This window comes from Scyliorhinus torazame, chromosome 2 (assembly GCF_047496885.1).
Source record: "Scyliorhinus torazame isolate Kashiwa2021f chromosome 2, sScyTor2.1, whole genome shotgun sequence".
NCBI classification, from domain to species: Eukaryota; Metazoa; Chordata; class Chondrichthyes; order Carcharhiniformes; family Scyliorhinidae; genus Scyliorhinus; species Scyliorhinus torazame.
Genome location: NC_092708.1, coordinates 214,489,790 through 215,052,052, shown reverse-complemented (window position 1 = coordinate 215,052,052; position 562,263 = coordinate 214,489,790). Strand labels below are relative to the sequence as shown.

Sequence of the window (562,263 nt, the reverse complement as noted above, 5' to 3'; positions counted from 1 at the left end):
GGTGGGGGGAGGAGGAGGAGGAGGGGGGGAGGAGGAGGGGGGGGCGGGGGAGGGGGGGGCGGGGGAGGAGGAGGAGGGGGGAGGAGGAGGAGGGGGGGGAGAGGGAGGGGGGGGGAGAGGGAGGGGGGGGAAGGGGGGGGGGGAGAGAGGGAGGGGGGGGGGGTGCCGGAGAATTCGGCAACTGGCGGGGGCGGGATTCACGCAGCCCCCGGCGATTCTCCGACACGGCGGGGGGTCGTTGAATCCCGCCCCTGATGCCCTCTATTTGATGACTGTTGTGGAAATGGTGTTGTATAGACTCAGAGAATCATAACATGGTAACAGCACAGAAAGAGGCCATTTGGTCTGTCATATTCATGCTGGCTGTCTGCAAGAACAACTCATCTAGTCCCATACACCACCCTTTCCTTGTAACTCTGCAATTTGTTTAAGCTCCGGTTGTTAAATGAGGTGATTGTTTGGATGCACCAGTCAAGGGCACCATTTCAATAAGCCCACATGGTGACAAGGAGGCGTGAGCTGCCTGAGCTCCTCTGCCCCTGCCTGCACCAGCCCTCTCCTGTGCCACATGCTAACAATCGCCTCCCCTCGCAGAGATGGCACAGCTTTGCTTTTAGACTTCTGAACCCAGGGACAAGTGTGGACAATACCTCACAGCTGGTGATGGACAGTTTGACTCATCTGACAACAGGTAGGTGAAACCCGGGAAGGTAACTGCTGGCACCTTGGCAGATGAGCCTAGTGATCAACTGGCATGTAGCACCTGACCGACTGAGATCAGGCTGTCTCTGAAAAACCACCCAGTTTTAATGGTCACTCTTGGACCTACACTACCTCCACTTGTCATCTCTTTGTCAAATGCTGGACTGCAAAATATCTTCATATTGGAAAGCCAAGCAATGGAAGGCTTTACAAATTGATGAACAGTCTGACGGGCTGTAATGTGAATGCTTCTTCCAAGGACCTAACCATCTTTGCACCTTCTGATAAGGCTACACAGTGAGAGGGAGAGTTTTGTCACATAAGGCCTGTGTATTCCAATGGGCGTTAACCTGGAATCCAGAATCAGAGGCGAGATTCTCCGACCCCCCCGCCGGTTCGGAGAATCGCCGGGGGCTGGCGTGAATCCCGCCCCCACCGGTTGCCGAATTCTCCGGCACCGGATATTCGGCGGGGGTGGGAATTGCGCCGGTTGGCGGGACCCCCACCCCCCGGCGATTCTCTGGCCAGCGATGGGCCGAAGTCCCCCTGTTGGAATGCCTGTCCCGCCGGCGAGAATCAAACCACCTCTCTTACCGGCGGGACAAGGCGGCGCGGGCGGGCTCCGGGGCCCCCGGGGGGGGTGCCTCAACGTGGCCTGGCCCGCGATCGGGGCCCACCGATCCACGGGCGGGCCTGTGCCATGGGGGGCACTCTTTTCCTTCCGCCTTCGCCATGGTCTCCACTATGGCGGAGGCGGAAGAGACCCCCTCCACTGCGCATGCGTGGGGATGCCGTGAGCGGCCGCTGACGCTCCCGCGCATGGCAAAGTCAGTTTTGCGCCAGCTGGCGGGGACACCAAAGGCCTTTCCCGCCAGCTGGCGGGGCGGAAATCAGTCCGGCGCGGGCCTAGCCCCTCAAGGTGAGGGCTCGGCCCCTCAAGATGCGGAGGATTCCGCACCTTTGGGGGCAGCGCGATGCCAGACTGATTCACGCCGCTTTTGGCGCCGGTGGACATCGCGCCGATGGCGGAGAATCCCGCCCCAGAGCTCTGGATAGATTTGGACAAAGCTCAAGAGATGGGGAGTGGAAGCATTAAAGCAAAGGCACATTCCAACTGGGAAGATTTCAGAGATCAATGCAACATCTCCTGCTCTTTTCCATCCACTGCCATCCACTCTGACACGCGTCTTTGATGCGACCATCAATTCACTCAAAGACACGAGGAGAAGTAAACTGTGGTTTTAATCAGCTTAGAACAGTGCCTGCCTGCGACTGGGACAATACTGGGAACTGCCTGCAGGTCAGCTGCCTTTATACTTCCTCTTAAGGGGAGGAGCCATGGGGAGAGCCCGTACATGCCCCAACATATCCCCCTGTGGGTGAAGCCACACAATGGCCCATAGGTGGAGCCCACAGGGTTAACAACATAACACAACAGCAGAACATGATTCAAATGAACTGGTGAATTATTAGCACTATACACTCACCACAGTTCTCAAGGTGATAACTTTAGCTAGGTTATGTGACTGCTACTGCCTTTCAATCTCCATTATGAGTTGCTTTGCTCAGAGATGCAAGGTTTTTTTCCCTTTATCGATTTGACTGTGCAGGGATTCACAGCCAGCCTGATGTTGTTCAACCCCACCTTCACCGCTCCCCTCATCCTCACCAGCGGGGATTGACTAACTCAACCTCTTTCAGAACACAACACCAATAGGCCTTTAACTATTGGTTACAGATGGGCTGAACCTCATTCAATACTTCTCACCATAGCAAAGGTGTCAACAGTGTTGGCATCATGTTGAACGCCTCAGCTCAGGTTATGTTGGTTGAGGATGTCTTCTGTTAATATCTGCCACAGGCTGACATTTAAAAAGCCTGTTTGAGGCTGTTACACACTCACAAAGGAAAACCCACCATATTATTCTGTAAAAAGAAATGTGCACATACAAGAGAAACCACAAACTGATTGATTCATGTTACATTCCAGACACTGAATCATAGATAGAATCATAGAATCATAGAAGTTTACAGCATGGAAACAGGCCCTTCGGCCCAACCAGTCCATGCCGCCCAGTTTTTACCATTAAGCTAGTCCCAGTTGCCCGCACTTGGCCCATAACCCTCTATACCCATCTTACCCATGTAACTATCTAAATGCTTTTTAAAAGACACAATTGTACCCGCCTCTACTACTACCTCTGGCAGCCCATTCCAGACACTCACTACCCTCTGAGTGAAGAAATTGCCCCTCTGGGCCCTTGAACTAAAGGTCAACCACACACTATAACCTATGGTAACTTAGCAAGGCCTAGATTTAGGCCCGATTAAAATTGTGTATTTTAAATTAACGAATTCGCCCGATTAAATTGGATATCCTAAATTAAAGAATTGGGCATTTTAAAGTCATACTGCAGTCAAACCTCAGGCAGGCTGTTGAAATTCAGACTTGACCAAAGTCAAATACACAACCACAGACAAGCTGCCAGAACATGCCTGGGCCTGTCCCATCAATCACCCATCAAAGATCAATGCACTCTACTGAGACCCAGCAGGAGGTCATCGCACCCCATTGAAATGCACCGGCCTATTGTTGGAAGCCCAGGCTGGACCAGACTTTCTGTCACCTAGATTTCCTGCCGTAACCTTACATGACAAGGTCACATGTAAGCAACACCATGGAGATGGACACCATGGGGGGGGCAGGCCCCGGTGTCCTGTCAGGCAGACATCAAGAAACCCACTTGGTATTGGAACCCCCTACCGAGACCTCATTGCCCGGAAGCCAGAGATGTTTCTGGAAAGGCGGGGAGGGAGAGGGGATAAAGGTACGCAGCTCAGACACACCAGAAGCAAAGACTCAGTGTACTAGCTGGCCTTGACCAGACCAGAAGGAAGGAACAGTAAGAAATCTTACAACACCAGGTTAAAGTCCAACAGGTTTGTTTCGAGTCAGAAGGAAGGAAGGAAACAAGGAAGAGACAGCCAGCGAGAACCACCTTTAGTGCAGACGGGCCAGAGGAATTCCAGCGATCAGCTCCACAGCCTACCAAGCTATCTTTGTGGGGAGTATACTTGAATCTGGGGTATCCTCTTGTTTTATGTGGATAATGTAAGGGTTAATAGTTTTATTATTAATAAACTTATTGAACCTTTACTTGTGTTAGTCCTTTGTCCATCTTGCAACTAAGGGCACCCGGGTAAAACTTTGATTGATATACTGGTCAAAGTATCTGAGATTTAGCAGATGCAACAAACCTGATCTGTACAGAACTGGCTGTGTAAACAGATCAATGAAAAATGAATGAAATGAAAATCGCTTATTGTCACAAGTAGGCTTCAATGAAGTTACTGTGAAAAGCCCCTAGTCGCTACATTCCGGCGCCTGTTCGGGGAGGCTGGTACGGGAATCTGTACACAGCTCAGTCTGTAGACAGCCCGGTCTGTACATAGCTCAGTCTATACACAGCATGGTCTGCACACAACTTGGCCTATAGACAGCTCAGTCTGTACACACCTCGGTCTGTAAACAGCTCGGTCTGTACACAGCTTGGTCTGTACACAGCTCAGTGAGTACACAGCTCGGACAGTAGATAGCTCAGGCTGTAGACACCGTGGTCTGTGCACAGCACGGCCTGTGCAGAGCTGAGCCTCTACATAGCCTGTAGACAGCACAGTCTGTGGATTGCCTGGTGCACAGAGCTCAACCTGTACATGGCTCAGCCTATACACAGATTGGTCTGTACGCAGCTCGGTCTGTACACAGCTCAGTCTGTATACAGACCGGTCAATACACAGCTCAATCTGTAGACAGCCCAGCCTGCACACAGCTTGGTATATAGGTAGCTCAGGCTGTAGATAGTTCCGTCTGTGCACAGCACGGCCTGTACAGAACTTGGTCTGTACACAGCTCAGTCTGTAGACAACCTGGCGGTACACAGCTCAGTATATAGACAGCTTGGTCTGTACATAGCTCGGCCTGTAGACAGCCTAGTCTATACACAGCTCGGTCTGTACATGGCTTGGCCTGCACAAATCTCGATCTGTACACAGCTTGGTTTGTAGACAGCCCGGGCTCTTGACAGCTCGATCTGTGCACAGCATGGCCCGTACACAGCCCAGTCTGTACACCGCTCGGCCTGTCCACAGCTTGATCTGTACACAGCTCAGTCTGTAGACAGCCCAGCGGTACACAGCTCTGTCTCTACACATCTTGGTCTGTACACAGCTCAGTCTATACATAGCTTGGCCTTTAGACAGCTCAGTCTGTACACAAATCAGTCTGTAAACAGCTCAACCTGTAAACAGCCTGGTCTGTGCACAGCACGGCCTGTACAGAGCTCAGCCTGTACATAGCTCTGCCTGAGCACAGATTGGTCTGTACACAGCTCAGTCTGCAGACAACTTGGTCTCTACAGAGCTCATCCTGTAGACAGATCAGTTTGTAGGCAGCTCAATCTATACACAGCTCGGCATGTAAACAGCTCAGTCTGCACACAGATTGGTCTATACACAGCTAAGTCTGTGCACAGCTCAGCCCGGTCTGTACACAGCTCAGTCTATACACAGCTCAGTCTACAGACAGCAAGGTCTATACATAGCTCAACCTATAGTCAGCTCAGTCTGTGCAAACCTTAGCCTGTAGACAGCTCAGTCTGTACACAGCTCGGCCTGTAGATAACTTAGTCTTGTGGTGATATGCATCACTGTAAATACACAAGGGGTTAATGTAGATACACTAGGACTAAGTAAACACTAGAGGGAACACCAGAGACATCATGACATGCAGACATACAGCTAATGAACACATAGAATAGGACACGGCCAATGGGCAGTCAAGACACCCACTGTTCAATAAATGTGTTGAACCTATCTCCAAGTCTGAACCTTCCTTTGTCAGAGCATACATCAAGGAAGCAGCTTATGCTACATGAAGAAACATAACACAACATGGTTCCAGGAGTGCCTGTTGAATCTCTATAGTTCAACTCAGGATCCGTGACTACCAGCAACAGCACCCAGGCAAGATGTTTGAGAGTCCGGTTCCACAGCAGCTCAGGTACCAAGGCAATCTCAGTGCAAACTGGTGTGCATTCAGGCAGAGATTTGAGATCTACCTGGTAGCATCCGACCTAGATGGCGTGACGGATGCAGAGAAAATAAAGCTTCTGCTCACCATTGCGGGTGTAAGTGCAGCAGAAATCTTCAAGACCTTGAAGTACTCCATGGGCAGGACAAGAGCGACTTCCAGACAGTCCTGGAAAAGTTTTAAACATACTGCGAGGAAAACACAAGAGAGAACGGTAAAAGAGGTGCCAATACTCACCACGAGGTGAAGGTAGACCTGCAAATGCAGAAAACGGCAGGTTTGATTGGCAGCCATCCTGCAAAAGGAGCAGTACATGCGCAGTTCCCCAGAAGACGAGAACCGGCAAAACAGTGTTTGGCGCATGCGTGAGAAGCCGCGTATACGCAGTTGCACAAAGAGCGAAAAGTAAAGGAAAAGCGATCTGCGCATGCGCGATCCATTCCTACGCTCTAGCGTAATGATGTCAGAGGCCCCAGACCATGCCCACTTAAAGGGGAAACGTCCCAAAATAGTGAAAAAAAAATTTGAAGCCATAAAACACAATTCTTCCACCTGGAATGACAGCACAATGCCTGAACTTCGATCAGTAGCTGAAAGTAACCTCCGCAGAACCCTGCAACAAGCAGTTAGCACCGCCCTAAGAGATGATTTAGTCCTTGAAGACTACGACTCAGATGTTGATTACTTCTTTGAACATCGCGAGCACAATGACAGCTCCGACACAAAAAGTGATGATATGGTCCTTGAAGACTTACAACTCAGAAGATGATTTCATCATTGGATGTGGCAACCTCAGTACCAAATCCGAACCGCAACGAGATGTGTTGTACAGTGAAGAATCTGACACAGACATGGACGAGTTCTTCGGATTTGAGGATCCTCAGCCCAGCACAGACGACATCCTAACCCAGAAGTACAAGATTCTGCTGCGGCCTGACACCAAGAGACAGAGAGAGGTACAAGCCCACAGAGAGCGGCCTGATGCCACACCAGTGGTCCACGCACCACGAAGAGTCCCCGACTCTGCACAGAGAGTGCTCCACGCACGATGAACAGTGCTCCATGCACCACAAAGAGCCCCCGACTCTGCACAGAGAGTGGTCCATGCACGATGAACAGTGCTCCACGCACTAACAAAGAGCCCCCGACTCTGCACAGAGAGTGATCCACGCACACGAAGAGTCCCCGACTCCACACAGAAAGCAATGACAGACTCCACAGTGAGACCACTGCACGACTCCATTGAGAGCGCACAGATCGACTTGCACAGATCGACTCCACAGCGAGACCACTGCATGACTCCACACAGGGAACGATGCCAGACTCCACAGAGAGAGCGGTACAAGCCTCCACAGCGAGCTCGTTGATAGATTCCACGATGGAAGCAAGAGCGCAGTCCTTGCATGAACAAGACCATGAAAGTCTAGCAACCTCATCTGAGCAACCAGCAACAGACGATGCAAGTCTGCCACGCTCAAGTGCACAGCAAGAAGACTATGCCAGTCTACCACGCTCACGTGAACAACAAAAAGACCATGACAGTGTACCCAGATTATTTCAGCCACCAGAAGAAGACTCTGACAGTCTACCCAGCTCATTTAACCAGCAAGACGACACTGAAGGTCTACCCACAGTATGTGCGACAAGTGACAAAGGCTTCTCAATTCCCATACAGGATGTGCAATATGACAGAGAGACTGACTGTTCTCCGCTAGTATGTACAGAGGCACTCGACAATCAACGTGAGACTACTAGTGACTCAAGTTACACCACATTAATTCAAACGTCATCCACTCAAGCCTCTCCACAAGAAAATGCATTCCTGAACGTTTTGACTCCGGACGGGGAGCATCAAGTGACACCTCAGATGATTCAAGTGAACCTGAAATGACTCCGGATGGGGAGTGTCAAGAAACCAAAGCTGGTTCAGGTGAACCAGAAAGGACTCCAGACGTGGAACATCGTCAAGCCAAAGATGATTCTAGTGCACCGGACATGTCTCCAGACGGGGAGTGCCGAGGAATCAGAGACGGCACGCTCAATGAAACAGCAGATGCCACAAAGGACACTGACACAAGTAACTTTGTGAAGGACTCAAATTCTCCACTCGGTGTGGTCATTGAACGCAACAAACACAACAACAAAACTTACGAAAACAACAACAAAGACAACAACAAGAAGCGTACCAAAGGCACCAACGTCAATGACAAGCACGACAAAAACGACAACACTGGAACAACGACTGATACGACATGGTACAACTCTGCAAATGCAGGACAATGTAACAGCACAGCTCCTCACACTGGCAAGAGTACAGCTATATGATGGCATGACAGCAAATCTCACCGATTCAAGTTTGTTCCACTACAAACAGGCAAACCAGCTTTCAAGGCAGATGAGTTTGCTCCACTAAGAACAAGCAAACCAGCTTTCAAGGCAGATGACATACTGCGTCAATATCACAATCACAAGAAACAGTCCAGGTCAGACAACACAGTTGACATAATGCATCGCTACCACAAGCATTAAAAAAAAGAGTCCAAATCAAACAACGAAGTGATTTGACCATTTGCACACCTCCTGATGACTTCTTGGTTCCTTAAGCACAGGGACACTGATGGCGTTCACAAAGCAATGACAACATCAACATCACCACTTCATCAACAAAACAAGAAAGGCGCTTGACCATATAAATTCATGACCTTTGCACTCATACATATTATTTGGTATTATATAATCATCACTGTCATCATGATTTGCACATGTCATCACTTATTAACACTGTACAGAAAATATGTAACACGAAAAAAGGGGGAATGTGGTGATATGCATCACTGTAAATACACAAGGGGTTACTGTAAATACATTAGGACTAAGTAAACACTGGAGGGAGCACCAGAGACATCATGACATGCAGACATACAGCTAATGAACACATAGAATAGGACACGACCAATGGTCAGTCAAGACACCCAGAGATGACACTACCACAAGAGGCAACCCATATATAAGGACAGGGCACACATGCTCTTTCTCTTTTCCACAGGCGACATCAAGAGAGAAGCACAGGGGCAGATTGGAAGCATCACACCCACCGCATGACTTAGAGCAGACTGGTTAGTTAGATTGAGTTACTAAAGCAAGATCAGCAGGAGAGTCGAACTCAAGTAGGAGAATTGTTAACTGTTCAATAAATGTGTTAAACCTATCTCCAAGTCTGAACCTTCCTTTGTCAGAGCATACATCAAGGAAGCAACTTATGCTACATGAAGAAACATAACACAACAGTCTGTATACAGCATGGTTTGTCCTCAACTGAATCTAGAGACACCACAGTCTATACATAACTTACTCTGTACACAGTTCAATTTGTACACAGCTTGGTCTTAAAACAGCTTGGCTTGACACAGCTCAGCCTATACGCAGTTCAGTCTGTACACAGCTTGGCCTTTAGACAGCTATGCCTGTACACAGCTCAGCCTGTACACAGCTCGGTATGTCGACAGCTTGGTCTGTAGACATGCTAGGTGAGTGCACAGATTGGCCTCTACACAGCTCAGTCTGTACACAGTTCGTCCTGTACATAAAGTGGCCTGTTCACAGCTTGGTCTGTATGCAGCTCTGTCTGTACACAGCTTAATCTTTCCACGTATACGTCTGTACCCATGTCAGTCTGTACACAGCACTATCTACAAAGATCAGTCTGTACATGGCTTGGCCTGTAGACAGCTCAGTCTGTACACAGCTGGGCCTGCAGGCTGCCTAGTCTGTACACAGCACAGCATGAACATAGCTCGGCCTGTACACAGCACTGCATGTGCAAAGTTTAGTGTGTACACAGCTCAGTCTGTACAGAGCTCAGTCTGTAGATATCCCAGTCTACACACAGTTCAGTCTGTAGACAGTCCAGTCAGTACACAGAGAGGTCTGTAGACAGTCTGGTCTGTATACAACTCAGTTTTTATATAGCCTGGTCTGTACACAGTTCTGTCTGTGGGCAGCTCAGTTTGTACACAGCTCAGTCTGTATACAGCTCAGCCTGTAGTGAGCCCATTCTTTATACAGCTCAGTCTGTACACAGCTAGGTCTGTGTATGGCTCAGTCTGTAGACCACCCGGTCTGTACACAGCTCAATCTGTAGACATTCTGGACTGTACACAGCTCATTCTGTAGATAACCCGATCTGTACACAGCTCAGTCTATAGACATCACTGTCTGTACACAGCTTGGCCTGTAGACAGCTCAGTCTGTACACAGCTTGGTATGTAGACAGCTTGGTCTATAGACTGCTGGTGAGTACACAGATTGGTCTCTACGCAGCTCAGTCTGTACACAGCTTGGCCTGTACACAGCTCAGCCGATACACAGCTCGGCCTGTACACAGCTTGGTCTGTACTCAGCTCTGTCTGTAGACAGCTTAGTCTATACACATATACGTCTGTACACATGTCAGTCTGTACACAGCACTATCTGTTCAAAGATCAGTCTGGAGACAGCTTGGTCTGTACACAGCTCAGTCTGTAGACAGCTCGGCCTGCAGACAGCCTAGTCTGTACACAGGACAACATGAACACACCTCGGCCTGTACACAACACTGCATGTGCAAAACTTGGTGTGTATACAGCTCAGTCTGTAGACAGCTCGGCCTGCAGACAGCATAGTCTGTACACAGCACAGCCTGAACACAGCTCGGCCTGTACACAGCACTGCATGTGCAAAGCTTGGTGTGTACACAGCTCAGTTTGTAGACAGCCGGGTCTGGACACAGCTCAGTCTGTACACAGATCAGTTTGTATATAGCCTGGTCTGCACACAGCTCTGTCGATGGACATCTCAGTTTGTACACAGCTCTGTCTATACACAGCTCAGCCTGTAGAGAGCCCATTCTTTACACAGCTCAGTCTGTACACAGTTTAATCTGTACACAAACCGGCCTGTAGACTGTTCAGTCTGTACACAGTTCAGCCTGTAGACAGCCCTGGCTGTACACAGCTATGTCTATACACAGCCAGATCTGTGTATGTTTCAGTCTGTAGACCACCCGGTCTGTACACAGCTCAGTCTGTATGCAGCCTGGGCTGTACACAGCTGAGCCTGTATACAGCCTGGTCTGTACACAGCTCAGTCTGTATACAACCTGTGTGTACACAGCTAGGTCTGTGGACAGCCCGGTCTTTACACACCCCAGTCTGTACGCAACTTGGCCTGTAGACATCTTGGCCTGTGGTCGGCTCAGTCAGCACACAGCTCAGTCTATACACAGCACAGTCCGTACACAGCTCAGTCTGTACACATCGCGGCCTTTACACAGCTGAAGGAAATCAACTATTTTCTGATAGGTAAAAGACTATTTAAATGTAAATATTAAAGCCCAGTCTTTAATACCTAATTTAAAATAAGGATTTCAGTATTCATAACTTTAGGTCATGACAGAACACACAACTTAAACAGAGGTTCAAAGCCTGACACATCCACAAACTAATTGGAGATAAAAACAACATTTTTGCTGACAATATGAACAAACTATTGGTTCTAATGAACAGATTTCAAAGTTAGTTTCATATTAAGAAATGAACTGTACCAGTAATCAAGATCAAGGTCGAAATAAGCACCATAGCAATATGAAGACACCATTGTTCAGAATATGGATAAAGTAAAGTCAGCAGAAAACCAGTAAAAACTAGTCTTAATTACAGCACAAAATCGCATTCCATAGCATACACAAATATTCAAACATGAAACATTCAAAACCTAAGTTGCTTATTGAGGATTGACAGTTAGCCATCGAATCAAATGTATTTGAAACTCACCCAAACCGATTAGGCTGACGTGGAGGTATAGACAGATGGCTTAAGACTGATAACATTCTCCTTAAACATGAGGGTCTGTACAGCCATTTTCTATTCCGGGATCACTCTATACTTTGATCTAGCTACTCGCTATCTTTATTTTCCTATTTTCACTTTTCCACTCTAACTCTTGAAGTTCATGCAAGCTGTTTTGCCGTAAGCAAGAAACCATTTCTGTATTATTTTGAAAGTTAAATTGTTTTATAAATTACTTCTCTTTAAGTCTTTTGCTAGCAAGACTTTATTGAGAATAGATTTAAGTTTCTCTCAATTGTAATCAAGTAGAGGCAATAAAAGATTCTTATTTGCATCCGAGACGTTTAACTCAAATTTCTACTGAGTTTTAGTGTTGCGAGACTTCACTTGAACCACATGTTAGATCTTGACAACAGCTCTGTCTGTGGACTGTTCAGTCTGTACCAAGCTCAGTCTATACACAGTTCGGCCTGTAGACAGCTCAGTCTGTATACAGCTTAGCCTGTACACGGCTCAGCCAGTAGTCAGACTGGTCTGTACACAGCTCAGTTTGTATATAGCCTTGTCTGTACATAACTCTGTCTGTGGACAGCTCAGTCTGTACGAAGCTCAATCTATGTACAGCTAAGTCTACACAGCTCAGTCTGTCCACAGCTCAGTCTATACACAATTCGGCCTGTAGACAGCTCAGTCTGTATACAGCTTAGCCTGTACACAGCTCAGTCTGTAGACAGTCCAGTCAGTACGCAGATAGGTCAGTAGACAGCCTGGTCTGTACACAGCTCAGTTTGTATATAGCCTTGTCTGTACATAACTCTGTCTGTGGACAGCTCAGTCTGTACGAAGCTCAATCTATGTACAGCTAAGTCTACACAGCTCAGTCTGTCCACAGCTCAGTCTATACACAATTCGGCCTGTAGACAGCTCAGTCTGTATACAGCTTAGCCTGTACACAGCTCAGTCTGTAGACAGTCCAGTCAGTACGCAGATAGGTCAGTAGACAGCCTGGTCTGTACACAGCTCAGTTTGTATATAGCCTTGTCTGTACATAGCATATTCTGTACATAAGTCAGCCTGTAGACAGCTCAGTGTGTACACAGCCCAGCTGGTAGAAAACCCATTCTTTACACAGTCTGTGCACAGCTTAGTCTGTACACATCCAGGCCTGTAGACATTTCAGTCTCAAGACAGCTCAGCCTGTGGACAGTTTGGTCTGTACACAGCTCAGCTTGTAGACAACCCTGTCTAAACACAGCGAAGTCTGTACACAGCTCAGTCTGTAGACTGCCTGCTCTGTACACAGCTCAGTCTGTATACAGCCTGGTCTGTTGTCATGGGAGTATCCATTTAAGAAAGGTTTTTGTTTTATCGCATGGTTTCAGTGATGTCATTGTGGGTGGAGCTGGTCTGTGGCTGTGAGGTTTGTTTTACTTTCGCTTTCATTTTGAGTTTGACTGCTGTGGACTACAGACAGAGAAAATAAGTGTTTTTGGCCTGTCTCTCCTCTATTTTTATTTTAAATATCTGTTCCAGTAAAAAAAAAACATTGATTGTAGCTACCCGCTTTGGTAACTTAAAAGATATAGTTTGCTTTCCAGAAGGATGTAAACCTGCTGGTGAGACGGGGTCAGAATCTCAGGAAAAGCCATTCTCGTTCAAGTGAGAATGCAGAGTGTAGGGCCATGGCCTTGAAAAGGGTTTTTTGGTTTATGGGATTTTGTTTTTGAATTGGAACAGTTCAGGGAGAATTCTTTAAATGTTATACATAGATTACTGTAGCTGTGTGGTGTCTTTATGTTTGTAATTGATTAAAATTCTTGCTATCTGTTTACATATAAAAGTGTCTAGGAAGACTGTTAAATCACACCTGAAGGGAAGGGTCTTGTGCTCATCCCAGCCAAATTCAACATAAAAAGTTATAGGTCAGGTGAACTTCATAATATACGTGGGAGTTTCTAAACCCTGGTCCATAACATTGTACACAGCTCAGCCTGTATACAGCCTGGTGTGTACACAGGTCGGTCTGTGGACAGCCCGGTCTTTACACAGCTCATTCTGCACACAGCTTGGCCTGTAGTCAGCTCAGTCAGCACACAGCTCAGTCAGCACACAGCTCAGTCAGCACACAGCTCAGTCTGTACACAGCTCAATCTGGACACAGCTCGGCCTGTAGACAGCTCAGTCTGTAGACAGCTCAGTCCGTAGACAGGCAAGTCTGTACACAGCTTGGCCTGTAGACAGCTCGGTCTGTACACAGCACAGCCTGCACACAGCTCAGCCTGTACACAGCACTGCATGTGCAAAGCTTGGTGTGTACTCAGCTCAGTCTGTAGACAGCCCGGTCTGTACACAGTTCAATCTGTAGTTAGCCCAGTCTATACACAGCTCAGTCTGTAGACAGTCCAGTCAGTACACAGAAAGGTCTGTAGACAGCCTGGTCTATACACAGCTCTGTGGACAACTTTGTACACAGTTCAGTCTGTAAACAGCTCAGTCTGTAGGCAGCTCAATTTTACACAGCTCAATCTGTACACAGCCCGGCCTGTAGCCAACTCAGTCTGTAGACAGCTCAGCCTGTGGACAGCTTGGTCTGTAGAAAGTCTTGTCTGTACATAGCTCAGTCTGTATACAGCCTGGTCTGTACACAGCTAGGCCTGTGGACAGCCGGTCTTTACACGGCTGATTTTGTACACAAATTGGCCTGTAGACATCTTGGCCTGTAGTCAGCTCAGTCAGCACACAGCTCAGACTGTACACCGCTCGGCTTGTAGAGCTTGGCCTGTAGACAACTCAGTCTGTACACCGCTCGGCTTGTAGAGCTTAGTCTGTAGACAGCTCAGTCTGTACACAGCTTGGCCTTTACACAGCTCAGTATGTGGACTGCTCAGTCTGTACACAGCTCAGTCTGTACACAGCTGAATCTGTACACAGTTCAGCCTGTAGACAGCTCAGTCTACATACAGCTTGGCTTATGGAGCTTGGCCTGTAGACAACTCAGTCTGTAGCCAGCTCAGTCTGAAGAAAGCTGGGTCTGTACACAGCTTGTCCCGGAACACAGCTTGATCTCTACACAGCTCAGTCTGTAGACTGCCCAGTCTATACACAGCTCAATCTATAGACAGTCTGGTCAGTACACACCTCAGCCTGTAGACAGCTCAGTCTGTACACAGCTTGATCTGTACACAGCTCAGTCTGTAGACAGCCTGGTCTGTACGCAGCGTGGTCTGCACGCAGCTCAGTCTGTAGACTGCCCAGTCTATACACAGCTCAATCTATAGACAGTCTGGTCAGTACACACCTCAGCCTGTAGACAGCTCAGTCTGTACACAGCTTGATCTGTACACAGCTCAGTCTGTAGACAGCCTGGTCTGTACGCAGCGTGGTCTGCACGCAGCTCAGTCTGTAGACTGCCCAGTCTATACACAGCTCAATCTATAGACAGTCTGGTCAGTACACACCTCAGCCTGTAGACAGCTCAGTCTGTACACAGCTTGATCTGTACACAGCTCAGTCTGTAGGCAGCCTGGTCTGTACGCAGCGTGGTCTGCACGCAGCTCAGTTTGTAGACAGCCCAGTCTGTACACAGCTTGGTCTGTGCACAGCTCAATCTGTAGACTGCCCGGTCTGTACGCAGCTCCATCAAGAGACAGTCCAGTCAGTACACAGATAGGTCTGTACACAACTCAACCTGTATACAGCCTGGTGTGTACACAGCTATGTCTGTGGACAGTCCGATCTTTACAGAGCTCATTCTGTACATAGCTTGGCCTGTAGACAGGTTGGCCTGCAGTCAACTCAGTCAGCACACAGCTCAGTCTGTACATGGCTCTGTGGACTGCTTAGTCTGTAGACAGCTCAATCTGTGCACAGCTTGACCTGTAGACAACTCAGTCTGCACACAGCTCAGTCTGCATACAGCTCAGTCTGCACACAGCTCAGTCTGTATACAGCCTGGTTTGTACACAGCTTGATCTGTACACAGCTCAGTCTGCATACAGCTCAGTCTGCACACAGCTCAGTCTGTATACAGCCTGGTTTGTACACAGCTCAGTCTGCATACAGCTCAGTCTGCACACAGCTCAGTCTGCACACAGCTCAGTCTGTATACAGCCTGGTTTGTACACAACTCGATCTGTACACAGCTCAGTCTGCATACAGCCTGGCCTGTGCATAGCTAAGTCTGTAGACAGCCCTGTCATTACACAGCTCAGTTTGTACACAGTTCGGCCTGTACACAATTTGGCCTGTGGACAGCTTAGTCTGTAGACAGCTGGATCTGTACACAGACTGGCCTGTAGACAGTTCGGGTTCTACACAGCCCTGCCTGGAGACAGCTCAGTCTCTACATAGCTCAGTCTGTAGACAGCCCAGTCTCTACACAGCCCAGTCTGTAGACAGCCCGATCTCTACACAGCTCAGTCTGTAGACAGCCCGGTCCCTACACAGCTCAGTCTGTAGACAGCCCGATCTCTACACAGCCCAGTCTGTAGACAGCCCGGTCCCTACACAGCTCAGTCTGTAGACAGCCGGTCTGTACACAACTCGGCCTGTTGACATTTCGGTCTGTGGACTGCTCAGTCTGTACAAAGCTTGGTCTGTACACAGCACTGTCTTTACACAGCTCAGCCTGTGGATAGCTCAGTGTATACACAGCTCAGTCTGTACACAGCTCGACCTGTAGACAGCTCAGACTGTGCACAGCTCAGTCTGTATGCAGCACCGCCTGTAGACAGTTCAGTCTCTACAGTGCTCGGCCTGTACACAGCTTGGTCTGTACATGAGAACTGTGTACACATCTTAGTCTGTTCACAGCTAGGGCATTTACACAGTTTGGTCTACACACAGCTTGCTCCGTACATGGGGGATCTGAGCAGAATGTGGTCTGTTCACAGCTCAACCTGTACACAGCTTTGCCCTTATATGGTTTGGTTTGTATGCAACTCAATTAGTGCACAATTGGCTTTTTGCCAGTTTTTTTGGTCTGTACACAGCTCAGCCTTTACACAGCTCTGTGTGCACAACACAACATGTAGCTCAATCTGTACAAGGCTTGGTCTACACATGGCTCTGTCCACAACCAGCCCACCCCTCAACACAATTTGGCCTGTACCCAACTCAGTCTGCACACAACTCGGCCTGTACACAGCACAGTCTGTACACAGCTCAGTGAGAAGTAGCTCAGTGTGCACACAAATCAGCAGGAAGGAATCACGGAGAGGGTTGCAAGAGGGGGGTGGGTAATGGTTCATTTGAGGGGGTAGTTGGCCGGGGGGGGGTGGGTGGGGGGGGGGGGGGGTGTGGCAGTGGGATGGCATGTCTGTGCGCAAGTCAGTCCCCCTGGTCGGTTAACCTGGAGGTGATTAGACTGTCCCATGCGCCTCAGCCTAGGTGGCCTCCTGTGCCTGCACAGGTCCCATTTCCTGCCCACCCTCCCCTCCACCGCATCCTCCTCTTTGGACGAGGACTGATGTTCATCCTCCACACCCGGCACGTTGCCCCTCTGCTGTGCACCCCCCCTCCCACCCCCCACCCCCCTAACCCTAGTAGGGCCCCTCCCCCCCGAGTCAGCCCGGCCTGTGTAAAGACCAGAAGCCCATGGTCGGGCCTTTGTATGCACTACTTCCTGTCTCTCCCTCATCAGCCACAGCACCTCTTCCCTGATATTTAAAAGCTCAAGTGAACCTCGCCGTCGGGAATTACCCCGGCGAAGGCAGAGGATGCGGAGGCCCCGGGATCAGGCCCTCTAATGATATGCAAATGGCATTTACTGTACGTGTGGAGTGGAACGCATTAACACCCCCTGTCGAGGCACCGGAGAATTGCGATTTGGCGTGAAACTGGCGGCAGCCATGATTTTGGTGTCAAGACCGGTTCTCCGCCCAATCATCTTTCCCGATTTCGGCATCGGCCAACGCGATGGAGAACCCTGCCCAGAGTGATTTAGTTTAGGCCTTCAGTTGGATGTTCTTGCTTTCAGTCTGTAATGGTTTTCACTGTAGATTCAACAGGACCTCAAGACTTCTCTGCAGTCTCAGAAACAGCAAGCAGGAAACATTTTTGGAGAAAGCGAGAAAGAGAACAACTTACAGCTTTGTCTCTCAGTGTCCAGAGCCACCTCTTTATGGGTCCTCTGAAAACACCCCGCCTGGCAGAACCCAATCACTGTCAGTCGCCGGGCAGAATACATTGGCCATCAGCCAACCAATCAAATCAAATCCCTCCGATCACTCGGGTGCCAGAAAGTCTGAATTCTGCTGTTCAAAGGCTAAATCTCCAATAGCACAGTGTACTATTTTACAACTTTAGATTTCACCACTTCCCTGCTCGACTTAAAGGTAAATCTCCATTAAATGTCCGTGGATCAAAAATGACGACAAAGTAAAAGAAATGGGAAACATGGGAATTAACAGGTAGGGCCCTTACACCAGCACTAGCTGCTGTATGGTCAGTTCAAAGGTCAGTTATGAATGTTAATGAATGGATGAATGTTTGTGATTTGGTGAGTGGATGAATGAGTGAATGGATAGGGCCATAGAGTGGGTAGTTAAGTGCGGTAGAGGGTTCCAGGTGTGTGAGGAGGTAGGTGACAAGGTTGGGAGGTAACTAAAGTGGCAGGAGGGTGTTGCTAACTTTGGTTGGCTCTTAATTTGTTGCTCGTTGTGTCTTTACTTAATTTGCTCTGTTTCTATAACCTTTGCTCTAGAGTCACCAGGTATCTTTATGATACCACCACGAGGTTCAAGATCAAGTACTGATCAATAAATCGACACACCAATTAGTAAGATTCAAATCAAAACACATTTATTATACACAGTCAATCACTACTCATGCATAAAACTCTACTTACTAGACTATCTCTATCACTAAAAGGCCTATACTTAGCTTCGGAACTGGCCCACCAGGTCAGGGGAACAAATGGCCTTTCATTCGATTCTGAGTCTGCAGGATTCAAAAGCTGGTATGGACTGGTAGCGCCTATCTCGTAGCGTGCGTTGACTGGAGACTTACTTGGTTGGTGCGGCAGCGAGGCAGGTCACTGTCAAGGGTTGGTTCAAGCTGCTGAGTGACCCTGCCAACTTGGGGACTCTACTTTATAGTCCCCAGGGGCTTCGCGCCATTAAGGGCGGACCCCGTATCTGGTTCCAAGTGATTGGACTACGTTCCGATCACTTGGATCGATTTCTCCAAAACTGGAGCCGTTCCCTGATCACTGGGCGGTCCCTGAGTGTCCGTTGGCCTTCCTTTGTCTTGGTTCCTGCTGGCGCCGAGGAGTCTGGCTTGGCCTTATTCACCTTAAATGTTTCAATTGTTCCCGGGGATCGCTCATTAGTATGCAAATGGCTGTGAGTTTCAGTGCTGTCTGGGTTTCTGCAAGTTCTAATACACAGGAGACTTTGCACCTGCTAGTTTTTCCTGGCTTGGCTGAATTTCCCTGCATTCTTTGCGGACCTCCATTTTAAGTCGGGAAGTGGCCAACCCAGGTGGCTACAGTCCCTCCTTGTGAGCCCTAACGCAAAGCGTGAACGATCACATAACTACGTCGTCTTCACTTCCTGACCCAGCGAGCACTCTTTCATGGCCTCTACACTGACCATAACTATGCAAGAACATTTTAACTGACAATTCTAAGTGGCGCTATGTCGCGACAGGGACATGCATTACAACATTAAAAATACGGTACCTCTAACTATCCAAAATAAACTATCCTCACTCAAACAATCAAAAATAATCGACAACACTTTAAATGTACAAATAGCAGCAACACAAGTTTCTCTGGCTTGGCAATTAAGCACAGAGGTTTACATTCTCTCAGTTGTCTTTATTCACAAAATGACGCAAACGAATGTCCTTTATTGTAGATCAACGGGTTCGGGGGTCTGGTGAAAACCGAAAATAGGGGATCTCATCCTGTATACCGGGGTGCGAGAGCGGTAGGCTCTCCTTCGCCATTTCCTTATGCGGATAGTCTGCACGATGCTGCAGAATATCGCCAGTACTAGAAGGGATTCAATTACGTATGAAAGGGAGTACCATGTTATAAACGTATCACACCATGATGGTGTGTTGTTACTTGTCACTGGGCTCTGGGTGCAATGGGGAAGTGAATCATTGACGGCCGGGGGGGGGCGTGGGGTCGGGGTTCGCATTCGCGCGGAACCGGATACAATTTACAATAACGACGAAAAACACGTATGACGTCTTCATTGTTCTCTTTCTTCTCTTCTTTTTCTTCCTCTGGAGTTCCGGAGTTCTATGGACACAAGTATAATATCTGTTACTATCTTGTGTAATATCTTGAATGTTAGCATGTCTGTCTTTTAATGCCAATTTCCCTTTATAATTGGTCACCATGTGTGACTCCCTCATTTTTATTTTTTTTTCAAACCGAAAATTTGGACTAGACATCTAAGAAAAATACTGCCGTACTGCGAGCCGTCTCGCAGCGTGTCTGACTTACCATCCTCGTGTTTGAGGATGTAAATAGCAGAGGGAAGAAACCATAGGTTGCCAAAACCAAATTTTGAACATAATGAGCCAAAAATGGGGTGCGTATGGGCCGCGGCGGGTAAGATTTGGATGGAATCCCCGGGTAGGACGGTGATCAATGCCGTATGTGCTCTACCCGAGCGTAGTTGACCAGAAGGGGGTCCTCAGGCAGGGCGGAGATCAATGCCGTTTCACCACTGCCTGAGCAACCGGCAAGACGGGTAAGAATGTGGTCGTCATCGTGGGGGATTGCTGTAAAGGTTCTACCGTCGAACCAGAAGAGCAGTTATGAACGGGGGTCTGGCAAGCTCTCAGCGGTTTCTGCCGATTAGCGTGCTGGCAAGCTTTCACAGGTTTCTGCCGACAAATATGGCGTGTGGCCATGGAAGTGGTTTAAACTGAAACGAAGAACATTAGGCAAACATAAACAAACAAACATGCAACGAATATCGTGCAGGTTCCATCAGAAAGGACACCGTTTCTCCCGAGCGGTTCCTTTTAAAATATCATCTGGACACCTCAGTTATCAGTTGCGAACAGGGTTGCAAAGGGGTTCTCGTTTTGGGAGTCAGACTCAATGTCATCACCTTCTCCCGGATGCCATACTCGTGAATGGATGAGGGTTGCCAAAGCTGCATGGTGTGACTTAGGGTCCATCTCGTCGTTTCGGACGAGTCTGTATGAATTATCACGGTGCCAAAAAGTTGTATCTAATTCTGTGGGGACGGAGTCGGGGTCGTTATCGTAGGGCGGTGGTCTTTGGTGAGGTTTGTTGAGGAATGTGATCAGGAAGGGATCACTCGAATCATGTTCAAATTCGTTGGGTGTGGGTCCTGTTGCCTGGGCATAGTAGGGAGGCGTGCTGTGGCTATTGCCTGTGTCACAGTCACTGTCTCTGCTGCTGCTGTCTCTGGGCGTTCCGGGGCGGAGTCTAGAGTTCGGGGGTGGAGTCGAGGGTGAGTCCGTGGATGGGGTGGACCTGTTGGGGGAGGGTGGGGATACGGGGGCTGTGGGCGGGGCATGGTCTGCTGCGTCGAGCATGACGTGGTGTGCATGGTTAGACTGTGAGCTATATGCCTTGAGCTGGTTAATATGGAACCACGCGGTCTTCCCGTTGGGGTACTTAATTTTATACACGGAGGGGCTTAATTTGTCCGCAACGGAGTACGGACCCGAATACTTGGGTGACAGGAACATGCTGGGGTTGTAAATGGAGAGCATGACCTGCTGTCCTACTTCAAACTCAGTCGCATGCACTGTCTTGTTGAAACAGGCCTTGCTCTGTTTCTTTACTGCGGCTGCTAGCTGAGCCGTTTTTACATTTTCCACTAATTGTTTGACTGCGTTCTCGTGTGTGAGGGACGTCACTTCGGGGCTGGTCAAGTCAAGTCCTAATAAAAATTCTGTGCCTTTCATGGGTCGTCCGGTCATGAGGGTGTGTGGGGTGTATCCTGTGAATGTTGAAACGATGTTACGTAAAAACATTAATGCAAAAGGGAGGACTGAATCCCAAGTGGTGCTGTTTTGTTGGACCATTTTCCTGAGGGTTGCTTTTAGGGTCCGATTCATTCGCTCCACGATACCACTTGACTGGGGGTGGTATGCAATGTGGAATTTTTGGGTAATGCCAAATATCATGAGGACGTTTTTCATGTCACGTCCCGGAAAATGGGAACCTTGGTCGGATTCAATGCTGCTGGTGAGTCCCCATCTCGGAAAGATGCGGTGGGTTAAAATTTTAGCGGTAATCTTTGCCGTGTTTGTTCTAGATGGGAATGCTTCTACCCATTTTGTAAACATGTCTATCACAACTAACACGTACTTGTGACCATTCCTGCTAGGGGGCAATGATCCTATAAAATCAATCTGGAGGTTAGTCCAGGGGCCATTAAAGGGCGTGTGTGGCTAAGCTGAGCTTTTTTTGCATATCTGTCCGGATTGTTTTGGGCACAGATAAGGCAATTTTCAACGTAGTGCGTGACGTCGTCCTTTAAATTCGGCCACCAACAGAGCTGCCTGATGTGGGCTGTAGTGGGGTCAATTCCCTGATGCCCATGATTGTCATGGAACAAACAGATGAGCTGATTCCTGTCCTGTTCAGGAACCACATAAAGGATGTCTTTTAGGACCACACCGTCATGTGTGGTCAGTGCATTTTTAAACCTATCGTATGGGGCTGGAAAGCTTCCTTTTAAAATCTCCCTGAGATTACTGTCTTGCTTCTGGGCCTGCACTAAATCCTTGATATTAGTCTATGAGACCTGAACTGCATTCACTGGGGCGCTTTCGGGGGGGTTCCAAAAATGTCCGTGTCTGGAACCTGCTTTAGCCAGTGCGTCGGCTTTTACATTTTCAGGTGGGGAGGAACGGTGGTGACTTTGATCTTTAATAATGCCAAATATCCTGTCCTGTGCTTTGTCCAAAATGTGCCAGAGTAATGGGGCTGAATGGAGGGGTTTTCCGTCCATGGAAACAAATCCTCTTGCTTTCCACAGGGGTAGGAATTCTGTGAGGCTGTTGCAGACATTGAGGCTGTCCGAGTATATGTCTGCTGGGCTGGGGAAGGAATCTGGGTGATCTATAATTTACGCAATGGCTGCTAGTTCTGCCTCCTGCACGCCTAAGTGTCCTGGTAGTTTTAGCGAAATTTCTTCTAGGGCGCGTCCCTCTGCGTCCTCAACATAGATGCCGCATCCTGTAATGCGCTTCCCGTCTAATACAGTGGAAGAACCATCCACATATATTCTCAAAGGTGCGCACGTGTCTGTGTGCTGGGGGCTCTGGGGTGAACTCCCTACCTTTTTTGGGGGTGTTTTTGCGATAAAGGGGCCTATGTTGTGGTGCGGTGAGTTGATTTCACATTTGTGGGGGGTGTCTGGGTACTGAAGGTTGTCGGCTAGGAAAGTGTGGGTCTTGGTCCTTTTAACAGTGATGTCCCGTCCCTGCAAAAGAAGGGTCCATCTGGCTGCTCTGATCTGGCTTACTGTACCGTCCTTAAGTCATCCGTCTAGTACAAGTTGGGTGGGGGGGGTGTTCCGTGAGGATTGTGATGGGGTTTAGTCCGGTGATGTCTGAAAAATATTGGACTGTGAGCAGGTGCCTTTCACAGGCCGAAACTCCCTGCTCCACAGGATCTAAAACTCTGGAGGCGTAAGCCACGGGTCTTATCTGTTTGTGCCGTTCCTGGAGGAGCACGGCCGAAAGGGTGTGGTCTGTGCTAGCTATCTCTATAGCATAGGGGGAAAGCGGGTCTGGAACCTGTAATGCGGGGCTCCAATGAGTGCACGCTTTAAGGCACCTACAGCATCCGTGTGCTGCGGAAGCCATTCCCAAGGGGCTCCTTTCTTTAGGAGTTCCGAGAGGGGTGCTGCCTTGGTGGCGAAACCGTCAATATGGTTTCAGCAGTAGCAAACCTGTCCTAAAAACGACCGGAGGGCTGAAACATTCTGGGGAAGGGGCAATTTGACAATCAAGTCAATCCTTTTGTTCTCGATCTCGCGTTTACCATGCGTGATAATCGTTCCCAAATATACCACTTTGTTTTCCAAAAGTTGGGCCTTTTTGGGGTTCACTTTGCATCCAATCTGCTGTAGGAGTTCTAGGAGTTCAGCCAGAAGCTCGATGTGCTCTGCCTTGGTGTCTTTCTGCAATAATAGGTCGTCCACATGCTGGACCAGACATTTGGGGCGAGAAAATTTTGATAATCCATTTGCCAGCTGTCGGTGGAAAATGGAGGGGGAGTTGTGGAATCCTTGTGGAAGGCATGTCCACGTGTACTGCTGACCTTTAAAAGTGAAGGCAAATTTGTACTGGCACGCTTTTGCCAATGGAATGGACCAGAATCCGTTACTGATGTCCAAAACCGTAAAATATTGTGAGTTGAGTCCCTGTTTGGGCATGGTCTCGGGGCTTGTGGCTACCATGGGTGCTGCTGCGGGGGTGACGTTGTTGAGTTCCCGGTAATTGATGGTCAGTCGCCATGATCCATCGGGCTTTCTCACTGGCCAAATCGGGGCATTATTAGTAGAGGCTACTGATCTAAGTACGCCTTGTTCTAATAAGCTATCAATAACCTTTGAGATTTCTCCCTCTGCCTCTTGGGGAAAACCATATTGCTTCTGGGGTCTAGGGTCAGGTCCTATTATTTGAACCGAACCAGCCACCCTGCCACAGTCATGTTTATGACTTGCAAATGCGGTCCTGTTTTTCTATAGAACTGCCCTAACCTGTTTGTCTGCACTAATCGTGGTCGGGTCAAACCAAAATTCGCCGACTGCGCTAATCATATTAGCATACTCACCTACGTTGAGCGTTGTGGGGGCTCTTGCTGACTTTGTCATTTTCCAGCCACATTGATTTACTGGATCAAATGAAAGGTTGTGGGAGTTCATGAAATCAATGCCCAAAATGTGTCCTGCTGTGTGGTCCAGATCGATCAAAACTATGGGGTGTTTTGTGGTAATATTGCCAATTTGAATGGTACAGGGGCTGTGATGTGTCCCTGTTGTGAGTGGCCTGTGAAGCTGCTGAGGGTGATTGTGGCTGTAGTGGGCCACGTGTCTTTCTGGAACATGGTGGAGGAATTAATTGTGGTGCGGGACCCTCCTGTGTCCCAGAGAAATTTGATGGGCTATCCCCGTATTTTCGCTGCAACGACTGGTCAACTGGACCTATCCCAAAGGGTGTCGCAGACCCAACTGGGGGAGCCCGAACACCGTCAGTCAGTTCCGTTCAGGTCTGTCTGGTCTGAACGGGTGCTCACACTATGTATGGGCTTTGTCCTGTTTCCACTCAGAGTGCCTGCCTGCTGGGCTCTCTGTGGCTTTCGTGGGACATTGCATTCTCGTGCAAAGTGACCTAATTGTCCACCGTTGTAACACTCCTGTGGTTTCTGTGGGGAGCTGTTCATGCCTTCGTTCACCCATGCGGGGTTCTGGTACGTTTTAACTGCTTGGATGTCTGCCTCTGCCTGCTGTTCCTCGGGTTTCCTAATTGCGGGTTTGTTTTGGGCAGATTGCTCCCAGGAGCGGGACAACCTTTTTAAAACCCATTTTTCGTTGTGCGTTTCTTCCGAGGGGTCATAATTTGTACAGGCATTTTGTCCTGCCTCTGTGGCATGGGAGATGAGGGTGCGGGTCCATTTGGCCATGTTGTCTTGGGACAAATGGGCGCGGTCTAAGTTTCCAAAAACGGCTGTAAAATGAATTCACAGGCGTCCAGCAAATGCTGTGGGGTGTTTGGTTTTCTTCTGCCTGCACTTATTCAGGCCTTCAACTGGGTCACCTCTGTTATAGCCGATCGCGCCTAGGATCGCCGTGTGCATCTCTGCAAGGGTGTCTCCTCCTACATTCTGTGGGTCGGGAAGGGCTGCTCAACCGAAGGGTCTCAGCTTAAAACTGTGAGCTTCACTTGCTCACGCTCATCCAGGCCATACATGGTCGCCTGCTGCTTCACTCTAGCAAAGAAGTGGTGGGGGTCTGAGGTGGGAGGAACGGTGTGATCTTTTCGCACGCGTCCCGTAATTGGGTCACGGTTAAGGGGGTGGTGTAAAGGGATTCTGCGTCTCCTTCCGATGTGACTGTGCAGTTACTGGATTCATGGGTGCTTGATCTTTCTGCTCTGTGGGGGGTTGGGGTGCTTTTCTCTTTTGGGGCTTTCCTTGCGCATATGTTCCCTGAACATATCTATGCACGGTTTTGTTTAGTTCTTGCCAATCCGGGCCGTCTTCTTCATCTAATTGGGATCCAAAGGTGCTCTGAAACCCATTTTGTACTGAAAGCAAAGACTGCAGTTCCGCAATCTGCTTCTGGCACTTTGCGTGATCGAATGAACTTTGTCTGTGCCCCGTGGTGGCAGTATGGAGTGCTCTTAACGCTGCCATTAGATCGCTGCACTCCTTTGCAATGCCTCTACCTGTTTCTCTGTCTCTTCTATTACCAGGACTGCACGTTGCGTGTCCTGATAGTCCTTCTCGTATTGGGTTTGGAAGCTGCTCAGATGCTCTAGACAAGACTGGTGTGCCCCCTTGGCATCATCCACCTCTCCGTCCTTTGTGCCAACTTCCTTCTCAAATCTATATTCTCTCTCTCGATCTTACTCACATCAAGCTTGCTCATTCGATGTCTCTCTTCTATCTCTTTGCGAAGCGTCCGAATGACCTCCTCTGTGCCTCGCAATTGTGCCAGACAGGACACAATTGCCATCGACTTGCGAGCTTTCCCTAAGCTTTTCTTATGGATTTCTGACAGGTTCTCCCACCAAGTATGTCCTATACTCCCGGGTCCTGTTTCCTCATTGTCACAGAATTCACTCCAAAGGGGCCATCCTTACCCTTTGAGATATTTCCTGATCTCTTCTTCCCAAACGGGACACTGTCCTACTCTGCTGCTGGTTGCTGCGACCTCAAATTCCTGGGGGTTCATTAGGTGTTCCATTGCCTTCATGGCCATTTTTCTCTATCTGAATGCTTTTTAAAATTTGGAACAAGGGGTACAAAGGCGGTGCTGTAAACACGGGTATGGCGTTCGCTACTTTCCGGAATACAAACTCCCAACAGTTTTTTGCAACAAAAATCTATCAGTTTTACCTTTTAGCCCTGTTAGTTACGCATGCATTAACACGCTTCAGAATTATGAGGATTGATCAGAACTGCTTTAACACTTGTGGTTTCTGTTCCCAATTGGATTCTAATTCAAATTTTGGGTTCTCCCGGAGTGGTTAGGCCACTTCTAAGTCGGGTCCCGTCAGAATGTCACCAGTAAATGTTGCTAACTTTGGTTGGCTCTTAATTTGTTGCTCGTTGTGTCTTTACTTAATTTGCTCTGTTTCTATAACCTTTTCTCTAGAGTCGCCAGGTATCTTTATGATACCGCCATGAGGTTCAAGTTCAAGTACTGATCAATAAATCGACACACCAATTAGTAAGATTCAAATCAAAACACATTTATTATACACAGTCAATCACTACTCATGCATAAAACTCTACTTACTAGACTATCTCTATCACTAAAAGGCCTATACTTAGCTTCGGAACTGGCCCACCAGGTCAGGGGAACAAATGGCCTTTTGTTCGATTCTGAGTCTGCAGGATTCAAAAGCTGGTATGGACTGGTAGCTAGGAGCGCTTATCTCGTAGCGTGCGTTGACTGGAGACTTACTTGGTTGGTGCGGCAGCGAGGCAGGTCACTGTCAAGGGTTGGTTCGAGCTGCTGAGTGACCCTGCCAAGAGGCCGAATTGAACTTGGGGACTCTACTTTATAGTCCCCAGGGGCTTCGCGCTGTACGGGGCGGACCCCATATCTGGTTCCAAGCGATTGTTCTATGTTCCGATCACTTGGATCGATTTCTCCAATACTGGAGTCGTTCCCTGATCACTGGGCGGTCCCTGAGTGTCCGTTGGCTTTGCTTTGTCTTGGCTCCTGCTGGCGCCGAGGAGTCTGGCCTGGCCTTATTCACCTTAAATGTTTCAATTGTTCCCGGGGATCGCTCATTAGTATGCAGATGGCTGTGAGTTTCAGTGCTGTCTGGGTTTCTGCAAGTTCTAATACACAGGAGACTTTGCACCTGCTAGTTTTTCCTGGCTTGACTGAATTTCCCTGCATTCTTTGCGGACCTCCATTTTAAGTCGGGAAGTGGCCAACCCAGGTGTCTACAAGGGTGAGGCGGAAGATTGGTAGCTTGGCATGTGGTTGATATGGTAGGTGGGCAGGGTGGGAGATGGGTGAAGTAGCAGATGGAGAGGTGGGTGAGTGGGTAGGTGGGTTGGGGGTAAGTTGGGTCACGTTTGCTGCTGGTCAGGTCTGGTTGAGGTAGTGGTTGAGTGAGTAGCATGCTTGGGAGGAGTAGTCAAGTCGGGTCAGCAGGTAGTCAGGGTTTATTCATTCAGGGACAGTTAGATGATGAAGGAATCCGGGGGTGGCTTGGGGGATGGTTGGGCAGTACTCAAGGGGTCAAGAAGCTAGTCAGATTGGTGGCAATAGTCAGATTGTCAGGGGTTATCCCAGAGGGTTGTCGGAGAGTGAGGGATTGTCAGAGTGTCAGGGGGTGGGTGCCAGGGCAGCACTTTTCTCTCTCACAGGGTCACATTCTCCGTATCCTGCTATCTCCCTCTCACTATTATTATCCGTGGGTCTCCGGCACTGTCTTCTCTCACATTCACACTCACCGAGTCTCTTCTGAGAGACGTAATCAAATGGAAGTCCACATAAATAACATCGATAGACATTCCTCTAACCACTAGTTACTTCTTCCAAACATTCAACAGATGCATCAGGCACAACCTACCTTTTACAAGTTAATACAAGTTGTATCTGATCAGCTGAAAACTTTTTAATTGATTTAATTGACTCCAGCAATGCTCTGTCAAAGGATTTTAGTCTAACTGGTCTATACTATAATTCCCCAGTTTCCTTCACTCGCCTTTCTTAAATAGCCAAGTGACAAGTGCAATTTTCCAATCTATCGGGATGGTTCCCAACCCAAGAGAACTTTGGAAGGTTGGGGGATCTGCAATGTTTTCACCGACTTCCTTTAAAATCCAGGGAAGAAACCCAATCAGTCCTCAATTCCACTTCGTACCATTGTTTTCTTCATCGCTGAAACTTTGCTTGCTTTCGTTTGGATAAGTTCCCGTCCCTGGTTCAATGTTAGTTTCCTTGGGATGTTCAGTGTGTTGAACTTTGCTGCAATATCATTATTTAACATGGTAACCATTGCCTTATATTCATTGACAATATCAGCATTGCCAGTTATAAGAGGCCCACAGTTTTCCTAATATATTTGTACAGATTCTTTGTGTTGATTTTGATATCCCTCGAAAACCATTTTTCATCCTCCTTTTTACTCCTCCTACGATCTGTTTTATCACATTTTCTGCTGTTGGTATCTTTTCCATTCACCAGGAGCTGAGTGTGGTTTTGTATTTTTGGATGCATTTTCTTTTTATGTGGTCCCTTACTATTTAGTCATCATCCATAGCTGTTTATTAAAATTGCCACGAGGTATGTCTCGAAGATGCTGGCGGGGCTGGTGGCGAAAAGGGTGCTATATAAGGCCCATGAAGTGGACCAAGTGCACAGCTCTCTGAGGCAGAAGCTAAGAGCTGGGGAGCCTCCGCGGGCGGTGATCGTGACACTCCACAAATTTGTGGAGAAAGAGAAGATTTTGCATTGGGCCAGGGAGAAGCGTACCTGCGAATGGGAGCAGAACAAGGTCAGAATTTATCAGGACATGGAGCCGAGTTGGCGAAGCAGCGGGCAGAGTTCAACAAGGCCAAGGTGGTGCTGTACCGGCAGCAGATCAGGTTTGTGATGTTCTACCTGGCAAAATTCTGGATGATGTTCGGAGGCCGGGAGTATTATTTTGAGACCCCAGAAGTGTGGCCGAAGACTTCATTAAGGAGCATAAACTGGGGGAGAACTGAGTGGACAATGTTTGGAAACCAGGGATCTGACACTTCGTAATGGTTAGGAACATGTTTGAAGGGGGGTATGGATTGAAGGATTTTTGTCCCCTCCAGTTTAGAGGGGGACCTTTTGGGGGTTTGCGGTTTACTGTTGGGATTGTAAGGGGTGAAGAGTTCATGTGGGGATGGATATTCCCATCCCCCCGCCCCCCCTCCTGTTTCATGGGACTGTTTGTGTTTAGCATTTGTTTGTTTGCTTTTGGCAGAGGTGGCCTGGAGTTCAAGAGGCGTCTTTGTTTGAGTGGGGGAGGGTAAGGTCAGCACGGAGCCTTCTTCCTTGAGCTGAGGAGTGGGTGGAAGGGGAGGAGAGGTCATTGGGAGGTGCCTGTGGACAGGGGCTGCCTTGCTAGGAGATGATGCTGGTGAACGGAAATGAGGTGGTGGGGGAGAAGTCCGCGAGGGCTGGCCGGGGGGTGGGAGGGGGAAGGGGGGAGAGGGGAGGGGAGAAAGGGGGAGGTTGTTGCGATGGGACAGGGGGTGAGAGATGACATGGTCAGGGACGGAGAAGGGGGCCATCTGGGATGGGCTAGGTATAGGGTGGAATTAAGGGGGCTGGAGTAAGTGAGGATAATGATGGATGGTAGAGGGGATTGGAGGCATAAGCCTCCAGTAAGGTTGGTAACGTGGAACTGAATGGGCCGGTTAAAAGGTTGCGGGTATTCGCGCACCTCAGGAGCTTGAAAGCGGGGGTGGTCTTTCTGCAGGAGATGCACCTCCGCGTGAAGGACCAGGTGAGGTTAAGGAAAGGGTGGGTCGGGCAGATTTTCCAATCAGGATTTGAATCGAGGAGACTGGTAATTTTAATGAGCAAAAAAATGTGATTGTGAGTGGGGTATTGGAAGGGGCACCGGTAGTGTTGGAAAATGTGTACACCTCAAATTGGGATGATGTGGGTTTTATGAGGGGGTTGCTGGAATGATGCCGGATTTGGCCACACACCAATCTCATGTGAGGAGATTTTAACTGTGTCCTAGAGCCAAGGGTGGATAGGTCGAGCCCCAGGTCGATGGGCAGGGCACAAATGACAAGGGAGCTGGATGCGTTTATGGAGAAGATGGTTATGGTGGATCTTTGGCGCTTTCAGAACCCAGGGGGAAGGGAGTATTCCTTCTTTTCACACGTCTATGAGGTGTATTCGAGGATTGATTACTTTGTAGTGAGTCGGGAGAATTTGGTTGGGGTGGAGGGGGCAGAGTATGTGGGGTTATCTCGGACCATGCGCCCCATTCGCTGGAGATTCGGTTTAGAACGAGACGAGAGCAGAGGCTGGGGTGGAGGTTTGATTCGGGGGTGTTGGCAGATGGAGGTTTTTGTGATAAGGTGCGGGTGGCAATTAAGGAGTATGTGGAGTTCAATCAGAATGGGGAGCTGTCGGCGGCCATTTTCTGGGAAGCACTGAAGGCAGTGGTCCGGGGGGAAATTATTTTATTGAAGTCTCGTGCAGATAGGGAAAGCATGGAGGAACATGACCACCTCGTGAGCAAGATCGTGGAGGTGGACAGGGAGTATTCGAGGGTGTCCACAGCGGAGGGATTGGCGAGGAGGAAAAGGTTGCAGGGGTAGTTTGACAGGTTGACAGGTGGGAGGGCGGTAGGGCACAGCATAGGACAAGTGTACGAGTATGGGGAGAAGGCGAGCCGCATGCTGGTGCACCAGCTGCAGAGGCAAGCTGGTTCGAGGGACATACTTAAGATACGGACTGGGGCTGGGCTGTGGTGTCAGAGCCAGGGAAGATAAACAAGGCGTTTAGAGAGTACTACCAGGGACTTATGAGGTGGACCCAAGGGGAAAGGAGGGGGACATGGGGTAGTTTCTGACCAAGCTAGAATTTCTCAAGCTGGAGGAAGCAAAGTGGCAGGCATTGGAGGAGCCCCTGGGGCTGAGGGAGGTGCTGGTTGGTATCAGTTGTATGAATTTGGAGAAGGCCCCTGGGCCGGATGGGTACCCGGCGGAATTTTCTTAGGAATTTGCGTCGGACTTGGCACCACATCTGTTGGGGGCATTTAATTAAGTGTTGGAGAAGGGGGAGTTGCCGGAGATGATGACACAGGCAATAATCACTCTAATCCCGAAAAAGGGGAAGGACCCGGTGGAATGTGGGTCGTATAGGCCCATATCACTATTGAACACGGATGTGAAAGTTGTTGGCGGGGAGGATGGAGGACTGTGTCCTAGGGATGGTTGCAGAGGATCAAACAGGCTTTGTGAAGGGCAGGCAACTCGCGTGTAATATAAGACGGCTGTTGAATGTAGTGATGAATCCGTCGGGGGCTCTGGTACCGGAGGTGGAGGTGTCCATGGACGCGAAGAAGGCATTTGATCAGGTGGAGTGGCGTGTTGTTTGAGGTTTTGGGAAGGTTTGCATTTGGGCCGAGATTTGTGGCATGAGTGTGGTTGCTATGTGTGGCACCAAGGGCGAGTGTGAGGATGAATAATATGTTTTGGGTTTGTGAAAAATTGGGAAGATTCTGGGTGAGAGTGTTCGCTGTCTTAGCCAGGATAGTGGAGGAGGAGGTGGACCCGGACCCTTTGGTGGCGAAATTTGGGGTTTCAGAGAAGCTGGAGCTCATGGAGAGGAGGAAGGCCGATGTCGTGGCCTTCGCCTCTCTGATTGCACGGCGGCAAATTTTGCTGGAGTGGCGGTCGGCATCGCCACCGGGGGTAGCGGCTTGGTTGGGTGACCTGTATGACTTCCTGCGGTTGGAGAAGATAAAGTATGAGTTAAGGGGACTGCCGGTGGCATATGCAAGCAGGGCGGTCGTATCAAGAAGAATTCCCGCCGGTGGCCATGTTTGCGGCGCTTTCGGGATTTCCCCGACTCATTGATCACCCCCCAACTATCGTCGGCCTTTGGGCCCGTCACGGGCAGCTAGCGGGGCCGGTTTGAAAACCGGCGAGGAACCCTGCGCAGGTGTCGGGCGGCGGGGGCTGAGGCGCTCGGCCCAGCGCGCTCGAAGGCCAGAGCAGCGGGGGCGGAGCCAAAAGGAGGCCGAGGCGGCAGGCCCGAGGCCAGGACGCGATGTAGGTGGGATGTCCCACATGGGACGGCTCCCACCTAGAATGAAATAAGAAGGCTGAAGTCCGGTCCCAGGGGAACTCTGGGGGAATGTAAGAGAGAAGAGAAAGACGTTTTAAAGAAGTTTGGTGAAAGTTTTTTTTTTTCTCCCCTCTTTTTTGTGTGAAGGAAGAAAAATTGTTTCTTTTTCTAAAAAAAAAACAGATTGATGAAGGACTGGAGGGTGAAAAGGGGAAAAAAGAAAGGAAATGTGAAGAGCAGCATCGAAGAAAGGAGGAAACGCGGGTTCGCCGCAGAAGGAGAAGACGAGCAAAAGTGCTGACAAGATGGCGGAAGCCAAACCGCAAGGCGGGGCCGCACTACTTACGGTGGAGAAGATGACCGAGGTGATGGCAGTGGAGCTGGAAAAACAGTTTGCGAGGCACATGGAGGCCTTGAGGAAGGAGACGGCGGTCGTGTTGAGGTCATTGTTGGAGGAGGCAATCGGCCCGATCAGGGTGGAGGTGGCAAAGACATTGGCCGAGGTGAGAGAGCAGGGCGAGAAGATGAAGGAAGTGGAGGAGGCCGTGTCACAGCACAGTGACCAGCTCACCTCGATGGGGGAGGAGCTGCAGAGGGTGGTGGAGGTCAACAGAGGACTCCGAGCAAAGCTCGAGGACTTGGAGAACCGCTCAAGGCGGCACAAGGGACAGAGGGCCCAAGGCCAACAAAGTACTTCTCTAAGAAGTTGGCAGAGCTGATGGGGGAGGGTGAGAACCCCTCCCGGTACGAGCCAGACCGAGCTCATCGGTCATTAAGGCCGAAGCCCAAAGTGAACGAGCCGCCAAGAGCAGTAATTATCTGCTTCCATAAGTTCTGCATGAAGGAGAAGGTATTAAGCTGGGTGAAGCAGAAGCGCGAGGTGCAGTGGGCTGGTGCTGGAGTTCGGATCTACCAGGACTTGACGGTGGAGTTGGCAAAAAGACGAGCGGTGTTCGGGGCGTGAAGGCGGCATTGTACAAAAAGGGGGTGCGATTTGGAATGGTATACCCGGCGAAGCTGAGGGTGATGTATAACACCAAAGACTTTTATTTTGAGACAGCGGAGGCGGCTGAGGCGTTCGTGAGGGCAGAAGGCTTGGGACAGACGTGAGGAGCGGAGCTGGAAGAGAGACTGTGGACTGTGATTGGGGAGCTGGAAAATGTATAAATGCTACAACTTTCTTTTTATTGATGTGTATTGTAATTTACTTCTCTTTGCACTGTTACAGCGTTCAAGTTAATGGTCGGGTTGATTGGCATTCTGTGTTGCAACGGTTATATCTTATTGTAGTGAATTGTATGGGTTGGATTGTTGTTTTTGTTTTTTCTTTCTCGAGGACAGGGTGGAAGGGGACGGTATATCTTGGCGGGGGGAGCCACCCGCGCTAGCTAACTAAAGTCGGCTAGTGAACGGAGGTGAGGTGAGAGGAGGGCTGCGGATAGCAGGTTTCAATGGGCCCACGAGGCGAGCGAGGTGGGGGGGAAGCGATTGATGCTGGGAGTTGTTTTTTCAAGGGGAAATATAGGGGGGTTCTTGGGAGGGGGGGAAGGGGTTTGATGTTAACAATGGACAGGGGCGGGTCAGGCTTATGGGGCAGGGCCCGGTGGTATGATGATGGTGGATAAGAAGGGTGGGGGAGGTGAGAGGCCCCCAGTTAGGATAGTCACGTGGAACGTGAGAGGGTTAGGAGGTACGGTCAAGAGGTTAAGGGTGCTTGCGCATCTTAAAAGTTTGAAAGCCGATGTGGCAATGCTGCAGGAGACTCACTTGAGGGTGAAGGACCAGGTGAGACTTAAAAAGGGCTGGGTTAGTCAGGTGATTCACTCTGGATTTGATAGAAGGGCTCGAGGGGTAGCGGTGCTAGTCAGCAAAAGGGTTCGCTTCCAGATGGAGAAGGTGGTGGCAGATCAGGGGGGTAGATATGTGATTGTGATAGGGACGCTGGAGGGGAGATTAGTGGCATCGTTAAGTGTATACGGTCCCAATTGGGACGATGTGGGATTCGCGAAGAAGGTGTTTGGGGCCATCCCCGACTTGGACACACATGAACTGATAGTGGGAGGGGGACTGGAACTTGGTGCAGGAGCCAAGGTTGGACAGATCACGGCCGCGCTCGCTGGTCCTATCAGGGGGGGCGAAGGCGCTGGCTGGGCTAATGGTGGAAATGGGAGGGGTGGACCCTTGGAGGTTTCTGCATCCAAGGGAACGGGAGTACTCGTTTTTCTCAGCAGTCCATAAGGTATACTCGCGGATCGACATTTTTGTGGTGGGGAAGGCTTTGCTGGCTGGGGTTTAGGGGTCGGAATACTCTGCAATTGCAGTGTCAGATCACGCTCCACATTGGGTGGATATGGTGCTGGAGAAGGGGGCAGCGCAGAGACCGGGGTGGAAACTGGATGTGGGGCTTTTGGGGAACCAAGTGTTCTGTGAGAAAATTGAAAAGGTAATTAAGGAATATGTAGGTTTCAACTGTATGGGTGAGGTGTCGAAGTCAGTTGTCTGGGAGGCTCTAAAGGCGGTGGTGAGGGGGGAGATGATTTTGTTTAAGGCCAGGGTGGACAAAGAGGAGAGGTTGGAGCGGCAGAGGGTAATAGATGAGATGTTGGAGATAGATAGGAGGTATGTAGAGGATGGGGACCCGGCGAAGCTGGAAAAGAGAAAGGAACTACAGGCGAGCTTCGACCGACTGTCCATTAGGAAGGCGGTGTGCCAACTGAGACAAGCAAGGGGTGCAGTTTATGAACATGGAGATAAGGCGTATGTTAACAGGTCAGCTCCGGAGGGAGGCAGCGGCAAGGGAAATTCTTCAGGTGAAGGATAGGGCAGGGAAGTTGGTGGTGGCCCCAGTGCTGATTAACAAGGTTTTTGAGGAGTTTTATGAGAAGTTGTACAGGTCAGAGCCACCTGGGGGAGACCGTGAGATGCAGGAATTTCTAGATTGGTTGGAGTACCCGAGGCTAGGGGAGGGGGACAGGGCTACATTAGAAGGAGCGATAGTGGAGCAAGAAATAAAGGATGCGATTGGGAGGATAAAGTCGGGGAAGGTGGCAGGGCCGGATGGGTTTCCGATGGAATATTATAAAAAATCCAATGATAAGCTGGCACCCCTGATGGTGGGGATGTTTGAAGAGGCAATAGGGAAGGGGGTGTTGCCACAGACCTTGGGGCAGGCATCAATTTCACTGTTGCTAAAAAAAGATAAGGATCCTTCCGGGTGCGGCGATGACCAGCTGAGTCGCACGTTTCGGCACCTCCCGTTGGAACGGACGTTTGGGCTCTTATTAGGAGCCCCAATGGCAATTTTTGACGGCTAAAACCATTGTGCGGTGAAATAGAAGGGAATCCCCCCGGATATATATGGAGAAAGGAGAGGATAGCGGCCGGATTGCAGAGGATCCTCAGGAGCAGCGGCAAGGAAGGGAAGCACGAAGCAAGATGGCGGCGGAAGGAGGCCGTTCGGTGTGGGGCCCGGAACAGCAAGAGTTCCTGCGGCGCTGTGTGGAGGAGCTGAAGAAGGAGGTGTTGGCCCCGATGCTACTGGCGATTGAAGGGCTAAAGGAGGCACAGAAGACCCAGGAGTTGGAGCTTCGTGATGTGAAGGCAAAGGCTGCCGAGAATGAGGATGAAATACAGGGCCTGGCGGTGAAGACAGAGACGCACGAGGCACTGCATAAAAGGTGTGTAGAGAGGCTGGAAGACCTGGAGAATAACTCGAGGAGGAAGAACTTAAGAGTTTTGGGTCTTCCCGAAGTTGCAGAGGGGGCAGACGTCGGGGCATATCTGAGCACATTGCTTCACTCGTTAATGGGACTGGAGGCCCCGACGGGCCCATTGGAAGTGGAGGGAGCATATCGAGTCCTGGCGCGAAGACCAAAGGCAGGAGAAATACCTCGAGCCATAGTGGTGAGGTTTCACCGCTATAAGGACAGGGAGATGGTCCTGAGATGGGCGAAAAAGACACGGAGCTGCAGGTGGGAGAATGCGGTGATCCGCGTGTACCAGGATTGGAGTGCAGAGGTGGCGAGAAGGAGGGCGAGTTTCAATCGGGCCAAGGCGGTGCTACATAGAAAGAAAGTTACATTTGGAATGCTGCAGCCAGCGAGACTGTGGGTTACACACCAAGGGAAACATCACTACTTCGAGACGGCAGAAGAGGTGTGGACATTTATTGTAGAGGAGAAGTTGGACTAGTCTGGAGAGAGAAAGAGTTTCTGTAATAAAGCAGTGGGGGGATTGTATGGGATGGGGAAGGGGGAAGGGGGGGAAATTTTCTCTCTTCCCCTCGTTGGGGGGGGGGGGGGGGGTGGTATGGTGAACTGTGGGCGCCGGTGGGGAAGGAGAGGGGGAAGGAGAGAGGGAGCTGCGCCATTAGGGGCGGGGCCGAGTGGGAAACGCGGGCTTTGTTCCCGCGCTATGGTAATTGCGGCGGGAAAGGGAGCGCAGGAAGGAGGGGGCCTTACACAATGAGGGGCCAAGGATAAACTGGGGAAGCCGAGGTCAGCCAGAGTTTGCTGACTTCTGGGAGCAACATGGGGGGAGCAATTACGCTAGAAAGGGATCTAGCGGAGGGGGGGGGGGTGGGTTAACTGGGTTGCTGCTGCTAAGGGAAAGGGGGAGCTGTTATGTGGCGGGGTGGGCAGGACGGGAGGACACCGTCGGGGGGACAAACGGGAGCGTGGGAACCGGGTGAGGAGCTGGTCTAAAAAAGGGGATGGCTAGTCAACATGGGGTGGGGGCTAAAGAGCCCCCCAACCCGGTTGATCACGTGGAATGTGAGAGGGCTGAAAGGGCCGATTAAGAGGGCAAGGGTACTCGCGCACCTAAAGAAATTAAAGGCAGATGTGGTCATGCTACAGGAGACGCATCTGAAACTGGCGGATCAGGTCAGATTACGTAAAGGATGGGTGGGACAGGTATTTCATTCGGGCTTGGATGCGAAAAATAGAGGGGTGGCTATATTAGTGGGGAAACGGGCAGTGTTTGAGGCGAGGACCATAGTAGCGGACAGTGGGGGTAGATACGTGATGGTGAGTGGCAGATTACAAGGGGAAGCGGTGGTTCTGGTGAACGTATATGCCCCGAACTGGGATGATGCAAACTTCATGAAGCGTATGTTGGGGCGTATCCCAGACCTATGGCGGGAAAGTTGGTAATGGGGTGAGATTTCAACACGGTGCAGGATCCAGGGCTGGACCGGTCCAGGTCTAGGACCGGGAGGAGGCCGGCAGCGGCCAAGGTGCTTAAGGACTTCATGGAGCAGGTGGGAGGAGTAGACCCCTGGAGATTCACTAGGCCCAGGAGTAGGGAGTTTTCCTTCTTCTCTCATGTCCACAAGGTGTATTCTCGGATAGACTTCTTTGTCCTGGGAAGGGCACTGATCCCGAAGGTGACAGGGACGGAGTATTCGGCCATAGCCATCTCGGACCATGCCCCACATTGGGTAGATCTGGTAGTAGGAGAGGAAAAGGAACGGCACCCACTCTGGAGATTAGATATGGGACTGTTGGCGGATGAGGGGGTGTGTGTAAGGGTGAGGCGATGTATCGAAAGGTACCTGGAGATTAACGATGATGGAGAGATTCAGGTGGGAGTGGTCTGGGAGGCACTGAAGGCGGTGGTCAGAGGGGAACTTATTTCCATAAAGGCCCAAAGGGGAAAAAAGAGAGTAAAGAGAGGGAGCGATTGTTGAGAGAAATTTTGAGGGTGGATAGGCAGTATGCAGAGGCTCCGGATGAGGGACTGTACAGGGAAAGACGAAGGTTGCATACGGAATTTGACTTGCTGACCACGGGCAGGGCAGAGGCACAATGGAGGAAGGCACAGGGAGTACAGTATGAGTACGGAGAGAAGGCGAGCCGGTTACTGGCCCAACAATTGAGGAAGAGAGGGGCGGCGAGGGAGATAGGTGGGGTGAGGGACGAGGAGGGTGAGATGGAACGGGGAGCAGAGAGGGTGAACGGGGTGTTTAAGGCATTTTATGAAAGGCTGTATAAGGCTCAACCCCCGGAAGGGAAGGAGGGAATGATGCACTTCCTGGATCAGCTGGAATTCCCGAAGGTGGCGGAGCAGGAGAGGACAGGATTGGGAGCACAGATTGTGGTGGAGGAGGTGGTAAAAGGGATTGGGAGCATGCAGGCAGGGAAGGCCCCAGGACCAGATGGGTTCCCGGTGGAATTCCAAAGGAAATACATGGACCTACTAGCCCCGCTTCTGACGAGAACCTTTAACGAGGCCAGGGAAAGGGGGACGTTGCCCCCGACAATGTCGGAGGCGACGATATCGTTGCTCCTGAAGAGGGACAAAGACCCGCTGCAGTGCGGATCTTACAGGTCAATCTCCTTTCTGAATGTAGATGCCAAGCTCTTGGCCAAGGTGATGGCGACGAGGATAGAGGATTATGTCCCAGGGGTGGTTCACGAGGATCAAACTGTGTTTGTTAAGGGGAGACAGTTGAACACTAATATACGGAGGCTGCTAGGTGTGATGATGATGTCCCCGCCGGAGGGAGAGGCGGAGATAGTGGTGGCAATGGACGCTGAGAAAGCATTTGATAGAGTGGAGTGGGATTACCTGTGGGAAGTGTTGAGGAGATTTGGATTTGGAGAGGGGTTTATTGGATGGGTTCAGCTCTTATATAGGGTCCCGGTGGCAAGTGTGATCACAAACAGGCAGAGATCTGACTACTTCCGTCTATATAGAGGGACAAGACAGGGGTGTCCCCTGTCCCCAATACTGTTTGCGTTGGCAATTGAGCCACTGGCCATAGCACTGAGGGGCTCTAGGAAGTGGAGTACTTGGGGGAGGAGAAGAGCACCGGGTGTCATTATACGCGGATGATTTGTTGTTGTATGTCGTGGACCCAGTGGAGGGGATGCCCGAGATAATGCAGACACTCAGGGAATTTGGGGAATTTTCTGGATATAAACTGAATATGGGGAAGAGTGAGCTGTTTGTGATGCACCCTGGGGAACAGAGCAGGGGAATACATGATTTGCCGCTGAGGAGAGTAACAAGGGATTTTCGGTACCTAGGGATCCAGATAGCCAGGAACTGGGGAACCTTGCATAAGCTTAATTTAGGAAGATTGGTGGAATAGATGGAAGAGGATTTTAGGAGATGGGACATGGTGCCCCTGTCACTGGCGGGTAGGGTGCAGGCGATCAAAATGGTGGTCCTTCCGCGATTTCTTTTTGTGTTCCAGTGCCTCCCTGTGATGATTACCAAGGCTTTTTTCAAAAAAGTGGATAAGAGCGTTATGAGCTTTGTGTGGGCTGGGAAGACCCCAAGAGTGAAGAGGGGGTTTCTGCAGCGTAGCAGGGATAGGGGGGGACTGGCACTGCCGAGCTTAAGTGACTATTATTGGGCCGCCAACATATCAATGGTATGCAAGTGGATGGGGGAAGGGGAGGGAGCGGCGTGGAAAAGACTAGAGATGGTGTCCTGTAGGGGAACCTGCCTGCAAGCATTAGCGACGGCACCTTTACCGTTCTCCCCGAGAAAGTACACCACAAGTCCAGTGGTGGTGGCAACTCTGAAAATTTGGGGGCAGTGGAGACGGCATAAGGGAGTGACGGGTGCCTCGGGGAGGTCCCCGATAAGGAACAACCATAGGTTTGTCCCGGGGAAGATAGATGGGGGATTTAAAGTCTGGCAGAGAGCAGGGATTGTGCAACTGAGGGATTTGTTCCTAGACGGGACATTTGCGAGTCTGGGAGCACTGACGGAAAAATATGGGTTGCCACCGGGGAATGCATTTCGGTATATGCAACTGAGGGCTTTTGCGAGGCAACGGGTGAGGGAATATCCGCAGCTCCCAGCGCAAGAGATTCAGGACAGGGTGATTTCGGGGGGATGGTAGGGTGTCAGATATATACAGGGAGATGAGAGACGAGGGGGAAATCATGGTGGATGAGCTGAAGGGAAAATGGGAGGAGGAGCTGGGGGAAGAGATCGAGGAGGGGCTGTGGGCAGATGCCCTAAGTAGGGTAAACTCTTCGTCCTCATGCGCCAGGCTCAGCGTGATACAATTCAAGGTTCTACATAGGGCGCATATGACTGGAGAAAGGTTAAGTAGATTTTTTGGAGTGGAGGACAGGTGCGGGAGATGCGCGGGAAGCCCAGCGAACCACACCCACATGTTTTGGTCATGCCCGGCACTACAGGGGTTCTGGGTGGGGGTGGCAAATGTGCTTTTGAAGGTGGTGGGGGTCCGGGTCGAGCCAGGCTGGGGGTTGGCTATATTCGGGGTTGCAGAAGAGGGAGTGCAGGAGGCGAGAGAGGCTGATGTTTTGGCCTTTGCGTCCCTAGTAGCCCGGCGAAGGATATTGCTTATGTGGAAGGAAGCTAAGCTCCCGGGCGTGGAGGCCTGGATAAACGACATGGCAGGGTTTATAAAATTGGAGTGGATAAAGTACGCACTAAGAGGTTCGGCTCAAGGGTTCATCAGGCGGTGGCAACCGTTCCTTGACTACCTCGCAGAACGATAAGGGAAATGGGGAAGGTAGCAGCAGCAACCCGGGGGGGAGGGGGGGAGGGGGGGACGAGAGGGCCCACGTGGGCCCTCAGGGGTTTCTTATAGTTGTTTGTATATTAGCTATTTATACTGGCATGTGGGACTTCATTGTTTTAGAGAGTTATTATTTTGTTGTTGGCAGTTGCCGTTTAGTTAATATATTATTTATTTGTTAAAAACGGTCATTATTATTTATATTGTTTTAAAGTTGTAAAAAGGGGAAAATCTTGTACTGTTCTTGTTTGACCGAAAAAATTTGAATAAAATATATTTTTAAAAAAAGATAAGAATCCGACTGAGTGTGGGTCGTATAGCCCCATATCACTTCTGAATGTGGACCCAAAAGTATTGGCGAAGGTACTGGCAGGAGGAATGCCTCCCGAAGGTAATAGGTGAAGATCAGACGGGGTTCGTGAGAGGGAGGCAGCTTTTTCCGAACATTAGGAGGGTACTGAACGTTGTTATGGCGCCGGCAGAGGGGAAGGAAACAGAGGTGGTTGTGGTATTGGACGCCACGAAGGCGTTTGACCGGGTAGAATGGAGATACTTGATGGCAGTTCTGGAGCGGTTTGGGATTGGACTAAGATTTGTGAACTGGGTAAAGCTACTGTATAATAAGCCGAGGACGAGTGTCCGCACAAACAAACAAACAAACATGGCAGCACAGTAGCATAAGAACATAAGAACTAGGAGCAGGAGTAGGCCATCTGGCCCCTCGAGCCTGCTCCGCCATTCAATGAGATCATGGCTGATCTTTTGTGGACTCAGCTCCACTTTCCGGCCCAAACACCATAACCCTTAATCCCTTTATTCTTCAAAAAACTATCTATCTTTATCTTAAAAACATTTAATGAAGGAGCCTCTACTGTTTCACTGGGCAAGGAATTCCATAGATTCACAACCCTTTGGGTGAAGAAGTTCCTCTTAAACTCAGTCCTAAATCTACTTCCCCTTATTTTGAGGCTATGCCCCCTAGTTCTGCTTTCACCCGCCAGTGGAAACAACCTGCCCGCATCTATCCTATCTAGTCCCTTCATAATCTTATATGTTTCTATAAGATCCCCCCTCATCCTTCTAAATTCCAATGAGTACAGTCCCAGTCTACTCAACCTCTCCTCGTAATCCAACCCCTTCAGCTCTGGGATTAACCTAGTGAATCTCCTCTGCACACCCTCCAGTGCCAGTACGTCCTTTCTCAAGTAAGGAGACCAAAACTGAATACAATACTCCAGGTGTGGCCTCACCAACACCTTATACAATTGCAGCATAACCTCCCTAGTCTTAAACTCCATCCCTCTAGCAATGAAGGCCAAAATTCCATTTGCCTTCTTAATCACCTGTTGCACCTGAAAACCAACTTTCTGCGACTCATGCACGAGCACACCCAGATCTCTCTGCACAGCAGCATGTTTTAATTTTTTATCATTTAAATAATAATCCCTTTTGCCGTTATTCTTACCAAAATGGATAACCTCACATTTGTCAACATTGTATTCCATCTGCCAGACCCTAGCCCATTCACTTAGCCTGTCCAAATCCCTCTGCAGACTTCCAGTATCCTCTGCACTTTTTGCTTTACCACTTATCTTAGTGTCGTCTGCAAACTTGGACACATTGCCCTTGGTCCCCAACTCCAAATCATCTATGTAAATTGTGAACAGTTGTGGGCCCAACACTGATCCCTGAGGGACACCACTAGCTACTGATTGCCAACCAGAGAAACACCCATTAATCCCCACTCTTTGCTTTCTATTAATTAACCAATCCTCTATCCATGCTCCTACTTTCCCCTTAATGCCATGTATCTTTATCTTATGCAACAACCTTTTGTGTGGCACCTTGTCAAAGGCTTTCTGGAAATCCAGATATACCACATCCATTGGCTCCCCGTTATCTACCGCACTGTTAATGTCCTCAAAAAATTCCACTAAATTAGATAGGCACGACCTGCCCTTTATGAACCCATGCTGCGTCTGTCCAATGGGACAATTTCCATCCAGATGCCTCGCTATTTCTTCCTTGATGATAGATTCCAGCATCTTCCCTACTACCGAAGTTAAGCTCACTGGCCTATAAGTACCCACTTTCTGCCTACCTCCTTTTTTAAACAGTGGTGTCACGTTTGCTAATTTCCAATCCGCCGGGACCACCCCAGAGTCTAGTGAATTTTGGTAAATTATCACTAGTGCATTTGCAATTTCCCTAGCCATCTCTTTTAGCACTCTGGGATGCATTCCATCAGGGCCAGGAGACTTGTCTACCTTTAGCCCCATTAGCTTGCCCATCACTACCTCCTTGGTGATATCAATCCTCTCAAGGTCCTCACCTGTCATAGCCTCATTTCCATCAGTCACTGGCATGTTATTTGTGTCTTCCACTGTGAAGACCGACCCAAAAAACCTGTTCAGTTCCTCAGCCATTTTCTCATCTCACATTATTAAATCTCCCTTCTCATCCTCTAAAGGACCAATATTTACCTTAGCCACTCTTTTTTGTTTTATGTATTTGTAGAAACTTTTACTATCTGTTTTTATATTCTGAACAAGTTTACTCTCATAATCTATCTTACTCTTCTTTATAGCTTTTTTAGTAGCTTTCTGTTGCCCCCTAAAGATTTCCCAGTCCTCTAGTCTCCCACTGATCTTTGCTACTTTGTATGTTTTTTCCTTCAATTTGATACTCTCCCTTATTTCCTTAGATATCCACGGTCGATTTTCCCTCTTTTTACCGTCCTTCCTTTTTGTTGGTATAAACCTTTGCTGGGCACTGTGAAAAATCACTTGGAAGGTTCTCCACTGTTTCTCAACTGTTTCACCATAACGTCTTTGCTCCCAGTCTACCTTAGCTAGTTCTTCTCTCATCCCATTGTAATCTCCTTTGTTTAAGCACAAAACACTAGTGCTTGATTTTACCTTCTCACCCTCGATCTGTATTTTAAATTCCACCATATTGTGATCGCTCCTTCCGAGAGGATCCCTAACTATGAGATCCTGAATCAATCCTGTCTCATTACACAGGACCAGATCTAGGACCGCTTGTTCCCTCGTAGGTTCCATTACATACTGTTCGAGGAAACTATCGCGGATACATTCTATAAACTCCTCCTCAAGGCTGCCTTGACCGACCTGGTTAAACCAATCAACATGTAGATTAAATAGTGGTTAGCACAATTGCTTCGCAGCTCCAGGGTCTCAGGTTCGATTCCCGGCTTGGGTCACTGTCTGTGCGGAGTCTGCACATCCTCCCCGTGTGTGCGTGGGTTTCCTCCGGGTGCTCCGGTTTCCTCCCATAGTCCAAAGATGTGCAGGTTAGGTGGATTGGCCATGATAAGTTGCCCTTAGTGTCCAAAATTGCCCTTAGTGTTGGGTGGGGTTACTGGGTTATGGGGATAGGATGGAGGTGTTGACCTTGGGTAGGGTGCTCTTTCCAAGAGCCGGTGCAGACTCGATGGGCCGAATGGCCTCCTTCTGCACTGTAAATTCAATGATAATCTATGATAATCAGCTCGAGATACTTTTCTCTCCACCGTGGGACGAGGGAGGGATGTCCTATGTCCCCCCCTGCTGTTTGCACTTGCGATTGAGCCATTGGCCATCACATTAAGTTGTTCGGGAGCATGGAAAGGAATAGTGTGGGGTGGGGGGAATAGAGCATAGGGTGTCCTTATATGCCGACGACTTGCTGTTATACATGTCGGAACCGAGTGTGTCGATAGGGGGAATATTGGAGCTACTGCGAGTATTTGGGTCTTTCTCGGGGTACAAGTTGAATCTAGACAAGAGTGAGTATTTTGTGGTCTCTCAGCCGGGGGTGGGGGCAGGGGTGGGGGGGCTGCAATTCCGTAGGGCAGGGACTCACCTGCATCTGGGGGTGCAGGTTGTCCGGGAGTGGGGGAGGCTTCGCAGGTACAACATCACTAGTTTGGTGGGGAGTGTGAAAGCCGATCTGGCAAGGTGGGATGGCCTTCCCCTGTCACTGGCGGGTCGGGTACAGGCGGTTAAAATGAATGTGTTGGACTTCCGGGTGCGGCGATGACCAGCTAAGTCGCACGTTTCGGCAGCTCCCGGTGGAACGGACTTTTGGGCTCTTAATAGGAGCCCCAGCAGCAATTTTAACGGCTAAAAACACTGTGCGGTAAACCAGAAGGGAATCCCCCCGGACACGTATGGAAAAGGGAGAGGAAAGCGGCCGGATTGCGGAGGATCCTCTAGAGCAGCGGCAAGGAAGGCAAGCTCAAAGCAAGATGGCGTCGGAAGGTGGCCGTTTGGTATGGGGCCCGGACCAACAAGAGTTCCTGCGGCGCTGTGTGGAAGAACTGAAAAAGGAGATGAAGAAGGAGCTGCTGGCCCCGATATTACAGGCGATTGAAGGGCTAAAGGAGGAGCAAAAGAGCCAGGAGCAGGAGCTTCGGGTCGTGAAGGCAAAGGCTGCTGAAAATGAAGACGAAATACAGGGCCTGGTGGTGAAGACGGAGAAGCACAAGGCACAACACAAAAGGTGTGTGGAAAGGCTGGAGGTGCTGGAGAATAATGTGAGGAGGAAGAATTTAAGGGTTCTGGGTCTTCCCGAAGGCGCAGAAGGGGCGGACTTCGGGGCATATGTGAGCACGATGCTTCACTCGCTAATGGGATCGGAGGCCCCGGCGGGCACTTTGGAGGTGGAGGGAGCTTATCGAGTTATGGCGCGAAGACCGAGGGCTGGAGAAATACCTCGAGCTATAGTGGTGAGGTTTCTCCGCTATAATGACAGAGAGATGGTCCTCAGATGGGCGAAGAAAACTTGGAGCTGTAGGTGGGAGAACGCGGTGATCCGCGTATACCAGGATTGGAGTGCGGAGGTGGCGAGAAGGAGGGCAAGTTTTAATAGGGCTAAGGCGGTGCTTCACAAAAAGAAGGTCAAATTCGGAATGTTGCAGCCGGCAAGACTGTGGGTCACACACCAAGGGAAGCACCACTACTTTGAGACGGCAGAAGTGGCGTGGACATTTATTGTGGACGAGAAGCTGAAATAGGCGGGCGAGAAAAAGAACGTTTGGGACAAAGTGGTGGGGTTATTATGTGGGGTGAGGGGTGGAAAAAGGGGGGGGGATGATTTTTCAAGTTGTTAATCTTGCGACCCTGTAACTTTTCTCTCTTCCCCATGTTGTGGGGAAGGGGGGGGGGGAGGATGAGGAACTGTGGGCGCCGGTTATTAGGGGCGGGGCCAAGTGGGAAACGCGGGCTTTGTTCCCGCGCTATGGTAATTATGGCGGGAACAGGGACGCAGGAAGGAGGGGGCCTCGCACAGTGGGGGCCAAGGACAAGGGGTGAAGCCGAGGTCAGCCAGAGTTTGCTGACTTCTGGGAGCAACATGGGGGGTGCAACTACGCTAGAAAGGGATCTAGCGGAGGGGGGGGGGTTAACTGGGTTGCTGCTGCTAAGGAGAAGGGGGAGCTGGTATGGGGTGGGGTGGTCGAGGCAGGAGGGCGCCGTCGGGGGATATACGGGTACGTGGGAACCGGGTGAGGAGCTGGGTTAAAAAAGGGGATGGCTAGTCGACAGGGGGGGGGGGGGGTAAAGAGCCCCCCAACCCAGCTGATCACTTGGAACGTGAGAGGGCTGAACGGGCCGATTAAAAGGGCACGGGTACTCACACACCTAAAGAAATTAAAGGCAGATGTGGTTATGTTGCAGGAGACGCACCTGAAACTGACAGACCAGGTCAGACTACGTAAAGGATGGGTGGGGCAGGTGTTTCATTCGGGTTTAGATGCGAAGAACAGGGGGGGGGCTATTTTAGTGGGGAAACGGGTACTGTTTGAGGCAAAAACCATAGTGGCGGATAGTGGGGGTAGATACGTGATGGTGAGTGGCAGATTGCAAGGGGAGGCGGTGGTTCTGGTGAACGTATATGCCCCGAACTGGGATGATGCAAATTTTATGAGGCGTATGTTGGGACGTATCCCGGATCTGGAGGCGGGAAAGTTGGTAATGGGGGGAGACTTTAATACGGTGCTGGACCCAGGGCTGGACAGATCGAGGTCCAGGACCGGGAGGAGGCCGGCAGCGGCCAGGGTGCTCAAGGACTTCATGGAGCAGATGGGAGGAGTAGACCCCTGGAGATTTAGTAGGCCTAGGAGTAAGGAGTTCTCGTTTTTCTCCTATGTCCACAAAATATACTCACGGATAGACTTTTTTGTTTTGGGAAGGGCACTGATTCCGAAGGTGACAGGGACGGAATACACGGCCATAGCTATCTCGGACCACGCTCCACATTGGGTGGACCTGGAGGTAGGAGAGGAAAAAGAACAGCACCCACTCTGGAGAATGGATATGGGATTATTGGCGGATGAGGGGGTATGTTTAAGGGTGAGGGGGTGTATTGAAAGGTACTTGGAGCTGAATGACAATGGGGAGGTTCAGGTGGGAGTGGTCTGGGAGGCGTTGAAGGCAGTGGTTAGAGGGGAACTGATATCCATCAGGGCACATAAAGGAAAGCAGGAGGGTAACGAAAGGGAGCGGTTGCTGAAAGAACTTTTGCGGGTGGACAGGCAATATGCGGAGGCACCGGAGGAGGGACTGTACAGGGAAAGACAAAGGCTACACGTAGAATTTGACCTGTTGACCACGGGTAATGCAGAGGTACAATGGAGGGTGCACAGGGTGTACAGTATGAATATGGAGAGAAGGCGAGTCGGCTACTGGCCCACCAACTGAGGAAGAGGGGAGCAGTGAGGGAGATAGGGGGGGTGAGAGATGAGGAGGGAGAGATGGAACGGGGAGCGGAGAGAGTGAACGGGGTGTTCAAGGCATTCTATGAAAGGTTATATAAGGCTCAGCCCCCGGAAGGGAAGGAGAGAATGATGTGTTTCTTGGATCAGCTGAAATTCCCTAAGGTGGAGGAGCAGGAGAGGGCGGGACTGGGAGCACAGATTGAGATGGAGGAGGTAGTGAAAGGGATTGGGAGTATGCAGGCGGGGAAGGCCCCGGGACCAGACGGATTCCCGGTGGAACTTTATAGGAAGTATATGGACTTGCTGGCCCCGCTTTTGACGAGAACCTTTAATGAGGCTAGGGAAAGGGGGCAGCTGCCCCCAACTATGTCGGAGGCAACGATATCGCTCCTTTTAAAGAAGGAAAAAGACCCGCTGCAATGCGGGTCCTACAGGCCCATTTCCCTTTTAAATGTAGATGCTAAGATTCTGGCCAAGGTGATGGCGACGAGGATAGAGGACTGTGTCCCGGGGGTGGTCCATGAGGACCAAACCGGGTTTGTGAAGGGGAGACAGCTGAACACGAACATACGGAGGTTGCTAGGGGTAATGATGATGCCCCCGCCAGAGGGGGAGGCGGAGATAGTGGTGGCGATGGATGCCGAGAAAGCATTCGACAGAGTGGAGTGGGATTATCTGTGGGAGCTGCTGAGGAGATTTGGTTTTGGAGAAGGGTATATCGGATGGGTACAGCTGCTGTATAGGGCCCCGGTGGCGAGTGTGGTCACGAATAGACAGAGGTCTGATTACTTCCGTCTTCATAGAGGGACGAGGCAGGGGTGTCCCCTGTCTCCGTTGCTGTTTGTATTGGCGATTGAGCCCCTGGCCATAGCACTGAGGGGTTCCAGGAAGTGGAGGGGAGTGCTTAGGGGAGGAGAAGAACACCGGGTATCTTTGTATGCAGATGATTTATTGCTGTATGTTGCGGACCCAGTGGAGGGGATGCCAGAGATAATGCAGATACTTAGGGAGTTTGGGGACTTTTCGGGGTACAAATTGAACATGGGGAAAAGTGAATTGTTTGTGGTGCATCCGGGGGAGCAGAGCAGGGGAATAGATGATTTACCGCTGAGGAAGGTAACACGAGATTTCCGGTACTTAGGGATTCAGATAGCCAGGAATTGGGGAACCTTACACCGGCTTAATTTAACACGATTGGTGGAACAGATGGAGGAGGATTTCAAGAGATGGGACATGGTGTCCCTGTCACTGGCAGGTAGGGCGCAGGCGGTTAAAATGGTAGTCCTCCCGAGATTCCTCTTTGTGTTTCAGTGCCTCCCGGTGATGGTCACAAAGGCTTTTTTCAAGAGAATTGAGAAAGGTGTTATGAGTATTGTGTGGGCTGGGAAGACCCCGAGAGTGAGGAGGGGGTTCTTGCAGCGTAGTAGGGATAGGGGGGGCTGGCACTACCGAGCCTAAGTGATTATTACTGGGCCGCCAATATCTCAATGGTGAGTAAGTGGATGGGAGAAGGGGAGGGAGCGGCGTGGAAGAGATTGGAGATGGCGTCCTGCAAGGGGACCAGCCTACAAGCAATGGTGATGGCGCCGTTGCCGTTCTCCCCGAAGAAATACACCACAAGCCCAGTGGTGGTGGCAACATTAAAAATTTGGGGGCAGTGGAGATGGCATAGGGGAAGGACGGGAGCCTCGGTGCGGTCCCCGACAAGAAATAACCATAGGTTTGTCCCGGGGAGAATGGATGGGGGATTTGGAGCATGGCAAAGAGCTGGGGTAGTGCAACTGAGAGATCTGTTCGTAGATGGGACGTTTGCGAGTCTGGGAGCGCTGACGGAAAAATATGGGTTGCCCCAAGGGAATGCATTTCGGTATATGCAACTAAGGGCTTTTGCGAGGCAACAGGTGAGGGAATTCCCGCAGCTCCCAACGCAGGAGGTGCAGGATAGAGGGATCTCAGAGACATGGGTGGGGGATGGTAGGGTGTCGGATATATACAGGGAAATGAGGGACGAGGGGGAGATCATGGTAGATGAGCTGAAAGGGAAATGGGAAGAAGAGCTGGGGGAAGTGATTGAGGAGGGGCTGTGGGCTGATGCCCTACGTAGGGTAAACTCGTCGTCCTCGTGCGCCAGGCTAAGCCTGATACAATTCAAGGTTCAACACAGGGCGCATATGACTGGAGCACGGCGCAGTAAATTTATCGGGGTAGAGGATAGGTGTGGGAGATGCTCGAGAAGCCCAGCGAACCACACCCACATGTTCTGGTCATGTCCGGCACTACAGGGGTTCTGGGTGGGGGTGGCGAAGGTGCTTTCGAAGGTGGTGGGGGTCCGGGTGGAGCCAAGCTGGGGGTTGGCTATATTCGGGGTTGCAGAATAGCCGGGAGTGCAGGAGGCGAAAGAGGCTGATGTTTTGGCCTTTGCGTCCCTAGTAGCCCAGCGAAGGATATTGCTTATGTGGAAGGAAACCAAACCCCCGGGCATGGAGACCTGGATAAACGACATGGCAGGGTTTATAAAACTAGAACGGATAAAGTTCGCATTAAGGGGTTCGGCTCAAGGGTTCACCAGGCGGTGGCAACCGTTCATTGACTACCTCACAGAACGATAGAGGGAATGGGAAGGCAACAGCAGCAACCCAGGGGGGGGGGGGGGGGGGGACTCGGGCGGGTTCTCAGGGATGTCTCTGTATATGTATAGATATTTGTACTAGGTAATGTATATTGGACTGTTGGATTGCATTTTTGGAGAGTAATTATTTCTGATAAGGCAGTTGCCATTTAGTTTTTTGTTTATATATTATTTATTTATTTGTTAAAAACTGGCCACTGTTATTTATATTGCTTTATTGTTGTTAAAAAGGAAAAACTTTGTACTGTTATGTTTGGCCAAAAATATATATATTTTTAAAAAATGAATGTGTTGCCGCGATTCCTGTTTATTTTTCAATGCCTACCAATTTTCCTGCCAAAGGCTTTTTTCAGAGAGATTGAGGGAAGGATTACCTCGTTCATATGGGAGGGAAGATGGCCAGAGTGAGAAAGGTGCTGCAACAGAGGGGAAGGCAGGCAGGGGGTTTGGGTTTTCTGAACCTGATGTATTATTATGGGCGGCGAATGTGGAGAAGGTGCGGAGCTGGGTCAGAGGGGTTGATTCCCAGTGGGTCAGAATGGAGGAGAGTTTGTGCAGGGGGTCGGGACTGAAAGCACTAGCATCAGCGCCGCTCCCGATAGCTCCGGGGAATCCGGAGTCCGGTAATAATAGCTTCATTGAAAATTTGGAGGCTGTTTCGCCAACATTTCGGGTTGGGGGCAGTGTCAAGCGAAATGCCGATTCGGGGGAACCACAGATTTGAGCCAGGGAAGTGGGATGGAAATTTTCGGAAATGGGAGGAGAAGGGGATTAAGACGCTAAAAGATTTGTTTCTTTTTGCAGGATTGAAGGAGCTGGAAGCAAAGTATGGGCTGGAGCAGGGGGAAATGTTTAGATACATGCAGGTTCGAGATTTTGCCAGAAAGGAGATACAGAGCTTCCCGGAGGAACCGGCCTCCACATTGCTGGAGGAGGTGCTGACGACAAGGGGACTGGAGAAGGGGGTAGTGTCAGCGGTTTACGGATCTATTTTGGAAGAGGATAAGGCATCACTGGAAAGGATCAAAGCAAAGTGGGAGGAACAGTTGGGAGAGGATACGGAGGCGAGGTTCTGCTGTGAGGTGCTCCAGAGAGTGAACGCCTCCACCTCGTGCGCGATGTTGGGGCTGATACAGCTGAAGGTGGTATACAGAGCGCACCTCACGAGGGCGAAGATGAGCCAATTCTTTGAAGGAGTAGAAGATTTGTGTGAGCATTGCGGGGGGGGAGGGGGGGGGGGGGGGCGACTCCTGTCCAAAGCTAGAGGATTACTGGAAGGAGGTTTTTAGGGTAATTTCCAAGGTGGAGCTTGGGAAACTGGACCCAGTCCCCCGGGAGGCCATATTCGGGGTGTCAGACCAGCCAGCGTTGGAAACGGGGGTGGAGGCAGATATTGTAGCCTTCGCCTCGTTGATCGCCCGAAGGCGGATCCTGTTGGAATGGAGAGCAGCCTCTCCACCCTGTGCCCTGGCGTGGCGGGGGGACCTGTTGGAATTTGTGACTCTTGAGAAGGTTAAGTTTGAACTGAGGGGAAGGATGGAGCGGTTCTACAAGTCATGGGCATTATTCATTATGCACTTTCAAGAACTGGATAACATTGAACATTAGTTAGGGGGGATGGGTGACTATGGGTGATCCCTAATTCCTTTTTGTCATTTGTTTATGTAAACATGCGGGCTAATGTTTGGGGTTTGGTGGGAGGATGGGATCGTTGTTATTGTTATGGGGATTGACATATTTGTTGCTGATTATTGTTTATTGTTGGTGGGTGTAAATTTGGGAGAAAATGTGAAAAAGGAGAATAAAAAGATTTTTAAAAGTTTGAGTTGAGGGGCTCAGCAGGAGTTTTTGAGGAAAGGTGGGGGATGTTTGTGACCGTGTTCGAGCGGCTGTTCGTCGTGGGGGGGGGGGGGGGTGGCGAGGTGGAGAGGGTGAAAAAGGGGGGGAATCTGTACAGACTGTATAGTTGATTGCTGGGAAGAATTTTTCCCGGGGTGTTTATTTGCTGTAATCTGTTTTGATACATGTTTGTAAGAAAATATATTTTAAAAAGACATCACCCCCTCCATCTCCCGGATCTGTGACCCTGTGCCTCCAGACGTTCCTCGACTCTCTCCATCGAGCCTTTCAGTTGTGCTACTGCTCCCTCGATGGCCTTCCTGCATCTCATTTCGTTGCTGGCGGAACTCCTCTCGAATAAACGCCATCAGCTGCTCCACCTTGGGTTTTTCCAGCTTGCGACAACCCTTCCCCCTCCGCCATCTTTCCAATTGTTGCTGCACCTCAGGTCTCCTCCAGTTCCTTGGCCAGGTCTTTAACCTTCTTCTGCCGGGTCTGGTAACCAGCAGACACGCCACTCCCTTGAATTAATTGAATGCCTGCAATCGACAAGGTTTCTAGCACTCCTACCACTACTTCTCCCACCTTCAAACTACTCTGTAAGCTTATTTTTACTAAAGGAAGTTTTTTCCTTTCTCCGAGAATTCTGCTGTTCAGAACCATTTCCTTTATCACGCCTGTATCTTGCAATATTTTAATATCTTATCCCATTTGATCCTGTCCACATGGAAATATTTTATCCCGGCACACAAATTCTTTAAACATGTCCGCCACCTGCTGGTCGCTCTGCCCCTGTGCAAGTTGTGCACACACATTCTTTCCTATTTCTGTTCCTTTACTCGGTGGACAAATCTGCTTCTCCTGTTCCCCAGCCTCTGATTTCATATTACCCATTTTAAAATTTGTAACCCCAACCAGATGACCATTTAATTTCCAGCATAGCGATTTTGTATGGCCCAGTTTATTACAGTGAAAGCATCTGACCCTTTTCGTATCTCTCACCCCTCCAACAGACTCTTGTATTTTGAGGTGAAATCTCCTTTGAGTTTCTGACCACTCCCTCTGTGGCTGACCTGCCCTCTCTTGCACCTTCCCATTTACTAGCTTTCTCCAATTTAAACTTGGATCTAAAGAAAAGCTTTGGTCTGTGAGCCAGCTCATAGTTCTCCATAAGCTCTGGGCAGGTCTGGCAGTTCTAACTTTGTATTCCTCAATATGAGTTCTAATCATTGCAGGCAACAAATATTTAAATCCCTTCAACAGAATTGTCTCTCTAAGGGCGTTATTGGTTTCTTATATTTTCAATGCTCGCACCCAAACAACAAAATGAATTTACTTAACCCTTTCCAATTCAAGGTAAGTCTCTTCAGACTGTTTTCTTATAGCTCAAAATGTCTGTCTGTTCCCCTCCAGTACTAGCTCATAAACACCCACTATTTTATAGTCCCTAGACCTTTCCTCTGAGAAGGGTGCATAGATTTCACCATCCCCATCTACACGTTTAGTCTGTAGGAGAAGGGCCCAAATATTTTGTGGCCATCTGACCCATTCAGATATTTTCTCAAAAGCACTAAAGAATGTCTCAGCATCTCTCTGATCGAAATTTGGGAGAACCTGTACATGTCTGGACGTCTTCCCACTTAGCACTTTCTCCTCGTGTCTGCGTGGATTTCCTCCAGGTGCTCCGGTTTCCTCCCACAGTCCAAACATGTGCAAGTTAGGTGGATTGGCCATGATAAATTGCCCCTTAGTGTCCAAAATAAATAAGTGGGGTTACGGGGACAAGGTGGAGGTGTGGGCTTAAGTAGGGTGCTCTTTCCAAGGGCCGGTGCAGACTCGATGGGCCGAATGGCCTCCTTCTCTACTGTAAATTCTATGATAAATCGATGAGTTTCCTGTCTAGAACCACCATCCCCCACTGTCTGCTCTCATCGTTTGGTTGCTGCTGCCTCTGTGCGAAGTTGGAAGTCTCTCTTTCTCCCTTTTTCTCTTTCTTCCCATGTGGCTTGCTCCATTTCCCATTTAAACTCCCTCTCCTCTTGTTCCCGTTGAAACCCTTTCTCCCTCTCTCTTTCCTGCATCACTAAATGCTTAATTTGTACGCCACTTTGTGATTGAAGCTTGGCTAATTCAGTTTCCTCACTTCTTGAAACTTTGAATCTGGCTCACCCCTCTCATATCTTGAAAAGTGTTGCTAGGCATTCAATTATGTCAGCCTTCTTAGCTCCTGTAAATAAGACTACTTCCAATTTATCTGACAATTCCACCAAGTTGGTTTTCGGGACACTTTTCAAACTTTCTAGTTATATTGTATACCTACAGACCAGATCGAGCTAGATTAAGAGCCATTTTATATTTAATATAACCATTCTTACTTGGTTCCACTTGCTTCTCACTCTCATTAGGTTCAAAAGTCAAATGTTCCGTGCACCAAAGGAAATCAACTTCTTGAAATCCCAGACTCGAGCTCCCAGATTTCTGTCATTAACCATCCTGATGTTATCTGCGAGGGTATCTTTAGTGGTCACAGAGGAGTCCAAGATGAGGGGAGTAAAGAAACTTATTTTACTGCAAAGTAAACTATATACACAGTACATTCCAGGTCCCAGCCGGGACTACACATGCTCGGCTCCCATCTGGGCCGGCTTTTATGCTAGAGTCCATTTACTCCACTGGTGGGCTTCCATCCCTCAACGGGGAAGCTTGTATTCAACGAGGCTTATGGGGAAGCTAACTGGTCCGTCACCGTAGGTCTCGTGCGGGTTTTAACATCCCTCTCCCCCCACAAGTCCAAAGATCCATCGGAGGAAGGTAGAGCAGGAGGACGCCTGCTCTTTTTCACCCGCGGTTGCGCCTCTGGCACCTGCAGGGCCGGATCAGGAGATGTATATCTACATGGCAAACGTCCTTTCCTTGCCGACCGCTGTTGGGGGGGCCACTGCTGATGGCTGCTCTCCGGCTGGTTCACTGTCAGAAATTCCGCTCTCTGGGTCTCCATATTGGAGTCCGTGTCCTCGACCTCCCACATCTCTGCGTCGGGTCCCCCAGGGGGCAACATCCTCGGTTTACTGGTGCCATGGCTGTCTGACTTTAAACTGGTACCTCTGGAGGAGTTTCGAGTGGAGCTGGTCTCCTGCGTTTGCGGTGGTCTACGTGCTTCTTCTGAACTCAAACTTGGTATGAAACTGGCCCTGTCTGTCCAACTCCTGTTCCTGGGCCCCACTTGGCGCCATCATCAAAGTTTCAAAAGGCAAGCAAGACACACTTCTCTCTTTTGAGACCGACGTCTGATTCTGAAAAACGGCAGAGTATCTTGTCTAAGTTGCTCAAGCGTTCTCTGTCCGTCATACCTGTGACTAATACGTCAGCCAAATAAACCGGCACACGTGTCAGGCCCCTCAGAATGTTTTTCATGATGCGAGGAAATGAGGCAGGCTGACAATACACTGAAGGGCAATCTAGTGTATTCGTAAAGGCCCCTGTGGGTATTTATGGTCATGTATTGTCTGGACTCAGGGTCTAGCTCCAGCTGAAGGTATGCATGACTCATATCAAGCTTTATAAATGAATGACCTCCAGCCAATTTTGCATACACTTCCTCGATTCAGGGCATCAGATAACTATCCAATTGGGAGGCCGCATTTACTACCAATTTATAGTTGCCGCAAAGTCGAACAGTTTTGTCCAGTTTAAGGACAGGGATATCGGTGCTGCCCAATTGGCAATTTAACTGACCAAATGATCCTGAGGCCCTCGAGGCAGCTGAGCTCTGCCTCAACCTTCGTCAATAGTGCACAGAGGACCGGGCGGGCCCAAAAATATTTAGGCTGTGCTTCAGAGTCAACACAAATTTTTGCCACGGCTCCCTTGATTTTCGCCAGCCTGGTTTGAAAACCTTCTGGGTATTTCCCCATTACCACATAGAGGCCTCCAGCACTCATCTGAAAAATCCACTGCCAATCTAGGCGGAAGGGTTACAGCCAATCTGGCCGAACAGATTCGGGCCTTGTCCTTTTATTACAATCAATGGCAGCCTAGAGGTTGCTGCCCTTAAATCACCAGGGTCATTGAGGTCCCGGCTCTGGCAAGTGGTTCCCTGTGTAGGTTACCAGTCTTGCCTCCGTATCTTGTAAAGTCAACCGTTGCACTCTTGACCACATTTTTTCAAACGTTTCTTTACCTGTGATTGAGACTGCAGCTCCCGTATCTAAGTGCGGGTTCTGGTTTGAAGCCTACCTTGGGTGGAGCTGCGGGTTTGTTGGCCGCCCTGTGGCTTTCTCTCCCTGTGGCTTCTCCTGCTGCACCCCCCGTCTGGGGTCACCCTCTAGGAATTCAGGGGACATATCTTGCCTAGTCAATTCAGCCCTAGATCTGTGGCACTGGCCTCGGCAGTGTTCACCCCAAGGTGGGAGTCTGGGGGTTCCTACTCTGGGGAGCATTGAACATCGGGAGGGGATAGATCCATCCCACACTGTTCACTTCCATCCCTTGGAGTTCCTGTACTCCCTTACCTGCATTTTCTTTTGAAAGCAAAATTTCTATGGCCTTCTTAAGGTCGAGCAATGTCTCGAGCAGTAATCTTTGTTGGGTTGTCATATTCCAACCATGTACCACCCGGTGGGAGCTCGGACCCATGGCCGCGGTGGCTGTCCTGGTGGAGGGGGGGGGGGGGGGGGGGGGGTTGTGGGGGGATCAGACTCCAGGGGGGCCTGCACGACGGCCTGGCCCGCAATCGAGGGCTACCGATCGGCGGGCGCGCACGATTGTGTCGCTACGGCATGTTGCGCAGCGTCGGCGCGGAAACAGCTACGACGCACATACGCCGGCAGGGAAACGGCCACCACACGCATGCGCCGCCGTGGAAACGGCCACCACCCGTATGCGCGGACCCACAGCGGCAGAGCAGGGCCGCGTATCGGCGCCTGGAGCAGCGCTCAGCACTCAGCACTCCGGCGCCGTGCTGGTCCCCTGTGGCCCACTGAATCGCTGGACCAAGAGGCCCGTTGACGCCGGTGTGAAACACTCCAGTGTTTACGCCAGCGTCAACACTTGGCCGGGATTTTGGAGAATCCCGGCCATCATCTCCATACTCCCAAAATGCCTTGATCTACTGCAATTCGCATACCGCCACAACCGGTGCACAGCAGACACCATCTCCTTGTCCCTACACTCATCAATGGTGCATCTCGACAACAAGGACTCCTACGTCAGACTCCTATTCATTGACTACAGTTACGTCTTCAACACCATAATCCCAGCCAGGCTCATAGCAAAACTCCAAAACCTAGGACTTAGATCCTTCCTCTTCAACTGGATCCTCGACTTCCTGACCCATAGATGACAATTAGTAAGGATAAACAACAACACATCCTCCACGATAGTCCTCAATACCGAGGTCCAGCAAGGCTGCATACTTAGGCCCCCTACTATAGTCCTTGTACGCACATGACTGTGTGACAAAATTTGGCTCCAACTCCATCTACAGGTTCACTGATGACACGACCGTAGTGGGTCGTATCTCCAACAACGATGAGTCAGAGTACCGGTGGGGGGGGAGAGAGAGAGAGAGAGAGAGAGAGAGATAGAGAACCTAGTGGAGTGGTGTGTGGTGTAACAACAACAATCTCTCCCTCAACATCAGCAAAATTAAGCAGCTGGTCTTTGACTTCGTACACACCCCTGTCAGCATTAATGGTGCCGAGGTAGAGATGGTTGATACCTTCAAATTCCTAGGGGTGCACATCACCAACAATCTGTCCTGGTCTGCCCACATCAAAGCTACGACCAAGAAAGCACAACAGCGCCTATACTTCCTCAGGAAACTAAGGAAATTCGGCATGTTCACGTGTACTCTTACCAGTTTTTCTGAATGCACTATAGAAAGCATCCTATCTGGCTGCCTCGCAGCCCGGTATAGCAACTGCTCGGCCCAGGAAATGAGATCCTGCTGAGTTACGGATCCCCATGGCACGAGTGTCACCCCCCCTCCATCACCACCACCCCACCCCAAACACCCCTCCTCGCCCCACACACTCTCACCAGCCCCACTCCCCCTTGGCCCACGATGCAATCATGCATCCTGTCTTGTGTCTTGCAGGAGCTGCCGGTGATGGGGCGGGTCCATCTAGTGTCCCCTGCCCCCTATCCCAAGCAGAACCACAAGTGGAGAGCAGCGGTCATGAGGAAACTGACAGTGACGGGAAGTATCGCCCCTCATCCCGTGATACCCCGGAGCCCAAGTCTGAGGATAACACTGACTTCCCGTCACAGCTGTCTCCAACACCCTTCACCATCCCAGAGACACTCACCACAGCTGGGCACTTTAGTGAAGAGGCTCCTGGGACACTATCTGGTGCGCACCACACACATGTTCCGGTGCCGCAGGTGGAGGTAGGAACACCCGAGGGGGCGGACAGTCGGAGGACAGGCTGGGAGGACAGTCAGGGACTAGCTGCCGTCCAGATGGATTTCAGGCTTCTGGAACAGGCAGTCCCATCGATTGTAGAGATGCAGTTGCAGATCTAGGGACTACATGAGGGGTTGTCGGCGAGCATTCAGCACCCGCAGGTGCAACTGGAGGAGTCCAACCACCTGCAGGAGCAGGGGTGGTGCTGACCATGCGTGCCACCCAGGCCAAAATCACACAGGTGATGTCTGTGATGGAGGCCTTGGGGTGGCGAAGTTTTAAGCCATGGGTCAAGATGTCCAAGGCCTGGGGCAATATGTGCAGGTGGTGACTGAAGCCCAGGACAGGGCTGCCCTATCACAGGCAGCCATGTGCCAAAGCCACCTGGGCATTGCAGCGGTGCTCCTGAGCGTGGCCCATGACTGAGAGAGTTGGCAGCATTGCCCGGGCACCGGCCAACGTGGCACAGACACAGAGGGAGGTGTCCAGTCCCAGAGGGAGATGGCACAGTCACTGCTGATATGGCACAGTCCCAAAGGGAGGTGGTCCACTCCCTGTGCTCCATGGCTGAGAGCAGGGAGACCCTAGTCAATATGGCAGCGGGCCTCCAGGACTGGCAACGCCAGGTGGCGGGGGCTTCAGTGGTTTGCTCTGCTTTCACCCCCGTGTCATGGAATAGCCAAGGTGCCATCGGGCACCCCAAGGGAGGAGATGATGGGGCCCGTGCGCTGGTGACTCCCACAGGGGAGGTGCCAGAACACAGCAGTGCCTCGGAGTCCCCGTCCCCCGCCATCTGACCTGTCCTGGTGCATCATGTGGGCAGCAGGCAGAACAGGGCGGCACCACACCATCTGGAACACCCGAGCAGTAGCTGGGCCCATCCAGGCCCGGTTGCCCCGGAAGACGGCCGCCAAAGGGGACCCAGGTCACAGGACAGGAATCGCAGGAGGCCGCCTCCACTCTGTACCATCTGGGGATTCACCGGGACATAGCATTGAGGCCTGTAAGGCCAGAAAGGTAGACACCTGTTTGGCATAGGTGCAGCACATAAGATAGCGACAGGGGCTAGGGCACTGTACGTATATGTTCACAATAAACACATATTCACTACGTTACAACCTGCCTCACTTCTCTGTCAGATGTAAGGGATGGGCTGGGCTGGCTGCAGATGGGGCACTGGGGGTGGGGTGTGCTGGACAGAGTGTCGGGGGGGGGGTGGGGGGCGCTTGAGCCACGGACCCGAATACAGCTAGCGTTGACAATTCCCGTTCACCCCCTTCCCCCCACCTCCGCCTCCCCAGCGGTTCGGTGGGACCGTGTGATGGAATGGCCAGCTCTCATGCAGGGATCACCCAGGTGGACGGTGGTAAGTGCTACCGTGGGGGTGGCTCAGCGGCTGCTGCGTCCTCCTCCTCTAGCAGCACCAGCTCGTACAGCCTGAGTGCATCCCCCAGGGCTGCGGCGACTAGGAGGAAGGCCATCAATGCTGGTTGAATTCTGATATCCATTATCAGCAGAGATTAAATGGCCCAACTAGGTCACCCTGGGGGCCTCTGGCTGTGGTGCTTGTCCCTGCTGCCAGGGGTATCATCGGCTGGCGGCCCCCTGTAAGGTCTACTGTGAGCATTGGCCTTGGGTGGGCTGGTATTGCGGAGGATGGGGCTGGGGTGCGGGGGTGATGGGGTGGGTGCACCAATATGGCTGGTGTCACTCTGCATGACCCCCCCCTCCCCACCGCTCGGCCAGCCAGCCTGGCCAGTGTCAGGACCAGCAGCCCACGGTCGTGCCTCTGCATCTCCTCTCTCTCCCTCATCAGCCACGGTGCCTGTTTCCCGATTTTTGAAAGTGCAAGGGAGCCTTGCCACCAAGAATTGCCACCTGTGGAGGCGGAGGATCGCAGAGGCCCTGGAAAATACCAGGTCAGGCCTGCTAATAATATGCAAACGTGTTTACTGTACGTGCGGAGTAGAATGTATTGATGTCGCCTTTGAGGCAACGGAGAATAGCAATTTGGTGTGAACCCGGCACCAGTCGCGATTTCGGCGTCAGGACCAATTCTCCGTTCAGTTGCCTATCCCCATTTTGGCATTGACCGATGGAGAGTCCCACCCACAATGTTTTGGCCTCAACTCCTTCCTGTGGTAACGAATTCCACAGGCTCACCACTCTCTGGGTGAAGAACTTTGTCCTCATCTCTGTCCTACATGGTCTACCCCGTGTTCTCAGACTGTGCCCCCTGGTTCTGGACTCTCCCGCTTTTGGAATCTGAAACAAAATCAGAAAACACTGGACAATCTCAGCAGGTCTGGCAGCATCTGTGGGGAGAAAAGGGAGCGAACGTTTCGAGTCTGGATGACTCTTTGTCAAAGCTGGAGAGAACTGGAAATGGGGTCAGATTTATACTGTAGTGGGGGGCGGGAGCGATTGGGCTGGATAGGGGGCCGACGATAGGTGGAGTTTGACAAAGATGTCAAGGACAGAAGACAAAAGGAATGTAAATGGGGGTGATTAAGGCTAAGGCGGGTGCTGATCGTGGCACATAACGAGGTTAGAATGTGTGGATGGCAGAACAAAGGTGAGCAGTGTGTCAAAGGGCAACTGGGAATAGTTGGTCCAAGTGGAGTGGGGGGATGGGGACAATGGTGAGGGGAAAACAGATCAGTGGAAGAAATAAAAATAAATGGATAGAAATAAAAATGGGGTGAAGGTGGAGGAGAGAGTTCACAATCTGAAGTTGTTGGATCAATGTTAAGTCCGGAAGGCTGTAACGTGCCGAATCGGAAGATGAGGGGCGTCATTCTCCGACCACCCCGCCGGGTCGGAGAATGGCCGTTGGCCGCCGTGAATCCCGCCCCCGCCCCTGTCGAAGTCTCCGGTACCGGAGATTGGGCGGGGGCGGGAATCCGGCCGCGCCGGTTGGCGGGACCCCCGCTGGATTCTCCGGCCCGGATGGGCCGAAGTCCCGCCCAGAAATTGCCTGTCCCGCCGGCGTAAATCAAACCTGGTATTTACCGGCGGGACCAGGCGGCGTGGGCGGGCTCCGGGGTCCTGGGGGGGGCACGGGGTGATCTGACCCCGGGGGGTACCCCCACGGTGGCCTGGCCCGCGACCGGGGCCCACCGATCCGCGGGCGGGCCTGTGCCGTGGGGGCACTCTTTCCCTTCCGCCTCCGCTACGGCCTCCACCATGGCGGAGGCGGAAGAGACTCTCCCCACTGCGCATGCGCAGGAAACTGACAGCGGCCGCTGACGCTCCCGCGCATGCGCCGGGAAACTGACAGCGGCCGCTGACGCTCCCGCGCATGCGCCGCATTTCCGCGCCAGCTGGCGGGGCAACAAACGCCATTTCCGCCAGCTGGCGGGGCGGAAAACCCTCCGGCGTCGGCCTAGCCCCTCAATGTTGGGGCTAGGCCGCCAAAGATGCGGAGCATTCCGCACCTTTGGGCCGGCGCGATGCCCGTCTGATTGGTGCCGTCTTTGGCGCCAGTCGGCGGACATCGCGCCGTTGGGGGAGAATTTCGCCCGAGGTGTTGTTCCTCCAGTTTGCGCTGGGCTTCACTGGAACATTGCAGCAGGGCAAGGATGGAGAAGCGGACAGGAGAGCAGGACGATGAGTTGAAATGGCAAGCGACAGGAAGTCTAGGTCCTGCTTACGGACAGACCGGAGGTAATCTGCAAAGCGGTCACCCAGCCTGTGTTTAGTCTCTCCAATGTAGAGCAGACCGCACTGGGAGCAGCAAATGCAATAGATCAGATTGAAGGAGGAGCACGTGAAGCACTGCCTCACCTGAAAAGAGTGTTTAGGCCCTGGGAAAAGAGCAAGGAGGAGGTAAAGGGGCAGACGTTACACCGTCTGTGATTGCATGGGAAAATGTCGTGGGAAGAGGGTGAGGTGTTGGGGGCGTTAGAGGAATGGACCATGGTGTCTGGAGGGAATGGTCCCTGTGAAATGCTGACAGGGAGAGCGAGTGGAAGATGTGTTTTGTTTGGTGGTGGAATCATGCTGGAGTTGGATCTATGATAGTCTATTTTCATAGCTACCAGGTGAAGGAGAAGGTGCTGAGATAGGCGATGTGGAATCGAGAGGTGAGGTGGGAAGGCAGTGGTATTCGGATATCCCATGACCTCACGGTGGAGCTGGCAAGACGGAGGACGGCCTTCAACAGGCGTTGTACAAGAATAACGTGCTGTTTGGGGCGGTCTACTTGGTTCTGGAATGTTGGGGTAATATGTTGAGGTTTGTTTCCCTTTGTTTGGGGATCTATTATTACGGGTTGTTTGGATGGACTGGGTGTGGGGGGTCTTTATGTTTGTTTTTTGATATTGGGGGAAGGGGGCTCTGGCAGGGGCAAACACGTTAGCAAACGCAAGTTAGCTAGTGAACAGGAGCGAGGTAGGGGTAGAGGCCACGATTGAATGTGCGGCGTTTGTTAAACGTGGTGCTGCCGCTGTCGGAAGGGAGGGAACCAGAGGTGGTGGCAGCACTGGACGTGGTGAAGGCATTTGACCGTGTAGAGTGGAGTTATTGTTTACGGCGTTGGAGAGGTTTGGATTTGGGCCTACGTTTGTGGCATGGGTTAAATTGTGATACAGGGACGGGCGGCACGATGGCGCAGTGGTTAGCACTGCTGCCTCAGGGTGCTGAGGACCCGGGTTTGATCCCGGCCCCGGGTCACTATCTGTGTGGAGTTTGCACATTCTCCCCATGTCTGTGCAGGCCTTACCCCCATAACTCAAAGATGTGCAGGGTAGCTGGATTGGCCGCGTTAAATTGCCTCTTGGTTTTTTTTTAAAGTAAAAATTGCTATATAGGGAACCAAAGGTGAGTGTGCGCACAAATGAGGTGAATTCGGATATATTCAGTTGCATAGAGAAACGAGGCAGGGGTGCCAATGTCCCCCTTCTTGTTTGCGCTGGCGATTGAGTCCTTGGTCATTTCGCTGAGGTGTTCGGATAAGTGGAGGGGGATAGTGGAACAGACGTTTGGAGTTGTGTGTTACGCTCAGCCTTGCTGGGCGCACTGCACCGAAACACACAGTGCTCTTATACAGCGCCAACTCCATCTTGTGAAAGATCACATGCCCCTTTGCCAGCTCTGCCGCGATATCCTGGTAAATCCGAAAGCAGCTGCCTTCCCACCACACCTCACCACACCTCACAATTTCCGTTGGCTCATTTCTGGACCTTTTCTTTCGTCCGGTAGCTGTGAAAGCATACTATCACTGCACGTGATGGCTCATTTGCCCGTGGCTGCGCCCGGAGCATTGGTGGGCCCTGACCTGCTGGGGGGGGGGTGCGCGGGGGGATGTGGCCCCTGGGGGTGCCACCATGGTGGCCAGGCCGGCGATCGGGGCCTACCGATCCGCGGGCGGGCCTGCGCCGTGGGGGCACTCTTTCCCTCCGCACCGGCCGCTGTCAACCTCCGCCATGGCTGGTGCGCACAAGAACCCCCCTGCGCATGCGCCAACTCATGCCGGCCCGCGGAGGCCCTTCCGCGCCTTAGGGGATTCCGCACCTTAGGGGCGGCCCGACGCCGGAGTGGTTCACGCCACTCCTCGGTGCCGGAGTGGCCCGCCCCGCCGGTTCGCGGAGAATCCCGCCCCTTGTGTGCGACCTCCCTCTTACATGCTGCCACCAGAGGTCCCCCGAAGTTAATTATTATTACACAGCAATAATATGATTACCTGCTGATTTGATCATTTGAAGTGAACATCAATGAAAATGGGATGTATATCACTGAACTGGAATACAAAATAATAACAAATGGAAATTATGGACCGGGATTCTCCGTCAGCTAACACCGAAATCGGGAAATGCGATTGCGCGGAGAATAGCTTCCAACGCCAAAATCGCGGTAGGTGCCGATTTGATGCCAAACCGCGATTCTCCATCACCTTGATAGCGGTGTCAATGCGTTTCACTCTGCGCGTACAGTAAACACCATTTGCATACTATTAGCGGGCCCGACCCGGTATTCGCCGGGGCCTCCGCGATTCTCCGCCTCCGACGGGCCAAGTTCCCGATGGCGTGGTTCACTTGTGTTTTAAAATCGTGGAACCGGCACAGTGGCTGCAGAGAAAGAGTGAGAGAGGAGGTAGGATACAGAAAGGAGTGACTGCGGGCTGCTGGCCCGGACACTGCCTGTGCTGGCTGGGGTGGGGGTCCCTGCCAGGGCCGGGGGGGACAGGCCAGCTGGGGCGGTGCCATGGTACGGACTGTCACAGCGACCATCCTGCTGAGCACCGACTGAACACCCACCTTGACCCCTGGTTCTGCACAGTGACACCGGCCGTATCGGTGCCCCCCATCCCCCTACCCATGCACCCCCCCCCCCCCGTAGCACCAACCCCATCCCCACCCCAACCCCTCCCCCATCCGGCCACCACCCATCAGCGACCCTATCGGGGGCCATGCGGCGCCTACCCCTGGCAAGGACAGTGCCAGTCAACGGTACCCCTGGCAACAGGGATGGGTGCCAGGGCCAGAGTCCCCCATGGTGCCGGGCACTGACAGGGCGAAGGGTATGGGGGGGAAGGGAAATGCTGGGGGCTGATCCCGCAGTGCCAGTCTGGGCCACTGTGTAGCCCGGTGAACCTGGTTGGGCAAAGGGGTACACACCATGCTAACGTGCTGACCTTTCACCCCCTGCAGACAATAGATATTAGAATTCAACCAGCAATGTTGGCCTTCTTGTTGGTCACCTCAGCCCTGGGGGATGCCCTACAGCTGTACATGCGGGAGCTGCTCGAGGAGGAGGAGGAGGCTGCAGCAGGAGAGCGGGCAGCAGAGAGACGGGTGGCAGCTGCGCAGGTTGGAGAGTCGACTGCCCAACAGGCCGAGGAGGAGGTGCTAAGGAGGCGCCGTATGAGGCACCAGCAGTCATTCGAGAACCTACTGGATCTCTCCCTCAATGGCAGCAAAACTAAAGAGCTGGTCATTGACTTCAGGAAGCAAAGTACTGTCCACACCCCTGTCTGTATCAAGGTGGAGATGGTTAGCAGCTTCAAATTCCTAGGTGTGCACATCACCAAAAATCTGTCCTGGGCTACCCACGTCGACGCTACGACCAAGAAAGCACAACAGCGCCGAAATTGCCTCAGGAAACTAAGGAAATTCGACATGTCCACATTGACTCTTACCAAATTTTACAGATGCACCATAGAAAGTATCCGATCTGACTGCATCACAGCCTTTGCATGGCAATTGCTCGGTCCAAGACTGCATGAAACTTCAGAGAGTCGTGAACACAGCCCAGTCCATCAAACGTACATTGACTCTGTCTACACCTCCCGCTGCCTTGGGAAAGCGGGCAGCATAATTGTGGTAAACCACTGTTACACCTGTATTAGGTGATGTCAGGTAGGACCTGTACTACAGGTTCGCCGGTAGTCCCTGCCTGCTGGCTCCGCCCAGTAGGCGGAGTATAAATATGCGTGTCCTCCATTCAGCAGCCATTTCGCCAGCTGCTCTGGGAGGCCACACATCTTACTGCAATAAAGCCTCAGTTGTATCCAACCTGAGTCTTTGTACAATTGATCGTGCATCAATTTATTGCAGTAAGATTTTCTATAAGATGGACCTCCGAATCAAACCAGATCGCCTGCAGCTGGATCCGCAATCAAGCGACGCCAAAAAGGGCTTTAATCACTGGCTAGCTTGCTTCGAGACGTACATCAACTCAGCGACCCCCCCTCTGACGGAGGCTCAGAAGATACAGATCCTGTACTCAAGGTTGAGCACCAACGTGTTTCCGCTGATCCAGGTCGCCCCGAACTACGCCGACGCCATGGCACTTCTCAAAGAAAACTACGCACAGAAGACGAACACGCTCTTCGCCAGGCACGTACTCGCCACTCACTCTCAACTCCCTGGTGAGTCCAGAGAAGACTTCTGGTGGGCCCTAATCCCACTCGTCCGGGACTGTGACTGTCAGGCCGTTACGGCCATCCAACATTCCAACCTTCTTATGCGGGACGCGTTCGTTACGGGGATTGGGTTGGACCTCATACACCAAAGACTGTTGGAAGGGGCCACGCTCGACCTAGCTGTCGGTTGCCTCACCCCACCAGGCCCGCGGCCCACCCCTCCTACCCCTGATGACCCCACAGACGGCCGCCCCAGCGGGGGCCTTACCCAGCCAGTACGCCTTACCCAGCCACATGCCAGCCCGTGCACCCCGGGGGAACCCGATGTTACTTCTGCGGCCAGCAGAAGCACCCTCGCCAACGCTGCCCGGCCCGTGCTGCCTTTTGCAAGACTTGCGGCAAAAAGGGGCAGTTCGCCGCGGTGTGCCAGGCCCGCACAGTTGCCGTTATCGCCCCCACCCCCCTAGCCTACACACAATGGGTACCGCCATCTTCATCTCCCCAGACGACGCACGGCCAGTGGGCGCCGCCATCGTCACCTCCCGGGACCACACGCGGCAAGTGGACGCCGCCATTTTCACCTCCCGGGGCCACGCGCGCTCAGTGGGCGCCACCATCGTCTCTCCCTTAGTCCATGTGCGGCCCATGGGTGCCGCCATCTTGTCCAACCCCCGCAACGTGCGGCCCATGGGTCCGCCATTTTGTCCCCCGCAGGATCTTCAGGCGCGCCATCTCGTCTCCCCCACGGGACATGGACACCGACAGCATTCCAGGACCTGGGCTCCCCATCATCCGCCGTCAGCGACGACCAACCACGACTCGCCTCAGTGACAATCGACCAGTCTCATCCGCACAACCTGGCCACCGCATCGACCAGTGTGAAAATCAACGACCACATGACCTCTTGCCTGCTCGACTCCGGGAGCACCGAAAGCTTCTTCCAGCCGGATACAGTAAGGCGCTGCTCCCTCGCGGTACACCCAGCCAACCAAAGAATTTCCCTGGCCTCCGGATCCCATTCCTCGCGATCCGGGGACAGTCACACTCACGGTCTAGTGCGTAGAATTCAGCAGCTTCCGCCTCTACATCCTCCCTAACCTCTGCGCTGCCCTACTACTCGGCCTGGACTTCCAGTGTAACCTCCAGAACCTAACCCTCAAATTCGGCGGGCCCCTACCATCCCTCACTGTGTGCGGCCTCGGGACCCTAAAGGTCGATCCTCCTTCCCTCTTCGCCAATCTAACCCCGGATTGCAAACCCGTCGCCACCAGGAGCAGACAGTACAGCACCCAGAACAGGATCTTCATCAGTTCTGAGGACCAGCGGCTGCTTCGGGAAGGCATCATCGAGGCCAGCAACAGCCCCTGGAGACCCAAGTGGCAGTCTTATAACTGGGGAGAAACACAGAATGGTCATGGACTACAGCCAGACCATCAATCGGTACACGCAGCTCAATGCGTACCCCCTCCCACGCATATCTGATATGGTCAATCAGATTGCACAGTACCAGGTCTTCTCAACGATAGAACTCAAATCCGCCTACCGCCTGCTCCCCATTCGTAAATCAGACCGTCCATACACTGCTTTCGAGGCGAACGGTCGTCTCTATCACTTCCTCAGGATTCCCTTCAGCGTCACTAACGGGGTCTCGGTCTTCCAAAGGGAGATGGACCGAATGGTCGACCAATACGGTTTGCGGGCCACCTTCCCGTACCTAGACAACGTCACCATCTGCGGCCATGACCAGCAGGACCACGATGCCAACCTTGCCAAATTTCTCCACACCGCCACTCTCCTCAACCTCACCTACAACAAGGAGAAGTGCGTGTTTAGCATGACCTGCTTAGCCATAATCGGCTATGTGGTCCAGGACGGAGTTCTGGGGCCCGATCCCGACCTCATGCGCCCCCTCATGGAGCTTCCCCTCCCCCACTGCACCAAAGCCCTCAAACGCTGCCTGGGGTTCTTCTCGTGCTACGCCCAGTGGGTCCCAAACTACGTGGACAAGGCCCACCCACTCATTCAGTCCATCCATTTCCCCCTGACGGCCGAGGCACAACAGGACTTCGCCCGTATCAGAGCCGATATCGCCAAGGTCGGGATGCACGCAGTAGAGGAGACACTGCCCTTTCAAGTGGAGAGCGACGCATCGGACGTCGCTCTTGCCGCCACCCTCAACCAGGCAGGCAGACCCGTGGCATTCTTTTCCCGCACCTTTCGTGCCTCAGAAATTCAGCACTCATCCGTCGAAAAAGAAGCCCAAGCTATCGTTGAAGCTGTGCGGCATTGGAGGCATAACCTGGCTGGCAGGAGATTCACTCTCCTCACTGACCAACGGTCGGTACCCTTCATGTTCAATAACACACAGCGGGGCAAGATCAAAAATGATAAAATCTTGCGGTGGAGGATCGAGCTTTCCACGTATAATTACGAGATTTTGTAATGCCCCGGCAAACTCAATGAGCCCCCAGACGCCCTATCCCGAGGTACATGTGCCAGCGCACAAGTAGACCGACTCCAGAACCTGCACGACAGCCTTTGTCACCTGGGAGTCACACGGTTGTACCACTTCATTAAGGCACAAAATTTGCCCTACTCCGTCGAGGAAGTACGGACAATCACCAGGGACTGCCAGGTCTGTGCGGAGTGCAAGCCGCACTTCTACCGGCCGGACCATGCGCGCCTGGTGAAGGCCTCCCGCTCCTTTGAACGCCTCAGCCTGGATTTCAAAGGGCCCTCCCCTCCACCGACCGAAACACGTATATTCTCAGTGTGGTCAACGAATACTCTAGGTTCCCCTTCGCCATCCCATGCCCCAACATGACCGTCATCAAAGCCCTAAACACTATCTTCGCTCTGTTCGGTTTCCCCGCCTATATCCACAGTGACAGGGGATCCTCATTCATGAGCGATGAGCTGCGTCAGTTCTTGCTCAGCAGGGGTATCGCCTCCAGCAGGACGGCCAGCTATAACACCCGGGGAAACGGGCAGGTAGAGAAGGAGAATGGGACGGTATGGAGGGCCGTCCAACTGGCCCTACGGTCCAGGAACCTCCCAGCCTCTCGCTGGCAGGAGGTCCTCCCTGATGCACTCCACTCCATTCGGTCACTGCTGTGCACTGCCACTAACAACACACCCCATGAACGTCTTTTTGCCTTCCCCAGGAAGTCCACATCTGGGGTGTCGCTCCCGACGTGGCTCGCAGCTCCAGGACCCGTCCTGCTCCGAAGGCACGTCCGCCTCCACAAGGCGGACTCGTTGGTGGAAAGGGTGCAATTGCTCCATGCCAACCCCCAGTATGCCTACGTGGCGTACCCCGACGGCCGCCAAGATATGTCTCCCTCAGGGACCTGGCACCAGCAGGTTCCACACACACACACCTCTCCGGCCCGGCGTCACCCTCCCCTCCCCCAACGCTTCCAGCATTAACCCCACCAGGATCATCAGTCCTTCCCCTGCCCACGCCCGAGAATGAGGAGGATTTTGGCACGCTCCCAGAGTCACCGAACATCAGGCCAGCATCGACATCGCCGCCACCGCTACGTCGCTCCCAGCGGAACATCAAAGCACCAGACCGGTTAAATCTCTAACTGGCACCGGACTTCAAAAGACATTTTTGTTTCTGATCAAATACTGTAAATATAAATTCATTGCTGTATATAGTTCTCCACCACCCCCGCCGGACTCAATTTTAACAGGGGGTGAATGTGGTAAACCACTGTTGCACCTGTATTAGGTGATGTAAGGTAGGACCTGTACTACAGGTTCGCCGGTAGTCCCTACCTGCTGGCTCTGCCCAGTAGGCGGAGTATAAATATGCGTGTCCTCCATTCAGCAGCCATTTCGCCAGCTGCTGTGGGAGGCCACACATCTTAGCGCAATAAAGCTTCAGTTGTATCCAACCTGAGTCTTTGTTCAATTGATCATGCCTCAATAATCAAAGACCCCTCCCACCCGGCTTACTCACTCGACCAACTTCTTCCATCGGGCAGGAGATACAAAAGTCTGAGAACACGCACTAACAGATTTTTGAGGAACTTCTTCCCCGCTGTTATCAGACTCCTAAATGACCCTCTTATGGACTGACCTGATTAATACTACACCCCTGTATGCTTCACCCGATGCGGGTGTCTATTTATTTACATTGTATACCTTGTGTTGCCCTATTATATATTTTATTTTCATGTGCTAAATGATCTGATTGAGCTGCACGCAGAATTCAGAATGTTCAATTCACCCAACAAGCACATCTTTCGGGACTTGTGTGGGACACCCGGAGGAAACCCACACAGACACAGGGAGAACGTACAGACTCTGTACAGATAGTCAATCAAGATGGGAATCGAACCCGGGACCCTGGAGCTGTGAAACAACAGTGCTAACCACTGTACTACCGTGATCCGAGGAGTGGTGAGTATACTCTCTCAGCCTTCAGAAATCCCCAATTAGGTAGAGGTTGAGAAGGGGTCTGGGATCTTTTTGTAAATTGTGTAATGCTAAGAATTTATGTTGTGCAGTTAGGGTTTTCTTTCCATTGCATTGTATTGTGGTGCCTGTGTCCTGGAGGGAATTGGCTGCTTTGGTTGGGCAAGTTTCTGACTTTCCTGCTCCAGCTGCTTCCACCATATCACAGATAACCTCAGACCTCCCTCCACAGCACCAACTGCCTCTGCTTGTTCACCTCGCTTTCCTGTCTCCAAACATGCAGGCTTTCCTACCGCCCACCTCCACCCCACCTCACACACGTCTCACACCGCTGGATCCCCCTATCCTTTTCTGAAAGGGTGACACTTATTCCTTCATGTAAAGTATGAAGCAGTAGGGGCCGCACGGTGGCACAGTGGATTAGCACTGCTGCCTCATGGCGCTGAGGTCCCAGGTTCGATCCTGGCTCTGGGTCACTCTCCGTGTGGAGTTTGCACATTCTCCCTGTGTTTGCGTGGGTCTCCCCCACAACCCAAAGATGTGCAGGATAGGTAGATTGGCCACGCTAAATTGACCCTTAATTGGAAGAAATGAAATGGGTCCTCTAAATTTATTTTTAAAAAGTGCGAAGCTGTATTTTTTAATCCACTCATTTCTTTCTCCCGCTTTAAAGAAAATGTTATTTTCTTCCTTGTTCTCTCTGTGTTAAAGGTATTCAGGCAACCTGAAGATTGGCACTAATGTTATGATAAGCATTAACGGCTCATTATATCCACTGAAAATATTACTCATGTACGAGTTGGCCCCTTACTTTTTGCCTAAAGGTTTAACTTTTACAGGACTATTTACAATATCAATTGAACTTTAATTCCACCCATTGGTGGAGTTTGAACCTATGTCCCCAAAACATTAGCCTAGACTTCTAGATTGCTAGTTTAGTGATATTATCACTGTACCATCACCTCCCCACCAAAAGTCCCTTGTCATTTATTTTGCTGTTTTTAATGCGTGCCGGCCGTGAGCATTCGCGCTGCTCCGGCGCCGAATGCCGGATCTGCACGGCCGGCACGGGTCTGCGCATGCGCGCAATGGCCGTCTCCGCACCGGCGTATGCACGTAGTTGCCATCTCCGCGCCGGCGCGGAGCAACATGTCGGCGACCGAACAGCGGGCCCACGCGGAAGGAGATCGGCCCCCTCCAGATCGCGGCCGCCCACCAATCTGAAACCCCCAATCGGGGGCCTGGACTCCGTGGATGCACCCCCCCAGAGTCAGATACCCGCCCCCCCCACACCCCCCCCCAACACCCCCCCGCACCAGGACGTCCTCATCGGCTGCGGGTCCGGGCTCCGGCTGGGTGTTACTAGGTATGGACCACACTGGCGGGGGTTCGGCCCGTCGACCGTGGAGAATCGCCACGGGTGCCTATTTTAGCGGCCCCCAACCGGCGCTGCAGTCGCGATTGGCGCTGATTCTCCGGTCGCCGAAGAATCGGTGGCCCGGCGTTGGAGCGTTGTGGCGGGATTCTCCCCCTCCTTCAGAATTCTTAGCTGATACGGGAATTGAACCCGTGCTGCTGGCCTTGTTCTGCATCACAAACCAGCTGTCTAGCCCACTGAGCTAAACCAGCCACGGACTCTCCCATGTAAGTGATCTACATGCTTCTTTAAAATCTCGGGGGGGTTTCTTCCCTACCCGGCGGGGCGGGATGGAGTGGCGGGAACCACTCCGGCGTCAGGCCGTCCCAAAGGTGCGGATTTCTCCGCACCTTTAGGGGCCAAGCCCTCACCTTGAGGGGCTAGGCCCGCGTCGGAGTGGTTGGTGCCCCGCCGGCCGGCGGGAAAGGCCTTTGGCGCCACGCCAGCCGGGGCCAAAGGGACTGCGCCAGCCAGCGGAAGTCCGCGCATGCGCGGGAGCGTCAGCGGCTGCTGAGGTCATCCCCGCGCATGCATGGGGGGGGGTCACTTCTGCATCGGCCATCGCGGAGGCTATGGCCGAGGCGGGAGGAAAAGAGTGTCCCCACGGCATAGGCCCGCCCGCAGATCGGTGGGCCCCGATCGTGGGCCAGGCCACCGTGGGGACACCCCCCCGGGGCCAGATCGCCCCCCCCCCCCCCCAGGACCCCGGAGCCCGCCCGCGCCGCCAGTCCGGTAAGGTAGGTGGTTTGATTCACGCCAGCGGGACTGGCATGACAGCAGCGGGACTTTGGCCCATCGCGGGCTGGAGAATCGCTGGGGCGGGGGGGGCCTGCCGACCGGCGTGGCGTGATTCCGGCAGTGGGTCGGAGAATCCCGCCCCTTGTCTTGTTCTTCAGCCTCGTAGGACCGGTACTGACCCTGCTCTGGGCACAACTACTGGAACCCAATTTGATCCGTTGCCGAAATTTGTCACAAACATTGGATCCTCTACCTCGAATTCTCTTGCATTCTTACATATGTTTCCTCTTCTGGTTCCTCTGGCTTGTCTCCATCCTCCCTGTTAAGTTTGGGTACATCAGGCTTAACCTGGTCCTCAACGGATGACCCATCAACAGCTCAGCTGGATAGACTCCAGTAGTCATATGCAGAGTGATCCTATATGACAACAGGAACCTAGTCAACTTGGTATTTAAAGATGTGGATATTTGCTTCTTCAAGCCAGCCTTAAACGTCTGCACTGCTCTCACAGCCAGTCCATTGGATGAAGATCGATACGGTGCCGTTCAGATATGTTTGATTCCGTTAAAAGGCATAAACTTGACTCTCGGCTTGAGAAGTGAAAGCAGCAAGTTGTGACTCCTGTGGGCGGGGGAAAATAAAATAAAAGTATTACTTAACTGATAAGGATGGCCAATACAGGACCTTCTTTTGGACTTAGTTGGGACATTCGGAACAAGATCGAGAAGAACCTGAACTGGAGGAGCGGCTAGTGGAGTGGATTGTTGCTCAGTGTGGAGCCGGTGTGGGTCGACCTGAGCCTGGGAGACCTGTTTCCAAGTTTGGCACAATATTGAGCCAACTGATTAACAGTCTCGATTCAGAGGACAAGAAACCCATTAAGAAGATTCAAGGCACTGACAAGGCTTTTAAACAAATGGAACAGGTGTCCCGATTTTTGACAGCCGCTGAGGCGTATGGAGTCAACAAAACTGACATCTTCCAGACTGTGGATCTGTGGGAATCGAAGGATATGGCTGCTGTTCAGAGAACCCCCATGGCTTTGGGAAGCATTGCAGTAACAAGAAATGATGGACATTATCATGGCGATATGAACTGGTTCCACAAGAAAGCACAGGAGAACGAGCGTGAGTTCACTGATGAGCAGCTGGCCCAGGGCAAGAGCATCATCGGCCTCCAGATGGGAAGCAATCAAGGAGCGTCGCAGGCTGGAATGGTTGGCTATGGACAATCCCGACAGATCATTAGCTAAAAAAACACCTGAGGAAGGAGCAGCGCTCCGAAAGCTAGTGACATCGAAACAAACCTGTTGGACTTTAACCTGGTGTTGTAAGACTTCGTACTAAAAAAACAAGTCATTGAACCCTCTCTCTGTAAAGCATGATTTTTACCATTTCAAAGTCCACAAGCCCAAACAGCTCATAACACTAAACATTCAATTGTGATGTAGACAAGTAGTGGTTATTTATTATTTTGGCAGTTTCTTTATAGTCGTTTGTTTTATTCCCCCCGCCTCCCCAGATGTGGGCTGTAATTTGGAATGTCTACAGAGACAAACTATATACATAACCCACCCTGATAGCTGCCAAGGACTGCATGTCACATTGCAAACTTGTAATTTCAAACATGGTTGTGGAATCGTGTAAAGAGCATGTTGGAAAGGTTTATCATTTCGTATGGCTTAACCAGCCTGCTTTACTTTTTTTTATTATTACTTTGTCACTGTCAATCTACTTGGCTAGTAATGAAATAGTGTACATTTTTAAAAATGAAGTTTGAAACAATTTGAAAAGAGATGTTTGGAATAATTGAGCATAAGAGGATTCAATGGCCTGTGAATGGCCACGGGGAATAGCCACGACAATGACATTCCCATTCTTTAAACTTCCGTTGCTCACCTGTTGCATTCAATGAGTTGCCCTCCAATTATCCCCTCGTTCTCATCGTTGCCATTCACACCGCACTGTTGTGGGGAATGTTTATTGTTGGCAAATTTTAATTTCCAAACTATTAGAAGTTGAGAAATAACTTGCACAAGAAGGAAAACAACGCCACTTGCACCCCTGCAACTCTGCTATTTTGTTGGGAGCAATGAATGGGTGTGGTTAACAGAGTTGATCTGCAATTTTTTAAAAAGCAGATTGTCTTAAGGACTCGTATGATCGGATTTCTGAAACAAATCTTCAAATGTCCCTGCTGAGAATTTTACTGTTTCAAGTATGTTGTACATTAATTTTTTGTCAAAAAAAAATTCTGAATCATTTAGCCCTAAATTTTGCGCATTTTTTGTTTGCTTTGTCATTTTGAAACCATAACAAAAAAGGCATAAACTTCTAAAACGTGGCACTGGAGAAGCCGTTCTGTTGTTCAAAGCGAGGACCTCTGGTACCTCATGGGTTGCGAAACACTGGCGTAGTTTCTCATCTGTGGCTAGTTGTGGATCTCATCTCAAACGCCTCCGTCCACTTTCAATGGGCGTCCACTTACAAAAACATTACGCACAACAAGGGTCCCATGTAGTTTAAAAAAATATATTTTATTGAGGCATTTATATATTCACATAACTAACATAATCACAGATCAAAACAAACCAATAGGGCTGCAAATAACAAACTCAATGAAATACCCCACCGTCCCGCCACCCCCCCCCCCCCCCTCCCAACTCCCCAGCCTCCGATAAACGGCTGCCATCTCCGGGCAACCCCCCCCCCCCCCCCCCCACAGAACCCCGCAAGGTGAACTTCATTTTTTCTAATCTGAGAAACTCTGCCAGGTCACTCACACACCCCCCCAAATTGTCCCATATAGTTGATGTGGACCCGAACCCATGGTCGACCTGACCATTCCCATGAATGTACCAGAGCGGCAGCAGGTAAACCTCTGATGAAATTGGCACTGATCGTAGTGCTTTACCACTCTTTCAATTGCAGCATCGATGCCAGGCCGCCACACATAGCTTCTCGCTAGCATTTTCATTTTAGACATTCTCGGATGGGCACTGTGTAACTCTCCCAGTAGCAATTCTCTTTCTGGCCCGGGGATGACCACTCTTGATCCCTGGAGGATGATACCATCCTCACAGTTAAGCTCGTCTTTGCTGATCTGATAAGGCTTCATTTCCTCTGAAGCTCTCTCATTTTGTCATCAGTGCAATATCATCCGTTTCACCTTCAACAATAATGGGACTGACACTGGCAAAGTGTCCAGAAAATTCATGCTCATTCTTACCTCTTCTGGTAGTGCGTGTGTGGGGGAGGGGGTGCATTCATCTAGGCTAAGGGTTATGACTCGGGGCATCTGCATTGTCCATTTGGACAAAGTTCAATGGTGTACTCATAAGCCGCCAAGAACAATGCCCAACGCACTATCCGGGCCACAGCTATTGGGGGAATCATCTTATCTTCCTTGAATAAACCCAACAGTGGCTTGTGATCTGTCACTAAAATGCAATGTCTCCTGTATAGATATTGATGGAACTTTTTGATGCCACAGATGACAATTAGAACCTCTCTCAATTTGTGAATAATTCTTCTCCATGTCTGTAAGGGTTCTCGACATATATCCCACAGGTCTCTCTGACCCATCGTCCATTCTGTAGGATAAAACTGCTCTAACACCATATGGAGAAGCATCACATATTAGTATTATCATTCTTGGTAGGGTTGGAGTGCACCAGTAAACACGATAACTGCAAAACCTGCTTGACCTGGTTAAATGTCTCTATTTGTGGTGCCTTCCAGAGCCTCCGCTGGCGTTTCTTTAATGAAGTATGTACTGGAGCTAACATTGTTGACAGGTGTGGGAGGAACCACCCATAATAGTTAACCATCCCTGGAAACGGTTTAAGTTCCAAGATATTCCTAGGGGCCAGTACCTCCTTGATTGTTTTCACCTTGACCTCCATGGGGTGCAACCTCTGTGCGTCCACATGATTACCCAGGTAAGCCACCTCATTAACCTGGTAGGTGCACTTCTCTCTCTTGAGGTGCACTCCTGCTTCCTGGAATCTCCTTAATACTCCTTCCAAATTCAACAAGTGTTCTTCTGTAGGTCCTGTTACTAATACGTCATCTAAGTACACAATGACACCCAGCAAGTCTTGCAGTAAATTCTTCACGTTTTTTTGGAATATTGCACGGGGAATACAGAAATTCAGAAGGGCAAGCATGTGTAATGGTTCAACCCCTTATGGGTGTTTATGGTCACATAGTCCCTCGAGGTATCGTCCAGCTGCTGGTGGGCACGACACATGTCTAACTTAGTGAATATTTGGCCTCCAACCAGTTTTGCATATATATCTTCAAATTGGGGGATGGAGTACTTGTCCAGCTTCATAGCTTGGTTCACTGTAATCCCCACAGAGCTACTGCAATGATGGGTGCTGCCCATTTGCAAATTGCACCGGTTGAATGATGCCTAGGTCTTCCAGCTGTTTCAAGTCTGTTTGATCTTCTCCAATAACCCATGGGGCACAGTCCTGGTCCTTAAAAATCTTGAGGTGGCTTCCGGGTTCATAGGAATTCTCACCTTGACTCCTTTTCTTTTTCACAGTTCTTCCTGAAAAATATCTTGGTTCTTGTTGATGACCTTAGTGAGTCCCTTTCTTTGATGCTAAAAATCTCCAGCCAATTTCTTTTGAACTCCTGGAGCCAATCACCCCCCCATTAAACTCGGTCTCTGACCAACCACCATGACCAAAGGTAGCTGAACGGATTGCTGTCGATAGCTCACTGGGGCCATCATTGTGCCTTTTATCTTTATGGCCTCCCCCTTTATACGTCATCAGCTTGGTCCCAGTATTCTTCAACCGCAGGGGGTAGACTTGAAGGTACCGGTAGGTCTGCTCTCCCATCACGGTGGCTGAGTCCTCAGTGTCCACTTCATCCATAACGTCCTTCTGTTTACCAATAGCTTCACTGTGATCAAGGCCATTTTATCCACTTTTACATTATTGACAATCATAACACTCCGCTCCACCTCATGACCAGCTTCCATATGGTATACTGGTGCTGTAGTGTTCAATTTACTAGTGCTGGGCAAGCTCTGCTTATACTTGCACTTATGTCTCTGATGTTCTTTTCCCCTCACCGGAAGCATTCAGTTTCACTAAATCTGCAGACGTCGGGGGGGGGGGGGGGGGATGATTTCTCCCGCATCTGCAACACTCTGTGCACTCTGGGTCTATCGTAGGCTGTGGGTTGAATCTTTTATACCTTCTGGCTCTTATGGTTCTCATATTTATTTCCTTGCCTGGACCAGGGCTTTCACTCCTGGTGCCACTGCTGCTTGTGGTTTCCGCCCATAACTGGTGGACTGCGTTGCTCAGAGTGCTTTGTAACCCCCGGGCGCCCTTCTCTCTATTTTCCATGGCTAAAGCAATCTTCAGCGCCTTTTTAAAATCGACTTCCGATTCTGCCAAAAGTTTCTTTTGTATGGTTTCATTGTTAACACCACACTCTAAACGATCTCTTGGCATCTCATTAACTCAGACCCAAAATCGCAATGCTCTGCAATCTTCTTGAACCTCGCCACAAAGGCTTAAATGGTTCTCCTGGGGCTCTCCCAGTCGAATTAAACTTGTAATGCTTTAAAAATTCTAGGGCTTGAGGTGGTAGTGCCCTTTGAGTCAATCTATGATCTCTACAAATGTTTCGGTTGAGAATATCTGTCAGCTAACCCTGCTTCAGCCGTCCTTTCCGCTTCCCCCGCCATACAGCTGAGCTTGGAGTTGTGTCTTGTTTCTCTTTTATCTCCCTTCATGCTCTCACTGATGTTATTTTATCTATGAGACCCATCACCTGTTTTTCAGGTATCGGGGAATCTGGGTACCTTGTACCTCCTAAGCTGCTGACCATATAACTTCCCATCCTGTCCCTATGTTGGCTGACATCATTCATGTTCCCTTCCTTTGAAATCTGCCACCATCACCCCACTTCACAAAAAGTCCATTCTTGACTCAGCTGACCGTGTAAACTAGCACCCAATCTCCCATCAAATCCTTGCCCTTCTTGTGACTCAACGTTTCTTTTTAAACTCCTCCAATTAGGTTTCCATCACTGTCACAGCAGTGAAACTTTCCTAATCAAAGTCACAAATGACATCCAATGTGATAGTGACTTTGGTAAACTATCCTCCTCACCTTTCTTGACCTATCAGCGTCCTTTAATGTGTTTGACCATAGATCCATCATCCAGCTGGGTAGGGCGACACTAGCCAGGTTCTATTCTTACTTATCCAGTCATAACCAGAGAATCGCCGGCAGTAGTTTCGCTTCTGCTGGCCACACTGGAGCACCCCAAGTAGCTCTCCTTGGCCCCCTATTTCTTGCCCACGTGCTGCCTCTCGGCGATATCTAAAAGCACGCCATGTTCCACAGGTTAGCTGACGATACCCTGCTCTAGCTCCACCACCTTTCTCAACCCCTCTACTGCCTCTAATTTCATACGCTGCTTGTGAGGGACAAGTTATCATTTTTACCAGTTCAGTATTGGGAAGATCGAAGCCCACAAAAATCCATTCCCAAGCCACTAACTCCAACCCTCTGAGGCTGAATCAAACTCTTCACAACTTATTTGACCCCATGATAACCTATTGGCCCCACATCTTCATTACCAAAGACCACCTACTTTCACCCTCATTGCATTGCCTGTCTTTAGAAGTGCTTTAAGTTAGGAAAGGATTTCTCCATTCCAATGAAACTGTATTGAAGACCTAATACTACAGAAACCCTCATTATTGCATTTACTACCTTCAGACACAACGGGCTGGATTCTCCGATTTTGAGGCTATATCCGGAGGAAGTGTCTAGTTTTACGATGAAAAAGTCAGCGACGCCCCCGCACCGATGCTCCACCTGGTGGGGGGCTGGCAGCCGTGCCACGTAAAACTCATGGCGTTCCCGACATAAACGGCCGGAGAATTGCCGGGTCCATGCCCGCGCATACACACGGCAATAACCTCCTGTTGTCATACTGTACAACACGGCACCAGCCGCCCGCAGACCTGGCCTGCCAGATAGTGTCCCCGCGGAACCCTCCTCGCCACCCCCGGACCATCCCCTACCAGTCCCCCCATCCCCGCTGTGTAAAATTCCCTGCGTTCCCGACACAAACGGCCAGAGAATTGCCGGGTCCGTGGCCGCGCATGCGCACGGCGCCGACCTGCTGCGGTTGCACTGTACAACATGGCGCCGGCCTGCCAGATAGTGCCCCCCTGTAACCCCCTTGCCATCCCCGGACCACACCCCAACCCCCACCGAAGCCCTCCCGACCAGCGGAACGGCTCCTCCCCCCTGACTGTGGCGGCGGTGGACGTGAAGTTGACGAAAACTCAGAGCACATGTGTTCCACGCCGCCGGGAATTTGGCCCATCGGGCGAGGAGCACCGGGGGAGGGGCATCGGGGGAGGAGCATCGGGGGAGGCCGTCCCAATGACGTGCGGTGTACTCACCTATGATGCCGTTTTGGGGGAGCTGAGCATCTGAAAACAGGCGCCGCCCCCGATTTCGGCGTCAAAAGGGATTCTCTGCCTGATCGCCAATTACGATATCAGCATCAGACAATAGAGAATCCACCCAACAAGTCTATTGGTCTCTAGCCAGGCTTCCAAATTCCACCCTCCACAACCATGAGCTCATCCCAAAGTGCCTTGGGATATTATATTATTTTTTGAGGGGGGGAGGGGGGGTTGGGTGTTGATTTTCCTCTATCGTTCTGTGTTAAAGTCTGGCATGGACGATCATTGATATACTGTTTGGCTAGTCTTTTTCTATAAATTTAGAGTACGCAATTATGATTTTTTTTCCAATTAAGGGACAATTTAGCGCAGCCGATCCACTTAACCTGCACATCTTTGGGTTGTGGGGGTAAAACCCACACATACACGGGGAGAATTTGCAAACTCCACATGGACATTCGAACATTTTATTATGTTAAGCTGCTCGCTCTCTCAATATATGTTGTTATTGATGTTGTATATGTCCTAACTCACCAATTCTCACACAACCACCACCTTTGTGTTCATTAACCTTCAAGGCTCGCAGTCTGGAAGCACCTCATTTAAAACATTTTTGAGCTTGTGTTTAGATCCTTCCATACAGCTTTCTACCTCAGTAACCTCCTCCATTTATATGACCTACCTAGAGTTTGCTTTCCTCCAACTCGAGCCTCAACTTTCTTTGCCCATCATTGATGGTGTGTCTTTGGCTGCTAAACTATGGAATTACCCTCTAATTCTCTCCAACTCTCAACTTGCCTCTCCTCCTTCAGTCTTCTTATCAAAACTTACCTTTTTGACTAAACTTTAAGCCTCCTGTTCACTTCTTTGGCTCATTGTCAATTTTTGACTGATTACGCTCCTATGCAGCTTCATGGGATATGGTATATAGAAATGTAAGTTGTTATTGTTTCTTTGAGATATCCTGAGGTTGTGATAGTGAATGAGCAAAGTTGCCCACTTATTGCAGATTTTAATGAAATAAGGCAGGACCTGACCAAGGTAGACTGGGGCGGCATGGTGCCACAAAGGTTAGCACTGCTGCCCAGAGCACCAGGGACCCGGGTTCAATTCCGACCTTGGGTGATTGTCTGTGTGAAGTTTACACATTCTTCCCATGTCTGCGTGGGTTCCCTCTGGTTTCCTCCCAAAGTCCAAAGATGTGCAGGTTAGGTGGATTGGCCACGCTAAAATTGCAATAGAACCATAGAATCCCTACAGTGCATAATGAGGCCATTTGGCTCATCAAGTCTGCACCGACCCTCTGAAAGAGCACCCTAACTATCAGGCCCACTCCCCCACCCGAAACCCGTAACCCCAGCTAACCTGCACATTCCTGGATACTAAGGGACACTTTAGCTGTCTTCAGTATTTACAATGTTCAGTCTTTGTGATTCCAATCACACTTCTATGATTCTAATAGTGAATTAATCATAGGCATCTCCCACACGTCTGCTTGTACCAACTGGAGCAGAGGGCCTCATTCACCAACTCACCAAATGTTACAGAACCAGAGTGTGCTGCTGACACCACACAGAAGCTGGTGAGAGACCAGAAGCCAAGAATATTTTAAAATAAATTTTGAGTACCTAATTCTTTCCCCCCCCCCCCAATTTAGAATGACCAATCCACCTAACCTGCACATCTTTTGGTGAGACCCATGCAGATAAGGGGAGAATGTGCAAACTCCACACGGACAGTGACCTGGAGAAGTCAAGAATAATTTGAGAAATGCTACGAACTATTCAAGGTGCAATGTAGGTCAGCAGTGGTGAAAAGTTTAACCCTGACTTCTCAGTAAAGGTAACCAGAAATTTGATTGATCTCTTTCTTGCTTTAGTTGCTGCACTTCCTCCTTATCTTGCCTGAGAATCTGATGGGCTGTCAGTTTTGCCGGAGGTTTCGCAACTCTTCACATTTGAGTGCATTGAGGAGCACTGCTTTAACAGATTTCTGATCAGGTTTCGTAGTTGTTTCCCCCTCACCCTTTATTGAACGGTAGAAATCTAGAACTCTTCCCCCTGCCTCCCCCACCCCCCACCAAAAAATACTTGCCACTATGGATCAAGTTTGTTAGGATAGCATTTTAAAGAATAGTGAACCAAGTCATGTTGATGGGATGAAGATACAGATCATTCATGATCTAATTGAATGACGGAACAGGCTGTCTGGCCTCTATCTGTTTCTATTTTCCAGGGAAACGATCACCTCTGTGTTCAATTCACTAATTGCAACTAATTCAAGATTCTTGTCGACTCCAAGTTTTCAGAAAACCTGTTCCCAAATGCTGGTACGCATGCCACCTGTTTTACCTTTGAAGCTTTGGTCAGCTTTTGCGAGTTTTCGAGACTGGCATACAAGCCCGATACTTGAGCCAATTGAGTCCAGAAGCCAGTTTCTAATACACCAGACCATTCAGTAAGGTGAGTTAAGGTTGCTTGCAGCAGCAGGTCCTGCGATCAGCAGGGTTAGTGTGTCATTACTGACAGTCACTTCACTTTCTGTGAATCCACAGCAGATGCTAGGAAACTTTCGCAATGACTCAGGTTGGAGTAATTCAATCGTAATTTCAATTTTATAATGCAAACCAGACAACAAAACCGCCCACCATGTGTCTGCTTTTAATCTGTCTATGCTTGTCAATTTCATCTTGCAGGTTCAGAAAATGAAATTATTAATTTAGAAACTAGGTTATTATGGCTCTGGGGCACTTACCAAATCCCAGATGTTTCAGTACAATAATACGCAGACGGCACGCAGCAAATTAGATCTTTTTATTGAGAACAATGTAAAACAAGAGAACTTTCTGGAGCAAATGGCGACATTTATAAAACTCTTTAATCGCAAAGCTGTCATCCGAACAAAGGCAGCGGGAGGTGGGGTGGGGGGTTTGTAACTATTCAGATCTGTTCATCACAAAACGATGTACAGAAATCTGGCAACTGGAAAGCAGAGGGGCAATCAATAGATACAAGGGGAAGGGGTGAGAAACAAAAAGAGTACAAAAAAATTCAAAAGGGAGTTAGACTGCTATGTGAAGATGAAGCATGCCCAGGGTTGTGTGGTTAAGGTGAGAGAATGGCATCAAGTGACCTGCTTATTTAGAGAGCTAGTGCAGACACGATGGGCTGAATGGCCTCCTTCTGCACTGTAACATTTCTGTGATTCTGAATCTTCCTCCCTTCAAGGTAGCGATTGTGCCTCATGGCAGTACTAGTCATGTAGGGCTAGACCTTGACTGGTTCAGTTTGACATTCTGTTTGAACTGTTTTCCTGTGACCTAGCTTTGCTCAGAGTGAACAGCAACATTTCTGAAAGACATGAAATAGGAGGAGAAGCTGCCTCTCTCCCTGGGGGAGGGGGGGGGGTACATATTATTATTTCCATTTATCTTCAATTTAGCCCCAATTAATCCTGAAGGCCCAAGTCATAGAACGGTTCAACCACCGAGTGGACACTGGAATCCTGTGCCGACCCAGGTGAAGTAGGGGTGGCATTAACAATGCACCCTCTGGATGGCAAACTGTTTAGACAGTTGAACTGACAGCCCGAACCATTTCAAGGTTATCTTGCTGTTGAATTTCATTTCACAATTTGACATGTTGTGATTTGAATCACCTTCGAGTTGTGGATCTAGTACCAGACCCAGGAGGCCCTTGTATCTTTTGGATTGCTGCCTCATGGTCAGATCAAGGGAAATCCAACCATAATCCTGGTATAATCCTCTCCTCTTGGCTTTTGTGCCATCTTTACTGCTTCTGGCACTGAGGTCACATTGCAATGATTGAAAGATAACAGTGGATTCTCTGATCACCAATGCCGAAACCGCGTTCAGTGATTGGCCGGAAAATTCCCCTTTATGGCAGAATCGGGGACGGCGCCGTTTTTGCGATGCTCCGCCCCCTCAAAAACGTCTTACTCGGGGAGTACGCTGCACGCCGAATGGATGGCTTCTAAACGTCACCTGTGGCCCTCCCCCACTGCTCCGCCCCCGATTGGCCGAGTCCCCAATGGCATTACTCGCATGTGCTCACAGCGTTTGGGGACTTTGCGTTGCAGCTGCGGACTGAGTCCAGCGCTGCCACAGTCGGGGGTGAGGGGGAGCCGTTCCGCTGGCAGGGGGGTTTCTGTCGGGGGGTGGGGGTCTGGTGGGGGGTGGTCCGGGGGTGGCGAGGGGGATTACAGGGGGGCAGTTTTTGGCAGGCCGGGTCCACGCGTGGCCAGCGCCATATTGCCCGGCACGGCCGCTACAAGTCGCCGCCGTGCACGGCCATGGACCCGGCCATTCTCCGCCCATATCTGCAGGTAATGCCGGGGGCTTTATGCTGCGTGGCTACTAGCCCTCCACCGGGCGGAGGATCGGTGCGGGGGCGGCGGCGGCTTTCTGGTCATAAGACCAGACCGATCCTGCGGACATAGCTGCAAGATCAGAGAATCCAGCCCAAGAGAGGTGTCAAGACTGACAGGTTAGAGAATGGCAAGTGTGCGTCTGCAACGTATTTACATCTTACGGCAACCTTTCTCTGAAGATTAATGCCAAAACCCTACCTTGTGAACTCTGCTTTGACAAAATATAGAAGTGGTTAAACCATTGCAATGAGGCTTCCTGCTCGACCAGTTTAACCATTTTCTTCAGTATCTGCATGAAAGAGTGGCGGCCGACTCGGTGTTTCTCCTGCTCTGCTCTCCGCCAATGCTGGGGGCCATTCGCTCATACACAGAATTCTCTTCTTCTTTCCTTATCGACTTCTGTAAAAAACAACATATCTACAAGGTAATTTCAAGCCATACCTTCCAGTGTTTCCAGCAGTGACTTCACAGACAGCTCTTGGTACACAGCAACAACCTGCGTTTAGATAGCACCATCAATCCACAACTACATTCCATGATGATTCACAGAAATGTTATCAGGCAATAATCGACATAGAGGACATATAAGCAAGCTTGGCTGAGAGTTTGGTTAACGAGGCAGGTTTTAAGGCAAAGAGAAAGGTCAAGTCAAGAGGCAGAGCCGTTTAGGGAGGGAATTTCAAAGTTTAAAGTCAATTGGATAGCTGAGAGGAGAGCTGCCAATGGGAGTCAAAGGAAAGATGGGAGGCACAAAAGGCCAGAATTAGAGGAGTGCAAAGGTCTCAAAATGTTGTATGGCTGGAGGAGGTAAGAGATATGGGAGGGATGAGGCAATGGAGGGGTTTAAACCAAAGTTCAGCAACAGGATTCTTCGTTCCTGAGACTAAGGGCGGGATTCTCCGCTTGCCGACGTCGAAATTGCATTCGCCGATTGGGCGGAGAATCCCTTTTTTTAACGCTGAAATCGGGGGCGGTGCCTGTTTTCAGATGCTTTGCCCCTTCCAAAATGGCGTAATTGGTGAGTAAGCCACTTGCCATTGGGACGGCCTCAGGACGTCACCTGAAGGCCCTCCCCGATGCTCCGTCCCCGATGGGCCGATTTCCCGACGGCATGGATTACTTATGGTCTGAGGTTTCGTCAACCTCGCGTGGTGGCTGCGGACTGTGTCCAGGCGATGGAGAATTCCGCCCCAGAATTTTAAAATTGATGTGTTACTGGACTGGAAACAATGGAAGTTAGGGACAACAAGTGCATGTGTGTTGCTGCAAGGCAGATTACTGGCAGTAGAGGTTTGGATAAGCTAAAACGTATGGAGAATGAGGGGACAGATTAGAGTATTGGAATCGGTGAATCTGTAATTAATAAGAGCGTGGATGGGGTTTTTGGGAACATAAGGATTTAGGAGCAGGAGAAGACTGAACAGCCCATCAAGTCTGCTCCACCATTCAATGTGATCATGGCTGATTGTGGGCTTCAATTCCACATCCCATCCACTCCCTATATCCTCCGACTTTGTGTGGGATCAAAAATCCGTCTAACTCAGCTTTAACTATAATCTCCAACGACACATCCACAACCCTCCAAACTCAAAGTTTTTCTTCAGAAATATTTTTATTGAAGGCATTTTCATACGTACAAAAATACAAATATAAGAACATAGGAACTAGGAACAGGAGTAGGCCATCTGGCCCCTCGAGCCTGCTCCGCCATTCATAGAATAGAATCATAGAAGTTTACAGCATGGAAACAGGCCCTTCGGCCCAACCAGTCCATGCTGCCCAGTTTTTACCATTAAGCTAGTCCCAGTTGCCCGCACTTGGCCCATAACCCTCTATACCCATCTTACCCATGTAACTATCTAAATGCTTTTTAAAAGACACAATTGTACCCGCCTCTACTACTACCTCTGGCAGCACATTCCAGACACTCACTACCCTCTGAGTGAAGAAATTGCCCCTCTGGGCCCTTCTGAATCTCTCCCCTCTCACCTTAAACCTATGCCCTCTAGTTTTAGACTCACCTACCTTTGGGAAAAGATGTTGACTATCTACCTTATCTATGCCCCTCATTATTTTATAGACCTCTATAAGATCACCCCTAAGCCTCCTACGCTCCAGGGAAAAAAGTCCCAGTCTATCCAGCCTCTCCTTATAACTCAAACCATCAAGTCCCGGTAACATCCTAGTAAATCTTTGTGGACTCAGTCTCCGGCCCGTACACCATATCCCCGAATCCCTTTATTCTTTAGAAAGGTATCTATCTTTTTCTTAAAAACGTTTAAAGAAGGAGCCTCAACTGCTTCACTGGGCAAGGAATTCCAGAGATTCACAACCCTTTAGGTGAAGAAGTTCCTCCCAAACTCGGTCCTAAATCTACTTCCCCTTATTTTGAGGCTATGCCCCCTAGTTCTGCTTTCCCCGACCAGTGGAAACAACCTGCCCGCATCTATCCTATCCATTCCCTTCATAATTTTTTCTGTTTCAATAAGATCCCCCCGCATCCTTCTAAACTCCAATGAGTACAGTCCCAGTCTACTCAACCTCTCGTCATAATCTAATCCCCTCAACTCTGCGATCAACCTAGTGAATCTCCTCTGCACTCCCTCCAGTGCCAATATGTCCTTTCTCAGGTAAGGAGACCAAAACTGAACACAATACTCCAGATGTGGCCTCACCAAAACCTTATACAATTGCAGCATAACCTCCCTAGTCTCGAACTCCATCCCTCTAGCAATGAAGGACAAAATTCCATTTGCCTTCTTAATCACCTGTTGCACCTGCACACCAACTTTTTGCGACTCGTGCACCAGCAGCATGTTTCAACATCTTACCGTTTAAATAATAATCCATTCTGCTGTTATTCCTCCCAAAATGGATAGCCTCACACTTGGCAACATTGAAATCTGCCAGACCCTAGCCCATTCACCTAACCTATCCAAATCCTTCTGCAGACTTCCGGTATCCTCTGCACTTTTTGCTTTACCACTCATCTTAGTGTCGTCTGCAAACTTTGCCACATTGCACTTGGTCCCCAACTCCAAATCATCTATGTAAATTGTGAACAACTGCGGGCCCAACACTGATCCTTGAGGGACCCCACTAGTTACAGGTTGCCAACCAGAGAAACACCCATTTATCCCCACTCTCTGCTTTCTGTTAGTTAACCAATCCTCTACCCATGCTACCATTTTACCATCAATGCCATGCATCTTTAGTTTATGCAGCAACCTTTTGTGTGGCACCTTGTCAAAAGCTTTCTGGAAATCCAGATATACCACATCCATTGGCTCCCCGTTATCTACTGCACTGGTAACACCCTCAAATCATTCTACCAAATTAGTCAGACACGACCTACCCTTTATGAACCCATGCTGCGTCTGCCCAATGGGACAATTTCCCTCCAGGTGCCCCGCTATTTCCTCCTTAATGATAGATTCCAGCATTTTCCCTACAACCGAAGTTAAGCTTACCGGCCTATAATTACCCGCTTTCTGCCGACCTCCTTTTTTAAACAGCGGTGTCACGTTTGCTACTTTCCAATCCTCTGGGACCACCCCAGAGTCTAGTGAATTTTGATAAATTATCACTAGTGCGTTTACAATTTCCCTAGCCATCTCTTTTAACACTCTGGGAGGCATCCCATCAGGGCCAGGAGACTTGGCTACCTTTAGCCCCATTAGCTTGCCCAATACTGCCTCCTTAGTGATTACAATCATCTCAAGGTCCTCACCTATCATATCTTTATTTCCATCAGTCACTGGCATGTTATTTGTGTCTTCCACTGTGAAGACCGACCCAAAAAACCTGTTCAGCTCCTCAGCCATTTCCCCGTCTCCCATTATTAAATCTCCCTTCTCATCTTCCAAAGGACCAATATTTACCTTAGTCACTCTTTTTTGTCTTATATATTTGTAGAAGCTTTTACTATCTGCTTTTATGTTCTGAGCAAGTTTACTTTCATAGTCTACCTTACTCTTCTTTATAGCTTTTTTAGTAGCTTTCTGTTGTCCCCTAAAGACTTCCCAGTCCTCTAGTCTCCCACTAATTTTTGCCACTTTGTATGTTTTTTCCTTCAATTTGATACTCTCCCTCACCTCCTTAGATATCCACGGTCGATTTTTCCCCTTTCTACCGTCTTTCTTTTTTGTCAAACCTTGGCAACAGGTAACAAAATGAACAACCCGCCCTCCCCTCACCCTCCAGCCCTCAACCCCCCATCACCTCCAAGCCCACCTCCTTCTTTTTATTTCCCCCCAACAAAACAAAACAACCCCGCCTCCCCACCCCCTACGCTGATGCCTCAATTCACTTTAAAGAAGTCAATAAACGGCTTCAGGATGAATCCCTCTTCCACTGACGAACTGGTGGAAACATTCTGCCTGGTCCCTCACCCATACCTGGCTCTGAGTCCCAACAACTCAACAGAATCCATTTCCAGGCTATCGGGGAGGCAAAGGCCAAGACATCAGCCTCTCTCCCCACCTGAACTCCCGGATCTTCCTACACTTCGAATATCGCCACCTCCGGACCCGGAGCCACCCCTAGGCCCAGAATTTCAGACATCACATCCGAAAACCCCTTCCAGAACCCCCTTAACCTCGGACACGCCTGAAATATATGCACATGGTTCACGGGCCCCCCGCACACTGCCCACACCTATCCTCCACCCCCGAACAGAACCGGCTCATCCTCCAGACTGTCATGTGAGCTCTGAGAGCCACCTTAAACTGGATGAGGCTGAACTTTGCACGTGATGAGGAAGCTTTCACCCTCTGTAGGGCTTCCCTCCACACCCAGCCCCCAACTCTGCTCTCAACTCTTCCTCCCACTTGAGTCTGATCTCCTCCACTGGAGCCAATTCCTATCCATCAACTCTCCATATATATCTGCTTCTCTCCCCTCCTCAATGGACAACTACTTGTCTTGCAGCACCAGAGGTGGCAGCTCTGGAAAGGACGGCACCTTTTTTCTAACAACGTCTCTCACCTGCAGGTACCTGAACCCCTTTTCCTTAGGCAACTAATACATCTCCTCAAGCACCTCCAAACTTGCAAACTTTCCTCCCACAAACAAATCCCTGAAGGACTCTATCCCCACCTGCTGCCACCCCCAGACTCTCGCATCCAACCCGCTGGCACAAACCTATGGTTGTCATATATTGGCGCCCACAGCGACATGCCTTCCAGTCCGAAGTGTTGCCTACACTAGTTCCAGACCCTCAACGCTGATACCACTACCAGGTATACAAAGTATCAGGCCAGAGAGAACGACAGGGGTGCCCACAACAGTGCCCTCAAACTGGTCCCCCTACACGACCCCACCTCCACCACCCCCAGACCGACCCCTCCTCCACCGCCCATTTCCTAACCATTGCGATGGTAGTAATTGAACAGCCTCAGCAAAGCCAGCGCCCCCTTTGCTGACCCCTTCCCAGAAACTCCCTCCTCACCCTCGGGGTCTTCCCCGTCAACCTCAAAATCATCCCATTCAGCTTTCTAAAAAAGAACTTAGGAACAAAGACGGGAAGGTTCTGAACACAAACTTGGGCAGCACTGTCATTTTTACCATCTGTACACACCATGCCAGAAACACAGGCAGCACATCCCACCTCTTGAGTTCTGCCTTCATCCCCTCCACCAATCGCGCCAAGTTCAACTTATGCAGCTGGGCCCAACTCCACACCACCTGCATCCCGAGATAGCAGAAACTCACCTCCATCACCTGGAACGGCAACTCCCCCAGCCTCCTCTCCTACCCCCTGGCATTTATCAGGAACTCCTCTCTTTTCCCATATTTCATGTACTTAATGATCTGTTGAGCTGCCCGGAGAAAAATACTTTTCACTGTACCTCGGTACACATGACAATAAACAAATCCATCCAGCAGTATCTGGTACCTGTCAGTAAGAGCGAGAAGAAAATTGCCACGGGTTGATGATCACCAGGAGGAAGCCAATGAGTCCAGGGGAGGTCCACCGGATTGGAAACAATCTAGCATTTGGTGCCTAGTTTCACAAAAAAAGACAATCTGGAGGTGGGGGTGGGGATTTTCTACTCCCATTTTCTGGAAACAAGAATGGCAGAGAGGGCGTAGAATAGTATGGAAGTCCCAAAGCGGACTTTACGACAACAGAGTTCCCCGATTGATCGCCTCATGCCTTCAAAATTCCGACTTTGTGTACATTTACATATCATCATCAGGCCTACATGCTTGGTAGTTGCCCCCACGTTAAATTGTCCATTCATATTGAATCACAACAGGTTCTCCCATGACATGCACCTGGCGGGCAGAGCGCACCGGAGGTGCATAGGTAGGTACAGCCCCGAGGGGGAGAGGGTCATGCCCCAAGCAGTACCCTGGTATGGCACTGCAATGGCACGGATGTGGTATTATAGGTATTACGGTACCTGATAGGCTAAAGCACCATTGGTGGAAACTGTATGCTTTCTATTGGTGGAATGTATGATAGCTCCGCCCTGATAGGCGGGGCATAGAACCCTTGCCGCCCTAGCAGCCCTCATTCTGTACCTGAGCTGCTGGGGGAAACATCTAGCTTATTAAAGCCTTCAGTTGGACTACAACCTCGCTTTAGTGGTCATTGATCGTGCATCAATTTAATAAGCTAGTTTTTAAGAAGAAAGGATGGACCCCGAATCAAGCTGGAGTGTCTGCAACTTAGCCCCCACGCGGCGAATTCAGCGGCAATCTTTAAGCACTGGCTGGCGTGCTTTAAAGGGTATCTCGAGATGGCCGAAAACGCACCCACGGGAGAGCAGAAACTGCGCGTCCTGCACTCAAGGGTGAGCCCGGAGATTTACACCCTCATCGAGGAAGCGGAAGACTTCGATGCAGCAAAAGAGCTGCTAAAAGGACACTATATTCGCCCGGTAAACCAGGTCTACACCCGGCACCTGCTTGCAACAAGGCGACAAACCCCTGGGGAATCGCTGGAGGAATTCTACCGTGCAGTCCTGATGTTGGGCAGGAGCTGCGGCTGTCCGCAAGTTGCGGCGAGCGAACACACTGAACTCTTAGTCCGGGACGCTTTCGTGGCAGGTATGCTATCGTCACAAATCCTCCAGTGCCTGTTAGAAAAGGACAGCCTGGGTCTCAGGGAGGCACGGGCCCTTGCAGGCTCCCTGGACGTGGCCTCCAGGAACGCCCGCGCTTACGTTCCTGACCGCGGGACAGCCCTCTGGGCAGCGTGGAACCCCTCCGCGGCCGACACTGAGCCTTCCCCCATTCTCCCACAGGCCTGCGCTACAAGGTGGCCTGGCAACCCCGAGGGGCCCCGCTGCTACTTTTGCGGGCAGGCAAAGCACCCCCGCCAGCGCTGCCCAGCCCGCGCATCCATCTGCAAGGGATGCGGCAAAAAGGGCCATTTCGTGGGGGTATGCCAGGCCCGGGCGGTTTGTCTCCGGCGGCAAATGCGGACCGCAACCACTAACTTCTCCACGGGCCCTGTGCGGCCAGCGGTCGCCGGTATCTTCATATTCCAGGGCCACGTGCGGACCCCGGGCACCGCCATCTTGTTCCGCGGACGCCACGTTGGAGAGATGGGTGCCGCCATTTTGTCCACCCCCAGCGATGTGCGACCAATGGGAGACGCCACCTTGGATGAACCCCAAGGACCCCAGCTCGGCTGACCACGCACTGCCCGAAGAGAATTCTCAACTGCTGCGACTAGCCTCGGTGACTCTGGATCAGTCTCGGCCTCGAACACTTTCAACTGCTACGATGACCGTATTCATCAACGGGCACAAGACGTTCTGCCTAATTGACTCTGGGAGCACGGAGAGCTTCATACACCCTGACACGGTAAGGTGCTGTTCTCTCCTCATCCACCCCATTAATCAAAAAATCTCCCTGGCTTCCGTTTCACATTTACTGGAGATAAAGGGGTTTTGTGCAGCAAACCTCACAGTCCAGGGAAGGGAGTTCAAAAATTTCCGTCTCCACGTCCTTCCCCACCTCTGCGCGGCTACACTCCTGGGTTTAGACTTCCAGTGTAACCTTCAAAAACTGACCTTCCAATTCGGCGGCCCTATACCCCCCCTTACTGTCTGCGGCCTCGCGACCCTTAAGGTGACCCGCCTTCCCTGTTTGCGAATCTCACCTCGGATTGCAAACCCGTCGCCACCAGGAGCAGACGCTACAGTACCCAGGACCGGATTTTTATCAGGTCAGAGGTCCAAAGGCTACTGAGGGAAGGGGTCATTGAAGCCAATAACAGCCCCTGGAGAGCTTAAGTAGTGGTGGTAAAGACCGGGGAGAAGCATAGGATGGTCATCGACTACAGTCAGACCATCAACAGGTTTACGCAGCTGGACGCGTACCCTCTCCCCCGCATTTCCGACATGGTAAACAGGATCGCGCATTATAAGGTCTTCTCCATGGTGGACCTCAAGTCCGCCTACCACCAGCTCCCCATCCGCACTAGTGACCGCAAATACACTGCCTTCGAGGCAGATGGGCGGCTCTATCACTCTCCTCACTGACCAACGGTCGGTTGCTTTCATGTTCGATAATGCACAGCGGGGCAAGATAAAAAACGACAAGATCTTGCGGTGGAGGATCGAACTCTCCACCTACAACTATGAGATCTTGTATCGTCCCGGGAAGCTAAACGAGCCTCCTGATGCCCTGTCCCGCGGCACCTGTGCCACCGCACAAGTGGACCACCTCCGAGCCCTCCACGAGGACCTCTGCCACCCGGAGGTCACTCGCTTTTTCCATTTTGTCAAGACTCGCAACCTGCCCGACTCCATCGAGGAGGTCAGGACAGCCACCAAGGACTACCAAATCTGCGCGGAGTGCAAACCGACCAGAGAAAGCGCACCTGATAAAGGCTTCCCGTCCCTTTGAATGCCTCAGCATGGACTTCAAAGGCCCCCTCCCCTCCACCGACCGCAACACGTACTTCCTGAATGTGATTGACGAGTACTCCCGGTTCCCATTCGCCATCCTCTGCCCCGACATGACCGGAAGCACCGTCATCAAGGCCCTCCATGGCATCTTTGCACTTTTCGGGTTCCCCGCTTACATACACAGTGATAGGGGGTCCTCCTTTATGAGCGCTGAACTGCGTCAATTCCTGCTCAGCAAGGGGGCATCGCCTTGAGCAGGACGACCAGTTACAACCCCCGGGGTAACGGACAGGTAGAGAGGGAGAACGGAACGGTCTGGAAGACCGTCCTACTGGCCCAGCGGTCCAGGAACCTCCCAGTCTCCCGTTGGTAAGAAGTCCTCCCGGATGCCCTCCACTCCATCCGGTCACTGCTTTGTACGACCACCAATCAGACACCTCACGAACGTGTCCTTGTCTTCCCCAGGAAGTCCTCCTCTGGGACCTCGCTCCCGACCTGGCTGGCAGCTCCCGGACCCATCCTGCTCCGAAAACACGTGCGGGCGCACAAGTCGGACCCGTTGGTCGAGAGGGTCCATCTGCTCCATGCACCATGACGGCAGCACGGTAGCATTGTGGATAGCACAATTGCTTCACAGCTCCAGGGTCCCAGGTTCGATTCCAGCTTGGGTCACTGTCTGTGCGGAGTCTGTACATCCTCCCCGTGTGTGCGTGGGTTTCCTCTGGGTGCTCCGGTTTCCTCCCACAGTCCAAAGATGTGCAGGTTAGGTGGATTGGCCATGATAAATTGCCCATAGTGTCCAAAATTGCCCTTGGTGTTGGGTGGGGTTGTTGGGTTGTGGGGATAGGGAGGAGATGTTGACCTTGGGTGGGGTGCTCTGTCCCAGAGCCGGTGCAGACTTGATGGGCCGAATGGCCTCCTTCTGCACTATAAATTCTATGATAACCCCCAGTACGCCTACGTGGCATACCCCGACGGCCGACAAGATACGGTCTCCCTACGGGACCTGGCGCCCGCCGGAACCCCACACACATTCCAGCTGCCAGTCCCACCCTCCCCTCCACCGCAGCACCTTACAGGAGGATCGGTTCTTCCGCCGGCCCCGTCTAGGCCCCCCCACCCACCGACGCCCCCCCACAGGCGCTCCCTTCCCAGGTCAACCGTTTTCCCCACCAGCGCCGTCTAGGGGTGCCGAAGTTGCCATGGAGATCGAAGCCACGCTCCCGGAGTCACCGATGCCTGAGCCTCCTCCAGAGTCACCACCGAAGCTCCGACAATCACAGAGGACAACCAGGGCCCCCAATCGACTGATTGCTTCATTTTAACTGTAATCTGTAAATATAAACCATCAAATGTATATAGCTTTCAGAATTGTAAATAGTTACTAAACACTGTACGGAGGTATTACAGTACCTCCATAACTAATTATACCATGTTGCTATGTTTTGTAGTTTCAGGCCACCACCCCCGCCGGACTCTTTTTTTTAACAGGGGGTGAATGTGGTATTATAGGTATTACGGTACCTGACAGGCTAAAGCACCATTGGTGGAAACTGTATGCTTTCTATTGGTAGAATGTATGATAGCTCCGCCCTGATAGGCGGGGTATAAGAACCCTTGCCGCCCAAGCAGCCTTCATTCTGTACCTGAGCTGCTGGGGGAAACATCTAGCTTATTAAAGCCTTCAGTTGGACTACAACCTCGCTTTAGTGGTCATTGATCGTGCATCAAGGGAGCAGTGCCTGGGCCGGAGAGAGGGGTGGGCAGGGTTCCGTGAGGGAGGTGCTGGGGGCTTTCCTTAGTAGGGAGAGAGATCTCTGTGGTGGTGGTGGTGGGGGGGTGGGGGTGGGGGGGGGGGGGGGTGGGGGGGGGGGGGTTGTTGGAGGGGTGGAGTTTAGTGTGAGGGGGTGTTCCCATTCAAAAAAAATTGGATGCCCTTGAAAAATGGATCTTTTGAGCCTGCCCGTGGGACCCATCTCTTCACTTTTTTGTAAAATAAGGCTGAAAAGCCAGCAATGCCTCCGGCAGACTACCTCCTGCCTCAGATGACACTTTGCCAAACAAATGTCAAAATCCCGCCCAATGAAACAATCTCTGGTAACTATAGTCAAGTTGTCTAATATCAGCAACTGGGAAAATAACATGCTCCTTGATCAGGAACAGATTCATGGTTTTACCAAATGAAAATAACCGACAAAGTATTGACCCACGTGGATTCAGAAAGACGAGCAAAGAATGGGGTGTCCTCGGGATCAGTGCTGGATAATATACTGAGAGCAGAGTTCCAAGGATCCATGTTTCCTGAGTGGAGTGTCCCATGGATTAATCCTGCTGAGATGTACTGAGTTTCTCTGGGATCATGTTGGGGAGATTTATTGAGTGGAGGGAATGTGGACAACTACTGCCCTATCATTCTACTCTCCTTTCCACCACCAAAATGATGGGAGGAGTCATCAACAGTGCTATCAAGCGGCACTTACTCAGCAATAACCTGCTCACTCAGTTTGGGTTCCTCCAGGGTCACTCAGCTCCTGACCTCATTACAGCCTTGGTTCAAACATGGACAAAAGAGCTGAATGCCAGAAGTGAGGTGAGAGTGACTGCCCTTGACATCAAGGCAGCACGTGACCAAATATGACATCAAGGAGCTCTAGCTAAACTGGATGGCACGGTAGCACAGTGGTTAGCACCGTTGCTTCACAGCTCCAGGGTCCCAGGTTCGATTCCCGGCTTGGGTCACTGTCTGTGCGGAGTTTGCATGTTCTCCCCGTGTCTCCGTGGGTTTCCTCCCGGTGCTCCAGTTTCCTCCCACAGTCCAAACATGTGCATGTTAGGTGGATTGGCCATGTTAAATTGCCTATTTAAGTGTCAAAAAGAAAGGTGAGGTGGGTTATTGGGTTACGGGGATAGGGGGGAGGTGTGGCTTAAGTGGGGTGCTCTTTCCAAGGGCCTGTGCGGACTCGATGGGCCAAATGGCCTATTTCTGCACTGTACATTCAATGATACTATGATACTATGGAGTCAATGGGAATCAGGGTGAAAACGCTCCACTGGTTGGAGACACACCTGGCACAACGGAAGATGGTTGTTGTGGCTGTAGGTCAATCATCTCAACTCCAGGACATCACTGCCGGAGTTCCTCAGGGTAGTGTCCTTGGCCCAACCACCTTCAGCTGCTTCATCAATGACCTCCCTTCCATCATAAGGTCAGAAGTGGGGATGTTCGCAGATGACTGCACAATGTTCAGCACCATTCGCGACTCCTCAGATAATGAATATCCACGCTTGGGCTGACAAGTGGAAAGTTACATTGACGCCACACAAGTGTCAGGCAATGACCATCTCCTACAGAGAGGATCGAACCATCGCCCCTTGACATTCAATGGCATTACCATCGCTGAATCACCCACAATCAACATCCTGGGGGTTACCATTGATCAGAAACAGAACTGGACTAGCCATATTAATACTGTGGCTACCAGGGCAGGTCAAAGGCTAGAAATCCTATGGCAAGTAACTCACCTCCTGACCTCCCAAAGCCTGTCAGCCATCTACAAGGTACAAGTCAGGAGTGTAATGGAATACTCTCCACTTGCCTGGATAAGTGCACCTCCAACAACGGTCAAAAAGCTCGACACCATCGAGGACAAAGCAGCTCGCTTGATTGTTCCTTCTTCCGCAAACATTTAAACCCTCCATCACCGATGAACAGTGGCAGCCATGTGTACCATCTACAAGCTGCACTGCAGAAACTCACCAAGTTTCCTTAGACAAAACCTTCCAAATCCACAACCACTCCCATCTGGAAGGACAAGAGCAGCAGATACCTGGGAACCCCACCACCTGGAGGTTCCCCTCCAAGTCACTCACCATCCTGACTTGGAAATATATTGCTGTTCCTTCACTGTCACTGGGGCAATATCCTGGAACTCCCTCCCTAACAGCACAGTGGGTGTACCTGCACCTCAAGGACTGCAGCAGTTCAAGAAGGTAATTCACCACCATCTTCTGAAGAGCAACTATTAATGGGCAATAAATGCTGGCCTGACCAGTGACGCCCACGTCCCGCAAAATGAATTAAAAAAAAGACAGTCTGTTTAGAATAAATTTGGGAAAATGCTGTGAGGATTCTCCATAGGGCTCTGGTGAGGTTGCATCTTGAACATTACATCCAGATCTGGTCACAAAGACCTGGAAGGGATGCAGAGAAAGCATTGGTTTGATCCTCAGGTATCTGGAGAATTGATGTGTCACAAAATGTTTGGAAAAACATTGTTGAAAGTTCCTCAGAACTGCTCCCATTTCTCCCCACTGTGCCTTTTTCAGGAGTGTTATGGAAATACCCATTCACAAATGTGAAAGGGAGTTATGTCCCAGCTCTGGTGGAGTGGGTGTGTCTTCCTGGGGTCCATAGTCAGCCTCAACAAGAGCCCAACACAAGGGTCCAGTCAGGGAGGAGAATAAGAAAAGATTAATGTCAAGACCTGTTTCAAGATAAAGGAGAAAACTGGTAAATGCCATGTTCGGGAATGCTATTGGGGAACGTTAACACCGAAAGCAAACAGCACCTACTGGTGTTGGGAGACAAAAGCTCTGGAGTCTCTTGAGAAGTAGTTAGATGCTGCAGTGTGTACGTTCCTATGAAAGAATGTGCTGAAGCCTTCGCTTGGCCATATTTATAGTTGTGATGTTACTGATGTCTCCTTTGGTACTTACTTTAGGTCTGCAGCTCATCAAGGTCAGCACAATGCTGTAGATTGTGCAAAACAGACTCAGGCCACCTAGAATTCCCATGGTCAGGTACAATAATAATTGGGAACCTGAAACACAACCACAAATATGGATTGAAAACACATTGGACATTGAGGTCCCTTGTCATCTCATGCATGTAAATATAAACAAAACAAGTGAGCTTTAATTCTTGAAACTTAGACCTATATTCAAGGCCAGATGTTCTAAAATGCCCAGAAAAGTCTGTGGCATCCCTATGGAACTAACCAAGGTACTTGACAGGGCAGAAATGGACAAGCCATTCCATCTGTTTGGAGAATCCAGAAAAAGGAGCAAAGATTTTGGAATTAATGCTGGACCATTCAGGGAGTAATTTTTTAGATGACGGGAGAAAATTGAGAGTCTCTCTCCCCGCCCACCCAAAACGAGCTGTGGGTGCTGGAAGAATTATATTTTACAGTCTGGAATTGATATATTTTTTGTTGGTTTGGGTTAGTTAGGGATATGGGACAAAGGCGGGTAAATGGAGTTGAGGTACATATCAACCATGATTTAACTGCATGGCAAAAGGGAGACCTGCATTTATATGGCACCTTTCACATCCCCAAACACAAGCCAATGTGTGGTATAATTGCTGCTGTAATGCAGGAAACATGGCAGCCAATTTGCATATCGCAGGATTTCACAAACAACAACATGATAATGACCAGATAATCCGTTTTGGGGCTGTTGATTGAGGAATAAATATTGGCCAGGGCACCAGAGATAACTCTCTTCTCTCCTGCCATGGAATCCTTTACACCACCTGAAAGAGCAAATGGGCCACCAGTCTCATGTCACATTCAAAAGGTAGACACTCCAACAGTATAACATTCCCTGAGGGCTGCATTGCAGTGTTAGCCTAGAATTCCTATGGATATGGATCTGGAGTGGGATTTGAAACCACAAACATTCTGATTCAGAGGCAACAGTCCTCCCACTGATCTCCAGCTGGCAGAGAAATTTCAATGGGCTGAATTGGTCTCTTCCAGTCCTTATGTTCCAAAATGTAACTCTGGAAACCGTTCATTCTTAGAATCCTGGGCATGTGTTCAGTGAGAGTAAATGGAGAAGGGTGTCCGCTTACCATGAGTGAAAAGACCGAACGTGATAACTATCCATTTTGTTCTGGGTTCCTGCCATCAATTGTTTCCTATAATTCAAACCAGTTTGTGCAAATGGTTTGAGAGACAAATTAATAAATTAAGTCCTTTTCTCAAAGAAAGATAGTGGCCTGGATTTTCACCAGAGCAAATGGCAATGTGGGCCAAAAGCGAGATTCTCACTGGCGTGATCTTGCGGTGTGATCGTCTCCACCCCCTGTCATTGACGTAATGAGGTTCCCAATCGGCAACCTCATTTAAATACATTATCATCTCATTAATAGGCTTCACCAGAGTATGATGCCCCCACATTGGTATTGCCCCCCCCCGCCTCGCCAATTTCACATCATGTTAGCGGGTTTTACCACAGGTCTGGAGCAACATGAACCAGGTGAAGAGACCATGCCGGGGGCATAGGCAAGTATAGCTCCAAGGGGGAAGGAGACATGCCCAGGCAATGCCCTAGCACTGCCAGGCCTCTAGGGATCTCCATGGCAGGGGTTCCCTATGTCCATGGGGAGGGGAAGGGGGCCCCATGTGCGTTGGGGAAGGGGGTCTCTGTGTGCATGGGGGTTTGTATATTTTTATTTTGAGTGCTGGAGATCCTGTTTGAAGGATTTAGAGGAGAAGTTTGAATTGCCGGGAGGGAATGGGTTTGGATATTGCAGACACCGGATTTTTTGCAAAGGCAGGTTTCGACCTTTCCACTCCTACCGCCACGGGGGATACAGGACAGGGTAGTTTCTAGAACGGGGGGTGGGAGAGGGGAAGGTCTCGGATATCTATAAAGAACTCATGGAGTCGGAGGTAAGTCAGATAGAGGAGTTAAAGTCCAAATGGGAAGATGAGCTAGTGGGAGATAGAGGCGTGTCTGTGGGCGGATGCTTTGAGCAGTCAACACGTCCTTATCATGTGCCAGGCTCAGCCTGATACAATTCAAGGTGGTACACTGGGCACACATGACGGTGGCCTGGATGAGCAAGTTTTGTGGGGTAGAGGTGTGCGAGGTGTGCGGGAGGGCCAGCAAACCATAGCCAAATGTTTTGGGCATGCCCGAAGCTTAGGGGATTCAGGCAGTGATTTGCAGAGGTCATGTCCATGGTACTGAAAGCAAGGGTGTTGCCGAGTCCAGAGGTGGCGATTTTTGGAGTGTCGGAAGATCCAGGAGTCCAGGGAGCGAGAGAGGCCGACGTCTTGGCCTTTTCCTCCTTGGTAGCCCGTAGACGGATATTGCTTGCATGGAGGGACTCGAAGCCCCTGAAATCAGAGATCTGGGTTAGTGACATAGCCTGGTTTCTCAGACTTGAAAAAATTAAGTTCGCCTTAAGAGGGTCAATGATAGGGTTTGTCCGGAGGTGGCAGCCTCCGCTTGTCGACTTCTTCGGGGTAAACTAAATGTCAGCAGAGGCAATAAGAAAAAGCGAGGGGGTGGGGGAAGTTAGGCTATTTTCTGTTTAGGGTAGGTGGGATTTGTTAGGGATGAAGATGGTTTATGTACTATGTTTATATTTGTATTTCTACTGTTTACTGTTATTATTATAAAATTCTAAATATCTTAATAAAATATTTTACAAAAAAAAACCCAACCCCTGGTCTCTGGAAAGCAGACGTTGCTGGCTCTTTCAGGCCCTCGCCCCGCCAGTCAGACTGCATGGGACACGTCTCCAAGATCTTTTTCTTCTGAGTGTTGGACAATATGACGAGAAAAATTGAATATGCAGCAGGCGAGCTATACGTCTGGTCCAGCATTTAGAAGAAAAAATGAGAAATTCCACCCAGTGAGTTTCAAATTCTTCTTTGCTGAGGGGATTAAGTGAAGGGTTGGCAATTTATCTCGTGCAATTTGATTAATTTCGCTCAGCAAGTTTGTTGAGGAACTGATAAAATGCTGTCCTTACAGTCGCACAGCAATAAGATTTGTGATTTTCATTGGCACGTAATGTTCTAAACAGATTGACTGTGTATAAATATGAAGTCACAGTCTCTTAATCCAATTTTTCATGGACTTGTCCATAACAACCTATAATTCAGCATAATTTGGCAGTTTGAGACAGAAAGGGCAACACGGTAGCATAGTGGTTAGCACAATTGTTTCACAGCTCCAGGGTCCCAGGTTCGATTCCCGGCTTGGGTCACTGCCTGTGCGGAGTCTGCACATTCTCCTCGTGTGTGCGTGGGTTTCCTCCGAGTGCTCCGGTTTCCTCCCACAGTCCAAAGATGTGCAGGTTAGGTGGATTGGCCATACTAAATTGCCCTTAGTGTCCAAAATTTCCCTTAGTGTTGGGTGGGGTTACTGGGTTATGGGGATAGGGTGGAGGTGTGGGCTTGGGTAGGGTGCTCTTTCCAAGAGCCGGTGCAGACTCGATGGGCCAAATGGCCTCCTTCTGCACTGTAAATTCTATGAAAAGACCACCAGATGACTAATGTGGGGAAGGGCTAAATGTCATACAAGTACACTGAAGACTCTCTTCTGACATTGGGCCTGAGACATATTGCTGGAGAAGTACAAAGGGAACTTTACCCTGTATCTAACCTGTGCTGCATCTGCTCTGGAAGTGTTTGTTTGTAACCCAAGGTATCCAATTACCCAGTGCAAACTTGTTAATGAGTACACAAATTAACCCAAAAACTGTGTAAATCCAAAAATGCCATCATATTTCTTACAATTTCTATTTCTGGGATAGATGATGGTCCCTTCCCCTTGTTTCACCTCATAAGGCGGTGGGTACAATTTTTCGATCTGGCAGAAATAGTTGTCAATAAATGATGAGTTCAAACCACATAAAGTGGCAGAGAGAATCTTTTGCTTCCGATTAATCTGGCACTGAAGGAGTCCTTGAGAGTTGACAGAGTGTATGGATGAATTTATTGTCCCAGTGCAGATCATGATTTTATCCTTTCCTTTGAGAATTGTTAACTTTAGTTCTGATTTTTCATCGCAGCTGTCGAGACATTGCAGGGTGGCCTCACCAGTGCTTTCCACCTCCAGCAACACAGGCTGGGAAATGCTTAGTCCAGCTACAAGGAAAGAGTGGAAGAAAAATCAATCATTCCCGTTCAATGTGTAAATCCATTAGAATCAATCATACCTGTTCAATTTGCTGTATCTATTATAAATCATCACTCCTGCTCAATGCGTTAAACCCATTATAATCAATTAATCCTGTTCAAAGTGTTATATTTATTTTAATCAATCATTCCTGTTCAATATTATCAATTACTATTGTTGGATTTTGCACCCAATTGTTTTCCTTATCTGGCTGAGACCGCCCAAATTTATTCCCTGTTTCACACCTGACCCAATTTCACCCTTCGTCATTGAAACTAAAACTTATATATTTCCTGTGGGCTGGCCAGATTAAAATTTCCCTCCATATATCAGCTTCAGAAAGTGTACGAAATAGAGCAAGAACGGGACAGATACTTTGAGATGGGATCATCAATTTACCGCTGTGGTTGCAAAACTGGCATTGCATATCAACCAGCCATGAGGGAAACTGATTGATTTTCCTCAGTCTGGAAATTAAAATCAGGGTATTTTCGATTGTGAGTGACAAATCCTCAACTTTGGGTGGCAAGTTGAAACAATACCTCAAAATGTCTGTTTTAGTTTGTGTTCTTTCAAAAAAAAATTGTGGTCTCCTTCCTTGTTGATGACAGATCGAAGGACCATCCAAAACCTCTGCAATCCCACTTCCTGGCAGGGTGCAGGGCCATTTCCCCGGCGCTATCAAACTGGAGAAACACAAATCAGCTCCACTCCCCCAACTGGCTCCTTTCAGACATCTTTCTTTGGTCCAGGAGTACCGCAGAGCGCGAACGAGAGAAAGAAAAAGAAGGAAGTGCCTTTGAATTGCAATTGCAGTTGTAATATAGAAAAATGCACCAGCTATTTTGCATCGCATGGTCCCCACAAACATAAGGAGATAAATAACAGATAATCTGTTTTTCGGTGATGTTTAAGGGATAGATATTGTGTTGGAGGAATCCCTTGTTCGTGCTGAAATACAATGACCCCATCCCTCTGGGATGTAGTTACGATGCCAAGGAGTACTAATCTATCCCTCTCTCGGTGGTGGAACATGGACCAAGGTGTCCCAGCAATCAGGTGTACAGATGTTGTGGACTGGAGAAAACACATTTATAGCACAATCAGGATGTATGGGTATGGGCAAGACTTGTTAGCCCACTAGGACCAGAACTTGGCAAAAGTGAGGTCCACATGCTGTTGGTCTCCCACCAGTAGACAATCAGCAACTTTGAATTTAACCACAGATGCCGTTCATGATTTTATTAAAGCAGTTCAATCAGTGAGAACAATTACTATCACCATGGGCTGAATGGTCTCCTTCTGCACTGTAAATTCTATGATTCTATAGAAATATTATATTAAACACGAGCGAGTGGATTTATAATGTACTGGGCTAAAAGCCGCTTGAACTAAAGAGAGAGAAATAAGCCACTACAAACTCTTGTTAGAGAGAGGCAGAGATAGATGCAAAGTAAAACAGAGAGATGTGAAGTGCTTTTGAACTGTATTCACTGTTGTAATGCAGGACAAAGGCACACCAGCCATTTTGTGCAGACCAAGACCCGATGAGCAGCAGTGAAAAAAGTAACAGATGATCTGATTTCGGCAATCTCTGAGGGATAAGTATTGTTCATTTTGAAATAGTGGCGTGGGACCTGAGAGGACAAGTGGGACCTTGGTTCAACATCTCGGGTGGGATTCTCTGATCCCCTGCCGGGTCGGAGAATCGCCAGGGATCGGCGTGAATCCCGCTCCCGCCGTCCTCCTAATTCTCCGGCCCCCCAAAAATCGGCCAGGCGTGAGTCGCGCCGCCCGCCTCGGAGACTGGCGGGGTCCAGCGCGACTCAATGGGTGCCAGGGCTGCCTGAATTCTCCGGCCCGCGATGGGCCGAAGTCCCGTCCGTCTTTTGCCGGTCTCGCCGTCGTAAATTGGAGTAGGCCCCTTACCAGCAGGACCTGGCGGCGCGGGCTGGCTCCGGGGTTCTTGGGGGGGCGCGGGGGGATCTGGCCCCGGGGGGTGCCCCCACAGTGGCCTGGCCCGCGATCGGGTCCCACCGATCCCGGGGGTGGGCCTGTGCCGTGGGGGCACTCTATCCTTCCGCACCGGAGGCTGTACAGGTCCGCCATTCCTGGTGCGGAAACGAAGCCCTCTGCGCATGCGCGGGGATGACGCCAGCATGCGCTGGCGCTCCCACGCATGCGCCAACTCGCGCCGGCCGGCGGAGGCCCTTCGCCGTCGGTTGGCGTGGAGCCAAGCCCCTTTCCCGCCAGCCGGCAGGGCGCAAACCACTCCGGGGCGGGCCTAGCCCCTGAAGGTGCGGAATCCGGGGGCAGCCCGACGCTGGAGTGGTTCACGCCACTCCGTCCGGCCGGGAACCCCCGCCCCGCCGGCAAGGGGAGAATCCCGCCCATCTGAAAGACAGCACAGCTGACAGAGTAGTATGAGTATTACTTCAGTGGAGTGTCAGTCTAGAATTGTACCTGAACTCACAACCTGCTGATTCAGAAGGCCGAAGTTTCCCCTTGTCACTGCCCCCGAACTCCGGTGACAAGTTGGGGATGTGTAAATGTTGCCTTAATGTTCTACTGCAATGTCCTGCCTCACACAGTTAAATAATCTTCAAATACTCACTGCCCAGCCTCGCATAGAAGTGCAGGTTTCAGTGAGTTGAAGGCTCTTTGGGGCCCATCAAGCTCATTAATGCAAAAGTTATCGGGACCTCACTAACAAGTGACCAATGATCTCATCCACACATGCCAATTAGCAGCACAACTGATGCTGGTTCAGTGTGTGAAGAGGATCTCACAGTGTGGTGAAGTCTTTCACTGTGGTTTATCTCTTCTAGAACTTCCAAACTTGAAGCATTTCTGAAATTTTCTGACAATGCATGAGGAAGGAGATAAGAGAAAATGAATTTAGTAAAAACAAACGTTGATGGAATATTATCACTATCTCATATGACATCATTTATTGTTCAGTACGGAAACAAGACAGCAATAATTTTACAGATTGTAATCTTTGCATCTTGGTTTCTTTTCTCTCCTTCCCCAATGGGAGCAGTTCCACAGAAAACAGCAACTCATCAGTTCTTCTGGGGTCACACCCATTTCTTACCCCTCCACATTCATTCAAGAGCTGCTCTGCTTCTCACATTACAACAGTGAGAACACTTACAAAAACACTTCCCTGTTTTCAATGTGTTCTGAGAATCTTCAAATCGCTAGTATAACAGCAAATCCCGTACCAGCCTCCCCGAACAGGCGCCGGAATGTGGCGACTGATGTGTTGGGTGTTCTGGATCACAAACAGGTCACCAACACTGGAAGTGGTGCAACTCTATTTTATTATAAGGTTAACTATATTAACATACTTGAACTGTGGGTAAATGCAATACCAGCTTTAACTGTTGACCCTTGCCTAGTCCTAACCAGGTGATGCACTCAGCACATGGTGAATGTCTGTGTTGCAGGCTGTGAGCTCTGTGCTCCGAGCTGGCTGCTACTAGAATGAGCGGGAACTCTCCTGTCCCCTGGCTTTATAGTGCATGTTCTCTCACTGGTGATTGGCTGCGGTGTTGTGTATGCTGATTGGTCCCGCTGCATGTCCATCAGTGTGTGTGTGTGTGTCTGCACTATGATATACTGGTGTATATTATGACAGCATCTAGGGACTTTTCACAGTAACTTCATTTGAAGCCTACTTGTGACAATAAGCGATTTTCATTTCATTTCAAATCTTTCCTTTAGATTCTGTTCACAACCTGGTTTGCTGGAACAGTGTTAGTCTGACCCATTAAACGCTGGGAAGTGGAATTTGATAATGGGCATATCAAACATACATGCAATAATATCATGAATTTCCCTTTTATAGTCTCACATTGAAAATGATACAGATTTGTTCAATGTGAAAAATCTCCCACATCTTGTGACACTGTCCATTATTACCCCCCTTTGGACTTGTGGGATTGATTCCAATATTAGCAGTCAAAGCCTCACTCCATTGTCTCCCTCAATCTGTGAGATAGCATTGAATCTATAGCATAGGTTTCTGCCTGTGTTTACAATCCACATCAGCCTAATCCTCTAATCCCTTCTCCGTTTTGCAGCTATTAAGATTCCCCTTAATCCTTTCAATGCTCTGTGCTTCAATAACTCCATATTGCAGCAAGTTCCATATTCTCACCATTCTATGTAAAGGAATTCTTCCGAAATTCTTTACTTGATCTGTTGGTGGTTATATTTTTGCTCCCTTGTTCTTATGGAATAGAATTGTAGAATGGTTCCAGCATAGAAAGAGCTCATTCAGTCCGTGATGGCTCTCTGCAAAGAGCAATTAGGCTGGACCCCACATCCCCACTGTTTGCCCAAAGTCCTGCAATTTGCTCACTGCAGGTGATTATCCCATCACTTAATAAAAGCCACAATTGAATCTGACTTCATTCTTTTAGGCAGTCCGTTCCAAATCGTAACCGCTTGCTGTGTAAGAAACCTTTCCTCACGTTGCTTGGATCTTTCGCCTTTGGTTCTTGACCCTTCTACCAATGGAAACAATTTCTCTCCATTTTTTCAGGCCCCTTATGATTTTGAACTGTCAAATCCCGTCTCAAACTTCACTTCTCTAAAAAACAAACTTGCTTCTCAAATCTATCCTCATAACTGAAGTCTTTCATCCTGCAACCATTTTCATAAATCTTCTCCACACCCGTTTCAAGTGCCATTGCATCCTTCCTAAGGTGCTGTGCCCAGAACTGCACACAATACTCCAGTTTATAAAAATTCATCATAAACGTTCCTGCTTTTGTACATAGTACTTCTATTTAGAAACACAGGATCTTGTATGCCTTTTTAAAAGTTTTCTCAATTTGCCCTGGTACCTTCAGCTACTTGTGCACATCTACCTCCAGCTCTCTCTGTTCCAGCACCCCTTTTAGAATTATATCTTTTAATTTATATTGTCTCTCTTCATTCTTTCTACCAAAATGTATCACTTCATGCTTCTTTGCAGTAAATTTCATCTGCCACATGTCCGCCCATTCCACCAACCTCTGAGTTCTTGAAGTCTATCGCTATGCTTCTCACAGTTCACAATACTTCTATGTTTTGTGTCGTCAGCAAATTTGGAAATTGTGTGCTAAGTCCAAGTCCTTAATCTACATATTTAAAAAATGAGTACCGATCATTTCCAATTCTCTTCCCACACCTAGTGGTGCACCTAAGGCCAACTTTCATGTTTCATAGCTAGAGATTTCTGGAGCAGGTCGCAAGTCTGTCGCCAGAGGCTTACAGTTTGAGGGGCACCACTCCGAATCAGGCATGTCTGGCCAGGAGTCTCTCCGACTCTTGCCGCCAGCCATTGGTGTGTTGGATGATACTCAACCTGTTTGGCTACATTATGAATGCACCTTCCTTGCCTATCAAGTCCTCAGGTGGGACTCAAACGCAGAGCTTCTGGCTCAGAGGCAGGGACGCTACCGACTGCTCCACAGGATCTCCGTCTTGACCCATGGGAAACTCCAAAGTATAGTTTCCTCCAGTGCCATAAACAATAATTCACTGCTACCTTTTCTTGTCACTCAGCCTCCTGTGTATCCATGCTGCCACTAATCCTTTTAATCAATGGAATTTACTGGTAAATATTAACGGGGATAGGGTGGACGTGAGGACTTAAGTGGGTCGGTGCAGACTCGATGGGCCGAATGGCCTCCTTCTGCACTGTATGTTCTATGTTCTATGTTAAATAGAAGTAATTTCACCAAATTCATCCCATGGAAATGATCAATGGATGCTTTAAGTTGTTTATTTCTGGATGAGATGTTAAATCAAAGCCCCAACTGCCCTCTGAAGTGGATGTAGAGGACCCAACGTACTATTCAAAGAAGAGCAGTGGAGCGCTCCCCAGTTGCTTGGCCAATATTTAGTCCTTAACCAGCACCTAAAACAGATTAGTTGTTCATTTATATCATTGATCTTCATGGGAGTTTGCTGTGCGCACCTAGCAACAAGTGCCCTTTAGCATTCTTTCAGACATCCCAAGGACATGAAAGGTCTTGACCCTTATTCTTTTAGTTGCTACAGCTTCCCAACATTCCATTTTAAATGCACAGACTCTTATCCATCACTACTGGCTTCTCTCCTCTCCAAGGTCCATGTGGACACATTTCTGAATGGTGTCCCACTGAAAACCACCAGAAGAGGCGTCTTGGCTCTTTGCAGCCAGTGTCCTGGTGACCCAATAGTTTCTCCCTCACTCTCCTGAGCTCAGATTGCTAACCCAGCATGAACTCATGAGGTCTGGGTAGGTGAGTGTGGGCACCTCGCCAAGGTTTTTACGAGACAATTACACAGGTAATGTTTTTTTTGAGACATCCAGGGTTACAAATATTCTCTAAGAGGAAACATAAGAAATAGGGGCAGAGTAGCAAACCCCCCCCCCCCCACCTCCCAAGGTCTGTTCCACCATTTACGAAGATCATGGCTGATCTGGTTGGGGCTTAACTCCACTTTTCTGCCTCCCCCCCCCCCCCCCCCCCCCCCCCCCCCATAACGTTGACTCCTTTGTCAATCCAAAATCTGTCTAACTCAGCTTTGAATACACTCAATGACCCAGCCTCCACTGCTTGCTGGGAAGAGAATTCCAAACACTAACAACCCTCAGTGAGAATAACTTTCTCTTCATCTCCATCGTAAATGGGAAAGCCCTCATTTTTAAACTGTATCCCCTCATTCTAGATTCCTCACATGAGAGAAAACATCTTTTTAGTAGCTACCCTCTGAAGCCTCCTCAGAACCTTATATATTTCAATAAAAATTCCTCTCCTTCTTCTAAACTCCAATGAGTACAGGCCCAACATGCTCAATCTTTCATTGTAAGAAAAATCCTCTCTTCCCAGGAATCAACCTTGTGAACCTTCTCTGAACTGTCTCCAATGCAAAAATACCCTTAAGTAAGATAATGAAAACTGTATTCTTGCTGCAATCTTACCAGTGCCCTGTACAGCTATGGCAAGACTTCCTTACTTTTAGACCCCATCGCCCTTGCAATAAAGTCCAACATTCCATTTATCTTCCTAATTATTAGCTATACATGCATGTAAATGTTTTGTGATTCATGTACAAGGACATCCAGATCCCTTTATATCACAGCATTGTACAGTCCCTCCCCATGTAAGTAATATTCTGCTTCTCTATTCTTTCAGCCAAAGTGGATAACCGCACATTTTCCCAAATTATACTCCGTCTGCCAATTTTCTGCCCACTTACCTAAGCTATTGATATCCTTGAGCAGACTCTTTGTATCCTCTTCACAGCAACTTATATATAAAAGTTCTTACCATCCAGCCTCCATACTGTGCGCATGCAAAGAAGAAACACCAGCAGGTTCCGGAGACACTCCATCGGTTAGATGATTTGGGTCCTGCGCTTCCTTGACTTTAAATGGCACTGGTAACTTTGGAGCCCATTATTTTATGATGTGTAATAGGAAGCGGTTTGAGGCAGAAGGGGGGTGGAGAAGATTGTATCTGCACCGGAAATACTGACGACAAGGCTCTAATTTCCCTCTCTTCCCTTCTACGCTGTACCACGCTTACCACTTCCCTCTGCTCACATGCTGGGAATGTTAGATGCTGAGCTTACAGCACAATCAAAAGCATTTCAGGCTAGTGCCGTAGTTGTGCCTCCGTCCCTCTGTACCCAGCTCTGTCGATTTTGGCATTGCGGAAGGTTGGCTGGTTTGTGGTTAAAGGACTTCTTTCGCTGAACCAAGGCACTGGTTTAACACACTGCAAGATGACAGGAGGTTTTGTCCTTTTATCTCTAGCAGCTGGGAAGGAACAATTCCAGTGGATGAGAGACAGAATTTGATATGTAGAAGCAGAGCAACAGCAACAAAGTATATCGAGAGACACAGAGAGAGAGAGAGAGAAAGAGGGTGGAGTGGGGGTGGGGGGAATTATGTCAGAAAGCAGCAGAGTGAAGAGATTAAAGAAAGGAATGGAAAGTAGAGACAGATCAGAGGAAGAGTGGCAGACACAAATAGTGTGTGTGAGTAATCAAAGAAAGTATGGCTGACAACGACAGAAAGGAAGATTGAGAAAGAGGCATGGAAAAAATGTGTGACTGAGAAAGAAGCCAGAGGAAAGAAATGAGCGAAACTGGATAGAGAATAAGAAATAAACAGGGGGAAATTGGAGAGGTGTTCATTTGTATGATGTGGTTAAGCAATTACAAATAAATTGACTGCATGGAAAAATAAATGAAATTTTAAAAAAAAGATTTGGGTTTTTCTTTTTGTACAAAACAAAGATGAAAGTGAACATACACAGAAACTATATACATCAGTTACAATTCACATTTTTTACTAAGTACCCAACTTTGACTTAGCCTCCTAATCCCAACTGCCCCTTTCTTCCAGATCCCCCTTTCCTTCTTGTTACCTGGCAAGTAGTCCTCTTTGTTCGTTGGTTCATCAAAGCTGGACCTATTGGAGTAGCGTAGTACGACAATGCTGCTTTGTATTGGGTTGCTTGTGTGAGGTATGGTTGGATTCTGTGTCTCTTTGTTCCCTCCCTCCATCCTTCTCGCCCCCCACCCTACACACCCCAACCCCTCCTTTCTGTTTGTGCCTGTGGTTCGTCTGTGGACGCCCCTCCCCCTGGCTTATTGCCTGCTTATTGCCTGTCTTTCCCAGTAGTCGCTCATACAGGCCCCCGCAGGTCCCCCCCCCCCCACAAGTTGTCCATGTCCAATAGGTCCCCTAACAGCGATTATTGCCGCCCCCATGGGAAAATACATGAAAATTGACTTAGGTCTGATCAGTGCATTAACTATTTAACTGTAGTGGCAATTTCCAATTCCCAACTGTTTAGTCTTTTGCTCTCCAATCACAATGACACCTCTGCAGTTAATTATCTGCTTAACCATTTCCTCACCATGTGCCCAGTTAAACCTTTGCTCCCTCTCACCTACGGCCACATAAATCACGACTGTACCATTTCTTCCTTCAGAACTGTTCACTGATGCAAAGATTTATTTTGCCTCATTTTCTCCATGAGCAGCTGTCTGCTCAAATCCCCCTTCCCTGCCCTGAGATGGAGGACCCTTCCCTCCAACAATTGCAAGGAGTTTATCAATTTCTTTGTCGCTAATATTGAGATCATTGTCATGAAATCCATTTTTTACTCTGTCCCCGTGTGCTAAATTGGCAGTCTGTGGAGATTGTAGCACTTACAGGATGTTCAAATGTTTCTTCGATTGGTTCCTGCCTGACAACAAAGGTGGGACCCTCTTGGAGTGGTGTGATAGGTCAGCAAATCAGTTCAAGGATCAGTGAACCGCAGTTCGAAGCAGGCAGTTTCGGGGAGTCAACCAGGAAGTGTGATAGAGACAGGAGCAGGTTAAGGTCCTAGTTAAGTTAAAGATAGAGCTACAGGGAGCTGACTTAATGTGAAAAAAGCTGTTGGGGTGAAGGTATCGCTTTGGAGCAGTGGTGATCTGCTTGGCACATTTTGGATCTTAAAGTGTGTTTGGAAGGTGACTTCCGGTGGCGGCCATGGAGGGGTAGGTAGCACATGCGATAGCTCCCACCTGAATCAGACTTTCGGGCCTTTTTTCCCAGATGTTTGTGGACTTTATGAACTAAATCGGTGGATTTAGCATCAGTAAGGAGGATTTCCCCACGGTGTATGGATAGCTGGACCTGAAGTGGTCGTGTGAAACAAATTGATCCCGATAGAGGGAAGCGAAGGGAGCTGGCAGAGCGGCGAAGCATGGCAGACGGCAAGGACCAGGGAGCGGCGGCTCACTGGCCGAAGGAGCAGCAGATGGAGATTTTCAAGAGGTGCTTTGCCGAGCTAAAAAGGGATACGCTTGACCCGATGAAAGCATCGATCGACCAAATGGTCGCGACTCAGGCAGCCCAGGGGAAAGCGATCCAGGAGATCGAATTAAAACTCTCCAACCAAGAGGACGAGATAACTGTGCTGGAGCACAAGGTGGAGGTGCTAGAGGATCGCCACAAGCAGATGCAGGAGAAGCTGGAGGAGCTGGAGAGCAGAACCAGGAGGCAGAATTGAAGAATCGTTGGCCTCCCTGAAGGTATCGAGGGATCAGATGCGGGAGTGTATGTGACAAGTATGCTGGAGTCGCTGATGGGAGCGGGGGCTTTCCCTCGACCCCTGGAGCTGGATGGAGCCCACAGAGCCCTCGCAAGGAAACCCAAGGTGAACGACCCGCCAAGGGCCATGGTGGTCCGTTTCCACTGATTTTCAGACAAGGAGCGCGTCCTGCGATGGGCCAAGAAGGAACGGAGCAGCAAGTGGGAGAATAATGAGGTGCGCATCTATCAAGACCTGGGTGCGGAGCTGGCCAAGAGACGTGCGGGGTTCAACCGGGCAAAGACGACCATTTTTAAGAAGGGGGTGAAGTTTGGGGTGTTATACCCAGCGAGGCCTTGGGTAACGCACGAGGACCGACACTATTATTTCGAGTCGCCCGATGATGTTTGGACATTTATTAAAGAGAAGAAGTTGGACTCAAGTTAAGAGACACTTAATGCTTCGAAGATGGGAGGAGGTGGGGGTTTGCACTTGTGTTCTGTTTTAATCAAGATTGTGGTTAGCCATGGGCGAGAGAGCTGGTTGGGGGGACTGTCGGAGGGCGCTTTGTTTAGAAGATGGCTGATACGGGGGCGGGGGGGGGGCCTGAAACCTGAAGCTAGCACTACCCTTCGGGGGACTGGGTTCTGTTTTAAGTGAGTGTGTCTGTTCGGCTTTATGGTTATGCTAATGGCTTTTGGAGAGCTGATGTTTACTTACTGGGAAATGTGATTTTGTAAATAGTTTTTTTCTATGTGGGGAGAGGGGCCCGAACAATAGGGCAATAGTCTGACCGGCACCAGGGGCAGGGACTATCGGGGTCAGGATGGATCAGCTGACTCTCGGGAGCATGGTGGGCGGCGACTTAGTGTTGAGTTGCTGTTTGATTTGGGAGATTAGGTTTTTGGTGTGGGGGGGGGAGGGGGTGGGGGGGGGGGGGGGGGGGGGGTGGTATGGCTGTTCTGCGGGCAAGGGCGAAATTTTCTTCCGGGGGGGGTGGTGGGGGTGGCAGCCCCCCCCCCATCCAGGCTGATTACTTGGAACGTGAGAGGTCTGAATGGGCCAGTGAAGAGAGCACGCGCGTTCGCGCATTTAAAGGGACTGAAGGCAGACGTGGCAATGCTCCAGGAGACACTCTGAAGGTCACAGATCAGATGAGATTAAGGAAGGGTTGGGTGAGTCAGGTGTTCCACTCAGGGCTGGATTCGAAGGCCAGGGGGTAGCAATTCTGATCAGCAAGCGAGTGGCATTTGAAGCTGGGAGAATAGTGGCTGATAAAGGGGGTGGGTATATCATGGTGAGTGGGAAGCTGGAGGGGGTCCGAGTGGTGCTCGGGAATGTCTACGCCCCGAACTGGGACAATGTGGATTTTATGAGGCGTGTGTTAGGCAAAATCCCGGACCTGGAGTCACACAACTTGGTCATGGGAGGGGATTTTAATACGGTCATTGAACCTGAATTGGATCGCTCAAAATCCAGGACCGGGAAGAGGCCAGCGGCGGCAAGAGAGCTAAAGGACTTTATGGAACAGATGGGGGGCATAGACCCCTGGAGGTTCACATGGCCGAGGGTAAAGGAGTTTTCCTTCTTCTCCCACGTCTACAAAGTTTATTCCCGTATTGATTTTTTTGTTCTGGGCAGGGCGTTGATCCCAAAGGTGTCGGGGACAGAATACTCGGTGATTACAGTTTCGGACCATGCCCCGCACTGGGTACATTTGTGGCTTGGGGAGGAGAGAGGGCAGGGTCCGCTGTGGAGACTGGACGTGGGGTTGTTAGCAGACGAGGTGGTTTCCGGGCGGGTGAGTAAGGGTATCCTGAACTATTTGGAAACAAACGACACGGGAGAGGTTTCGGCAGCGACGGTCTGGGAAGCCCTGAAGGCAATTATTAGAGGGGAACTTATATCAATCCGGTCCCATAGAGAAAAGAGGGAAAGGGCGGAGAGGGAGAGATTGGTGGAGGAGTTACTCCGGGTGGATAGGAAATATGCAGAGGCCCCGGACGCAGGACTCCTGAGGGAGCGGCACAAGCTTCAGGCAGAGTTTGAATTGTTGACCACAGGGAAAGCGGTAGAACAGTTGAGGAACGCTAGGGGTGCGGTGTATGAGTATGGGGAGAAGGATGCTGGCGCACAAGTTTAGGAAGAGAGAGGTGGCCAGGGAGATTGGGGGAGTAAAGAATAAGGAGGGTAACTTGGTCTTAGACCCGGAGGGGGTGAATGAAGTTTTTAAGGAATTCTACAGCAAACTATATGAGTCGGAACCCCCGGTGGGTGCGGAAGGGATGAGGCAATGTCTGGACCAGTTGATGTTCCCGAGGGTGGAGGAGGGTCTGGTGGAGGGTCTGGGGGCACCGATCGAGACAGAAGAAATAATTAGGGGGCTGGAGGCATGCAGTCGGGCAAAGCTCCGGGGCCGGATGGCTTTCCGGTGGAATTTTTAAAAAAAGTTTCAGAGGTGTTGAGCCCACTGTTGACGAGGACCTTTAATGAGGCGAGAGAGAAGGGAATCCTCCCCCCTACAATGTCACAGGCCTCACTCTCACTCATTCTGAAACGGGAGAAGGACCCTGAACGGTGTGGGTCTCACAGGCCAATCTCGTTGCTAAATGTGGATGCCAAGCTATTGGCTAAGACCTTGGCCGCGAGGATAGAGGATTGTGTCCCGGGGGTGATAGGGGAAGACCAGACTGGATTCATTAAGGGCTGGCAACTTAATGCTAATGTGCGGAGGCTTTTAAATGTTGTTATGATGCCCTCGGAAAGAGAGGAAGCAGAGGCTGTGGCAGCAATGGATGCAGAGAAAGCTTTTGATCGGGTGGAGTGGGAGTGCCTGTGGGAGGCGCTGGATAGGTTTGGGTTTGGTGAGGGCTTTATCCGGTGGGTGCGATTGCTGTACCAGGCGCCTGTGGCAAGCGTGCGCATGAACCAGCTAAAGTCGGAGTATTTTGAATTACACCGGGGGACGAGGCAAGGGTGTCCCCTTTCCCCGTTATTATTTGCTCTGGCCATTGAGCCGCTGGCCATTGCACTGAGAGCTTCAAGGAGCTTGCAGGGGCTGGTCCGGGGTGGGTGGGGGGGGGGCATCGGGTCTCGCTCTACGCGGATGATCTCCTCCTGTATATTTCGGACCCACTGAAGGGGATGGGGGAGGTCATGCGGATCTTAAGGGAATTTGGCAGTTTCTTGGGGTATAAATTGAACGTGGGGAAGAGCGGGCTGTTTGTGATCCAGGCTAATGGACAGGGGATGAGACTGAGGGAGCTGCCGCTGAGGAGGGTAGAGAAGAGCTTTCGTTACCTGGGTATACAGGTGGCCCGGAAGTGGGATTTGTTGCATAAGCTCAATCCGACCTGGCTGATGGAACAAATGGAAGGGGACTTTAAAAGATGGGACATGCTCCCGCTGTCTCTGGCGGGGAGGGTACAGACTGTGAAAATGACGGTCCTCCCCAGGTTTCTATTTGTATTCCAGTGCCTTCCCATCGTCACCCCTAAAGCCTTTTTCAAGCGGGTTAATAAGATCATCTCGGGATTTGTGTGGGCGAACAAGACCACACGAGTGAAGAGAGCGCTGCTGGAACGCAGTCGGGGGGAGGGTGGGCTGGCGCTGCCGAACCTTTCCAACTACGACTGGGCGGCCAACATTGCCATTATCAGGAAGTGGGTATTGGGGGAGAGGTCGGCATGGGAACGGTTGGAGGCGGCGTCATGCAAAGGCACCAGTTTGGGAGCGCTGGTAACGGCACCTCTGCTGTTCTCGCGGCCCGCTACTCCACAAATCCGGTGGTGGTGGTGACTCTGAAGATCTGGGGGTAATGGAGGAGACACAAGAGGGTGGAGGGAGCGTTGGTCTGGACCCCGATATGTAATAACCACAGGTTCCTGCCGGGTAGGATGGACGGCGGGTTCCAGAGCTGGCAGAGGGCCGGTATTAGAACGATGGGTGACCTGTTTATAGACGGGAGCTTTCCCAGCCTGCAGGCGCTGGAGGACAAGTTTAAATTGCTGCCAGGGAACGGCTTTAGACATTTACAAGTGCGGGCCTTCCTGAGGAAACAGGTGGTGGCCTTCCCACTGCTGCCGCCACGGGGGATACAAGACAGAGTTGTGTCCGGTTCCTGGGTGGGGGAGGGGAAGGTGTCGGATATCTACCAGGAGCTGCTGGAGGTGGAGGAAACCCCGGTGGAGGAGCTCAAAGGCAAGTGGGAGGAGGAGTTAGAAGGGGTGTTAGAGCCAGGACTATGGGCGGAAGCTAAGTATGGTCAATTCCTCCTCATCATGTGCCAGGCTCAGTCTCATACAGTTTAAGGTGGTCCACCAGGCACACATGACGGTGGCGAGGATGAGTAAGTTTTTCGGGGTAGAAGATAGATGTGTGAGGTGTGCGGGGAGCCCAGCAAACCATGTCCATATGTTTTGGGCATGCCCGAAGCTTGAAGGGTTCTGGCAGGGGTTTGCAAAGGCAATGTCCAAGGTGCTAGGAACATGGGTGGTGCCGAGTCCAGAGGTGGCGATCTTTGGGGTGTCAGAAGAGCCGGGAGTTCAGGGAGTGAAAGAGGCCGACGTTCTGGCCTTTGCCTCCCTGGTAGCCCGGAGACGGATCCTGTTAATGTGGAGGGACTCGAAGCCCCCGAGTGTAGAGACCTGGGTCAGTGACATGGCTGGGTTCCTCAGTCTCGAGAAGATAAAGTTTGTCTTAAGAGGGTCAATGTTAGGGTTCACCCGGAGGTGGCAGCCGTTCGTCGACTTTCTTGGGGAAATTTAATTTGAAAAATCGGCAGTCGCAGCTTTCCGAGGGGGGGGGGGGGGGGGAGGGGGGCGTTTAGTGTTGTGTTTGTGTGTTTTTTGTTATTTTCGGTGGGCTGTGAAGACAGAGTCGTTCGGGGAAATATCTATTTTTGCACTATGTTAATGTTTAACGCCTATTGTTCCTTTTCTGTTTTTGTGCAGAATATGTACAAATATTTCAATAAAAATATTTTATTTAAAAAAGTGTGCTTGGAAGGTGTGGTAGTCACCACTGATGTATATATTGTATATATAGGATGTTGATCCAGGTGCTTTACGGTAAGGCCCCTGTACTACAGGTACGGGGGTAGATCCCTGCCTGCTGGTTCCGCCCAGCAGGCGGAGTATAAATATGTGTGCTCCCAGTACAGCAGCCATTTCGTCAGCTGCTGTAGGAGGCCACACATCTCAGTGTAATAAAACCTCGATTACATCCTACTCTAGTCTTTGTGTAATTGATCGTGCATCAGAAGGTGAAGTTGAGAGTATTTGGAGATCCAAGGAAAAGGAATTTCGGAAGACTGAGATGAGGAGAAATTTCTTACCTAGTGGGTTATGAACCCTTGGAATTCTCTACCCAGAGGGTTGTGGAATCTCAGTCATTGAGAATGTTTAAGGTTGTGATTGATAGATTTCTGATTAACAATAATGTAAAAGATTATGGGGATAATGTGGGTAAAAGGTATCAAGTGTCTTATCACCCAAGATCAGTGATCTGGTCGAGTATTGTAACATCATCCATTCACCTCCCCCTTCTGCTTTCCTCCACCCTCAGACTTCACCAAGTCAAACAGACCCCCACTCACACCAGAGCCCTCAACGCAAATTTCTGTTAGTTTCTCTCAAGATTTACACAACACATAAATAGACAAAGAAACAAAACAGAACAAGAACAACAACATATATATAAATATACCAGGTGGTCACCACGTCTGTGACCATAGTCTGCAAAGAACAAAGAACAAAGAAAAGTACAGCACAGGAACCTAAACACATTTCCTTATTTACAATGATGTACATAGTTACAAAGAGAACATTTTATTTACAATTATCATGAGAGGAAGAGTCATGTCGGACAATTGATTTTAGAGGATAAGTAGGATGTTTTGCTTCCCCTGTCCTTTACGTGTGGGAGGGCTGCTCAGAGACACGAAGGCCAGGGCATCTGCCCCTTTCCCTGTAGAACTCTGGATGCTCTGACACCCTGAAGACCCTGAGGACATATCTCTCTTAATCTCTACAAGCCAGGAGATGGCCTCAAATTGATTCTGGGGCAGAACCAGAATATGTGGGTGTAGTTGGCTGGGCCCCACTGACACTACTCGCACTTGTCCTCCACCTCCGGGAAGAATCTGCTCATCCTTTTCTTGAGCTGCACCAGGCTTAGCACGGCGCATGAGGAAGTGAATTTGATCCTGTGCAGCGCCTTGATCCAGATTCCTCCTCCTACCTCCATGCCCAGCTCCTCCCACCTTTCTGTCACGTGTCAACTAGTGGGGTCCTGACCTTTTCTATGAGTCGCTCGTTATGTCACCACATTTGTTTCGATCCTTGCCAGTCCAGCCCTACCATCAAAGTGTGTGTCTGGGTCCAGGGGGAAACATTTTTGTCTCCTTCTGGGTAAAATCGCGCAGCTGCGAGTAGTGAAGCTCGTTCACGTTTTGGGAGTTGGAGCTTCTCCGATAGTTCCCCCAGCGTCGCTAATCTACCGTCAGAGTGGCACGGTAGTACAGTGGTTAGCACTGTTCTTCACAGCTCCAGGGTCCTAGGTTCTATTCCCGGCTTGGGTCACTGTCTGTGCGGAGTCTGTACGTTCTCCCTGTGTCTGTGTGGGTTTCCTCCGGGTGCTCCGGTTTCCTCCCACAGGCGCCGGAATGTGGTGACTAGGGGATTTTCACAGTAACTTCATTGCCATGTTAATGTAACCATACTTGTCACAATAAAGATTATTATTATCCACGTACAGGTCCTTCAGCCTCAAGGCCCCTCTGTCCTCCTTCCATGCCCTAAATGTGACGTCCATCCTAGCCGGTGTGAACGTATAGATATTGCTGATGGGGCCTCTAGATACATGCCAATGAGTTTGAAGTGGTGCCTGAACTGGTTCCAGGTCTTTAATGTCCCTACTACCACCGGGCTCCTAGAGTATATGTGCAGGGAGGCTGGGAGTGAGACGGTGACCAGAGTCTGGAGAGACATCCCCGTGCAAGAGGCTTCCTCCATTTGGGCCAAGCCCCCTCCAGCCCCTTCAGCCACCCCCTGAGCCGCTCTCTGTTTGCCACCCAGTGGTAGAATAGGAGATTTGGCAGGGCCAGGCCTCCTTGTGTTGCCCGATCTGCAAGATGGTTTTTTGTGCCTGACGGACTTTGCCCTCCAGACAAAGTCCATGATTAGCTTATCAACCCTGGTGAAGAAGGATTTAGGGAAGTAGATTGGGAGCAATCTGAAAATGAAGAGGAACCTGGGCAGCACGCTCATCTTAATCATCTGTACCCTTCCCGCTAGCAAGAGCCGGAATGAGTCCCATCTTTTTAGGTCCCTCTCTTCACCTGTGGAACCTCAACCAGTTTTGAGCTACCTGTATCCCCAGGTACCTGAACTTGGTTTGGGTCATCTGATTTTATTTTTTTTCATTTTTCCAATTGAGGGACAATTTAGCGTGGCCAATCCACCTACTCTGCACATCTTTGGGTTGTGGGGGTGAGACCCATGTAAACACGGGGAGAATGTGGAATCTCCACACAGACAGTCACCCGGGGCTGGGATTGAACCCAGGTCCTCAGCGTCGTGAGACAGCTGTGCTAATGGTTTGGGTCATCTTAAAAAGTAGTTCCTCCAGCTCCGCTCCCCCCCTTCTTGCTCTTCCCCAGGTTAAGTTTGGAACTCTGTGCTCCCTGCTCCCTCTCCGAAGGCTGGTCCACCACTCTGCCGATCTAAGGGCGATTGCCAGTGGTTCAATTGCCAGTGCGAACAGGAACGTGGATAACGGGCACCCCTGCCTTGTTCCCCTATGCAGCCGAAACTACTCGGAGCTGGTACTGTTCATCCGGAAACTCGCCATGGGAGCGCTGTCTAGAAGTTTCATCCTTGTGGTGATCTCTGCTCTAAACCCAAACCGCTCCAGCACTTCAATTCTACTCGATCAAAGGTGTCCAGGGAGACAATCATTTCTGGTCTCTCTTCCTGGATGGGGTCATTATTACATTCAACAGACCTCTGGTGACGGAGGTGCTAATTACCCTGTAGGTGGCACCAGAAAAGGCAGAAGGGTGGCTGGAGACTCAGGAGGCGACAATCAAGGAGCTAGAGAAGGCCTCGACAGACCAGAGCGATTAAATCATTGCATATGAGATAGAAATGACAAAGTTAGTGGCGACGCAAGGGACACTAAGTCGAGAATCAGGAAAACTAGTCATGATGCCAGAATCCCCGGATAGTGGGCCTACCTAAGGTAAACAAGGGCAGGAAACCCATGGAGTGTGTGGCTCAGATGTTGGGTAACCTGGTGGGAAGGGAAAACTTCCCAAGCTGCCAGAAGTAGACAGAGCTGGGCAAGACAGACAAGGTCGTGCAACTGGGAGTGTCACTGGATCCGGGTGTATCAGGGCATTGGGGTAGATCTGGCCGCAGAATTTAATAAAGCCAAGGCAGCCCTGTACAAGAACAATGTGCGGTTCGGAATGGTGTACCCCACTAAGCTCTGGGTGACTTTCCAGGGCAGGGAATATTACTTTACTGCACAGGCGGACATGGACGGATTTGTCCACAAGCACGGACTGGGAAGACAACAAGAGATCCAACGCTGAACCAGTTACCCCAACATATTGGGACATTGGGAAATTGTTTGCGTGGGTCTGTATTGCCTCTATTTGAACGCTGGAGCTAAGTCTAAGAAAGAAGGGGGAGAGAGCAGCAAGGTGCAGGATAGGGTGAGGAGGAGGAAGGGGGAACAGAAACACAACGGTTGCGGCAGAGGTATAGACCGACTCCAGGAGGGGGGTGTGGTAGTCACCACTGTTGTATTGTATATACCACATACGAGGGGTATTACAGTAAGGCCCCTGTACTCCAGGTACGGGGGTAGATCCCTGCCTGCTGGCTCCGCCCAGTAGGCGGAGTATAAATGTGTGGGCTGTCCGAGCTGCAGCCATTTCGGCAGCAGCTGCGGGAGGCTACACATCTCTGCCTAATAAAGCCTCGATTACACTCTACTCTCGTCTCGTCGTAAATGATAGTGCATCAATTAGTGTGGATGAGCAGAGAGATCTCGGTGTCCATGTACATAGATCCCTGAAAGTTGCCACCCAGGTTGAGAGGGTTGTTAAGAAGGCGTACGGTGTGTTAGCTTTTATTGGTAGAGGGATTGAGTTTCGGAGCCATGAGGTCATGTTGCAGCTGTACAAAACTCTGGTGCGGCCGCATTTGGAGTATTGCGTGCAGTTCTGGTCGCCGCATTATAGGAAGGATGTGGAAGCATTGGAAAGGGTGCAGAGGAGATTTACCAGGATGTTGTTTGGTATGGAGGGAAAATCTTATGAGGAAAGACTGAGGGACTTGAAGCTGTTTTCGTTAGAGAGAAGAAGGTTAAGGGGTGACTTAATTGAGGCATACAAGATGATCAGAGGATTGGATAGGGTGGATAGTGAGAGCTTTTTTCCTCGGATGGTGATGGCTAGCATGAAGGAACATAGCTTTAAATTGAGGGGAGATAGATATAGGACAGATGTCAGAGGTAGGTTCTTTACTCAGAGAGTAGTAAGGGCGTGGAATACCCTGCCTGCAACAGTAGTGGACTCGCCAACACTAAGGGCATTCAAATGGTCATTGGATAGACATATGGATGATAAGGGAATTGTGTAGATGGGCTTTAGAGTGGTTTCACAGTTCGGCGCAACATCGAGGGCCGAAGGGCCTGTACTGCGCTGTAATGTTCCATGTTCTATGTTCTATGTTCTAATTTATTACGCAGAGATTATACAAAGATGGATCTCCGCATCAAGCCTGATCGCCTGCAGCTGCACCCTCAAGCAGACACCGCCAAGTCGGCCTTCGCACATTGGCGAGCTTGCTTTGAAGCCTGCATCGAATCTACGACAGAACCACCCTCAGAGGCACAGAAGCTCCAGATCCTGTATACGTGGCTGAACTCTGATATCTTTCCCCTCATCCGGGTGCGCAGACCTACACTGAGGCCATGGCTCTACTGAAAGAGAACTACACTCAACAGACCAACAAAATCTACGCTTGGCACCTCCTGTCCTCGCGGCATCAACTCCCCGGTGAGTCTGTGGAAGATTTCTGGCGTGCCCTGCACGCCTGGTGAGAGACTGCGATTGCCAGGCCGTTTCGGCCGTTGAACATTCTGACCTGCTAGTTAGAGATGCGTTCATTACGGGCATAGGGTTGGCCTACATCCGCCAGCGCCTCTTAGAAGGGGCTGTGGTAAACCACTGTGTTCCTATCTTAAGGATTGTACGGTAGATCTTGCACTACAGGTTCACCTGGGCCCCTGCATGCTAGCTCCGCCCAGGAGCCGGGTTATAAATATGCGTGGCCTTCAGCTAGCAGCCATTTCGTCAGCTGCTGTAGGAGGCCACACTTCAAATACTAATAAAGCCTCAGTTTGAATTCAACTTCGTCTCCAGCCAAACTGATCGTGCCTCAATTTATAGTATCTGATTCAGAAGATGGACCTCCGGATTAAACCAGATCGACTGCAGCTGGATCCACAAGCAAGCGACGCCAGAAAGGACTTTCAGCACTGGCTAGCTTGTTTTGAAGCGTATATCAAAGCGGCGCCGACCCCTGTTCCAGAGGCTCAGAAGATTCAAATCTTGTACTCCAGACTCAGCTCTAAAATCTTCCCGCTGATCCAGGATGCGCACAATTACGCTGACGCTATGACTCGACTCAAAGAGAGTTATGAGCAGAAGACGAACACGCTCTTCGCCAGACACGCGCTCGCAACGCGTACTCAACTACCTGGTGAGTCAATCGAGGACTTCTGGAGGGCCCTGATCCCACTAGTTCGGGACTGTGACTGCCGGGACGTTACACCTAAGGAGCACTCAGATCTCCTTATGAAGGACGCTTTTGTAACTGGGATTGGGTCCGATGTTATCAGGCAGCGACTCCTAGAAGGGGCCACGCGCGCCCTCGCAGAGGCTAAAACACTAGCGTTTTCCATGACGGTCGCCCTGCGCAATGTACTGTCCTACACCCCCAACCGCGCGGCCCACTCCTCCTACGCTTTATGGGCCCCAAGGGCAGCCGCCCCAGCGGGGGCGCTACCCACCCAGTACGCCTGCGCTACGCGCCAGCCGGTGATCTCCGGGGGGGGGGTCCCGATGTTATTTTTGCGGCCAACAAAGACACCCCCACCAACGCTGCCCGGCCCATGCTGCCCTTTGTAAGGCATGCGGGAAGAAGGGCCACTACACAGCGGTGTGCCAGGCCCGCCCAGCGGCAGCGGTCACCCCCACCACCCCCGATCACGGACAATGGGCGCCGCTATCCTCCCCTCCTCCCCAGGCCATGTGCGAGCAATGGGCGCCGCCATTTTCTCCCCCGCACAACACGTGCGTTTCATGGGCGCCGCCATCTTGCTCGACCCCCGCAACGTGCAGTCCATGGCGCCGCCGTTTTATGACCCCCAGGACCTCCGGGCGCCGCCATCTTGTCCACCCCGCAGCTCGCGGAAACCAACGGTGTTTCAGGAATCCGACGAAGCGGCCGCCTCACTACCCAACGATCAACCATGACTCGCAACCATGGTAATCGACCAGTCCAGACCACACACTCTGATCAGCGTAAAAGTCAACGGCCATGTGACCTCCTGCCTACTGGACTCCGGGAGCACCGAGAGCTTTGTACATCCAAATACGGTAAGGCGCTGCTCCCTTTTTAAAAAAAATAATTTTTATTAAAGGTTTTCATAAAATATCAATAACAAAATGAGAAAGAAAAAAGAACCCAACAGGGTTAAGTACAAAACACAATCTAAAAAAGCAACCCCCCAAACCCCTCCCCCTACCTAAATAATAAATTAACATTAACACCCCGACTTAAGACAACAGGTGTATACACCCCCTCAGACCCTTCCAGTGTAAATAACATAAACAAAAATAAAGTAAACCCCCCCCCCCCCTCCCCCGAGCTGCTGCTGCCATTGACCAATGTCTACCGTTCTGCCAGAAAGTCTAAGAACGGTTGCCACCGCCTAAAGAACCCTTGTACCGACCCTCTCAAGGCGAATTTCACCCTCTCCAATTTAATGAACCCTACCATATCGCTGATCCAGGATTCCACGCTTGGGGGCCTCGTATCTTTCCACTGAAGGAGAATCCTTCGCCGGGCTACCAGGGACGCAAAGGCCAGAATTCCGGCCTCTTTCGCCTCCTGCACTCCCGGCTCCTCTGCCACCTCAAATATTGCGAGCCCCCAGCCCGGTTTGACCCAGGGCATCTGCCCACGTCCCCTCTTCGATCTCCTCTCCCAACTCCTCCTCCCACCTACCTTTCAACTCCACCACCGAGGCCTCCTCCTCCTCCTGAATCACCTGGTAAGTTTCCGAGATCTTCCCCACTCCCACCCACCCCCCCGAGAGTACCCTGTCCTGTACTGTGTGTGGCAGTAGCTGTGGGAATTCCATCACCTGCCGTCTGGCAAACGCCCTTACCTGTAAGTACCTGAAGGTGTTCCCCGGGGGGAGCCCGTACTTCTCCTCCAGCTCACCCAAGCTCGCGAACTTCCCGTCCACAAACAGGTCCCCCAACTTTAAGGCGCTGCTCCCTTAAGGTACACCCTACCAATCAAAGTATCTTCCTGGCCTCCGGATCCCATCGCGTAGCGATTCGGGGGTACTGCACGGTCACGCTCACAGTCCGAGGCGTAGAGTTCCACGGTTTTCGCCTCTACGTCCTCCCTAACCTCTGCGCTGCACTTATCCTTGGCCTGCAACCTCCAGAGCCTGACCCTTAAATTTGGCGGACCCTTACCACCCCTCACTGTGTGTGGCCTCGCGACCCTAAAGGTCTATCCTCCTTCCCTCTTTGCCAATCTAACTCCAGATTGCAAACCCGTCGCCACCAGGAGCAGACGGTACAGCACCCAAGATAAGGCCTTCATCAGGTCCGAGGTCCAGCGGTTACTTCAGGAGGGAGTCACCGAGGCCAGCAACAGCCCCTGGAGAGCTCAAGTGGTAGTGGTTAAGTCTGGGGAGAAAAATCGAATGGTTGTGGACTACAGCCAGACCATCAACAGGTACACGCAGCTCGACGCGTACGCCCTCCCACGCATATCTGACATAGTTAACCAGAGAACGGTGGACCTGAAATCCGCTTACCACCAGCTCCCTATCGTAAATCGGACCGGCCATACACCGCCTTCGAGGCAGATGGCCGACTATATCATTTCCTTAGGGTCCCCTTCGGCGTCACCAATGGAGTTTCGGTCTTCCAAAGGGAGATGGACCGAATGGCCGACCGGTACGGCTTGCGAGCCACGTTTCTGTACCTAGACAATGTGACCATCTGTGGCCATGATCAGCAGGACCACGACGTCAACTTCGCTAAATTTCTCCGCACCGCCACTCTCCTCAACCTCACGTACAACAAGGAGAAGTGCGTGTACAAACCGCTTAGCCATCCTCGGCTACGTGGTCCAGAACAGAGTTCTGGGGCCCGATCCCGACCGCATGCGCCCCCTCGTGGAGCTTCCCCTCCCCCACTGCCACAAGGCCCTCAAACGCTGCCTGGGGTTCTTCTCGTATTACGCTCAGTGGGTCCCAAACTATGCGGACAAGGCCTGCCCACTCATACAGTCCACTCATTTCCCCCTGACGGCAGAGGCCCAACAGGCCTTCGCCCGACAAAACACTCCATTTCCAAGTAGAAAGCGACGCATCAGACGTCGCCTTGCCACCACCCTCAACCAGGCAGGCAGGCTCGTGGCATTCTTTTCCCGCACCCTCCATGTCTCTGAAATTCGGCACTCATCCGTCGAAAAGGAGGCCCAGGCTATCGTTGAGGCTGTGCGACATTGGAGGCATTACCTGGCCGGCAGGAGATTCACTCTCCTCACTGACCAACGGTCGGTAGCCTTCATGTTCAACAACACGCAGCGGGGCAAGATCAAAAATGGCAAAATCTTGCGGTGGAGAATCGAGCTCTCCACCTATAACTACGAGATTAAGTATCGCCTTGGCAAACTCAACGAGCCCCCTGACGCCCTATCCTGAGGTACATGTGCCAGCGCACAGGTAGACCGACTCCGGACCCTGCATGACAGCCTTTGTCACCCAGGGGTCACTCGGTTGTACTAGTTCATTAAGGCACAAAATTTGCCCTTCTCCGTCGAGGAAGTAAGGACGATCACCAAGGACTGCCAGGTCTGTGCGGAGTGCAAACAGCACTTTTACCGGCCGGACCGCGCGCACCTGGTGAAGGCCTCCCGCCCCTTTGAACGCCTCAGCGTGGATTTCAAAGGCCCCCACCCCTCCTCCGACCGACACACGTATTTCCTCAGTGTGATCGATGAATACTCCCGTTTTCCCTTTGCCATCCCATGCCCCGACATGACGTCTGCCACCGTCATTAAAGCCCTTAATTCTATCTTCACTCTGTTTGGCTTCCCCGCCTACATCCACAGTGACAGGGGATCCTCATTCATGAGTGATGAGCTACGCCAGTTCCTGCTCAGCAGGGGTATCGCCTCCAACAGAACGACGAGCTACAACCCCCGGGGAAACGGACAGGTAGAAAGGGAGAATGGGATGGTATGGAGGTACGGTATGGAGGGCCGTCCAGCTGGCCCTACGGTCCAGAAATCTCCCAGCCTCCTGCTGGCAAGAGGTCCTCCCTGATGCACTATATTCCATTCGCTCATTACTTTGCATTGCTACTAACAGTACACCGCGTGAACTCCTTTTTGCCTTCCCCAGGAAGTCCACATCTGGGGTATCACTCCCAATTTGGCTTACAGCTCCGGGAACCATGCTTCTCTGTAAACATGTGCGGCTCCGCAAGGCGGACCTGTTGGTGGAAAGGGTGCACCTGCTCCACGCAAACCCACAGTACGCCTACGTGATGTTCCCCGACGGCTGCCAGGATACCGTCTCCCTCAGGGACCTGGCACCAGCAGGTCCTGTCCCCACACCACCCCTGTCGCCCCCGGCGCCACCCTCCCCTCCCCCGCCGCTCCCATCACCCCCCCTAGGACCGTCCGTCCTCCCCCTGCCCACCCCCGTTGATGAAGAGGATTTTGGCACGCTCCCAGAGTCAACTTCGACCACGACAGCACCAACATCGCCGGCTCCACTTCGTCTAGGACGATCAAGGCGCCGGACCGGCTGAACCTCTGACCGGCCCACCGGATGACCAGAGACATTTTCTTTGCACTGTTCTGTAAATATTAAAGATTGCGAATTGTATATAGTTATCCACCACCCCCGCCGGACTCAATTTTAACAGGGGGTGAATGTGGTAAACCACTGTGTTCCTATCTTAAGGGTTGTACGGTAGAACCTGCACTATAGGTTCACCTGGGCCCCTGCATGCTAGCTCCACCAAGGAGCCAGGTTATAAATATGCGTGGCCTTCAGCTAGCAGCCATTTTGTTAGCTGCTGTAGGAGGCCACACGTCAGACACTAATAAAGCCTCAGTTTGAATTCAACTTCGTCTCCAGCCAAATTGATCGTGCCTCAGGGGCCACCCTCGACCTCGCGGCGACCAAGAAACTAGCGATCTCGCTCACAGTCGCCTCACGCAATGTACAGGCGTACGCCCCCGACCGCACGGCCCATCCCTCCTGGGCATTGTGGACCCCGCCAGCGAACACCCCATCATGGACCCCATCAGCGACCGCCCCCAGTCAACCCCGGCCTGTGCCGCGCGGCAGCCAACCAACTCTGGGGGACCCAAATGCTATTTCTGCGGACAGACAAAACACCCCCGGCAGCGCTGCCCGGCGTGGAGTGTGCTCTGCAAGGCCTGCGGGAAGAAAGGACATTTCGCTGCTGTGTGCCAGGCCCGCTCGATCACTGCTATTGTCCCTGCACCCACCACGTGCGACCCGTGGACGCCGCCATCTTCCTCGCCTCAGACCACGTGCGACCCGTGGGCGCCGCCATATTGCTCGCCTCACAGCACGTGCGGCCCCTGAGCGCCGCCACCTTGCCCGACTCAGGACATGTGCGGCCCGTGGGCGCCGCCATCTTCCCCGCCTCAGGACCCCTGCTCGTCGGCCACCTCATCGGGCCGCTCATCGCCTGCAACCGCCGCCGAACAGCCGCGTCTCGCCTCCATCACGATCGACCAGTCCCGACCGCACAACCTCGCGACCGCGTCGACGACAGTGAAGGTCGACGGGCACAAGATATCCTGCCTTCTGGACTCCGGGAGCACTGAAAGCTTCATCCACCCCGATACTGAGTGCTGAATTTTGATGACTGAGTGTTTGGTGACTGAGGGAGTTAGGTGAGGAGGGAGTAAGGTGCTCCTTTCATTTTGTTTCCTACATTTCCGCAAAGAGTGAGAAGAGAGCCAGGAGTTTACAGAGAGTGCAGCTGACTGGGAGCAGAGTCGGAGAGCGGAGATCCAGTTGGTCCATAGGGCAGTTATAGTCTGTAAGGTAAGAGGGGATGGAGGCTAGGCCAGTTGCATGCTCCTCCTGTAGGATGTGGGTGGTGAGGGATACCACCGGTGTCCCCGCTGACTATACCTGCGGGAAGTGCACCCAACTCCAGCTCCTCAAAGACTGTGTTAGGGAACTGGAGCTGAAGCTGGATGAACTTCGGATCATCCGGGAGGCAGAGGGGGTGATAGAGAAGAGTTACAGGGAGGTAACCACACCCAATGTACAGGACAAGAGTAGCTGGGTTACAGTCAGGGGAAAGAAAACAAACAGGCAGACAGTGCAGTGATCCCTCGTGGCTGTTCCCCTTAAAACAAGTATACCGTTTTGGATGCTGTTGGGGGGATGACCTACCGGGGGAAGGCCCTAGCGGCCAGGTCGCTGGCACTGAGTCTGGCTCTGGGGCTCAGAAGGGAAGGGGGGAGAATAGAAAAGCAATAGTTGTAGGAGATTCAATGGTTAGGGGAATAGATAGGAGATTATGTGGTCGCGAGCGAGACTCCCGGAAGGTATGTTGCCTCCCGGGTGCCAGGGCCAGGGATGTCTCGGATCGTGTCTTCAGGATCCTTAAGGGGGAGGGGGAGCAGCCAGTAGTCGTGGTGCACATTGGTACCAACGACGTAGGTAGGAAAATGGGTGTGGAGGTAATAAGTGAGTTTAGGGAGTTAGGCTGGAAGTTAAAAGCCAGGACAGACAGAGTTGTCATCTCTGGTTTGTTGCCGGTGCCACGTGATAGCGAGGCGAGGAATAGGGACAGAGTGCAGCTGAACACGTGGCAACAGGAATGGTGTAGGAGGGAGGGCTTCAGGTATTTGGATAATTGGAGCGCATTCTGGGGAATGTGGGACCTGTACAAGCAGGATGGGTTGCATCTGAACCAGAGGGGCACCAATATCCTGGGAGGGAGGTTTTCTAGTACTCTTCGGGAGGGTTTAATCTAATTTGGCAGGGGAATGGGAACTGGATTTGTAGTCCAGCAACTAAGGTAACCGATATTCAGGACGCCAAAGCATGTAAGAGGCAGTGGGGAAGGGAACACTGACAAAGGAGAGTACTTGCAGGCACGGAGATGGGTTGAAGTGTGTATACTTCAACGCAAGAAGCATCAGGAATAAGGTGGGTGAACTTAAGGCATGGATCGGTACTTGGGACTACGATGTGGTGGCCATCACGGAAACTTGGATAGAAGAGGGGCAGAAATGGCTATTGGAGGTCCCTGGGTGTAGATGTTTCAATAAGATTAGGGAGGGTGGAAAAAGAGGTGGGGGGGGTGACATTGTTAATTAGAGATAGTATAACAGCTGCAGAAAGGCAGTTCGAGGAGTATCACCCTACTGAGGTAGTATGGGTTGAAGTCAGAAATAAAGGAGCAGTCACCTTGTTAGGAGTTTTCTATAGGCCCCCCAATAGTAGCAGAGATGTGGAGGAACAGATTGGGAAACAGATTTTGGAAAGGTGCAGAAGTCACAGGGTAGTAGTCATGGGTGACTTTAACTTCCCAAACATTGAGTGGAAACTCTTTAGATCAAATAGTTTGGATGGGGTGGTGTTTGTGCAGTGTGTCCAGGAAGTTTTTCTAACACAGTATGTAGATTGTCCGACCAGAGGAGGGGCAATATTGGATTTAGTACTTGGTAATGAACCAAGGCAAGTGATAGATTTGTTAGTGGGGGAGCATTTTGGAGATAGTGACCACAATTCTGTGACTTTCACTTTAGTAATGGAGAGGGATAGGTGCGTGCAACAGGGCAAGGTTTACAATTGGGGGAAGGGTAAATACGATGTTGTCAGACAAGAATTGAAGTGCATAAGTTGGGAACATAGGCTGTCAGGGAAGGACACAAGTGAAATGTGGAACTTGTTCAAGGAACAGGTACTACATGTCCTTGATATGTATGTCCCTGTCAGGCAGGGAAGAGATGGTCGAGTGAGGGAACCATGGTTGACAAGAGAGGTTGAATGTCTTGGTAAGAGGAAAAAGGAGACTTATGTAAGGCTGAGGAAACAAGGTTCAGACAGGGCGTTGGAGGGATACAAGATAGCCAGGAGGGAACTGAAGAAAGGGATTAGGAGAGCTAAGAGAGGGCATGAACAATCTTTGGCAGGTAGGATCAAGGAAAACCCCAAAGCCTTTTACACATATGTGAGAAATATGAGAATGACTAGAGCGAGGGTAGGTCCGATCAAGGACAGTAGCGGGAGATTGTGTATTGAGTCTGAAGAGATAGGAGAGGTCTTGAACGAGTACTTTTCTTCTGTATTTACAAATGAGAGGGGCCATATTGTTGGAGAGGACAGTGTGAAACAGACTGGTAAGCTCGAGGAAATACTTGTTAGGAAGGAAGATGAGTTGGGCATTTTGAAAAACTTGAGGATAGACAAGTCTCCCGGGCCTGACGGGGTATATCCAAGGATTCTATGGGAAGCAAGAGATGAAATTGCAGAGCCGTTGGCAATGATCTTTTCGTCCTCACTGTCAACAGGGGTGGTACCAGGGGTTTGGAGAGTGGTGAATGTCGTGCCCCTGTTCAAAAAAGGGACTAGGGATAACCCTGGGAATTACAGGCCAGTTAGTCTTACTTCGGTGGTTGGCAAAGTAATGGAAAGGGTACTGAAGGATAGGATTTCTGAGCATCTGGAAAGACACTGCTTGATTAGGGATAGTCAGCACGGATTTGTGAGGGGTAGGCCTTGCCTTACAAGTCTCATTGAATTCTTTGAGGAGGTGACCAAGCATGTGGATGAAGGTAAAGCAGTGGATGTAGTGTACATGGATTTTAGTAAGGCATTTGATAAGGTTCTCCATGTAGGCTTCTGCAGAAAGTAAGGAGGCATGGGATAGTGGGAAATTTGGCCAGTTGGATAACGAACTGGCTAACCGATAGAAGTCAGAGAGTGGTGGCGGATGGCAAATATTCAGCCTGGATCCCAGTTACCAGTGGCGTACCGCAGGGATCAGTTCTGGGTCCTCTGCTGTTTGTGATTTTCATTAATGACTTGGATGAGGGAGTTGAATGGTGGGTCAGTAAATTTGCAGACGATACGAAGATTGGTGGAGTTGTGGATAGTGAGGAGGGCTGTTGTCGGCTGCAAAGAGACATAGATAGGATGCAGAGCTGGGCTGAGAAGTGGCAGATGGAGTTTAATCCTGAAAAGTGTGAGGTTGTCCATTTTGGAAGGACAAATATGAATGCGGAATACAGGGCTAACGGTAGAGTTCTTGGCAATGTGGAGGAGCAGAGAGATCTTGGGGTCTATGTTCATACATCTTTGAAAGTTGCCACTCAAGTGGATAGAGCTGTGAAGAAGGCCTATGGTGTTCTAGCGTTCATTAACAGAGGGATTGAATTTAAGAGCCGTGAGGTGATGATGCAGCTGTACAAAACTTTGGTAAGGCCACATTTGGAGTACTGTGTACAGTTCTGGTCGCCTCATTTTAGGAAGGATGTGGAAGCTTTGGAAAAGGTGCAAAGGAGATTTACCAGGATGTTGCCTGGAATGGAGAGTAGGTCTTACGAGGAAAGGTTGAGGGTGCTAGGCCTTTTCTCATTAGAACGGAGAAGGATGAGGGGCGACTTGATAGAGGTTTATAAGATGATCAGGGGAATAGATAGAGTAGACAGTCAGAGACTTTTTCCCCGGGTGGAACAAACCATTACAAGGGGACATAAATTTAAGGTGAATGGTGGAAGATTATAGGGGGGATGTCAGAGGTAGGTTCTTTACCCAGAGAGTAGTGGGGGCATGGAATGCACTGCCTGTGGAAGTAGTTGAGTCGGAAACATTAGGGACCTTCAACCAGTTATTGGATAGGTACATGGATTACGGTAAAATTATATAGTGTAGATTTATTTGTTCTTAAGGGCAGCACGGTAGCATTGTGGATAGCACAATTGCTTCACAGCTCCAGGGTCCCAGGTTCGATTCCGGCTTGGGTCACTGTCTGTGCGGAGTCTGCACATCCTCCCTGTGTCTGCGTGGGTTTCCTCCGGGTGCTCCGGTTTCCTCCCACAGTCCAAAGATGTGCAGGTTGGGTGGATTGGCCATGATAAATTGCCCTGAGTGTTGGGTGGAGGTGTTGACTTTGGGTATGGTGCTCTTTCCAAGAGCCGGTGCAGACTCAATGGGCTGAATGGCCTCCTTCTGCACTGTAAATTCAATGATAATCTATGATTAATCTAGGACAAAGGTTCGGCACAACATCGTGGGCTGAATGGCCTGTTCTGTGCTGTATTTTTCTATGTTCTATGTTCTATGATACAGTAAGGCGCTGCTCCCTCACGGTACACCTCATTAACCAGACAATCTCCCTGGCCTCCGGATCCCACTCCGTGGCGATCCGGGGGGACTGCACTGCCGCCCTCACCATCCAGGGCGTAGAGTTCAGCGGCTTCCGGATCTACGTCCTCCCCAACCTCTGCGCTGCCTTCCTACTCGGCCTGGACTTCCAGTGCAACCTCCAGAGCCTAATTCTGAAATTTTGCGGGCCCCTACCACCCCTTACTGTCTGCGGTCTCACGGCCTTTAAGGTCGACCCGCCTTCTCTGTGTGCAAACCTCACCCCGGATTGCAAACCCGTCGCCACCAGGAGCAGACTGTACAGCGCCCAGGACAGGACCTTCATCAGGTCTGAGGTCCAGCGGCTGCTACAGGAAGGTATTATCGAGGCCAGCAACAGCCCCTGGAGAGCTCAAGTGGTAGTTGTGAAAACTGGGAAGAAAAACAGGATGGTCATTGACTACAGTCAGACCATCAATCGGTACACGCAGCTCGACGCGTACCCCCTCCCACGCATATCTGATATGGTCAATCAGATTGCACAGTACCAGGTCTTCTCAACAGTGGACCTGAAATCTGCCTACCACCAGCTCCCCATTCGCAAGGCGGACCGCCCGTACACGGCGTTTGAAGCAGATGGCCGCCTTTGCCACTTCCTTAGGGTTCCCTTTGGTGGCACTAACGGGGTCTCGGTCTTCCAACGGGTGATGGTTGACCGGTACGGACTGCGGGCCACCTTCCCGTACCTGGATAATGTCACCATCTGAGGCCACGAGCAGCATGACCACAACGCTAACCTTTCCAAATTCCTCCACACCGCTAAACTCCTCAACCTAACCTACAACATGGAGAAGTGCGTGTTCAGCACGAACCGATTAGCCATCCGCGGCTATGTGGTCCAGAACGGAGTGCTAGGGCCCGACCCCGATTGCATGCGCCCCCTCATGGAACTCCTCCTTCCCCACTGCCCTCAAACTATGCCTGGGCTTCTTCTCGTACTACGCCCAGTGGGTCCCTAACTATGCGGACAAGGCCCGCCCATTCATTCACTCCACCGTTTTCCCCCTGACGGCCAAGGCTCACCAAGACTTCAACCGTATTAAGGCCGACATCGCCAAGGCCGCGATGCACGCGGTCGACGAGACTCTCCCCTTCCAAGTCGAGAGCGATGCATCAGATGTCGCTCTAGCCGCCACCCTCAACCAGGCAGGCAGGCCCGTAGCATTCTTTTCCCACACCCTCAATGCCTTCGAAATTCAGCACTCCTCCGTCGAAAAGGAGGCCTAAGCTATCGTTGAAGCTGTGCGGCATTGGAGGCATTACCTGGCCGGCAGGAGATTCACTCTCCTCACTGACCAATGGTCGGTTGCCTTCATGTTCAACAACACACAGCGGGGTAAGATCAAAAATGCTAACATCTTGAGGTGGAGGATCGAGCTCTCCACCTACAATTACGAGATTTTGTATCGCCCCGGTAAGCTCAACGAGCCCCCCGATGCCCTATCCCGAGGTACTTGCGCCAGCGCACAAGTGGACCGAATCCGGACCCTGCACGACGATTTCTGTCACCCAGGGGTCACCCGCTTTTATCACTTCATTAAGGCCCGCAATCTGCCCTACTCCAGCGAGGAAGTCAGGGCTATCACCAGAGACTGCCAGGTCTGTGCGGAGTGTAAACCGCACTTCTACCGGCCAGACCGAGCGCACCTGGTGAAGGCCTCCCACCCCTTTGAACGCCTCAGCGTGGACTTCAAAGGGCCCCTCCCCTCCACTGACCGAAACACGTACTTTCTTAATGTGGTCGGCGAATATTGAAGATTCCCCTTTGCCTTCCCATTCCCCGATATGAAGTCTGCCACCGCCATCGAAGCCCTCAACACCATCTTCGCTCTGTTCGGTTTCCCCGCCTACATCCACAGCGACCGGGGATCCTCATTTATGAGCGAGGAGCTGTGCCAGTACCTGCTCAACAGGGGCATTGCCTCGAGCAGGACAACCAGCTACAGCCCGCGGGGAAACGGGCAGGTGGAGCGGGAGAATAGGATGGTCTGGAAGGGCACCCAGCTGGCCTTATGGTCCAGAAATCCCCCGGCCTCCCGCTGGCACGAGGTCCTCCCCGACGCCCTTCACTCCATTCAATCGATCCTTTGCACTGCGACTAACGAAACTCCCCATGAACGTCTCTTTGCCCTCCCAGGAAGTCCACCTCCGGGGTTTCGCTACCAACATGGCTGGCAGCTCCAGGATCCGTTCTCCTCCGCAAGCACGTGCGGCTACACAAGGCGGACCCGTGGGTTGAGAGGGTACAGCTACTTCACGCGAACCCGCAGTACGCCTACGTGGCGTACCCCAATGCCCGCCAAGACACAGTTTCCCTCAGGGACCTGGCACCAGCTGGGTCCCCACACCCCCCTCTGCCCCGGCGCCACCCTCCCTCCCCCAAGCGCACCCCACCACAACCCCCGCTCCAGGACTATCCGTCCTCCCCTTGTTCCCACCCGGGGATGAAGATGAGGTCGACTCGCTCCCGGAGTCACCGACGACCGAACCGACGCCTGCATCGCCACCGGGACTGCGGCGCTCGCAACGACGGATCAAAGCGCCCGATCGTCTGAATTTGTAAACTTTTCCTTAAAATGTTAAACACCTGAATGTAAATAGTTTTCCACCACCCCGCTGGATTCTTTTTTAACAGGGGGTGAATGTGGTAGTCACCACTGTTGTATATACCGCATACGAGGGGTATTATGGTAAGGCCCCTGTACTACAGGTACGGGGGTAGATCCCTACCTGCTGGCTCCGCCCAGTAGGCGGAGTATAAATGTGTGTGCTCTCCAAGCTGCAGCCATTTCGGCAGCAGCTGCGGGGGCTCCACATCTCTGCGTAATAAAACCTCGATTACTCTCTACTCTCGTCTCATCGTAATTGATAGTGCATCAGGGGGCCACCACACAGGTAAGCTAGCACCAGGGAGTACCAGCGAGGGTGGGCTCCCGTCAGGGAGAGGATGCATGATGACGGGGAGGAGAGCACTACAAATTGGGGGGTAGTGGGGGGGTTAATGGGGGGGGGAAGGCTGGGTGGAAGACACTTGCAGGGACAAGGGCGGGGAAGGGGGAGGGGGACAGACTCAGGGGGCCAGCAATGGGACAAGGGGGGGGGAAGAGCTCTAGGCTGGCTACGACAGATCGCACATGGCAGCAAGGAACACAAGTAGCCACTTTGGAGGGTCCCTAAACAAAGGGAAACTCCAGAGTGCAGGGGCACATCCACAAGGTGTACATTGGGACCATCTTGGGTGGCTCCTGGGCAAAGGCAAACCCCGGAGCGCAGAGGGCCGTCCTCATGGTGAGTACGGTGACTGCAAAAGTTTTGGTGGCCCCTTAACAAAGGGGAAACCTGGAGTGCAGGGGCGCGTCACAAGGTAAGTTTGGTTGATCCCAGGAGGGGGGCTGGTGGAAACACCCATCCGAATAACACAGGACCATCAAGGGACTTAACGGCCCAGTGAAAAGATACAGGGAGTGATTCTCCATCCTGTCAGCCCCGTTTCTGGCGTGGGTTTCCTATTGTGGCCATCCCCATACAGTCGTGGAACCCGCGGGCATGGGTGCACTGCCAACGAAGCAGAGGATCCCACCGGCGGAGAATCCCGCAGCCAGAGTCTTTGCTCACCAAAAAGCATGATAGCCAACATAGTCTTCTTCCAAGAGACACACCTGAGGGAGAAGGGTCGACTGCAGGCAAGAACCATTCGTGCTCTGCGGTGAGGGCTAGGGGGTAGCCATACTGCTCAATAAGAGGACAGCATTTACAGCAACAAGGATGGTTGCGGCACATAGGGGACAGTATGTCAAGGTTAGTAGTCCCAACTGGGACAACCCGGAATTCATGAAAAAGACCACGGTGAAAATCCACGACCTTGACACACACACCGACTCATCAGGGGGACTGGGGTACTTTAAATGCATGCAGGACGCATGGACAGACAGGTCGAATCCCAAATCAGGGGGAAAGAAAATCAAGCATGGGGAAAGAACTAGGCACGTCCATGGAACAGGTGGGGACAGTGGACCCATGGAGAATCACCCAGGGGAGAAAGAGTTCTTCTTCACTGGGTCTACACCAGAATCGTTTTTTTTGTAGTGGGAAAATCGTGCTTCCAGAGGTGGTAGGAGCGGAATACTCCACAATCGTAATCTCCGACCACGTTCTACATTACATGGATGTGAGGTTGGAGATGGGCCAGGCCCAACGCTCCCCTTGGAGTCTGGACACGGTCCTCCTTGCCAATAAGGCATTTTGCAAAACTATATTACAGGCTGTAGACGGGTACGTTACCAACAACTAGAATGGGGAGTTCTCACTCTTCACGTTCTGGGGGATGCTGAAGGCTGTGATCAGGGGTGAGATTATTGCGTACAAAACACGCAGATATAGGAAGGAGAGGGTAGCTAGGCAGCAACTGGTTGATCCCATACTGAGGTGGACTGACAGTACTTTGCAACCACAACCATAGAATAATAATAATATTTATTAGTGTCACAAATAAGATTACATTACAGTGCAATGAAGTTACTGTGAAAATCCCCTGGTTGCCATACTCCGGTGCCTGTTCGAGCTACTGGTGGAGAGGAATAAGCAGTGCACCAACTCTGCCTGCCACAGGGTAACTTCTACGAGCATGGAGCCGCCTGCTGGCTCACCAGCTCAGAAAGCAGGTAGCCACTTGGAAAATAGCACAGGTTACAGACAACAGCAGCAGGCTAGTAACCGAGCCGGAAAAGGTCAACAAGGCCTTCGAGGCCTTCGACAGAAGGTTGTATACCTCCGAGCATCCTGAGAAAGACTCGGGGATAAAGCAGATCTTCGATGGACTGAACATGCTGGTCGTGGGGGAAGATAGGAGACGGGGCTTGGAAGCACCATTAGAGCTGGGGGAAGTCATGGAGAGTATCAACTCCACACAGGCGGGGAAAGCGCCGGGGCCAGATTGATTCCCGGCGGAATTCTACGAAACGTTTGTGCCCACACTGCCCCACAATTGCAGGGGATGTTCGCAAAATTGCTGGCAAGGGGCTCCCTGCCACTAGCACAAGCCTCAATATCACTTATACCCAAAAAAGACAAAGACCTGATTCGGTGCGGGTCCTATAGGCCCATCTCGGTACTCAATGTGGATGTGAAAATCCTGGGAAAAATCCTGGCTAGGCGGCTGGAGAGCTGCGTACTATAGGTGGCTTCAGAGGACCGGACAGGCTTCGGCAAGGGCAGGCAGCTAAAATCAAACATCAGGCGCCTGCTCAACGTGATAATGACCCCATCCAGGGAGAGAATACCAGAAGTGATCATCTCCCAGGACGTAGAAAAGGCCTTTGACAGAATCAAGTGGAAGTAATCCAATCTTAATCTTTTTATTATTGTCACAAGTAGGCTTACATTAACACTGCAATGAAGTTACTGTGAAAATCCCCTAGTTGCCACATTCCGGCACCTGTTCGGGTACACAGAGGGAGAATTCAGAATGTCCAATTCACTTAACAAGTACGTCTTTCAGGACTTGTGGGGGGAAACTGGAGCACCCGGAGGAAACCAACGCAGACACGGGGAGAATGTGCAGACTCCGCACAGACAGTGACGCAAGCGGGAATCGAACCTGGGACCCTGGTGCTGTGAAGCAACAGTGCTAACCACTCATAGAGGTACTGGAGCCGTTTGGGCCTGGGCCAGGGTTCAACTCTTGGGTGAAACTGCTGTACAGCGTTCCCATGGCAAGCGTACAGCCAAACACCACCAGCTCTAAATACTACCAGCTGCGCAGAGGCACGGGCAGGGATGCCCGCTATTCCCGCTGCTTTTCGCCCCGACAATAGAGCTGTGACTGTGCCACTACCTTCTGGGCCTGTGCCACATCAGCCTGTGACTGCGCCATCTCCCTCTACGTCTTGCCTTGTGTCTTGCAGGATCTGCTGGTAATGGGCCAGGCCCTACTGGTGTCCCCCTCCCTGACCCCAGCCACAGCCAGAACCCCACATGCCGACTAGCTACGAGGACACTGATACGGACGCGAGCCATAGACCCGGGACCCAGAACACCCCGGAGCTCGAGTCCGAGGATGGGCACTTTAGTGAAGAGGCTCCTGGGACACTATCCGGCGCGCACCACACACATGCTCCATTACAGCAGGTGGCGGTAGGAACACCCGAAGAGCGGACGGTCAGAGGACGGGCCGACCCCAGGGCTTAGCTGCCGTCCAGGTTGGTTTCTGGAACGGACAGTCCGATCAATTGTGGAGATGCAGTCGCAGAGCTAGAGACAACATGAGGGGTTGTCGGAGAGCATCCAGCATCCAACCGCGTGCAGCAGCAGGTGGTGGTGCCGGCCATGCTTGCCACCCAGGCCAAAACCGCAAGGGAGGCCTTGGGGCGACGGTTTTAGCTGTGGATGAGCATGTCCAAGGCCTGGGGCATTCTATGCAGGTGGTGGCCGATGCCCAGGACAGGGCTGCCCTCTCACAGGCAGTCATGTGGCTGAGCCACCTGGACATTGCAGCGGCCCTCCTGAGTGTGGACCAGCCATAGAGGGCCATGCCAAAGAGCGTTGGCGGCTTTGCCCAGGCACCTGCCAATGTTGCACAGACACAGAGGGAAGTGGCCCAGTCCTAGAGGGAGATGGCGCAGTCACTGGCTGATGTGACACAGACCCGGAAGGTGGTGGCACAGTCACAGCGCGATATGACGCAGCCCCAGACGGAGGTGGTCCACTCCCTTTGTTCCATGACTGTGAGCATGCAGATCCTGGCAGAGAAGGCAGCGGGCCTCCAGGACTGGCAGCGCCAGGTGGCGGGGAAGCCTTAGGGGTTAGCTCCACTCGCACCCTTGACCCATGGAGTAGCCCGGGGGCAATCGGGCTACCCGAGGGAGGAGGAGGTGATGGGGCCCGTGCCGGTAACCCACACAGGGGAGGTGCCAGAACACCAGAGCACCTTGGACACTCCCCTCCTGTCCCAAGCGCATCACATGTGCAGCGGGCAGAACAGGGCAGCACCACATTACCTGGGACACCCGATCAGCAGGTGGGCCCATCCAGTCCCGGTCACCCCAGAAGAAGCACTCCAAAGGGGACCCACATCGCAGAGCAGGAGTCACGGCAGGCCACCTTCACTCCTGATGTACCACCTGGGGATCTACCGAGACGTAGCATGAGGGCCCGTAAAGCCAGAAAAGTAGACACAAGTTAAGTTTGCATAGGTGCAGGGCAGTTTTGTGATAGAGGCTAGGGCACAAATCTGTGTATATGTTATCACATTAAACACCCGTGCACCATGTTACAACCTGCCTCAGTGCTGTCAGAAGGGTGTGAGGTGTTGGGCTGTTCTGGGCTGGCCGCAGAGGGGTTCTGGGAATGGATAGACATTGGGGGTGGGCTTGGCTCAGGACTGCAACTCAGCCGGTGCTCACCGCTCTGGTGTCCCATCCCCATCCCTCCCCCACCCTCACTGTCCCCACCTATGCCACCCAGGGATCCGATGGGAGCGTGTGATGGAATGGGCAGCTCGCATGCAGGGATCGCCCAGGTGGATGTTGGGAAGTGCTACCGTGGGCAGGGGTCAGACGTTGTCAAGTGATGCGGAGCACCAGAGCTCATTGCAGACCATTTTTTTAAAAAAAAATATTTTTATTGAAAATTTTTGGCCAACCATCACAGTACATTGTGTATCCTTTACACAGTAATATCACAATATAAATAACAATGGCCAGTTTTTTAAACAAGAAATAAATAATATATAAACAAAGCCAAAACTAAATGGCAACTGCCTTGTCCCAGATAAATATTCTCCAAAAATATGTTTTAACAGTCCAATATGCAATTACCTATAACAACAACCTATACATATTATACTTATATATTAACATCCCTGAGAATCCCTCTGGTTCCTCCCCCCCACCTCCCCCCCACCTCCCCCCCCCACCCCCCACCCCTCCCCCCACCCCCCACCCCCACCCCCGGGCTGCTGCTGTCTTCTTCTTTTCCATTCCCTCTATCTTTCTGTGAGGTATTCGACGAACGGTTGCCACCGCCTGGTGAACCCTTGAGCCGATCCCCTTAGGCCGAACTTAATCCGTTCCAGCTTTATAAACCCTGCCATGTCAGGGGGCTTGGCTTCCTTCCACATCAACAGTATCCTGCGCCGGGCTACTAGGGACGCAAAGGCCAAAATATCGGCCTCTCTCGCCTCCTGCACTCCTGGCTCTTCTGCAACCCCAAATATAGCCAACCCCCAGCTTGGTTCGACCTGGACCCCCACTACCTTCGAAAGCACCTTTGTCACCCCCACCCAAAACCCCTGTAGTGCCGGACATGACCAGAACATGTGGGTGTGATTCGCTGGGCTTTTCGAGCATCTCGCACACCTATCCTCTACTCCAAAAAATTTGCTAAGCCGTGTTCCAGTCATATGCGCCCTGTGTAACACCTTAAATTGTATCAGGCTTAGCCTGGCACACGAGGACGATGAGTTTACCCTACTTAGGGCATCAGCCCACAGCCCCTCCTCAATCTCCTCCCCCAGCTCTTCTTCCCATTTCCCTTTCAGCTCGTCTACCATAATCTCCCCCTCGTCTCTCATCTCCCTATATATGTCTGACACCTTACCGTCCCCCACCCATGTCTTTGAGATCACTCTGTCCTGCACCTCTTGTGTCGGGAGCTGCGGGAATTCCCTCACCTGTTGCCTCGTAAAAGCCCTCAGTTGCATATACCGGAATGCATTCCCTTGGGGCAACCCATATTTTTCGGTCAGCGCTCCCAGACTTGCAAACGTCCCATCTACAAACAGATCTCTCAATTGTGTTACTCCTGCTCTTTGCCATGTTCCAAATCCCCCATCCATTCTCCCCGGAGCAAACCTATGATTATTTCTTATCGGGGACCGCACCGAGGCTCCCGTCTTTCCCCTATGCCGTCTCCATTGCCCCCAAATTTTCAGAGTAGCCACCACCACCGGGCTTGTGGTGTATTTCTTCGGTGAGAACGGCAACGGCGCCGTCACCATGGCTTGTAGGCAAGTCCCCTTACAGGACGCCTTCTCCAATCTCTTCCACGCCGCTCCCTCCTCTTCTCCCATCCACTTACATACCATTGAGATGTTGGCGGCCCAGTAGTACTCACTCAGGTTCGGTAGCGCCAGCCCCCCCTATCCCTACTACGCTGCAAAAATCCCTTCCTCACTCTCGGGGTCTTCCCGGCCCACACAAAACTCATGATACTCTTCTCAATCCTTTTGAAAAAAGCATTCGTGATCACCACCGGGAGGCACTGAAACACAAAGAGGAATCTCGGGAGGACCACCATTTTAACCGCTTGTACCCTCCCTGCCAGTGACAGGGATACCATGTCCCATCTCTTGAAGTCCTCCTCCATCTGTTCCACCAACCGCGTTAAGTTTAACCTATGCAATGTACCCCAATTCTTGGCTATCTGGATCCCCAAGGAGCGAAAGTCCCTTGTTACCTTCCTCAGCGGTAAGTCCTCTATTTCTCTGCTCTGCTCCCCTGGATGCACCACAAACAGCTCACTTTTCCCCATGTTCAGCTTATATCCTGAAAATTCTCCAAACTCCCCAAGTATCCGCATTATCTCTGGCATCCCCTCCGCCGGGTCTGCCACATACACCAATAAATCGTCCGCGTAAAGAGATACCCGGTGTTCCTCTCCTCCCCTGAGTACTCCCCTCCACTTCCTGGAACTCCTCAATGCTATTGCCAGGGGCTCAATCGCCAGTGCAAACAATAATGGGGGACAGAGGATATCCCTGCCTCGTCCCTCTATGGAGCCGAAAATACGCAGACCCCCGTCCATTCGTGACCACGCTCGCCATCGGGGCCCTATACAGCAGCTGTACCCATCTAATATACTCATCTCCAAAGCCAAATCTCCTCAACACCTCCCACAAATAATCCCACTCCACTCTATCAAATGCTTTCTCGGCATCCATCGCCACCACTATCTCCGCTTCCCCCTCTGGTGGGGGCATCATCATTACGCCTAGCAGCCTCCGTATATTCGTATTCAGCTGTCTCCCCTTCACAAACTCAGTTTGGTCCTCATGGACTACCCCCGGGGCACAATCCTCTATCCTCATTGCCATTACCTTGGCCAGAATTTTAGCGTCTACATTTAGGAGGGAAATAGGTCTATAGGACCCGCATTGCAGCGGGTCTTTTTCCTTCTTTAGGAGAAGCGCTATCGTTGCCTCTGACATAGTCGGGGGCAGCTGTCCCCTTTCCTTCGCCTCATTAAAGGTTCTCATCAGTATCGGGGCAAGCAAGTCCACATATTTCCTATAAAATTCGACTGGAAATCCATCCGGTCCCGGAGCCTTCCCCGCCTGCATACTCCTAATTCCTTTCACTACTTCCTCTATCTCGATCTGTGCTCCCAGTCCCACCCTCTCCTGCTCCTCCACCTTAGGAAATTCCAGCCGGTCCAGGAAGCACATCATTCTCTCCTTCCCATCCGGGGGCTGAGCTTCGTATAATCTTTTATAGAATGCCTTGAACACTCCATTCACTCTCTCCGCTCCCCGCTCTATCTCTCCTTCCTCATCCCTCACTCCCCCTATTTCCCTCGCTGCTCCCCTTTTCCTCAATTGATGGGCCAGCAACCTGCTCGCCTTCTCCCCATACTCATACTGTACACCCTGTGCCTTCCTCCACTGTGCTTCTGCAGTACCCGTTGTCAGCAAGTCAAATTCTACGTGTAACCTTTGCCTTTCCCTGTACAGTCCCTCCTCCGGTGCCTCCGCATATTGCCTGTCCACCCTCAGAAGTTCTTGCAGCAACCGCTCCCGTTCCCTACTCTCCTGCTTTCCTTTATGTGCCCTTATTGATATCAGCTCCCCTCTAACCACTGCCTTCAGTGCCTCCCAGACCACTCCCACCTGGACCTCCCCGTTATCATTGAGTTCCAAGTATTTTTCAATGCACCCCCTCACCCTTAGACACACCCCTTCATCTGCCATTAGTCCCATGTCCATTCTCCAGGGTGGACGCCCTTCTGTTTCCTCCCCTATCTCCAAGTCTACCCAATGTGGAGCGTGATCCGAAATGGCTATAGCCGTATACTCCGTCCCCCTCACCTTCGGGATCAACGCCCTACCCAAGACAAAAAAGTCTATTCGCGAATAAACTTTGTGGACATAGGAGAAAAACAAAAACTCCTTACTCCTAGGTCTACTAAATCTCCACGGGTCTACTCCTCCCATCTGCTCCATAAAATCTTTAAGCACCTTGGCTGCAGCCGGCCTCCTTCCAGTCCTGGATCTCGACCTGTCCAGCCCTGGTTCCAGCACCGTATTAAAATCTCCCCCCATTACCAACTTTCCCACCTCTAGGTCCGGGATGCGTCCTAGCATGCACCTCATAAAATTGGCATCATCCCAGTTCGGGGCATATATGTTTACCAAGACCACCGCCTCCCCCTGTAATTTGTCACTCACCATCACGTATCTGCCCCCGCTATCCGCCACTATGGTCTTTGCCTCAAACATAACCCGCTTCCCCACTAGTATAGCCACCCCCCAGTTTTTCGCATCTAGCCCCGAATGAAACACCTGCCCCACCCATCTTTTGCGTAGTCTAACCTGGTCTATAAGTTTCAAGTGCGTCTCTTGTAACATAACCACGTCTGCCTTAAGTTTCTTAAGGTGTGCGAGTACTCGTGCCCTCTTTATCGGCCCGTTCAGCCCTCTCACATTCCACGTGATCAACCGGGTTGGGGGGCTTTTTACCCCCCCCCCCCTTGTTGATTAGCCACCCCCTTTTTCCAGCTCCTCACCTGGTTCCCACGCAGCTGTGTCCCCCCCAGGCGGTGCCCCCCCCCGCCCACCCCACCCCATTCCGGCTCCCCCCTCTCCCCAGCAGCAGCAACCCAGTAACTCCCCCCTCCCACCCCCCCCCCGCTAGATCCTCCACTAGCGTAGTTACACCCCCCATGTTGCTCCCAGAAGTCAGCAAACTCTGGCCGACCTCGGCTTCCCCCCGTGACCTTGGCTCGCACCGTGCGACGCCCCCTCCTTCCTGCTTCCCTATTCCCGCCATGATTATCATAGCACGGGAACAAAGCCCGCGCTTCCCTTTTGGCCCCGCCCCCAATGGCCAACGCCCCACCTCCTCCACCTCCCTTCCTCCCTCCACCACCACCTGTGGAAGAGAGAAAAGTTACCGCATCGCAGGATTAATAACATAAAACTCATCTTTCCCCCCCTTTTTCCCCCCTCTTCGCCCCCCATACTCGCCCCACCACTTTGTTTCAAACGTTCTTTTTTAATAACCCGCTTATTCCAGTTTTTCTTCCACAATAAACGTCCACGCCTCATCCGCCGTCTCAAAGTAGTGGTGCCTCCCTTGATATGTGACCCACAGTCTTGCCGGTTGCAGCATTCCAAGTTTTATCTTCTTTTTGTGAAGCACCGCCTTGGCCCAATTAAAGCTCGCCCTCCTTCTCGCCACCTCCGCACTCCAGTCTTGATATACGAGGATCACTGCGTTCTCCCACTTACTGCTCCGAGTTTTCTTTGCCCATCTAAGGACCATCTCTCTGTCCTTAAAACGGAGGAATCTCACCACTATGGCTCTAGGAATTTCTCCTGCTCTCGGTCCTCGCGCCATCACTCGGTATGCTCCCTCCACCTTGTAAGGTTTTCGGGCAATTCGGCCCTTTTGGAGAAACTCAGAGACTGTAAACCGACTTTCCAGCCAAGGGAACAGAACCAGTTTTCCCAGCAGGCTTGGCCCGCTGAGCTGAGTAGGGACATAAATACATAAATATTTCCAAAACACCCACCTAGGAGCTACAAGGAAGAAGGAGCCAGACAACAAGATAACATCAAAACACAGACAAAGGGGCACGGGAATACACAGGAGGCTTGCATGCAAGCAGGACAATGGGATGGTCATAGCCCCATGCAAATGTAAATGACCTGGCCTCCACCAGAGCAGAATCCAATTAACACCCCATCAACATAGCGAGGTGAGAATAGCAGCCATCTCCGGAGCAGCTGGAAGACACTGAAATTCTCCACAGAAGAGCCTAACCTCGTTAAACTAGAAATCAGACTGTCTGAGTCCAGCATATTGCGCTGGAAAAGCCCCTAGAAAATCAGCGGTAGAGAAAAACCAAGTTGGAGGCGGACCTGGGGGAGGTACTCCAATCTTGACAGGAGCTACCGGCAGAAACTCACTGGGAGGAGGGGGGCGGAGCCAGCGCCAAATTCAAATCGCGCAGGTCTGAAAAAAACCAAGTTGGAGGCGGACCTGGGGGAGGTACTCCAAGCTTGACAGAAGCTACCGGCAGAAAAACCAAGTTGGAGGCGGACCTGGGGGAGGTACTCCAAGCTTGACAGAAGCTGCCGGCAGAAACTCACTGAAAGAAGGGGGCGGAGCCAGCGCCAAATTCAAATCGCGCAGGTCTGCCTAGCTGGAAGAAGCGGACCTGCAAGGAATACCCGGAAACATACAGCTCTGACCGGCTCAAAGGGGGCGGGACCAGCGGGAACTTTAAAAACTTACCTTTTCAATGCAAAAGGGGCTGGCCGATCACAGAACAAAGCCAGGTAAAACAATATAAAAGGGGCTGTGTTTTCGAGTAGGGGTCTCCTTCGTTCGTGGCTCGACCTCTGCACCCCTGACTTGACCTCTGCAGCCTGTGACCGTAAGTACTCCGCAGCAGCTTACGAAACTCCCTTGACTTTAATAGTGGTTGAGGCTTTGGGGAAGGGAACTTGTTTTTGTGCCTTGTGATATTGCTAAAAGCTGTGTAAGCATAAGAATTTTCGTTGTGTCCGCTATATTACTTTTGAATAGACATAGTGTATATTAGAGCATAAGATTGTATTGTGTTTCTTCTGTTGATGATTTTGACCTGGGTTTTACAATAAACCTTGATTTGATGACAATTGGAGTCGTTTAAATTCTTCAATCTTTCACCAGCGACCTCTGACCAAGTCATTGTTAAAATACTCCTCACCTTAATTCCGGGTTCAGGAATCGAGGGTCATCTTGAGCGATTCACTCAGGACAGACTGCTGGTTAGGGAATAAACAGCAGTGTCCTATTCTCTCTCTTGGGAAAGCTACTCTAGTGGAGTAGGAACCGGGTGGCTGTTGCACCACCGGCAAGAGAGAGAATCACCTGGGTATTGGTAGGGGTCTGGAGATCTGTGTGATATAAGTCTCAGGCTGTCGGTTAGGAATAAACGGCAGGCTTGAATCAGTGCTCTCTTCAGTGGAAGTGTCCCAGTGCGACATCCCCTGGCCTCTGAAGTTTCAGTGCTAGCTGGAGAGAGACACACACAGATATTCAAACCCCAGATATCGGCCCAGTAGTGGAGTAGCGGAGATGGCACCCTCTACAATGGCGACCGCGGCAGGACCCCGGTGGTTTGGAGTATGTGACGTGGCAGAGGGGGTGAGGGAACGAAGCAAAATGGAGGAGAGAATATCCTCATATTTGTGGCAAAAGGTCAACCTCACCAAACCTTGGGTCTCAGAATTGATCAATGCGGAGCAACCGGTAATGGCAGCGGCTGCATGGACAGAAAGCAAGGCGCACAAAAGGCACTTGGAGAAGGCAGTTTGGCTGGTTTGCCTGTCTCAGCAGGTAGTCAACGCAGAGCAAAGGATCGAAGAGTTAGAGCAGGAGGCTAGCGCAGCGGAACGACTGCGGGGGGAAGTGGCAGAAATGAAACAGGAAAGCGAGTCTAACAGATGTGAGAAGGACTATCTCCACTGCCAGATAGTGGAGGGTAAAGAAAAGGAACGGAGGCTCCAGGAACTCTATGCTCGGAGTACAGAGCAGTGTAGGAAGCTGGAGGGGAAGTTCCGGGACATCCAGGCAGCGTACCGGGTGGCTCGCGAGGAAGTAGGGGACTGTGCCCATGGGCCGTGCCAGGCACGAATAACGGAGTTGGAGGAGGCCTTGTCCAGGTTCAGGGGACAGATACACCTGGTAGGTCCAGGGGGGTTCCCTAGGGGCAAGGTGCTCCTCGCAGCGGATGATTCCCCAAAGGCCAAGGGGAATAGACCGCCTCCTGAGGCACCGGGATTGTGTCCGGGCTGGCAGGGGGGGATCGGACTGCACGTTCAGGGGCAAGTCCAAGGGGGGTCGGCAGGGTACCCCCAGCTGGCGGCGTGTCCGCCTGGTTTCGTATGTGGGTCCCCATGGGATGGGGACAGACCGCTGCCTGGGATGCCGGTGATGGGGCCGGGTCAGCAGGTAGGGTTTGGACCGCCCGGTCAGGGGCAGGTCCAAGGGGGGTCAGTGGTGTATCCCCAGATAGCGGCGTCTCCTATATGGGTAGTTAGCCCGGGGACAGGGGGGCTACCCAACGAGGCAGGAGAGCTGGACAGTGGGGAGGAGGAGCAGGAACCCCAGGTAGGGCAGATGTGCCCTGTCAGGCAAAGAAGGTATGGTCCCCCGGCGGGGATGGCAAACAGGGGACCGGTTGAGGGCGACATTATCGTTCCTCATGGGGCATCCGCGCTCAGGGGGATGGTGGCCCACGTTCCCAGACTAACTCCAAAGGGGGATCCGTCGCTGCATTTTATGGAGGTGGAACAGGCTGCCAACATCAATGACTGCGACGAAGGGGAGCAAATAAAGATGCTCCTGATAACCCTAGATGCCCAGCTATGCAGGACAGTGACCTCTGGGAATGGGGGAAGACCTGACACCTGGGCGGCAGCACAGACTGCTGTTCTGGAGGCAATGGGTTTGAATCTGGGGAGCCCTTTCATGAGGGTGGGGGAAACCAAACAGCAACCAGGGGAATCTCCCACCATGTTCGCAGACAGACTGTGGACTGTCTATGTGGAGGCGTGTGGGGCTCCCGCGGATAGGCAGAATTTAGATGAGAGAACAGCCCACTGGCTGAAGACCCTCGTAGCTAACTGTCTCCCTCACGTTAGGGCAAAGGCCGAACACTGGTTCGACCCGCAGAGTCCGGACCTTAATGAGGCAGAGGTCCTTAGGAAACTCACCCTTGCATATCGTAATGGGGAGAGGGGTGAGGACAAGCCCCTTAAGGGTAGGGTGCATGAAATCGCGCCAGCAGCCCCTAAGAGAGAGTGGAAGCATGAGGGCACCCGGACCTCCGACGAGAAACCGGTATGCTACGGGTGTGGGAAGGCCGGGCATTTCAAGAGGGAATGTAAAAACCCTAGCAAGCAGGAGAGGGCTCCCGCAGTAGAGAGTCAGACCCCGGCGGTAGGAGCAGCTGCCCCGGGAACCATCGAGATAAGTAAAATTTTAGCCCTTTTGCAAGGCTCAGGACAGGTGGCAATGGCAACGGGCCAGGGCCTGCCCGCACCCACACCACAAGAACCCGTATGACTACCCAGGGAGCAGCCTCAGGAAAAAGGGAGCGCAGGGGTAGTTCGAGCCCCAGACCCTGGTCCGGTCCAGGTGCAGGGTCCCATTCTGGAGGCTGCCTCAGGGGCTATTTGCAGTTTAAATCCCTTAAGGTGGGACCCATGCGAACGCCACATCAGTCAATTTAAATTGTTCCACCCCATAAGGACAAAAAAGAGCAAGGTGGGGGGAAGACTGGGGGTGGTAGTGGAGAAACCCCCCGTAGAATTGACGACGGTGGGGGAGGTCCCTGACCCCACGACCACACAACCGGTGACAAGGTACTGTCCCCAAGGGGCAGTCCCAAAGAGACCGACAGTGCTGCAAGCACCCAACCCAGGGACAGTGATGATTCCCAAGCCCTTCCCTGTGGGTCAGGTAGCCTGCCTTAGTATAGAGGCCAAGGAGGCGGAGGAAGTGGAGGTATCACCTTGGGTTTGGGAACCAGTCAGGGGACGAAGGAGCAATCGGGTCTCCAAGCCCCCGGTAAGATGGTCCCCATCCCATCTCCCTGTCACCCGGTCCCGCAGTAAGGGGACCCGAGTAGAAGGGAGCGATGAGGGATCACCGAACCCTGTTGGGAAAGGAGAGGCAAGGGGCAGCCCGAACCCCCGGGAGGGGACGGTCTGGCCCGAGCCGTTGGACCAAACAGGCGTAATGCCCCAGTGTAACGGGGCACAGTTTTAATTTGGCCACCCGGAGACGGGTGGCATTGTATATAACATATTCCCTTTCCTTTCCCCCTGCTAGTTCTAAATTAGTGTGTAGTTGTGTGTGAGGTATTTGGGATCGTGGGGACACAGAAGCGCCTGGTGCAAGGGTAAAATGATGAAGCACCAGGCACTAGGACCCTGGTGCAGCCGGGCTGTAAACACAGAACCCCAGACAGGCTGCGGCAACTTCAAAGCAGGAGCTGCTGCCGCCACCGGATAGCACCCATGCACTTCAAGGTAGGTAGTTCTGTGGAGGCAAGGATGTGTTTTGTTTGTCTTACAGATGGGGCACCCGACGATGTGGAGTTTGCTGATCCTGGCGATGGTGGGACCGGGAGAACTCCGCAGAGGAGAGACAGAAGAGTCCTTTGTCTATGGGTGTTCTGGCGGCAGAGCCCCCCTGGTCACTACCGGACAGGGAAACCAGGTGGCCATAGAACAGGCCCGCTACTCACACCTAGGGAGGTGGCCTGGGTGGCTGGGGTCGAACTCGACCAGGTACTCCAGCCACCAGAGCTTCACCTATGGAGAGGCCTCGGTACTCTGCGAGGAGATACAGGTGGCGACTGACCGGGTTAGGGTGACTGAGGGCAGGCGGGTGTGTTTAACCTGTGAGGGGGACGTTCCTGTGGGGAGATGGTGGTGGCTCAGGAAGCTGAGCCCGGACATGAGGGATCGATCCTCGGACTGGGAACGAATGGACAATAACACCTACCGAACTATCACGGGGTCACCGGGTAGGATCACCGTTTGCTGGGATAAGTGGTGGGCTTCCGACCAGGGCATGTATCTATGTTTGTGGGGGTCGGCCAAGGCATGTCCACAAGGGGCATCAATCACCTTTGTAAGGTGGTGGCAAGACACCGGACATGGGATAAATTGGGATCAGAATGGGAAGGGATGTGTAACCCCCGGAGGGAAAGAAACCGTGAGAGCTACCGAACTGCTGGTTCAGGTAAAGAGGCCCCTACCCACAGCCCAACCAATCGACCCTCACAACTGTCCAATCACCACCCGGGGGCCCGAAAATGGTTTGCTGCTCGTCCCAACAAAGAAACTATTATACCAGGGGGTACATTACGCGGTGGCATCGGTGGTGCTAAACCTAACCGAGGTGAAGTTACCAGAATGGTGCCCTCGCAAGACTGAACTATTGTACCAGGCGCTGCTGAAGGACATGTTCCAGAAATTCCACAATTTGGATTTTGGGGACGTGGAAGTGGAGGATTTGTACAATAGGGCGGGGGAATTTAATGGGGACTCCAGTAGACAACGTAGAGGGCTAGTCAATGATGGGTTCACTGCCTTCAATACGGGGACATCCATTGTCAACAGCATGGATACTGTAGAGCTGGCCTTGCAAATCAATCAGCTAAAAGGCCAGCTGAGAAAGGTATTGAAGGATGAGAACACAGTAGTGCGGTCGGGTTTGCACGAGGAGGTGGCAATGACCCTACATCTAAAAGAAATAATCGCGCAATTGGAAGGGCATGCAAAAGCCATTAACGCGCTAATTAAAGAAGACCGAAATTCATCAGATCAGGCTGCCCAGAATGAAGTGTGTGGGCTGTATGGTGCCTGGTTGCTAGGAGAGGGGAGGAGTAATCTGGAGGACCTGAGACAGGGTCAGGTCCCCTCGTGGATTAGCAACAGGCACTTGGCAGCGCTGCACCCATTCCACAGGGTTTTGAGTCCTTGCCAGCTCCGTGCAGCCTCAGAGGCATACCCGGTACCGGTCGATTGTGGGAGGTCAAACCACACGATCTTGGGGGTCATCGTGAGAATCCCAATCTTGGGTAGTTCAGCACAGCCGGTGCCGCTGTACCGAGTGGAGAATGTGGGGGTCATTCGTGGGGGGGTACACATTCGGTTTGGAAAGGTCCCGCCGTATGTCATAGTGCGGGAGCGAGCTGTGGCAGGCATTGACCTCTCGGGCTGCCGGAGCCGGGGAGCGCAGGTAATCCTGTGCCCTCAGCACCTGGGCACTGAGGCGCGACCCCAGTGCGGGTTCAGGACTGTTGGGGCAGAACCTATTAACTGCACCATGGAGGCAATGGCAGCGAGCCATGTCCAGCCCCAGGTGGCATATATAGGAAGTGGGACATACTGTGTCACCACTGGAGCCCAGCAGTATCAACATGGGCCACAGCAGTGGTGTCCGATACTGCACAGCAGCTTCTGTTTTAAACCCAAGGCAGAGGTCCAGGTGGCACAGCAACGGATACTGCCCATTCCACGACCCTCCTCAGTTCACCTCTCGGTACGGGAAAACATTACTAACATACAAGAATATGTGGCCCGTTTTGGGTACGATATTCCCCCGGTTAAGGAAGACCTAAGGGTATTACTGCAAGCTGTGGAAGTCTCACAAAGACACTTTTTCTCCTTAGAGCAAAAAACCCAAAACATTGATCATGAAATTACAGATCTCAAAGCCCCGGACTGGTGGAACATGGGATCATGGATTGTGATACCAGCCTGGATCCGAATAGCCTCACACTTGTTAGTAGTATTACAGGTGTTCGTAGTTTTGTACTTATGTTGCCTCAGCTGCAGGTACCGACGACGGAGGAAAATGAAGAGCCTTCATCGGGTCCTCGGGGAGACGCTGAGTGCAGCCCACAAAAGAAAAGTCGTAGTGTAAATAGTTGTGTGTAGCGCGGGTCTTCAGTTATTTGATTGTAATATATGTACCGGGACCCTTACGTTTGGGGTTCCGGTGAAATGTGTATATGTTACTGTGTGTTTAAATTAGATATGGTCTTGTCTTTCCCTTTCATTGAAACCAGGGGTAGCCTAGATTAAGGGAACTGTCTTGGGAATTGTAATTTCGCATGTTGCTGAGGGGGGGACCTACGGTCCACACAAAGGCAAACAATTGCCCTTCACCTGGGTCGATACGGTCCAAGCAGGTAGGGACGTATCGAAGGGGCATCTGTAAGGTTTTCGGGCAATTCGGCCCTTTTGGAGAAACTCAGAGACTGTAAACCGACTTTCCAGCCAAGGGAACAGAACCAGTTTTCCCAGCAGGCTTGGCCCGCTGAGCTGAGTAGGGACATAAATACATAAATATTTCCAAAACACCCACCTAGGAGCTACAAGGAAGAAGGAGCCAGACAACAAGATAACATCAAAACACAGACAAAGGGGCACGGGAATACACAGGAGGCTTGCATGCAAGCAGGACAATGGGATGGTCATAGCCCCATGCAAATGTAAATGACCTGGCCTCCACCAGAGCAGAATCCAATTAACACCCCATCAACATAGCGAGGTGAGAATAGCAGCCATCTCCGGAGCAGCTGGAAGACACTGAAATTCTCCACAGAAGAGCCTAACCTCGTTAAACTAGAAATCAGACTGTCTGAGTCCAGCATATTGCGCTGGAAAAGCCCCTAGAAAATCAGCGGTAGAGAAAAACCAAGTTGGAGGCGGACCTGGGGGAGGTACTCCAATCTTGACAGGAGCTACCGGCAGAAACTCACTGGGAGGAGGGGGGCGGAGCCAGCGCCAAATTCAAATCGCGCAGGTCTGAAAAAAACCAAGTTGGAGGCGGACCTGGGGGAGGTACTCCAAGCTTGACAGAAGCTACCGGCAGAAAAACCAAGTTGGAGGCGGACCTGGGGGAGGTACTCCAAGCTTGACAGAAGCTGCCGGCAGAAACTCACTGAAAGAAGGGGGCGGAGCCAGCGCCAAATTCAAATCGCGCAGGTCTGCCTAGCTGGAAGAAGCGGACCTGCAAGGAATACCCGGAAACATACAGCTCTGACCGGCTCAAAGGGGGCGGGACCAGCGGGAACTTTAAAAACTTACCTTTTCAATGCAAAAGGGGCTGGCCGATCACAGAACAAAGCCAGGTAAAACAATATAAAAGGGGCTGTGTTTTCGAGTAGGGGTCTCCTTCGTTCGTGGCTCGACCTCTGCACCCCTGACTTGACCTCTGCAGCCTGTGACCGTAAGTACTCCGCAGCAGCTTACGAAACTCCCTTGACTTTAATAGTGGTTGAGGCTTTGGGGAAGGGAACTTGTTTTTGTGCCTTGTGATATTGCTAAAAGCTGTGTAAGCATAAGAATTTTCGTTGTGTCCGCTATATTACTTTTGAATAGACATAGTGTATATTAGAGCATAAGATTGTATTGTGTTTCTTCTGTTGATGATTTTGACCTGGGTTTTACAATAAACCTTGATTTGATGACAATTGGAGTCGTTTAAATTCTTCAATCTTTCACCAGCGACCTCTGACCAAGTCATTGTTAAAATACTCCTCACCTTAATTCCGGGTTCAGGAATCGAGGGTCATCTTGAGCGATTCACTCAGGACAGACTGCTGGTTAGGGAATAAACAGCAGTGTCCTATTCTCTCTCTTGGGAAAGCTACTCTAGTGGAGTAGGAACCGGGTGGCTGTTGCACCACCGGCAAGAGAGAGAATCACCTGGGTATTGGTAGGGGTCTGGAGATCTGTGTGATATAAGTCTCAGGCTGTCGGTTAGGAATAAACGGCAGGCTTGAATCAGTGCTCTCTTCAGTGGAAGTGTCCCAGTGCGACATCCCCTGGCCTCTGAAGTTTCAGTGCCAGCTGGAGAGAGACACACACAGATATTCAAACCCCAGATATCGGCCCAGTAGTGGAGTAGCGGAGATGGCACCCTCTACAACCTCCAGCGGACCCGCCGGGGCCTCCGCTCCCATTAACGAGTGCAGCATCGTGCTCACATATTCCCCGACGTCTGCTCCTTTGCACCTTCAGGAAGACCAAGAATCCTTAAATTATTCCTCCTCGCGTTATTCTCCAGCACCTCCAGTCTTTCCACACATCGTTTATGGTGTGCCTCGTGCATCTCCGTCTTCACCACCAGGCCCTGTATATCGTCCTCGTTCTCGGCAGCCTTTGCCTTCACGACCCGAAGCTCCCGTTCCTGGGTCTTTTGCTCATCCTTTAGCCCTTCGATAGCCTGTAATATCGGGGCCAACAGCTCCTTCTTCATTTCCTTTTTAAGTTCTTCCACGCAACATTTCAAAAACTCTTGTTGTTCAGGGCCCCATGTTAAACTGCCACCTTCCGTCGCCATCTTGGTTCTTGCTTGCCTTCCTTGCCGCTGCTCCAAACGATCCACTGCAATCTGGCCACTTCCCTCTCCTTTTTCCATCCGTTTCCAGGGGGGATTCCCTTCTGGTTTACCACACAGTGCTTCTAGCCATTAAAATTGCCGTTGGGGCTCTTATTAAGAGCCCAAAAATCCGTTCCACCGGGAGCTGCCGAAACGTGCGACTTAGCTGGTCATCGCCGCACCCGGAAGTCGCTCATTGCAGACCTGATGGTCACACACCAACTGCACGTTCATTGAGTGGAACCCCTTTCGGTTTGTGAAGGTTGGTCTGTCATCTGCAGGTGCTCCCATCGATCACTCCATGGGCCCGGGGAATCTTGGCAATGGTGGCGAACCCTGCTGCCTGGGCATCCTGGCGGGCTCAGTCCACATTCAAATGGGTGTACTGTGCCGACTGGGCATATAGAGCCTCCATGACAGCGCGGATGTACCTGTGCACCGAGCTCTGTGAGATCCTGGACAGGTCCCCATTCGGTGCCTGGAAGGACCCCATTGTGTAGAGGTACAGGGCGACCGTCACCTTTATGGCCACCAGGTGAAGGGTGTCCTCCCCCAATCCCCCGCGTTGTCAGGTGTGCCATCATCTGGCAGATATGTATCACTGTCCCCTTGTTCAGCGGGAACCTTCAACGGCATACCCGGACGGGCAAGTCCTCGAATGACAGGCGCTGCCCGTACACTCAAGGCCTCAAGTGGCGCCTCCTTTGCACCTCCTCCTCCTCCTCGGCCTGTTGGGCAGCCGGCTCTCCATCCTCAGCGGCTGCGACCTGTTCCTCGGCCGCACGTTCCACTGCTGCAGCTTCCTCTTGGACTTGACATGGACTTGACCTCCTCTTGGGAAATAAGGAAGGGCAGGTGACAGAGTGTTAGTGAGGGATCACTTTGGGACCAGTGACCATAATTCCATTAATTTTAAGATAGCTATGAAGAATGTCCAAAAGTTAAAATTCGAAATTGGGGCAAAGCCAATTTTGATGCTATTGGACAGCAACTTTCAGAAGTTGACTAGGAGTCTGCTGGCAGGCAAAGGGACGCTGGTATGTGGAAGGTTTTCAAAAGGGTGTTAACCAGGGTTCAGGATAAGCACATTCCCTGTAGCGTGATGGGCAAGGCTGGTAGAAGTACGGAACCCTGGATGACTTGGGATATTGAGGCCCTGGTCAAAAGAAAGAAGGAGGCATATGACATGCAAAGGCAGCTGGGATCAAGTGGATCTGTTGAAGAGTATCGAGGTTGCTGGAGTAGAGTTCAGAGAGAAGTCAGGAGAGCAAAAGGGGGGCATGAGATTGCTTTGGCAGATAAGGCAAAGGAGAATCCAAAGAGCTTCTACAAATACATAAAGGGCAAAAGAGTAACAAGGGAGAGAGTAGGGCCTCTTAAGCATCTACAAGGTCACCTATGTGCGGATCCACAAATGATGGGTGAGATCCTAAAAGAATATTTCTCATTGGTATTTACTGTTAAGAAAGGCATGGATGTTAGGGAACTTGGGGAAATAAATAGTGATGTCTTGAGGAGTGTACATATTACAGAGAAGGAGGTGCTGAAAGTCTTCAAGAGCATCAAGGTGGATAAATCCCCGGGGCCTGGTGAAATATATCACAGGACATTGTGAAAGGCTAGGGAGGAAATTGCGGGTCCCCGAGCAGCGATATTTGAATCACCGATAGCCACAGGTCAGGTGCCTGAAGGTTGGAGAGTAGCAAATGTTGTGCCTTTGTTTAAGAAGGACCGCAGGGAAAAGCCTGGGAACAACAGACCGGTGAGCCTAACGTCTGTGGTGAGTAAGTTGTTAGAAGATATTCTGAGAGACAGGGGACTGGATTCTCCAGTTTGGAGACTATGGTGTGGGACCAGGAAAACTGGCACAAAACGGCCACCGATTCCCTGTTTTGCTGGGAGCGAGCAGGGAGGCAGCGGAGAGCACCCAGTTCTAGCCTGCCGATGTGCCCCGGAGAATTGCCAGGTCCGTGGCCACGCATGCGCACGCCGGCAGCCTGCAGCAGCCACGCCGTGCTTCATGGTGGAGGCCACTCACGGACCCGGCCCGCGAAATAGTCCCCCCCTCCAGCCGGCTCGCACGCCCCGGACTGCCCCACCACAGTGCCCCCAGCCCGAATAATGTCCCCAATACCCGCGGATCGAGGCAAGCCCAACTGTGGCTGGACTGAGTCCGCAGCCGCCCACACTGAGATCACAACTGTCCCACGCGTTGGGATCTCGGCCGGGCAGGGGCGGAGCATCAGGAGAGGGCCTCAGACAATAGCCTGAGGCCGTGAATACACCGCCCCCGATTCAGTCGGGAATTTGGATTCTCCGGCCCGTTGACGAACACGATTTTGCCGTCGGCGACCGGAGAATCCAGCCCCCAATCTACAGGCATTTAGAGAGGCAAGGACTGATTAGGGACAATCAGCATGGCCTTGTGAGTGGAAAATCGTGGCCGGAAACAGCGGCTAAGTGTTGGCGTCGGCGCAATCAGCAATTCATTTACCTGAAGGGGGCCAGCAGGGCGCGGGAGTGGTCCACGCAGCTCCAGCTGCTTAAACCGGGCCCTGCTCTTCCAGCTGCGGACCCACAAAGCAAACCGGGTCCCACAAAATAGGCGCCCCACAGACCGTGCGCGCCCGCTGATCGGTGGCCCCCGATCGGAACCCTGGCCGTCCTGGAGGACGCCGCCGGTGGAGGATCCCTTCCACCAGGGCGGCCGAGGCAGCTGCCACTCCGAATGCCCGCCGGGTGGAACTCGGCCAGTTGCCGGCGGAGAATTGCCACGGGGGCCTCTTTCAATGGCCGCCGACCTGCGCTGCTTCGACCGCTCTCGTGCGACTGGCGGCAATTCTCCGGTCCGCGGGGAATCACGGGAAGGCATCGGACCCGATCGCGGGTCTGACGTCCCATTCTCCACCCCCGCGCCAAGCGCAATTTCAGTGTGGAGGTTCAGAGAATCCCGGCCCACGTCTCACAAATTTGATTGAGTTTTTGAAGGGGTAACCAAGAAGGTAGGTGAGGGCAGTGCAGTCGACGTTGTCTACCTGGACTTTAGCAAAGCCTTTGACAAGGTGCCGCATGGTAGGTTGTTACATAAGGTTAAATCTCATGGGATCTAGAGTGAGGTGGCCAATTGGATACAAAGTCGGCTTGATGATAGAAGACGAAGGGTGGTTATAGAGATTGTTTTTCAATCTGGAGGCCTGTGACCAGCGGTGTGCCTCAGGGATCAGTGCTGGATCCACTGTTATTTGTTATTCATATTAATGATTTGGATGAGAATTTAGGAGGCATAGTTAGTAAGTTTGCAGATGACACCAAGATTGGTAGGATAGTGGACAGTGAAAAGGTTAACTAGAATTGCAAGGGATCTTGATCAATTGGGCAGTGGGCCGATGAATGGCAGATGGAGTTTAATTTAGGTAAATGTGATGTGATGCATTTTGGTTGATCGAATTGGGGCAGGATCAACTCAGTTAACATAGAACATAGAACATACAGTGCAGGAGGAGGCCATTCGGCCCATCGAGTCTGCACCGACCCACTTAAGCCCTCACTTCCTCCCTATCCCCGTAACCCAATAACCCCTCCTAACTGAACAATATAATAATAATCTTTTATTGTCACAAGTATGAAGTTACTGTGAAAAGCCCTTAGTCCCCAGATTCCGGCGCCTGTTGCGGTAAGCTGGTACGGGAATTGAACCCACGCTGCTGGCCTTGTTCTGTATTAAAAACCAGCTGTCTAGCCCACTGAGCTACTCCAGCCCTATACATACCCTATATATTGAAGGTAGGGTGTTATGGGCCAGGGTTTAAAGAATCCCAAAGTGTATCATGGAGTTCACCTGACCCACAACTTTTAATAGATTGTGGTATGGGGAGCACACAGCTCACCCTACAGGTGTGGTACAGCAGAAAATGGACCAGTGGTTTTTAAAACAAAACAATGTTTATTCTATGAACTCAAGTTAACCTTTTTAATACAAACAATGAATATCTTAGCAACCAGTAAATCAAATACACCCCCAAAGAATACAACACTAAGTAATCTGTATGCTGTCCTTTTAACATCCAAAAGACTTAACAAACCTCAAAACAGAAGCACGTCAGGGTTTACATTCAATACTGAAAACATTTATAATTCTTCTGAATTCACCAAATGATCCATAGATAGTCTTTGGATGGCAGAGATCAGAGCAGTGCAGCTTTTTTTAACTTCAGATTCAGCTCACTGAAAAACACAGACACACCCAAGCTGTTTCTCAAACTGAAACTAAAAAGCAGAAGTAGAGTTCAGCTCCACCCACACTCTGACATCACTCCAGTAACATGAGCAGCTCCATTTCTTAAAGGTACATTTCTTAAACACCCATTTCTTAAACGGTACTCTGACATGACAAGGGTGTTGGGGAGAGTTATAGAACAAAGAGATGTAGGAGTACAGGTTCACAGTTCCTTGAAAGTGGAGTCACAGGTGGACAGGGTGGCGAAGAAGGCATTCGGCATGCTTGGTTTCATTGGTCAGAACATTGCAAACAGGAGTTGGGACATCTTGTTGAAGTTGTACAAGACATTGGTACGGCCACACTTGGAATACTGTGTGCAGTTCTGGTCACCCTATTATAGAAAGGATATTATTAAACTAGAAAGAGTGCAGAAAAGATTTACTAGGATGTTACCGGGACTTGATGGTTTGAGTTATAAGGAGAGGCTGGATAGACTGGGACTTTTTTCCCTGGAGCGTAGGAGGCTTAGGGGTGATCTTATAGAGGTCTATAAAATAATGAGGGGCATAGATAAGGTAGATAGTCAACATCTTTTCCCAAAGGTAGGGGAGTCTAAAACTAGAGAGCATATGTTTAAGGTGAGAGGGGAGAGATGCAAAAAGGTCTAGAGAGGCAATTTTTTTCACACAGAGGGTGGTGAATGCCTCGAATGAGCTGACAGAGGCAGGAGTAGAGCCGGGTGCAATTTTGTCTTTTAGAAAGCATTTGACAGTTATATGGGTAAGATGGGTACAGAGGAATATGGGCAAATGAGGACAATTGGGACTGGCTTAGTGGTTAAAAACTGGTTGGCATGGACAAGTTGAGCTGAAGGGCCTGTTTCCATGCTGTAAACCTCTATGACTTCCTCCTCGAGCAGCTCCAGCTAGTACAGCTGCATTGCATCCCCCAGAGCTGTGGCGACTAGGAGGGCCACCAATGCTTGTGTATTCCAATATCCATTGTCTGCAGGGGGTGAAAGGCCGGCATGTTAGCATGGTGCGTACCCCCGTGCGGAAACAGGTGCAAAGGGCTACATGGTGGCCTACGATTGGCACTGCGGACCCTGCCATTACACAACCCCCACACCCCCAATCCAGGTCTCATTGGGATCCAGCACCGTGGAAGCTTCCGGCCTGGTGCCCATCTCTGCTGCCAGGGGTACTGTTGGATGTTGCTGCCCATGCCATCGGTACGTTCCGCGGCCCCGCCCACCTGTAGGGGCTACTGTGGCCATTGCCCTTGGGCAGGCCACATGATGCCGCACCGACGAGTGACGGCTGGTTGGGGGTGCAGTGGTATGGCGGAGGGTGTGGTGCGGTGGTGATGGGGCGGAGGCTGAGGTGTGGGGGTGGGAACACCCTGATGGCTGGTAACACTTTGCAGAACCAGGGACCAAGGTGGGTGGTCAGTAGGGTGTGCAGCAAGATGGCTGTCCTGCAGGCTGTGACAATGGTGGTCAGTACCTGCACAATGCCCCAGTCCTGTGGGGTATCACCCTGGCCCCACGGACTGTCCCCCGCCCCCAATCCTGCCCCTCCTAGACAGGGCATTCCCCCACCAGGCCAGTGTCAGGATCGGCAGCGCACAGTCGCGCTCTCCATGTCCTACCCCCTCATCAGCCACGGCGCCTGTTTCCCGATTTTTAAAAGCACAAGTGAACCTCGCCATCGGGAATTCCCCCCAGTGGAGGCGGAGAATCGTGCAGACCCCGGAGAATAACCGGGTCAGGCCCGCTAATGATATGCCAACGACGTTTACTGTACAGGCGGAATGGAACACATTGGTGATGCTGTCGAGGCTCCGGAGAATTGCGATCTGCTGTGGAACTGAGTCCCGCCACGATTTTGGCCTCTAAATCGATTCTCCACCCAATCGCGTTTCCCGATTATCGCAGGTGATTTTTCTTTCCTCCCTTCACTGCAATATCCGCAAATGAGTTGTGCACAAACACATTAAGTGGTGTTGATGAGTCAGTCAGGATGGCCTGTAATGATATCTCATTTCCCAATAAAAACACCACTTTACAGTAGAATAAAATTCACACTGTTGGAATTGAGGGTTTCTAGTGTGGCTATGTGTCAATCACCATGGTGTAGTGATAGCATTGTTGTGTTGTAATTCACCAACTGACCACTAGAAGTATCATTAGTATATAAGTGAATGATAGAATCAGGTGACCTCAGACTGACTCGGGAGTTGAGAGAGGTTGTTTGTACATGTTCATACTGTTATTCATCTGTTGTTTTGTATATATTTGACCCACAGTTAATGTTAATAAATCATTTATAGCTTTTTCTACAAGTGTTCTTGTAATATAAATCAGGCCATCTGACAAGAACACTACCAGGTGGTACCAGGGCTGGATGGTATTAAAAACTGAGAAAAAACTATCACATCATCGGTGCAGCCTGCCACGAGGTACACAGAAGAACCTACCATTGGGGAAATTCCATGGTGTGTGAAACAAAAAAATGATGATGCTTATATAGGCATGGATCCCAAAGATCTCAACGTACATATTGTAAAACAATCATTACAGAAAGCAATGGACAGCCAATCTGATCCATATGTCGCGAAATCAAGTTACAAAGCATTACCATTGTCACATGGTAGATCACCAGCAGAGTTACTCATGAATAGAAGGTTGCGTACCACACTTTCATACTTGGAAAAGGAGGAGAATGCAGTGTACTGCAGGAAATGTAAAACATTAAAGCAAAACAAAAGCAGTTCTATGATAGTGTCTAGAGCTTAACACCTCTGAGTAGTGATGACATTGTGAGAATAGAAGGTTCAGGCAAATGGTCGAGAAAAGCCATTGTACTTGGTGAAGCAGCTCCTCGGTCCTACAATGTACAGACAGAGGAAGGGTTAATTTTAAGAAAACATTGTTGGCAGCACGGTGGCACAGTGGTTAGCACTGCTGCCTAATGGCGACGAGGTCCCAGGTTCGATCCCGGCTCTGCGTCCCTGTCCATGTGGAGTTTGTACATTCTCCCCATGTTTGCATGGGTTTCGCCCCCACAGCCCAAAGATGTGCAGAGTAGGTGGATTGGCTATGCTAAATTGCCCTTAATTGGAAAAAATTAATTGGGTACTCTAAAATTTATATATAAAATAGAAATTGTCATGCATGGGTTGGTTTTAAAAATAAATAATCGCGCACTCTTGAAAACTAGCGACTTTCACAACAACTTGATTAATGACAAATCTACATCAGAATCAATGTCAGCTGCAGTGTCAGATAGTTCAGCAGTTCCTGAGCATGAGAATGTCATACAGAGCATTGAATCTACAAGTTCTGAGCAGCAAGGTCAAACTTTGAGAAGATCAACCAGAGTGAGAAGAAAAAGTGATTGACTCATTTGTAGTTTTGGACTATTTGTACATTCTATGCTTGCTGTTCTTGTGTGTGTGTGTTTGTTAAATCAGTTTCAAAATTTTTAAAGAAAAAATTAATACTGTTAGACTCACAGGCTAATATCACAAGGAAATATACTGATGATAACATATTCATTTATTCCTTCAAATGAAAGGGGATGTAGTGATTTCATGGTTGTGTTGTAAATCACCAACTGACCACGAGGAGTCTAATTAGTATATAAGTGAATGTTAGAGTCAGGTGACCTCCGACTGACTAGGGAGCTGAGAGGTTGTTTGTGCATTTTCATACTGTTATGCATGTTATTTTGTATATATTTGACCCAGTTAATGTTAATAAATCATTTATAGCTTTAGCTACAAGTGTTCTTGCAATATAAATCAGGTGATCTGACAAGAACATTACACATGGGTTATGACAGGATGTTGTGTGGTGTGGCCCACACTGCAAGTTGGGCAGATGATGATATCAGTCAGCATCTGACATTGAGTTGACCCCTCAACCTTGTTAATGCCCTCTCTTAAATATGCTTGGCTGAACACACGTCCATTCAGCTGCATGAAGAGACCAACATCCCTAGCATTATTTAGAAACTTTACAGTATAACCTTCAGGTGAGCTCTTTTAATCTTCTATTTGCTTCTGTAGACTAAGTGGAAACACTGTTGTTGGAGGAGTTGACATAAGTTCTTCCAGACGGAAGGTAGTGATGCTGGACCTTTGGAAGGAAGTGAATGGTTTTGAAAGGCCTCTGAATGTGTCCAGTCATGGAGTTGCAGTTCTTTTTGGGCTGCTGCATGACAGTGATGGAGTGGAGACAGCAGAGAGAAAACTCTCTCAGAGAGGAGGAGGAGAAGGGGAGGGGGGGGGGGGTGCTCCAATGAGAAAAGAGTGTACATAATTTGGGTCGACAGAGAGTACTTCAATCTGCTAGGAGCAGGGTATGGGTATACCCCATACATATACCCATTGTATATGGGTATATACAATACCCATATTGTATATCAATTCAGGGTAAATTTTTTTCAATTTATTAATTGGGGACTTACCAGTGCTCATTTATATAGAAGGCTGAAAGTGTGGTTTTTGGTTGTCGGTGCACCTGTGTAATGTGAATCTGTAATGTGAATACTCAACTATTCAGCATTATACATTTCCTTTGTGATGCCTTTGCCTGTTAGTACTCTTGGCAGTGCTACCCAAGAGATTGCAGCATTGGTGGTGAAAAATTGCTGTCTTTCAATGGTGGAGACTGCAGATGGCCTTGCAGGCACCCTCAAGCAACTAGGCTTTGATGGTCTTGCTGCAGGTTGTACCAGCTTAACATGGGGCGGCACGGTGACACAGTGGTTAGCTCTGCTGCCTCACAGCGCCAGGGACCCGGGTTCAATTCTGGCCTCAGGTGACTGTGTGTGTGGTGTTTGAATGCTCTCTGTGTTTGTGTGGGTTTCCTCCGGGTGCTCCAGTATCCTCCCACATTCCAAAGAGGGGCTGGTTTAGCACAGTGGGCTAAACAGCTGGCTTGTAATGCAGAACAATGCCAGCAGCGCGGGTTCAATTCCCGTACCAGCCTCTCCGAACAGGCTCCGGAATGTGGCGACTAGGGGCTTTTCACAGTAACTTCATTGAAGCCTGCTTATGACAATAAGCGATTATTATTATTATGTGCAAATTAGGTGGATTGGCCATGCCAAAGGCTTAGGTGGGGTTACGGAGTAGGATGGGTGCTTGGCCCTAGATAGGGTGTACTTTCATAAGGTCAGTGCAGACTCGATGGGCAGGATGGCTTCCTTTCTGCACTGTAGGGATTTTAGGAGCAGTAGCAATCTAGACTGGCTGGCTAACAGGCCACAGGGGAGTGGGATGATAAATGCAGTCATCCTACTAGAGGATAACAGGCTCATTCATCATGGAGCCATTACCAACACATCTCAACACTGGAACAGTGCCTCAGTAATCCTAGTGGTCTGCTGGAGCACAGACTGCTGCAATGTTGTGAGACCCTGCAAGCCTCTTTGAGCATTAGTCTGAGTCTGCACATGAGGGTTGTTAATTTAAACATATCCTCCTCTCACTACCCAACAGATTTTGATTTGTTTACCTCTTTATAAGCAGTGGTGTATTCCCCAGCCCCTTGGTTTGTTGAGATCCAATATTTTATTAATAACCCCACAGCAAACTTGAGATGGGATGAACTTGAAGGGTCAGTTTATTTTCATACACTCAGAATGTGGGAGGAGGTCGCAATGTTGCTTCCTTTACATTTATGCAATCAAAGAATAGAGAAAAGATTGAAAACACAGAGACCACAAGGAAAACAAATATTGTTCCATGTGTTTTCTAAAGTCCAGAATCAAAGTCTAAAAGGTATTCATTCACAGAAGTTGGTGAGCTGAAAACCTATGCTGGTTAATTTACCTGTCAGGTGCTGTTGACCTCAGATGATGTAATAGGCAGGTAGATGTGAATCAGTCTTGTTGGTGATGGTACACGAATTTCCAGTAAAAGCAATGTCGATGGGGTCAGGTGTCTAACCTGGGCCAGATCTCTTTGCCTGTGATACTGCCAGCTAGATGGTAAAGTGGCAGACTGAGACGTATGCAGTACTGCAAGGAAATTTTACTGGTTCCACAAACCAGGGGTTCATGTCACATGATTCCCACCTCTCCAGGCTGTCTTTGACAAAGGGTGTATTGACAAAGGGCCTTTGTCTGGATCCCTGGCATTGTTGAATGTCTCAACCATTAAGAATTGAAAGGAAGGTTGTGGGGCACTTTGTCTCAGTGGATGAGCAGACTCCTGTTGGGCATTGTGGGTTATAAAATGCAGTTGGCCTTGACATAGCTCTCTTTGAATTTAGCCTGTGCAGCCCATGATGTGTCATTAGCGGCTCCTCAGTGAGTTTTCCTGACGCTGCCAGGTAGCTCCATTTGTTCGAGGGTCAAGGACAGACGTAGATTCGGCCATCTTTGGTTTTGAACCAGTTAAAACCTTTTAGAGATAGCAACGAGCATATCTCTATGTATTTTATAAAAAAATATACAGGGTAAGGTCTTGGTCCCTCATAACTGCAACATTGAATCATTGAGTGTGAGACACTGTGCTGACATGGAGGCAGAGGTGGTGGCCACTAGATGATGCATCATGGTTGGGCCTCCAAGTGCAGTCACGGGGTTGACTACCATTTCCATATTGGAAAGGATAAGCTCCATGTGAAACTCTGTACCAATATGAAACCATACTCCTCCATGCTCCATTACACTGACAACAGGCCCTCTGACAGGTCTACCAATGCACCAAGCACTTTGGTGAGCATGTCCATCAGTCTTTTCCTGTATGTCACCCGATTGAAATCCTCATCAGAGTCCTCTGCCTCAGAATTTGCCTGTGACCATGCCCTCCAGGAAGTTGGTATCCTGCTTTCTAAAGGCCTGGAACATTTAAATCCCAGTCATATTCAACTTATAGCACAGCTACTACAACATCAGGTCATGATGAATCTATGTATCTAACAATGATCATTGTATCATAATGTTTAGGCTGACGAAAGAAAAGGACAAAGAACAATCCAGAGGAAAAATAATTAACTGGGGGAAAGCCAAATTCAACAGGGTAAACTCCATCTGAATGGGGAGGCAAAGGTTGGCAGGAAAAACAGTAGCTGAACAATGGACTACCTTCAAAGAAGAGGCAGTTCGGGTACAGTCAAGGTATATTCCCTCGAAAGAGAAAAGTAGGGCAATCAAATTCAGAACTTGCTGGATGACATAAGAGATAGAAATGAAGATAGAGAAGTATAAGTGTGCTTATTGCCAGTTAGAAAATACAATTGAGAACCAGGTTGGATATAAAAGATTTGGGGTAGGGGTGTATGTGCATGGACTTAAAAGACAAATAAGAAAGGGGCAGCATGTGGCACAGTGGTTAGCAATGGGACTGTGACACTGAGGACATGGGTTCGAATCCCAGCCCTGGGTCACTGTCCATGTGGAGTTTGTACATTCTCCCCATGTCTGCGTGGGTTTCACCCCACAACCCAAAGATGTGCAGGTTAGGATTGACCACGATTAAATTGGCCACTAAAATTGGAAAAAAATAATAATTGGGTACTCTAAAATTATTTTTAAAAATACAAATAAGAGAAGCAAAGTGAAAGTATGAAAAGAAACGAAGAGACTTATGGTCAACATAAAAGGGAACCCCCAAGTATTGGAAAGTCTTGGAAAGGCATATACATGGCAAAAGGGTGGTAAAAGGAAGAGTAGGACAGATTGGAGACCAAAAAGGGCTTTTATGCCTGGAGGCTTGGAGGTAGAGGGCATAACTGAGGTATTAAATGAATACTTTACATCTGTCTTGGCCAAGAAAGATGCTACCCATGTCACGTGAAAAAAGAGGAAATTCAGACACTAGGAGGCTTAAAATTAATAAGAATGGGGTACTGGGTAGGCTGCCTATCCTTTAAAGTTGATAAGGCACCAGTACTGAATGAGGTGCATCCAAAGACACTGAGGGAGTTTGGAATGGAAATGGTGGAGGCATTGTCCATAATTATTCAATCTTCCTGGACTTGGGGACGATGCCAGAGGCCTGGAGAATAGCAAGTGTAATGCCCTTGTTAAAGAAAACATGTAAAGATAAGCCCAGCAATGCAGGCCAATCAGTTTCACTTCAGTGGTGGGGAAACTTGAAGAAACAATTATTTGGACAAAATTAGTAGTCACATGGACAAATGAGGGTTATTGAAGAATTCAGCACGGATTTCCGAAGGAAAAATGTAACTAACTTGCTGGAGTTTTTCGAAGAGGGAACAAAGATGTTTTCAGTGGGTAATGTGGCGTACATAGACTTCCAAAAGACATTTGATATGATGTCGCACAACCGATCCGTGAGCACAGTTATAGCTCATGGAATAAAAGGGACAGCAGCAACATGTATCCAGAAGTGGCTAAGTAAGGGCAAACATAGCGGCAAATAGATGTTTTTCAGGCTGGAGTAGTTTCTAGTGGAGTTCCCGAGGGATTGTGTTGTGACCCCTGTTTTTCCTGATGTATATTTTAAAATAAATTTAGAGTGTCCAATTCATTTTTTTATCCAATTAAGGGGCAATTTAACGTGGCCAATCCACCTACCTTGCGCAACTTTGGGTTGTGGGGGCGAAACCCACGCAAACACAGGGAGAATGTGTAAACCCCACACGGACAGTGACCCAGAGCCGGGATCGAACCTGGGACCTCGGTGCCGTGAGACAGCAGTGCTATCCACTGCGTCACTGTGCTGCCCCTTCCTGATGTATATTAACAACCGAGACCTCGGTGCGTTGGTGGTGTTTGTCTGTATGCTCGCCATAGGAGCGCTGTACAGTAGTTTCACCCAAAAGGGGAATCCAGGCCCGAACCCAAACCGTTCTGGTGCCTCTATGAGGTACTTCCAATTGACTCTGTCAAAGGCCTTTATGCGTCCAGAGAGGTGATCATATCTGGTGTTCTCTCCCTGGAGGGGGTCATTATCATGTTCAGCAGGCTCCTGATGTCCGATGTTAGCTGCCTGCCCTTGACAAAGCCTGTCTAGTCCTCTGCGACTACCTCCGGCATGAAACCTTCCATCCGTTTAACCAGTGTTTTAGCCAGAAATATTTGCGCCTACATTTAGTGTCATGTGAGAGCACCTTTAAGAAATGGGTAGTTAAGAAATGTACCTTTAAGAAATGGGTGTTTTCGGACTTCCGGTTGCGGCGATGCACTGCTAAGCCGCACGTTTCGGCAGCTCCCGCTTTAACAGACTTTTGGGCTCTTTTTGGGAGCCCCAACGGAAATTTTTTCAGACCAAACCCAGTGTGGGGTGACGAGGGAAGGTGCCCCCCCGGGTGTGTATGGAAAAGATCGGTGGTAGTGGCCAGATTGCGAAGGATCCTCTGGAGCAGCGGCAGAGAAGAGAAGGAAGAAGCAAGATGGCGACGGATGGAGACGAGATGACATGGGGGCCGGATCAGCAGGAATTCCTTCGACGGTGTGTGGAGAAATTAAAGAAGGAGGTGCTGGCGCCGATGTTGTTGGCAATCGAAGGGCTAAAGGAAACGCAAAAGGCCCAGGCGATAGAGCTCCGTGGCGTGAAGGAGAAGGCAGCTGAGAATGAGGATGAGATTCTGGGCCTAGCGGTAAAAATGGAGACGCACGAGGCGCTACACAAGAGGTGTATCGAAAGACTCGAAGTCCTGGAGAACAGATCGAGGAGAAAGAACCTCCGGATTCTGGGTCTCCCCGAGGGAGTGGAGGGAGCTGACGTTGGGGCTTATGTGAGCACGATGCTCCATTCGCTAATGGGAGCTGAGGCCCCCTCGGGCCCCCTGGAGGTGGAAGGGGCTCACCGGGTCCTTGCGAGGAGACCCAAGGCTGGAGAACCACCAAGGGCAATAGTGGTGAGATTTCACCGCTTCACCGACAGAGAGGCTGTTTTGAGCTGGGCCAAGAAGGTACGGAGTAGCAGATGGGAGAATGCGGTGAATGCGTATCAGGACTGGAGCGCGGAGGTGGCGAGAAGGAGAGTGAGTTTTAATCGGGCCAAGGCGGCACTTCACAAGAAGAAAGTAAAGTTTGGGATGCTGCAGCCAGCGCGATTGTGGGTCACGTACCAAGATAGACACTACTATTTTGAAACGTCGGAGGAGGCATGGACCTTCATCCAAAAAGAGAAATTGGACCAGAACTGAGGGACTGATGCTCTGGGGGAGATGACGATGTTGATGTACAGAAATGTAAATTGGGGAATGGGAGGTTCACCGTATCGGGACGATAGATGGGGAGGGGAAAGGGAAGAGAAAAATCCCTTTTTTCTTTGACGGGGGGACACTGAGAAATGTGGGCGCCGGTGGAAAAAGGGACATAGGAGGGGGATGGGGAATGGGAACGGGGCTGTGGGGGGAGCTGCGCCATAGTGGGGGGGGGGGGGGCTGGTCTAGGAAAGCGCGGGTTTTTCCCCGCGCTAGGGAGATGATGGCGGGAAGATAGGCGCAAGGAGGATGAGAGTTCCACACATGGGGGGTCAAGGAGAGAGCGGGGGAAGCCGGGGTCAGCTGGAGTCAGCTGACTTTCTGAAGCATTATGGGGGGAGTAACCATGCTAGATGGGGATCTAGCGGGGGGGGGGGATAATTGGGTTGCTGCTGCTGGGATCGAGAGGGAGCTGGCAAGGGAAGAGGTGGTCGGGACGGGAGTGCGCCGCCTGGGGGACTGGTGGGTGCGCGGGACCTGGACGTGGGACTGGCCTAGAGTAGGTGATGGCTAGTCGGCGGGGGGGGGGGGGGGGGGCGGACAGGCCCCCCAATCCGGCTGATCACGTGGAATGTGAGAGGCCTAAATGGGCCAATTAAGAGGGCCCGATTGTTCGCGCACTTAAAAGGACTGAAGGCAGACGTGGTCATGCTTCAGGAGACGCATCTGAAGGTGGCGGATCAGGTTAGGTTAAGGTAAGGATGGGTGGGACAGGTGTTCCACTCAGGGTTGGACACGAAAAATAGAGGGGTGGCTATATTGGTGGGGAAACGGGTGTCGTTCGAGGCTAGCAATATAGTAGTGGACAACGGTGGGCGATATGTGATGGTGAGTGGTAGATTGCAGGGAATGGAGGTCGTGCTGGTTAATGTATATGCCCTGAACTGGGATGATGCGGGATTTATGAAGCGGATACTGGGACGTATCCCGGACCTGGAGGTAGGAAGCCTGGTAATGGGGGGGGATTTCAATACTGTGCTGGATCCAGGGTTAGATCGGTCTAGATCCAGGACCGGAAGAAGGCCGGCAGCGGCCAAGGTGCTCAGGGGGTTTATGGAGCAAATGGGGGGAGTGGATCCGTGGAGATGTGCTAGGCCGTTGGCCAAAGAGTTTTCCTTTTTTCTCCCATGTTCATAAGGCTTACTCCCGGATAGATTTCTTTGTTTTGAGTAGGGCACTGATTTCGAGGGTGGAAGGAATGGAGTGCTCGGCCATAGCTGTTTCAGATCATGCCCCGCACTGGGTGGATCTGGAACTAGGAGAGGAGAGGGAACAGCGCCCACTGTGGCGACTGGATGTGGGACTATTGGCGGATGAGGGAGTCTGTAGAAGGGTGCGGGGATGTATTGAAAGGTACCTGGAGGCCAATGACGATGGTGAGGTCCAGGTGGGGGTAGTATTAGAAGCGCTGAAGGCGGTGGTTAGGGGAGAGTTGATCTCCATTAGGGCTTACAAGGAGAAAAAAGAGGGTAAAGAAAGGGAGAGTTAGTGGAGGAGATTTTGAGTGTGGATAAAAGATATGCGGAGGCCCCGGACGAAGGACTATATAGGGAGAGGCGAAGACTTCAGACGGAGTTTGACCTGCTGACCACAGGGAAGGCAGAGGCACAGTGGAGGAAGGCACAGGGAATGAGATACGAATATGGGGAAAAGGTGAGTCGGCTGTTGGCCCACCAGCTTCGTAAGAGGATAGCGGCAAGGGAAATAGGGGGAGTTAGGGATGGAACCGGAACTATGGTGCAGAGTGCAGGGAAGGTAAATGAGGTGTTTAAGACCTTTTATGAGAGGCTATATAGGTCCCAACCCCCGGAGGGAAAAGAGGGGATGCAACAGTTTTTGGACCAACTAAGGTTCCCGAAGGTGGAGGAGCAGGAGGTGGCAGGTTTGGGTGGACGAGGTGACTAAAGGGCTGGGGAACATGCAGGCAGGGAAGGCCCTGGGACCAGATGGGTTCCCGGTGGAATTTTATAAGAAGTACGTGGACTTGTTGGCCCCGCTGTTGGTAAGAACCTTTAACGAGGCCAGAGAAGGGGGGACTCTACCCCCTGACAATGTCGGAGGCGATGATATCATTAATCCTGAAGCGAGATAAAGATCCGCTGCAATGCGGGTCATATAGGCCTATCTCGCTCCTGAATGTAGACGCAAAGTGCTGGCGATGAGGATCGAGGATTGTGTCCCGGGGGTGGTGCATGAAGACCAGACAGGGTTTGCAAAGGGGAGACAACTGAATGTTAACGTGCGACGGCTGTTGGGGGTGATAATGATGCCCCCAACGGAGGGGGAGGCAGAGATAGTGGCAACGATGGATGCAGAGAAGGCATTTGATAGGGTAGAGTGGGAGTATTTATGGGAGGTGCTGAGGAGGTTTGGGTTCGGGGAGGGGTTTGTCAGTTGGGTTAAACTCCTCTATGGGGCCCCAGTGGCAAGTGTAGTCACAAATCGGCAGAGATCGGAGTATTTTCGGTTACACAGGGGAACGAGGCAGGGGTGCCCTCTGTCCCCATTACTGTTCGCGCTGGCAATTGAACCACTGGCCATAGCATTGAGAGACTCTAGGAAATGGAGGGGGGTGGTTAGAGGGGGAGAGGAACACCGAGTGTCACTCTACGCAGATGACCTACTGCTGTATGTGGCGGATCCTGTGGAGGGGATGACAGAGGTTATGCACATATTGAGGGAGTTTGGAGATTTCTCGGGATATAGGCTGAATATGGGGAAGAGTGAGCTTTTCGTAGTACACCCCGGGGATCAGGGAAGAGGGATAGACGACCTGCCGTTGAGGAGAGCGGAAAGGAGCTTTCGATATTTGGGGATTCAGGGAGCCAGGAGCTGGGGAGATTTACACAAACTCAATCTGACGCGGCTGGTGGAGCAGATGGAGGAGGATTTCAAGAGGTGGGATATGCTGCCGCTCTCATTGGCGGGCAGAGTGCAGGCAGTCAAGATGATGGTCCTCCAAGGTTTCTTTTTGTGTTTCAATGTCTCCCCATTTTGATCACTAAGGCCTTTTTTAAGAAAATAGATAGGAGTGTTGTGAGTTTCGTGTGGGCAGGGAAGACCCCGAGGGTAAGGAGGGGGTTCCTGCAGCGCAGCAGGGACAGAGGGGGACTGGTGTTGCCGAATCTGGACGATTATTACTGGGCCGCCAATGTGGCGATGGTTCACAAGTGGATGAGGGAGGGAGAGGGGGCGGCGTGGAAGAGGCTCGAGATGGCGTCCTGTAAAGGAACGAGCCTAAAGGCGCTGATGACGGCACCGGTACCGCTCTCCCCGAAAAGGTACACCACAAACCCAGTGGTGGCGGCAACCTTAAGGATCTGGGGGCAATGGAGGCGACATAGGGGTGTGATGGGTGCCTCGGTGTGGTCCCCGATCAGGAACAACCATAGGTTTGTCGCAGGGAGGATGGACGGAGGGTTCCAGAGCTGGCATCGGGCAGGAATTAGGAGATTGGGAGATTTGTTTATTGACAGGACGTTTGCGAGCCTGGGAGCACTGGAGGAAAAGTATGAGTTGCCCCCGGGGAATATCTTTAGATACATGCAAGTGAGGGCGTTTACGAGGCAACAGGTGAAGGAATTTCCGCTGCTCCCGACACAGGGGATCCAGGATAGAGTGATTTCGGGGGTATGGGTCGGGGAGGGCAAAGTGTCCGAAATATATCAGGAGATGAGAGAGGAGGGGGAGGCGCTGGTAGAGGAGCTGAAGGGAAAATGGGAAGAAGAGCTGGGGGAGGAGATTGAGTAGGGTCTGTGGGCTGATGCCCTAAGTAGGGTAAATTCCTCTTCCTCGTGTGCCAGGCTTAGCCTGATACAATTCAAGGTTCTACACAGAGCACACATGACGGGAGCGAGGCTGAGCAGGTTCTTCGGGGTGGAGGACAGGTGCGGGAGGTGCTTGGGAAACCCGGTGAACCACACACATATGTTTTGGTCGTGTCCGGCACTGGATGAGTACTGGAGGGGAGTGGCAAGAGTGATTTCAAAGGTGGTGAAGGTCCGGGTCAAGCCAGGTTGGGGGTTAGCTATATTTGGGGTAGCAGATGAGCCGGGAGTGCAGGAGGCGAAAGAGGCTGATATTCTAGCCTTTGCGTCCCTGGTAGCCTGGCGAAGGATCTTACTCATGTGGAAGGAAGCAACCTGTTTTGCTCTGGTTGGGGTGGAGGGGGGGGGGGGGGCGGGGGGAGAGCACTATTTTTTGTTTCTTTGTTAGATCACTATTTTATTTAAATTATGTTATCTATTAGTTATTGCGTTATCTTTTTTGTTGATTTGTAAGGTGGAAAAATTGTGTTTGAAAACTTTAATAAAATATATTAAAAAAAAAGAAATGGGTGTTTATCAGTGATGTCAGAGTGTGGGTGGAGCTGGGCTGTCTGTCCGGCTTTTTACTTTCGTTTTAGGCTGTTTGCTGCAGGGTGTGTTTTAGTTTCGTTTTCAGTGTTGGAGCTGAAGCCAGACCAAGCAGGTGTACTGCTGTTCTCTCTGTCATCAAAAGACAATCTCTTGATCATTTGGTGAATTCAGAATTATAAATGTTCTCAGTCGTGAATGTAAACCTGATGTGCTTCTGTTAAAAGGTGTTTCTTTTGTCTTCTGGATGTTGTTTGGGAAGTTATTAAGGATTACTTAGTGTTGTATTCTTTGGGGGTTGTATTTGAATTTATGGTTGCCAAGATGTTCACTGTTTGTTTTAAAAAGGTTAACTTGAGTTCCTAGAATAAACATTGTTTTGCTTTAAAAAATACTTTTCCATTTCTGCTGTACCACACCTGTAGAGTGGGCCGTGTGCTCCCCATACCACAATCTAGTAAAAGTTGTGGGTCAAGTGAACTCCGTGATACACTTTGGGGTTCTCTAAACCCTGGCCCATAGCAGTAGCGAGTAGGGCCTGGAGGACCCACATTGAGTTGGGTCTTTGTCCTTTTTGGGTATCAGTGATATTGAGGCTTGCGCTAGTGTTGGTGGCAGGGAGCTCCTGACCAGTGAGTCTGCAAACATCGCCCACAAGTGCGGGGCCAGTGATGTTGCAAATCTTTTGAAGAAGTTCGCCGGGATCCATCTGGCCCCGGCCCTTTCCCCACTTGCATGGAGTTGAAACTCTCCATTACTTCTTCCAGTTCTAATGGCGCTTCCAGGCCCCCCTCTCGTCTTCCCCAATGACAGCATGTCCAGTCCACTGAGGAACAACTTCATCCACAAATCTCCCTCGGAGGGTGGGGGGTGGGGGGGGGGGGGGGGTACAGCCCCCAATAGAAGGACTCCAATGCCTCATTGATCCTTTCCGGCGTGGCGACTAGCCTGCTGTTGTCCCTAATCTGCTCATGGCTGCCTGCCTTCTCAGCTGGTGAGCCAGCAAGCAGCTAGCTTTATCTACATGCTCATAAAAGGTCCCCAGGTCTGGTGGAACTGATGCACTGCTTTACCCTTGGAGAGCAGGTCGAATTCTATTTGAGGCTTCTTCCTCTCCACCAGTAGATCTACGGTCGGGGCCGTGGAGCTGGTCCATCTTAAGTATGGAGTCGACCAGTTGTTGCCTCTTTTTCTTAACTTTTGAGCGTTTGTAAGCAATAATTTCCCCCCTCATCACTGCCTTCAGCGCCTCCCAGAACATGGAGGGTGAGATATCCCCATTCTGGTGGTTGGTAACATACCCGCCTCTGGCCTGTGATATCCGTTCACAGAATGTCTTATCGACCAGCAGAACCTTGCCCAGCCTCCATGGGGGGTGTTGAGCCCGGCCCATCTCCAACCTCACATCCAGGTAATGTGGAGCGTGGTCAGCGATTACATTTGTGGAGTACTCCGCTCCTACTACCCTGGAAGCACCAAGGTTTGTGAAACTTGAAATGTCACTGATGATTGGCACTTTTATTAGCTTACCATCCAGACTATTTGTTCCGTTGGAGAAAGTAATCAATGGATGACATATTTTCAGGCGGCAAGTGGCGCAATGGTTAGCATTGCTGCCTAGGGAGCCGAGGACCCGGGTTCGAATCTCGACCCTGGGTCACTGTCCGTGTGGAGTTTGCACATTCTCCCCTTGTCTGCGTCGGTTTCACCCCCACAACCCAAAAATGTGCAGGTTAGGTGGATTGGCCACACTCAATTGTCCCTTAATTGGAAAAATAAATAATTCGGTACTCTCAATTTTTTTTTTAAAAAGACATATTTTCAGAGTTTTGTAGACTTCCCACTGTGTTGTTCATTGGTTGTAGAAAGTGCACGGTAGGTCAATAGGCATGTAAGTGCTGAGGCTTATTTTGGGGGACACAGATGTAGGGCAGAACCTGATATCGGGGTATGAGGAGACATGGAGGTTAGGTGGAAGAGCAGAGTTAGGCTTGGTGGCCATATTGTGCCTAAAGGCCAGGCTGGCGTTGCAGAACTTGGCATAGGGGGACGGGTTTGAACATACCTTCTAAGACTCCCTCAATCACATTCGGGTTCATAACTCCAAGGGGTTGTGAACCACGAATCTTTAAAAAAATGGCCCAACTCCAATGAAAATTGCAGAGGACAACATGACCCTCTCCACAATGGAGCTGACCAGGTCAGGAGTGCAGGGTATGGATTTCTGAAAAACAGCAGCCTGTATCCTTTAAAAGGTGTTCCCAAAAATCTCTCAGTTCAGGAAGGGGGTCAGGAATCCTGGATTCAGGACATGCCCACCATTTTTAAAGGGCTCCAGAGTCTGGTGAATATCCAGACCACTTTGTAGAGATTATGAGACATGTTAGTGCCAAGAAACATTATTAAACCTTGGTTCAGAACTGTGGAGACAATGGTGTTGTGGCAATGTCGTGGGCTAGCAATCTGGAGGACCAGGCTAATGCTCTGATGACATAAGTTCAAATCCCACCACAGCAGCTGGTATAATTTAAACTCAATCAATAAATTATGAATGTAAAGCTCGTCTCAGACATGGTGGCCATGAAAATTATCATTGATTGTTGCAAAAACCCAACTGCTTCATCTATGTTCCCTGTCCGCCATACATGTGCCCCCAGACCCACAACAATATGGTTAACTCTTAACTGTCCTCTGCAGGCTTCCGGTTGCAGCTATGCCTAGGTAGGAAGTACGTTCGGCAGCTCCCGCCAAGAACGGACTTTTGGGTCCTTTTGAGGAGCCCCAGCGGCACCTGTACGACGGTACCCAGTGTGGGAAGGTGATAGTAAGGTTCCCCAGCACTGTATGGAGTGGATCAGGAGTGGTGCGACCAAATGAGTGATTTTGGAGCAGCGAAGAGAGCGAGGGAGGAAAAGCAAGATGGCGGCAGGTGGAGATCAAGCAGCGTGGGAGCAGTGGTCGCAGGAGCAGCAAGAGCTCCTTAAAAACTGCTTTGCTGAGCTGAGAGCAGAAATGCTGGCGCTAATGTAGGCGTCGATCGAAAAGCTGGTGGAGGGTGACTTCCGGGTGCGGCGATGACCAGCTGAGTCGCACGTTTCGGCAGCTCCCGGTGAAACGGACTTTTGGGCTCTTGATAGGAGCCCCAACGGCAATTTTGACGGCTAAAAACACTGTGCGGTAAACCAGAAGGGAATCCCCCCTGGATACGGATGGAAAAAGGAGGAGAAAGTGGCCGGATTGCAGTGGATCCTTTAGAACAGCGGCAAGGAAGGCAAGCAAAAACCAAGATGGTGTCGGAAGGTGGCAGTTTAACATGGGGCCCTGAACAACAAGAGTTCTTGAAATGCTGTGTGGAAGAGATCAAAAAGGAAATGAAGAAAGAGCTGTTGACCCCGATACTACAGGCGATCGAAGGGCTAAAGGAGGAACAAAAGACCCAGGAGCGGGAGCTTCGGGTCGTGAAGGCAAAGGCAGCCGAGAATGAAGATGACATACAGGGCCTGGTGGTGAAGACGGAGACGCAGGAGGCACATCAGAAACCATGTGTGGAAAGGTTGGAGGCACTGGAAAACAACGCAAGGAGGAACAACCTGAGGATTCTTGGTCTTCCTGAAGGTGTGGAGGGAGCGGACGTCGGGGCATATGTGAGCACGATGCTGCACTCATTAATGGGAGCGGAGGCCCCGGCGGGTCCGTTGGAGGTGGAGGGAGCATACCGAGTGATGGCGCGAGGACCGAGAGCAGGAGAAATTCCCAGAGCCATAGTGGTGAGATTCCTCCGTTTTAAGGATAGAGAAATGGTCCTTAGATGGGCGAAGAAAACTCGGAGCAGTAAATGGGAGAACGCGGTGATCCGCGTTTATCAAGACTGGAGTGCGGAGGTGGCGAGAAGGAGGGCGAGCTTTAATCGGGCCAAGGCGGTGCTTCATAAAAAGAAGATAAAATTTGGAATGCTGCAACCGGCAAGACTGTGGGTCACATATCGAGGGAGGCACCACTACTTTGAGACGGCGGATGAAGCGTGGACTTTTATTGTGGAAGAAAAACTGGAATGAGCGGGTTATTAAAAAGAACGTTTGAACAAAGTGGTGGGGCGAATGTGGGGGGCAAAGAGGGGGGTTAAAAAGGGGGGAAAGAGGAGCTTTATGTACTAATCCTGCGATGTGGTAACATTTCTCTCTCCCACAGGTGGTGATGGGGGGAGGAGGGGAGGTGGAGGAGATGGGGCATTGGCCATTGGGGGCGGGGCCAAGGGAGAAGCGCGGGCTTGGTTCCCGCGCTATGATAATCATGGCGGGAATAGAGAAGCAGGAAGGAGGGGGCGTCGCACGGTGCGAGCCGAGGTCACGGGGGGAAGCCGAGGTCGGCCAGAGTTTGCTGACTTCTGGGAGCAACATGGGGGGAGTAATTACGCTAGCGGGGGATCTAGCGGGGGGGGGGGTGGGAGGGGGGAATTACTGGGTTGCTGCTGCTGGGGAGAGGGGGGAGCTGGTATGGGAGAGGATGGGCGGGGTGGCACCGCCTGGGGGAGATACAGCTGCGTGGGAACCGGGTGAGGAGCTGGAAAAAGGTGATGGCTAATCGACAAGGGGGGGGGGCGGTAGGAAGCCCCCCAACTCGGCTGATCACGTGGAACGTGAGAGGGCTGAACGGGCCGATAAAGAGGGCACGGGTACTCGCACACCTTAAGAAACTTAAGGCAGATGTGGTTATGTTACAGGAAACGCACCTGAAACTGATAGACCAGGTTAGGCTACGCAAAGGATGGGTGGGGCAGGTGTTCCATTCTGGGCTAGATGCGAAAAACAGGGGGGTGGCTATATTAGTGGGGAAGCGGGTAATGTTCGAGGCAAAGACTATAGTGGCGGATAACGGGGGCAGATACGTGATGGTGAGTGGCAAACTACAGGGGGAGACGGTGGTTTTGGTAAACGTATATGCCCCGAACTGGGATGATGCCAATTTTATGAGGCGGATGCTAGGACGCATTCCGGACCGAGAGATGGGAAAGCTGATAATGGGGGGAGATTTTAATACGGTGTTGGAACCAGGGCTGGATAGGTCGAAGTCCAGGACTGGAAGGAGGCCGGCAGCAGCCAAGGTACTTAAAGATTTTATGGAGTAGATGGGAGGTGTAGACCCGTGGAGATTTAGCAGACCTAGGAGTAAGGAGTTCTCGTTTTTCTCCTATGTCCATAAAGTCTACTCGCGAATAGACTTTTTTGTGCTGGGTAGGGCATTGATCCCGAAGGTGAAGGGAACGGAGTATACGGCTATAGCCATTTCGGATCACGCTCCACACTGGGTGGACTTGGAGATAGGGGAGGAAACAGGAGGGCGCCCACCCTGGAGAATGGACATGGGACTAATGGCAGGTGAGGGGGTGTGTCTAAGGGTGAGGGGGTGCATTGAAAAGTACTTGGAACTCAATGATAATGGGGAGGTCCAGGTGGGAGGCATTGAAGGCGGTGGTTAGAGGGGAGCTGATATCAATAAGGGCACATAAAGGGAAGCAGGAGAGTAAGGAACGGGAGCGGTTGCTGCAAGAACTTTTGAGGGTGGACAGACAATATGCGGAAGCACCGGAGGAGGGACTGTACAGGGAAAGGCAAAGGCTACATGTAGAATTTGACTTGCTGACTATGGGCACTGCAGAGGCACAATGGAGGAAGGCACAGGGTGTACAGTACGAACATGGGGAGAAGGCGAGCAGGTTGCTGGCACACCAATTGAGGAAAAGGGGAGCAGCGAGGGAAATAGGGGGAGTGAGGGATGAGGAAGGAGAGATGGAGCAGGGAGCGGAGAGAGTGAATGGAGTGTTCAAGACATTTTATAAAAAATTATATGAAGCTCAACCCCCGGATGGGAGGGAGAGAATGATGGGCTTCTTGGATCGGCTGGAATTTCCCAAGGTGGAAGAGCAGGAAAGGGTGGGACTGGGAGCACAGATCGAGGTAGAAGAAGTGGTGAAAGGAATTAGGAGCATGCAGGCGGGAAAGGCCCCGGGACCGGATGGATTCCCAGTCGAACTCTATAGAAAATATGTGGACTTGCTCGCCCCGGTACTGACGAGGACCTTTAATGAGGCAAAGGAAAGGGGACAACTGCCCCCGACTATGTCTGAAGCAACGATATCGCTTCTCTTAAAGAAGGAAAAGGACCCGCTACAATGCGGGTCCTATAGACCTATTTCCCTCCTAAATGTAGATGCCAAGATCCTGGCCAAGGTAATGGCAATGAGAATAGAGGAATGTGTCCCGGGGGTGGTCCACGAGGACCAAACTGGGTTTGTGAAGGGGAGACAGCTGAACACGAATATACAGAGGTTGTTAGGGGTAATGATGATGGCCCCACCAGAGGGAGAAACGGAGATAGTAGTGGCGATGGATGCCGAGAAAGCATTAGATAGAGTGGAGTGGGATTATTTGTGGGAGGTGTTGAGGAGATTTGGTTTTGGAGAGGGGTATGTTAGATGGGTGCAGCTGTTGTATAGGGCCCCAGTGGCGAGCGTGGTCACGAATGGACGGGGATCTGCATATTTTCGGCTCCATAGAGGGACAAGGCAGGGATGCCCTCTGTCCCCATTATTGTTTGCACTGGCGATTGAGCCCCTGGCGATAGCGTTGAGGGGTTCCAAGAAGTGGAGGGGAGTACTTAGGGGAGGAGAAGAACACCGGGTATCTTTGTATGCGGACGATTTGCTACTATACGTGGCGGACCCGGCGGAGGGGATGCCAGAAATAATGCGGATACTTGGGGAGTTTGGGGATTTTTCAGGGTATAAATTGAACATGGGGAAAAGTGAGTTGTTTGTGGTGCATCCAGGGGAGCAGAGTAGAGAAATAGAGGACCTACCGTTGAGGAAGGTAACAAGGGACTTTCGTTACCTGGGGATCCAGATAGCTAAGAATTGGGGCACATTGCACAGGTTAAATTTAACGCGGTTGGTGGAACAGATGGAGGAGGATTTCAAGAGATGGGATATGGTATCCCTGTCATTGGCAGGGAGGGTGCAGGCGGTTAAGATGGTGGTCCTCCCGAGATTCCTCTTTGTGTTTCAGTGCCTCCCGGTGGTGATCACGAAGGCTTTTTTTAAAAGGATTGAAAAGAGCATCATGGGTTTTGTGTGGGCCGGGAAGACCCCGAGAGTGAGGAAGGGATTCTTACAGCGTAGCAGGGATAGGGTGGGGCTGGCACTACCGAGCCTAAGTGAGTATTATTGGGCCGCTAATATTTCAATGGTGAGTAAGTGGATGGGAGAGGAGGAGGGAGCGGCGTGGAAGAGATTAGAGAGGGCGTCCTGTAGGGGGACTAGCCTACAGGCTATGGTGACAGCCCCATTGCCGTTCTCACCGAGGAACTACACCACAAGCCCGGTGGTGGTGGCTACACTGAAGATTTGGGGACAGTGGAGACGGCATAGGGGAAAGACTGGAGCCTTGGGGGGGTCCCCGATAAGAAACAATCATAGGTTTGCCCCGGGGGGAATGGATGGGGGATATGGAATGTGGCAAAGAGCAGGAATAATGCAACTGAAAGATCTGTTTGTGGATGGGAAGTTCGCGAGTCTGGGAGCGCTGACCGAGAAATATGGGTTGCCCCAAGGGAATGCATTCAGGTACATGCAACTGAGGGCTTTTGCGAGGCAACAGGTGAGGGAATTCCCGCAGCTCCCGACACAAGAGGTGCAGGACAGAGTGATCTCAAAGACATGGGTGGGGGATGGTAAGGTGTCAGATATATATAGGGAAATGAGGGACGAAGGGGAGACTATGGTAGATGAACTAAAAGGGAAATGGGAAGAAGAGCTGGGGGAGGAGATAGAGGAGGGGCTGTGGGCAGATGCCCTAAGCAGGGTAAACTCGTCGTCCTCGTGTGCCAGGCTAAGCCTGATTCAGTTTAAGGTATTACACAGGGCACATATGACTGGAGCACGGCTCAGTAAATTTTTTGGGGTGGAGGATAGGTGTGCGAGGTGCTCGAGAAGCCCAGCGAATCATACCCATATGTTTTGGTCATGCCCGGCACTACAGGGGTTTTGGATGGGGGTGACAAAGGTGCTTTCAAAAGTAGTAGGAGTCCGGGTCGAACCAAGCTGGGGGTTGGCTATATTTGGGGTTGCACAAGAGCCGGGAGTGCAGGAGGCGAGAGAGGCCGATGTTTTGGCCTTTGCGTCCCTAGTAGCTCGGCGCAGGATATTGCTAATGTGGAAAGAAGCCAAGCCCCCGGGGGTGGAGACCTGGATAAATGACATGGCGGGGTTTATAAAGCTAGAGAGGATTAAGTTCGTCCTAAGGGGGTCGGCTCAAGGGTTCACCAGGCGGTGGCAACCGTTCGTCGAATACCTCGCAGAAAGATAGACGGAATGGAAAAAAGAAGGCAGCAGCAGCAGCCCAGGATCGGGGGAGGGGTGGGGGGGGGAGGGGGGGGAGAGGAGGAACCAGAAGGACTCTCAGGGTTGTTAATATATACTGTATAGTATGTATAGGTCGTTGCTACAGATAATTATATATTGGACTGTTAAATTATATTTTTGGAGAGTGTTACTTGTGACAAGGCAGTTGCCAATTAGGGCTAGTTTTCATTTTTGTTATTTATTATTTATTCATTTTTTGTTTATAAAATAGGTCATTGTTATTTGTGTTGTTATAATATTGTGTAAAGGATGCACAATGTACTGTGTTGGTTGACCAAAAATTTTCAATAAAATATTTAATAAAAAAAAAGAAAAGCTGGTGGAGACACAGAAGGCCCAAGGGGCTGCGATTCGAGAGGTGCGGCAGAAGGCCTCAGAGAACGAGGACAAGATTTTGGGCCTGGCGGTGAAGGTGGAGACGCACGAGGCACTACACAAGGAGTGGCAGGAGAAATCTGAGGACCTGGAGAACAGGTCGAGGAGGAAGAATCTTCGGATTCTGGGACTCCCTGAAGGAGTGGAGGGGTCCGACGCTGGGGCATATGTAGTTACAATGCTCAATACGCTGATGAGCGTGGGAGCTTTCCCGAGGCCACTGGAGCTGGATGGGGCTCATCGAGTCCTGGCAAGGAGAACTAAAGTCAACGAGCCGCCAAGGGCTGTAGTGGTGAGGTCCCACCGCTTTATGGACAGAGAGTGCGTCCTGAGATGGGCGAAGAAAGAACGGAGCAGCAGGTGGGAGAATACGGAGATTCGTGGCTACCAGGACTGGAGTGCGGAGGTGGCCAAGGCGGTTCTCCATCGGAAGGGGGTGAAGTTTGGAATGCTGCAGCCAACGCGATTGTGGGTCACGTTTCAGGACCGTCACCACTATTCTGAGACGCCAGATGAGGTGTGGACCTTTATTCAAACTGAAAAGGTGGACTCGAACTGAGGGTTTGTTGTGGGGGGGTGTTTACTGTATCTTGGGGGTGTTCTTCTTCTGGTTTCAGGTTGGGAAGAGGGGAAATGGGAAGGGGTGAGTGGATATGATGTGTGGGCTGTGTGAGATTGTGGGTGCCGGTACTGTAGGGGCAGATCCCCGCTGATGAAGGCGGGGTTGGAAGCCCGGGGTTGGGGAGCTGGGGCGAGGTCGCAGAATAAGGAGCTGTGCCATAGGGGGCGGGGCCAGCTCGGATGGAAAGCGCAGGCTTTTTCCCGTGCTAAGGAGGGGCGGGGCGGGGTCGGGGGGGGGGGGGGGGAAAGAGGGAAGGGTGGTGCTGGAGGAGAGCGTACATTGATCGACAGGGGGGAGGTGGGGGGATTCCCACACTGGGGGCCGTTGGAATGGCGGGAGCGGCCGGGGTCAGCTGACTTACGGGAGTGTAATGGGGGGAGCAAAATGGCTAGATGGTGATCTGGCTGGGGTGGGGAACTGGGTTGCTGCTGTATTGGCCAGAGGGGAGCTGGAGGTAGAAGAGGGAGTCGGGGCGGGGGTCCGCCGCCTGGGGGACTGGAGGGTGATGTGAGGCGCAGGCACGTGGCTGGCCGAAGGGGATGGCTAGTCGGCAGTGAGGGGCGGGGGGGGGGGGGGGGGGGTGAGTAGCCCCCTGATCCGGCTGATAACATGAAATGTGGGGGGCCTGAATGGGCTGGTCAAGAGGGCCCGGGTGTTCGCGCACTTAAAGGGACTGAAGGCAGACGTGGTCATGCTCCAGGAGACACACTTGACGGCGGCAGATCAGGTCAGGCTGAGAAAGGGATGGGTAGGGCAAGTCTTTCACTCGGGGCTGGATGCGAAGAATAGAGGGGTTGCGATACTGGTGGGGAAGCAGGTGTCGTTTGAGGCGATGTATATTGTGACCGATAATGGAGGTCGATACGTGATGGTGAGTGGTAGGTTGCAGGGGACGCGGGTGGTACTGGTGAACGTATATGCCCCAAATTGGGATGATGCCGGATTTATGAAAAGTATGTTGGGTCGGATCCCGGATCTGGAGGCAGAGAGCTTGATAATGGGGGGGGGGGGGGGGGGGGACACTTCAACACGGTGCTGGACCCAGCACTGGACCGTCCCAGGTCCAGGACGGGTAAGAGGCCAGCTGCGGCCAAGGTGCTCAGGGGGTTTATGGACCAGATGGGAGGAGTGGATCCATGGAGGTTTGCCAGGCCGGTGGCCAGAGAATTTTCTTTTTTCTCCTATGTCCATAAAGATAGATTACTTTATAATGACTGGGGCACTAATCTGAAAGTGAAGGGAACGGAATATTCGGCTATAGTCATCTCGGATCACGCCCCGCATTGGGTGGAGCTGGAGTTGGGGGAGGAGAAGGACCAGTGCCCGTTGTGGCGCCTCGATGTGGGACTGTTGGCAGATGAGGTGGTGTGCGGGCGGATCCGGGGGTGTATTCAAAGATACATACAGGCCAACGACAATGGGGAGGTGCAGGTGGGGGTAGTCTGGGAGGCTCTGAAGGCGGTGGTTAGGGGAGAGCTAATTTCCATTAGGGCCCACAGGGAGAAGAGAGAGAGGAGGGAGAGGGAGAGATTGGTGGGGGAGATATTAAAGGTGGACAGGAGCTATGCAGAGGCCCCTGAGGAGGGGCTGCTTAGGGAGCGACAAAATGGAATTTGATCTATTGACCACGGGAAAAGCACAAGCGCAGTGGAGGAAAATGCAGGAGGTGGTATGAGTATGGGGAGAAGACGAGTCGGATGCTGGCACATCAGCTTCGTAAGAGGGAGGCAGCGAGGGAGATTGGTGGAATTAGAGATAGAGGGGGGAATACGGTGCGGAGTGCGGTGAGAATAAACAAGGTATTTAGGGACTTCTATGGAGATCTGTATAGGTCTGAGGAGGGGGGAGGAGGGGATGTGGCGATTCTTGGACCAACTGACGTTCCCGAGGGTGGGGGTGGAGCAGGTGGCTGGTTTGGGGGTGCCGATTGGGCTGGAGGAGCTGGTTAAAGGATTGGGGAGCATGCAGGCGGGGAAGGCCCTGGGACCGGACGAGTTCCCGGTTGAATTTTACAGAAATTGTGGACCTGCTGGGCCCGTTGCTGTTGAGAACTTTTAATGAGGCGAGGGAGGAGGGGAGGGGAGGAGAAGGACCAGTGCCCGTTGTGGCGCCTCGATGTGGGACTGTTGGCAGATGAGGTGGTGTGCGGGCGGATCCGGGGGTGTATTCAAAGATACATACAGGCCAACGTCAATGGGGAGGTGCAGGTGGGGGTCCCACTTCAACACGGTGCTGGACCCAGCACTGGACCGTCCCAGGTCCAGGACGGGTAAGAGGCCAGCTGCGGCCAAGGTGCTCAGGGGGTGATCTCGTTGATTTTGAAGCGGGATAAGGATCCATTGCAATGTGGATCGTATAGGCCGATTTCGCTCCTCAATGTAGACGCTAAGTTGTTGGCGAAGGTGCTGGCTACGAGGATTGAGGACTGTGTCCCGGGGGTGATCCATGAGGACTAGACGGGGTTTGTGACGGGCAGGCAGTTAAACACGAATGTGCGGAGGCTCTTAAATGTGATCATGATGCCCTCGGTGGATGGGGAAGTGGAGGTAGTGGCAGCTATGGACGCGGAGAAGGCCTTTGATCGGCTGGAGTGGGAGTATCTCTGGGAAGTGCTTGGGAGGTTTGGGTTCGGGGAAGGGTTCATAAGATGGGTCAGGCTGTTATATAGGGCCCCAGTGGCGAGTGTGGAGTACTTTAGGTTATACCGCGGGACGAGGCAGGGAAGTCCCTTATCCCCCTTGTTGTTTGCACTGGCAATTGAGCAGCTGGCCATGGCACTGAGGGAGTCTAGGAACTGGAGGGGATTGGTCTGGGGCGGGGGGGGAGAAACACCGAGTGTTGTTATATGCTGATGACCTGTTGTTATATGTTGCAGACCCAGTGGAGGGAATGGCGGAGGTTATGCGGATCCTTAGGGAGTTTGGGGACTTCTCGGGCTATAAGCTCAACGTGCGGAAGAGTGAGCTCTTTATGGTGCATGCGGGGGACCAGGGAAGGGGGATAGACGAGCTACCGCTGAAGAGGGCGGAGAGGAGCTTTCGATACCTGGGGATCCAGGTAGCTAGGAGCTGGGGGGCGCTGCACAAGCTCAATTTGACACGGTTGGTGGAACAGATAGAGGAGGACTTCAAGAGATGGGATATGCTGCCACTCTCCCTGGTGGGTAGGGTGCAGTCGGTCAACATGACGGTCCTCCCGAGGTTCCTGTTTGTGTTCCAGTGCCTGCCCATCCTAATCCCCAAGGCTTTTTTTAAACGGGTAAGCAGGAGTATTATGGGATTCGTATGGGCGAAAAAGACTCTGAGGGTGAAGAGGGTATTTTTGGAGCGTAGCAGGGACAGTGGGGGGGGCTGGCGCTGCCGAATCTATGTGGATATTATTGGGCAGCTAATATTGGCGATGATCCGTAAGTGGGTAATGGAGGGAGCGGGGGAGGCGTGGAAGAGGCTAGAGGTGGCATCTTGTGTGGGTACGAGTCTGGGGGCACCGGTGATGGCACAGTTGCTGCTTCCGCCGACAAAGTACACCACGAGTCCGGTGGTGGCGGCGACTCTGAAGATCTGGGGGCAGTGGAGGCGACATAGGGGCGAGGTGGGGGCCTTGGTCTGGTCCCCAATACGAGAGAACCACGGGTTCGTTCCGGATAGGATGGATGGGGGTTTTCTGAGGTGGCAGTGGGCTGGGATTAAAAGAATGGGGGACCTATTCATCAATGGGACTTTTGCGAGCCTAGGGGCGCTAGAGGAGAAATTTGGGTTACCTCCCGGGAATGCTTTTAGGTACATGCAAGTGAGGGTGTTTGCGAGACGGCATGTGAGGGAATTTCCGCTGCTCCCAGCCCGAAGGATTCAGGACAGGGTGATTTCGGGTGTATGAGTCGGAGAAGGCAAGGTCTCGGCGATTTATCAGGAACTGCAGGAGGTGGAGGATGCCTCGATGGAGGAGTTAAAGGGTAAGTGGGAGGAGGAGCTGGACGAAGATCTGTGGGCTGATGCCCTGAGTAGGGTTAATTCTTCCTCCTCTTGAGCCAGGCTCAGCCTAATACAGTTCCAAGTTGTCCATAGGGCGCATATGACAGGGGTGAGGATGAATAGGTTTTTTGGGGTGGAGGACAGGTGTGTGAGGTGCTCAGGGAGCCCAGCAAATCACACCCACATGTTCTGGACATGCCCGGCGCTGCAGGGGTTCTGGAGGGGTATTGCGAGGACTATGTCCAAAGTGGTGAACACCCGGGTCAAGCCAAGCTGGGGGATAGCATTATTTGGGGTAGCGGACGAACCGGGAGTGCAGGAGCTGAAAGAGGCCGGCGTTCTGGCCTTTGCGGCCTTGGTAGCCCGGCGGAGGATCCTACTAATGTGGAGGGATGCGAAGCCCCCAAGCGTGGAAGCTTGGATTAACGATATGGCAGGGTTCATTAAGCTGGAAAGGATAAAGTTTGCCTTGCGAGGGTCTGTGCAGGGGTTCTCCAGGCGGTGGCAACTGTTCTTAGACTTTCTCGCGGAACGTTAGGTGGAGGTCAACTGCAGCAGCAACCCGGGGGGGGGGGGGAGAGGCCCGTATGGTTTTTCTGTTTTGTTTAGGTTAGAGTGGGGCGTTTTCCTTACTGGCGTGTTTATTTGTTAAATGGGGGTTATTGTACTTTGTTGGAAATCTCATGTATAATTTTTGCTTGTTTTGTGCTTTATTCTTTTTTATTCTGGTTGGAGTGTTTTGTTGAAAATTTGAATAAATATATATTTTTAAAAAACTGTCCTCTGCAATTGCCTAGCAAGCCACTCAGTTGCCAGTTACACCCACATCCCTTGAAAAAATAAGAGTGGCTGTTTCAGAAAACATGGAACAAGTCAGTATAACTGTTTGTGACTGGTGTACAGGCATTTGTGGGTGGACTGTAGGTATATAAAGTTTCATGTAACTTCCCCCAACCGCCCAATTTTCTCCACTAATGAGCTCTGCTCGCTAGTGTAGAAAGAGATGGGGCGGGGTGGGGGGAGGAAGAGGGACATTTTAAAATGGCGCCCTAATCTCTTGACCTTAACCGCAATGTCCGGACATCCCCGAACACACCAGTATTGGGGTCATCAAGCACCCCTGCACCTCACCTCACAAAGACTCAATCCCCGGGCAAAATGCCACAGGCACTCTGGCAGTGCCAGGGTGCCAAGGTACCCAGGTGGCATCAGTAGTGCCAGGATACCACCACTCTGCACAGGGGCCGACTACCGGGGGCCACAATTGCCTGGGAGATCCCAACTGACGTTCCGCCTGGTCCCCGTTGATGGAGACCAGTGCTAAATAGCACTCGCTCAGGGCCTCCGAGGCCAAAGTTTCATCTAACTTAACCAAACTTAAGAGCTTGCCTAAATTTACCAGAATATTTAGTGAAAATTGAGAACAATATTGAGGAGAGAAAATGACTTGTTCTCTTTTTTAAAAATAAACTTGTTGAGCTGTAGTAGATTAGTGAACCAGACAATGCTATCTGGTTGGAAGAAAGCCATGTTATTTGCGAGGAATCATCTGCATCTGAAATGAGTAATTAAATCTTGGAAGGTTTTGCAAAAAACAACTGGTCTAATGGTCTGCTGACTTCTTAATATTCTCATCTCAAAGTGAGCTAGCCAAACAGTTGTGACTTGTGTAAGCTCTCCAACAAATCCACAAACTGGTAAAACAGGTCAAGAACATCATCATATATTATGAGCTTGTGGTGGTATGTATTAGGGGTAGTACGGTACCCAGTGATGCCGAGAGGCTATTGGTGGACAGACACTGGGTCCTGATTGGATCTGCCGCCTACTGGCTCCACCCAGTAAGGCTGAGTATAAGAACCCGGGTTCTCCCAGCAGCTGCATTCTGTAACCGAGCTGCTGGGGAACAAGTTTGCATAATAAAGCCATCGATTGACTTCATCTCGCCTCGTGAGTGATTGATTGTGCTACAATTTATTACGCACACTTCTTTTTAAAAAAAAATAATTTTTATTAAAGGTTTTCATAAATTATCAATAACAAAATGAGAAAGAAAAAAGAACCCAACAGGGTTAAGTACAAAAAACAATCTAAAAAAGCAACCCCCAAACCCCTCCCCCTGTACATAAATAAACATTAACACCCAGACTTAACACAACAGGTGTATACACCCCCTCACACCCTCCAGTGTAAATAACAAACAAAAATAAAGTAAACCCCCGCCCCCCCCAAGCTGCTGCTGCCATTGACCAGTGTCTATCGTTCTGCTAGAAAGAACGGTTGCCACCGCCTAAAGAACCCTTGTACCAACCCTCTCAAGGCGAATTTCACCCTCTCCAATTTAATGAACCCTGCCGTATCGTTGACCCAGGATTCCACGCTTGGGGGCCTCGAATCATTCCACTGAAGGAGAATCCTTCGCCGGGCTACCAGGGACGCAAAGGGCCGGAATTCCGGCCTCTTTCGCCTCCTGCACCCCCAGCTCCTCTGCCATCCCAAATATTGCGAGCCCCCAGCCCGGTCTGACCCTGGATCCTACCACCCTCGACACCGTCCTTGCTACCCTCTTCCAAAGTTCCTCCAGCGCTGGGCATGCCCAGAACATATGGATGTGATTTGCTGGGCTCCCTGAGCACCTAACACACCTGTCCTCACCCCCAAAGAACCGGCTCATCCTTGTCCCGGTCATGTGTGCCCTGGGCAGCACCTTAAACTGTACGAGGCTGAGCCTCACGCACGAAGAGGAAGAATTCACCCTCCCTAGGGCATCTGCCCACGTCCACTCTTCGATCTCCTCTCCCAACTCCTCCTCCCACTTACCTTTCAACTCCACCACCAAGGCCTCCTCCTTCTCCTGCATCACCTGGTAAGTTTCCGAGATCTCCCCCCCCCCCCCCCCCTCCACCGAGAGCACCCTGTCCTGTACTGTGTGTGGCAGTAGCCGCGGGAATTCCACCACCTGCCGACTGGCAAACGCCCTTACCTGTAAGTACCTGAAGATGTTCCCCGGGGGGAGCCCCTACTTCTCCTCCAGCTCACCCAAGCTCGCGAACTTCCTGTCCACAAACAGGTCCGCCAACCTTCGTTTCCCTGCCCTGTGCCACTCGAAAACCCTCCACCTGTTCTTACTGGGGCGAACCGGTGGTTCCCCCATAATGGGGTCCATGCCGAGGCCCCAACTTCCCCCATATGCCGCCTCCACTGCCCCCAAATTTTGAGGGCCGCCACCACCACCGGGCTCGTGGTATACCTCCTTGGAGGGAGCGGCAGCGGCACCATTGCCAGCGCCCCCAGATTCGTACCCACACAGGACGCCGTCGCCAGCCTCTTCCATGCAGCCCTCTCCCCCTCCATCACCCACTTGCGCACCATCGTCGCATTGGCGGCCCAGTAGTACCAACAGAGGCTGGGCAGCGCCAGCCCCCCCCTATCTCTACTCTGCTCCAGGGACACCCTTCTCACCCTCGGAGTCCCACGCGCCCACACAAACCCCATTATACTCCTGCTAACCCGCCTGAAAAAAGCCTTCGGGATAAACACGGGGAGGCACTGGAACAGGAACAAAAACCTTGGGAGCACCGTCATTTTGATTGACTGCATCCTACCCGCCAAGGACAGCGGCAACGCGTCCCACCTCTTGAACTCCTCCTCCATTTGCTCCACCAGCTTTGTAAAGTTAAGCCTATGCAGGGCCCCCCAGCTCCTGGCTACCTGGACCCCCAAATATCTGAAGCTCCTCTCCGCCCTTTTTAGTGGGAGCTCGCCAATCCCCCTCTCCTGGTCCCCTAGCTGAACTACGAACAGCTCGCTCTTCCCCATATTGAGCTTGTACCCCGAAAAGTCCCCGGATTCCCTAAGGATCCTCATTACCTCTGGCATTCCTCCCACCAGGTCCGCCACATACAGCAGCAGGTCGTCCGCATAAAGCGACACCCTATGCTCCTCCCCACCCCGCACCAACTCCCTCCAGTTCCTCGACTCTCTCAGTGCCAAAGCCAGGGGTTCAATCGCCAGTGCGAAGAGCAGGGGGGACAGGGGATACCCCTGTCTCGTCCCTCGGTGCAACCGAAAGTACTCGGACCTCCTCCCATTTGTGGCCACACTCGCCATTGGGACCTCATACAACAGCCTAACCCACCTGACAAACCCCTCCCCAAACCCGAACCTCTTCAGCACCTCCCACAGGTACCCCCACTCTACCCTATCGGAGGCTTTCTCAGCGTCCCGCTTCCGAAGCTGATACGTCAGCATCCAGCTTGCCTTTTCCCCATACTCGTAGACCGCCCCCTGGGCCTTCCTCCACTGCACCTCCGCCTTCCTGGTGGTCACCAGGTCGAATTCGGCCTGGAGGCTGCGCCTCTTCCTCAACAATCCTTCCTCAGGCTCTTCCGCATACCACCAGTCTACCCTCACCATCTCCCCCACCAGCCTCTCCCTCTACCCGCCCCCGCCCCCCCCCCCGCTCCCTCAGCTCTCCTCTCACCACTGCCTTCAGTGCCTCCCATACTATCCCCACTCGGACCTCCCCGTTGTCGTTGGTCTCCAAGTACCTCTCTATACTTCCTCGGACCCGCTCACTCACCTCCTCATCCGCCAACAGCCCCACCTCCAAGCGCCACAGCGGGCGCTGGTCCCTCTCCTCCCCCATCTCCAGGTCCACCCAATGTGGGGCGTGGTCCGAAATGGCTATTGCTGAATACTCGGTATCGTCTACTCTCACTATCAGCGCCCTACTCAAAATGAAAAAGTCGATTCGAGAATAAGCCTTATGGACATGTGAGAAGAATGAAAATTCCCGAGCCCCCGGCCTTGCAAATCTCCAAGGGTCCACCCCTCCCACTTGGTCCATAAATCCCCTCAACACTCTAGCCGCCACCGGCTTCCTACCCGTCCTAGACCTGGAGCGATCCAGTGTCGGATCCAACACCGTGTTAAAGTCTCCCCCCATTATCAGGCCCCCCACTTCCAAGTCTGGGATCCGACCCAACATACGCCGCATAAAACCCGCATCGTCCCAGTTCGGAGCACACACATTGACCAGTACCACCCTCTCTCCCTGCAACTTACCACTTACCATTATGTACCTACTGCCATTATCTGCTACAATGCTCGACGCCTCGAATGACACCTTCTTTCCCACCAAGATCACCACCCCTTGATTTTTGGCATCTAGCCCCGAGTGAAACACCTGACCTACCCACCCTTTCCTCAGTCTTACCTGGTCTGCCACCTTCAGGTGTGTCTCCTGGAGCATAACCACATCCGCCTTGAGCCCCTTCAGGTGCGCGAACAGGCGGGCCCGCTTAACCGGCCCATTCAGTCCCCTTACATTCTAGGTTATCAGCCGGATCAGGGGGCAACCCGCCCCCCTCCCCCGCCGACAAGCCATGACCCCCCCTCGGCCAGCCACGCGCCCGCACCCCACATCCAGCCCGTTCCCCACAGCGGCATACCCCCGTCTCGACCCCCCCACTCGCTCCAGCTCCTCCTTGACCTTAGCAGCAGCAATTCGATCCCCCCCCCCACCCCCGGCTAGGACCCATCCTAGCTGGTTTACTCCCCCCATTGGACTTCCTCAAGTCAGCTGACTCCTGCTGACCACGGCCACTCCCGCCTCCCCTTCGACTCCTCCCATTATGTGGCACACCCTCCTCTCCCGCTCCCCATCCACAGGCTCTCCCCCTCCGTTCTAAGCACGGGAAACAATCCTCGTTTCCCCGCCCCGGCCCTGCCCCCCCGTCTTCGGCGCGGGAAAAAAGCTCGCGCTCTCCACCAACCAGGCCCCGCCACCAACCAAAACAGTGCCCAACCCACCCCATCCACCCTCCCCAACCCGAAAGAGAAAAACACAGAGAAAAAGAAACCCAAAACAATGCAAAGGCCCCCCCCCCCCCCGCCCCACCAACCCCAGAACCAAAAATAGGCATAACATAGCCACTGCAGTCCCCAATTGCCCATCCCGACTCTCAGTCTGTGTCCAGCTTCTCGGCCTGAACAAAGGCCCACGCCTCCTCCGGAGACTCAAAATAATGGTGCCGGTCCTTGTAGGTAACCCATGGTCGCGCCGGCTGCAACATGCCAAAATTCACCCCTTTCCTGTGCAGCACCGCCTTCGCTCGATTGTACCCGGCCCTCCTCTTCACCACTTCCGCACTCCAGTCCTGGTATATCCGAACCTCCTCTCCTTCTTGGCCCACCTGAGCACACACTCCCGATCGGCGAACTGATGGAACCGCACCAGCACCGCCCGCGGAGGCTCGTTAGCCTTGGGCCTCCTCGCCAACACTCTATGGGCCCCTTCCAGCTCCAGGGGCCCCTGGAAGGACCCCGCTCCCATCAGCGAGTTCAACATGGTGACCACATAGGCCCCCACGTCCGGCACCTCCAGCCCCTCCGGGAGGCCCAGAATTCGCAGATTCTTCCGCCTTGACCGATTCTCCATCTCCTCGAACCGCTCCTGCCATTTCTTGTGGAACGCCTCGTGCGCCTCCACCTTTTCCCGCCAGGCCTAAGATCTCGTCCTCATTGTCAGATCTTTTGTCGAGCCTCTCGGATCGCCACCCCCTGGGCCGTCTGTGTCTCCAGCAGCTTATCAATAGAAGCCTTCATCGGCTCTAGCAGGTCCGTTTTAATCTCTCTGAGGCAGCGCTGGATACCCTCCTGTTGCTCCTCCGCCCACTGCCTCCACGCTGCCTGATCTCCGCCCGTCGCCATTTTGTCCTATTTCCCTCCCTTCTTCAGGTCCACCACCACCTTTTTTGTCGCCCCGCTCCTAGTTAAAGCCATATACTGACATGGAGCTATTATTAACTCCTTCCCACACCGGGAAATGTCGAAAAAGTGCCCTTGGGGGTCCTGAAAAGAGCCCAAAAGTCCGTTTTTGCGGAAACCGCCGAATGTGCGACTTAGCTCCGCATAGCCGCAACCAGAAGTCTCGAGAGGGACTCCTTTTGGCAGTGTTCGCTTCACCAATCTGCCCGAAAAAGTCTGTGGAAACTCCTGAAAAAGGTCTGAGGGTCCATTCCAGACGGGAGCTGCCAGATGCGCGACCTACTCTTCCATGGCCGCCACAGGAAGCCTCATCCCCGCTTCTTCAATGGCCTTGGTAGATCATTTCACAGTTGTTCCCTCTGCTGCTAGAATTCACCTTTAATAAAGGCCCTCAAGTCAGCTTGCAGCCTTTAAGCTTGCCCTTCCCCCGCCTGCATGCTGGAAGAGGCTTTGTTTATCCTGCAGTTAAGCCAAAGCTTTTACTGTTTCTGCCGGGTCTGGTAACCAAGAGACATACCATTCCTGGGGGATACTGTCGGGGAATGATGCAGTCTTCTTCCCACATCGGGAAATGTCGAACAAATGCCGTGGGAGCTCTGTAAAGAGCACAAAAGTCCGTTCCAAACGGGAGCTACCAAACATGCGACCTAGCTCTGCATAGCCGCACCCGGAAGTCTATTACGCACACTTTAAAAGACTATGGAGCTCCGGATCGCCCCGGAGTGTCTGCGAATCAGCCCCCACGCAGCAAATTCAGCGGCCACTTTTAAACACTGGCTAGCGTGTTTTGAGGGATACCTCCGAACGGCCCCCGGCAGACCTACGGAAGACCATAAAATTCAGGTCCTGCACCCCAGGGTGAGTCCGGAAATCTACACGCTCATAGAAGACGTGGAGGATTTCCCGGTGGCGCTCACCATGCTGAGAGGGATCTACATTCGGCCCGTCAATCAGGTCTACGCACGCCACCATCTCGCGATGAGACGACAAATCCCGGGGAATCGCGGGACGAGTTCTACAGCGCACTGCTCATACTGGGGAGGAACTGCAACTGCCCACCGGTGACGGCTAACGAACATACGGAACTCCTCATCCGGGATGCTTTCGTAGCAGGTATGACTTCATCTCAAATTCGCAAGCGCCGCCATTTTGGGTCCCAGACTCCATGCGGGCGGAATGGGCACAGCCATCTTGTGCCCCCCCGGCCAGGTGCGATTCATGGGCGCGGCCATTTTGTCCGCCCCCGGCCGCGTGCGATCCGTGGATGCCGTCATCTTGGTTGACAGCCAAGGACCCCAGCATGGACGGCTCCACGGGGCCTGAAGAAAACGCCCCGATGCAGCAACCGCGGCTGACTTGGGTGACCCTGGACCAGTCGTGGCCCCGGACGCTCCTAACGGCAACGACGACGGTGCTGGTTAACGGGTGTGAAACACCATGCCTGATCGACTGTGGGAGCACGGAAAGTTTTATCCATCCGGATACGGTAAGACGCTGTTTTCTTTCAATCCACTCGAGTACCCAAAAGATTTTTCCGGCAGCAGGATCTCATTCCGTAGAAATCAAAGGGTTCTGCATCGCGAACCTCACGGTGCAGGGGAGGGAGTTTAAGAATTACCGACTTTATGTCCTCCCCCACCTCTGCGCTCCCTCACTCCTGGGGTTAGATTTTCAGTGTAACCTCCAGAGTTTAACGTTCCAATTCGGCGGCCCTATACCCCCACTTACTATCTGTGGCCTCGTGACCCTCAAGGTTGAACCGCCTTCCCTGTTTGCGAACCTCACCCGGATTGCAAATCCGTCGCCACTAGGAGCAGACGGTACAGCGCCCAGGACCGAACATTTATCCGGTCAGATGTCCAGCGGCTGCTGAGGGAAGGCATAATCCAGGCCAGCAATAGTCCCTGGAGAGCTCAGGTGGTAGTTGTAAAAACCGGGGAGAAGCAGAGGATGGTCATGGACTATAGTCAAACCATCAATAGGTACACGCAGCTGGATGCGTACCCTCTTCCCCGCATATCCAACATGGTCAATCGGATTGCACAGTACAAGGTCTTTTACACCGTGGACCTTAAGTCCGCATATCACCAGCTCCCCATCCGCCCGAGCAATCGCAAGTACACTGCCTTCGAAGCAGACGGGCGGCTCTACCACTTTTTAAAGGTTCCATTCGGCGTCACTAACGGAGTCTCGGTCTTCCAACGGGAGATGGACTAAATGGTTGACCAGCACGGTTTACAGGCCACGTTCCCGTATCTTGACGTCACCATCTGAGGCCATGGCCAGCAGGACCACGACGCCAACCTCCGCAAATTCCTCCAGACTGCTAACGCCCTGAACCTCACCTACAACAGGGAAAAATGCGTGTTGAGCACCGACCGTCTAGCCATCCTTGGCTACGTAGTGCGTAATGGAGTCATAGGCCCCGACCCTGAACGCATGCGCCCCCTTATGGAGTTCCCCCTCCCTCACTGTTCCAAAGACCTGAAATGCTGCCTGGGCTTTTTCTCTTATTACGCCCAGTGGGTCCCCAGCTAGGTGGACAAGGCCCGCCCGCTAATTCAGTCCACTACCTTCCCCCTGTCGACAGAGGCCCGCCAGGCCTTCAGCTGCATCAAAGCGGATATCGCAAAGGCCACGATGCACGCAATCGACGAGTCCCTCCCCTTCCAAGTCGAGAGCGACGCATCCGACGTAGCTCTGGCGGCCATTCTCAACCAAGCGGGCAGACCCGTGGCCTTTTTCTCCCGTACCCTCCACGCTTCAGAAATCCGCCACTCCTCAGTGGAAAGGAAGCCCAGGCCATAGTAGAAGCTGTGCGGCATTGGAGGCATTACCTGGCCGGTAGGAGATTCACTCTCCTCACTGACCAACGGTCGGTAGCTTTCATGTTCGATAATGTGCAGCGGGGCAAGATCAAGAACGCCAAGATCTTGCGGTGGAGGATCGAACTCTCCACATATAACTATGAGATCTTGTATCGTCCCGGAAAGCTGAATGAGCCGTCCGATTCCCTATCCCACGGCACATGTGCCAACGCACAAGTGGACCGTCTCCAAGCCCTCCACAAGGACCTCTGCCACCTGGGGGTCACTCGGTTCTACCACTTCGTGAAGACCCACAACCTCCCCTACTCCGTCGAGGAGGTCCGAACAGCCACCAGGAACTGCCAAATCTGCGCAGAGTGCAAGCCGCACTTTTTCAGGCCAGATAGAGCGCACCTGGTAAAGGCTTCCCGTCCCTTTGAGCGCCTCAGTCTGGACTTCAAAGGCCCCCTCCCCTCCACCGATCGCAACACGTACTTCCTGAATGTGGTTGACGAATACTCCCGTTTTCCTTTTGCCATTCCCTGTACCCGACATGACCGCGGCCATGGTCATTAAAGCCCTCTGCACCATCTTTACACTGCCTACATCCATAGCAATAGGGGGTCCTCCTTCATGAGCGACGAACTGCGTCAATTCCTGCTCAGTAAGGGCATCGCCTCGAGCAGGACGACCAGTTACAACCCCCGGGGAAACGGTCAGGTAGAGAGGAAGAACGGAACGGTTTGGAAGACCATCTTACTGGCCCTACGGTCCAGAAGACTCCCATTTTTCCGTTGGCAGGAAGTCCTCCCAGATGCCCTTCACTCCATCCGGTCACTGCTGTGTACCACAACTAATCAAACGCCTCACGAGCACCTCCTTGTCTTCCCCAGGAAGTCCTTCTCCGGAACGTCACTTCCGACCTGGCTGGCAGCCCAGGGTCCCATCCTGCTCCGAAAGCATGTGCGGGCGCACAAATCGGACCCGTTGGTCGAGAGGGTTCATCTCCTCCATGCGAACCCTCAATACGCCTACGTGGCATACCCCGTCGGCCGACAGGACACGGTCTCCCTGCGGAACCTGGCGCCCGCTGGAGCTCCCCACACCCCCCCCCCCAACACCAGTCACCCCCTCGCTCCCGCCGGCGCACCCCACTGCCGCGCCCTTCCCGGGTGGATCGGTCCTCCTCCTGTGCCCGCCCAGGAGTAGTGAAGCAGGAGCAAACATCGCAACACTCCCAGAGATGACAGTGCCCGAGCCAGCGCCTGCACCACCACCGGGGCTGAGACGATCGTCAAGGACGACCAGGGCACCCATTCGACTCATCGAATCTGCGTGATAAGGCAAGATCTGTAAATAATTCAGTGGCCCAGTAAAAGCGGCATTGTAAATAGTTAACAGTTGATATTGTTGCATAGCCACTGTGTTAATGGAATCCCAGTACCGACCTTGTAAACCTCTACCACCATGCGACCCACCACCCCGCCGGTTCTTTATTAACAAGGGGTGAATGTGGTGGTATGTATTAGGGGTAGTACGGTACCCAGTGATGCGAGAGGCTATTGGTGGACAGACACTGGGTCCTGATTGGATCTGCCGCCTACTGGCTCCACCCAGTAACGCGGAGTATAAGAACCCAGGTTCTCCCAGCAGCCTCATTCTGTAACCGAGCTGCTGGGGAACCAGTCTGCGTAATAAAGCCATCGATTGACTTATCTCATCTCGCCTCGTGAGTGATTGATTGTGCTACAGAGCTTTCAGTCAATAGTTTTAAAAATTGGACACAAACAAGCTGTTAAGATGGCTGTGACAAATATTGTGGGCGCGGTTCTCCGGTCGTGCGAAACGACGCTGGTGAATAGCGGGAGAGGCCGAAAACTAGAACCTCGCCAGACGCCAAAAAGTTTCGATGCAACCAGCCCACTCCCGTATGAGAAATCGGGATCTCACCGCAGCGTGGCGAGAAACCAATTATGACCACTTCAGCCCTATTTCATACATGTAACGTATCCAATGGCCTCCTGTCATTCATTGGCCTCCCCAGCAACTGGTCACGCTTGCACCAATTAGTACTCCTTTTTAAAACCGTGAACCTGGCGGAAGGGCTCCTGTGGGGAGCCGGGCTGAGCAGCCATCTTTGCTCACAGGCAAAGAGCCCGAGGACGCTGGGCTTGCTACCCCAGTGCTCAGCAGGGGGTGGGGACCCTCGGCTGGGGGTGGGGGACCCTCCGCAGGGGTGGGTCGCCATGGGAGGGTGGGGTGGGGGTACACTGGGGGAGGCAACTGCGTGCTGCACCACCATGCTAACCCCGGATCACGTGTACCCGTTACAGGGGCAACCCTTGTCCCTGCCCGTCTGCCCCACTGACCATCCATAACCGCCACCGACTGCCGAGGTCTCTGGTCGTGCGGCTGAATGCCATTGCTAATAGGGAATTGGCATTCGTGGTTAAGTGCGCACTTCACACAACCAAAGGGGATTCCTGTGGGTATGCGGACCATGTAGCATGTGTGAGTCATTGCCTAGCATCCTAATTAGACCGCAATGCCGGGACACTGTGCCTGAATACAGCAGGAGGCAACACCCAGGGGATGAACACAGCTCCGGTAACCTGTCCACGGCCGGTGGGTGGGTGAGTGCCACGGGGAGGGTGGAATGCCTGGAGAGATGGGTCAAGTATTCAGAGGTCAACCTGCATTGCGGAATAAGGTGACAGGCATCATACTGGTCGTGAACAAGGGTGTTTAGTATGTGTAACAATTCCCACGCTCCTGATGGTGCCACCCCCTCCCCCCACATCCTACCAACCCCCCCCCCCCCCCACACACACACCCAACCCCCGGTGCCCTCAGTGATCCTCAATGTGCTTTGCCTTCCTAGCTCTACAGCTACGTCTAGGTGTGTCCCCAAGATGCACTTCAGAGATGGAGGCAGCCAGCTGCTTACCACGTCCCATGGCCTTCAATGACCTTGGCGGGCGTCCTTTGGGGCCGGAGGGCCCCGGCTCACTTGGCGGCACACGCACAGAAGTGCCGCTTGTTCCGGGTATCGGCTGCAAGACGTGGCCTCATCAAGGGGGTGGAGCTCGTGGGAGCTGGTGGCCACTGCCACCACTCAATGGGATGGGTCCGGGTTGGCATTCAGCGCCCCCTCCTCCCACTCGGTGCCCATAGGGCTCTGGGGTTCATCATGGGATAGAGGGGCAGCTGATTCGAGCCCTGGCTGCCCCTGAATCATCAGGTTCTACCAGCCATGGCAGTTCCCCGTGGTCTGCACCATGGTGTTGACGCCCTCAGCGATGCTCCTCAGTGACTGGGACTTGCTCTGCAGCGCCTCGGCAATGTTCACCTGCGACTGGGACAAGCTCCGCAGCGCCTTGGCTGTGCCCAACTGAGAGCAGGGCATGTCCCGCAGAGCCTCACCAAGGCCAGCCTGGTACTGGGCGACATCCCCCAGCGAGGCAGACATTCTGTTGAGACCCTCATCCATGGCTGCACCGACTGAGCAACTCCTTGGATACCACTCATGGTGCTGTTGTTGTGCACCAGGCTCTCCACTGCGGTCGTCACCCTACCATATTGGCCTCGGTGCCATGCACTGCCGGCAACATCTTCTCCGCCCGGAGCCTCTGGGATCTCTCCAATCAGCCATGGATCTGCAGGAGTGTCGATGACATCTCCCTCTGAATGTCCTGACCGCTCCCTATCACCTCCATCAGCTCTGGGAATACCTCTTCCACAGGTTCAGCATCAGACTGGGACCCAGCTGGGTCCTGGGATCCAGCAGACCTCCGACTGCTGTCTCTCCTGGGGATTCCTGGCTCCTGCCTCCACCTGGTGTCTATCAGCTGCTGTGTGGTGCTCACCAGATTGTGCCCCAGAAGCCTGCCACTAACATTTCCTGAGGTGCGTGTATCTGCGTTGGTGGAGGGTGGGGATGACAGCTTTGATGCCTCGGTCGTATCTTCCTCGGAGCTCCCCTCTTGAGGTGTTCTCCTGAGAGGCTAGAGAGGGGTCCACCCGGGATGGGCCGGCAACGTCGGCTGGTGGACCTGCGGGAGAATGTACATGTGGTCAGTGCGAGGGATGGGTCAGTCAGTAATAACTCACGCTTGACAGGTCCTCAGGTGGAGCCTGGTGGTTCTTTATCTCTGCGGCATCCGCCAGCCTCCACGTTGGTGACCGCTCTGTCCTCGGCCACCCCAGTCACCTCCAGGGCCTGCTCCTTGAAGGAGGTTGAAGTGTTGGGTGCTCTGAGATACAGACGAACCAACACGGTTGCGATTGGTACAACGCAGTTTTATTCCTTTAAACTATTTATATAACAAACTTGGTACTCAGCACGTGGTGACTGTGTGAGTGTCTGGCTTTGAGGTCCTTGCCCTGTGCCGTCTCCTGATGGACTGCCCAGGAAGTGTTGTGTTTCTTGTTTTGTACTGTGAATGCTTTTGTCTGTGATTGGCTGGCGTGCCGTGTGTGCTAATTGGTCCGTTGCTCTGTCTATCATTGTGTATGTGTTTATGTGCTGTGATGTTCTCTTGAATATCATGACACAGCGTTTCTCCACTCTCTCGATAGCCGCCCTAAGCGTTTCCACCACCGTAGCCAGGACAACTGTATGCGTGTATGTGCTGTGATGTTCACTTGAATATCATGACAAAGGTGACGACTCTTATGCGTGGGTGGTGAGAAGGGGTGTGTGAAGGAAAGGCTGGTTGTGTGGTTGATGGGAGTGGAGGTCGCATGAAGAGTTGAGGGGGGTGGATGCTCGTGTTGGCGTCGACTCACTCGTGCTGACCTGTGTAGGTCGTTGACCTTTTTACGGCACAAGCCAATACTCCTGGTTACTCCCAGCGCTCCCACCTCGTCCCAGGCAGCACCGGCTGCTCTATGACTGACCCTCCGAGATCCTTGGGGGGTGGGGGGGAAGAGAGGACATCCCTCCTGGCCTCCACTGTGTCTAGGAGCCAGATCTGCATCCCCGAATCGTGGGGACAGTCTCCTGGGCGCCATTGTTACGAGCTGGCTGGGTTGGCTGAGCAAGAGCTGTTTAAGTGCTGCTTGACCTTGTCAGTAGGATGCTCGTGAGCGAGGTGCCAGTGAATCGGTTGGCGGGCCTTCATTCTGTACAAAATATATTGATTATGGACAGGAAGTGAATAAATGAATTCCCTCCAAGATAGAATTGCGGGCTGCATCTGGGATTTAAATCCATTAGAGTAAACAAACCAAATCTGATTTAAGTGACAAGTCAAAATTGTTGAAAGAAAAACAAAAGGAATTAAAGCAGTAAGTTTTGTGAATACGAATAGAAAGTAAGATGGTTGACTTCAAGCATTCATGCAACAGGACCCAACAGGCTAAATTAACGTCCCTGTGGTATTATCAGGTATTACGGTACCGGAGAGGCTGAAGTGTCATTGGTTAAACCTAGGGGTTTTACCATTGGCTGTAGAGTATGGTAGCTCCGTCCCGATAGGCAGGGTATAAGAACCCGTGCCATCCCAGCAGCCCTCATTCTGTACCTGAGCTGCTGGGGAACACTTGTATTTTATTAAAGCCTTCAGTTGCGCTACAACCTCGTTTTAGTAGTATTGATCGTGCATCAATTTCAAAAGCTAGATTTAAGTAGAAAGGATGGACCTCCGAATCAAGCCGGAGTGTCTGCAACTCAGTCCCCACGCGACAAACTCAGCGGCGATCTTTAAGCACTGGCTGGCATGTTTTAAAAGCTACCTGGAGACGGCTGAAGGCACACCCTCGGGGGAAGCACTCAAGGGTAAGCCCAGAGATCTCCACCCTCATCGAGGAGGCGGAAGATTTTGATGCAGCAATCGAACTTTTAAAAGGACACTCTATTCGCCCAGTAAATCAGGTCTACGCTTGTCACCTGCTTGCAGCAAGACGACAAAACCCCGGGAATCGTTGGAGGAATTCTACCGAGCGCTATTGGTGCTGGGCAGAAGCTGTGGCTGCCTGCAAGTTTCGGCGAGCGAGCACACGGAACTCCTAGTCCGGGACTCCTTTGCAGCAGGTATGAGCTCTTCAGAAATCCGCCAGCGTCTTTTAGAGAAAGACACCCTGGGACTTAGGGAGGCACGGGCCCTTGCAGGGTCCATGGACGTTGCCTCCAAGAACGCCCGATCCTACGTGCCCGACCGCGCGGTAGCCCCCTGGGCAGCGTGGAATCCCGCAGTGGCCGCCCCAGAGACCTTCCCCGCAGGCCTGCGCTGTAAGGCGGCCCGCCAACCCCGATGGACCCCGCTGCTTCATTTGCGGGCAGGAAAAACACCCCCGCCAGTGCTGCCCGGCCCGCACATCCATCTGCAGGGGATGCGGCAAAAAGGGCCATTTTGTGGGGGTCTGCCAGGCACGAGCGGTGGCCGCGGTCTCCAGCGGCGACTCCGGACCACCACAGCGAACTTCTCCAGGGCCCCTGGGCGGCCAGCGGTCGCCGCCACTCCAGTATCCCAGGCCCACGTGCGGACCCCGGGCGCCACCATCTTGTCCCTCGGACCACCATGTGCGACCAATGGGAGACGCCATCTTGGATGCCCCAGGACCCCAGCTCGGCCGACCACGCACTGCCTGAACGAAATCCACAACTACTGCCTCGGTGACCCTGGACCAAACTCGACCTCGAACACTCTTCAACAGCAACGACGACCGTCTTCATCAGCAGTCATGAGACGTCCTGCCTGATCGACTCTGGGAGCACGGAGAGCTTTATACACCCCGACACGGTAAGGCGCTGTTCCCTCTTTATCCGCCCTGTTAATCAAAGAATCTCCCTAGCCTCCGGTTCTCACTCTGTAGACATAAAGGGGTTCTGTTTAGCAAACCTCACAGTCCAGGGAAGGGAATTCAAAAATTTCCACCTTTATGTTCTTCCCACCTCTGCGCGGCTACACTCCTGGGTTTAGACTTCCAGTGTAACCTGCAAAGTCTGACCTTCCAATTCGGCGGCCCTAAACCCCCCCTTACTGTCTGCGGCCTCGCGACCCTTAAGGTCGACCCGCCTTCCCTGTTTGCGAACCTCACCCCAGATTGCAAACCCATTGCCACCAGGAGCAGACGGTACAGTGCCCAGGATTGGATCTTTATTAGGTCAGAGGTCCAAAGGTTACTGAGGGAAGGGGTCATTGAAGCCAGCAACAGTCCCTGGAGAGCTCAAGTAGTGGTGGTAAAGACCGGGGAGAAGCATAGGATGGTCATTGACTACAGTCAGACCATCAACAGGTTTACGCAGCTGGACGCGTACCCTCTCCCTCGCATATCCGGCCTCGTAAACAGGATCGCGCCTTACAAGGTCTTCTCCACGGTGGACCTCAAGTCCGCTTACCACCAGCTCCCTATCCGCACTAGTGACCGCACATACACTGCTTTCGAGGCAGATGGGCGGCTCTATCACTTCTTAAGGGTTCCCTTCGGTGTCACTAACGGGGTCTCGGTCTTACAGCGCGAGATGGACCAAATGGTTGACCGGTAAGGTCTACGGGCAACGTTCCCGTATCTCGATAATGTCACCATCTGCGGCCACGACTAACAGGACCACGGCACCAACCTCCAAAAATTTCTCCAGACCGCTAAAATCCTTAACCTCACATACAATAAGGATAAATGCGTGTTTAGCACCGACCGCCTAGCCATCCTCGGCTACGTAGTGCGAAATGGAGTTATAGGCCCCGACCCTGAACGCATGCACCCCCTTATGGAGTTCCCCATCCCTCACTGCCCCAAGGCCCTGCCTAGGGTTTTTCAGTTACTACGCCCAACGGGTCCCCAACTATGCTGACAAAGCCCGTCCCCTGATCCAATCCACAACTTTCCCCCTGTCGATAAGAGGCCCGCCAGGCCTTCAGCCGCATCAAAGCAGACATTACAAAGGCAACGATGCACGCCATCGACAAGTCCTTTCCCTTCCAGGTCGAGAGCGATGCGTCCGACATAGCTCTGGGCGGCCACCCCTCAACCAAGCGGGCAGACCCGTGGCCTTTTCTCCCGCACCCTCCATGCTTCCGAAATTCGCCACTCCTCAGTCGAGAAGGAGGCCCAGGCCATAGTAGAAGCTGTGCGACATTGGAGGCATTACCTGGCTGGCAGGAGATTCACTCTCCTCACTGACCAACGGTCGGTGGCATTCATGTTCGATAATGCACAGTGGGGCAAGATAAAAAACGACAAGATCTTGAGGTGGAGGATCGAACTCTCCACCTACAACTACGAGATCTTGTACCATCCCGGGAAGCTAAACGATCCTCCTGACGCCCTGTCCCGTGGCACATGTGCCACCGTACAAGTGGACCGCCTCAGAGCCCTCCACGAGGACCTCTGCCACCCGGGGGTCACACGCTTTTTCCATTTCGTTAAGACCCGCAACCTGCCCGACTCCATCGAGGTCAGGACGGCCACCAGGGACTGCCAAATCTGCGCGGAGTGCAAACTGCACTTCCACCGGCCAGAGAGAGCGCACATGATTCAGGCTTCCCGTCCCTTTGAACGCCTCAGCATGGACTTCAAAGGCCCCCTCCCCTCCACTGACCGCAACACATATTTCCTGAACGTGATTGACGACTACTCCCGGTTCCCATTCGCCATCCCTTGCCCCAACATGACCGGAAGCACCGTCATCAAGGCCCTCCATGGCATCTTTGCACTGTTTGGGTTCCCCGCTTACATACACAGTGATAGGGGGTCCTCCTTTATGAGCGACAAACTGCGTCAATTCCTGCTCAGCAAGGGCATCGCCTCGAGCAGGACGACCAGTTACAACGCCCGGGGAAACAGACAGGTAGAGAGGGAGAACGGAACGGTCTGGAAGACCGTTCTACTGGACCTACGGTCCAGGAACCTCCCAGTCTCCCGCTGGCAATAAGTCCTCCAGGAGGCCCTCCACTCCATCCGGTCACTGCTTTGTACAACCACCAATCAGACACTTCACAAACGTCTCCTTGTCTTTCCCAGGAAGTCATCCTCCGGGACCTCGCTCCTGACTTGGCTGGCAACACCCGGACCCATCCTGCTCCGAAAACACGTGCAGGCGCACAAGTCGGACCCGTTGGTCGAGAGTCCATCTGCTACACGCTAACCCCCAATACGCCTACGTGCCGTTCCCTGACGGACGACAAGATACGGTCTCCCTACGGGACCTGGCGCCTGCTGGAACCCCACGTACATCCCAGCCACCAGTCCCACCCTCCCCTCCACTGCAGCACCTTACAGGAGGTTCAGTCCTCCCGCTGCCCCTGCCTAGGCCCCCCCACCCACAGACACCCCCTTCCCGTTTTTCCCACTCGTGCCGTCTAGGGGTGACGAAGCTGCCATGGAGATCGAAGCCACGCTCCCAGAGTTGCAGACGCCCGATCTCCCACCGGAGTCACCACCGAGGCTCAGACGACCACAGAGGACGACCAGGGCACCCGACCGACTGATTGCAACATTTTAACTGATCTGTAAATATTAAACACTGAATGTACATGTCTGACTTGCTTGTAAATAATCACTAAACACTGTAAGGAGGTATCACGGTACCTCCATAACTGATTATACCATGTTGTTACATTTTGCAGTTTCTGACCACCACCCCCGCCAGACTTTTTTTTTTTTAAACAGGGGGTGAATGTGGTATTATCAGGTATTACGGTACCTGAGAGGCTGAAGTGCCATTGGTTAAACCTAGGGGTTTTACCATTGGCTGTAGAGTATGGTAGCTCCGCCTCGATAGGCGGGGTATAAGAACCCATGCCGTCTCAGCAGCCCTCATTCTGTACCTGAGCTGCTGGGGAACACTTGTAGTTTATTAAAGCCTTCAGTTGTGCTACAACCTCGTTTTAGTAGTTATTGATCGTGCATCAGTCCCTAACGATAGAACTGCTAAAACCAGTAGCTAAGCTGGAAGAACTTAATACACATCATAAAGCACAGAAACCAGAGGTATTAAAGCTGCTGGCTGAGCAATTTGTCCTCACCCCAGGATTGGGACAGCCAGAAGATACAGAACCTGGAGTTCGAGTTTGAGGCAAGAAAAGAGGAACATGAAAGTCACTAAAAAAGAAAAAGTGAACCTTTCAGCTGGAGAAAAAGATTCGAGAACTGAGGGAGCTTAAAGCAGCTAGGGAAAGTTTGCCATTAGCCAGTGGAGACACCTGGTAATTCAACTGACCCTAGTTCAGAAACAAGTTTTAATTTCTTTAAGTATTCCTGACTAGCACCCCAGTTTGGAGAGCGTGATGTGGATACCTTCACAGCCTTTGAGAAGCTGACAGATCAGTTGAAGTGGCTGGCAGAGTCTTGGATTCTCCAGCATGACCAGCTGGTAGGAAAAGCCCATGAGGTCTACTCAATGTTGCCTGCAGACAGCTATGCAAATTATGAACAAAGGCTGTTTTCCGAAGTGCCTATGAACTCATTGCAAAGATGTAACAACAACAAATTCAGTCTCATAAAAAGCCCACTCAAAACGTTTTGAATTGAACAGTTTGCTGGGTACTTTCCTTAAAAACTGACCATAACTATGATGGATTAAGTGAAATAATTTTGTTCAGTGTATAAATTGCAGAACCCAGGATTAGGGGATATTGCCTAAAAATTAGACTCACACCTTTCAAGAGCAAAATTAGAAAACACCTCTACAAATAAATGATAAGAGTTTGGAATATGCTTTCACAAATTGATGTCAGTTTTACATCTGAAATGGCTTTCCAAAGGAATTCATAGAATGGTTACAGCAGATGTCATTCATCCAATTGTGCTTGTGCCAATTCTTTCAAGAGCAAACTCAGTTGGTCCCACTACCTTGCTTTTACCCACATTCTTCGCTTGAGCTGCTTGTCCAATTTCCTTTTCAAAACCATGATTGAATCCTGTTTCCACCAACTTCAGGGAACGCATTCCAGATCCTAACCACTCACTGCTTAGAAGTTTCCCCTCATGTTCTTTTGCCTATCACCTTTAGTTGATATTCTCTTGTTTTTGATTCTCCTGCCAATCAAAACAGTTTCTTTCCAAAGTCTCTGGATCTCTCATGAGTTTGAATATATCTATTAACCCTCATCTCAACGATCTCTCCAAGAACTAAACAACCATCTCAGTTTCTCCTCTCTCTCAATGCAACTGAAGATCCTTACCCCTGCAAGTATACCATACTTGTACATTACTGTACCCTCCCTAAAGTCCTCAGATCAGTGTCCACAGTTGGACATTCAATACTCCAGTTGTGGTCAAACCAGTGTTTTATAAAGGTCCAGCACAAACTCCTTGTTTTCATACTCCATGGACTGATTATTCCCCTCCCAACTCTGAGGAAACATTTGTTGGAAGGATCAAATGAACCGTGTGGAGCTACAATTTTATACTCTTCTGGTTATTTCTGCTGTCCACCATTTTCCCCGGGCTGGGAAAAGCAGCAGGGTGCGACGCAACACTCACAAAGTGACATCACATCCAGTTATCATTTAAAGGCTTTCACCAAATACAGTTTTCCTTAAGGTTGCTATTTTGGTTAAGGCTAGTGAGTTCTGAGAACTACACCAGGTAAGTCATTTTGTGAACCTTGGAAGAAGCCTACCATGGAGCCAGGAACCTTTTGACAAGTTTAAAAGGAGTCAACCACATTGCTGTAGATCTGGAGTCACATGTAGACTTTTTCTAAAAAGGCATGAGTGAATCAGAAAGATTTTAATGACAATTGATAAAAGATTCAATTCTAGACTTATTGATTAATTGAACCGGTGTCCCCAGAATAATAGCTCGGGCCTTTTCTCCCCCTCTGCTCTACTGAGCTTTGAAGCACTCTTCTGATATCCACAAGGGACAAAACCAATCAGCCACACTGGCATGTCTTAGAAATGATCAGCAAACTGTCAAACAGATATTCAAAATCTTCTTGAAAAAAATGCCCCTCTTACAAGCTCATAAAACTATCACAGCCATTAAAAGCGCTTTATCTGTTTCCACCTCAGACATTTATCAGAAGGCATCAGCCCCAAATCCAGCCTGAACCCAAATCTGAGGCACCAAAGTTTTGGGTGAATGGGCTGACTTTTTGAAGTTGGGAACTCGACATTTGGAAATAACCCGACTCAGACTTCACAAACTGAAGATAGGAATTCAGTCCCATGCCCCCATTTATGAAGCACAGGATTCTGTACGTCTTTAAAACCACTTTCTCAACCTGCTCCGCCACCTTCAATGATTTTTGCAAATACATTCCTAGATCTTTGTTCTAGAACTGCCTTTTAGAATTAACCTTTGTTTTGTACCATTCCTCATTCTTCCTCTCAAAATGTAATATTTCACATTTCTCGGTGTTAAATTACATCTGCCAAATAACCAGCAGGTTTATGTCCTCTTGAAGTCTATCACTATAATTCTATTTTTTTTTGTCTAAAACTTTCAAAATTGTGCCCTACACACCAAAGTCAAAGTCACTAATATACAGCGAGAAAAGCAGTGGTCCTGGTACCAACCCTGGGGAACTCCATGGCATACATTCCTCGAGTCCAAAAAAACTGTTCCTTACTACTGTTTCCTTTGACTAAGAGAAATTCCTATCCATACTGTCATTATTCCTTTTAACAAAGAACAAAGAAAAGTACAGCACCAGAACAGGACCTTCGGCCATCCAAGCCTGCGCCGACCATGCTGCCCGTCGAAACTAAAATCTTCTACACTTCCGTGGTCCGTATCCCTCTATTCCCATCCTATTCATGTATTTGTCAAGATACCCCTTAAACGTCACTATCGTCCCAGCTTCCATCACCTCCTCCGGCAGCGAGTTCCAGGCACCCACTACCCTGTGTAAAAAACTTGCTTTGTACATCTCTTCTAAACCTTACCCCTCGCACCTTAACCTATGCCCCCTAGTAATTGACCCCTCTGCCCTGGGAAAAAGACTACTATCCACTCTGTCTATGCCCCTCAACCTCCTTTGTTCCATGGATTGTAGCTTTAGTTGAAGTTGGCAATACTCATGTCAATCACATTACCCACATCAACCCTCTCAGTTACCTCATCAAAAGCTCAATCAAGTTAGACAAACACAAATGCGGTTGAACAAATCTGTGTTTGTTTTCCACATTTAATTGACAATCTCCAAGTGACTTGTCAAATTTGTTCTGGACTATTACTTCCAAAAGCTTTCCCACTACTGATGTTAAACTGACATTCTGTAGTTGCTGGCTTTATCCTTACATCCTTTTCTGAATGAAGGTGTAATATTTTCAATTTTCAAGTCCTCTGGTACCAACCCCCATGTTTCAGGAGAATCTGATCATCATTAATACCTCCACAATTGCACCCTTACGTCCTTTAGCACCTTTGCATATATCCCATTTGGCCCTGATGCTTCATCAACTTTAAGCACAACCGGCCTTTCCAAAGCCTGTTTTATCAATATTTTGCCATCCAGTCCCCCCACTTTCATTAGGATTTTGGCAGCATTTTTCTCCTTGGTAAAGGTAGGTGCAAAATTAATTTTCCAGCTACGCCCTCTGCTTCCATGCATAGACCCCCCTTTTGGTCCTTAATTAGCTCCTCTCCTCTTCTATTCTCTATGAAAATTGGTATTTATTAATTTATTTTATTTTAATTTTTCCAATAAAAGGGCAATTTAGCATGTCCAATCCACCTACCCTGCACATCTTTGGGTTGTGGGGGTGACACCCACGCAGACATGGGGAGAATGTGCAAACCTGGGGCTGGGATCGAATCTGGGTCCTCGGCGCCTTGAGGCAACAGTGCTAACCACTGCATCATCGTGCCACCCGATGTGTATTTATTAATGATAAACCACTGGAACAGAAAATAGTCAGAATGGAAACAAGTCATAACAGTGTAACAATTGCCCCATAAATGCTAGTATATAGTGTCACTTTACAGTTCCTAACACTCCAATAAGACAAATCGTAATTGGCTAGAAATACTAATACTCGTGCACTCACTCCCCCCACCAGAACACTATTACTTGAGGAACATTTATTGCAGTCAAGTAAGGAAGGAAAAGTGCACAATTCCAAGATCAGGACCACTGTGAGATCCAAATTTAATGCTTTGTATGAGCAACAGATTTGTGCAAACTGGGCTTTTCTGAATAGTGAAAAAAACTGACGACTGTTGCACTGTGTACATAAACATCAGTCCTATTTAGCTCAAGCTGCAAAACTGCAACAAACCTGACAACTTAAAAATAATGTAGATTCGGAAAGCTAACAAAAAGCAGTTAACTAATCAGCATTTCAGTAAGAACTAAAAAAAACTATAACCAAAATGATTAAGTTAGAATACTTACAGCATAGAAGCAGACTTTTTAGCGCAACAGGTTTATGACCATGAGTCTCACTCTTCTTCATCTAACCCCATCGATATATCCTTCTAGCATTTTTTCATTGGTTCATCTAACTTCCCTTTAAATGTATCTATGCTCTTAACCTCAAGTACTCCATGTAGCAAGTTGAATTCAGGAGAGTAATACTGAATGAATTAGTATTTCTGACCAAAAGCCATTTGTCTTATTGAAATGTTAACTGTAAAATGACACTGTATACTGTAATGATATGTATATTGTCTGTATAATGAAGGATTAATATTTGAATCTATGTGTAAATCAAACACTAGAGGGTGTTACTAATTTGCTATATAAGATATCTCTAGGAATTCTGGGAGAAGCTGAGGAGAACATGGAGAGAGCAGAATGAAAGTTGAATACAGATATATAGCACAAGGTCAAGTCATAGTGTAGTTCAATAGTTAGATAGAATATTGAATACTGTAGTACAGATTCAGCATCATTAGTTTATTATCTATAACTCAATAGTGTGTGTGAACTTCATTTTAGTTTAGTAGTGTAATAATATATTAGTTTTGATTCAATCGTCTTAATTGTATATTCTTTGTCAACACTACATCTGGCTATCTTGGGGGAAAGGCAAAGGATATAACATATGCTAGTATTTATGGAACAAATGTTCCTACTGTTATCATTTCCTCCTGTTACAATGGACTATGATTAATAAATAAACGCATGCATATAAATGATCTACACATATAACTGAAGGTATTTTGTCACATTCTCCCACACCTTCGACCTCAACCCACTATTACCCTCCACTCATACAGGGGTTGAATCTTGTTGAGGTAGTTTCATGGGCATCAGTACCTTACATAAACGCCATTCTTCATGCAAGAGCTTTGATGATAATGACAGTCAATCAATCTGATATACGTGTTAATTCATATCCTTCAACTCAAGTTAAAGCATAAATACTACCTCCAATATTCCCACATTTACTTCAGTAGACCCTTTTAAGATAGGAATGGCTTTGCATCAATTTATTCAATTTTCTCACAAAACAGAAATTCAAAGGAGTGTAACAAAGTTAACATATTTGGTAGGATTAGAGCCCTGTGCTGTAAGTGCAACATTACACCAACAGAGAATCTTCTCTATTACTCAGCAAATTTGCTATTTGTTCCCAGCAACGTGGATCTGGTGCAAAATGAAAAGAAATTCAGCAAACATCTGATGTTCCGCAGAAGCCTGGAATGGGTTCTCATTGCATTTCTGCAGTTTCTCCTCCAAACACTGGAAAAGAGATTGAAATAGACGTTTGAGATCATTGACTTACTTTATCAAGACATGTTCCAAACAATCCATTTCCCCAAAAAATAACATATAATTGTGCTCTCCTCAGGACATATGAACCTATGAATTAGGTGCGGGAGCAGGTCATTCGGTCTCACAAGCCTGTTCTGCCACTTGGCCTCACAAGCCTGCTCTGCCATTTGGCAAGATCGAGGCCTCTCACTTCCTGTCTACTCCTATACCCTTTGTCAGTCAAGAGTCTATCTAACTTAACCTTAAAAATATTCAATGATCATGTCCCCAATGCTCTTTGAGGACAGAATTCCAGACTGATGACACTCTATCTTAACCTTTAATGGGAAACCGCTTATTTGTAAATTGTGTCCCATAGTTCTCATCCATTATGTTTAGACCCCTCAGGATCTTACATGTTTCCATAAGATCACCTCTTATTCTTCTAAACTCCAACGGATACAGACCTTAACCTGTCTAAATTTTCCTCACAAGGCAACCCCTTCATCTCAGAAATCAGTTGAGTGAACCTTTTCTGCACTGGTCCAAATGCAGTTCTTTCTTAAGAAAGAAGTCCAGAATTCTATATGATCTCACCAATGCCCTGTATAACTGTAGCAAAACTTTCCTATTTTTACATTCCCTTCCCCTTGCATTAAAGGACAACATTCTATTTGCCTTCGTAGTCACATAATAATAATTGTTATTGTCACAAGTAGCCTTACATTAACACTGCAATGAAGTTACTGTGAAAAGCCCCAAGTCACCACACCCAGCGCCTGTTTGGGTGCACGGAGGGAGAATTCAGAATGTCCAATTCACCTAACAAGCACGTCTTTCGGGACTTGTGGGAGGAAACCGGAGCACCCGGAGGAAACCCACGCAGACACAGGGAGAATGTACAGAATCCGCACAGTGACCAAAGCCGGGAATCGAACCTGCGACCCGGGAGCTGTGAATCAACAGTGCTAACCAGTGTGCTACCGTGCCACCCAAACTTGCTGTACCTGCATACTACCTTTTTGTAATTCATGAAGAGGAGGTGGTGGCACAGTAGTATTGTCACTGGACTGTGATCTAAAGACTCAGAGTAATACTCTGAGGACACAGGTTCGAATCCCGCCACGGCAGATGATGGAAATTGAACCCAATAAAATAAATCTGGAATTAAAAATCTAATGATGACCATGAAACTAATGTCAATTGTCATTAAAAAACCCAGCTGGTTCACTAATGTTCTTTAGGGAAGGAAATCTGCAGTCCTCACCTCGTCTGGCCTAAATGTGACTCCAGATGCTCTCTGAAATGAGCATCTTAAATGCTCTCTGAAATGGCCTAGCAAGGCACTCAGTTGTATCAAAGCTGCTACAAAGTCTAAAAGGAAAGAAACTGGACAGACCACCCGGCATCAACCCAGGCACTGGAAACCCAGCTCTGTGAAGCATAGTCCTCCTTACTAACATCTGGGAGCTTGTGGAGAGCTGTCTTACATAGTCAAGCAACAGCCTGATATAGTCATACTCACGGATCATACCGTACCGACACCACTACCACAGTCAGGAAGGAGTTGCCCTGGGAGACCTCAAGGTCGACTCTATGGCTTCAGGTTAAACATGGGCAAGGATACCTCATGGGTAGGGATGTTCAATGTCCATCACCAAGAGTATCTTGATAGCACCACTACTGACCGAGCCGGCCGTGTCCTAAAGGACATAACGGCTAGACTGGGTCTGTGACAGGTGGTGAGGAAACCAACAAGAGGGTAAAACATACTAGACCTCATCTTCACAAACCTGCCTGCCGCAGATGCATCTGTCCATGACGGTATTGGTAGGATATAGGATACAGGAGACAAAGTCCCATCTTCGCATTATGGATACCCTCAATCATGTTATTTGACTATCATCGTGCAAAATGGGATAGATTCAGAACAGAGCTAGCAATTCAAGACTGGGCATCCATGAGGCGCCGTGGGCCATCAGCAGCAGCAGGTAACCTCATGACCTGGCATATCCCCACTCTACCATTACCACCAAGCGAGAGGATTAACCCTGGTTCACTGAAGAGTGTAGGAGGGCATGACAGGAGCAGCACCACCAGGCATACCAAAAATTATGTATCAGCCCGGTGAAGCTACAGCACAGGACTACTTGCATGCCAAGCAACATAATCAGCAAGTGATTACCAGAGCTAAGCAATCCCACAACCAACAGATCAAATCGAAGCTCTGTAGTCCTGCCACATTCAATCGTGAATGGTCGTGGACAATTAAACAACTCACAGGAGGAGGATGCTCCACCAATATCCCCATCCTCAATGATGGAGGAGCCAGCACATCTACAATAATCTTCAGCCAGAAGTTCCAGGTAGATAATCTATCTCGGTCTCCTCCAGAGGTCCCCAGCAACTAGGATGCCAATCTTTAACCAATTCGATAACTCCACATGATATCAAGAAATGGCTGAAGACACTGGATACCGTAAAGGCTATAAGCCCTGACAACGTTCTAGCAATAGTACTGAAGACTTGTGCTACAGAACTTGCCGCGTCCCTAGCCAAGCTGTTCCAGTACAGCTACAAAACCAGCATCTACCCAGCAATGTGGAAAATTGCCCACTTATGTCCTGTGCACAAAAAGCATGACAAATCCAACCCAACCAATTACTGCCTTATCAGTCTACTCTCAATCATCAGCAAAGTGATGGAAGGGGTCATCAACTATGCTATCAAGCGGCACATTATAACCTGCTCACTGAAGCTCTTGGGTTCCGCCAGGGTGGTCACTTAGCTCTGGACCTCATTCCAGCCTTGGTTCAAACATGGACCAAAGAGACTAAAGAGCTGAACTTCAAAGGTGAGATGAGAGTGACTGCCCTCGACATCAAGGCAGCATTTGATCGAATATGGCAACAAAGAGCCCTAGCGAAGCTGGAGTCAATGAGAATCAGAGGGAAAACTCTCCAAAGGAAGATGGTTGTGGTTGTTGGAGGTCAGTCATCTCAGTCCAAGGACATCACTGCAGGAGTTCCTCAGGGTAATGTTCTAGGCCCAACCATCTTCAGCTGCTTTATCAATGACTTTTCTTCCAAGAGAAGGTCAGATGTTGGGATTTTGCTGATGATTGCGCAATGTTCAGGACCATTCGCAACTCCAGAGACCTGAAGCAGTCCACGTGCAAATGCAGCAAGACCTGACCAATATCCAGGCTTGGGCTGATATGTGGCAAGTAACAATCGCTCCACACAAGTGCCAGGCAATGACCATCTCCAATAAGAGAGAATCAAACCATTGCCCCCATGACATTCAATGGTATTACCATCACTGAATCCCCCACAACCAACATCGTTGGGGGGGGGGGGGGGGGTACCATACCATTGACAAGAAACTGAACTGGAGTAGCCATATAAATACTGTGGCTGGAAGAGCAGTTCAGAGGCAAGGAATTCTGCAGCAAGTAGCTCACCTCCTGACTCCCCAAAGTCTGTCCACTGTCTAAAAGGCACAAGTCATGAGTGTAATGGAATACTCCCCACTTGCAGATCCAACAACACTCAAAAAGCTTGACACCATCCAGGACAAAGCAGCCCACTTGATTGACACCTCTTCCACATTCATTCACTCCCTCCACCATTGACGCACAGTAGCAGCAGTGTGTACCACCTACAAGATGCACTGAAGGAACTCACCAAGGCTCCTTAGGCAGCCCACGACCATTACCATCTAGAAGGAGAAGGGCACATGGAAACACCTTCACTTGGAAGTTTTCCTCCAAGTCACTCACCATCCTGACTTGGAAATATATTGCCGTTCCTTCACTGTTGCCGGGAAAAAATCTTAGAACTCTCTCTCTCATAGCACAGTGGGTGTGTACCTGCACCACATGGACTGCAACGGTTCAAGCAGGCAATTCACCACTACCTTCTCAAGGGCAATTAGGGATGGGCAACAAATGCTGGCCTAGCCAGTAGTGCCCACATCTCATAAAAATTATTGTTTTTATATGTGCCTGGACACCCAGATCCCCCTGCACCATAAAGTTCTGCAATCTCTCTCAATTTAAGTCCACTTAACCCATCTGTATCCCTTTTCAGACTCCTTAGCTCTGCTTCACAACTTGCTCTCCTACCTATCTTTATGTCAGCAGCAAATTCAGCAACCATGCATTTGTTCATGTCATTGAATATGGATTGTAAATAGTTGAGATCCTAGTAATGATCTCTGTGGCACTCCACATGTTACATCTTGTTAACCAGATTAATAAAGGGAAAATAGAATATGAATGCAAACAAGCGAGAAGCAAATGTGGACTGTAAAAGTTTCTACATGAAAAGGAAAAAATTAGCACGGACAAATGTGGCCCATTACAATAGAATTTCTAGTGGAGAAATGGATATGGCAGAGAAACTAAAAAGTTTATTTGCATTTGTCCCCACAGAAGATGATACTAGAAAATCTCCCAGAAATGCGAGACAACCAAGGGGCTTGTCAAAACTGAGGAACTAAAATAAATTAATATGAGTAAAGGGGTACTGCTTCAAAGGTTAACTGGACTGATGATAAATCCCCTTGGCCAGATGAGCTTCATCCCAGGGTTTGAAGGAGGTGGTTCAAGAGACGGTGGATGCATTGGTAGTTATCTTTCAAATGGAAAGGCTCCTGCAGACAGGAAAGTAGCAAATGCAATCCCACTCTTTTAAAAAAATATATATTTATTCAAATTTTTCAACAAATTTTCAACAAAACCTCCCTCCCAACAAAAAGAAAGAAACACGAAACCAACAATCAAAAATTATACATTGGATTTCCCCCATCTACAATAACCCCCCATATAACATTTAAAAATTCAAATAGGGAAAACCCCCCACCTTCATCCAAATGCCACCCCAAAAGAACCCCCCCCCCCCCCCACTCCTCCCTTGGGCTGCTGCTGCTGACCTCCTCCTAACGCTCCGCAAGTTAGTCTAGGAACGGTTGCCACCGCCTGAGGAACCCTTGCACAGACCCTCGCAAGGCAAACTTTATCCTCTACAGCATGATGAACCCTGCCATGTCATCGATCCAAGCTTCCACACGAGGGGGCTTCGCATCTTTCCAAAGTAGCAAAATCCTCCACCGGGCTACCAGGGGTGCAAAGGCCAGAATACCGGCCTCTTTCGCCTCCTGCACTTCCGGTTCGTCCGATACCCCAAATAATGCTAATCCCCAGCTCGGCTTGACCCGGGCGTTCACCACCTTGGACATAGTCTTCACAAAACCCCTCCAAAACCCATCCAGCGCCGGGCACGGCCAGAACATATGGACGTGATTTGCCGGGCTCCCCGAGCACCTCCCACATCTGTCCTCCACCCCAAAGAACCTACTCAACCTCGCCCCTGTCATATGCGCTCTGTGAGTAACTTTGAACTGTATTAGGCTGCGCCTGGCGCAAGAGGAGGACGAATTAACCCTACTCAGGGCATCAGCCCACAGACCCTCATCTATCTCCTCCCCAAGCTCCTTCTCCCACTTGCCCTTTAACTCCTCCACCGAGGCCTCCTCCTCTTCCTTCAGCTCCTGATAAATCGCCGAAACCTTGCCTTCTCCAACCCATACACCCGAAATCACCCTGTCCTGATTCCCACGTGCTGGAAGCACGAATTCCCTCACCTGCCACCTCACAAACGCCCTCACTTGCATGTACCTGAAAACGTTGCCCGGGGGTAGCCCAAACTTCTCCAGCGCCCCTAGGCTCGCAAACGTCCCATCGATGAACATGTCCCCCATTCTTCTAATCCCTGCCCGATGCCAGTACCGAAACCCCCCATCCATCCTTCCCGGGACGAACCGATGATTCTCCCGAATCGGGGACCAAACCGAGGCTCCCATCTCACCCCTATGTCGCCTCCAATGCCCCCAGATCTTCAGCGTCGCCGCCACCACCGGGCTCGTGGTGGACCTTGTCGGCGAGAGCGGCAGCGGTGCCGTCACCAGCGCCCTCAGGTTCGTGTCCACACAGGACGCCATCTCTAGTCTCTTCCATGCCGCCCCCTCTCCCTCTATTACCCACTTACGGATCATCGCCACATTGGCTGCCCAATAATAGCCACACCAATTCAGCAGCGCCAGCCCCCCCCCTGTCCCTGCTACGCTCCAGAAACACTCTCTTCACCCTCGGGGTCTTATTCGCCCACACAAATCCCATGATGCTCCGGCTTACCCATTTGAAAAAGGCCTTGGGGATCATAATGGGAAGGCACTGGAACACAAAGAGAAACCTCGGGAGGACCGTCATTTTGACCGACTGCACCCTACCCGCTCGTGAGAGTGGCGGAAATATCCCATCTTTTAAAATCCTCCTCCATCTGCTCCACCAACGACGTCAAATTGAGCTTGTGCAGGGCCCCGCAATTCCTAGCTACTTGGATCCCGAGGTACCGAAAGCTCTTTTCCGCCCTCTTCAGCGGTAGCTTGTCTATCCCCCTTCCCTGGTCCCCTGGATGCACCACAAAGAGCTCACTCTTCCCTACGTTGAGTTTATGCCCCGAAAAGTCTCCAAACTCCCTGAGGATCTGCATTGCCTCCTCCATCTTCTCCACTGGATCCGCAACATACAACAACAGGTCATCGGCATACAACGACACCTGGTGTTCCTCTCCCCCCCGGACCAGTCCCCTCCATTTCCTGGACTCCCTCAGTGCCATGGCCAGCGGCTCAATTGCCAGTGCAAACATCAAGGGGAATAAGGGGCACCCCTGCCTCGTCCCCCGGTACAGCTGAAAGTACTCCGACGTCCGCCGGTTCGTAGCCACACTCGCCACCGGGGCTGTATATAGCAGCCTGACCCAACTGATGAACCCCTCCCCGAACCCAAACCTCCGCAACACTTCCCAAAGATACTCCCACTCCACCCGATCAAAGGCCTTCTCCGCGTCCATAGCTGCCACTACATCACATTGAGGAGCCTCCGCACATTTGCATTTAGCTGCCTACCATTCACAAATCCTGTCTGGTCCTCATGAATCACTCCCGGGTCACAGTCCTCAATTCTCGTAGCCAGCACCTTCGCCAGCAACCGAGAGTCAACATTGAGGAGCAAGATCGGTCTATATGACCCACATTGCAATGGATTCTTGTCCCGCTTCAAGATCAAAGAAATCAGCGGCCTTGACATTGTCGGGGGCAAGGTCCCCCCCCTCCCTCGCCTTATTAAAAGTCCTCACCAACAACGGGCCCAGCAGGTCCATGTATTTCCTGTAAAATCCAACCGGGAACCCTCAGGCCCCGGGGCCTTCCCCGCCTGCATGCTCCCCAATCCTTTAACCAGCTCCTCCAGCCCAATCGGCGCCCCCAAACCAGCCACCTCCTCCTCCTCCACCCTCGGGAACCTCAGCTGATCTAGGAATCGGCCCATCCCCTCCACCCCCGCTGGGGGCTCAGACCTGTACAGATCCCCATAGAAGTCCCTAAATACCTTGTTTATTCTCACCGCACTCTGCACCATATTCCCCCCTCTATTCTTAACTCCACCAATCTCCCTCGCTGCCTCTATCTTACGAAGCTGATGTGCCAGCATCCGACTCGCCTTCTCCCCAGACTCATACGTCGCCCCCTGCTCTTTCCTCCACTGTGCCTCAGCTTTCCCCGTGGTCAACAGGTCGAATTCCATCTGGAGGTTCCATCGCTCCCTAAAAAGCCCCTCCTCGGGGGCCTCTTAACACCTGTCCATCCTTAAAATCTCCCCCACCAACCTCTCCCTCCCCTCTTTTCTCCCTGTGGGCCCTAATGGAGATTAGTTCTCCCCTGACCACCGCCTTCAACGCCTCCCAGACTACCCCGATTGTCGTTGGCCTCCAAATATCTTTCAATACACCCCCGCACCCCCCCTCATCTGCCAACAGTCCCACATCGAGGCGCCACAGCGGGCGCTGGTCCCTCTCCTCCGCAACTCCAGCTCCATCCAATGCGGGGCATGGTCCGAGATGGTTATGGCCGAATATTCCGTTCCCTCCACTTTCGGGATTAGCACCCTACTCAAAATGAAAAAAATCTCTCTGGGAGTAGGCTCTATGGACGTGGGAAAAGAAGAAAGATTCCCTGGCCAGCGGCCTGGTAAACCTCCATGGATCCACTCCCCCCCCATCTGGTCCATAAACCCCATGAGCACCTTGGCCGCAGCCGGCCTCTTACCCGTCCTGGACCTAGAACGGTCCAGTGCTGGGTCCAGCACCGTGTTGAAGTCCCCCCACCCCCCTATCAAGCTTCCTACCTCCAGATCCGGAATCCGACCCAGCATGCGTTTCATAAATCCGGCATCATCCCAATTCGGGGCATGTACGTTCACCAGTACCACCTGCACCCCCTGCAACCTACCACTCACCATCACATATCGACCTCCATTTTCCACTACAATATTCAGTGCCTCGAACGACACCCACTTCCCCACCAGTATTGCAACTCCTCTGTTCTTCGCATCCAGCCCTGAATGAAAGACCTGCCCTACCCATCCCTTTCTCAGCCTAACCTGATCTGCCACCTTCAGATGTGTCTCCTGGAACATAACCACGTCTGCCTTAAGTCCATTTAAGTGTGCGAACACCCGGGCCCTCTTGACCGGCCCGTTCAGGCCCCTCACATTCCAAGTTATCAGCCGGATCAGAGGGCGACCCGGCCCCCGCCCCCCTGCCGACTAGCCATCTCCTTTTCTAGGCCAGCCACGTGCCCACGCCTCCCGCACCCTCCAGTCCCCCAGGCGGCGGACCCCCGCCCCGACTACCTCTCCTACTTCCAGCTCCCCTTTGGCCAATGCAGAAGCAAAGCAGCCCACCCCCCCCACCCCACTAGATACTCATCTAGCCATTTTGCTCCCCCCATGACACTCCCGTAAGTCAGCTGACTCCTGCTGACCCCGGCCTCTCCCGCCATGCCATCAACCCCCCCCCAGTGTGAGAATCCCCCCATCCCTTGGCAGTCAGTGTGCGCTCCTCTCCAGCACCGCCCTTCATCCCACGGTCCCGCCCCCATCTTTCCCTAACGCGGGAAAAAGCCCGCACTTTCCTGAGCCGGCCCCGCCCCCTCTGGCGCAGTTCCGTTTTGCGGCCTTACCCCAACTCCCCATCCCCGGGCCTCCACCCCCCTCTTCCTCAGTGGGGCCCTGCCCCTCCAACACCGACGCCCACACTCTCCCACAGCCCCCACATCAAATCCATTCACCCATCCCCACCCAGCACTCAAACAAAAAGAACATTCCCCAAACGCAGTAAATGCAGTAAACACAGTAAACATTCCCCCACGACAAACCCTCAGTTTGAGTCCAACTTTTCAGTCTGGATAAAGTTCCATGCCTAATCAGGCGTTTCAAAATAGTGGTGCCGATCTTGGAACGTGAATCACAATCGCGCTGGCTGCAGCATCCCAAACTTCACCCCCTTCCGATGGAGCACCGCCTTAGCCCGGTTAAAACCAGCCCTCTTCTTAGCCACCTCCACACTCCAGTCCTGGTAAATTCGGATCTCCGTGTTCTCCCACCTGCTGCTCCGGTCTTCTTTGGCCCATCTCAGGACACACTCTCTGTCCATAAAGCGGTGGAACCTCACCACTACAGCCCTTGGCAGCCCGTTGGCTTTGGGTCTCCTTGCCAAGACCCGATGAGCCCCATCCAGCTCCAGGGGCCTTGGGAAAGCTCCCGCCCCCATCAGCGAATTGACCATCATCCTCATATATGCCCCGGCATCGGGCCCCTCCACTCCTTCAGGGAGACCCAGAATCCAAAGATTCTTCCTCCTCGACCTATTCTCCAGGTCCTCGAATTTTTCTGCCCACCTCTTGTGCAGCGCCTCGTGCGCCTCCACCTTCACCGCCAGGCCCAAGATCTCGTCCTCGTTCTCCGAGGCTTTTTGCCACACCTCCCGGATCGCCGCCCCTTGGGCCTTCTGGGTCTCCACAAGCTTCTCAATCGCCGCCTTCATTGGCGCCAGCATTTCTGTCCTCAGCTCCTCAAAGCAGCGTTTAAGAAACCCCTGCTGCTCCTGCGACCACTGCGCCCATGCTGCTTGGTCTCCACCTGCCGCCATCTTGCTTTTCCTCCCTCGCACTTCTCGCTGCACCAGGATCACTTTTTTTAAACCGCTCCACTCCTGGTCCAATCCATATAATGTCGGGGGGACCTTGCTGTCACCTTCCCACATTGGAAGCCGTCGAGCAATTGCCGTTGGGGCCCCTCTGAAGAGCCCAAAAGTCCGTTCCTGGTGGGAGCTGCCGAACGTGCGACCTACCTAGGCATAGCCGCAACCGGAAGTCCTAGCCGCAACCGGAAGTCCTAGCCGCAACCGGAAGTCCGCAATCCCACTCTTTAAGGGAGGAAGAGGGAGAATGGAGCACAACAGGCCTGTTAATTTGGCATCAATAGTAGGGAAAATGTTAGAATCTATTTTTAGGGATATGCTAACTGGACATTTAGAAAGGAATGGCCAGCGTCAACATGAATTTATGAAACGGAAATCATGTTTGAAAAGCTTGGGAGTGTGTAAGCATATTATTGGCAACATAAAGGAGAACGACTGGATGTGGTGCATTTGGATTTTCAGAAGGCTTTTGTAAGATTTAAAAAGAGCGAGAACTGAGATCAGAGCGAAGACTTAAAATGAGCGGGAGCCAAGAGTCGGAGCGGAGATTTTAAAAGAGTAGGAGCTGGGAGGGACGCCTATACTCTGGCAGCGGGCTGAATTTGAAAAACAATCCAGAGTGACGTCAGAGGAAAATGATATGTTCATTGGCTGTAAGTAAACCCTAATTTGCACGACCTATTCTAAATTGCTTTCAGATTAAAGGAAAAAAAGAGAAATATTTTACAGATTGGAAAGACTCAAATTAGCTTAAATTAAAAAAAAAACACAAATTAAATAAAATATAGATGCAAGGCCAGGTGATGTGTTGTTCCTTCATGATGTGGGAGCTGGTGGACCCCATTGTGGTTCCCAGCGATTAAATCTATAGTAAGTGTTGATTGCTTGAGAAACTCGGTCTTAGAGTTGATGAGTTGGATTCTGAGCTTCGGACGCTGTGACACATCAGGAAGGGGGGAAGAGGTAACTGGATGCTGCATTTCAGGAGGCAGTCACACTCCTTAGACTAACCAACTTTAATTCAGCCAGTGGTCAGAGACGGTGTGGCTGCAAGTGAGGCAGGTAGAGGAATCTAGGAGGTAGGGTTGCAGGAGCCTTGTCCAACAGGTTTGAGATTATTGTCCCCTATGTGGACAGGGATGGCACCGGAGGGAGGCTGAGGATACTGGCCACAGCATCATGGTACAGGGAGCCATTCAAATGGGGGTGTGGGGGTGGGGAAGAAAGAGCAATTGGGGATAGTATAGTTAGGCGAATAGACACTCTGTTCTCTGTGACCAGGATAGAGAGTCCCGAAGGTTGTGTTGCTTTGCCTGGTGCTTGGTTTCGTGGTATCTCATCTGGGCTGCAGAGGAACTTGGAGTGGGAGGGTAAAGATCCAGTTGTTTGGGCAGCATGGTGGTGCAGTGGTCAGCATTGCTGCCTCACGGCACCGAGGTCCCAGGTTCGATCCCGGCTCTGGGTCACGGTCGGTGTGGACTTTGCACATTCTCCCCGTGTTTGCGTGGGTTTCGCCCCCACAACCGAAAGATGTGCAGGGTAGGTGGATTGGCCACACTAAATTGCCCCTTAATTGAAAAAAATTAATTGGGTACTCTAAATTTATTTTAAAAATAGATCCAGTTGTTGTGTCCACGTAATTACCAACGACATAGGTAGAACAAGAAGAGAGGTTTTGCTGAAGGAATATTAGCAGCTCGGGGCTAAATTAAAAAGTATGATTAAAGAGGTAATGTGTGGCTCAAAGGTTGGTGTGGGAGAAATGGGTTTGATTTCATGGGACATTTATGGGCGGCACGGCAGCACAGTGGTTAGCACTGTTGCTTCACAGCGCCATGGATCCGGTTTCGATTCCCAGCTTGGGTCACTGTCTCTGTGGAGTCTGCACATTCTCCTCGTGTCTGCGTGAGTTTCCTCCAGGTGCTCCGGTTTCCTCCCACAAGTCCCAAAAGACTTGCTTATTCGGTGAAATAGACATTCGGAATTCTCCCCCAGTGTACCCGAACAGGCGCCACAGTGTAGCGAATAGGGAATATTCACAGTAACTTAATTGCAGCGTTAATGTAAGTCTACTTGTGAAACTAATAAAGATTATTATTATTATAGTCGCACAGCAGGTTAGTAAATAAAATTGGAGCGCATGGTATTGAGGGAAACATAATAGTGTGGATTGAGAATTGACGATCAGACAGAAATTAGAGAGTTGGAATAAACGGATCATTCTCAGGATGGCAGGCTATTAATAATGGGGTTCTGCTAAGATCCGTGCTAGGTCCATAGCTTTTCAAATTCTACATCAATGATTTGGATGTAGAGACCAATTGTAATATATCCAAATTTGAGAATGACGCCAAACTGGTAGGAATGAAGTTGTGAGGAGGACGCAATGAGGCTTCAGAGTACTTGGACAGGCCAAATGAATGGACGAGATTAAGAACATGGCAGCTGGAATATAAACATGGAAGATGGAATATAATGTGAATAAGCACAGGTTATTTACTTTGGTGCCAAAATCAAGACGGCAGACTAATTCTTAAATTTAGAGGGGTTTGGAATTATGGGCGTCCTTGTTCATGATTCACTAAAAGCTGGCATACAGGGAAACGGAGACCTCATCTGGAGTATTGTGTGCAGTTTTGCTCCCCTTATCCAAGGAAGGATTTTCCTTGCTGTAGGGGTGCAACAGAGGTTCACCAGATTAATTCCTGGGATGGTAGATTGTTTTATGAGAAGATATTGAGAAGACTGGGTCTGTATTCCCTCGAGATTTGAAGAATGCGGGGTTGTGACCTCAAAGAACATACAAAATTCTTACAGGTCATGAGAAGGTGAATAAGATGCTTTGCTGGCTGGTGAGTCTAAAACCAGGGGACATAACCTAAGGACAAGGGGTGGACCATTTAAGACTGAGATAAGGAGTAGTTTCTTCACTCAGAAGGTGGTGAATCTTTGGAATTCTCAACCTCAGAGAACTGTGGAAGCTCAATTATTGAGCATGTTCAAGTCAGAAATCGTTAAGATTTCTGGAGACCAGTGACATCAAGGGATATGGAAATAATGCAGGAAAGTGACATTGAGGTAGATGATCAGCCATTATCAAATTGAATGGCGGAGCAGGCTTGACAAGCCGAACGGCCCACTCCCTGGGCAGGATTCTCCCAACCCGCGGCAGAGTGTCCACACCGTCATAAACACCGTCGCATTTTATGACGGCGTGAATGGGCCACTCCCAGTACTAATTCTGGCCCCTACAGGGAGCCAGCACGGCACTGGAGCGATTCGCGCCGCTCCAGATCCCGGCGCGAACTGTGTGCCGCGGGATCCGCGCATGCGCAGTTGCGCCGGTGCCAGAGAGCACATGCGCAGTGGCCTCCTTCAACGCGCCTGCCCCGACGCAACATGGCGCAGGACTATAGGGGCTGGCTCGGAGGAAAGGAGACTCCCGGCCACAGAGGTCGACCTGCCGATCGGTGGGCCCCGATCGCAGGCCAGGCCACATCGGACCCCCCCTCCCCCCCACAAAGGCCGCCACCCGACCCTTACACGCCGAGGTCCCGCCGGCCCAGAGCAGGTTAGAACGGCGCCGGCGGGACGCGACTCTTTTCTTACGGCCGCTTGGCCCATCCAGGCTGGAGAATCGGCGGGCCGGCCGAGTAGAGTGGCCCGCGACCGGCGCTGATTCTCTGAGAATCGCGTGCCGCGATTCACGCAGCCCGCCGGCTGTTCCTATGTTCCGGTGAATTCCCCAGATTCACTCCCTGCAGGGCCAATGATCACTTTAGGCACGCTCTGCCTTTTTTAATACCTGTAGAAATTCTTATTATCTTTTTCTATTTCCAGATCATTTTGTCTCAAACTTCAATGTCTCCCTCTTTTGTTTTTTCAAGTCATTCTTTACTTTCTTCTTACATTCTGTCCAATCTTTATGGAATTTTATGCCTTTTCTTTAGCTAGCCACGGAAAGTTTTATCTTTCTCCTGGTCATTTTTTCTTTCTAACTGGAATTACCTACTGTACTGCGGTAACTGGATGGGATAGATATTTATCTGGAAAGCTCAGTTACCCAGTTCAATACCTGATGGTTCCTGAGTTAGCTGACCTTCGCCAGGGCAGAGGTAGGGATTTTGTAGTTGGCCTCAGCACCCCGAACCTCATCAGGAGAATTGTTCAGGGTGACAGTTGGAAAGGGCACAATTAAGAACAGCTGGAATGTCCTCCATCCCTACACTGACGCAAGGCCAGGCTGATTCATGCAGAATAGTCAACTGGGGAAAGTATTGATTGAACGAGCACTTGTTATGCATAGAAGCTACGATAGAGTATTGATTTATTCATAGATTTATTCATATAGGTGCTAGTTGAATGCATGTAGCTGAGAGGTAAAATTGTTAAAAGTGTCTTGAATGTTGGAATCCGGTCACTGTTTCACATAATGAATTAACCATTGTATTCAGCACTAAGAATGTATTTTTCTCGATCTAATCAGTGACAGCAAAGTCTCCACCGAGCTATGTAATTTTCCTAAGACAGCGCACACAGGCGCTGAGCTAGTTTTGATAGGCACCAGCCAATCTTAATAAATGTACAATGTTTGATTAACAAACCATCCTCTAAGTAACAGTCATTCATTTGATTAAACCAGGTGATTAAACCAACAAGAGATATTGGCCGGGATTCTCCCTTTTGGGTACTAAGTCCACAAGCCCGCCGGAAAACAGGCGGGAATCACTCCGGACTTTTTCCTCGAAAGTCCGGGGTGATTCTCCATTTTCCAGGGGGCTAGCAGAGCCCCGGCGTGCGACCCGCAGCTCTGGCTGCCGGCAGTGCCCAGCTGTCCAGACTGCGCATGGATACGCTGGCCACAAGTGGGACCGCGCTTGCACGGCAGCCCATCTCAGCCCGGGCGCCGCCGACATGGCGGAGTCACACAGCGGGCCCATGCGGAGTAAGGTAGGTTCCCCCCAGATCACGATGGCCCACCGATCGGTAGCCCCCGATCGCAGGCCTGACTACTGCTGAGGCCCCCCTCCCAGAGTCAGATTTCCCCGCCTCCCCACCAGGACCGCCACCGCGGGTCCCAGCCCCCGCCGGGTGGTACCAGATGTAAACCACGCCGGCGGGAGTTCAGCCTGTCGACCACGGATTTCCGCCATGAATGGCTATTCTCTGCCCTCGCCCCGGGTGCGATTCCGGCGTGGAGGGTCAGAGAATCCCGTCCAAGGATTCCCTTAAAAGTAAGACTTTGTGGTTGAGGTCTTTGTTCCTGAATTCTTGAATCAACTATCTGTTCGTGTTTGTGTTGAAGTGATTTCTTTTTATGCTTTATGTTTTTTGCCATGTGCTTATGTATTTTTATGTATTGTTTGATTTTTTTTCCCAAGTTTTTATTCAGTTCTTATTCAAGTGTATTCAAGTGAGTATTTAGCTATAAAGTCGTATTTTTGACACCTCCCACCAACCAGATTGTCGATTCTTATTAGAAGGAAATAAGAGTCCCTACAAGCTCTATGTGCTAAGAGTTGGCACCTACTTTTTAACGTAGATGGGGAGAAAACTGGCACAAAAGAGAAATATGAAATGTCTTATCCAACTTACTTGAAAATTGCAATAACAACTGGAAAGTAGATCATTGATAGCAAAGGCTCCTACTTTTATTATTATTCATTCTTGTGACATAGACATCACTGAAGAGGTTGGATTGCCTATCCACAGTTGCCAGAGAAGGCGGTAGAGGCTTCTTCTTGAGCCATAGCAGTCTGTGTGGTGAAGGTACTTCCACAATGTTGTTACGTCAAGAGTTAGGTCCAGGATTTTAAACTAGCATTAGTGACATGTGGCCAAATTTGAATGGTGTGAGATTTGGAGGGGAACTTGGAGGATATGATTCCCTTGATCCTTCTACATGGTGAGGTTGTAGGTTTGGGAAGTGCTGCCATTAATGCCTTAGCAAGTTTCTACAATGTATCTATCGACAGAACACTTAATGCTCAATATGGTGGATAAGCTGTCGATCAAGTGGACTGCTTTATCCTGAGTAGTATGAAGTTTGAATATTTTTTCAGCTGCATCCATCTGGGCCCATGGATAGCATTCCCATCACGATCCTGGCAATGCTTGTATTAACATCAAGATGCAACGATGACTGGGTGGCACGTGGCAGTGGTTAGCATTGCTGCCTATGGCGCTGAGGACCTAGGTTTCAATCTCGGCCCTGGGTCACTGTCCGTGTGGAATTTGCACATTCTCCCCGTGTCAGCGTGGGTTTCACCACCACAACCCAAAGATGTGTAGGTTAAGTGGATTGGCCATACTAAATTGCCCCTTAATTGGACAGAAAAAAATAATTGGGTACTCTAAATTTAAAAAATAAAATGATGTAACGATGACTGCACAGTGTTCAGTTAATAGATCACAGATAATAAAGCTGTCCAAGCTCGTATGCAGCAAGACCTCCAAAACTTTCAGGTTTGGGGATTAAACAGCAAGTAACATTCATGCCGTACAAGGGCCAAGCAATGGCCTACTCCAACGAGAGAGAATCCAACCATCATCCCATGAGATTCAATGACATTACCATCATTGACTCGCTTAGGGGCTGTTTAGCACAGGGCTAATTCGCTGGCTTTGAAAGCAGACCAAGGCAGGCCAGCAGCACGGTTCAATTCCTGTACCAGCCTCCCTGAACAGGCGCCGGAATGTGGCGACTAGGGGCTTTTCACAGTAACTTCATTTGAAGCCTACATGTGACAATAAGCGATTTTCATTTCATTTCATTTCATTATCATTCACCACTAACCAGAAACTGAACCAGCCAGATGAATGCAGTGATTCCAAGAACAGATCAGAGGTTGGGGATGATGTGGTAAGTAGCTTATTCCTGACTCCCCAGAACCTTTCCATCATCTACAAGTCACAAGTCAAGAATGTAAGGAATGCTCCCCACCTGCCTGGATGAGTGCAGCTCTTATAACACTGAAGGCAGCCAGTACCACCCAGGGAAAAACATTCCAACTCACAGACATCCTATTCACCACTTTAAGCATTCATTCTCTTCACCACTGGCACAACACATGTACTCTCTACTAAATCCACTACAGTGAACTTGCTAAGGCTCTCCCAGCAGCACTTTCTAAACCAACAATGCCAAGAACCTAGAAGAACAAGGGCAGCAGGGAACACCACCATTTCCAAGTTAAACATCATGAGGACTCAGAAATATATTGCCATTCCTCCATTGGCACTGGGTGAAAATCATGGAACTCACTACCCAATTGCACTATTGTTGTACCGACACTACACAGACTGCAGCTGTTCAAGAAAGTGGGGCTCACTACTACCTTCTCAAGGGCAATTAGGGGTGGGCAATAAATGCTGGCCTTGCCAGAGATGATCACATCCATAAACAAATTAAGGACTACATATAAAAAAATACCACCAAGTTATCAGCTAAAAGTTACATTCATCTTTCAAGGGGGTTAAATTCACAGGGCAACAGCACTAGTGAATACAGCATGAGGTTTATTAGATTTGTACAAATCAGTGTGCTTAAGACAATAAAAGGTAATTTGGACATTTCAGTGATAATTTAAGGAAGTTTTCATCTCCATCAATTGGATTATTGACACAGGCATAACTCTTCTATACTGTGTGAAGTTTTCAAGTTCTCCCAGTGTCCCCAAGGGTTTCTTCCAGGTGCTCTGGTATCCTCCCACAGTCCAAAGCTGTGGTTAGATGGGGTTATGGGGATGGGCAGGGAGTGGGCCTGAGTAGGGTGTTCGGTCAGTGCAGACTCGATGGGCTGAATGGCCTCCTTCCGCACTGTAGGGGTTCTATGGATTAGTGTCCAGAGGGAATTTCATAAAGCTATGTGGCAAGCCGGAGAGTCTTGTGGATGGAGAGGTCCAAGTTGCTGCTGATACAAGTCATTTCTCTGCATGTCGCTGCATCCTATCAAATGTAGGGAGGGATGATACTGGAGAGGACTGGCAACTACTAAACTGGAGTTGATCTCAAGAATTCCAAAAACTGAGTTGGTGGCGATGAGGAAACAATGATTGCGACAGGTACCTGTTTTATGAAGGGTAATGAAGCTCAACAGGACAGTGGGAACTCGGTCCGTGGAACGGTCACTTTCAAATGGGATGATACATCAGTTCAGGAACTCATTATAACCCCTGTGACAAAAAGCATGGTGGACCAGAAGATACTGACAGACATGTTGGTGATCTGGGTAACATTGAAGCTAATGATGATGGTGTCGCTACATTTGAAATGCACGATCGACTTCTTCGTTTGGCAGGAAATTATTCAATAATTGGACGTACTTTGGTGGTTACTGAGAATGAAGATGACCTGGGTAAAGGCGAAAATGAGGACAGCGTTGCAACAGGAAATGCTGGAAATGGTTTAGCCTGGGGTGTAATTGGAATAGCGAACAAATAAATTTAGAAGTAGCACAAAATGCAAATGAGTAATACTGTGCTGAATAATAAAATTAAGTATGTTTTAGTATGTAAGTGTACAATTAGCTAAGAACTGCATAGTTTCACATAGTACGTGAAAATCATCTTTGTGAGGGTTCAGTTTATTTTCTAAAATTTGTTCTTCATAGTAAAATGTTACGTCAAAATTGTAATCTATCATTTTATTCTTTTGATCACATAGTCAACTATATGTATTGACCTTCAGCCAATCTTGCAGGTTTTGCTTCAGTTATCTGAGTTTTAATTAGCTGTTAACTCTGGTAGGAAGTGAAAACAAATGCATCAGCATTACTAGAGCTTTGAATTTCCCTTCATGGGGTTTAACCAAATGTAAACAATTATCTATGCCCTTTTGATACGTTAAGTTTGTTATAAAAATGAACATATAAGAAATTGCTCGCAACTCACTGCTCATATGTAATAATTCATAAAGGCAATTTTGCCTGGTGAAGAATTATTGAAAAGAATAAAAAGACAACAAAGTTGAAAACTAAGAAAAAAAAGAGTTCCAAAAACTATCCTCATCACGGAGTGAGCTTGTGCGTCAATGTGTTTGGTGCAGAAACTGGTTTCACAATAATTAGCTGTTGAGAAGAGCAGAGCTATTGCAGAAGTACAGAGGATGGTGGTTGTTGCACCCCAGCTGAGTATTAATGTGGTGAAAGATTAGAGAAGTGCACATGAGGGCATGTGTGAGTTCAAAGGTATGTACTTATATGAGAAGAAGGACACCTTGTTGCATCCTTTTGTCTTATACTATTCTATAGGTACAGGTAGGTGATGGATAGTGCAATGAGATTTCCACATACCGTTACCTACACAGCCAAAACATGGGCAGCACGGTAGCATAGTGGTTATCACAATTGCTTCACAGCTCCAGGGTCTTCACAGGTTCGATTCCCGGCTGGGTCATTGTCTGTGCGGAGTCTGCACGTTCTCCGTGTCTGCGTGGGTTTCCTCCGGGTGCTCCGGTTTCCTCCCACAGTCCAAAGATGTGCGGGTTAGGTGGATTGGCCATGCTAAATTGCCCTTAGTGTCCAAAGTGGGTTAAGTGGAGGTTACGGGGAGAGGGTAGATAGGTGGGCCTGAGTAGGGTACTCTTTGTAAGGGCCGGTGCAGACTCGATGGGCCGAATGAGCTCCTTCTGCACTGTAAATTCTATGATTCTAAGACCAGAATTTGCTTGAATCCGGGTGCTAATTGCACTCGAGTGGCAAGTTCCTGCCAACAATTACTGGAAACAGTCATGCCAATGTCAACTTTTCAGGGCTGCGTAGGTATTTTAAGTACCAAACTACATTTGGGTCATTGATCAGCATGTTAAACCATTTATTGTATAATTAATGTAATTATACGTGACATATTGGGGTGAAATTAATCTACATCAACAGTGCAAAGCAGGCAATCGCAATTCAGGAGCCTATTTTACACTGCAACTAATTTTTCACTGAAGATCTCCAGGCAGTCCATTTTCATGCTTCTAACATAAATACATTTCACCCCTAACCTCAGGTACTAAAAAGCTCAACACGTGTATATAATACACATCCATATCATTTCTCTTTAACATGAATGGTGAGATAAAACGGCACACACATACCACTTATTCTGTATTTGCAGGTAAGTGCTTTTTCAAGATCGCAGATGCTAGTTGCACAATTGTGTTTAGAGCCAAACCACTCAGAAGCCCCTTATTATTTGATTTCACTTCCTTCAGTGCTTGAATGATATCATTCCTAAACATAATTCAAAGTACAAATTATTACAATAATGGAGCAACATGGAAATACTTAATTATATGATATTCTCATATAGATGCACTGTTGAAATTATATTTCATCCTGTAAAGCATGCTACATCACTTTTCCCTTAAATGATCCAGTTGTTAAGGCCAATGTGTGATTGAGCTGTACCAATTGAAGGTCGCAGGTCAATGGGCAGCATAGTAGCACAGTGGTTAGCACTGTTGATTCACAGCGCCAGGGACCTGGGTTTGATTCCCGGCTTGGGTCACTGTCTGTGCGGAGTCTGCACTTTCTTCCTGTGTCTGCGTGGGTTTCCTCAGAGTGCTCCGGTTTCCTCCCACAAGCACCGAAAGACGTGATGTTAGGTGATTTGGACATTCTGAATTCTCTCTGTGTACCTGAACAGGCGCCGTAGTGTGGCGACTAGGAGCTTTTCACAGTAACTTCATTGCAGTGTTGATGTAAGCCTACTTTTGACAATAATAAAGATTATTATTAATTTGCGCAGAGATAGCTCACTTCAGTTGCAACAGTAGAGTGTTACAATTGGCCGCAGTGCCCTCATGCTAGAGAAGGGAAAATAGGCCCAAGGTTCCCATCTCTGGGACCTATATCATGATTCACATGGACACCAGGCAAAAAATGGACTAGATTCAGCCCTGATAACCCTATGATTAAACAGCCTGCCCAAAAGGTCCAGGTTCACGACAAGCTTGGTGAGGCATGAGCATATTGCCAGAACCGTGGTCCATAACTCTGAAAACTGGCAACTTTAAGGGAGGAGGGGATATTTGGAAAGCTACATTTTCTATTTTTAAATTAAAACAAGTGCTTGTTAATATTGAGAGTCAATTTTTCTGACATTAAAATATTAACTATAAAGCACGATATCAACAATTTAAAAAAAAAAATTAGCTTTGCAGAGGACAAACATTTTCAGAGCATTAAAATTTTGAAGGTGTGAATTGGAGATAATTTATTCCAGACTAGATATTTAATGTAATCAGAAAAAACTTTATCCAATTTCTGACCTGTTTGCTTCATGATGCATTTCCAAGAGGGTCTTCATTAGTTTGTTGAAACTACTTAAATTAGCAGAGTTTGGGGGAATGCAATGTTCCTGTTGCGGTGGGGGTGTCCTGTAGGCACTGCATCTGTTTTATGTTTTCTTCTGTTCATCTAGTAACACAAATGAAAACCAGATTAGGAATTTCAAGGATTTTCTGTACTAACTATATCCTGTTGCCCACAGAATGACACAACCCGAGGTAGTTGTTAAAACAGTGTAGGTAGATAGGTCAACATCTCTGGTCTAGAATCTGAACTTTACAACTTTATCCAATTTGTTCTCACTGCAATTGTTAAAACGTTTGTGAATTAACCTCGATGTACAACAAACTGAATAAACAAATACATGCATTGTGCTATCGAACCATTGGCTGAGGCAGTAATAGATAAGTGAGCATTTGAAGTCTTCCTCATGTTCAATGTGAGGCATCAAAGAAAAGTACTAATTTGCAAATTGTGCATTAGAAGTGCAGGCGGTTGACTGCAGTCCATAATATTCCTATTAAAACAAGCAAAGGAACATGCTGTCTCCATGTTTACTAGCTAAGTTACCGTCAAAAATTGCAACTATGGTCCTAACCCCTTTAACCTTTTGGAATGCTATGGAAATTTAGGGCGCGATTCTCCGGAAAAAATTTGGTGTGGGGTAGCGAGTGGGAATTGCCACGGGCTTCCCGATGCTCGGCCCAGCGAGGGTCGGCAATGCTATTTAACGTTAATTGGTCCACTTAACGAACCCTCACGGGCTTCTTGCTCCAAATGCCGGCTCGCCAGGACCGCGCTCGCCAGCTCCCCCACAAGGTCAAGCAGTATTAAAGCTGCACTTGCTCAGCTAACCCCAGCCAGCTCGCAACAATGTCGCCAAGGAGACCAGCCCCAAGATCCAGGGATGCTGACCTGGGGAAGGTCCTGGAAGCGGTGGAGGCCAGGAGGGATGTCCTGGTTCCTCGGGTGACCCGGAGCTTGAGCCACAAGGCAGCCACTGCGACGAGGTGGCGGCAGCAGTCAGCTCGGGGGGTGTGACTAGGAGGACTGGCCTCCTGTGGCGGAAGTAGGTCAACGACCTACACCGGGCAGCACAAGTGAGTAGCCACCAATGCACCCTCTGTCGTGTTGGTGTTCCGATACACAAACGAACCAACACGGTTGTAGATGGTACAACTCTGTTTTATTATTCTGTACAATAATAACTATTAACGTCTGGATGTGGTTCGTACTTCACCAGCTAAACTGTGGACCCAGCCCGAGCACTATCTTCGTGAGGCACTCAGCACATGGTGTATGTCTGAGTGGCACGCTGTGAGCTGTGCTGTCTCCTTGTAGAATGAGCGGGAACTGTGGTGTTCCCTGTTTTAGTGCGTGTGCTCTCACTGGTGATTGGCTGCGATGTTGTGTGTGTGTTGTTGGTCCAACTACCTGTCCATCAGTGTGTCTGTGTGTGTGTGTGATTGCACCATGATGTGTTAATGTGGATATCATGACATTCCCCCCTTTTCACAAGGATATGTGCCTACATGGTAATAAATATTGGTGTGTACTGAGTGCATCTGAGTATGTGTGTGCAATATTTACAACATGTACATGAGGCTAAACTATATACATAGGAAGGTGTCAGGTGCAACAGAGCAACGAGGTTGTACCACGAACAAAACAAGTGCAATCAGCAAATATCGAAAGAGAACTTCTGGAACGACAAGAAAGAAACACGTTAACAGTATTGCAAAACAATTCAGTGAGTCCAATGTGCAAACAGGCTCATAAGTCCAGTCTATTAGGTGGGCGACGAATTCGGGTTGACCGTTAGGGTGGCACACCATTCATCGCCCGGATTAATGCTGTGCACTGGCATCGGCTGGTGGGTCCGACTTGGGGACATCCGGTTCTTGTTTATTACCGCAATGCGGAAGGGTTCCCGGTCGTCGGTATCACCGGTCTGCACGCCGTCAGGTATGACTCGGTGTATGGGGGCTGAATGGCCCGCACGTCCCTGCGAGGCTGGCGGAATTGCAGAGAGTTGGCAGGTTGAGCTGCTCGACAGCAGGCAGCGTAGTGGCCCATCCTGCCACAGCGGAGGTATAGTCGCGCTTTGGCCGGACATTGCCGCTTTAAGTGTGCGGATCCACAGTTGCCGCATGTCGTGACGTCATGGCGTTCGTTGTGCCACCGCGCATGCACGGTGCGGTCCTGCGTAGAGCGCGCCTGCGCATCCCGTCCCTCTGCGTCAACATCCCCTCTTTTGGCGCGTACAAGCACAGGAGGCCTTGGAAAGCGCGCGAAAAGGCCACCCTCGTCCAGGCCGTGGCCGGGAGGAACTCGATCGAGTGGACCCGCTCAGCCTCGTAGGACCCCTGCCGTGCCGATTCGGCCGCCTGGAATTGGGAGTACCGGCTGGTCGCGTTTTCGTGGAGGACGCAGATCTCGATGACGGTGGCTAGGGTGAGGCACTTTATTTTGAGGAGCAGCTGGCGTAGGGTGTCCAAGGTGACCCCAAAAACTATCTGATCCCGAATCATGGAGTCGGAGGTAGCCTCATAGCCGCAGGACTGCGCGAGGATACGGAGGTGTGTCAAATAAGATGAAAAGGCTCATCCTTACCGTGCAGGCGCTGCTGGAAGAGGTACCTCTTGAAGCTCTCATTAACTTCCACGCTGAAGTGTTCGTCTTGTCCTCGCCTTCTGCGAATGCCAGGGAGTTGTAGATGTGAATGGCGTGTTGCCCCGCCGTGGAGAGGAGGAGGGCGATCTTCCTGGTGTCCGATGCATTCTCCCGGTCTGTGGCTTCTAGGAAGAGTTGGAAGCGCTGTTTAATCAGCTTCCAGTTGACGCCAAGATTTCCAGCGATCCGGAGCGGCTGCGGCGGGCTGGTTAACCCTGCGGCATGGTTTCCATGGCGCAGGATGGCGGGTTTCTGAAGAGGTGCAGGTAGGTCTCACAGTCGCTGGCGAGTTTCCAGTCCTGGTATCATGTCGTGTTGGGTGTTCCGATACAAACTGACCAACACGGTTGTAGATGGTACAACTCTGTTTTATTATTCTGTACAATAATAACTATTAACTTCTGGCTGTGGTTCGTACTTCACCAGCTAACCTGTGGACCCAGCCCTAGCACTATCTTAGTGAGGCACTCAGCACATGGTGTATGTCTGAGTGGCGCGCTGTGAGCTCTGTGCGATGAGCTATCTCCTGGTAGAATGAGCGGGAACTGTGGTGTTCCCTGTTTTATAGTGCATGTGCTCTCACTGGTGATTGGCTGCAATGTTGTGTGTGTGTTGGTTGGTCCAACTACCTGTCCATCAGTGTGTGTGTGATTGCACCATGATATGTTAATGTGGATATCATGACACCCCCCACACCTCAGGTGACCCCCAAACCGCCCCGCCGCAACTGTGAACCACAAGTGTGGCTATTGATGCCCTCCTAGTGTCTCCTCAAGAAATGTTCTCCCAAAATCGGCATGAGATGGCTCAGGCTGGCGGTGGGATGTCGGAACTGAGACTCCTCACCTCCTTCGAGGAGTGAGCCCTGGGGCTAATTGGGGTGGCCGCAGACAGATCAGTTACCCATGCGGAGGCTGGCAGACGACGCAGAGGTGAAGATCCACCGGGCTCCGCCCAGAGGACCTGTGAAACGAGAGTTGTTATTGCCTTACTGACTGACCCATCCTTCCCACTGACCACATGTCCATTCTCCCGCAGGTCCTCCAGCTGGCCCATTCGGGCTGCACCCACTTATGACTTCGAGAACACCTTGAAGAAGAGCTCCGAGGATGCAACTGTTATAGTCGCGTCACAGCTGTCATCCCCACCATCCACCAGCGCAGATACACACATCTCGGTGGGAAATGTTAGTGGACAGGCTTCTGATGCACAATCTGGTAAGCACCACACCGCTGATGATGCACATCTGGTGGAGGCAGGAACCCCCAGGCGAGATAGCAGTCGGTGGGTTGCTGGATCTCAGAGCCCAGCTAGGTCCCAGCTTGATGCTGAGCCTCTGGAACAGGGTTACCCAGAGCTGATGGAGAAGATAGGGAGCGGCTGGGACATTCAGAAGGAGATATCAGCATCACTCCAACAGATACATAGTCAATTGGAGAAGTCCCAGAAGCTACGGATGCAGCAGGTGGCTCCAGCAATGCATGGCACTGAGGCCAACACTGCTAGGGTGGCGACCGCAGTGGAGAGTCTGGTGCACGATGTCAGCACCATGAGTGAAGGTGTCCAAGGCATCGCTCGGTCGGTGACGGCCATGGTCGAGGGTCTCAACGGAATGTCTGCCTCATGGGGGATGTCACCCAGTACCAGGCCGACCTTGAGGTTCTGTGGGACATAACCTGCTCTCAGATGGGCATGGCCTAGGCGCTGCGGAGCTTGCCCCAGTCGCAAGTGGGTATTGCCGAGGCGGTGCACTGGGGGATGTGCCCCAGTCACTGAGGAGACACCATCTTGGTGCAGACACTGGGGAACTGCCAGGGCTGGCAGAGCCAGATGATGCAGGGGCAGCCAGGGCTCTAACCAGCTGCATCTCCGTCCCAAGATAGACCCCAGGAGCCTATGGGCACCGACCGGGAGGAGGGGGCACTGAGTGCCAACCTGGACCCGTCCCATGGGGCGGCAACGGTGGCCACCAGCTCCACGGAGTTCCACTCCACTGATGAGACCGTGTCTCGGGATCAGCACACGAAACAGAGCGGCACAGCTGTGCCTGTGCCGTCAACAAGTGAGCTGGGGCCCTCCGGTCCAAGAGGATACCCTCCAGAGGCATTGAAGATCATGGGACGAGGTAAGCAGCTGGCTGCAGCAACCTCAAGATGTGCATCCTGGGGAAACACCGAGACGTAGTGGTCGAGCTACGAGGGTCAGGCACACCGAGGATCACTGAGGGCATCGGGGGATGTGGGGACGGGTAGGTAGGAGGGGGGTTGGCACCAATCGGGAGAGTGGGGACCTGTATTGAACAACAAAAACCCTTGTGCTCAACCAGTAGGTTGCCTCTGTCACTTTCTTCCGCAATGCATCACTGCATGCAAGTGATGAGTGTGAGCGAGCACTCAGCAGACAGGCAAGGGTCAGACTGTGGCATAGACTGAGGAGCACCAGCACTCAGCTCTCTGTGGGTTATCATCACCTCTCTGTTCTGGACAGTGACCCGCTGACAGTGCTGACACAGTCCCAGCACCCTGGAGTGATGTAACACATACCCTGGGAGGTTGGGTGATGGGGGGCGGGGTAAGGTTGCGATTACGGGCCAGGCCACTTCCTAGGTGATGCGGGCGAGTAGGAGGGCCTCTTTAGCCCTCTGGGCTTGCCGGACCCTCACCGCTGCCCCTGTCCTGCAGCCTCCGGTTGGGCCTCAGGTTCCTCCCCGGCCTCGTCCTCCAGCATCTGCTGGTCCAGCGCCTCCAGATTATCCTTGTCGTCCTCCTCCTTGGAGGTGTCCACATGTTCCTCGTCACCAACCTCCAGCTCGTCGCCCGACTGCTGTACCAGATTGTGGAGGACAAAGCACACCACAACAAAGTGGACGATACTCTGGGCGGTGTACTGCAGGGAACCATCAGAGCGATTGAGGCATCGGAACAAAATCTTGAGTGGGTGTCCTCCTCCTCCACGTGGTGCCAAGACTGCGAGGATATGGCACAGTAGCCGCACAATCTCCTTTTTTGAGGGGGAGCCTCCTGTGGCATGTGCTATCTGTCATTTGTTCAAAGGACCAGCGACACCTGTACACCCTGGGCCATTGCAGGGTTCCCCCTCTGGGTCCATCTCTGGCCTGATGGGCGGCCAAGTCCTCAGGGTGTGGGGTGGGTTCCAGCACATGGGCCACTGCCTCGAGCATCTGCAGACGCTACTGCTGCCACCTTCTCTGGCGTTTGGTTGCATCGCGTAGCACCAGCCCCACTAGACCAACCTATGCATCCAACAATCCTGGCATTACGTTCAATATCTGTAAGGAATTGGGAGAGGGTGTAACTCCGTACCTTCACTGATACCCCCCGCCCCATACCTGGAACACCCTGTCAATGCACATCTGCCACAGAGGACCCCCCTCACCAGGCCCCAGACCCTGTATCCCGGACATCCGTTCACAATGCCACCCGGACCGAGGCACTCACTCAACCTCCGGCTGTGGACGTCTCCGGAGCTGTGTCCCATCCCGTGTTCGAATGTTGGCTGCTACGTGTGTGGTGTTGCCTCCCGCAGTGTTCAGGCATAGTGTCCAGGCATCACGGTCTGATTGAAATGCTAGGCAATGACTCCCACATGCTAAATTTGGGCAGCACGGTAGCACAAGTGGATAGCACTGTGGCTTCACAGCGCCAGAGTCCCAGGTTTGATTCCCCGCTGGGTCACTGTCTGTGCGGAGTCTGCACTTTCTCACCGTGTCTGCGTGGGTTTCCTCCGGGTGCTCCGGTTTCCTCCCACAGTCCAAAGACTTGCAGGTTAGGTAGATTGGCCATGATAAATTGCCCTTAGTGACCAAAAAGATTAGGAGGGGTTATTGGGTTACAGGGGTAGGGTGGGAGTGAGGGCTTAAGTGGGTCGGTGCAGACCCGATGGGCCGAATGGCCTCCTTCTGCACTGTATGTTTTATGTCTATGTCTGCATGGCCCGCCCACCCACGGGAATCCACTTGGGTTGTGTGAAGTGCTCACTTAACCATGATTGCCAATTCCTTAGAGGCTATAGCCTTCAGCTGCACGGCCAGAGGCCTCAGCAGTCTGTGGGGGTTATAGGGGGCCATTGGGGCAGATGGGCAGGGACAAGGGTTGCCCCACAGAATAGGTATACACTATCCAGGGGCTGGCATGGTGGTGGCATGAGCGGTTGCCCTTCGGATGCCCCCCCCCACCCTCCCATAGCGGCCCACCCCTGCGGAGGGTCACCCACCCTCAGCCGAGGGACCCCAGCTCCCGCCGAGCACAGGAGCAGCAATCCCAATGCCCCTGGGCTCTTTGCCTATGAGCAAAAGGGTGGGTGCTTACCTCCTCAGCTCCCCACAGCAGGTTCACGTTTTAAAAAAGGAGTACTAATCGGCGCCAGCGTGAGCATTTGCTGGTGGGGGCGGGGGCGCTGTATGACAAGGGGCCGCTTGAGCAAGACGAGGCCGGAAGATAGCGCCCTTAGATAAAAATCTAAGGAAGCAAATATTGTTCAGATCTCTAATTCCACCTGTCACTGAATCTTAAATCTACACTTAACCACAACATATCAGAGAATCAGCAATTGATCGGCAACCATAAGATACAGCCATGGAAAAAGACACAGGATAGCCAGGAAAGTACAAGTGGTGGGCAACAGTGCACAAGGTAGGTCAACACCTCTGATCTAAGATTGAGGTTTTCAATCTTATCCAGACTGTTCTCAGAATATTTTGGATAGTATCCTCAAAGTATTACAAACTGAGTAGACAAATATATCTATTGTTCCACAGACTGAGGTAGGAATAGATAATGAGCATATGAAATATTTCTCATGTTCAATATAAGGCATTCTTGAAAAGTACTATTTTGCAAGTTTATCATTAGAAGTTGACCATGGTCTCTAGTTTACCCATTACAAAAATGGAAGAATCATGCTATTTGTTTCAATCAGCCAATCGCTAGGGCATACAGCTAACCTACCTGGCATCACACGAACACTGAAATTTACACTCATTGTTCAATGAGAGTGTCTTTTGGGGCTGATGGTATCATCCTGTTTGTGGAAAATACCACTTGCATAATCATAATCAATCTGTCTACGACTAGATGTGATCCCATGATTGGTAATGTGGGTGATCTTTTTTTGTAGTAAACAAAATCCAACGGAATAACCTGGCATTATGCTTCTTAAAACATTTCTACAAAAGTTAAAGGGCTGTGGTCAGTGTAGATTGAGGTCTCTGTATCCATTTTGAACATCAAGTATTTGAGAGCTAGTAATATCCCGATAGTTTCCTTTTCCACTGTGGAGTATGTACTGTTTCTGATGCTTGTTTAATTTTTGGAAGTACCTGATGTGTCTCTCTGTCCTTGATTCATCTTCTTGGAGGACAGCCCCGACCCTTATGTCACTCGCATCGATTGCTACTTTAAAGACTTGGTTAAAGCCCAGAACTGCAATGACAGGCAATTTAGACTGGCTTTTGACTTTTCAAACCTTCTCTGGCATTTCTCAGTACATACTACCATTGCTTTTTTCTGTAGTTGGTTCGTGATCAGGGCAGCTACTGTGCTGAAGTTTGAGATGAACCTGTGATAAAATATCCCCAAGAACCTCATGATTTCTCATTTTATTGTGGGAGTGGGGAACTGTGCTATCACTTATATCTTTGCTGCTCTGGGATGTACTTCCACCACATGCTCTATGTAGGTCATCAAGCCTCAGTGAATTCACTCTTTGAGTACCAGTAGGCCAGCTGACTGTACGATCTGGACATGGGCCTCCAGTTACACTGAGCAAGTTTCTCAGGTGCCGCTGTACACTAGGTCGTCAACAAACATTATGCAATTTGCCCGTCACTATCTGGTTCATCAGCCTTTGAAAGATGTCAGAGGCAGTTAGGAGTCCAAATTGCATGACTTGACACTGGTACAGCCCATCCAGAGTTAGGAAGACAAAAGATTTTCTTTGTGCAGGTAGTAAAAGAAATCTGCCAGTGCCCCTTGAGTAGATCTACCGTTGTAATATTGGCGACTTTCCTACCCTATCTAAGCAATCTTCCAGGCTAGGTATCGGGTAGGAGTCAGTTCTGGTTACTGCAGTAGTTAAAGGCGAACACCTTATGGAGTCGTCCGGCTTGGGCATGAGTAAAACCAGGGAGCTCCAACATGTACTTAATCCTCTGAGCCTAGGCCATCTTTTCTGAGCCTATGTGATAGGGATGTTGCCTTATGGGATGGGCCTCACCACATTCATATCATGTCGAGCTAGTGTGTGCAGCCTGGCTTGTCTTTGCATAAGCCTTTAAATGCAGTGAGCAGTTTCACAATTTCTGCTCATACTGCTCTGTAGTACCACTGTTTTTAAAAACATTTATTTTCATTTACGGGCTGTGAGCATCACTGGTTAGGCCAGCATTTATTGCCCATCCCAAGTTGCCCTTCAGAAGGTGGTGCTGAGTTGTCTTCTTGAACCACTGCAGTCCTTCAGGTGTAGGTACACCCATTGTGCTGTTAGGGAAGGAGTTCCAGGGACTTCCGGTTGTGACCATGGAGTGGGTGGTCACACACAGGGCAACTCCTGCTTAAAGGCACAGAAAAGAGTGCTTTTTACCCGATACTGGGTGGAATTTTGATGAAAAGGCATAGGTGAACGTGGGAGGAGCAGTTTCCGCCGGGAGTGGTATGTCTGCGAGCTATCAGACCAGGCAGAAAACAATGAGAGGGTTGGCTGAAACGTTGGAGGGAGCCTTTGCTGCAGCAGCAGCCAATGTCAGCATGCAGGCGGGGAAAGGGCTGCTGCAAGCTGGAAGGCCCCAGATGGAGGAGCTGATGGCATTTATAAGAGACAGATTCTGCCGACAGAGGAAGAAAATGCGTGAGGATCGCTCAAAAGGCACCGAAGGAGATGCGGCACCCCTGAAGAGTTCTCTGGAACGGGTGGAGAGGTGTTTGGAGGTGCAGGAATCGCAGATTCGGGAAATCAAAGGAGTGATCTCGGACCACAGCGATCGTGTGGTGGCTCTGGAGGCGGAGGTGGGGCTCCTAGGGGACCTGTGTAAAACGTTGAGGGCAAAGGTGGAGGAGGAGAATGCCTCAAGAAGGCAGGACTTGTGGATAGTGGACCTGCCTGAAGGAGTGGAAGGTGTGAGTGCCACGAGGTATGTCTCGAAGGTGCTGGCGGGGCTGGTGCAGAAGGGATGTTAGATAAGGTGCCTGAAGTGGACCGAGTGCATAGGTCCCCGAGACAGAAGCCTAGAGCTAGCGAGCCGCCGCGGGCACTGATCGTGAAATTTGTGGAGAAAGAGAAAATTCTACGGTGGGCCAGGGAGAAACGTACCTGCGACTGGGAGGGGAATAGCGTCCAAATTTATCAGGACATTGGAGCAGAGTTGGCAAAGCAGCGGGCAGGCTTCAACAAGGCCAAGGCAGTGCTGTACCAGCGGCATATCAGGTTTGGGGTGCTCTACCCGGCGAAACTATGGGTGACGTTCGAAGGCTGGGTGTATTATTTTGAGACCCCAGAAGCATCCGAAGACTTCATTAAGGAGCATAAACTGGGGGAGAAGAGAACGGAGCGGACAATGCTTGGGAACTGGGGTGGAATTGTTGGGAGCATGTTTGAAGTGGGGGTAGGGATTGGGGGATTTTCGTTTTTTTGGGGGGGGGGGGGGGGGAGGTTCTGCTTAATGTTGAGATTGTAAGGGGTTGTAGGGATGAAGAATTTATGTGGGGATGGATGTACCCATCCCTCTCCTCCTGTTTTATGGGACTGTTTGTGTTTAACATTTGTTTGTTTGATGTGGAGAAGGCTGCCTGGAGTTCAGGAAATGTCCTTGTTTGGGTGGGGAGGGTAAGGTCAGCAGGGAGCTTTCGTCCTTGAGTTGAGGAGTGGGGGGATTGGGGGGGGGGGGGGGGGGGGGAGGGAAGGGGAGGTCATTCGGAGGTGTCTTTGGGCAGGGGTGGCCACGTAGCAGGTTATGCTGGTGAATGGAAGTGAGGTGGTGGGGGAGAAGACCGAGAGGGGTGGTCAGGGGGAGGGGGAAAAGGGGGGGAGGGAGGGGGAGGTTGTTGCGAAGTTCCAGGGGGTGAGATGACATGGTCAGGGGGCGGAGGAATGGGTCACCTGGGATGGCTAAGTATAGGGTGGAATTAAGGGGGCGGAAGTTAAGCAGGGAAGATGACGGACGATAGAGGGGATTGGAGGCGTAAGTCTCCGGAAAGGTTGGTAACGTGAAACGTCCGGGGACTGAATGGGCCGGTTAAAAGGTCACGGGTGTTTGTGCACCTCAGGAGCTTGAAGGCGGGGGTGGTCTTTCTGCAAGAGATGCACCTCCGTGTGAAGGACCAGGTTAGGTTAAGGAAGGGGTGAATCGGGCACGTTTTTCACTCGAGTTTGATTTGAAATCGAGGGGAGTGGCGATTTTAATGAGCAAAAAAAATGGGATTTGTGAGTGCAAAGGAGGGGAGGGATCCGGGTGGGAGAATTGTGATTGTGAGTGGGGTATTGGAAGGGGCATCGGTGGTGCTGGTAAATGTGTATGCCCCAAATTGGGATGATGTGGGTTTTATGAGGGGGTTGCTGTCAGCGATCCCGGATTTGGCCACGCGCCAGTTGATCATGGGAGGAGATTTTAACTGTGTCCTGGAGCCGAGGGTGGATAGGTCGATGGGTAGGGTATGAAAGGCGAGGGAGCTTGCCGGGTTTATGGAGAGGATGGGAATGGTGGACCCATGGCGTTTTTAAAACCCAGGGGGAGTATTCCTTCTTTTCATACGTCCATAAGGTAACTTCGTAAGGTAACAAGGACATTTAGCTCACTGGGCTAAATCGCTGGCTTTTAAAGCAGACCAAGGTAGGCCAGCAGCACGGTTCAATTCCCGTACCAGCCTCCCCGAACAGGCGTCGGAATGTGGCGACTAGGGGCTTTTCACAGTAACTTCATTGAAGCCTACTCGTGACAATAAGCGATTTTCATTTTTCATTTCATTTTCATTTAAGGTGTATTCGAGGATTGATTACTTTGTAGTGAGTAGGGAGATTTGGATTGGGGTGGAGGGGGCAGAGTATGCGGTGATAGTTATCTCGGACCATGCGCCCCACTGGCTGGAGATTCGGTTTCGAACGGGACGAGAGCAGAGGCCGGGGTGGAGGTTTGACTCAGGGTTGTTGGCGGATGCAGGTTATTGTTATAAGGTGCGGCGGCGTTTAAGGAGTATGTGGAGTTGAATCAGAATGGGGAGGTGTCGGTGGCCATTTTCTGGGAAGCACTGAAGGCAGTGGTCCGGGGGAAATTTTTTTTTTTTAAAGGCTCGTGCGGATAGGGAAAGGAGGGAGGAACATGATCATCTCATGAGCGAGATAGTGGAGGTGGACAGGGAATATTAGAGGGTGCCCACTGTGGAGTGATTGGCGAGGAGGAAAAAGTTGCAGGGGCAGCTTGACAGGCTGACAACGGGGAGGGCGGTAGGGCAACTGTGTAGCATATGAAGTCGGGGAAGGCCCCAGGGCCGGATGGGTACCCGGCGGAATTTTATAAGGAATTTGCGTCGGACCTGGCTCCACATATGTTGGGGGCGTTTAATGAAGCACTGGAGAAGGGGGAGTTGCCGGAGGCGATGACGCAGGCACTAATCACACTAATCCCCAAAAAAGGGAAGGACTCGGTGGAATGTGGGTCGTATAGACCCATATCACTATTGAACATGGATGTGAAAGTACTGGCTAAGTTGTTGATGGGGAGGATGGAGGACTGTGTCCTGGAGGTGGTTGCAAAAGATCAAACAGGCTTTGTGAAGGGCAGGCAACTCGCGAGTAATGTAAGACGGCTGTTGAATGTGGTGATGAATCCGTCAAGGGCTTTGGTACCGGAGGTGGTGGTGTCCATGGATGCGGAAAAGACATTTGATTGGGTGCAGTGGTGGTACTTGTTCGGGGTTTTGGGAAGGTTTGGGTTTGGGCCGAGATTTATGGCATGGGTGCAGTTGCTGTATGTGGCACCAAGGGTGAGGACGAATGTTATGAGCTCACAAAGCTTTGACTCACACAGGGGTACGAGGCAGGGATGCTGTTGCTGTTTGCGCTGACCATCGAGCCGTTGTCGATGGCTCTCAGGGGGTCGGCGGAGTGGCAAGGGATTATGAGGAGACAGAGGGAGCATCGGGTGTTACTGTATGCCGATAACCTCTTGCTGTATGTTTCGGATCATTTGGAGAGTATGGGATTATGGGCTTATGAGAGAAGGGTTATGGGCTTGCTGGGGAGGTTTGGCGGGTTCTCAGGGTACAAACTGAATATATGGAAAAGCGAAGTATCCCCGGTGAATGAGCTAGGACAGCAGGTTAATTTGGGGGGGGGGGGGGGGGGAGGATGCCATTTACGGTAATAAGGGATAGGTTTATGCAATTCGGGATTCAGGTAGCAAGGGAATGGACGGGGCTCCATAAGTGGAACTTTAAAAAAAAAAAATTTTTTTTAGAGTACCCAATTATTTTTTCCAATTAAGGGGCAATTTAGCATGGCCAATCCACCTATCCTGCACATCTTTGGGTTGTGGGGGTAAAACCCACGCAAACATGGTGAGAATATGCAAACTCCACACGGACCTCAGGGCCAGGATTCGAACCAGAGTCTTCAGCGCCGTAGGCAGCAATGCTAACCACTGCGCCACCATGCTGGCTCTATAAGCTGAACTTAACAAAGCTGGTGGAGGAGGCCAGGGAGGTTCTTAAGAGGTGGGATACACTGCACTTGGCGAGGAGAGTCCAAGTGGAGAAAATGAATATTCTGCCGAGGTTCTTTGAGCGGGATTCTCCCGCACTTGGCGGGTTGGCCCGACGCCGGCTGCAAGAGTGGCGCGAACCACTCCGGAGTCAGGCCCCCCGGAAGTTGTGGAATCCTCCGCACTTCCGGGGGCTAGGCCGGCGCCGGAGGCGTTGGCGCCGCGCCAACCGGTGCCGAGGGGCCGACGCGAGTTGGCGCATGCGCAGAACCGCCGCCGTATTCTTGCGCATGCGCAGAACCACTGGCGTGGTTCCTGCGCATGCACAGGGGGTTTCTTCTCTGCGCCGGCCATGGCGGAGTCCTACAGAGGCCGGTGTGGAGCGAAAGAATGCCCCCACAGCACAGGCCTGCCCGCAGGTCGCTAGGCACGCCCGCAGATCGGTGGGCCCCGATCGCGGCCGGGCCACCGTGGGAGAGCCCCCCGGGGCCGGATCCCCCTGTGTCCCCCCCGAGGACCCCGTTAGACGGCCGACACGCCAGGTCCCGCCGTGATGGACCATGTCCATTTCACGCCGGTGGGACTGGCCGAAAACGGGTGGCCGCGCGGCCCATTGGGGCCCGGAGAATTGCCGGGGGGGCCCGCTGCCAACGGCCTCCGACTGTCACGGCGTGATCCCCGTTCCCACCCGAAAACCGGTGCTGGAGAATTTGGCAGCTGGCGTCGGAGAGGCGGGGCGGGATTCACCCCCCCCCCCCCGGCGACTCTCCGACCTGGCGGGGGGGTCAGAGAATCCCGCCCTTTATCTGTCAGGCTCTCCCGATTTTTATACCAAAGTCCTATTTTCGGAAAATGGGCACGATCATCTCGGACTTTGTATGGGTGGGGAAGGCGCTGAGGGTGGGGCAACAGGCGAGGTTGGTGTTGCCAAACTTGCTTCTTTATTATTGGGCGGCGAATGTGGACAAGGTGCGGCAGTGGTGGGAAGGAGAAGGGGTAGAGTGGTTTAGGATGGAGGAGGAATCTTATAAGGGGTCTAATTTGAGGGCAATGGTGACGGCAGCATTGCCAACGGCTCAGAGTAGGTATTCAGGGAGCCTTATTAGGAGCAATATTCAGTGCCTTCAGCCTTTTCTTGATATCACATGGAGTGAATCATATTGGCTGAAGACTGACATCTGCGATGCTGTGGATTTCTGGTGGAGGAGACCGAGATGGATCATCTACTTGGCACTTCTGGCTGAAGATTGTTGTGAATGCCTCAGCCTTGTCTTTGTGTTGGGCTCCTCCATCATTGAGGATGGGATATTTGTGGAGCCTAATCCTCCAGTGAATTGTTTAATACCCACCACAATTCACGGCTGGATGTGGCAGGACTACAGAGCTTAGATCTGATGCGTTGGTTGTGGAATCGCTTAGCTCTGTCTATTACCTGCTGCTTATGCTGTTTGGCACAGACGTAGTCCTGCGTGGTAGCTTCAACAGGTTGACACCTCATTTCTCGGTATGCCTCATGTTGCTCCTGGTATACTCTCCTGCACTCTTCATTGAACCAGGGATGCTCCCTGGCTTGGAGGTAATAGTAGAGTGGGGGATTTGCTGGGCCATGATGTTGCAGATTGTGGTTGAATACAATTCTGCTGCTGCTGATGGCCCATAGCTCCTCATGCTTGCCCAGTCTTGAGTTGCTGGATCTGTTCGACGTCTAGTCCATTTAGCACGGTGGTAGTGCCACACAACACGATGGAGGATATCCTCAATGTGAAGACGGGACTTTGTTTCCACAAGAACTGTGTGGTGGTCACTTCTATCGATACTGTCATGGACAGATGCTGCCGAAGGTTTTCCTTTTAAATCAATTTTCCTTGATTTGTATTCACTGCCTTTACGTTTAGGTCATCATAGGAGTCACAGCCAAGGAGCCAGCTATCGCGAGAACGTAAGAACATAAGAACTAGGAGCAGGAGTAGGCCATCTGGCCCCTCGAGCCTGCTCCACCATTCAATGAGATCATGGCTGATCTTTTGTGGACTCAGCTCCACTTTCCGGCCCGAACACCATAACCCTTAATCCCTTTATTCTTCAAAAAACTATCTATCTTTATCTTAAAAACATTTAATGAAGGAGCCTCTACTGCTTCACTGGGCAAGGAATTCCATAGATTCACAACCCTATGGGTGAAGAAGTTCCTCCTAAACTCAGTCCTAAATCTACTTCCCCTTATTTTGAGGCTATGCCCCCTAGTTCTGCTTTCACCCGCCAGTGGAAACAACCTGCCCGCATCTATCCTATCTATTCCCTTCATAATCTTACATGTTTCTATAAGATCCCCCCTCATCCTTCTAAATTCCAACGAGTACAGTCCCAGTCTACTCAACCTCTCCTCGTAATCCAACCCCTTCAGCTCTGGGATTAACCTAGTGAATCTCCTCTGCACACCCTCCAGTGCCAGTACGTCCTTTCTCAAGTAAGGAGACCAAAACTGAACACAATACTCCAGGTGTGGCCTCACTAACACCTTATACAATTGCAGCAGAACCTCCCTAGTCTTAAACTCCATCCCTCTAGCAATGAAGGACAAAATTCCATTTGCCTTCTTAATCACCTGTTGCACCTGTAAACCAACTTTTTGCGGCTCATGCACTAGCACACCCAGGTCTCTCTGCACAGCAGCATGTTTTAATATTTTATCATTTAAATAATAATCCCTTTTGCTGTTATTTCTACCAAAATGGATAACCTCACATTTGTCAACATTGTATTCCATCTGCCAGACCCTAGCCCATTCACTTAGCCTATCCAAATCCCTCTGCAGACTTCCAGTATCCTCTGCACTTTTTGCTTTACCACTCATCTTAGTGTCATCTGCAAACTTGGACACATTGCCCTTGGTCCCCAACTCCAAATCATCTATGTAAATTGTGAATAGTTGTGGGCCCAATACTGATCCCTGAGGGACACCACTAGCTACTGATTGCCAACCAGAGAAACACCCATTAATCCCCACTCTTTGCTTTCTGTTAATTAACCAACCCTCTATCCATGCTACTACTTTCCCCTTAATGCCATGCATCTTTATCTTATGCAGCAACCTTTTGTGTGGCACCTTGTCAAAGGCTTTCTGGAAATCCAGATATACCACATCCATTGGCTCCCCGTTATCTACCGCACTGTTAATGTCCTGAAAAAATTCCACTAAATTAGTTAGGCACGACCTGCCCTTTATGAACCCATGCTGCGTCTGCACAATGGGACAGTTGTTGTCTGACTCCACCAGTGTGTTTGGCCTCCAAAGAGAATATAAGGGAACGTACTACATGTTCTTCAAGGGGCCAAATCACCTCCTCCTGCTCAATTTGTATGTTCATGATGGTGCAAGCATGAGAACAGGTTCAGGTGACCAAGAGGCTCTAAAAGAGCAAGACTCAAAACAGTCCGTGTCCAGAGAATAATTATTTACCTGGGATATAAATAGCTTTAAATAAATTGTTTAAGAAAAACTAAATGCTGACTACGTCCAGGTCACTCCGAGCAATGAAACCTCACCAATACACTAAGTACACTAAGAATGGCACTGTGTTGTCAGGTAGACTAAAAAGAGTACTGTATTGCCATTTAAAGTTCTAAGAGACTTCTGGTTTCTCTTTTTTCGTTTAATAAACAATCTTATTAATTTTGGGTGGTTCATTGATTATTTCCCTCAGAATATGCACGTCGGGACTTCCGGTGGCAGTCATGGTGTGAGCGGACGCACATTTGGCAGCTCCCACTTGAGGCTGTTCCTTTGGACCTTTTCCCCATTCGGAGGGTGGATGTGTGGCTGAAAAAGGTGTAGGGCTAGCCAGAGGGAAGTCTGACTCCTCTGCTGGATGGATCCAAGGACCAGAAGTGGGTCAAGAAGAAGGAAGCAGCAGAAGGAGAATCTTTGTGCGCCACAGCCTAAGATGGCTGAGGGTACAGGGCTTGCCCTGCCTACCCATTGGTCGATGGGCCAACTGGTGGACTTCTTAAATGAGAAGTTCAGCTAGCAGAGGAGAGAGGCCCATGAAGATCTAGCAAGGCCGTAGATCTGTTGAAGCCGCAAATCAATCGATTGGAGCAGAGGTTGGAGTCCCAGTACCAGGCTATCCGGAAAGTGGAGGAGGTTGTGGGGGAGCATGAGGAGCAGTTGGCTTAGTTGGCGGCTGAGGTGACAGTAATGTGAGAGATCCAGAAGTGGCTACAGGAGAAGGTAGAGGAACTTGAGAACCACTCTCGGAGGAAGAACTTGAGAATTGTAGGGATGCCTGAAGGCTTGAGGAAGCGGACGCTGCCACGTATGTGGCCAGAATGCTGGAAAAGCTGATGGGAGAGGGAGCCTTTAGCCAGTCCCTGAAGGTCGACCGAGCGCACAGGGCACTAATGAGGAGGCTGCAGGTGAATGAGCCGCCGAGGGTAATGGTGGTGTGTCTTCACCGGTTCCTGGATAAGGAAACGATCCTGAGGTGGGAGAGAGACAAGGAGATGCACCTGGGAGGGGAGTGAGCTACGAGTGTATCAGGACCTGGGCCCGGATCTAGCGAAGAGGAGTGCTGGGTTTAATCATGTGAAGGCTGCCCTCACCTATGGGTGACCTTTAATAACAAAGACCACTATTTTGGTACACCAGAGGGGGTGATGGAGTTTTTGAGAGACAATGGACTGGCAGGTGAAGGAGGACATTGAACTGTGGAGGAGGGGTTTGGAAGTGAATATGGTTCCTTTTTTCCTGTTCTTTGGTAATTCCTGTAGTTTTTGTTCTGTTGGTGGTTGGGAACTTTTCTCCTCTGAGATATTTCGATTCGATAAGTGGGTGAGTGCACCTTTTGGAGTTTTAGGTTTTCTTTCTCTTTTGTTTTTTCTTGTTGCTCTGTTGGTTGCGAGATGTGCGAGCAGGAGGGGAGGGGCATCAGTGGGGGGTAGGATTTTAGGCGCCTTAGGTGGGGAATGCCAGGTTAGCTGGACGGGCTAGTTAACGGGAATGCAGTAGAAGGTGAGAGGGTGGTTAGTGAAGTAGAGGGGAATGGGGTTGTTGTTTTGTTTAGGGGCAGGGATGGGGGGGTGGGGGCTTCTGTTGTTGCTGTGGCGTTATATGGGAGGGAGTGGTGACGGTGGACATCCGGGGGTGGGCCTGGTCGGTCGCTTGGCACGGGCGGGGTCTGGCCCAAGAAGGAGTATAGTTTTTTTTAAATATTTTTATTAAGGCATTTATACACAACAAACAAAACCACACCAAAAAGAGGGCAAACAGGAATTCAAGTAACACTCTATAGTCCACCCCCCAACCTTCTTTTTCAACCATCAACACCCCCCACACACACAGTGCTGACATCTTAACTGTTTTCGAAGTAGTCAATGAACGGTTTCCATCTCCGGGCAAACCCCTCCAGTCCCTCTCGAGGTGAACTTGATCTTTTCCAATCTGAGGAATTCCGTGAGGTCGCTCACTCACACCCCCGGTTTCGGCAGCCCGGAATCCCTCCATTGCAGAAAGATCTGTCTCCTGGCTACCAGGGAGGCAAAGGCCAAGACGTCGGCCTCTCTCACCCCCTGGACTCCTGGGTCTTCTGACACTCCAAAGATTGCCACTTCTGGACTCAGCCGCCTCCACCCTGAACACCTCAGACATCACGACAGGAAAACCCATGCCAGAATCCCTCCAGCTTTGGACACGCCCAAAACATGTGGACATGGTTCACAGGTCCATCCCCACACTGCCCGCACCTATCCTCTACCCTCTTGAAAAACCTACACATCCTGGCCACCGTCACATGGGCCCGGTGTACTACCTTGAACTTAATAAGGCTTAGCCTCGCACACGAAGAGGATACGTTCATTCTCCTCAGAGCCTCCCTCACAGCCAAACCTCCAGCTCCCTACCCAGCTCTTCCTACCACTTGCCTCTTGACTTCTATCAGGGCCCCCTCACAGTTCATTAACTCTTTGTAAACCTCTGAGACTCTGCCCTCACCCACCCTTGTTTTCGACACCACCTTGTCCTGCAACCCCGGGGCGGCAGGTCGGGATAGGACGACATCTGCTTCCTCCCATAGTCGAGAATGGCAGAGGCGCCGTCAACAGTGCCCCTAAGCTCAAGTCCTTACACAAGGCTGCCTCCATCCGATTCCATACCAACCCCTCCCCCACTACCCACTTCCTCACCATGGCTATATTTGCTGCTCAGTAATCATACAATTTACAGTGCAGAAGAAGGCCATTTGACCCATCGAGTCTGCACCGGCTCTTGGAAAGAGCACCCTACTTAAGCCCACACCTCCACCATATCCCCGTAACCCCACTTTGGACACTAAGGGCAATTTATCATGGCCAATCCACCTAACCTGCACATCTTTGGACTGTGGGAGGAAACCGGAGCACCTGGAGGAAACCCACACACACGGGGAGAACGTGCAGATTCTGCACAGACAGTGACCCAGTCCGGGAATCGAACCTGGGACCCTGGAGCTGTGAAGCAACTGTGCTAACCACTGTGTTACCGTGCTGCCCCCTTGAATAAGTCATCTAGTTTGGCAGAGCCAGCCCGCCCCCCTCGTCCCTGCTCTAGCAGCACCTTCTTTACTTGTGGGGCTTTACCTGCCCACACAAACCCCAAAATCAGTGCATTAACCCTCCTAACAAAAGCCTTTGGAATAAAGATCGGGAGGTTGTGGAACACAAAGAAGAACCTCGGGAGAACAGTCATCTTCACGGACTGCATCCGTCCCACCAGCGACAGTGGGAGCACATCCCCCCCTCTTAAAATCCCACCTCATTATTTCCACCAGCCAGGCCAAATTCAACTTGTGCAACTGCTCCCACCCCCGCCACCTGAATGTCCAGATACCTGAAACTCGCCCCACTACCTTAAACGACAGCTCACCCAACCTCCTCTCCTGCTTCCTCGCCTGGATCGTAAAAAAAATCACTCTTCCCAGTGTTCAATTTGCACCCAGAGAACCGGCCAAATTCCTCCAGTACGCCCATGATTCTCCCCAACACCTACCAGTGGATTTGATATATAGAGCAACAAATCATCCGCATACAGCGAGACCCTATGCTCCACCCCTCGCCACACTATCCCCTGACAACCCCATGATGATCTAAGCGCCATTGCCTCTATCGCCAAGGCAAAGAGCAATGGGGAGAGTGGGCACCCCTTCCTCGTCCCACGATGCAACCTAAAATACCTCAAACCCACCCGGTTCGCCTGCATGCTCGCCGCAGGTGCTCGATACAACATCCGGACCCAATCCACAAACCCCTGCCCAAACCGCCCCAACACCTCCCACAGGTAATCCCATTCCACCCAGTCAAAGGCCTTCCCCGTGTCCACAGCGACCACCACCTCCACATTTCGTCCCTCCAGGGGTTACATCATTGTAACATTGAACAACTGCCTAATATTGGCTGACACATGCCACTCCTCTACAAACCCCGCCTGGTCTTCCCCTATCACCGCCGGCGCACAGTCCTCAATCCGAGAAGGCAAGATCTTGACCAGCAACTTGGCATCCACCATTCAGGAATGAAGTTGGGCGGTAGGACCCACACTGCTCCGGGTGTTGAAATTAAGGAACTCGGCCCCTCCATCAAGTCCTGCTCCAGCTTGGGGAACTCCAACCTGTCTGAGAAATACCTCATTAACGCCACCCCGGCCGGGGGTTTCGAATCATATAGCCTCTTATAAAAATCCTCAAAAACCCCATTGACTCCCACCGGGTCTAAGTCCATATTACCTTTCCTGTCTGGGTGAAATTGAAGATGCCTGACAAGAAGAAACCAACATCGAAACCAGCTTCCAAGAGGTGAGCCAAGAAAGTAATTAAGAAATCGGCAGCAAAGGGCGTGAAGAAGTGGCGACGGTTGAGGAAGGAGTTACTTCATCTACAAAATGATGAAGCAGGTTCACTCCAATACCTGCATCTCCTCCAAGGTCATGAGCATCATGAACTCGTTTGCCAATGATATTTTCGAGCACATAATGGGTGAGGCTTCCCACCTGGCCCATTACGAATGTAGCACCATGGGGATAGGGTGGAGGTGTGGGCTTAGGTAGGGTGCCCTTTCCGAGGGCCATGCAGACGCGATGGGCCGAATGGCCTCCTTCTGCACTGTGAATTCTATGCTTCACCTTTCCAATCTTCCTTGCCACCTCCTGCTTCCTCAATTGGTGTGCCAACATCCGACTGAACTTTTCCCCATATTCATAGGCTGCCCCCTGGCCTTCCTCAGCTGCCCCACCGCCTTACCCATAGACACCAGTCCAAATTCTGTCTGGAGTTTCTGCCGCTCTTTCAACCCAGCCTCTGAATATCTCCCATCAACCTGCAGGAACTTATCCAATAACATCGCCATCTCAGCCATTCCGTCTTGTCCCTATGCGCCCGTACTGAGATAAACTCCCCCCGTCCACAGCTTTCAATGCCTCCCATAGTGTAGCGGCCAAACCCTCCCTTGTCTTTCAGATCCACATACCCCCGAATAGCAGCCCTCACCTGCTCACAAACCTCATCTGCTAACAATCCCACATCTAACCTCCACTGCAGGTGCTGGCCACCCAACCTCCACTGCGGGCTTACCCCGAACCCCCCCCCCCCACCCCCGTGGTCTACCTGCAAATCCACCCAATGCGGCACGTGGGCTGAGACCACAGTCGCCGAGCACTCAGAACCGATCACCCTGCCAACAAACTCTTATCCATCACAAAATAGTCGATCCAGGAGTACACCCTATGTACATGGGAGAACAAAAATTCCGTTGCCCTCGGTCGACCAAACCTCCACGGATCCACTCCTCCCATATGTTCCATAAACCCTTTCAATTCGCTCGTCATCGCTGATACCCTCCCAGACCTCGGACTGGACCAATCCAATTTCGGCTCAATAACCGTATTAAAATTCCCGCACCATTATCAGCCAGTCGGTGTGAGTCCAGGTCTGAGATCATCCCCAGCACCCGCCTCATGAATTCAACATCGTCCCAATTTGGGGCATAAACATTCACCAGGACCACTGGCATCCCCTCCAATTTCCCACTCACTATTACAAACCTTCCCCCGGAGTCTGCTACTCTATTCCCCACCTCAAACGTTACCCGCTTATTTATTAGGATTGCCACACCCCCCCCCCCCCCCATCCCACGCCTTCATATTGAATTTATGAGTGGCATGGTAGCACAGTGGTTAGCATTGTTGCTTCACAGCACCAGGGTCCCAGGTTCAATTCAAGGCTTGGGTCACTGTCTATGCGGAGTCTGCATGTTTTCCCCATGCCTGCGTGGGTTTCCTCCGGGTGCTCCGGTTTCCTCTCACAGTCCAAAGATGTGCAGGTTAGGTGGATTGGCCATGCTAAAATTGCCCTTAGTTCCCAAAAGGTTAGGAGGGGTTATTGGGTTACAGGGATGGGGTGGAAGTGAGGGCTGGTGGGTCGGTGCAGACTCAATGGGCCGAATGGCCTCCTTCTGCACTGTATGTTCTATGTTTCCTGCAAGAATACCACATATGCCTTTAAATTCCTTAAATGTAGGAACACGCGGGACCTTCCAGTGGCCCATCAAGTAACCCGGAATAAGGAAAAAATACCCAAAGGGGGTTCCCCCTGCCCCGTGGAGAGACAAGAAAGCACCCGAAAAACAAGGGTTAAAAACCCCAAACTCCCCAGCAAGGGGGACAGGGAGAACCAACTTCCCAAAACACTTCCTCCAAAGTTTAATGTCCTCCTTCTCCTGCCAGTCTGTTGTCTCCAACACACTCCATTCCCTCCACCGGTGTACCAAAATAATACTGGTGACCATTGTGGGTCACCCAGACGCGGATTGGGTACAACATCCCGAACTTTACTCCCTTCTTAAAGAGGGCTGACTTTACTAGGTTGAAACCCACTCCCCTCTTGGCCAGTTCCGCACTCAGGTCCTGATATACCTGGAGCCCGTTGCCCTCCCAGGCACATCTCTGCTTCTGCCTGGCTCACCTCAAGATCCTTTCCTTATCCAGGAATCAGTGTAACCTCACCACCATTGCCCCCGGCGGCTTGTTTGCTAGCGGCTTTCTCCTCAATGTCGTATGCGCCCGATCCACCTCCAGGTCGAAGGCCCTCTCCCCAAACAGCTTCTCCAGCATTTTGGCTGCATATGAACCAGCGTCCGCTCCCTCAATGCCCTCTGGCAACCCCACAATCCTCAAGTTCCGCCTCCGGGAGCGGTTCTCCAGATCCTCTACTTTCTCTTTGAGCCGCTTCTGGGTGTCCCTCAACATCCCAATTTTGGTCGCCAGTGAGTTGCTCCTCATGCTCCCCCACCATCTCCTCCAGCTCCTGGATCGCCTGACTTTGGGTCTCCAACGTCAGCTCCACAGGATCGATCCCCTCCTTCAGCGGGTCAACCGTCTTCGCCAAGTCCTCCAGAGCCTCTTATCTGTTTGCTCAACTTCGCATTCAAGAAGTCCACAAGCTGCTCCATCGACCATTGGGCTGGTAGGGCCGATCCCTTGCTCTCCGCCATCTTTCCCTGTGTCGCAGGAAAGGTTTCTTGCTCCAACAGCTCCTTTCTTCTAAAACCACTTCTGGTCCATAAATCCATTCACTGGTGGAGTATAGTCTTCCTCCACCAGTACTGCACTTTTTTCCGTTAAAACATCCGCCTGTTAATTGGGGAAAAGAACCAACAAAATCGGCACGAGCAGGAGCTGTTGAATGTGTGATAACTCACACAATGGTCACCACTGGAAGTCCAAGAAGAGGTATGGTTGATTAGCGCAGGGCGCGGGGGAGGGGGCTGAATGGTCCAGCCAAATGGTCGGATGATTTCACGCATCCGAGGAGTTTGAAGGCAGATGTGGCCTTTTTACAAGAGACATATTTGAAGATTGGGGACCAGACAAGGCCAAGAAAAATGGTGGGTTGGGCAAGTTTTCCATTCGGGGTAAGATATGAAGACGCTTGGGGTGGTGGTGGTGCTGGTAAATAAGCGGGTGGCGTTTGAGGTGGGGAATACAGTAGCGGCTTCGGGAGGGGTGGGGGGCTGAGGTTCGTGAAATTGGAGGGGATGCCAGTGGTCTTAGTAAATGTTTATGTCCGAAATTGGAACGATGTGGAGATTATGAGGCAAGTATTGGGGAAGATCCTGGACCTGGGTTCGCACCGACTGATTATGGGTGGGGACTTTAACAGGGTATCTGGGGATGGACTGGTCGAGCTCGAGGTCGGGGAGAGTGTCGGTGGTGGCGAAGGAGCTGAAGGGGTTTATGGAGCACATGGGGGGAGTGGACCCATGGAGGTTTGGGAGGCTGAGGGCAAAGGAGTTTTAATACTTCTCCCATATGCACAGGGTTTACTCGTGGATCGATTTGTTTTGTGGACTCAAGATACTCGGAGATCGTAGTCTTCAGACCACGTGCCGCATTGGGTGGAATTACGAGTGGATTGCGGGGGGTGCGTGCAGTGGAGGCTGGATGTAGGACTATTAGCAGAGGAGGAGGTGCGTGAGCCGGTGAGGACTGCCATCCGGGGGTACGTGGAACTAAACGACACTGATGAGGTCTCGGCTGTGGGAGGCACTCAAAGCAATGGTTAGGGGGGTTTTAGATCTGAACTTTGGTGAGTGTATCCTACATGTCGCCGCACGATATACACTACTCGTCAGATTACGAAACAGAGCTTCGTGTTCGAAGTAAATTGCTTTTATTCAGTTTGAATTTCAGGTATCGCTTGATCAGTATTTTGTCCAAGCAAACGCCTAATATTGGCCGACACATCAGTTGCCCCTCTTTGATTCTGCTAAAATTTGATGGACAAATACATATCGAATTGAATTAACTATGAAAGAACTTTAACCAATCACAGCCAGAAAGGGGAGAGACATTAATGACAGCAATAATCTTTAAAGAATACGTGCCGGTTTGAGCAAGCCATTCTGGAATCACTGACTTTAATCTCTAAAGCTCTGCTCTGTCACTTTGAACAGCTATTTTGTTTTTATTTTCAACTTTCGGTATTCAATTAGTAGAACCATTTAGAGATTTGATTTGTATTGAATTCAACTCAGTACTCTGTATTTACTTGGACAAAACGAACTTTAAAAAGACTCTGGGCAGGATTCTCCAATCTCGCGGCAGAGTGTCCCCGCCGTTGTAAACGCCGTCGCATTTTACGACGGCGTGAACCGGCTGCTCCCACGTCTAATTCCGGTCCGCGCCGCTCCAGCTGCAGATCACGGCATGAACTGTGCGCCGTGGGATCCACGCATGTGCAGTTGCGCCGGCGCCAACGAGGACATGCGCAGTGGCACCGGCGCCAACACACGCATGTGCAGTGGCCTCCTTCAACGTGTTGGCCCCGACGCAACATGGCGCAGGGCTACAGGGGCCGACGCGTAGGAAATGAGGCCCCCAGCCACAGAGGCCGGCCCGCCGATCGGTGGGCCCCGATCGCGGGCCAGGCCCCATCGAAGGCCCCCCCGGGGTCAGAGACCCCCCCCCCCCCCCAGGCCACCCCCAACCCCGTGTGCAGAGCTCCCGCCGGCTGCAACCAGGTTTGGATGGCGCTGCCTCTACCACCCTCCCAGGCAGTGCATCCAGACCATCACCACCCTCTGGGTAAAAATGTTTTCTTCAAATCCCCCCTAAAACCTCCTGCCCCTAACCTTGAGTCCCCTCGTAACTGACGCTTCAACTAAGGGGAACAGATGCTCCCTATCCATGATGTCCATGCCCCTCATAATCTTGTACACCTCTATCAGGTCAACATAAAAAGATGTTATACTTCAGTCATACAGGGATTTGGGGCGGCCGTATCTCGAATACTGTGTGCAGTTTTGGTCCCCTTATTTAAGGAAGGATGTGAGTGCATTAAGAGGTTGTTCACAGGTTTGCTAGACTGATAGCTGGAATGAGTAGATTGTCTTTTCAGGATAGGTTGGATAGTGGATTGTTCCCACTGGAGGTTAGAAGAGTGAAGTGTGACTTTATTGAACTATATAAGATCCTGAACAGTTTTGGTAAGGTGGAAATTATGGTACAAAAGGACAATGGTCAATCCAGAGTAAGAATAATTAACTGGGAGAAGAGCAGATGGGGCAAGAACAGAGCTAGACTTATCAAAGGTTTTGTGGGGAAAACTGTAAATGGATAATGGGCCACCTTCAAAACAGAAATTATTTGGTATATTCCTTCAAAAAGCGCAGGTAGGGAAAATAAATCCAGAGCTTTCTTGATGAAAAAAGGGATAGAAATTAGGATAAAGTGTGCTTATGACAGGTGTCAGGTAGAAAACACAACTGAGAACCAAGAAGATAGATAGGGTGGAGTGGGAAGGTGAAAAAGCATATTGAAGATGTGAATAGAGATTATGAGAAAAGACTGGCAAGTCAACATAAAGGTGAATCTCAAGGCATTCTATACGCATACAAATCGTAAAAAGGTGGTAAAAGGAATAGGACTAATGAGGGACCAAAAGAGAATTTATACATGGAGGCAGGGATAATGGCTGAGGTATTAAATAAATACTTTACATCTGTCTTTACCAAGAAGGTAAATGCTAACAAGACCATAGCAACAGACGAGATAAATTCTTGTTAGGCAACGGAATCAACGGTTAGTGGAAGTGATGGGAAAATGGAATTAGAAACGCAAGCAAATCAGCCATGATCTTATTGATTGGCGGAGCAGACTTGTGGGGCTGAATGGCCTACATCTGCTCCGATTTCGTATGCTTGAAATTTCAGTCCAGTGTAATATACACAACACACCTATGGTTAATGTGACTTAGGCTAGACGACTCCTATAAGAATCAAGCTAGGTAAGAATTTTCCAGCCCAGGGCATCTTGCTTTTATGAGATACTTAGATTTACAAATGAAGCTCCATGTTCAAAGCAGGATAGGGTTGAATACCAGGTTTCAATCCTTAACCTGTGCTTCATCGCTCTTGCAATGTAGTTTTTGTTTTTAAATTTAGAGTATCCAATTATTTATTTTTTCCCAATTAAGGGACAATTTAGTGTGGCCGATCCACCTAACCTGCACATCTTTGAGTTGTGGGGGTGAAACCCACGCAGGCATGGGGAGAATGTCCAAACTCCACACGGACAGTGACCCAGGGCCAGGATTCGAAACCGGGTCCTCAGTGCCGCAGTCCCAGTGCTATCCACTGCGCCACATACCGCCCTGCAACGCTGTTTTTAAATGTAAATGCTTGAATTAGGGTAGAGATGAGCTTGATGCCTAACTAGTGGTGGTGAACACCTCTAGACGGTGAGAATTGTTTGCCTGGTGTCAGCAGCCATGTTGATGATTGCAGCTATCCTGCTGAAGAGAGCAGCTGCTCCCCAGTGGGCCAGTAGCATCTACAGCATCAAAAACGGGAGCATGCAGGCTAGATTGGAATATTGGAACTGCGCATGCAAGTCTAGGAATGGTCAGTTTGAAACAAATGGATAAAACGATTCAGATGGCCCTGCAACGAGCCTGACAGCTATGCACTAACGTGTATCAGATTTTTCAGGTTCATCAAATTAAAGATTCAAAATTGTTTTTTTTTAAATATAAATTTATGAGTACCCAATTCTTTTTTTTCCAATTAAGGGGCAATTTAGTGTGGCCAATTTACCTACCCTGCACACCTTTTTGGGTTGTGGGGGTGAGACCCGTGCAGATGCGGGGAGAATGTGCAACCTCAACACAGACAGTGACCCGGGACTGGGATTAAACCTGGGTCCTCGGTTACATGAGGCAGCAGTGCTAACCACCGTGCCGCCGTGCTGCCCTTTCAAAATTGCTTTCTTGACACACAGGCCCACAAGAGGCTGTAAACCCATGATAAGCGGGTTCACCATCATCTCCCTTTGAAAACTCAATCTATCCCAGAGGGATGGGGTTCCAAAAATAACTTCTGGGATCAAAATCTTTAAATCAGGCTCACATCTGATCCTGGTCCCAACGCCCTTTAAAAATAAAAATCAGGCCATTTGTGTTTTTCTGTAAGTGAAGCTATTGGCAATCCAATTAAAGAGCTGTCTCTGAGGTAAAAGCAGTAGAAATATCCAGAGGTCATCTCATAAATTACTTCAACATTCTTCTTGGGGCTTTGATGGCTAACTCTTTAATGTATCTCATTATGCAGTGTGAAATTGGAATCAGGTATTCTGGCTTACGATTCAAGTTTAAAATTCTTCCCCCCGATAACTCAATTTAAGCTATAAATTTGGTTGCCCTGTCTCATGCTTTCCAATGCCCAGACACCTTTCACTACATAACAGTGTACATGCAGAAATATAAAAATGAATTTGATCTTCAACAAAATATCCCATACCAAATAGATATATCTAGCAACAAACTTCTTCCTTCAATACCTTATGAGAAGCAGCATTAATAATTCTTGTTGATATTGGTACAGAACACTGACTGTCCACTTTGATGTCAGTTTCCTTTGCAGTGTGTCCTTTCCCAGAGTCCACCTTTAGTGGAGATTGTGAATGATTTTTAAGCACAGATAACATGTGATCGCCTGAGATTTTTGCAAGATGGACTTCAATGCGCTTCCCATGGTATTCTTTTCCATTCATTTCTTCCACTGTCAACTTGGCATAATTGGGAGAGCCAACTCTTAGAACTCCGCACCTAGCAGAGCAGAAACACAACTTTTACAATGGGCAGCGGTTTGAAATAAAAATGTTAAGGTTAGACAGAGAATGATTTCAGCTGGAACAACAACTTGACACCAATAAAATAATAAAACTATTCTAAGGGACTCAGTTAGGCTATCTCCTGCAGTCTTTCAGCTCAAAACATATTTGCCCACTAAGTTGCTGATGATGCCACAGGCAAGGAAAATAAGACTTCTGAGTGAACATGGCAACCAGCAGGGGATTTCCTTAATTTTTATTAAAAACGTATTTTATTACAAACATGTATCAAAGCAGGTTACAGCAAATAAACACTCCAGGATACATACTTCCCAACAATCAACTATACAGTCTGTACAGACTTTCCCCCTTTTTCACAACCCCCCCCTCCCCCCGGCAACAAACAGCTCCTCAAACATGGTCACAAACATCCCCCACCTTTCCCCAAACTCCCCTGCTGAGCCCCTTAACTCATACTTTATCTTCTCTAACCGCAGGAAGTCATTCGGGTCACCCAACCTTGCCGCTATCCCCGGTGGCAATGCCGACCGCCATGCCAGCAAAATTCCATGGAATCAGAGAGGCGAAGGCCACGACATCGGCCTTCTTCCACTCCATGAGCTCTGGCTTCTCTGAAACCCCAAATATTGCCACCAAATGGTCCGGGTCCACCTCCTCCGCCACTTCTCTGGCTAAGACCACGAACACTCCCGCCCAGAACCTTCCCAATTTTTCGCAACCCCAAAACATGGGCGCGTGATTCGCTGGCCCCCGCCCACACCTCACACACTCATCTGCTACCCCCTGAAAGAACCCAGTCATTCTCGCCCGAGTCATAAGCACCCTGTGCACCACCTTAAACTGTATCAGGCTCATCCTTGCACAAGGGGAGGTCTCGTTTACCCTTCGCAGTGCCTCACTCTATGCTCCCCAATTGATCTCCCCTCCCAGCTCTGCTTCCCATTTCTCCTTGATCTTCACCACTTGCTCACCTCCCTTCTCCCCCAGCCACTTATATATATCCCCAATTATTCCCTCCCCTTCCACATCCGGAATCAGCAGTTGCTCCAGCAGGGTGCATCCTGGCAACGTAGGGAACCCCATCCAGACCTTTCGCGCAAAGTCCCTAAACTGCAGATACCTGAACTCACTCCCCCTCGGCAGCTCTATCCTCTCCCTTTGCTCCTCCAGACTGGCGAACCCTTCCTCCAAATACAAATCCCTCACTTTGACCAACCCCACTTCCCTCCACCTCCTGGATACACTATCCATCCCCCCCGGCTCAAACCCTTGATTCTCGCACAGCGACATTAGCACTGACATAACTTTCCATCCTAAAGTGCCTCCTGAGCTGATTTCATATCTTCACCGTGGACTGCACCACTGGGCTCCCTTGTTGCTAACTTTTGGTTGGTCCTTAATTTGGCTCTATTTAATCACATTTGCTCAAGAGTCGCCAGGTATCTTTCGACACCGCCACAAGGTTCAGAACCGAATACTGATCAATGACTCGATACACCAGTTAGTAAGTTCAAAAGCAATGCTCATTTATTTACACAGTCAAATCTACTCAAGCATAAACTCTACAAACTAAACTACCACTATTACGAAGGCCTATACTTAGCTTCGGGTGCCCACTCAGTCAGAGGAACAATGGCCGTTGCTCAGTTCTGAGGCTGCTGGGTTGAGCAGTTTACAGGGTAGGAACTAGGAGCGTCTATCTCGTAGGGTGCGTTGACTTGGAACTTACTTGGTCTGCTGCAGCTGCTAAGCTGGTCTCTCTCTGCGCTGAGAGCCAAAGCCAAAGGAGAAAGATTCTCCCTTGGGTTATACCTCATATACTGCAAAGGGCTGTGCGCTCTTTTGGGCGGGCCTTGAACTTGCCCTCAACTAATTGTGTCTTTCCCAATCATCGGTATTGATTTTCCTCCAATAGAGGGGTGGTTCCCTGATCACTGGGCGTGTCCTGGTGACTGTCAGTCTGCTTTGTCTTAGCTTCTTCTGGCGCCGGGGAGTCTGTCCTAACATTGTGTATCCAAATGTTTCCCTTTTGTCCCCGGAGATGGCTCATTAGTATGTAAATCATTTGGTAGTTTCTGTCCTGTCTGAGTGTTTAAAGTTCTAATCAACAGACAGAGCTTGCACCTGCTTGTTTCTGAGCATTGTCCAATTTTCCCTGCATTCCTTGCGGGTGTCCATTTTGTAATCGGGACGTGGCCATCCCAGATGGCTACACCCTGAATACCTACTCGGAGCCATTGGCAATGCTGCCGTCACCATCGCCCTCAAACTAGACCCCTTACAAGATTGCTCCTCCATCCTAACCCACTCTACTCCTTCTCCTTCCCATCACCGCCGTACCTTGTTCACATTCGCCGCCCAATAATAATGAAGCAAGTTTGGCAACGCCAACCCCCCCTGCTGCCTCTGCCTCTGTAGCAAGGCGGGTATTTCTTTAATTAATCTAATTTAAGGATTAATAAATAAACAGAAGGATTCAGGAGGAGAATAAAAAAGGGAATCCGATGTCAAATCAGGTACAGAAAGAAAAACAAAAGAGGAAAGAAAGACTGGATTAAGAAATAGAGAGATGGACAAATAAGACTTAAAAATAAACATTGGTATTTTTAGAATAATTCACAACCTGAAGGAATAACATTCTTCATTTTAACCATTAATTCTGGTCTCCAAATTACAGATTGTTTGCTCAACATCCGGTATTGTTTGTGCAGAAGTCTCCTCTACTTATAGATTTGAAAGACCAAAGCTAATATTTCCGGTCCCTACCACAAGCTCCGCTCCCTAGGTACCAACTTCACCTATCTCCCTGACAACTGTACGAGGTTGAACTAGACTCGTTTGCAACCTTGATGCCATATTTGACTTAAATTAGCTTCCAACTATATAATGTTATTATTAATGAAAACCAAAATAAAGTGTTCCTTCTTATGAACAAGCTTTAAATGAGAAGACTACTTAGCTTACTTTCTTATGGCTACATTGAGTACTGATTTAGTACCTCCTCCAGTTCTAGTGGTGCTTCCAGCCCCTGCTTCTTTTCCTCCCCCACAACAGGTATGTCCAGCCCGTCGAGGAATTATCTCATCTTCGAGTCACCCTCTGGGAGCTCAGAGGTGTACAGCTCCCAGTAGTAGGTCACGAAGGCCTCGCTTTTTTTAATAGAAATTTAGAGTGCTCAATTCATTTTTTTCCAATTAAGGGGCAATTTAGTGTGGCCAATGCACCTACCCTGCACATCTTTGTGTTGTGGGTCCGAAACCCACGCAAACACGGGGTGAATGTGCAACCTCTACACGGACTGTGACCCAGGGCCAGGATTGAACCTGGGACCTCGGTGCCGTGAGGCAAAAGTGCTAACCACTGTGTCACCATACTGCCCTTCGAAGGTCTTGTTGATCTTATCTGGGGCTGTGGTTAGTCTACTATTCCTATCTTTCACCTGCGCTATCTCCCTTGTGGCTGCCTGCTTTTTCAGCTGGTGAGTCAGCAGGCAGCTGGCCTTGCCTCCATGTTCATAGAAGGTCCCCAGAGTCTGACGGAGGTCCTGCACTGCTTTCCCTGTGGAGAGCAGGCCAAATTCCATTTGTAATATTTTCCTCTCCACCAGTAGTTCTACAATTGGGGCATAGAGTACAGCCGATCCACCTCCAAAATGGAGTCTATCTGTCCTTGCCTGGTCACCCTCTCCTTCCTGTCCCTGAGTGCTCTATGCACAATTATTTACCCCCTTATCACCGCCTTCAATGCCTCCCAGAATGTGGTGGATGAGATCTCCCTGTTCTGATGCAGGATACATATCCATCAATGACTTGTGACATCTTCTTGCAAAATGCCACATTGGCGAGGAGGGCTGTGTCCAGCCTCCATGGGGGGCATTGGGCCCAGCCCGTCTCCAACCTCACATCCACGTACCGTAGATTACTATTGCAGAGTATTCCGCCCCAACCACCCCTGGAAGCACCAACCTTCCTACTACAAAGAAGTCAATTTGGTGGAGGTTCACCCCCAATTTGCTCCATAAATGCACTCAGTTCCCTCGCCGATTGCTTCCCTGATTTTGGGCTAGATTTGTTTGTCTGTGGGTCCTGTACGCATTTGAAGTTTCATCCCATGATGTGTTGGTGGGTGTCTAGGTTGGGGATTTCTGCCATGGTCTTTTTGACAAAGTCTGCATTGTCCCAGTTAGGGGCGTATACATTCACAAGCATTACTGGTGCCTCTTCCAGTACACCGCTGACCATGACATATCATCTTCCTGGATCTGTCACCTTTATTGTCGCTGTGAAGGAACTCCTCTTGTTAAACAGTATGGCTGTCCACCTGGCCTTTTGTCCCTTAGCATGCTTGATATGTCTGCCCCATCCAACTCTTTCTTAGCCTCAATCGGTCCTTCTCTCTCAGGTGTGTCTCTTGGAGGAAGACTATGTCAGCCCTCAAACATTTCAGGTTGGTGAAGACACTGGATCTTTTCACCAGGCCGTCGAGTTCCCTGATGTTCCAGGTGACCATTGCGATTAGGGAAGGGTGGGGGGGGGAGGGGTTTTTGTCCCCCCGATCCTGCGGGGTCAGCCATACTCATCACGTGGACATGCCCTTACACTCAGTGGTTTCCCTTCAAACGGGATCTTCAAAGATGGCCACCATTGCCTTTTTTGCTCTGGTCGTCCCCACGTGTTGTAACCAGCATTCTACAATCCCACTTCCCCTCCCCCCCCACTTCCCCTCCCCATGACCCTGTGGGCTCCCCTCCCCCACTTCCTTGACCTTCTTCGTGATCTGTTGTTCTGCCCCCACCCCACCCATGTTCTGCTAGGCGCTTCCTTCCCTTTAGACAGCTGTGCTGCAGCCTCCCCAGGAGTGTTTTCTCCTATCTTTTCCCATTTTGTTTCCCCCCCGGACCTTCCCATTTCAGTGTCCCTCTGCCGTACCCCTTTCATAGGATGTGCCGGTGATCGTTCCAGTGCGCGCCAAAGACATATCATATAGGAATGAAAATAACAGAAAACGACAACAACAAAAAAATAGTCAGTGTGCCATGTGTGTCCCTCACTGCTGTCTTCCCAGCTGTTGGTTCTCAACAAATTAATCTGCTTCTCCCAGCGTGTTGAAGTAGTACGCTTTGTTGCCATATGTCACCCAATGTTTTGCCGGGTACAGCATCCTGAACCACTCTTTGTTTTTAAAGAGGGCCGCCTTGGCTCCATTGAACTTGGCCCGGCATTTGGTCAGATCAGCCCCAATGTCGTGATATATTTGGATCATATGCCCTTCCCATTTACAGGACCGCGTGCTCCTCGCCCAGTTCAAATTTGGCTTCTTGTCCTGGAATCTATGGAGTTTTGCAATGATTGCTCTCAGTGGTTCCCCCGTTTTGGGCCTTTGTCTGAGTGACCTGTGGGCTCCGTCCACATCTGGGCGCTTCCCCAGCATCTGCGCCACGTAGTTCGTTGGGCTCCTGCCCTCAGGTAGCCTAACGATTCTGAGATCCTGGTGGCGGGATCTATTTTCCTGGTCCTCCACCTACCCCTGAGCGCACCCTGGGCCACCCTGTCACCCCTGTTTCGAGCGAGGTGATCTGGTCACTCTTGTCGGTAGCTGGTCTCTCAAATTCCCACACTGGTGTCTCCTGAATCTCCAACTGCTGCTTCATTTTCTCCAGCCCCTCTTTGAAGGGGGTCAAAGCGATTACTATGGTCACCTTCACAGTCTCTATGTGGTCATCCTTTAAAGGAATCTCTGAGTTTTTGATGCGCTTGTGCTAGGAGCTCCACCCACTGCCCATCGGTGTATGTGTTGGCAATCTTTCCTGGTCTGCCATGTCCTGCTCTGATTCGCTCCTCGTGTCCGCGATTTGCGTTTTTCTTTCTTTTCTCTTTGCTTCTTGGTGGATTTGAAGGCATTTCCTCGGGTGTCCTTTCTGCTTCTTCGGGGATTTATTTATTTTTAATTTAGAATACCCAATTCATTTTTTCCAATTAAGGGGCAATTTAGCATGGCCAATCCATATCTTTGGGTTGTGGGGGCGAAACCCACGCAAACACGGGGAAAATGTGCAAACTCCACATGGACAGTGACCCAGAGCCGGGATTGAACCTGGGACCTCGGCGCCGTGAGGCTGCAGGGCTAACCCACTGCGCCATCGTGCTGCCCTTTCTTGGTTATTTGAGGGCATTCCCTCAGGCGGTTATTTGTTTTGGGTGAAGGTAGGGGGGTGGTCTTTGTGGGTTCAGTGGTCGATTTCCAGATTTAATGGGAGCCACCACTTGTGCGACTGTTTAGCACATCGCCACCACCGGAAGTCCTCAATACATGTCAATGATGACGCAGCAGCAAACTGCTAATTTCATTTGCTTTTTAGCATTTAACCACACATCTTCCACTACTTTAAGCTGCATAACAATTATGCTTTAAAAAAGGCAAGATTGTTAACATCACTGTTGCTCTGAAATTAAAATAGAGCCCAATGTCATTATCCGCTACGTAGACTATGTGGACTTTCATTTGGATTCACTTGACATACTTATAATGAAATTAAAAGCCACAGGAATCAAAGATAAATATTTGAGTCGATGAGAAGCTAGTTAAACAAATAAAAGAAATAGGAGCATGAGTAGGCCATTCGATCGAGGCTGCTTCCCCATACAGTATCATAGTTGATTTGATGGTGGCCTTAACCCCCCTCATAACCATCTACTCCCTCGTCTCTGGAACAGGAAACGTAGTCTTGAGAGTCAATGTTAGACTGGGGGAAGGTGTTAAGTGGAGTGCCACAAGGGTTCAGTACATTAACCCAGTTATTCATAATCAAAATCAGGAACCAGATTTCAAGACCAAACTAAATTTTACTAAATTGGTTGACAACACAAAAATAGGAACAGCAGTGTAAAAAGAATGGAGTACAAGATTTAGGTGAGTTATAGATTGGGCAGACAAATGACAAATTAAAGTTAACAATGACAAATGCAAAACACTGTAACAATGTGCCTTCAAGAAGGACCAGTGAATCATAAGAACATAAGAACTAGAAGCAGGAGTAGACCATCTGGCCCCTCGAGCCTGTTCCGCCATTCAATGAGATCATGGCTGATCTTTTGTGGACGCAGCTCCACTTTCCGGCCTGAACACCTTAACCCTTAATCCCTTTATTCTTCAAAAAACTATCTTTATCTTAAAAACATTTAATGAAGGAGCCTCTACTGCTTCACTGGGCAAGGAATTCCATAGATTCACAACCCTTTGGGTGAAGAAGTTCCTTCTAAACTCAGTCCTAACTCTAATTGTCATAATAATGAAGGAAAAACACCACATTGTGCGCAGAAATATTGAACTTTAAATAAGACCTGTGAGTTTTTTTTAAAATGGGCAATCAAGCCAAAGATGGCTGAGGATGTAAAGCAGTCACTGGTTGAATTGCTGGGAGGGGTGATATTCAGAGACAATGGAACCACACTGTTTCCAGTCAAAGATACTTGTAAAGCATCCAGAATCTAATTGCCATCGCTGGTAGAGACAATGAGATATAATGGGAAAAGAATGACATCTCATCGAGAGATATCCTGTGTGTTACCTCCAGGCGGATTTACAGATTTCGCCTTCCAGGAATACACAAAGACTGGGATAATAGCCAGCTGAAAAGCTGTCAATTGTGTGCGTATATGTGTGAACCAGTGCTGGGGGGCAGAGTGTGACACAGAAGCAAAAAGCCAGCCAGCAACACCAGTATCCTTGCAAAAGCTATTTGCAGGTATATCTCTATCTCTGATTGAAGTAAGCCAAGTCAGCACACCACAGTTGAAATGGGAAAAGGGAAACTTCTCTGCGAAACAGTAGAACACCGGACTCTCAAAACTGAATATGTGTCTGCTGAGGTCAGCGTTACTGGAATCTTGAATTGCAACGCTCAATTACCTGCTCCGCATGAGTCAAGAACTATTTTGTACAACTTTTTTGTACTGACTTACTTTGGACTCAGTTCTCACTTCTAAACTTTATGAATGCATGTATAGGTGTTATCATTTTCTTGACTTTAGTAGTACATAAACTTACCCCAGAAAGCCTGGTTCAATTTGCTCCTTTTAAAACATAAGAATGAGGAGTGGGAAGGGAGGGATCTTTTGAATATTAATCTTGTTGCATGTGGTAAACCATGTTATTGTATTATATGCATTGCAGTTCGGGTCCAGAGGCAGGAGGGTTGCTGTTTAATGCATTAAAGCCTCAGTTACATTTATCATTCGTCGTGTATTATTGATGGTGTATTAATTTAATGCACTAAACTTCTAAAGATGGACTCTTCACTCAAGGTAGACTCCTCACTCACGCCTGATCGCTTGGAACTGGACCCACAAGCAGCCGACGCTACAGAGACGTTTGAACATGGGCTAAGCTGCTTCGAAGCATACCTCGCATCCTTCAACGAAGACTTCACAGACCTCCAGAAGCAGCAGGTCCTCCACGCACGGGTGAGCCCAAGAGTCTTTAACCTCATCAGGGACGCCCCCTCATACGCGGAGGCAATAACGCGACTAAAAGGACATTACATTAAATCCGTCAACCAGGTATATGCTAGGCACCTCCTCGCCACGAGGCGGCAACGCCCTGGGGAATCATTTGCAGAATTCCTGCGTGCCTTGCGCATCCTCTGCCGGAACGGTGACTGCCGGGCGATATCGGCTACCCAGCACGCGGAGCTGCTGATCAGGGGCGCCTATGTCGCGGGCATGCACTCTAACTATATCCGCCAGCGATTATTAGAAGGGGGGACACTCGGCCTCCCAGAGACAGTACAACTCTCCAACTCACTGGAGATGGCCTCCCAGAACATGGGGGCCTACACCTCCGACCGCGGGATACCCTCGTGGACACAGCCATCAATCGACCTGGGTGCGGCGCAAGCCTGCGCCGTGCACCGGCCCGCCAACGCCGAAGGCCCGAAGTGCTACTTCTGCGCCCAGAGTAATCACCCCCGACAACGCTGCCCAACACGGAACCCATCTTGTAACGGCTGTGGGAAGAAGGGCCACTTCGCAAAAGCCTGCCAGGCCCGACCCCCCCACTAAATCTTCTAGGCCCAGCAGCGCTGTCTGCTAGGGCCACCCCCAGCTGCCGCGCCACCCGACATGTGCGACCCGTGGGCGCCGCCATCTTTAATTTCGGCCGACAAGTGCGACCCACGGGGCTGCCATCTTGGACGCCATCTTGCACTTCACCCACCACCTGGGACCCACAGGGGCCGCCATCGTGGACCTCACCTACCACGTGCGACTCATGGGGGCTGCCACCTTGGGACCACTCCGCAGCCTCCCGGGAGCCCTGCTCGCCCGACCGTACGTTGGCCGCCGCTACCTCCGACCGGCCCACCGACCGCCTTCCGACACTCGCCTCCGTCACACTCGACCAGTCCTGGCCGCACCACCTCGCGAAGTCCACGATGACCGTCCGGATCAACGGGCACGAGATGGCCTGCCTTTTCGACTCCGGGAGCACAGACAGCTTCATACGGTAAGGCGCTGCTCCCTCCCCATCCTACCCGCGACCAAGAAAATCTCCCTGGCTTCCGGATCCCACGCCGTAGAAATCTGGGGGTACTGTGTTGCGACTCTCACTGTGCAAGGCATAGAGTACACCAACTTTAGGCTCTACGTCCTCCCCCATCTCTGCACTGCCCTATTACTGGGGCTCGACTTCCAGTGCCATCTCCAGAGCCTTATCTTAAAGCTCAATGGACCCCTGCCCCCCTCACCATCTGTAGCCTCGCGACCCTTAAGGTAGCCCGGCCCTCCCTCTTCGCAAACCTCATCCCGGACTGTAAGCCCGTCGCTACCAGAAGCAGACGCTACAGTGCCCAGGACAGGGCCTTCATCAGGTCGGAGGTCCTGCGAGAGGGGATCATTGAGGCTAGTAACAGCCCCTGGAGAGCCCCAAGTGGTGGTCATCAAGAATGGGGGAAGCACCGGATGGTCATCGATTATAGCCAGACCATCAACTGGTACACGCAGCTCGATGCGTACCCCCTCCCCCGCATATCTGACATGGTCAATCAGATTGCGCAGTATCGAGTCTTCTCTACAGTCGACTTGAAGTCTGCGTACCACCATCTCCCTATCCGCCTGGAGGACCGCCAATACACTGCCTTCGAGGCAGATGGCCGCCTCTGTCACTTCCTCAGGGTTCCCTTTGGCGTCACCAATGGGGTCTCTGTCTTCCAAAGGGAAATGGACTGAATGGTGACCAGTACGGGCTGCGGGCCACGTTCCCGTACCTAGACGTCACCATCTGCTGCCGTGACCAGCAGGACCATGACGAGAACCTGCGGTGCTTCCTCCACACCGCGAAGCTCCTGAACCCAACTTATAATAGAGAGAAATGCGTCTTTCCCACAACCCGCCTGGCCATCCTTGGCTACATCGTGGAACACGGAGTCTTAGGGCCCGACCCCATGCGCCCCCTCCTGGAACTCCCCCTCCCCCACTGCCCCATGGCCCTGAAGAGATGCCTGGGGTTCTTCTCTTACTATGCTCAGTGAGTCCCCAACTATGTGGACAAGGCCCGTCCACTGATCAAATCCACCACTTTTCCCCTGACGGCTGAGGCCCGACTGGCCTTCAATCGCATCAAAGCAGACATTGCCCAAGCCGCGATGCACGCTGTGGACGAGTCCATCCCATTCCAAGTGGAGAGCGATACTTCGGACTTTGCTCTGGCCGCTACATTCAACCAGGCGGGCAGGCCCATGGCTTTCTTCACCCGTACCCTCCATGCCTCCGAAATTCGACACCCCTCCGTCGAAAAGGAGGCCCAAGCCATCGTAGAAACGGTGAGACATTGGAGGCATTACCTGGCAGGCAGGCGATTCACTCTCCTCACTGACCAACGGTCGGTTGCTTTCATGTTCAATAACACACAGCGGTGCAAGATTAAGAATGACAAGATTCTGAGGTGGAGGAACGAGCTCTCCACCTACAGCTATGATATCTTTTATCGACCCGGGAAGCTGAAATGAGCCCCCAACTGCTCTCTCCCGCGGTACGTGTGCCAGCGCACAGGTAGACTGACTCCGGGTCCTCCACAATGACCTCTGTCACCCGCATTTTGCACTTCATCAAGGCTCGCAAACTGCCCCACTCCATTGAGGAGGTCAGGTCCGTGACCAGGGAGCCAGGTCTGCGTTGAGTGCAAACTGCACTTCTATCGGCCAGACAGAGCACATCTGGTAAAGGCCTCCCGCTCTTTTGGGCGCCTCAGCATGGACTTCAAAGGGCCCCTCCCCTCCACTGACCGTAACGTGTACTTCCTCAATATTGTTGACGCGTACTCCAGATTCCCCTTCGCCATCCCCTGCTCTGACGTGATCTCTGCCACCGTCATCAAGGCCCTGCACAGCCTTTTCACCCTGTTCGGGTCCCCGCCTACATCCACAGTGATCGGGGCTCCTCCTTTATGAGCGACGAGTTGCGTCAGTTCCTGCTCACCAAAGTCATCACCTCTAGCAGGACGACCAGCTACAACCCTCCGGGGAAACGGACAGGTGGAGAGGGAGAACGCGATGGCCTGGAAGGCCGTCCTTCTGGCCCTACGGTCGAAAAGTCTCCCAGTCTCCCGCTGGCAGGAGGTCCTCCCCAATTCGCTTCACTCCATCCGGTCGCTCCCATGTACAGCTACTAACGAGACTCCTCATGAACGTATGTTTGCCTTCCCCAGGAAGTCCACCTCCGGGGTCTCGCTTCCGTCCTGGCTGACAGTCCCAGGGCTCGTCCTTCTCCGGCAGCATGCGAGGAGCCATAAAACCATACCCCTCATCGAGAACGTCCTGCTGCTCCATGCAAACCCCCAATATGCCTACGTGGCACGCCAGGACGGGCGGCAGGACACGGTCTCCCTTTGGGATTTAGCTCCTGCAGGCTCCCCGGAGACCATCACCACCACCCCCCACTCAACACCGTCTTCCCCCACCCCTGCCTACCTCGCTCGCGAACTGACACCCGCATGCCCACCGGCGACAAGCATCACCACCTCCGACCGTACACCGCCCCCCCCTTTCGCTGACTCAACATCTGGGTGAAGAAGAAGATGACAACACGCTCCCGGACGCGCAGGTCTTGCCGCCGGCGCCCACACCACAGCCGGGACTGAGGCTATCATGGCGAAAGGTCAAGGCCCCCGACTGACATGACCTTTAAGACCACTTCACCCCTGCTGGACTCTTTTTTAAACACGGGGTGAATGTGGTAAACCACGTTATTGTATTATATGCATTCCACTGTATCGTACATGCCTTGGCTTGTCCAGGCTGGCTCCGCCTATGGCCCCTCCCCTCGGGCTTCTGTATAAAAGTGGCAAGTCTCTGCCCCCGGACCCAGTTTGGGTCCAGAGACAGGGGGCTTGCTGTTTAGTGTATTAAAGCCTCAGTTACGTTTATCACTCGTCGTGTATTATTTATTGATGGTGTATCATTGCAATCAGCAGATGATGGGGGGCTGAATAAAGAAAAGGAGACAGCCCATCTCTCCTCATCCAGGACAGCATAATTTGGGGGCATCCCAGATGTACGGAAACAAAGTGAGGGATCTCGCCCAGGTTACCAAATTTGGGGAACTTCACCTGGGGACCGGGCGCAATATAAAGAGAGAAGGCATTAATATTTCCTTTCTTTGCTTTGGTGTCAACATTAATTTGATAAATTTTCTGTGAAGACTTTTTTCTATGTTCAAAGTGTTATACAAGAATAAGTCGGTTCTTTCTTAAGCGGAACCATGCTGAGTTTTGAAAACATTTATAAGAGAAAGCCCAGAATATTATTGTAAGCCAAAAAGACAGACCAAAAGAAGTATATTTTAAGCTGGTGAAAAATGTAATTAAAACAAGAACATCAAAAAGTGTGTTATCTGGCACTGTACTGGAATTTCTGTCAGCTCATTTTTAAAAAAACTCACAGGTAAACTTACCAGGCAGTTAAAGCCAGCATGGAAGGATTTTGAAATTAGGCCAAAGATTTAAGTCATTTCTCTAGGGCTTCTGTAATGCCTACAAGGACTGCATTACACAAGATCACCTAGAATTGGTTCATAATGGAGCTTTTAGGTAACTGGCATTTTGGTTTAAATGGCACCACCCATTCTCAGACATAGAACCCCTGCAGCGTAGAAAGAGGCCATTTGGCCCAGCAGGTCTGCACCGGCCCTCTGAAAGAGCAGCCTACCTAGGCCCACCCCCGTGCCCTATCCCTGTAACCCCATTTAACTTACACATCTTTGGACACATGGGGCAATTTAACATGGCCAATCCACCTAACCTGCACATATTTGGACTGTGGGAGGAAACCGGAGCACCCGGAGGAAACCCACGCACACACGGGGAGAAAGTGCAAACTCTACACTGACAGTTATCCAAAGCCAGAATTGAACCCGGGTTCCTGGTGCTGTGAGGCAGCAGTGCAAACCACTGCGTCACCCATATACCAGATAATAAAGATTTTATATATTTGAAATTTAAATTATTTCTTCAACTGATGATTATTTGGAATAAGCTGCCAGAGTCATGGGAACAAAACCCAAGGGATGCCAATCACAACTGGATGATAAAATGGAAGACATTCATTATCGAAAGGGCGAGTACTGATGGACCAAATGGCCTTTCCCCATCCTTAACTTGGAAATGGGAAAAGGCAATATAATCATGAACAAACCAGTCACTTTTTGATATATAAGCTCCACCATCCCACACTGTCCCTCAGTTATTAGTCTCAAGCAACCTATATAAATTGGATCCAGAGACTACCCTTTTGTGATGCACAACTTTAAGTTGAAAAATATTCCCTGGAGGCTCCCTCCTAGCTTTTTCATTTCAATTTATTCTCAACATGTATCAAGAAACCTTTCAATTGGAGATTGTCTGTTTTTGGATTCAAATTCCTAATAAGTTGTAATTCGTAACTGCTAGACAATCACAAAATTACAAATGCAGGTAATAGCTTTCAATTTAATAAACAGGGAAAAAACATTGGCTCCAAAAGAAGGACATGGATCACAATAGAACATAGGAATTCTGCATTGCAAACAAAAGATAAATGAACATCACAATAAACTGTTTATTGTCCTCTTAAGAAGGCTTTTACATATCAGCTACCATGATATCAGATGTTTCAAAGCACTTCACAGCTACTGAAGGTAGCCAGTCTTACAATGTAAGCAGGTGTGACTGCCAATATGTGTACAGCAAGGTCCTGCAAATTGCAATGAGATAAATGACAAGATAAGTTGCTGATGCTGGTTCCTCATCATGGAACAATTGACACAATAATAACACTGAACAGCCCCAAACTCTCACCATCCAGAGTCAATATGTAGTAATAAGTCATAAACCTCTTGGATGGCTAGAGTGAAGTAGACTAGCCCCCCATATCTGTCCCATTCACAGCCATGAGTAAATATGAAACATGTAAGGTTAATCATTGTACTGAATCATAGAATTTACAGTGCAAAAGGCCATTCCGCCCATCAAGTTGCACCGGCCCTTGGAAAGGGCACCCTAATTAAGCCCACATCTCCACTCTATCCCCATAAACCTGTAATCCCACCTAACTTTTTTTGGACACTAAGGGCAATTTAACATAGCCAATCCACCTAACCTGCACATCACAGATTGAAGAGTGAGCAGGCAATCCATTGTCCCCACCACTAACTCATAAACAGATTCAACAAACAGTAGTGATGAGTTCCGAAGCAAAGCTTTTAATAGATTCAGATTACCTGTATTCACTATGCAAACTGCAAAGCCAAATTCCAGACACCTGGTACTTCTGAAAAAGCCTCCTTAATTCCATCTACAAAATTGGAAGAACATTTTTTGCTGTTACATGTTATGATCACCTACCCACAGGACAGACACCAGCAATGTTTTTGTGACCATTCAGTATACTAAAATCCCACTACACTCTTTTAATGCAAATACTTATTTTACATTAAACAGATTAATATTTAGATAAAACACAGAATTTGGTGGGGATATGCTAAACTTGTCGACAAGGTTATAATTTCCAGTTGAAATGGAATAAACTGCATTTGAAGTCAAAATCATTAAGACATGCAATACCTCTGTTACTGTTCTGGGTAATCCATCTATATAAATGTAACATGTTTGAGCAGTCTCCTTATCAGTACGAGCAGCTATTAAAAAAAAAAAACATAATTCATGAAAAGATTTCACAAATAAATAGAAATGACTTGGACTTTGAAAGTCACTGCAGCATTACAATAAGAGTTATGATTAATAAGAACCATAGAATAGCTACAGTGCAGAAGGAGGCCATTTGGCCCATCGAGTCTGCACGGTCCCTCTGAAAGAGCACCCTACTGAGTCCCAATCCCCTGCCCTATCCCTATAACCCCACCTAACCTGCACATCTTTGGACTAAAGGGGGAATTTAATAAGGCTAATCCACTTAACCACATTTGGACTGTGGGAGGAAACCAGAGCCACCCGGAGGAAACCCATGCAGACGCAGGGAGAAAGTGTGCCGAAACTGTGAGGAAAGGATACTTCACTCCAGGAATGGATCATTGACAACTAAGGATCTTTTATATTAAAATAAACTTTATTACACAGGATTAACCCCATTAACATCCAGAGAAAATACAGCTTTTCAATTAACAGTTGAACAGTTCTAAAAAAAGGTCTTTGAGCTTGCTTTCCCATCTACTTCTAAAATTTAAATCCATACACCGGTCAAATGCCACTTTTAATAAAGTTAACATTCAGTGGTTTACAGATTTATTCACAAAGTCCTTGGGAGAGAAGCTTTCAGAAGTCAGTCTGAGAAAGACACTTCCTTTCCTCAGAAACCAGAGAAAACTGCTGGAGAAAGTAGAGGACCTCATAGGCAGAGCATCCGGATTGTGGGCTTGCCAGAGGGAATCGAAGGAACAGATGTGCGTGCGTATGTTCGGTAGATGCTGGAGAAGCTGCTTGGGGAAGGAGCATTTGACCGGCCGTTGGAGGTGGACCAAGTCCCAGGGGGGTGAGCCGCCGAGGACGATGGTGGTACGAATACATTGGTTCCTGGATAAGGAATACATCGGTTCCTGGAGGAAGCAGGAATTATGGGAATACTGGAGGAATTTGGCCGGTTCTCAGGGTATAAATTGAATGTGGGCAAGAGTGAGGGTTTATGATCCAGGAGAGGAGACTGAGGGAGATGCCGTTTAAGGTGGCAGGTGGGTGTTTTAGGTACCTGGGGATTCAAGTGGCAAGGGACTGGGGTCAGCTTCATCAATGAAATTTGGGCAGGTTAATTGAGCAAATGAAAGGGGACTTCTGTAGGTGGGAAGTATTCCTATTGTCATTGGTGGGGAGGGTACAGAGTGTGAAAATGACAGTCCTCTCGAGATTGCTGTTTGTGTTTCAGTGTCTTCCAATCTTCATCCCTAAGCCATTTTTTAGGAAGATAAATGCGGCGATCTCGAGTTTTATATGGGCCGGGAAGCCCAGAGGGTGAAGAAGGTCCTTCTTGAGCGGGGGCACGATGAGGGGGGGGCTTGGCCCTTCCGAACTTTGTTATTTACCACTGGACGGCTAATATATCCATGGTTAGAAAATAGGTAGTGGGGGTTGGGTTGGTGTGGGAGTGAGTGGAGGCGACATCTTGCAAGAGCACGAGTCTGAAGGCTTTGTTAACGGCACCTCTGCCGTTCTCGCCGGCTCGGTACTCCACAAGCCCAGTGGTAGTGGCAGCTCCAAGAGTGGGGGCAATGAAAGCAGCACATGAGACTAAAGGGGGCGTTGATGTGGTCTCCGATCCGGGGGGGGGGGGGGGGGGGGGGGCCTTCAGGAGGTGGCAGCGGGCAGGGATTGAAAGATCTGGGGATCTCTTCATCGAGAAGGGTTTCCCGAGCTTGGCGGAGCTAGAGGAGGGGTTTGAGTTGCCAGGAGGGAAATGGGTTCCGGTACTTGCAAGTGCGGGATTTTGTTTGGAGGCAGGTTCCGGGCTTTCCTCGCCTCCCACTAAGGGACTACAGGATAAGGTGATGTCAAAACCAGGGGTCGGGGAGGGTTTCAGAAATTTATAAGGAACTGATGGAGTGGGTTCCAAAAGGGGAGGTGAAGAGGAAGTAGGAGGAAGAGTTGGGAGGGGAGTTGGAAGTCGGGTTCTGGGAGAAGGCCCTGAGGAGTGTCAATGCATTCTCATCGTGTGCCAGGCTTAGCCTGATCCAATTTAAGGTGGTCCACAGGGCTCAAACGACTGTGGCCCGTATGAGCAAGTTTTTTTTGATGTCATGTCAGAGGTCCTGGAAGAGAGGGTGACTCAGAGTCCAGAGGTGGCAATATTTGGAGTGTCGGAAGATCTGGGAGCACAGCGTTTTGGCCTTTGCCTCCCTGGTGACCCGGAGACAGATTTTGTTGGCATAGAGGGACTTGGAACCTCCAAAGTCAGGGGTTTGGGTTAGTGACATGCCACGGTTTCTTAGGCTAGAGAAAATTAAGTTCGCCTTCAGGGGTTCACTACAGGAGTTCGCTCGGAGGTGGCAGCCGTTCATAGACTTCTTCAAGGAAAATTGACGGTCAGCAGGGGAGGGGGAGGGGGCAGGGGGGGGTGTTGTGTGGATGTGACGAATAAGGGTAGGGAATCTAATATATGGGTAGTTAGGGTCTAGGGCCGGGGGAATTGGGTGTGTTATTGTGGGGTTTTTGTGTGTGTTGGATCTCTTTGTCGTTTAAAATGTTAAAATTATAAATGCCTCAATAAAAAATTTAGGAAAAAAAAGAAATCACAGCTTTAGCAGGCATATAATCTGGATACCTTAACCCAAGTTCTTTTAATATCATTACTGTAACAGGTACATAATATTATGTATACATATCCGGCCTCGGGTCACTGTCCGTGTGGAGTTTGCACATTTTCCCCGTGTCTGCGTGGGTCTCACCCCCACAACCCAAAGATGTGTAGTTTAGGTGGATTGGCCACCCTAAATTGCCCCTTAATTGGATAAAAATGAATCGGGTACTTTAAATTTATTTTATAAAAAATATATAAGTTTCCTACATTCATCACATCATGACCTCCTCTTGAGCTACAGTATATATATATAGCTAGTCCAGTTCAGTTTCTGGTCACTGGTAATCCCCAGGGATGTTGATAGTGAGGAGGAATCAGCGATGCTAATTCCATTGAATGTTAAGAGGAGGTGGTTCGATTTCCTCATGTCAAAGTTGAACATTGCCTGGCACTTGTGCGACGCAAATGTTCCTTGCCACTTATCAGCCCAAGCCTGAATGTTGTCCAGGTGGTGCGTATGGGTACGAAATGTCCCGCATCCAAAGGAGACGAGCTGATTCTCCTCGACAACCTCAATGCCAGAGTTGGGAGGGATGCAAACATTTGGAAAGGTGTGTTAGGCAGGGAAGCGTAGGGAAAACAAACTCCAATGGAGTCCTCCTCCTGACAAAATGCCTATAACATGACTTTGTTATAACAAATACCCTATTCCGCCAGAGAGACGAGCACAAGATTCATTGCAACAACCCTGCTCCAAGCACTGGCACCTGATAGACTACATCATCGTCCGAGCAAAGGACTGCAAAGATGTCGATATTACCACGACCTGAGCCAACAACTGCTGGACTGACCATCCGATTAATCCACTCTATCATTTCCATTAACATGGTCCCAAACTGGCAGAGGCAGAAATAATTCTATTGTCGGAGACTCATTGGGTTGGATTCTCTGTTTCTGAGGCTAAGTGTTGATTCCAGCCGAGAAACCATGGCGTTTTACGACAGAAAAAACGGCGCAACAGCTGCACCGATCCACTTTAAATGGGCTAGCACCGCTGCCACATGGAACACAATAAATTCAATGGAAAACGGTGCCGGATTTGCCGGGTCCGTGATTGGCACTCATGAGGCTCACACGCCGCAGCTGCACTTAAGCGGACCTCAGGGACGCTGAGCTGGACACCCTCCTAGATACCATGGAGAGTAGGATGACCCTATACCCGGGAGTAAGGACTCCAGGCGCCACCGTGCCTGGACACAGTGGGACCCCTCGACACCCCCCCCCCCACCCCCACCCCAGGAGAAGGCCGCGCACAAACGCCGAGATCGGGAGAAGATCGGAGGGGGACCAACAGAACGGCTACAGGTCAGCATGCCATTGGGCATCCCAAGGGAGGAGGTGGTGATGGAGCCCGTGCCAGTGACTCCCGCAGGGGAGGTGCCAGAACGCCGCAGAACCTCGGACACTTCCCCCCCCCCCCCCCCCCCCCCCCCCACCATCATCCTGTCTCTGGTGCATTTGGTGGGCAGCACCATGCTACCCGGGACACCCGAGGACCAGCTGGGCCCATCCAGCCGGGCCGCCCCAGGAGACGTGCGCCAACAGGGACCCTTGTCGCAGGGCAAGTGTCACAGCAGGCTGTCTCCACTCCTGCTGGTACCATCTGGGGAACCACCTAGGTATAGCGTGAGAGCCCGTAAGGCCAGAAAATTAAGTCACCTGTTAAGTTGGCACTGGTGCAGGGCACAGTTTAGTTATAGGGGCTAGGGAATAGGATGTAATATTTCTTCACAATAAACACATGTTAACACCATTAAATCCTGCCTCGATGCTCTGTTTGATGTTTATGGGGGTGGGCTGGTCTGGGTTGGCTGGGGGGGCGGGAACAGTGCATGTTCAGTGTGGGTGGACGTACTCCTCTCCCCCCCCCCCCTCCCCCATCCCAGAGATTCAACGGGACCGTGTGATGGATTGGCCAGCTTGCATGCATGGATCACCCAAGTGGAAGGTGTTACTGTGGGCATGAGTCAGACATTATGGGCATATCGGGCAGCACGGTAGCACAGTGGATAGCACTGTGGCTTCACAGCGCCAGGGTCCCAGGTTTGATTCCTCACTGGGTCACTGTCTGTGCGCACTCTGCACTTTCTCCCCGTGTCTGCGTGAGTTTCCTCCGGGTGCTCCGGTTTCTTCCCACAGTCCAAAAACGTGCAGGTTAGGTGGATTGGCCATGTTAATTGCCCTTAGTGACCAAAAAAGATTAGGAGGGTTATTGGGTTACGGGGATAGGGTGGAAGTGAGGGCTTAAGTGGGTCGGTGCAGACTCAATGGGCCGAATGGCCTCCTTCTGCACTGTATGTTCTAAGTTATCATACAATGTGGGGCACCAGAGCTCATCGCAGAGCTGGTTGTCATCATCCCATGGACCAGACCCGTTGTTACTGCCAACTAGGGCCCCTGGCTCGTAGCGTCGCACGTATGTATAATGGAGGGGTGTGCAAGCGGGCGGTCAGGCGGTGTGGAAAGTGAGGGCTGTGGGTCTGAGATGTGGTGTCTGTGCCCCTGGCTAACAGCCCCCCCTCCCAGTCAGTGAACCTGGAGGCGATCAGTGCATCCTGTGCGCATTGGCCCTGGCGATAATGTTGTGTGGCCTCCGGTCCTTGCCCATGCCCCATGCCCTGCTCAGCGTCCCCTCTCCCGCATTCGCGTCGGATGAGGCCTTCCCTACCTCCTCATCCTCCAGCACATCACCCCTCTGCTGCACGATGTTGTGAAGGATGCAGCAGGCCACCACGACGCGAGCGACCCTCTCAACATCATACTGGATGACCTCTCCAAAGTGGTCCAGGCACCTGAAGTGCATCTTCAGGAAGCCGAAGCACCACTCGATCACGCAGCTGGTTGCTGTACGCTCGTCGTTGTAGTGGGTGTCTGCCTCAGTCTGTGGCCTCCAGATAGGTGTCATCAGCAAAGGCCAAAGCGGGTAATCCGTCATCCAGGAGCCAATGCTTCAGCCGGGGGGGGGGGGGCTGTCAGGGACCGCCGATGGTGCCAGGATGAAGAAATCGTGCACACTGCCTGGGTATCGGGCGCAGAGGTGTATGATGCGCAGTTGATGGTCACAGACCAGCTGGATGTCCATTGAGTGGTACCCCTTTTGGTTTGTGTATAGTGGCCTGTTATCCACAGGTGCCCATGGGACGACATGCATCCCGCCTAGACCCGGGCAATGGCGGCGATTCCCGCTGCCCGGGGGGCATCCTGGTGGGCTTGATCCCCATGGAAATGGATGTACTGCTCCGCCTGGGCATATCGGGCCTCCGAGACGGCGTGGATGCACTAGTGGACCGAAGTCTGAAAGATCCCGGACAGAACCCCACTCGGCGACTGGAAGGACCCCGTCGCGTAGAGGTTCAGGGCGACCGTCACCTAGATGGTCAACGGGAGCGGGTGTACTCCCCCATACCCCTGCGGTGCCAGGTGTTCCATCATCTGGCAGATATATCTCACCGTCTCTCTGCTCAGCCGGAGTCTCTGACGGCATGCCTGGTCCGGCAAGTCCTCGAATGACAGGCACTGCTGATACACGAGACCTCATGCAGCGCCTCCTTGGCACCTCCTCCTCCTCGGCCTTCCAGCCTGTGCGGCCACCACCTGCATCTCTGCAGCCAGTTCCCTCTGCTGGATGTTCTGCGGCTGCCCACTCTGCTGCTGCCGCTTCCCCCTCCTCTTCTGCGCAATAAAAGCCATCTATGTTCTGAATACCCAGGGACATACTCCACTAAGTGCCAAAAACGGAGAAGTGCTCATCAAAGACAGAGAGGCAGTCAATGCTCGCTGGAGAGAACCCTTCAAGAACATGCTCAAGATGCAGCCCTCGACGCCATCCCACAATACATTATCCGCCATCATATCAGCATGACCCCAGCCACCGGGAGGTTAAAAAAGCCACCTGACAGCTAAAAAACACGGCCGAGGCGCAGATACAATCCTCGCTGGAGTACTAAAATGCGGCGCAGAGGCACTTTTAGCATGAATACATCCTCATCACCCTTGTCTGGAAGGAAGAGAGCATGCTGGATGATCTCAGATGCCATAATTGTGACCATCTTCAAGAATGGAGACAGGTCCAACTGTGGAAATTACAAAGGGATTTCCTTACTGGCTGCCACGGGAAAGGTCATTGCGAGAATCCTCCTCCATTGCCTCCTCCCAGTAGTTGAAGAGTTGTTTCCCAAATCTCAATGTGACTTTTGCCCATTAAGAAGCACAATGGATATGATCTTCAGTGTGTGACAAATCCAGGAAAAGTGCAGGGAGTAGCATCAACCCTTGTACATGGCCTTCTTCGATCTTGCAAAGGCCTTCGACTCTGCCAACCGTGAGGAATTGTGGAACATCCTCCTCAAATTTGTCTGCCCGCAGAAATTCATCACCATTCTCTGCCTGCTCCATGATGACATGAAAGCCGTGATCTGCACCAACGGATGCACCACAGATTCAATACGAATGCGACCTGGGGTCAAGAACGACTGTGCTGCAACATTCCACCCCATCACCATGAATATCCCCACCAGGCGGAGCGAACCTACAGGATAAGCGGGAAACTGATCAACCTCCAACGTCTCCAGGCCAGAACCAAGACCATCCCAACCTCTGTCAGAGCGTCAGTACAAAGATGATGCCTGTGGGTGCGCACACTCAGAGGCTAACTATAAACCATTGTCAATGCATTCACCGAGGTGCATGAGAGAACGGGCCTCAGACTGAACATCTGTAAAACAAAGGTTCTCTACCAGCCTGCTCCTGCCACACAACACTGCCCTCGACCATCAAGATTCATGGTGAGTGCCTGTACAATGTGGATCATTTTCTATTCCTCAGAAGCCTCCTCTCGGTGTGAGCAGACATCGATGATGAAATCCAACCTGGGGTGGGATTTTCCGCCCCGCCTCACCACTTTTCTGCCCCGACCCGCCGGCGGGATTCTCCATTACGCCGGCTGGTCAATGGGGTTTCCCATTGTGGGGCAGCCCACACAGTCGGGAAACCCCCGGGCGCCAGCAAAATGGAGAATCCTGCCGGCGGAGAATTCCGCCCATGGACTCCAATGCACCAACACAATTTTCAGGGGCGGAATTGTCCATCAGCCAACACCGGTATCAGGAAACATGATTGGGCGGAGAATGTCAGACGCCAAAATCGCGGCGAGTGCCAATTTCATGCCAAATCGTAATTCCCCTTCTCCTTGACAGCGGCGTCAATGCGTCCCAGAACACCTGTACAGTAAACATCGCTGGCATATCATTAGCGGGCCCGACCCGGTATTCTCCGTGACCGCCGTGATTCTCCGTCTCCACTGTAGCAAATTTCCGACGGCGAGGTTCACTTGTGCTTTTAAAAATCATGAAACAGGCACCATGGCTGATGAGGGAGAGAGAGGAGGTAGGACACGGAGGGGTGCAACCAAGGGCTGCCAGGCTGGACACTGGCTGAAGGAATGGGACTGGGTGAGGTCAAGCGTGGCCTGCAAAGTAGCCATTTTGCTGCGCACTCCACTGTCCACCCACCTTGTAACACCAGCTGGATGGGTGCCCCCACACTCCAGCTCCCACCCTCCACCATGTGCCCCCCACCCCAAACTGGCTGCCTAGAGCCGGCAGGGCATCAGGTTGCCCCTATGGTGGCACTGGACAAGCGCTGCAGAGGGTACCGCTGGCAAGGGCAGCGCCAGCTGACAGTACCCCTGGCAGTAGGGATGGGGCACTAGGGTCAGAGACCCCCAAGGTGCTGCGCACCAATGAGGTCAGGGGTGCATGGATGGGGACATATGGGAGCAGGGTCCGCAGTGCCAACCAGGGGCACCATGTAGCCCATTGGACCTGGCTGGGCACAGCGTTACACGCCAAGCTAACATGTCGGCCTTTTACCCCCTGCAGACAATGGATATTGGAATACAACCAGCAATAATGTCGGCCTTCCTCCTAGTCGCTGCAGCCTTGGGGATGCACTGCGTCTGTATGAACTGAAGCTGCTCGAGGAGGAAGCTGAAGCAGCATAGTGGGCAGCTGCGGGACAGGAGGCTGCCGCTCAGGAGGAGGAAGCAGGCCGAGGAAGCAGTGCAAAGGAGGCACTACATGAGGCCTTGCGTGCACCGGCAGCGCCTGTCATTCGAGGACCTGCCGGACTGAGATTGCCAAAGATTCCAGCTGAGCAGGGGACAGTGAGAAATATCTGCCGGATCATGGCGCACCTAGCACCGCGGGGGAATGGACACCTGCTCCCGGTGGCCGTTAAGGTGGTGGTCGCCCTGAATGTTTACACCACGGGCTCCTTCCAGGCGCCGAGTGGGGACCTGTCCAGGATCTCAGAGGTTGGTGCACAGGTGCATCTGGGCCATCACAGACACCCTTTATGCACAGTTGGCACAATACATCCATTTCAATGTGGACCGAGCCCACCAGGAGGGCAGGACATGGGGTCCAGGAAGGCACGGGAGGCCGTACAATGTGTTCTCCTGGACCAATGTGCACAAGGCGCTCTGATTGCCTCCAGGTTCATTGGCGGGGGGTGTGGTTAACTGGCCAGGGGGCATGGATGCCGCATCCCATCAACCTTCCCCGCCTGCAACCCCCTCCATAATATATACCTGCCGCACTACGGGGTGATGGGTCCTGGATTGACAGTAACAGAAGATATGGTCCATGGGATGGATCACAGCCCGCTCTGCGATGAGCTCTGGTGCTCTGCATCGTTTAACAACATGACTCCTGCCCACGGTTGCACTTCCCACCGCCCACCTGGGTGTCCCTGTGGCGAGCTGGCCATTCCATCACATGGTCCCACCCAATTCCTGGGGTGGTAGGTGAGGATGGTCGGGGTGCTCACCCATTCCCCCCCCCACCTCCAGGCCAGTGGAGACCAGCCCTCCCCTCACATCCATCTGACAGAGCACCGAGGCAGCTTGTAACAGTGTGAACATGAACAAATATATATATATATATATATACACACGTGCCCTAGCCCCTATCGCTATACTGTGCCCTGTACCCGTGCCAACCTAACCGGCGTCCAACTTTCTGGCCTCACAGGTCCTAATACTACGTTTAGGTGGATCCCCAAATGGTACACCAGGAGTGGAGGCGATCTGCTGCGATTCCCACCATGCAACTGAAGTCCCAGTTGGCCGCTGTCTTCTGGGGTGACCGGGCCTGGATGGGTCCCGACTGCTTCTCGGGTGTCCAGGTTGCATGGTACCACCCTGTTCTGTCCGTTGCCCACCAGATGCGCCTGGGAGAGTGGCTGTGCCATCTCCTCTGCGCCATGTTGGCCAGTGCGGGGGGGGGGCCAGTGCGGGGGGGAGGGGGCAGAAAATGCACACTGTTAGACAGTCTGACACATGCTGCCCAGCGGGTGGTGGCTTCAGTGGCCAGGGCACCCGACCATCGTGACCGGTATAGGTGCCGGCATGCGGTGCAGGGAGGTGGTTCGGCCGCACTTTGGGTGGGCAGGGGGCTACAGCTATGTGGGACACAGTGCCTGCCCACTCACTCTGGCCTCCCTGAGGATGTTGTGCAATTTCTTACTGCACTGCAGGCCGGTCCGGATGGTGTTGCCTGTGGCGCGCAACGCCTCTGCCACCTGCACCCAGGGACGGCAAACGGCGGCGGCTGGCAACCTCCTTCCTGAGCCGGATACACTGTGCCCTGGAGAGTCTCAAGCTCGGCGTCTGTGAAGCGTGGGGCTGCGCGTCCTGCTGCCATCTTGTTGGCTGGGATGATGTGTGTGGCGAGTGAAGTGTGTATATGCGGCGACAGCTTGTCAGCCTGAGTGTCAATCGCAAACCCAGCAAATCCCATACCGTTTCTCATTGGAATCGATTGTGTTCCACATGGCGCCAGTGCTAACCCCTTAATAGTCGCTGAACAGGTGCGGTGCCAGTTTGGCTGTCATGGAAGTCCACGAATCCTGCACTGGTGTCAACACTTAGTCTCAGGAAGAGAATCCGGTCGCAGATGTTTTAGAAACAGTGTGTTCGAAGACCGAGGCCTCAAATCCACCACCAAGCTCATGATCTACATAACAGCTGTGGTTCCCGCCCTCCTGAATGCAGCAGAAACATGGTCAATGTGCAGCAGCCACCTCAAATCCCTGAAAAGACATCACCAACATTGCCTCCATAAAATCCTGAAGATTCACTGGAACGATAAGCATACCAACATGAGCTTCCTGTCAAAGGCCAACGTCCCCAGTATCGAGGCACTGGTCATGCTTGATTACCTGCGATGGATGGGCCACACTATCCGCATACCCGACTCAAGACTCCCTAAACAAGTGCTCTACTCCAAGTTCCGCAATGGCAAGTGATTTGTGTGGTGTTGGGTGTTCTGATGTACAGATGAGCCAACACGGTTGCATTTGGTACAACGCTGTTTTATTCTAACATGCTATTTACAGTTCTGTCTTGATACTCTGCACGTGGTGACTCCCTGAGTGTGTTGTTAATCAGGTCCTGTCCTTGTCCTGGTCTCTAGATGGACTGGTCACCAGGTGTCGTGTTTCTTCTCTTATACTGTCTCTGTCCTTGTCTGTGATTGGTTGTCGTGTTGTGTGTGCTGATTTGTCTGTTGGTCTGTCTATCATGATGTGTGTGTTTGAATATCATGACATCCCCCCTTTTTTACAAGATTATGTGCCTACGTGGTTATAAATATGAATGTGTCCTGAGTGCAGCTAAAAGTGTGTGCGCGTGATATTTACAGCATGTACATGTGGCGTAACTATATACATGGGGCGTTGTCGGGTGTGTCATGCTAACGAGGTTGTACCATAACAAAACAAGAAGAAAAAACTTTGAAGTGTGGTCCGGTCAAACGAGATCTGGAATGATAAAACAGTAACATGTTACAATACAATAGTTTCTAAACTTTAACGTGTGAACAGTCTCATAAGTCCAATCTAGTAGGTGTGCGACGAATTCGGGTTGACCGTCTCAAGGGTGGGTCGAGACCCACCGGCTGAGGTGCGAGCCTGGCCATGGGTGGCAATGGAAGGGGCATGGTCTGTGGCAGCTCCACGAAGTCACTCTCAGGAACCAGTGGAGGACCCGACGTGTGTGTACGGTTCCGTTGCGAGCGTGGAAGGCGGCGAAGGGCTCGCCGATTGCGCCTACGCACGGATCCATCCGGCATGTGTACTAGGAACGAGCGGGGAGCCACGCGTCGGAGAACTTCGGCAGGTGCTGACCAGCCACCATTTGGTAGATGAATGCGGACTTTATCCCCAGAGGCCAGGGGGGGGGGGGGGAAGTTGCCCTTGTATCGTACGAACTCTTCTGGCGATCACGCTGCAGTTGCATCTTGTGCAGTACCGTAGCATGGTCCGTTGTTGGTGCCAGGATGGAAGGCACAGTTGTTCTGAGGGTGCGGCCCATCAGCAGCTGTGCTGGCGAGAGACCCGTGGCTAGCGGGGCCGATCGATAGGCCAGCAGGGCGAGGTGAAAGTCCGATCCGGCAGCAGCAGCCTTGCAGAGGAGCCACTTGGCAATGTGAACGCCCTTCTCCGCCTTTCCATTTGACTGGGGATGCAGAGGGCTGGACGTTACGCGTGTGAAGCCATATGAGGCGGCAAAGGATGACCATTCATGGCTGGCAAAACAGGGCCCATTGTCCGACATGACAGTCATCGGAATGCCGTGGCGAGCAAAGGTGTCCTTGCAGGCCCTGATGACCGCAGACGACGTCAGATCGTGTAGGCGTATGACTTCTGGGTAATTGGAGAAGTAGTCAACTATGATAATATAGTCCATGCCAAGCGCATGAAATAGGTCGACACCTACCTTCGCCCAGGGGACGTCATCAGCTCATGGAGCAGAAGCGTCTCAGGAGGTTGCGCCGGCTGAAACCTCTGGCAGGTTGTGCAGTTGAGCACCATGTTGGCAATATCGTCACTGATGCCCGGCCAATATACCGCCTCTCGGGCCCTCCGTCTGCACTTCTCGACCCCCAAGTGGCCTTTGTGTATTTGATTGAGAACCATCTGGCGCATACCGTGCGGAATGACGATCCTGTCTATCTTCAGAAGGATCCCATCAATGGTGGTTCGGTCGTCCCGTACATTATAGAACTGCGGGCACTGCCCTTTGAGCTAACCTTCCTCGTGTGGCACATCACTCGCTGTAGAAGGGGGTCGGCCGCTGTCTCTGTGCGTATGCGGGCCAGACTGGAGTCGTTAGCCGGCAGATTTGCCGCTGTCAAGGCCACTTGTGCCTCAACTTGACATACGAACCCCTCCGCATCTGGTGGTGTACTCACTGCTCGGGATAGGGTATCCGCCACGATGAGGTCCTTCCCTGGAGTGTAGATCAGTTGGAAATCATACCTCCTGAGTTTAAGTAGGATGCGCTGGAGGCGAGGGGTCATCTCGTTCAGGTCCTTGTTTATTATGTTGACCAGGGGGCGGTGGTCAGTTTCGACCATGAATCATGGAAGACCATATACATAATCGTGGAACTTGTCCAAACCAGTTAGCAAGCCCAGGCATTCTTTTTCAATTTGCGCGTAGCTCTGTTCTGTGGGGGTCATGGCCCGTGATGCATAGGCAACCGGGGCCCATGACGACATGTCATCTCTCTGCAGGAGCACTGCTCCAATACCGGATTGGCTGGCATCAGTTGAGATTTTGGTGGGACGAGATGTGTCGAAGAACGCCAACACTGGTGCCGTGGCAAGTTTGTGTTTGAGCTTCTCCCATTCCAGCTGGTGTGTATGTTGCCACTGGAACTCTGTAGATTTTTTTACGAGATGGCGCAGAGCCGTTGTGTGGGAAGCAAGGTTGGGAATGAATTTCCCGAGGAAGTTGACCATGCCCAGGAATCATAGTACAGCTTTCTTGTCGGCCAGCCGCGGCATGGCTGTGATGGCGCTTACCTTGTCTGCATCGGGACGGACCCCTGATCGGGAGATGTGGTCCCCCAGGAACTTCAATTTGGTCTGGCCAAAGGCACACTTGGCTCGGTTGAGGCGCAGGCCATTTTCCCGTATGCGGGCAAAAACGCGTTGGAGACGATGTATGTGCTCCTGCGGTGTGGTGGACCAGATGATGACATCGTCCACATATACGCGCACCCCTTCGATGCCTTCCATCATCTGCTCCATGATTCTGTGTAAGACCTCGGATGCCGAGATGATGCCAAATGGCATCCGGTTGTAGCAGAATCTGCCGAAAGGGGTGTTAAAGGTGCATAGCTTTCGGCTGGACGGGTCCAGTTGGATCTGCCAAAATCCTTTGGAAGCATCCAGTTTGGTGAATATTTTGGCTTGGGCCATTTCACTGGTGATTTCCTCCTGTTTAGGTATGGGATAATGTTCCCGCATAATGTTATTATTTAGGTCTTTAGGGTCTATACAGATGTGGAGCTCGCCAGAGGGCTTCTTGACACACACCATGGAGCTGACCCATGGCGTGGGCTCCGTGACCCTGGATAGGACCCCTTGGTCCTGGAGATCCTGCAGCTGCAATTTGAGGCGGTCTTTAAGTGGCGCAGGAACCCTGCGAGGTGCGTGAACGACCGGGATGGCGTCCGGTTTGAGGCAAATTTTGTATGTGTATGACAGTGTTCCCATGCCTTCAAATGCCTCCTGGTTGTGAGCGAGGAGCGATTGGAGATTTGCGTTGAACTCAGCATCCGGGAAGTCAGATGTGTCGTCTGGAGAGAGAGACATAATTCGCTGTACAAGGTGGAGAGCCTTACATGCCTGTGCGCTCAGCAAGGAATCCTTTGATGAGCCAACTATTTCAAATGAGAGTGTGGTCGTGTGCGTTTTGTGTGTCACCTGGAGCTGGCAAGATCCCATGGCCGGGATAACGTTCCCGTTGTAGTCGACTATCTTGCACCGGGATGGCTGGATAGGTGGTTTGACCTTCATGGCATGGAATGCTGAATATGCTATGAGGTTGGCGGATGCGCCAGTGTCCAGGCGGAAAGTGATCTGCGATCGGTTGACCATCAGGGTGACACTCCATTCATCGGCCGGATTGATGGTGTTCACCCTGTTCACATCAATGACCGCAACCCGGAAGGTATCTTGGTCATCTGTGTCATTGGGCTGGATGTCCTAATGTGCGGGCTGGACGGTCCTTACGTGTCTGCGAGGTTGTCGGAGATGTGTAGGGTCCATCGGTTGAACCGCTCGACAGTAGGCAGCGTAGTGGCCCATCTTGCCACAGCGTAGGCATTGTCGGTTTTTTGCAGGACATTGCCCTTTTAAATGTGCAGCTCCATAGTTGCCGCACGTCATGACGTCACGGCGTTCGTTACGCCACTGCGCATGCGCAGTTCGGTCTTGCATCGGGCGCGCCTGCGCAGTGCGTCCCTCGATGTTGCCGTTGGTTTTGGCGCGCACAAGCGTGGGAGACCTCGAAAAGCGCGCGAAACGGCCGCCCTCGTCTGGGCCGCGGGCCGGGAGATACTCGATTGCCTGGATGCGTTCGGCCTCGTGGGTGGCCTGGCTTGCCGATTCGATCGCTAGGGACCCCCTCCGTGCCGATTCGGTCGCCTGAAATTGGGCAAAGCGGCTGGTCGCATTTTCATGGAGGACACAGACTTCCACCACAGATGCTAAGGTCAGGCCTTTAATTTTAAGAAGCTGCTGGCGTAGGCCACTGGAGGCAACGCCAAAAACGATCTGGTCCCGGATCATGGACTCTGAGGTGGTGCCGTAACCGCAGGACTGCGCGAGTATGCGGAGGTGCGTCAGAAAGGGTTGAAAGAGCTCATCCTTACCTTGCAGGCGTTGCTGAAAGATATACCTTTCAAAGCTTTCATTTACCTCAACGTTGAAGTGCTGGTCGAGCTTGAGGAGGACCGTGTCATACTTGGATTGGTTCTCGCCTTCCGCGAACACCAATGAGTTGTATACATCGATGGCGTGCTGACCTGCGGTAGTGAGGAGCATCGCAATCTTTGTTTCGTCCGAGGCACTCTGTTTTTCGTTGGCTCGCATGTACAGTTCAAATCGCTACTTGAAGAGCTTCCAATTGGTGCCCAGGTTCCCAGCGACTTGCAACGGCTGCGGTTTGTTGGTGATGTCCATGGCTCAGGATGGCAGCTTTGCCGGCAGGTATCGATCCACTCACTAGGTACCATGTGGTGTTGGGTGTTCTGATATACAGATGAGCCAACACGGTTGCATTTGGTACAACGCTGTTTTGTTCTAACATGCTATTTACAGTTCTGTCTTGATACTCTGCACGTGGTGACTCCCTGAGTGTGTTGTTAATCAGGTCCTGTCCTTGTCCTGGTCTCTAGATGGACTGGCCACCAGGTGTCGTGTTTCTTCTCTTATACTGTCTCTGTCCTTGTCTGTGATTGGTTGTCGTGTTGTGTGTGCTGATTTGTCTGTTGGTCTGTCTATCATGATGTGTGTGTTTGAATATCATGACAATTTGTAGACGGGCAGAGGACAATCGACATTCTAAAAGCCTCCCTAAATACAGGCAACATTCCCACCGACATGTGGGAATCACTTGCCCTAGAATGCACAAACTGGAGAAGCATCTGCAAAGGCACCAACCATCTTGAGCATCACCAAGTGGAGCTCGTGGAGGCCAAGCTTTGGCAGTGGAAAATGTGCTTAACATTCAGTGTCCAACCCACCTGCCTCATTGACCACCACCTGCCCTACCTGGAGCAGAGTCTGCATCTCCAGGATTGGTCTATTAGCAGAACCCACAGTTTTGTTGAATACTTTATAGAGCTAATTTTACTGGCAATTTGTTCGTTAAAATTCTTACAAATTAATTTGGTCATGATCTTTTTCCCTTACATGCATCACTTCTTGTCCTATCTTCTTCTGCAGGCATGGTTCTGTCTTTACCGTTAGCCTTCATTTGCATGACGGTGAAGGCACAAGAAGCAGTGAAATTCTCTTTGGCATCAAACCAATCATCAGTTACTTCAGGATCCTTAGCCCCTTATACAAAACGGAAAGAAACAAACAAACATTCTTAAGATACTAAACGTATAACAGAGCAAAAATCCAAAGCTATTTAAAATCCAAATACTTTGCAACAGAGCTACACATTGCATTTTTGTCTCAGTCACCAGAGTTTACCAGCAGAAAGAATTCAATGTAGGTTATGACACAAATAAGATTTTAAAATGATCAAAGTATGTCGAAACTGATTGGGTTTTCAGATGGGAGTTCTGAGAAATATTCAGAAGTTGACTTCACGTGAACAGGAAAGAGCGTTAGCTGACACAGTTAGAATTAATGGCTGCTGCTGAGTTTATTTATAGGAGCAACACGCTAAAAATCATCTGATTTTAATGCCTTTGAAGGGAAAACAATGTCAAAATTGTGCCTAAAATAAAGTTTCAACTTGAAAACTACAAACACAAAACAGAAAGGCAAAATACTGTGGATTCTGGAAATTTGAAACCACAATACAAAATGCTGCAAATATTCAGTGGGCTAAGCAGCAGCTATGGAGAGAAACAGAGAGTTAATAGATAGGGTTCTGGGGCTTCTGGACCACTCCATTAACCTCAAATAAAGGTCAAATAAAAAGACTGGTACATCTCTAAAGAGGGTGCAGGAGCAGATGGACCTTGGTGTATATGTGCATAAAAGTAATTGAAGGTGGTGGGACATGTGGAGATCGCGGTTAAGAAAGCATGCAGTATCCTAGGCTTTTCTAATAGAGTAAAAGAGAGGTTATGTTGAACTTGTATACGACTCTAGTTCAGCCTCAGCTGGAGTATTGCATCTAGTTCTCGGTGCCACACTTTAGGAAAGATGTGAAGCCATTGCAGAGTGCAAAAAATATTCACTAGATTGGATCCAGAGATGAGGAACTTCAGTTATGAAGATACAATGGAAAGATTGACCATGATGTTGCTTGACCAGCCTTGGGTACAGCACTCCCAGTCTCCAGAAGAGCCCTGCATGGTCCACAGGGCTCGTTACAAGTGCCCAGGTTGATACCAGGTGGTCCATCAAGTTTTGTACCTTTTTGACTTTCCTGTAGTGGTTTGATGCAATTGAGTAGTTTGATAGGTTGCACCTCAAAGGGCATTTAAAAGTCTGGAGTCATACGTAGGCTAAAGCTGGTGGTAATAGATTCCCTTCTCGGAAGAACATTAGTGAGCTCGATGGGTTCCATGCCATCATAGAATTTACAGTGCAGGAGGCCATTCGGCCCATCGAGTCTGCACTGGCTCTTGGAAAGAGCACCCTGCCTAAGCCCACACCGCCACCCTATCCCCCTAACCCAGCAACCCCACCTAACCTTTTTGGACACTAAGGGCAATTTAGCATGGCCAATCCACCTAACCTGCACATCTTTGGGCCATCATTAGCTTATTTATTAATTAAATTAATTTAACTTCCACCATGTCCCAAAGCCACTGTTGCGAAAACAGTGACATTATCACTATGCCACCACCTCCCCCTAATTGTTGGTAAAGGGTCACTTTTATTTTACAAGTGCAAGAGGTCAGAGAAAAGTTAGTGGAACCAGCTCAGATATTGAGACTTAAGTGTATGGAGGATTCAGTTGGAAGTAAAAGATAAAACAAGGTAAAGTCACCTTAGTCCCAGATGACCATAGGCTGCTTTCCCCTTTTTTATAATAAATATTTTATTGAAAATGTTTGGTCAACCATCACAGTACATTGTGCATCCTTTACACAATATTATAACACAAATAACAATGACCTATTTTATAAACAAAAAATGAATAAATAATAAATAACAAAAATGAAAACTAACCCTAATTGGCAACTGCCTTATCACCACAAGTAACACTCTCCAAAAATATAATTTAACAGTCCAATATATAATTATCTGTAGCAACGACCTATACATATTATACAGTATATATTAACAACCCTGAGAGTCCTTCTGGTTCCTCGCCCCCCCCCCACCCCCCGATCCTGGGCTGCTGCTGCTGCCTTCTTTTTTCCATTCCATCTATCTTTCTGCGAGGTATTCGACGAACGGTTGCCACCGCCTGGTGAACCCTTGAGCCGACCTCCTTGGAACGAACTTAATCCGCTCTAGCTTTATAAACCCTGCCATGTCATTTATCCAGGTCACCACCCCCGGGGGCTTGGCTTCTTTCCACATTAGCAATATCCTGCGCCGGGCTACTAGGGACGCAAAGGCCAAAACATCGGCCTCTCTCGCCTCCTGCACTCCCGGCTCTTGTGCAACCCCAAATATAGCCAACCCCCAGCTTGGTTCGACCCGGACCCCCACTACTTTTGAAAGCACCTTTATCACCCCCATGCAAAACCCCTGTAGTGCCGGGCATGACCAAAACATATGGGTATGATTCGCTGGGCTTCTCGAGCACCTCGCACACCTATCCTACACCCCAAAAAATTTACTGAGCCTTGCTCCAGTCATATGCGCCCTGTGTAATCCCTTAAACTGATTCAGGCTTAGCCTGGCACACGAGGACGACGAGTTTACCCTGCTTAGGGCATCTGCCCACAGCCCCTCCTCGATCTCCTCCCCCAGCTCTTCTTCCCATTTCCCTTTTAGTTCATCTACCATAGTCTCCCCTTCGTCCCTCATTTCCCTATATATATCTGACACCTTACCATCCCCCACCCATGTCTTTGAGATCACTCTGCCCTGCACCTCTTGTGTCGGGAGCTGCGGGAATTCCCTCACCTGTTGCCTCGCAAAAGCCCTCAGTTGCATATACCTGAATGCATTCCCTTGGGGCAACCCATATTTCTCGGTCAGCGCTCCCAGACTCGCGAACTTCCCATCCACAAACAGATCTTTCAGTTGCGTTATTCCTGCTCTTTGCCACATTCCATATCCCCATCCATTCCCCCCGGGGCAAACCTATGGTTGTTTCTTATCGGGGACCCCCCCCAAGGCTCCAGTCTTTCCCCTATGCCGTCTCCACTGTCCCCAAATCTTCAGTGTAGCCACCACCACCGGGCTTGTGGTGTAGTTCCTCGGTGAGAACGGCAATGGGGCTGTCACCATAGCCTGTAGGCTAGTCCCCCTGCAGGACGCCCTCTCTAATCTCTTCCACGCCGCTCCCTCCTCCTCTCCCATCCACTTACTCACCATTGAAATATTAGCGGCCCAATAATACTCACTTAGGCTCGGTAGTGCCAGCCCCCCCCCCATCCCTGCTACGCTGTAAGAATCCCTTCCTCACTCTCGGGGTCTTCCCGGCCCACACAAAACCCATGATGCTCTTTTCAATCCTTTTTTAAAAAAGCCTTCGTGATCACCACCGGGAGGCACTGAAACACAAAGAGGAATCTCGGGAGGACCACCATCTTAACCGCCTGCACCCTCCCTGCCAGTGACAGGGATACCATATCCCATCTCTTGAAATCCTCCTCCATTTGTTCCACCAACCGCGTTAAATTTAACCTATGCAATGTGCCCCAATTCTTGGCTATCTGGATCCCCAGGTAACGAAAGTCCCTTGTTACCTTCCTCAACGGTAGGTCCTCTATTTCTCTACTCTGCTCCCCTGGATGCACCACAAACAACTCACTTTTCCCCATGTTCAATTTATACCCTGAAAAATCCCCAAACTCCCCAAGTATCCGCATTATTTCTGGCATCCCCTCCGCCGAGTCTGCCACGTATAGTAGCAAATCGTCCGCATACAAAGATACCCGGTGTTCTTCTCCTCCTCTAAGTACTCCCCTCCACTTCTTGGAACCCCTCAACGCTATCGCCAGGGGCTCAATCGCCAGTGCAAACAATAATGGGGACAGAGGGCATCCCTGCCTTGTCCCTCTATGGAGCCGAAAATATGCAGATCCCCGTCCATTCGTGACCACGCTCGCCATCGGGGCCCTATACAACAGCTGCACCCATCTAACATACCCCTCTCCAAAACCAAATCTCCTCAACACCTCCCACAAATAATCCCACTCCACTCTATCAAATGCTTTCTCGGCATCCATCGCCACTACTATCTCCGTTTCCCCCTCTGGTGGGGGCATCATCATTACCCCTAACAGCCTCCGTATATTCGTGTTCAGCTGTCTCCCCTTCACAAACCCAGTTTGGTCCTCGTGGACCACCCCCGGGACACATTCCTCTATTCTCATTGCCATTACCTTGGCCAGGATCTTGGCATCTACATTTAGGAGGGAAGTAGGTCTATAGGACCTGCATTGTAGCGCGTCCTTTTCCTTCTTTAAGAGAAGCGATATCGTTGCTTCAGACATAGTCGGGGGCAGTTGTCCCCTTTCCTTTGCCTCATTAAAGGTCCTCGTCAATACCGGGGCGAGCAAGTCCTGGATTTTGACCTATCCAGCCCTGGTTCCAACACCGTATTAAAATCTCCCCCCATTATCAGCTTTCCCATCTCTAGGTCCGGAATGCGTCCTAGCATCCGCCTCATAAAATTGGCATCATCCCAGTTCGGGGCATATACGTTTACCAAAACCACCGTTTCCCCCTGTAGTTTGCCACTCACCATCACGTATCTGCCCCCGTTATCCGCCACTATAGTCTTTGCCTCGAACATTACCCGCTTCCCCACTAATATAGCCACCCCCCTGTTTTTCGCATCTAGCCCCGAATGGAACACCTGCCCCACCCATCCTTTGCGTAGCCTAACCTGGTCTATCAGTTTCAGGTGCGTTTCCTGTAACATAACCACATCTGCCTTAAGTTTCTTAAGGTGTGCGAGTACCCGTGCCCTCTTTATCGGCCCGTTCAGCCCTCTCACGTTCCACGTGATCAGCCGGGTTGGGGGGCTTCCTACCCCCCCCCCCCCCTTGTCGATTAGCCATCCCCTTTTTCCAGCTCCTCACCCGGTTCCCACGCAGCTGTATCTCCCCCAGGCGGTGCCCCCCCGCCCATCCCCTCCCATACCAGCTCCCCCCTCTCCCCAGCAGCAGCAACCCAGTAATCCCTCCCCCCATGTTGCTCCCAGAAGTCAGCAAACTCTGGCCGACCTCGGCTTCCCCCCGTGACCTCGGCTCGCACCGTGCGACGCCCCCTCCTTCCTGCTTCTCTATTCCCGCCATGATTATCATAGCGCAGGAACCAAGCCCGCGCTTCTCCCTTGGCCCCGCCTCCAATGGCCAACGCCCCATCTCCTCCACCTCCCCTCCTCCCCCCATCACCACCTGTGGAAGAGAGAAAAGTTACCACATCGCAGGATTAGTGCATAAAACTCCTCTTTCCCCCCTTTTTAACCCCCCTCTTCGCCCCCCACATTCGCCCCACCACTTTGTTCAAACGTTCTTTTTAATAACCCGCTCATTCCAGTTTTTCTTCCACAATAAAAGTCCACGCTTCATCCGCCGTCTCAAAGTAGTGGTGCCTCCCTCGATATGTGACCCACAGTCTTGCCGGTTGCAGCATTCCAAATTTTATCTTCTTTTTATGAAGCACCGCCTTGGCCCGATTAAAGCTCGCCCTCCTTCTCGCCACCTCCGCACTCCAGTCTTGATAAACGCGGATCACCGCGTTCTCCCATTTACTGCTCCGGGTTTTCTTTGCCCATCTAAGGACCATTTCTCTATCCTTAAAACAGAGGAATCTCACCACTATGGCTCTGGGAATTTCTCCTGCTCTCGGTCCTCGCGCCATCACTCGGTATGCTCCCTCCACCTCCAACGGACCCGCCGGGGCCTCCGCTCCCATTAACGAGTGCAGCATCGTGCTCACATATGCCCCGACGTCCGCTCCCTCCGCACCTTCAGGAAGACCAAGAATCCTCAGGTTGTTCCTTCTTGCGTTGTTCTCCAGTGCCTCCAACCTTTCCACACATCGTTTCTGATGTGCCTCATGCATCTCCGTCTTCACCACCAGGCCCTGTATGTCGTCCTCATTCTCGGCTGCCTTTGCCTTCACGACCCGAAGCTCCCGCTCCTGGGTCTTTTGTTCCTCCTTTAGCCCTTCGATCGCCTGAAGTATCGGGGCCAACAGCTCTTTCTTCATTTCCTTTTTGAGCTCTTCCACACAGCATTTCAAGAACTCTTGTTGTTCAGGGCCCCATGTTAAACTGCCACCTTCCGACGCCATCTTGGTTTTTGCTTGCCTTCCTTGCCGCTGTTCTAAAGGATCCACTGCAATCCGGCCACTTTCTCCTCCTTTTTTCATCCGTATCCAGGGGGGATTCCCTTCTGGTTTACCGCACAGTGTTTTTAGCCGTCAAAATTGCCGTTGGGGCTCCTATCAAGAGCCCAAAAGTCCGTTTCACCGGGAGCTGCCGAAACGTGCGACTCAGCTGGTCATCGCCGCACCCGGAAGTCTCTGCTTTCCCCTTTTAAGGGTTTAGCCTGAAGATCCATCACACCTCATACGAGGGGCAAGATTGAAAAAGCAGGCCTTCACGAATAACCTCAGCCAGTACGGGAATTGAACCCACGCTATTGGCCTTGTTCTGCATCACAAACCAGCTGTCCCACTGAGCTAAACCTGCCCCCAAGTTGGAAGTAAAGATCCAAGTGAAACAGATAACTCCACTGCTGAAATGCCGTTGACTAAACATTTCAGAGGCCAAAGTCTGCATCAGAGATCGGAAGAGGTTAACCCAATCCTTGAATCACACGCAGTCTTAAACTATTTGATCGAGCAGCTATGCAACACTTAATTTATCAGCTATCAAAAGAAATTACAAACTAATCTCACCAATTCATAACCTCAATCCCTTCACTACTATAATGCCCAACATCTATTAGTGCAAATTATGGAGATATATTGTAACCTTTGGTACTTGTTTTAAATAACCATTCATTATCAGCTGAGTAGCAAGTTATTAATGTTACACAATGGCATGCATTTGTAGGATTTAGGTACCCAACTTTAAGTTGCAATTTGTAATCAATAAAGTGTTCTGTACGTGACTTGTGGTTTGGCTTCTTTCTTAATGATTCGCTTACTCAGAAGCTTCAGGGCAACCTGATCAAGGGTTAGGAAATCAAACTGGGTTAAATGTAATACAGGGCATGAGAAAAGCCAGGTATCATGCCTGCAAGTCCTATGCTAGCAGTTAAAACATTAAAAGAAAATTACAGATTTGTCTGGTTCCAATATATATTTGCAGGATAACAAAACCTAGATTCCTTGTATACTTTTGCTCTTGGCGCCTACAGGTGATTTAGACTTGGGTATTAAAGAACACAATCAAAATGTTCTGGTTACACAGAAGTAGGAAGTTCAGAGAACAGTAGGGACTACAAGAGGTTCAAAGAAGGCTGACTGATTAGCAGAATGGGCTGTTAAGTGGCAGATACAATTTACTCTCAATAAACTCTCAATAAATAGTAATGCATTGTGAAAAAAGCAACATACAATGATCTTGAGAAAACAATGAAAGTGGTGGGCCAATAGATGAGGAATTATAATTCATAATTCCTTGAAAGCGTTAGCGTAAGAGGAGGTCTAAAAACGATTTTAAGATATGAAGAGCTTTACCAGAGTAAAAAGTGAAAGACGAAAGAGAAAATGCTGGATAATCTCAGCAGGTCTAGCAGCACCTGTATGGAGAGAAAAGAACTAATGTTTCGAGTCCGTGCCTCTTTGTTAAAGCTTTGTCAGTAGGAGTGCAAGGGTACCACCCGGCCCAGAGTCCGACCGCCCAGGGGTCTCGAATGTCTGGGAAACGCCACCCAGGTGCCGTAAGGCTTGGTTCACATTTGTGGAAACCAGTGCTAAATGCTGCCGTGGTGAGATCTCTTAGGTAAGGCCGTTAGTTCTTAGGTCCCGGTCCCGGGAGAATCTGGTATAGACATATTTAAATGAGCCTAATGTCTTCCCTAAATATGTTAATCTGGATCTCGCTCAGCGAGGGCAAAGTCCAGATTTCGAGAGGCTACTCGCGAGATTCAACGGTCTCATCTTGTCACCAAGTCAAGCACGACGAGGCCATTAAATCGCGTCCATTGTCTTTGACCTACAACAACGTACACTCGCCAAAACCTCTAGCTTCCTCTCCCTGACCTACAACAACGTATAGTTGACAAAGTCTGGCCTCCTCTCTCCTGTCACATAAGAACATAAGAACTAGGAGCAGGAGTAGGCCATCTGGCCCCTCGAGCCTGCTCCGCCATTCAATGAGATCATGGCTGATCTTTTGTGGACTCAGCTCCACTCTCCGGCCTGAACACCTTAACCCTTAATCCCTTTATTCTTCAAAAAACTATCTATCTTTATCTTAAAAACATTCAATGAAGGAGCCTCTACTGCTTCACTGGGCAAGGAATTCCATAGATTCACAACCCTTTGGGTGAAGAAGTTCCTCCTAAACTCAGTCCTAAATCTACTTCCCCTTATTTTGAGGCTATGCCCCCTAGTTCTGCTTACACCCGCCAGTGGAAACAACCTGCCCGCATCTATCCTATCTATTCCCTTCATAATCTTATATGTTTCTATAAGATCCCCCCTCATCCTTCTAAATTCCAACGAGTACAGTCCCAGTCTACTCAACCTCTCCTCGTAATCCAACCCCTTCAGGTCTGGGATTAACCTAGTGAATCTCCTCTGCACACCCTCCAGTGCCAGTACGTCCTTTCTCAAGTAAGGAGACCAAAACTGAACACAATACTCCAGGTGTGGCCTCACCAACACCTTATACAATTGCAGCATAACCTCCCTAGTCTTAAACTCCATCCCTCTAGCAATGAAGGCCAAAATTCCATTTGCCTTAATCACCTGTTGCACCTGAAAACCAACTTTCTGCGACTCATGCACTAGCACACCCAGATCTCTCTGCACAGCAGCATGTTTTCATTTTTTATCATTTAAATAATAATCCCTTTTGCCGTTATTCTTACCAAAATGGATAACCTCACATTTGTCAACATTGTATTCCATCTGCCAGACCCTAGCCCATTCACTTAGCCTGTCCAAATCCCTCTGCAGACTTCCAGTATCCTCTGCACTTTTTGCTTTACCACTTATCTTGGTGTCGTCTGCAAACTTGGACACATTGCCCTTGGTCCCCAACTCCAAATCATCTATGTAAATTGTGAACAGTTGTGGGCCCAACATTGATCCCTGAGGGACACCACTAGCTACTGATTGCTAACCAGAGAAACACCCATTAATCCCCACTCTTTGCTTTCTATTAATTAACCAATCCTCTATCCATGCTCCTACTTTCCCCTTAATGCCATGCATCTTTATCTTATGCAACAACCTTTTGTGTGGCACCTTGTCAAAGGCTTTCTGGAAATCCATATATACCACATCCATTGGCTCCCCGTTATCTACCGCACTGTTAATGTCCTCAAAAAATTCCACTAAATTAGTTAGGCACGACCTGCCCTTTATGAACCCATGCTGCGTCTGTCCAATGGGACAATTTCCATCCAGATGCCTCGCTATTTCTTCCTTCATGATAGATTCCAGCATCTTCCCTACTACCGAAGTTAAGCTCACTGGCCTATAATTACCCACTTTCTGCCTACCTCCTTTTTTAAACAGTGGTGTCACGTTTGCTAATTTCCAATCCGCCGGGACCACCCCAGAATCTAGTGAATTTTGGTAAATTATCACTAGTGCATTTGCAATTTCCCTAGCCATCTCTTTTAGCACTCTGGGATGCATTCCATCAGGGCCAGGAGACTTGTCTACCTTTAGCCCCATTAGCTTGCCCATCACTACCTCCTTGGTGATATCAATCCTCTCAAGGTCCTCACCTGTCATAGCCTCATTTCCATCAGTCACTGGCATGTTATTTGTGTCTTCCACTGTGAAGACCGACCCAAAAAACCTGTTCAGTTCCTCAGCCATTTCCTCATCTCACATTATTAAATCTCCCTTCTCATCCTTTAAAGGACCAATATTTACCTTAGCCACTCTTTTTTGTTTTATGTATTTGTAGAAACTTTTACTATCTGTTTTTATATTCTGAGCAAGTTTACTCTCATAATCTATCTTACTCTTCTTTATAGCTTTTTTAGTAGATTTCTGTTGCCCCCTAAAGATTTCCCAGTCCTCTAGTCTCCCACTGATCTTTGCTACTTTGTATGTTTTTTCCTTCAATTTGATACTCTCCCTTATTTCCTTAGATATCCACGGTCGATTTTCCCTCTTTTTACCGTCCTTCCTTTTTGTTGGTGTAAACCTTTGCTGGGCACTGTGAAAAATCACTTGGAAGGTTCTCCACTGTTCCTCAACTGTTTCACCATAAAGTCTTTGCTCCCAGTCTACCTCAGCTAGTTCTTCTCTCATTCCATTGTAATCTCCTTTGTTTAAGCACAAAACACTAGTGCTTGATTTTACCTTCTCACCCTCCATCTGTATTTTAAATTCCACCATATTGTGATCGCTCCTTCCGAGAGGATCCCTAACTATGAGATCCTGAATCAATCCTGTCTCATTACACAGGACCAGATCTAGGACCGCTTGTTCCCTCGTAGGTTCCATTACATACTGTTCGAGGAAACTATCGCGGATACATTCTATAAACTCCTCCTCAAGGCTGCCTTGACCGACCTGGTTAAACCAATCAACATGTAGATTAAAATCCCCCATGATAACTGCTGTACCATTTCTACATGCATCTGTTATTTCTTTGTTTATTGCCTGCCCCACCATAATGTTACTATTTGGTGGCCGATAGATTACTCCTATCAGTGACTTTTCGCCTTACTATTCCTGATTTCCACCCAAATGGATTCAACCTTATCCTCCATAGCACCGATGTCATCCCTTACTGTTGCCCGGATGTCATCCTTAAATAACAGAGCTACACCACCTCCCTTACCATCCACTCTGTCCTTCCGAAAAGTTTGATACCCTCGGATATTTAACTCCCAGTCGTGACCATCCTTTAACCATGTTTCAGTAATGGCCACTAAATCATAATCATTCACGATGATTTGCGCCATCAACTCATTTACCTTATTCCAAATACTACGAGCATTCAGGTAAAGTACACTTATGTTGGCTTTTTTACCTCTGTTCTGAATCTTAACACCTCGATCAGCAACCTCTCCTAAGTTATATTTCCTCTTAACCTTTCTCCTAATTTTCCTTGTCGTCGATCCCACATCTTCCTGTAACAACCTGTCGCATCGCTTACCATTAATGTTTTCACTTCCCGTTTTATTTCTTTTAGTATTCCTGGTCCTGTTCACTGAGCTCCCCTCAGTCACTGTACCTTGTACTGTCGCCCTTTTTGATTTTTGACTATGGCTTCTCTGCCTTACACTTTCCCCCTTACTGCCTTTTATTTCTGTCCCTGTTTTACTACCTTCCAACTTCCTGCATCGGTTCCCATCCCCCTGCCACATTAGTTTAAACTCTCCCCAACAGTCACAGTCTTAGTCTGAAGCAGATTGCTGCCATGAGAAGCAACTGACTCCAGATTCTCGGTTTTAATTATTGACAGAACTGGATAAATTATGACCAGGCTTATTCAGTCAGTTGCTAGCATGCAGACTTGAATCAGGAGGTTGTGGCTTCATGCTCCACTCCATAATAATAATAATCTTTATTATTGTCTCCAGTAGGCTTACATTAACACTGCAATGACGTTACCGTGAAAATTTCCTAGTCTCCGCACTACGGAGCCTGCTCAGGTACACAGAGGAAGAATTCAGAATGCCCAATTCACCTAACAAGCACGTCTTTCGGGATTTGTGGGACGAAATCGGAACGCCTGGAGGAAACCCACGAAGACTCAGGGAGAACGTGCAGACGCTGCACAGACTGTGACCCAAGCGGGAATCAAACCCGGGTTCCTGCCGCTGTGAAGCAACAGTACTTACCACTCTGTTACCGTGCCGCCGTTCAGGAGCTGAGCTGATAATCTGAGATGATAATTTAACATAGCAGAGGGAATGCTGTAGTGTCATAGACGTTACCTTTCCTGATGTCAACGTGAATATTAAAGATTCCGTACCACAATTTGAGGGCCACTAAATGCAGATTAACTAATGTAATTTGTCATATTACTGGGCAGCACAGTTAGCACTGCTGCCTCACAGCACCAGGGACTGGGTGACTGTCTGTATGGAGTTTGCACTTTCTCCCAGTGTCGGCGTGCATTTCTTCTGGGTGCTCCAGTTTCCTCCCACAATCCAGGTTAGGTGGATTAGTCATGTTAAATTGCCCCTTAGTGTCCAAAGACGTGCGGGATTGGCGGGGTTATGGCATTACGGGGATAGGGTGAGGAAGTGGGCCTGGATGGGGTGCTCTTTGAGTGTTGGCACAAACTCAACGGGCTGAATGATCTTCCTCTGCACTGTAGGAATTCTATGGTTCTATTACTGTTAGTGGGATCCTGCTCCATGCAGCTTGGCTATTATATTTGCCATCATAATATTGGGAAATGCACAATCTAACTGTATGAAGCATTGTAGAATGCAAAGACGTCAGAACAACAGGTCATTTCAATTCTCGTGTTAGTTTTACCATTAAATCAGATCAAGGGAAGGGCAGCACGGTGGCGCAGTGGTAGCACTGCAATCTCAGGGTGCCAAGGTCCCAGGTTCGATCCCGGCTCTGGGTCACTGTCCGTGAGGAGTTTGCACATTCTCCCCGTGTTTGCGTGGGTTTCACCCGCACAACCCAAAGATGCGCAGGTTAGTGGATTGGCCATGCTAAATTGCCTCTCAATTGGAAAAAATGAATTGGGTACTCTAAATTTAAAAAAAAAAAAATCAGATCAAGGGCGATTTGTACCTTAATTCCATTTACCCACTACCCAACAAAAAAATTCCCATTTCAGTTTTGAAATCTTCAACTGATCAATGGCTCATTAACTTTTTGGGGAGAGAATTCCTCTTTTCCACTATCCATTGCATAATTAAATTCTTTGTTTCATCCATGAATGACCCAATTCTAATTTTCAGCTAATGTTCCTAGTTCTGGCATTGGTACAATGGGCCAAATGACTGCCTTCTGTGGTGTAAGCATTCTATAATTCTATGCTAGAGTGGCGAGCTCTTGAATTACATGAAAAGCTACTAGTCATGCATTTCTACTCTGCTGCAGCACTTCCATACAAGCCTATAATTCTTCAACATGAAGCAATGTACCCAGTGTGCAACTGCTATCATTTGATGGAGTAAGAATACAATTTCCATCCATTTCCTACCCGCTTTTACCCATGTCTTCTACTGAAGGCAATCTTTAATATTTTCTCTACCTTACCCATTAGCTAAGCTTTTTGTCAGAGTTTAAGCAATGCTTAATGTAACAAACAGTAAGAAGTCTTACAGCACCAGGTTAAAGTCCAACAGGTTTGTTTCAAACACTCGCTTTCGGAGCACTGCTCCTTCCTCAGGTGAATGAAGAGGTATGTTCCAGAAACATATATATAGACAAATTCAAAGATGCAAGACAATGCTTAGAATGCGAGCATTTGCAGTTAATTAAATGTTTACAGATCCAGAGATAGGGGTAACCCCAGGTTAAAGAGGTGTGAATTGTTTCAAGCCAGGACAGTTGGTAGGATTTCGCAAGCCCAGGCCAGAGGCATCGGATGGAGAGGAAAACTGCAGGCGATGGGCACAATGGAAATGTGGAGCTTGTTCAAGGAACAGCTACTGCGTGTCCTTGATAAGCATGTACCTGTCAGGCAGGGAGGAAGTGGTCGAGCAAGGGAACCGTGGTTTACTAAAGCAGTCGAAACACTTGTCAAGAGGAAGGAGGAGGCTTATGTAAAGATGAGACATGAAGATTCAGTTAGGGCGCTCTCAAGAGTTACAAGTTAGCTAGGAAGGACCTAAAGAGAGAGCCAAGAAGAGGCAGGAGGAGACACGAGAAGTCTTTGGCAAGTAGAGTCAAGGATAACCCTAAAGCTTTCTATAGATATGTCAGGAAGAAACGAATGACTAGGGTAAGAGTAGGACCAGTCAAGGACAGTAGTGGGAAGTTGTGCTTGGAGTCCGAGGAGATAGGAGAGGTGTTAAATTAATATTTTTCGTCAGTATTCATACAGGAAAAAGACAATGTTGTCGAGGAGAATACTAAGATTCAGGCTACTAGACTAGAAGAGCTTGAGGTTCATAAGGAGGAGGTGTTAGCAATTCTGGAAAGTTTGAAAATAGATAAGTCCCCTGGGCCGGATGGGATTTATCCTAGGATTCTCTGGGAAGCTAGGGAGGAGATTGCTGAGCCTTTGGCTTTGATCTTTAAGTCATCTTTGTCTACAGGAATAGTGCCAGAGACTGGGGGATAGCAAATGTTCAAGAAGGGGAGTAGAGACAACCCAGGTAACTATAGACCAGTGAGCCTTACTTCTGTTGTGGGCAAAATCTTGGAAAGGTTTATAAGAGATAGGATGTATAATCATCTGGAAAGGAATAATTTGATTAGACATAGTCAACACGGTGTTGTGAAGGATAGGTCGTGCCTCACAAACCTTGAGTTCTTTGAGAAGGTGACCAAACAGGTGGATGAGGGTAAAGCAGTTGATGTGGTGTAAATGGATTTCAGTAAAGCGTTTGATAAGGTTCCCCACGGTAGGCTACTACAGAAAATACGGAGACATGGGATTCAGAGTGATTCAGCAGTTTGGATCAGTAATTGGCTAGCTGGAAGAAGACAAAGGGTGATGGTTGATGGGAAATGTTATGACTGGAGTCCAGTTACTAGTTAGCCTTGTGTATTTTCGGGAGGCAGTAGAGATCTCCAATGCAGGGTCTGCTGTTCCGGTTCATTGGTAGTCTCCTTGGGTTTGCTGTCGGCCTCGTGGTGTCTGTGGAAGAATTCCCGGAGCCTCATTTGCCTGATGAATTCTTCCGTGTCTGCCGCGAGACTGATGGGGTCCATTTTGGTGGTGGTGGTGTGATCTGTAGCCCTTTCAAGCACCCTACGTGCTCTCATCCCACGTACTCCCCGTATTGGAGATCTCTACTGCCTCCCAAAAATACACAAGGTTAACACACCAGGCCGTTCTATCGTTTCAGGCAATGGGACCCTGTGTCAACCTCTCTGGCTACATCGTGAGCATCTTGAAACCCATCGTACAAGGTACGCCCAGCTTCTGTCGCGACACGACGGACTTCCTACAGAAACTCAGCACCCATGAACCAGGAACATTCCTCGTCACAATGGACGTCTCGGCACTCTACACCAGCATCCACCATGACTATGGCATTGCTGCAACAGCCTCAGTACTCAACACCGACAACTGCCAATCTCCAGACGCAATTCTGCAACTCATTCTGGATCACAACATCTTCACCTTTGACAACAAGTTCTTCATTCAGAGGCACGGAACGGCCATGGGGACCAAATTTGCACCTCAATATGCCAACATCTTCATGCACAAGTTTGAACAAGACCTCCTCACCGCACAGGACCTTCAACCGACGTTATACACCAGATACATCGATGACATTTTTTTCCTTTGGATCCACGGCGAAGAATCACTGAAACGACTACACGATGACATCAATAAGTTCCATCCCACCATCAGACTCACCATGGACTACTCTCCAAAATCAGTTGCATTCTTGGACACACTCATCTCCATCAAGGACGTCACCTCAGCACTTTGCTTTACCGCAAGCCCACGAATAACCTCACCATGCTCCACTTCTCCAGCTTCCACCCTAAACACATTAAAGAAGCCATCCCCTATGGACAAGCCCTCTGTATACACAGGACCTGCTCAGACGAGCAGGGGCGTAACAGACATCTACAGACACTGAAAGATGCCCTCGTACGAATGGGATATGGCGCTTGACTCATCAATCGACAGTTCCAACGCGCCACAGCAAAAAAATGCACCAACCTCCTCAGAAGACAAACACGGGACACAACTGACAAGCGAGTACCCTTCGTCGTCCAATACATTCCCGGAGCAGAGAAACTACGACATCTTCTTCGCAGCCTTCAACACGTCATCGATGAAGATGAACGTCTTGCCAAGGTCCACACCCCCACGACTTGCCTTCAAACAACCGTGCAACCTCAAACAAACCATTGTTTGCAGCAAACTACCCAGCCTTCAGAACAGCGACCACGACACCACACAGCCCTGCCATGGCAATCTCTGCAAGATGTGCCAGATCATCGACATGGATACCACTATTACACGTGAGAACACCACCTACCAGGTACGCGGTACATACTTATGCGACTCGGCCAACGTTGTCTACCTCATACGCTGCAGGAAAGGATGTCCCAAAGCGTGGTACATTGGCGAGACCATGCAGACGCTGCGACAATGAATGAACGGACATCGCGCGACAATAACCAGGCAGGAATGTTCCCTTCCAGTCGGGGAATATTTCAGCAGTCAAGGGCATTCAGCCTCTGATCTCCGGGTAAGCGTTCTCCAAGGCGGCTTTCAGGACGCGCGACAACGCAGAATCGCTGAGCAGAAACTTAAAGCCAAGTTCTGCACACGAGTGCGGCCTCAACCGGGACCTGGGATTCATGTCGCATTACATTCACCCCCCATCATCTGGCCTGGGCTTGTGAAATCCTACCAACTGTCCTGGCTTGAGACACTTCACACCTCTTTAACCTGGGGTTACCCCTATCTCTGGATCTGTAAACACTTAATTAACTGCAAATGCTCGCATTCTAAGCATTGGCTTGCATCTTTGAATTTGTCTATATATATGTTTCTGGAACATACCTCTTCATTCACCTGAGGAAGGAGCAGTGCTCCGAAAGCTAGTGTTTGAAACAAACCTGTTGGGACTTTAACCTGGTGTTGTAAGACTTCTTACTGTGCTCACCCCAGCCCAACACCGGCATCTCCACATCATAATGTAGAAAACACATTAAAGAATCTTGCAGGGTTACCTCTGGATATCAGGTAATTTTCCATTAAAAGGGATTCATATCTTTCATATACGCATTATGCAAAATAAAAGGTATTCATAACTTACCCCGTTTTACAATATTTTCACAATCATTCTTTGCTTCAACTTTATGTCCTACATGTTGATAATGATCGGTTTGTGGCTGTAACAAAAATCAAGAGTTTTTTTAAATAAAGACTTCAAATTTGTTTTTAATAATGTGCACCACTGAAGAAATATGGACTTTTGCCAATACTGAACTTTTGAGTGTCCATTTACTATTACCAGAGGTACCATGTGAAGCTTTTTGAAAAAGTCAGAGTGAAGATTAGTTGCGACTAGCTATTTTCTGCAAATTGGGGGAAATCTACATTGCAGCATAACTAAACATCTCCTTCAAACACAGGAAAGATTGTGACACGTAATGCCTATCTTTCATTCTGTGCAATATTTTTAGTTTGACAGTCAGGTTACAAGAAATCTCTCCTTTAGTGGAAATAGCAATTGCATTTGAATGGATACAACTTGCAATATTTAGTACCTTTAACAAGTAGAACATCCCAAGGAACTTCATGCTTCACAGGATAATTATCAACCACCCTGCAGAAATACAAGGAGATAGTAGGACAGGGGATTGGTCAAGGTGGTTTAAGGAGTCTGGAGTCTCTGTAAAGGAATTAAGTAGCTAGAAAGGCTGATAGTCAACACAAAGGGAACTGAAGGTATAGCAGCCAAAGGTGAAATGATTGAAGTCAGATCTGTAAGAGGCCAGAATTGATGCAGCACAAAGATCTTAAAGGCTGGTAGGAGATTACAGTAAGAAGGAGTGGTGAGGCTGTGGAGGAATTTCAAAGCAAGGTTCAGAATGTTAAAGTTGAGACGTTCCAGACTTGGAGCTGATATCGGTCCACCAGCGATAATGTTTGAATGGGACATAATACAAATTGGGCTACATACGTTTCGGATGAGTTCGAGATTGCTTATGGTGGTTGGAAAATGGGAGGCCAGGTGAGACTGTTTTGGGAATTGTAAAATTTGGAAGTAATTTAAAGAAAGGATGAGAGCTTATGAGCTAAGGTGGTCACTAAATCCGTTATCCTTCCAGACATATAGCAGAAATTATCCAAAACATCCCCCAAAATACACTACCATCAGCCTAAACGTAAGCCATGAATACTGAACTTCAAAAGAACATAAGACATATGGTGACTGGGCAGACAAAGTGGCAGATGGTAGCTCAATGCAGAGAAATGCATTTTGGTAGGAAGAATGTGGAGAGGCAGTATAAACTAAAGGGAGAAACTCTTGAGGCACAGAAACAAAGGGACCGTGGTGTCTATGTCCTTAAGCCTTTGAAAGTGGCAGGCAATGTTGAGAAAGCAGTTAATAAAGCATATGGTATCCGCAGCTTTATTAATTGAGGGATTGAGTACAAGAGTAAGGAGGTCATGTTGAACTTGCATACGATACTAGTTAGACATTATTTGGAGTACTGCATCCAGTTCTGGGCATCACACTGGAGGAAAGATGTGAAGGCATTGGAGAGAGTACAAAGGAGATTCAAACAAATGATTCCAGGGATAATTTTCCCTTAAAATCTTTTTTTTAAGTACCCAATTCTTCTTTTCTAATTAAGGGGCAATTTAGCGTGGCCATTCCATGTAGTCTGCACACACCTTTTGGGTTGTGGGGGTGAGACCCACGCAGGCATGGGGAGAATGTGCAAACTCCACATGGACAGTGACCTGAGGCTGGGATCAAACCCAGGTCCTCGGTGCTTCAGGCAGCAATGCTAACCACTGTGCCACCATGCTGCCCTATGATTCCAGGGATAAACAACTGCAGCTATGAGGACAGATTGGGGAGGTTAGGTCTGCTTTCCTTGGAGAAAAGGCTGGGAGGAAACTTGATTGTGGTATTCAAGATCATGAGGGGTATGGACAGGGTAAAGTGAGAAACCTCTCCCTCTTGGGAGTACATCAAGCTGTAGAGGACACAGATTCAAAATAATGGGCAAGAGTAGAAGTGATGTGAGGAAATATTTCTTCAGCCCAAGGGTGGCTGGAGTCTGGAACAAACTCCTGTAAAGGTGGTGGAGGCAAGTTCAATCGAGGTATTCAAAAGAGAATTGGGATTTTTATCTGGAAAGAAATAATCTGCATGTTTATGGGGATCAGGCAGGGGAGTGGGATTAGGTGTGAGCCAGTGTAGACTCTATGGGCTGAATGGCCTATTTTGCATTGTAAAGATTCTGTAAGTATGTGTCTGTCTCTTTAAATAATGCTAATGGGATGAACTTGGGCTGATGAACACCTGTTCAGCTGGGAGTGATCAGCATAAACATTGATGGGACATGCCCAGGCGAACTGAAATGATCAAATCAGCCAGAACATCGGTTTAGCATCATGATAGCATTTTTAAAAAAAATATTTGCGGATGTGGGTGTTGCTGGCTCGGCTTGCATCGATTACCCATCTCTAATTGCCCTCGAGAAGGTGGTGATGAACTGCTTTTTGAACTGTGGCAGTCCCTATGGTGTAGGTACACCCACAGTGATGTTAGGGAGGGAATTCCAGAATTCGACTCAGTGACAATAATTTCCAAGTGAAGGTGGTGAGTGGGTTGGGGGGGGGGGGGAGGAATTCCAGGTGATGGTGTTCCCATTTAGCGGCTGGCCTCGTCTTTCCAGATGGTAGCAGTCATGGGTTTTGAAGGTGTTGCCTAAGCAGCCAATTTCTGTAGGGCATCTTGTAGATCAGGATTTTTCAAAGTGCTGGTCGCGATCCGCAGGATTGTGGCACGTGTCAGGAGGGTTGCAGAGCGATCCGTGACGGCATTCCCGTGGTGGCTCCGATCGCATGTTAAGCGCCCAAAGGCCGCTACTGGCCACTTGTCGTCAAGCGCCTAGCATATACGTGATTTTGACGCAAATCATTGAGGAGAGCATCTTCCATTTTCTAGCTGCTAGCACGCAAGACAAGAAGACTGTGAAGACGAATTGTTTTCTTCCAAAAAAGACAGCCAGAGATGCAAATAGGCGTGTACCTACTGGCATAATCTCATGTATGAATCTGCTGGAGAGAGCTGCACAGGATAGTCCAGGGCAGGACAAAGCAATGCTAACTCTGTACAGAGCTCCAGGATCTCTGGTTAACAGCCTACAAAAGAGAAAGGTAACTCGGGAACAAAGCAGTATAAAGATGATTTCCTGAGGTACGGTTTTGTCAATTGTGCCAATTCAAATAAGGATGCAAAGCCCATGTGTGTTATGTACAGAAAAGTATTGGCAATTGAGAGAAGTTTCAGATTTTGAAAGTGGTGTGTGAAAAATCCCTTTTGGAGATTGAGACCTCAGAGTCAGTTATTAATTTAAAGCTGAATCCAAATGAAAAGATGACGCTGCTGTACCTTGCCTGTGACATGAGGCTGTCAGCATTCTGGAATAGCATCTCCCAGGAGTATCCAGTACTGGTCAAACAAGCATTTTGTTGCTATTGCCCTTCATGACAACCTACATGTGCGAAGTTTGATTTTCCTTGCTCACAATAATGAAGACAGCACAAAGGAACTGGCTGAAGTGTGCACCTGATATGCGCATTGCCCTGTCCGCTTGTGAACCTGATTGGAGTGAGATCATGAGGACCAAGCAGACTCCCTTTTTACATTAAAAGTAAGGGAACCTGGCTTTGGTCACGAAGGTTGACTGGCATGGGGCATGAAGGCCAACCGTCTGGCAAAAGTGGATCCCGTAAAAAAACGTTTGAAAAACACTCAACAAACGGCTGCCACTGTTTGCTGGTGGTGGAGGGAGTGAATGTTTGTGGAAAAGGTGCCAATCAAGTGAATTGCTTTGTCCTGGATGATTTCGAGCTTGAGTGTTGTTGGAGCTGCACTCTTCCAGGCAAATGGAGAGTATTCCATCACACTTCTGACTTGTGCCTTGTAAATGGTGGAAACACAGGTTGATGACTCTGGTGCAATGTCCTTGAGACATTCTGAGGAGAGATACAATGCTGCTCACAGCTATACATGTTCCCGTATAGAGCAGGCCACAGAACGTCTGAAGATGTGCTTCAGATGCTAGGGCCACTCATAGCTCACAACAGTACACTCCTGGTAGGGTTTCCCGTATCATCGCAGTGTTTTGCACCCTTCACAATCTGGCAATGCAGAGCTGAGCCCTTGCCAGAGGGTGAACTGGTGCAAGATGGGAACTCATCGAGGATGAAGATCCAATGGCACAGGAAGCTGCTGAGGGTCAGTATGAGCATGATAATGCCACGGAGGAATGAAGACATGAAGACGTTCCCGTGATACTTTAATATTGACAGAAAAGTTATGCGAGGGCATATGGTCACATCTCTCCCAGCTCTCAATGCCATTTCCTTTCATCTCAGGAGATGTCCAAACAGTTGCAGCAAGAATGTGCCAAGGCCAAGATTTCAGTTTTGGTCTGCAGTGCCCCTGAATGCACTCACTCTGGGAACTGAGAGTCCACTGAGGAATCTGAATGATGTGGGAGAAGACTTGACGCTTTCGTCACTGTTGTGACTGAGATGAGGACATGTCATGTTCTACCACTACCAGAGTTGACACAAATTCTATCAATGCTCATGAGCTGTTCTATTCAAAGGTATCCTTGAGAAAGAAGGGTCAGAAATTCAAGGATGGGGAGACCAGTTCAACTGAAGTTATCGCATGAATGTTATTCACAGTGGGACATTATCACTAAGTGGGAGGATTGCTAAACTTCAACATGAGTGGATTCCAATGCACAATTTCACAACGTCTTTAGTGACCAAAACATTCATATAACCATCAAATGTATTCACAACAATGCACTTGTTTTAATGATAGATCACTCATGAATCAAAAGTGACATCAAAATATCTTAACCGTCCTAATCTGACTGTTACCCCTCAGTGCAGCCCCCAATATCCACAGCAGAGGTGGAGGCAACTTGCGGACTGCTACATCCTGATGTATGATAACTGTGGCTTGTGCACAAGGCTTGGAGGACTCCAGCATGATAAGGGTTGCCTGCACAATTGGCAGCCCTGAGTAGCTAGGAGTGGACGGAGTCACAGGCAGAGGGAACTCTAATGAGTGGCTGCACACCCTTGGGAATGTCCTGAGAGGAAGTCGCCAGTGTTTCTAGCTGATGCTCAGCCTTTCCCTCCATGCCTGAGGCACCGACTAGATTGCTGCAGGAGATGGTACATCTGGAGGGAGGTTAAGGCACCTTGTCCCCATGTCACCTCCATCATGATTGTGCCCACCAGGTGTGATGCCATAGGGTGCAGGGTTGAGGCAAACCCAGCAAGATCTGCTGGACCAAGATCTCCATGGTGATTGCCAACTTTCCCATACTGGCCTTGAAGAGCTCACATGTTGGGAGCGATATCAGAGAACACAGACAGACTTATCAGTTGTTAACTCTAGTTTGTTGAGTGACTGTCGAATATCTGCCTATTGTTTCTCCAGCATGGAGTTAGCAGCTGCTTCTGGAGGCTCATCACCTGACTCAGACAGAGCAGCTGGCTGGTCCTCAGCAGCCCTCTGAGTGCCAGAGACCTAGACTGTCCCTGCCTTAAACTGCTGTGAGGGCGTATTAGTGAGGTGTTCTCCAGAAAGTGAGCTTAAGTTGAATCTAAAGCTGTGCCCTTCCTCCTCTGACAGTCAGGGGGCTTGGACTGGAAATCGGCTGCTTTGTGGGCCACAAAATGCTGGTGCCTTAGAACAAGGATTTCAGTTGACGAACATGGCTATACAAGATGCATGTGACTCAGTCAGATTGTCAAGTTTACTGACATGATGGAGCAGTGATCTGTACTAGGTTGCTGGGAGAAGCCGATCTACCCTTACCTACAGGAGCAATTCCTGCCCTCCCAAGCCACCGGCTGCAGGCTCCTCAAACTCTGAGGGAAATGTTGGCCACCCCTCCCCATGTCTGTGATCTTTCAGGACTGTTGTGTGCAGGCACTTGCAACAGTGGTTGGGCAAGGTGCATGTCCCCAGTGTGTGGTGATGTGAAAGTTAGAAAATAAGTGTTAATACGTGTCCCCCGCTAATGGATGCAAGAGATCCGGAAAGAAAGTATGTGATGCCATGATGAGAGTTTGATATTGGAGGGAGTTGAAGGATGACTTACCCTGGTGGAGCAGATGAGATCATTCATCCTCTTCCTGCACTGGATGCGCTTCCAACCCAGGTACCAGTGGTGCTTACCTCCTGTGTGATGGCATCCTAACCCAGAGGTCCTAGGTCCATGTGCCTCCTGGAGCCATCTCTTTTACAAGGCACCCATACGCACCCGCACTCCTTTGATCAAGGCCTCAAACTCTGATGGGTGAAGCAGGCTTTTGCTTGTTTCATTAAGTTTTTGGCTTTCTTCTTCTGAGTGAAAGACATCTCTACAAGTGTCCAGAAGGCAGATGAGCTGGAGTGAGATGCATGTGTTGAATTGGCATTTAAATATGGCGCCTGGAACTTTGAACCCGCAAGCTGACGGACGAATCATCTTCGATCTGCCAGTTTATTCAGTCAGATACTCACCTGTGCATAATGAATGAGCTTCCAAGTGCACAGTTGGATGTGAGTTCTCGCCATTACGGCCAGTGGGTGGCCATTACGGCCAGTGGGTGGGTGTCACCAGAATCTATCACCACTGCACTTAGTCTCATAAATGGAAATTCCACTCGAACTATCCAAGGAGTATTTGGCCTCCTTCTTCCAAAATGCATAACCTTTCAGTGATCTGCATTGAAGTTCATTTGTCAATTGCACACTCATTCTGCAAGCTTGTCATCTTGTATTTCAGTCTTCCTCTGTATTGACTGCTTTGTAAATGGTTACTGCCACTTCCCACCATTTGAAATGAAATGAAAATCGCTTATTGTCACAAGTAGGCTTCAAATGAAGTTACTGTGAAAAGCCCCTAGTCGCCACATTCCGGCACCTGTTCGGGGAGGCTGGTACGGGAATTGAACCGTGCTGCTGGCCCGCCTTGGTCTGCTTTCAAAGCCAGCGATTTAGCCCTGTGCTAAACCAACCCCTGTTTTTTTTTTGCAAATTTGATTAATTATCTTTAACTCCTACTCTTTTCTCTGCTCTGTAGCTTACTTGCTTGTCGTTCTGCTGCTTGTCCCAACTCCACATAGGTTTGGCATAGGTTTATCAAAATTTGCAAATTTGACTAATTATCTTTAACTCCTACTCTTTTCTCTGCTCTGCAGCTTACTTGCTTGTCGTTCTGCTGCTTGTCCCAACTCCACATTTTCTGACCTTAATCATTGTCTATGTAGTACCTTATCGAAGCCTTTTTGGGAATCCAAATATATTAAAACTCACTTTGTTACCCTTTTCTATCCTTTACTTCTTCAAAAAAATTCAATAATAGTCAATCAAATCTGTCCTGCCCCTTCATGATATTTTCACTTACTAGGCATTTTTATATTACATTTTTGAGTAAGCTTCCCAGTATTTTATAGATCTCTATAGGTTCAAAGTTCTTTGGGCTTGTTCTATCTTCCTTTTAATGTGTGGGAATCACATTGTTACAATATTCATTGAATATTTAATTGTATATTTACCTCATCAGATAGCACATCAGCTTCTTCTTTGGCTCCAACAAGCTTTTTAGCAGCAGTTTCCTGAGATGGTACCTCTTGTTCAGCAATGCGATCTCTAATTAGAACAAGAAAATCCAGGTGAATTCCTGTACTCATGTAAAATCCAAGTATCTCAGACTTCAAAAAAAAAAAATTTAGAGTGCCCAATTCATTTTTCCAATTAAGGGGCAATTTAGCGTGGCCAATCCACCTACCCTGAACATCTTTGGGTTGTGGGGGCAAAACGCACTCAAACGCGGGGAGAATGTGCAAACTCCACATAGTGACCCAGAGCTGGGATCGAACCTGGGACTTCAGCGCCGTGAGACAGCAGTGCTAACCCACTGCGTCACCGTGCTGTCCCCAGTTTCTCAGACTTTTGATAATATTAATGTTTCAGTATGATAACCAAAGAATGTAAATTGCAAAATAGGCAAGGGGTCATTTTTCTAAACCTAGTTCTCAGCTTTTAAAATTTTTTTGAGAAAATAAAAACACTGAGAAAATGAGAACGCTGGACGATATTTAGCTGGATCTTTAGGTTAGAATTTTCATACATTCAGCTCCATCTGCCACTTCCATAAGTGGACTTTTTATTTCCTATAATTCTGGAGTCTTAACCTGGAGTCTTAACCTGGGCGATAATCAGAATTCACCTAAACTGCAAATTTTAATTTAATATGAAATCCTCCCTGAGCCATCTTTCCCTCCTTGTGAATTTTGATGAAAATTGTAGACACGAATAACAGTTGTCTGATCCTTGTAAAAGTCCTGGTGTTGCATCGCAGTCCTTGCCTAACATGCACCCAGGGCATTTTACAGAAGGGTTAATTGGGCAGTAATCAGGACAGGAGTTTCTGATTATTTCCTTCCAAACAGGCCACCTGTACATTCTCTGCCCGAGATGACCTAATTTAGCAGTGAACTTGGGACCATCTGCTCAAGTGGCACGAAATTCACTCGGCCAACCTGGAAACCCCTTTTCTCTGGATGTTAAATCCTGCAGTATCTTCAATTATATTTGTCAAGGACAAAGAGACCTGGGGCGAAATTCTCTGACCCCCTGCCGGGTCGGAGAATCGCCGGGGGCTGACGTGAATCCCGCCCCCGCCGGTTGCCAAAGTCTCCGGCACCGGAGATTCGGCGGGGGCGGGAATCACGCCGCGCCGGTTGGCGGGCCCCCCGCGCGATTCTCCGGCCGAAGTCCCGCCGCTAAAATGCCTGTCCCGCCGGCGTAAGTTAAACCACCTACCTTACCGGCGGGACAAAGCGGTGCGGGCGGGCTCCGGGGTCCTGGGGGGGGGGCGCGGGGCGATCTGGCCCCGGGGGGTGCCCCCGCGGTGGCCTGGCCCGCGATCGGGGCCCACCGATCCACGGGCGGGCCTGTGCCGTGGGGGCACTCTTTCCCTTCCGCCTCCGCCACGGTCTCCACCATGGCGGACGCAGAAGAGACTCCCTCCACTGCGCATGCGTGGGAAGCTGTCAGCGGCCGCTGACGCTCCCGCGCATGCGCCGCCCGGAGATGTCATTTCCGCGCCAACTGGCGGGGCACCAAAGGCCTTTTCCGCCAGCTGGCGGGGCGGAAATTTGTCCGGCGCCGACCTAGCCCCTCAAGGTTGGGGCTCGGCCCCCAAAGATGCGGAGCATTCCGCACCTTTGGGGCAGCGCGATGCCCGTCTGATTTGCGCCGTTTTGGGCGCCAGTCGGCGGACATCGCGCCGTTTCCAGAGAATTTCGCCCCGGATTTCCAAATTGGACAAGAGAAAAAAAACCTGAAAAGGACATTTGTACTTTTCAATACAAACTCCTTGGAGAGAAACTTTAGGAAAAGCACAGCATCTTTGAAAACGTACCACAAACCATTTGAGCACAAGTTTACCAAAGAGTTTATTCCACCGAGGGCCTAGGAGTTTCAAAATAACCTACAATAAAAGTCTGGAGATGGATTTTTAGGTCCTGTTGGGGTTGGGAATGGAAGCAGGCAGGTTATGAAGTGGTGTCAGCCAGCGTGTCAGTTTCCTCCTGCTATTCTCACTACTGGCGAGCTTCATCAGGGCAAAGGGACCCCGGACTGAGAACCCACCCGGTCCACTAATAACTCCAATTAAAGGCGTAAAGGGGTTCATAGATTTTGGTGGGGGTGCAGGAGTTGCACGCTAGGTCAGGGACAGGTGCATCAAAGAAGCAATATGGAAGGGAGCCAGTCTTGGCTGGCCCAAAAAATTAGGTACGAGCATAAAAGGGAGGACAGTTCAGAGGGTTACTCAACCAATATCACACAGAGGCCATCAGGCTGTGGGAACAACGTTCTGCATCTGCATGCAATGGGGTAGTGTAGGTGATCAGACTCTTGGCTTTGTGGGGCATAACAGGAGGGGGAAGGACGCCGGACACAATTAGAAGCCCATCTGAGTGCAAGGAAGGGGGGGTTAGAGGCTGCCAAGCACAGCACCAGGCATACCTAAAAATCTCAGCCTGTTGAAGGAACAACACAGGGCTACTTGCACACCAAATAGAATAAGCAGCAAGTGATAGACAGAGCTAAGCAATTTCACAACCAACAGATCAGATCCAAGATCTGCAGTCCTGCCACATCACTGGAGGGAGGAGGCTCCACAAATACACCCATCCTCAGTAATGGAAGAGCTTAGCACGTCAGTGCAAAAGATAAGGCTAAAGCATTTTCAACAATCAGAAGTGCCGAGTTATTATCCATCACATCTGCCTCCAGAAGTCCCCAGCATCACGCATACAAATGATGCGTGATATCAAGAAACGGCAAAAGGCACTGTATATTCCGAAGGCTTTGGATCCTGACAATATTCCAGTAGTACTACACTTGTACTCCAGAACCTTACGTGCCCCAAGTCAAGCTGTTCTAGTACAGCTATGGAAGCTACCCAGTAATATGGAAAATTGCCCAGGTAGATCATGTAAACAAAAAGCATGACAAATCCAACCCAACCAATTACCACCCCACCAGTCTACTCTTGATCAGTAAAGTCATGGAAAGGTTATCAGCAGTGCTATCAAGCAGCACTTGCTTAACAATAACCTGCCCACTGACATTCACTCCACCAAGGCCACTCAGCTTCTGACCTCATTAGTCTTAGACCACAAGACATAGGAGCAGAATTAGGCCATTCAGCCCATCGGGTCTTCTATGCCATTCAATCATGGCTGATATGTTTCTCATCCCTATTCTCCAGGACTTTTCTCCCAAACCCCTGATCCTCCTATTAATCAAGAACCAATCTATCTCTGTCTTAAAGGCACTCAGTGACTTGGCCTTCACAGCCTTCTACGGCAGAGTGTTCCACAGATTTACCAGCCTCTATGTGAAGAAATTACTCCTCATCTCAGTTTTAAAGGATCCTTCAGTCTCAAGCTGTCCCCTCGGGATCTGTTTTTTTCTACAAGTGGAAACATCCTCTCCATGTCCACTCTATCCAGGCCAGTATCCTGTAAGTTTCAATAAGATCCTCCCTCATCCTGCTAAACTCTTAACGAGTACAGACCCAGAGTTCTCAACCGTTCCTCATATGACAAGTTCTTCATTCTAAGGATCATTCTGGTGAACCTCCTCTTGACCCTTTCTAAGGCCAGCACATCCTTCCTTAGATACGGGGCCGAAAACTGCTCACAATACTCCAAATGGGGTCTGACCAGAGCCTTATACAGCCTCAGAAGTACAACCTTGCTCTTGTATTCTAGTCCCCTCAACGTGAATGTTGACATTGCATTTGCCTTCCGAACTGCCGACTGAACCTGGATGTAAAAGTTAAGGGAATCTTGAACTGTCCGAGCACTCAGCAGGAGTCAGACTTTGGCATAGGTTGAGGAGCCCCAGTGCTCAGCTCTCACCGTGTTATCACTCCCCTGCCACCGACAGTGACCCGTTGACATAGTGCCGACACAGTCCAGTCACCCTGGGGTGATGCCACACAGACCCTGGGAGGGTATAATAAGGTGCAGGGGGGTGGGGAATGGATTGGGAGGGGGGGGGGGGGGGGGGGAAAGAGGAGATGACAGACAAAGCCACGTCCTATGTGAAGCAGGCGAGGATGAAGGTCTCCCTGGCCCTCCGGGTTTGCTGAATCCTCACAGCTATCACCTGTCCTCCATCCTCCGACTGGTCTCAAGGATCCTCGCCAGGCTCGTCCTCCAGCCCTTCCTGGTTTGTCGTGTCCTCCTCTTCAGAGGTGGTCACATGTTCTTCATCCTCCAACGTTTCACCTGGCTGTTGTGCCGGGTTAGGGAGGGCACAGCAGACCACAACGAAACAGGTGACCCTCAGGGAGGGAGAGCATTTTGAGGAGTCCGATAAACTGCTTAATGACAGCCCAGAGGGTCGCATGGGCCTTGTTTTATAGGGTCTCCACATCGGTCACCGGCCTCCCTACTGGTGTCATTAGCCAGCTCCTCAGCGGTTACCTCATAACCCTCAAGAGCCAACCGGCCATCCTGGGGTGGTCCTTGAAGAGGCCAGGGATGCCCAACTGCCCCAGGATGTAGATGTCATGCACACTCCTGGGAAAGCGTGTCCAGACATGAGAGATTCTCATGTGGTGGTTGCACACGAGTGAACCTTCAGGGAGTGGAACCCCTCCCTGTTAATGTAGGGCACTCCCCGATGTCCCGCTGCGTGCAAAACGACATGCGTGCCATCTATCACCCGCTGGACCTGGGGCATCCCGACAATGGCGGAGAATCCTGCTGCCTGGGCCAGGCCAAAGTTTATATAGTTTGCTGCCGAGCACGCAGGGCATCCGTGACCTGGTGGATGCACTTGTAGGATGTAGCCTGTGAAATGCCATACAAATCCCCGCTCAATCCCTGGAATGATCCTGAGGCGTAGATGTTTAGGGCTGCGGTGACCTTGACGGCCACTAGGAGCAGGTATCCTCCTCCTCCTCCACATGGTACCAATATGCGAGGACATGGTACAGGTACCGTACCATCTCCTTGTTGAGGCTGAGCCTCCTGCAGCACATGCTGTCCATCTGTTCGAAAGACCAGCGAAGGCGGTAAACCATGGGCAGTTGCCAGTCTTCCCCCGGGCCCCTCCATGGCTTGATTAAGCTACCGGGTCCTCAAAGTGTGGGACGGGCCACTGCACATGGGCAATCACCTCAAGTCTCTGTTGACGATGCTGCCATCTCCTCTGGCACCTAGCCACTTGGCCTGCCAGCAGCACCGCGAGGTCAGCTTCTGCGGTGTGCAAGATATCATCCATCTCGTGTAATATCTGTGGGAATTGGAGAGGGCGAGTGACAATCAGGCTGCCTTCCATGCGGGCACCCTTCAGTCCCCCATTGATTCCCCCCTCCCCCCATCATCCAACACATCCTACCCATGCACCCCCGGCCGCAGCGGGGCCCCTGGTCACTGGGCCCCAGACCCTGTACCCTAGACACCTGCACGTAACATTACCTGGACCAGGCACTAGTCCCCTCTCTAGTGCACACATCACCTCTCTGGTCATGGAAATGTCCCCAGTGCTGGGGGCCAAGCCCCTGGGGTTTGGATGTTGGCTACTTCGTCTGTAGCGTTGCTTCCTGCACAGTATCCAGGCATTTCAGTCTGATTGGGATGCTGGGCAATAACTACCACATGCTACATGGCATGCCTACCCACGGGAATCCACTTGGGAGATGTGAAGTACTCACTTTACCCGGTGGGACAGACAAGCAGGGACTGAGGTTTCCCCTGTAATGGGTACACATGATCTAGGGGGTTGCATGTCAAACTCACGGGCGCTGAGATCTTCCCACCATCCCAAGCTCAGGTTCGCGCAACCCCCCATCTCGGGGCAGCAGCACCAGTGACACCGGGCTCATTGCCTGGAAGCAAAGATGGTTACTCACCTCCTCGGATCCCCACAGCAGCCATTCCATCAGCTTCACATGGAGGTGTACTAATTGCTGCTTGGTGACCATTGCTGGTGAGGCACTTAGATCACGAGAGGCCGTTACATCGGGATCATTTCGTTAATTGTATGGAGATAGCGTTAAGGGCGGCAGGTAGCACAGTGGTTAGCACTGTTGCTTTACAGCTCCAGGGTCCCAGGTTCGATTCCCGGCTTCGGTCACTGTCTGTGCGGAGTCTGCACGTTCTCCCCGTGTCTGCGTGGGTTTCCTCCGGGTGCTCCGGTTTCCTCCCACCGTCCAAAGATGTGGTTAGGTGGATTGGCCCTGCTGAATTGTCCTTAGTGTCCAGGTTAGGTGGGGTTACTGGGTTGGGGTGGAGGTTTAAATGGGGTACTCTTTCCAAGAGCCGGTGCAGACTTGATGGGCCGAATGGTCTCCTTCTGCACTGTAAATTCTATGATTCTATGAAGTGGTGATTATTGGTTTCTTGCCATGCCACAGCAGGATCCTGACTACACCAATGGGAGCAAGCTGCGCAGATCGTAAACCGATTGGCGCCTGGCACGGTTCTCGACTTTGTCTAACGGCAGTATTGTGCTCTCGTTCAAGCGTAACGTGGCCCTAAAATCATGTCCCATATCGCCATCCTTGGGAGGAGAAATTGTACTGCAGAATATCCTCATTTTTTAAACCTTCACCCTCTTGTGGTGTCAGGTTGTGCAGAGCACATTCCACTACCAAGATTTTCAAGACAGCTGCTGGGATATATTCAGGGATGAGAGTGAGTGAAAGCAAAAAAAAGTCTGAAAATTTTGTGGGACGAAACAAAATATATATATGCTAGTGCAAAACAGCAAAGTCACTATAGCGAAGGGGCCAGAAAATAATAGCACTTTATATGATTTATGGTGAAATACAAATGCTTCTGGGCCACTTCAGGTGGGTGGAGTTATTAGACGTCAAGAGGATGAAAATAGCTTTCCTTTTGTTTATCTTCTATTATCAGCAAGACTGTGGACCAATGCATTTGTATCAAATCACCAAAGCAGCCTCAGCAGATAAGCATCCTATAATTAGTGCATATAATGCCGAATGAAGTCTATACTTAACAACAGAATATAACCTTCTCTGGATTATGTACTGTGCATATGAAGCAAAGTAGAGAGAGGGAGGTGGAGGTCAGAATAATGGGCAAAATTCTCCGTTATCGGCGCAAAGTCCGCCGACCGGCACCAAAAACGGCGCAAATCCCACCTGCATCACGCCGCCCCAAACGCCGCAAAGTCTCCGGCCCGGAATGGGCTAGCAGCGACGTGACGCTATCCGCGCTGGCTCACGTGGTTCACGCCGTGCGGCGCCATACACGCCGCACGGCGTGACGGCTCATAACGACGCGCTGCCCTCCCCACCCGACCAGAACACCCGACCGGATGGCCGCCCGCCGCTCAGCCCCGAGGTTCCAGTCCCGTGACATTGAGGCGCTCCTGGACGCAGTGGAGCAGAGGAGGGAGGCCCTGTATCCCGGACACGGCCGCAGAGTTGCCCCACGCCACAGCCGGCGCCTGTGGAGGGAGGTGGCAGAGGCCGTCACCGCTGTGGCCCTGACACCACGGACAGGCACCCAGTGCCACAAGAAGGTGAACGACCTTGTCAGAGCAGCCAGGGTGAGCCGCCACCCCCCCCCCCCCCCCCCCGCCCGATATCCATATCCCCCCTCCCCCATCTAGCACTAAACCTTAACCTCTGCAATACACGCGCAACCGATGGCGTGCATTCATATACCTGTCTAACACTGTTGCCCTTTACCCCTGCCACCACCCCCCCAAAGGAGAAACACGCACACAACACCAGGGAGCTTGTGAGGACTGGAGGAGGCCCAGCTGATGAGGCCACTGACCGAACATGAGGAAAGGGCCCTGGAACTGGCTGGCGGACCTGAGGACCGGGAGGTTGCTGATGCAGAGGTCGGGGGCCCACCAGCAAGTGAGCCACCGACAGCTCGTCCCCATATCCCCCCTCCCCTATATCCCCCTCCCCCATATCACCTGATCACTGCCTGCGTGTCTAACCATGCATGCTTCATTGTGTATCGCAGGAGCAAACGTCGAGGCACCCATCCCCGCAGATGCAGACCGCCCGCATGATGCCCCTCGGAGACCACAGGAGACGGAGAGACCCGGACCCTCTGGCATGCGACGCCCACAGGATGCCCCTCGGAGACCACTGGAGACGGAGAGACTCGGACCCTCTGGCATGCGACGCCCGCAGGATGCCCCTCGGAGGCCACTGGAGATGGAGAGACCTGGAGCAACAGGGAGACGACGCCCCCGTCTCGTGCGGGTGCGACGACGCAGGCGTGTGCCACCCAGCGACGAGAGGGGCAGCCACAGGCCCCCGTCACAGCCGAGCCACGAAACCACTACCCAGGACACCCCTACCCAGGACACCCCAACCCAGGAAACTGAAATACAGGACAGTGACACAGATTGGATGGGCGGAGACGAACTGCCACCCCAAAGTGCCATGGACCCAGAGTCGGATGATGCACACGACACAACGCCACTGCTGTCACCAACACCCTCCACCATCGCAGAAACACTCACCTCGGTTGGGCACTTAAGTGATGAGGCGTCTGGTACACTCACTGGTGCGCACAACACAGCTGTCCCGGTACAGCAGATGGAGGTAGGAACAGCAGAGGGGCCGGGCGGTTGGAGGGCAGCCCAGCCCAAGCGAACATCTGCCGCCCAGATGGATCCCGGGTTCCTGGAGTTACCACACCCACCCATAGGTCCGATGCAACCACCGAACCTGAGACGAGCGAAGAGGGTGACGGCCAGCTTGCGGCGGCTGCAGTCGCAGGTGGAGGAGTCCACCCGCGTCCAGGAGCTGGGAGTGGTGCCGGTCATGCGTGCCACCCAGGCCGACACCGCACGGGTGGCGTCCGCGGGTGAGGCAATGGGTGCGACGGTGTCAGACATGGGGAACGGTTTGCGAGGCCTGGGGCTTTCCGTGCAGGCGGCATCTGTGACCCAGGACATGGCTGCCCTCTCACAGGAGGCCATGAGCCAGCGCCAGCGCCAGATGGCAGAGGGGCTCAACTCCGTGGCACAGTCTCTGCAGGCCATGGCCCAGTCTCAGCAGGCCATCGCTGAGGGCATCGGCGCCATTGGCCATGTGCTAGCCGGCGTCGCCCAGACAGACAGAGATGGCCAACTCCCTGAGCTCCATGGCTGCAAACCTGCAGATCCTTGTCGATACCAGCACGGGCCTCAATGACTGGCAGCGCCAGATGTCGGGGGGGGCGTCGGATGGCCAGTCCATTCGCATCCCCCCCCATGTAGAGGCCTGGGGGCCATCGGGCACCCCGAGGGAGGAGGAGGTGCTGAGGTCCATCCTGGGTCCCCCTGTAGGGGAGGTCCCGGAACACCGCGACACCTCGGATTCCCCCCCCCCTCCCTTCCGTCCCAGGTGCATCGGGTGGGCAACGGGCAGGACAGGCTGGCAGCTCGCCATCCCAGTCGCCCGGGCCGCAGCCTGGCCCATCTAGGCCAGGACGCCCCAGGAAACGGCCGCCAAAGGGATCCCGTGTCAGAGGGCAGGAATCACAGGAGTCCACCTCCAGTTCTGCTGTACCGTCTGGGGAACCACGTAGACGTAGTCATAGGGTCCGTAAGGTCAAACAATTAGACACTGAGTAACTTGGCACGGGTGCAGGGCACAGATGAGTTTTAGGGGCTAGGGCACGTGCATGAACTCCTTTCGTTATTAAAGTCAATGTTACACCTACAGAAGCTGCCTTTGTGCTCTGTCCAAAGTGTGGTGGGGTGTCATGTACGTTGAGCGCATGTGTGTGTGTGAGGGGTGGTCTTACCTCAGCCCCAGGTGAGTCTGCCCCCTTCCCCTGGGCCGCCATCAACATCCCCCCGGGCAGAGGATGGACCGTGCGCTGCAGTGTCACAGCCGCATGCAGGGATGGTCTGGGTGGATGGTGGTACTGTGGCCATGGGTCAGACGTAGTCCAACGATGTGGAGCCAGGAGCTCATCGCAGAGCGGGTTGTCATCATCCTCCATGGCCTGCAATAGACACGCGTCCACCGGCAACTGTGTGAGCCCGGCCGTTGTGCCGCAGGTGGATCGGCAATGGGGGGGTGGTGTGCATGCGGGTGGGATGGGTGGGGTTGGGGAGGGGGGTGAGGGTGCTGGGTGGGTGGATGGGTGAGGGTGCTGGGTGGGTGGATGGGTGGGGGGTGTGGGTGGTCGGCTGTTACTACCCGATTCCCACGCCCATCTAGTCAGTGAAGCGGGCGGCTATCAGCCTGTCCCGTGCCCGCTGGCCCAGCCGGTAACGGTGGACAGCCACCCGCCCGTGTCTAGCCCGTCTGCCCTGACCATTGCCCCCATTCCCCTCATCTGGGGAGGACTGCACCTCTTCCTGCTGCTCCTCCACTCCGCCCTCCTCTGCCTGCGGCACATCGCCCCTCTGCTGGGCTATATTGTGCAGGACGCAGCACACCACAATGATGCGGCCGACCCTATCTGACCGATACTGGAGGGCGCCCCTAGAGAGGTCCAGGTACCTGAAACGCATCTTCAGCACGCCAAAGCACCTATCACTCCCCTTGTCGCTACATGGGCATCATTGTAGCGGTTCTCCGCCTCATTGCGTGGCCTCCGTATAGGCGTCATCAGCCACGATCGCAATGGGTAGCCCCTGTCGCCCAGCAACCAGCCCCTCAGCCGGGGATGGCGTCCCTCGTACATGCCGGTGATGTATGACCGCGACAACACGTATGAGTCGTGTACACTGCCCGGGTACCGGGTGCAGACGTGCAGGATCATCATGCGGTGGTCGCAGACCACCTGTATGTTCATCGAATAGGTCCCCTTCCTATTGGTGAACACGGCCCTGTCATCTGCAGGCGGCCGCACAGCGACGTGCATCCCATCAATCGTGCCCTGGACCATGGGGAACCCGGCCACGGCCGAGAAGCCCACGGCCCGGGCATCTTGGCTGGCCCGGTCCACAGGGAAGCGGATGTAGCGGTGCGCCATGGCATATAGGGGGTCTGTCACTGCCCGGATGCACCGATGTCTGCGATATGCCGGACAGGTCCCCACTCGGTGCCTGGAATGACCCTGTTGCATAAAAGTTCAGGGCCACCGTAACCTTGACGGACACGGGGAGAGGGTGTCCCCCGCCAGTGCCAAGCGGTGACAGGTGTGCCAGCAGGTGGCAGATGTGTGCCACGGTTTCCCGGCTCATCCACAGTCTCCTCCTGCATTCTCGGTCCGTGAGGTCCTGGTATGACTGCCAGGGCCGGTACACATGGGGCATCCTCGGGTGCCTCCGTTGCCGTGGGGCCGCGACGTCCTCCTCCCCCTCCTCGTCCTGTCGGTCAGGTGTCCCTCCAGCCTGGTCGGCTGCCGCCTGCCCCTCTGCGGCAGCCTGCGCCGCCTCTCTGGCACGCTCCTCCTCCTCCTCATCCAGGGCAACATGGACATTAGCGGCTGCCGCCACGGCGGCCAACATCGCTGGCTGATCGGAAAACATGACGGCCTCGGGGGGGGGGGGGGGGGGGAACGACATGTCATCATTGCCCATACCCCCTCCTCCTCCCAGCCAGGTGGCATGGACCGCATGGGTCCGACTGTTGGAGGCTGGCACCTGGCCAGGTGGACCAACTCACTTGCCCTCCCCCACGTCCCTCTACCCGGCACGGATCCCATCCCCCTCCCCGGCACGAACCTCGTCCCATCCCCCTCCCCGGCACGGACCCCGTCCCCCCCATCACCCTCCCCAGCACGGACCCCGTCCCCCCATCCCCCTCCCCGGTATGCCCCCCCGGCCCCCTCCCCCTCCCCGGCACGGGCCCCGTCCCCCCATCCCCCTCCCCGGCACGGACCCCGTCCCACTCCCCGGCACGGACCCCGTCCCCCTCCCCGGCACAGAACCCCCTCCCCCTCCCTGGACCCCGTTCCCCCCCCCCTCCCCAGCACGGACCCCCCTCTCCCCGGCACGGACCCCGTCCCCCTCCCCGGCAATCATCCTCCCGTCCCCGGCACTCAACCCCCCTCCCGGCACTCCCCCGGAGCCCAGCCCACTCTAACCACACCCCCCCCTCCGCACACACAGACACACAACCCTACACACACCTCTCCCCCACACATTCAGACTGCGGCCACGCCATCGCCTCTCCGGCGGGCAACCCCCCAGGCCGTCACCCACCTCCACGCTGGTCGGCGTAAACCTTGAGCACTGGTTGACGCCGATTGAAAGGTGGTTTGATTTACGCCGACGTGACCCGTCATCACGTCGGCGGGACTTCGGCCCATCCGGACGGGAGAATATCGGCAGCCCCAAAATCCATTGCCTTGCGCCCACCCGTGCCATTCTCCGAGGTGTGCGGCGCGATTGACGCCCCGCCGACTTTTCTTCCTTCGGAGAATTCGGCGGGCGCGGAATTCCCGACGGCCAACGGCGATTCTCCGACCCGGTGGGGGGTCGTAAAATCTCGCTCAATGTGTCAAAGGGGAAAATCCCATAATCGAAAAGTCGGAATTCTGCCAAAAGGCAGAAATTCCTCATCCCTGGTTAAAGGGATCCACTAGATCTATCCAGGATTCTGAATTCATCTTCAGAAGCACCATGGCAACAACAATCACGTGAGTTAACGTATGGCTGCTCTTGTATTCCTCCTCCACATTTGTGCTCAAGTTTTGCGCAGACACCAGTAGCCACATAGTTAGTGCGTAGCCCTAGTCACCCAATATGCACCCTTGTAGGCACATGGGGAGGCCTGCAAAGGGACCTGGGCACAGCTTCGTATGTAGTCAGAGTGGCAGTTTCTCAGGATCCTTGCACAGACCTAAAGGATCTACCTGTGGTGGCAGTAGACCAGTTGTACATTGAGCATGGAGAAGCTTTCCTGTTGATGAAGACTACTTCTTTGTCTGGAGGAGTCTTGATGGCAACATGCTTGCAGTTGACTCGTGTACCTAGAGGAATCCAGCAATGGTCCCAAATTCTACATCCCCTCAGCCTGACTGTCCGGATCAGCATGCAAGTGCACATATTAATAACCCTTCTGAAGGCAGCACAGGTGACCATATTGATGCAGCGATAAGTTGCTGACTGGGAAATCCTACAGATGATCTTTTTTCTTTAAAATGTATTTTTTTTTACAAGCATGTATCAAAACAGATTATAGCAAATAAACACCCGGGAAACATTGTTCCCAACAATCAACTATACAGTCTGTTCAAATTTTTTCCCTTTTTCATCCCCCTCCCCCCTGCGACGAATAGTTCCTCAAACACAGTCACAAACATCCCCCACCTTTCCTCAAACCCCTTAACTCACACTTTATCTTCTTCAACTGCAGGAAATTGTATAGGTCACCCAGCCAAGCCGCTAGCCCCGGTGGCAATACCACGCCACTCCAGTAAAATTTGACACCGTGCAATCAGTGAGGCGAAGGCCACAACATCGGCTATCCTCCTCTCCATGAGCTCCGGCTTCTCTGAAACCCCATATATCGGCACCAAACAGTCCGGGTCCACCTCCTCCTCCACTATCCTGGATAAGACCGCTAACACTCCTGTCCAGAATCTTCCCAATTTTTCCCCAAAACATGTGCATGTGATTCGCTGGCCCCTGCCCACACCTCTCACATTCATCTGCTACCCCGTGAAAGAACCCACTCATTCTCGCCTGAGTCATATGCACACTGTGCACCACTTAAAAGTATCAGACATCCTTGCACAAGAGGATGTCCCGTTTACTCTATGCAGTTCCTCACTCCACAATTGATCGCCCCTCCCAACTCCGTTTCCCATTTCTCCTTGATCTTCACCACCCGCTTGTCTCCCTGCTCCCCAGCCACTTGCATATATCCCCAATTCTTCTCTCCACTTCTACATCCGGAAGCAGCAGTCGCTCCAGCAGGGTGTATCCCGGAAACCTAGGGAACCCCCTCCAGACCTTTCACGCAAAGTTCCTAACATGCAGATACCTCAACTCATTCCCCCTCGGCAGCTCTACCCTCCTCTCCCTTAGCTCCTCCAGACTGGCGGACCCTTCCTCCAAAATCCTACAGATTATCTCCAGCAAATAACTGGAATTATCCAGAGGTATAGAGGTTCAGAGCCACTGGGACCTTCAAAGCCTCAGAAACTAGTGTGGCATGCATCTGTTCCTACATGCATTCCAAGTGCTGCTATGTAGTTTACTATGAGGTTGGCACACTCTTAATGGAAGAGCTCATACGCTCAAAGACCTGAGTCACGGTGGCACATACGATGAACAAACTCTTCCATTCTCAGCCCATGGCTCTGGAAGAGAATTCTGACATGTGGGAACATATCTGCTACTTCTGATCAAGTAGAACATTCTTTCTTGAGGCTCCTGAGGCCCTGCATCTGTGCCCACTTAAGTTGTACTTCAACTCTATTTATTTACCAGATCCACATCTCTTGTAGCCTTTAATGAATGAAATCCTGTCAATCAGTCTTGAACACTTCAGCTGACCTAGCATCCAATATTTTTTTGGGTAGCGCTTCATTTATAGGGCTGGCCGAGGTTCCATATGCAATTCCCTTTATGTTCCAATTTTCTTGAGCCTATCTCATTAGAATTTGTACCTGTTAACTAGTTTTTAGTGATCTATCTACCTGGACACAAATCCGTTTGCTCCTTACACAAATCTTTAAATCTCTTGTCATTAAGAAAATATTTTGATTTATTGTTCTTGGATTCAAAGTGGAGGAACTTACATTTCATTGCACTGAACTCTTATCTGCCAGTTTTATCCACTCACTTAATGGACTGAATTTTTTGTTTGTCGGTTGTACACACTCGGCACTGGAAATGGGCACATAATCCATTTCCGGCCACTATCAACCCCGGAATGGGATTTCACACTGGCTGGTCAATAATGGGAAGCCAGCGTGAAACACACGCTGGTAAAGGATCAGCGCTGCAGTGGAAGGTGAGAATAGTGCAGGCGCCGAGACAGGGGACTGTGAGGGCTGGTGTTTCTAATGTACTCTCTTCGGGGACAGCCGCTGCAGACTTGTAAAAATAAATAAATTGCGATGGAATAACCATGCAGAGAGTATCTACGCAGCACAGTTAAAACACAAACCTCAGTCCCCAGACACCTTTTGAAATTTAATTTCAGCCCAGACAGTTAATTCTGCCATGGATCGAGGTTGAAGCTAAAAGGTAAATGCCACCTGGACAATCTGCCCACCTGCCAACATTAAAAGCAGACAGGCCATGTAAAATTGCATTCAATTGGCCCCTTAATTGGCTAAATTGCATGGTGGGCACGTTTCCCACTCTCACGCTTGCCTGCCGATGGAAATATTGCGCGAGTGTGTGATGATGTTGGGACATGCACCCAACAACTTTTCACAGGATTTCACGTGCTCCCGAGTCAGGTGCAAGTCCACCCAAGCAAGGTAAAATTTTGGCCAACCTCTTGATGTCCGTTTGTAATTTCCTGCTAGTTAGTGTTATCTGCAAAAGTGGATATACAATAGTCTTTCATGATATATATGGCACAAAGTACAAATTTTGGGTGGGAAAAGAAACTTGTCAAATTCCACCAATAAACATTCTTGTTTATCCCCATTTGAGCTCTATTACATTCCAAACAATTATTAGCTCATACTCCCAAGGCTCCAATATCATTCCTGCTTATTTTATTAATAGGATCTTGTGCGAAACCTTAATAAATATTCTCTGAAAGTCCATCTAGACAGAAATTAGACACTCCCCTATCCACCATGTTAGTGGCCTCCTCAAAATACTCAAACTTGATTTGTAAGTTATAGTCCACAAATCCATGTGAACTCTCTTAGACCAGTTAATTCCTGTCCCAAGTGCTCACTCATTTAGTCACTGATAATGAAGTGCCAGTAATTGCACTTTAAATCAATATTGAACTGGCATGTCCGTGGTCTTTTGGTTTCTCCCTCCCTACTGTCTTAATAATGGAAAGACATTTACAATTTTGCAATTCAAAGATGTAACTCACAAATCTAGACAGCTTTGGGAAATAATGACAAATGCATTTGGAATTTCACCACCTAAAGGTGGAAACTATCAGGGTCTGTACATTTGCTTATATTAAACTGCATTATTTTCCCCATTGCCTTTTTTTGTTTTTACTTGTATTAAGCCTCTTCCCTCAACTTATTTTTAGGCTCCCCGATATTTGTCCCTGCTCTCTTCTTGGTATTGTGAAACTGGATACTGCCTTTTCCTGATTATCCATTACAGTCTAATTTGTACTTTTCTTTAATGGGTCCAGACTTTCTCCCATAAGGAAAAAACAACTTATCTACTAAAATACCCTAAATACATTTATAGTAACCACACATATTAACGCAAGAGATCCCAGCTTAACTCCAGATCTATACCAAATTAGTGGACATCCAATAAGGTAACAATATAGACAAATTTCTTCAACTTTTACTGATCGCTGTTTAGCAACTCCTACTATGTGGCTAGAATCTGGCTCAGGATATTATCAGGCGTGGATTGGCTGTCTTCTAATTCTCAATATGCAGAGTGATACAAGAAAAATTACTGCTTGGCAGGATGCCAGAGGACAGCGAGTGTTCTGGATTGCTTATCACGGAGTAAGTGTCTTCTGGAGAAAATGGGAGGAAATTAGTAAAGAAAATATATAAAATGAAAAAGGTTACAATTCAGCTAAGGTGGCTGATATCTTGAAAAACTAACCAAAATGCATGTTGAATACATTTTTGGTACTTTTTACCTATAATTTGAATTGTTCTGACATTGAGACATTGGTTGCTGTTCTCCCAACTGAAATAGGAAAAAAGAAAAAATGTTACAGCAGCTATCCAAAACAATGCTAAGAGTTACTTTTTCCATTCAACATTCAGCATGTTATTGATGTCTCGACTATACCTTCATAAAATCCCACAGTGCAGCAGGCGGCCATTTGGCCCATCGAGTCTACACCGGTCCTCTAAAAGAGCACCCTACTTAGGTCCACTCCCTCCATCCTAGCCCTGTAGCCCCATAAGTCCACCTAATCTTTGGACACAAAGGGCTAAATTACATAGCCAATCCACCTAACTGGCACGTCTTTGGACTGTGGAGGAAACCAGAGCACCCTGGGGAAACCCATGCAGACAGGGGAGAATGTGCGAACTCCACACAGTCATCCAGGATTGTAATTGAACCAGGATCCCTGGCGCTGAGGCAGCAGTGCTAACCACTGTGCCACCAAGCACATTGCTCACCTCAGTTAAAAGGCTGATACTTCCGTACCTTCCCAGGAATGTGGCACCTCTTTTGCTACATCAGCTAATTCACCTTGGCTTGTGTATTGAATCTGGGAAAATTTTGGTTTGTGGGGATCAGTAGTTCAACCGCATTAACTGGTTGGTAACCAAAGCAAGGATTCATATTTTATAGTGTATGTGTTGCTTACTGTTCCGACTGTGAGGTGCTACTGGTTCCTGTTGTCCGGTCTAGTGACAAATCATTTTGGGCTGCAGGGGATTAAGTTGTGTCTTTGGGTTTATCAAAGTGGAAGTTTAGAATCAAGTCAGAACTTTGCAGCAGACTCAGTTATTTGTTACATCAACCTGGCAGCACTCAACAAACAAAGAACAAAGAAATGTACAGCACAGGAACAGGCCCTTCGACCCTCCAAGCCCGTGCCTACCATGCTGCCCGACTAAACTACAATCTTCTACACTTCCTGGGTCCGTATCCCTCTATTCCCATCCTATTCATGTATTTGTCAAGATGCCCCTTAAATGTCACTATCGTCCCTGATTCCACCACCTCCTCCGGTAGCGAGTTCCAGGCACCCACTACCCTCTGCGTAAAAAACTTGCGTCGTACATCTACTCTAAACCTTGCCCCTCTCACCTTAAACCTATGCCCCCTAGTAATTGACCCCTCTACCCTGGGGAAAAGCCTCTGACTATCCACTCTGTCTATGCCCCTCATAATTTTGTATACCTCTATCAGGTCTCCCCTCAACCTCCTTCGTTCCAGTGAGAACAAACCGAGTTTATTCAACCGCTCCTCATAGCTAATGCCCTCCATACCAGGCAACATTCTGGTAAATCTCTTCTGCACCCTCTCTAAAGCCTCCACATCCTTCTGGTAGTGTGGCGACCAGAATTGAACACTATACTCCAAGTGTGGCCTAACTAAGGTTCTATACAGCTGCAACATGACTTGCCAATTCTTATACTCAATGCCCCGGCCAATGAAGGCAAGCATGCCGTATGCCTTCTTGACTACCTTCTCCACCTGTGTTGCCCCTTTCAATGACCTGTGGACATGTACTCCTAGATCTCTTTGACTTTCAATACTCTTGAAGGTTCTACCATTCACTGTATATTCCCTACCTGCATTAGACCTTCCAAAATGCATTACCTCACATTTGTCCGGATTAAACTCCATCTGCCATCTCTCCGCCCAAGTCTCCAAACAATCTAAATCCTGCTGTATCCTCCGACAGTCCTCATCGCTATCCGCAATTCCACCAACCTTTGTGTCGTCTGCAAACTTACTAATCAGACCAGTTACATTTTCCTCCAAATCATTTATATATACTACAAAGAGCAAAGGTCCCAGCACTGATCCCTGTGGAACACCACTGGTCACAGCCCTCCAATGAGAAAAGCATCCTTCCATTGCTACTCTCTGCCTTCTATGGCCTAGCCAGTTCTGTATCCACCTTGCCAGCTCACCCCTGATCCCGTGTGACTTCACCTTTTGTACTAGTCTACCATGAGGGACCTTGTCAAAGGCCTTACTGAAGTCCATATAGACAACATCCACTGCCCTACCTGCATCAATCATCTTAGTGACCTCCTCGAAAAACTCTATCAAGTTAGTGAGACACGACCTCCCCTTCACAAAACCGTGCTGCCTCTCACTAATACGTCCATTTGCTTCCAAATGGGAGTAGATCCTGTCTCGAAGAATTCTCTCCAGTAATTTCCCTACCACTGAAGTAAGGCTCACCGGCCTGTAGTTCCCGGGGTTATCCTTGCTACCCTTCTTAAACAGAGGAACAACATTGGCTATTCTCCAGTCCTCCAGGACATCCCCTGAAGACAGCGAGGATCCAAAGATTTCTGTCAAGGCCTCAGCAATTTCCTCTCCAGCCTCCTTCAGTATTCTGGGGTAGATCCCACCAGGCCCCGGGGACTTATCTACCTTAATATTTTTTAAGACACCTAACACCTCGTCTTTTTGGATCTCAATGTGACCCAGGCTATCTACACACCCTTCTCCAGACTCAACATCTACCAATTTCTTCTCTTTGGTGAATACTGATGCAAAGTATTCATTTGGTACCTCGCCCATTTCCTCTGGCTCCACACATAGATTCCCTTGCCTATCCTTCAGTGGGCCAACCCTTTCCCTGGCTACCCTCTTGCTTTTTATGTACGTGTAAAAAGCCTTGGGATTTTCCTTAACCCTATTTGCCAATGACTTTTCGTGACCCCTTCACTCCTGTATACTGTTGACTTACCACCATCAAAACTTAGAAATTTAAATCTGTCACAGGAGTTGAGATTCTAACTACTCAATCAGATTACTCTGTACACCAATATCTAACAGCTATAGTGGCCCTGGCTTGGTAAGCAGCAAGAACATTACCAATGCTCCAGAACTAGCAATAGCCCATAAGCTGTTCTAGCACAGAGACAATCTATCTGAGAAAAGTATGGCCTGGCCACAAAAAGGACAAATCCAATCCAGCCAATTACCATCCCATGAGTCTATTCGCAATCGTCAGCAAAGCATTGGAAGGGGGCATCGACAGTGGTCAAAATGGCATTCATTAATACCTGGCTCAAGGATGATGAATTTGGGTTCTGCCAGGACCGCAATCCAGACTTTATTAAAGCTTCAAACCAAACATGGACAAAATAACTGAATTCCGGAGATGAGGTGATAGTTACTGCCCTTGACATCAAGGCTGTATTGACCAAGTACGTTTACAAGGAATCCTAGGAAAATTGAAGTCAATGGGAATCGGAGGGGAAACTCTCAGCTGGCTGGATACATGCACAGCTTAAAGGGAGATAGTTGTGGCTGTTGGGAGGCCAATTATTTCAGCTCCAGGACATCAATGCAGAAATTCCTCAGGTTGTGTACTCGAACCAACCACCTTCAACAGTATTAACAATGACCTTCCCTCCATTGTAAGATCAGAAGTGAGGATGCTCACTCTGTACAATGTTCAGTACCTCAGATTAAGGAGGCAGTCCATGCTCACATGCAGCAAGGCCAGTACAACATTCAGTCTTGGGCTAATAAGTGGCAAGTAATATTCACAACTCAAATTCTGGGCAATGACCATCTAATCACCCTCATATGACATTTAACAATATTACCAGCATTGTATGTCCTACCATCAATATCCTATGGGTTACCATTACCAGAAACTTAACCAGACCAGAACCAGAAGTACTGTGGTTACAAAATCAGGCTTGATGTTAGGAATTCTGTGGTAAGTAACTAATTTCCTCATTCCCGAAAGCTTGCTCTCCATCTATAAGACACAAGTGTAATACTCAAAGCTCAACGTCATCAGGGACAAGCAGTCCATCTGACTTGCACCTTATCTACTACCTTAATTATTCATTGACTACCTACTGGAGCACATTTCTCAGTACATACTACCTACAATATGCACTGCAGCAACTTGACTCGGCTCCTTTGACCGTACTTTCTAATAATTCTACCTAGAAGAACCAAGGGCAGCAGGCATACGGAAATACCACCAACCTGGAAGTTCCCATCCAAGTTTTGACATATAAATATATTGCTGTTCTTTTACTGTTACTGATTCAAAATAATGGAACTACTCCCTTACAGATCATCCATGAATTTAAAAAACAATGCTTCACAGAAACATTGAGTAGGCCGTTTGACCTTTCGAGCCTGCTCTGCCATTCCTCATGATCATGGCTGATAATAATAATAATCATCCACCTCAGTAACCTGTTCCCGCTTCTCCCCCCCCCCATATCCTTTGATCCCTTTAGCCACAAGATATCTATCTCCTTCTTGAAAACATACAATGTTTTGGCCTGCATTCTGTGGTAGAGAATTCCACAGGCTCATCACTCTCTGGGTGAAGATATTTCTCCTCGTCTCGGTCAAAATGGTCTTCCCCATATCCTCAGACTGTGACCCCTGGATCTGAACTCCCCAGCCATTGGGAACATCCTCCCTGAATCTGCCCTGTTAAAATTTTATCGGTTTCGATGAGATCCCTCCTCATTATTTTAAACTCCAGCAAATATAATTCCAATCGACTCCATTTCTTCTCATACATTTGTTCCACTATCCCAGGTATCAGTCTGGGAGACCAAAATTGCACACAATATTCCAGATGTCGTCTTACCAAGGCCCTGTATAACTGCAGCAAGATATCCCTGCTCCTGCACACAAATTCTCTTGCTAGGAAGGTCAACATATCATTTGCTTTCTTTACTGCCTGCTGCACCTGCATGCTTATCTTCAACAACTGGTGTACAAGGACACACAGGTCTCATGGCATATTCCCATCTCTCAATCTATAGCTTTTCAGATAATAGTCTGCCTTCCTGTTTTTGCTACCAAACTGGATAACCTCACACTGTAAAGAACTTTCCTGTGAATCCTCATGGGACTCTTGTTTCCATTTTAATTCCTGTTCTTTTGACTATTATAATTCCTGCGCATGGGCATTGTTGGGGCCTACATCTTTAATTTAAAAAACGGTAGCAGGAGACGTTGACATCAGTAGTGACACTTCTTGACAGACATGGCTGACAACCAATCGGCTACGTTTTGGGACATGGCAGATTCTCAATGCAGATTGGTCCGGGTTATTCAATGTTCTACGAGTGACTGTTTTTGCTTTTAGATTGGTTTGGGATTTGCAGAGCTCAGCAGAATCCTATTTGAGTCTCTCTCCCAGAAGAGGGGAATTCCCTTCAGGTAGACAGAGCAGTTAGTGAGTACACAAAGCCTGAAGACAGAGCTGGGGAAGGGAAACTTCTTGGATTCCTCTTCCATTAAATGTACCAGACAACGCGAAGGCCTCGTGAAAACTGCTCTGATATTCTATTTAACTGAAACAAGCTGTTGATGAATCTATTGAAAGCGCAGTCCTGAAGTGCATTGTCCATGTGTAAAGCTCAGCCCAATACAAGTTAGGGTGTCCCCCCAGAGGGGATCCCACAGCCTGAGAGTCTGGCCTGAGTGGTCCAGCTTGAAGATCCAAACCAATCGATGGTTCAACGCCTTGCATTCTGAAGGCCTACAAAGACCTCAACCCCAGCAGTGAAGATCTTCAAATCTCTCATACCTCCTAATCCCTGTTAATTTTGAACCTTTCCTACCCCCTTTACCATGTGTCTATCTTGTCTGGGTGGAGGGTAGGATGGGGTTTGGGTGAATAGTTAGACTAGTAGCCCATTGTCCCATTATATATTCATCTTTTACTCTTGTTACAAATAAACAGTTCGTTGATGTTTACTTATAAATCTGGTGCCTGTAACTTACTGAAACATTCAAGGGTTAAAGATCTCAGGAAAATACACAAATTATTGGTTAATTCATTTATGTTGGAACTCAGGGGTCTGTGGGGCTTGAACTGACTGTGCCCTTACCCTGCGTGTCTCAACATTATCCACATTATACTGCATGTCATGCATATTTATTCAAATTTTCAAATTCTTTGAGGTAGTAAGGAGCAGCGTAGATGAAGGGGAAATCAGTACATGTAACATACTTGGATTTCTAAAAAGCATTTGATAAGGTATCACACAAAATGCTGCTTAATAAGAGCACATGGTGTTGGGGGTAGTAGATAAGCATGGATAGAGGATTGGCTAACTGAAAGAAGACAGAGAATTGGGAGGAGCATTTTCAGGATGGCAATCTGCAACTAATGGAGTGCCATAGGGATCCATGCTGGGGCCACAACTATTTACAACATATATCCATGACAAGGAAAGTGAATGCACTATTGCCAAGTTTGTGAATGGCAAAAAAAAGTGGTGAAGGTGACACGAAGAGTCGACAGAGGGATATAGACAAGTAAATGGGCAAAAACTTGGCAGATGGAATATAATGTCGGAAAACATGAAATTATGCACTTTGGCAGGAAGAAAAAGGGATTTGGGGGTCCTCATGCATAAATCACAAAAAGCTAGCATGCAAGTTCTGCAGGTAATAGGGAAGGCAAATGGAACATTGGCCTTTATTTCAAAGGGAATGGAGTATAAAAATAGGGAAGTCTTGCTAAAACTGTGCAAGCACTGGTTAGACCAAACCTAGAATATGGTGAACAGTTTTGGTTCCCTTATCTAAGGAGAGATATACTGGCATTGGAGACAGTCCAGAGAAGGTTCACTAGGTTGGTCTTGGGTATAGGGGATTTTGTTACGAGAGAGGTTGAGTATATTGGGTCTGTACTCAATGTTGAAGTTAAAAGAATGAGAGGTGACCATATTGAGACATATAGGATTCTCAGGGGGCTTGACAAGGTAGATGCTGAGAGGATGTTTCCTTTTGTGGGAGAGTCCAGGAGCAGAGTGCAAAGTCAAAGCTATGGGGTCATCTGTTTGAGTCAGAGATGAGTGAATCACTTCTCGGCCTTTTGGCTAAGATGAGCTTGAGGTCAGGTGTAATGCCTGGATCTGGATCTTTCTTGTGGGGACAATGAATTGGATTCAAATTCAATTTGAATTGGTTTTTGGAGCAGGCAAGGAGCTTGATTAGGGGCTTGCCCCTAGCCACACTCTGAGCTCTGGCTTTGTAACTCTGAAAAGTAATAAGAAAAAAAAGAGACGATGAGGAATTCCTTCTTCAATGAATCTGTGGAATTTGTTATTGCAGAGAGCTGTAGAGGCTAGGCTGTTAAGTATGTTCAAGGTTGAGATAGACAGATTTTTAATCAGTGAAGGAATCAAGGGTTATGGGGATAAGGCGGGAAAGTGGAGTTGAGGATTATATCATATCAGCCATTATCTCATTGAATGGTGAAGCATATTTGATGGGCTGAGTGGCTACTTCTGCTCATACTCCTCAATATCTAATTGCCCACTCACTCATCTTGTCTAATTACACTAAAGCATCTCCGAAACCTCCTCACAACTCACCCTCCCACCTAGCGTTGCGTCATCTGCAAACTGGAGATATTACATTTAGTTCCCTCATCTAAATCATTAAAGTAGTCGCCCAAGTCCCAGGTGACCATAGGCTGCTTTCCCCTTTGAGGGGGAGAGCGGATTGGTGGAGATTTAACCTAAGGATCACCATACCTCAGGCGAGGGGTAAGGTTGAGAAGGCGGGCCTTCATGACCAACCTCTGCTAGTATGGGAATTGAACCCGCGCTGTTGGCCTCACTCTGCATCAAGAACCAGCCGTCCAGCCAACTGAACTAAACCAACCTCGGTTTTCATTAATATACATTGTGGACAGCTGGGTCCTAGCACTGGTTCCTGCGGTATCCCACAAGTCACTGTCTGCCACTTGGAAAAAGACCCATTTTAAAAAATTAATTTACGGGATGTGGACAACGCTGATTAGGCCAGTATTTATTGTCCATCAGAAGGTGATCGTGAGTTGCCTTCTTGAACCGCTGCAGTCGCTGAGGTGTAAGTACACCACACCTTAGGGAAGGAGTTCAAGGATTTTGATCCAGCGATAGTAAAGGAACGGTGATATATTTCCAAGTTAGGATGGTGAATGACTTGAAGGCGAATCTCCAGGTGGTGGGGTTCCCAGGTATCTGGGAACCTTCCCAGGTACGGGCAGCACGGTAGCACAGTGGGTAGCACTGTTGCTTCACAGCTCCAGGTAACAGATTTGATTCCCGGCTTGAGTCACTGTCTGTGCGGAATCTGCACGTTCTCCCCGTGTCTGCATGGGTTTCCTCCCACAAGTAATAATAATAATAGCTTGTCACAGGTAGGCTTCAATGAAGTTACTGTGAATAGCCCCGACTGCGAAAAGTCCTGAAAAGACGTGCTGTTAGGTAATTTGGACATTCTGAATTCTCCCTCAGTTTACCCGAACAGGCGCCGGAATTTGGCGACTAGGGGGCTTTTCACAGTAACTTCATTGCCGTGTTAATATAAGTGTAAGCCTACTTGTGACAATAAAGATTATTATCTGCTGCTCTTGTCCTAGGTAGTAGTGGTCATGGGTTTTTAAAATACTGCCTAAGGAACTTTGGCACATTCCTGCAGTGTATCTTGTAGATGGTACACATGGCTTCTACATTGAAGTCCCCCACCCAGATTATATTTTGCGCACTTGCCACCCTCAGTGCTTCCTCCAAGTTGTGTTCAATATGGAGGGGTACTGATTCATCAGCTGATGGCTGAGGAACATGGTAATCAGCAGGTTTCATTGCCCATGTTTAACCTGAAGCCATGAGACATCATGGGGTCCAGAGACGATGATGACTCCCAGGGAAACTCCCTCCCGACTGTATACCACTGCGCCGCCACCTCTGCTGGATCTGTCTTGCCGGTGAGACAGGACATAGCCAGGAATGGTGATAGTGGTGTCTGGGACATAGTTATACTCACATAATCATACCTGACAGACAATGTCAGGCTATTGCTAGACTAGTCTACGAGACAGCCCACACAACTTTGGTACAAGTCCCCAAGGAGGACTTTGCAGGGTCAACAGGCTGGGTTTGCCATTGTCGTTTCCGGTGACTGGGTCGATGCCGGGTGGTTTGTCCTGTTCCATTTCTTTTCCTACTCTTTGTTTTGAGGCTGTGAACCAGTTTTCTATCCATCTAAATACACTACCCCCAATCTCACGCACTTTATTTTTACACGCTAATCTCTTATGTAGGATCTTGTCGAAAGCCTTCTAAATAAACCACATCCACCGACTCCCCCTCATCAACTCTACCATTTACATCCTCAAAGAATTCTAGTAGAATTCAACTATGATTTCCCCTTCGTAAATCAATTCATGCTAGTAAGTAGCATTCTTTTAAATCCATTAAGTTCAGACAATAATTGTGCACACATTTGGCGATCATTTAGCCTAGGCCTTCCAGCATACATTTAAGTTCTCTGAACTTACTGAGATGCATTCTGAAAGGAAGGAGTTTGCACTCCACGTCAAATAGCCAGACGTTCTAGGGGTAGGATTGATCTGAAGATTTAAAAAATTGGTTGTGGCTTTCAGTCATGTTAGACATCTGGTTAATCAAAAAAAAAGGCAGATTTACATCGATCATTTACACATTGTCCTGGCGGGTATCAAATATACAATTAAGTATGGCTTCATACCATAGCAGGAACAAATGCAGCACATGACAGTCCTTTTAACTCAACAGACAACAAAGGGAGACTGTCCAAAGACAGTCCTTCCATCACTTTTTGCCTTGCACTCTGGTAGTTAGTTTTAAGCTCTTGTAAAGCAGATGACACAGCTGCACCATACTCGGTACCAACTTCCAAAAATGGCAACCTATTCAAGAGAAAGTAATATTAAATCTCAGCAAGGAGGTTGATCACAAATAGAATGAACAATAATTGAAAGTGGAGAACATGAAATAGAACAGAAAAGACTGGAAATGCAAAGCAGTTTAAATCAGCATCAAAATGAGGAGCAAGAACATTTTGGACAAAATCCTTCATCAAATTCTTGCTGGTGAAAAGATCTTGTCAGCATACTACAACAGAGATCACCTGAGGAATTAATGAGGTCCTGCTGAGAACCAACATTCTTTAATGTATACATCTGCCCTGATTAACTCGTTGAACATTAGATCCAAAATGTCCTACCTGTTGAGCTAATCAACTAAAGGTCAATCACCTCTCTCTCCAAAGACAGTTAAGGAACAAAATTAAAAAAAACATGGTTATGCAAATATAATTATTGCAATAAATATTTTAATTTATTTTTGCAAGCCTTGATTATTTTGAGATGGATTGCACCCATCAGATGTAAAATCTGCATTAACTCAATGAAAACAGTTCCCAATTAAACTTTTATATTCATTTAATATTTTGTATTACATACCGCCAAAGCCAGATTCTTGATAAAATTTCTACTTTTATTCTTAGGCCTGTTTTTGCACATGAACAGCTTTATGTAACCTTTTACAGAGTGAGAAGCTCTGATTCTGTTTAGAATGAAATAATTTGTGAAATAATGACAAGAAATCCTGTATTTAAATTATTGCTGTAATAAAGAAACCAAATTTGACTGCAAATATTTTGTGGGTCTCCAATAGTATCCCAGATCCCCAAAGTATCCAAAAATCTGTGGAACGCTGACTTGAATACAATGAGCAAACAAATATCCACAGCTCTCTGGGTGTAGAATTTTAAAGGTCTGCAACCCTTTGAGTGAATAAGTTTCAGGGGTTAATTCCTTATTCTGCGACTGTGAACTTTAGTTGTAGACTCCACAGCCGGGGGAAACATCCTCCCAGCATCTACCATGTCAAGTTCCTTCCAAACTTCAGGGGCAAATTTAATAGCCCCCTGCTGCTATGTTTGTTGGTGGACAAGGAACCGTAGAATTCCCGGAGTGCCTTCAGGTCGCCCTCTCATCTGTCTGCAAGTTTACATGAGGTGTGGGAGGGCCAGGGTGGACAACTATTGGACACTTAAATACTGCTTCCTGTCCGGCCACAATTTTGAGACTGGTAGGAGTTCAGTGACAAGGACAAGCCCCATAGGTCGGGCTCCTTGGACAGGAAGGGGTGAGAGGCTTACTTCAAGGGTCCCCTGCACTGCACTGGGTGGAAGTTCTGCAGCTAGCCAATTAATGGTTCCTGGAATGGAAGAGCATTGATTAACTATCGGGCTGATGCAATTCGTAGTGATGCATACTCCATTGACTCTTAATTCAGCAAGACAGGAAACCCCACCATCCGAAAAATCCTGACTTGCATGCTTCAAATAAATCACATTTCAGTTTTCTAAAGTCGAAGTAATATCGTCCGAATCTACTCAATCTCTCCTCATAGGGAAATCCCAACATCCCTCGAATCAGTCTGGTAAACCTTCATTGCGCCATTCGGGGGCACGTGGAGCTGAACAACACGGGAGAGGTCACGGCCGCCACGCTGTGGGAGGCGCCCTCAAGGGGGTGGTTAGTGGAGAATTTATTTTGATTTTGGCACACAGGGAAAAGGCGGAACAGGCAGAAATGGCAAGGCTGGTGGAAGAGATTCTGAGGATGGTCAGGAGGTTCGGAGGCCCCGGAGGCGACTAGGGGCTTTTCACAATAACTTCATTGCAGTGTTAGTGTAAGCCTGCTTGTGATATAAAGATTAATTATTTTTGTTGAAGGAGAGGCAGAGGTTCCAGATTGAGTCTGGATTGGTGTCCACGGGAAAGGCGGTAGGGAAGTTGCGGAGGACTAGGGGGTAATATACGAGTATGGGGAAGAAGACGACCTGGGGCCATTCCTGGTGAGGGCATACAATGAGGCTAGGGAGAGGTAGGAAACTCCCCCCTACATTATTGCAGACATCCATCTCCTTAATACCTAAAAAAGATAAAGATCCGGTGCAGTGTGGATGCTAAGTTGTTGGCGAAGATTGGCTTTGCGAATTGAGGACTGTGTCCTGGGGGTGATAGGTGAGGACCAAATGAGGTTTGGTGAAAGGGAGACAGTTGTCGGCAAATGTGAGGAGTGGGAGTATCTGTGGGAGTTGTTGGGAGGGTTCGGGCAGGGGTTTGCGGACTGGGTCTGGTTGCTGTATAGGACGCAGGTTGCAAATATGTGGACGGACCGGGTGAGCTTGGGATATTATGGGTTGCACCATGGGTCGAGCAGGGGTGACTGCGCTCCCTGTTACTTTTTGCCTTAGCTATAGGGCCATTGGCTATGGCGCTTAAGAGTGTTGGGAGATTGGAAAGGGATTGTGTTGGGGGGGTCGAGCACAGGGTTCCGCTGTACGTGGACGACCTGTTGTTAGATATTTTGGACCAATTGGGGGGCATTGGCAGTATTATGGGGATTTTGTAGGACTTTGGTCGGTTCTTCAGGTATAAGTTGAACATGGGAAACAGCGAGATGTTCCTGACTGAGACCAGAGGCCAGGAGAGTATGCTGGGGGCAAGTTTCAGGTTCTTGGATATCCAGGTGACGCAATGTTGGGCGCAGCTGCAGAAGTTAAATTTGACTCGATTGGGGGAGCAGATGAAGTGGGATTTTAAGAAGTGAGACATGCTGCCACTGTCGTTGGCGGGACGGGTGGAGACAGTAAAGATGACGGTGCTGCCCAAGGTTCCTGTTCGTATTTCAGATATCCCAATCTTTGTCCCGAAGTCATTCTTTAAAAAGGTCAACGCATTGATCTTGGGGTTTGTGTGGGCGGAGAAAACCTGCAGGTCTAGAGGGCCTTTTTGGAGTAGGGGCCGGGGGGGTGCGGAGGCGGTTTGATGTTGCCGAATATAATGAATTACTACTGGACGGCTAACATCGCTATGGTCAAGAAATGGGTAGTGGATGAGGGGTCAGTTTGGGAACAGGTGGAGGCGGCTTCTTGTCGAGGAACGAGCTTAGGAGCATTGTTGACAGTGCCTCGGCCGTTCTCGCTGGCCAGGTACTCTGTGAGCCCAGTGGTGGTGTCAGCCTTGAGGGTATGAGGGCAGTGGAAGAAGCATTTAAGACTGGAGGGTGCCTCGGTGTGGGCACTGATCTGTGATAACCATATGTTTGCACCGGGGGGTTGGATGCAAGGTTTTGGGGGTGGTGGCAGGCGGAGGTTGAGCGATTCGGGGATCTATTCGAAATTAGAGGGCCTGGAGGAGGAATATGAGTTGCCCAGGGGAATGGTTTAGGTTCCTAACTGGTCCCAAATTTCATGAGGGGGGAAGGTGCCTTCCTTTCCTGGGTTGCCGCCTCTGGTGCTCCAAGGTAAGGTGTTGTCGAGGGAGGGGGTAGGGGAGGGGAAAGTGTCCGAGGTCTACAAGGAGCTGATGGCCTGAGAGGGAGCCCCAATTGAGATGTTAAACGAAAGTGGGAGGAGGAGCTGTGTGTTTTGGGGGAGGTGGGGGGGGGAGAGGAGAAGAGAGAGAGAGAGAGAGAGGCGGGGACGTGGCCCTGCAAAAGGTGCAAGGCTCAGTCTAATCTAGTTTAAAGTTGTCCACAGGACACACATGACGGTCGCTATGATGAGTAGGATTTTTGAGGGAGTTGAGGATAGGTGAGGGCAGTGCGTGGGGAATCTAGCGAATCATGTCTACATGTTTTGGGTATGTCCAAAACTGAAGGGGTCGAACAGTGGTTAACATTGTTGTTTCACAGCGCCAGGATCCCAGGTTCGATTCCCGGCTTGGGTCACTGCCTGTGCAGATTGTGCACGTCCTTCCTGTGTCTGTGTGGGTTTCCTCCGGGTGCGCCGGTTTATTCCCACGAGTCCCGAAAGACGTGCTTGTTAGGTAATTTGGACATTCTGAATTCTCCCTCCGTATACTTGTACAGGCGCTTGAATGTGAAAAACATTCGTAAGGGTGATATACAGACCACCAAACTGAAGTGGTAATGTTGGGAATAGCATTAGACAGGAAATCAGAGATGCATTTGATAAAGGAACATCTGTGATTATGGGTGACTTTAATCTGCATATAGATTGGGTGACGCAAATTAGTCACAGTACAACGGAGGGGAATTTCTGGAGTATATGCGGGATGGTTTTCTAGGTCAATGCAGTGAGGAACCAACAAGGGAACAGGCCATCTTGAACAGGCACAATGAGAAAGGATTAGTTGGCAATCTAGCCGTGAGAGAACCCTTGGGATGAGCAATCGTAATAAGAAAGAATTCTTTATCAAGGTGGATAGCGAGGTAGTTGATTTTAACACCAGGGTCCTGAACCTCACTAAAGGTAACTATGATGGTATGAGGCATGAGCTGGGTATGATGGACTGGGAGACATCAATAAAAGGAAGGAATAAAATTCAAGAACGAATAGGTGAACTCCAAAAGTTATTTATTCCTATTTGCACAAGAATAGAAAAGGAACTGTGGCCAAACCATGGCTTACAAGAAAAATTAGAGATAATGTTAGATTCAAAGATGAGGCATGCACATTATTCCTATTTGGTGCAAGAATAGAAAGGGAACTGTGGCCAAATCATAGCTTACAAGAGAAATTAGAGATAGTATCAATTCAAAGAGAGGCATACAAATTAGCAAGAAAAAGCAAGAGACCTGAGGATTGTGAACAGTTTAAAATTCAGCAAAGGTGGATCAAGAGTTTGATTAAGAGGAAAATACAATATGAAAGTAAGCTAGCAAGGAACATAAAAAGTGATTGTAAAAGTTTCTATCGGTCTATAAAGTGAAAAATATTGATTAAAAACTAATGTAGGACCCTTACAGTCAGAAACAGGGGAATTCATAACGGGGAACAAGGAAATGGCTGAGGAACTAAATGTGTACTTTGCTTCAGGTTTCAAACAAAAACATCAATAATGTACCAGAAGTTTTGAGAAACACAAATTTTAGTGAGAAGCTGAAGGTGATTAGTATTAGCAGTGAAATGGTTTTGGGGAGGTTAATGAGATTGAAGGCAGATGAATCTCCGGGGCCTGATAGCTTCATCTCGGAGTACTTGAGGAAGTAGTCCTAGAAATAGTAGATCCATTGGTGGTCATTTTCTAAAATTCTGAAATGGCTCCAAGATTGGAGGGTAGCTAATATAACCCCACTATTCAAAAAGGGACATAGAGAGCAAACAGGGAACTATAGACCAGAGAGCGCAACGTTGGTAGTAGGGAAATCGTTAGAAATAATTATCAAGGATTTCATAGCACAGCATTTGGAAAGCCGTGGTATAATCAGACAAAGCCAGCATGGATTTATAAAAGGGAAAACTTGCTTGACAAATCTACTAGAATACTTTGAAGATATAACTAGTACAGTTGACCAGGGAGAACCAGTGGATGTAGTTTATTTAGACTTTCAGAAGGTTTTCGACAAGGTCTCAGAGAACAGATTACTGTGTAAAGTTAAAGCGCTTGGGATTGCGGGTAGTGTCTTGAGATGGATAGAAAGCAGGTTAACAGGCAGGAAGCAAAACGTTGGAATATGAATGAAAATGAAATGAATGAAAATCGTTTATTGTCACAAGTAGGCTTCAAATGAAGTTACTGTGAAAATCCCCTAGTCGCCACATTCCGGCGCCTGCTCGGGGAGGCTGGTACGGGAATTGAACACACGCTGTTGGCTTTGTTCTGCATTACAAGCCAGCTGTTTAGCCGTCTTTTTCTGATTGTCAGGCAGTGACTAGTGGGGTACCTAAGGGATCTGTGCTCGGACCCTAACTGTTCACATTATATATAAATGATTGGATGAGGAAACTAAATGTTTTATCTCCAAATTTGCATATGATACTGTAGCCACCTGAGTTGGCCACTTCCCGACTTAAAATGGAGAACCGCAAAGGCTGAAGGGAAATTCAGCCAACACAGGCAAAAACCAGCAGGCGCAAGTTACTGTGTATTAGACTTTGCAAAAACCCAGACAGCATTGATACAAGCAGCCATCTGCATAGTGATGTAGCAGCCATCTACATAGTAATGAGCGATCCCCGGGAACAATCGAAACATTTAAGGTAAACAAAGCCAAGCCAGACTCCTCGGCGCCAGCAGGAGCCAACACAAAAGAGATTAACGGACACTTAAAGACTGCCCAACGATCAGAGAACAGCTCCAGCATTGGAGAAATCGAACCAAGCGATTGGAACAAAGTCTAATCACTTGAAACCAGGTACGGGGTCCACCGCGAAAGGCGGGAAGCCCCTGGGGACTATAAAGTAAAGTCCCCAAGTTCAAATCATCCTTCTTGACAGGGTCACTCAGCAACACGAAGCAACCCTTGACAGTGACCTGTCCGGCAGCCTCCAAAGAAGTAAGTCTCAAGTCAACGCTCGCTACGAGATAGGCGCTCCTAGCTACCAGTCTATAACAGCTTTTAAATCCTGCAGTTTCAGAACCCGAACGAAAGGCCATTGGTTCCCCTGACCTGGTGGGCCAGTCCGAAGCTAAGTATAGGCCTGTTAGTTATAGAAATAGCCTAGAAAGTAGAGTTTATGCATGAGTAGCGATTTACTGTGTATAATAAATGTGTATTGATTTGAATCTTACTAATTGGTGTGTTGAGTTATTGATCATTATTTGAACTTGAACCTCGTGGCGGTATAATAAAGATACCTGGCGACTCTAGAGCAAAGGTTATAAAACAGAGCCAATTGAACCAACCAAAAGTTAGCAACAATACAAAGTTGGGTGGGAAGGGAGCTGTGAGGAGGATGCAGAGATGCTTTAGCAGGATTTGGACAGGCTGAGTGAGTGGGCATATGCATGGCCGACACAGTATAATGTGGCTAAATGTGAGGTCAGTTGCTTTGGATAGCAAAAATAGATTTGTATGGGTGTAAATTGAGAGAGGTGGCTACTCAGCAACACCCTGGGTGCCTTTGTGCATCAGTCGCTGAAAGTAAGCACGCAGGAACAGCAGACAGTAAAGAAGGCAAATGGTACGATGGCCTTCGTAGCGAGAGAATTTTAGTGTAGGAATAGGGATGTTTTACTGCAATTGTACAATGCATTGATAAGGCCACACCTGGGGTAGTGTGTGCAGTTTTGGTGTCCTTATCTGAGGAAGGATGTTCTTGCTATGGAGGGAGTGCAGCGAAGGTTTACCAGGCTGATTCTTCAGATGACAGGCTTGTCATTTGAGGAGAGACTGTGGGTAAGGATTATATTCATTGGAGTTTAGAAGAGTGAGAGGGGATCTCAAAGAAACTTATCAAATTCTAACAGGATTAGACGGTAGATTCAGAAAGAATGTTCTCTATGGTAGGGGAGCCCAGACCTTGGGATCATAGTTTGATGATAAAGGGTAAACCTTTTAGGGCTGAGGTGAGGAGAAATCTTTTCACCCAGAGAGTGGTGAATCTGTGGAATTCAGGACCACAAAAAGTAGTTGACGCCAAAAGATTGTTTAATTTCAAGAAGAAATTAGATATAGCTCTTGGGCCTAAAGGAATCAAGGGATGTGGTGAGGGGCTGGGGATGGGGAGAGGCGGAATCAGGGTTTGAACTTGATGGATTAGCCATGACAGCAGGTTCATAATGAATGGCAGTTCAGGCTAGAAGTGACAAATGGCCTCCTCCTGCTTCTATTTTCTATGTATGTTTCTATGTAACACAATGGTCAAAAGCACTGAAGAGCTTCTGGTAGGCTTGCAAATGTGTCTCAGTATAAGACAGTGGCCTACGGACAAAAAGTGAACAAAGGTACTTTTACTATTAAGCCAACTTTTAAATAATATAAAAATAAAAAGTGATGGAGAAGCTCAGCAGATCTAGCAGCAACCGTGGAGATAGAAAGGGTTAAAGTTTCAAATTCAATATAACTCTTCTTCAGAACAGAAAAGAGGTAGAAATGTAAAATCAAAATCCAGCAGATGCTGGAAATCTGAAATAAATACAGAAAACGTGAGAACTCAGCAGGTAGACAGAGAAACAGAGTTATTTTGAGTCCATGTGACTCTTCTTCAGGGGTACAGATGTGTTGGGCTTCATGCTGTCTTAAAGGGTAGAACGAAAAGGAGGTAGAACAAAAAGGAAGGTCCTCATGCATCGATTAGAGGGCTGGAGAGATTAAATGACAAAGATGTAATGGAACAAAACACAGAGCGAATGGTGGTAATGGTTGCAGTAGAGAAACAAATCATTGGTCCGGAAACTTATTAATGGCAGAAAGGGCAGTTCCACATGAAAGCAAAACATCAAGATATAGACTGGCACTTTGCAAAAAAATAAAAGAGTCAAATTGGAGGGCACAGTTCACAGTCTGAAGTTGTTGAACTCAGAAGTTCAGGGGAAGAGCATGTCGAACAAATTTTATTGAATTTTACAAGGAGGTGACTAGGTGTACAGATGAAGGGCAGTGTAGTTGACATGGACTTCAGTAAGGCTTTTGACAAGGTCCAACATGGGAGACTGATCAAAAGGCAAGAGCCCATGGGATACAGGGCAATTTCTTATGCTCTTAATTTGGCAAATTGGATCCAATATTGACTTAGTTGCAGGAGGCAGAAGTTAACGGTCAAAGGTTGTTTTTGTGACTGGAAGCCAGTGTCCAGTGGTGTACCGCAGGGATTGGGGGGGGGGGGGGGGGGGGAGAGAAGAATCAATACTTTGCAGATGGCCCGAAAATTGATGATATAGTAAATAGCGAGGAGGAAAGCCTTTGATTACAGGATGATATAGGTGAGTTGGTCAAATGAACAAAAGAGTGGCAAATGGAATTTAACCCTGAAAAGCGTGAGGTGATGCATTTTGGGAGGAATAACAAGGCAAGGGAATACACAATGAATGGTAGGACACCAGGAAATACAGAGGACCAAAGGGGCCTTGGGGGGTCCAATCATCCCTGAAGGCAACAGGATACTTGCCTTTATTAGCTGAACCATAGAATGTAAGAGTAAGGTGGTTATGATAGAGCTGTATAAAACACTTGTTAGACCACAACTAGAGTACTGTGTGCAGTCTTGGTCGTCACACTATAGGAAGGATGTGAATGCATTAGAAAGATTGCAGAGGAGACACACCAGGATGATTCCTGGGCTGGAGTGTTTCAGTTATGAAGGGAGGCTGGATAGGCTGGGATTGTTTTCCTTCGAGCAGAGAAGCTCTACCTCATCTGGTTTACAAAATTATGAGGCATACAGATAGGGTAGATAGGAAGAACTTTCTGCATTAGTAGAAGGGTCAATAACCAGGGGACATAGATTTACTGTAAGGAGCAGGGACCTCGGCGCCGTGAGGCATCAGGGCTAACCCATTGCACCACCGTGTTGCCCTTAAGCAGCATTTAAATGAGCACCTGAAACATCATAGCATACAAGGCTACGGATCAAGTGCTGGAAAATGGAATTAGAATAGATAGGTGTTTGATGGCTGGCACGGACATGATGGGTGAAGGGCCTCTTTCTGTACTGTAAATCTCTGACTCTATAAAGCAGTAATGTGCATAATCAGAAGATGGGGTACTGTTCGTCACACTTGGGCCTTACTGAAACATTGCAGTAGGCCAGGGACAGAAATGAGAGCATGAGAGAAAGAAAGTGAATTATAACAACAAACAACTGGAAGGTCGGGGTCATGCTTGCAGACTGAGTGGTGGTGTTCCACAAAATGGTGATGAAGTCTCCATTTGGTCTCCCTAACGTAGAAGAAACCACATTGTGAGCAGTGACTACAGCATGCTAAATTGAAAGAAAGCCAAGTATGGAAGGACTTTATGGCACCTTGGACAGTGAGAAGTTAGGAGGTAAAGGGCAGATGTTATATCTCCTGTGATTGCAGTGGAATGTGATGAGATGTTAGGGCGATAATGAAGTATACCTGAGCATCACAGAGTAAACATTCTCTTTGTAATGCTAACAAGGGAGGAGACGTGTTTAGCAGTGGCGTGACACTGGAGGTGGCGGCGGATGATTCTTTGAATGTGGAGCCTGATATGGTGGTGAGGACTTCAGGGCCTATATCGGGAAATAGATTGAATACAGTTGACGGCCATGTCATGGGGCGGGGGGGGGGGGGGGGGGGGGAGGAGAGAGAGAGAGAGAGAGAGGGAGAGAGAGAGAGAGGGGGAGACAGAATCCTCCATCAAGGTAAAGAGGAAGCGAGACTGTGGAGGGTAGCATCATCAGAACAGATGTAATAGAGCCTGGGAAAATTCGATGAAATCCTTGCAGGAAGTCGGGTTTATTTTAAATAGAATAATTCTGAGCATACCATTATTTTAATCTTTGTGTAGCTCCTTTGGCATTGCTGAAACACCCTGTTATGTAGATAGTTCCAATTATAAATATGTATATTAAAATTTATAATGGACACTAAATTGTGACATAAACACGAAGTGCACAGAGACCAAATGTTTTTCAGGTATAGATGACGTTAGTCAGGAGTTCAATATACAGTCCTGCTGTGAACCTATATGACAAACATAGAACCCATCCACTACCACATTCAGAACAGTTCATAGCCTCCTTTCTTTGGTGGAGACAGTGACGCTAGAATTCAAATCAAATTACTTTTCACCTGTCCGCTCCCCAGGCTACAAATTTTGGAAGATATTCAGAATTGGCAATGCCAAGAAAATATTAGGAGTATGATTTATGATCAAAAAGCTACAAATCCACGACATTCCATTTACTTTTGGTAGCATTAGATGGAAAGTATTTTTAAACCAAACTGACTTGAGACATCAAGGGTATGTATTTAGGAGGAAAAGTACACATTTATACATCACTTACCCCAGGTCTCTGAGGCTTCTCTCTTCAACAGCCATGTTGTAAACTCTCCAACAATGTTGTTGACACATCCAATATTGCATCTTCAAAAGCTGTAACTCTGCCTTTATAGCTCTCTGTTTCATACTATCGCAGCAGACTGATGAAGTACTTCCATCTTCAGTGGCAGACAGGTAAAGAGAACTCTGTTGCAGTAGCTCTGTACTTTAAATATATTGCAAAAGAAGGCATTTAGAAGCACATGTCATGTCTTCAGGATGCTATCAAGGGGTTTAGAGTCAACTGATACATTAAGTGTTATTACGGTTATTGTGTGGTGTTTAAACACATAATTTCCAGTCTCAGAAATGTAAAAACTACCAACCCAGCCAGATTTCTCTTACTTCTAAAGTTGACTTTCCTCTTCGCTTTCCCCCTGCCAGTGGCGGGTTTAGTTGGTGCTCACTTTAGTTTTTGACCCCCATTATGGGACTGAAGGCCAAAACCAAGAAAATACACAAATTGATCAGTGCTTCTTCACTCGTAAAATTATGCCTGCATCATGATGAAATCGAAGTTACCTCTATTTTGAAGAGGCTCAGGTCTGCCAGTGCAGACTCGATGGGTTGAATGGCCTCCTTCTGCGCTGTAAATTCTATGATTTGCTGCTGATATGCTGCAGGGAGCAATTAGCCTGCAATTGGCTGAATAGCTTCACTCACATTTTTCAAACAGCAGAGCAGTCAGTCAGTTGTGACTGAGCTGTAAAGGCTGGAATGTCAGTTTAATTTAACACTCAGACCGTGCATTCGTTGCTGATATCGTGCAGTTGGGTTCAGGAGGAGGAAATTCTGTTTGGCTCCGAGAATTAACAAGACAAAATGCTTTGAATTGACGGTGGAGCACTCCCTCAGTACTCCACATAAACATAAGTATCAGCCTAGACTTTGTGCACAACCTCCTGAATCAGGAGTGAGTGTGCCATCTCACTGATCCAAGGCTGGCACCTACTGCCAACTGAGGCCAAATATTGTCTTAATATTTTTGCAATAATGAGCAACAGAAATTGAACTGATGTGCTGAGCCTGAAACCTGTGATCACAACTCCAAAATGAACCACGTTATTCTACACGCTTCAGAAAGACTTGGGGAATACGGGAAGAGAAACATGGGTTACTGCAGGAGAAGATATCAAGCAAAATAGGCTGCTGAAATGAATAAGATGTGGAGATGCCGGCGTTGGACAGGTGTGAGCACAGTAAGAAGTCTTACAACACCAGGTTAAAGTCCAACAGGTTTGTTTCGAATCACTAGCTTTCGGAGCACTGCTCCTTCCTCAGGTGAATGAAGAGGTGAGTTCCAGAAACATATATATATATATATATATATATAGACAAAGTCAAAGATGCAAGACGGTACTTTGAATGCGAGTCTTTGCAGGTAATTAAGTCTACAGGTCCAGACGGAGCAACTGGAGAGAGGGGTAATCACAGGTTAAAGAGGTGTGAATTGTCTCAAGCCAGGATAGTTGGTAGGATTTCGCAGACCCAGGCCGGATACTAGGTGGGGTGAATATAATGCAACATGAATCCAAGGTCCCGGTTGAGGCCATACTCATGTGTGCGGAACTTGGCTAGAAGTTTCTGCTCGGCGATTCTGCGTTGTTGCACGTCCTGAAGGCTGCCTTGGAGAACACTTACCCGAAGATCAGAGGCTGAACGCCCTTGACTGCTGAAGTGTTCACCGACTGGAAGGGAACATTCCTGCCTGGTGATTGCCGCGCGATGTCCGTTCATCCGTTGTTGCAGCGTCTGCACCGTCTCGCCAATGTACCACACTTCAGGACATCCTTTCCTGCAGCTTATGAGGTAGACAACTTTGGCAGAGTTGCACGAGTATGTACCATGTACCTGATGGGTGGTGTTCTCACGTGTAATGGTGGTACCCATGTCGATGACCTGGCACGTCTTGCACAGATTGCCATGGCAGGGTTGTGTGGTGTCATGGCCGCTGTTCTGAAGGCTGGATAGTTTGCTGCAAACAATGGTTTGTTTGAGGTTGCGTGGTTGTTTGAAGGCAAGTAGCGGGAGTGTGCAGATGACCTTGGCAAGATGTTCGTCTTCAGCGATGACGTTTTGAAGGCTGCAAAGATGTCGTAGTTTCTCTGCTCCGGGGAAGTACTGGACGACGACGGGTACTCTGTCGGTTGTGTCCCGTGTTTATCTTCTGAGGAGGTCGGTGCGGTTTTTTGCTGTGGCGCGTTAGAACTGTTGATCGATGAGTCGAGCGCCATATCCCGTTTGTACGAGGGCATCTTTCAGCGTCTGTAGATGTTTGTTACGCTCCTCCTCGTCTGAGCAGATCCTGTGCATACGGAGGGCTTGTCCATAGGGGACACGGGATACAGTCAGAGGAGGGAGTTAGACCTGGTACGGTGGCATTGGAAGGCTTATGGAGGGGTGGTAGAAGGTCTGATAGCGGGGGGGTGGGGGGGGGATGAGGGTTTCAAAGTCAAGTTACAGCTGGCCTCTAGAGCGGCAGGACTCAGGAAGAGCATAGGCATGCTGACAGTCAAAGGCACAGGCAGGAAAGCAGGAATGTCAACATAAATAATAATAAGATACAAAGGTAATAAGGAGGCTGAATGGGTACAAGATGGAGAGAAATTAGGAGGCGATGATTGTGGAGGAGGATGGGGAGAACCTGCTGTGTAACAGTGGGAGGGTAGAATGTGTAAGAAGCACTGCCAAACCTCAGATGCACCCTCTTGAACATCTCAAAGGTAATAGGAGTTCTAAAACCTCGCAAGGATTTGATATGGGAAGGTCTCAGTATAAGTAGAAGAAGTTAGCGACTCACTTTTCAGGCTGAGTAAAGGGTCATCCTATTAATTATGTATTCCATGGTGAGACAGGCTCAGCAAAATTCTGTTCTTGAGGTTCTGGCACCCAGTAAACCAGCATTGCTCAATGACTAACGAGACACATTCCAGTGAGAATCCATCTGGTCTGGAGCTGTGTAAATTGCCATCTCAGGCAGGGAAGAAGGTAGTGAGGGAGACGAATGTCTCCAAGAGGCATGGGTGGTGAATGGCAGCAAACCCTCAACCTTCACCCTCTCTGGTAAATAGTCATGGCTGATGAGCCCTCATGTGGTAAGACTTTCAATGGTGCCAAAAGTATCTCTATGGAGTTTCAAGTGCAATGAGGCAAGTTAATGGTGTTTGAGGAAATGTTCTCAGACATGGCTCTCATCACGCTGGTCAATGCTCAGTTTCTCCATGCACAGTCACGTATGAATGGGAGGAATGCCCATCACTGGTCTTTCAGGATGCTCTTCACCTGAAAGGGATAGGGTGGGGATGCCATGTCACAACATTTACAAGTCAAAGGGATGAGCATTGGCCTGTGGGCTTTGAGTTGGAGGGAAACATGTAAATGATATGCTCAGTAGATATATTACTTCAATGTGCGCACAGATGTATATTGTCCATGTTTCCAATGCATACAGGGGATGGGGACCATGAGCTTGGTGTTTGGTTTAAAAAAAATAAAATTTACAGTACCCAATTCTTATTTTTCCAATTAAGGGTCAATTTAGCGTGGCCAATAACCTACCCTGAACATCTTTTTGGGTTGTGGGAGTGAGACCCACACAGGCATTGGGAGAATATGCAAACTCCACACAGGCCAGGGTTGAACTGGGGTCCTCGGCGCCGTGAGGCATTGGCGTTGGGTTTGAGGTCTTGGTCTTCGAATACTCTGCTCCTCAGGCATCTGAAGACTGCACTGGCGCATTGGGGTCGATGTTGGATTTAGTCGTCAATGTCTGCTCGCACTGAGACGAGACTCCCCCCTGAGGTATGGGAAATGATCCACGTTATCCAAGGGCTCACCATGGATCTTGATGGTTGGGGGCAGCTTTGTGTGGCAGGAGCAGGCTGGTAGAGAATTTTTGTTTTCCAGATGTTTAGTCTGAGGTCCATTCTCATATGCCTCGGTGAATGCGTTGACAATGGTTTGGAGTTCGGCGTCTGAACGTGCACGCACACAGGCGTCGTCTGTGTACTGCAGATCAATGACAGACGTTGGGGTGGTCTCAGTTCTGGCCTGGAGGCATCGGAGGTTGAACAGTTTTGCGCTTGTCCGGTAGGTTAGCTCCACTCCAGTGGAGAGCTTCAGGGGAGTGGAGTGTTGCTGCAAGGAAGATGGAGAAGAGCTTTGGTGCGATGATGCAGCCCTGTCTGACTCCAGTTTGCACAGCCTCATACTACAAAAGGCTAATTGTCTTGCATGAGGGAGACTCAGGGGAGCAAGGTATCATCACTGACAAGGAGGATGAGGAAGGGGATGGAACTGATGTGGGCCAGGATATCGCCATTCCACATGCAGAGGCCATAGCAGAGGTACGATGTGGCAGATGTGCCCATGCCAATCTGATCACTACCAGATTGCAGACAGAGTAAACACATTTGTTGAACTTATCGGTTTTGTATCCTTTGCTGGCTGCAAGACAAGGTCCCCGCATTTTAGTATCATAGAATTCCTATAGTGTAGAAGGAGGCCATTTGGCCCATCAAGTTTCCACCGGCCCTCTGAAACGGCACCCCACAGCGGCCCATCCCTCAGGCCTATATCCATCACCCCAATTTAGCATGGCTAATCCATCTCATCTGCACATCTTTGGACTGTGGGAGGAAATCGGAGCAACGGGAGGAAACCCACGCAGATACGGGGAATATGTACAAACTCCACACAGTCACCAAAGGTTAGAATCGAACCCAGGTCCTTGGCACTGCTTGGCAGCAGTGCTGACAACTGTGCCGCCCTTTTGTTTACATATATTATTTTTCACTGACGTTCCTTAATTTAAGGGAGCTGAATTAAATGATCGTACTGTCTGCTCTGCATTTGGTTTGATCCTTTTCATGCGCAAAATTAAAATGCTTAGCCTTGGTGCTAAATGGACACATTAAAACCTATACAGCACTCTTTTTTTTTCATGCCCTCAGGCACTTGTAAATGGGACAGCGATTTCACCCATGCCCTCACAAAGTCCATGTGCTTGGCAGCTTCAAATTTAAAGTCATCAGGGATGCACTGATGTCACCCTGACAACTACTCTTGGGAGCCAACAATGCAGAGATCTCTTTCAGGCAGAACCAGACAGATGAGTCCAAAGGGACAAGCAGGAGAGCACTGTTTGTCCATTCGAAATTGCACCTCCAAGCAGACTGATGAGGGACAATTGGATTCCTGCCACCCCCATTGTCTCTTGATCATAAACCCAAATCCCTTGGCATCTTTATCATGCCATTATGTTTTGAGGTAATTTATAGTCTTCTCATTTAGAGAGCCTCAACCTGCACCATAGATTGTTGAGGTGTAAGCACTCAGGACCCTTCCAGATGGCCATAGCATTAATGTGAGACCATAATCCATTATTGTGGACACCCCAGCCAAGTTATAATGCTTCCCTGCATGGACCCAGCAGAGGGCTGTTACAGCTGGAGTGGCTTCAAATGGGTAACCTCACAGTCCTCGACATGGTTTTGCACACAGTATCATTCTACTCCATCTCTCTCCACATTCACTATTACTGTCCTTCAATTATGTCCAAAACATTTTGGTTGCAAACTCTTTATGTGAGGTCTATAAGAGACCTTTGTTAAGGAAACAAGCAAGCACACAAATCTCAAAGTGAGGTCTGACAAAGGATTCAGCCAAATGCACTGACGCCTCTTAAATCCAGGCACTGCGTGAACTGGTGTTTTATCAACCCCTTCAATCACATTTTGTTCTTATGTTTTAAGTTTCCTTTGAGATTTCCTTTACTTGATGCAGTGCCCCTTTAACGGGCTGCCTTTTAATTTATCCCTTAATTTGTTGATTTAGTCTTTTAATTTATCCCTTAATTTGTTGATTTAGTTTATTTGGCTACCCAAAAAGAGCATGTCTTAGATCCTACACTTGAATTCCTATTGCAGTCAAGGTTAAATGTGCTCAATGACTTCTTACTTGCTTCCTTCAGGTACATGTTAGTTCAAAATAAAAAAATCACCATCGAAGGTTATTCACAATTGAATGTGTCCACCACAACTTGCTCCAGACATTTTGGGTTGCCTCAATAGAGGCAAGTAGAGTTTCAGTCTCTCACTCCTGAAACTGCATCCACATTGTTTGCTACTTAGATAGCAGATTTAATTTCCCTCGAGTAGGCATGTCATCCACCCACATGTGACATCATGGCAACAGCAGGAGATGCGATGACCCGGATGAACATGTTTTCAAAGGTCAGAATGTGATGAGCTGCAAGTAATGGTTTGCATGCAGAGTGACCAGACAGCACACTCAAGTGATGCCAACGTTTAATCAGGCACACGTGGATTATTGAGGAATCACCATGGTAATAATGTGGGAGAACTGAATCTATAGAAGCTCCCAATCAGACTTTGATGGTTGCCAATATTTCAGAGCTTTAAAGCCACAGTGACGCAACTAGCACCAAGACGGAATCTATGAGACTTCCAAACAGTGAAAGTAAACATGTATTTACCAGTGCCCAAAATATTTACAACGACTGAACACCAATGGCACCTGCATGCCACCATCTACCACTCAGCCTTGCAGCCCTGACATCTGCAGTGTAGCCACCTGGGTTGGCCACTTCCCGACTTTAAAATGGAGATCCGCTAAGAATGCAGGGAAATTCAGCCAACGCAGGAAAAACAAGCAGGTGCAAAGTTTCCTGTGTATTAGAACTTGCAGGAACCCAGACAGCACTGAAACTAACAACCATCTACATATCGATGAGCGATCCCCGGGAACAATTGGAAACAGTTAAGGTAAACAAAGCCAAGCCAGACTCCTTGGCGCCAGCAGGAGCAAAGACAAAGGAAGGCCAACGGACACTTAGGAACCGCCCAGCGATCAGGGAACAGCTCCAGTATTGGAGAAATCGATCCAAGTGATCAGACCTTAGTCCAATCACTTGGAACCAGGTACGGGGTCCGCCCAAAAGGGCGGGAAGCCCCTGGGGACTATAAAATAGAGTCCCCAAGTTCAATTCGTCCTTGGCAGGGTCTCTCAGCAGCTCAAAACAACCCTTGACAGTGACCTGCCTAGAAGCTACACCAACAAAGTAAGTCTCCAGTTAACGCACGCTACGGGATAGGTGCTCCTAGCTACCAGTCCATACCAGCTTTGAAGCCTGCAGACTCAGAATCGAACGAAAGGCCATTTGTTCCCCTGACCTGGTGGGCCAGTTCCAAAGCTAAGTATAGGCCATTTAGTGTTAGAGATAGTCTAGTAAGTAGAGTTTTATGCATGAGTAGTGATTGCCTGTGTATAATAAATGTGTTTTGATTTGAAGCGTACTAACTGGCGTATTGAATTATTGATCAGCACTTGAACTTGAACCTCGTGGTGGTATCATAAAGATACCTGGTGTTGCTCTTATTAGCCTTAGTTTTATTAGCTCTAATTCTGTCACCTTTGCTCACGAGTCGCCAGGTATCTTTCTGATACCGCCACGTGGTTCAAGCTCAAGTAATGATTAATAATGCAGCACACCGCTTAGTAAAAGTTAAATCAACGATCATTTATTATATACAGCAATAAATACTTATACAATAATCCTACTTCTAGACTATTACCTACCACTAAAGGCCAATACTTAACTTTGGTGATGGCCCACCAGGTCAGGGAAACGACTGGTCTATCGAATTGGGTCTGGCCTGCGGGATTCAAAAAGGCTGGTACGAGTCGATAGTCTGGAGCACCTATCTGGTAGCGATCGCTGGAGTAACAGTGGCTTGTTTCTTCGTCGAAGGGTCTCGAAGGTTGCGAGTAGGAGAAGAAGGGTCGATCTGAACTTGGCCCCTATTTTTATAGTCCCTAGGGGCTTCCCGCCTCTCGGGGCGGACCTTGAACCTGGTTCCAAGTGATTGGACTTGGTCCCAATCACTTGGTTCGATATGCTCCAATAATGGGGCGATTCCTTGATCGGGGGGTGGTCGTCCACCTTTCTTTGTCTCAGCCACTGTTGGCGCCGAAAAGTCTGGATCGGCTTTATATTGCTAATGTGTAGCAATTGTTCCCGGGGATGGCTGTTTAGTATGCAGATGGCTGGGTTGTTGTGCTGTTAATGGTTGCAGGTATCGGTCTGGGCCGATTTCCTCAGAGCCGAATACACTGTTTTGCCTGCAGCCGTCCGTTTGAGTCCTGTTGGCTGATTTTCCCATCAGCCTCTTTCGTTCGCCATTTTAGATCGGGGTTTGACCATTTTATTCGGGAATCAGCCATTTTAGGTGGCTACACTGGCGACTCGAGAGCAAAGGTTATAGAAACAGAGCAACTTAAGTAAAGACACAACAGAGCAACATTTAAGAGCCAACCAAAGTTAGCAACAGCAGCACAGATTGAGGCAGCCTGCTGTGCTCTGCTGACTGTGAGGACTTTTGTGGTTATCTTCCCTTGGCCAGAGGCCTCAAGGGCACTGGTCTGCTAAGGGTCTCTTGCTCAGGCAAAGTTAGACCCTCCTCAGCCTGACTTGCTTCAGGCAATATGGTCACTGGCAGAGGGGTAGTGGAGCGGCAGGGCATCGCTGGAGTGCCCGGGATGAAGTCCCCAGGGTGGCTGGCTGACACTCCTCCACCTATTATGTGCCCAACAGCAGCTCTTTGAATCCTTGAGAATCCTCGAGGGCGATACTGTCCACCTGTGGTTTAGACACAGCTGCACAAATACCTAGAGCAATGGAATGCAGGTCAGAGCATATATCCAGCAGCCACTGTACACTGTTGGATCTGGATTCCTTCCATGGATGCAATCAAGCATTGCATGCTGGAGCCATGACAGCAGACAGAACATGGACAGACTTCTCCAGCCTTCGATTTAGTATGCACATGGCCTCTGGCAACTCTGCCAATGCATCTCTGCCTATCTCTGTATCATTAGTAGACACATTGGCCCAGAGGCTCATCATCTGCTTGGGCCTCAACAGAGGTGGGTTTGGGGCTGGGGCTGACCTGGGTTGCAGTCCTCCCCCATTTCTTGCTTTTACCTGGACTAGAGAAATGAAAGATTTAATGACTATGCAGGTTCGTAAATTAAAGACATGTAGTCAGTGCATGCATCTGTAAACTGCATACTTAGAGCTTCTGGATAATAGAGTGACCCAAGGCAAACACGTCTGCAGTAAGTGCCTGCAGCTTGAGATTTGACGGAGTCACTGAGCTGGAGGCTGAGCCTGCAGACACTGCGACATATCAGGGAGGCAGAGAGTTACCTAGATACTTTGTTTCAAGAGACGTTCACACCCCTGAGGATATGGTCTTCTGATTTGGAAAGTGGTCAGCAACAGGGGTGAAACTGCAGCTGAGGCAGGTAAGGGGACAAAGATGGCAGGAGTGCCAGCCTGTTGTGATGAATGCAGGAATTTCAGATAAATATTGTATTATATGTAGCTGGTGCAGTAATGGTTAAAAGCCTGGGTTAGTGTATGTGACTGGTGCAGTAATGCATTTTTTAAAAACCTGGTTTAAAAGATAGGTAGACACTCTGGCTACAGAAGGGATAATTAAAATATCATAAATCATTCCAATCATGTATATATTTTTTCTGAAATAGGGCTAATGGAATTTTGTTTATAGAAAGAAAGTTCCCTGGGGAGTAAGTAATTAGAGACATTGTATTTAGCTGTAGCAAGATGGTCATAACCCAGTTAGTGGGATAGAGATGATGTAGTTAATGTGAGGAGCAAGGGGCGGAGGCAGTCAGGTGTTGAGTTTTCAGTTGAAGAACTTGCTGTGAACAGAACAGGAGCTTTTTGCCATATTCTGGTAAATTAAACAGTAGTTTGATACATTTAGAATCTGTTTCTTGAAAGATCTCTCCCACAAAGCAGTTTATCGAAGACATCTCTATGCAGCAAATATTCCTGGGTTTGCTAACTGCATTTAAAAGTGAGTTTTGACCCTAGATGGGTTTTCTTGATTGGAGATAAAAAGTTAGAAGTTAGGAATTAAGTGTTTCATTTTAACTGGTAATTGAAAGCTATTTCTTAGTTTAATTCTGTATTAGTAATAGTTTGTTTTAATATACCGTATCTCTCGGGCGGCACTGTGGCAGTGATTAGCTGGTGCCTAGGACCCGGGTTCGATCCTGGCCCTGGGTCACTGTCCATGTGGAGTTTACACATTCTTCCCGTGTCTGCGACTCCCACAACCCAAAACAATGTGCAGTATAGGTGAATTGGCCACGCTAAATTGCCCCTCAATTGAAAAAAAAAAATTTCATGGGGTTACTGGAACAGGGTTTTGGTGTGGGCTTAAGTAGGGTACTCTTTCCAAGGGCCGATGCAGATTCGATGGGCTGAATGGCCCCCCTTCGGCACTGTAAATTCATGATTCAATATCCCTATTTGCGCATGGAGTCACTTCTGGAGTGAAGTATCCTTTCCTAAATCTTACAAATTAAATAAAATATTGGGGTTTCAGGTATCCTAGCAACTGTTGGGGTATGGTCCAGGATTGTAATGCTCTGTAATTGTCCAACAGGTTGAGGTTCTCTCAGTGTGTTTGGATGAGAGTGGGGGAAGCAGGTTAGATGAGCTGACTGGCCAAGACACTGGTGCAGGAATTCATTCAAAGTGGGGGGAGGTAGCACTTAAGAATGTACTGGCAGTAGAAGACAGAATAGTGAGGGGAGGGGGATTGACACTGTTCTCTGCAGTGTCCCCTGTGTTCCCTGCTCAGTGCCAGGGTTCGGGACATCTGCTCTGAGCTGAAAAGGAACTCGCAGTGGGAGGGAAAGGATCCAGTGGTCGTGTTCCATGTAGGTACCAAAGACATCATAGACAGTTTGAGGAGATAGGCACCAAATTAAAGAACAGAATCACCAAGGTTATAATCTTTGGATTATTATCTGAGCCATGTGCAAATTGACATAGGGTACATAAAATGAGAGAGATGAATACGTGACTCAAAGACTGGTGTGAGAGAAGTGAGTTTCAGTTTGTGCGGCACTGGCATCAGTCCTGGGGAAAGTGGGGCTGTATTGTTGGGGTGGCCTACATCTGAACCTTGCTGGTTTTTGCTGTCATGTGAGGGTACCTTTAAGAAATGGGTGTTTATCGAATAGTGGAACACCTTTAAGTAATGGGTGTTTATCAGTGATGTCAGAGAGTGGGTGGAGCTGGGCTGTCTGTCAGTTTTTAGTTTCGCTTTGAGGTAACGTTTGGGTGGTCTGTGTTGTTTGGTTTCGTTTTAGTGTTGGAGCTGAAGCTAGCCAAAGAAGGTGTAATTTCGATCTCTCTGCAATCTAAAGACTATCTCTCGATCATTTGGTGAATTCAGAGCGATAACTACTTTCAGTAGAGAATTTAAACCTGATGTGCTTCTGTTAAAAGGTTTTTGTTGTCTTATGAATGTTAAAAGGAAAGTTTAAGTATTACTTAGAATGTTGTACTCTTTGGGGAGTGTATTTGAATTGATGGTTGCTAAGATGTTCACTGTATGTTTTAAAAAGTTTAACTGAGTTCACAGAATAAACATTCTTTTGCTTTAAAAATTACTTTTAAATTTCTGCTGCACCATACCTGTAGAGTGGGCCGTGAGCTCCCCATACCACAATCCATTAAGAGTTGTGGGTCAGGTGAACTCCATGATACACTTTGGGGTTCTCTAAACCCTGGCCCATAACACTTGCAAACCACTTAACGAGGGAAGTGGGGAGGGCTTTAAAATAAATGGGGGAGGGAAGAGGTTCTGGAGAGGGGAGACTTAGGTTTACAAAGCAAAAGGATATGGCAGCATTACAAGGCAGTTATTTTGGTTATGATACACCGAGTGTGACAGGAAGAAACAGTGTACAAACATTAAAAAAGCAGTAATTCTGTAAATGAGGGAAAAAACGGTAAAAAGGCTAGATTAGTAGCTCTTTACTTAAATGCACATAGTATTCAGAACAAACTAGATGAATTAACGTCACAAGCTTAGGTTAATAGGTATGATCCTATAGCCATTACAGAGGTGTGGTTAAAAGGAGATAAAGCTGGGAACTAAATATTATGGTGTATGCCTTTTCCCAAGGACAGACAGGAAAGAAAGGGTGGTGGGGTAGCTTTGGGTACGAGATGGAATAAGTACGATAGTGTGGCCTTCGAAAATGGCCGCCCGCAAAGGATAAAGGGAATTGTGGTCAAGTCGGGACACAAAAGGGCGCAATAGAGGAGAAGGATAAGAGGCCCTGTACACGAGGGATCGATCTCTTTTGGGACTGGCCTGTGCCCACACGAATCGCAGCATAACGTCCAGCCAAGTTCAAGACCCGCGACCGTCACCCGAGAGGGACGAGCCGCAGCCGAGACGAATCTTACGATTTCCAGCCGACACACGTGGGGACTCAGATAAAGGCCTTATCTACCTGCACAGAGCAGGTCATCCAGAAGTTAAGTAAAGGTCATCTTAGTTGATAGGTGTAGTTTAATGCGTAGCCGTGTGTATCATTGTACAGAGAGATAAGTCTGGTGTTTAATAATAAACCGTCTTTTGAACTAACATACTGGTTGTGTGGTCATTTGGTCAATACAAGAAACATACTCGCTGCTTCTGGTTATTATTAGCAACATTATTGGCGATTCTGCCGGGACTTCGATTAGAAGCGACTTTGTTATTCCAAGCCCACAACTTTGAATTAAATTGGAAAAAGGAAAGAAAAACCGCAAGTGCAAGTTTCGAATTGGCCAAATAACCGAATTTCGGAAGTGTGCGCTAATTGCACGCGTAACTAACAGGGAAGGGTAAGATAAACTCGTCAGACTTGCATGTAAATCTAGATGGATTGTGAACCGGAATATAGCCTTAAGCCGTACCCGCTGTTCAATCGACTCCTTATTCCCCCTGTTCCAAATTAAAATTAGTGAAGAGATGGCAGCGCAATTAGTAGAGAAGAGGATGAATCCACAGCAGCAACCCAAGGTTACAGTAGTTGATAAGTCAGAGTAGTGCCCCGTATGGGAAGATGTGTTGAGGAAGTAGATAAGGGGAAAGATAAGGTCGAATTTTTGTGCAAACACCAAGACAGGTCCAGGATAGGACAAACTTGGAGGGAGGATCTATGTGAGATTTACAAGAAGAATACAGTGAAATTTAGAAAGCCAATGGCAATAGAGTGTTGCATGGCACAGTTACGAGGAACCGAGGAGGTCGTAGAGACACTCCGTGGTCAGTTAAGAGGGCAGGAGGAGGAGAATAAGAGAAACAATGAGGAACTCCGCTAGATGCTAGCCGTTATGGAAAGGGAAATCGACGATGTTAAACGCGCCCACCAGTCCTGTATAGTACACCTTAGCAGCTTCCAAACCCAGTTAGACAAGGCCAATCAAGACACACAACGTGCGGTCTTGGTAAGAGAGGAGACTGAACAAAAGGCACTCAGTTAACAAACAAATGTGCCGATTTACAGGCGCCTTTAAGAGTGCTCCACCAGGCCACTAAGGAGCAAAGGCAAAGTACCGCTGACCACACCAAGTGCCAGCGAGAAATAGACAGACTCCAATCACTACTTTCAGTTCAAAATGGCTTTATGTGTACCTTCGGGACAGAAGGGAAAGAGGAGGAAGAGATTGCCGATTGGGGCAGAGTTAAAAGAGAGCGCGCACATATACACAGACAGAACTGAAGGTCGAAAGCAACCGCCACCCATCCCAAAAAGAAAAGCACCAGCAGCCCCGACTGAACAGGTCGCACCAAACCCAACGAGTAGTGAAACTGCCCCACCACCCATGAATCCGGTCACTACAGAAAGAAGGATAAGGGATCATATAGGTCCAACTATCACTGACACCACCCCACTCACGATAAACCAGTTAAAGGACGTCTGCAATAAGATCGCACCATTTGAGCCCATTGCAGACCTGCATAGCTTCTTTGAGGAGGTGTGCCAACAAAAGGTTGTGTATGGTTCAGATGAGAGGAAGGAAGTAAAATTAACTGTAATGAGCCTTAGCCAGTCCGTAAGATCAGCTTTACCTGAACCCCAAAATGTAGGAGGGGGAACCCTAGACGAAATGAGGGACCCAATATTAGCTGCTATTGGGTATAATAAAGGGGATCCAGTAGAGGGTTTGAACAAGTGTAGGCAGAAGAAAGGAAAGCACCCAACGGCCTTTGCCGGTCGCCTCTGGATACATTTCAAGGCAGTTTTTTGGAAATTAAACCGCGCCAACCTCGATGCAGAAGAAACCACTATAGTTTTGCATGCAACAGAAGCAGGAAAAAGGGCTTGGGCAAACTATGATCACCCAGACTCTTTCCCAATGCTTGCGCCATTCATTCAGACATCCTGTATGTTTGCAACAGTTTAACCAAATTCCTCCCCTATGGGAAAGCTCATGGTTTTGTGTCCGCCGACGGAAAACCCCTACCCTCCACTCCTGTACTGAAACACTTCCTTAAAGAAGCAGCCGGCTGCACATATGGCATCATCAAAGTGAAAAGTCACCACCGCACCTCCCCACCCGGTAATCACAAGGCAGACGCCTTAGCTAATGCTGGAGCCCGCAATGGTCACTTCTGGCGATCACCCGAAGGCGAGCACATGCATACACAGAGGTATCCCAAACCAATATCGAAGATTTATCCCAAGCACAGAAGACAAGTTCTGAACGGCACCTACCCAGCCCCCTATGATAACTGGAAGGACACATTCACTATACAGGACGGCATGGTTTTAAAGGACAGAATTTATGTGGTCCCCACCCAGGACAGAAACCAGCTAATATACCAGTTCCATGATGCACACAGACATCAGTGAATAGACACTACCATTGCCCATTTAAAACCTCTTGTGTTGGTGGTTATTGAAAAGCGATGTCACCCACTATGTGGAGAATTACCTCATTTGTGCACAAAACAATCCTGATCATTATGCAAAGAAGGGACAATTAAGACACACCCGACCTGGACAAATCTTCAAATCGATTACATTGGTCCCCTCCCCCCCCTGCAGAAATGGTTTCACATATGTTCTGGTCTTATCGATACATTCACTAAGTGGATCGAAGTCTTTCCCACTCGTTCCAACACAGCAAAGGCCACTGCTAAAATCTTGACCCATCAGCTATTTACGCACTGGGGTCTTCCACACAACATTGAGTCAGATCATTAAAAACACGGTTTCCAGTTCCACAGGTTTCACCCCCCAAAAACTCAAGACCGGGAGACCCATGAAAGGCATTGAATATTTACTAGGACTCGATTTGGCCAACTCTGCAGTAACGCTCTCACCCACGAAAAAGCAGTGCAACAGATCACAGAAAACATTAAAGCGGCACAACTGGCTGCTGCTGTCCGACTAGGCATTAGAAAAAGACAGAGTAAAGCCAGCTTTGACAAAAATGTCCACCCCATAGAATACACAGTCGGCCAGCAACTTATGATCTCGTTGTACAACCCAAGCTCCTTCCTATCTCCTAAATTCGCAGGCCCCTACTCCATTTCTGACAAAGTAAGCCCCTCCGTTTACAAAATAGCATACCCTAACGGTAAGACTGGTTGGTTCTACTTCAACCAACTCAAAGCCAACGGAGCCCAACGTAATCACGCCCACCACGTCACCTGGGCAATGGGAGAGGACGATGCCACGCCCACTGAAGATTATGCCCCGCCCCCAATCCAACCACTCCCCCCTCAAGACGACACCCGACCATTAACCCCGCCCATACATGCAGGCTTTGCACTTGAACTAGACTCGGATGATGACCTCCTGGATTTAACTAGTAACCCTGCCGACTTGCTCGATCTCTGAAGACAGCGACAACCCCATCGTTCTAGACTCCCTACAGGACACCGATCCATCGGACCTGCTTAAGACGCATGATTGGCTTGACTCTCCCCAGAGTAACGACTTGGTTCAATTAGGCCCCATGCCCGACTGGCACCCCCCACCAACTTATCCGCCCTCCCCACACAGCATTGCTTCCACTCCTCGGACCCCAGATCATGACTACCCTCCGACGCGGCACAACCCCAACACTCCACTATGGCACGGCGACCCCTCTGGCCGATTGGTAAGGCATGACGGATCAGACAATTCACAGGCCGACGCGGGAAATGCCCAGAGTAACGGTATGAACCTGCAGACGCGAGTTTGGCAGCCAGGAAGGGAAGATGATTCAGACGATGAGCCTCTTCTGGGAAATGATTTAACGGAATAATTGATGTACACATATAACTGATGTGTCCAGATGAAGACAAGCAGATGCCTACTAAGAATCAAGGTGTCCAATCTCTGATGGAGCCTGCCCGCACTCTTCTTCTTCCTCACCTCTCTTTTTAACACATGGTTTTAATTCATGTCACATCACATTGCACAAGAATTTGTTTGTACAGTCAAAGATGCAGTATATTGACCAATGGCAGTCAAAGACAGAATCTGTGGGCACAGCCTTCCTATCCCCATGGAGAAAGATTTCACATGAATACAAACTCTTCCTGTTTGTCACGGTCACCCAGGTAGGGAGACACGCCACTGATCCCCGCCCTACCTGAGGACTCCAAACACTGGTGAAGTAAAGGTGGGTAGTGGGGAAACGGCATTTCCCCGCCCTACCCGGGGATCCCACTCATTCATCACCCTTAGCGGCCCATACTCACCCCATGTCACCCTCAAATTCGCTGGAATGGTTTTCTGCATGTTTCATTGCCTTGGGCAGGTCTTAATCTTCACTTCCAACCTGACTCTATCTCCTCTGTTTGGCTGTGGGATCAAGAATGTATTCCACAACGCTCCACACTCTAAACCTTTCTCTCTTCCACCTTTCTCTAGACCCCTTCGGTCACTCCCACCTGCTATTTACACAACGTTTGCTGATTATTGCTGCTATACATGGAATCCCTCTGTGCCGCTGGGACAAACCTTTATAAAATTAGCCGCCCTAAAATTCGGCTGGTTAAGCAGAGCCCCAACCTCCCATGGTTGTGATTTGAGATGGAGACTGGTTGAAGAAAGTGTCCGCCCACTCCAAACATCGACCACATAAGCTGTGAGGTACTTGAACAATCAAATTCTGCACTTTAATTTGCATTTCTGGTTTTCTCTCCAAATCTATTGAAAAAAAAATGGGGGAGTCACACATGGTGACAATCATAAGGGGTAAATTGGAATTAAGAGAGAAAGACTAATAAATACAGATGTTAACCAAAGATAATAACACTGATTCCCTAGGAATACACGGAAGTCAGACAACCTACAGAACAAATCCAGGACCCCTATTCCTTGCAATGATCATCACTGGACTGACTGAACTCCGGGCGCAACACAACACAAACTTAGACCCTGCTGGACATATGTGGTATGCACCACCAAGTGCAGGGGAATGTGAGGACGGTATTTTATGGGTAAACCCCAACAAAAGCAGCCTATTTGGGTGTAACAATCAAAGGGCAATGTACAAAAGGCCTAATGAGAACACATCTAAATGCTACATCAGCACAACTGGAAAAGGGGATTGGTGGGAACTTATGAATGAAGGGTGACCCGAAATTGGATGTTTAAGGAGAAGCTCAAGGAACACATTAGGAATCGGCCAAAATTGCCCCGGGACACCCACTAAAGGTAACTTGGTATTGTACAGAATTAGAGTAGGACATAAGCCAGCCCCAAACACCACCACCCAACAGACCACCTTCAGTCAGGATACCACCCAGCAATTGTTAGAGATCGAGACCAAAACCCCCACCTGGTGGGAAAACTTTGCAAAATGGAACCCTCTCTCTTACATAGTCGAGGCTCTCCTGCTGATTGCGGTAATATATATTGTCCTCCTCACATTCCAACTCCGTAAATGGAAGGCAAAAGCCTCCCAACCCCTTTTCGGAATTCAATAAGAAGGTATCCTGAGAATGTCAACTTATAATCGAATGTAACAACTGCTGCTAAAATGAGCCATTTGTGCCTTTGTATTAATAATAAGGATAAGTAGAATGAATGAGGTGCTGCTGCTTTAAATTGTGTGTTGTAAATAACGTTCTTTAATATGTGAGCAAGGTTAGTTAGAAATGAACTGTTGGTATGAACGTAATTTAAAATGAGATAATAATTAGCAATGGATTTAATTTCAAAAAACTGTATGTAATAATAATGAATTAGATAAACTGTGCAATGAATTTCTAGGACAGAGTAGAGTAGGACCTGAACTGCGACCGACAGGTGACTGGCACAATCAGGTAGACTTAGGCTCGAGTCTGTGATCCATCACGCTTCGCGTTCAGGATCAAGAGGATGGATATGTGGCCATCTAAAATGGCCACCCGCAAAGGATAAAGGGAATTGTGGTCAAGCTGGGACACAGACAGAACACAGCCCCTGTGTATTGTGCAAAGGAAAACCAGACCAAACTGAAACTTGCATCTGTTGAAGGTCAATCACCGATTTCCCCAGGACAATAGACTCAAATTAAGGAATAGCAACAGTAGCAGACTTCCCGGCGCCACCTCCCCTTATTTGGAAAGGCCCACATACTTGGAACATAAGAACATAAGAACTAGGAACAGGAATAGGCCATCTGGCCCCTCGAGCCTGCTCCGCCATTCAATGAGATCATGGCTGATCTTTGTGGACTCAGCTCCACTCTCCACCCCGTACACCATGGGCGTCATTCTCCGACCCCCCGCCGGGTCGGAGAATGGCCGTTGGCCGCCGTGAATCCCGCCCCCGCCGAAGTCTCCGCTCCCGGAGATTGGGCGGGGGCGGGAATCCGGCCGCGCCGGTTGGCGGGACCCCCGCTGGATTCTCCGGCCCGGATGGGCCGAAGTCCCGCCCAGAAATTGCCTGTCCCGCCGGCGTAAATCAAACCTGGTATTTACCGGCGGGACCAGGCGGCGTGGGCGGGCTCCGGGGTCCTGGGGGGGGGGGGGGGGGGGGGGGGGGGGGGGCGCGGGGCGATCTGACCCCGGGGGGTGCCCCCACGGTGGCCTAGCCCACGATCGGGGCCCACCGATCCGCGGGCGGGCCTGTGCCGTGGGGGCACTCTTTCCCTTCCACGGCCTCCACCATGGCGGAGGCGGAAGAGACTCTCTCCACTGCGCATGCGCGGAAAACTGACAGCGGCCGCTGACGCTCCCGCGCATGCGCCGGGAAACTGACAGCGGCCGCTGACGCTCCCGCGCATGCGCCGCATTTCCGCGCAGCTGGCGGGGCAACAAACGCCATTTCCGCCAGCTGGCGGGGCGGAAATCCCTCCGACGTCGGCCTAGCCCCTCAATGTTGGGGCTAAGCCGACAAAGATGCGGAGCATTCCGCACCTTTGGGCCGGCGCGATGCCCGTCTGATTGGCGCCAGTCGGCGGACATCCCGCCGTTGGGGGAGAATTTTGCCCCTTATCCCCGAATCCCTTTATTCTTTAGAAAGGTATCTACCTTTTTCTTAAAAACGTTTAAAGAAGGAGCCTCAACTGCTTCACTGGGCAAGGAATTCCAGAGATTCACAACCCTTTGGGTGAAGAAGTTCCTCCTACACTCCGTCCTAAATCTACTTCCCCTTATTTTGAGGCTATGCCCCCTAGTTCTGCTTTCCCCGACCAGTGGAAACAACCTGCCCGCATCTATCCTATCTATCCCCTTCATAATTTTATATGTTTCAATAAGATCCCCCCGCATCCTTCTAAACTTCAATGAGCACAGTCCCAGTCTACTCAACCTCTCGTCATAATCTAATCCCCTCAACTCTGGGATCAACCTAGTGAATCTCCTCTGCACTCCCTCCAGTGCCAATATGTCCTTTATCAGGTAAGGAGACCAAAACTGAACACAATACTCCAGATGCGGCCTCACCAACACCCTATATAATTGCAGCATCACCTCCCTAGTCTTGAACTCCATCCCTCTAGCAATGAAAGACAAAACTCGATTAGCCTTCTTAATCACCTGTTGCACCTGCACACCAACTTTTTGCGACTATGGTGACTAGGACCTGCCTAGCCATCGAGGTACCCGCCCCTAATTGGCCAGTATCGATTAGAGTGATCGCTAGGAATCGATCTCTTTTGGGACCGGCCTGTGCCCACACCAATCGCAGCATAACGACCAGCCAAGTTCAAGACCTACGATCGCTACCTGGGAGAGACGAGCCACAGCCGACACGAACCTGACGATTTCCAGCCGACACACGTGGGCACTCAGATAAAGGCCTTATCTACCTGCACAGAGCCGGTCATCCAGAATTTAAGTAAAGGTCATCTTAGTTGATAGGTGTAGTTTAATGCGTAGCTGCGTGTATCATTGCACAGAGAGATAAGTCTTGTGGTTAATGTCTTTTGAACTAACATACTGGTTGTGTGGTCATTTGGTCAATATAAGAAACATACTCGCTGCTTGTGGTTTGTTAATAAAAGTAGCAACAGAGGCCACGGAGAATACCGGGTTGGGCTCGCTAATGATATGCAAGCAGTGTTTACTGTATGTATGTCCCAGTACACATTGATGCCGCTGTTGAGGTGACAGAGAATTGCGATTTGGTGTCAAATTGGCACCCGCCGCGGTTTTTGTGTCGGAACCGATTCTCCGCCCAATCACATTTTCGCCCACTGTCTCAGAATATGTGGTCGGCCATTTAGGACTGAGATGAGGAGCTATTTCTTCACTCAGAGCGTTGTGAACCTGTGGAATTCTCTTCCATAGAAGGTTATGGAGGCCAAGTTACTGAATAAATTTATGAAGGAAATAGATTTCTAGCGCTCAAGGTGTGGGGAGAGCATGGAATATGGTGTTGAGATAGAGGTTTAGCCATGGTCAGATTGAAAGGCGGAGCAGGCTTGAAAGACCGAATAGCTTACTCCTGCTCCTATTTTCGATGTTTCTACATGAACTGCAGCGGCTGGAGGTAGCAGCTGAGCACCACCTTCTCAAAGGCGAATAAGAATGGGCAATAAATGCTCGTCTAGCCAGCATCGCACATGTTCCATTAATGAATGCATTTTAAAAAAGCTTTTCATCGACTTCCGGTGGCGGCCATGGAGTGCGTGGTCGCTTATTTGGTAGCTTCCGCTCGTGGTGGACCTTTGGGACCTTTTTCCCCGATTGATGGGGGATTTGATCGACAAAACAGGAGGCTGGTGAAGTAGAGGAGTAGGATTCCCCATGGATTTGTGAACCAGAAGTGGCCTGAAAAGGAGTGATCGTTGGTCGAAGAAGGGAGTGGAGTCTGCAGCACAGAAAAATATGGCGGGGTGGGGGGGCTGGCACTACCGAACTTTAGGAATTCTTACTAGGCGGCAAATATAGCTATGATCAGAAAGTGAGTAGTGGGGAAGGGGTCGGTATGGGAGGGGGTAGAGGCAGCATCATGTAGAGGTACAAATTTAGGAGCACTGGTAATGGCACCTCTGCTGTTCTTGCCAGCCCGGTACTCTGAGAGTTTGGGGACAGTGGTGGAAGCACACAGGAGTGGAGGGATCGTCGGTGTGGGTTCCAATTTGTTGCAATCACCTGTTTGTCCCGGAGAGGTTGGATGGGGGGTTTCGGAGTTGGGAGAGAGGAGGTATTGAGAGACTGGGAGACCTGTTTATTGATGGGAGCGTTCCTTGTTTGGAGGATCTGGAGAAGGAGTTTGAATTGCCGGGTGGGAATGGGTTTCATTATCTGCAGGGGAGGGACTTTGCGCATAGGCAGGTTTCTACCTTTCCACTTCTACTGCCGCAGGGGATACAAGACAAAGTAGTTTCAAAAATGGGAGTGGGGGAAGGGAAGGTCTCGGAAATTTATAAAGAGCTCATGGAATGGGAGGGAACCCAGATAGGGGCGGTAATGCGCAAGTGGAAAGATGAGCTAGGTAAGGAGCTAGAAGTAGGTCTGTGAGAGGATGCTCTGAGCAGAGTCAACACGTCCTCATCATGTGCCAGGCTCAGCCTGATACAATTCAAGGTGGTTCACCGGGCACACATGACAGTGGCCCAGATGAGTAGGTTTTATGGGGTAGAGGACAGGTGTGTGAGGTGTGCAGGAGGGCCCGCAAATCATGTTCATGTGTTTTGGACATGTCCGAAGCTTAGGGGATTCTGGCAGGGATTTGCCGATGTCATGTCCACGGTGCTAACAAATGAAGGTGGCTCCGAGTCCAGAGGTGGCAATTTTTGGAGTGTCAGAAGACCCGGGAGTTCAGGGCGAGAGAGGCTGACATTTTGGCCTTTGCCTCCCTGGTAGCCCGGAAACGGATCTTATTAGCGTGGAGACTCGGAGCCCCAAAACCGGGGGTATGGATTAGTGACATGGCCGAGTTTCTCAGGCTTGAGAAAATTAAGTTCACCCTGAGAGGAGCTGTGGTAGGAGCTGTTTATCGACTTCTTCGGGGAAAACTAAACTGTTAGCAGATACAATAAGGGGGGGTTAGGGAATAAGGAGGGCAGAGGGAGTTAGTTTAGTTTAGTTCAATTTAGGCGGGATCAGCGAGAGGAGGTGGAGAGAGTTGGGGAGTGTGTGTATAAGCTATGTTGGCGGGGTATGGTTGCTGGTTGCGGGGGTGGTACGCACTGAATTATGTTTACATTTGTACTTGTATCTTTTGTTGTTATAAAACCATAAATGCCTTCATAAAATGTTTGCGAAAAAAAAACGCTTTTCATCACTTAGAAAATGGCCTGATTTATCTTTCTTGGGTCCAAAATGTGTGAACTTACTCTTGTGAATACTGAACTCCATGCTCCAGTCGCTGTCATAAAATAGAAAATGGAGCTGTCAATTTAATAATAATAATTGCTTATTGTCACAAGTAGGCTTCAATGAAGTTACTGTGAAAAGCCCCTAGTCGCCACATTCCGGCGTCTGTTCGGGGGGGCCAGTACAGGAGTTGAACCCACGCTGCTGCCTTGTTCTGCATTACAAGCCAGCTGTTTAGCCCACTGTGCCCATGAGCAAATAACACAAATAACAAGTTCCGGAAAATGGAGGATATCTCCATGGAAGACTATATAATGGAATTTGGCAGACTATATAAAAGGCTGCAGAAACACAGCCTGGAATTTCCACAGTTTGTGTTGGCCTTTAAATTACTTGACTGTGCTAGAGTGAGCAACATGGATAGGCTCCTGGTTTTGACAGGAGTTCAGTTTACTGATAAGGATACCTTATTCGAACAGATGACAAAAGCTTTACAAAGGTTTCTGGGGAAACATTCGAAAACGATGGCTCTGATGACCCAAATAGGTCAGCCTGCAATAAGGCAGAATATGGAAGATACACTACTAACAGGATGGCAAAATCGTATGGCTACGAACAGGGCTCAAGACTATAGAAGGAGACTGAGACAAGGAAATTATGAAGACAGAAACCCAGTTAGAACCTACAATAGGAAGATGAACCCCAGAAATGCACGGGGCATGATAAATCGATGTTTTCGATGTGATTCTCAATACCATTATGCTTTCAAGTGTCCAACTCGTTATGATAGAGTGGTTGAAACGACACATGACACGGAAGAGTCAGAAGAGGAAAAAGATAGTGACCAGAAAGAAGGCATTGTACTATTGACAAGTAGTTTTACGCCGGAAATGAGGGTGTTGGTTGCAGAATCCTTCAACTGTGCTGTATTAGACAGTGGCTGCACATCTACTGTGTGTGGAATTGACTGGGTAAAATGTTATCTGGACTCCTTGAATGCTGAAAATCGTAACCAGGTTAAGGAATTTGAAAGTTCCATAAGTTTCAGGTTTGGGGATGATAATACTCTGAAGTCGCTTAAAAGAGTGGTGATCCCTTGCAATATTGCCAGAATGAATCATTTCATTAGCACGGATGTTGTATCAAGTGAGATACCTTTGCTTCTGAGCAGACCGTCGATGAAGAAAGCACACATGAAACTGGATATGGAACAGGATAAGGCAACAGTTTTTGGAAAGACTTACAATTTACAGTCAGGACACTATTGTATTCCATTACTGACAAATAATATTTCAAGTAGAGTGGTTAAGGGTGTATTAATGGCAGTTGAAAATGGGACTTTAGCTGATAAAAAGCTTGTGGTATTAAAACTGCAGAGGCAATTTGCACATCCGTCTCCTCAGAGGCTGAAAAATTTATTAAAGGATGCATGGTAAGGGATGACGACTATACTAAACTGATAGAACAGGTTAGTGACCGCTGTGAAGTTTGTAGGAAGTACAGAAGGACACCAGCACGACCGATAGTAACCCTACCTTTGGCCAGCGATTTTAACGACATTGTGGCCATGGACCTTAAGATCTGAGATAAAGCAAATAATATATTTATTTTGCATTTTGTAGATTTAGCAACCCCCAGGTTTAGTCAATCAACGATTGTACGAAGTAAAGAAAAGAGAGTAATTCTGGATCAAATTGTGGAAAAATGGATAGGGACAGGAATGGGTCCACCGGCAAAATTCCTTACAGACAATGGGGGAGAGTTTGCTAATGATGAGTTTAGGGATATGTGTGAAAACGTGAATTTCAGAGTTATGAATACGGCTCCAGAAAGCCCATTTAGTAATGGTGTCTGTGAAAGAAATCATGTTGTCATCTATGACATGCTTCGGAGAATTTTGGCAGATCGACCAAATTGCAGGCTAAATTCAGCTTTAGCATGGGCGGTACATGCAAAGAATTCATTGCAGATGGTTGGGGGCTATAGTCCTTATCAATTAGTGTTTGGTAGAAATCCTAAAATTCCATCCATTTTGGATGACCAGCCTCCAGCTTAAGACCATAAGACATAGGAGCGGAAGTAAGGCCATTCGGCCCATCGAGCCCACTCCGCCATTCAATCATGGCTGATTTCAACTCCATTTACCCGCTCTCTCTCCATAGCCCTTAATTCCTCGAGAAATCAAGAATTTATCAACTTCTGTCTTAAAGACACTCAACGTCCCGGCCTCCACTGCCCTCTGTGGCAATGAATTCCACAGACCCACCACTCTCTGGCTGAAGAAATTTCTCCTCATCTCTGTTCTAAAGTGACTCCCTTTTATTCTAAGGCTGTGCCCCCGGGTCCTAGTCTCCCCTGCTAATGGAAACAACCTCCCTACATCCACCCTATCTAAGCCATTCATTATCTTCTAAGTTTCTATTAGATCTCCCCTCAACCTCCTAAACTCCAATGAATATAATCCCAGGATCCTCAGACGTTCATCGTATGTTAGGCCTACCATTCCTGGGATCATCTGTGTGAATCTCCGCTGGACCCGCTCCAGTGCCAGTATGTCCTTCCTGAAGTGTGGGGCCCAAAATTGCTCACAGTATTCTAAATGGGGCCTAACTAATGCTTTATAAAGCTTCAGAAGTACATCCCTGCTTTTATATTCCAAGCCTCTTGAGATGAATGACAACATTGCATTTGCTTTCTTAATTACGGACTCAACCTGCAAGTTTACCTTTAGAGAATCCTGGACTAGGACTCCCAAGTCCCTTTGCACTTCAGCATTATGAATTTTGTCACCGTTTAGAAAATAGTCCATGCCTCTATTCTTTTTTCCAAAGTGCAAGACCTCGCACTTGCCCACGTTGAATTTCATCAGCCATTTCTTGGACCACTCTCCTAAACTGTCTAAATCTTTCTGCAGCCTCCCCACCTCCTCCATACTACCTGCCCCTCCACCTATCTTTGTATCATTGGCAAACTTAGCCAGAATGCCCCCAGTCCCGTCATCTAGATCGTTAATATATAAAGAGAACAGCTGTGGCCCCAACACTGAACCCTGCGGGACACCACTCGTCACCGGTTGCCATTCCGAAAAAGAACCTTTTATCCCAACTCTCTGCCTTCTGCCTGACAGCCAATCGTCAATCCATGTTAGTACCTTGCCTCGAATACCATGGGCCCTTATTTTACTCAGCAGTCTCCCGTGAGGCACCTTATCAAAGGCCTTTTGGAAGTCAAGATAGATAACATCCATTGGCTCTCCTTGGTCTAACCTATTTGTTATCTCTTCAAAGAACTCTAACAGGTTTGTCAGGCACGACCTCCCCTTACTAAATCCATGCTGACTTGTCCTAATCTGACCCTGCACTTCCAAGAATTTAGAAATCTCATCCTTAACAATGGATTCTAGAATCTTGCCAACAACCGAGGTTAGGCTAATTGGCCTATAATTTTCCATCTTTTTCCTTGTTCCCTTCTTGAACAGGGGGGTTACAACAGCGATTTTCCAATCCTCTGGGACTTTCCCTGACTCCAGTGACTTTTGAAAGATCATAACTAATGCCTCCACTATTTCTTCAGCTATCTCCTTTAGAACTCTAGGATGTAGTCCATCTGGGCCCGGAGATTTATCAATTTTCAGACCTCTTAGTTTCTCTAGCACTTTCTCCTTTGTGGTGGCTACCATATTCAACTCTGCCCCCTGACTCTCCGGAATTGGTGGGATATTACTCATGTCTTCTACTGTGAAGACTGACGCAAAGTACTTATTTAGTTCCTCAGCTATTTCCTTGTCTCCCATCACAAAATTACCAGCGTCATTTTGGAGCGGCCCAATGTCAACTTTTGCCTCCCGTTTGTTTTTAATGTATTTAAAGAAACTTTTACTATCATTCCTAATGTTACTGGCTAGCCTACCTTCATATTTGATCATCTCTTTACTTATTTCTCTCTTTGTTATCCTCTATTTGTTTTTGTAGCCTTCCCAATCTTCTGACTTCCCACTACTCTTTGCCACATTATAGGCTTTCTCTTTTGCTTTGATGCATTCCCTAACTTCCTTTGTCAGCCATGGCTGCCTAATCCCCCCTCTGATAACCTTTCTTTTCTTTGGGATGAACCTCTGTACTGTGTCCTCAATTACTCCCAGAAACTCCTGCCATTGCTGTTCTACTGTCTTTCCCACTAGGCTCTGCTCCCAGTCGATTTTCGTCAGTTCCTCCCTCATGCCCCTGTAGTTACCTTTATTTAACTGTAACACCTTTACATCTGATTCTACCTTCTTTCTTTCAAATTGGAGATTGAATTCTACCATATTATGATCACTGCCTCCTAAGTGCTCCCTTACTTTAAGATCTTTAATCAAGTCTGGCTCATTACATAACACTAAGTCCAGAATGGCCTGTTCCCTCGTGGGCTCCATCACAAGCTGTTCCAAAAAGCCCTCCTGTAAACATTCAATGAATTCCCTTTCCTTGGGTCCACTGGCAGCATTATTTACCCAGTCCACCTGCATATTGAAGTCCCCCATGATCACTGTGACCTTGCCTTTCTGACATGCACTTTCTATTTCGTGGTGCATTTTGTGCCCCCGGGCCTGACCAGTTAGGAGGCCTGTACATAACTCCCATTATGGTTTTTTTGCCTTTGTGGTTCCTCAACTCTACCCACACTGACTCCACATCATCTGACCCTATGTCATTTAGTGCTATTGATTTAATTTCATTCCTAATTAACAAGGCAACCCCGCCCCCCTGCCCACCTCCCTGTCTTTTCGATAGGTTGTGAATCCCTGGATGTTTAAATGCCAGTCCTGAACCCCCTGCAACCATGTCTCTGTGATGCCTACCACATCATACCTGCCAGTCACAATCTGGGCCACAAGCTCATCTACCTTGTTCCATACACTGCGCGCATTTAAATATAGCACCTTTAATTCTCTATTGACCGTCCCTTTTTGTTTTCTTAGTGTGGTGGACCTTGGTTTACTGAGCCTTTCCATACACTGTGTCATATTTTGTGGGATGGGGACTATCGTAACCTCTCCTGAGTTTTGTCTTTTCGTGCTTTTTTGTATTCCTAAGCAGCTACGCTTCCCACTGATTACTTCACCTCTTGGTTCCCTGACTTTCCCTTCCCCCCCAATCTTTAGTTTAAAGTCCTACTGACCACCCTATTTATTCTTTTCGCCAGAACACTGGTCCCAGCTCGGTTCAGGTGGAGACCATCCCAACGGTATAGGTCCCCCCTGTCCCAAAACTGATGCCAGTGTCCCATGAAAAGGAACCCCTCTTTCCCACACCACTCTTTCAGCCACGTGTTAACTTCCCTTATTCTTGCCTCCCTATGCCAATTTGCACGTGGCTCGGGCAGTAATCCGGAGATTATGACCCTTGAGGACCTGTTTTTTAATTTGAATCCTAGCTCTTTATAATCTCTAAACAGGTCCTCTTTCCTAGACTTGCCTATGTTGTTGGTACTGACATGGACCACAACAACTGGATCCTCCCCCTCCCTCTCCAGTATCCTTTCAAGCCGGTCAGAGATGTCCCGCACCCTAGCACCGGGCAGGCAACATACCATGCGGGACTCTTTATCCTGCTCACAAAGGATATTATCTGTCCCCCTGATAATAGAATCCCCTACAACTACAACTTGCCTATTTACTCCCTCCCCTTGAATGGCCTGCTGAACCATGGTGCCTTGGTCAGCTGACTCATCCTTCCTGCAGCCCTGTTCGCCATCCACACAGGGAGCAAGTGCCTCATACCTGTTGGACAGAGTCAAGGGCTGAGGCTCCTGAGTTCCTGACTGCTGGTTCCCTTTACCTGCCTGACTTGGTCACACCCTGCTGTCCCTGGCCACTGGCAGGATTTAAACTACTTACTCTGACAGGTGTGACTGCCTCCTGAAACACAGTGTCCAGGTAAGTCTCCCCCTCCCGGATGTGCCTCAGTGTTTGAAGCTCATAATCCAGCTCATCAACTCTGAGCCGGAGCTCTTCGAGCAGCCAACACTTACTGCAGATGTGGTCGCTGCAGCTCGCAATGGGATCTGCCAGCTCCCACATCAAGCAGCTCAAGCACATCACCTGACCAGCCATCACTAATTAATTAATTAGTTTAATTTAAGTTTATGAGTTTAGCTGTCTTTTTTTAAAATTTGGGGCCGATTTGCTATCAACCACTCAGATCACAGCTTCCCTCTGATGTCACTTTTGGGAAAAAAACTGGAAAACAGGAAGTTTCCGTTAGGTTTTTATACTCACAGAGACTGCTCCTCCTCCTCCTCCGAACGGCTCCCGAAATTAGGCCCGAAGAAAGAGAACAAAACAGTAGGGAAAAAGCACCTTCTCCCACTCTTCACCGAATTACCTCACTGCACCAAATTACCAAATTCTCACTCGGTCTGTAGCTCTCTCACTCAGGCTGTGTGTCCTTGACCTGCGCAATGCTTACTAATGTGCGCTTTCTGTCTGTCTTTTATACAGACTTTAGGATGACTCACACTAAAGCTTCAAAGAGAAGAAAACAATGTGTACCTTTGTGCCCCTTAACAGGCCTCAGGTGACTGCCAGCTTGGGAGGGGACTACAATTAGCTCTGGTTTTGCTGAACATTTAAATGCATTACATTGCAGTCGAAAAGCTTTTTTGGAAGCTGAAGTCTCTGAAAGAACTCGCAGAGCTTCAAGACAAAACGTACGGCCATCAGATGCCGTTTTTCAGCAAGGAGGTATGGTATACTATAAGAGAGACAATTCTAATGAATGGATAGGCCCAGGGATGATCATAGGCATAGATGGCAAAACAATTATTTTGCAACATGGTAATCAAACTGTTAGGGTACATTCATCAAGGATAATGGGTACAGATTACAAATTTTCAAATTTAGACAGAGCAGACAGACATGACGAGGAACCAGAACCAGAGTCATCTGGTACCCATGTGTTACAGAACTATGAGGACAAATTAACTGATATAGACAGGGTTTCTGTAGAGGAACACAGCACTTATGATGAATTAGAACAGGCCATTTTTCCGAAAGGGCAACTGCCAAAAGTTGGTACAAAAGTGACATACTTGCCTGAAGGGTCTAGTCAATGAAAGGATGCAACTATTATTAGTAGAGCAGGGAAGGCCATTGGAAAGTATAAACATTGGTTGAATGTACAGCATTCAGGGGAAGGAGTCAAGACAATGGATTGGGAAAACGAAGTTCAAAAATGGAGGGTACAGAAACGCAGTGCCAGTTCAGATAGTACATCGGATAGTGAACAGGTCCGCAGGAAAAGGTCGAGAACTATTGTAAGGACATCCCACAGCAGAAGGGAAAGATCAAGCAGTAGCAGTACAGAACGAGATAGGGGACGTAGTTTATCAAGATATCGGAACATGAGTAAGACTACGAATATTAATAGGAGTAGAAGCCCACATGCACGTGAGATTTTGGTGGCTTCAAATAAATTAGATGAAAAAGTTATCAAAGATGCTAAACAGCAAGAATTGCATAGTTGGGAGTGAATTTGGGGTATACACGGAAGTACCGGATAGGGGACAAAGAGCTCTAACCTCACAGATGGATTTGCATGGAAAAGGTTCTTCCAGATGGAACTTATAAGGCAAAGGCCAGGCTTGTGGCAAAGGGATATGAAGAAAACTTAGAAGATCAGGATTTAAGGGTAGATTCACCTACAGCAGGAAAGGTTATTTTAAAGATCTTCTTGGCTCTATTAGCCACAAAGGCATGGGAATGCAAATCTATAGATATAAAAGCTGCCTTTTTGCAGGGGCATCAGCTCCAGAGGCACATTTTTCTCCGTTCCCCTAAAGAAGCAGCTAACACAGAAGGGGTACTCTGGAAGTTGAACAAATGTGTATATGGATTAAATGATGCATCTAGAGTCTGGCATTTTTCAGTAAGGTCAGTTTTGTTAAAGTTAGGCTGTTGCCAGTTGAAAGCAGATCCTGCAATGTTTTACTGGCACTATAAAGGAAATCTTTCTGGCATCTTAATGATGCATGTTGATGATTTTTTGTGGGGTGGGACTAGTGATTTTGAAGCTATTATAATCTCTGGTTTGAGGAAAGAATTCAGGGTTGGAAGTCAGGCTTCCGATGCATTTAAATAGATTGGACTGGAAATTGGACAGACTAAGTTAGGGGCAACTTTACGTCTGCAATCTTATTTGGAAAGCATCAGCCAAATAGCAATTAGTCGTGGCCGAGTTTCACAAGATAGGAAAAGAGCAACTGCGAAGTTTAATTGGGCAACTGAACTGGTTAGGTAGACAGACTAGACCGGACGTGAGTTTTGATGTCTTAGAGTTGAGTACAAAAATGAATGATCCCAAAGTGGAAGACATAATAAGAGCAAATAAAGCTTTGGCCAAACTAAAAATGCAGGTGTGTGTTTTGAAGTTCCCCGTTTTCGGTGACCGTAGGCACTTGAAACTCATAGTTTATAGCGATGCGTCCTACGCAAATTTATGTGATGGGGTTTCAAGCGCAGGAAGTTTTATAATTTTCCTTTTGGGGAACAATGGTAAATGTTGCCCGCTTGTGTGGGAAACAAAGAAAATAAGGAGAGTGGTAAAAAGCATTTTGGCTGCTGAGACGTTAAGCCTTGTAGAGGCGGTGGATATTGCCTTTTATATAAGTCAGATATTGACAGAAATTTTGGGATATGGGGATTTGGGTAATATACCTATTGACTGTCACATTGGCAATAAATCCCTGTGGGAAAATGTGCACTCTACAAAAAGTGTAAATGAAATGAGGTTACGAATAGACATCGCAAGTTTGAAGCAGATGTTGGACAGAGGGGAAGTAACAAAAATTAAATAGGTCAACAGGAGCTATCAACTGTCAGACTGTTTTACAAAAAGAGGGGCGAGTTCACAGAAACTTTTGGATATTGGTAATGAAGGGCGTTTGTTTCTGTGACTTTTTTTTCTCTTTCTCGTCCAAACAAAAAAAAAACTGGGGGAAAAAGGGGGGGGGGGGAAATCATGTGTGCGTTTGAGTTTCTTGAAATGTTGTTTTCACCTAATTTTTTTTTCTCCAAGGAAGAGGAGACTGTTAAGTAATGGGTTAAGAGACATTGCAATTAGTTGTCTCATTTATGTTAAGTGTCCATTAATTGACACTGATATGTAAAGGGGCTTCAGGTGGCCTCTGGCAGGTGATGTGTAGTTAGAGTTTTGTGCAAAGTCTGTTGGAATGAAATAAATGTGTGTCGGTGAAAAAGGAACAGAACTTTAGACCCTTCATATCACAGCAACTAAAACGTCTAACAACAATAGCAAATGATCTCGGATTGAAAGATGTAGCATCCCCATGGCTGGACACATGAAATAATAAGGGGAAGACACTGATGGGAGTAGTCTGTATGCCCTCTAACAGTAGCCATACTGTGGGACAGAGAAAATTAGGGGATAATGAGAGCACATACAATAGGCAGTACGCTAATCATGGGTGACCGTAATCTTCATGTGGATTGAGAAAATCAAGTTGGCACAGGTAGCCATGAAGAAGAATTCATAGCATGTATGGGACAGTTTCCTAGAGCAATACATTGTGGATCCAACCAGGGAGCAGACTATTTTGGATTTGGTAACGTGTAATGAGGCAGGTTTAATAAACAATCTCAGAGTAAAAGATCCCCCAAGGAACAGTCGCCATAACATGGTAGAATTTAGCATTCAGACTTGGTTCAGAAACAACTGCTCAAATTAAATAAGGGTAATTACAAAGGAAATGGAGCAGAGCTGGCTGGAGTGACCTGTAAAGGAGTTAACAGAAAACACGGTTTATCAGCAATGGCAGATGTTATAAAAATAGTTCATGACTCACAACAAAGATATATCCCAATGAGAAGGAGAAGTCTGGGAAATCAATCATGGTTAAACAAGGAAGTTAAGGATAGTATTAAATTGAAAGAAAAAAACATATAAATAGTAATGGTAATACAGAGGGTCGGGAATGTTTTAAAAACCAACAAAAGACGTCCAAAAAGAAAAGAGGGAAAGATAAACTATGAGGGTAAACCAGAAAGTAATATAAAAATGGACAGTCGGAGCTTCTTTAAATATAAAAAAGTCAGGGGCCAATGTGAACATAGACCCTTTAGAGAATACGACTGGGGAAATAATAATGGGGAACCAGGTGGCAGAGGAGTTAACTACTTTGTATCAGTTTTCATAGTAGAAGACACTAATACAAAATTAAGGGACGAGGTGTGTGTTGTGTGTGTGTGGGGTGGGGGGGTGCTTCATGCAGGGGAAATAATTCCTGACAAATGTATTTGAATTCTTTGAGGTGGTAATGAGCAATATAAAGGGGAACTAGTAGATGTACTAGTAGGTGTTGGATTCAATAATTATTCGGGGGGGGGGGGGGGGGGGATCTCAGCTGAGAATTAGAACCAATGAAAGTAAATAAGGGTCTGACTGATTAGGAGAAGAATTTAGCCTTCCGAGATTCTTGAAGCATCCGTGAAAATTACTTTCAAAACCTTTGTTGAAATTACTTTTATTTTGTAAGCCATTTCTGGAATTACTTTTTATTTTGAAGCCTTTTTCTTTTACTCTCCTATATCTCAACGGCTTTACAATGTTCTCTGAAAAGTTTTCGGATTTAATTTTGTGCAAATGCATTAAGTGAATTCTTGAAAAATAAAGAGTGCTTTGTATACCTCTTCAACCGGACTGAGTAACTTATTCCGAGTAAACATAAGAGGATCTTCAATTGGCGAGCCTAGTCAGGAGAGCTCAGTAGAAGATACTGAATGCCTTACAGAAGTACCCGACACGCAAGAACAGATGCGAGGTAAGATACTTGCAAATCTGTGACTGTGTAGAGATCAGGTGATTCCTTAGCTCTCTTTACGAACCAAATGTGTTTGGAGTGAACCGAGACTAAAAGCACTTTTTCAGAGTTGAAATGACAGTATCTGCTAGTAACCTCTAGGGGTGGGCAAGATCTACCAGAGATTCCCAGAGAAGAGATATGAAGTTTGGCAAACAATTTTGTAGACCAGCAACTTCAGTTGATCAAGATCAGTACAGAAATTGAACAAAGGTTTTTAAAGCACGATGCTTCAAAGGGACAATGGTCCACTGATGATTTAAGAAAGATTTGGAAAACCTTAGGCACTTGAAACTCAGTTTGGAAAATAGCTACCAGTATGACATTGGAAAATGCAAGGCTTTAAATGGGGATAGCAGACCTTTTAAGTCAACATTGGAATTAAAAAATACCAGTGGAATTCTTGACCTGGGGGGAGGGGGCAACGTCTTTTCAATGGGTCCCTGATACCCATACAACAAAAGCCCGCCACTAGCACATCAGACTCGACGACAGAAGCCCCGCCTCTACCAGCCAGTGAGTTAGCAGGGGCCACCCCCAATGTAAGATGTGCTGTCTCGAAAGGAGAAAAACCAGTTACAGCCACAAGCAGTCAGGTGGCAGTCTTACCCCATTTAAAAGCGAAAATAATAAGATCAAAACAGTTAAAAAAGAAAAAAAAAAACAACGAAGGGAACCTCGGATTCTGAATTGGTAACTTTGGAATCATCGGAGTCCGATGATGATTCTGAAGCAGAATTCGTGAGGGAAATGCTTGAGAGTGTTGCTCTGTTTCGGTGCCAACAACGTCGCCAATACTGTGGGTATTTCTTTTTTTTTTTAAATAATATTTTATTGAAAATTTTTGGTCAACCAACACAGTACATTGCGCATCCTTTACACAACATTATAACAATACAGATAATAATGACCTTTTTTATTTAAACAAGAACAAAAGAAAACAACAACAAATAAATAAATATTAAATAACAAAAATAAAAACTAGCCCTAATTGGCAACTGCCTTGTCTCAGGCCACCCCCCCCCCCCCCCCCCCCCCCCCACACCCCAAGTCCTGGGCCGCTGCTGCTGCCTTCTTTGTTCTCCCCTATCTATCTTTCCGCAAGATATTCGACGAACGGTTGCCACCGCCTAGTAAACCCTTGAGCCGACCCCCTTAGGACGAACTTAATCCGCTCTAACTTTATGAACCCCGCCATATCATTTATCCAGGTCTCCACCCCCGGGGGCTTGGCTTCTTTCCACATTAGCAATATTCTGCGCCGGGCTACTAGGGACGCAAAGGCCAAAACATCGGCCTCTTTCGCCTCCTGCACTCCCGGCTCTTGTGCAACCCCAAATATAGCCAACCCCCAGCTTGGTTCGACCCGGACTCCTACTACTTTCGAAAGCACCTTTGTCACCCCCATCCAAAACCCCTGTAGTGCCGGGCATGACCAAAACATATGGGTATGATTCGCTGGGCTTCTCGAGCACCTCGCACACCTATCCTCCACCCCAAAAAATTTACTGAGCCGTGTTCCAGTCATATGTGCCCTGTGTAATACCTTAAACTGAATCAGGCTTAGCCTGGCGCACGAGGACGACGAGTTTACCCTGTTTAGGGCATCTGCCCACATCCCCTCCTCAATCTCCTCCCCTAGCTCTTCTTCCCATTTCCCTTTTAGTTCGTCCATCATAGTCTCCCCTTCGTCTCTCATTTCCCTATATATATCCGACACCTTACCGTCCCCCACCCATTTCTTTGAGATGACTCTGTCCTGCACCTCTTGTGTCGGGAGCTGCGGGAATTCCCTCACCTGCTGCCTCGCAAAAGCCCTCAATTGCATGTACCTGAATGCATTCCCTTGGGGCAACCCATATTTCTCGGTCAGCGCTCCCAGACTCGCAAACTTCCCATCCACAAATAGATCTTTCAATTGTGTTATACCTGCTCTTTGCCACATTCCATATCCCCCATCCATTCCCCCCGGGGCAAACCTATGGTTGTTTCTTATCGGGGACCCCCCCAGTGCTCCGGTCTTTCCCCTATGTCGTCTCCACTGTCCCCAAATCTTCAGTGTAGCTACCACCACCGGACTCGTGGTATAGTTCCTTGGTGAGAACGGCAATGGGGCTGTCACCATAGCCTGCAGGCTGGTCCCCCTACAGGACGCCCTCTCTAATCTCTTCCACGCCGCTCCTTCCTCCTCTCCCATCCACTTACTCACCATTGAAATATTAGCGGCCCAATAATACTCACTTAGGCTCGGTAGTGCCAGCCCCCCCTATCCCTACTACGCTGTAAGAATCCCTTCCTCACTCTCGGAGTCTTCCCGGCCCAAACAAAACCCATAATACTCTTTTCTATCCTTTTGAAAAAAGCCTTCGTGATCACCACCGGGAGACACTGAAACACAAAAAGGAATCTCGGGAGGACCACCATCTTAACTGCCTGCACCCTCCCTGCCATTGACAATGCTACCATGTCCCATCTCTTGAAATCTTCCTCCATCTGTTCCACCAACCGCGTCAAATTTAGCCTGTGCAATGTGCCCCAATTCTTAACTATCTGGATCCCCAGGTAACGAAAGTCTCTTGTTACCTTCCTCAACGGTAGGTCTTCTATTTCTCTACTCTGCTCCCCTGGATGCACCACAAACAGCTCACTCTTTCCCATGTTCAATTTATACCCTGAAAAATCCCCAAACTCCCCAAGTATCCGCATTATTTCTGGCATCCCCTCCGCTGGATCCGCCACATATAGTAGCAGATCATCCGCATATAAAGATACCCGGTGTTCTTCTCCTCCCCTAAGTATTCCCCTCCATCCCTTGGAACCTCTCAGCGCTATCGCCAGGGGCTCAATCGCCAGTGCAAACAGTAATGGGGACAGAGGACATCCCTGCCTTGTCCCTCTATGGAGCCGAAAATATGCCGATCCCCGTCCATTCGTGACCACACTCGCCACTGGGGCCCTATACAACAGCTGCACCCATCTAACATACCCCTCTCCGAACCCAAATCTCCTCAACACCTCCCACAGATAATCCCACTCCACTCTATCAAATGCTTTCTCGGCATCCATCGCCACTACTATCTCCGTTTCACCCTCTGGTGGGGCCATCATCATTACCCCTAACAACCTCCGTATGTTCGTGTTCAGCTGTCTCCCCTTCACAAACCCAGTTTGGTCCTCATGAACCACCCCCGGGACACATTCCTCTATTCTCATTGCCATTACCTTGGCCAAGACCTTGGCATCTACATTGAGGAGGGAGATTGGTCTGTAGGACCCGCATTGTAGCGGATCCTTTTCCTTCTTTAAAAGAAGCGATATCATTGCTTCTGACATAGTCGGGGGCAGTTGTCCCCTTTCCTTTGCCTCGTTGAAGGTCCTCGTCAGTAGCGGGGCGAGCAAGTCCAAATATTTTCTGTAAAATTCAACTGGGAATCCGTCCGGTCCCGGGGCCTTTCCCGTCTGCATGTTCCTAATTCCTTTCACCACTTCTTCTACCGTGATCTGTGCTCCCAATCCCATCCTTTCCTGCTCTTCCACCTTGGGAATTTCCAGCCGATCCAAAAACTCCATCATTCTCTCCCTCCCATCCGGGGGTTGAGCTTCATACAATTTTTTATAAAATGTCTTAAACACTTCATTCACTCTCTCCGCTCCGTCTCTCCATCTTCGTCTCTCACCCCCCCTATTTCCCTCGCTGCTCCCCTTTTCCTCAATTGGTGTGCCAGCAATCTGCTCGCCTTCTCTCCATATTCATACTGTACACCCTGCGCCTTCCTCCATTGTGCCTCTGCAGTGCCTGTGGTCAGCAAGTCAAATTCCACATGCAGCCTTTGCCTTTCCCTATACAGTCCCTCCTCCGGTGCTTCCGCATACTGTCTGTCCACCCTCAAAAGTTCTTGCAACAACCGCTCCCGTTCCTTACTCTCCTGCTTCCCTTTATGTGTCCTTATTGATATCAGCTCCCCCCTAACCACCGCCTTCAACGCCTCCCAGACCACTCCCACCTGAACCTCCCCATTGTCATTGAGTTCCAAGTACTTTTCAATGCATCCCCTCACCCTTAAGCACACCCCCTCATCCGCCATTAGTCCCATATCCATTCTCCAGGGTGGACGCCCTCTTGTTTCCTCCCCTATCTCCAAGTCTACCCAGTGTGGGGCATGATCCGAAATGGCTATAACCGTATATTCCGTTCCCCTCACCCTCGGGATCAATGCCCTACCCAACACAAAAAAGTCTATGCGTGAATAGACTTTATGGACATAGGAGAAAAACGAGAACTCCTTACTCCTAGGTCTACTGAATCTCCACGGGTCCACCCCTCCCATCTGCTCCATCAAATCCTTAAGCACCTTGGCTGCTGCCGGCCTCCTACCAGTCCTGGACTTCGACCTATCCAGCCTTGGTTCCAACACCGTGTTAAAGTCTCCCCCCATTATCAGCTTTCCGGTCTCTAGGTCTGGGATGCGTCCTAGCATTCGCCTCATAAAATTGGCATCGTCCCAATTCGGGGCATACACGTTTACCAACACCACCATCTCTCCCTGTAATTTGCCACTCACCATCACGTATCTGCCCCCGTTATCCGCCACTATAGTCTTTGCCTCGAACATTACCCGCTTCCCCACTAATATAGCCACCCCCCTGTTTTTCGCATCCAGCCCCGAATGGAACACCTGCCCTACCCATCCTTTGCGCAACCTAACCTGATCTATCAGTTTCAGGTGAGTTTCCTGTAACATGACCACATCTGCTTTAAGTTTCTTAAGGTGTGCGAGTACTCGTGCCCTCTTTATCGGCCCGTTAAGCCCCCTCACGTTCCACATGATCAGCCGAGTTGGGGGGCTTCCCACCCCCCCCCCTTGCCGGTTAGCCATCATCTTTTTCCAGCTTCTCGCCCAGTTCCCACGCAGCTGTATTTCTCCCAGACGGTGCCCCCCCGCCCATCCTTTCCCGCACCCACTCCCCCCTTTCCCCAGCAGCAGCAACCCAGTAATTCCCCCCTCCCCCCCCCCCCCCCCGCTAGACCCCCCGCTAGCGTAATTACTCCCCCCATGTTGCTCCCAGAAGTCAGCAAACTCTGGCTGACCTCGGCTTCCCCCCGTGATCACGGCTCGCCCCGTGCGGCGCCCCCTCCTTCCTGCTTCTCTATTCCCGCCATAATTATCATAGCGCGGGAACCAAGCCCGCGCCTCTCCCTCGGCCCCGCCTCCCATGGCCAACGCCCCATCTCCTCTCCCTCCCCACCTCCCCCCATCACCACCTGTGGGAGAAAGAAAAGTTACCATACCGCAGGATTAATCATACAATCCCTCTTCGCCCCCCCCCCCCCCCACTCGTCCCACCACTTTGTCCAAACGTTCATTTTCGTAGTCCAATCATTCCAATTTTTCTTCTACAATAAAAGTCCACGCTTCATCCGCTGTCTCAAAGTAGTGGTGCCTCCCTTGATGTGTGACCCACAGTCTTGCCGGTTGCAGCATTCCAAACTTTATCTTTTTTTTGTGAAGTACCGCTTTGGCCCGATTAAAGCTCGCCCTCCTTCTCGCCACCTCCGCACTCCAATCTTGATAGACGCGGATCACCGCGTTCTCCCATTTACTACACCGAGTTTTCTTCGCCCATCTAAGGACCATTTCTCTATCCTTAAAACGGAGAAATCTCACCACTATGGCTCTGGGAGCTTCTCCTGCTCTCGGTCCTCGCACCATAACTCGGTATGCTCCCTCCACCTCCAACGGGCCCGTCGGGGCCTCCACTCCCATTAACGAGTGCAGCATCGTGCTCACATATGCCCCGACGTCCGCCCCCTCCACACCTTCAGGAAGGCCAAGAATCCTCAAGTTGTTCCTCCTTGCGTTATTTTCCAGTGCCTCCAACCTCTCCACAGATCGTTTCTGGTGTGCCTCCTGTATCTCCGACTTCACCACCAGGCCCTGTATGTCGTTTTCATTCTCTGCTGCTTTCGCCTTCACGACCCGAAGCTCCTGCTCCTGGGTCTTTTGTTCCTCTTTCAGCCCTTCAATCGCCTGTAATATCGGGGCCAACAACTCTTTCTTCATTTCCTTTTTTATCTCCTCCACGCAGCGTTTCAAAAACTCTTGTTGTTCAGGGCCCCATATGAAACTGCCACCTTCCGACGCCATCTTGGTTTCTGCTTGCCTTCCTTGCCGTTGTTCCAAAGGATCCGCTGCAATCCGGCCACTTTCCTCTCCTTTTTCCATCCGTGTCCAGGGGGAACACCCTTCTGGTTTACCGCACGGTGTTTTCAGCCGTTAAAATTGCCGTTGGGGCTCCTATCAAGAGCCCAAAAGTCCGTTTCACAGGGAGCTGCCGAAACGTGCGACTCAGCTGGTCATCGCCGCACCCGGAAGTCACTGTGGGTATTTCTATTTATCTTAGTGAACCACAAGGCCTTCCCTTATATCGATCAAATGGCCACAGAACCAGTTAGTTAGTTCAAAAGATGGTTTATTTGCCTACATGTTATCTCAACATGCAAACACAATATCTACTACGAGTTAAACTACATCTATCAGCTACAATAACCTATACTTATTTCAGGGGGACCGGCACTGAGCAAATGGATCAGGCCTTTATCTGGATTTCACTTGGCTGGTTCAAAGAAAGTGGCTCTGTCTCTGCTGGGCTCATCTGTCAGGTAGTGATCGTTGGTCTTGAACTTGGCTGGCTGCTCCTGCTACAATTGGGTTGGCACAGGCCGGATCCAAAAGAGACAGAACACATGACTGTGCTCTTTTATTCCTCTGGGATTTCACGCTCTTTGGGGCGGTCCTTAACCTTCGACCCAATAGTTCGACAGGGCTGTGATCACTGTCTTTGATTTCGGTCAATAAAGGGGCGGGTACCTTGGTGGCTGGGTGGTCCTTAGCGGTCATTGACCTTGGCACTTGTACTTTTTGAGTAAGGAGTGGCGCTGATCAGTCTGTGGCTGTACCGGTTGCTTGATTGGAGTTCTATTATCCTGGGAAATGAGCCATTAAAATGCAAATGAGCGGGTGTTTCGATGAGGTCTGGTTACCTGTGTTTTAGATACACACAGGCTGTGTATCTGTCTGAGTCCTGGGTTGGCTATAATTCCCATGGTCCTTTGCAGGTGGCCATCTTAGATGGCTACATTCCGTCCTTTTGATCCTGAACGCGAAGCGTGATGGATCACACTACTGATCCCTGTTCATCGTTGGTGGACCAGTCACCCTTGGTCAAGGCAAGGTTGTACTCTACTCTATCTTATGGTTTGAGACATTTACCTAATATTCCATTGATACATTCATAAATTAATTCATTTCGAATGGTTACTCTAATTCAGGTCACTATAAAACATTTAATTTATCCGCATAGTTGATCTCTAGCTAACGCTATCTAAGCTACTCTCATGCTGCTGGTGAATATCAAAAACTTATATACAGTACAAAATTTAAAACAGCAGCATCACATTTCTACTTAATCCTAATAAAGTTAAAGAGGTACATGGTTTATTTTTAGCAGCGATTGTTACACAAGTTCAATTTTGTTGAATTCCAAAGAAGGGGTATCGGACTGTATATATCAGGGAGCGGGAGGCTTTTGCTTGCCATTTATGGAGTCGGAGTGTCTGAATGACACTGCAGATTATTTCAATTACTAGAAGGGCCTCTACTATGTATGAAAGGGGGTTCCGTTTGGCAATGTTTTCACACCAGGTGGGGGTTTCGATGTCTGTCTTTATGTGTGGTGTAGTGTCCGGGCTGGTGGTGGCCTATTGTGTGGTAGTGTTCAGGGCTGGTGTAGTGTTTGTTACAAACGTTTGTTGCGCGCGCAGTTGCAGAAGTCCAGCGATGATCCAAACGCATGTCAGCAGTCCTTGCTTCATCCTGTATTTTCTGTTTTCCGGGTCATCCTGAGGGTGCAAGCATAGTATCTGTTATTATCTTTGGTTAATATCTCATTTTATTAGTCTTTCTCTCTGTACTCCAATTACCCGTTATGATTGTCACCATGTGTGACTCCATTTTTCTTTTTTCAAAATACCATTTTGTAGAGAGAAGAAATGCAAATTTGTTTTAAAGTCCAGAAACTCTTGCAGCTTGTGGTAGATGCAGGGAGTGGTTGGACAATTTCTTCGACCAGTCTTTATTTACTTGCAACCAGTGGTGGCTGAGGCTTATCTTAACCAGCCGAATTTCAGGTCGGCCAGTTTTATAGAGTTTCGTCCCAGGGCTCAGACGTAGTTCGCGTGTGTAGCAGCGTGTATAGCAGCAGTGATTAGCAACCAATTGTGTCATATGCGTAAATGGCATGTGGGGAGCGACCAGAGACCCTCTGGGAGGCAAAGGAAAGGGGTGAGCGTACGGAACGTGGCAAAATGCATTCTTTCTCCCACAACCAAAGGGAGAGTAGAGAAGGTGAAACTAAGGCCTGGAAAATCAATGCAGAGTAGAGAGAACCATTCCAGAGCGTATGAACAGTAAGAAGTCTTACAACACCAGGCTAAAGTCCAACAGGTTTATTTCAAACACTAGCTTTCGGAACACTGCTCCTTCCTCAGGTGAAGGAGGAAGGAGCAGTGTTCCGAAAGCTAGTGTTTGAAACAAACCTGTTGGACTTTAACCTGGTGTTGTAAGACTTCTTACTGTGTTCACCCCAGTCCAACGCCGGCATCTCCACATCAGAGCGTATGAAGTGAAGGGACAATGAGGTGCGTGTGGGCTGCTGCGGGAGAAGAATGTGTGGAATCCCCGGGTAGGGCGGGGGTTAGTGCCGTTACTCCACTACCCTAGCTCAACTGACCGGATGAATTTGGGGTCCTCAGATAGAGCGGGGATTAGTGCCGTTACTCCTTACCTGGGTGACCGGTAAGAGTTTGTAGTCGTGTGGAAACTTGTCATAAAGACTGGGAGAACAGTGGCCTGTTTTCCAACAAACGTGTGCCTTTAACTGACATTGGGTATCATACCCTCGAATCAGAAGAGTAATTTGTGTCGGGCGACAGGAATTAAAACCATGTAGTAGAAAAAAGGAAAAAGGCAGGCAGGCTCCATCAGAACTTTGCACACCTTAATACTTAGGCGGTATCTCTTTCTCATCATCTGGACACCTCAGGGTTCTGTACCAAACAGTGTTGTAAAAACATTACCAAAACGAGAGTCAGTATCTGAATCATCACCATCTCCCGGTTGCCAGACTTGTGTCTGCCGTTTCTGTGCCTTGGCCACGTGTTCTGTTGGATAATCCGAATCGTCGTGCCTTACCAGTCTGCAAGAGTTGTCGCGGTGCCAAACAGGGGCTTGTTTGTCATGAGGCGTAGGGGCGGTGGGAGTGGAGGGCAAGTCACTGTGGTCGGGCGGTGGATGTGGCGGTGGCTGGGGGAGGGCATATAGGGGGTCAAAGATATCTAAGTCGTGGTTCCGGGGGCTGGGGTGACTGGGGGCAGAGAGATCGCGCCAGTGTTCAAGGATAGTAATCAAATCCGGGAGGCTCTTGCTGTCGTCGGAGTCAAATTCAAGGTGAAAGTCTGTACCTGTGGGCAGAGACAAGTTTGGGTCTGAGGGCGTGGACAAGGGATAAATGCCGGCATGGCTGGGGGGGGGTTGGACTAGGTTGTCGATGAGCGGGGCGTAATCGTCTCCTATTGCCAGAGAGATGTGGTGCGGGTGGCTACATTGTGATCCGTAGACTTTGAGTTGGTTGATGTGGAACCAACCAGCTTTACCGTTGAGGTACGTTATCTTTTACACGGAGGGGCTCACTTTGTCGGAAATGGAGTAGGGTCCTGCAAATTTGGGGGAGGGGAAAGAACTGGGGTTGTAAAGTGAAACCATTACTTGCTGACCGACTGTGTACGCTACGGGGTGGGCGGTTTTGTCAAAGCAGGCTTTACTCTGCTTTTTTTCATGCCTAATCGGACAGCTGCAGCGAGTTGTGCCGCTTTAATGTTATCTGTAACCTGTTGGACTGCGTTTTCGTGGGTGAGGGCGGTTACTGTAGGGTTTTCCAGATCGAGGCCTAATAAAATTCAGGACCCTTCATGGGGCATCCGGTCATAAGAGTGTGGGGGGGGTGAAACCTGTGGAACTGGAAAAGGTGTTCTTAATAAACAGGAGAGCAAATGGGAGGACTGTGTCCCACGTGGTATTGTTCTGTTGCACCATCTTCCTAGTGGTTGCTTTTAAAGTTCGATTCATTCGCTCGACAATGCCACTGGATTTTCTGCCTGGTCCCAAAAATTGTTAAAACGTTTTGCATGACTCTGCCGGTGAAGTGGGAACATTGGTCTGACTCAATGCTGCGGGGGAGACACCCGCGTGTGAATATCTGTTGGTCAAAATCTTAGCGGTGGCCTTTGTTGTGTTTGTCCGTGAGGGAAATGCTTCTACCCATTTAGTAAAGGTGCCGATTACAACCAGCACGTACTTGAAACCGTTTCTACAAGGGGGCCAATGTAATCGATTTGAAAGTTTGTCCAAGGGCCATTCACAGGTCGGGTGTGACATAATTGTCCTTTCTTTGAGTAATGTGCAGGATTGTTCTGAGCACAAATAAGGCAATTCTCGACATAATGGGTTACATCGCTTTTTAAATCGGGCCACCAACACAAAGGTCTTAAATGGACAATGATATATTGTCTTTCGGTCCTGGGTGGGGACCACATAAATTCCGTTTCTTAAAACTAGGCCGTCCTGTACAGTCAGTGCGTCCTTCCATTTATCATAGGGGGCTGGGAAGTTGCCGTCTAAAACCTGATTGAGGGTGTCGCTGCTTTTTGGGCTTGGGAGAGATCCTCAATATTGGTCTGGGAAACCTGGACTGAGTGTATCGGTTCGCTTTCGGGTGGCTGCCAGAAGTGACCATGGCGTGATCCTGCTTTGGCTAAGGCACCTGCCTTTACATTACAGTGTGGGGAGGAGCGATGATGGCTTCTTACTTTAATGATACCGTATGCACGATCTGAGGCTGTCCTGAGAATATGCTTTAACAACGAGGTAGAGGGTAGGGGTTTTCCATTGGCTGAAACAAAAACTCGAGATTCCCACAGGGGCAGGAATTCTGTTAAGCTGTTGCACACCTACAGGCTGCCCGAGTGTACATCTGCGGGGGTTGGAAAAGAGCCGGGGTGCTGGATTACATAGGCTATGGCTGCGAGTTCTGCTGCTTGTGAAACTAGGTGGCCGGGCAATTTTAAAAACATCTCTTCTAGTGGGCGTCCCTGTGCGTCTTCCACGTAAATTCCACAACCAGTAATTCTAACTCTATTTCCAATTGTGGAGGAACCGCCTACATACATTTTTTAAGTAATCCCTGTGGTTTGGGAATCCTGTGTCTTACTGCCTACTCGTGGGTGTAGTGAGTTTGGGATAAAGGGCCCTGTGTGGTGTTGGGCTGCTATGATCTGGCACTCATGCGGGGTCCCTGCATATTGGAGATTATCAGCCAGAAATGTGTGGGTCTTGGTGCTTTTTACCGTGATGTCCCTGCCTTGTAATAGTAGTGTCCAGCGAGCTGCTCTGATTTGGCTGACTGAACCGTCCTTTCATCTACCGTCTAGTAATAGTTGAGTGGGGATGTGCTCGGTCAAGATCGTGGCTGGGTTGAGGCTTGTGATGTACGCAAAGTACTGTACTGCCCAAAAGACTGCAAGCAAGTGCCGTTCGCAGGCTGAGAATCCTTGCTCTAGAATCCTTACTCTACGGGGTCTAATACTCTTGAGGCATAGGCTACGGGTCCCAAGTGGTCGTGTCGTTCTTGCAGAAGTACTGCTGATAGGGTTTGGTCGGTGGTTGCTGCATTGATGGCATAGGGCAAGTCTGGGTCTGGAACTTGCAAAGCGGGGGGCTGTGCCTAGGGCGCGTTTTAAATCATCAATGACGTCTGTGTGCTGCGGAAGCCATTCCCATGCGGTGTTCTTTTTAAGGAGCTCGGAGAGTGGGGCTGCTTTGGTGGCATAACCATCAACATAATTTCTGTAATATCCTACCAAACCTAGGAATGACCGGAGTGCAGTGACATTTTGGGGCAGGGACAATTTAACGATGGAATCGATTCATTTTTGCTCAATTTCTCTCTTCCCGTAGGTGATGATGGTGCCTAAATAAAGAACCTTTTTCTTTAAAATCCAGGCCTTTTTGGGGTTGACCTTACATCTGATTGGTTGCAGTAGGCCTAGTAATTCAGAGAAGAGCTCTACGTGTTCCTCTTTTGTGTCCGTTTGCAAGAGCAGATAGTCTACATATTGTATGAGGCATTCGGGTCGGGAAAATTTAGAAAGTCCATTGGCCAATTGTCGGTGGAAAGTGGAGGAGGAGTTATGGAATCCTTGTGGGAGGCATGTCCACGTGTACTGCTGCCCTTGAAACATAAATGCGAATTTATACTGGCAGGCCCTACCTAATGGGATGGACAAAAAGCCATTGCTGATGTCCAGCACTGAAATATTTTGCCTGTACTCCCTGTTTGAGTATGGTCGCGGGATTCGTGGCAACAGTGGGGGCTGCTAAAGGGGTTAAGTTCTCGGTAGCCGATCGTTAGTCGCCATGAACCATCGGGCTTTTTTACGGGCCAAATTGGGGCATTATTTGTGGAAGCTACGGGTCGAATAACTCCTCGGTCCAACAAAATGTTAATAACCTTTGAAATCTCACCCTCGGCTTGCTGTGGGAAAGCATATTGCTTTTACGGATTTGGATCGGGGCCTGAAATCTTCACTATACCTGGGATCTTCCCACAGTCGAGTTTGTGTTGTGCGAACGAAGCTGTGTGTTTTATGAGGACCTCTCTAATCGTCTGGTCTGCACTAATTGTTTGCAGATTAAACCAATAGTCCCCTACTGAGCAAATCCTGTTTTCATAATCCCCTACTGTGAGCGTAGCGGGAACCCTAGCTGTTTTAGCCATTCGCCATACACATTTGTTTACTGGGTCAAAAGAAAGGTTATGGGTGCTCATAAAATCAATGCCTAAAATGTGCTCTGCGGTTTGCGGTAAGTCAACTAAAACGAGGGGGTGTTTGGTGCTAATGCTCCCTATCTGGATGGGTACGGGAGCTGTGATATATCCTTGTTGCATGTGGCCTGTGAATCTACTCAGTGTGATGGTGTCTGGTGGGCCATTTGTCCTGTTGAAACCTGGTGGAGGAGTTTTGGTGCGGGATCCTCCTGTGTCCCAAAGAAAATCGACTGTATGTCCCCGACTGTGCCTGTAACTACTGGTCTGCCTGATTTGTCCCAGCGCGTGTCACAGACCCACGTTGGGGAGTCCGAACACCGTCAATCTGTGGAGTCAAACACTAAGTCGTCTGAATGGGCGCTAACATTATGCATGGGCCTAACATTGTTCCTAGGTGGGGTTAGGTTGTTGGTCTTGTTGCTGGTTCGGGGGGTTTTGTCGGCAATCACGGGCGTAATGTCCTATGTGGCCACAATTGTAACAACCTCGTGGTGCCTGTACTCTGGGGTGCTGTCCCTCGTGTCGATCCTGGTTTATCCATGCTGGGTCCTGGCTAGTCCTAACTGGGTGCATGTCTGCTTCTACATTGTCCTGATCTGTCCGTCGGTGTAGGGTTTTTTCCCATGCTCTAGAAAGTCGTTTCAATACCCAAACTTCATTGTGTGTGGTCTGCGGGGTTGTAGTTTACACAAGCCTTTTGACCTGCGTCTGTGGCATGCGAGACTAAAGGCGCGGGACCATTTAGTGGTGTCCTCCTCATTTAGGTGTGCGCGGTTCAATTGTCCGTAGGCTGCCATGAAATGAATCCATAGGCGACCAGCAAATGCAGTTGGATGTTCTCCCATCTTTTGCCTGCAGTGATTTAAACCCTTGACTGGATCTCCTTCGTTATACCCGATGGCATCTAATATGGCTGTTTCCATTTCCTGTAGGGTTCCTCCTGCTACATTTTGGGGTTCTGGCAAAGCTGACCTTACGGATTGGCTAAGGCTCATAACTATTAGCTTTACTTCCTCCCTCTCATCTAGGCCGTACATACTTTTTGTTGGCGCACCTCCTCAAAGAAGCTGTGCGGGTCTGCGGTGGGCTCGAATGGACTAATTTTTGTGCAAGCTTCTCTTAATTGGGTTATGGATAGTGGGGTGGTGTAAGTGATATCAGGCTCCTCCTGATCCGATGACCTGCGTTGTGTGGTAACCGAATTTATGGCGGTCGAATTGTGAGTGGAATTGTGTGCTGCTGTGCTGCGGGCGCTTTTCTTTTTGGGGCGTGGGGGGCTCGATTTTGATTTCCCGTGTCCTCTACGTATCTTTGGGCGCTTTAGTTTAACTCTTGCCAATTGGGAGCATCTTCCTCATCTAAATCCTGCCCGAAAGTGTACCTGAAGCCATTCTGTACTGAAAGTAGTGACTCTAACCTTTCTATCTTCTGTCGGCATTTGGCATGGTTCCTTAGTGGAGTGCTCTCAAAGCCGCTTTTCAATCTGCGCATTTGCTAGTTAGCTGGGCGACCTGTTGTTGTTCTGTTTCCTCTCTTACCAGGACTGCGCGCTGCGTATCTTGGTAGGCTTTATCATACTGGGTCTGGAAGCTACTAAGGTGAACTAGACAAGATTGATGTGCGTGTTTTACATCGGCCATTTCCTTATCCTTAGCTGCTGACTGTTCCCGGAGTTGCTCAATTATCTTCTCGCTTTCGTTACTGCTTCCCTCGTTCTTTTCTTCCTTCTCAATTAACTGCCTATGGAGCGTCTTCACGACCTCCTCTGTGCCTCGCAACTGTGCCAAACAGGAAACTATTGCCTTCGGCTTTCTGACTTTCCCTAAATTTTTCTTGTGGACCTCGCTTAGGACAGACTTGGTGGGAGAACCTATCTTTCCTGGACCTGATTCATCATTAGCGCAAAAATTCAACCAAAGGGGCCATCCTTTCCCCTTTAAGTATTTCCTTAACTCTTCCTCCCAGATGGGGCATTGCTCTGCTCTGTTGGTTGCTGAGACCTTGGGTTCCTGTTGATTCATCAATCTTTCCATTGCTTTAGTGGTTATTACTGCTCTTATCTCTTTCTCTACTTTTAATTTGGGACAGGGAATAAGGCGGCGATTTGAACAGCGGGTATAGCTTAAGCTATTTCCTGGCTCACAATCCCTCGATAGTTGTACACAATTCTAACGAGTTTACCTTACTCTGCCTGTTAGGTACGCATGCGGGTAAGTATACACTTCTGAAATTCGGTGATTTGGTCGATATGGGACTTGCACTTGTGGTTGTTTCTCATTCTTGCAATTGGATTCAAAGTTTGTAGGTTCTCTCGGAGTGACAAAGTCACTTCTAATCGAGTCCCACCAGAGTTCGCCAATAATGTTGCTCTGTTTCGATGCCAACAAAGTCGCCAATACTGTAGATATTTCTATTTATCTTAGTGGATCACAAGCCTTCCCTTATATCGATCAAATGACCACACAACCAGTTAGTTAGTTCAAAAGATGGTTTATTTACATACACAGGAGTTATCTCAACATGCAAACACAATATCTACTACGAGTTAAACTACACCTATCAGCTACAATAACCTATACTTAACTTCAGGGTGACCGGAACTGTGCAAATGGATAAGGCCTTTATCTGGATTTCACTTGGCTGGTTCGAAGAAAGTGGCTCTGTCTCTGCTGGGCTCATCCGTCAGGTAGTGATCGTTGGTCTTGAACTTGGCTGGCTGTTCCTGCTACAATGGTGTTGGCACAGGCTGGATCCAAAAGAGACAGAACACATGGCCGTGCTCTCTTTTATCCCTCTGGGATTTCGCGCTCTTTGGGGCGGTCCTTTACCTTGGACCCAATAGTTCGACAGGGCTCTGATCACAGTCTTCGATTTCAGACAATAAAGGGGCGCGTGCCTTGGTGGCTGGGCGGGTCCTTAGTGGTCATTGACCTTGGCAGTTATGCTTTCTGAGTAAGGGGAGTGGCGCCAATCAGTCTGTGGCTGTACCGGTTGCTTAATTGGAGTTCCATTGTCCTGGGAAATGGGCCATTAAAATGCAAACGAGCGGCGGTTTCGATCAGGTCTGGTTACCCGTGTTTTAGATACACATAGGGTGTGTATCTGAGAGTCCTGGGTTGGCCATAATTCCCATGGTCCTTTGCAGGTTGCCATCTTAGATGGCTACAAGAGACACAAAAAAACAGACTGTATTCGGTTAGCTCCCTTAAAGTCAAAGCAGTATAAAACTGAGATAAGTAGAAGCAGTCGCTGTGGAAGGGATAAAAGGATCACTCGAGCCCAATATGATCAACATATAGTCCATAAACCTGCTGACCCAGATAGAATTGATCAGTGGTCCAAAGAATGACCTAATCCAAAAAAGGGAGGCATGGGGACATGGGAAGGGCTCGAGAGATTGAGAAAGATTTACAATCTCCATCCGCTAGATGGAGTTCATGTTTTGACCGTAATAACCCATAAACACGAAAGTGACCAACCTTTGAGAGAAGTTAAAGGAGCATTAGGGGAACAGGAGCTGTAAATAGAGGATGGCTGGCTTGTAATCAAACAGTGGTTATTAAGGTATAGCCGGACTTCCGGGTGCGGCGATGACCAGCTGAGTCGCACGTTTCGGCAGCTCCCGGTGAAACGGACTTTTGGGCTCTTGATAGGAGCCCCAACGGCAATTTTGACGGCTAAAAACACTGTGCGGTAAACCAGAAGGGAATCCCCCCTGGATACGGATGGAAAAAGGAGGAGAAAGTGGCCGGATTGCAGTGGATCCTTTAGAACAGCGGCAAGGAAGGCAAGCAAAAACCAAGATGGCGTCGGAAGGTGGCAGTTTAACATGGGGCCCTGAACAACAAGAGTTCTTGAAATGCTGTGTGGAAGAGCTCAAAAAGGAAATGAAGAAAGAGCTGTTGGCCCCGATACTACAGGCGATCGAAGGGCTAAAGGAGGAACAAAAGACCCAGGAGCGGGAGCTTCGGGTCGTGAAGGCAAAGGCAGCCGAGAATGAGGACGACATACAGGGCCTAGTGGTGAAGACGGAGACGCATGAGGAAGATCAGAAACAATGTGTGGAAAGGTTGGAGGCACTGGAGAACAACGCAAGGAGGAACAACCTGAGGATTCTTGGTCTTCCTGAAGGTGCGGAGGGAGCGGACGTCGGGGCATATGTGAGCACGATGCTGCACTCGTTAATGGGAGCGGAGGCCCTGGCGGGTCCGTTGGAGGTGGAGGGAGCATACATAGTGATGGCGCGAGGACCGAGAGCAGGAGAAATTCCCAGAGTCATAGTGGTGAGATTCCTCCGTTTTAAGGATAGAGAAATGGTCCTTAGATGGGCAAAGAAAACTCGGAGCAGTAAATGGGAGAACGCGGTGATCCGCGTTTATCAAGACTGGAGTGCGGAGGTGGCGAGAAGGAGGGCGAGCTTTAATCGGGCCAAGGCGGTGCTTCATAAAAAGAAGATAAAATTTGGAATGCTGCAACCGGCAAGACTGTGGGTCACATATCGAGGGAGGCACCACTACTTTGAGACGGCGGATGAAGCGTGGACTTTTATTGTGGAAGAAAAACTGGAATGAGCGGGTTATTAAAAAGAACATTTGAACAAAGTGGTGGGGCGAATGTGGGGGGCGAAGAGGGGGGCTAAAAAGGGGGGAAAGAGGAGTTTTATGTACTAATCCTGCGATGTGGTAACTTTTCTCTCTTCCACAGGTGGTGATGGGGGAGGAGGGGAGGTGGAGGAGATGGGGCGTTGGCCATTGGGGGCGGGGCCAAGGGAGAAGCGCGTGCTTGGTTCCCGCGCTATGATAATCATGGCGGGAATAGAGAAGCAGGAAGGAGGGGGCGTCGCACGGTGCGAGCCGAGGTCACGGGGGGAAGCCGAGGTCGGCCAGAGTTTGCTGACTTCTGGGAGCAACATGGGGGGAGTAATTACACTAGCGGGGGATCTAGCGGGGGGGGGGGTGGGAGGGGGGAATTACTGGATTGCTGCTGCTGGGGAGAGGGGGGAGCTGGTATGGGAGGGGATGGGCGGGGGGGCACCGCCTGGGGGAGATACAGCTGCGTGGGAACCGGGTGAGGAGCTGGAAAAAGGGGATGGTTAATCGACAAGGGGGGGGGTAGGAAGCCCCCCAACCCGGCTGATCACGTGGAACATGAGAGGGCTGAACGGGCCGATAAAGAGGGCACGGGTACTCGCACACCGTAAGAAACTTAAGGCAGATGTGGTTATGTTACAGGAAACACACCTGAAACTGATAGACCAGGTTAGGCTACGCAAAGGATGGGTGGGGCAGGTGTCCCATTCGGGGCTAGATGCGAAAAACAGGGGGGTGGCTATATTAGTGGGGAAGCGGGTAATGTTCGAGGCAAAGACTATAGTGGCGGATAACGGGGGCAGATACGTGATGGTGAGTGGCAAACTACAGGGGGAGACGGTGGTTTTGGTAAACGTATATGCCCCGAACTGGGATGATGCCAATTTTATGAGGCGGATGCTAGGACGCATTCCGGACCTAGAGATGGGAAAGCTGATAATGGGGGGAGATTTTAATACGGTGTTGGAACCAGGGCTGGATAGGTCAAAGTCCAGGACTGGAAGGAGGCCGGCAACAGCCAAGGTACTTAAAGATTTTATGGAGCAGATGGGAGGTGTAGACGCGTGGAGATTTAGCAGACCTAGGAGTAAGGAGTTCTCGTTTTTCTCCTATGTCCATAAAGTCTACTCGCGAATAGACTTTTTTGTGCTGGGAAGGGCGTTGATCCCGAAGGTGAGGGGAACGGAGTATACGGCTATAGCCATTTCGTATACTGGGTAGACTTGGAGATAGGGGAGGAAACAGGAGGGCGCCCACCCTGGAGAATGGACATGGGCCTAATGGCAGATGAGGGGGTGTGTCTAAGGGTGAGGGGGTGCATTGAAAAGTACTTGGAACTCAATGATAATGGGGAGGTCCAGGTGGGAGTGGTCTGGGAGGCGCTGAAGGCGGTGGTTAGAGGGGAGCTGATATCAATAAGGGCACATAAAGGGAAGCAGGAGAGTAAGGAACGGGAGCGGTTGCTGCAAGAACTTTTGAGGGTGGACAGACAATATGCGGAAGCACCGGAGGAGGGACTGTACAGGGAAAGGCAAAGGCTACATGTAGAATTTGACTTGCTGACTACGGGCACTGCAGAGGCACAATGGAGGAAGGCACAGGGTATACAGTACGAATATGGGGAGAAGGCGAGCAGGTTGCTGGCACACCAATTGAGGAAAAGGGGAGCAGCGAGGGAAATAGGGGGAGTGAGGGATGAGGAAGGAGAGATGGAGCGGGGAGCGGAGAGAGTGAATGGAGCGTTCAAGACATTTTATAAAAAATTATATGAAGCTCAACCCCCGGATGGGAGGGAGAGAATGATGGGCTTCTTGGATCGGCTGGAATTTCCCAAGGTGGAAGAGCAGGAAAGGGTGGGACTGGGAGCACAGATCGAGGTAGAAGAAGTGGTGAAAGGAATTAGGAGCATGCAGGCGGGAAAGGCCCTGGGACCGGATGGATTCCCAGTCGAATTCTATAGAAAATATGTGGACTTGCTCGCCCCGGTATTGACGAGGACCTTTAATGAGGCAAAGGAAAGGGGACAACTGCCCCCGACTCTGTCTGAAGCAACGATATCGCTTCTCTTAAAGAAGGAAAAGGACCTGCTACAATGCGGGTCCTATAGACCTATTTCCCTCCTAAATGTAGATGCCAAGATCCTGGCCAAGGTAATGGCAATGAGAATAGAGGAATGTGTCCCGGGGGTGGTCCACGAGGACCAAACTGGGTTTGTGAAGGGGAGACAGCTGAACACGAATATACGGAGGCGGTTAGGGGTAATGATGATGGCCCCACCAGAGGGGGAAACGGAGATAGTAGTGGCGATGGATGCCGAGAAAGCATTTGATAGAGTGGAGTGGGATTATTTGTGGGAGGTATTGAGGAGATTTGGTTTTGGAGAGGGGTATGTTAGATGGGTGCAGCTGTTGTATAGGGCCCTGATGGCGAGCGTGGTCACAAATGGACAGGGATCTGCATATTTTCGGCTCCATAGAGGGACAAGGCAGGGATGCCCTCTGTCCCCATCATTGTTTGCACTGGCGATTGAGCCCCTGGCGATAGCGTTGAGGGGTTCCAAGAAGTGGAGGGGAGTACTTAGAGGAGGAGAAGAACACCGGGTATCTTTATATGCGGACGATTTGCTACTATACGTGGCAGACCCGGCGGAGGGGATGCCAGAAATAATGCGGATACTTGGGGAGTTTGGGGATTTTTCAGGGTATAAATTGAACATGGGGAAAAGTGAGTTGTTTGTGGTGCATCCAGGGGAGCAGAGTAGAGAAATAGAGGACCTACCGTTGAGGAAGGTAACAAGGGACTTTCGTTACCTGGGGATCCAGATAGCCAAGAATTGGGGCACATTGCATAGGTTAAATTTAACGCGCTTGGTGGAACAAATGGAGGAGGATTTCAAGAGATGGGATATGGTATCCCTGTCACTGGCAGGGAGGGTGCAGGCGGTTAAGATGGTGGTCCTCCCGAGATTCCTCTTTGTGTTTCAGTGCCTCCCGGTGGTGATCACGAAGGCTTTTTTAAAAAGGATTGAAAAGAGCATCTTGGGTTTTATGTGGGCCGGGAAGACCCCGAGAGTGAGGAAGGGATTCTTACAGCGTAGCAGGGATAGGGGGGGGCTGGCACTACCGAGCCTAAGTGAGTATTATTGGGCCGCTAATATTTCAATGGTGAGTAAGTGGATGGGAGAGGAGGAGGGAGCGGCGTGGAAGAGATTAGAGAGGGCGTCCTGTAGGGGGACTAGCCTACAGGCTATGGTGACAGCCCCATTGCCGTTCTCACCGAGGAACTACACCACAAGCCCGGTGGTGGTGGCTACACTGAAGATTTGGGGACAGTGGAGACGGCATAGGGGAAAGACTGGAGCCTTGGGGGGGTCCCCGATAAGAAACAACCATAGGTTTGCCCCGGGGGGAATGGATGGGGGATATGGAATGTGGCAAAGAGCAGGAATAACGCAACTGAAAGATCTGTTTGTGGATGGGAAGTTTGCGAGTCTGGGAGCGCTGACCGAGAAATATGGGTTGCCCCAAGGGAATGCATTCAGGTATATGCAACTGAGGGCTTTTGCGAGGCAACAGGTGAGGGAATTCCCGCAGCTCCCGACACAAGAGGTGCAGGACAGAGTGATCTCAAAGACATGGGTGGGGGATGGTAAGGTGTCAGATAAAAAAAGAGGGAAATGAGGGACGAAGGGGAGACTATGGTAGATGAACTAAAAGGGAAATGGGAAGAAGAGCTGGGGGAGGAGATCGAGGAGGGGCTGTGGGCAGATGCCCTAAGCAGGGTAAACCCGTCGTCCTCGTGTGCCAGGCTAAGCCTTATTCAGTTTAAGGTATTACACAGGGCGCATATGACTGGAGCACGGCTCAGTAAATTTTTTGGGGTGGAGGATAGGTGTGCGAGGTGCTCGAGAAGCCCAGCGAATCATACCCATATGTTTTGGTCATGCCCGGCACTACAGGGGTTTTGGATGGGGGTGACAAAGGTGCTTTCAAAAGTAGTGGGGGTCCGGGTCGAACCAAGCTGGGGGTTGGCTATATTTGGGGTTGCACAAGAGCCGGGAGTGCAGGAGGCGAGAGAGGCCGATGTTTTGGCCTTTGCGTCCCTAGTAGCCCAGCGCAGGATATTGTTAATGTGGAAAGCCAAGCCCCCGGGGGTGGAGACCTGGATAAATGACATGGCGGGGTTTATAAAGCTAGAGCGGATTAAGTTCGTTCTAAGGGGGTCGGCTCAAGGGTTCACCAGGCGGTGGCAACCGTTCGTCGAATGCCTCGCAGAAAGATAGATGGAATGGAAAAAAGAAGGCAGCAGCAGCAGCCCAGGATCGGGGGAAGAGAGGAGGAACCAGAAGGACTCTCAGGGTTGTTAATATATACTGTATAATATGTATAGGTCGTTGCGACAGATAATTATATATTGGACTGTTAAATTATATTTTTGGAGAGTGTTACTAGTGATAAGGCAGTTGCCAATTAGGGTTAGCTTTCATTTTTGTTATTTATTATTTATTCATTTTTTGTTTATAAAATAGGTCATTGTTATTTGTGTTGTTATAATATTGTGTAAAGGATGCACAATGTACTGTGTCGGTTGACAAAAAATTTTCAATAAAATATTTATTAAAAAAAAAATTAAGGTATAGCCCACTAAGGACTGATTGGTGAAAGATTACTGCTCGTCTGCAAAGAGGCCAGAGGATGTATCAGAATGCGAAGAAAGATTTATGAAAGTGTGGGTACAACACTCAAGAATGAAGTTGCCATGGGGAATTGGAGTAGTGGGATGACAGTATTGAACCGTTAACGTCTGCATTCCTTGCTGGTTTAAAAATAGATGGATCCAATGCATTAAAATTGATGCTTCATGACTGGGATCGAGTCGTAACAACGTATTCAGCATTAGTAACTTGACGTGCTAAAATTGATCGGGACTTGGATTCTAAGATCTATGTATTTCAAACAGAGATGCAACCTAAAGGAGTAGCAATCCAATAAGTAAATAATGGCATGTATAATTCAAATGCTTTTCGAGAATCAAAAATTGCAAGAAGAAAATGTTATTTTTGTGGAAAAGGAAGGATACTGGGCTAGGATATGTCGAGATAGATTACAAGAAATGGCAAGGACAGTAGGTGCTTCCAAATTCTGCTCCCGTTCCCAATTCCATACCTACATATTATCCACAATTTCCATTATCCCACTGAGAAAGAATTGGCTACGTGGAAGGTACTTATTTAAGAGATTATCACCACAACGTAAAGCCATACTGTTGGAATTTTTTTAAATTACAGACATTCATGACATATTACAATAGAAACAAAAGGACATTGACGGCATTCATTTGTTGTTTTAAAGTATTTGATATGTTTTGCTGCTTGTGTGAATGACAGTCATGTGTGTCTGTTTCAAGTGTTGATGTTTTCTGTCAAAATTGTAATCTTTGAAAAAACAGTTAAAAAATCTGGAGTCAAAACAAAGAGGTGGTGACGTAATGACTCTCAGTTGAAAACTTTTACTCCACCCCTTTTTCAAACGAGCAGAGAATTAACCCTTGCTTGTTAACAGCTGAAGATATATTTATATTTTAACAGGAATTTGGGACAATTCTGGGATGCAGAAAGGCAATGTAATTTAGCAAGCTACGTTAGAAAAAGATGTAATTTAAGAAAAAGCAATCAAATGGAAATATTTGATTTATGTTTTCAACATAAATATATTTTATTGGACTGCAAGATTTCTCCAGGGCTCATGGTTGGGATAGGATTAAGTAATTGAGGATAGACAATTGAGACAGGAAATCAAAACAAGAAATGGAATATTGGGTGCAATCAATGGAAAGTTTCAATCTGGCATTAATATGAAGGGGAAAGTCTAGAGGAGGCTAGTAAATTGATAAACTTCCTCTTGGTAATTGCTTGTGTCCTTGCTTATGCTTTTATTTTAAGAGAACAAAGTTCGATACTCTGGCCACCACCCAATGCATCTAGACCATACTTGGAGAGATAAGCAACAACTTTAGGATCTTTTGATAAGATCACAAAAGGTTCAAGAATGCGTAGTGTGAAATTGGGAGCACTGTGTGCGTGTGCAGATGAAATACGTGCAAAGTGACTAATAGGCAGGCTTGCCATTATGCATTGAAGAGCAGGACCCATTGCATGCACACTACTTGACAAACAGCATGGCCGGAAATGGTCAATGGGGCCAACAGAGTGAAGCAACATCATTAAGTGATCAACTGACTTTAAAATAATTGGGATAGAATCAAACACACTGATACCTGTCGAAATGAACACAACTGAAGTGACAGGCTAACTTATTTGAATAAGAACAAGGGCCTGGTAGCAAGTAAACCTGGTGGTAAATATCTACAAGATGGATACAGACATTGTCGGAGCAAAAGCTCATCCCATGACCCGGTCTCAGCATCACACTCAAATTGACAAGGGAGAAAGAACATATGGCCTTAAGACAGTGATGTTAGATATCAAGGTTGAACAATTACTGATACAAACTATCAGTCCAAAGAATGTGCCCTCACTGCATGAGATAGATTTCTTGCTCAGCTTGTTCCCTTTTATTGGGGATGCAAAAGTAGTCAGAGAATTGGACAAAACAAAAACCATAGAGAAAGTAGCTCATGATACTTCTACAGCCTTATTCAAAATTTCTGATGAAATGCTAGCTATTCGTACTATGGCTTTACAAAATCCAATGGCTCTTGATTATATTCACGCCAGAAAATGTGGATCATGTGCCCTGATTGGATCAAAATGGTGAACTTATATTCCAGATAGTTCCAAAGAAATCACTAATTTGGCAAACCACCTCAAAAGAAAGTGGGAAAATAAAAACAACCGGAGTCCAACTCTTTGGAGTTGGGCTACGGAGTGCTTGGGATCTTTAGGAGTTTGTGGTGCAAGGCCTGGTTGTGTCCTTTGTTGTTATTTTTGCTATATATATTCTATTTTTTTTTTAATAAACAATTTTATTGAGGTATTGTTGGCATATAAAACAATGACATTGTATAGTACTGTACAAAAAGAAAAGCAAATAACGCATAGTACAAACCACAACTCCATTCTCGCAAGGACCTGCCTAAACCACCCCCTACTCTACTCTACCCTAGCACCCCCCCCCCCTGCTGACAATTAATTCTCCGCAAAGAAGTCAATGAATGGCTGCCACCTCCAGGTGAACCCAGATAGTGAACCGCTCAAGGCAAACTTAACTTTCTCTAGACTGAGAAAGCTCGCCATGTCCGATAGCCATACTTCGGTCTTCGGGGGCCTTGAGTCCCTCCATGCCAACAGTGTTCGTCGCCGGGCTACCAGGGAAGCAAAGGCCAAGACGTCGGCCTCCTTCTCCACCTGGACTCCCGGGTCCTCACCCCAAAGATTGCCACCTCGGGACTCATTACCACCCCAGTTTTCAAAACCCGGGACAAGATGTCCGCCAATCCCTGCCAGTACACCGTTTAGGGCACGACCAGAACATGTGCACGGGATTAGCCAGCCCACTGGCGCATCTGGCACACTTATCCTCCAGCCCGAAGAATTTACTCATCCGGGCCACCATCATGTGGGCATGGCGCACGACCATAAACTGGATCAGACTGAGCCTGGCGCATGTTGCAGTCTTGTTTACTCTGCTCAGAGCTTCTGCCCAAATACCGTCCTCCATCTCCCCCCCCGCCCCCCAGCTCCTCTTCCCACTTAAGCTTCAGGTCCTCAATCTGTGTATCCTCTGCTCCCATTAGACCTTTGTAAATATCTGAGACTCTACCCTCACCTACCTCTCCCCTCGATACTACCCTGTCCTGCCTCCCCTTTGGCGGGAGGCATAGGAAGGACGGCACCAGCCTGCACACGAAATCCCGCATCTGTAAGTATCTAAAGTCATTCCCTCCCGCCAGCCCAAACTTCTCCTTCAACGCCCTCATGCTCGGGAAGCTCACTTCCAAGAAAAGATCACCCACCCTCGCAATCCCCACCCTCCGCCACAGTCCATACCCACAGTCCATGTTCACCGGGGCAAATCGCTGATTGCCGCAGATTGGGGTCCACACCGATGCTCTCACTTCCCCTATATGCCTCCTCCACTGTCCCCCGATCCGAAGAGCCGGCAACACTATAGGGTTGGTGGAGTACTGCGCCAGCGGGAGCGGCAGAGGCACTGTAACCAGGGCTGCCAAACTGGTGCCCCTGCACGAAGCAGCCTCCATCCGCTCCCAAACCGACCCCACCATCCATTTCCTTATCATCGCTATGTTGGCCGCCCAGTAGCACATAGAACATAGAAAAACACAGCACAGAACAGGCCCTTCGGTCCACGATGTTGTGCCGAACCTTTGTCCTAGATTAATCATAGGTTATCATTGAATTTACAGTGCAGGAGTCCATTCGGCCCATTGAGTCTGCACCGGCTCTTGGAAAGAGAACCCTACCCAAAGTCAACACCTCCACCCAACACTAAAGGCAATTTTGGACACTAAGGGCAATTTGTCATGGCCAATCCACCTAACCTGCACATCTTTGGACTGTGGGAGGAAACCGGAGCACCCGGAGGAAACCCACGCAGACACGGGGAGGATGTGCAGACTCCGCACAGACAGTGACCTATGCCGGAATCGAACCTGGGATCCTGGAGCTGTGAAGCAATTGTGCTATCCACAATGCTACCGTGCTGCCCTTAAGAACAAATAAATCGACACTATATCATTTTACCGTAATCCATGTACCTATCCAATAGCTGCTTGAAGGTCCCTAATGTTTCCGACTCAACTACTTCCACAGGCAGTGCATTCCATGCCCCCACTACTCTCTGGGTAAAGAACCTACCTCTGACATCATGCCTATATCTTCCACCATTCACCTTAAATTTATATCCCCTTGTAATGGTTTGTTCCACCCGAGGGAAAAGGTCTCTGACTGTCTACTCTATTTCTTCCCCTGATCATCTTATAAACCTCTATCAAGTCGCCCCTCATCCTCCTCCGTTCTAATGAGAAAAGGCCTAGCACCCTCAACCTTTCCTCGTAAGACCTACTCTCCATTCCAGGCAACATCCTGGTAAATCTCAGTTGCACCTTTTCCAAAGCTTCCACGTCCTTCCTAAAATGAGGCGACCAGAACTGTACACAGTACTCCAAATGTGGCCTTACCAAAGTTTTGTACAGCTGCATCATCCCCTCACGGCTCTTAAATTCAATCCCTCTGTCAATGAACGCTAGCACACCATAGGCCTTCTTCACAGCTCTATCCACTTGAGTGGCAACTTCCAAAGATGTATGAACATAGACCCCAAAATCTCTCTGCTCCTCCACATTGCCAAGAACTCAACCGTTACCCCTGTATTCCGCATTCATATTTGTCCTTCCAAAATGGACAACCTCACACTTTTCAGGGTTAAAATCCATCTGCCACTTCTCAGCCCAGCTCTGCATCCTATCTATGTCTCTTTGCAGCTGACAACAGCCCTCCTCACTATCCACAACTCCACCAATCTTCGTATCGTCTGCAAATTTACTGACCCACCCTTCAACTCCCTCATCCAAGTCATTAATGAAAATCACAAACAGCAGAGGACCCAGAACTGATCCCTGCGGTACGCCACTGGTAACTGGGATCCAGGCGGAATATTTGCCATCCACCACTACTCTCTGACTTCTATTGGTTAGCCAGTTTGTTATCCAACTGGCCAAATTTCCCACTATTCCATGCCTCCTTACTTTCTGCAGAAGCCTACCATGGGGAACCTTATCAAATGCCTTACTAAAATCCATGTACACTACATCCACTGCTTTACCTTCATCCACATGCTTGGTCACCTCCTCAAAGAATTCAATAAGACTTGTAAGGCAAGACCTACCCCTCACAAATCCGTGCTGACTATCCCTAATCAAGCAGTGTCTTTCCAGATGCTCAGAAATCCTATCCTTCAGTACCCTTTCCATGACTTTGCCTACCACCGAAGTAAGACTAACTGGCCTGTTTTTCCCAGTGTTATCCTTAGTCCCTTTTTTGAACAGGGGCACCACATTCGCCACTCTCCAATCCCCTGGTACCACCCCTGTTGACAGTGAGGACAAAAAGATCATTGCCAACGGCTCTGCAATTTCATCTCTTGCTTCCCATAGAATCCTTGGATATATCCCGTCAGGCCCGGGGGACTTGTCTATCCTCAAGTTTTTCAAAATGCCCAACTCATCTTCCTTCCTAACAAGTATTTCCTCGAGCTTACCAGTCTGTTTCACACTGTCCTCTCCAACAATATGGCCCCTCTCATTTGTAAATACAGAAGAAAAGTACCCGTCCAAAACCTCTCATCTCTTCAGACTCAATACACAATCTCCCGCTACTGTCCTTGATTGGACCTACCCTCACATATGTGTAAAAGGCCTTGGGGGTTTCCTTGATCCTATCCGCCAAAGATTGTTCATGCCCTCTCTTAGCTCTCCTAATCCCTTTCTTCAGTTCCCTCCTGGCTATCTTGTATCCCTCCAACGCCCTGTCTGAACCTTGTTTCCTCAGCCTTACATAAGTCTCCTTTTTCCTCTTAACAAGACATTCAACCTCTCTTGTCAACCATGGTTCCCTCACTCGACCATCTCTTCCCTGCCTGACAGGGACATACATATCAAGGACATGTAGTACCTGTTCCTTGAACAAGTAGTTGCTGAAGTTCGACAACGCCAGCCCGTCTTCCCCTCTGTTCCTTTCGAGCATCACCTTCCTTACCCGCGGGGACTTCCCCGCCCAGACAAATCCCAGGATAATTTTATTCAGCCTCTTAAAGAAGGACCTCGGGATGAAAATGGGGAGACACTGAAATATGAACAAGAATCTCAACAGTCTGCACCCTCCCCGCTAGTGACAGCGGGAGCGCATCCCAACTCCGAACCTCCTCCCTCACTTGTTCCACCAGTCGGGACAGGTTGAGCTTATGCGACTTTCCCCAGTCCCGTGCCACTTGTATCCCCAAGTATCTGAAGCTTTCTCCTACCAGCCTGAACAGCAACCCCTTCAGCCTACTCTCCTGCCCCCTTGCCTGAATTACCAACAACTCGCTCTTAGCCATCTTCAATTTATATCCTGAAAACCAGCCAAATTCCCTCAGGGTTTCCATGATACCGTCCATCCCCACCATTGGGTCCGATACGTATAACAGCAGGTCATCCGCGTACAACAAGACTTTATGTTCCACTCCCCCCCCGGACCAGCCCATTCCAGTCCCTTGAAGCTCTCAGAGCAATTGCCAGGGGCTCTATGGCCAGCGCGAACAGCAATGGGGAGAGAGGGCAACCCGGTCTTGTCCCGCGCTGCAGTCTGAAGTAATCCGATTTCGTCCTGTTCATCCTTACACTAGACTCTGGGGCCTGATATAACAGCCTAACCCAGTCAATGAACCCCTCCCCGAACCCAAACCGTCCCAGCACCTCCCACAGATAGTCCCACTCGACCCGGTCAAAAGCCTTTTCCTCATCCATAGCTACCACTATCTCTGCCTCCCTGCTCTCCGGGGTCATCACGATCACATTAAGCAGTATTCTTAGATTGGCCAACAATTGCCTACACTTTACGAACCCGGTTTGGTCCTCCGCAATTACGTCCGGTACACAGTCCTCAATTCTTATCGCCAAGATCTTGGCCAGTAACGTAGCGTCTACGTTGATCAAAGATATCGGCCTGTAAGACCCACAAGCCTCCGGGTCTTTATCCTGTTTCAGAATAAGTGAAATAGTGGCCTGCGACATCATCGGGGGTAGAACCCCTCTGTCTCTTGCCTCGTTAAAAACCCTGACCAGCACCGACCCCACTATCTCGCAAACATTTTTAAAAACACCACCGGATACCCATCCGGCCCCGGGGCTTTACCGGGCTGCATGACCTTCAGGCCCCCGATACCTCTTCGATCCTCACCAGGGCCCCTAGTCCATCTACCAACCCAGTACCCACTCTTGGGAAGGTCAGTCTGTCCAAGAATCGCCTCATCCCCTCCGGTCCCCTGGGGGGTTCCGAAGTGTACAGCTTACCATAAAAGTCCCTAAACACCTTGTTCAGCCCTGCCGGGTCCCCCACCAGATTTCCCTCCCCATCCGCTATCCTTCCTATCTCCCACTTCTCTCTTCCTTAGTTGTTGAGTGAGCATTCTGCTGGCCTTCTCTCCATGCTCATATATCGCACCTTTTGCCTTTCTAAGCTGCTCTACGGCCTTGCCTGCAGTCAGCACCCCGAACTCGGCCTGCAGCCTCTGTCGTTTCCTATGTAACTCTGGCCTCGGGGACCTCGCGTAGCTCCTGTCCATCTGTAAAATTTCCTGAACCAGTCGGTCTGTTTCTGCCCTATCTGTCCTGTCCTTATGAGCCCGGACTGAGATCAGCTCCCCTCTCACCGCTGCCTTCAGTGCCTCCCAGAGCACCCCTGCTGAGACTTCTCCGGTATAGTTTACCTGCAGGTAATTCTGCATGCATCCCGAGTCTCTCACACACCGCCTCGTCCGCTAGCAATCCAACTTCCAGCCTCCATTGTGGGCGCTGAAAGCTATCCTTATAAATCTGTAGTTCTACCCAGTGCGGAGCATGGTCCGATATGGCAATTGCCGAGTATTCTGCCCCCACCATCCCGGCCAGCAAGTCTCTATCCATGACAAAGAAATCAATTCGGGAATACACCTTGTGTACATGGGAGTAGTACGAAAACTCCCTCGCCGACGGCCGGCTAAATCTCCACGGACCAGCTCCCCCCATTTGCTCCATGATCCCTCTCAGTTCCTTTGCCATCACTGGCAACCTGCCCATTTTTGAAGACGACCGATCCAGGCTCGGGTACAGGACTGTGTTAAAGTCCCCACCCATGATCAGTTTGCGTAAGTCCAAGTCAGGGACCCTACCCAGAAACCTCCTGATAAAATCCACATTGTCCCAATTAGGGGTATACACACTAACCAAGACTACTCTCACCCCTTCGAGCTTACCCTTAACCATAACAAATCTTCCGCCCCCATCCGCAACTGTACCTTCCGCCTCAAATTGAACCCTTTTATTAATCAGGATCGCAACCCCCCTGGTCTTTGTGTCGAGCCCCGAATGAAGACCTAACTAACCCAGCCCTTCCTTAGCCTAACCTGGTCTGCCACTTTCAGGTGCGTCTCCTGCAGCATGACTACGTCCGCCTTCAGAACACGCAAATGCGCGAACACACGCGCCCTCTTCATTGGCCCGTTTAGCCCTCTAACATTCAAGGTGATCAGCCTGGTTGGGGGGCACTTAGCCCCCCCCTTTCAGCCATCCCCTTTCCTTGGTCAGCCCCCCAGCCATGTGTCGCGCATCCTCCTGGCCGGCTCCACCCATGACCTCCTCACTGTTGCCATGTCCAATTTCCATCCTCGTCAGCAGATCAACTCTTTCCCCCCCTCCCCTCGAGCAACACCATCCTACCACCTAACCCCTGCTCTAATCTAACTATACGAACACCCCCCCACCTGGCTTCCATTGACTAGCCTGGTGGCTCCCAGCTTCGGCGCCAGCATGTCTCTCACCCATTGTTCCCTGGCTCCCCTCCCTCCGGCCCATCCATACCACTTCCTCAAACCAGCCCTGCTTAAACAGAAACTCTATACAAGTCAGAAACATCCCCAACAATAATGCGATTTAAATCAAACAAATAGAGATAAGAAGTACCAGGCACTCTCAGCCCTTCCCCTAAAAACACAGAAAAAGATTGCGAAAAATTCCCCCGAAACCCCCATCAAAACCGCACTTTTTAAAACTTTTTTCTTTTTTGTATTTTCCCCCTACCAAAACTCCAACCAAACAAGAAACCCAAAAAGGAAACATTCAAGGGAACCACAAAAAAGAACAAGAAAAACACATCGCAACCAAAATACAACAAGCTAAAAAGGTTGAAAAAACGAAAAGAACGGACCCAAGCATGCAGGCATCTCTCACAGCGAGGGAGAAACAAAATAGACTTAAACGTTCTACCATGAGTCCAAGAGTCCTCAGCTCAGGGCCAGCCCTTGCTTCTTAACAAAGCCCATTGCCTCCTCGGGTTCCTCGAAATAGTGGTGCTGACTCTCATACGTAACCCACAGTCGCGCCGGAGAAAGCAGCCCGAATTTCACCTTGTTCTTATACAAAATCTCCTTCATCTGCCTGTAGCCTCCCCTCCTCCTGGCCACCCCAGTACTCAGATCGTGGTAAACACGCAGGGTGCTATTGTCCCAAGTACAGCTTTGCATGCTCTTGGCCCATTGCAGAACCCACCCCTTGTCCAGGTACCTGTGGAACCAGACCCCCTCGTCGCGGCTGCCTCACCTGCACTCTTGCGTGCCCTGTCCACCACCGGCAGGTGAGGGAACACCTCGTTCCCCAGCAGCTTCTGAAACATGCCCTCCACATATATGGCAGCATCCAGCTCCTCAGCCCCCTCCGGGAGGCCAAGGATTCTTACATTTTGCCGGCGAGATCTGTTGTCCAGATCCTCCAGCCTTTCCAGGAGCATTTTTTGCTGATCCCTCAACCTCCGAATCTCCACGTCCGCCACCGTTTGAAAGTCAGCCTACTCCTCCACCGTCTTCTCCAGCTTCTGGAGCTTGTCCGCCTTATCATCCAGCCTTTTTTCCAATCGGTCCATCGACTTCTGGAGCGGCTCCAAATTATCGCGCTTCAGAGCTAAAAAGCCCTCCTGCATGGCCTGTAGCAGCTGCTCCATTGTAGGCTGGGCTGTTGGCACCTTGCGCTGGACATCGGCCATATTGGTCTCTCTCACAGCCTCCACCGTGCCCTTGCTTGACCGCTTCTTCTACGGTTTACGGTCCCTCCGGCTTCTTAAATCCATACAACTCTGTATGGGTTCAGCACCTGAGTACTATTGGTTTCCAGTTACGCGCTCAAAAGCACAAAAAAGTCAGGGGAAAAGGTCCAAAAGTCCGACCGAAACGGGAGCCACCAAATGTGCGACCTACTCCCTCATAGCCGCCACCTGAAGTATATCTTGTATTTCTGACAACCAAATGTATCTGTAAAAAGATGTCAAGAAACCCTGTAGTAGCAGTACCTTTACAGGGCATGGGAGGGTCTTTTTATTGATTCCTTATTATTGATATCATTTACTAAATCTACTAGTTTTAAATGCTTGTATCCCATTCCAATGTTGAAGGCTGTTCCTATACACAGGGACCATCAAAGACACTTGTGAATGTGTTTTCCTTAGCTTATATTTCTTTTGCTTTACTATTATTTTTATTATTAATTTATTAATTGATTTATTTTAAGTTTAAAATAAAAAGGTGGGAGATGTTGGATTCAACAATTATTCAAGGAGGGTCTCAGCTGAGAATTAGAATCAATGAAAATAAATAAGGGGCAACACCATAGATAACGATTCCCTTCAGAATGTGATCCATATTGCTGATTAGAAGATTCTTGAAGCAACCATGAAAACTACTTTAAAAACCTTTATTTTGTAAGCCTTTTCTGGAATTAACTTTTATTTTGAAGCCTTTTTCTTTTACTCTCCCATATCTGAAGGCCTTTTCAATGTTCTCTCAAATGTTTTTTTGATTTAGTTTTGTGCAAATGCATTAAGTGAATTCTTGAAAAATGTAGAGTGCTTTGTATATCTCTTCAACCGGACTGAGTACGTTGTCCCGAGTAGAGATAAGCAAATCTTTCAACTTGGATTTCCTAAAGCATTTGGAAGATACCACCCAAAAGGCTACTCAATAAGGGTCCATGGTGTTGGGGGTAGCAGATTCAGCATGGTTAGAGTATTGGTTAACTAATAGAAGACAGAGTTGGGATAAGATGGGAATTTTCAGGGTGGCACCTGTAACTAGTGGAGTGCCGCAGATTTCCGTGCTGCGGCAGGTGGGAAGGATAGTGTGAGGATGACAAAGTCTACAGAATGATATAGAAAGGTTAGGTGAGCAGGCAAAAACTTGGTGGATGGAATATAACATATATAAATGTGAAGTTGTGTACTTTGGCAGGAAGAATAAAGGAGTTGAATGTTATGTTAATAATAATCTTTTATTGTGACAAGTATGAAGTTACTGTGAAAAGCCCTTAGTCACCACATTCCGCCGCCTGTTCGGGTAAGCTGGTACGGGAATTGAACGCACACTGCTGGCCTTGTTCTGCATTACAAACCAGCTGTCTAGCCCACTGAGCTTATCCAGTTTGATAAAGGCAGGCAAAAATCTGCAGCAGAAATGGATTTGGGGGTCCTCATGAATAAATCACAAAAAGCTAGCATGCAAGTTCAGTAGGTAAAAAGGAGGGCAAATGAAATGTTGGCCTTTATTTCAAAAGGAAGTATAGAAATTGGGAAGTCTTGTTAAAACTATACAAGACACTAGTTAGACCTCATCTGTGATACTGTGAACAGTTTAACATAAGAACATAAGAACTAGGAACAGGAGTAGGCCATCTGGCCCCTCGAGCCTGCTCCGCCATTTAATGAGATCATGGCTGATCTTTGTGGACTCAGCTCCACTCTCCGGCCCGTACACCAGATCCCCGAATCCCTTTATTCTTTAGAAAGGTATCTATCTTTTTCTTAAAAACGTTTAAAGAAGGAGCCTCAACTGCTTCACTGGGCAAGGAATTCCAGAGATTCACAACCCTTTGGGTGAAGAAGTTCCTCCTACACTCCGTCCTAAATCTACTTCCCCTTATTTTGAGGCTATGCCCCCTAGTTCTGCTTTCCCCGACCAGTGGAAACAACCTGCCCGCATCTATCCTATCTATCCCCTTCATAATTTTATATGTTTCAATAAGATCCCCCCGCATCCTTCTAAACTTCAATGAGCACAGTCCCAGTCTACTCAACCTCTCGTCATAATCTAATCCCCTCAACTCTGGGATCAACCTAGTGAATCTCCTCTGCACTCCCTCCAGTGCCAATATGTCCTTTATCAGGTAAGGAGACCAAAACTGAACACAATACTCCAGATGCGGCCTCACCAACACCCTATATAATTGCAGCATCACCTCCCTAGTCTTGAACTCCATCCCTCTAGCAACGAAAGACAAAACTCGATTAGCCTTCTTAATCACCTGTTGCACCTGCACACCAACATTTTGCGATTCGTGCACCAGCACACCCAGGTCCCTCTGCACAGCAGCATGTTTTAACATCTTACCATTTAAATAATAATCCATTCTGCTGTTATTCCTCACAAAATGGATAGTCTCACACTTGGCAACATTGAATTCCATCTGCCAGACCCTAGCCCATTAACCTAACCTATCCAAATCCTTGTGCAGACCTCCGGTATCCTCTGCAATTTTTGCTTTACCACTCATCTTAGTGTCGTCTGCAAACTTTGACACATTGCACTTGGTCCCCAACTCCAAATTGTCTATGTAAATTGTGAACAACTGCGGGCCCAACACTGATCCTTGAGGGACCCCACTAGTTACAGGTTGCCAACCAGAGAAACACCCATTTATCCCCACTCTCTGCTTTCTGTTTTGTTAACCAATCCTCTACCCATGCTACCACTTTACCCTCAATGCCATGCATCTTTAGTTTATGCAGCAACCTTTTTTGTGGCACCTTGTCAAAAGCTTTCTGGAAATCCAGATATACCACATCCATTGGCTCCCCGTTATCTACTGCACTGGTAACGTCCTCAAAAAATTCTACCAAATTAGTCAGACACGACCTACCCTTTGTGAACCCATGCTGCGTCTGCCCAATGGGACAATTTCCCTCCAGGTGCCCCGCTATTTCCTCCTTAATGATAGATTCCAGCATTTTCCCTACAACCGAAGTTAAGCTTACCGGCCTATAATTACCCGCTTTCTGCCGACCTCCTTTTTTTAACAGTGGTGTCACGTTTGCTACTTTCCAATCCTCTGGGACCACCCCAGTCTAGTGAATTTTGATAAATTATCACTAGTGCGTTTACAATTTCCCTAGCCATCTCTTTTAACACTCTGGGATGCATCCCATCAGGGCCAGGAGACTTGTCTACCTTTAGCTTGCCCAATACTGCCTCCTTAGTGATTACAATCATCTCAAGGTCCTCACCTATCATATCCTTATTTCCATCAGTCACTGGCATGTTATTTGTGTCCTCCACTGTGAAGACTGACCCAAAAAACCTGTTCAGCTCCTCAGCCATTTCCCCGTCTCCTATTATTAAATCTCCCTTCTCATCTTCCAAAGGACCAATATTTACCTTAGCAACTCTTTTTTGTCTTATATATTTGTAGAAGCTTTTACTATCTGCTTTTACGTTCTGAGGCAGTTTACTTTCGTAGTCTACCTTACTTTTCTTTATAGCTTTTTTAGTAGCTTTCTGTTGTCCCCTAAAGACTTCCCAGTCCTCTAGTCTCCCACTAATTTTTGCCACTTTGTATGTTTTTTCCTTCAATTTGATACTCTCCCTCACCTCCTTAGATATCCACGGTCGATTTTTCCCCTTTCTACCGTCTTTCTTTTTTGTCGGTATGAACCTTTTCTGAACACTGTGAAAGATCGCTCGGAAGGTTCTCCACTGTTCCTCAACTGCTTCACCATGAAGTCTTTGCTCCCAGTCTACCTTAGCTAGTTCTTCTCTCATCCCATTGTAGTCGCCTTTGTTTAAGCACAAAACACTAGTGCTTGATTTTACCTTGTCATCCTCCAACTGTATTTTAAATTCCACCATATTGTGGTCGCGCCTTCCGAGAGGATCCCGAACTATGAGATCATTAATCAATCCTGCCTCATTACACAGGACCAGATCTAGGACCGCTTGTTCCCTTGTAGGTTCCATTACATACTGTTCCAGGAAATTATCCCGGGCACATTCTATAAACTCCTCCTCAAGGCTGCCTTTACCAACCTGGTTAAACCAATCGATATGCAGATTAAAATCTCCCATGATAACCGCTGTACCATTTCTACATGCATCCGTTATTTCTTTGCTTATTGCCTGCCCTACCATCCCTGTTACTATTTCGTGGCCTATAGACTACTCCTATCAGTGACCTTTTCGCCTTACTATTCCTGATTTCCACCCAAATTGATTCAACCTTGTCCTCCATAGCACCAATATCATCCCTTACTATTGCCCGGATGCCATCCTTAAACAACAAAGCTACACCACCGCCCTTACCGTCCATTCTATCCTTTCGTATAGTCTGATACCCTTGAATATTTAACTACCAGTCGTGACCATCTTTTAACCATGTTTCAGTAATGGCCACTAAATCATAGTCATTCACGATGATTTGCGCCATCAACTCATTTACCTTATTTCGTATACTAGGAGCATTCAGGTAAAGTACACTTATGCTGTTTTTTATGTCTTTGTTATGAATCCTAACACCTTGATCAGTAACTTTTCGCAAATTATTTTTCCTCTTACCCTTTCTCCTAATTTTCCTTGTCTTTGAACCCATATCTCTACATAATAACCTGTCACGTAACCTGCTGCCTTGATCTCCATTAACCATTATACTGTCCATAGCTTTACACTTCCCTTCCCCCCAACTTGCTAGTTTAAAGTCCTTGTGACCAACCTATTTATCCTATTCGCTAGAACACTGGTCCCAGAATGGTTCAGGTGAAGACCGTCCCAACGGTACAGGTCCCTCCTGCCCCAGTACTGATGCCAATGCCCCATGAAATGGAATCCCTCTTTCCCGCACCACTCCTTTAGCCACGTGTTAACTTCCCTAATTTTCTCAACCCTATGCCAATTGGCACGTGGCTCGGGTAGTAATCCAGAGATTATAACCCTGGAGGACCTGTTCTTTAATTTAGTCCCTAGTGTTTGATAATCCCCAAACAGGTCCTCTTTCCTAGTCTTACCTATGTTGTTAGTCCCAACGTGGACCACAACAACAGGATCCTCCCCCTCCCTCTCCAAAATCCTTTCAAGCCGATCAGAGATGTCCCTCACCCTGGCACCGGGCAGGCAACATACCATGCGGGACTCCCGATCTGGCTTACAAAGGATGCGATCAATCCCCCTAATTATAGAATCCCCTACAACTACCACTTGTCTTTTTACTCCCCCCTCTTGAATGGCTTCCTGTACCACGGTGCAGTGGTCAGTCAATGCATCCTCCCTACAGCACTCTTCCTCATCCACACAGGGAGCAAGTACCTCATACCTGTTGGACAAGGTCAAGGGCTGAGGCTCCTCAACTCCTAAACTCAGGATCCCCCTACTTGCCTCCCTTGCAGTCACACCACTCTGTCCCTGAACACTGTCCGAATTAACAGTACTTATTCTACCGGCTGTGACGGGGTCCTGAAACAAAGCGTCCAGGTAATTTTCCCCCTCCCTGATGTGCCGCAGTGTGTGCAGCTCGGTCTCCAGCTCATCAATTCTGAGCCGAAGTTCCTCGAGCAGCCAACACTTGCTGCAGATGTGGTCACTGACGGTCTCAATGGGATCCACCAGTTCCATCATCATACAGCAACAGCACATCACCTGTCCAGCCATATTCAACGAGTTAATTAATATAAATATTTTTTAAAAAAGTGTTTTTATATAACCTCAAGGATAAACCAGAACACCAACAAAAACACAGCCCTCTCGCCACTCACCTGAACTCAGTCACTCACCTAAACTCAGATGCACTCTGTTCCAATCAGCACTCAGTCACTCACCTAAACTCAGGTGCACTCTGTTCCAATCAGCACTCAGTCACTCACCTGAACTCAGATGCACTCTGTTCCAATCAGCACTCCGTGTCTAAAGGCACTCCTGCCACACCTTTTGTGCACACAACTCTCCCAGCACTGTCCCAGCTCTCTCCTCCCGCGCTTTTAAAATCTCCCGGCTCTCTCCTCCCGCGCTGTTTTCGCTGTCCCGGCTCTCTCCTCCCGCGCTTTTAAAATCTCCCGGCTCTCTCCTCCCGCGCTTTTAAAATCTCCCGGCTCTCTCCTTCCGCGCTGTTTTCGCTGTCCCGGCTCTCTCCTCCCGCGCTGTTTTCGCTGTCCCGGCTCTCTCCTCCCGCGCTGTTTTCGCTGTCCCGGCTCTCTCCTCCCACGCTTTTTAAATCTCCCGGCTCTCTCCTCCCGCGCCTTTTAAATCTCCCGGCTCTCTCCTCCTGCGCTGTTTTCGCTGTCCCGGCTCTCTCTCCTCTCACGCTGTTTTCGCTGTCCCGGCTCTCTCCTCCCGCTCTTTTTAAATCTCCCGGCTCTCTCCTCCCGCGCTGTTTTCGCTGTCTCGGCTCCCTCTCCTCCCGTGCTGTTTTCGCTGTCCCGGCTCTCTCTCCTCTCGCCCTGTTTTCGCTGTCCCGGCTCTCTCCTCCCGCGCTTTTAAAATCTCTCGGCTCTCTCCTCCCGCGCTGTTTTGGTCCCCTTAGCTAAGGGATGATATACTGGCATTGGAGGTGGTCCACAAAAGGTTCACGAGGTTAGTCCCGGGTAGCGAGGGACTTTCTTACGAAGAGAGTATGAGTAGATTGGACCTGTACTTACCGCAGTTTAGAAGAACGGAGGTGACCTTTTTGAGACAAAAAGGATACTCAGGGAGATTGACAGGGTAGATGCTATAAGGGTCCATTCATCCTGTTTCAACAAGAACAATACCGCACAGGAACTGGCCCTTCGGCCTTCCAAGCCTGAGCCGATTACATGTCCTCTTTAGACCAACCACCTGTATCCTTCTATACTCCGTCTGTTCATGTGCATATCCAGATCCGTCTTAAAGGTCGCTAACATAATCTGCCACAACCACCTCACTTGGCAGTGCATTCCAGGCCACCATCACCCTCCCCCGCACATCTCCACTGAACCTATCCCTCCTCACCTTGAGCTTGCGCCCCCTTGTAATTTTCAATTCCGCTCTGGGAAAAAGTCTCCAACTGTTCTCCCTATCTATACCCCTAATAATTTTATAAACATCTATCAGGTCACCCTCAGCCTCCATCTCTCTAGGGAGAACAATCCAAGTTCATTCAATCTCTCCTCATAGTTAATACCCTCTATACCAGGCAACATCCTGGTAAACCTTTTCTGTACTCTCTCCAAAGCCTCCACGCTCTTCTGGTAGTGCGGTGACCAGAATTGAACACAGCATTCCAAATGTGGCATAACAAACATTGTATATAACTGTAACATAATTTTTGAGCTTGTATACTCTATACCCCATCTTATGAAGGCAAGCATGCCATATGCTTTCTTTACCATCATTTCCACCTGCGCTGACACTAAGGATCTGAGGACCTGTACGCCCAGATCTCTGTGTCTCTATGCTCCTGATGGTTCTGCCATTTACCCACCTGAATTGGATCTACCAAAATGCATCACCTCGCATTTGTCTGGATTAAATTCTATCTGCCATTTCTCCGCCCAATTTTGCAGCCTATCTATATCCTGTTGTATTCTCTGACAATCTTCATCACTATCCGCAACTCCTGCAATCTTAGTATCATCCGCAAACCTGTTAATCAGACCAGCTACATTTTCTTCCAAGTCATTTATATAAAAGCACAAACCGCAGAGCTCCCAGCACTGATCCCTGTGGAAGACCAATAGTTAGACCTCCATTCGAAAAAACACCCTTCCACTACTACCCTCTGTCTTCTATGGCCAAGCCAGTTCTGAATTCATCCAGCTAGTTCACCACTGACCTCATGTCATTTAATCTTTTGCACCAGCCCGCTATGAGGGACCTTGTCAAATGCTTTACTAAAGTCCAGGTAGACAACATCCACAGTCCTTCCCTCATCAATCATTTTTGGCACCTCCTCAAAAAACTCAATTAAATGAGTGAGGCATGACCTCCCTTGTACAATACCATGTTTGGCCTTTTGGCTAAGATTAAGTATAGTATATGCTCTGCCTTTTGTCTCAGATCTGACATGGCTCTCTTGTGGGGACCATGAATTGGACTCGATGTGAATTTGAATTGTTTTTTGGAGCAGGCAAGGAGCTGGATTAGGAGTTCGCCCCTGCCCACACTCTGAGCCCTGGCTTTGTAACGCAGAAAATGTAATAAGAACATTCACTTCCAAATGTGCATAGATCCCACCTCTGAGAATCTTTTCCAACAATTTCACTATCACTGATGTCAAGCAAATTGGCCTATAATTACCCGAGTTATCCTTGCAACCCTTCTTAAATAACGGTAAAACATTGGCTATCCTCCAATCCTCTGGGATCTCGCCTGTGGCCAACGAGGACACAAAGATTTCTGTTAGAGGCCCAGAGATTTCATCGCTTGTCTACTTCAGTATCTGGGATAGATGCCATCTGGCCCTGGGGATTTGTCTACCTTAATGCTCTTTAACACACCTAACACTTCCTCCCTCGTAATAACGACCTGTTTTAAAATGTTTACACATCCTTCTGAGACACCACCAATCAACATGCCCCTCTCCTTTATGAATACCGATGCAAAATACTCATTAAGGATCTCACCTACTTCTTTTGGTTTGTTATGGGCCAGAGAACACCAAAGCATATCATGGAGTTCACCTGACCCACAACTGCTTATAGATTTTGGTTATGAGGAGCATAAGGGCCTACTTAACATGCAGCGAGAGAGACAAGAAAAGCCTTCTTTTGTCTGAATCCAGCTTCCAACAGTGTAAAACTCGGAGCCAAAGCCAGCTCCCAGCTCAAAAGGAAAGTAAAACCTAGTGCCACGGTCCAGCTCCACCCACACAATGGCATCACTGAAGCCATTTGATGAACACACATTTCTTAAAGGGACACTCCCATGACACCTCCCCCCAAGAAAAAATAACCATCAACTTCAAAGATGGTTTCATTTTTCACCGTTTCACTTTCCTTTAAGAAAATTGACAGTAAATATACTATTTCTTTCAAAAACACGCAAACATTTCTATTAACATAGTCCACTTTAGTTATTCTTCCTGCAACTGGAATCCCTCTTGATTGACAGTCTCTTTGGGCAAGAAGGTCTATGCACGATCCATCCATTTCTCTACGCCTCTGCATTTTTCTTTAAGGTCAGGTACTTTATTTCAATCCGATCACAGAGCTTCTCATAATTCTCCAACACAGCAGCATTCGTTAACACAGCCTTGAGGCCTTCAAATGCCTGTCCACTGAAATCAGCAAGTCCATCAGTAGAGCAACCACGCTGCTAAAATCCGGCACAAATATTCAGTAAAATCCACTCATGCCAAGAAATCGCATTATTTCCCTTTGTGTCGAGGGTATTGGAAACTCCACAATAACTTTTGTTTTCACATCCCGTGGGACCATTCACCCTATCCAATTGTATGGCCAAGGAACGTAACTTCGGCTTTTCCAAATTCACTTCATAGAATTTTATCATAGAATTTACAGTGCAGAAGGAGGCCATTCGGCCCATTGAGTCTGCACCGGCTCTTGGAAAGAGCACTCTACTCAAGGTCAACACCTCCACCCCATCCCCATAACCCAGTAACCCCACCCAACACTAAGGGCAATTTTGGACACTAAGGGCAATTTATCATGGCCAATCCACCTAACCTGCACATCTTTGGACTGTGGGAGGAAACCGGAGCACCCGGAGGAAACCCACGCACACACGGGGAGGATGTGCAGACTCCGCACAGACAGTGACCCAAGCCGGAATCGAACCTGGGACTCTGGAGCTGTGAAGCAATTGTGCTATCCACAATGCTACCGTGCTGCCCTTAAGAACAAATTAATCGACACTATATCATTCTACCGTAATCCATGTACCTATCCAATAGCTGCTTGAAGGTCCCTAATGTTTCCGACTCAACTACTTCCACAGGCAGTGCATTCCATGCTCCCACTACTCTCTGGGTAAAGATCCTACCTCTGACATCCTGCCTATATCTTCCACCATTCACCTTAAATTTATGTCCCCTTGTAATGGTTTGTTCCACCCGAGGAAAAAGTCTCTGACTGTCTACTCTATTTATTCCCCTGATCATCTTATAAACTTCTATCAAGTCGCCCCTCATCCTTCTCCGTTCTAATGAGAAAAGGCCTAGCACCCTCAACCTTTCCTCGTAAGACCTACTCTCCATTCCAGGCAACATCCTGGTAAATCTCAGTTGCACCTTTTCCAAAGCTTCCACGTCCTTCCTAAAATGAGGCGACCAGAACTGTACACAGTACTCCAAATGTGGCCTTACCAAAGTTTTGTACAGCTGCATCATCACCTCATGGCTCTTAAATTCAATCCCTCGGTTAATGAACGCTAGCACACCATAGGCCTTCTTCACAGCTCTATCCACTTGAGTGGCAACTGCCAAAGATGTATGAACATAGACCCCAAGATCTTTCTGCTCCTCCACATTGCCAAGAACCCTACCGTTAACCCTGTATTCCGCATTCATATTTGTCCTTCCAAAATGGACAACCTCACACTTTTCAGGGTTAAACTCCATCTGCCACTTCTCAGCCCAGCTCTGCAACCTATCAATGTCTCTTTGCAGCCGACTACAGCCCTCTTCACTATCCACAACTCCACCAATCTTCGTATCGTCTGCAAATTTACTGACCCACCCTTCAACTCCCTCATCCAAGTCATTAATGAAAATCACAAACAGCAGAGGACCCAGAACTGATCCCTGCGGTACGCCACTGGTAACTGGGATCCAGGCTGAATATTTGCCATCCACCACCACTCTCTGACTTCCATCGGTTAGCTAGTTCGTTATCCAACTGGCCAAATTTCCCACTATCCCATGCCTCCTTACTTTCTGCATAAGCCTACCATGGGGAACCTTATCAAATGCCTTACTAAAATCCATGTACACTACATCCACATGCTTGGTCACCTCCTCAAAGAATTCAATGAGACTTGTAAGGCAAGACCTACCCTTCACAAATCCGTGCTGACTATCCCTAATCAAGCAGTGTTGTTCCAGATGCTCAGAAATCCTATCCCTCAGTACCCTTTCCATTACTTTGCCTACCACCGAAGTAAGACTAACTGGCCTGTAATCCCCAGGGTTATCCTTTTTTGAACAGGGGCACGACATTCGCCACTCTCCAATCTCCTGGTACCACCCCTGTTGACAGTGAGGACGAAAAGATCATTGCCAACGGCTTTGCAATTTCATCTCTTGCGTTCCTGCACTGCATCTTCTAGATGGTACACATGGCTGCCATTGCACGTTGATGGTGGAAGGAATGCATCAAACAGGCTGCTTTGCCCTGGATGGTGTCAAGCCTAGTGTTGTTGGAGATGCACTCACCCAGGCAAGTGGAGAGTATTCCATTACACTCCTGACTCGTGTCTTGTAGATGGGAGACAGGCTTTGGATCGGGGGTCAGGAGGGGGTTGCGCACTGTAGGATTCCTAGCCTTTGACCTGCCTTGGTAGCCACAATAATATGGCTAGTCCAGTTCAGTTTCTGATCAATAGTAATCCCCCCAGGATGTTGATTGTAGGGTTTCAACAATGGTAATGCCATTGAATGTCATGGGGCAATGGTTAGATCCTCTCTTGCAAGAGATGGTCATTGCCTGGAACTTGCATGGCGTGAATGTAACTTGACCACATTGACATGGATCTCAAGTCAGATGAAGGCCAGACCAGTAAAGGAGAGCTGATTTCTACTCTAAAGAACATTGGTGAACTAGTTGGGCTTTTACAACAATCTTATTCATTTTCAGGATATGGGCTAGGCTGGCAGTTATCATCCATCCCTAATTGTCCACGAGAAGGTGGTGGTGGGCTACCTTCTTGGACTGCTGCATCACTGAAGTGTGGGTAACAGCACAATGCTGTTAGGGAGGGAGTTCCAAGATTTGATCTACAAAGTGAGGGAACAGGGATATACTTCCAAGTCAGGATGGTGAGTGGCTTGGAGGGAAATTTCCAGATGGTGATGTTCCCAGTTTTGTGCTGCCCTTTCCCTCGTAGATGGTAGTGAATGTGGAAGATGGCTTCCATGATCACCGTTAAGGAGACTACCTTTTAATTTCAGATTTTCTTTATTGAATTGAATTCAAATTCTATCAGCTGCCCTGATGGGAATTGAACTAGTGTCCCAACAGTAGCCTGGGTCTCTGCATTGCTTTTATACCATCATGTGATCAAAGTTGGAACTTGTGCCAAATATTTCTCAGTTGTCCAACTTTCAAATAACCGCTATCCTTGCTAAGGTAAATCCAAATTAATTCTTCAGGAAATTTTGGCATCACTGGAAAAATTTGAGGTTACTCTACAAATGGTGTCCAGGGCCCAAGACACTTTTCCAGCAAACGTCAGTCCATTTGTGGGAACACATTGCCAGAGCAATTGTGGCAATCTAGCAAGGCCTAGATTTAGACCCGATTACACCTGGGTAATTTAAATTAAAGAATTGGGTACTTTAAACCTAGTCACAGACACTCCACCACACAGCACCATGGGTATTCGAACTGGCCAAGTTGGAATACACAATCAACAGGCAATCTGTCAGAACATATCTTGACCTGCCCCATCAATCACACATCAGGAGATCATCACACGCTATTGATATGCACAGATCTATTGTCAGTAGTCCAGATCAGGTCAGACTTTCTGTCACCCAGAATTTCTGCTGTTACCTCATATGGGAACACGTTATGTGTAACCCACATCAGAGATGGACACCTGGGGTGGACTCAGGTGGCCTGTCAAACAGTCATCAACCGGACCATTGGGTGCTGAGACCCCCTCCCAAGGCATCATTGGCAGAAAGCCAGAGGAAATGGCAAAAGGGCGCGAAGGAAGGGGGATAAAAACAGGCACCCAAGGCACATCAGGAACGAAGACTCCATGCAGAGGCAATCAAGACGACTGACCAGAGAAGGTAGAAACAGCGTGTGAGAACCACCTTTGTGACGATGAACCAAATGGGTTCACGGACCAGATGCACGACATACCAAGCCATCATTACGGGTAGTATAAACCAATCTTGGGTACCACTAGATTATATTTTTAGGTAGTAGACAGGTAAATGTGGGTAGAATACAGGGCAGAACGGTAGCAGTGGTTAGCACTGTTGCTTCAAAGCGCCAGAATTCCAGCTTTGATTCCCGGCTTGGGTCACTGTCTGTGCGGAGTCTGCACGTCCTCCCTGTGCCTGCATGGGTTTCCTCCGGGTGCTCCGGTTTCCTCCCACAAGTTCCGAAAGACGTGTTGTTAGGTAAACTGAACATTTGAATTCTCCCTCAGTGTACCCGAACACGCGCCAGAATGTGGTGTCTAGGGGCTTTTCACAGTAACTTCATTGCAGTGTTAATGTAAGCCGACTTGTGACAATGAAGATTATTATTAAATGGTGTGCAATAAATATTGTTGAACTTGAATTTGTGTTTTGTTCTCCTTGTTATTAAAGACACCACGGTAAAACTTTTGAGTAAGTGAACCGGTCGAAAGTATCTGAGGTTTTACAGATACTAGAATTTTGATGTAGCTATATGATGCATTAATCAGAACTTATTGGAATACCGTTTGCAGCTGCTCATCAATAAGGGAATGCAGAGGAACAAAACTGATGCAAAGAAGTGGAGAAGCTGAAGCTCAATGGATAGAAAGGGAAACTACAGAAACAAATTATTGTGGGCAGCACGGTAGCATTGTGGATAGCACAATTGCTTCACAGCTCCAGGGTCCCAGGTTCGATTCCGGCTTGGGTCACTGTCTGTGCGGAGTCTGCATGTCCTCCCCGTGTGTGCGTGGGTTTCCTCCGGGTGCTCCGGTTTCCTCCCACAGTCCAAAGATGTGCAGGTTAGGTGGATTGGCCGTGATAAATTGCCCTTAGTGTCCAAAATTGCCCTTAGTGTTGGGTGGGGTTGCTGGGTTGTGGGGATAGGGTGGAGATGTTGACCTTGGGTAGGGTGCTCTTTCCAAGAGCCGGTGCAGACTCGATGGGCCGAATGGCCTCCTTCTGCGCTGTAAATTCTATGATTCTATGATTCTAAATAAAGCATTAAATGGATAGATTCGCTGAAACTAGGATATTAGTCTGAAGTTGGAACAAGAGGATATTTGTTAATCTTTGTAATAGATTATAGCTCAAAAATTATCATTCATTTCACTTAAAACTCAGAACTTGGACTAAAGAAATATTTCACCTCATTCATCTTTGGATTTGCATTCAGATTCCCAGAGCTAAATGGGCAATACCCTAAAGCCGGTGTACCATCTGGAACCCTAAAAGGGCCACTGTTTGAAATATTCTTCTCATAATGTAAATGCAAATTGAAACTCCTTGATTCAAGGCATCACAGTATGAGTCTTAACACAGTGCCTGTAAACAAGATGAAGTCGGAAATAAGATGGGAGATGGATTGAGGCTGATTAAGAGTATTAACACCAGCATTTCCATTATTCAGTATGTTTCAATGTGCTTAATAGGAGTTGTTTCCTTGAACTTCAAAGCAACTGTAGTGCATTTAAAATCTAGTTTCATTTATAGATTTCTAAATAAATTTAGCAATACCTTTTATATTTTTTCTTCAGCTCTTCAAGTTCATCAAGAACCTTTCTCAATTTGGTTTTGCATTGGCTAGTACCCAACACCTGCATAGAACAAAAGAAAGGCATAGTTTTTACACTCAGTGAAACTTTTTCAAATATTGGGCTACTGTGATGACAAGTGGCAGGTATTGCTTAACATAGATAAATAGTGGAGAGCTTGAGGAAAAAGAATAAACAATGGGAATATAAACTGAATGATGAAATATTACTGACACATGGAGTGAATCTGAGGTACCAGCAGAAAGCCTATTAAACAATTTCAGAGTGTGTGGCAAAATGGGGGGGGTGGTATTGTCTGAGGGATGGAAATAGTCCAGAGGTAATGGTGTGCTTGTATAGCCTAATTTTCAGGGCCCATCGGAGCATTGTATATTGCTGGACCAGAACATCTTTGAGAGGGTTATAATAGCAGGTTACAAACTGATGAGGAAGAGAAGAATAAAACTAGGAATGATTATATCAAAGAAGGCAAGGCTCAAGATATCTCACTGAGGGCTGCAGATAAACGGAATACTTTTCTGACCAATCAGGCAACCTGGAAAGCAATGCATAGAACTGTGAGCAGTCAATTCTGTTTGGATTCTGAACAGAGCATTTAACAAGATGAAAGCGGAGAGATTTCTGTCCCTCAAGATAGTGGGGATTGCCCAGAGCATGGAAGTACATGATCAAAGTCAATGGCAATAGTACAATATACAATAGTTTACAATGGCTATATACTTCAGAAAAGGCCAAACTGATATCATGTTCTTATGAAAGATCAATTGGAAATGATGGACTGAATTTTACCAGGGGGAGATGTAGAAAAGATACTTGGGTCAGTGGCACACAGACGGGTGACAGGACTCAGTGGCTCTACAAGGAAGAGTCAATTAAGGGCCAGCAGGTTGGGAGGGAATCAATTAAAGGTAATGGGCTGGTTATAGTAAAAGCAGCTCGGTGTGAGGCACGGTAGTTGAGGGCACATGTACAGCATTTAAACAGGTTGCTCAGAGCCTATAAAATTGGGGGAGGGGCTTTCATCACAAGGAAGAGTCACGCCATGGCACAGTAATGCCTCCATGAAGGTGACAATAACCGGATGTGGAACCAAATATCTGAACAGTATCTTGGCATATAGTACTGACAGGTACAGATGGATGGTAAAGGCCTCTTCTGAAAGCTCAGCAAGGCTTATTCTGGGAAAGAACTTCTTGGTATGGTGGCCTCTTGTACTTGACCTCATGTGGGGCACCTGCTGATCAATCGCAAATCGCTACCATTCATGTTACTATAAGTGCAGTGGGGCCCTGCTCACCAATCAGCCTATCTGCCCTCCTCCGTTGACAATTTTCTTGCTCACAATTTGCCTCCAGAACTACTTCCCTCTGGAGCACCAGGTTGTGCAATACGCAATAATGATAGAGGATACCCTTAAGGGTGCGTATTGTTGGGCTCTACCAGACCTATTGCAGGGCTCCATCTTGTCTACCAAGGGAAACCATGACTAGATTTCCCAGGTCACCGGGCCATTAATCATGACCATCAAGGCTCCCGAAGAGCAGTGAGACTGCTTTGTTAACAGGCAGAGGTCCCACTGTTGGAAGTCTGCTGCAAGGCATGCTGCAGATCCAGCAGGCTTGCACAAAGTTTGGTAGCTCCATGACTCTACATCCTTAGAGAGTCACAGTTGCCTCAGCCCTCAAGCCATCTTCATGGCTCGACACTGCTGTAAAAGGAGTATCTACTGAAGATATGGCTTCTAACTGCTGTATGCAACCCTTACACACACAGGCAGAGGATGCATATTACTGTAGTCATTTGACTATAAAAGGCACCATTGGCCCATTGAAGATGAGGCTTGAATACCTCTTACCTTCATTGTTCAAGAAGAAATTTTCCAATTTCTCCTTATAATTTGGTTACTGGTTAGAACTCTTGATCATTGTTAGAGAAAACCAGACACCAGTTTAGCAATGATATAAAAGCCTTACAGAATGGGTAGAGGGGATTCAACAGAATAATAATAATCGCTTATTGTCACAAGTAGGCTTCAATGAAGTTACTGTGAAAACCCCTAGTCGCCACATTCCGGCGCCTGTTCGGGGAGGCCGGTACGGGAATTGAACCGTGCTGCTGGCCTTGTTCTGCATTGGGGCAGCACGGTAGCATTGTGGATAGCACAATTGCTTCACAGCTCCAGAGTCCCAGGTTCGATTCCGGCTTGGGTCACTGCCTGTGCGGAGTCTGCACATCCTCCCAGTGGGTGCGTGGGTTTCCTCCGGGTCCTCCGGTTTCCTCCCACAGTCCAAAGATGTGCAGGTTAGGTGGATTGGCCATGATAAATTGCCCTTAGTGTCCAAAATTGCCCATAGTGTTGGGTGGGGTTACTGGGTTATGGGGATAGGGTGGAGGTGTTGACCTTGGGTAGGGTGCTCTTTCCAAGAGCCGGTGCAGACTCGATGGGCAGAATGGCCTCCTTCTGCACTGTAAATTCTATGATTACAAGCCAGTTGTTTCGCCCACTGTGCTAAACCAACCCCTTGCAGACCAGACCAGCCCCAGAAGTTACCATGGATCACCACCTTTCATGACCTTCGGGTGTCCCAAATGCTTTATACATTCAAGAGAATAGAGTCATGGAATCTTTTTTTGTCCACACGCGAGGGCAGATGTAACCTCAAATTTAATATCGCAACCAAAAGACAGCACACATGCAGTGCTGAATAATTTTCACTGATTGGTCTCCAATTAGTTTTAAACAAGACATTAAGTAGACTTCGAACGACTGAGTTCTTTGTTGCTTTGCCAGCCTTTATCTAGTTTCCACAGGTGACTTTAGCAATTTGAAATTAAACACTGTTGAAGGGCAAAATTCATGAAACGTTTAGATTTTGAAAGCTGTAAATTCACAGATTAGTTGGCAGTGCATACGGTTCATATAAGCGCATGATGAAAAATGGTTTAGCTTCACATCAATAATATTAGAGCATGATAGTCAGTTTAAATCACAGCTCAGCCTGATTCTGGAGAGAAACGGTGATGTTTCATGTACAGGATTCAGCTTCACTTTATTCTAGTCATCAAATTTGAATGCCAAATTTCACATACAAGTTTAGGAAATCAGTTCACAATGGACAGTATGGTGGCACAGTGATTAGCACTGCAGCCTCACAGCACCAGGGACCTGGGTTCAATTCTGGCAGCAAGTTTAAAAAAAATTAATTTACAGGATGTGGGCATACTGGTTGGGCCAGCAGTTATCGCCCATCCCTAGTTGCCCTTTAGAAGGTGGTGGTGAGTTCCCTTCTTGAACCGTTGAATCCCGTCCCTGAGGTGTAGATATACCCGTAGTGCTGTTAAGGAGGGAGTTCTAAGATTTTGACCCAGTATCAGTGAAGGAACGGTGATATATTTTCAAGTCGGGGAGGTGAGTAGCTTGGAGGGACATCTCCAGGTGGCGGGGTTCCCAGTGTAGCCATGTAAAATGGCTGACTCCAGATTAGAACGGTCAAACCCCGATTTAAAATGGCGAACGGAAGAGGCTGATGGGAAAATCAGCCAACAGGGCTCAAACAGACAGCTGCAGGTAAAACAGTGTATTCGCCTCTGGGGAAGTCAGTCCAGACCGATACCTGCAGCCATCAACCCAGCCATCTGCATATTAATCAGCCATCCCCGGGAGCAATTGCTACACATTAGCAACCTAAAGCCGACCCAGACCTTTCGGCGCCAGCAGGAGCTGACACAAAGAAAGGTAAACGACCACCCCGCGATCAAGAAATCGCTCCAGTATCGGAGAATATCGAACCAAGTGATTGGGACCAAGTCCAATCACTTGGAAACAGGTACAAAGTCCGCCCCGAGAGGCGGGAAGCCCCTGGGGACTATAAGAATAGGGGCCAAGTTCAACTCGACCCTTCTTCTCCGCTCCGCACCCTTCGAGACCCTTGTTGCAAGAAGACCGTAAGTTTTACTCCAACGATCGCTACCAGATAGACACTCCTGACTATCGACCTGTACCAGCTTTTAAATCCCGCAGGTTCAGAACCCATTCGAAAGACCATTTGTTTCCCTGACCTGGTGGGCCATTTCCAAAGTTAAGTATTGGCCTGTTAGTGGTAGGTAGTAGTTTAGAAGTAGAATTATTGTACAAGTATTAATTGCTGTATATAATAAATGAGCGTTGATTTAACTCTTACTAAGCGGTGTGTTGCATTATTTTTTTTTAAAATAATATTTTATTGAAAATTTTTGGTCAACCAACACAGTACATTGTGCATCCTTTACACAACATTGTAACAATACAGATAATAATGACCTTTTTAAATTTAAACAAAAACAACAACAAATAAATAAATATTAAATAACAAAAAATAAAAACTAGCCCTAATTGGCATCTGCCTTGTCTCAGGCCACCCCCCCCCCCCCCCCCCCCCCAAGTCCTGGGCCGCTGCTGCTGCCTTCTTTGTTCTCCCCTATCTATCTTTCCGCAAGATATTCGACGAACGGTTGCCACCGCCTAGTAAACCCTTGAGCCGACCCCCTTAGGACGAACTTAATCCGCTCTAACTTTATGAACCCCGCCATATCATTTATCCAGGTCTCCACCCCCGGGGGCTTGGCTTCTTTCCACATTAGCAATATTCTGCGCCGGGCTACTAGGGACGCAAAGGCCAAAACATCGGCCTCTTTCGCCTCCTGCACTCCCGGCTCTTGTGCAACCCCAAATATAGCCAACCCCCAGCTTGGTTCGACCCGGACTCCTACTACTTTCGAAAGCACCTTTGTCACCCCCATCCAAAACCCCTGTAGTGCCGGGCATGACCAAAACATATGGGTATGATTCGCTGGGCTTCTCGAGCACCTCGCACACCTATCCTCCACCCCAAAAAATTTACTGAGCCGTGTTCCAGTCATATGTGCCCTGTGTAATACCTTAAACTGAATCAGGCTTAGCCTGGCGCACGAGGACGACGAGTTTACCCTGTTTAGGGCATCTGCCCACATCCCCTCCTCAATCTCCTCCCCTAGCTCTTCTTCCCATTTCCCTTTTAGTTCGTCCATCATAGTCTCCCCTTCGTCTCTCATTTCCCTATATATATCCGACACCTTACCGTCCCCCACCCATTTCTTTGAGATGACTCTGTCCTGCACCTCTTGTGTCGGGAGCTGCGGGAATTCCCTCACCTGCTGCCTCGCAAAAGCCCTCAATTGCATGTACCTGAATGCATTCCCTTGGGGCAACCCATATTTCTCGGTCAGCGCTCCCAGACTCGCAAACTTCCCATCCACAAATAGATCTTTCAATTGCGTTATACCTGCTCTTTGCCACATTCCATATCCCCCATCCATTCCCCCGGGGCAAACCTATGGTTGTTTCTTATCGGGGACCCCCCCAGTGCTCCGGTCTTTCCCCTATGTCGTCTCCACTGTCCCCAAATCTTCAGTGTAGCTACCACCACCGGACTCGTGGTATAGTTCCTTGGTGAGAACGGCAATGGGGCTGTCACCATAGCCTGCAGGCTGGTCCCCCTACAGGACGCCCTCTCTAATCTCTTCCACGCCGCTCCTTCCTCCTCTCCCATCCACTTACTCACCATTGAAATATTAGCGGCCCAATAATACTCACTTAGGCTCGGTAGTGCCAGCCCCCCCCTATCCCTACTACGCTGTAAGAATCCCTTCCTCACTCTCGGAGTCTTCCCGGCCCAAACAAAACCCATGATACTCTTTTCTATCCTTTTGAAAAAAGCCTTCGTGATCACCACCGGGAGACACTGAAACACAAAGAGGAATCTTGGGAGGACCACCATCTTAACCGCCTGCACCCTCCCTGCCATTGACAATGCTACCATATCCCATCTCTTGAAATCTTCCTCCATCTGTTCCACCAACCGCGTCAAATTTAGCCTGTGCAATGTGCCCCAATTCTTAGCTATCTGGATCCCCAGGTAACGAAAGTCTCTTGTTACCTTCCTCAACGGTAGGTCTTCTATTTCTCTACTCTGCTCCCCTGGATGCACCACAAACAGCTCACTCTTCCCCATGTTCAATTTATACCCTGAAAAATCCCCAAACTCCCCAAGTATCCGCATTATTTCTGGCATCCCCTCCGCTGGATCCGCCACATATAGTAGCAGATCATCCGCATATAAAGATACCCGGTGTTCTTCTCCTCCCCTAAGTATTCCCCTCCATCCCTTGGAACCTCTCAGCGCTATCGCCAGGGGCTCAATCGCCAGTGCAAACAGTAATGGGGACAGAGGACATCCCTGCCTTGTCCCTCTATGGAGCCGAAAATATGCCGATCCCCGTCCATTCGTGACCACACTCGCCACTGGGGCCCTATACAACAGCTGCACCCATCTAACATACCCCTCTCCGAACCCAAATCTCCTCAACACCTCCCACAGATAATCCCACTCCACTCTATCAAATGCTTTCTCGGCATCCATCGCCACTACTATCTCCGTTTCACCCTCTGGTGGGGCCATCATCATTACCCCTAACAACCTCCGTATGTTCGTGTTCAGCTGTCTCCCCTTCACAAACCCAGTTTGGTCCTCATGAACCACCCCCGGGACACATTCCTCTATTCTCATTGCCATTACCTTGGCCAAGACCTTGGCATCTACATTGAGGAGGGAGATTGGTCTGTAGGACCCGCATTGTAGCGGATCCTTTTCCTTCTTTAAAAGAAGCGATATCGTTGCTTCTGACATAGTCGGGGGCAGTTGTCCCCTTTCCTTTGCCTCGTTAAAGGTCCTCGTCAGTAGCGGGGCGAGCAAGTCCAAATATTTTCTGTAAAATTCAACTGGGAATCCGTCCGGTCCCGGGGCCTTTCCCGTCTGCATGTTCCTAATTCCTTTCACCACTTCTTCTACCGTGATCTGTGCTCCCAATCCCATCCTTTCCTGCTCTTCCACCTTGGGAATTTCCAGCCGATCCAAAAACTCCATCATTCTCTCCCTCCCATCCGGGGGTTGAGCTTCATACAATTTTTTATAAAATGTCTTAAACACTTCATTCACTCTCTCCGCTCCCCCTCTCCATCTTCGTCTCTCACCCCCCCTATTTCCCTCGCTGCTCCCCTTTTCCTCAATTGGTGTGCCAGCAATCTGCTCGCCTTCTCTCCATATTCATACTGTACACCCTGCACCTTCCTCCATTGTGCCTCTGCAGTGCCTGTGGTCAGCAAGTCAAATTCCACATGCAGCCTTTGCCTTTCCCTATACAGTCCCTCCTCCGGTGCTTCCGCATACTGTCTGTCCACCCTCAAAAGTTCTTGCAACAACCGCTCCCGTTCCTTACTCTCCTGCTTCCCTTTATGTGTCCTTATTGATATCAGCTCCCCCCTAACCACCGCCTTCCAGACCACTCCCACCTGAACCTCCCCATTGTCATTGAGTTCCAAGTACTTTTCAATGCATCCCCTCACCCTTAAGCACACCCCCTCATCCGCCATTAGTCCCATGTCCATTCTCCAGGGTGGACGCCCTCTTGTTTCCTCCCCTATCTCCAAGTCTACCCAGTGTGGGGCATGATCCGAAATGGCTATAGCCGTATATTCCGTTCCCCTCACCCTCGGGATCAATGCCCTACCCAACACAAAAAAGTCTATGCGTGAATAGACTTTATGGACATAGGAGAAAAATGAGAACTCCTTACTCCTAGGTCTACTGAATCTCCACGGGTCCACCCCTCCCATCTGCTCCATAAAATCCTTAAGCACCTTGGCTGCTGCCGGCCTCCTACCAGTCCTGGACTTCGACCTATCCAGCCTTGGTTCCAACACCGTGTTAAAGTCTCCCCCCATTATCAGCTTTCCGGTCTCTAGGTCTGGGATGCGTCCTAGCATTCGCCTCATAAAATTGGCATCGTCCCAATTCGGGGCATACACGTTTACCAACACCACCATCTCTCCCTGTAATTTGCCACTCACCATCACGTATCTGCCCCCGTTATCCGCCACTATAGTCTTTGCCTCGAACATTACCCGCTTCCCCACTAATATAGCCACCCCCCTGTTTTTCACATCCAGCCCCGAATGGAACACCTGCCCTACCCATCCTTTGCGCAACCTAACCTGATCTATCAGTTTCAGGTGCGTTTCCTGTAACATGACCACATCTGCTTTAAGTTTCTTAAGGTGTGCGAGTACTCGTGCCCTCTTTATCGGCCCGTTAAGCCCCCTCACGTTCCACGTGATCAGCCGAGGTGGGGGGCTTCCCACCCCCCCCCCTTGCCGGTTAGCCATCATCTTTTTCCAGCTTCTCGCCCAGTTCCCACGCAGCTGTATTTCTCCCAGACGGTGCCCCCCCCGCCCATCCTTTCCCGTACCCACTCCCCCCTTTCCCCAGCAGCAGCAACCCAGTAATTCCCCCCTCCCCCTCCCCGCTAGACCCCCCGCTAGCGTAATTACTCCCCCCATGTTGCTCCCAGAAGTCAGCAAACTCTGGCTGACCTCGGCTTCCCCCCGTGATCACGGCTCGCCCCGTGCGGCGCCCCCTCCTTCCTGCTTCTCTATTCCCGCCATAATTATCATAGCGCGGGAACCAAGCCCGCGCCTCTCCCTCGGCCCCGCCTCCCATGGCCAACGCCCCATCTCCTCTCCCTCCCCACCTCCCCCCATCACCACCTGTGGGAGAAAGAAAAGTTACCATACCGCAGGATTAATCATACAATCCCTCTTCGCCCCCCCCCCCACTCGTCCCACCACTTTGTCCAAACGTTCATTTTCGTAGTCCAATCATTCCAATTTTTCTTCTACAATAAAAGTCCACGCTTCATCTGCCGTCTCAAAGTAGTGGTGCCTCCCTTGATATGTGACCCACAGTCTTGCCGGTTGCAGCATTCCAAACTTTATCTTTTTTTTGTGAAGTACCGCTTTGGCCCGATTAAAGCTCGCCCTCCTTCTCGCCACCTCCGCACTCCAATCTTGATAGACGCGGATCACCGCGTTCTCCCATTTACTACACCGAGTTTTCTTCGCCCATCTAAGGACCATTTCTCTATCCTTAAAACGGAGAAATCTCACTACTATGGCTCTGGGAGCTTCTCCTGCTCTCGATCCTCGCACCATAACTCGGTATGCTCCCTCCACCTCCAACGGACCCGTCGGGGCCTCCACTCCCATTAACGAGTGCAGCATCGTGCTCACATATGCCCCGACGTCCGCCCCCTCCACACCTTCAGGAAGGCCAAGAATCAACAAAACAAAGAACAAAGTTGTTCCTCCTTGCGTTATTTTCCAGTGCCTCCAACCTCTCCACAGATCGTTTCTGGTGTGCCTCCTGTATCTCCGACTTCACCACCAGGCCCTGTATATCGTTTTCATTCTCTGCTGCTTTCGCCTTCACGGCCCGAAGCTCCTGCTCCTGGGTCTTTTGTTCCTCTTTCAGCCCTTCAATCGCCTGTAATATCGGGGCCAACAACTCTTTCTTCATTTCCTTTTTTATCTCCTCCACGCAGCGTTTCAAAAACTCTTGTTGTTCAGGGCCCCATATGAAACTGCCACCTTCCGACGCCATCTTGGTTTCTGCTTGCCTTCCTTGCCGCTGCTCCAAAGGATCCGCTGCAATCCGGCCACTTTCCTCTCCTTTTTCCATCCGTGTCCAGGGGGAACACCCTTCTGGTTTACTGCACGGTGTTTTCAGCCGTTAAAATTGCCGTTGGGGCTCCTATCAAGAGCCCAAAAGTCCGTTTCACAGGGAGCTGCCGAAACGTGCGACTCAGCTGGTCATCGCCGCACCCGGAAGTCGGTGTGTTGCATTATTAATCATTACTCGGACTTGAACCACGTGGCGGTACCTGGCGACTCAAGAGCAAAGGTGACAGAATTAGAGCAAATAAACTAAGGCTAAAACAAGCAACATTTTGGCGACATCCTGACGGGACCCGATCTAGAAGTGGAAAACCACTCCGGGAGAACCCAAGAAATTTGGAATTAGAACCCAACTGGAAACAGAAAACCACAAGTGTTCAAGCAGTTCTGATTAATAGTCATAATTCAGAAGTGTGTGTATGCATGCATAACTAACAGGGCTAGAAGGTAAAACTGATGGATTTTTGTTGCTTCAAAACTGTCGGAAGTCTGTATTTTCGGAAATTAGCTCAAGCCGTACCCGCATCTACGACACCGCCTTAGTCCTCTGTTCCAAATTTAAACAAAGCAAGTGGATAGGAGATGGCCATGCAGGCAATGCAGCGCCTCGTGAACCCTGAGGAATTTGCGGTCGCAGCGACCAGCAGCAGTAGAGTGGGACAGTGTCCCATTTGGGAGGAGGAAATCCGGAAATATCTCAAGGGCAAAGGATGGCCTCTGTGGAATGATTTCTGCGATAATGATGAATCAGGTCCCGGAAGTATAGGGCATACTTGTTGGGAGAACCTGAGCGAGATACATAAAAAGAGCTTAGCGAAAACTCGCAAGCCGATGGCAATAGTGTCCTGTTTGGCACAATTGCGAGGCACAGAGGAGGTCGTCAAGACGCTCCGCAAAGAAGTTGAGGGCATACATCGGATGAGTAAAGTCGATGTAAGCGAAGTTGAGAAAGAGAATTTAGAGTTAAGGAGGAAATTGGCAGCAAAGGATGAAGAGGTGGCTGACGCTAAACAGGGTCACCAGTCTTGTCTGGCGCATTTAAGCAGTTTCCAATCGCAGTACGAAAAGGTCTATCAGGACACGCAGCGTGCAGTCCTGGTAACAAAAGAGACAGAAAAGCAGGTGGAGACGCTACAGAAACGATGCAGTGATCTCAACAATAACAAAACAAAGAAATGTACAGCACAGGAACAGGCCCTTCGGCCCTCCAAGCCCGTGCCGCCCCACTAAACTACAATCTTCTACACTTCCTGGGTCCGTATCCTTCTATTCTCATCCTATTCATATATTTGTCAAGATGCCCCTTAAATGTCCCTATCGTCCCTGCTTCCACTACCTCCTCCGGTAGCGAGTTCCAGGCACCCACTACCCTCTGCGTAAAAAACTTGCCTCGTACATCTACTCTAAACCTTGCCCCACTCACCTTAAACCTATGCCCCCTAGTAATTGACCCCTCTACCCTGGGGAAAAGCCTCTGACTATCCACTCTGTCTATGCCCCTCATAATTTTATATACCTCTATCAGGTCTCCCCTCAACCTCCTTCGTTCCAGTGAGAACAAACCGAGTTTATTCAATCGCTGCTCATAGCTAATGCCCTCCATACCAGGCAACATTCTGGTAAATCTCTTCTGCACCCTCTCTAAAGCCTCCACATCCTTCTGGTAGTGTGGCGACCAGAATTGAACACTATACTCCAAGTGTGGCCTAACTAAGGTTCTATACAGCTGCAACATGACTTGCCAATTCTTATACTCAATGCCCCGGCCAATGAAGGCAAGCATGCCGTATGCCTTCTTGACTACCTTCTCCACCTGTGTTGCCCCTTTCAATGACCTGTGGACCTGTACTCTGCAGCCTTGAGAGCGCTCCACGCTGCCACCAGAGCAAAGACAGAGCACCATAGATCATGCAAAGTGCCGGAAGCAGATTGCAGACCTGCAATCACTGCTTTCTGTTCAGAAAGGATTTCAGGAAACCTTTGGGGAAAAGTTAGACCAGGAAGACGGCCCTGATTGGGAAGAGTTACAAGAAACAACGCAGAGATATGTTCAGGGAACATGTGCTCAGGGAAAGCCCCAAAGGAGAAAAGTTCAGGCTCCAATGAACCTTGTAACCACCCACCGCACAGCCATAGTAGACGACACAGAATTTCTATATTCCACCCCCTTAACAGTGACCCAATTACAGGACGCGTGGGAGAAGCTCAACCGTTCCTCCCCGCCGCAGACCCTCACCATTTCTTTGCCACAGTTAGACATCAGGCGAACATGTACGGCCTGGATGAGAGAGAGCATGTAAAGTTCATGGTTCGAAGTTTAGATCCATCGCTAACAGCCCCCCACCCAAGTCACAAGAATGTTACAACTGCGGACAGTTGGCACATTTCGCGAAAGAGTGCAATGGCCCCAAAAAGCCAGAGAGCCCAACAGCCAGGCACTCTGATTAAGAAAAAGAGAGAGCCCATCCATAGCGTTAGCGCCCGTTCGGATCAGACAGACTTGACCGGAACGGACTGAGGGTGTACGGGCTCCCCCAGTTGGGTCTGCGACACCCTTTGGGATAGGTCAGGACGACCCTTGGTCACAGCAAAAATTCGGGGACAGCCTATCGAATTTCTTTGGGACACAGGAGGGTCCCGCACCACCATAAATTCCTCCACCCTATTTCAAAGACACGTGGCCCACTACAGCCAATATCACCCTCAGCGGCTTTACAGGCCACTCACAGCAGGGACACATCACAGCCCCTGTACCCATTCAAATCGGAACCATCACCACCAAACACCCCGTAGTTTTAGTAGACCTACCCCACACAGCAGAACACATTCTGGGAATTGATTTGATGAATTCCCACCACCTATCATTCGATCCAGTCAACCAGTGTGTCTGGAAGATGGCGAAATCCTCGAGAGCCCCCGCAACGCTCAATATAGGGGAATACATGAACAAAATTAGCGCCGTAGGCGAATTTTGGTTCAACCCGACCACGCTTAGCACGGACAAGCAGGTTAGGGCAGTTCTGCAAAAGAACAGGGCAGCATTCGCGACCCACAAGCACGACTGTGGACGGATGACTGGCTCCGTACAAGTAACAGGACCTGACCCTAGACCCCAGAAACGGTACGGATTTCCCCTAGAGGCAGAGGGAGAAATCTTAAAAGTTATAGAAAGCTTATTAGAGCAGGGCGTACTTAGATCAGTAGCCTCCACTAACAATGCCCGGATTTGGCCAGTGAGAAAGCCCGATGGATCATGGCGACTGAACATTGATTATCGGGAGCTCAATAAAGTCACCCCCGCAGCAGCCCCCACAGTAGCAACAAGTCCCGAGACTATGCTCAAGCAGGGACTCAATTCCCGCTACTTCACAATTTTGGACATCAGTAATGGATTCTGGTCCATTCCATTGGCAAAGGCGTGCCAGTACAAATTTGCCTTCACCTTTAAAGCACAGCCGTACACGTGGACATGCCTGCTACAAGGATTCCACAACTCCCCCTCCATTTTCCATCGACAGCTGGCAAATGGACTAGCGAAATTCTCTCGCCCCGAATGTCTGGTACAGTATGTAGATGATCTACTACTGCAGACAGACACTAAGGAAGAGCACATTGAGCTTCTGTCCGAACTCCTGGAATTGGTTGTAAAGTCAACCCCAAAAAGGCCCAGATTTTGGAAGAAAAAGTGGTATATTTGGGAACAATTATCACGCACGGTAAACGCGAGATCGAGCATAAAAGAATTGACTCGGTCGCTAAATTGCCCCTTCCCCAGAACGTTTCAGCCCTCTGGTCGTTTTTAGGACTGGTTGGTTGCCACATTGACGGTTTCGCCAGCAAGGCAGCGCCCCTCTCAGACCTCCTAAAGAAGGGAGCCCCCTGGGAATGGCTTCCGCAGCATACGGATGCTGTGGTCTCTTTAAAACAGGCACTCATAGCCGCCCCCGCACTACAAGTTCCAGACACGCTTTCCCCTTACGCAATAGAGGTAGCGAATACAGACTGCACCCTTTCAGCCGTGCTCCTCCAGCAACGGCACGACCAGTTAAGACCCGTAGCTTATGCCTCCCGACTGTTAGATTATGTGGAGCAGGGATTTTCAGCCTGTGAGAGGCACCTGCTCGCAGTTTTCTGGGCAGTCCAGTACTTTTCATATATTACCGGTCTGAACCCCATCACAATTCTGACCGAACACACCCCCACCCAACCTTTACTGGACGGACGACTCATGGACGGTACAGTAAGCCAAATAAGAGCAGCGAGATGGACCCTTCTCTTGCAGGGACGGGACATCACAATAAAAAGGACAAAGACACACACCTACTTAGCCGACAATTTACAGTACCCCGGAACCCCCCATGAATGTGAGATTATCTCTCCACACCACAATACAGGCCCCTTTATCGCTAAAACACCCCCCAGAAAAATAGGAAATTCATCTCAGAGCCCCCCGCACATGGACACGTGTGAGCCCATTAAGATTTAGGTGGATGGATCTTCCACAGTCTTAGATGGGAAGCGCATAACAGGTTGCGGGATCTATGTTGAGGACACGCAGGGACGCGCCCTCGAGGAAATAGCATTAAAACTACCCGGGCACTTAGGCGTGCAGGCAGCAGAGCTTGCAGCCATTGCATACATAGTTGAGCACCCAGATTCCTTCCCAAGCCCAGCAGACATATACTCGGACAGCCTCTATGTCTGTAACAGCCTTACAGAATTGCTGCCCCTGTGGGAAGCAAGAGGATTTGTTTCCGCAGATGGGAAACCCCTCCCCTCAGCCCCATTACTCCACCATATTTTAGAGAAAGCCCAGAACAGGACTTTTGGGATCATAAAAGTCCGCAGCCACCATCGCTCCTCCCCCCCTGGAAATGTAAAAGCCGACGCACTGGCAAAGGCAGGTTCCAGACATGGGTATTTTTGGAAACCCCCCAAAAGCGCGCTAGTGTGTGCAGTTCAGGTCACACAGACTAGAATAGAGGATCTAGTAGAGGCCCAGAAGCAGGACAGCAATCTCGCAGAGATTGTTAAAGGAAAGTTTCCAGCCTCCTACGAGAGGTTCAGAAATACACTGACCACACATGATGGGTGTGGTGTTAAAGGACACCCTTTATGTAGTTCCTGAACAGGACAGGAACCAATTGATTTGTTTGTCCCATGATGGTCATGGACATCAGGGAATCGATCCCACTACAGCCCACCTCAAACAGCTTTGTTGGTGGCCAAATCTCAAAGAAAATGTAAGCCATTACATTGAAAATTGCCTTATCTGTGCGCAGAACAACCCCGACAGATATGCCAAAAAAGCCCAACTCAGCCACACCCGACCCGTTAACGGCCCCTGGACTAACCTCCAGATTGATTTTAATAGGTCCATTGCCCCCTTGCAGGAATGGCTATAAATATGTACTTGTGGTCATAGACACATTTACAAAATGGGTGGAAGCATCTCCAGCCCACACAAACACTGCAAAAACCACAGCCAAGATTCTAACCCACCACATCTTTACAAGATGGGGACTCACCCGCAGCATTGAATTGGACCAAGGTTCTCATTTTACGGGACGCGTCATGCCGAATGTCCTCACGATATTTGGCATCACCCAAAAATTCCACATTGCGTACCACCTACAGTCGAGTGGTATCGTGGAGCGCATGAATCGGACCCTAAAAACCACCCTCAGAAAAATGGTCCAGCAGAACACCACTTGGGACCCAGTCCTCACTTTTGCGCTGATGTTTTTGCGTAACACTGTTTCCACCTCCACAGGTTACACCCCACACACCCTCATGACCGGACGCCCCATGAAAGGGACAGAATACTTGTTAGGTTTAGACCTGGCCAGCCCCGAAGTGACGGCCCTCACACACGTGAAAGCTGTGGAGCAATTAGTTGGCAGCCGCAGTAAAGTTGGGTACCAAAAAGAAACAGAGCAAGGCTTGTTTCGATAAGGCAACGGAGTACGATATCGGACAGCAAGTGATGCTGTCTGTATATAACCCCAGCACATTCCTGTCACCAAAATACTCGGGTCCGTATTCCATTGCGGACAAAGTAAGCCCATCCGTTTACAAAATAAAGTACCCCAATGGTAAAACTGCGTGGTTTCATCTAAACCAGTTGAAGGTTTATGGAGCACAGTCGAACCACGCACACGTCATGCTTGACGCAGACCACACCCCGCCCACAGCCAACGTAACCCGACCAACCCCCACCACGTCCAGCCCAGCCACGGACTCGACCTCGACTCCACCCCCAAAATATACACTCCGCCCCGGAACGCCCACAGACTGCAGCAGCAGAGACAGCGACTGTGACTCGGACGATAGCCACAGCACGCCTCCCTACTATCCCCATGCAACCGGACCCACACCCAGCGACTCCGACTTCGATCCAAGTGATTCCTTCCTGATCACTTTTCTAAATAAATCCCACCACCGACAACCGAACCACATGGACGACCCCGATTTTGTCCCCACACAACTCAGCACAAATTATGGGCACCGCGACAACTCCTACAGACTCGTCTGCAACGACGAGAGCAACCCCAACTCACACCAAGCAGCCCTTTCAGCCCTAATCCACTCCAGAGTTTGGCACCCGGGAGAAGGTGATGACCTCGGGTCTGACTCCCAAACCGCCAACCCCTGTGCGACCCTGTTCGCAACCGAGGACTGAGGTGTCCACATGATGTTTTAAAGGAAACGCTTGGGAAAAGTGTTGTCCTTCCTGATGGAACCTGCAGAATGTTTTACGTTGTTTGTAAGTTTGTTTAATGTTGTTTGTCCGACAGGAGAAATTTTTTTCTCACTGCCACACACCCATTCAGCAGAAACCTCTGAGGACTTGCCCTCAGAGACCCACCGTTGCCAGACGCTTGTTCAGCGGAACTAGCTTATCTGCAGATACCTGGTCAACAGACCACACGCTTGTTCAGTGGAACTCGCTTTTCAGCTGATACTTGTTCAGGTATCAGACGCCCAATCGTAACTGCCCTTCTGGTTCGAAGGATAGAACCACTATGGCAGCCCCACCACGATGACTACATTTTTGCCTGTTCTTGTCGGTTGCTCAGGCAGTGGAGAAACGGCGTGAGACCTGCCCTGCCTGAGGACCCCCCCGCTGGTCAACTACGCTCGGGTAGGGGAGATACGGCGTTGGTAGCCATCCTACCCGGGGACTCCATCCAAATCTTACCCGTCGCGGCCCATAGGCACCTCATTTGACATTTTTCATTTCAAAAAGTTCTTGTTTGTTTAGGTAACCTTTAGGTTGCCGCCATCTGCTATTTACATCCTGGAACATTGGGATCATAAATCAGCACTGGTTCATGATTGGGAAGTGTGCCGTGTCCTAAAATTTGTTTTGGAAAAAAAAAATGAGGGAGTCACACATAGTGACCAATTATAAGGGAATAATTGGCACCAAAGGACAGACACACTAGCATACCGGATATTAAACTAAGATAGTTACAGATACTATGCTTGTTTTTACAGAACTCCAGAACCGGAGAAAATAAAGAGAACACAAGGAAAGAAAAGGAAAGAGGACAGCCATGAGGACTTCCTTCATCGTGATCAACATTTTAATTTTGGACACTTGGTTGCGCGTGAACGCGAACCCCATGACTTCAAACCTCCCAGCCGTTAATGTTTCACTGCCCCGCAGTACCCAGAGCCCAGTCACCAGCGACACTGCACCTTCCTGGTGTGCCAGGTTCATAACCTGGTACTCCCTGTCCTACGTGATCGAAGCACTGTTAGCGTTGGTGATACTCTGCTGTGTAGTGCAGACTATGCGCCTACGTAAATGGAGGAGAGCGTACCGCGCTCGAACCCCGGTATATAGGATCAGATCCCCTATATTCGGTTATGACTAGACCCCCGTGATCTATAATAAAATAATAAAGTGCATTCACTTGCGTTTATTGTTGTAAATAAAGAGATGTACAAAAACTTTTTCATGAACAAAAAAAATTGTATGATCCCGTGCTTGACTGCCAAGCCAGGAAAGATTATATGAAATGTTGTGATTTTTGTTGTATGATTAGGGAAGATAGAATAATGGAATGTTTATCGAGGGTAGGATATTAAGGATAAATTAGAGGTTCCAAGTTTGTTATTTTGTAATGCATGTCCCTGTCTGACATAGCGCCCTTAGAATTGTTAGTTCAACATTTTTGTGCATAGCTATGGTCAGTGCAGAGGCCATGTAGGAGGTGTCCCCCCCGGTCAGGGAATGGAAGTAACAAATTGATGTGATTCCTCACGCTTCGCGTTAGGATCACAAGGAGGGCTTGTAGCCAGGTAAAATGGCTGACTCCCGATTAGAATGGTCAAACCCCGATTTAAAATGGCGAACGGAAGAGGCTGATGGGAAAATCAGCCAACAGGACTCACAACCGACAGCTGCAGGTAAAACAGTGTATTTGCCTCTGGGGAAGTCAGTCCAGACCGATACCTGCAGCCATCAACATCACAACAACCCAGCCATCTGCATATTAATCAGCCATCCCCGGGAACAATTGCTACACATTAGCAACATAAAGCCGACCCAGACCTTTCGGCGCTAGCAGGAGCTGACACAAAGAAAGGTAAACGACCACCCCTCGATCAAGGAATCGCTCCAGTATTGGAGAATATCGAACCAAGTGATTGGGACCAAGTCCAATCACTTGGAAACAGGTACAAGGTCCGCCCCGAGAGGCGGGAAGCCCCTGGGGACTATAATAGGGGCCAAGTTCAACTCGACCCTTCTTCTCCGCTCCGCACCCTTCGAGACCCTTGTTGCAAGAAGACCGTAAGTTTTACTCCAACGATCGCTACCAGATAGACACTCCTGACTATCGACCTGTACCAGCTTTTGAATCCCGCAGGTTCAGAACCCATTTGAAAGACCATTCGTTTCCCTGACCTGGTGGGCCATTTCCAAAGTTAAGTATTGGCCTGTTAGTGGTAGGTAGTAGTGTAGAAGTAGAATTATTGTATAAGTATTAATTGCTGTATATAATAAATGAGCGTTGATTTAACTCTTACTAAGCGGTGTGTTGCATTATTAATCATTACTCGGACTTGAACCACGTGGCGGTATCAGAGAGATACCTGGCGACTCAAGAGCAAAGGTGACAGAATTAGAGCAAATAAACTAAGGCTAAAACGAGCAACACCAAGTATCTGCTGCTCTTATCGTTCTAGATGGTAGTGGTCGTGGGCTTGGAAGGTACTGCCTAAGGAACCCTGGTGAGTTCCTGCAGTGTATCCTGTAGATGGTACAAAGGGCTGCCACTGTTTGTCGGTGGTGGAGGGATTGTATATTTATGGAAGGGGTAGCAATCAAGCGGCTGCTTTGTCCTGGATGGTTGCGAGTTTCTTGAAGTTTTTGGGACGGCACTCATCCAGGCAAGTGGAGAGTATTCCATTACACTCCTGACTTGTAGATAGCTGACAGGCTTTGGGGGATCAGGAGATGGAGTTATTCGCTGTAGGATTCCTGGCCTTTAGACTTGCTCTGGTAGCCACAGTATTATGGCTAGTCCAGTTCAGTTTCTGACTAATGGTAAGCTCCAGGATGTTGATTGTAGGGGATTCAGGGATGGTAATGCCATTGAATGTCAAAGGGTGATGTTTAGATCCTCTCTTATGGGTCATGGTCATTGCTTGGCACTTGTGTGGTGCGAATGTAACTTGCCACTTGTCAGCCCAAGCCTGGATATTGTCCAGGTCTTGCTGCATTTGGACATGGACTGCTTCAGTATCTGAGGAGTTGAATATGGTGCTGAACATTGTGCAGTCACCTGCAAACATCCCCACTTCTGACCTTATGATGAAAGGGAGGCCATTGATGAAGCAACTGAAGATGGTTGGGCCTAGGACACTACCCCGAGGAACTCCTGCAGTGTTGTCCTGGAGCTGAGATGATTGACCTCCAACCATTATAACCATCTTCCTTTGTGCCAGGTATGATTCCAACCAGCGAACAGTGCCCCCCCGCCCCCCTCCGATTCCCATTAACTCCAGTTTAGCGAGGGCTCCTTGATGCCACACTCAGTCAAATGCTGCATTGATGGCAAGGGCAGTCACTCTCACCTCCGGGATTCAGCTCCTTTGTTCATATTTGAACCAAGGCTGTAATGAGGTCAAAAGCAGAGTGACCCTGGCGGAATCCAAACTGAGTGTATGTGAGGTTATTATTAGTGCCACTTGTTAGCACGGTTGATGACTCCTTCCATCACTGATGATGGAGAGTGGACTGATAGGGCGGTAATTGACTGGATTGGATATGTCCTGTTTCTGGTGTGCAGGACACACCTGGGCAATCTTCCACATTGCCAAGTAGATGCCAGTCTTGTAGCTGTACTGGAACAGCTTGGCTAGGGGTGCGGCAAGTTCTGGAGCACAAGTCTTCAGTGCTATTGGCGAAATATTGTCAGGACCCATAGCCTTTGTAGTATCCAGTGCCTTCAGCCATTTCTTGATATCACGTGGAGTGAATCGTATTGGCTGAAGACTTGACATCTGTGATGCTGGGGACCTCTGGAGGAGACCAAGATGGATCATCCACTTGGCACTTCTGGCTAATGATTGTTGCGAATGCTTCAGCCTTGCCTTTTGCAATATGTGCTGAGCTCCTACATCATTGAGGATGGGGATATTTGTGAAGCCTCCTCACCTGGTGAGTTGTCTAATTGTCCACCACCATTCATGGCTGGATGGTACGACTGCAGAGCTTAGATCTGATGGGTTCATTATGGAATCGCTTCATTCTGTCCATCACTTGCGGCTTATGCTCTTTAGCATGCAAGTAGTCCTGTATTGCTGCTTCACCAGGTTGACTCCTCATTTTTAAGTATGCCTGGGAATTCTCCTGGCATGCTATCCTGCAAACTTCACTGAACGAGGGTTTATCCCCTGGCTTGGTGGTAATGGCAGAGTGGGCGATATGCCAGGCCATAAGGCTGCATATTGTGGTTGAGTACAATTCTGCTGCCACAGGTGGTCCACAGCACTTCATGGATGCCCAGTCTAGAGTTGCTAGATCTGTTCAAAGTCTAGCCCATTTAGCATGGTGGTAGCGCCACACAACACAATGGAGGGTATCTTCAATGTGACTGTCTGTGTAGTTTGCACGTTCTCCCCATGTCTGCATGGATTTCCTCTGGGTGCTTTGGTTTCCTCCCACAGTTCAAAGATGTGCAAGTTAGATGGGGTTACGGGGATTGGGCGGGAAGAGGGCCTAGGTGGGATGTTCTTTCAGACAGTTGGTCCATACTCGATGAGCTGAATGGTCTCCTTCTGCACTGTAGGTATTCCATGATTCAAACGCTAAATTCGATGTGCAATTGCACCCTTAGAAACACAAAATACAAAGTTAAACAGTAAACATTACAACAAGAATTTGCAAAGTTCCTCACTGATTTTAAAATGCTTTGGAGCATCCCAACGATGTGAAAGACACTGTATAAATGCAAGCTTGTTCATTCTTTCTTACATGTGTTCTAGCTGTAAGTTCTAAAAAAAAGATGTGTGTTTCCATTTCACCAGCTTTTTCTTAATATTACCCTATGGTATAATCAAAAAGCAAATATGTAGTTGATCAAAATAAAATCATACCTTTGCATGTGAATCAAAATCAGTAGTCTGCAAAATAGTATTGATACTTTTCTCCTCTGTTGTGACCTTAGCGGTCTGCGTGCTTTGTTGTTTCACAGTAGATTCAACAATGGACCACTTAGTGTTACAAGCAACATTTCCATACTTTCTCCTTTGTCCCAATGTTGGTCTATTTTTGCTCATCAAAGTTATATCTGTGTTGTCAGCTCGATCAACAACAGAGATCATAGCTGTAGTGTCTTTGTCTACAGTGAAATCAGTCCTGAAATCTCTGCTCACATCAACATACTGATCCACCTTGATAATTAAACCTTTTGTCCCTTTTTTGAAGCAGTGTTCACATTTCTCCTGATTATGAGTACAAGTTCCTTCAATCAAAGTACTTCTTCCAAAAACTGTTGAGTCTGATATACAGTCGCTAAATCTATTGCATTCAGTTATCTCTAATGGTCCAAGGACATCATTTTCTTGGCCTGTCAGATCAGTGTTATGGTCAGTCACTGTCACACTTGCAATAATGCTATCATCAGCAGCTGACACAAATGAATCATCAAAGAACTTCTGATGATCTGAATCTGAAATTTCACAGCTAACTGCAGCAAGTTCACAAGAATTCCCCCATCCTGGATGATCTGGACTTTCACATGCAGACGCGGTATTGCTGCTCTGCTTTCTCTGGTTCTGTGATGCATCCTCAGCTTCTGAAATCGTACTAGTAGAAACTACAGCATCCATCACATTAAGTGACACCAATGGTACTTGATTTTCACTTTCAATGTCTGTTGATGCACTACAGGCAGATTCGTCATTGGCAAATTCTTCAATTTGATTAGGGAAGCAAAGTTCACTTTGATTAACACTTTCCAACAATACTTCAGTCTGAAGGTTACTGTTACGTACACCTTCTACTCGTTCTAACTTGCTCCCATTAGGACCCATCACGTTTCTGTCATTGATTACTCTCTCAGCTCTTCCCTCTGAGATCCCAATAGATTTACAATCTACAAGGTGGGAGTCAGCTGGCCTTTCTGCACATTCACAAAAAGCTATCTCATTGCTTTTGTGTACAAATGACGTGTGTGAAGTAATAGCAGAAATAAACGAGGTCTCATCTATTTCTTCAGCTAAAGGACAGCAATGTGCAAATTGATCAGACTCTTCAGGATTCGGAGCATCTGGATATGCTGCAGGAGTCTGTTTTTCTGGGGAAAGCTCTTCATGGCTGAAAAAGTCAGCAAAACTGGTGCTTTCAGTGCTGTTCATGCTGTAATAATTAGGAAATGGCTCTAGATCGAAAGTTCCAGAATCCTTATCAGGAATATATTGATGCGGAGTTTCTCGTTTAATCTCCTGAAAAAGGTCACCACTAACTTGCTGCAAGGTCATTTCATTCAGTTTCCTGTACATGTCAAACTCTGTATCCAAGGACAGGATTGAGTCATTTCCATACTCATTCACAAACACCAATTTCTGGTTGCACTGTTCTTGTTCAAGAGCTGTCAGCACACCAGTTTCCTTTGCCAGATCCTCAACAACTGAACTTCCATGATCAGAGCTGGTTTCATATGACAACTCCAAAGTATTTGAAAGCTGACATTTTGTCTCAACGATTTCTTTGTCACATTCAGTTCTTAATCCCCTATCAAAGGCACGAGGTTTAATTCCAGAATTAAATTCATCGCAAGTACCTTCTTCATTTGTTTTCCGGTTCCCAGAATTAGGACCAACAGCTTTGAAGCACGGGAACCCTTTTCCAACACTTGAATAAGATGTAAGGATTCTCTGATTGTGTGCAAGAAGCATATTCTTATCTATAAAGTGTAAACATTTATAACAATTAGTGCAATTAATGTTAACTAACTCAATAAAATATTAACCCTGCAGTCTAATGGGAAATGTGCCAGTACTCACTACATGTACACACCATTATGCCCCTGCATTACTCTCCAATCTATATTAAACCAACTAATCACAACTAGGTCACAAGTTGAAGCACAGCAGTGTGACCTAGTGTCTTAGAGTGAAAAATTGCAAAGATTGCGGCTCATCGTCACAGCTGCAAAATACAGGTGTGGATGCTGAGTGAGGACTGGTTCAAGCTCAGCTCTGATATCTCACCCTCTGCCAATCAACCAGCCTGTTTACACTGCAGAGAATCATACAATAAATATGACCATTGCAGTGATATCTTAAGCAATTATATCCCAGAATACATTCCCTTCCCTCACTGCAGAGAATCATACAATAAATATGACCATTGCAGTGATATCTTAAGCAATTATAGCCCAGAATACATTCCCTTCAAGAGGGAAGGGAAGAAAAAAAAAATGCATAAGACATTACGAGGTCAATGTTGTCTGCTGATGCCCAGCTGTTCTTCCTGATTTCAAAATGTGCAAACACTACCGATTTCATTATCTTTTCCCTGTGCCAGAACTTTGACTTCTGGGAACTTTTATTACAATCAGCAATTTGAGGGGATCAATGAAATAAATCAAATCAGTAAAAAATTTATTGTAGAGAGACTAAAGTTCAAAATAATGAAAGATCTTAGTGTTTACCAAGACGACCATCAAATTACTTGTCAGTGATTGATTGAAGATCAACTATTCTGTGCATTAAGTTATCAAGAACAAAAATATTGACATATTACTTTCTGCTCATTTTGTTTAATGTTTTGGCTATTTGTTAGGTCACTTAGGAAACCCTTCTGGGCAAGAGAACAATTAAGCTAAACTGTAGAAGAGCACCAGCATGGAGTCGATGAGCTGACATCATGACCACCTTATGTGCTGTATTGATTCCATAATAGCTACTCAAGCACAGCAACAGATCATGCAAGAACAAAAATAAAACTCTTGATGTTTTAAGACGACCCAATGCGAGGTCACTCTTAATCGGCTGTCATAACCTTACTCAAGTGTCAACCAGAGTAAAGTTCTTCAGAGAAATATCACACTTGTGGGCCTGCAGCAAGCAACATTTCAGTTCACTAATCCTGCTAAAACCACTATTTAAATTATTTAAAGAATCTCCTTCCCATCATCTGCTGTACAGATAAATACAGTACTAATGATGGTCACAATTTCATAGAGCACCTTTAGCATCTATAAAATGGCACACTGTGTCCACACAATAAATCACGCAATGGGAGAATTACAGAAAACGTAGCTGGGTTTTGAGAAAACAGCTGAAGGCAAGGTGCAGCTTTTTAGGGAGAGAGAGTTCCATGGGTAGACAGAAGAGGGCTGAAGCCTTGTGATGAGATTGAGCGAGGAGGATGGTTGCAAATGACTGGAGGGCATAGATTTGGATACAAAACTTAATCTATTTAGAAAAAGGATGAGGGTGCTAAATTCCAAACAAAATTAATAAAGTGCAGAGCACGCATGTAAATTCAGTGAACAAAATTATCCCATGGCACTGTGTGAGCTGCAGATATTGAACAATGGTCCCTCAAAAAAACCACCAAAATCGGATTAACTAGTCAATCATCTGTTGTACTGTTTGTGGGACCTTGTGAGCACCTGTCATGGGATGATATCATCGTTTGCATCCTTCCATCTACACAAGAGTGGACATGGGCATATCAAATACATTGAGAACGTGGTAGCTTTATATGATGCATTTTGCTGATGGCTGAAAGGACTGAAAAGCAGGTTTGCCACATTGTTTAAAAATGATTTTAATGGGATGTGAGGGTTTCAGGCAAGGCCAGCCTTTGTTCCCCATCTCATCTCCAACTGACTTGAGCTGAGTGACTTGGTAGGCCTTTGCAAAGGCCAGCTAAGAATCTGGAGTCACATGTGGGCCAGACCAGGGAAGGATGGCAATTTTCTTCCCGATCGACTTTTTGCATCAATCGATGATAGCAGCAATCGCTGAGGCCAGCTTTACCAGATTTATTATCTGAATTTAAATTCCACCAGCTGCCTTGGTGGGATTCAAACCAATGTCCCCAGAGCATTAGTCTGGGTCTCTCGATTACTGGGTCAGGGAGATTACCACTATGCCACCATCTACCACATTTAAAGCAGTTATCAGGTGTTGTTTTCGACGTTGACATCTGTTTCCAACTGTAGCCATTGAGGGGGTGATAAGGAACAATATAAATGCAATATTTGTGTTTATTTCTTAAGCAGGAAATCTGAAAAATAAGACAGTGCACACATCAATAGAAGTGTTCGAACCTACAATCGTGTGAACAAATAAATTATGGCCCATGTAACACCAGGCAACAACTTTACATGATCACATTCTAAATAGCTTGTTTCAAAAGCATTTTAAGAGCCATAAAGGGTGACTTTTACAGTTCCCTCAGGTGCTAACTGAATACTCAGATTAGATACATTTCAACAAGAAAGCCTAGTGAACCTTTCTCTGGACTGCCTCCAATGCCAATATATCTTTCCTTAGATAAGGGGACCAAAACTGTTCATGTATTCCAAGTGTGGTCTAACTGGTGCCTTGTGTTTTTAGTAAGACTTCCTTTTTTATACTCCATTTCCTTAAAACAAATGCAACATTCCATTTGCCTTTCCTATTACCTGCTGTGCTTTCTAGCTTTTTGTGATTTATGCACAAGGACCCCCCAAAGCCCTCTGTGCTGCCCCTTTCTGCAGTCTTTTTTCATTTATACAGAATATAGAGAACAGCAAAGAAATACTGAACGATTAGGAAGCAGAGAAAAATGAGAGAATGAGAGAAAGCCAACTACAAATATAAATGTGGAGATGCCGCCGTTGGACTGGGTGGGCACAGTAAGAAGTCTAACAACACCAGGTTAAAGTCCAACAGGTTTGTTTCAAATCACTAGCTTTCGTAGCGCAGCGCCTTTATCAGGTCAGGTGGGTTCCACAACCACATATATAGACAAAGTCAATGATGCAAGATAATACTTTGTATTCAAAGTATCATCTTGCATCATTGACTTTGTCTGTATATGTGGTTGCAGAACTCACCTCTTCACTCACCGGATGAAGGAGCTGCGCTCCGAAAGCTAGTGATTCGAAACAAACCTGTTGGACTTTAACCTGGTGTTGTAAGACTTCTTACTGTAGAAATATAAAGACAGATAGTAAGGGTTTCTATAGATATTTAAATCATAGTTAACATGCAAGCATTGGTCCTACCATTGTGAAGCATTGGCTTCACAGCTCCAGGGTCCCAGGTTCGATTCTGGCTTGGGTCACTGTCTGTGTGGAGTCTGCACATCCTCCCCGTGTGCGCGTGGGTTTCCTCCGGGTGCTCCGGTTTCCTCCCACAGTCCAAAGATGTGCAGGTTAGGTGGATTGGCCATGATAAATTGCCCTTAGTGTCCAAAATTGCCCTTAGTGTTGTGTGGGGTTACTGGGTTATGGGGATAGGGTGAGGTGTTGACCTTGGGTAGGGTGCTCTTTCCAAGAGCCGGTGCAGACTCGATGGGCTGAATGGCCTCCTTCTGCACTGTAAATTCTATGAAATCTACTGAAAATTAGTCTGGGGAATTTATAATGGAAAATAAGGAGATTGTGGATTAATTGAACAGGCATTCTGCATCATTCTTCATTCTAGAGGATACAAATAATATTCAAGAAATAGCTATAAATCAGGATTTGAAAGGGAGGGAGAAGCTCAGGAAAATTACAATCACTAGGGAGTCGTACTTTAGCAAATTAGGAGTTATGGGCTGAGAAATTCCCAGCTCCTGATGCATTTGACCCTCGGGTCTTAAAAGAGGAGATGCGTCTGTTCCAATTTTACAAAGTACACTAGATTCGGGGAAGGTTCCATTCAATTGGAAAATAACTAATTTAGCTTAGCATCTATCATAAGGAAAATCTTAGAAACTATCAAAGATGTTATGGCAGGGTACTTAGAAAATTCCAAAGCAATCTGGCCGAATCAACATATTTTCTAAAAAAGAGAAATCACGTTTCACCAATTTATTGGTGTTCTTTGAAGGAGCCACATATGATGTGGACAAAGGGGAACCGGTGGATGTACTGTACAGCAATTTCCAGAAGGCATTTGATAAGGTGCCATGTCAAAGGTTACTGCAGAAAATGAATGGCCAGTAGTTTCTTGCTTGGTCTTCCTCCCTTTTTAAATAAAACTGCATAAGCTATTTTCAAATCTAATGGTACCTTCCTCGAATCTAGTGAATTTTGAAAAATTAAAACCAGCACAGCAGCTACCTCACTAGCCACATATTTTAAGATTCTAGGGTGAAATGCATCAGGGTCCAGGGAATTGTCAACCCGCAGATCCAACAATTTGTTAAGTACCACATCCCTGATGATTGAAATGTCCGAGTTCCTCCCTCTCTTTCAATTCCTGATTTACAGCTATTTCTAGTACATAACTTGTATCCTCTATAATAAAGACCAATGAACCTGCTGGTTGTGGCCATGGTGTGAGTGGTCACACACAGGGCAGCTCCTGCCTGCAGGCACAGAAAAGAGCTCTTTTTACCCGTTACTGGGTGGTATTTTGATGAAAAGGCGTAGGTGAATGTTAGAGTAGTTTCCCCCGGGAATGGTATGTTTGCTGGCTATCAGACCTGGCAGAAAAAAGTGAGAGATTTGGCTGAAATGTTGGAGGAAGCCTGTGCTGCAACAGCCACACTGTAAACATGCGGGGGGCAGATGCCGTTTATTAAAGAGGAATTCTGCCAGCAGAGGAAGGAAATGCGGGAGGATCGTTTGAAGGTCATCGAAAGAGCTGTGGCATCCCTGAAGAGTTCTCTGGAACTGGTGGAGGAGTGTTTGGAGGTTCAGGGGTCACAGATTCAGGAGATCGAAGGAATGATCTCGGACCACGGTGATTGTGTGGCAACTCTGGAGCGGAGGTGGGCTCTCAGGGGACCTGTGTAAAATGTTGAGGGCAAAGGTGGAGGAGCAGGATAATGCCTCGAGAAGGCAAATCCTGTGAGCTGCCACGGGCGGTGATCATGAGACTCCACAAATTTGTGACGAAAGAGAAAATTCAGCGATGGGCCAGGGAGAAGCTTACCTGCGACTGGGAGGGGAATGACGTCCAAATTTATCCGGACATCGGAGCCGAGTTAGCAAAGCGGCGGGCAGGCTTCAACAAGGCCAAGGCGGTGCTGTACCGGCAGCAGATCAGGTTTGGGGTGCTCTATCCGGTGAAATTATGGATGACGTTAGGAGGAATTATTTAGAGACCCCAGAAGCGGTCGAAGACTTCATTAGGGAGCATAAACTGGGAAGAACTGAGTGAACAATGCATGGGAACTGGGGTGTTGACACTTCGTAATGGTTGGGTGCATGTTTGAAGTGGGGATAGGGATTGGGGGATTTGTCTTTTTTTTTTAAAAGGAGGAATTTTGCTGTTTACTGTTGAGCTTGTATGGGGTTGTAGAAGTGAAGAATTTATCTGGGGATGAATGTTCCCATTAATAGATCATTGGGATGTCTTCTGGGGAAGGTGGGACCTGTACATGAGGGACGGGTTGCACCCAAACAGGAAGGGCACCAATATCCTTGGCAGGAGGCTTGCTAGAGCTCTTTGGGAGGGTTTAAACTAGTTTGGCAGGGGGATGGGAACAAGAGCTACAGATCAGAGAATAGGGCAGCTGTGGAATGGGCGGAAATAGTATGTAGCGAGTCTGTAAGGAAGGATAGACAGTTAAAAGGGCAAAGTTGCATTCGGTGTGGTGGGTTAAAGTGTGTCTTGTTTTAATGCAAGGAGCATCAGGAATAAGGGAGATGAACTAAGAGCATCCATCAGTACTTGGAACTACGATGTTGTGGCCATTACGGAGGCGTGTATTTCCCAGGGGCAGAAATGGTTGTTAGATGTTCCGGGGTTTAGAAGTTTTAAGACGAATAGGGAGGGAGGTAAAAGAGGAGGGGGAGTAGCACTGTTAATTAGAGAGCGCATCACAGCTGCTGAAAAGGAGGCAGTCAAGGAGGGGTTGTCTACTGAGTCAGTATGGGTGGACGTCAGAAACAAGAAAGGAGCAGTCACTTTATTGGGAGTTTTCTATAGAGCCCCCAATAGCAGCAGAGAGATGGAGGAACAGATTGGACAGCATATCTTGGAAAGGTGCAGAAGTAACAAGAGTTGTTGTCATGGGTGACTTCAACTTCCCTAATATTGACTGGAACATCCTTAGTGCAAATGGTTTAGATGGAGTAGATTTTGGCAGGTGTGTCCAGGAAGGATTCCTGACTCAATATGTAGATAGGCCGACTAGGGGGGAGGCCATATTGGATTCGGTGCTTGGCAACGAACCAGGCCAGGTGAAGAGCATTTTGGTGACAGGGACCACAACTCCTTGACCTTTACCATAGTCATGGAGAGGGATAGGAACAGACAATATGGGAAGGTATTTAATTGGGGGGAGGGGAAATTATACTGCTATTAGACAGGAGCTGGGGAGCATAAATTTGGAACAGATGTTCTCAGAGAAATGCACAACAGCAATATGGGGGTTGTTTACGGGGCACTTGCTGCAAGTACTGGATAGGTTTGTCCCACTGAAACAAGGAAGGAATGGTCAGGTGAAGGAGCCTTGGATGACAAGAGAAGTGGAGCTTCTAGTCAAGAGGAAGAAGGAAACTTACGCAAGGTTGAGGAAGCAAGAATCTGGCACGGTTCTAAAGGGTTACAAGATAGCCAGGAAGGAACTCAGAAATGTACTTTGGAGAGCTAGAAGGGGGCATGAAAAAGCCCTGGCGGGAAGGATTAGGGAAAACCCCAAGGCGTTCTACGCTTTTGAGAAATAAGAGGATGATCAGAGTGAGAGTAGGGCCGATCAGGGATAATGGAGGGAATTTGTGCCTAGAGTCCGAGGTCGTAGGGGAGACCCCAAATGAATATTTTGCTTCAGTATTCACTAAAGAGAGGTACCTTGTTGCTCGTGAGAACAGCGTGAACCAGGTTAATAGGCTCGAACAGGTTGATATTAAGAAGGAGGATGTGCTGGAACTTTTGAAAAGCATCAGGATCGATAAGTCCCCTGGACCAGTCGGGATATGCCCAAGGTTACTACGGGAAGCGAGAGAGGAGATTGCTGCTCCGTTGTCGACGATCTTTGCGTCCTCACTCTCCACTGGAGTAGTACCGGATGATTGGAAGGAGGCGAATGTTGTTCCCCTGTTCAAGAAAAGGAATAGGGAAATCCCTGGGAATTAGAGACCAGTCAGTCTTATAGATGCAAGACTGGTGAGCAAAATACTGGAAAGGATTCAGAGTGATAGGATTTATGATTATTTAGACTGGTGAGCAAAATACTGGAAAGGATTCGGAGCGATAGGAGTTATGATTATTTAGAAAAACATAGTTTGATTAAAGATAGTTAGCATGGCTTTGTGAGGTGCAGGTCATGCCTCACAAGTCTTGCTGAAATGAGGATGTGACGAAACACATTAATGAAAGTCGAGCAGCGGATGTGGTGTCTCTGGATTTCAGTTAAAGCATTTGATAAGGTTCCCCATGGTAGGCTCATTCAGAAAGTCAGGGGGTATGGGATCTAGAGAAATTTGGCTATCTGGATACAGAATTGGCTGGCCGAAAAAAGACAACGAGCGGTAGTGGATGGAAAGTATTCCGCCTGGAGGTCGGTGACCAGTGGTGTCCCGTAGGGATCTGTTCTGTGACTTCTGCTCTTTGTGGTTTTTCTTAATGACTTGGATGAGGAAGTGGAAGGGTGGGTTAGTAAGTTTGCCGATGACATGGAGGTTGGTGGAGTTGTAGATAGTGTTGAGAGCTGTTGCAGGTTATAACAGGACATTGACAGGATGCAGAGCTGGGTTGAGAAGTGACAGATGGAGTTCAACCTAGATAAATGTGAAATGATTCATTTTGGAAGGTCGAATTTGAATGCTGAATACAGGGTAAAAGGCAGGATTCTTGGAAGTGTGGAGGAACAGAGGGACCTTGGGGTCCACGCACATAGATCCCTCAAAGTTGCCACCGAGGTTGACAGGATTGTTAAAAAGGCATATGGTGTGTTGGCTTTCATTAACAGTGCGATTGAGTTGAAGAGCCACAAGGTTTTGCTGCAGCTTTATAAAACCCTGGTTAGACCACACTTGGAATAGTGTGTCCAGTTCTGGCCACCTCATTATAAGAATGATGTGGATGCGTTGGAGAGGGTGCAATGGAGATTTACCAGGATACTGCCTGGACTGGAGGGCATGTCTTATGAAGAAAGGTTGAGGGAGCTAAGGCTTTTTTCACTGGAGTGAAGAAGGAAGAGAGGTGACTTGATAGAGGTATACAAGGTGATGAGAGGCATGGATAGAGGGGATAGCAAGAGATTTTTCCCCAGGGCAGAAATGGTTGTCACGAGGGGACATAATTTCAAGGTGATTGGAGGAAGGTATAGGGGAGATGTCAGAGGTCAGTTATTTACACAGAGAGTGGTGGGTGCATGGAATGCATTGCCACCGGAGGTGGTGGAGTCAGAGTCATTAGGAATATTTAAGCGACTCTTGGACAGGCACATGGACAGGAGTATATTGAAGGGGTGTAGGTTAGGTTGATCTTAGATTAGGATCAGTGGTCGGCACAACATCGTGGGCCGAAGGGCCTGCACCATGCTGTACTGTTCTATGTTCGATGACTGTGGGTCATATAGACCCACATCACTATTGAATACGGATGTGAATGTATTGGCTAAGTTGTTGGCGGGGAAGATGGAGGACTGTGTCCCGGGGGTGGTTGCAGAAGATCAAAAAGGCTTTGTGAAGGGTAGGCAGTACACGAGTAATACAAGATAGCTGTTGAATGTGGTGATGAATCCGTCAGGGACTCTGGTACCGGAGGTGGTGGTGTCCATGGACACGGAGAAGGCATTTGATTGGGTACTTCGAGGTTTTGGTAAGGTTTGGGTTTGGGCCGAGATTTGTGGCATGGTGCGGTTGCTGTATGTGGCACCAAGGGCGAGGGTGAGGACGAATGACGTGAGCTCACGAAGCTTTGACTTACACAGCGGTGAGGCAGGGGTGCCCGCTGTCGCCGTTGCTGTTTGCGCTGGCCATAGAGCCATTGGCGATGGCTCTCTGGTCGATGGAGTGGCGGGGGATTATGAGAGAGTCGCTCCATGTGATGACCTCCTGCTGCATATTTCGGATTCTTTGGAGGGTATGGGAAGGATTATGGGCCTGCTGTGGAGGTTTGGAGGGTTCTCGGGGTACAAACTGAATGGAGGGAAAAGCGAGGTATTCCCGGTGAAAGAGCTGGGACAGTGGGCTAATTTAAGGGGGGGGATGCCGTTTACGGTAGTGAGGGAATGGACAGGGTTCCACGGGTGGAACTGAACGAAGCTGGTGGAGGAGACCAGAAAGGATCTTAGGAGGTGGGATACACTGCACTTAACGTTGGCGGGGAGGGTCCAAGTGGTGAAAATGAATATTCTGCCAAGGTTCTTGTTTATCTTTCAGGCTCTCCCGACCATCATACCAAAGACCTTTTCTCGGAAAGTGGACACGATCATTTCGGCCTTTGTATGGGCGGGGAAGGTGCTGAGGGTGAGGAGGACCCAGAGGCAGCAGGGGGAGAAGCGCTGGCGTTGTCAAACTTGCTTCTTACTATTGGGCGGCGAATTTGGACAAAGTGGGGCGGTAGTGGGAAGGAGAAGGGGTAGAGTGGGTTAGGATGGAGGAGGAGTCTTGTAAGATTCTTGAGGTCTAATTTGAGGGCTATTGTAACGGCATCGTTGCCAATGGATCCGAGTAGGCATTCAGGGTGCTCGGTGGTGCAGTCCACAGTGAAGATATGGGCCTGGATTCTCCGAGCCTGCACCGCCGAAAATTCCCGCCACTCTGTTCCTACGCCAGGATGCGACTCTCCGGTGACCAGAGAATCGGCGCCAGTCACATGCGCACGGCGCCGGTCATGGGGCCGTTGAAAGTGGCCCCCGCGGCGATTCTCCACGGTCGTCCGGCCGAATTGTCCGCTGGCGTGGTTCACATATGGTACCACCTGCCGTGAGCTCGGACCCGCGGCCGCCGTCCTTGGGGGGGGGGGGGGGAAATCAGACTCGGGGTGGGGGGCCTCCACGACGGCCACGCCCGCGATCAGGGACTACCAATCGGCGGGCACGCTCAATCTGAGGGGGGGCCTACCTTCCTCCGCGCGGGCTCGCTGTGTCGCTACGCCATATTGCGTGGCGCCGGAGCGGAACCGGCCACCACGCACCAAGCGCCGGCACGGAAACAGCCGCCACGTGCATGCGTGGACCCGCGGCAGCAGTGCAGGGCCGCGTATCGGCGCCAGATCTGCGTGGAGCATTCCAGCGGCGTGCTGGCCCCCTGAATCGCTGGGCCATGAGGCCCGTTGACGCCGGCGTGAAACACTCCGGTGTTTACGACGGCGTCAACACTTAGCCGGGATTTTGGAGAATCCTGGCCATGGAATCAGTTGGAGGCATTTTAGGGTGGAAGGGATGTCGATGCTATCGCCGCTGTGCAAGAATCATGGGTTTGAACCAGAGGGGGGGATGGATAGTATACACAGGAGGTGGAGGGAAGTGGGGCTGGTCAAGGTGAGGAACTTGTATTTTGGAGGAAAGGTTCACCAGTCTGGAAGAGCTAAAGGGAGAGGGTAGAGCTGACGAGGGGGAGTGAGTTCAGGTATCTGCAGGTTAGGGACTTTGCGCAAAAAGTCTGGAGGAGATTCCCTAGGTTGCCGGGATACACCCTGCAGGAGCGACTGCTGCTTCCAGATGTGGAAGGGGAGGGAAGAATTGGGGATATATACAAGCGGCTGGGGGAGAAGGCAGGTGGTGAAGATCAAGGAGAAATGAGAAGCGGAGTTGGGAGGGGAGATCAATTGGGCAGTATGGAGTGAGGCACTGCGAAGGCTAAACGGGACCTCCTCTTGTGCAAGGATGAGCCTGATACAGTTTAAGGTGGTGCACAGGGTGCATATGACTCGGGCGAGAATAAGTGGGTTCTTTCAGGGAGTAGCAGATGAGTGTGAGAGGTGTGACCAGCGAATCACATGCACATGTTTTGGGGTTGGGAAAAATTGGGAAGAATCTGGGCAGGAGTGTTCATGGTCTTAGCCAGGATAGTGGAGGAGGAAGTGGACCCAGACCCATTGGTGGCGATATTTGGGGTTTCAGAGAAGCCGGAGCTCATGGAGAGGAGGAAGGCCGATGTTGTGGCCTTCGCCTCTGATGACACAGTGGCAAATATTGCTGGAGCGGCAATCGGCATCGTCGCCAGGGGTAGCGGCGTGATTGGGTGACCTGTACGACATTCTGCGGTTAGAGAAGATAAAGTATGAGTTAAGGGACTCAGCAGGGGGGGTTGAGAAAAGGTGGGGGATGTTTGTGACCGTGTTTGAAGAACAGGTGGTTGGGGTGGGGGGGTGGGGGGGGGGGGGGGTGTGAAAATGGGGCAACATCTGTACAGACTGTATAGTTGATTGTTGGGAAGTATATCCCGGGGTGTCTATTTGCTGTAACCTGTTTTGATACATGTCTGTAATGAAATACATTGATAAACAAAAAATAATAATAATCTTTTATTGTCACAAGTAGGCTTACGTTGCAATGAAGTTACTGTGAAAGGTCCCTTTTCGGCACCCTTTCGGGTGCACAGAAGGAGAATTCAGAATGTCCAAATTACCTAACAGCACGTCTTTCGGGACTTGTGGGAGGAAACCGGAGCACCCGGAGGAAACCCACACAGATACGGGGCGAACGTGCAGACTCCACACAGTCAGTGACCCAGCTGGGAATCGAACCTGGGACCCTGGCGTTGTGAAGTGACAGGAACATCTATTCAATTCATCTGTCATCTCCTTGTTTTCCATTAGCTCCCTAGACTAACTTTCTATGGGATCACTTTTGTTAACTCAAATGGCCTCTCCCTCTCTCCAAACTCCATGCTGCTTTATGAGCGCTCTCATATGAACTCGGATCTGGAGTCTGCCACTCGGTTTCTCAAGCCTGCTCCTCCATTCAATAAGATCATGGCTGATCTAATTGCAACTTCAGCCACACATTCCTGCCTACCCCCGAATCTAGCTCAGTCTTAAAAATATTGAAAGACTCAACTTCCACTGTCTTTTGAGGAATGGAGTTCCAGAGTCTCACAACTGACCCTCTCAGGAGAAAAAAAAAACGTTATCATGTCTTAAATCAGTGACTCCTTATTTTTAAACAGTGATCCCTAATTCTAGACTCTCCGACAAGGAGGAAACATCCTTTCCACATCCGTCAATACTCCTCAGGACCTCTTCCTCTCTCCGAAATCTGCACTACATAGCAAAATGCCTGTAGGCCCTGTGTGAAAGATATACAGACAATCAGAGTAACACAATGGGGAAATAAAATGATTAAAGAAAATCAGCAGTAAACTAGAGGATTACCCATATAGCAACAACCTAGTAAACAATAATCTCCATGGGTTTAGGAGGGACGATCCTGCCTGGTCAAGTTCAACTTGTTTGAGGAAGTGGTAACTCAATAAGACTGTGCCATTTTTTTGGCATACACTTGGATTTTTTTTTTTTTTTTATAATTGTTCAATGTCTCATGCAAAAGCCATTAATAATTCTGGAAGTGGTGGAGATTCGGGATAAATGTTGGAAATGGAGAAGAAATTGGCTCAAAGAAGCCAACAAACACTAGTTGGTGGATTTCCATTGTGATGGGCAAGATAATACTAGCTGGGTGTCCCAGAACTGTGTTGGGACCACTATTGTTTCTAATTTATATAAAACTAGATTCAGAAAGTGTATTGGTCAGATGACCAAACAAAATGAGGCATTAGAATCAGAAGAAGTAGCTCAGAAGCAATTGGGCAAAATCTATAAAGGCTAAACAATGCAAAATGAAATTCAATGCAAATGAGCATATTGCACATTGGAAGGAAAAGTAGCCAACATGCTAGGCTATCAAAACTAGTCCAGAAGACCACAGTAATCAACATCTGCATTATTCAGTAGCTGTCTCTTGTCGCTATCTCTTGTACAATGTGGTTTCTACCTTAAGCAGGAACCAGAGAGCTACAGTTCCCTCCCAAAATTATACAGTGAATTAATACTCATCACACAAGCTGAGAACATGTTTCAAATAGTCTACAATTCTCTGGAATCTGCTGAACACCAAACCTACTGTACAATTTATATGCATCACTCCGGTCTTCCCCAACTTATCTAACTCAATTTGTCAATTTGCACAAAAACCTGGCCCTTTGTAATGCAATAAATATCGCAAATTGTCCTGAGTCTGCACCTCGGAGTACATTTTCTTTAGATCTTTCATGGGATGTGAGCACCACTGGCATGGCCAGCATTTGCTGCTCATCTCTAACATCCTTGAGAAGGTGGTGTTGAGCCGCCTTCATGAACTGCTGAAGATTTATTGGTACATCTACACTCTTGCTGGGAAGGTAGTTCCAGTATTTTGACCCAGCTGCGGTGAGGGAAGAGAATATAGTTCCAAGGTCTCCTTACCCAAGAAAGGAAATACTTGCCATAGAGGAAGAGAAGCCAAGGTTCACCAGATTAATTCCTGGGATGGCAGGATTGTTGTACAACAAGAAATTGGGTCAACTAGGCCTGCATTCAGACTTCTGGTGATGGGCATAGAGAGAGTAGTCGCGCACGGGGCAGCTCTGGCTCGAGGGCATTGATTTGAGCTCTTTTTACCCAAAAACGAGTGAATTTGGACAGGAAAGTGTAGCTGAAGGTGTGGAGGACAGGTTCCTCCCAGCAATAGCATGTCTGCTGATTATCAGAACTGGCAGAAGGTGGTTAAAGACCTGGCCAAGGAACTGGAGGCAATGCAGCAACAATTGGAAAGATGGGGGAGGGGAAGGGTTGTCGCAAGCTGGAAAACTCCAGGTGGAGCAGCTGATGGGAGTTCCACTAGCAGCAAAAGGAGATGCATGAATATCAATCGAAGGCCAACGTAGAAGCGGTACCACCCTTGAAAGGCTCAATGGAGAGAGTTGAGAAGTGCTTGGAGGCACAGAAATCGCAGATACAGGAGATGGAGAAGGTGATGTCTGACCACAGTGAACAGGTGGTGGCATTGGAGGCAGAGGTGGGGCTCCTGTGGACCTTTGCAAAGGTAGAGGAGCAGAATAGATCCAGAAGGCAGAACCTACGTTGGCTTGCCTGATGGTGTGGAAGGCACGAGTGCCATGAGATACAACTTCAAGGATGCTGGCGGGGCTGGTGGCAGAGGGGGTGTTGGACAAGGCCCTGGGTGCATAGGTTCCTAAGGCAGAAACCTAGAGTGGGAGAGCTGCCACAGGCAGTAATTGTACGGCTCCATAAGTTCGTGGAGAAGGAGATGATCTTGCGGTGGGCTAGGGAGAAGCAAAACTGAGAATGGGAGGGCAACAGGCTCCCAATCTATCAGGACTTTGGGGCAAAACTGGTGAAAAGGGCACGCCGGGTTCAACTAGGACAAAACAGTTGTACACCAAAGGTAGATCAAGTTTGGGTGCTGTATTCAGCAAAACTGTGGGTGACCTTTGAAGGCCGGGAGTACTATTTTGAAACCTCAGAGGAGGCCAATGACTTTATTAGAGACCATAAATTGGGGGAAACTGAACGTTGATGGGAGACGGGGGAGCTAGAACAACAGTTCGGAAGATGCGGGAGCCCCGTGGGGCCAGGGTATTTTTTGTTTTCTTCTTGGGTGGGGTGATTTTGTTATTGTGAATGTTTGCTAAGGGGCAACAAGATTGTAAGGGGCAATTGTAAGGGGTTGCTGGGAGCGATTCCAGATCTGGACATACATCAGTTGATCATGGGGGGGTGATCTTAATTGCGTACTGGAGCCAAGGGTGGATAGGTCGAGCCCCAAGTCAACGGGAAGGTTGAGGAGAGTTTATGGAAAGGATGGGAATGGTGGATCTGTGGAGGTTTAGGAACCCGGGAGAGAGGGAGTACTCATTCTCTGGAGTAAAGGTATGCTTCAAAATTGATTCTTTTGTGGTGAGTCGAGAGGTTTTGGTGTGGATGGTGGGGGCGGCGATCTCTGATCATGCACCACACTGGTTGGAGGTTAGACTTAGCTTGATGCAAGAGCAGAGGCCGGGATGGAGGTTAGGCTTTTAGCGGATAATGAGTTCTGTGATAAGGTGCGGTCAGTGATCAGATTATGTGGAGTTGTATCAGAATGGGGAGGTATCAGCTGCCACATTCTGGGAGGCATTGAAGGCGGTGGTTAGGGGGAAGATTATCTTGTTCAAGACGCACAGAGATACGAGAAGAAGGGAAGAGTACAGACGGTTACTGAATGAGATAGTTGAGATAGACAGGAAATATTTGACAATCCCCACCAAGAGGGGTTGGCGGAGAGAAAGTAGTTGCAGCGGCAGTTCAACAGGCTGACAATGGGGAAGGCTGTGGGGCAGCTATGGAGGACGGGGGTGTTGCAGTATGAATATGGAGAGAAGGTAAACCACATGCTAGCCCATCAGCTACGGAGGCAGGCCGCACCTGGAGAAACCCTGAGAGTACAAACAGGGTAGGGGGAGATCGTGTTGGAGCCAGAGAAGATAAATGAGGCATTCAGGGAGTACTATGAGAAGTTGTATAGGGGCAATCCTGGTGATGAGGAAGGGGGCATGGGGTGATTTCTGGATGGGCTGGAATTCCCACGGCTGGATGAGGAGATGAGGCAGGTGCTGGAGGAGTCCTTAGGGTTGAGAGAGGTGATGGATAGCATAAAATGGATGAAGTCGGGAAAGGCCCCGGGGTCGGACTGTTACCAGGTGGAGCTTAATCAGGAATTTGCGACAGAGTTGGCACCATATTTATTGGGGATGTTTAGCGAGGTGCTGGAGAAGGGGCTGCTGTCGGAGACACTGACCCAGGCGTCTGTAGTGATCTGCAGATCTGTATGTATACAAGGGGTTAATGTATAGACATAACAGCTAAGTAATCACGAGAGGACCGCACTAGAGATGGGTGTAAAAAGACAGACTCAAGCCAAGATCCACTTCTTCGTAAGGACAGTGACTAGTGACCAGAGGCAGAGAGAGACAGCTCAGTGCAGGTGTAGTTAATAATTAATTCTTATTCAATCTTGTTCACTTAACATCTAGTATAAATTGGAGAGAGAATGAACTCAGTTTATTTGTTAACGTTACTCAATAAAGTATTTGCTCTAATCGGTGACTACGAGTGTTAATCAACATCAAGTTAAAGATCATACTGGCAAGAAGCAAGTGAGTAATATATATTGCACAAAGCAATATAACATTACTATCAGGAGTAGTAATATAACATGGTACCAGGTTGCCTTCAAGAAAGCTTACTAGATAGATTAGATAAGAACTAGAAAGAAAAGAAATAATGAAAATTTGTACTGGCTATTCGACTTTGGAAGGTTTCGCAGCATTTGGATCCCTTGAAGAATAGTCAACTCGGTGGACCACGTTCAAGCTCCACGTCAACTAAAAACTACCGGTAATCTTAACTCAAATTGGAAATTTTTCAAACAGCAATTCCATATCTTTCTAGAAGCACATGATTTGGCCACCGCTTCTGAAGCTAGGAAAATAGCTCTGCTTTTTTCCATGGCAAGACAGCAGGCTGTACAAATATACAACTCTTTCACTTACTCTGAAAGGGAGGACAAACGGAAACTTGATGCAATAATTAACAAATTTGATGACCATTGCAAAAGGCAGGCAAATTAAATCTTTGCGAGATTCAGGTTCAACAGACGTGTGCAAAAACATGGGGAAATCATTCATCAGCTTTGTCACCAATTTAAAGTTACTAGCATAAACTTGCAACTATGCAGATTTGCATGATTCACCAATCAGAGAATAGATTGTACATGGACTATATGATGAGGGCCTCAGAGAATCATTATTAAAACAGCAAGATTTAATGCTAAAAATCGCAATTCAAACGTGATTATCCCATGAACAAAGTAAGGACCAATATAATGAGTTTTACTACCGTGAAAAGGGCACAAAATCCACCACAAGGACGAGTCTGTTAAAACGGTGCCGCAGGCAGCCAAGAAGCACATTTCAAACAGCAGCTATCCTGCGCGCACACACTCCAGCCCGGGACATGCGCACTTTGCACGAAAATGCGAGACTGAAGAAAAGGCATCTGCGCATGTGCGAATGTGTCTGACGCGTCAGAGAGACGACGCCATGCCATGTCACCGATGTGGCAAAGCCCACTTAAAAGGGTAATGTCCGGCTAAAGGCAAACAATGTTTAAAATGTGGAAAACTCAATCGGTACGCCTCACAATGCAGATCTGCAGTGCAATTTAAGACTCCGAAACCAAAACAAAGGAGCATCAACGTTCGCAGTATGGATTCATCGGAGCACAAAAAATACAAAAAGAATTATTCTTCAGAAGAGGACAATTTCTCATTAGAAAACACGCTTTTCGTGGGAACAATTGAAAAAAGTGAGGAAATTAAAGCAACGACCAGCACTCCTCTTCCGATCAATATGATCGACTCCAGCAGTGAATTGACTTCAACAGTGCAAGTTAACCATTTTCCAATATTGTTCAAGCTTGACACTGGGGCTTCAGCCAATTTACTGACAAGCAAAGATCTCAACTCTACTCCAGAACACGAGATGATACCTGTTCATGTAGGCTGAAAGGCTACAATGGTAATCAGATCACATCAATGGGATTGTGCCATCTTCAAGTCAAAAATATGATGATAAAGAAGAAGCTACGATTTGAAATAGTGGAAAACAACAAATCATCACTGTTAGGTGCTCTGGCTTGCAAAGACTTGTAGCTTGTTCAAAGAATTTTTATGAATACTCAGGATACATCATGCATGGAAGATGAAATCCAGCAGATACTTCAAAAATACCCTGACGTATTTGAAGGTATCGGCACTTTACCGTACCAGTACAAGGTTTTGCTGAAAAAAGATGCAAAACCTGGAATTCATCCGCCTAGGAGAGTTCCAGCTCCTTTGCGAGAGAGGTTTGAAAGGCTAGTCAAAAGGAATCATCTCTCAAGTCACGCAGCCGACTGACTGGGTCAGCTCTCTAGTATGTGTTAAGAAACCATCTGGAGATCTTCGAATCTGCATAAATCCAAAGGATCTGAACAAAAACATTCGTAGGGAACATTACCCTATCCCCTAGCGTGAAGAGATCACATGCGAGATGGCGAATGCTCGCACCTTCACTAAACTCGATGATTTGCAGTTTCTGGCAGATGCAGCTTGATGACTCGAGCAGATTGTTGTGCACATTTAATACTCCATTTGGATGCTTCTGCTTTAACCGCTTGCCTTTTGGAATAATTTCCGCTTCAGAGATTTTCCATAGGATAATAGAGCAGATGACTGAGGTTATCAATGGTGTTAAGAGTCTATGTCGACGACGTAATTATATGGTTCACAACAGGAGAAACCACATTTGTCGTTTGAAGAAGATGTTTCAAAGAATCCATCAGTATGGATTGAAACTCAACCACTCAAAAGTGCATATTTGCACAAACATGGGAGATACAATATCATCTCAAGGTGTCAAACAGATCATGCGAAAATTTCTGCGATCCAGAATATGAAAACGCCACATGATAAAAAGGCTGTGTTAAGATTTCTGGGCTTTGTAACTTTCTTGGGCAAGTTTATCTCAAATCTGTCCATGAGGACGTCAGCTTTTCGCAATTTGATAAGGAAGACCACTCATTTTGAATGGACACAACGTCACCAAAATGAATGGGTGGATCTCAATCAACTGATGACTGCAGCAATCCTTACCTTTTTGACCCAACTAGGACGACCAAGATCTCCACTGACGTCAGTCAGGAAGGGATAGGCGCAGTTCTTCTATAAGTCAAAGCACAGTGGGCAGCAGTGGTAGCATAGTTGCTTCAGTGCCAGGGTCCCAGGTTTGATTCCGGCTTGGGTCACTGTCTGTGCGGTGTCTGCACATCCTCCCCGTGTGCGCGTGGGTTTCCTCCGGGTGCTCCGGTTTCCTCCCACAGTCCAAAGATGTGCAGGTTAGGTGGATTGACCATGATAAATTGCCCTTAGTGTCCAAAATTGCCCTTAGTGTTGGGTGGGGTTACTGGGTTATGGGGATAGGGTGGAGGTGTTGACCTTGGGTAGGGTGCTCTTTCCAAGAGCCAGTGCAGACTCGATGGGCCGAATGGCCTCCTTCTGCACTGTAAATTCTATAAATTCTATGATAGAGGCTTGTAAGGAAACATTTTCACGACATGGGATTCCACACATGGTAATGTCCGATAATGGTCCTTGTTTTGCGAGTTGGGAATGGACAGAGTTTTCAAATAACTACAATTTTTGTCATATTACATCTAATCCACACTATCCACAATCTAATGGGAAAGTTGAGAAAGGTGTTCACATCATCAAGTAACTCATCAGCAAGGCGAATGATTCACGATCTGACATTAATTTGTCTTTGTTATCGTACCAAGCAACTCCATTAAGTTCAGGACTATCACCAGCTCAGATGCTTTTTAGCAGAGACGTCAGAACAACTTTACCAGCCATACAATTTCAAGATCCTGATCACATACCTGTTCTCAACAAAATGCAGGAACAACGTTCTAAACAGAAGCAATACTCTGATCAGCATGTGATTAAGCCCAAACCACTGACAAAAGATCACACCGTCAGACTGAGAAATCCAGGAGGATAGTCTGCTCCAGCCACAGTACTCAGGCAAGCAGCACCGTGATCCTACAATCGTAAAGTCTGCAGAGGGAGTGCTTTTTCAACATAATCGGCGAGACCTACTGAAGATTCAACTTCAAACACCAGTTTTTCCCCCATTGGATCTGAATGAGCCAATTAGTTGACAGAACTTACTTCACAAGACGACAAACGACGTTCACAAAGATATTAAAACATCCACTACACCACTGCAACAGTTGAGAAGATCCAATAGATGAAGGAAGAAACCCAAACGACTAAATTTATAAAGATTGGACTCAAATATTAATTGGCTTTGTATAATTACCAATATCGTCGCAACTTGTACAGATATACACATCATTTATCTACCCGTTTTGTACAATTTTCTTTAAAACAGTACAGAAAATATATAAAATAACAAGGGAGATGTAGTGATCTGCATATCTGTATGTACACAAGGAGTTAATGTATAGACATACAGCTAAGTAATCACTAGAGGGCAGCACTAGAGATGGGTATAAAAAGACAGACTCGAGCCAAGATCCACCTATTCGTCAGGACAGTGACGAGTGGCCAGAGGCAGGGAGAGACAGCTCAGTGCAGGTGTAGTTAATCATAGTTAATCTTGTACATTTAACATCTAGTATAAGTTTTGGAGAGAGAACAAACTCACAGTTTATTTGCTAATGTTACTCAATAAAGTATTTGCTCAAATCGGAAGACTACGAGTGTTAATCAACATCGAGTTAAAGATCAGGTTAAAGTCCAACAGGTTTGTTTTGAATCACTAGCTTTCGGAGGGCACCTCTCCTTCCTCAGGTGAATGAAGCAGTGAAGGAGCAGTGCTCCGAAAGCTAGTGATTCGAAACAAACCTTGTTGGACTTTAACCTGGTGTTGTAAGACTCCTTACTGTGCTCACCCCAGTCCAACACCGGCATCTCACAATCAGAGTTAAAGATCATCCTACAAGAAGCAACTGACATATGTTGCACAAAGCAATATAACACTACTACCAGGAGTAGTAATATACAGTGTTGATCATGCTAATCCCGAAGAGGGGAAGATCCCACTAGAGTGTGGGTCACATAGGCCGATGTCATTGTTAAATACAGATGTGGAAGTGTGGCTAAGTTAGTGGCGGGGATAATGGAAGGATGTGATCCAGGGGTGGTTGCAGAGGACCAAACGGGTTTTGAGAAGGGCAGTAACATTGGGCAGTTCTTAAATGGGATCATGGCCCCGTCAAAGGGACGGGTACTGGAGGTATGGTCTTTATGGACGCGGAGAAGGCTTTTGACCGGTGGAGTGGAGGTACCCGTTTGAGGCTCTGGGAAAGTTTGGGTTTGGCCCAAAATTTGTGACGTGGGTGCATGTGATGTACGTGGCTCCGGTGGCGAGTGTACGGACAAACAAGATGAGTTCAGGGAGCTTCGGGTTGCATGGGGGAACAAGACAGGGGAGTCCACTGTCGCTGCTATTGTCCGTGCTGGCAATAGAGCCCTTGGCGATAGCCCTTGGGGGTTAGCCCTTAGTTGGGTGGCAGGGGATTGTGAGGGGGAGTAGGCAACACCAGGTGTCATTGTTTGCAGACGACCTGCTGCTGCTCATATCAGACCCACTGGAGAGTATGGGGAGAATTATGGACATATTAAAGAGGTTCGGGGCCTTCTCGGGCTATAAGCTGAATTTCGGAAAAAGTAAGGTGCGTCCGATGAATGAGGCGGGTAGAGGAACCAATTTGGGGGTGTTGCCATTTAGGGTAGCCAGAGAGAGGTGATGGGGAAGTGGGTGACGATGCATAAATGGAACCTAACAAAATTGGTGGAGGAGATAAGGGAGGACTTTAGGAGATGGGATATGCTACGCCTGACATTGGTGGGAGGGTCCAGGTGGTAAAAATGAACATTCTGCCAAGATTCCTGTTTGTATTCCAGACCCTCCTGATCTTCATTCCGAAGGCCTTTTTCCAGAAACTGGATGCAGCGATTTTGAAGTTTATATGGCGGGGAAGGTACCTAGGGTGAAGAGGGCCCTGCTACAGCGACAGAGGCAGAAAGGGGGGAGTTGGCACTTCCAATTCCGCTGCACTACTATTGAGCGGCGAATGCAGAGGTGAGGTGGTGGGAAGGAGAGGGATCTGAATGAGTCAGGATGAAGGAGGAGTCCTGTAGGGGGTCCAGACTGCGGATCTTGGTGACGGCGGCGCTACCGCTGGCATCAAGAAGGCATAGAGAGAGCCCGGTGCTACAGTCTACAATTAGGGTGTAGAACCAGATGAGCAGATGGCTTCAGGATGGAAGGGATATCAGTACCATCATCGCTGAGTAGGAACCACGGGTTTAAAGCCGGGGGAGACGGATAGCATATATAAGGGGTGGGGCTGCAAGGGCGAGGGTTCTATACCTGGAGGAGGGGTTTGTAACTCTGGAAGAGCTGCAGGAGGAGGTAGAGCTTCTGAATGGATGCAAATTCAGGTACATGCAAGTGAGGGACTTTGCGCAGAAGAAATGGCGAGGGTTTCCCAAGCTTCCGGAGTATACCTTATGTTATTGGCGAGGCGTTTTCAGAACCCCAAAATGTATCGGAGTTCAACCAACCTCCCCTTTTAATGCTACTTTTGCTTTTCAACATGGCTTGTTCTCCAGGTGTGGTGTTACAATTATGGACACGTGGGTTTTTAAAACACAAAACAATGTTTATTCCATGAACTCAACTTAACCTTTTAAATAAACATTGGATCACTTAACACCCCTTACTTCAAAGATAACCCTGAAAATATTACATAACTAAATAATCCTTCAGTTATTCCTTTCAACATCCAAGAGACTTAACACCTTCAAAAAGGAACACATCAGGTTAAAGACTTTTCTATTAGGAGTTTAAATCATCCAAATGATCCAGAGATAGTCTTTCATGGCAGAGATCACAGCAGATCCAGCTCACTGCAAACACAGACATTCCCAAGCTCTTTTCAAACTGAAACTGAAAACTGCAAAATGGCTGATCTAAAGCCCAGCTCCACCCACACTCTGACATCACTGCATTTCTTAAAAGGTACATTTCTTAAACATCCATTTCTTAAAGGCACCCTCACATGACACTTATTGGAGTGGTTACTGTTCCCGGGCGTGGAAGTTGAGGGTAGGAATTGGGGATATATACAGGTGGCTGGGGGAGCAGGGGGGAGCGCAGGCGGGGAGGATTAAAAAGAAATGGGAGGAGGAGTTGGGGGATGGGGAAGGGATAGGATGGGGTATGTAGAGTGAGGCAATGCGCAGGGTGAATTCGACCTCCCCGTGCGAGGATGAGTTTGATTCAGTTTAAGGTGGTACATAGGGAGCACATGACTCTGGCAAGGATGAGTGGGTTCTTCCAAGGGGTGGTAGACATGTGTGAGAAGTGAGGGCGAGGACCAGCAAAGCACTCGCATATGTTCTGGGGCTGTGATAAGTTGGAGAGATAGTGGGAGGGAGGTGTTTGGGACGTTATCAAAGATTGTGGGGGTTGAAGCCGGGTCGGACCCTATGGTGGCAATTTCTGGGGTGTCGAACATGGCAGAGCTAATGGAGGGGAGGAAAACCGACATTGTGGCCTTCGCACTCTCTAGTTTCTGCAGAAGGATTCTGCTGGAATGGCGGTCAACAACGCCACACGGGGTTGGCGGCCTGGCTGGGGGACCTATACGACGTTTTCCAGCCCTTTGTGCCAAAATTGCCCTTTGTGTTGGGTGGGGTTACTGGGTTATGGGGATAGGGTGGAGGTGTGGGCTTGGGTAGGGTGCTCTTTCAAAGTGCCGGTGCAGACTTGATGGGCCGAATGGCCTCCTTCTGCACTGTAAATTCTATGATTCTATGAATGCAGCCCAGTATCCTATTTGCTTCAACTGTTGCTTTCAAGAATCTAATACAGGTACCTTCCAAATATAGAGACTGCTCTTCATCTCTCATTGGTTCACTACAGTTCCTACATTTTCGTGTACTTAAGGTATTGCAGTAACTGCATTTTTCACATGGCCAAATGCAGTAAAACGTAGGCATTCTTGATCTAGATGGATAAAATAAAAAACAAAATTAACTCAAAAGCAGCTACCATTCTCAATCAATCTCACCTATCACTGTCCTTGAATTGTCATAAAAGCATTTTAAGCTCCGGCAAAAAACTTTAAAGTAGTGATTTGCACTTTTAAAGCACCTAATTATACCTCAGATACTTCTCAATAAATTACCAACTACCAAGTCCAGAGTGTTCTGGAGGAAACCTACTTTCAGATTTCTTAGACACCTGTCCAATGATCTCTTAGATCTATTAAGTCTGACTGGGTAGGGGTGAGAGAAATTCACTGGAGCAAAACCTGTCCACGTATTTAAATACAAAATGTCAAGCACCATCTCATATACTGCATTTGATTATCACTGCTCTCTCCAGCTCTCCTCTCAAACTCTCTCCCAGAGACCGGTGAGTCACTACTTTATATAGTTCTGCATCTAGCTCCATCTAGTGGTTATCTATAACATTATATTAACCCCTTGTCATCTGTCCATTTCCTAGAATGTCACACACTCCATCTAGGCCTCTCAGTATTCTGTAAGTTTCAATAAGATCCCCATCATCTTTCTGAACTACATCGAGTACAGACCCAGAGTCCTCAACCGCTCCTCATATGACAAGCCCTTCATTCCCAGGATCATTCTTGTGAACCTCCTCTGGGCCCTCTCCTAGGCCCGTACATCCTTCCTTAGATACGGAGCGCAAAACTGCTCACAATACTCCAAAGGGGGTCTGGCCAGCCTCAGCAGTGCATCCCCACTTTTGTATTCTAGCCCTCTCGACATGAATGCTAACATTGCTATTGCCTTCCAAACTGCCAACTGTACCTGCATGTTAACCTTAAGAGAATCCTGAACTCAGACTCCGAAGTCCCTTTGTGCTTCAGATTTATGAAGCCGTTTACCATTTAGAAAATAGTCTATGCCTCTAATCTTTCTACCAAAGTGCTTAACCTCACACTTTTCCACATTGTATTCCATCTGCCACTTCTTTTCTCACTCTCCTAGCCTATCCAATTCCTTCTGCAACCTCCCCATTTCCTCAACACTACCTGTCGCTCTACATATCTTTGTATCATCTGCAAACTTAGCACCCTCAGTCCCTTCTTCCAGATCGCTAATTTATACCGTGAATAGTTGTGGCCTCAACACTGATCCCTGCAGAACACCACTAGTCACTGGCGGCCATCCTGAAAAAGACCACTTTATCCCCACACTTTGCCATCTGCAAGTCAGCCAATCCTCTATCCATGCCACTACCTTGCCCCTAACACCACGGGCTCTTATCTTATTTAGCAGCCTCCTATACGGTACCTTGTCAAAGGCCTTCTGGAAATCCAAATAGATCACGTCCACTGGCTCTCCTTTGTCTAACTTCCTCGTTACCACCTCAAAGACTTCTAACAAATTTGTCAGGCATGACCGCCTCTTGATGAAACCATCTTGACCCAGCCCTATTTTACCATACACAAGTACTCCACAATCTCACCCTTAATAATACTCTAAAATCTTAACAACAACCAAAATCAGGTTAACTGGCCTAGAATTTCCCGTCTTCTGCCTGCCTCCCTTAAACAGGGGTGTTACATTAGCCATTTTCTAATCCTCTGGAATCCTCCCCGACTCCAGTGATACCTGAAAGACGACCAATGCCTCCACAATCACCTCAGCTATCTCATTCAGAATCTTGGGGTGTAGTCCTAGTGATTTATCCACCTTCTGACCTTTCAGTTTCCCTAGCACCTTCTCCTTTGTTAAGTCTACTACACTCACCTCTGCCCTCCAACTCTCTTGAAGTTCTGGTATGCCACTGGAGTCTTCCATGGTGAAGACTTATGCAACGTACCTATTCAGTTCCTCTGCCATTTCTTTGTTCCCCATTACTATTTCACCAGCCTCATTTTCCAGTGGCCCAATGTCTATTTTTGCCTCTCTCGTATCTTTTACATATAGAAAAAAAACTCTTACAATCTTCTTTTATATAGTTAGCTTACACTCATATTTCATCTTCTCCCCCCTTTTTGCTTTTTTAGGTGTCCTGTGCTTGCTTTTAAAGGCTTCCCACTAATCTTCACCACCTTGTATGCTTTTTCTTTTATTCTGTCCTTCAATTCCTTTGTCAGCCATGGTTGCTTCATCCTCCCCTTAGCAAGTTTCCTCCTCCTTGGGATGAATTTCCGTTGTGCCTCCCAAATAACCCCCAAAACTCCTTTCATTGCTGTTCCAGTGTCTTCTTTGCTCGGCTCCCCTTCCAATCAACTCTGGACAGCTCCTCTCTCATGTCTTTTCAGTTACCTCTATTCAATTGTAATACCGTTACATCTGACTCCAGTTTCTCCCTCCCAAACTGCAGGGTGAATTCTATCATAGTAGCTTTGACAGAACCGAGTGGCTTGCCCAGATAAGGATTGGGCATTAGTGAACCAGATCTCTTTTTACGAAAATCCAGAACCAGTAGTTCCCGATTCCCAATGAATGGTTTTATTAGGGTCCTAGATGCAACACTCAGTCAAATGTTGTCTTGATGTCACCAATTCAAGTTCTGCTCTTTTGTCTATGTTTGAACAAAGGCTGTGGCACGGTAGTTAGCATTGCTACATCATGCTGTCGAGGACCCGGGTTCGATCCCGGCCTGAGGTCAATGTCTGTGTGAAGATTGCACATTCTCCCTTTGTCAGCATGGGTCTCACCCCCTCAACCTAAAAAGATGTGCAGGGTAGCTGGATTGGCCACACTAAATTGCCCCTTAATTGAAAATAAAAGAATTGGGTACTCTAAATTTAATTTTAAATACTGTATATTAATTGTGCTAAATTGTATGTTGATAGTGAGCATTCACTGGGGATTATTTTGAGCTCCTATGAACAGACACAGACTGAAACTGTAATTGTAGGGCTTGTTGTAATGTAGAAGTCTATGAATAAATTCTGACAAAAAAGTGCAAAGATTGCTTTCAATTCTACTCTTCACTAACTGACTTTCTGGAGTATAACACAGCTGAGAATAGTTGCTTAAAAGTAAAAAAAAACAAGTGTTGGGGATAATAACCCTCTGATGTTCTTGGAACCTGAGTCATATGACTAGTGAAAGAATGGAATAGTTATGTAGATATGGGTTATGTCTCTACAAAGAGAAAACAAGATATGGCCTTAGTATTGTTGTTTCCTACTACAAATAAAATTGCAAATATTTTGCGAGCTTGATGCCCATCAAGTCAATCCTGATGCCGGTTTGGTAATTTTATTATTGTATTTGGATGAAATTTACAAGATAAACTATTAAGTGTCCTGTGTGGCATAGTCACTTTGATATGGTCATTCCATGGAAGAGTGTCTCATTAATTGTAACAGACTCCATAAAGATTGACTAATTCAATTTGGGGATCCCTGGACCAGTACTAGCATTGAAATTGCTAGACTGTGCTAAAAGTCTCATGTAAACATGCAATTGGTTCTAACTGGTATTCTGGTGTCAGAAAAGGAAGACCCTTTTGAATCAGATGTCTTCTGATTTGAAGAAAAAACATTCCTGAGGAACAGTCATTTCCTTCAACCTTCATGGATCAAATCAGGCATTTGAGCGTAACACAGATGGCACAAAACGATGGCCAGATATTAAAATAGTTCATATTGGATACAAGCGTCAATACAGCGAAATGATTAAAGGCAGGCAGAATGAGGAAAAGTGAACTCAATAAATTTCAGGAACCCCTCTGCCAAGATTTGAGCGACCAGTCATGATTCACACCATTCTGCCATCATGTCACCTTGGGTAGCCAGGGGAGACTAGATGATTCAGTCATATAGGCCCGATAATGACATGGTAATGTGTTCAAATGATGCCCCCGATATTGAACATCAGGAAACGCATCATTCACTGATGGGGGGAACGGGACAAACATATCATACATCCATGCCAACATAAAACATGATTTTGCAGTCCTTATGATATCTGCTGCTCCCATCACCGAACCCACCCGACAAGAAATGGAGGGGAGCAGAAAATCTGGGCCATAGTCTCTAGTGTGATATCCAAGCTGTCGACTAAGCCTTCTCTGAAAAAGGCACAAATGGAATTCAACATGAGCATGACAAGACAATTATTTTTGGAAAGTCAGTGGTCCTTCAGTTTACCCAGTCTCGACCCTGATCAAATTTGATGTTTCTCAGGAAATAAGAATCAGGGCAAAAAATTAATTTCTTCATCCTACGTGTAATGATTGATGAGGCGCATACAATGTTAGTAGAAGGAATTACTGAGTTATTGAGGAGTGTGAAATCTGTAAAAAGCATCGGAGGAAGCCGTCAGGTCCTATCCCAAGCTTTCCATTGGTGCGTAATTTTAACGAGGATCCATGATCTAATGGCATGGAAGGAGAGCATAATTTGTATTCTACATTTTGTAGAACGGGTAACCATTTTTTGTCTTTCTACCAACTCACTTGGCAAGGCAAACAGACAAAATCATGGGAGAAATGGTTGCATTCTACATTTTGTACACAGGGGAACCATTTTCTTTTGTCTTTTTGCCATTATAAATAGGCAAGGGAGTGGACTTAGGGCACCACTGAAGTTGTTGAATGATAATGGAGAGGAATTTGTCAATAACGGGTTCAAAGGCAAGTATAAAAGCAGGAACATCATGCTGATGAATGCCACATCTGAATGTGTTTTCAGCAATAGGCACCCCAAAATGATGCAGTAATTGGTGAAATGCTGCATAAAACCATAGCTAATCAACTAGAATGGAAGCTGGCAGCTGCATTTATGGCCATGCCAGTGTGATGGATTAATTCCAGATATTTGGATGATATAAAACAATCTGTTGTGTGTTCTGTGCAATAGCTGTCCTTGTCTAAAAGGTACCATAATTAGTTAATTTTTTTGTACAATACATGGAAATTGACTTTCAAAGCTGAGATCTGAGAAAATTCGGAAAGAGCGATTAACTTTTCTATCAGGCCATTTGTACCATTATATGCAATTTAAAATAACAAGGAGTAGTATACTCCAAAGCAAAATACTGAAATATAAATAGAAAATGCTGGCAATAGATGAAGCAGCATCTGTTTTAAGAGAGAAACTAAGGGTACGACTTACTGGCTGTGCCCTGCCAGAATCGGAACTGGGGGCAACCGATAGATCCTGCGAGAGGCCTCTTCTGGCATTCCCAACTGTCGTTACACCCAGTGAGATGCAACGGGATTCTGTAATCGGGATCCCACCTACGTGGGCATCCTGACAGCACCAAGCAGATGCCACTCTGGCACTGCCAGGATGGCACATGTGGCACTGCTAGGATAGGTACCTGTGCCAAGGTGCCCGGGTGGCATTTTGCCCACAGAGGGGATTAGGCCGAGGGATGTCCTGCTCATAAGAGGTGAAGTGCGATGGGGCTCGAGGACCCCTATCCAAGAGGTGAGTTGGGGGGGGGGGGCGGCCTCGGCGGGGTGTTCCATACTGAAGCCCCCCCCCCCCAAAATGTCGCTCAATAGCTACAAGTGCCGGGTGCCGGCTAATGCCATCCAGAAAAGACTATTGTTTTTTCATTAGATCACGCCCCAAGTTAACATTCCAGATCAGCGTCTTCACTTCAGATTGCTCTTTCACCAAAGCTCAATTGAAGCAATTTTAAACATTTTCTTCGAAATGAAAATATTGAATTTTATAGAAATTATTACTTTCATAGCAGTTATTCACATTTAATTTCCAATCTGGATTAATTTCCTAAACTGATTATATAAAACGTGGCCATTGGCTTAGAGGATATACATTAATTTCACACTTACTGGTTTAGCTCTGAAGATATTCTGGGCTCCTGTACATCTTCCATGGATTCAGACTGCATTCTGTTGTCAGAAAGTTACATTTTCAAATAAAAAAACAAACCGAATGTTTTAAATACTTTAAAGCCAATAGCTTACAAAGTCCACACGAGATAGACATCAACAATGCATGCAAGCTTTTGATACCACAAAGTGAGAACTTGAGACTGAAGATTTGAGGAATTAATAATAATAATCATCAAGTTTCCATATATGCAGCAATATTCACCTACGTTTTTCCATTACTTTTCAGTACTTCCCATTATATGGAGAAAATAGGTTTTGACAATAGATTTTTTGAAAACAAAGTGAGAACTTTCCTCACCATCCAATGGATTAACACGTGATGGGAAACCTGGTGTGGACCCATAGAACAGGATGCCACTTACTTTAACGCCACAGGGATTTTCCAGTGGAAGTCTTTGGAAACAGACAAACATGGCAGAGGCATTCAAAATAAGTAGTAATGACTGAGTGACACCATGTGGTATTTTCTATCGATTTCAGTCCAATAAAAATGGATGCGGTCAACAGTGCAGTTCCTAGTCAAGGAACAGGATGACACACTGACAGAATTATACCCAGTCACCATACGCAAGTGATTTGGAGGAAAATGCAGCTGGTTTTATTAGTAAGTTCGCGGATGACACCAAGGTTGGTGGAGTGGCAGGTAGTGTTGAGGATTGTTAGTAGTTACAGCAGGACGTAGACAGGTTGGAGACTTGGGCAGAGAAATGGCAAATGGAATTTAATCCAGACAAATGTGAGGTAATGCAGTTTGGTAGGTCTAACATAGAGGGGAAATATACCGTAAATGGCAAAACACTTGGGAATATAGAAAGTCAGAGAGATCTGGGCATGCAGGTCCACAGATCTTTGAAAATGGCAACACAATAGAACAAGGTAGTCAAGGAAGCATACGGAATGCTTGCCTTCATTGGACGGGGCATAGAGTATAAAAACTAGCAAGTCATGCTACAGTTGTGTAGAACCTTGGTACGGTCGCACTTGGAATATTGCGCACAATTCTAGTCGCCACACTATTAGAAAGATATGGAGGCTTTGAAGAGGGTGCAGAGGAGGTTTACCAGGATGTTGCCTGCTCTGGAGGGTGTTAGCTATGCGGAGAGGCTGAATAGACTCGGGCTGTTTTCATTAGAAATATGGAGGTTGAGGGGTGACCTGATAGAGGTCTACAAGATTATGAGGTGCATGGAGAAATTGGATGGGCAGGCACTCTTCCCCAGGGTGGAGGGGTCAGTCACTGATCTTGTTGAGAAAATATCACTATTTCTACAGGAGGAAAATTCAGGCTTCATTATTCACTTGCATCTACTAAGGCAGGGGCTTATCTGCTCTGCTAGGCCATGCTGAACAGTGTAATTGCCCCTGATATCAAGGTAGTATTTGACCAAGTCTGACATTAAGAAGCCCTAGCAAAACTGAAGTTAATGGGAATCGGAAGGAAAACTCTCCACTGGCTTGAGTCATTCCTAGCACAAAAGGAAGAAGAGGTTTGTGATGGTACGAGGCTAATCATCTCAGTCCCAGGGCATTGCTAGAAGGAATTCCTCAGGATCGTTTCCCAAGTCCAAACATCTTCAGTTACTTCATCAATTAACTTCCCTATATTGTAAGGTCAGAAGTGGGGATGTTTGCTTAATTGCATTGGTCAGTACCATTTGTACCTCCTCAAACAATGAAGCAGTCCATGTCCATACGCAGCCAGAGGTGGACATCATTCAGGCTTGGGCTGATGAATGACAGGTAACATTTGCACCATAGTAGTGCCAGGCAGTGACCATTGCCAACAAAAGTGAATCTCAGCATCTCCCCAGGAAATTCAAAAGCATTACCACCGTTAATTCCTCTACCATCGACATCCACAGACCAGAAATTGAACCAGACCAGCCACTATGGCTATGGCTACAAGAGCAGGTCAGAGGCTGGAAACTCTGCAGAGATTATCTCATCTTCTGACGCCTCAAAGCTGTCGTGTAAGAATGTTTGGCATAGCAAGGGCTAATGTAGGATTGGGGAAACAGTGTCGCCCAGAGTCACATGACAATAGACAGAGCGCAGTAGTCCAGCGGAAGCCAGCATGGAGATAGTACCTGGTCTGGGCTATCCAATGAACATGTTGCGTTACCAATAAGCACAATGTTCAACCATACAACCCACTGAACCTTAGTGAAACGCCAAACAAACCCTTCCAACATGGTGGTAGCTCATGGAAAACTCCCAAACCTAGAGAGTTGGAACAAAAATTAAAAAGCTGAAAAACTAAAGGAACAGCATTCTGAACTGACTGAAAGCATCTGAAGCAAATACAAAGTTAGAGATTGCCTGAAAAAAAGCCGCATGGCAGAACGGGAAGCAGAAAGGCAGAGAAACAAAACTCCACTGTTCAGCTAAGAACACCATCAGATCTTGTTGAGGTCCTCTATGAACATCGATCATTTGCAGAGTCAAAGGATCTAGCAGAAGTAAGCAAAGTTTTAAAGGTCTTTAATACTTTAAAATGTCAGAGCAGCCCCTTTCCAAAATCACAGCAGTCAGCTTGGGTTCAGAATCAGTGCCTGACCATGTGGTAGAGCTTGTTTCAGAATAAAAAGATTTAAAAACCTGAGCCAAAGCCAGGAATCGATTATATACCCAGAAATCCTCCAATATCGTGGTGGAAGACTTCAAATCATTGATATAATGAACGGTGTGGAAAAAAAATTCCAAACGGTCAGGGGCCACCATTGCTATGGGAGCCAGACAAAACCGAACAAGCATGGGAAGACGTTTTGAAGAAACGATTGCTGCGGCACCATCTTTAAAGTCTGCATGGTATTTAAAGCCGGACTCGCTTGAAGTTAAAGTCGACCATGGACAACAAATCAACATTACCACAGCAATTTGATACAAAAGGTCAAAACTGATGCAAAAATGAATTTCTTGAAGAAAATTATAATTAACGCAGTACATTATATCCAAGTAGGAAATCAGAATAAGTCCAGATGAACAGTTTTTTTTACTGGTTTCGTGAGTTTGCAGATGAAGTAATCTTATCGCAACACATAGACAGCTTGAAGGAGATATTAAAAACACTTCACAAGTATTTTAATTTTCAAGTTGTGGAGCACACAGGGGCTTAAAAAGAGGGCTGGAAACTGCACCCCCCATGTATAGCGACAAGAGAATGAACAATACCCAAGTGTCATGTGTGAGTGCCTTTAAGAAATGGATGTTTCAGCAATGTACCTTTAAGAAATGCAGTGATGTCAGAGCGTGGGTGGAGCTGGGCTTTAGATCAGCCATTTTGCAGTTTTTTAGTTTCAGTTTGGAAAGAGCTTGGATGTGTGTCTGTGTTTGCAGTGAGCTGGACCTGCTGTGATCTCTGCCATGAAAGGCTATCTCTGGATCATTTGGGTGATTTAAACTAAATAGAAAAGCCTTTAACCTGATGTGTTCCTGTTTAAAGGTGTTACGTCTCTTGGATATTGAAAGGAATAACTGAAGGATTATTTAGTATTGTAATATTTTCGGGGTTATCTTTGAAGTAAGGGGTGTTAAATGATCCAATGTTTATTAATGGAATAAACATTGTTTTGTGTTTAAAAACCCACGTGTCCATAGTTGTAATCCCACACCAGAAGAACAAGCCGTGTGCTCGGAAAAGCAACAATTGCATTAAAGGGGGAGATTGGTTGAACTCCATGATACATTTTGGAGTTCTGAAAACGCCCCTCCCATAACTATTGGGGGCTTGAGGGGGATAAAAGTCTATCTATTGGATTGGCTTTTGTGAACTTAAAGACAGTGAAGGATTGTTGCTTTTCCGGTGCGGTATTTTAGTTTAAGTGGGGAGTGTGTTGTGGACAATGGCTCTTTCAGAGGCTCAGAGGTTTTTGGGGGTGGAGACTGTCACACGCAGTACCTTACGGACAGAGACTAAAAGCAGACTGTTAGATTTGGCAAAAACATTGCAGTTAACCTTACCTGACAAAATGTGAAAAGATGAGGTAATTATGGCAGTGGTTAAGCATTTAAAGTTGCCTGAGATACCGTTTGACTCATTGGAAATGGCAAAAATTCAGTTGCAAATTAAACAAATGCAACATGAGAAAGAATTAAAGCGGCTTGAATACGAAAGAGAGAAAGAGGAAAAAGAAAGAGAAAGAGAGAGGAAAAAGGAAAGGAGAGAGAAGAAAGGAGAAAATAAAGGATAGCCCTAGCAGAACAACAAGAAAAAGAAAGGGAGATACAGATCAGGAAAAAAGGATAAAGAGAGGGAGTTTGAACTTCAGAAAATGGCCATGAGACATGAACGTCAGTTAAAATTGGCAGACATAAAGGGAAATGTACAGTTGGAGGATGGTGATGAGGATAGTGAGAAAGAGCGTCATAGTGGAAGGCTTGGTGGGAATCTATTTAAATATGACCAAGCATTGCCAAAGTTTGATGAGAAGGAAGTGGAAGCCTTTTTCATTTCATTTGAGAAGGTAGCTAAATAAATGAAATGGCCACAGGACATGTGGGTAATACTGATTCAAACAAAGCTGATAGGTAGAGCTAGTGAAGTGTTTGCATCACTACCGGAGGAGGTATCTGGAACGTATGAGGTGAAGAAATCCATCTTAAGTGCATATCAGCTATTGCCTAAAGCTTACAGACAACGGTTTAGAAATTTAAGGAAAGAATTTGGTCAAACATACATGGAGTTTGAAAGGATCAAACAGAGTAATTTTGATAGGTGGATAAGGACTTTGAAAATAGACCAAACGTATGAAGCTCTCAGAGAAATTATACTTTTGGAGGAGTTTCAAAATTCAATTCCTGATGTAGTGAGAACTCATGTGGAAGAACAGAGGGTTAAAACTGTGAGATTAGCAGCAGAAATGGCAGATGATTATGAATTAGTTCATAAATCAAAGATTGGTTTCCGACATCAGTTTCAGCCGGTGAGGGATAGAAACTGGGGACATGAGAAATACTCAAGTAGTAAAGGTAAAGGTGATCTGATGGGCGATAATAAGGAGAGTGTACCTCAGATTAAAAAAGAAATCCAGGAGGGTGGAAAAGAAATGAAAAGTTTCAAATGTTTTCACTGTAATAAATAGGCCATGTAAAGTCAGTGTTGGTGGTTGAAGAAAAGCACTGGAAAGGCTGATGTGGTAAAACAGGATAAGGCAGTGGGATTTGTTACAGTGGTAAAGGAAAGCCCAAGGGAAGCGAAGGAGATGCAAACGATTGTACAGCCTGTTCAAGAAGTAATTGTTAAGAAGGTGCCAGATGTCTTTCAAAGAATTTACTTGTGTGGGTAAAGTTTACTCATGTGTATCAGGAGGAGCAGGTAAAGAAGTCACAATTTTAAGAGATATAGGGGCTAGTCACCTTTAATGGTAAGAGATGAGGAATTATGTTTGGGAAGAATGTTGCCAGAAAAGGTGGTGATATGTGGAATTCAGGGTGAGAGGAGTAGTGTTCCATTATATAAGGTACGGTTGGAAAGTCCAGTGAAGAGTGGTGAAGTAGTAGGAAGAATAGATAAACTATCTTGTCCAGGAATACAGTTTATCTTGGGTAATGATATAGCTGGATCGCAGGTGGGAATGATGCCTACTGTGGTTAATAAGCCAGTGGAAAATCAGTCAACTGAAGTGTTGAAGGACGAATATCCTGGGATTTTTCCGGATTGTGTAGTAACAAGGTCGCAAAGTCACAGGTTAAGAGGAGAAATCAAAGAGTGAAGATGAAGCTGAAGTGCAATTTTTGATCAGATGGTTGATAAAGAACAAGAACAGGTGGAGGATGAGGCGGATATTTTTAGTTCAGGAAAATTGGCGGAGATCCAACAAAAAGATATAGAAATAAAACAGATATATCAGAAAGCAGATACGGAAGAGGAATCTGAGAGTATACCAGAGTGTTATTACCGTAAAAGTGATGTCTTGATGAGAAAATGGAGACCTGTACATATGCAGGCGGGTGAAAAGCGGGCAGAAGTTTATCAAATAGTATTGCCGGTAGTATATAGAAAGGAGATGTTGAGAGTGGCACATCAGGTACCAGTGGGAGGTCATTTGGGAATAAGGAATACTCAAGCTAAAATCCAGAAACATTTTTATTGGCCTGGACTACATAAAGATGTAGTTAAATTTTGTCGATCATGTCACACATGTCAAGTGATAGGGAAACCTCAAGCAGTGATAAAACCAGCACCCTTAATATCCATTCCAGCATTTGAGGAACCTTTTACGAGGGTCATAATTGATTGTGTAGGACCGCTTCCTAAAACAAAAAGTGGGAATCAATATCTTTTGACTATAATGGATGCGTCTACTAGGCTTCCAGAGGCCATTCCAGTGCGTAATATTACAGCTAAAAGGATTGTGGAGGAGTTACTTGAATTCTTCACTAGATATGGACTACCCACATAAATTCAATCGGATCAAGGATCAAATTTTACTTCAAAGTTATTCAAAGAAGTTATGGCTAGATTAGGAATAAAACAATTTATATCAACTGCGTACCATCCAGAATCGCAGGGAGCGTTAGAAAGGTGGCATCAGACATTAAAGACAATGTTGAGGGTGTATTGTCAAGATTATCCAGAGGATTGGGATAAAAGAATTCCATTCGTATTGTTTGCAATTAGGGATGCACCTAATGAGTCTACCAAATGTAGTCCTTTTGAACTAATTTTTGGTCATGAGGTAAGAGGACCACTGAAATTGATTAAGGAAAAATTGGTGGGTAGAAATCGGAAATTACACTATTGGATTAAGTGTTAAATTTTAGGGAACGATTAAATAGAGCAGGTGAATTGGCTAGACAACATTTGAAAGTTGCACAAAATGTGATGAAACGGGTAGCGGACAAGAAATCCAAAGTTCGTAGTTTTGTCAGTGGGGATAAAGTTTTAGTTTTGTTACCAGTGATAGGTGAGCCTTTAAAAGCTAGGTTTTGTGGACCGTATCAGATTGAAAGGAAATTAAGTGAGGTGAATTATGTGGTAAAAACACCAGATAGAAGGAAGAATATGCTTAAAAGGTACTTTGAAAGGGAAGGAGAGAAAAAGGAGGTTTTAATGATTCTAGCTCAAAGTGACGAAGCAAATCCAGATGACTGTGAATTTGACATACATCAAATTAAATTGGAAAATGAGGATGTTCTTAAAAATTGGGATGAATTGTTAAGTTACCTTCCAGAGGAAAAACGAACTGACCTGAAAGAGTTATTGATATCACATGGGCAAGTTTGTAGAGATAAATTGGGAAGTACGAAAATGGCTATACATGATGTAGATGTGGGAAATGCTGTTCCGATCAAACAACATCCATATCGACTTAACCCGTTAAAATTGGCACAGGTTAACAAAGAGATTGAGAGTATGCTTAAAAATTGCATAATTGAAGTGGGTTGCAGCCAATGGAGCTCACCCATAGTGATGGTACCTAAACCAGATGGTACCCAACGGTTGTGTGGACTATCGAAAGATGAATGCAGTTACAAGAACGGACTCTTATCCTATCCCGCGTTTGGAGGATTGCACTGAGAAAGTGGGACAATCTGCTTTTATTTACAACTTCCAGACATGGAAAGAGCATTTAAAACATCGTATGGAGCTCTTCGATCAACTTCAGGTGCCGGGTTTGGTGATGAACCTAGCCGAAAGTGAATTTGGAGAAGCCCGAATCACTTTCCTTGCGGAGTTTCCGATACCCTCAAGACGAAGGGAAATAATGCGATTTCTTAGAACGAGTGGATTTGATCGAACAGTTGTGCAAATGTTTTGTGGCGTGATTGCTCCACTGATGGAATTGCTGAAGAAACGTAAAAAATTTCAATGGACAGCGGACTTTCAACAGGCATTTGACTGCCTGAAAGCTGTGGTAACCAATGTTCCTGTATTGCAGAATTGCAAGGCGCTCTGTGGTCAGATTGAACTAAATTATATGATTCTGAAGAGAAATGCTGAGGAGTAGAGGAATGGATGGATCGTGCAGAGACTTTGTTCAAAGAGACTTGTCAATCGAGAAGGATTTTGGTTGGAGGAAGAAGAACGGGAAAAATGGACTATTATTATGCCTGTTTGCGCGTGTTTTTTTTTGTGAAACGAAAAAGTATTTTTACTCTGTACATTTCTTAGTGGATAGTGAAAAATGAAACCATCTTGAAGTTTTTTTTTCTTGGGTGGGGGGGGGGGGGGGGGGGGAGGTGTCATGAAGAGTGCCTTTAAGAAATGGATGTTTAAGCAATGTATCTTTAAGAAATGCAGTGTGTGGGTGGAGCTGGGCTTGAGATCAGCCATTTTGCAGTGTTTTAGTTTCAGTTTGAAAAGAGCTCGGGTGCGTGTCTGTGTTTGCAGTGAGCTGGATCTGCTGTGATCTCTGCCATGAAAGACTATCTCTGGATCATTTGGGTGATTTAAACTCATAATAGTAAAGCCTTTAACCTGATGTGTTTCTGTTTAAAGGTGTTAAGTCCCTTGGATGTTGAAAGGAATAACTGAAGGATTATTTAGTGTTGTAATATTTTTGGGGTTACCTTTGAAGTAAGGGGTGTTAAATGATCCAATGTTTATTTAAAAGGTTAAGTTGAGTTCATGGAATAAACATTGTTTTGTGTTTAAAAACCCACGTGTCCATAATTGTAATCCCATACCTGGAAAACAAGCCGTGTGCTCGGAAAAGCAACAATAGCATTAAAGGGGGAGGTTGGTTGAACTCCATGATACATTTTGGGGTTCTGAAAACACCTCGCCCATAACACAAGCAAACCACGTAAAAACAGCAAACAGGCAATAAACAAGTTGGAAGTCTTAAAAATAAATCCTTTTGTAAATGGTGACATTTCCCAAGCTGCAACAGCAGGTGTCAGTACTGAGACAGCGGACTCAGAGTAAAGGGAAAATCGTAGAGTGTTACAATTTGTGAGCGGAGAGAAGACCGTGGCATAGTGACATATGTCACTGAACTAGCAATCCAAAGACTCAGGGTAATGTCCTGTGGATCTAGGTTCGAATCCCACCATGGCATACGGTGAAATTTTAATTCAATAGAAATCTGGATATTATCTAATGATAACCATGATACCTTTCGATTGTTGTAAATAACCAAGCTATGAGCCGATAATGAATTCACAAATGGCATGATTACAGAACTGGAACAAGTTGAGGCTTCGTTGAAAGCAGACCGAGTTAACAGTCAAAACAAAATGAAGGACCAGGATTGCTGCACTTGGAGAAAGACGGAAATAAGATCGGCAATTGTTCATATCAAAGCTAGATTGGAAGACTTGAAATATAAGACAGCAGAGTATGCACCTTTGAAGAATTTATCAAGCATTTTCAATAAACTAATCTGGTCAAACAAATTTCTGAGGTGTCACAAAGGTACAAGGAGGCGTTGAAAGAAACAGAATGATTAAAATGTTGAGAAGAAAGCAATAAATGAAAATTTCATTTGAGTAGATATCTCTAGAAAAGCACAAAGAGGAAATAACAATGCTGAATTCCAATGTTAAAAAAAGTTAGAAGAATTCAACCAGCCAGGCACAACCGCAAACTGAAGATGTGAAATAATTTGCTGCCTTGAAAGACTGAAGAATTAATACATGCCAAAAAACATGGAGTTGAAAAAGATGTTAAACACTGCTTCAGAAAAGGATGTATTGGAATTATCAACATGACAAAGCAATGTACCGAAGTGCAGTATAAGTTGGCAAGAGTTCAACAAGAAAACAAACAGTTGAAATAACAGTTGATTGTCCTCCAATCTCAAAAACAGAAGGAGTGCATCACCCTTCAAGCCTCGAGTAAGAAAAGAGAGGAAACAATTGAGCTTCACAAAAGAAACCTGTTGATTGAGCTCCACGTGGTCAAAGAATCCCTTAGGTCAAAGTTTGTTCCTCTGGCAAATTATGAAAAGAACTAAATTGAATTTAATGTCATTGAAAGAACTGAAGCACCAGTTGACAGAGCAGACTCAGCAATGTTCTATATTCCAGGAGACCAAAAGGTACAAGAAAGTGACCTTAAACCTGATGGAAACGGATGGACCTTTGGAAGAAAATTTGGAAAAACATAGGAAGAAATGGAAAGCAAGTTTATTAATGCTATGGGTTAAAAGAGGAGCATGTGGAAAAAGTGATGAGGAAATATGCAGAGGTCAAAATGCAAAATGCAAGAACACAGAAGGAAAATGCCAGGCTGCCATCACATTCAGCCATTGAAAGAGGGAATACAGTTACACTAAATTTCTATAGAAGAGTCTGAGGCAATGAAAACATCACTGAACAAGAATGTTTTGGAACGGTGGGAGGAAAAGGAAACCATGAATGAAGAATTCTCGTGACACAGAGCAACAAATAGTGGAAAACCTGTAGCTCCAATTCAACAATCAAAAAAAAGAGTTCTTAATCAATTCTGCAGCATGTCCATTTGAAAGTCAAATTTCTCACAAAGTAACATGAAACAACAAAATAAAATTAAAGAATGTGAACTTGAAGGATAACACTAAGAAATTAGGCTCTGCTGAGGAAAAACTGTTCAGTGTCGGGAACCAACTTTCACATACAAAATGTGAGTTTGCTAATGAAAAATTAGAACTTGATGAACCTCAAATGTCAAAAGTCTCTATTAAGTAACATGAAAAACAGGAAAATGGATTGCCGATTAATCAGAACAGTTCTTGAATGCAGAATTAACCAAAACTGATGAAATGTTGGAGCTTCAATGTGAAAAAAGCAATTAAATTCTTGAACTTCGAAAGAGCAATTAAATTCTTGAACTGCGATCAAATCTGAAGAACTTGTAAGTTGAGATGCACAATATAGAAGGGCACATCCAGGTTTTAAAAGCAGATAAGGAAAATTCTAAGAAACAGAGTGAGGATCTAAAGTCAAGTGAAAGAGTCGAAGGAGCAGTCACTGACCATACAAGATTCCAAAAAGAACTGAATCCCAGTTAGAGCTGTTAAGCATGTATGACGTTTCCGCATATGACTCTGAAACAAAGACAACTGAACTCCCCAGAGTAGTTGCTGAGATAAATTAAAAGATTAATAGGCTTAGGGTGGCACGGTGGCACAGTGGTTAGCTCTGCTGCCTCACAGGTTCAATTCCGGCCTTAGGTGACAGCATGTGTGGAGTTTGCATGTTCTCCCTGTGTCTGCGTGGGTTTCCTCCCACAGTCCAAAGATGTGCAGGTTAGGTGGATTGGCCATGATAAATTGTCCCTTAGTGTTCAAAGGTTAGGTGCGGTTACAGGGATAGGGTGGGGATCGGGCCACGGTAGGATTCTCTTTCAGAAGGTCGGTGCAGACTCGATAGGCCAAATGGCCTCCTTCTGCTCTATAGGGATTCTAGGAAAAAGAGTCAGAACATAAAGAGTAAACAAATACTTGAGAAAAATTGGGAAACAAGTGTAAATTAAAGTTCCATTTTAAAACATCAACTTCCAGGAAGAACAGGGCAGATCCCACAGAGAAAGAAAACCAGAGTCCACTATGAATGAATGGCGCAAACATTCCCTCTGGAAGGAATAGAACAAACCCATTTTGTCAGAACAAAGTAAACAGGTTGTCTATAAAGATAAATGCAACTCCAACGAACACAAAAGACAAATCAGACGGAGACACCGAATACTACAATTTGAACTCTAACCAGCAAAATCTATCCAAAGCAACTGAACCTACAACAAGGTAGCACAGTGGGTAGCACTGTTGCTTCACAGCTCCAGGGTCCCAGGTTTGATTCAGGGCTTGGGTCACTGTCTGTGTGGAATCGGCACATTCTCCCCGTGCCTTTGTGGGTTTTCTCCAGGTGCTCCGGTTTCACGAGCGGGAGCTACCAAATAAGCGACCACTCATTCCATGGCCGCCAGCGGAAGTCCACTCAAACTTTAAAAAAATTTTTTTATTGCCATTTTCAAAATTTATAAAGTTATATACATTGTTTGCAGTGTTTGTTTACTGTATTATAGAGAAAGGTTTGTCTTGTCCTTCCCTTAATTTACCTTATTTACATTCTGTCACCCTCTGGCTCGGCGTGTAGTCCCTCCCGCCCCCACCCCCTCCCGTTCTCCCCCCCCCCCCCCCCATTCTTTTCTTCCCCCGTCGACTTCGGCTGAGTTTCCCCTGTGATGAGATGGGGGGTGGTTGCCCCCTTCCTCCCACGCTGTTCCCTTTTGTGTCTCTCCAGCCTTTTCTCCACTCTCCACTCCCCCCCGCCCCCCCCCCCATCCCATCCCCCTGGGTTGCACTTTCTTTTGGTTTCCCCACGGTCTTTTTTTTAAACTTTATCCTCTCCCTTTTCTGTCTATCTTTCTCGTTGTTGCTGGCCTCCAACAGGTTCTGGAACAGGCCGGCAAGCTGCCCCCATGCATTTAGGAAGCCTTCCTCTGAACCTCCGATGGCATACTTAATCTTCTCCAGGTGGAGAAATTCCGAAAGGTCAGCGAGCCAGTCTGCAGATGTGGGTGGTGCTGCTGATCGCCAGCCGAACAGGATTCTCCAGCGTGTGATGAGGGAAGCGAAAGCTAGGGTGTCGGCCCACTTCCCCATGTGTAGTTTTGGCTGCCCCGATACCCCAATTGTGCATGGCTTCACCCTCACCCCGCAGCCTTGGACATTGCCTTGGAGAAGGCTGTCCAGAACCCCGCAAGTTTGGGACAAGCCCAGAGCATGTGGGTGTGGTTGGCTGGGCCCATCTGCCACCGTTCACATTTGTCCTCCACCTCCGGGAAGAACCTGCTCATTCGGGTTCTTTCCAGGGGTGCTCTGTGCACCACTTTGAGCTGCACGAGGCTAAACTTTGAGCAGGAGGAAGTAGAGTTGGCCCTGCTCAGTGCTTCGCTCCAGAGTCCCCACCGCACTTCTGTCCCCAGTTCGTCCTCCCACTTCCGTCTGATCTCGTCCAGTGGTGTTCGGGCTCTGTCCAGCAGCTGTCCATAGATTTTCCCCACAGAGTCACCCCTCTTTACAGTCTGTGCTTATCAGGTCCTCTAATAGTGTAGTTTTCGGGGCCCCAGGATACCCTCATGTCTCTTTGCGGAGGAAGTGTTTTATTTGCAGGTGTCTCATTTCCTGTCCTGTCGGCAGTTCCTACTCATCCAGTGTCGCGAGTCTGTGCCCTACGTAAAAGTCCCTAACTGTCAGTGTGCCCTCGTCCCGTCTCCATTTCCTGAAGGTTACTCAGAAACTTGGTAATTTAAGGGTCCACCTACAAAAATGTTATGTATCGGAGCAGTCATTTTACAAAGTAATTGTAAAGCTATCAAAAGCATCATACAAAGATTTATGAAAATTCTAAGTTAATTGTCTGCATCTGTCTAGCTGTAAAGGAAAGTTCATTGAACTTGGAAAACATACTGCACTGACATTTTCAGCAGAACCCCCAAAGTGTTAAAAAGTCACAATACATTGGGACTATTTTTCTTGAACGTTAAAACTCCTGCCAGTGAGACCTTGGACTTAACAGTAGACTTTTGTTCAGCTTCAATACAGTGGCAGATCAGATAGAGAGCAATGACACCAGGATCACTAACCTCACCACTTTGCTCAGGTCTATTCCCATGCATATGGTGACAAGCTAACAGAACGAGCAAGAGGTGCATGACAACAAGAGACCTATTATGGTTGATTTGTCTTTCAGGTCATATTATGTGCCCAATTAGTCTTCATCCACTTGCTCAAATAAACAGTGCATGTCCCAGAAAACAGGCAAGGCTTCTGTAGTAAAATGGTGGCACTTTTAAAAGGCCATCTTACAACCCCATACCTTGAAGTGTTATGCCATTTCAGTTCAAGACAGGTCTGGAGACCAGTAGTTCGCATATATTTTCACCAAGGACCACTTTGACAGGGCAAGTCCTACCAGTCCTACCTCACCCATTTTCTCTTGCAATTTCAAAAGTAATCAGAATTCTTTATGAAGACTTTTACAGTACACAAAGGAACCAGTCTGGTATGACATCACACAAGCGATGGGGATGAGGGTTCTGGCCCGTTATCGTATGACCTTAGCTATGGTGTTACATGTCATTGTCTTGCATTTAGACCAGCTCATGACAATTCCCGAGAACCACTGCTATAGACCAAACAAAAACTTAAACAGAAGATAACTTCACTATCTCAGTTCTTCATTCACTAGATAATTATTAGAAGAATAAGTTGAGGATCTGTACCATACACTGTCACCAAGTGAATACATCATAATTAAAACAAATGCTCATCCAGTGATCACACACAGGAATAAGTTTGTTGCAATTGATATAATTTCTTATTCTAGAGTTGATTTCTGATGGTGCAGTTCATGATGGTGAAAACTGTGGTGCTGTTTGGACCACGATATATAGGTTGAACATCCCTTATCCGAAATTCTGAAAACCAATATCCGTACTTTTTAAAATCAAGCACCAACGTGATGTCACGAGTGGGAAATCCCACAAGGCCCCCGGGTGATGCGGAGTTGCAATGCGTGCCGCACATGCGCAGTTTGCAATGTTCCGCAGTATATACCAAAATCCAATGCACATTCGGCCCCAAGCATTTCGAATAAGGGATTTTCAACCTGTACAGTACATCCCCATTTTAAGTATCCCCTTTTAAAGTTTTGATTTAAACGGCTTTACGTTTTTACGTCTGGGTTCCATTTAAAGTGCAGTATTCCTGCTTTAAAGTGTGCAGTGTGATGATGTCATCACATCTCAGTCTGACTTGTGATCAGCATCATTTTTCCCTTTCTGTACATTCAAAAATCATCGTGTTCTTGATAAGTATGTACCGGTCAGACAGGGAGGAAGGCGTCGAGCGAGGGAACCGTGGTTTACCAAGGAAGCGGAATCTCTTGTTAAGAGGAAGAAGGAGGCCTATGTGAAGATGAAGTGTGAAGTTTCGGTTGGGGCGATGGATAGTTACAAGGTAGCGAGGAAGGATCTAAAGAGAGAGCTAAGACGAGCAAGGAGGGGACATGAGAAGTATTTGGCAGGAAGGATCAAGGAAAACCCAAAAGCTTTCTATAGGTATGTCAGGAATAAGTGAATGACTAGGGAAAGAGTAGGACCAGTCAAGGACAGGGATGGGAAATTGTGTGTGGAGTCTGAAGAGATAGGCGAGATACTAAATGAATATTTTTCGTCAGTATTCACTCAGGAAAAAGATAATGTTGTGGAGGAGAATGCTGAGCCCCAGGCTAATAGAATAGATGGCATTGAGGTACGTAGGGAAGAGATGTTGGCAATTCTGGACAGGCTGAAAATAGATAAGTCCCCGGGACCTGATGGGATTTATCCTAGGATTCTCTGGGAGGCCAGGGAAGAGATTGCTGGACCTTTGGCGTTGATTTTTATGTCATCATTGGCTACAGGAATAGTGCCAGAGGACTGGAGGACAGCAAATGTGGTCCCTTTGTTCAAAAAGGGGAGCAGAGACAACCCCGGCAACTATAGACCGGTGAGCCTCACGTCTGTAGTGGGTAAAGTCTTGGAGGGGATTATAAGGGACAAAATTTATAATCATCTAGATAGGAATAATATGATCAGGGATAGTCAGCATGGCTTTGTGAAGGGTAGGTCATGCCTCACAAACCTTATTGAGTTCTTTGAGAAGGTGACTGAACAGGTAGACGAGGGTAGAGCAGTTGATGTGGTGTATATGGATTTCAGCAAAGCGTTTGATAAGGTTCCCCACGGTAGGCTATTGCAAAAAATACGGAGGCTGGGGATTGAGGGTGATTTAGAGATGTGGATCAGAAATTGGCTAGCTGAAAGAAGACAGAGGGTGGTGGTTGATGGGAAATGTTCAGAATGGAGTACAGTCACAAGTGGAGTACCACAAGGATCTGTTCTGGGGCCGTTGCTGTTTGTCATTTTTATCAATGACCTAGAGGAAGGCGCAGAAGGGTGGGTGAGTAAATTTGCAGACGATACTAAAGTCGGTGGTGTTGTCGATAGTGTGGAAGGATGTAGCAGGTTACAGAGGGATATAGATAAGCTGCAGAGCTGGGCTGAGAGGTGGCAAATGGAGTTTAATGTAGAGAAGTGTGAGGTGATTCACTTTGGAAGGAATAACAGGAATGCGGAATATTTGGCTAATGGTAAAGTTCTTGAAAGTGTGGATGAGCAGAGGGATCTAGGTGTCCATGTACATAGATCCCTGAAAGTTGCCACCCAGGTTGATAGGGTTGTGAAGAAGGCCTATGGAGTGTTGGCCTTTATTGGTAGAGGGATTGAGTTCCGGAGTCGGGAGGTCATGTTGCAGCTGTACAGAACTCTGGTACGGCCGCATTTGGAGTATTGCGTACAGTTCTGGTCACCGCATTATAGGAAGGACGTGGAGGCTTTGGAGCGGGTGCAGAGGAGATTTACCAGGATGTTGCCTGGTATGGAGGGAAAATCTTATGAGGAAAGGCTGATGGACTTGAGGTTGTTTTCGTTGGAGAGAAGAAGGTTAAGAGGAGACTTAATAGAGGCATACAAAATGATCAGGGGGTTGGATAGGGTGGACAGTGAGAGCCTTCTCCCGCGGATGGATATGGCTGGCACGAGGGGACATAACTTTAAACTGAGGGGTAATAGATATAGGACAGAGGTCAGAGGTAGGTTCTTTACGCAGAGTAGTGAGGCCGTGGAATGCCCTACCTGCTACAGTAGTGAACCCGCCAACATTGAGGGCATTTAAAAGTTTATTGTATAAAAATATGGATGATAATGGCATAGTGTAGGTTAGATGGCTTTTGTTTCGGTGCAACATTGTGGGCCGAAGGGCCTGTACTGCGCTGTATTGTTCTATGTTCTATCATTCTTTTGCTGTATTTTCAGGTGCCCTCATGTTTAAACTGCTTTAAAAAAAACTACCTTGTACTAGTTGAGGAGCTGTGAACTTTGTTCGTTAGAAGAATTTTCTGCTGTACTGAATCTTACAGTACAAATATTGCACTGTAAATTGTTTTACAAATTTCTTTGCCGGTACATACATACCTGAAGAACTGCTGTGGACTTGTGTTTTTAAAATAATTATTTGCTACACAACAGCACTGCTCGGTTAAGTACACTACCTGTGTTTGAGGAACCTGTTGTAAAACTTGGTGCTTTAAAGAGATCTCTGCTCGGGTAAAGCCTGCAGGCAAGGCAGTAATTGGAGTCACTTACTGTACATTACAGTTTTTCAAACTGTGTAGCATGATATTTCAATTTTTACATTGATTTTTCTGGGCAAAAAATGTTTTCAGGAATCTAACTCTAGCTTTACCATTGATTTCAATGGGAAACAATGCTTTGCTTAAGGTGGTGATTTTCCAGAGCATAACCATGTAGTGGACAGGAAGACTTAAGACCATGTAGTGCTCAGGCACTTAAGAGCCTGTTGAATCACTTTCCAGGCCATGGTAATATTTCAGCAGTTACATAATTGGAGCACCATAGTTATCCTGATACAACCTTGCTCCTATATGAGGCTCCTGTTCCATCAAGCATCTTGGGACTCAAACCTGCATACTAAGCAACAGAGAATAATGATCCTGGAGACAATGGCAGGACTGTATTACAAGCCACCTACAATTTGTCTAGGCAGTTGAAGCATGGTTCCAAATATGAATAAATAGGTTTTCCCATCCTCCCAAGCCTTGCTGATTGTTCATTCAACTTCTGAGCATCATCCTCCCCAGGGTATTCACAACAACTGCAACAACGGCAGCACGGTAGCCTTGTGGATAGCACAATTGCTTCACAGCTCCAGAGTCCCAGGTTCGATTCCAGCTTGGGTCACTGTCTGTGCGGAGTCTGCACATCCTCCCAGTGTGTGCGTGGGTTTCCTCCGGGTGCTCCGGTTTCCTCCCACAGTCCAAAGATGTGCAGGTTAGGTGGATTGACCATGATAAATTGTCCTTAGTATCCAAAATTGCCCTTAGTGTTGGGTGGGGTTACTGGGTTGTGGGAATAGGGTGGCGGTGTTGACCTTGGGTAGGGTGCTCTTTCCAAGAGCCGGTGCAGACTCGATGGGCCGAATGGCCTCCTTCTGCACTGTAAATTCTATGATAATCTATGATCTATGAACTTATAAAGCATCTTAAACATAACTAAACATCCGAAGACACTTCACAGTAGCATTACAAAGCATTAGGTGACATTACTTAGAGCAGGTAAGCTTAACCTAATTCAAAGAGTTAGATTCTAAAGAAGAGCTTAACAATGAAAAGAGAGGTAGATGATGATGCAAATGGTATTAGGCAAACGTTTTTTCAAGTCAGCCTCCTTTAAAGAAACCAATCACAAAGTACTACCTGATCTATTTTTTAAACTTTGCTTTTGGTGCTGGATATCTTCAATACCCTATGCATGCTCAGTCAGGACAGCACCGAATACTGGAATATGACGGAATACCCATTATAGCCAATAAGTAGTACAAATCCATAGAAAAATGTGTAAAATAAATGCATATGATGTGAAAGACAAAGGGGAATAAAGGCAAGCAATGAAAGTGAATGCGAGCTGTAGAAAGGCCTAGTAGACGCATCAACTGCAAGCAGAATTATAAAACGTGAGGTTATTTCAATGGTGTAACTGCATGCTTAATAGCATTAACATTATTTGGTGGAAGCTGTGTGCAGAGGCATTAGAGTCTGCAGAGGCATTAATGAAATACAGAAAGTGCAGGATGGAGCTTAAGAAATCAATTAGGAGAGCAAAGAGGGGATATGAGAAAACTCTGGCTGATAAAAGTAGCGAAAATCCCAAGATGTTCTATAAGTATATCAATGGGAAGAGGATAACCAGGGAATGAGTAGGACCCATTAAGGATCAAGATGGAAATATGTGGGTGGAGCCATAGGACATTGGTAGGGTGTTGAACGAATATTTTACATCTGTCTTCACCCAAGAGAACGAGGAGCTAGTCATGGAACTCGGGGAGAAAGGTTCTTGAGAAAATTGTCATAGGGAGTCACAACGTATTGGAGGTAATGGCGGGCTTAAAAGTGGACAAATCTCCAGGTCCAGATAAATTATGTCCCAGACTGCTGTGGGAGGCGAGGGAAGAGACCCAAATGTTTAATTCCTCTCTGGCCACGGGGTGGTAGAGGACTGGAGACAGCTAATGTATTTAAGAAATGTTGTAGAGACAAGCCAGGGAACTACAGACCAGTAAGTTCCACATCAGTGGTTAGACCATAGAACATACAGTGCAGAAGGAGGACATTCGGCCCATCGAGTCTGCACCAACCCGCTTAAGCGGGTTCCACCCTATCCCCGTAACCCAATAACACCTCCGAACCTTTTTGGACACTAAGGGCAATTTAGCATGGCCAATCCACCTAACCTGCACATCTTTGGACTGTGGGAGGAAACCGGAGCACCCGGAGGAAACCCACGCAGACAGAGAGAGAACGTGCAGACTCCGCAAAGACAGTGACCCAGCGGGGAATCGAACCTGGGACCCTGACACTGTGAAGCCACAATGCTATCCACTGTGCTACCGTGCTGCCCTAGCTTCCCTGGTTGGGAAACTACTGGAGAAGATTCGGAAGGAGAGAGTCTATCTCCATTTGGGGAGGCAAGGTTTGATCGGGGATAGTCAGCATGGCTTTGTCAGAGGGAGGTCACCTCTAACAAATGTGATTGAATTTTTTGAGCATGTAACCAAGTGTACAGTTGAGGGTAGTGCAGTTTATCTAGTTTACATGGATTTCAGCAAATCGTTTGCCAAGGTCCCATATGGGAGACTTATTAAGGTGGCAAATGTACATGGGATACAGGGTGATTTAATAAGGTGGATTCATAATTGGTTTAGCGGTAGGAGACAGAGGGTTCCATCAGGCATTAACGAACACAGGACATCCTGAAGGGGGAGGGTGAACAACCAGACGTCGTAGTACACATAGGTACTAACGCCATAGGCAGGAAGAGTGAGGAGATCCTACAGAAGGGGTTCAGGGAGTTAGGCAGCAAGCTAAAAAGCAGGGCCTCTGGGGTTGTAATGTCAAGATTACTCCCTGTACCATATGCCAATGAGGTTAGAAATAGGAGGACAGTGCAGTTAAACATGTGGCTAAACTGGTGGTGTAGGAGGGAGGGTTTCAGATTTCTGGATCAATGGGATCTCTTCCGGGGCAGGTGGGACCTGTACAAGAAGGACAGGTTGCATCTAAACTGGAGGGTCACCAATATATGGCTGGGAGGTTTGCTAGAGTCACTCGGGAGGATTTAAACTAGTATAGCAGGGGGGTGGGTACCAGAGTGTTAGCTTAGGTGTCTTAGCTGAAGGGAAAATAGAGAACAAAAATAAAAGAATAACATCACCCTCAGGCAGAGCAAAAAAGGTGACAAGTATGTCATGGGAATGTACTTGAAGAAATGGGTGTTTATCAAATGGCTGCAGTGATATCATTGTGTGGGTGGAGCTGAGCTCTGGCTCTGCTGTTACTTTCGTTTTGAGCTGGCAACTGCCGTGTGTTTTTAGTTTAGTTTTCAGAGTTGGAGAGCTGCATTCACAGCAAGATGTTATGATCTCTCTCTGCCATCTAAAGATCACTTGATGATTTCAAAGTAATACCGGTTTCTGTAGAGAATTTCAACCTGCTTTCTTTATTTAAAAAGGGTTTAACGTATGGATGTTGTTTGGGCAGTTTGTTGTTTGGGAAATTATTAAGGATTATCCTTAGAGTATTGTATCTGTAGAGATACGTGTGTTGGTCGTTGATAAATTGTTTACTGTGTGTTTATAAAATGCTAACTGGATTCATAGAATAAACACAGTTTTGTTTAAAAATACTTTTAGTTCTCTGTTGCATCACACCTATAAAGTGGGTACTTGTGCTCCCCAAAATCTATTAAAAGTTCTGGGTCAGGTGAACTGCATGATATACTTTGGGGTTCTCTAAACTCTGGCCCGTAATAAATTGGGGGCTCGTCCGGGATAAAAGTCTATCTTTCGTGATTGGGTTGGCTTAGTGAACTTAAAGACAGTGAGGGGTGAGCATATTTGTGTTTGCTTTTCAGGTGTGGTATACCAGTTTAAGTAGGGAGTGTGTTGTGAACAATGGCTCTTTCAGAGGCTAGGAAGTTCTTTTAGGGTGGAGAAGATCATGCAATACCTTACGAACAAACAAAAAAAAGGCTTTTAGATTTGGCAAAAACATTGCAGTTAGTGTTACCTGACAGCACACGAAAAGAAGAGGTACTTACGGCGGTAGCTGAGCATTTAAAATTGCCCGAGATACAGTCTGACTCATTCAGTTACGGATTAAACAACTGGAACATGAAAAAGAATTAAAGCAGCTTGAATACGAAATGAGGGAAAAAGAAATAGCCCTAGCAGAACAAAAAGAAAAAGAGAGGAAGGGGAAAAAGAGAGAAAGTTTGAACTTCAGAAAATGGCCATGAAACATGACAGTCAGTTAAAATTAGCGAAGGTAAAGGGAAACGTAGTTTGAGGATAGCGATGAGGATAAAGAGAAAGAGCGTCATAGTCGAAGCCTTGGTGGGGATCTATTTAAATATGTCCAAGCACTGCCAAGGTTTGATGAGAAGGAGGTAGACGCCTTTTTCATTTAATTTGAGAAGGTGGCTAAAGAAATGAAATGGCCAAAGGACATGTGGGTATTACTGATTCAAACACAGCTGGTAGGTAGGGCTAGTGAAGTGTTTGCATTACTATCAGAGGAGGTATCTGGGACGTATGAGGAGGTGCAAAAATCCATCTGAGGTGCATATGAATGAACTAGTGCCTGAAGCCTACAAAGATTTAGAAATTTAAGGAAAGAAACTGGTCAAACATACATGGAGTTTGAAAGGATCAGAGTAGTTTTGATAGGTGGATAAGGGCTTTGATAATAGACCAAACGTATGAAACTCTCAGATAAATTTTACTTTTGGAGAAGTTAAAAAATTCAATTCCTGATGTAGTGAGAACTCGTGTGGAAGAGAAGAGGGTTAAAACTGTGAGGATGGCAGCAGAAATGGCAGATGATTATGAATTAGTTCATAAATCAAAGTTTGGTTTCCGACATTAGTTTCAGCTGTGAGGGATAGGAACTGGGGAAAAGAGAAATACTTAGCATTGTGGATAGCACAATGCTTCACAGCTCCAGGGTCCCAGGTTCGATTCCGGCTTGGGTCACTGTCTGTGCAGAGTCTGCATGTCCTCCCCGTGTCTGCGTGGGTTTCCTCCGGGTGCTCCGGTTTCCTCCCACAGTCCAAAGATGTGCAGGTTAGGTGAATTGGCCAATGATAAATTGCCCTTAATGTCCAAAATTGCCCTTGGTGTTGGGTGGAGGTGTTGAGTTTGGGTAGGGTGCTCTTTCCAGGAGCCGGTGCAGACTCAAAGGGCCGAATGGCCTCCTTCTGCACTGTAAATTCAATGATAATCTATGATTAATCTAGGACAAAGGTTCGGCACAACATCGTGGGCCGAAGGGCCTGTTCTGTGCTGTATTTTCTATGTTCTATGTTCAAGTGGTAAAGGTAAAGGAGATCAGATGGGAGATAATGAGAGTGTATCTCAGATTAAAAAAGAAATCCAGGAGAGTGGAAGAGAAATGAAAAGTTTCAAATGTTTCACTGTAATAAACTAGGCCATGTAAAGTCACAGTGTTGGTGGTTGAAGAAAAGTACTGGGAAGGCTGATGTGGTAAAACAGGATAAGGCAGTGGGATTTGTTAAAGTTGTAGAGGAAAGCCCAAGTGAAGCGAAGGAGGTGCAAAAGATTGTACAGCCTGATCAAGATGTGATTGGTAAGAAGGTGCTAGATCTCTTTCATGAATTTACTTGTGTGGGTAAAGTTTACTCATGTGTAACAGGAGGAGCAAGTAAAGAAGTCACAATTTTAAGAGACATGGGAGCTGGTCAATCTTTGATGGTAAGAGATGAGGAGTTATGTAGTTTGGGAGGAATATTGCCAGAAATGGTAGTGATATGTGGAATTCAGGGTGAGAAGAGTAGTGTTCCATCATATAAGGTAAGGTTGGAAAGACCAGTGAAGAGTGAAGTGGTAGGAGGAGTAATAGAGAAACTATCTTGTCCAGGAATACAGATTATCTTGGGTAATGATATAGCTGGAACACAGGTGGGAGTGATGCCTACTGTGGTTGATAAGCCAGTGGAAAATCAGACAACTGAGGTTTTGAAGGACTAATATCGTGGGATTTTTCCGGATTGTGCAGTAACAAGGTCTCAAAGTCACAGGTTAAGGAGGAGAAATCAAAGAGTGAAGATAAAGTTGAAGTTCAATTATCAGAAACGATTTTTGATCAGATGGTTGGAAAAGAACAAGAACGGATGAGGCGGATATTTTTAGTTCAGGAAAATTGGCGGAATTACAACAGGAAGATATAGAAATAAAACAAATGTATCAGAAAGCATACACGGAGGAGGAATCTAAGTATATACCAGAATGTTATCAGCGTGAAAGTGATGTCTTGATGAGAAAATGGAGACCTTTACATATGCAGGCGGATGAGAAGTGGGCAGAAGTACATCAAGTGGTATTGCTGGTAGGGTATAGAAATGAGGTGCTGCGAGTTGCACATGAGGTACCAGTGGGAGGTCATTTGGGAGTAAGGAAAACTCAAGCTAAAATCCAAAAACATTTTTCTTGGCCTGGACTACATAAAGATGTAGTTAAATTTTGTCGATCATGTCACACATGTCAAGTGATAGGGAAACCTCAGCAGTCATAAAACCAGTGCCCTTAATAACCATTCCAGCATTTGAGGAACCTTTTACAAGGGTCTTATTTGATTGCGTATGACCACTTCCTAAAACGAAAAGTGGGAATCAATTTCTTTTGACTGTAATGGATGTGTCTACTAGGTTCCCAGAGGCCATTCCAGTATGTAATATTACAGCTATAAAGATTGTGGAAGTTACTTAAATTCTTTATTAGATATGGACTACCCACAGAAATACAATCGGATCAAGGATAAAATTTCACCGCAAGGTTATTTAAAGAAGTTATTTGATAGCTTAGGAATGAAACAATTTAAATCAACTGCGTACCATCCAGGATCACAGGGAGCATTAGAAAGGTGGCATCAGACATTAAAGACAATGTTGAAGGCTTATTGTCAAGATTATCCAGAGGATTGGGATAAAGGAATTCCGTTCGTACTGTTTGCAATTAGGGATGCACCTAATGAGTCAACCAAATTCAGTCCTTTTGAACTAATTTTTGGACATGAGGTAAGAAGACCACTTAATTTGATTAAGGAAAAATTGGTAAGTGAGCAGTCGGAACTTACACCATTGGATTACGTGTCAAATCTTAGGGAACAATTAAATAGAGCAGGGGAATTGGCTCGATAACATTTAACGGTTGCATAACATGTGATGAAATGGGTAGCGGACAAGAAAGCAAAAGTTCGTAGTTTTGCCAGTGGAGATAAAGTTTTAGTATTGTTACCAGTGGTAGGTGAACCTTTAAAAGCAAGGTTTTGTGGACCTTATCAGATTGAAAGTAAATTAAGTGAGGTGAATAATGTGGTAAGAACTCCAGATAGAAGGAAAACTCACCGAGTGTGTCATGTGAATATGCTTTAAATTTACTTTGAAAGGGAAGGAGAGCAATAGGAGGAGGTTTTAATGATTCTAACTCAAAGTGAAGAACCAAATCCAGATGACTTTGAATTTGACATCCCTCAAATTAAATTGGAAAACTAAGATGTTTTTAAAAATTGGGATAAATTGTTGAGTTACCTTTCAGAGGAAAATTGAACTGACCTGAAAGAGTTATTGATATCACATGGGCAAGTTTGTGGAGATAAGTTGGGAAGTACTAAAATGGCTAGACATTATGTAGATGTGGGAAATGCTGTTCCAATTAAACATCCATATAGACTTAACCCGTTAAAATTGGCACAGGTTAACAAGGAAATTGAAAGTATGCTTAAAAGTGGCATAATTGAAGTGGGTTGCAGCCAATGGAGCTCACCCATAGTGATGGTACCGAAACCAGACAGTACCCAACAGCTGTGTGTGGACTATAGAAAGGTTACTGCAGTTACAAGAACGGACTCTTATCCTATCCCATGTTTGGAGGATTGCATTTAGAAGGTGGGACAATCAGCTTTTATTTCCAAACTGGATTTACTTGATTACTGGCAGGTACCTTTATCCAAAAAGGCGAAGGTGATTTCAGCTTTTGTGACTCCATATGGTATATATCAATTCAAAGTTATGCCATTCGGCATGAAAAACATCCTAGCCATATTTCAATGGTTAAAGTTGTTTCTGGATTACCCAATTGTGCGGTATACATCGGTGATCTGGTAATTTTCAGACAGACATGGAAAGAGCATTTAAAGCAGCTGATGGAATTATTCGATCAACTTCAGGAGGCGGGTTTGGTGGTAAACCTAGCCAAAAGTGAATTTGGAAAACCCAAGTCACTTTCCTTGGCCATATAATCGGGCAGGGTCGAATGGTCCCACGGGATGTGAAAACCAAAGTTATTAGGGAGTTTCCAATACCCTCGTCACAAAGGGAAATAATGAGATTTCTTGGCATGAGTAGATTTTACCGGAAATTTGTGCCGAACTTTAGCAGTGTGGCTGCTTCACTGACGGACTTGATAAAGCGTAGCAAATTTAAGTGGACAGCGGAGTGTCAACAGACATTTGCCTGCCTGAAGGTTGTGTAAACCACTGCTCCTGTGTTAGCCATCCCAAATTATACAAAACCATTCAAAGTGGCTGTTGATGCGAGTGATGTGGGCGTAGGTGCGGTGCTTCTACATGATGACGACGAAGGACTAGAGCGGCCTATTGGTTATTTTTCGAAGAAATGAAATAAGCACCAGAAGTATTCAACGATTGAGAAGGAGACACTTTGAGCTTGGTGCTGGCTTTGCAACATTTTCACATTTATGTGACCAGCAATGCGTCTGACACAATTATATATACTGATCATAATCCATTGACGTTTTTGGAGCGATTCCGGAACAACAATGAAAGACTGTTTCGTTGGAGTTTATTGTTACAGTCATTTCATTTAAAAATAATACATGTGGCAAGACGAGAAAACGTGATAGCCGATGCTTTGTCACGAATGTGATGAAAAGAAGCAGGTTCGGTGGAGGAAGAAGAACTAAAATGGACTGTGTTATTATAAATGTTTGCATGTTTTGTTTGTTTAAAAAAATAAGTATATTCACTGTCAATAATTCTTAAAGGAAAGTGAAAAATGAAACCATCTTAAAGTTGATGGGGTTTTTTTCTTGGGGGGGGGGGCTGTCATGGGAATGTACCTTTAAGAAATGGGTGTTTATCAAATGGCTGCAGTGATGTCATTGTGTGGGTGGAGCTGAGCTCTGGCTCTGCTTTTACTTTCGTTTTGAGCTGGCAGCTGCAGTGTGTTTTTAGTTTCGTTTTCAGAGAGGTGTATTCACAGCAAGAAGATGTTATGATCTCTTTCTGCAATCTAAAGATCACTTGATGATTTCAAAGTAATACCTGTTTCTGTAGAGAATTAAAACCTGCTGTCTCTATTAAAAAAGGTTTAACGTATGGATGTTGGTTGGGAAGTTATTAAGGGTTATCTATATAGTATTGTATCTGTGGAGTTATGTGTGTTGGTAGTTGATAAACTGTTTACTGTGCGTTTATAAAATGTTAACTGGATTCATAGAATAAACATTGTTTTGTTTTAAAATATTTTTAGTTCTCTGTTGCATCACACCTGTAAAGTGGGCCCTTGTGCTCCTCATAACCAAAATCTATTAAAAGTTACGGGTCGGGTGAACTCCATTATATACTTTGGGGTTCTCTAAACTCTGGCACGTAATAAGTGTGAGAAGGAATGTATGTGGTCAATGCAGGACTGAAGGTGTTGTACCTAAATGCACGCAGTATACGAAACAAGGTGAATGAGCTTGTTGCGCACATTGAAATTGGCCGGTACGATGTTGTAGGCATCACAGGCGTGGCTGCAAGGGGATCAGGGCTGGGATCTAAATATACAAGAATATGTGTCCTTTTGAAAGGACAGGCAAAGGAGGCGGGGTTGCATTGTTAATAAGGAATACATTTTTAAAGAAAAATAGATTTAGTGGAGCAATTCATTTTCTCCAATTAAGGGGCAATTTAAGCGTGGCCAATCCACCGACACTGCACATCTTTGGGTTGTGGGGACAAAACCCACGCAAACACGGGGAGAATGTGCAAACGCCACACAGAGTGACCCAGAGCCGGGATCGAACCTGGGACCTCGGCGCCATGAGACTGCAGTGCTACCACTGCGCCACCTTGCTGCCCTGAGCTGGCCAGAGTTGATTGGAAAAGAAGCCTAGCAGGGAAGACAGTGGAACAGCAATGGCAGCAGTTTGGGGGGATTATTCAGGAGGCACAACAGAAATTCATCCCAAGGAGGAGGAAACATGCTAAGCGGAGGGCAAGGCATCCATGGCTGATGAGGGAAGTCAAGGACAGCATAAAAGAAAAAGAGTACAAAGTGGCAAGAATTAGTGGGTAGCCAGAGGATTGGGAAGCCTTTAAAACGAGCTGAGAACAACTAAAAAAGCAATAAAGGGGGAGAAGATGAAATGTGAGTGCAAGCTAGCTAGTAATATAAAACAAAAGAGGAAGAGTTTTTTTCAATATATAAAAAAGGTGAGAGGTCAAACTGGAAAATGTGACTGGGGAAGTAATAATGGGAAACAAAGAAATGGCAGAGGAACTGAATAGTTACTTTGCACCAGTCTTCACGGTGGAAGACACCAGAGGGATGCCAGAGCTCCAGGAGAATCAGGGGGCAGAGCTAAGTGCAGTGGCCATCACGAATGAAGGACAAGGTTCCGGGGAAACGGAAAGGTCTGAAGGTGGATAAATCACCTTGACCGGATGGACTACACCCCAGGGTTCTAAAAGAGATAGCTGAGGAGATTGTGGAGGCATTGGTGGTGAACTTTCAGGAATCACTGGAGGCAGGAAGGGTCCCAGAGGACTGGAAAGTAGCTAATGTAACAATGCTGTTTAAATGGGAGGGAGGCAGAAGACAAGAAATTATAGGCTAGTTAGCCGGACTTCGGTCATTGGTAAGATTTTAGAGTCCATTGTTAAAGATGATATCACGGAGTACTTGGAAGTGCTTGATAAAACAGGACTGAGTAAGCACAGTTTCGTCAAGGGGGGGTCACGTCTGACAAATCTGTTCGAGTTCTTTGTAGAGGTAACAAGGAAGTTGGACAAAGGAGAACCTGTGGACGTGATTTATTTGGATTTCCAGAAGATCTTTGACAAGGTGCCGCATAGGAGAATGTTAAATAAGTTAAGAGCAAAATCCTGGCATGGATAGAAGATTGGCTGACTGGCAGAGAGTGGGAATAAAGGGGTCTTTTCCAGGATAGCAGCCAGTGACTGGTGGTGTGCCCCAGGGGTTTGTGCTGGACCACAACTTTTCACAATATACATGAATGATCTGGGAGAAGGAACTGAAGGCACTGCTGCTAAGTTTGCAGATGATACAAAGATCTGTAGAGGGAGAGGTAGTATTGAGGAAGCAGGGGGGCTGCAAAATGACTTGGGACAGGCTAGGAGAGTGGGCAGAGAAGTGACAGATAGAATACAATGTGGAAAAGTGTGAGGATATGCATTTTGGAAGGACGGATGGAGGCATAGACTATTTTCTAAATGGGGAAATGCTTAGGAAATCAGAAGTACAAAGGGAGTCCTTGTTCATGATTCTCTTCAGGTTAATATGCAGGTTCAGTCGCAGTTAGGAAGGCAAATGCAATGTTAGCATTCATGCCGAGAGGGCTAGAATACAAGACCAGGGATGTACTTCTGAAGCTTTATACGGCTCTGGTCAGACCCTATTTGGAGTATTGTGAGCAGTTTTGGGTCCCATATCCAAGGAAGAATGTGCTGGCCTTGGAAGGGGTCCAGAGGAGGTCCAAAAGAATGATCTCTGGAATGAGGAGCTTGTCGTATGAGGAACGGTTGAGGACTCTGGGTCTGTACTCATTGGAGTTCAGAAGGATGTATTATAGGGCCAATCAACCAATCAGAAGAACTGAAACTAATTAAGGGATAAATTAAAGAGGGTCACTCCTGCAAAGAACAAACGGAACACAGTCCAAAAAGAACAAAGAGGAACGGAAACTTACAAACATCAAACCAAAATGTGAAAATTGGGGTCAATAAAGCAGTCCAACCCATGCAGTGCCCACCGAGCACGGAAGGCCTCAATTGTGCCCGTGGACACCGCATGCCCCCTCTCCAGGGACATCCGGCCGCGAATAAAGCGGCGGAAGAGGGGCTGACAGTCCGGTCGGACGTCCCCCTCGGTCGCCCGCAGCCTGGACCCGTTTATGGCAAGTTTTGCCAGGCCCACGAGAGCAGGTCCTCCGCCTTCCCGAGCCCCTCCGCACCAGATGCCTGTAGATCAGGAGCATGGGGCTGAAGTGCAAACAAAACTTAACAACAACATTGTCAAGAAACCAAAAAGGGAGTGCAACCTAGGACATTGAACATTGACATGGCTCACAGACTCCACAAGGCCACAAAAGTGGCAAGGCCCTTAAGTGTCCGTGACCCGGTGCAGAGAATGATTGCACGATACTACTGCGTGCATCACCCTCCACCCAGGTTCGAGTTTAGAAGGATATGGGGAATCTTATTGTAACTTACAGGATATTGCGAGACGTGGATAGAGGGGATGTGGAGAGGATGCTTCCACTTGTAGGAAAAATTAAAACCAGAGGGCACAACCTCAGACTAGAGGGACGATCCTTTAAAACAGAGATGAGGCGGAATTACTTCAGCCAGAGGGTGGTGAATCTGTGGAACTCTTTGCCACAGAAGGCTGTGGATGCCAAATCAGTTTCTTTAAGACAGAGATAGATAGGTTCTTGATTAATAAGGAGGTCAGGGATTATGGGGAGAAGACAGGAGAGTAGGGATGAGAAAACTATCAGCCATGATTGAATGGCGGAGCAGACTCGATGGGCCGAGTAGTCTAATTCTGCTCTCATGTCTTATGAAAGACGGCTGCTTTAGTGTCTGGAAGCCACTGACCAGTGGCGTCCCACAGGGATCCTTGCTGGGCCCCCTATTGTTTGTTATTTATATAAATGACATAGATGACTATGTTTGGGGGCGGGGGGGGGGGAAAGAAGAGGAGATTGGAGTAGCAAGGTTGCGGATGACAAAAGATTGGCCGAGTGGTTAACAGTGCGGTTGAGTGTCTTGGGTTACAGGAAGATATAGACGGGATGGCCAAATGGTCCGAAAAGTGGTAGATAGAATTTAACCCTGAAAAGTATGAAGTGATACACTTTAGAAGGAGTAATTTAACAAGTATACTATGCAAGGTCAAAACACTGGGAAGTTCTGAAGAACAAAGGGACATAGATTTCTGAAGGCAGAAGGGCAGATTAATAGGGTGGTGAAAAAGGCATATTGGACACTTGCCTTTATCAATCAAGGCATAGATTACAAAAGCAGGGAGGTCATGGCGGACTTTGGGGAGGCTACAGCTGGAGTACTGTGTGCAATTCTGGTTGCCACATTATGGGAAGGATGTGATTGCACTGGAGGAGGTGCAGAGAAGATTCACCAGGATGTTGCCTGGGATGGAACATTGAAGTCATGAAGAGAGGTTGGATAGGCTTGGGTTGTTTTCTCTGGCGCAGAAAAGACTGAGGGGCGGCCTGATTGAGGTGTACAAGGTTATGAGGGGCATGGACAGGGTGGATAGGGAGCAGCTGCTCCCCTTAGTTGAAGGCTCATTTACGAGTGGACACAAGTTCAAAGTGAGGGGTGGGAGGTTTAAAGGGGATTTGAGGGGAAACCTTTTCAGACAGAGGGTGGTGACGGTGTGGAATGCACTGCCTGGGAGGGTGATAGAGGCGGGATGCCTCACGTCCTTTAAAAAGTACCTGGATGAGTACTTGGCACGTCACAACATTTAAGGATTTTGGGCCAAGTGTTGGCAGGTGGGATTAAGTGGCCAGGCCAGGGCCTTTCATGCGTAGGTGCAGACTTGATGGGTCTTCTGCACTGTAGTATTCTGTGCGGATTCAGGGTTCCTCTGATGATTTGCGCGATCAAAGCTGCCAACCATGTGTTAAGGGTGAGGGCGGAGGACGAGGTCTTTACCAAGGACGAGTACTTTTGTGGAGTTATCTCTCAAGAGTCTGCACCTTCAGGACAAAGCAAAAAGTCTTACAACACCAGGTTGAAGTCCAACAGGTTTGTTTCGAATCACTAGCTTTCAGAGCTCAGCTCCTTCCTCAGGTGAATGAAGAGGTGGGTTTCAGAAACATAAATATAGACAAAGTCAATGATGTATGGTCTTGCATCATTGACTTTGTCTATATATGTTTCTGGAATCCACTTCTTCATTCACCTGAGGAAGGAGCTGCGCTCCGAAAGCTAGTAATTCGAAACAAACCTGTTGGACTTTAACCTGATGTTGTAAGACTGCGTACAATGGAGCTGGACTTTAACCTGGAACAATTCATCAACAGGTACCATTCTTTAACTCAAACTATGCGCAAATCTGATATCACAGATATTGTCCACCGCCATATTACCATCTCGAGAATCAGAATCCTCAATGGAAATTCGACACGACAGGATCCCTTTCAAAATGCAACGGCAGGGAGAATGTAAAATAATCCCCGCCACCCTTAACTTTCTTTACCTGGGCAAGGCTCCGCCGTCTGAGCTCCTCACACAATCAAACGTCCACCATTCCTCGCCGACCGTTAACAACCGCCCGCGCGCTAACGGCTGGAACTGTGGCAACCCGCGCCCATTCTCACACCCCATTGGCTCAGCACTAAGGCGGGCACTTTCATTGGTCCCAACATTGTCCACCGATGTTCCGGCGGCTCGCACGCGGGCGAGGACGGCACGTGCTCCAGATGCGAACGAAAGAGCAAAGCGCAGATATGGGCAAGTAGAGGGCTATGTTTGTAGTGTGTGGAGGATACAGCACTAGTCTTTAACATGTCGAGTGCAGTGGGCATGTCTGTAAGATGTTGAGGATACAAGATTAGTGTATAACAAATAGAGGGCTGTGGCTATGTCCAGGACATGTGAAAGGTCATGGATTAGTGTGTAACATGTAGAGGGTTATGGATATGCCTATAACTTGTGGAGGTCACTGGACTGGCCTATGACGTGATGGGTATGGACATGTCTATAAACATGTGGAGGCTATGGACATATCTATAACATGGATACTGGACACATGTATAGGGTTATGGACATATCTGTAACATGTTATACATTAATTCAGGACCCTCCACATGTCAATGGATGTTTGTATCATGGTAACCAACTCTGGTCAAAAAAATAAGGGAATTTTACCATGGACTGCACTGGTGAATCTGTGAAAACCAGAGCAGGGGATGCTTGTAGGTATGTGAAGCATTACAATTCTGATGCTGCCGCCTGTCAAATCTACCTACCACCAAACCGCCTGTCACCTAGACACAGCTCAAACACAAACCGCAAACCTGCTGCACCTGACGCAAGTGCATTAAAGGCCTGTTGGGTCAACAGAAAGCTGAGACTTTTAAACACATCCCTGGATGGCCTAACCAGAGAAGAAAGTGATAATCCAGGATTGTTGGTCATGTGTGTAACATGTTGAATGGTATGCTTTCCTTCAAAGCAAGTCTGCTCTGGGAAATTCTTTGACCCAAAGGGAGTGGTAGTAGGTTTACTACAAGAGGCGGTAACAAATTACATTTCAAAAAGTCTAATTTACTTCTTCCAATTTGCTATCTCCTTTACTAGCTTTGGCAGAATTACTTGCCAATTGTTCACGATTAATTAGTGACAGAAAGTCAAAACTCGTGTGTAACTCCTCCTCCCTGCCAACACTTTAGCAGCAACTGTTTAGCATTACCACTTAATCAGAACCAAAATTGAAATCAAAACACTCATCTGACTCTTGATCCCTATGGTCATCTTCGGCCTGAGAATGCTCAGAATCTGGTTCACTACCACTGTCATTTGACATGTGATCAACAGCTGTCAACATCTCTTTCTCTGAGTCTTCTACTGCCCAATAAATTTTCCTAACTCCCACATGTCCTACTGTTGACATCTTAGGTGCTAACTGCAGTACTTCATTCAGACTCTCTGTAACCATGGATGAAGCTACAACCTTCACTCCCGCTAACTCATTCCCCAAAAGTAGGTCTACTCCTTCCACTGGAAATTCCTTAACCACTCCAACAACTGCTGGACTTGACACTAAAACACACTGGGGAGGCATTGGCATAGTGGTAATGTCATTGGACTAGTAATCTAGAGACCCAGAGTACTCTGGCATCCCAGATTCAAATTCCACCACTGCAGATGGTGAAATTTGAATTCAATAAAAATCCGGAATTAAAAGTCTAGTGATGACCATGAAACCACTGTCGATTGTCGGAAAAACCCGTCTGTTCACTAATCTCCTTTAGGGAAGGAAATCTGCCACCCTTACCTGGTCTGACGTATATGTGACTCCAGACCCACAGCGATGTGGTTGACTCTTAACTGCCCTTAAAGGGCAATTAGGGATGGACAATTCGGGTGGCATGTGGTGCAGTGGTTAGCACTGGGACTACGGCGCTGAGAACCCGGGTTCGAATCCCGGCCCTGGGTCACTGTCCGTGTGGAGTTTGCACATTGTCCCCATGGATTTCACCCCCACAACCCAAACATGTGCAGGTTAGGTGGATTGGCCACACTAAATTGCCCCTTATTTGGAGAAAAAAATAATTGGGTACTCTAAATTTATTTTTAAAAACTGAGATGGGCAATAAATGCTGGCATAGACTGTGACAGCCTCGTCCTATGAACAAAAAAAAAATCCTCAAATTCCACTTTATACCTTGGAACTGGGATACAACTTCCACCTATCCTATTCACTAATACTGCAGCTTTGACTGAGCTCTCTGGAGAAAATCAAATCCTTTTTTAATACGAGAGTTTGGGTAACTCCTTAAAATCGTTATGGGTTTGGCTACATTATGGAAAATGGGATGACCTTTCCCTTAGATACAAATCCAACATAACTCTCATCTACCTTATTCCTCACACGTGCTTCCACAGCAGTGATTACCTCAGATCTCCCAAGTCCAGTTAATGCTACAGTCTGCGCCATAGTGTCCTCTACTTTAGTTCCCTTTCAGAATCCCCCTTCCGAACTCCCACAAGTCCAATAGGCTTTCCTTACAACTCCCAGCATGCTGAACAAATGTGCCCACCTTATTACAATGGTGACACCTAGACTTAGAAGTCTCACCTCTACCCCCGCAGTACCTGGTCTGAGGAGATCTCGGAGCATTCCCAGCTATCCGTGCTCTACCTTGGCTACCTGCCTTCCTCCCTCTCCCACTTCCCATCCTTTTCAAAATTCTGGGGGTAATGGAACAAAAGGTTAAATTTATGGATTAACTCATAATTGTCAGCCATAATTGCTGCTTGCCTAGCAATTTGCATCATCTGGTCTTCAACATGGGTTATTACCGAAGATAGGTAATTCTTAAAACTCCACTAAGAGAATTACCTCTTTCAGAGCCTCATAGTTTCAATTCCCAATCCTCATACCCACCGATTAAAATTGTTCTGCTTCACCCTTTCAAATTCTGCATTAGTCTGTCCTGGCTGTCTCAAATTCCAAAATGCTTTGGGAACCAATTCATATGCGCCTTAGACTCCTGCTCTGACAAGGCAGCATTAACATCCTGTGCCAGTGCCGTCAATTTACCTTGCACGGGTAATGTCCACTTTGCTTTTGGCCTGTCCACTCTTGGCAGCATGGTGGCACAGTGGTTAGCACTACTGCCTCACAGCTCCAGGAACCCAGGTTCAACTCCAGCCTCCGGTGACTCTCTGTGTGGAGTTTGCACTTACTTTCCGTGTCGGCGTGGTTTCCTCCGGGTGCTCCGGTTTCCTCCCACAGTCTAAAGATGTGCAGGTTAGGTGGATTGGCCATGCTAAATTGCCCCTTAGTGTCCACAAAATTGTTAGGTAGGATTACTAGGCTATGGGGATAGGGTGGAGGCTTAAGTAAGGTGCTCTTTCTAAGGGCCGTGCAGACTTGATGGGCTAATGGTCTCCTTCTGCATTGTAAATTCTATGATTTGGGTTGCTGTTTTCTCAAAAGTCCCAAAGAATGTTTCTACTTCCTTCTCTTCAAATTTTGGGAGAGCCTGTATAAATGTAAACATATCGCCCCCGAGTTCTGTTCTAAGCTCCCCTTTACGTTCTGGCAGCTTTCCACCCAATTCCAGTACCCCAGGCTGGAAGTCTTTTTCCTTTTCTTGTTTCATCTCAATTTCTATTCTTTTTAATTCCCTTTCATGTTCTAACTGCAACAAACTGTCTCCAGCTCAATTTCCACCAGAAGACGTCCCTGATGCTACACTATCTCATTGGTTCCCCTACGCTCCTAGCACCTCCATCAAATGTTAATGTTCAGCAATCACTTCAAGTACCTCCACCTTCTTAGCTTTAACTGGTACAGCCAGTATTAATTTCCTTGCAAATTTGACTAGCAGCTCTTTGCAAAGCCACTCCAAATAAACCAGAGTTAAGTCTTCCACCTGAAGAAAATGCTGAGCAGCTTCCAGAACCATCCTATTATATCACTACAAACCTGGTGTCTCTTTTAATTTACGTTGCAACCCAAATTTGCCTTCTAATATTCCACAATTCCGGACGAGCCCCCAATCTCCGAAGTCCAGAAGTGAATTAACCAATAATTCGTATAAAGTTTCTGAGATCTTTGGCCCTTGACTGCTCCAATGACTTACAGGCACCAGATTTATAAGTGGAGCACAACAACTTTATTTATAACAAGAATGGAGGTAAGGCATGCAATAGTTATCAACCAGTTAATCTTCTACTCCCTTTTACCGTCCCACCCTCAACCCGAACACGCAGAGGGAGGAGGAGTAATAATAATTAAAATATTAAATAGAGTGTCCTTGCTTCAAGTCATTGCAGCAGTAGGCTGTCCTTTCAGCGAATGATTGAAACTGATGGTTGGATTGCTAACAAGGATCTTCTGGCAAAACATTCAGTCAGAACTCCCAGGTTGTAGGATTCCCTCTGGGGAGTCACTTTACCTTTTATTAATCTGGGCCTTCACTCAAAAAGAAGCGCCTTAGGCCTGTGAAATTCATATTTGTGTTCAACTCTACCCCAAAGTTCAACAGCCTTTCTGAGATAAGAACAGACTTCCCCATGGGAGATTTCAAAAAGGGTTGTTGAACAACTGACCCTGCCTGCAACTGGTGCCGGATTGAATTTTCTTTGAAGCTCAAACTGGCTGTGCAGACCTTCAGAAAGAATCCATCAGGTAAGAGCGGGAAATCAGAGCTGTGACCCTCCAGCTTGTTCAAAACGAAACTAAAAGTAAAACATAGTCCCACAGAGGCCAGATGACCAGAATGGTCAGCACCAATCAGCATTGAATACCAACTAAGGCCCGGAAATTGTATAACAGCTCATTTATCGCCAGCCAAGTCCATCAAGAGGTGTCATCACTGATGTCAGACCAACAGCACATCCTGTTGGAGTGCCCTGTTTTTTTAAAAATTCAAGGTGAAGTCCATCTTAAAGGCATAGGTTCCATTAACTGTCAAGGTACAGAAATTGAAATCGACAAAACAGAAATTAAAAGGGAAAACAAGGGCCGGACAGGGAATAACAGGTGAATCCTTACAATGTAATCTTCAAATCAGGAGCCCACATTATTATATCACCAATCTTTGTTTAAGATTAGAATGTTTACATCAACAAAGAAAAACGTAACCGATGGAAATGGACATATTGAAGGAAATGGACATGCACAAAACATGTAGAGGGAATTGGCAGACACAACACAGAGGGAAATGGGCAGATACACAACACAAAATGGAATATACAGATAAACGAAAGCTGAGGGAAATGGATATGCATTCAACACTCAAAGGGAAAGTGTGGTAACGGGGCAGGTACAATATGAAATTTTCATTATTTAGCTCCCAACAGCCTGGTATAATATATTTAACTTGTTTTTTGAATTCCTCAACGTGAGTCACAGAATGACAGCAAAATAAGGAACTACAGCATTTTCTGTATCTACTCTTTTCCAATCCAGGAATCCATTGTCAGTATTATATATACCCAGGGCAGATAGAGCACAAGTTTAATGATGAGTAAACCCCCCATGACAAAAGCACTTTACTGAAATCATAGAATCCCTACGGTGCAGAAGGTGACCGAAGCCCATCAAGTCTGCACCTACCCCTGAAAGAGAACCACACCCAGGCTCACTCGTCCACCCTGTCCCCATAACCCTGCAACCCAATTAACCTTTGGACACTAAGGGGCAATTTAGCATGGCCAATCCACCTACCTGCACATCTTTGGGTTAGCAGAATAAGTCTAGGAGTGCCGTTGCAGCCAGACGACAAAGGTGATGCATCCATAGCATCCCTACAGTGCCGAATGAGGCCTTTTGGCTCATTGAGTCTGCACCGACCCTCCAAAAGACCACTCCACCCAGGCCCACTGCCCCATCCTACCCCCGCAACCCCATGCATCGACCACAATCCACCCAACTTGCACATCCTCGAACACTAAGCATGTCCAACCCACCTAACCTTTGGACTGTGGGAGGAGATACAGAGAGAACATGCAAACTCCACACAGACAGTCACGCAAGGCCGGAATCAAATCCGGATCCCTGACGCTGTGAGGCAGCAATGCTGACTGCCGTGCCACCCACTGAACCCGAACCCTGGTTGTAGGGTTGAAAGGCCTGGTTGTACACAATTGTATCCTGACATTGGTGTAAAATTAACATCAGTCAACTCATCATTGAAGAATGACACCCTTTCATTGTCTCTTCTCTAGAAGGTTTATTAGCTCGAGAATGTAGTGTCACCATTAATACATTGGTGTCGTAGTAACCGCTGCTTAGCAGATCACAGCAGATCTCCCGATTTTAAAACAAAACAAACAGAATCCTATGCAATAGTTTCAATCCCGCAACAGAAAACTCTCAACCCATCCTTTAAAAGCTGAGACTGCAACAGGCTCAAGGAAAGTAGAAGCCCAGCTCGCTGGCGAGCTAGAATCTGTCCCGGAGAACAAAAACAAAAATCAGTCATGTACAACGTGTGAAAAAAGTAATTGAAAAGCTATAATATGTACAGTTTTCTTCATATCATTCCCTGGACTGGCTTCTGGATTTTCTGATTCAACGTTATCTTACTGTTGCCATTTTCCATTATGGAGAAACACATTTAATTTGTCGTTGGCATAAGCACGTCCCATCGCTTAGTACTTCCAAAATAATTTAGTTCCTCGGGCCTAAACACATTCCAATCATGTGTCTCAGGCAAGAAGTGCTTGCACTGTTTAAAAAAAAACATAGCAGAAAGCTTTTATAAAATAAGAACATCAATATCTCAAGCAGTTAGAAATACTGCTTGCTGAAAATGCTGCTGTCTCTGGCACTTCAGTTTGTCAAGTAGAGAAGGTCTGGTGTGAGGAGAGAGGGAAGAGAGAGAATGTCAAGCTCTTTGGGGAAAGAAAATAAACCCGTACTCCAAGGCCTCAAAGATCCACACGTCCCACCCATCTCTGGGTCTGACGCTGGTGTATTCTGGTCAAAACCCTGCTACCCCACCTCCATGTCCTGCTTTGAAAGTCATAGAACATAGAACATTACAGCGCAGTACAGGCCCTTCGGCCCTCAATGTTGCGCCGACCTGTGAAACCACTCTAAAGCCCATCTACACTATTCCCTTATTGTCCATATGTCTGTCCAATGACCATTTGAATGTCCTTAGTGTTGGCGAGTCCACTACTGTTGCAGGCAGGGCATTCCACACCCTTACTACTCTCTGAGTAAAGAACCTACCTCTGACATCTGTCTTATATCTATCTCCCCTCAACTTAAAGCTATGTCCCCTCGTGCTAGACATCACATCCGAGGAAAAAGGCTCTCACTGTCCACTCTATCCAATCCTCTGATCATCTTGTAATGTGGTGGGCCTTATCCTAAACCAGGCGATGCAGAGCTCCTGTCAGATCTGCAGACAGAGAGCAAGAGCTCCCATCACCTCCATTACGGACCGTCCAACACTTCCTTCAAACCCAACAGAGGAACGTCAGAAATCGAAGGAACTGTCAGACGTTCATTAGAAATATTCAGACCTGGAAGAGACTCCCAAGTTATTGCATCTGATTCTCTTCCCCCCCCTTATAATCGGGTGGGATCCACACACAGTATCCCCCAACTCACCGCACCACAGCCTCCTTACATCACTGTGTGGGCGCCATTGTACTCCGTCGCACATTAACCCCGTATATACCAGACCTTTGTACAATAATTGCCCATCCCCAATTGCCCTTCAGAAGGTGGTGGTGAGCTGCCTTCTTGAGCCGCTGCAGTCCCCGAGGTGTAGGTACACCCACAGTGCTGTTAGGAAGGGAGTTCCAGGATTTTGACCCAGCGACAGTGAAGGAACGACCAATCTATTCCCAAGTCAGGATGGTGAGTGACTTGGACAGGAACCTCCAGGTGGTGGGCTTCCCACATAATAATAATAATAATAATCTTTATTATTGTCACAAGTGGACTTACATTAACACTGTAATGAAGTTACTGTGAAAATCCCCTAGTCGCCACATTCCGGCGCCTGTTCGGGTACACTGAGGGAGAATTCAGAATGTCCAATTCACCTAACAGTACGTCTTTCGGGACCTGTGGGAGGAAACCAGAGCATCCGGAGGAAACCCACGCAGACACGGGGAGAATGTGCAGACTCTGCACAGGCAGTGACCCAAGCCGGGAATCGAACCTGGGACCCTGGCCCTTGTCCTTCTATATGCGAGAGGTCGCTCATTTGGAAGGGGCTGTCAAAAGAGGTCTTGGCGAATTTCTGCAGTGCATCTTGTAGATGGTACACACAGCTGCCACTGTGTGCTGGTCGTGGAGGGAGTGGACGTTTAAGGTTGTGGGTGGAGTCCCAGCATCACCTTGTTTCAGGATGGCAAATCAAATTAAGTACCCATCAGGCACTGCCTCCAAATTATCATTGTGGCCACCCCCACCGGACTCCTATCGGGCCCTTTCGTGGTCAGCCGGCAGGCTTGCCCTGGATCAAGAATACAGTTGGTGAGAATCCGACCCCCTGCGAGAGTCGCTGGTCTCTGAGCATTGCATGTAGTGCCAGTGACGGGTGGGTGAGGGAGAGACAGAGGTGGGGGTCACAGGGAAGGGGGGTTGTGATGGCTGTGGGGCAGCAGGAATAGAGGTGCAGCTCTGAGCAGGTCCCCTTCCTTTGCTGGGTTCCTCCATCAGGCACTAATTGCCTTTTAAACAAGGAACTCCCCTGGGTACCTGCAAGAGAGCACGACAGGATTTTCACTTTGGGCTTCACACAGGGAGAGTTCCATGCCCACCACTAGGATGAGGCCTTCGGGTGACTTTAATCGCCCACTTAAGGGCCTTAATTGGCATCATCGAGTGCTGGATAAACTCAGGCCAAAATATTGCAAATGTTAGAAGGTCTGTGCATCAATGAAAACTGCTTCTTCCTCATGCCGTCTTCTCTTTCATCCCCCTGTCACTCCAGACAGCCAATTTCTGTTATGGTTTTGTAAACAAAAATACCAATCATTGCCTGGAAAATTCCCCCCCCCCCCCCCCCCCCCCCACCCCCACCCGCCCAGTTTTATGCCTGTCTGATTAACAGTTAAGAACCATTAAATGTTTTGTTTCATAATGCATAAAATCCACACAGCCATACGGCAGAATTGAAAAGAAAATCAGAATCAATAAAAGTCAGAATTTGTTGACCCTCAATCAGTGCATTTATTTAAAATGGGCTTTAATACTGTTATGGTGTATTCAGTGTTCAAGTGGATCGACTTACCCCAAAATCTGGGTTGCATTCCCAAGATTTGATTTGATTGTTCTTTGAAAAAAGTGCAATTTATACTGCACCATTTGCAAAACTCCCTTCCTTCCCTTAACTCTGCATTCTACAGTGATCTTGGGTTTGGAACCATTGGCAAAGTACAGCTAAAATATTGATATATGAAAATAAACACCATGGGTATTGAAAATACACTGTGCAGTTGGCACAACCCCTGAGTGTGTTGGCACCTCACTGATCTTTTACCGCTCCCCATGAAAAAATATTCAGTGACAAGGCACCAATGCAGAACAAAGATGTTCAATGCAATGGTTTTTAATTAACTCTCAGGATTCTGGTATGGCCAACATTTATTGCCCAATTTAACTTGCCCGAGAAGATGGCAGTAACTTGGTGGATGACTAAATCATTTTAGGGGGTAGTTAAGAGTCAACCATTTTGGTGTGGGACTGGAGTTACATATAAGCTGGACACGTTTCCTTCTCTAAATGGACAATAGTAAACCAATGGATTTTTTACAACAATCCAACAGCTTCATGGTCATTTAACTGATATCAGCCTTTTCAGATGTTTGAAACAGGATTCAAATTCTCAAATGGGCATGGTGGAAAGTGAATTCATGTTCCCTGGATTATTAATTCATAAACATAACCACCACATAAACTGTCCCCTCTCTGCAATGACAATTTAAAACCAAATCCCTTGTTACAGCAAAGCTGTTGCTTGCTGATGGAATCATAGAATGAGACAGCATATAGAGAGGCCATTCAGCCCATCATGCCTGTGCTGGAAGTGTCAACTTAGAAGCCTTGTAAAGAAAACAATGTAAGTGGTGAGTCAGAAACATGTGCAACTTTTTCCCATTTTTTCCTCAGCAGTGTGTGTATGTGGTAACAGTGAAGCGTCTCATTAATTACTTTTTTAAAAAGCGAGTTCCCTTAACAGGCAGCCAGGCCCTAGACCTGGCTTCTTGGAAGTGGGTCTTTTACTGCTGCGATAGCAAGGCGCTCCGGTTTGCTTTCATCTTCTCCAGCCTCTTCGCTAGATGGCTGTTGCTCATTTCCAGCTCCTCAATTTTATCCAGTGCCGAGCGGACCTGTCGGGGGACAATAGGTCATAGGTTCATACGTGAACAGCTCTCCAAGTTGCCCACAGCTCCAAAACGTTTAGTGGAGTTCAGAGCCCAAATCTTCCAACTTAGCCAAGTAAGGGCTTTTCAAACACTGTTTTGCTTTTCCCAGAGGCATGAACAACCTTTGAGAAATTTTAATTTTTCCAGTTTTTTCTCCAACTTGCCTTAATCAAAATCAAATCAGTGTGTAATTTCAGAAACAGACCATTAAGTCACCCTATCCCCTTCTTTATCTACCACACCAGCCTCCCTGTTCAACAGATTATCCCCTGCCATTTCTGCCATCTGCAGTGTGACACCATCCCCAAACACATCTTACCTTCCCCCTTTCAACATTCCGAAGGGGCCATTCTCTCAGTGACACTGGTCCACTCCTCAATCACCCCCAAACACCCTCCCTTCCTGCAGATGAAAGTGCAGGAGATGCAATACCTTGCCCTTTTATCTCCTCCCTTCCCAACATAAAGGGCCCCAAACATTTCTTACATGTGAAACAGCAATTTCATTGTACCTTTTTAAATTTAGTATATTATATTTACTCTCACAATGCAGTGTTCTCTACAATGGGAAACTAGATGCAAATTGAGAATAGCATAGAAGAACACCTCTATTCATACCACAAGCGTGTCCCAAGATTACAGTCGCCGTCCATTTCAATTCTCCACCCCACTTTGATGTTGACCTCCTGCTTTTCGAAGGAAGTTCAAGGAACAACATCTCATCTTTTGATCCAGTACTTGAAACCTTCCGGGTGGGATTCTCTGATCCTGAGGCTAAGTGTTGGCGCCTTCGTAAACGCCGTCGCTTTTCACGACGGCGTCAACAGGCCATCAGGAGCAGCGATTCAGAGCCCCTCAGTAGGCCAGCAGGGCACTGGAGCGACCCACGCTGCTCCAGCTGTCGATGCCGGCGTCAAATGGGGTCTGCGCATGCGCACTGCGACCGGCGAGGTTGCGCGGTGGCTCCCTTCTCCGCGTTGGCCCCCATGCAACATGGCGTAGGGCTACAGGGGCCGCCGCGGAACAAAAAAGGCCCCCTGCCTGAGAGGCTGGCCCGCCAATCGGTAGGCCCCGATCGTGGCCAGGCCACAGCGGAGGCCCCCCAGGGTCGGACCCCTCCTCTCTCCCCCCCCGCCCCCCCCAAACCAGGCCGCCCCCGGATGGATGTACGCCGAGGTCCCGCCGGGCGCTCGGCCCATCATGGGCAGAGAATCGTCGGGGGGGGCGTGTAGAGAGTCCACCGACCGGTGCCGACTGCGCTGCCGCCAATTCCTCTCCGGAGAATCAACGGACCGGCGCCGGGGCGGTGTCGCGCGATTCGCACCCGGCCTGGCGTGGGCGGAGAGAATTCTGCCCTCCATATTCGGTCTTGAATTCACCAATTTCTGATTGTAAACTATGCCTCCATGTTTTCGGTAGCTCTTGGCAATAATTCTGCTATTCCAATTTCTTCCAGACCCATCTTTTTTTTCTTTACTTGTCTCATTACCATCGCCTTTCTCCTTGCATCATCATTCCTTTTGTCACTGTTTAAAAATAAGGGGTCATTTAAGACCGGTGAGGAGAAATCTTTTCTCTCAGGTGGCTGTGAGTCTTCGCAACTCTCTTTCTCAAAAGCGGATGGAAGCAGAAACTTTTAATATTTTTAAGACCAAGGTAGATAGATACTCGAAAAGCAAGGGGATGAAAGGTTAAAAGAGGTAGATCGCAATGTGGAGTGGAGGTTGCAGTTAGATCAACCATGAGCTTATTAAATGGTGGAGCAGGCTCGAGGGGTCAAGTGGCATACTACAACTCCTAATTCATGGGCGGAGTTCTCCGTCGGCCAACGCCGGAATCGGGAAACGCAGTGGCCGTTGGTTTCACACCGAATCGCAAGTCTCCATCGCCTCGACAGCGACGCCAATGCGTTCCAGAACGCACGTACAGTAAACACCCTTGGCATATCATTAGCGGGCCTGACCCAGTATTCTCCGGGGCCTCCGCGATTCTCCGCCTCAACTGGGGAGAATTCTCGACGGCAAGGGACAGAGTCCAGGCACGGACCGCCATGGCCACGGCCTGCAAGGCAGCCACCTTGCTGCGCACCCCACTGACCACTAACCGTGGCGCTGGTTCTGCAGAGTGACACCAGCTGGATGAATGCAGCTCCACCCTCCATTCTCCCACTCCCCGCCATACCCCACCTCTCTAACTGCCGCCACCCATCGGTGGTGCATCATGGCCCACCCAGGGCAAAGCCCACTTTAGCCCCTATAGGAGCAGCGCCAGCAGACGGTATCCCTGGCAACAAGAACGGGCACAAGGGCCAAAGGCCCCCCACAGTTCTGGCCAACGATGGGGCAGCATGTGGGGGAGGGGGCTGGAGACAGCATGTAGCCCGATGGATTTGGACCTGCTTGGGCACGGGGGTACACACCATGCTAACATGTCGACCTTTCACCCCCTTGCAGACAATTGGAATTCTACCAGCAATGGTGGCCTTCCTCCTACTTGCCGCAGCCCTGGAGCTGCTTGAGGAGGAGGAAGCTGCGGCAGCAGAGCGCGCAGCAGCGGATCATGCCCCAGAGGAACAGGAAGCAGCTGCTCAGGATGGAAAGCCAGCCGCCAAACAGGCCAAGGAGGAAGCGGTGCAAAGGGGGTGCCACATGAGGTCTCACGTGTACCGGCTGCGCCTGTCATTCGAGGACCTGCCGAACCGGGCAGGCTATCGAAGACTCCGGCTGAGCAGAAGGCTGTGGAGGCCAATTCACTGAGTGGCTTTAAGACAGAGATAGATAGGTTCATGCCTAATAATGGGATTGGCGGGGGGGGGGGGGGGGGGGGGGGGGGGGGTAGGCAGGAGAATGGGGATGAGAAAATATCAGCTATGATTGAATGATGGAGCAGACTCGGGCCGAGTGGCCTAATTCTGCTCCTATGTCTTATGGCCCTATGATCTGCCGGATCATGGCACTGCGGGGGAATGGGGGAGGACACCCGCACCCGTTGGCCGTCAAGGTTGATGGTAGCCCTGAACTTCTATGCCACAGGGTCCTTCCAGGCGCCAAGTGGGGACCTGTACGGGATCTCAGAGCTCGGTGCACAGGTACATCCATGCTGTCACGGAGGCCCCATATGCCCAGTCGGCACAATACATCCATTTCAATATGGACCGAGCCCACCAGGATGCCAGGGCAGTGGGGTTCACCGCCATTGGGCTGGTTTAGCACACTGGGCTAAATCGCTGGCTTTTAAAGCAGGCCAGCAGCATGGTTCAATTCCCGTACCAGCCTCCCCGAACAGGCGCCGGAATGTGGCGACTAGGGGCTTTTCACAGTAACTGCATTTGAAGCCTACTTGTGACAATAAACAATTTTCATTTCATTTCATTGCCGACATGCCCGGGTCCAGGGTGTGATCGATGGGATGCATGGTACCCTATGAGCACCTGCAGATGACAGTCTGCTCTACATAAACCGAAAGGGGCTCCACTCGATGAACGTGCAGCTGATAGGTGACCATCAGATGCACATCATGCACGTCTGTGCCTGATACCCGGGCAGTGTGCACGACGCCTTCATCCTGATACACTCGACGATTTCCGGCCTCTTTGAGGCGCACCCCTGGCTGGGGATTGGCTCCTGGCGATTCCTAGCCCCTATCTCTAAACCTGCACCCGTGCCAACTTTTAAAAAATATATTTTATTCAAGGCATTTTCATATAAACAAACAGAAGCAGAAGAACAACCAAACAACATTATAAACAACCAACACCCACTCCTCCCTCCTCCCCTAACTCCGCCCCCTCTCCCACCCTGCCTTCCCTATTTTAACCCCCTTACCCCTCCCACCATCCCCACCCCAGTTTACTGACTCCTCAAACCTCCTTAAAGAAATCAATGAATGGCTTCCACCTCCGAGTGAACCCATCGACCAACCCCCTCAAGACGAACTTGACCTTCTCCAGCCTCAGGAATTCCGCCAGGTCGCTCACCCACACCCCTGCTTTCGGCGCTCTAAGTCCCTCCATCCGAGCAAGATTTGTCTCCGGGCCATCAGGGAGGCAAAGGCCAAAACATCAGCCTCTCTCACCCCCTGAACTCCCGGATATCGCCATCTCTGGTTTTGGGGACCACCTTCACTCCCAGACATTATGTCCGCAAACTCAGAACTGCTTCTGCTTTGGACATGCCCAAAACAGGTGGATGTGATTCACGGGGCTCCCCGGTGCACCGCCCACACCTATCCTCTACCCCCTCAAAGAACCTACTCATCCGTCATATGCGCCCTATGAACTATTTTAAACTGAATGAAGCTTAGCCTCGCACACGTCGAGGATGCATCTGTGCCAACTTAACTGGTGTCTAACATTCTGGCCATACCAGCCCTAACGCTACGTCTAGGTGCATCCCCATACGGTATATCAGGAGTGGTGATGGCCTGCTGCAATTCCCACCTTGCGACCTGGGTCCCCATTGGCAGCCATCTTCTGGGGCGACTGGGCCTTGATGGCCCCGTCTGCTGCTCGGGTGTCTCAGCTGGCATGCTGCCGCCCTGTTCTGCCTGCTGCCCACCACATGCGCCAGGGACAGGAGGAGGTGGGGAAGAGTCCAAAGTGCTACGGTGTTCTTGCACTCCCCTGCGGGAGTCACCGGCACAGGCCCCATCACCACCTCCTCCCTTGGGACATCTGATGGCCCCCAGGCTACTCCATGGGACGGGGGAGTAAGCGGAGCTATCTCCTGAGGCTCCCCCGCCACCTGGCACTACCAGTCTTGGAGGCTTGCTCTCAGCTCGGCCAGGGTCTACATTCTTACAGCCACAGAGCACAAGGAGTGGACCACCTCCATCTGGGACTTGTCCACATCATGCTGCAACTGTGCCATCACCTTCTGGGTCTGTGCCATATCACCTAGTGACTGCACCATCTTCCTCTGGGACTGGGCTACCTCACTCTATCGGCCAGTGTCTGGGAAATGTCGCCGGCACTCAGCCAAGGCTCGCTGTGACTGGACCACGCTCAGGAGCGCTGCTACAGTGTCCAGATGACTCTGGCACATGGCTGCCTGTGATAGGACAGCCCTGTCCTGGACCTCGGCCACCACCTGCACAGATTTCCCCAGGTCTTGGACTTGCTGATCCATAGCCAAAATCCCCGTTCCCAAGGCCTCCACCGCGGACGCCACCCGTGTGATGTTGGCCTGGGTGGCACGCATGTTCGGCACCATCTCCTGCTCCTGCATGTGGTTGGACTGATCCAGCTGCAAGTGCTGAATGCTCGCCGACAACCCCTCATGTAGTCCCAGGCTCTGACTGCATCTCCACGATCGATGGGACTGTCTGTTCCAGATGCCTGAAACCCGTCTGGGTGGGAAATAGTCCCTCCGACCGTCTGCCCCTTTGGGTGTTCCTACCTCAACCTGATGTACAGGAGCATCTGTATGATGCACACCAGAGAGTGTCCCAGAAGCTTCTTCACTAAAGTGTCCAATCGGGGTGAGTGTCTCTGGGATGGTGGAGGGAGTTGGAGACAGCTGTGACAGGAAATCTGCGTCATCCATGGACTCGAGTCCCTGGGTTTCCTGGGTCTCAGGCATACTATCAACTCGTCGGTATCGTCATCATGCTCGGCGACACGGGGGTGGTGGTTCTGGTTGTTGTTGTGTTGGGTGTTCTGGTTCACAAACAAGCCAACAATGCTGGAAGTGGTGTAACTCTACTTTATTAACTGTTCAACTATGCTAACATACTGTAAACGTGGGTATAAGCAATACCAGCTTAACTGTGGACCCTTTCCTATCACTAGCTATGGTGAGGCACTCAGCACATGGTGAATGTCCGTGATGCAGGCTGTGAGCTTTGTGCTCTGAACTGGCTGCTGCTAGAATGAGCGGGAACTCTCCTGTCCCCTGTCTTTATAGTGCTTGTGCTCTCGCTGGTGATTGGCTGCGGTGTTATGTATGCTGGTTGGTCCTACTGCATGTCCATCAGTGTGTGTATGCACCATAATGTGCTGATGTATATTATGACATCCCCCTTTTTTTACAAAGAACATGTGCCTATGTGAGAATAAATAATGTGTAATGAGTGTATCTGACCATGTGTGTGCAGTATTTACATAACTATGTACATGAGGCTAATCTATATACATGGGAAGGTGCCTGGTGCAGAGAAAAGAAAAACAAGGTGTTACACCAACAACAAAACTAATAACGAATGCTATAAACAAACTAGTGAAATGCTGAAACAGGATGGAAAAACAAAGCATTGAGTCCAACATAGTAAGGTTCATAAATCAAGTCTCTGAAGTGGGCGACGAATTTGGGTTGACCGTCAGGGTGGCACACCACTCGTCGTCCGGATCAATGCTGTGCACCAACAGCGGCTGGTGCTTTCGATTTGGGGACAGCCTGTTCTTGGTTATGACAGCGACTCGAAAAGGCTCCCTGTCCTTGGTGTCACTGGTCTGCATGAAGTCAGGATCGGACTCGGTGAAGGTGGGTTGGATTGCCCGAACATTCCTGCGAGGCTGGTTAAATCATTGCGAGTTGGCAGGCTGGGCTGCTCGACAGCAGGCAGCATAGTGGCCAAGCCTGCCACAGCGTAGGCACTGTCGCGATTTTGCAGGGCATTGGCGCTTTAAGTGGGCGGAGCCACAGTTGCCGCACGTCGTGACGTCAGTACGTTCGGTGCGCCACCGCGCATGTGCGGTACGGTCTTGCGTGGTGCGGGCCTGCGCATCGCGTTCCTCCACGTCACCATCCCCTCGTTTTTGGCGCGTACAAGCGCGGGAGGCATCGGAAAGCGCGCAAAATGGCCGCCCTCCTCCAGACTGCGGTCTGGGAGGTGTTCGATCGTTTGGACCCGATCCGCCTCATGGGGCCCTTGCCGCGCCATTTCAGCTGCCTGTATGTAGGAGTACCGGCTGGTGGCATTCTCATGCAGGACACAGGTCTCGATGGCAGTCGCTAGGGTTAGTTGCTTAACTTTAAGGGGCTGCTGACGCAGGGTGTCCGACATGACCTCAAAAAACAATCTGATTGCGTATCATGGAGTCGGAGGTGGGCCCGTAGCCGCAGGATTGCGCGAGGATGCGGAGGTGTGTTAAATAGAATTGGAAAGGCTCGTCCTTACCCTGCAAGGTCTGCTGGAACAGGTACCTTTCGAAGCTTTCGTTGACTTCAACACTGAAGTGTGTGTTGAATTTGAGGAGCACCGTCTTGTACTTGGTCATGTCCTCGTAGTCTGCGAATGTCAGGGAGTTAAAGATGTGGATGGCATGTTGCCCAGCCCTGGAGAGAAGAAGGGCTATCTTCCTGGTGTCCGATGCATTCTCCCTGTCCGTGGCCTCGAGGAAGAGCTGGAAGCGCTGTTTAAATATCTTCCACTTTCCCCCGAGATTGCCAGCGATGCGGAGCGGCGGCGGCAGGTTGATGTTCTCCATGCTGTAGGATGCCGGAATGCTGAGAAGTTGCAGGTAGGTCTCACAAGTGCTAGATTGCGGCCACTCCTTGTACCATGTCGTGTTGGGTGTTCTGGTTCACAAACAAGCCAACAATGCTGGAAGTGGTGTAACTATTTTATTAACTGTTCAACTATGCTAACATACTGTAAACGTGGGTATAAGCAATACCAGCTTAACTGTGGACCCTTTCCTATCACTAGCTATGGTGAGGCACTCAGCACATGGTGAATGTCTGTGATGCAGGCTGTGAGCTCTGTGCTCTGAGCTGGCTGCTGCTAGAATGAGCGGGAACTCTCCTGTCCCCTGTCTTTATAGTGCGTGTGCTCACACTGGTGATTGGCTGCGGTGTTATGCATGCTGGTTGGTCCTACTGCATGTCCATCAGTGTGTGTATGTGATTGCACCATAATGTACTGATGTATATTATGACAGTTGTAGCACTGGTTGGTGCCACAGACACAGTGCTGCCTACTCACTCTGGCTGCCCTGAGGAGGTTGTGCAGTTTCTTCCGGCACTGCTGGCCGGTTTGGACGGAGTTGCTGGTGCGGCTAACCGCCTCTGCCATCTGTGTTCAGACACGACGAATGGCAGCGGCTGGCAATCTCCTTCCCAGTACGGGGTACAGGGTGGCCTGCCTCTCCGCCACAGCGTCCAGGAGGGTCTTGAGCTCAGCGACTGAAATTTGTGGGGCTGCGCATCTCGACCGCGCATCTTGGTGGCTGGGATGGTGTGTGTGGGCAGTGAAGTGTGTATATGCAGCTGCAACTTGTCAGCCTCCCGAGTGTCAATCGTGAACCCAGCAAATCCGGCACCGTTTCTCTTTGGAATCGATTGTGTTCCACGTGGCGCCAGTGCTAGCCCCTTAACAGTAGCAGAATCGTTCCAGGTGCAGCGCCAGTTTTGCTGTCATGGAAGTCCACGAATTCTGCCCTGGTGACAACACCTGGGGTGCAATTCTCTCAGCCCCGCGCTGGGCCGGAGAATCGGCGCAACCGCGCCACGCCGCACCGACGCCGGCGAGCGATTCTCCAAGGTGCGGAGAATCGGCGCCATTTGTGCTGGCGCGTTTGGTGCGGCGCCGGTCGCGGGCCGCTGTACGAAGCCGGGCTGCCGATTCTCCGGCCCAGATGGGCCGCGCGGCAAAAGCAGAGTCCCGCCGGCGCCGTCCACACCTGGTCGCTGCCGGGAGGAACTCAGCGCGAAGGGTCGGGGGATGGCGTGTGGGGCGGGGGGAGGGGGCTCCGTCCCCGGGGCCTCCATTGGGGTCTGGCCCGCGATTGGGGCCCACCAATCGGCGGGCTAGCCTCTCCCCCCCCGGACCTACTTTGTTGCGCAGCCGGCCCCAGAAACCCCACGCCATATTGCGTCGGGGCCGGCGCATTCCGTAAAGCCACCACACATGCGCAGGTTGGCGTGTCGCGACTGCGCATGCGCAGGTTGGCGCTGCCCCCAGTCTGCGCCAGGAAGTGAGGCTGGAGCGGCGTGAACTGCTTCAGCGCCGGGGGGGCCAGAATCGCTATTGCCCGCGCCCATTCTGTGCCGTCGTGAAACGCGACGGCGTTCACGACGGCGCGGACACACTGTCCCGCGATCGGAGAATCATGCCTTAGCCTCAGGAACGGATATCCGCACCGCATATGTTTATATATCATTAAATCTTTTCTGCACATCACAAACCTTCCCTTTGCTCCCCCTTTCTATACTTGCTTCAAACCTGTTGCATCTCTAAATTCTTCTGGTTTCGGTGAAAGATCAGGGACTTGAAACATCGTGCGGAATTCAACCAAAAAATTTCTGAGTGTCATTTTGGGCGAATTTGGCGAGGTGTTTCTCACCGGCTTTTTGGGTGCGATCCACACCATTATTCAACCACACTTAGCCTTATTCTCGGGTCTTGTGGAGTTTCACTCTGGTCAAACCCACTCTGAGAATTTTTTGCAACATTGGGGAGTTTAACCCGCCAGTGAGACCGGCTCTGGTGCTCCGTTAAGTGAGCTTGAGGGTCCCCCACAAACCCCACCCAGGGGCAGTGTCACCCACCACACATATGGGCATTACCCCACCACCTTCCCCCAAGTGAGGACACCCTCTTATGCGGTTGCTGAGGGCAACCCTCCTTTTTTAGACCACCCCACCCCCACCTTTTGGGCCCCCCCTCTTTGAGGACCCGCACCCTTCAGCCTCTCCAACCTATTAGGCCTATTCATTCCCACCCTTCATAACCCCACTCATCCCCCCCTTTCATGGGCATGGCCCCCTGCAGGCCCAGACCCTTGGCAGTGCCACCCTGTCCCCCGGGCATCCTGGCAGTGCTCCTGCCAGCCCGGCAGTGTCACTTGGGCATCCGAGGACTGCCAGGGTGGCAGTGGAAATGTGCCAGAGGGAGAGCCAGGGTGCCTGCCTACCTTGTCCTTGACACCCAGAGGTCTCCAAAGGCCTGGGAAACCCTTCAGGTGTCATTAGGCCTGGTCCATATGGCTCATTTAAATATGTTAATCTGGATCTTGCTCAGTGCGGATGAGATCCAGATCGCAATGTCTCACTAGGTTGGATGAATTTCACGGGACGCCTCAAGTGTCGAGAATCTCGCGAGAGGCACTCGCAAGATTCATTGGCCTCATCACGCTACCAGGTCGGGTGCGATGAGGCCGTTAAAACATGCCCATCAACTCTGTTTCGCTCACCAAAGATACTGCCTGTTCTGCTGAGTATTTCCAGTATTTTCTGTTTTTGTTCTATCAAATCAGCTTGCTACAGTGTAGAAACAGACCATCAACATATTTTAATATCTCACATCATCTAAACCCATTCTCCTGTAAACTCCCAATATTCTTTATGATTCCTCTTATTTTTTTAAATAAATAATAGCCTTTTTGAACAGAAGTTATAACTTTGCTTCAACATAGTTTGTGAAAGTATTTTCCACATTTTCACCTTGCTCTATTAAGGTAAATTTATCCTAAGCACTTGTTACATTTTTTGTGAATTTCCTCGGCTTGTGGTCTCTCATTTCCATCTCAGTCCACAGTTGAAACAATCTCTGGCTGTTTACCTTAAAATCATAGAACCCCAGGGCAGCACGGTGGCGCAGTGGTACCACTGCATCCTCACGGCGCCGAGGTCTCAGGATCGATCCCGGCTCTGGATCCACTGTCCGTGTGGAGTTTGCACATTCTCCCCGTGTTTGCATGGGTTTCGCCCCCACAACCCAAAGATGTGCAGGGTAGGTGGATTGGCCATGCTAAATTTCCCCTTGGAAAAAATGAATTGGGTACTCTAAATTTAAAAAAAAAAAAAAATCATAGAATTCCTACTGTGCAGAAGGAGGCCATTCGGCCCATCGAGTCTGCACCGAGCCTCTGACAGAGCACTCCACCAAAGCGCACTTCCCTGCCCTATCCCAATAATAATCCGCTGGAATGCTATCTGGAATCATAGAATAAACCTTCCAGATATCCAACAGGTCATCCCATAACATTCTCAAACACAACAAAAAAATCCTAACTTCCCAAATGTCTCGCCATCATTGCATCACTAGTCATCTCAGACCCAGGACATTGCTGGAGGTGTTCCTCAGGGTAGTGCCCTAGACCCAACCATCTTCGGCTGCTTCATCAGTGGCCTTCCCTCCATCATAAGATCAGAAGTGAGGATGTTCGCTGATGATTACACAACGTTCAGCACCTTTCACAACGACTCACATACTGAAGTAGTCCAAATGCAGAAGACTTGGACGACATTCAGGCTTCGGCTGACAAGTGACAAAGTAATATTCATGCCACACAAGTGTCAGGCAATGACCATCTCCAAAAAGAGAGAATCTACCTATCGTCCCTTGACATTCAATGCCATTACAATCGCTGAATCCCCCACAATTAACATCCTGGGGGTTACCATTGACCAAAAGCAGACCTGGACTGGCCATATAAATACTGTAACAACAAGAACAGGTCAGAGCTGGGAATTCTGTGACAAGTAACCCATCTCCTGACTCCCCAAATCCTGTTCATTTAGAAGACCAATGCCAGGAGTGTGATGGAATACTCTCCACTTGTCTGGATCGATAGAGCTCCAACAATACTCAAGAAGTTCAACACCATCCAGGACAAAGAAGCCCGCTTGATTGGACCCCATCCATTGCCTTAAACGCAGCTCTGCATAGACCATTGCATCATCCATTAAGACACTGGAATGTTTGCGAGCAGATGCAAAGTTCCCGATTCCACAGGCATTCACTAACAAAGCTCAATGAACACAAAGTTAACAAATAATTTAATTTTTTTCTAAGTTCAGAATGGACATCAGATAACAAAGGTACTTTGTGGAAATTTACATTATGCTATTGAGCTCCTTTGAGCCTCAGTCAACCACTTCACCTTACCTCTCTTTGGAGTTTGCGCTTCTCAGCCTTAAGTTCATCTTCCACTTTTTCTGCATTTTCTGCCGCTGTCTTGTATCGTAATACCTGGTTTTCGAGACGAGCAATCTAAAATATTCCCCAGGAAATGACAAACGGTTAAATAATTTGATCATAAAGTGTGGAAAACTCAATATTAAAATGGCACAAAATGGATAAACACACAAACATCATTCCATAATTGTTAATCACATAGTTTAGCAACAACCACCTCACAGGGCTCGTTACAATGAGTTACTTTGGAGAGTTTAGTCCCATTGTTCTGTGGACAAACACACCAGTCAATTGGCATCAGTTATGAGATAATTGGCAAGTTGATTAATTTTGGATGGTGAAAGTCGAGGGAAAATGTTGGCACAGTTCTTTGAATAATGAAGGACAGCTCACATGTTGACATCTTAGATTTTGCACTTGAGCACTCAGGTGAGGCTTGAACTCCAACCTCCCCATTCAGAAGGAAAACAAGTACCACATGAATGCAGTTGACACCACCCTCCCAGAACAGTTCTTTGAACCAGGACTCATCTTATCCTGGAAACAATGGCACACTCCTCAGTTTGGGATCTAGGTGAAATATTTACCGCATTTCATGCAAACATCTAAACATAACTCTAAAATTCAACTTGAAGATCAGAAAAGGCCATTCAGATGGAGAGTAAATGGGTGGGCAGAGAGAGACCAAGATGGGGGAGAGTGTGCAACGGCTGCAGGAGAAGATTAAATAAATGGGTGGATTGTGTGATAGGTGAGTGTGTGCATGGGCTGCAGCAAGATATTAAATGAATGGGTAGAGACCATGCTTGAGCAGAGATTACGTGCACTGTGGAAGAAGCAGGATAAATGGGCTGAATAGACTTTCCCCATTCTGTACATTCTCAAGCATTCAGTGTTGTAAGATGATTGAATACTTACATTTTGTTCCAACGCAGTTATTTCCTGTTCAGTTTTGGTCAGTTTAAACTTGTATTCACTGATTTGTCTATTAGCATCTCCTTTAAAAAATAACACACACACGTCAGTTACAGTAATCCAGGTCTGAAGTCAAATTTGAGCTGACCAAGTCCTGAAGGCCATCTTCGGCAGACTGGGTCTGCGGCAGGTGGCGAGAACACCAAATCAGGGGAAAACCTACATGACCTCATCCTCACAAATCTACCTGTTGTGGACACATATATCCATGAGAGAACTGCTAGGAATGATCACTGCATAGTCCTTGCATAGATGAAGGCCCATCTTCATACTGAGGACACTCTCTGTTGTGTTATGTGAGACTATCACTGTGTTGAATAGGATAGATTGAGAACAGATCTATCAACTCATACTGTGCAGTAAAGGTCCTGGAGGTCAGCAGCAGCAGCAAACTTGGATTTAATCACCATCTGTAACCCCATAGCCTGGTGTATCCCTCACTCTAAAATTACCACAAAGCCGGGGATCAGTCCTGGTTCAATGAAGAGTGCAGCGGAACGTGCCAGGAGCAGCACCGAGCATACCTAAACTTGAAGTGACAACCTGGTGAAGCTGCAAACAGGACTGTATGCATGCCACACAGCAGAAGCAGTACACAATGGATAAAGCGAAGCGATCTCGCAGTCAATGTATCAGATCAAAGCTCTGCAGTTCTGCCACATTCAGCCGTGAATGTCAGTGGCCAATTAGAGAGCTAACGGGACGGGGAGGTTTCCATCAACATCCCAAAGCTTAATGATGATGAAGCCCAATACAAGTGCAAAAGACAACCACCTGAAGCCAAAAGCACCGAATGAATGGTCCATTTCAACCTCCATCCAAAGTCCCCACTATCACTTCAGACAATTAGATTCAATACACATGTCATGTGAGAGTACCCTTTAAGAAATGGGTGTTTAAGAAATGTACCTTTAAGAAATGGAGCTGCTCATGTTACTGGAGTGATGTCAGAGTGTGGGTGGAGTTGAGCTCTACTTCTGCTCTTTTAGTTTCAGTTTGAGAAAAGATTGAGTGTGTCTGTGAGCTGCACTGCTGTTGATCTCTGCCATCCAAAAACTATCTATGGATCATTTAGTGAATTCAGAAGAAGTATAAATGTTTTCAGTCTTGAATGTAAACCCTAATGTGCTCCTGTTTGGAGGTTTGTTAAGTCTTTTGGATGTTAAAAGAACAGCATACAGATTACTTCGTGTTGTATTCTTTGGGGGGTGTATTTGATTTACTGGTTGCTAAGATGTTCACTGTTTGTTTTAGAAAGGTTAACTTGAGTTCATAGAATAAACATTGTTTTGTTTTTAAAAATACTCGTCCATTTCTGCTGTACCACACCTGTAGAGTAAGTTGTGTGCTCCCCATACCACAATCTATTAAAATTGTGGGTCAGGTGAACTCCATGATACACTTTGGAATTCTCTAAACCCTGACCCATAACAATGTCAAGAAACAGCTGGCTGTAATGAAGGCATGTGCTTCAGAACTAGCAAAGCTGTTCCATTACACTTCCAACACTGTCACCTATAATGTGGAAAATTGTGTGGGTATGTCCTGTCACAAAAGTAGGATAAATTCAATCTATTTTTTCACTGCCCCATCAGTCTATTCTCACTCATCAGAAAAGTGACAGAAATGCCATCGATAGTTTCTTCAGCCCCACTTACGCACCAATGCTTAATTTGGATTCCACCAGAGCTACTCGGGCACGATTCTCCGTAATGGAGACAGAGTGTTCGCGCCGCCGTGGACGCCGTCGCATTTCACGATGGCACAAAACGGGCGCAGAGACTACCGATTCTGGCCCTCAGAGGGGGCCAGCACGGCGTTGGAGCGGTTCACGCTGCTCCAGCCTACCTTCCCAGCGCCAAATGGGCGCCGCGCCACCCGCGCATGCGCGGGGGGTTTCTTCAGCACGCCGGCCCCGACGCAACTTGGCATGGCGGTTCAGGGGCCAGCCGCACAACAAAGCAGGCCCGGGGGGGGAAGAGACCGGCCCGCCGATCAGTGGCCCCGATCGCGGGCTAGACCCCATCGGAGGCCCCCCCCCGGGGACGGAGCCCCCCCTCCACAGGCCGCCCCCCGGCCCTTCGGGCAGAGTTCCCACCGACAGCGACCAGGTGTGGACGGCATCGGTAGGACTCTGCTTTTTCTGCGGGCCGGAGAATCAGCGGCCCCGCCGCATACAGCGGCCCACGCCCAGCGCCGCGTCAAACGCGCCGGCGCAAATGGCGCTGATTCTCCACGCCTCGTAGAATCGCGCACCGGCGGCGGGGCGCGGTTGCAGCGATTCTCCGGCCCGGCGCGGGGCTCAGAGAATCGCACCCCTCAATTTTAGACCAAAATATAGCTTTTGCTCCAAATGTGGATAAAGAGCTGAATTTCAGGTGAGATGAAAATGACTGCCCTTGACATCAAGGCAACATTTAACAGAGTGTAACATCAGTAAGCAAAACTGAATCAAGTGGTACCTCCATAGTCATATCTATGGAGTCATACCCAAATGCAAAGGAAGATAATTGTGGTTGTTGGATTCCAATCGGCTCAGCCCCAGGACATTGCTGCAACAATTCCTTCAGGTGATGTCCTAGGCCCAACCACCTTCAATTGCTCATTAATGACCTTCCATCCCTCAGCTTGCTGATGATTGCACAGTCTAAGGTTCGAATTACTGCTACTCAGATAATGAGTCTTTGCCCAGATACAGCAAGGCCAGGAAAACATTCCAGCTGGAGCTGTAACATTCACATAAGTGCCAGGCAATGACCAATTCCAACAAAGGAAAATCTAACTATCTCCCTTTAAGTCAATTACATTACTATCAACATTTCTGAACCCCCACCATCATCCCTGGGGGTTAACATTGACCAGAAACAGAATTGCACCAGCCACATGAACACTGTGGCTACAAGAGCAAGTCAGAGGCTGAGGATTCTGCAGTGAGTAACTCACCTCCTGAATCCCTAAAGCCTGTCTACCATCTGCAAGGCACGAGTCAGGAATGTGATGGAATACTCCCCACTTGCCTGGATGGGTGCAGCTCCAACTATACCCAGAAAACTCAATACCACCCAGGAGGTTTTCCGTCAAGCCTTTCACCATCCTGACTTGGAAATATTTAGCTGTTGTTGGGTGAAAATCTTGGTATACCTACACCACATAGACTGCGGCAGTTCAAGAAGGCAGCTCACCACCACCTTCTCAAGGGCAGTTAGGGATGAGCAATAAATGCTGGCCTAGCCATCAAAACCCATATTCCTAGAATTAATTTTTTGAAAGGACCAAACAGCCCACTTGAACGGCCCATTCACCACCTTAAACATTCACTCCCACCATCAACGATGCACAGTACCACATACAAGATTCACTGCAGCTTAGCAAAGCTCCTTCTACAGCACCTTCCAAAGCTACGATCTCTACCACCCAGAAGAACATGGATAGCAGAACTTGGGAACACCACCACCTGCAAGTTCCACTCCAAATCATGTACTATCCTGACTTCGAAGGATATTGGGCTGGATTCTCCACCGGCAGGATACTCTGATTTACCAGCAGCCCGGGGATTTCTTGACGGCATGAGGCTGCCCCACAATGGGAAACCCCATTGACTAGCCGGTGTAACGGAGCATCCCGCCGATGGGGTAAAAGAGAAATGTGGCGCGTCCAGCCCATTGTTTTTCTTTCACTGTCAGTGGTTCAAAATGTGAACACCACACAGGCGTTAACTGTTCAATAAGTTGGCTCACCACCATTTGTTCAAGAGCATTTAGCAATATGTTCTGACCTTAGCAGCAATGCCTAGGTCCAATGAAGCATTCCCTTCAACACTCTGGCTTCTTTTTCTTCCTTCAAGATGCTCCTTAAAACCCACTTAATTTGGCCAGGCTTTGAGTTATCTCATCGGATAGCTCTTACGTAGTTGGGTGTCAATTTCTGCATTCAACGCTTGCTTGAAGTGCCTTGGAATGTTCTATACAGTGCAACATACAAATTATTATTATCTTTTATAAAGGGAAAGAATGATCCAAACACGAAGGGGAAAAGAATAGGGAAAATGTGGAGAAAGGTAAATGGAGAAAACATGTTGAAGTGAAAAGAAGGAAAACACACAAGAAACAGACAAGGACAGAAAACGGAGGGAAATGACTGGGCATATACGTGGGTGGGCAGTTGTATGGTGTGAACATGAGAGTGGCAGATAATGGGGTGAACATGGGCTGGGGGAGGTGCAGAGGACGGGGTAAACAAGGAAGGGGGGCAAAGAACAGGATAAACATAGGGTGGGCAGAGCACGGGCTGTTCATAGGGTGGGTGGAGAACACAGAGTGGGCAGAGGACAGGGTAAACATGGGGTGGGCAGAGGATGAGCTGAACACATGGTGGGCAGAGGGCGTGCTGAACACGGGGTGGGCTGAGGACAGGGTAAAGTCAAAGGCCTTGCTAAAGTCCAAGTAGAGAACGTCAACCGCACTGCCCTCATCTACCTTCTTGGTTACCCCTTCAAAAAACTCAATCAAATTTGTGAGACATGGCTTTCCCCTTACAAAGCCATGCTGACTTTCCATAATTAGCCCTTGCCTATCTAAATGGCTGTAGATCCTGTCCCTCAGAATACCTTCTCATAACTTACCCACTACAGAAGTAAGGCTCACCGGTTTGTAGTTCCCAGGCTTATCCCTACAGCCCTTCTTAAACAAGGGCACAACATTTGCTACCCTCCAATCTTCAGGCACCTCTCCTGTGGCTGTCGATGATTCAAATATCTCAGCTAAGGGGCCGGAAATTTCCTCCCTAGCCTCCCACAACATCCTGGGATACATGTCATCAGGTCCCGAGGATTTATCTATCTTGATGCACTTTAATACCTCCAGCACCTCCTCTGTAATATGTACACTCCTCAAGACATCACTTTTTATTTCCCCAATTTCCCTAACATTCGTGCCTTTTGCAACAGTAAATACTGACGAGAAATATTAATTTAGGAACATGGTGGGGTGTAGAGAATGGGATGAACATGGGGGTGTTGGGGGCGGGGGGACTTGCAGAGGATGGGGTGAATAGAGGATGGGTGAACAGGGGGGAGTAGGTGCAGAGGATAGGGTGAACACCTTGGGGGGAAGGGGTGCTGAGGGCAGCGGGATGTGCAGAGGACAGGGTGAACGCGGGGGGTGCAGAGAACGGGGTGAACACGGGGTGTGCAGAGGGCAGGAGGACGTGCAGAGGACCGGTGAACATGGTGGGGGAAGGTGCAGATGAGTGATGACAGGTTTGGCGGGAAGTGGGGCAAGAGGGCCAACAATGCAATTTTTCTTTATTTATGGGATGTGGGCGTCATTGGTTAGGCCAGCATTTATTGCCCATCCTTAGTTGCCTTTGAGAAAGTGGTGATGAGCTGCCTTCTTAAACCGCTACAGTCCCCGAGGTATAGGTACACCCACGGTGCTGTTAGGGAGGGTGTTCCAGCATTCTGACCCAGAGACATTGAAGAAAGAAGAGCGAGATATTACCAAGATAGATTGTGTCATGTGAGAGTACCTTTAAGAAACAGGTGTTTAAGAAATGTACCTTTAAGAAATAGGTGTTTATCAGTGATGCCAGAGTGTGGGTGAAGCTGGGCTGTCTGTGTCAGCTTTTTACTTTTGTTTTAGGCTGTTTGCTGCAGGGTGTGTTTTAGTGCGTTTTCAGTGTTGGAGCTGAAGTCAGACAAAGCAGCTGTACTGTTGATCTCTCTGCCATGAAAAGACTATCTCTTGAACATTTGGTGAATTCGGAATTATAAATGCTTTCAGTAGTGAATGTAAACCTGATGTGCTTCTGTTAAAAGGTGTTTCTTTTGTCTTCTGGATGTTGTTTGGGAAGTTATTAAGGATTACTTAGTGATATATTCTTTGGGGGTTGTATTTGAATTGATGGTCGCTAAGATGTTCACTGTATGTTTTAAAAGGTTAACTTGAGTTCATAGAATAAACATTGTTTTGCTTTAAAAAATACTCTTCCATTTCTGCTGTACCACACCTGTAGAGTGGGCTCCCCATACCACAATCTATTAAAAGTTGTGGATCAGGTGAACTCCATGATAAACTTTGGAGTTCTCTAAACCCTGGCCCATAACAAGTTGGGGGGCTCGAGGGGGATAAAAGACTATCTATTGGATTGGCTTAGTGAACTTAAAGACAGTGAGGGGTGAGCATATTGTGGTTGCTTGTCAGGTGTGGTATTCTAGTTTAAGTAGGGAGTGTGTTGTGGACAATGGCTCTTTCAGAGGCTCAGAAGTTTTTGGGGGTGGAGACGGTCACACGCTGTACCTTACGGACAGAGACTAAAAGCAGACTGTTAGATTTGGCAAAAACATTGCAGTTAACATTATCTGACAAAACGTGAAAAGATGAGGTAATTATGGTGGTGGCTAAGCATTTAAAGTTGCCTGAGATACAGTTTGACTGATTGGAAATGGCAAAAATTCAGTTACAAATTAAACAAATGGACCATGAGAAAGAATTGAAGCAGCTTGAATACGAAAGAGATCGAGAGAAAAAAGAAAGAGAGAAAGAGGAAAACGAAAGAGAAAGGGAGAAACTGATCAGGGAATAAGATAAAGAGAGAGAGATTGAACTTCAGAAAATGGCCATGAAACATGACAGTCAGTTCAAATTGGCAGGCGTAAAGGGAAACATACAGTTGGATGATAGTGATGAGGATAGTGAGAAAGAGGGTCATGTTCGAAGGCTTGGTGGGGATCTATTTAAATATGTCCAAGCATTGCTAAGGTTTGATGAGAAGGAAGTAGAAGCCTTTTTCATTTCATTTGAGAAGGTAGCTAAACAATTGAAATGGCCACAGGACATGTGGGTATTACTGATTCAAACAGCTGGTAGTAGGGCTAGTGAAGTGTTTGCATCACTACCGGAGGAGGTATCTGAGTCGTATGAGGAGGTGAAAAAAATCCATCTCAGATGCTTTTGAACTAGTGCCCGAAGCCAACACACAAAGGTTTAGAAATTTAAGGAAAGAATTTGGTCAAACATACATGGAGTTTGAAAGGATCAAACAGAGTAATTTTGATAGGTGGATAAGGACTTTGAAAATAGACCAAACGTATGAAGCTCTCAGAGAAATTATACTTTTGGAGGAGTTTAAAAATTCAAATCCTGATGCAGTGAGAACTCATGTGGAAGAGCAGAGTGTTGAAACTGCAAGGTTAGCAGCAGAAATGGCAGATGATTTGAATTAGTTCACAAATCAAAGTGTGGTTTCCGACATTGGTTTCAGCCTGTGAGGGATAGGAACTGGGGAAAAGAGAAATACTCAAGTGGTAAAGGTAAAGGTGATCTGATGGGAGATAATAAGGAGAGTGTACCTCAGACTAAAAAAGAAATCTAGGACGGTGGAAAAGAAATGAAAAGTTTCAAATGTTTTCACTGTAATAAACTAGGCCATGTAAAGTCACAGTGTTGGTGGTTGAAGAAAAGCACTGGGAAGGCTGATGTGATAAAACAGGATAGGACAGTGTGGTTTGTTAAAGTGGTAAAGGAAAGCCCAAGGGAAGCGAAGGAGGTGCAAAAGATTGTGCAGCCTGATCAAGAGGCGATTGATAAGAAGGTGCCAGATCTCTTGTCTGGTAAAGTTTACTCATGTGTATCAGGAGAAGCAGGTAAAGAAGTCACAATTTTAAGAGATACGGGAGCTAGTCAATCTTTCATGGTAAGAGATGAGGAATTATGTAGTTTGGGAAGAATGTTGCCAGAAAAGGTGGTAATATGTGGAATTCAGGGTGAGAGGAGTAGTGTTCCATGATATAAGGTAAGGTTGGAAAGTCCAGTGAAGAGTGGTGAAGTGGTAGTAGGAGTAACAGAGAAACTATCTTGTCCAGGAATACAGTTTATCTTGGGTAAGATATAGATGGATCGCAGGTGGGAATGATGCCTACTGTGGTTAATAAGCCAGTGGAAAATCAGACAACTGAAGTGTTGAAGGACGAATATCCTGGGATTGTTCCGGATTGTGCAGTAACAAGGTCGCAAAGTTACAGGTTAAGACAAGGGGAGAAATCAAAGAGTGAAGATGAAGTTGAAGTGCAATTATCAGAAACGAGTTTGGATCAGATGGTTGAAAAAGAACAAGAACAGGCGGAGGATGAGGCAGATATTTTTAGTTCAGGAAAATTGGCGGAGTTACAACAGAAAGATGTCAAAATAAAATGGATGTATCAGAAAGCATACACGGAAGAGGAATCTGAGTGTATACCAGAGTGTTATTACCGTAAAAGTAATGTCTTCATAAGAAACTGGAGACCTTTACATATGCAGGCGGATGAAAAGTGGGCAGAAGTTCATCAAGTAGTATTGCCGGTAGGGTATAGAAAGGAGGTGTTGCACATGAGGTACCAGTGGGAGGTCATTTGGGAATAATGAAAACTCAAGCTAAAATCCAGAAACATTTTTTTTGGCCTGGACTACATAAAGATATAGTTAAATTTTGTCGATCATGTCACACATGTCAAGTGATAGGGAAACCTCAAGCAGTGATAAAACCAGCGCCCTTAATACCCATTCCAGCATTTGAGGAACCTTTTACAAGGGTCCTAATTGATTGTGTAGGACCGCTTCCTAAAACAAAAAGTGGGAATCAATGGGCGGGATTCACCACGAACTAGCGGGGCGGGCCACTCCGGCACCGAGGATTGGCGTGAACCATTCCGGCATCAGGCCGCCCCAAAGATGCAGATCCACCGCAGCTTCAGGGTCAAGGCCAGCGCTGGAGTGTTTGGCGCTGCGCCAGCTGGCATGGATGGGCTTGTCGACCTGCCGAAGACGGGCAGCCACTCGGCGCATCGCGGCCGGAGAATCGCCGGGGGGGCCGCTGCCAGCAGCCACAAACCGGCGTGCCGGGATTCCCGCCCCCCACCAAAACCCCGGCACCAGAGAATGCGGCAGCCGATGGGGGCGGGATTCACACCGTACCCGCCAGCGATTCTTCGACCAGGCAGGGGGTCAGAGAATCCCGCAAAATATCTTTTGACTGTAATGGATGTGTCTACTCGGTTTCCAGAGGCCATTCCAGTACGTAATATGACAGCTAAAAAGATTGTGGAGGAATTACTTAAATTCTCTACTAGATATGGACTACCCACAGAAATACAATTGGATCAAGGATCAAATTTTACCTCAAGGCTATTCAAAGAAGCTATGGACAGCATCGGAATATAACAATTTAAATCAACTGCGTACCATCCAGAATCGTAGGGAGCGTTAGAAACGTGGCATCAGACATTAAAGACAATGTTGGGGGCGTATTGTGAAGATTATCCAGAGGATTGGGATAAAGGAATTCCGTTCGTACTATTTGCAATTAGGGATGCACCTAATGAATCAACCAAATTTAGTCCTTTTGAACTAATTTTTGGTCATGAGTTAAGAGGACCACATAAATTGATAAAGGAAATAAAGTGAGAAATTGGAAATTACATTATTGGATTACGTGTCAAATTTTAGGGAACGATTAAATAAAGCAGGTGAATTGGCTAGACAACATTTAAAAGTTGCACAAAATGTGATGAAGCGGGTAGCGGACAAGGAATCCAATGTTCGTAGTTTTGCCAGTGGAGATAAAGTTTTAGTGTTGTTACCAGTGGTAGGTGAGCCTTTAAAAGCTAGGTTTTGTGGACCGTATCAGATTGAAAGGAAATTAAGTGAGGTGAATTATGTGGTAAAAACACCAGATAGAAGGAAGACTCACTGAGTGTGTCATGTGAATATGTTTAAAAGGTACTTTGAAAGGGAAGGAGAAAGAGGTTTTGGTGATTCTAGCTCAGGGTGACAAACCAAATCCAGATGACTGTGAATTTGGCATATCTCAAATTAAATTGGGAAATGAGGATGTTTTTAAAAATTGGAATAAATTGTTGAGTTACCTTCCGGAGGAAAAACGAACTGATCTGAAAGAGTTATTGATATCACAGGGGCAAGTTTGTAGAGATAATTTGGGAAGTACTAAAATGGCTATACATGATGTAGATGTGGGAAATGCTGTTCCAATCAAACAACATCCACATAGACATAACCCTTTGAGTATGCTTAAAAATGGCATAATTGAAGTGAGTTGCAGCCAATGGAGCTCACCCATAGTGATGGTACCAAAACTGGACGGTACCCAACGGTTGTGTGTGGACTATAGAAAGGTTAATGCAGTTACAAGAACGGACTCTTATCCTATCCCACGTTTGGAGGATTGCATTGAAAAAGTGGAACAATCAGCTTTTATTTCCAAACTGGATTTACTTAAAGGTTACTGGCAGGTACCTTTATTCGAAAGGGCGAAGGAGATTTCAGCTTTTGTGACTCCAGATGGTATATACCAATTCAAAGTTATGCCATTTGGCATGAAAACGCCCCAGCCACATTTCAACGATTAACTAACAAAGTTGTTTCAGGATTACCCAATTGTGCTGTGTACATCGACAATCTGGTAACTTTCAGCCCGACATGGAAAGAACATTTAAAACATCTGATGGAGTTTGGTGATAAACCTAGCCAAAAGTGAATTTGGAAAAGCCCAAGTCACTTTCCTTGAAGAGTTTCCAAATAATGCGATTTCTTGGCATGAGTGGATTTGATCGAACATTTGTGAAAAATTATTGTAGCGTGATTGCTCCACTGAAAGACTTGCTGAAGAAACATCAGATATTTCAGTGGACAGCGCACTTTCAACAGGCATTTGACTGCCTGAAAACTGTGATAACCAATGCTCTTGTGTTGGAAAATTACAAGGGACTCTGATCAGATTGAACTAAAGTATTTGACTTTAAAAAGAAATACCGAGGCGTAGAGAAATGGATGGAACGTGCAAAGACCTTGTTCAAAGAGACTTTCAATCGAGAAGGATTTCAGTTAGAGGAAGAAGAACAAAAAAAATGGACTATATTATTATACCTGTTTGCGTGTGTTGTTTTTTTGAAACGAAAATGTATATTTACTGTGTGCATTTCTTAAAAGATAGTGAAAAGGTGAAAAATGAAACCATCCTGAAGTTGATGGGTTTTTTTTTTTCTTGGAGGGAGGTGTCATGTGAGAGTACCTTTAAGAAATGGGTGTTTAAAAAATATACCTTTAAGAAATGGGTGTTTATCAGTGATGTCAGAGTGTGGGTGGAGCTGGGCTGTGTCAGCTTTTTACTTTTGTTGTAGGTTGTTTGCTGCAGGGTGTGTTTTAGTTTCGTTTTCAGCATTGGAGCTGAAGTCAGACAAAGCAGGTGTACTGTTGATCTCTCTGCCATGAAAAGACTATCTCTTGATCATTTGGTGATTCAGAATTATAAATGCTTTCAGTAGTGAATGTAAACCTGATGTGCTTCTGTTAAAAGGTGTTTATTTTCTCTTCTGGATGTTGTTTGGGAAGTTATTAAGGATTACTTTAGTGTTCTATTCTTTGGGGGTAGTATTTGAATTGATGGTTGCTAAGATGTTTACTGTATGTTTTAAAAAGATTAACTTGAGTTCATAGAATAAACATTGTTTTGCTTTAAAAAATACTTTTCCATTTCTGCTGTACCACACCTGTAGAGTGGGCCGTGTGCTCCCCATACCACAATCTTTTAAAAGTTGTGGGTCAGGTGAACTCCATGATACACTTTGGGGTTCTCTAAACCCTGGCCAATAACAATTGTGAGTGAACTGGAGGGGAACTTGCAGGTGATGGTTTCCCAGATATCTGTTCTTGTCCTACTAGATGGTACTGGTCCTGGGTTTGGAAGGTTTTGAAGAGCCCAAAGGTGATAATGAGACCCTAATTGCACACTTATCTTGGTGTCCGCAAATCTGGCATTCACATGCTTGGTAACAGCGAGCAGAGACTAGCAGGGGCTGGTTTAGCTCACTGGGCTAAATCGCTGGCTTTTAAAGCAGACCAAGGCAGGCCAGCAGCACTGTTCAATTCCCGTACCAGCCTCCCCAAACAGGTGCCGGAATGTGGCGACTAGGGGCTTTTCACAGTAACTTCATTGAAGCCTACTCGTGACAATAAGCAATTATCATTTTCAGAACTCATGGGACCTATACAATAGGCATCATCCAGTTTTATCATGAGAGTAGTCATCAATAAAATACAAATACATGGACAGGCACCATATACAGACACAGAAACATGCTATACAGACATGCATGCACCCACAGGCACTATACATACAAACAAATAAACACACACATAGTAAATGATGGAGAGTTGAAGCTTACTTTGGACTTCGATCATCTGCACATCTGTCCCATTTTCCAAGATGGTGTCACTAGACGCTGCCTTTTCTGCTTTTCCACTCTTGGATCTCTCATCCAGTTGTGCTTTTAATTTTTTAATCTGACATGAAAAAGACTGATTCAGAATGGAAGGAAATGAAAAGCACACACTCTGAATCTGAACACAGAAAATGCCAGACCTACAACAAAGGGCTATCCAGATCAAGGTTCTGGCAGAGAGCTGGTCGCCTTAGTCCCAACCACAGAAGACACCTGCTTCTTCCCGCAATATGGTATTTTACTAATCTCTTCATCACTTGGTTGATTGGCAACCATTTTACCTTTATAGTCAGCAGACTAGCAGAGATATTCATCTTGTCAGCTCAAGTGTCTGACCCACCATACCACCCAGACTATGGAAATGGAAGGAACAAGCAACAGAGTAAAACAAAGAATCCTCTCCCATTTGTTCCCCCAACTCAGCTCCCTTACCCTCTTACTTAATCATTCCCCTCCGCCCCTGTCTCCCTTCCCTGCCACCTCTCCACCATCCTGCCCTTCCAACCCCCAATTCACCACCCCATGCTCCTCAAACCTATCTGCTGATGCTTCCACCATCTCATTTCCCTTTTAACCTGCCCCCTCACCAACCTCCCTCCTCCAATCTGCCCCCACCTCCCATCCCTGTCCCTCCCTTAACCCTTCGCCTCCCCTCCTTTAGCCCGTCTCCTTTGCCCCAGCCTTTCTCCCTTCTCCACCTCCCCCTCACCACCCCTGCCCCCACAGAGGGTCCTTACCTGCTCTAATAATGCTTCTTTTTCATCTATGAACTTTATTACCCTAAAATCTGGAGAGAGGGGAAACAAACAGAAAGCTCTTTGTAAACAACTGAAGGTGAAAATCATTCAAGTTTGAAAAGAAGCACAAGACTAAAGAGAATGAGGAAATGTTAAAGTTAGTGTAGAAAGTTGAATGAGTTATTCACATACCACAAGGCACGTCAAGGGTCAGCCTAGGTTTAGTTCAACGTCAGTGTGATTGCTGGAACTTCGGGCTGCATGCAAACAGTTTAATCTTCCATTCTGTTTAGCATGCAAATTCTCTACGGTCAAACAGAACTGGAACACAAAATCTCATTATCCTTTTAACTTGGGGTTACATCAAAAATTATAACACACCAGAGATTGAGAACAAGCAGGAGAGAGACAAGGAGGCAGACTGAGACACAGAAATCAGTACATAAATAGGGACAGAAAAAAGGAACAGTAAGAAGTCTTACAACACCAGGTTAAACTCCCAGCAGGTTTGTTTCGAATCACTAGCTTTCGGAGTGTAGGTCCTTCATCAGGTTAGTCACCTGAGGAAGGAGTTGAGCTCCAAAAGCTAGTGATTTGAAACAAACCTGTTGAACTTTAACCTGGTGTTATAAGCCTTCTTACTGTACCCACCCCAGTCCAACGCAGGCATCTCCACATCAGAAAAAAGGAAGAAAAAGAGCGAGAGAAAAATAGAGAGATACATAATAAGGAGAACAGGATGAGAGCTGAGAAGAGAAAGAGAGCAACAGCGAGATTGAGACAGAGACACTGAAACAAATACAAAAAAACAAAGAGTGAAAGATCAGAAAGCGACAGAGAAAAAGAGAGGGAAATCCTCCAGTAGATTAAAGTCAGCCTCATGCACTGACAAAGTCCGGTGCCCACTAAACACAGGACACTCATTGTTTAGTGTTGTCACTGTGCCAATTGCAAATTTTTGAGTTATGACCAGCCAGTGTCAGAATATGAGGGGGGTCCCTTGGTGTGTTATAACTATGTTAGTGCTCTATTTGCAGTCGGCTGATTACGTTTTTGCAAGATAAATATACAATAATCTGTTTTTAAAAACTAGACAACTAGTACAGTTAGTGTGAGCAGACAGCTTATGAAAAGATATGTGTGAAGTGCAAGGGAGACAAATGTTACACCAGAAAGTTACTGAGAACTGCCACAAAATGAATCTCACATTCTACAGTTCACATTTCCAAATGTTCTGTCTTCACCAGAATCTCAAATAGTATTTTACAATGCTGTTCTCAAGAATACTGCCCTGCACAATGATGGGGCAGGGGTCTGTGTCTTCCCGCACGCACATTATTACCTCCGGTATCCCCTGAGGGATCTATGCTTGGCCCCCTCTCATTTCTCATCAACGTGATGCTCCTTGGTAACATATCTAAAAACACAACATCAGTTTCCGTATGTACACAAACATCACCATCCACTCTCAACTCTTTCCCACTGACGAAATTGCCTGATTGATTGTCATCCATTTTCCAAATGTAGCCATTGTCTTTGGTTCCCAGTACAAACATAATTTCCTAGCCACCCACTCGATCCCACTCCCTGGCAACTGTGAGGCTGAACCAGAATTGGCAACGTTTGTGCCATATTTGACCCCAAGATGGGAATCTGACCATATTTCTGTGCAATCAGCCTAATGTGCACCCTAATATCATCCATCACCAGTTTAGCTCACTTGCCACTACAACCCCCATTCTTCCCTTTTTTTGATTCTGGACATGACTCTTCCAATGTGCCCACCACCCACTTTCTACCCTTGTAAACTTGAACTCATCAAAAATCCTGCCAGTATCCTTCCTCGCACTAAGTCCCAACATGCTCACCATTCACCTCTGTGCTCACTTACCCACCTTGGCTCTTAAATCAGCAAAACCTTAATTTAAAAATTCCCACCCTTATTTTCAAAACTCGCTATGCCTCACCCCTCGCTACTTCCGTAATTTCCTACAGCCCCACCACCCTCTGAGATCTCTGCATTCCACTAATTCTAGCTGCCTGAACATTCTCAGTTATAACCATTGGTGGTCATGCCTTCAGCTGCCAGAGCTGTAAACTCTGAAACTCCCTCTATAAAGCTTTCTGCCTTGCTATCCATCTCTCTTTTAAGAGATGTCCCTTTAAACCTACCTCTTTGATCAGACTTTTTTTAAAAATTGAGAGTGCCCAATTCTTGTTTTTTCCAATCAAGGGGCAATTTAACACGACCAATTCACCTACCCTACACATCTTTTTGAGTTTTGGAGGTGAGACCCACGCAGACACGGGGACATATGCAAACTCCACATGGACAGTAACCCAGGGCCAGGATCGAACCTGGGTCCTCGCTGCCATGAGGCAACAGTGCTAATCACTGCTCCCCGTGCTGTCCCACTTTGATCAGACTTTTGTTCGATCCTAATATTTCCTTCTGTGGGTCAGTGTCAAATTTTATTGTGTAACACTTCTGTGAAACACATTGGGATGATAGACTATGTTAAAGGTGCCATCGAAATACAAATTGTCGTTGACTGCAATCCTCACACAGTATTGGCATTGGGTTATGTGTCTGTGATTCCTCACACAGTGATGGGGCTGGGCTATGTGTCTGTGATTCTTCACACAGTATTGGCATTGCGTTATGTGTCTTTGATTCCTCACACAGTGATGGAGCTGTGTTTTTTGTCTGTGATTCCTCACACAGTAATGGGATTATGTTCTGTATCTGTGATTCCTCACACAATAATGGGGCTGGGTTTGGTGTCTGTGATTCCTCACACAGTAATGGAATTGTGTTCTGTGTCTGTGATTCCTCACAGTACTGGGATTGGGTTCGGTGTCTGATTCCTCACAGTAATTGGATGGTGTTCTGTGTCCTTCATTCCTCATACAGGAATGGGATTGGTTTTGGTACTTGATTGCTCACACTGTGTTTGGGTTCGGTGTCTGTGATTCTCACACAGTAATGGGATTGGGTTCTGTGTCTGTGATTCCTCACACAGTAATGGGATTGGGTTCGGTGTCTATGATTCCTCACACAGTAATGGGATTGTGTTCGGTATCTCTGATTCCTCACGCAGTATTTGGATGGAATTCCCTGTCTGTGATTCCTCACACAATATTTGGATGGGGTTCTGTCTCTGTGATTCCTCACACAGTAATGGGATGGAATTCTGTGTCTATTATTCCTCAGACGGTATTGCGATGGGTTCCTAGTTTGATTACTCACATAGCAATGGGATTGGGTTCAGTGTCTGTGATTCCTTACACAGTATTTGGATGAGGGTCTTTGTCTGATTTCTCATACAGTGGAACTGATTAATTTATGAGTTCTGGGAGCTTTGTTCTGTCATGACCCCTTGTGGAACCTCAGCAGGGTTTGCGTAATACATAGATAAAGTCAGAGAAATTGCAGAAAACCTAAGGTCGGCCAACCATGGCAAGGACGTCTTTCTGATGAAGCTGGTAGACAAATGGAAACATTTAGTTATGCTCACAAACAACGTGTGGACACCACGGTCTCAAATTCAACTACAGTAGGAGCACAGAACTGGTGGGGGCAAATCAGCTGCCTCCCCCTTGCTGAGCTCTTGCTGAAGAGCAGTTTTTCCGTTCAGTGTGTTCTCTAAACAGCAAAAGCGGCATTAAGTGATGAGTAACATGCAAATTGGTCCCGAGGGAAATATATTAGAGAAATCACACTGAATGCATTGTCAAATTCCAGAACTCACTGTGCTATCACACAGCGGCTTCCCTCAAATGTCCCACTTTCAGCCCAAGGGCCTGCTATATGTCCATTCCCTAACTGCCCACTGGAGAGGGCAGAGGGTTCACACAAACACATCACACAATGTCTTCCACCTAGCATTCCCCCCTCCTCCCCATAAAGGCATGGATTTTTCTTGGGCTGCAGTTCCATGGCTGTAGTTTGCCTTCCGAAACTCTCCTCGGGTACCCACTCATTGTGTGCATGTCAGTCCAGGTAGGCACAATACAGTTGAATAGATTATAGCATCGCTGCCAAGTCCAATCCCCACCTCAACTATCATAACCACATGAGCACACTTTCCAGCACTGGCAGCTAATGAGCACATGGAATCGGAGTGATAAACAGGCTAGAAGCAGTACTCCTGGTAGCATCCAGTGCCACTGCAGGGAAGCTGTAAGCCTGGGCTAACGATACAAAGTAGTTCATGCTGATCAGATTGCTACTTGGGACTGGGGCTAGAGAAGCCCAGCAGAGTGAAGAGATTAAGTTCTCTCAGATCCAGGGGTATTGATAAAGGTGGAGTACTGCAGAGTGCTGCCATCTGCTGTAACGGGGGAGAGACACAATAGAGAATTCGGTCAATAATTATTATGCAGAGATTTATTAGAAGTCCCGATTTTAGCACGGCGATGTCAAGGGCAGTAAATTCACATGTCAGCATGAGACATTGAGCTAATTTTAGCCTTGGCCCTCATCATTATCTGAGAGGACGAACTCCTG

The 562,263-nt window shown here is 48.7% G+C and overlaps 3 protein-coding genes and 1 pseudogene across 4 annotated transcripts; 1 reads left to right on the top strand and 3 right to left on the bottom strand.

The window, feature by feature from the left end:
* The first annotated feature begins 73,733 nt into the window (after positions 1 to 73,733).
* Positions 73,734 to 74,624, top strand: LOC140395614 (transgelin pseudogene; annotated as a pseudogene).
* Positions 74,625 to 83,399: 8,775 nt separating this feature from the next.
* LOC140407843 (cytotoxic T-lymphocyte protein 4-like) lies at positions 83,400 to 110,245 on the bottom strand. The gene is made up of 4 exons (XM_072495079.1): positions 110,092 to 110,245; positions 102,394 to 102,747; positions 98,573 to 98,676; positions 83,400 to 85,388 (listed from the first exon to the last, which is right to left on the bottom strand). The coding sequence occupies exons 1-4, from the start codon at positions 110,153 to 110,155 to the stop codon at positions 85,272 to 85,274; spliced, it is 639 nt and encodes a 212-aa protein (XP_072351180.1). The 5' UTR covers positions 110,156 to 110,245; the 3' UTR covers positions 83,400 to 85,271.
* A 102,587-nt stretch (positions 110,246 to 212,832) lies between these two features.
* Positions 212,833 to 503,775, bottom strand: rbm44 (RNA binding motif protein 44). Of its 2 annotated transcripts, XM_072483580.1 has the most exons (17): positions 503,686 to 503,775; positions 489,880 to 489,939; positions 483,959 to 484,089; positions 458,453 to 460,263; positions 437,216 to 437,295; positions 356,837 to 357,037; positions 345,828 to 346,008; positions 336,283 to 336,332; positions 319,604 to 319,697; positions 312,099 to 312,174; positions 295,114 to 295,260; positions 278,608 to 278,681; positions 278,265 to 278,338; positions 263,224 to 263,491; positions 234,466 to 234,613; positions 233,290 to 233,425; positions 212,833 to 213,094 (listed from the first exon to the last, which is right to left on the bottom strand). In XM_072483580.1, the coding sequence occupies exons 1-15, from the start codon at positions 503,739 to 503,741 to the stop codon at positions 234,521 to 234,523; spliced, it is 3,396 nt and encodes a 1,131-aa protein (XP_072339681.1). In that variant the 5' UTR covers positions 503,742 to 503,775; the 3' UTR covers positions 212,833 to 213,094; positions 233,290 to 233,425; positions 234,466 to 234,520. The 2 variants fall into 2 exon arrangements, with proteins under 2 accessions (XP_072339681.1, XP_072339689.1); XM_072483588.1 differs by lacking the exons at positions 483,959 to 484,089; positions 503,686 to 503,775 and having other exon boundaries at positions 489,880 to 489,938.
* A 26,914-nt stretch (positions 503,776 to 530,689) lies between these two features.
* On the bottom strand, positions 530,690 to 558,282 carry LOC140395597 (leucine-rich repeat flightless-interacting protein 2-like). The gene is made up of 6 exons (XM_072483567.1): positions 557,946 to 558,282; positions 557,754 to 557,803; positions 556,960 to 557,077; positions 544,686 to 544,765; positions 543,738 to 543,842; positions 530,690 to 531,873 (listed from the first exon to the last, which is right to left on the bottom strand). Exons 3-6 carry the CDS (start codon positions 556,973 to 556,975, stop codon positions 531,763 to 531,765), a joined length of 312 nt encoding a protein of 103 aa, XP_072339668.1. The 5' UTR covers positions 556,976 to 557,077; positions 557,754 to 557,803; positions 557,946 to 558,282; the 3' UTR covers positions 530,690 to 531,762.
* Between the last annotated feature and the right edge of the window lie 3,981 nt (positions 558,283 to 562,263).

Excerpts from the sequence above, each read along its gene's own strand:
- LOC140407843 (XM_072495079.1), bottom strand. The coding sequence starts at position 110,155 with ATGGAGTGTCTCCGGAACCTGCTGGTGTTTCTTCTTTGCATGCGCACA. Across the intron at positions 102,748-110,091 it reads CACAGTATGGAGGCTGGATG|CTGGACTAAGCATTTCCCAG; the intron begins GTAAGAACTTTT and ends CTTTCCTTGTAG. Across the intron at positions 98,677-102,393 it reads CTATCCCAGAAATAGAAATT|GTTCCCAATTATTATTGTAC; the intron begins GTAAGAAATATG and ends GTTGTGTTTCAG.
- rbm44 (XM_072483580.1), bottom strand. The coding sequence starts at position 503,741 with ATGCGAACTACTGGTCTCCAGACCTGTCTTGAACTGAAATGGCATAAC. Across the intron at positions 437,296-458,452 it reads ATTTTGATTCACATGCAAAG|GTGTTGGGTACTAGCCAATG; the intron begins GTATGATTTTAT and ends TGTTCTATGCAG. Across the intron at positions 263,492-278,264 it reads AGTTTGCATAGTGAATACAG|GTGCGGAGTTCTAAGAGTTG; the intron begins GTAATCTGAATC and ends CTGCTCTGCTAG.
- LOC140395597 (XM_072483567.1), bottom strand. Across the intron at positions 543,843-544,685 it reads TAACTGCGTTGGAACAAAAT|ATTGCTCGTCTCGAAAACCA; the intron begins GTAAGTATTCAA and ends GGAATATTTTAG. Across the intron at positions 531,874-543,737 it reads AGCGCAAACTCCAAAGAGAG|GTCCGCTCGGCACTGGATAA; the intron begins GTAAGGTGAAGT and ends GTCCCCCGACAG.